Source organism: Neopsephotus bourkii, unplaced genomic scaffold, assembly GCF_033783945.1.
Source record: "Neopsephotus bourkii isolate Nb327-2 ecotype Australia unplaced genomic scaffold, CSIRO-AGI_Nbou_v1 NB_855, whole genome shotgun sequence".
NCBI classification, from domain to species: Eukaryota; Metazoa; Chordata; class Aves; order Psittaciformes; family Psittacidae; genus Neopsephotus; species Neopsephotus bourkii.
The window spans coordinates 3,078,987-3,630,232 of record NW_026901351.1 but is presented as its reverse complement, the minus strand read 5'-3'; the positions used below and the strand labels follow the sequence as shown (position 1 = coordinate 3,630,232).

At 38.6% G+C, this 551,246-nt stretch overlaps 3 protein-coding genes and 3 long non-coding RNA genes across 8 annotated transcripts; 5 read left to right on the top strand and 1 right to left on the bottom strand.

Moving 5' to 3' along the window:
- Positions 1-39,989: 39,989 nt before the first annotated feature.
- LOC133213888 (uncharacterized) lies at positions 39,990-41,977 on the top strand. Its single transcript, XM_061356487.1, has 2 exons — positions 39,990-41,129; positions 41,829-41,977. The coding sequence occupies exons 1-2, from the start codon at positions 40,979-40,981 to the stop codon at positions 41,975-41,977; spliced, it is 300 nt and encodes a 99-aa protein (XP_061212471.1). The 5' UTR covers positions 39,990-40,978.
- A 667-nt stretch (positions 41,978-42,644) lies between these two features.
- On the top strand, positions 42,645-44,667 carry LOC133213898 (uncharacterized). The gene is made up of 3 exons (XR_009725929.1): positions 42,645-42,806; positions 44,167-44,248; positions 44,417-44,667. It is a non-coding gene; the product is annotated as an uncharacterized LOC133213898 (long non-coding RNA).
- A 10,736-nt stretch (positions 44,668-55,403) lies between these two features.
- Positions 55,404-103,556, top strand: SCIN (scinderin). Of its 2 annotated transcripts, none has more exons than XM_061356481.1 (16): positions 55,404-55,668; positions 59,779-59,933; positions 61,432-61,593; positions 72,962-73,111; positions 87,398-87,490; positions 91,179-91,311; positions 93,278-93,366; positions 93,560-93,775; positions 94,955-95,076; positions 95,265-95,355; positions 97,827-97,997; positions 98,495-98,672; positions 99,153-99,274; positions 101,005-101,082; positions 102,287-102,347; positions 103,314-103,556. In XM_061356481.1, exons 1-16 carry the CDS (start codon positions 55,455-55,457, stop codon positions 103,445-103,447), a joined length of 2,169 nt encoding a protein of 722 aa, XP_061212465.1. In that variant the 5' UTR covers positions 55,404-55,454; the 3' UTR covers positions 103,448-103,556. The 2 variants fall into 2 exon arrangements, with proteins under 2 accessions (XP_061212465.1, XP_061212466.1); XM_061356482.1 differs by having other exon boundaries at positions 55,405-55,653.
- A 1,542-nt stretch (positions 103,557-105,098) lies between these two features.
- On the bottom strand, positions 105,099-106,993 carry LOC133213885 (uncharacterized). The gene is made up of 2 exons (XR_009725925.1): positions 106,634-106,993; positions 105,099-106,552 (listed from the first exon to the last, which is right to left on the bottom strand). It is a non-coding gene; the product is annotated as an uncharacterized LOC133213885 (long non-coding RNA).
- Positions 106,994-120,993: 14,000 nt separating this feature from the next.
- Positions 120,994-124,297, top strand: ARL4A (ADP ribosylation factor like GTPase 4A). Of its 2 annotated transcripts, none has more exons than XM_061356479.1 (2): positions 120,994-121,086; positions 121,654-124,297. In XM_061356479.1, the coding sequence occupies exon 2, from the start codon at positions 121,738-121,740 to the stop codon at positions 122,338-122,340; it is 603 nt and encodes a 200-aa protein (XP_061212463.1). In that variant the 5' UTR covers positions 120,994-121,086; positions 121,654-121,737; the 3' UTR covers positions 122,341-124,297. The 2 variants fall into 2 exon arrangements, with proteins under 2 accessions (XP_061212463.1, XP_061212464.1); XM_061356480.1 differs by lacking the exon at positions 120,994-121,086 and adding an exon at positions 121,275-121,408.
- A 74,345-nt stretch (positions 124,298-198,642) lies between these two features.
- Positions 198,643-445,803, top strand: LOC133213881 (uncharacterized). The gene is made up of 5 exons (XR_009725924.1): positions 198,643-199,018; positions 214,880-214,982; positions 352,031-352,122; positions 445,330-445,443; positions 445,664-445,803. It is a non-coding gene; the product is annotated as an uncharacterized LOC133213881 (long non-coding RNA).
- The last annotated feature ends 105,443 nt before the right edge of the window (positions 445,804-551,246 follow it).

Below are 551,246 nucleotides of genomic sequence, written 5' to 3'. Positions count from 1 at the left end.
CTGAGGATCATAAAAGGAAGGAAGCACATGAGTAGAATTCCCTCAGTAGTAAACTGCGCTCAGTTAGTCTGTGTCTTTCATTTAGCTTTCTGCATGATAAGGAAAGGCAACATTTATTTATTTAACAGAGGGTGGGGTGGTAAGAACAGATTACTCTAAAGAAGCAGAAGCACAGAGCATCGGTTAGCTTTAGAGAGGTGGAGTTGCACTGATTTTTGCTGAGGGTTTCACCCAGAATTCCTGTTTTCATGTGTATCTTTATACAGTAAAAAGAAAAAAATTTCGTCACAGAGAGAAGCAGATGAGATTCTTTCCCCCCCCTTCCAATTTTTCATTGGGTTTTGTTGAGGCTTAAAACAAGTATTTAGAGGAATTAGATTCCCCCTGCCTCGCACTAATGGAAAATATGCTTCCTGTCTGTTCCCCAGATAAAATTATGTATTTTTCTTGGACAGCAGTAAGATATCTCACTGCAGATAGGACTTTCTTGGCACAGCAAATTGTTAAAATGTTTTTTTATCATCTGTAGTTTGAAAAACTGAAAGGACAATCTCTGTCTGGTGCTCTGTTAAATTCTCTCTCTGATGGTTTGGCTATCTGAATTTTTTGGTTGCCACCATTGGTTTTTGAAATGCTTAAAAGGAGAAATCTGTTGACACAGGAAAAAAGCACAGACTTCATTTTAAAGTGGTAGTAAATGAAATGGTCAGAAACTACAAGGTAGTGTTGCTAATTTGATTTCTAAAAACTCAAGTGTGAAAATCCACTGCGATATTATTTCAGTGGTACACCATATTTAAAAGCCTGATTCTCAGTTAATTACTCTGAACCATTCTGAGGGCTACTAAATTTGAGAAATGTTAAACATGATGCAGCTACAATGTCTGGCTCAGGAAGCCCTAAGCATCAGACTGGAGAAATTGAGAACAGGACAGGGAATTATTTCTGTTCTGATTTCTCTAAGTGATATAGTCACTCTCAGGCACTGGTACTGAGCTGTACAGTTTGACTTTTCTTATGTTCTTAATCTTTAGCACAAAAGTGCAAAATTATATGAATTGTATGAGATAATGCGATGGCTTATGGAGTAAGGATAAAGAGAATGCAAATTGTGTATTCTGATGTTTAATAATCATCTGTTTTGTCATCTTTTGTCATCAGTAGATCTGAGAATAAAAGCCAGATACTCAGTGGGGAAAAAATATATCCTTGTGGCATCTTTCTTTATGATAGAAGCTTAGTTTCAATGACTATGTAGATCAAGTATGAATGAAACAATAACTTCAGCAGTAAAATTAAGGCAGAGATGATAATACTACTTAAAACACCCAACAACAATTTTGTTTCTTCAGCTTACACAAGGCTGTAGTGTATTGGCTTCTTCCATGTTGCCTGTCCTACACAGACTATCTGTATACATTTGTCTCTGTCGTAATCCTTCCCCAAACCCCATGATTATAACATAATTTCTTAGTTTTTCTATTTAAAAGTGCACCTCTTGTGTGTCATAGCTCTCTGGCTTCAGAGTTGCTGTGTTTATATCCTTGGTCCTGACAAAATGAAATCATGATTAACTTGTTACATTTGTTAGAATATTGTTTCTGTTTGAGAAAACATGTAAGTGGGTGAGTTAATAGTGAACTCCTTCTTTGCATTCCTTAAGCAAAGGCTCATTGTTCCAGATTGTTGGGGCAACTTACCCCCTTTGCAGTAAAGAAGGCATTATCTTTAATATGACTTCATAGGTGTTACTTTTATAGTGTACCAAATATTTTATAAGGATATACAGACCTCTGATTTTTATCTAGAAATAGCTAAGTATTACTTAAATAAAACTAAATTCTAAATAAATGGGTGTATTAAACAATGTATGTGTATGAATATATAACTGATAAAGAGAAAGATATCGAGTGCCACTGCTAGGATTTTAATACTTTATTTTACAGTATGGATGTCCTTGACATAATTGCTAACATCAAGTCCTCATCTACTTATACATCACTCCTTCAAACTTGGAAATATTTAGAAGACATGTCAGCAGCTCATCCTCTTTCTGATGAAGAAATGTGGTTTTGACCAATACCTAAAGGTTTTGATAGGTGAACAGAACAAAGCCGTGAACCTCTGTGTCTTTTCTGTCAGCAGTATAAAGGCTAATGCTGGTAAAACACAGTTCTATTTCCTGCTGTATCTCAATTTGCAATTAAGTGAAATTCGTCAGCTGGAAGAGCTTTGAGCTGCTGTGCTTTTAGGAGCTACAGAAATACTGTGTTACTGTCAGCAGCAAAGCATCCTACTATTATTGGCATTCTAAGTGTTCTTCTTTATGAGCCTGAGGTATGAAAATAGAAAATTAAATAAATGTGCCTTATTAATAATCTCCTGTTAAGCCTATTGGTTTGTAATACTGTTCAGTTTTCAGCTCCTTTGCTGTATGGTTCAGAGACCACCCATGGGCTTGGAGAATTCTTTCAGCAGGTCATTGCTGAAACTGTCAAATGAAATCAACATAAAAAATACCAGAAAAATACCTGTAAAAAGCAGAGTCAACTTATATTACAGCAATGTCTGAATGCAAGCTGGGGGAGAAAGGTTGAAAAGAATGGGAAATGTTGGGTGTTGTAATAGTTCCAGTGGAGCCCCACTGAAATAAATGACTTCGTGCTAATAAAGGTTGGTCATAGAATTTATATTATTTCACTACAGTTCTAATAATTAGGGAGAGAAGGCTTTGCATTTAAGTGGGTTTTCTTTCACTCCTGCCTGTGTGGTCTTAGTTTTCCATTGTGTATAGTACTTTCTCAGGGTCTACTGTCATGAATTCAAAATACAGTCCACAAATATAAAACCCAAATGAGCTAATGAAAAACACTGGATAGCGAAACTTTTCATATTGTCAACAAAACTCAAACACCTGTTTAAAAAATTGTTTTGTAACCTGCCCTGAAATTGATGGAGGCCAATGCTTGTAAGTCCCTTGTGAAAATGTAAGATATCACAGTTTAAGCTTCATGTACAGGTTGACAGGTAACATGTATCTCAAACACATCTACTGTCCCCCACCAGGACTATTCCAAGCTGATGCCGTCTGCATTCAGATGAAAATAATGATTATCCTGATTATGCTGTTCTTTAACTGTCAGAAAGTAAATGTTATCAGTTTAGTTACTAACTTACAGTGATTATTGCTCAGAAGTGAAGATGTTTAGAATGAAAAGCAATCAATACAATGAAATTTATTTCATTGTGCTGTATTTAGACTAGTCTGATCTTACATATATTACAGGGGAAGAGGCTGTTTAAAATCCATTAATTTTTACTTACAGGATGTATAGACTCTTTCATAGGAAAAGAGACTGCCAGTCAAGTAGAAAGATAATGTAGGGGAGGCAAAAAGATTATTATCTGCCTTGTGTATAATGACAGTCTTAGAACTAAAAATACATTTTTAAGCAGGAGATGTCCTCTGTAGCATTTCTTTGCCACCCAGTCTTTGATAACCTCCTTGGCTTCTCTTTTGAGAGTCCACCTGCATATGTAGAAGCCAGCTCATCTGTATTTTGAGGATGAGGGGTCATTTTTTAACTCCACAATGTATTATCAGCAGGTTTACTAAAGTCAAAGCATTCAGTCTCTAAGCCCTCTGCAAAGGTAATATAATCAGTCAGACCTTATTTCATGTCTTTCCTCTTTGATGATACGATTTAAGATAGAGATACTGAACTTGCTGATTTGTAAAACTAGGAATTCCTCTTCTATAGATCTGTGACTCTCAGTGGTGCTCTTACCTATGTTTCCAGGCTTGCTGCTATGCTAAGAACAGATGTCCTGCTGTTCGACTGGAGCCTTAGCACTGTGTATTTGAAGATAAACCCTGGACCACCAGCATCTTTTCGGCATCTGTGAACATAAAGGTTATGGCAGTTGCCCCTTCTGAGTATAATCTTTGGCTTTTACAAGAATTCTGCTGAAAGATTTTCAAGCTGTGATTATGTCTTCCTGCTTTGTATGGTATTGCTAAGGGAAAAAAAAAAAGGCAACTTAGAAGTTTTAAAAGCAATACATTCTGCAGTGTTTTAAGACCTTCAGTTTGCAACTAAATTATGTACTTAGCTTTACACACTTGACTTCTTTGGACTGTTTAACAGCTTACACTGCAGCACGTATTTAAGTGTTTGCAGGATCAAGATCCACATCTTCTCTGCACCATTAAGTGTTTTGCAATTGAAGAGTGGTTAGATGCCCCAAGGGGTTGTCTTTTATGTATAAATGGAGAACATCCATGGCTTGCATCTGGGATTTATCATCTTGTTTGAGTGATCTAATCTCCTTACTGTGTATGTGTGTACTCATGCACTTAAATATGTAGACATGGTAATGACCAGAACAAAGTTGCTGGGAGTAGAAAAGCAAACAGGGAAAAGAATTGCCAAATATTCCTTAAAATATTAACCCCCATTTTATGGAAGTTTAAAACCATTTTTGTTTTTGGCAAGCTGTGTAAATTATTCACTGCTTCCCTGTATTCTGTCTGCCTGGTGAAGTTCAGGGCAATTTTCAATATTCCAGACCACTGACTTGCATTTAGTGTATAAACTAGAAAACAGTTAAACCCACCAAATGTTGGGGTTTTTTCTTTTTTTTTTTTCCTTTTTTTTTCCTTCTCATTTTAAATTTCATCTGTACTTTTTATGGCCTCCTTCTGATGCTGATCTGAAGCAGTTCATCATAACTTGTATCTCTGTGTGTCTCTGTAGACACATTTTTATATATACATATAAATATATACATATTTTTATGTATATATATGCTTATAGATGCATATGAAGAATATACATGTGTGTGTGTGTAAATATATACACATATAAAAGATACATAATGATATTGGTGGATAGAAAAGGTTTATTGTTTTGTCCTATGGTTTAAACTGTAAATCTGCCTAAAGCATCTATGCACAATTTTTACTGCATGATGCCTTGCAATTTTGTGTTCAGTGTAAGCCATATTACAGACAACACATTTTAATATATAAGGGCCTTTTTGTGTTTATGACTTACGTTACCTGATACTGTTAATTCACTGCAAAGAGCCCTCCGTAAGAAAGTTGTAGTTTTTCCTTTGTGTAGCCTTTGTGAATCACAAAAAGGTTACGGTGATACCTCTGGAAATATTGTCCAGCATTTCAGTTCTCTCCCTTATCACAGAGCAGAGATAGCACTGGAACCAGTTGAGGCTTTCTCTCCTTCTTACCTGTAGTCCTGCAGGTTGCTCGCTCAGGAAAGATTCCTAGATCCTTGGGTTTGAAGTGCATAATGCTCAGTCTGTAGAAAGCGAAGACTGGAAGACTCCTGAAGTGTTCACACTGAGCAAAGGAGAGAAGTAGGTCCTTCAATAATGTTACATTGTATTGTTTTCGGTGCTTTAAATGAGAACCATTGAAAAGAAGGTGGTTCTGTCTTCTTTAATCCCTCTCAGGCAGGTATCTCTACAGATGGAAATCCACCCTGACTTTCTCTTCTCCAGACTGAACTGACCCAGCTCTCTCAGCGTCTCTTACCTTGGCCCTGCATTAACTGACCCAGCTCTCTCAGCGTCTCTTACCTTGGCCCTGCATTAACCTTAGAAGCTGTAGCATGATCATGATCACTTAAGGCTGTGGACATGATAGAAGATGTCCCACCCTATATAACAGAGGAATGCATGTGTGCACGCAGGTTTGTGGTTATTTAAGCAGTAGTTCTAGAGGTAGTTTTCAGTAAAAAGAGTTCCATAAAAGCTGATTGAATAAACATTAAAGCCATTGAAGAAACCCTGGATGAGATACCTGTAAGCCACATTTGCACTAGAAAACAGAAACAACTCTTTTATTTTTTTAAAAGCTCTGCAACCATACACTCCATAAACCCAAATATCAAACTGCTCATAACAGTATGATAATAAAATGAAAGCTACATTTTTGTGATTGGTTGGATAGGGTTTTTCTCCTACTAAAATGTTTATCTCTTGTGTATACTCCTCTGTAAAAATGTAGAAGAGAATCTTTTGGACAGAAAGGTTAGTTGTCTCTAGAGGTGGTTGCAAACAAAGTATCTCAAAGACAAATTTTGTCATGTTTTCTCGAGTAGACAGAAAGCTTTAGGCCCAAATTCTGCAAAAATGTAAGAACAAGCATTTTGATTACAAACTCTCCAATTCATGGTAATCATATACAGAGCTGCAGCATGATCCTGCCATGAAATAATTCTTCCTCCCTTCTTACCACCATCTCCTAGAGGATCCTCAGGCTCTTTATAGAGCTGCCACAAGTCTGGAGCAGTATCAACATGTTTCCCCACACACCTTGGTATTTAGATTATTTCACAATAAGCAATTATGGAGTAAAGTATTACCATCATTTAGAGAATGGAATATTTGAAAGAATCATGAAGACTATAAATCCCATTCAATAAGAATCCCACATGAAATATGAGATATGAGACAACACATTATTTTTTTTAACTTTGTGACTCAGTTTAGGGACAGGTTATTTCATGTCACCCAGATGAGACCTCTTTTACTATATGTAAAGGAATAACTCTTAATCTTGCGTGGCTTTCTAAACTAGATCTGGATGAAAGCAGTGACTGGTCATGGAGGTCACCCCATGTAGTGATTTCATTTTCCTAGAATGCAAAAATGTCATATGTTGAATTGCTATAACTGGAATTGATTTTAATAATTGACTTTAATAAAAGCCTAAATACTTAGCAGAGGTGAAAAATATTCCTTACATATGATAATATTCTTTTGCTTAGATGTCAGCATTTAACCAGTTGATGACCTTATAAAAGATCGAAATCCTATGACAACTTTTCACATCTGTCAAAAACTCTTTCTAAATAGGACTAAGTAGAAATGCAGAAAGCATGAAGAATGCTGTAAGCATTTGGAACACAAGTAGCTTCTAGTGAAGGATGCAATCTTAAAAACAGCTTTAATGATGATCTTTAGACAATAATGAAGGCTTTGAAACTGGCTTGTTTTCTTAACCAAGTCAAATGCAGAATGTTGCTCCAGGGTGTTTTCCTGATCATCTTTTCTTTCCACCATGACAGAGCACAAACAGTCTGAGTGCTTTCACCACTGTTTAAAAACACTGTGTTGATGAAGGATTCTAACACAGCAAATGGGCAAACCTGTTTACTGAATGAAGCAATGTGATACTTCAGAGCTTATCTTGCAATTCAGCTCTTCCTAGTCGAAAGGAAGTGCATATCCTAGTCACCACTTGTCTTTATGACAACACTACCAGCAACTGAATTTACTGGGAACAGAATTTGTTCAGCTTCTGGTATCTCTGTAAAAAGATTTTATATACTATAGTGATCTTTGCCTCTACCTTTTTGAAGTCCCTTATGAAATAAAACTGTTTTCCTGTTGTGTCATTTACAGTCATGATAGATTTAATTTGAACATTGTAAGAAATATAACCTTAGAAATATCAATGGGCAAGTCCTTCATCTGCTGTATGAGTCTAAGAATATTTTTTATCTCTCTCTACTTATATGAGAAGACGCACAAGGGCACAAACAAATATATGTAAGAAGTGACAAAGTTGTATAAAATATATCTTCACATTTCTTATATATGAAAAAAAAAAAAGGCTGTGTAGTGAAACTGGAAATAGCTGAAGGGCTTGCTGTACCCTTGGGATAAAATGCAGAGCTAGTTAACATAGATCTCTTTCAGGAAGGATTGACCCAAATGTAATCTTTAACTTGTTAATATGCTACACTGAACAGTTTTCTTATTGAAGTTTTGGGTTGCATTTAAGGTAGATGTTATAGAAAATATTTGCAATTTGCCAGTTCTTGGATGAAAAAAATATTTCAAAGGGCTCTTTTAGGTGAATCCTAATTTAGGTATATCCTAATTTACAGGCTTATATACTTTTGTGTCTAGTTTGACATATTTATGAAGGAATTATTTTAAATTGAACAACAAAGGTTTAAGAGGATTTTGTAAACTATTACTTCTTTTTGTAATTTATTATTCTTTTAGTATCTTGGTTGAGCCATACTGTGAATGTACCACTGACTTCTCTGTTACTTGATGCACATGTCTTTCTATGCTAAAATTAATAGCAATTTCGTTATTACCTTTGATAAGAGAAGTTGTATTTTTGCTTTTTGGAAAGTATAAGTACTAAACCACACTGTTATGAGTTTTCACAAACATTGTCACAAGCATTTATCTCCCCAGAAAACCCTGAAGTCATAGTTCCCAGGTTATTGTCTCTAAGTATTGTACGTATGGAATTGCACATCTAGCAGATCCAAGAACAAAGCTCAACTCTTCAAATGAATATTACTCATTGTGCTTTGGAGCTAGAAGCAACTGTCAAGTTTCCTTTTGTCTCTACCCAGTCAAAACTTCCTGATTTTGAGTTGCGTGGTAAAATACCTTTATTGAAACCTGATTTCTACCTTTGTTTGTAGATAGCCATATGTTGTGCTGTCTATGAAATCTTTTGTTATATCCCTGATTTCAGCTTTGGATATAGGTATTTTAATTCCACTCGATCATCATAAATGTGCATCTGTTGACATGTTCATTACTAATGAATGCATATTCTCATGTTCATTTCTTTTTGAAAAGGAACTTCATTAATTGCTGCTGTATGTGATTCATGGGAAGATGCATAATATGGGGTGACTCCTTTGTTAGAATTGTTACTGCCTTTCACATCCAGAAATGTATAGTAGGGGAAAATTCAGGCCTCAGGACATCACTGGGTGCTCCTTCATAGCTAATGTGAGCAGGATGGAAGTGGGCTCAGAATTTTATTAGCCAAAGAGCCAGATGAAGTATTCTGAGGGAATGATGTAAAATTCCAGTGAGGTATAGATAACTATGCTGTATTCGTTCTATGGCTCCTCGAAATGTCAACATGGAGAGGTCTGCAATTAGGTCCCCAACTGTGCCTATTTTCTGCTTCTTCCTTTTCCTACCAGGAGGTCTGTGAATGCATGGCACAAGAAAAATGTAGTCCAAATTAGAGCAGGTTGGCAAAACTTCCAAAAACCAGTTTGTCCTGATGAAAAATACCTGTGAAATTCCAGTGAAGCAAGAATCTGGTTCTTTGCCTGGCAGGCTGCTTAGGAGAGCAGGTTTCCAAGGTCTTTGCTCCCTGACAGCTTCATCATGACTTCTTGTGAGGCTGAGAATCTTGAGCTATAAAAGAGGGAAGCTAGCGTACAGAGGACTTTCAGCTAAGTGTGTTAGCTAATAAGTGTAGCAGCCCCACCTGGCAGCTAAGCCCCCACCCATTTACTCAGTCCTCCCACAGAGGAAAAGGGGAAAGCAAGAAAACTCGTGGGTCTAGATAAAGTCAGTTTAGTAAGTGAAGCAGAAAAAGAGGAAAATAAAGCAAGTGTTGCAAAAGGAATCATCACTCACCACCAGCTCTCTGGTGCACACACAGTCCCTGAGCAAAGGCTGCTTTGGAAAAACTCCCTGCAAGTTGTATTGCTGAACATGACATCTATGGCTCCTCTGACCAGTTGGGGTCAGCTGTCCCAGCTGTGTCCACTCCGAGCCTCTTGCCCACCCCCAGCCTACTGGCCTTTGGTGGGGTAGTTGGAGAGAGAGCCTTGACACTATGCAAGCACTATTCCACCACAGCCAAAACACAGATGTGCTAACACCACTGTTTTGGTCACAAGTATAAACCACAGGACTGTATGGCCTGCTATGAAGAAAATTAACTCTATCCAAACAAGGTCCTGTAGAGTAAGCTTTTAAATAAGTATTGGCCCCTGCATACCACAAAAAAATGTGTCAGTTGTAACTGTTTTCTAGGGGAGACAGACTACTTTTGCCCTATACTAACATCCTAACTCCTTAGGAAAACAGTGGGATATTAAAACAATTTGCCCAGTTTTCACTAGGAAGTGGTGACTGCTTGCAAACAGTAAAGGCTTTGTATTTGCAAGTAACTTGTTTTGCCAGCCATAACTTCTCTTTCTCATGCATGTCTCTCAAAGAAGTGAAAAGTTAGGAAAAGGATCCTATATTTACAGCTTTTAGATTTAGATGTTGTAAGCTATTTGTTATTTTTCCCCTGCCTGAGTTTCCAAAACCCTTTTTTTCATATTTGATGTGTACCTGCATAACTTGGTAGTGTAGAAAGGGCAAGAATGCAGCACGAAAGTCATTCCTTCAGGAGAAGTCACCATGAGGCTTGTTACAGCTGGATGGTCCCCATGAGGCTTGTTACAGCTGGATGGTTTAATAGGACTTAAATGACTTAAATGAAAGTCATTTAATAGGACTTAAATGAATGACATTTAATAGGACTTAAGTCCTATTAACTTAAGTTTAATAGGACTTAAATGACTTAATGACAGTCAGCTTTGTACTGACTTTTACACAGTGTGAGCTGTGGGCCGTGCGCCAGACTCTTGAAATTTTAAATCTCTAGCTAAATATAAATACCTAGCTGCACACTGGAAGTTAAACAGCTTTTGGGGATGCCAGCATTTTATTTATTTTTTGTAAGTCTTATGCATCTGGTATTATGTGGCTTTCAAAATTGGGATGTTAAAATTATTGTATTCTTAAAGAAAAATCAATCCCACTTGAAATCTGCTGAAGGCAGTGGTGGTTATCTACCATGTAGTTAATTTTCATGTAGGGCTGGTCCTTAAAGATTCTTTTAGTTTTGTTATAGAAGTGACATTCATAAATCTGTCACAAATACAGTCTGCAGATGAAAAACTCTGTGTTAGCTACAGACACATTGCCAATGGCCCAAGTGAGCAGCCAACAACATGGGAAGAACTGGTGGGTGGTGAAGTTAGTTTGCTTCCTCACACACCAGCTTGGCTTTTAATTCTCTAAAATTATATATGAGAACACATTATACAAGCAATCAGGCTCAGGGGAACTCCTCTTATTTATTATCTCAGTAAAGTACACTGACATTAAATAACTATCATGAAGAAGTAAGTCATTGTCTCCCGCAGGAAAGCTGTTCTTTTATCTTGTCTTGGAGATTGATAATTTCAGAGCCCACAGACAGGTCTCATCTTCTTTTCCATGTTTTTCCATTTACATATGCTAATGGATATTCTGTCTGTAGATGGTACCAGTTTCCTAAAGCCATTGTTACAGAAAATTTAATTTCTCAGAATTGATTAATGACACTGTTAAAAATTTAACTTAATTAAAAAGTATCATTAGTAGCATGTGAGTTAACCTTGACAGAAAAAATGCAGCATGAGGAGTAGACTTAAACAAGTACTATCACAAAAGCGAGGTAATACAATACATAGAATGACATTTATTATGATCCTTCAGATCCCAGACTGGGTGAACAGAATAGCTATTCTATCACTACAGACATTATCAGAGTTATACTCCTCAAGGAAGATAAAATTACTTCTTGATTCTCATAAGTGGAAACATAACTGTCTACCTCAAATTTTATAAGAGTATTTTAAGCCTCCTAATGTACTAGTCAGAGGTGCCAATACAGTTTGTGCTGTTCAATGCTGAGGAACACAGAAATACCTCCTTCACTACTGTGTCATTTAGTATCATGCCTATTTTCTGTGGAAAGTGCTGTGCATCGGGGTTTAACCTTCTCATATGCATCAAAGAAGGGGGAAAGAGGAAACTAGGGTCTCACTTTTACAAGGAGTTGGCTGTGTGTACAGCTAAATCTTCAACTGAAACTCGTGTTGCATATATTTGAATTTCCAGAGCCCAAAGAAGGTATTGGCATGGAGAGGACAACTCTTTAATCTGTGACGATTTGCTGTCTACAGTTCTTATATTCAAAGCTCTGGAGTTGTCTAGCTATATATTTGAGCAGAACAAGGGATGAATAAAAGATTCAGCAGTTTGCCCATTGACTTTGCTGAGTGCCAGCTCAGTGGCAAACCACAATCTTATTTATGTAGAAAAGCTGAGATTGCATTTAGAAACAAGCTACCAAATCACAAAACACAAAGAAGACAGGGTTCTTGGGAACAGCTAGATAGAACTGTGTATGACTTCTGCAGTGTGGCTAGGAGGAAAGGGGGACTGGTTTTAACATATGGCTAAGGCTTCTACCAGTGTAACACTACGCCTACATGTAAATGGAATAAACACATTTGAATTTATCAGTCCTGAAATGGAGTCTCCCAGACAAGGTTCTTAACAGGCTGATCTTCATGTTCTAAAGGAGAATGTCTGTAGGTTGTAATGCAATATTCTATAGCCTCTCTTTGACGGCATACAGAATAGTTATGACATTATCAGTTCTGGGTGTTTGAAGAAATATGAAAACATTTTTTTATGGACATCAAATATGAAATGAGGGCATTATTTCACCTGGTACCTCAAACAAATACGTTTGAGGTCCTTTTGGTTATGACTTACTGGCTTGCAGTGTTTAGAAACAACACAGTGGGCTTGTCTCTTGAGAATCTAGTTCCCTTACAGGTCTAATTGTTGCAGGGAATGCGTGGCATAGGTTGCCAAACTGGAGATAAAGGAAACTCAGGAGTCTCCCCAGGGATTACAGTTTTGGACATTTTCTTCATTGCTGATTTATCCTAGCTCTTCAGGAGAAAAGTGAACTCACAGATATTAAGGTCACCTTCCACATCTTTATTAAAGACAACATTTCTAACATTTCTTCTCTGTGCCTAGGTCTGCAATTATATTGTGTATCTTGCTAAAAAAGTCTGCACTCTCATTTCCTGCAGGAAGAAACTAGAGATAAAAAAGTTAGCCTTCAGGAGCTAACTTTAGAGCCCTATCTCACAATTATGTAGAAAATCTGTTAAATGGGACCTTCGGAGGGGCCAAATTCCGACAGTACTTCTGTAGAATCTGATTTTTCTCTGCAGCCTTCCTCATGCTACCTGAGGCAATTAAAGCTCCTACACTTCAATGCATGCCAGATTCCCTTTTGTCTATAGTGAAGTACAGACATATCTAAGAGCATTTTCTGGTTGCTGCGGTTTTTGCCTTGATGCAGCTGTTTGGGATTTCAGTAATAAAGTGTTCACTCAAGCTTTAATTGCTGATGTGATTTCCTTTCAAGTGAACCTATCAAAGCAATTAACTTAAAATTGGCCCTATCTAGTCTGGATCTTATTTGAGAGTAAATATCAGACTACATTGTCAGTTAAAGGAGGAAGGAAACTTGGGACAGGGCTCACAAGTTGCGATATTGCCAGAAGCTGCATGTCGACGAGTAAAATTTGTCTCAGCAGCTTAAGGGACCTTCTTTCTTGGTTGTTTCTTACTGACATGTCAGCAGTAGCAGGAGGGACACTAAGGCACTTTTAAACTAGCTTTTTACAGAGGTATTTTTGTATTGTTTTCTTCAGAAATGAGAGTCAAAAGTGCTACGGTTTGACAACACAAGAACACAGCTGACATTTTTCAAAGAAATTGAGCCAAAGCACTTGACAAAATAAGTTAAAGCTGTTCATCTGCACCCTAATTGACACTGTTCTAGGAGAGAAAGAACACATTTCAAGTAAAAATATGCAAGACACAGTTTTACGTCAGCATACTAGAGTGTGTATTCAAAAGTTTATATTCGTTTACAGTCTGAATTCTGCCATACTCATACCAATCAGATAACCAACAAATAATTTCCCAGGTATAAAATCTCAAAATGGCCAAGAACTTGCCTACGCCAAGTGGGGCCACATATTTGGTAGCTATGTTGAAAATTGTGAGAACTATGTCTTTTTTCGCTGTTCAGCACACTTTCACCCTTCTGGTGCTGCTGGTACAATTAAAGTTGAGTGCTGTCACTAAAAGAAGTTTAATCCTTTTGCTGCATTGTAGTCATATGGTAAATTTATATAGCTATAACTACTCCTGCTTTATTTGCTACCCCAGCAGGGCATGGCTGAGATAGATACAACAATATTGCACAGCAGGGCTTTTCCCAAAACATTTCATTGAGGCTTTTGAGCTATCTGCTACTAATCAGATTTCTCGCTGACGTGCCCACCCACCCCAAACAAGTGTGTTCAGTGGACCTGGCAGGTTACTATGTTCCAAACAGTTTAACGAATATCTACCCATTTAATTTTGCTTAAGAATAATCAGCAGGGTGGCTTCATAGGGTGGGATTATTGCCTCTGCATCCTGATGTTCTTGACTGTGGATTTAATTCCTGCTCCTGCAATATGAGTTGGTAATTGTAATCTGAGATAGTATATTTGATCTTACTGCTCCTGGCAATGAAATCCCATAGAGCCACCTATTCCAAAACAATGTGTGGAGGTTTCTTATAAACCTAAATATTGCCTGACATAAAATAGCATATCTAACTGTAAAGCAACAGCTGGCATGCTATGGGCATATTCATTTGCACCGTTCTGCACTGCCTTAAGCAGATATTGCTAGACATAAGAGAATTGGAAGATGACATTAAAAATATTATTTGTAGAGATGGTATTTGTTTCCACAGCTGTTTTAAGCCATTTTTTCTTGTCCCTAATGTTTTGCAGTTTCCTTGTTTCTCCAGTGGTACCTGTGATGCAATTGTGAAACTTTAATAAACAATGTTCTTTGCAGAATCTTCCATAATAGAATTGTAATTTGTTTTATAACTGTCACACTATAGATCATTACTTACTTCTTAGACATATTACCAGGCAGCTTTCTGGTCCAAATAATTAAGAAATTAAATCAAAAACAGATGAAAACCTAATAGCAGATAACTTGGATAGGTTCTGAAATACACATTATTCTGCTGTCTGTTTTATGCCTTAGACAGTACAAGGCAGCCAAGAATTCAGTCTCAGCTATGTATAGAACTGTAATTTTTTTGATAGCTGTGTTCCAGCTTTACATCGGGGACTTAATTTCACAATTGCTTATGAACAGAATTGCTACTAAAGTCCCTGAATATGCATTCAGATTTCAAAAGGGGAAAAAAAAATATGTAGAAATAGGACTCAAAGACAGCTCTAAGCAAGTGGACTATTTAAAGTGTTGTACAAAAGAAGACAACATACAGGTTTTCGTCTGATCACTTATTTCCTTTAATACAATAAGGAAGACAGAGCTGTCTGGAAGACACTTATGTTTTCTATAAAATGAAGTTGGAATACAGAACATGCAAGCTTGAGCAGTTCTTTCCTTCCTTTCCTTCCTTTCCTTCCTTTCCTTCCTTCCTTCCTTTCCTTCTTCCCTCCCTTTCTCCCTCACTCCCTCCCTCCCTCCCTTCCTTCTGTCCTTCCTCCCTCCCTCCCTCCCCCCTTCCTTCATTCCTCCCTTCCTCCCTTCCTTCCTTCCTTCCTCCCTTCCCTCTTTCCTTCCTCCCTTCCCTTCCTTTCCACTCCAGTCCATGTGGTTCAATTATCTTTGTCTCCACCCTACCTCTTATTGTTGGATTTGCATGATGTTACTTTGCAAGCACAGCTCACAGGCATTCCTTAACACATTGTCTCATGGAGTCAGAGTTTGCTTTGTCTGTGGCTAAATGATTATATTTTTTTCAATTATGACTATTCTGACATAGGCTCTTGGAACTCTTCAGAGTGGAAGAGTGCCTTAAACACACAGCGTCAAAAACCAGGATGTGTTGATGGGATGCTATTTTAGAAACATCAAAGCTGCACTAAACATCTACTTTTTGACCACAAGCAGCCCTGAATCCCTGATGCAAAGAATGCAGTAGCTGCATGGTGAACAAATCTATCATGTACACACTGATAAGATCTGCCTGAGCTCCTTCTCCAGGCTAAAAAGTCCCATCTCGCAGCCTCCTCTCATATCAAGGATGCTCCAGGGAAGAAGACAATGGCTAATGTACTGTACTCCAGTAAGCAAAACCTGAGAGAGGAGCAAAATGGGGTTATTGAACTACTTAATGAGTTTGCTGAAAGCATCTGTCTTTTCATGCTGTTTATAATTTTTCAAAAGAATGCTAATGTATTTTGACATGACAGAATGAATGAATAGGAAAAACAACACCACTAGTGCACTGGAAAGGAAACTAAAATCTCAAGAGGAATGGGAAATGAGAAATTTTCATGTTCTTTCATAAAGAGAATCATTCTTTATCTAAATTCCTAAAGCTCATGTTGAAAAGCATAAAGTAATGCATTCAATTTCCTGGCTCTAGGTAGTGGCTTATAAGAGACCATAGTAGAGTATATTTCCTGTTCATGTAAATGCTGAGCTTTTGGAATAAATCAGTAACATTTTGTGCCCCCCCCCTTTCAAAGGATACCATTGAGAGATGCTGTCAAATTTGAATGTTTGGTTTCTCAGAATTTAAAAATGAAATTCTCTATAACTGCATGTATCATCAGGGGGTTAAAAATAATGAATGCCAACTTTTTTTCCTTCTGCTGAAGAAGTAGGATTGAATCTTTCCAAGTCTGGAGGCTTCGTAGCTATATGATGAATGCTCTGTTCAGCATCAAGGCAAATCCCAAGTTAAGCTATCAAAGATGAAAAACAACAATACCATCGCCTTATCTAAAGCTTTCCTTCAGAGGATTCAAAAACATTCAGTTAACATTAGCAAATTTAAGTAATTCTCTGTGAAGCAGATAGTCAGAATTTCAAAAGACTGCAAGTGCCAGGAAATCCATTAACTCTGTGTTATCAAAGGGCATCCCAGAGTAAGCCAATGAAAAATAGAGTATGTTAGAAGAAAGTCAGTCACAGATTACACAGACTCTTACTGTCAGAAGATTATAAATTGAGAAAGAGCTGATGTATGCAGTTAGTTTCCTTTCCTTTTAAATTCTGATTAAGTGCTTGTTGGTGTTGATAGGGAATTCTCTCATTCATTTTCATGGGACTTGAATACCACATTCAGAAAGAGTTCTGAAATTGAGTCCAACCATTACAATAAGAGCATTTGAAATGGTGGCATTCTTTCAATCTCTAACTGAAATCTCACCAGTGGTAATGTATAGTGGAGTAGTGACTGTGAGGTAGAAACCTTTCAAAAGTTTGTGGTGCCTGGGTCATGTGCCGAGCCTCTGCTGAACTCTGGTATTTACACCATGATCAGATACTGGTTAAGAGAGAAACTCAGAATCCAAACACCCATCAAATCTCACTGTTCATATAAAATCAGTAAACACTTTTTTAGCCTGGAAACTGAACTAGGTCTCAAGTCTTATAACTTATTGTTCTTATTCCACACTTCCTTGGTGGGTGGCTGTTTAAATACAACATCTGAAATCTTTTGGCACAGCATAAATAACCTCTCTAGTGAGCTGTCATTAGATGTATTGGTTTTACTCCCCCACTGTACCTGGTTGGTATAAAGTAACATCATCAATCTTGTAAAAGGAACCCCTTGTTTTCCTCCTCCAGCCCAGTTACCACCGCTGTCTCTTCGTAAGTCATGAATACTCCTAGCACAGCAAGAACGCATTAATGATTTATTTTTTCTAGGGAATACCCTTATTACAAATGATTTTGTTACCTTGCTGGGTACTCTCACTGCGGGACATTGTTGCTAATAGATTCCCTCGAGCATTTGCAGCCTGCATTCCTCATTTAACTGGATCCCAGGTGCTATGCATGTTAAATACCTCATCTATAATCTCTTTAAGCATGAGATTTCTGTCACAATCTTTTTCGTTGGCTAGGCAATTTCTTGCAGCAACAGTAAAAACAGCTCAAGGCTTTTCTAAAATTCACAGGAGAAGTTGCTGGTTGTAGTTAGTCACAGTTGCATGCAACTGGGATGGGCTTATATTTAAAGACAACATCAGTTCTTGTACCGCTTATTTCTGCCACTCTGTATGACTTCTCACTTTTCTGAAATCCTTGATAAGAACTTCCTGTTATTTTCTTACACATCTCTCAAACTGTGGCAAAATAAATTTGTATGCATTAAAATCCAAGCAAGTTTTACCATAAACTGCAGCAAGGACAGGACTGAGTACCAGGACTGAACGCTTTATAAAATTCCTGATTTTCATGCCTTCTGCAAGATTTTACGAATATATCCCTATTAACAGAGGAAATCTGTAGTTAGCTGAGGGAAAGGTTTCAGAGGTAAAAGAACATAGAAAAGGTCTGAATGATAGTAGGTGTTGCATTGACACAATCCTACATGTGTGGCACTTGCTGGAATGTGTGAGATAGACACTGGTGTGAAAAGTAAAGGCTGAAAAATAGTGAGATGTCTTTTGGGTTGTGAACAAAGAATGGATCTGCTGGGAGGAGTGGCTCTGTGTCGTAGGAAGGGAGGCTTGAGGTTGTCATCTTTTGATAAATACATATAGAGCAAATTTTTTGTTGTTTTGGGGGGTTTTGGGGTTTTTTTTTACATCCTTGGGGACTTAATTTAGAATTTTTCTGGAAGTATTTCTTTATTTTCCATTTTATTTCATGCTTCTGCACATACTCCTTTGCAACTGTAATTAATATGATGCTTGTGTGTTATTAATCCATCATGGAGAACCAAGTTCTGCTTTTCTTTAATGTTCATTCTTCTAAAATAAGACCTAAGTATATCTAAGTAGAAGTGTTGGAACATTGTCTGTGTTGTTGGATATGCGCGATGCTTTGCATCATTTATTTATCCTTACAAAGGACCAGAAAGTATAATCATAAGATCGATTAAAAACAGTTATGGGAGTGGGGTATGTGGAAACAAAGAAATACAGATTAACATTATAGTGGCACTTTTTATAAACAGAAACTGAATGATAGGCCTTTTGTTTTTCCAAGTAAATGTTAATTCATCTACGTGACCTATTGTAACGTTTAAACTACGATCACACATCTGTTCATATGTGGAGAATAAAGCAAAAGGTACCATATCTTATTTACAGTATAAACACAAAATATTTTAAAGAAGTCTCTTCAACTTTGCAGCTCCCACTGAGAAATTGCTTCCAAAGTTGTCTGGACATTTTAGTCTATTTCTGAAGTCCTTATATTCTTAGACTATGTTGTCTTGCAAAGAGACGGGGAAAAAAAACCCAAAATTGAAGAGATTGTGGAACTATGGAAGGCTGCCTAGGAGGAAGTATTTTTGTTTGTATGCATAATTTATAGTTTTTTTACACATTCCTTTAGAACATATCTGTATATGGCAGATGGGCCTCATACATCCTGCTGAGCACTTCCTCTCTCTTACAACTCTAAGCAGGTAACATAGGCAGGAATGTCCAGTAAGGCAATGCCCTGCTGCTCAGCCAGGCAGCTTGCAACTGGGCAGCCACAGCTGATGGCAGAACAGCTGAGAGTCACCCACAGCTCTGTCCGTGCATACTGCAGGACATGCAGACTTCACAGCTAGGTGGCCTCTGCAAATGAAACCAGGTTGCTGCTGCAGGAAAGGGAGGTAGAGGCTGTTGTATTTTGTTGAAAAGAAAGGTAGGTGACAAGGTGGCAGTCAAGTACTACAGTAACAGTGGTGGCTAGAGACATGGGAAAGAAACCCCACCAAATTACTGCATCAGGTCTCAGCTGATCTATGGAATTTTCTGGCTCCAGAGTAGCAGCTTATTAGGACCTGCTATTCAGTAGTTGCTTGTCTGAATCAGGAACACCTAAGATAGAATAATTTCCTATATGGTTGGAATTCTGTTACATTAATTGTCCTGCTTTCTTTTCCAATGTTTGCCTATAGTTAATTAATGTACAATATATTTACTTACATGTTAATATGCAGTTTCTAAAATGCAACATAATCACATGACATCACAAGCTGTAATTACATTACAGAGAAGCTGTAATGTTGTTTATGCACCATCTTTACAAACAATGAGCTATATTATGGAGCAAGATGCATTACCTCTTGTAGCAGTGGTGAGAATCACAGTCATTCAGAAGCAGCAGTAAGTCATGAGAGAGGTATGAAGCCTTCCCTATTCACACGTAATTGTTATACCACTGGCCTCTTCTGAAGTGTACTTGCCAGCAAGAATGGAGCAGCACTTGCTGCTGCACCTACTCTGTTACCACTGAGGAAAGAAACTACACACTTTTCCCTCTCTCTGGCATCCAATATCTTGGTGGGTTGAACATAAATACTGATTTCCTCCTAGACTCACAGCAGCTAATCTTCAAGTCTTTGTTGTTTTCAATACTTGTCAGTAGTCTCATATTTAAGGAAAGTTTATCTATACATAGATTGCATATATCATCTGCAAATCTAAGAGTTTTGATAGTGCCTCAGGTATATAGCACAGCATGGCTCCCCAGCTCCCACAGTTTAATTGGAAGAATTGTACTGAAATAAGATGCAGAATAAGTTCCTTTTCTGAGGTGTCAAATACATTGGCTTTATTGAAAACATTTCTGCAATTCTGCATTTACCCTGTGTAAGTAATACCTAATAATACATTTATTTAGTGAAAACAGCCATTGACACCAATGTCAGGAAGGAACTTGATAGAGTAAGAATGTTTGGTTTGGATTAAAATGTTTTTTTTCCTTTTGTATAACCTCTCTCTCAAAGAAAAGGCTCATTGAATGGATAGTGTTTGCTGGAACACAAAAATCATTCCCTTTGGTTCAAGACAAAAAAATGAGGGATTAACAAAGTAGATGGACCCCGTGGTTCTCAGATAATGGGTCTGTTTTACCAGGACACTTTACAAGAGGAGTCTACATCCTGTTAGACAGACAGTGTTTGTTCCACTGAATCAGGTTCATCCAATGCAAGACAAACTTTTGAAATGGAAATGCAAATTTTTTTGCATTTTTTTTGAACATTTAATGAGAAACAGCCCCTTGGAACTCTGACAATCTCTGTCCCTCATCACTTCCGTGTTGGTTTCATGTTTCATTTAGTGTGATGCCAGCAGGAGAGCAAACTTTTGGCTGGGAATATTTCTACTTTCATGGAACCCGTTTCTCTTAATGGAGTACAGGTAGAAAGTATAGGTTAAACTGATGGAAATCAGTGGAGTAACACAGAGGAAACCCTGGAATGCCACTGAATAGTGTTACCGTGCTGGCTGTGGAGCTGTGCCTGAAATGCCTAAAAGCAAAAAAGACAATGTTGATTCTTCTGCATGGAGGAAATGCATAGAGATCAGAGACACTGAGAAACACTGAAAGCAGGACTTTGTCTGGTGACAACCTTATGATTTTAAGCATTAGGGACAAGCCTGGGTTCACTTACTTGAAAGCACCTAGTCTTTGCCCTGAACCTTGCCCTAATTTTTGCCCAGTGACATGCATATAATCCACATCTTCATAAAATAAAAGGGAATGGAAATTGCTACTGAAATTTAAAGTGAACCCTGTCCTGGAAGATTATTATGCACACGAGAGAGAATCCAGTAGATAAAGCCTGCTGGTATCTTAAGTGTAATGGTTCTGTGTTTTTGGACTCTGATGATGTGATTTGGATATCCAACTGTTCATTTCCAACAGGACTGAGAAAATGCTGACATAAATTTGCAGACTTATTGCTGTTTGAAGTTTCTCAGTCACCTAGAATTATGCAGCAGCTGAAGCAGAGCACAGATTTCTTATGATTAATCTTCTGGCCTTAACTCTAGTTGTTCCTGCAGGAATGGAGCTTTTATGGGATAATAACTATTTATAATATCTGAAAAAACACTGGGCAGAAATTAGTAGTCATTATAAGAGGAAGAGATTATCAGTAAGAAACACAGAAATCTGCACCTGTAGCACAGATTTCAATATAGGCATAAAGGAGCTGGAAATAAAAGTGAATAGGGAGATGACAATTTGCTGATGATTAAAATAATTCAGGGTAGTCAAACTGAAATGGACCATGAAGAAGTACATGGAATGTCTGGTTGGTAAATGGCAGATGAAAATTTGCTTTGAAAAATGAAAATTATGAGCATGGAACCAGGTAATAAACTGTACATGAAAGGCTCTTACTCGTTATTGCCACTTAGAAAAGAGAATGTTATTGTGGATGGTTTGCTGAAAACACCCTTTTAATGCTTGGCTGCAGTCACAAAGCAGCAAACAGAATGGTTTGCTTTTTGGGGAAAGAACAGAAAACACAGCTATGAGACTGCACAAGTCTGTGGGGCCCCCACATATTTCATAATCTGTGGGCCTTCATGTACAGTGAAGGGTGGCGAAGACAGTCATGGTAAGGCATGCCTTCCAGGTCTTCCAAGTACCTGAGCTACTTGCCTGAGGACTCCAGCTTCTTCCCCATAAGAAACTGGAGTCACCTTCTGACTCAGCTGAGGACTCACCTTCTGACTCAGCTGAAGCTCACCTTCTGACTCAGGTGAGGAATATGATGTTTATCAAATATGTTTGTCATATAGATGTTTATCAAACTTGAGTGGGATGAAGAAAAGAAATAGGAATAATAAATACTTCACATAAAACAAGGACTAGAGGGCATTTGGTCAAATAATCAAATCTCCAGTTTTTTAAAAAAGTCTTTTTTGAAACTGCATAATTAAAATGAATGCTTGGCATAGCAAGTGTTTAAAATACTTCAAAAAGAAAAAAAGAGCTTAGAAATTAATCAAAGAAGGAACTATCTGAGTACCATCAAAGAAAGACATCTGCAGCACCCAGTGTTAAGGCTACCAAAACTAGGAGGATATGCCAAAGAAAGTGCTAGCTCAGACTCACTCCATTCTTGCATGTGTTTTTTTTATTTAATACGACTTAAATTTTATTTAATACAACTGGAAGACATGCTAAGACACATGAAAATCAACAAAGTGCTTGGTGACAGCCAGCATGGCTTCACTAAGGGGAAATCCTGCCTGACCAATTTGGTGGCCTTCTATGATGGGGCTACAGAACTGATGGACAGGGGTAGAGCAGTTGATGTCATCTACCTGGACTTGTGTAAAGCGTTCAACACTGTCCCACACGACATTCTTGTCTCTAAATTGGAGAGACATCAATTTGATGGATGGACCACTCGGTGGATAAAGAACTGGCTGGATGGCTGCATGGAAAGAGTTGTGTTCAATGGCTCAATGTCCAGCTGGAGACCTGTAACAAGTGGTGTCCCTCAGGGATTGGTGTTGGGACCGGTCTTGTTCAACATCTTAATCGCTGACACGGACAGTGGGATTGGGTGCGCCCTCAGCAAGTTTGTCAATGACACCAAGCTGTGTGGTTCGGTTGATACGCTGGAGGGAAGGAATGCCATCCAGAGGGACCTTGACATGCTTGTGAGGTGGGCTGATGCCAACCTCATGAAGTTTAACCATGCCAAGTGCAAGGTCCTACACCTGGGTCGGAGCAATCCCAGGCACAGCTACAGGTTGGGCAGAGAAGAGATTCAGAGCAGCCCTGCGGAGAAGGACTTGGGGGTGTTGTTCGATAAGAAAATGAACATGAGCTGGCTTCAGTGTGTGCTTGCAGCCCAGAAAGCCAACCGTATTCTGGTCTGCACCAAAAGGAGTGTGACCAGCAGGTTGAAGGAAGTGATCCTGCCCCTTTACTCTGCTCTCGTGAGACCTCACCTGGAGTATTGTGTGCAATTCTGGTGTCCTCAACATAAAAAGGACATGGAACTGTTGGAACAAGTCCAGAGAAGACCGTGAGGATGATCAAGGGACTGGAGCACCTCCTGTATGAAGACAGGCTGAGAAAGTTGGGGCTGTTGAGCCTGGAGAAGAGAAGGCTGCGTGGAGAACTCAAAGCAGCCTTCCAGTATCTGAAGGGGGCCTATAGGGATGCTGGGGAGGTGCTCTTCATTAGGGACTGTAGTGACAGGACAAGGGGTAACGGGGTAAAACTTAAATAGGGGAAGTTTAAATTGGATATAAGGAGGAAATTCTTTCCTGTTAGGGTGGTGAGGCACTGGAATGGGTTGCCCAGGGAGGCTGTGAATGCTCCATCCTTGGCAGTGTTCAAGGCCAGGTTGGACGAGGCCTTCGGTGACATGGTTTAGTGTGAGGTGTCCCTGCCCATTGCAGGGGGATTGGAACTTGATGATCTTAAGGTCCTTTCCAACCCTAACTATTCTATGATTCTATGATTATTCCTGCTATGAACAAGACTTTTTCTGCATATATCCCTAATTTTGCTGAAAACTGACTTTAGACTTAAATGTGTGCTTCTAATTACTTTATCTGACCAAGACATTCTGTGTATCAAATGCTCTTATGTAAAGTGTAGGCAGTTATGACAGTAAGGTGTAAGACAGTCAGACGCTCCATACGGAAACACCAAAGAGTGACTGAGCCAACCCATATGGCTGGTGTTGTGGGTTTATGCTAATAGGGATCCAGGTTTTACTTGAGATGAGCTTTGGTGGGAAAGTGAGGATTTTAATCTCTATGACATTTGATAGTAAATGTCTTCCTGAGGCATTAGAAATATCCATATGTTGAAACACTAAAAACTGAAAATGAGTGAGCCTAGTTCTGGAAACCCTGCGGTGGCATCAGTTCAATGTTCTGCTCAACCTAGTTATTTGTCAGGCACCTTCTAAAATGTGCCATTTACTCATTAAAGCAAACAGCTGCTTTCATTGTGTAAATTAAATTTAAAATTCTCAGTTCTTTCTCAGACTTGCTACATGAATTTGTGTTAGTCCGATGTGTATTTTATTTGCTTTATTTACACTATTTATATAGGAGGATACCATGGGTTTTTTTAGGCAGCTCACCTCCCAGCGAACACCAGAATTCTGTAATAGAGAATTACAAGCAATGTAAAATAATTGTATTAAACTTTAGCTTTAATGGCTGGTAAGAAAAGTAGGAAGATCTTGAGACCTATTTCTATAACAGGTCAAATCAGAGTAGCTTCTTCTTGCATTAAAATAGATGCATAGATAAACTTTGTAAGCAAAAAAAAATTTTGGAAAAATAGCCATGAGAAAAAGTAAATTATATTGATACACTACATAATTAGGACAGATAGAATTAGGGAAATATAAAAGGCATTTTTTCAGTAAATTACTAATTCTTTCATACAAAACTAAATATGACAATTTTATATCTTAAAGCATATTTTTATTGGCATGCTATCTGTCAGCATCTTTGTTAACAAATCAAAAAGTGGCCTCAGGAAGTTGAAAAAGAAATCACAGATACATCATTATTGTCATAAACTAAGTTCTTTTTCACAGGTGTTGCAGGTCAGAACAGGCTGGAATGTGAGTTACTGGGAACTAATTTTTGAAGTGCCATTTGCCGTGGGGCTGTAAAAAGCTTTCAGGTGCTCACAAAACTTAGTTTTGTAATTTCAGCTATGTACACAGATATGCAAGAACAGGAAATATTCAGCTGTGAAGCGAGTGGTGAACCAGTGATCTGTCATAAATCTGTTAACAAAATTAATTGATATTGTAGTCTTTGACATGGGAGAGCTTTGACTATTCCAGTGATCATGATACACTTAGAGAACTTTCTAACTTTGAAAGGGGGATGGATAGTTAACCTGTTTTCAGTTAAATTCACATAGTGTAAAGCCTGTGGTAAATTTAAAAGGTATGTAAATATTGTATTGTGATTTACAGCTTGATTAATACACCTTTCAGGGCTTGGGTTTTGCCACAGAACTAAAGAGCACAACCCTACCCAGCTGTATGCATGCAACTTGTTAATGTGAGTATTCAACTGAAATACTGTACTGTGTGAAATTCTGGATTTACACTCAATAGAATGGAAGCTGCAAGACCTGTGTAATGGGAAACAAGTTGTGCTCTTTTTTAGAGTAACCTTATTAGCTCCTGACTTGGTAAACAGTAATTTTATCATGACATGTTGACTTAAGAAGTACCTGTCTATTCAGTTGTGTCAAGACAGCTGTTTGTGGGATCTGGTAGACTATCTTTTGCTATCTATCACTGAGTAATCATGTGGGAAACACATTTGGCTTAGATGTAACACAAAATATTAAGCCTTGGACCAGGGATAAATTGTTTTTGCCTCAGCACAAATCTGTAAAGAGCTTCACTTCTCTGTCCCATGTTCTTTTTACTGCACTTGGCTTGCATGCCTGGCTTGGACAGACAGAAAGGGAAGAGCACAGGGAAAATTGTGCCCTCTGGAGAGGCTTTTATAGGCATAAGAAAAAGACTGCTCTAATGACTTATACGGAGAAGCAGTCTCCATAAGAAGACGCACAACTCCATCCCCCAGCATAGTGACCCAAGTGATGGAGTCAGCCTGCTTTTTCATTCTCTAATTCCTGGTTCTTCCATTTCTGACTCAGTGGTCCAGCTTCACTAGGAGAAGTAGCAAAGAGCTCCCCTGCTGTCTTCCCATGGAAAACTTGTCTAAGAATTAGGAACTATGGCTTCAGCTCTGCCCTTCTTCCCTTCTGCTGCACTGCCCTCATCTACCCAGATCTCTCTTAGCATGAGCATGTATCCCAAGTTAATTTCCCGTGAAAGATTTTACTTTTTGGACGCTGAATTACTGTGAGTGCCAAAGATGACATCCCATTTTATTTTTATTTAAATAGCTTTCATAAAATTGTAGAAATAAAGATGCTCACTGGATATCTCTTCCTTCTGAATTTTTCACTTCTTTTTGTCCAGGACAGCTAAGAATCAAGCTCTGATGTCATTGCACTTGTATTATAAGAGTTACATTTTGAACCAGAGAATGTACACAGGTAGCATGTACTGAATGCTACCAAATTTGGCACACCAAATACTGGGCACTATTAGGTTTTGATCATGTGCCATGCAGGTTCATGTTTTATGGCAAGCATCTCGATTTATTAAGGTTCTTACTTGTGCAATTGAACTCATTTGATTAATTGAACTCAAGGCCAGGTTGGACAGAGCCTTGGGTGATATGGTTTAGTGTCAGGTGTCCCTGCCCATGGTAGGGGGATTGGAACTAGATGATCTTGAGGTCCTTTCCAACCCTAACCATTCTATGATTCTATGATTTATTCAGATAATACAAAGATCTCGTTTATAAGTGTGAGGGTGCTTTCACCAAACACTCTTTTCACAATAAAAAAGATTATGAATATAAGGCAGAGAGATATTTAAGAGAACAAAAAGAACATCTGAGTGTTGCTACATAACACATTTTCTTTTAAAATTTGTTTTATTGTTAAATAAATAAAAGCCAGGCTTATTCATGCACTGATCTACCTATATCAATCTCAGTATTGTTTTCAATTTAGTTTTGTGGGGGGTAAACATTGAATAATGAAAGCAAACTCCATCCACCTTCATGTGACTATATTGTAAGTCCTAAAATGTGACACATTACTGTAATATACTGGTTGAATTAATGATCTCAATTTATGTATTAATCAGTGATTTAGAGCTGTGCATATGCACAATCTATTTGAGTTGATATTAAGACTTTGGAAGCAGCATATATTTATTAGCCCCATTGTAGTAATGCAAATTGTACTTGCCTTGCCTTCTGAAACACTGAACAAAGAATCCTGGGACTTCAAAACTTTTAACTCTTTATTGTACAGTTTACAATTGAGTGGGTTAGAAAATGATTAGTCAATTTACTTGAAAGTGTCCTGGCTGATTGAAATAATATCCAGCCTCTAATGGTAGAATTCTGTATTTAGACTATAAAGCATTCAGGACTGCAGATCTTCATTACAAAACCATGTTCATTTGGCCGTTTCATAAAACTATGCTTAGCTAAAGGAATGTAATGGCTTAAGGTTATTCAGCAGAGCCAATATAATTATTCTCATCTGTTAGAGACATATGGGGATTACTGGAAAATTAATTTGAGAGAGGAAAGGACTTACTACATAATTAAAGAATTGTCTTTATTAAGCATTTACTGAATTATAGTAAATTTTGTCTGCTGCGTAAGAAATGAGTTTCCTATTAGGAAAAACATTCTGCAGAAAATTACTTTCATCTGTATTTAGCAAATAAGGACAAGGTAATGATTTGAAACTGCTTTGAAAGACATCTTGCAGGGAACATGTATTAGGTCCTTACTTACTCACAGTGGACAGAACCAGTAGGTTTTCTTTGGTTCACCATCTGCAAGAAGTCTGAATGCAATGCTAATCAACACTGGTCTCAATTCCTACTTCCGTACCGTATGTCTATGCCTATGATGCCCTCTGGAACTAGTCCATTCCCCCTCCCTTCTTTTGCAACTCATGCTTTTCTCTTTTCAGTTTGCAGCCTGTTAAAAGTACTGGTAAGGACACCATCTCATGTCCTTGTCATAAGAATTGGTATTCAGACACTGTTCCATCAAAACTGTTCCATTCAACTAAAACTAGGAAAATGCTGTAATGTATGTTTTATGAATAGTGAAGAGTCAGTAGGATGTATCCAAAATAATGTTTTATGAACTTTATTGCATACTGCTCTAATGCCTCCAGGTTAGGTACCTGGCTATAAAAGTAGTTCACAATACTGAGAGAGAGCATATTGAAGGAGGAGACTTAGATACGCAGGATTCAATTTGCATCAATCCAGTGGATTGTATGAATGCCTAATTTAAGAAACAGGATTACCCATTTATTGTGCTGTGTTGTTTTTTTTCTTTTTAAAGGTAAAACAATTCTTTCCATTGCTTTTGATGTATAGAAGTTGTCTTGAATCATAAAGCTCTGATACAGATATGTGCTTCCATAAAGTTTAAAGAAACCAAGGTCTGTAAGGAGAAGTTAGACTCTTGTGTTCCTGTGTACTTGAGGATATTATTTCTCACGCCTTCCCTGCATAACCTGGGGAGGTGGGAATGACACTATAATTTTCATTAATACACAAAGGAATATAATATACAAAATCTCGTTGGTTTTCAGAACATTCATTATGTTTTATACACAGTTCATATGTTGTGCTTGAACTTGTTAATTTTGTTGTTTTCAAATGCTGTCATGAAGCTTGAATCCTGATCTCACATCCATCAAGCAGTATTTTGTGACGAGAAATGTGGAAGTTGTAGGACCCCAAATTTATGGTACTGGTTAATTTCTGGCAGGTATTTTCCAGTGTATGAAAGAGACTGAAAGAGAACGCACACTTTCTGTGGCTCTCTTAATGAAAAAAATTACCTCCCTGAATTCAGTTTGTGGCTGTGACACACAGCAGTACGAGTTTCCCTAGGACACACTATTAAGAGCAAATTGGAGTGTTCTACCTCTAGTCCTTTTCCCAAAGGAAACCATTTTGGGGGTTTTCTGTCCTGTATCTCTGTGAAACCTTCTTCCTCAGCTGAGACATTTTCCTCTGTGAACTCTTCCAGCACTTCTTTAACTGGAAACGTACCTTTTCTCCAGATGATTTCCACTGATTGAATAATCTGACTTGGTAACTTCAGAGAGATAACTTCAAATGTTTCAGTTTCCTCCTTCTCTGCTAGTGTGAGGTAGGAACGTGCCCACGATGTAGGAGAGCATAAAACCTGCAGTCCTGACAAGGGGTTTATGCACCCCAGCTGGAAGGCTGAAATACTTTAAACAAGGCAGCAATAATCAGCTAATGGTAAATGTTTCTTTTTAGGTTTTGATTGTATGAGTTTTTGACCCCAAACTACATTATCTGTGTGATAAAATGGAATTACAGCCACTCAAAATTGTCATTCATGACAGAAACAGTCTTGTACAAGTAGAAAATAAGTTGTTCCCCCTTTTTTCCCCTAGCAGACATTGGATGTGTCAGTGCCTTCAAATCAGATACTTTATTCCTCGTATATCGTCTACATGGATGTAAAGACCTGTTGTGGTTTAACCCCAGCCAGAAACTAAGCCCCACACAGCTGCTCACCCAGTCCCCGCACAGTGGGATGGGGGAGAGAATCAGCAGAGTGAAAGTGAAAACCTCATGGCTTCAGATACTGACAGTTTAACAGGTAAGGTAAAAGCCATATGTACAAGCAAAGCAGAGCAAGGAATTCATTCGCCATTTCCCATCAGCAGGCAGGTGTACAGCCAAGCAGGGCTCTGTCACATGTAATGGTGACTTGGGAAGACAAATGCCATCGCTCCAAAAATCCCACCCGCAACCCTTCCTTCTTCTTCCCTCAGCTTTGTATACTGAGCATGACTCCATATGGTATGGGACATCACTTGGACCGGCTGGGGTCAGCTGTCCTATCTGTGCTCCCTCCCAGCTTCTCCTTCACCTCCAGCCTCCTCGCTGGTGAGGTGGGGTGAGAAGCAAAAGAGGCCTTGGCTCTGCGTAAGCAGTGATCAACAGTAATTAAATAACACATAACGTATAACATCCCTGTATTATCAACACTGTTTTCAGCACAAATCCAAAATATGGCCTTATGCTACCTACTGTGAAGAAAATTAACTCTATCCCAGCCAAATCCAGAACAACCCTCTTTCTGGTGGTTATTTTCCAGCTTCTTAGGTGGATAATTTCCAGCCTTATAGAGATCACAGAAAGGTCTCAAAAAGACTGCCTGATTTCAGAAAAGGGAGGACAAAAACTAAAAACCTTGAAAAGTGACACCAGGCAAATAAAAGCCAAATGTATGATGTTAAATTAGCTAGCTCGTAAGAAAAATTTTGAATTATTTAACCAAATAAATGTAATCTATACACGTTAAGCCACTGTGACTATCTGTTGTAGTTTCTAGATCTTGATTAATTCAAAATTCAGGGACTCCAATCCCACTTGACTCAAACTTGGAAAAGGGAACATCATTACTTCAGCAGCAACAAATGTAATAACTTAGGTCCACAGCACTACACATCCCCTGTTTTAGTTTTGTCATCATTTTGTGTAAATTAAATCCTGTTAGTGAGGGATTTAGAACTTGGGAATAATGGCTAAGGCCCTAACTTGGCTTAGATGGATACTATGGCATAATAATTGGTTTAAGGTGTAGGATTACCAAATATTTACAAACTGATTTTATATGCATACACACACATACTTACATTTGTGTTTTTTACTGGAAAAGGAGACGTAGGAGAGGAAGAAAATTGCTGTCTGGATTAATTTCATTTTAGAAGGATATTGCAAATCATAAGAGAACTTAGTGCTATCATTTCTACTGCTGACTACTTTTTATTGCTGTTTATCTTCTCTCCAGTTCTATGTGGTTATTCTAGGTGTCCCAATTGTTTTTCCTGTCTATTGCATTTTTAAGAAATAAGGATTGCCCCTACCTAGCCTTTTAAGACTGCTCTCTTTTGCCTTCATCCCTGAGGAAGGAATGATGATAAGGAATTATCCTCACAGCTCTTTGTGAAGTGCAAAGAAGCCTAAAAAGCTCTGAGCTGGCTTGCATTTCTTACCTCTATCACGAATACAATAGAGTAATGTTTGCATGACACTGAATACAAAGACTAAGTAGTGAGGATGGATATGTCACCTGACTTGGATCTGTAGCCATTGATCCTGGAGTGAGCTGGAATGTTTCAAAGTTGAACTTCATGGGGTAGACATGCCTCTAATTCCCTGGCTCAGTGAACCGATACTCACAGTAGGGGAAACGGAACACTTATTTTAGTGTAAACCAGGATTTATTCTACTCAGTCTCTAATAAGATTTCAGAAGTAAGAAGTGGATTTATGAAATCTGTAAGCTTCTTCCTTACTTACATGAGTTACAGCAAGGGGACACTAAACCATCATTTGCCCTCAAACACCCCTTTACATCCTTATTGAGGAAGAATGAAATACTACCCTGTTATCACATACTGATCATCATTCTACACAGTATGCAAAGTTCTGTCATTTAATCTTTCTTTCTGTTGCTCCAGCAGTGGTTTTAAATAGTTAATTCTGATTCACACTGCTTTGACACTGACTTCAGTGGACACACTCAGATTCTGTTTGAATTTAAGAACTAAATCAGAACTACAGACACCTAGTGACATCTTCCTGATTTGCTGCAGTTATCACTGGAGCTTTGCTATGATATAGTCCAGTCAAGAGCCCTGAACTAGTATTTGGCCTAACTACCAAAAAGTAGGTTGCTATCCCAAAAAGCTGAGAGCCTAAGAAGAGGAAGTTTATATTTCTAACACAGGCTGGAAACTGGTGATAAGATTTTTCCATGTGTTCTCAAAATAAAAAGTAGATCTCCTTTTTTCTTTTTCTTTTTTTTTTTTTTTTTTCATTTGACTCTTTGGCATCAATGCAACATAGAACAATTCAAGTTTAAAAAATACTAAAAAATAATGAAGAACAGAACATGCTCAAATGGTCCTGTCAAGTTATGTGTTTTCCTTATGGTCTGGATGTCGACTGATAATGCTTCTTTATGATACAGTGATTGAATATTATTTTTTTTCATCCCTTTTTCTTTCACCATTTATACATAATGAATGGGGAGGTTTTCTTTTTCCTTTTTTCTTTTTTTTTTCTCCTTTTTTCTTTTTCTGAAATACTTTCAAGGTAGAAAGCATAAACACCATTGGCTGTGGTTTTCAAGGTTAAATCTGGGTATAATATTCCATCTGTGCTTGCTTGTCCCTAAGAAGATTCTGCAGCTCAGACTAGGATCCTGACTAGCTTTACTGCTTTTTCCAGCTTGTACTCTTAAGGTCTCCTTAATCTTATTTAAGTCTACAAAGGACTTATATTTAGCTGAAAACATGAAGTGGGTTTGTGTAGGGAAATGTCAAGCCCTCTTGCTACGCTGCAGCAGAGCAGAAAGGTTTAATCCTTAGCTTTCCGGGGTTTTAAAACTCCTTTACACGTAAAATAAGTAACAGGCTGCCACCTACTGGGAATACGAAATTCTTTTCTTTAAGGCATTTTGTTTGATGGTATTTTCTGTTCAGTAAAACTGTAGGTATCTCAGCAGCATAGACTTGCAAAGAATCAGCCAGTAACGTCTTAGATACTTTAGGACTGCTATGAGATCTTCCTATATTTGAACTAATACAATGCCCTATCACAATTCTCAGTTACAACCTCCAGCTTTCTTTTCAGCTGAGACCCTGAATTTAATTTGCTTAAAAACAGAAAAAAATGTATTGTGTCAGCATACCCTTCCAAAGGGTTCTGAAGGTCATTCAAAAGCAATCAAACTAAAAGCAAACGTATTTTCCCAAGTTCTCTTTAGGCCCAGATCTGAGCTATTGCAACAATCTAGCTGTTGAAGGCACCACATGGGAGTGCTGCAAAACTTTTGAGCATTTAAGAAAGATTTTTTTGTTTTCTTTCTTTTGGAAATAATTTACTTATAAGAAGAAACACAAGGAGAAATGAATGTGAAAACTGTTCAGGTGGTTCTGAATGATTTGTCACTATGGTGTTCTGTTTTCTCCTTCATTTCCAGCTAAATCCACCACATATGCTGCAGTATGACATAGCTGAAGAACATCTCTTTATTATTTGATGATGAAACATCAAAAAAACCCAAACAACTGAGCCCTGTTTACTCAGCTGAGAACTGTAACGCCGTTCGAACTTGGCCTACTCTGCTGGAGTGCTGGCTAAAGTTTCAGCTGTGTAATGAAGTTCCACAGTCAGAGGGAACAGATTTTACTGTGAAATAGCCGATTGAAAAAAATGTAATTTCCACCAGCACAGAATGACTACTTGTTAAGGTGAAAGGGTGTGATGCCATATTTGTAATTTTATGCATGTGCTGTGTTCTTATTTATACTTCACTTGCACATAAGCAAATACAGATATGTGTATGTGGTTAAGTAATTGTTCCCAGTTATACAATCCATACCATTTTAAAAGTGACCACTTCAAGGCACATGTAGCAACTATTAAATTATTCTGTGGGCAGAGTGCTTGAAAACTGAAATGCAAACTGGAAATTAATTCTGGTTCCCTGACTCTGGTGTTGTCACTTACACTGCACAAGCTGAATATTCAGGAAACACTGATGTAAATACTGGTGCTGCTTTGTGTTCACTTGTAGTAAATACAAACCTGCTCAAAGCACAAGGTAGCAAAGTATCAGATACTACAGGTCACAAAAGTATGTTTAGTAAAAGAAAGTTCCCTCCCTTAGGGTAATTGGGGATACAACAGCTCTGTTTTGTTTTCAAATTACTGTTTTCTTTTCCTCAGTCATATTTTCCTTCTAATGCCCTTGTTTTCTAACATGTAAGGGAATCACATTGAACTTGCAGCCTTGTTGCTAGGTTTCAAGCTGCATTTATGCAGTCTACTGAGATACTGTTTTTGTTTTTGAATTCTGAATCAAATCCCAAGGCAACAGCGCCCTGTTTCTTAGCAACAGAGATGGGCAGACTGTATATTCCAGCTCTGGTTTACAATGGAGGAATAAACAATTCCCTGAATAAGGGTGTGCTGCAAGTTCATCCCTTTGCTTAACTTTCCCTAGAAGAAAGAGAAGCCTTCTGCGATACATATGAAGTTTGTCAAGACGTCCCTGTTTCTGCAGAGTGGTGAGTGGTATCTCTATCTTTTCTGTTCACTGCATTTCTGGGTTCCTTATTCATCACTGTGCACATGGATCAGTGAGTTTCAGTTTCTAGGATACAAACATATGCAAGGAAAACCAATAGTAACAAAGATGGTAGAGGTGGGATGTGTGAAAATACACAGACTTCATGCTTTTCTGAAGTTAATGGAGAATCATAGAATTGCATCACTTCAGAAACCTCCTCTGGATACAAAACCTGGGCTTTAGGAAAAAAACTGGGCTGGAGAAAATAGGTGGAACATTGAGAGGTAAGGAGGAAATGGGTATTCATGTGACTAGTAATTTAGTGGTGTGTTACCTGGTGTATGAAATGGAGAGGAGTTGCCCTTTCAACACAATCTCCTCAAAGGGTTGCAGAGCTTTGAGACTTTTGGGGGATATAGGGAAAACCTAAATTTTGCTGCCTCCCAGCCGTGGGACTGACATTGCTATGGAAAGGGACGTGCTATAGGACGAGAGAGGGGCAGAGAAGGAGACACAACTCTGCAGGGCTGAAAGTTTCTGCTCCCAATGCCTGTGGAGTGGTAAAGGCATACATAGTCTTTTCAGGATGGCAACAACAGCAATGTAAAGTCTAGGTCATTAGTTTTGCCATAGACTAGAAAAGCAGAAGTGCCTTTGCTATGCCTTCTGGTCTGGTTAGTCTGCCAGTATCTCTATTTAGTTGTAAAACAAGAAAAGGCTGCTTTAAATGTGTGAATTATCAGCTGTTAACTTTCCTCCCTAGCATATTAAATGATCAGATAAACACAGCAACTGATTATGGGAGGACAGCTAGCTAGCCTGTTGATTGCCCCATACACACACTTGATGGGAAGCCTGGGCCATCTTGGAGAACAAAAGCAGAGTGCCCACCCAAGCCTGCTTACCTCCTCCCAGGCAGGAACAAGGCCAGGCTGTGCTTCAGTATTCAGGCAGCCTAAGAACAATTTGTGGAGTTGGGAGTGTGAGCTTTGGCCACACTTGGAGGGCATCCTGCAGTGGGGCCCTCCTACAGCTGGGAGTGCTCCAGGCAGTGGAGTCCTGGACTTGAAGGAGCCTGTATTGACAGCACAGTGCATTGGAACATGGCTTGAGAACCAAAATCAACTGAAAAAGAGAGGATAAAAATGTGACCTTCCAAAAACAGTTTGTGGGAACTAACTTTATCTCCAATAAGCTGCCTACCCAAATCCTTACTCAGAATCACAGTTTTGTTTGTCAGGACACATTTCCGTTTGCCTTTATCCTTCCATGAACCACCATCTTCTCTTACACAAGACAACTCTGTCCTCAGAATGAAGAAGCACAAAGAACAGAAAGTTGTAAGGTTATAGATTTCCTTTAGGTTTCCTAAGTATTGAACATTAAAGGAACTAGAAAAAAATGGTTTGTATTGTGTTGGGGCCTGTTACAATACCCTAATGACCTATGTCTTGTGGATTTTGCAGAGCATACAAGGAGCTCTTTAAAGACCAGTGAGAGACAGGACAGACCTAGCTTGCCCACTGTGATAAATACTTTGCACCTATTAGGGCGTTTTACTCTGCCCAGAGGCAACTTTGGGTATATGAAAGGGCCTCCCTCTCCCTCTGGGCAAAGAGGTGAAGCTTGAGTGGCACTGGCTGATGAGATAGCCCACAGCAAGACATAACACCTGGGCACATATTAGGATAGTAATGGGGCAACTCTAATTAATGTTGTGGCCCAGGAATGTGGAAAGACATGAAAATGCATCAGGAAGGATGGAGACTATTACTTGTGCTAAGTGAGGCTAGTGTGCATCCAGCACAGCACAGCTAACAGCAAAACCCCACTGTGCAAATCCCTGCACAGGTTTAGTCTTCCCTCAAGGATGTACTGTTTAATGAGACAAGAATAAAAATGTGAATGGGAGGATGTATTTGTGTTCTTACTTAGTGATGGGTATTTCAGGCAAAGTACAAATAAGAGCTCCGGTTCCTAGAGGCTGGTGTGAATGCATAGAGTCCTGAATACCCATGCTTTTGGCTTCACATGGGGTTTCACTAGGGTTGGGAGTTTGCTTCTTCAGGTTAGTTTGCAGAACCAAAAGAGGGAATAAAAAAGCAGTAGTTCTTCATCTAAACATAGGTACGAAATAACATTAAATTAGAAGTACACATTTATCTTTAATGAATGTACTAGGTTATACAGACAGGGATAGCCAGAGTGCAAGTAACAGTCAATAACAAAAATTCTGTTGTATATGTGTATGTATGTGTGTGTTGTTTTCTTTTTTCTTTTTGACAGGTATTAAAACATTTGAGAACCAAAAAAACCATCATTGGGCTATTATGTTCACCCTTCACCAAGACAAGAGACGATTTTTATTTGAAAGTCAATCAAAATTTTCTGCGATTGATTGGCCTTTCTACCAGCCACAAAATGCAGTGCAGCAACGCAAAGCCAATACAGGTGTACAGCTAAAGCAGTCTGCTGATTTTATCTACAGGCTCTATAGATCATCCAACCCTTCTCAGAAGTCATGAGGGAAGGGAAAAGGGGAACCGAAGCCAAAAATGACCTCTGAGTCCATGGTCATGCAACAGCTTTCCACGGTCAGGTCCAGGCTGTTCTCTCCTCTCTCAGAAAAAAGGGACTTGCCTCCTTTTGTCACTTGCTTTCCCTGGATCAGCTGTTATGAGGCCAAGATACTGTTTGTGAAGAATGACAAGTATAAGATTAGTATGTATGAAGACTACATGATTATAGGCAGGTAAAGTATCTGGATCCCATACTTACGAAGAAAACATGCAGAAACGGAGAGGATGCCTCGGGATCAGTAAATGAAGCCACTAGATGTCAGTCTCACTCGCCAGAAATAAAGAAAACCCAGCAGTTTCTACCGCAGTTGGGATCTAACTTTGATCGTGAGCTTTTGTTTGCAAAAAAGATTTCTACAGGGAACGCTGATGAGTACAAGTTTGGAGCTCTATGTTTTGCTGTGCTTTGTACCTGACAAGGTGGTTTTTATTTGGCAGAGCAAGTTGAAATAGGGACATCAGGGCTAATCAGTTCATCTTTAGCTTGCTGTGACATGGCTGCCTGTAATATGCTTTCCCCAATATTAACAGCTAGCAGTTGAATAGCTTGACATGCTGGTGGAAGTATTTTATGGTAATTTTTCAGCAGCCCTAACTGACACCAGCATCTCCCTGTGCTCGTTGTTGCTCATAAAATATGGCAAGAAAATTGCAAGCCAAATTAAAAAATCCAAGATATGTCTTGAATCAGTGCATTCCCCCTAGACCAGTGCATTTAACGTTAAAACTGCTAAGGAAGAGAAATCTTAAATCTAAAGGGGTTTATTCAGATCTTTTTTATTTTTGTTTTCAAGGACTCATTTTTTAAAGTTTGTGTAAGTATATTTTAAAATCAGATGCCACAAAAACAGAGAGAACAATAATCTTTTATTAAGATTCATTGTTATCCATATTCAAATAACTTTTAATTACAGAGGTTAATTACAGATGTTCTAATCTCCTCTCCTCTGAGCCCTTCAAAGAATCTCACCCAAAGAGCTTACTATTTCTAAGACGAGAAACAAAACTGAGATAACAAACAGAACCCCTTCTTCGCCAAAGCAAACATTTATACTTGGGCATGTAGTTTATCGAAGAACCTCATAAGTGGCATATAGCCAATGTTACATTTTAATGGAAAACAATACCTTTTTCCTCCTTCTGTCTTCATGACAGTATAAATCATGTCTTCATTTATTTGCCAAGCTGCTATAGCAAGAATTTAACTTCCCCGGTTTTGAGTTTACCTACAGCAATTAAAAGCAAACTTCTAGTTAGCTATTACAGCCAAAAGAAACTTGTCCAATAATATTCTGTCTCAAGGAAAATTTGCTTTATTTCAAGATGATCAAGTTTCCATAATAGTAATTAAATGCTAATTTCTCTTACAACCTGAACAAAACCTTTCTTTTTAAGTAAATGTGTCTTTAGTTTTCCCTCAAGTCATGACCAGTAATGGAAATTTGCAAAACTCTAACGTTGTGCTTTCTAAAGTCACCACTACAAAGGACCTGACTATAGCAAGATAATTTATAGCATCCATATCTTAGGAAATGTTCTCAGAGTTTCAGAACCTTCCCCATCCTATATCAGGAGAAAACTAATGCTTTAATAATTTGAGTGGCTCCAAAATCTAATTCCAGAAAGTACGATATGTACACGACCAAGGTAGTTAGCTGTGAGCGTGACCTCAATTTTCAGGTCCTTGTTGAGAATCAGGCACTTTCTTTGGGGATTTCAGTGTCACTGGCCAGGTGTAATGGTTTCCTTTGGTGAAATTCCACCTGAATGAAACAAATAATTATAAGTTAGCAAGTCTGAACAAAAATAAAGAAAAAGCGAAAAAGCAAGTTGCAATGAAATATTCCAGATTAAGGTCCTGGCAACAACACCATATTATCAGACTCTTTTCAGGACTTGATCCAGAGGTAGAGGGCATCTCCACCCTGAGATTGGGAAAAAAACACTGCATATTGACTCTTTGCTTTGACATACCATTACCTTTTTGGCCAACTGGAACTTCAGTCTACTTAATTGTAGCGGTCTGTATGGTGGTGGAAATTCAGTAGAACTAAGGACTTGCCTCTACAGGGAATTTTACTTTTCTTCACTAAAATAAATGTCCCCTGGGGACAACCCTTAATGATACAGCATCAGGAGTTTAAAAGGTAGTGAACAATCTCAGTGTAAGATCTCTAAATAAGAAATGTACCCAAAGACTAGCTGCACTGGTCCAAAATCCCTTAATATTGCACACACAAAAAGAGGCAATTTCTGTGTTCTCTTAGATGAGGAGTCTCTTTTTCAGCATTCTGGCCAATGGGAAATGCTACATTATATGGAAATCAGAACTCAGTCAGAAAAATATTAGGAAAAAGGGTGTATCAAAAGAAAGGCTGCGAGTTAGATATGTAAATTAATGTTGTGGTTTAGACCTAGCTAGTAACTCAGAACCACGCAGCTGTTTGCTCACTCCCCTCCTTCCCCGCACTCCAGGTCCGGGTGGGATGGGGAAGAGAATCAAATAATGTAAACACTATGGGTTGAGATAAGATCAGTTTAATAAATAAAGTAAAATAGAGTGGTAATAGAAAGAATGCCAATAATAACAATAAGAAGAAACAACAAGCGAAGAAATGAAAGCTCAGAAAACACAAGTGATCCACAGTAAAATTGCTCACTACCAGCTGACTGATACCTAGCCCAACCCGAGCAGCACTCTAAGCCTTCTGGGTAACTCCTCTCAGTTTATATGCTGGCATGATGTGCTGTGATACGGAATATCCCTTTGGCTAGTTTGGGTCAGGTGTCCTGTCTGTGCTTCCTCCCGGCTTCCTGTCCCCCTCCCCACTCACAGAACATGAGAGACTGAAAAGTCCTTGCTCAGAGTAAGAGCTACGGAGCAACAACTAAAACACCGGTGTGTTATCAGCATTGTTCTCAGACTGAAGCCAAAACACAGCCCTATACCACCTACTAGAAATAAAATTAACTGTTACAGCTGAAACCAGGACAATTAATAATGTACAGTGTTTCTTTCTCCTTGCAGCATTCTCCCTTGTATACTTCTGATATGTATCACACCCATCAATCCACAGTTAAACATTCACTACCATCAAGTTTTCAACATGTAACATTGCACACCATTTATGTTCCCTCCCTGACTTCACATATCCATCCTGCTGCCTAACCCCACCGTTTTATCTGTTCACTTAACATATCTTCCTATTCATGCAGATGATACTGATACTTCCTAAACATCATGGTTATTGATTTTCTATCTTGTAACTCACAAAAAAATCGCATTATTCACTCCCATCTGTGAAGATCAGGGGAAACTATCAGTCAAAACTGTCTGCCTAGCAATGTAGTCTAATATAAGTGATCTGCACGAGGCAACAGATTGCTTTGCATGAATGGGCTGATGGAGCAAACTCACCCTTTTAAGATACTTTTTCTTGGAAATACTTTAAGACCAGTGTGACAGTAGCATATCTTCTCCTGCACTTACATGACTCTGCAAAATGTGCTTTGGCAGAAAGCAGCACTACCAGCAGCCAAACTCACAATTTCCTTTCACAACTGGCAGGAAGCATTACCAGTTATTTTAAAATCCTATCCACTTTAAATGCAAAAATCACATTTGATTCCAAGCAGTGAGAACACATACCTAAGAAATGATGTGTCATTGATGTTCAATGACCCCCACCTTGTTTCAGCCTTCCTTTTAGCCCTCTCCTAAGTTCTCCCAGCAACAGAAAGCTCATAAGCTCATTGTAATACAGATGACTGCAGGGTGTGCTAATGATTAATAAAATTCACTGGAAAGGTTTGAAAAAAAATGCAAATAACTCTAAAGCATGCAACATATTTATTCCAAGAAATTGTACCCCCTGTGCTTTTAGTATCACAGCTCCTTTCTCTAGAAGGGTGTTCTGTTTCTGTTGTTCCTCATCTGTATGGTCATAGGAGGACACTGGACTCTTTTGAGAACAGGACTATAGGAGTTGTGTAAGTGAAGAACTTTAGTGTAATGAAAAACCATAACTTATTCACAAGTTAATTAACAGTTAACTGAATTTCTTAAGCCTTGCATTTTTTGAACAGAAATGTTATGGGTATATTTTTTACCTTACCTAAGTTCAACATGTAAAGTTTACTCCACTATTGACTTTAATGTTGTGATTGTGGGCTTGACAATTTATCTGGTGTTATCATGTATTTTTCTTTTCAAGTGCAGTATGAAGCTAATTTACCAAATTTTGTGACAAGTTACTCCAGAGATCCTTTAAATCTGAAGTTAATATCACAGAATTTAAACAGAGGTAAGTCCTTGACATTCACTGTGTTAAAGAAATTAGAGATCAGTATGTGAACAGTAGGGAGCAGGAGTAACGGGTGTAGAACCCCTCTAACTCACAGTGACCTCAAAAGAAGCTTGAAGACCAAAGAGCAATATTTTCTCCTAAGTGTCAATATCAGAGACAGTCTGCTTCCTAACTCTAAATAACAGGCTTGGATTACAGAAAATACACTAGTTCACTCAGGCAAAGACACTAAGCTTTAATGATACCTGATACAAGCAGGATAATTAGCTCAAAAACTCTGCTTCCCAATGTAGACTTGCTGATAAGACTGAAATTTCAACCTTGTAATGGTGGTTTACTCCCAGGCAACTGAGTCAAGTCCAATGTCTGTTATCCTCATTGTAGATACAATAGTCCATATCTGCATTCCTGCTGTGGTGGATAGTCCATAATGGGATGTCTGCCCTTTAGTGTAAATTTTGTAGCTTGACCTCTTCTAAGGATAACTTATTTGAAAATAATTAACTACACATTAGTCAAAACACACGCACACATACATACCATGGCATATAAACCACTACTTTCTTTGTACATTCACAGCAAGGCCATGGACAGAGTATTTTTTTGCTTATAATCTTTACTGTATATATCTGGGTTCTCTTTTTGTGCAATCCTATCTGGTAAACAATAAACACTGTTTTTCAAATCCCAGATAGTTTGTCATATAGCTTATAAATACTGTTTACTTATTATTTTCAGATCCTGGACTTGAACCACTGAAAGGAAAGCAAAAGAACTCTGGTCGGAGATTTCTTACATACAAGACTTGTGAAAACAAATGGGATACATGGCTGCTGCTACCAAAGAATCCCTGGCCACCTAAATCTGCTTCATTTACAGGTAGTTGATTAAAAGACAACTTTCTGTTTTTCTCTGAATCAAAAGCTTTTTAAAATTACTATTCTAATTATTTTTATTACTAGTAGTAGTATTACTTCTGAATTACAATGATTTCAGAGTGTTTTGGATCATCAATGAGAACGTCAGCGTTTCCACCCATGAGAAGTTTGTTGTAGACGAGATGGAAAAAAATGGTGTATTCTATGGGAAGTTTCCCCCCCAGGACTCTGGCAGCCAGGCATGGGGACTGTGTTGGAGGGCACTGTAAAGTGTTAACAACCCAGGAACATTGAAGGACAGGTGTGCTGGCAGCTAAAAATGTGTCTCCTAACACATTAAAAAGCTGTCCCACTTTCTACTTGCCTTAGAAAACCGCTCACCAAGATCCTGCTTTGAGTAAGGGTTACTCCTCAAGAGTAATCTCTTTCAAGAGATATGACAAGCAGACATACAGATTCTGACCGTGCTCAGACGGGTGCATTTTGCCAAGATGCACAGGCTATTCCACAAAGATCAGTGTTGCAAACCACACATTTTCACTGCTTCATCTCATTTTTACAGTTTGCTGTAAACCTGCATTTTCTCCCATCATGTTTGGCATTAGCTTCATATGACCTTGTAGGGTGATGGCTGTATTTAAATGTCAATGTTTTTCCTTTCACAGGAACTTCAGCCTATACAGAATGGTGCTCAAAAGAAAGCAATGTGATATGGATTCCATACCATTATCCACATTAACGTAGCAACCCTCTGGTCCTAAGAAATATGTTCATCTCACATGCTATGGAAGACACTAGTGGTCCTGAGTTGTGTCTTTTGTATATCCTGTGATGTCAGGTATGAGGTGTTTGAGAGCCCTGGCCCACTGTAACAAAGCAGTCTTAGATCAAACAGTACAAAACCTGGCACAGAGAGCCCCCTTTATCAGTGATGTTCACATATTTTAACAAAATGCCTGGGGTTTACTGTAAACACCAGCATGGAACAGAAACACACTAAATGCACTTTGTCTGGTTTATTAGTGAGTATTTTACCTCTTTCCCTTATCAGGTTCTGATTTCTGATGTAACATGAAAGGCAGTATTACTATCTCTTTCTGCTTAACAAATTTCTCTCTATATATATATTTCTCTGTATTGCTAAAAATTACTTACTAAGTCTTTAATTCATTGATTCTTTTCTCTAACTAGTCCCTCAAGTATCTGAAGGTAAAATAAATGGCACAGCCCATCACAGTCCTGAGAACTAGAGAGGCTGAGTGCCATCATGAACTTACTTTGAAAACTCCCTGTCCTTGCCACCCAAGTGCTGGTGATCAGCAGATAGTGCCAGAATGAATCTCCTACACTTCTTCCTTTCATAGGAACTGTTAATTACTAAGGATTGACAGCTGAAATCTCAACATGGTCAGATAGTTTGAATTCCTATTATAATCAGTGTAGGGGGGTGTTGAGTGAAACAGAAGCACTTTTTAGTCATAGTCTGTATTGCTGAGGACTTTAGAGGCATATCCAGAGCTAGACTTGGACTCAAATCTCTAGATTTAAACGGTAAATAAGCTACACAAAAAGTGCACTTCAGATAGTGATTTAGCATAAGGAAATTGTATGTTGGATTATTTTGCCCCTTCCAAAAGACAAAAAGCTACACATCACTGTGGAAAGCCTGGGATGCTAGGAAGAATCCCTTAAGCAATAATCTCATGACTCTGTGTGCACTGGCGTTTCTCCAGAATCTCCCAGATGTAACGCTTAGTGAAAAAGACAAAAAGTATAAAATGCTCATACTAGAAAAGAGCATATTTTTTGTTAAAGAGAGCTTCCTACAAGGCAGGGACATCTCCAGACACTTGGTTGAAATTTGGGGTTCCTCACATTTGGGTTTGGAAAGAATAAAGTCACTAGTCTGCCTGGGAATACCCTATTTTCTGAACATGAGGCAAACCCAGTCTGGGAAATGATGCTTTCTCTGTGCATGGCAAAGGAAAGATTTAGGACAAATTCTATTTCAGAAGTTATTAGGATCTGGACCTCTTTTTGGTAGACATAATCATAATATAATAGCATTTTATTTATGCTATCATGGATAATGATAAAAATTTAGCTAGGCTTACACATAGCAATAGAGGTGACAGTATAATAATATGATGCCCATAGCAGTCCTTCAAAGGAATGCCACTGACTTTGTCTTTTTGCAGATGGGGAAAAAGAAGCCCAGAGCAGGTAAATGAATTGCCCCAAAAGCATGAGGGAAGAGTCCATTACAGCCAACTCTTACAGGTAACCTTGATCTCTTATCACACATGTGGAGGTATTTCCAGTGTTCTTGAGGAAAAAAAGGAATAAACTTGTCTTTGACATCTGTGCATGACACCTTGTCTTTAAAAATGTAGATGACAGAGGTGTATCTTCATTCTGATCCTTTTTGACCCTTGTGTTTGCTTGCAGTGGGAAGTGAGACAGACGGGCATGTTACGGACACTCATTTCCTGGCTTAGGCAACTTCACTCTTTAATTAGAGGAGCCAGGAAAAAAGCCACAGAGCTGCTCTGCGCTGAGGAGAGCACAAGTTGCTAGAGCCTCTGGGGTACATAAGGCTATTAAGGAAACCAAGGTACCTGCAATAAGTCTATTTATGCATGGATAATGCTCTTTACTTCTAAATATCCAATAACAGATGTCCTAAGAACCTAAACTGAGAGTTGTAAACATAACGAACAGTGCCTTGAAAATGCTGGCTTTTTGTTCAACTGTTTTGATGCAATTACACTATACACCTTTATCATACGCAATATATACAACTAAGCAAAAAACTGTTCCTGTTAAGAACCCTATAAAGAAGTATGAAGTTTTCTTCTCTAACAGCACAGGTTTGGTAGGAAGCGGCTTAAAGACCATTACTGCTAGTGACAGGATAGATACCTTGCTTCCAGATTTCCACAGGTGTGTGACATCCAGCTGACGCTTTTGTGAAGGGCAGATGTAATGCTGCCATCCAGCTGTGCAGCTAGAAACCCCCATTACCCTGCCAGGCTTACCAGTACAATGCAGTGGCTTGGTCTGTAGGAATTGGTGATGGTGCTGTTCAACATGGAGATTTAGGTGCTCTCCGGACAGCAGTTCTGCATCTGCTGCACTGTTGGCTCGGTGCACTCCAGCACCCAGCAGAGCCCACCAGCCTTTTGTTGTGTCTCCGTGTACTACTCTCCATTGCAAAGGTTTACAGCTGCACCTGGATGAAACAGAGAACCTGAGCAGAGCATTGTGGTAACTCTTCATGCTGGCCCCACCTTAGAACTGGAGTTCTGTCAGAGTCCAAAGGGGGCTGAGGCTCCCCGCTCAGAGCTGTTTGCCATTCAGATTGATCTCCATCTCCTCTCACACGCTTTGCAAAGCTCTTGAAATGTGGGGTTTGTATCAAGGACTGGCTGAAGCGGTGTCCTCATGCCTCAGCAGCTGGAGATACATGTAAAATCTCTTAATCCTTGTTATTTTTGCATTCTCATTGTGGGGGTGCAAATGCCCTGTAAATCTTGCTGACAGCTACATCAGCCATTTGGCACACAGTCAACTGTGGCGTAGTCACCTCTTGCTCCAGTGTATGAGAAATGACCAGTATCCATCACCAACAATGCCAAGTGATCTAAAATCTGTTTTAGTCCATTGGTACTCTTCCATTGACTTTGGTGTACTTTGGAACAGGCTTACTGAGGTGAATACTTTTGTTTGAGGCAGCACTATTGGATTGTTCCTTTAGAAATGCTTTATGAAAACCTCTACAGCTTATATAAATGCGGAGAGTGAATATCAATACTTTCTAAAATACTAAATGGATGAGGCAGGGTTACAGGTTTACTGTAAATACTGTGATCTCAAAAATGACCACAAGAAGCAAGTGTTTCACAAGTTTCTCAGATCTGCCACCCATGCATACTGACTCTATAAAGACATATTAGTAGATTCTGTAGGTTATTAATAAAAACATCCCTCACATGTATAAAACTTACCCTTTACTATAAAACAGACAGAAAGCTTTTAAGGCCTCTGTTCAGGATGTCCTCCACCCTCTCACTGCACATTCAATGTTATCCCTAAAGTATTTTGGGCTAGATTTAACCATGTGAATGATTTACCTACTCATGTGAATGATTACCATGCAGATTAAAATCAGTGTTTGAATTATACACAGGACTCCTAATTCCAGTCTAAGCTATGTCAACATTTCTGTAAGTTTTTTATATTTCATTTGCCATGAATTTATGCCCAAATTCAACTAAAAGACAATTTTCTCTATCCTTCCTCCATCACAAACACATACATTTGAAAAATTAAGCACACACACATGGAGTACTCAGCTGGTCAGCAGAAAGTACTGTCAGTACTGAAAGTATTAATATCCTTGTCACACTAAGCCTTTGAAATACCAAATCTCATGCCTTTCCTGTGGAACAAATTCATAAATAGACATGAAACAGTCAACCTAACAGTTGGCTAACAATCTAAGTTTAAAGAATTGTGTGGCTGCCCCATCCCTGGCAGTGTTCAAGGCCAGGTTGGACGGGGCTACTGGAAGGTGTCCTTGCCTGTGGCAGTGGAGATGCCTGTGGTGGAGGCAGTGGAGAACTAGATGAGCTTTAAGGTCCCTTTCAACCCAAAACTTTCTATGATTCTATGAAGATCTTTTTGAGACCTGATTTACAAAAGCTGATTGCAGATAGCAGATTTGCTTGAAATAATAAAAATAAGTATCTCGTATTGACCACAATTAAAATTAACATACTGGAAAAAAATGTAAAGAATCATTTTCTGCCAGATACTTCTCTGCTCCATTAATCATTGCTTTGAGCATTGCATTATACCTTATCATGTTACGGTGATAACAGAGTAATTTTATTACCTTTGTAACACAGCTGCAGCTAGCCAACACTTTTCTGGTTAGTTCATCTCAGGAAGAAAAATACTAATTTGTTTTTATTCAAAAGGGACTGTTTTCAGAAAGGCACTAACTGCATCCAAAGAGACACATAGGAGAGCTTGCAATGCTAAATAAATGAGTGAAGCTGAAATGAGAAGTGTTCATTTAGGTAAGACTAATACTGTCTTACTTCGCCGCCGACTGCTTCAACAGCTCAGGAAGTGTGGGAAGCTCTCTGGCTGAATTTTGCACAGACCATGGTGAAGGGCAACAAGCAGAGAGGAGACTGGGAGAAGGGGAGTAGGGAGCTATGGGGAGAGGGCTTTGGAGGGGGCAGCTGGATGCCCACAGGCCAGCAGGAAAGGCTGTTGTTGCTGCAGGATGCCTGTACGTAGTTCTTTTAATAAAAAGCCAGTTCAGTTTTAATACCATGGGATTTCCTCAAGTTACAAACCAACAGGCAGAGCATGAAACACACAAGGTCTGTTCTGTAACTGTTTTAAACATGAAGCTTTATAAACATTGAAGTGCTACTTTTCCTCCACAGAGGCCTTTTCTTAGTTGGAAAAATAAAACAAGGAAGTGTCTGTCATGTAGGTTGTACTAAAATTATACTTAGTACAATAAACTTATCTGTAATAGCAGACAGCTGACTCTACCTCTCATATTTTACTTTGTAAAGAGAAACAGTTATTTTCTTTTTCTTCCTACGTAGTTGAAGAAGATAGTAGCCAAGTAGTGATGATATTCCTTGAATGTTCATCTCAAGATATGCATAGGAAAACAGCAATCACCTGGCACCAGTGGAAAGTCAAAACATGGAGACATACACAGATGTGTTCCTGTACGTGTTTCCCTGACAGGGTAATCTTTCTTCATGATTCTGTACCTTTGAAAGTAAATAGCAAACAGTGTTATTGGTGAAAATAACTAGAAACAGAGAAAGGCAAAGGATACCAAAGGGATTTTTCTTTTCCAAAACAGAGGAAATTTTCTGACCTTGTGGAAAAAGCAAGGAAGGAAAGGGAATATAATAGCCTTAAAATAGTGTATCAATATGCACTCTTCACTCTGATCATGTCTCTAAAAACTGGTTGGCATGGCCTGTGTGAAACATGAGCCCAAGCACCCAGAGGCTTTGGAATACATAATGTTCCTGCTCCGGCAGGGGGATTGGACTAGATGATCTTTTGAGGTCCCTTCCAATCTCTAACCTACTGTGATACTGTGATACTGTGATGTTGGCTACCTTGCACTGATCAAGGAACGTGTTTCTCTTGACTATAGGAAGAGTTGAGCAAAGCCTTAAGTGACTTCCAGATCTGGAACTTCAAGCACACAGTCCAATGTGCATAGTGTTGTGTTGCTGTGTCATTGAGGAAATAAGAACATGAAATTTATTAATTTATTTCTTGACTTCATTGCTCTGGTTTGGTTGGTTTGGTTTGGTTTTTACCTGTCATCACACAGTTTATCACAGTTTCACACCACTGTAGGTCCCATAAGGGTGGGCATCTCCTAGTCTTTTATTCTGTTCAGGATTTTATTTTTAAAAGTAGTATTTTGAGAAATATGCTCCAAGAAGTCATATAGGAAGAAGGAATGGTTTGGATAGCGACAATATTTACGTTTGGCTTCTAGACAGATCTAGTTGAGAAAGCTCCAGAGCAGAGCTTGGAAACATAGGACAGGAGAGTGCCAGAGACCTCAGAACATTGCACCAGGATGGTGGGATGGGATTATGTTAGCAGGATAAACTGGAGACCCAGGGAAAAGAGGTACCTAAACTAATGATCTGGGGGATAAGCTGAAGAACTAAAGGTGCTTTATAGCTGTTCAGTTGTTTTATTCTGTAAGACGCAAATGCTGTAGTTCTGTTTGGGAGCACAAATATATACAGTATCATTGACACAAAGGAAATGGGGGGGATAAATATTGGAGCTCTTATTGGATTCATCTATTCTGGGAACTATGACTAATGCTAGCTAGGATTGAGGGTGTGTAAATAATCTGAACATTTCACTGTCTCACATCAATTAAGCATTTTACCTTCCATTTTATTTTATTGGGTATCCACACTTTTATAGTGGACAATCAAATTAGAGTCAGAACAGGGTCTGTTGTGTCCCTGAGGACATGCCTTCTCTAGAACAATAGGCTCCATGCTTTCTATGCATAGTGCTATTCGGAAAACAGGGAGGTTGGGCCCTTTTTCAGTAAGCATGTCTCAAACTTTTGAAACAGAAATCAGTCCCAAGCTTTGATTTAAAATAGATCTTTCTTAGGCCTCATGGGCAGCAACAAGACCTCATCTTGAACATGCAGTACCGAAAGATAATTGTTTTAGAAGCTGCCTCCTGCAGGTCTGCATATCTCAGCAGCTTTTTAGCAAATTTGTATTCTTGCAATATTTCAGAGAAAAAGAAGTTGATTTTATAAATCTGGTGACCCTGATATAGAAACAAATTTAGGGATGCCTTTGTTCTCCTTCAGACAGCTTTGCTTTTAGAACTGCTAAACTCAGTGGGCAGATCTCCAATAAATGTCAGTGACCTTAGAAACTACTCAGTAGCTTTCCTGCCCTCTTCAACTGAAGCAGTGCTGAGGGTGTTTATTTCAAGATGCTGCGACAGGACTCTTGTTAGTGATCTTAGTGTTTTGTGCTGGTATAATTACAACACTTCAGGCACTCCTTCCACAAATTTAAGGATATCTTGCTGTAGAGTTATCTATGAGCTTAATGGATGTTGCATATTGAATTAATGGATCCAGACGATGACTGTGCTTTCTTCAAATTGTTGCTTATTTCTCGTGTTTGGGTAAACCTCTTTTCCTTTGTTTTACTTAGATGCTTTTAACTTCAATTACTGTGCTGATGGTAAATGGGAATGGGTCAGTTTCCTGTTTTTTCCAAGTATTCAAAAATCACTTAAACCATCATCAAAACCAGTATGCTGTAACATACAAATAAGAAACTTCAATTATCACTTCTTGGCAATCAAAAAATCATTCTGAAATTATAGTAAGACCAGAAGTACAGTATTTTCAAATCCAAAATGAATAAATACCACTATTTGGCACTTGCAGAATGTCAGTCTATGCAGACAAATTCTGTAACTACCTCATACTTAGCCCTTTTAGGCCATGTATTTTAATTTTATGTGAGAAAGCAAGCAAGAAATCAAGGCTGGGCTCCCTACTGCCTTCCATCCTCTGTGATGCAAAGTGATGTTGCTTCATCTTCTGTAACGGAAAAAAAGTCACCAATCTATCTTACACATTGTCACACTTCTAAAACAGATAGAGGAGCTGGAGCAATCAGCTGATACTGAGCTCTGTGTTATGACAGGGTGTAACCTTTGGTGCACCATGTGAATGACACGAATGCAACCAACCATTTTTCATGGGGCATCTTGTTTCACAGAGCAGTGTGCACACTGAATCCCAGCAATACTGTGGGAATTGGTAAAAGAAAGAGATTTTATAGCAATAATTGAAGTTATCAACAGATATAAAGGGTTTCAATTAAACTTTCTGATGAACAATTTCTGGTCAATACTTCTGAATCTTCCTTAATAAGGAGTGGCCTTTCCATTTTTCACTGATTCATCGAAAACTTGAACTCTGCAAAGAGTTGGAGTTTTTCCCCACCAGACTTGAGATGACTGTAACATAAGGAAGCAAACCTAAGGACCAGTGGGATTATTTTGGTGAAACTCACTGAGCTGTGTATTCATAGAGAACAGCATGATTTATTCCTATGGCAGACCAAATGAGCAGGAAACGTGGACAGGCTGATAAATCATTGATGTGAATGACAGTATTTCTCTGTCTAGATAGCCAAGGTGGGTAAAATTGTGAGTCTGAGAATGTTTTTCTGAATCTTGTCTATTCCCATGACACACAACAAAATGTTGTATCAACATAAAGGAGACCTCCTGTCTCTTGGAAGAGAAAGGATTGCTGAAGGAGTGCTTCAATTCCCTGTTTCTGACTCCTTGAGATACAATATACTGTGGCTTGGGATAACATATAATCAGAATTTCTTGATTAAACTTTAATGCTCCTCATTGAACATTTCAGGGGAAGAACGTACAAAAGGTGCACGGAGATGTAATATACCTCACTTCTCACTAGCCCAGTGTCAAAAATGTTTTCCCAGATGCTTTGACAGAAGCCAATATTCAGAATGTTTCCAGCACCACTGCTGCAGAATGAATTTGGAGAGTTAGAGCTTCTGAGCTGCTGGGCATGCAGTGTCCTTACCTGTACCACTGAAAGTGGTGAGTGCCACTGAAGAATCCCTCACTGCCTGTACAGGGGCACAGACACTGCCATAGTGAGTGAGAGAGCACTCACACAAGCAGGGCAGGATGTAGGCAGGAGACAGCCACTTGCCAAGTGGATCACATAGCATAGCTGTGATCCTACCCTCTCTATGCCTTAGATACCTGCTGTGCACTAAAGCTCTTTATTTGCTCTGGACTTGGAGGATTAAAACCAGACTCTTCTCTAGATGGTAAAGGAGGACTGACTGCTTATGTTAGGGGATGGGTTGAAGCTCTGCATACCTCTCATCTAGTTAGTAGCCTCCCCACTCAAACTTTGCCAGTGAGGAGGAAAGCTGGGTTTCAGTCTTCCTTCAGCAGGTTCTATATTTGCTAAAGCTGGACTATTGAGCAGGATGGTTTGAGGGGTGATGAGAGAATGGAAAGAATTAGCGAGTGTAACATCATTCTAAAGCCTGGTTTTGACAACTGCTTTTTAAGCTGTATGGTCTAATTCTCCTTCTGCTCATACAGTATCAGTGATTTTGGGCTTTTTTTTTTTTTAGGAGTATATCAGAAATAGGAATTTAGCTTAGATCTGTGAACTGACTTATTGATGTGGGATAAATCTGAAATAACACTTGAGTCAGCAACAGAACAGATGAGGACGGGCTGACTTCTGCAACTGGGCAGGAGTGTGCTTTTGACATACATACTCTGTGTACAGCAAACTTTGTAACATGAAACTGGAGTTAAACATCTGTAGTCCCATTGTTGAGGTAGGGTCACAGAGTTCAAGAGGGTATTTGGCATACATGGTGAAGAAGAAATAAGCTTTGTAGAAGGAAACACTTGTGACATTTGAAAATATTCTCTCCTCACATTCCCTTCTCATTCCTTCCATTGTTAGTTCCTGGAATATTAATTCAATGCTGGGCACCAGCCTTGTAGAAGGACTATAACCTTAGACTCCAGCAATCCATACTGAAAGTTATTCCTACTTGAAAAGATGATGGGGCTTAGTTTCTGGAAGCTCATTTGGGTTCCTTGTGCATATCACCTGCAAGCACCACTTTGTTTTGTTGCAATCCCTACCCCAGACTGGGACAAAAATCAGAACTCGGCACATTGCATTCTGTTTTTTCAGATGTGTATATGCACCCACACCCTGCATATAAGCAGTATATTGCAACAATACTGTAAGGGAAGAAGATCCCTTAATGCAACAAAAGAATTTGGAAGTAAGTGAGCAAAATCAAATGGTAAATTTTTTCACAAGTCCTTGATTCTCTGTCATATCAAACCTTTGAACTCACCGTGTTTGTATCTATCTCCACTGTTTTAAGGACTAAATGAGGAGCAGGAACACCTTCTGACACTCCTGTGTGACCTTCCAGTTCCTGGGAAAAAAGTAGGCATTTAAAGATGGCCACACCTCAAGCAGTGCAATCAAGCAGGTAGAAATCTACAGTTTTGTGTTCCTGGTCTGCAACAGGAGCTGATTGCTGTACCTGACCTCCCCCCCGAGAAAAGGGTGTGAGGCAAATTTATTTCCCTTTGTTACTCCAAAGCTGACACAGCACTAGGCCTCTGCCACCCTTCTAGAAAGCCACAGTTGATCAGCAAAACATGATGTTTAGGAACTTAGAACAGAAATCTCTGACAAGTTAAGGTGGTCTGAAAGTCCATTACAGTGCAATTTCTACTGAGGGCAGTAATTACAATTTGACGCAGGACTTCTGAGTCACAAAACCAATAATGTTTTGTAGTCGTCTCCACTTCAAATACTACATCAAAAAACATGCAGAGGCACATAAAAAGTAATTTAAAATATTTTTTCTGAATGTACAAATCCGGGGATACTTTTCATTTTTCTCTGAATTTTTGCTTTTGAATAACTGCATGTTGGAAAGCTTTTTATATTTAAAATGTTATGAAAATCTGTAATGTTAACACTTCCGGTGCTTATTTTTGCTAAAGAAAAAAATAAATGGAAATGGGCCAAGACAAAAGACAGTACTACTTTCTTAAGAAGGGAGATTGCAAAAGCAAGATTTGCAAACAGATAAAAATTAATATTGAAGAGTGAAAACAAGCATCTTGTCACTTCAACTGAAGGTTTTCTTTGAGAAGCCAGTCACTGATTATATAGTTCATAATCCCAAGAAGTCAAATTTTGGCATGAGAAAACTCTGGTGTCAGTATTAACATCCTTTGTGTCCAAGTAATGCCACAGACTTTGAGACAAAACAAACTATTCTTGTGTCTTTAACCTTTGGCCATTGGTGTGTGATACTGGGCACAGTCAATGCTGAACAAACAGCATTAGTGTGGATCTCATGACAGCAAGGGGGATTACAGCTGAGAGCAGCATTTGATCTGTGATTGACTGTGATCTGAAAATGTAAAGCTAGAATAAGGAGATGTAAATTTGACCAACTGGCCTGTGCTATCTGTGCGCAATCTCAGCTTGGCAAGACAGGCAGAACAGGTAGGAGACGTGAGGCTGAATAATACCAGACTGCTTTGAGTTCATGTATGGGCAAAACTCAGTGCAGTTCCAAAGCAAGTCCAACTGGCCAACTTCAAAAGCACTAGTAAAGCCCTACAATTACAGAGTTTGTGGTAAGTTCTACCTGCACTGACCAAAGCAAACTAATGCACAAGAATGCAAAAAGGCATGATATGAAAAAATCTGCTTCATGTAATTATGTGACTAAAAGTGAAAGGAACAACTGGCATAGATGGAAGGGTAAACTTGAGAAATCATTTATGAATATTTCAAAACATCTGATACTGTATTGAAACTGGAACTGCTGGAATTTTTTGGCTGCTCTTCCTGAAGTTTTTCTTCTTCATATGGTGAACAGTCTGAAGAAAGGCATTTCATTTGGGAGGCATAGTGCTTTATCAAGCAGGGTCCCTGCAGCCCTGGAAGAATGAGGGATAAGATGCTTAGCCATGAACTGCTGAAGGTGAGCTGTGACATGTTTAGCTGGAGCTCGGACAAAGCAGAACGCCTGCAGGTTCTTTTTAAACAGTGGGGATAGAGCTTAGGGTGCCTGTACACCTCTGTTTGGCAAGCTGATGAGAGGATGCTCACCAAAATGGAACATGGGAGTAGGTACGCATTGTGTAACAGCATCTTTTCCCTCATAGCTAAACTGTGCATCAGACGGTACAGAAAGAAGGCAGGGAAGATAATTAGATTTCTTAGATGTGGTGCTTTTTTTAACTTTTTTTTTCCAGAGAAGATGCCTCCAGCTGCTTTGTTGCTTATAGCAGTGCCTCTAGTACCTGCTATTGAGGTAGCCCTGAACTGCCCACGGGTGGATATCTGCACTCTTCTCGTGTTAACTCCATAAAACAACACATTTGGGAAATCATAAGCTTCAAAACTCATCCAGGTGAATAACATGATGATTCTAAGCAAAACCCTCTCTGAAACCTGTATTTCAATATACTGACAGTTTCAGCTGTTTCTACCTGTATCCTTCCCAGATTAATCTACCTCTTATCAATATCAGATGAAAACAGTGATTTGCTGTAATTTTCATGTTGTGATGGCCTGCCAGGATGATGTACCAACCATTTATAGACAAGGTGGGTTCAAACCTTCTGGGCTGTTGTTGTGTGGTGTTGAAAAACAGCAGCACAGTGCTTTTTCCATTTTCTGAGAAAGGATTTATATACATTCTGGGCTTCATCTAGCATCTTCCAAAAGAGACAAGATTTTACTCTTACAAAAAGCTTCCTTATAGCACTGGACAAACAAAATGAAACTGCTGGATGGAGAAAGAGAGCTGTGCTCTGCCATTCCAATCTGGGGTAAAACCAGCCCGACAGCAAGCACAAGCTATAGAAACTGTTTGCATTCTGATACCAGCAGTTTCCAAAACCAAGGCGGGTGTGATCATTATACAAGCAAACTGCAAAGCACTGGGGCACTCGTTAGTACGGAGTCAGGCTGGTTGTGTTTTGCTTTCGGGGTTTGGGTTTGTTTTTTTTTTTCCTTCTCGTTTTAGAATGGAGGAAAACGACGCATTAGCAGCAAGGGAGGCGGACCTCTCACCCCACCTCTGCCGCAGCTACGGGTGAGTTTAGCAGGCGTGTGGAAAAGTAGCAAAACCGCTGCGCCGGGCAGGGAAGCCGCATCCCGCTGCGCGCCGGGTCGTGCCTCTCCCACCTCGACGGCTGCCGGGCGGGGCCGCCCCGCTCCTCCTGGGGGGCCGGGCTGGGCGCTATAAAGGGCGTTATAAAGGGCGGGTTGCTCGTGGTGCTTCTCTACTCCCCGCTCTTTGCTATGGCCTCCGAGCGGCCCCCGTCGGCGTTCGCCGGGGCCGGGCAGCAGAGCGGGCTGCAAGTGTGGAGGGTGGAGCGGCTGGAGCTGGTGCCGGTGCCCCCCAGCCGCCACGGCGACTTCTTCGTGGGGGACGCGTACCTGGTGCTACACACCGTCCGCCGGGCCGCCGCCGCCGCCTACCGCCTCCACTACTGGCTCGGTAGGCAGCGGGACGGTGCGGGGGTCCGGGATGGGGGGGTAGCGAGAGCATGTCCTTGGTGCTGCTGGTGAGGTTTCTGACGGCTTGGCTGGGCTCCAGCGGGTGGGGAGCTGAATTTTCCCCCTCCCTTTTCACAAGGGCTGCGTGCGTGAAGCTTCCAAGTTGAGGTGCTCAGTAACAGCGCTACAGCCAAGGATCGGGGCGATGCCGAGCCTCGCTGCGAAGAGTGTAGCAGTGCGAACGGGCTCTGTGGGTGGGAAAATGGGGTGTGACAGAAAGGTGAATGTTTGTGTGCTTTGTGGTGTTAGCTCGGGAAAGCGCTGAAGGTTTGCAGTCGAGTCTTGACTGCATCAAACGAAATGAAATTCAGATGGAGTTTTCTTGTCTTGTTTCTACTAGAGCTAAACTTCCACCTCAGCCATCTCCCTGTGGTGTTGTACTGCTTTGCGTCCAGATGTTGCCTTTTCAGACGTTTCCTGATTGTGCAGAGATTGGAGGCAGTCACCAGTGTTTCTGTGAAACCGCCTCAATAGCACTCTGACAGCGTTGTAAAGCTGTCAAAAGTAACAGGGAACCCTGCAATTGGGCTGTCTTTTGCCTTTAGCCTTGCCTAGCACAGTAGGGCAAAATAAGGATGACATAAGGATGCATTTTAGGTGACTTCCTCATCTTCTGGAGGTTTTCTGAGACTTCCTTGTCTGGTCACCAACATATCCAGCCACAGTGGTTGCTCTATAGGTGCCTGTTTCTTGTTTCACCATCAGGTTTGTATTTGTAGGCAATCATCTCGGTGAAAGCACATAAAGACAGGTCAATGTGCATTAATGTTAATGTGATTGAGTTGCTGTGGTTCTTGTACTTTTGGGTGCATTGAAAAAGAATAGCAGATAAAGCTGGGATTGTTTCTGCATAAATATTTCAAGCTTGCTTAGTTTTGCCTGTGTTGTGAGTTATCCAGCTGGCATGTGGGTTAGTGTCTGTCTTTGACAAGAGTATAATCATGATGGCAGCATAAATGAATTTCTGGCCGAAGTTCTTATGCCAGCAGCACTGCTAGTTAGTAACAGGGTTCAGCTGTTTAGACCTTTGTTAATAAAGGTAGAACTGCTTAAGTAGGAGTTAAGGTGTAGTAGGCATCTCCCAGGGAAACATGCAAGGACTCTTTGCAACTGGAAATGGTGTCAAATCAGTGACATTTGCACTGACTAAACCATCTTTGCTGTTGCCTAAGGAGCTTTAGTGGTAAACCCTGCACCTCTTGTGTTGATGTGGTGATATCCCAGTATTGCAAGTAACTTCAGGTGATCTGGGCATAGACTGCTCCTGTGCAGCTGGCAAGTTGACCGTAGGGTGGCTAACTGCTGGGAAATCCCTTCCTGCTTGCACCAGTAGTGGAGCAGAGATGCTCAAACACTTCTGCAAGCTTAACAGCAACAGGAGACCAGAACTTCATCCATACAAGGTGTATGGGGAAGGGTAGTCACACCCAGGGCAAGAGTTTATATCATTTTGGTATTTTTGCTGACCAATTCTCATTGCTGTTATGCACATCAGGCTTTTCCTCATTGGCGAAGGCTGTATAATCTGTTGGCCAGTAAGACCTCAGTAGGGTCTTTCTGAAGACTTCCCATGAGCTGTCTCTGAACACCTGCAGCAGTTAGCAGCTGGACTTTGGGATGAAACGCTTATGAAACTGGATTGGTGGAAGCCCTCCAGGCTTTGAGCTTAGATACTTAATGGGCCTTGCTATTTGGTGATATGGTCCCGTTCCTGCATGGCATCTGTGTCATTTGTTATTGTGTGGGCCTCATATGGTGGCTTTGAGTCTGAATGGATTCTGACTTTACCAAATGTCTCAAATTTAGAAAACCATTGAGTTTTCACAACATATTAGTCACGAACTTCCTCTTAATGTCTTGCTTGGGTATACCCAGAAGGAAGTCTAGATCATGGGAGGATGGTCTGTGACCTTGATATGCTGACAGTTTTGTGCTGTGATTGGCGTCCTAGGATTAAAGTGACCAAACAGTTCAATCAGCCTGAAGCTTCCTATGTAAAAGCCACTGCTTTACCAACTATCAGTGAATTCCTGCCCAGATTGGGTAATTTCAAGCAAGCTAACTCATGTGCTGCAATGATGTTGGCATGGGTAAGCAATCCATGTGAATCTGTGCTGTGGTAACTTTGCTCAGAGACCCTGGCTGGGTTGTCTGCACTGGCACTTGAGGGATGTTTTAGTAACTAAATTACTAATCCTAAGGGAGCTGCCTCAAAACTATCACTGGTGGAAACAGCCAGTGTAAGACTACTTGTGGGAGTAAAACTAGCTATAGTCCATATCTTAAATAAAATCAGGCATGGTGTTCTTATCTCTTCTTTTAACCCTTGTTCTCAGATTAAGTGATAAGACCTGTTCATGTGAACCAGGATCTAGTCTGGCAAAAATCTTGATCTTTCTCCTATACATATATATTTTCTTCCTCATTTATACCTGTTTGTGCCTCACACTCAAGGTAAATCTGTTTTTCATACAAGCTGAATAACCTCTGCTTAGACTGACGCCCATTTGTGGTTTTTAAACAGGGTTTCACAGAGTATTGTGTTGCGTAGCAGCTGTCAGACCAAGGCTGGTAGTGGCTCTTGCCTCTCACAATGTTCTGAACCCCTGTGTAAATGCAAGCAATAAATCTGAAGGATCCAATTCCAATGAACATGAATAACTCTGAAAACAAACAAATGAACACCCTTCCCCCCTAGCTTTACCACCAATTTTAAGGTGGTACCCAGGTCTCAGAAAGCATGTTGCCATATAACGAGTTCTTCGTTCTTCTGTCACTGAGTGGTGGGAACTTTTTCTTCCCCCTAGAGATTCTGGTGTTAAGTCCTGCTTTTAGTATTTGTTTTACCTTTTTTTGGTGGGCCTCATACTTTGTTCTCCCCTATGCTGCTTTTATTGTTTGGATCTTTTCCCTAGTTCATCCTTGCTGCTTTCTGGAGGTTTCCATTGCACCTATGTTAACCACAAAAGCTGTGATGGTGGCACTGCTCCTGGGAGACAGGAGCACAGTTGGTGGTGGGCAGTGGGGAGTTGTCCTATGGTATTTGCACTGCTGGGCCATGAATAGGGCACTCTCTCCCTCAGAGAGGAGCTAGGTCAGTGGTACCCTTAGGCATCCCTCTTCTGCCTCTCCCATGCTTTATATTCTTTCCTAATACCTTACTGACAGGCTTCCTGTGATATCAGTGACTCACGATGGTGTGATGTGGCACCAATACCATACTACACACTTCCCCTTCTCCCACAGTCTGAGAGTTATCTCTGTTCAGACTGCCTGGGACTCTCTGCTTTTTTCCCCCTTGGTCACTTAAGAAGCAAGGAAATGGTTAATGTAAGTGAGAAGCTGCTCTTGAGAATTGTTGTGCTTATCTCAAAGCAATCAAAACTGCTGAAAATGTTAACTGGAAAATATATAAGCCTGTTTTAGAAGTTTTGTTTTAATATATAGCCTGCTCTGCAGTAAGGAGGGCATTTTGCCACAGTCCTGGGAAGAAGCTAATCCCTGAAAGGTACAAAACAAAGTGTGACATCATGAAGCAAATATCTGAGCCCCAAAGCTGCTTTTCTTTCTCCAAGCTGTTCCAAGCAATCTAGTAAAAGGTATCCAAGCAGAATACCTTGCTTGCATTGTAACATCAAGAGGACTGCTTTTGAACTATTTTGACTTTATAGCTTGGTGAGTTATTAGCATATATATATGGTTTACCATATAATCAGACCTATGATGTGAACTTCATTTGTTGCAATTCAACCTGGAGCCCAAAAGTCATTACTGCAGACACTTGCTAAACCAAATTAATTAAAACGTTCTCTTGCTTAAAGAGGATGAGAGAAAAACTTCACTGTTTTTCACTTTTTTCCTTATGAATGAAATTTTACAAGTACTTAAGTAATTTTCTGGGTGGTCATGCGTTTAGTGGTGAGCAAGGTTATGACATAGTGCTTTGCTGCAACATATACGTGGGCTGTACAGCCTGCTGAAGGCAGTGCCTGATTGTCACACAAACAATTTCGCCAATGGGATTCAAAGTTATAGTAGTGCTTTATAATATTTCATCTCATTTCAGGGAAAGAATGTACCCAGGATGAAAGCACAGCTGCAGCTATCTTTGCTGTTCAAATGGATGACTATTTAGGAGGCAAGCCTGTGCAGAGTAGAGAAATTCAAGGATATGAGTCTACTGAGTTTGTGGGCTACTTCAAAGGAGGAATTAAATACAAGGTAAAGATCTGTCTGTCAAAATGTATTATAAAAATATATATGTAGGACTGTGCCCGAAATAAAATATTTTGCTTTGTAATTGGAAAGCTTAAAAATAATTTCTTAATGCTTAGTGGTTTTAGATCTGAGCCAACTATTTTAAACTATAGGAGACCCAGTAATTGTACAGAAAGCAACAGATTGTTTATCAGTGGTTCTTCTGATATGTGAAAACCTTCCCTCCTCTTCCCCCAAAATCTAGCTATCCTGAGATTTCATACCTGTGTCTAAGGGAGCTCACAGTAGGGACTCTGTTTGGGAGATGGTAAATATCACAAAATTCTATGTTACAGACTAAATCATTTTGTGCAAATGCAGAACTGGATGTGCTTATGTGGTTGAGAACATGAACAGAATGGAAAAGACCAAGATCTCACTTTAGTCTAAAAATGATGCTTTTGCAGTCCTACTGCAGGTTTTTGCTTTGCGGTAGATGATAAAACCTCCCAAATACTTTTAATGATTTTTCTTTCTTTTTAAGATGTCTTTAAAGCCCTCTTGTCTCAATTCCAAAAGTTGAATCTTTGGAAATAATTTTTTTTTGCAACATCTTTGTTAGTTTTTTTTAAGAATAAAGTAATATATCTTCTGAAAATGTCCCCATAGCAGGAGCTCTGGGAGCTGTTGCTCAGTCAGCCTTTTATTCCATTATGGAGGTTTGCAACTTGTTATACTTTAAACAAGCAATTTGAAGCCTCTAATTCTGCTTGCGTAAGAGACCTTGGCAGTGACCTGGCCTTTTACTTTTTTCTTTCTTTGTAATTTCAAGAGCCAGTTCCCATTCCAGCCGAAGGTCTGGGTCTCCTGGCAGAGTGGAGAATATGCTCTCACAGAGGCAGACAGCCAAGCCAGTTTACAGGAATAAGTTATGCTTAAATTTCAACTTTATAGATATTGTAAATCAACAGTTTGGTCTCGCTTCGCCCAGTTTGGTGCTCCTTGCTAGGTTGCTCATATGTTGCAAATATTCCTTCTGGAGAATTACAGAGCTGCTGTGGAATTAGCATTTCTGCTACACATAACTGGACACTAGAACAACCCAGACATCTGAGATGTAAGGAAGCTGAGGAAAACTTATACAGGGACTGCATGTTATGCTTTTCCTCAGTGCTTATTTGACAATCTACTGACTTTTGTCTTAACAGTGTGTTTTGGTATTGCCTCATCTTCTGGATGATGCAGCAGAGTGCTGTAAATCCTGTTCTTTCCCTTTGCCCATTCACCTGAAAACCCTTTGAAACATGGTGATAGCGATTCATACCTGAGGGTTAAGCAGCAGGAGCAGCATTTGCTGTGCCTGTCTGGTTTGTGTTCAGCACTGCTAAACAGTATATTATTTTGGCTCCCCTCTCACTGCATAAACTACTTTTGTTTTCTCCTGGTAGCTCCTCACTTGTAAGATAAAGTTTGCCAAAATCAAGCTGAAATAAAGCTTGCTGCTTTGTTTCATTTTATCCAGGCGGGTGGTGTTGCCTCTGGATTTAATCATGTTGTTACTAATGATCTGAGTGCCCAAAGGCTTCTGCATATCAAGGGCCGGAGAGTTGTAAGAGCCACGGAAGTACCCCTGGCTTGGACCAGCTTCAACAAAGGAGACTGTTTCATTATTGACCTTGGAACAGTAAGTATTTCTTAGAGCAAAACACACTGAAAAAGTAAGAGGTTCATCATCCCTTCTAAGGTCTGAATCATCCCCTAAAATGCACAACTGATTTTGTCACTCACTCAAACTGATAGGAAGAATTTGCTTTAGAAAATCAGTTTCTGTCACAACACTTTGAAGGTTCAAAATTGCTGTAAATGTTTTCTGAAGCATGCACAGATTATCTTTCAGGAAAGAGTTCTGTTTCCCACTCTAGGCATTGGCATATTTTACTGCTGATACTTGAACCTTAACCTGTTCCCAGTAAGTTCTGACTACCTTTGGCACTATCGACCAGCTGAATGAGATGAGTGCTACGGTTCAGGGCGGAATGCAGATTGGACCTTTCTCTCAAGAGCATTTCTTCATATTCCTAAAACTGTGTTAAATAGCTGCAAAAGCATTTGTGTTAATAAATGTCATATAAAGTGTTATAAAACTAATATTTCAAGAGATCTCTTGAGAAGCAATCCTATACTTCAAGGTTTTCTACTCAAACCAAGTAGAGATAGTGCACATGCACAGATAATTTTGCTTGCTTTGGGTGATTTAAAATATAGTACTGTCACCTCATGATTAAGACTCTGATACTAAAAGCAGCAAGTGGGTTGTAGTCCCCTAGTTATCGATTTGAAATAATTCCTGTGCCTGATATGCTGGCATGTAGAAAAACAACATATGATGGAAAACAGCTTATCTGCAAGGCAGCATCTTCCGTTGGTCTTAACTGCAGTGCTTCACAAGGAAGTGGTCAGTTACTTTAGCAAGTTTTCAGATAAGAGTTCCCTGACCTATTGAAAAAGGAGCTCTTCTGAACTCATGTTACACATTTGGCTTTTTCCTCTGGAAAGCATCCCCTGGTGTGACAACTGAAGTTGTTAGTATCAAGTAGCTATATTGATTATATCTGTTTTTTATAATGCTTAGTAACCTTCAGGCAGAACACCGACCAGTGTTTTCCCAGCATCCCGTTCCTCCTATGGCAGTGTGGTCTAATCAACTGAAAGAGTCTAACGATCAGTATCCCAACACTTGTATCTCAATGTCACTTTGCAAAGTTAACACATGGGAGATGGCCAATTTGGAGCTAAACACATAGAGAAAATGCTGCTTTTGCGGTCAGGCTGTCACAGGCCTTGAGTTCACCTCCCATGAACATGCTGTGGAACTGGTGTACTCCACGAATTTGACTAGTCCTGACCTCACTGTGTTACAGTTACCCAGTTCACCTAAGGTAGTTGTTCGGGTCACACTTCAGGTGTGACAATAACACTAATATGTAGTGCTGTTACATGTATATCTTGGCTCTCATCCTTTTTGATGAGATTTGTCAAGAGGAGAGTGCTGCCACTAAACTATTTAAATACCACATAGGTTCATTTCTAATACTGAATGTACACTGTGAGCCTTTATCATACTGCAGCATCACTCTGATTTCCCGTTTGACAAGAGAGGTCAAGCAGCAATGCAACCCTGTGCCTTTGCAGGAAGATTAGATTTGAACAACATCTAGATCTCTTTTGCCATGGTATGGGAAATGGCACTCAAATAACATGACTAATAACAGTTATGAGTCTTCCCATGTCAATGGTATGTGAGGGATGTGTTTTCTTGGATGTATTAAGGAAAAGTGTTTCAGTAGACATCTGTAGGAATTTAATCATAGGTTATTATATAAACCAGACTTTTCCTGTGGAAGATGAAAAGGCAATGTGTGACATAGTTCAAGATGAAGATATGTAAGTCTAGTGAAATGCCTATAGAAAAATAGGGGTGATCAAAAATACACTGTCACAGTGGCAGTCTTGAGCAAGTCTTATACGAACTATGTTTTGAGCTGAAATAACAATTTCAGATTGAAATTTCCCGTGACTAGAGGTCCACTGTAAATGGGTGTTTACAGGAGCTCTGAGTTGAATTTAGCAGTAGTTCACAACAAAAATTAAAGTAATGGGAGAGCATGAAGTGACCAGCTCATTTTACTTAACTCAGTTCAGGAAGCTCTGCTGTATGAAGGCTCCCTGAAGTTGTATCCTTACTGATTAGCAAAAATACTCTCTACACATTCGTTCAGATAGAGCTTTGTGAAATGTAGGACTGGGTTCTGTCAGGCTGACTTCCCTCCTGATGGGTGGCAGCGGCAGTGCTAGGAGCCGCAGTGCTATGAGCCACAGGGCTGCAGAGGGCAGGGAGAGGACTGTGTAGCACTCAGCCTCCTGGAAGAAATTAGGCAGCCCTTAAAAGAAGGGGAAATGAGGAATGTGTGGTAAGTACCAAATAGTTCTGAGCTGGGGCCTGATGGAAGCTGGGAAGTTTTGTCAGTAGAATCAAAGTTCTGCTAATGAAACAGGACTCTTCTTCCCAAAGGAAGAATGCAGGCAGTGAGATGATAACTGTGTCTCAAGTGAAGACTAAAGGTAGACTGCAGCCAGTTGTCCATTCTTCCTTTTCCTATAGTGGTGGTTATAAACTGAATTATACAAAGCCATGGGGTTGCTGGTTTGAAATTTGAGAGCCTATGATGTGCTTAAAAACAACTTGTGCCATCCAGTAACCAGTGTATGTACTTCTCAAGGACTCCATGAATCACAAGAGAAAATTACGATGTTAGAGCTCAAAAGTATGAGACTGAATAAAGCTGTTGTGATCATGTAGCCGTCAGTGTGCTTCTGCCTGAGCTCTTGAATTAGTAGTTATGTCAAAAGGAAAAAGATTGCTGCCTTGCACAAAGACACTAGAAAAAATAAAAGCAAAAAGGCTTTTTATCACATCTGCTTTTCATAAAACCTGTTAGCCTGCTACAGATTAAATTATGTTTGCAAAAAGAAAATTAACTGCTGCTTTTTTCTGCTTTTTAACAGTAAAAGACCAAGAAGACATCTATTTTTCTTTATGATTATGCCTATGGGGTATCGCATTGCATGTTAAGCACAGCTGTAGTTTTGCTTGCTCCTGTTTTGCTTTTTGCCTGCACTCTCTTGTAGGTGGCTTTGCTTCTCTTCCTTCAGAGAAACCAATTTACAATCAGCATATTAATAGTCTTAATAAAGTCACTGTTTGTATGTAAACAGAACTGGAAGAGCAGATTCTTGCATGTTGGGGGTTGTCAGTTTAAGTTTCTCGTTGATTTCCCTGGCATTAACAACTGATCAATCATGTCCTTTTTCCATGTTTTTTCATTCACATGTTTCTCCTACAGCTAACCTCTTCCCCAGTTTCCCCCAGCTAAGAGCTAAACTGTTGCTTGTGCTGTAGTGGAGAACTGCCAAACAAGTAGCAGAGTTTGAGGAACTAAACTGCTTTTGGTCTTTATTAACTCTGTGGACTTTAAAGTGTGTTTCTGTCTGTGCATGGTGTATCTCAGTAAGCAAGCACACATTTTTGTGTAATACCATGAACCAATTATTTTTACAGCTCCAGCAGTTTGAACTCCAGCAGTCTGGAAATTTTTATAGTCCCAAAATGATGATGGAGAGAAAAAAAACAAAACAAAACATTAAGCTTCCCCCACCTTCAGTCAGAGTTTCCAGGGTATGTAGTTTTCCTTCATACTCTATGGACTTGAAAGCTTCCCCTCAGCCCCACTTTTATGCAGAAAAGCGGCTGAAACTGAGAGAGTCATTAAAGTTCAAGGTGGAGAGCACATACATGTATACACAAGGATTCAGGCAGGTTAGTTTTCTTCTTGGTACTGTAGGGAATTCAAATGTTTTGCTCTTTGAGTAGCTGTTATTTACAATGAATATCCTCCTGGTGCTTACCATTTAATGCATGATGGTGTAGCAAAAGCTGTTCCTAGCATACACGTCAAAACAGGTGTGAGAGGAAAAATGAATGTGGTAAGTGTATGAATGTGGTACATCTGACTTATTTTTAGTCTGACAATTTGTTCCAGTTGAATCAAATGGGAGACTCCAAGACTGGTTACAAAGGCACTATTGTAATTATACCAGGGCCAGGCTGATGGTGGCCCTTGCAGCTTTCTGAGTGAATTGAGAGTTTGTTTTGGATTATGAAAACTTTACAACTTTCAATGGCTCAGTGTGTCCCAGTTTAACACATGTAAAAGGCAGATTGGATGAATATGTGAAATGATTTCCACTCCCCCCTGCCTGTGTCAAGAATTCAACAGTCAAGACAGGAAAAAAAATTGAATAATTTAAGTAGAAAAATGTCTCCAGAAGCTTATATTAAGCTGGTTTGATCTAAACATTCTTCTTAATATATATATCAATTCCAAAAATCAAAAGTTTTCTACATCATCTGGACTTTTTTATTTAGCACTTTTTTCATTAAAAAAATAATACTTGCAACAAAGCCCACATCACACTCCTGCTTTTGGGCTCTCCATTTTATTTCCAAAAACTTGGTGTTTGAAGTACAAACACTGGGGTAATGTGCCTTTGTTTTACAAACACTTTTACTGAGAACTGAAGGCACTGGAAGTACTTCTGTTGTTTGCAGTTTATATCAAAACTTTTTTGCAAGTCTATTTGTATTTTGTATTGTCATTTTTCCTTTAAATCTCATAACTTTAAGAGACTAGACTTTAACAAAGAACAGTTCGAGCTAAAATGAACTCGTGCCTTATTGGAACAGCTGTTTATTAATGACCATGAAGAGAATGGATGGAGTCTCAGCTGAGTGCATGCCAATTACTTTGATAGTAGCATGAGAAGATACATATAGAAGCTTTGCCAATATTTGTGCATGTTCAATCTGCCTCTAGCTTTGCTACTTTTATTCTGCTTCCCTCAAGAAGTGGTATCTAGAGTTGACTCACATGGGAGCATGAGGAGTGCAGGCTTCTTTGGGAGTTCCTGCATCGCAGTGCCTCTCTTCCTGACCTGCCTTTCTTTAGATGCCTCATGATCCTTTCTTCTACCTACCCACTGTGAAACCACTGCAGGTGCTTTATGTCATTTGGTTATTTGTGCAATCTCTGATCTGCTTCTTTCTCAGAAATGGAAGCAGCTAAGCTTAAGAGAAGGGAGGAATTAAGGCAGTAACAACCTAACAAAACTCTTGCTTTAGCCCTTTTGTGTGAGTTGTGAGGGTAGAGAGAATGTAGTATGGTGTTTCAAATGAGCAAGCAGATTTAGCTGAAGGCCTTTGTTTTGTTTTTTCCTAAGCCCCTCTACTTCATAGCCTTGCCTCTGTACCTACTGTTGTGGTTTAGAGGAGCAGAAGAGAACACCTTCGCGAGCATACTTTGAGTCAGAATAAGTTATGCCATGTTGACATGACAGGATCCACACTACAGTTTTAACTGACTCAGCTCAGTGCAGTAACGTTTTTATTTTTTTTATTATTTATTTTAATTGAGGTGCAATTACATTTTGGAAGCATGTTCTGGTTCAGATGGAGGCAAAGGTGAACAGCTTTAGGGTGCCTCAGGCCCTGCCAACAAAGAATGGAGGCACAGCAGCATGTTGGTACTTTGCTTAAAGTCTTTCCTTACTGAAAGCTTATTTTTTATTTTAATATTTTAAGATTAGTGAGATTTAATCTCTTAAACAAGCCACTGCTATTTTCTACCAAATTAAAATTTCACAACATATTTGCTTTGAATTAGAAATCTTTCTAATTTATTTAGCTTTTTAATGTCTCATCATGTAAGAGAATGCAAATCAGAAATTACAGTATGAGCCTGGAAATTACCAGGTGTTTCAACAAAGATACAGGTTTAAAACACTTAAGTGTTGAGGACATGTTTGTAACCAGAACAAAACTGAGTTCTTCACAGGTTTAAGCTTCTTAGGTTTTGCTTTCATTGCCCTAAGACTTACAGAAAAGACACGAGGATGCAGAGTATATTTTCATTTGCCTCCAAACTGAGCAGGCTGCCAGCTGAATACAGAGGTGGCTGTGTTAGGAGGGAAAACTTGGTTTTATGTCACTCCTGAAATAAGCATGTTGTTTCTGTTTTCTGTTCTTTTGCTCTACATGCCCTTTGGGACTGGAGTGGGAAGGCAGGAGGAGTACTTTCACAAGCTCCCTCCAAACAGCAAAAGGTGCCAAGGTACTCCTGCTCATGAGCCGTGCGTGACTATCCTGCCATGCACCTGCTCTATAGAAGTTAAATGTTGGGTCATTTTTAATGTGCTATAGAAATCTCATATGACTTGCTCAAGGTTGCTCTCAGACCAGAAACTAACAGGGATAAAAGCAGTAAATCTGGCTACTCTGTAACTGGAAGACAACTGTGCCCCAGGGTGCACAGATGAGGAGAGGCATTGCTATGGCTATGGGTTGTAAGGCACAGACCTGGTTTGCCTTCCCAACCGCCCTCAGAAGCTCTAGGGTCATCATTGTGATTATTTATGATAACATTTGCTGACCCTGTCGCTAATTGTCCCACTGTGATATGACCAGTATATTGATATCAACAAACATTAGTATCAGGTAATAGAATAGCTCTCTTGCATATTATCTCTCTCAACCTCTGTTAAAGAGATTAAAACCCCAAACCTGCTAGTACAAACTTCCAAAAATAAACTGAGCTTGGCATAAGAAAAAGTGATGAATGAAGTTCCTTTTTTTTTTTGAGGGGTGTTAACACTTTAAGTCTATTTTCATTTTAATGGAAACATTTTTTTTGTCAGCCTGCCAATTCAAAATAAGGTTAGCAAAACAAGTCTGAAAATAGTAAAGGTGTAGTACACCTAAGAAATTGTGGAAGTATTGACTGAGCTAAAGTAAATACCATATTATGACCTTAGTTGAGCACTTTATATGTATAATATATGTCTAAAAATAAATACTAGCTGACTGTATTTCAGATATAGATCTATAACATTAGTCTTGTCAAGAAGTGGCTTTAACTAAAAAAAATACTTTTTCTGGCTTTGAATTGTTAAACCCCCAATCTGCCTAGGGATTAAAATGGGTAAACTCAATCGGAAAGACAAGCTTGTAAATATCCAGCTGAACTTCTACCATGAGGCCTCAAAATTAGGTATATTTAAAAATAAAGATGATTTTACTTCAGAAGAGAAAAGAACTAAATCTAAGCTCCTGAAAGCTTGTAGCACTAAGTGCTTAAGACATTTGTTTAGTGCTCATAGTAAATATGGTAAAATGTTATATACTTTGAGACACCTTTGTGACTTGTGGCTTCTCACTTCCTTCTATTAGATTGTACTGTACATGAAGTTTAGCTTTCAGGGTTTTAATAAAGAATACTGTCTCTAATCTCTAGTGCCAAAAAAAAATCAGATTTTTGTTTCTCTAGCTTTTAAAACCAAAGTAGTTTTTTTTAAGTAACCAGGGAAGATTAAGCTTATGGGAAGAGTATGGTTTATCCATGTGAGCTTCAGATCAAGGATGTTTTCAGACACTGCTTGTTGATGCAACTTTTTTATGCAGCAGGAGAAAACCCTACCAAAAAGGTTTCTCAGAGTTACAGCTAACAAAATTTCATGTTTATTTATTTTAGTTTAGGACAAAAGTATTTAGGCCACATTATCTGGGGGAATGTTTCTGTAGTTAAGGAATGTGGGTTCCATAAGGAAAATAATGAAGTCTGCAAATCAAAAGACCTGAAATCCATTACTGTAGATTTTTATTGGAAGTCTGGAGCCAGTGGACTGTAGGAGAGCCTAGTTTAGTCACTTGCTGACAGAAGGCAGACTGGGAGAATGTGCTGTGAATGCAGGGTAGCCAGAGGGTAGCTGTGCAGTGGGACAGATTATGCTAAGACATGCTAAGAAAAGAACATGTAAATGTATTGTCTGAGAAGTAAAGGTCATTGTAATTTGCAGTGACAATTTAGTTCTCACAATATCCTTGTGGTCAGTAGGGTAAATACTGTTCATTTTGTAGATGAGAATACTTGCATGGTCAGTTACTGAAAGACCAAGAAGGGCAGACATATACAACTGGAAACTGAACTTTTAACCCTTCTCAATGAGTAATCTCCATGAACTGTAGCATACACACTAAGGCAATAGCTTCATAACCTCTTCAGCTAATTCCGTATCTATGTCTTCTTCCTCTTATTGCTTCCAGATAGGGAACTAAAAAATGTCTATTAGTTGCTGCTATATCTTTAGTGCTTCCTGTTTTTCATGTAATTTCAAATAAGTTCAATTAGTAGGAAGTAAGCCAAGAAGAGGTTTGATGAGTAAGTTTGGGTGCTGAAATTCTCAGAAATTAAAGGAGTCTGTGTTTCTGGAAGTCTCCCAAAACTTGGGAGTTGTCTAAAGCAGTGCATGGCTATAATAAATATATTAAAAACTCTGCTGAAATAGAAACTTTTTACTTTCTACAGACTCAAGGCAGTGTTTCATTAGTTATTTAGAAAAAAAACCCTGTTTCCCCAAATATGCACTAATATTTTCCTTTCCTGTGGAAATGTTGAAAGCCAGGTTTAAGATAAGGTTCAGACGCAAAGCCAAGTGGGTCTCCAGATTCTGGGCACTCAGTAAGCTGACAGAATTTAAACCAGAACTTGGAAGCAGATTTTTTTATTATTTTTTTTTTCTTTGTGTTAAGCCTAGAGTCCTGTTGTTAAAGGCAAGCTGAAAACCTCACAGCTTTTGTTGTGCAACATCTGCAAGTTGAAAGGCATCCAGTTCTGGGAATCTGTATAAGCCTGACATAAGCTTGAAACTTCTTCTTTGAAGGATGCTTCCAAAGGGAAGGGAACTTGGCTGTGAGATCACTGAGGTTTTTTTGTTTGTTGTTTTTTATATCCGAGCAGGCAGAAAAGTATATACCAGAAGCTGCTAGCACTGTTTTGCATGCAGGTGGCATCAATATTAGCTGTCTTAGAATCATAGAATAGTTAGGGTTGGACCCTAGGACCTAGTTAGGGTAGGACCTTAAGATCATCAAGTTCCAACCCCCTGCCATGGGCAGGGACACCTCACACTAAACCATGTCACCCAAGACCTCGTCCAACCTGGCCTTGAACACTGCCAGGGATGGAGCATTCACAACCTCCCTGGGCAACCCATTCCAGTGCCTCACCACCCTAACAGGAAAGAATTTCCTCCGTATATCCAATCTAAACTTCCTCTGTTTCAGTTTTAACCCATTACCCCTTGTCCTACCACTACAGTCCCTAATGAAGAGTCCATCCCCAGCATCCCTATAGGCCCCCTTCAGATACTGGAAGGCTGCTATGAGGTCTCCACACAGCCTTCTCTTCTCCAGGCTGAACAGCCCCAACTTTCTCAGCCTGTCTTCATACAGGAGGTGCTCCAGTCCCCTGATCATCCTCGTGGCCCTCCTCTGGACTTGTTCCAACAGATCCATGTCCTTTTTATGTTGAGGACACCAGAACTGCACACAATACTCCAAGTGAGGTCTCACAAGAGCAGAGTAGAGGGGCAGGATCACCTCCTTCGACCTGCTGGTCACGCTCCTTTTGATGCAGCCCAGGATACTGTTGGCTTTCTGGGCTGCAAGCACACACTGAAGCTGGCTCATGTTCATTTTCTCATCAACCAGCACCCCCAAGTCTTTCTCCGCAGGGCTGCTCTCAATCTCTTCTCTGCCCAACCTGTAGCTGTGTCTGGGATTGCTCTGACCCAGGTGTAGGACCTTGCACTTGGCATGGTTAAACATCATGAGGTTGGCATCAGCCCCCCTCACAAGCGTGTCAAGGTCCCTCTGGATGGCTCTTCCAAAAGTCTGCATCTGCTAGTACTGAGAAGCTGTGCTTCATCTCTCACTTGTTGCAAACTACTATTTCAAGTACTGTTCAATAACAGTGGTCAGCAGAAACGGCTTTAAAAGCTTTTTTTTGAATGAAAACAGGTTTTCATCCAAAAAACTAAGTTTTATACAGCTGTATATAGCCTGTAAAACTAAGACCCCGTAACTTAACTCAGTGAGGGTCCTGATTAAATCCTTATTTGCTTTGTAGGTGAACACAAACCAGTTAAATCTTTTTAAAAGTTGAAAATTATAGAGTGCCTTTATTTCTGTTCTGTTTGGGCTAATTGATAGAATCAAATCATTTTCTTCCAGGAGAAGGGAAGGGGGGGGAGAAGCAACCAGCCAAGCTAATTAATTCCCATTGACTAGTTCTTTCCAGCTCAGCCTCTAGCAGCTCTGTGGCTCATATTCTGCTTCTTTTAGTAATTTTCATCAAGACTGAAATCTAAATCCTTTATTCTGAAATGCTTTGCATTCAGGATGAATAATGGGACTTGCCAAAACTAGGGGTCCTTGGTTTGTGGTGTGACTGGGTTAGGTGACCTGTCTTAGGCTGACACCTCTCTTCCTGAGAGGTGCCTTGGGAGCACACTCTGTTTTGCTTGAATTGCACTTCCCCAGTCATGTGCAGGGCAAGCCTGTTTGCTACCTGTTCAGCCAGGTGAGATGAAGGTCTTGAAGGTCTGTAAGACGGTATCTAGGGGTGGGCTCCTGCCACTAGTGCACTCACTTATCAACATGAAGATCAGCTTCTTTAGTGCCTGAGGACCTCCTTGGGAAGGTGGCAATGGCACAGGGTTGTCCCCTGGGTAAGCAGGTTACCTCTGGCTGTTTGCAGCATTTCCTGAGCAGAGCTTCTACAGATGTGTCTCTTGTCTTTAGTCAGTTCCTGAGGCAGGAAGCGTCCATTTGTGCTGGGGAGGAACTGACCAGAAAACCAGGGTATTCCTGATCTGTAAATCTTTAGAAGTAATTTATAAAGATGTTTGTGATAACAACAGTTAGAAGGGCTGGCATTAATCTGAAGTTAATGAAATTTTATGAGCATTAGATCAGCTGTACACTGAGGAAAAATCTGGTGAAGAAAACTTTGTTTTGAAAACACTGATGTCATCAGTTTGATGTGGCTTGATGCAGCAGAGTGTGCAACAAATACCATTCTACAACAAAAAGTCACCAAAATGAAAACTGGATTGAAAGATCTAACATTACTTGTGAGTAGCACATAGTCAGGATTTCCTTGGGATTTTGAAATTACTTTCTTTCTCGCCACAGATGAGAACCGGCACTGCTGAATAGAATAGATGAGAAAATGCCAGATGTAAAATAAAAACCAATTTGCAGTAGCAAATTTAGGACTTTCAGGTTCTTCATATATATCTTCAGAAGATTTATCTGTATTTGGGATAAAACTCAGTCAAACCAGCACTCTTGACTATTCTGAGATTAAGTGATCTCCTAGTATTTGGATACTAAATTACATTATGTAAATATCTTGCATATTATAAATATCTAAGTGACTTAGCAAATCTCTTCTGGAAAGTACCTCTGAAAGATGTAGCTTCACTAATGTTCTCATGACTTAGATCCAGTCACATAATCATTAATATGATATTAATTTCATGATTTTCCTCAGCATTGAATCTTATTGCTAATGTGTGTGTGCTTTTAATTATTATAGGAAATCTATCAGTGGTGTGGCTCATCATGCAATAAATACGAGCGGCTGAAGGCTACTCAAGTTGCTGTTGGCATTCGGGACAATGAACGAAATGGAAGGTCTAAATTAATTACCGTGGAAGAAGGAAGTGAACCAGACCAGCTCATAGAGGTATTGTGATATACATACCAGTTACTAATTTAGCTGTGAATAAAATGTTTTTATGCCTCAAGGACTAAATAGGATTTGCCTCAAGCCTCAAGTTCTTCAAGGATTCCAGGAAGTCAGATTTAGGTTATGGGAGGCCAGTTTATACTTCTTTTCCTTCCTTACCCAAGCACTGTTAAATTCATTGGGCAACAGAATCTGAGAGAGTTAATCATCTGGGAATACCTTTTCAGGAACTAAATGTTTGCTGCTTTTTTTTTGAGTTAGCCATAAGGTGTCTGAATGAGCTGCATAGCTCGCACCTCAGCCACACCGTCTGCTCTGTATGGGGAAAGAGCAGCATGGAGGTGGGACAGAACCAAGCAAGAGGAAAGATACGGAATTACTATGTCTATGAAGCAAAAACATGTAGCAAATTGCACGGAGATTCATGAAGCCAAGCCTGCTGCCTGACCATTTCTATGACAAATTCTCCTGCACCTAGCCTCTAGTAACCCTTGTGTACTTAAAATGTTTAACCATTTACTTTTAAAAGACTGGAAAAAATATTACAACTTATGGAGTTTTAAGATCTTGGGAGAAAAAAACCAAACAAAAACACACTAATTTTTTGCAGGCCACACATGCTAATTAAAGCATTCATTGTCACTTTTCATTGTGTGCTAAATTAAGCCTTTTCTATTCATTTTCCCAAAAGAAGGAAGAGGGAAGCAGGGTCATAAAGCAGTCTTCAATAAAATGGAAAATGTACAGTTGGAATATTGTCTTGTACTTTAGATTAACTTCAGGAAGTAACGCTAATGGTGCATGCAGGTATGCCATTAGTTTTGGTGGTGCTTGCATTCAGTTTTGTCAAGTGCAGTGTAAATAGATATTGCCTAAGCACAAAAACGTGCCAGGTGCTGAGTTGCCTCCTGTGGCCATGCTAGGTGTGATCACCGCCCCTTTGGATGATCTGTACATCTGCTTGCAAAGGCATTTTTTGCTATGGGTTGTAAATGCACATGCACATGTGGTTGTGCTCAAAGTAGGGGAGGTGGCACCCAGCACACCACAGATTTTTCGGAGGGTTAAGAAAAAAAACAAACCCAAACAAAAAATCCTTTTTCTGGCTTTTTACTTCCTTGTTCAGACTTCTCACACCAGCTCTGATGTGGCACATGCTTTACACCTGTAACTTTTACACAGAGAGCACAAGTTGACAATTAGAGCCTGGCCTCCTGCTCCTTATTTGAATCACAGTATTGGGTTGCAGCCTGCTGTGGCCCATGGCTGGGTGGCACCCTGGGAACCTCCTGGCAGCAGTTTCCTATCGCCAAGCCAATCCTAGGGTTACTGCTCGAGTCTCTGCAGGGGGTTTCTGATAAGCTCACGTAAGTGTGAGCTGGGAGCGTTGATCAGAAAGTCTGCTGAGATGTAGATGCAAAGTGAGACTCCTGTGTGGCTGCAGAAAGGATGAGGGTGGCTGCAGGGATGACTGCCAGGAGGCTGGCTGCCTCCTCCCCCTGACAGGCTATGAGCAGCAGGGATGGGCTGGCCTCACCCCTGCATCTGTTTGTCATGCATTTCAGCTGTGTGCAGCTGTTGTTTTGTAACAACCTTGACAGATGTTTAAGAGCAGGAAAAACAGCAAGGTGGCATTCTGATCCTATAGTGCTTTTCTTTCTTTTTTTCCTTTTTTTTTTTTTTTTTTAATTAGTATATGGAATCACAGAATGGTTTGGGTTGGAAGGGACCTTAAAGATCATCTGGTTGCAAGTCCCCTGCCATGGGCAGGGACACATCCCACTAGACCAAGTTGCTCCAAGCCCCCTCCAACCTGGCCTTGAGCACTGCCCAGGGATGGGGCAGCCACAGCTTCTCTGGGCAACTAGTGCCAGGGCCTCACCACCCTCACAGGAAAGAATTTCTTCCTTATATTTAATCTAAAGATCCACTGTCAGTTTCAAGCCATTCCCCCTTGTCCTATCACTACCTGCCCTTGAAGAAGGCCCTCTCCAGATTTCTTGTAGGCCCCCCTTTAGGCACTACTATAAGGTCTCTCCTGGGCCTTCTCTTCTCCAGGCTGAAAAGTCTGTCTTCATGGGATCATCTTCATGGCCTCTTCTGGACTTGCTCCAATAATAACTGTTTTTTATAATTTTCTATTTGTTTATCTTACATTTATTTTGTTTCTATTTCTGTTTAATATTTTTACAATTAATCTTTTCTTCATTTGCTCAGTAGTATATGAAGAAGTTTCTGCTATTTCTTTTTGCATTGTGAATATAGAGGGAAATAAAATTCAGAGCAAGTAGGTACATGGCTTTCATTACCACCACTGTCATGAGCCTGATTTGAGCGAGTTTGTTATCATCCAGAGCTTACCTTCTAGCTTGCATTATGCTAGGTAGCTGTGCTTTAGGAAGTGCTGGTCACATAACAGCGTCTGCAGCTCAGCTGTGTCTGTCCCACTCCAAGCTCTGAAATGTGCTGCTGGTACACCAGGAGGGCAGTTAACCTTACAAACATATAAAACTTATTAATTCCTATTCCTGTTAAAGTGATATCAAGCTCCTGGTGCTCTTCATTTTGGTTTCCTTGCTGTCAAAAAATGGTCTCTTATTTGCTATAGCCCTTACCCAGGCTGACTGCCCTGCATCAGGATCGATGGATTTTTGCCATCTCTAGCTTTTTTAGAAAAAGGTTGATTTATTTATTAGGGAAAATAATTATGTACTTTAAGAATTTATTTTATCATCCAATATGGCACTGAAATCGGAATGAAATTTCCTGAAATTCTCTCTGACAAGTGTCAGGAATGATTTCCCCTCCTGTGAGCTAGGAATATGCTTCCATACGAGTGGCTAAATGGCTAAACCTGCTTGTGCGGTGCGGCCAGAGAGGTGTTCACCAGGCTGGGGCTGACATACCCACCATAAGTACCGAGGTAAACAGCCAACAGCAATCGTAGACCTGCTCTGCAAGCAAGAGTCCTGACTCCCAGCCAGCAAAGGAAGACTGCTGTGGCTGTACCCACAGAGGCCAGGCACAGGCTGATTCAACAAACCCTGCCAGCCTTCTGTCCTGCTATGGGATTAGCAGAGGTAGCAGTGGCCATGCTAGGCTGCTGTTTCCAGGCCAGTTGCTTTCCCACTGGGAGCTGGGGAGTTGCAGGTGAGCTGAGCTAGTCTGACAAGGGCAGTTGCCTACTCACAGCTACCGATTTTAGCAAGAAGTAGGAACAGGCTGGCACGGCTTGAACGATTTGCTCATGGGAGAGAGCATGCTGTAGGGCTGGACCAATTGATGTGACAGGCCAGCAAGATAGAGCTTGCTTGCCCTGGGAAAGGAGAGCAGCTAGAAGCTGGGCACATGAGTAGTTTTGACAGCAGCAAGCCTGTTCTTCATCTGCCATAGTGACCAGGGGCCACTTGAGAAACAGTGACCGTCCTGTGCTTGCACTCAGGAAATGCAGCATGTCTGGAAAGCTCAGACCTGCAGTGAGAGCACAGAAGGTCTCACAAGGTGCTGCAGGAATCACTAGAAGTCTCTGACTGCAAAGGCAAGGCAGAAACTTTCTGTGCAGGCGCATCAGAGGTATTTGACCTGGCTGTTTGTACTTGAGGTGAGGTACCAACCGGCAGCGCAGTATAGGGTTGCTGCCTCATAAATTTAGAAAGTAACAGACCACCTTGGACAAACTGCTGCTGTTGCTGCTCAGTAACTGTGACTGGTCTCCACAGTGGCAGCTGCCCATATTAAAATTCACCAGATGCTGACTCTGCTCTTAAACATGTAAACAGCTGAATAAAGTTACTCATTCTGCTGGATTTTAGGTCTGAATGTTCAAATTGTGTTACAAGAAATTTTTCACCTGCATGAGACCAATCCAAAAATAAGTCTTAGCAATGCTTGAGTCAGTTTGGTTGCTCTAGAGTGACCACATTAGGGTTAAAGCTAGCTGCACTTCTTTTTTTAACTTTAACCAAAAGGAACACTAAATACATAGTTTCAAAACTGACCCCAAGTTCTCTAGGGTCCATTGTGGGCCCTGTTGCTTGTCTTTCTGACTGCTTGCAGTCACAGAGCTGCATTTGGATACCCAAGAGATCACTGAGGCCTGAGAGAGCAGCCACAGTACCAGCTAGTCGTGCTCAGGACAGATAATTTTCTATCTGTAGCTGGGATCTCTGCTCTAATTCTGAAGAAAGGATAGCCCTGGAGAACCTGAATTTTAAAAGCAGTTTCCCATGATCTCATTATGTAGTGTCATGGGAAATGGTGAGTGGGATGAGTGATGGACTGAGGTACCCTGTCTCCTTTCAGTGGAGTTATTGTCCACTGTTTGGCTAGTGAATGTGTGAGCTGTGCTTCTGTTTTCAGAGTAATGGCAAACTAGAGAAACAAGGAATTGGAAACATCAGTATCTCAGCAGTTTGACAGTGTGTCTGCAGGGTGTAAAGCCAATCAAAAAGGAGAATAGACTGAGGTTTAACTAAGCTAAATATTGAGTCTGCATCTGTCCCTTCTGCTTAATCATGAAGAGTTCAGCTAACACTTGTCAGGATGGTTCTGTTTTCTACAAAGTCAAAACTGTCTGATTCATAATAGTGCTTCACCGTTCACCTACAGATTAGTCGCTTAACACCGCAGCTCTTGGTAGCATGTGATTGCTGCAGTTTTTACTGCTGAGGCTCTTGGCTTTTGTTTAATTTTTGCAAAGGTTTTTGATGTTCATGCCTGAAACAGTAACACCTGAGGAACATCCCTGCTGAAGCCTAAAACCACATGAAAATGAAGGCTCATGTTAGCACGCATCTTTGACATTGCTCTTCTGCCTTTAAACAAAAAAATGCCATAACCTTGTTTGCTCAACATTTGCAGTTGTCGTGTTCCTGGTTTTGTGAGAGTTCTCGTGACCTTACAACAGATGAATGCAGACTCGCTCCTCATGAAACACTTGTGTAAATATTCATCTAGTTTAAATATTGAACAACAGAGAGCACCTTTCCTTCTTTCTAATAATGCAGCTATCTCCACCCTCTTTTTTCTTTAAAACTCCTAAGTGACTCTAAATCCTGAGAATTCCTGAATGCCATTATGTTCAGTGATGATTGTTTTTTGCTAGCAGTGTGAATAAATACTACACAGAAGTATGGTAATGGTTTGATCACATTACAGCCAGTCATGCCTTTCTACCTCTGTAACTGGAAAGGGACTGGTAGCTCTACATGGTCCTAACTCAGTCATGCAGATAAAGTATCAAAAGCAAAGAAAATAAGATCCCATCACAAGTGCAAGTAACAGAAGCTGCTTCTCTAGAGACCCAAGTAATGCAAACATCACCACAGCTTCAAGCTCCAGTAAACCTTAAACTAGCTGGATAGATGTCTGGCCATATGGACAGAAGAGCAGAACCACCTCTTCCCTCCTTAAATCCAAGCCCCTAAAAATTACTTCTGCAAAACAAAGATAATTCCCAGGAGTGGCACAAAGCACAGTGAGGTAGCTGGGAAAAAACTAAGGCTTGCTGAGGCTTGTAACTAGCATAAGTGGGTTTGACAACACAAGGGCATGCTGCTCTGAAGGAGCTAGGCAGGTTCCTGCAGTCCTGTCACACAGATCATTGCATAAGGATGGAAGAGCAGTGAGTGGTGCCCCACTGGTTTGTTTCCTGCTCCTTTCCCTGAGGCAGCAAGAGTAGGATCTGCCATCCCAACCCTGCAAAAACTGCTGCTCTCATGGCATTTGCTTTCTTGCTCCCTTACTTTTGGTTGTATTATGAGTCATGATAAGGAGAGTCTTGTTTGTTTTGTATACAGAGGAGTGGAGGAACAGTGAGAGTGATGCAGGAGGAGAAGGGGTAAATTCTTTTGTGGAATACAAATTCCAGGCATTTATTAGGGATTAAACTATTGTTTAATCATGTAGCTTGTACACAGCTACATGATAAACTTAAGCAGTGAATTGCATGTAACTATTATGGTCCAGCCTGACCTGTTAGCTTGCCAAGAAAATGCCCAATAGGAAAAATACCTTAATGAAATCATATTAGGCAAAATTATCCATGGCTTTGGGGATATGTAAGCCAAAGTAGTATCTTTTACTATCTAAATTGAGGTAGTTGGAAAAAATGAACAAGCTTCCAGGGATTTTTGTGAAACATACTAGAAATTAATTTCAGTCCCAGAGCAGAAGCAGTATTGAACAGTCATGTACAAAGGAAAATTAATGCACTGAGAGATGGGTGAGGACAATGAAAATTGTACCAGTCCCCTATACAAAGACTCCTCTCTGCAGTTGGACACACAGAGAGAAGTTAACTACACTTACCTGAGAAAGCAAAGATTGAAGAAAGCTAATGTGCAGAAAAAGGCAGATTAGTATAACGATACTAACTATAGTTACTAGCTGTAGTTGCATTAGGTACTCAAATGAACCTTCTGAGGCTGCTTTGAAACTACGGGTCAAATTTGCCCCTCAGGAAAACAAATTCGCTTCTTCCCTGGAATGGTTTTGAATATATGCAGGTGTCAGCAAGAATACGGTCTGAAACAAATTCGCTTCTTCCCTGGAATGGTTTTGAATATATGCAGGTGTCAGCAAGAACACGGTCTGAGTCTTGCCATTTCAAACAGTAGGAGTTTGTAGGATATGAACTGAAAAAAGTCCATGGGGAAAAACAGTACACATGCTTGTGCACCTTTCACAGCAACATCTGTCTAGTTTGAGGAGTGTCGGTTTATTTATCATTACACTCTTTAATTAGAGTTTATGATAGGCTATGAATGTGGATGCAACGTACAAACCCCCGTGCCCTGCAGGGAGCCAGTTTCAAGCTGTCAAACCCAGGTGTCCTGTTTTCTTTCTAATTACTGGGTAGATCTCCTTCATTAAGGGCAGTCTTTTTTCTTGATGGAAATTGCCATTGAAAGGACTCAATTACACAGCCTATGCTCAGACAAAGCAGGCATGGCCTGGATTTCAGCAGGCTTAGCTGCTTTGCTGCAGCTGAGCATTTCGTCCGCTGTTTTCCCCAGGCACAGGTAGAAAATCAGGAAGCCCTCTGCCCAAGAAAGGCAGAGGACTCTTCAGCTACATTGTGAGTTATCCATAATGTTCTTCTAGCTGCACTTTTCAATCTTGGCTGCCTGAAGCCAGGTACTTAAATGACAGGGAACTGAGTAGGAGCTGCATGTGGCAAGTACATCTGAAAGTCAGGCTTTTAATTAAGTGTCTAAGTATGAATTTCAGTACCTGCATTAGAAATTTTACTACAGAATATGTTCAGGTGTATTGCACAGCATGGCATGACCTAAATCATTTATGAACAGTTCTAATAATAGATGGCTGAAAACCTGATTTCTTATATTAAGAAAGATGCTTCCATAGGAGGTAATTTCAGTGAATTTCTAAAATCATAATGAATTTCTGTAAGTGCTTGCAATTAAATTATGTCTCGTTTGCATTCTTGTGGGTGAGAAAACCACCCATCTTTGTTATGTTTTCTTCTTCAGCAGCTGTAGTGCTTGCAGGGTTACCACATTACTCAATTATAATCTTATAATTACATGTTAGAATATTAATGGCATTTGTAATGGCTTTTTTCCTTTCTGTGCTAGGCTATCAAGAAATCTATTGATGAAAACCCGCTATAATTTTCAGTTATTAAATGAGCATAATTAAGAAGGCAAGGCCAAAGAAAAGAGTTGTTAGTAGTTATCTCCACGTGGAGCTGTTATTTCCATGTACTTTGTAGCAACGGGGGGATTTCATGAAGAAGAACTGAAAGGACAGAGATTCTTTGCTATATAAAAAGCTCAGGGATGTGCTGGTTCTGGAATCCTGCATCTCCCCAAGACAGATACACCTTGCAAGGTAAAAGTAAAAGCTCTCTCACATCTAAGCAAGGATGAAGAACAGCTGTATAGAAGAAACCGTTCCATGTGTTATGGGATCAGTTCAGTATTTTCACCACCACTGAGTGTGTAACATTGAAGAAATGTGTAAATATAACAATTGTATTTATTGCAAAGCAGGTTATTAGGGCCAGGTCTTTCGCTTACATACCAGCCTATGGCTTCAATACTACTTGGTTTTACCTGTAAAAATAAGAGCTAGGTAATTAAGATGAATTTAAATGCTGCAGTAATTAGTGTGGCAACTAATTTTTAAGAGCTATAAATCATAGCCCCTGTGTTGAACATTTTGGCTGATTTACACAAAATTTGAGGAGGTGTAGGAACTTAAAAACAGAAATCAGTTAATGGAGGGCACCTAAACTAGCAGGAGGAAATTATTTTCAAAGAGCTAAGCAGGATGCATCTCCTAGACAACCAGGTGAAAGGAACATTATTGCTCTCTCTCTTTTTCTGTCCTAATAAATATTTAATTTAGTTCAAGCTTCAGCAGGATTCATTAGAGAAAAACTATCAGGATGCTCTCTTGTTTGCTTTCTTAAACGTTAGGGTCCAAATGTATGCTTCGTCTTGGATGCAACAGTTTGAGTGTCATACCAGGGAGGATCCCCAGGTTGATTTATTGGGCTCTATGGGACTAGAAATGCTGAGCTTGTAAATAGGGCCAGCGGTATCTGGGAAAACATTTCAGTGCCCCAAGTAGCTTTTTCCACCTTCCCGTATTATGGATTAAGTGCTGCAACACCTTTCTGCAGCTCCCACTGCTGTCCCTGGTGCTGTTATTCACCATGGCTTCCTGCTGATCCTTCCAGGGGCTGTGCATCCCATGGGAACTGCTTTTCTAGCAGGGTCAGTGGCTGCCAACCCCTGCTGCTACCTGCAGCTCAAGCTTCACAGAGTATTTGCCATACTCCTCTTTTTACCCCAGTATTGATATGATCCAGCATGCTACAGCCTCAGGACCTCCCCATGTGGTGCCACTGCAAATGCCCTGCTGCAAAAGTGGAGGCACTTAAGGTATGAAAAGATGTGAATTTCATGGATTTTAGCAGAGAGTATTCTTCGTCTGAAGCTTCATGTTGGCATTTTCCAACACATAAACATGCACTGTCATGAAGCACATAAGATTTTTTTATCTGCAAGGCTTTCAAATTGGGATCTGCAAAGCTAGAAACGCTTCAGTGTGTGCCTGACTTTATGTCCCAGTAAGCAGAAAAAACAGGCATCTCAAGCACATGTGCAAGTCTCTGCAGGATTTGGACCTCAATTCTCACAGTTCTGGTGGTATCAGAGGAGCATGTAGCAAAGGAATACGATTAAAAAATGAGTATAAATGCAAGAGATGTAGTGTGATTACTTACTGCATTTTTAATTATGCTGCAGGTAGGCAGGTCAATGAACAGCTCAGTTCTCAATGTTCAGCGGCAGTAATGGTCACAGAAAGGCTTCTGTGTGTGCATATTTACTGCCATTCACCCTCACGGTTTCTTTAGTGTGGAATCACTGTTCATCCTGAGGGCACCCTTAAAGCTAGACATTTGAAGATAATGTCGGCTGGGGGTTTCCTCAGCTCATTTCACACACACCCGGTTGCAGTGTAAATATCTAACTTAGGTACTGCCAGCTGTGCAGTCCCAGCAGGACAGAAGGTAGCTTGTTTTACCTTGGAGGCAAACTGTGAAAAACATCAATTTTATACTCTCAAGACTGATCCAGATACTTTTTTAGTGAAAATGTTACCCATGGCCTGTTTCACAGAGCAGAAAATGAATGTTAAAATATTGCCATCATACCAGTAAGGGATTTATATTCAAATTACCCCAGACAGATATGCAAAGTTGCAAATATTGCATGAAAAGCTGCCAAGGACAAATGCCCTATTTTTAGGAAGTTAAGCATAGAGATATGAATAAAATTGTGATTTGCATTTAAAATTCCTGAGAAAACAGAAGCTGGCTAAAAATGTAGGCCATAATTTAAGTGTCAAAAGTGCCATGAGCAACTGATATGTTTTGCTATTTCATAGCAATCTGGGTGCATACAGATCAGGTTTAGACCTTAATACTAGGAAGTCTTTTTGATGAATTACATGGTAACCCCCTCAAAATTAACAGCATGCTGGAACTATTTGTTAGTATAAACCATAATTTTTGTCCACTGCTCTGTACCTAATGGCTGTTTCCATCTTATTTTCAATCTCTGTTCAGGCAGGTGGGAGGTCTTCTGCTCAAGGTGAGCATGTAATGACATCTGTTGTGGCTGGAATCGCTAGTGAGAGGCAATTTCTGGCAGAAATCCTGCTAGCTACCTGGGAGCAGTTTAGTGAAAGGATGTTTTTTTTTCCTGTTGAGAGTGTAATTTTTTCGAAGTCTATGAATGAGTGGAAAGAGTCCCAGGTTACAGTAACCAGTGAAATAAGCATATTCAGCTGTTCATAATGTGAGCAATGTCAAAAGTTGTTTGTGAGTGGACCAGAATATCCTCTACAGTGGCTGTGCTCTGGCAAGAGAGCCACAAAGCCAAAATGATTAGAAATGAAACTGCCCAGTTACTTCAGCAGCAAAGTCCTAAAATCACCTTTGCCCAATGAGCACCCCCAATGTCTGCTCTGGTAGCCAGGGTCAGCCAGGTGGTTACTAGCTTGCATCATGTTCATCCTTTCCTCTCTCTACTGGATTAACCTTCCTTTACAGACCACTGCAGTAAATACTGGAGGCAGTATTTATTTCAGAGAGGCATTCCTTGTAATATTCTTCTCTGCTTTGAAGGTTGATAAAAATCTAAGCATTTGTCTGCCATTGAGTCCATGCTGTGCCTGTGGTTCAGGCCTATTGACCTGCACTGAGGGTTTATATTCCATCACAGCCTACATGTGTACCTTGAGTTTGTGGGAGCAGGATATACTTGCTTATGTCAGAAGCTGCTAGAGAGTAAATGATAACCTACTAATCTTGATTGTTTTCCGAAAGTATTAAGTAATAAAATATCAGTACCACAAGACAGCTTTAAGCTATGTAAATGTCTTGCTTTTCTTTCTATTGCTCTTAGCATATAAAGAAGGGAATTCAAGGTTTTTGAGATCTGGCATTTGGGATCACAGCCACAACAAATAGTTTAGTTTCAGACCCAGAAACCTAACCCAAACTGTGTATAGTAAGAAGAAACACAAACACAGCGCTAGTGTACACAACTTAAACTCTACGAAACTGGATTTCCCTCTTAATTAACCTTCACCTGACACATTCTTTGAGTATTGTTTTCCAAGTTGGATTTTCAGCCTCACTGAAGTCTTTAAACTTGTTCCTCCCGTTAAGTCAATATCGACTGTTTTATGATGCAGACCTGGCTTCTCAAGTTATGAAGACAATGTTTACTGAATTTCTTCTTTTGATGGGTTTATTTTAAATTATTTACCTTGTCACATTCCTACAGATTAGAAACCTTTTGTCTGTGATTTTTTTATTTTTTTTTTCTTTTTAAGGTCAACTAAGTAGGATTTCACGTGTCAGTAAAAGATTTGGCTCCATATTTTGCACTTCTCTGGGGGGTGCAAATACTTACAGAGAAGAGATTGTGCACATGAGAATAAGAAAGGGAATTATGGTTATGCAGGCAGGATAAGATATATTGCACTTACCACAAGATAGGAGTGTACCTGGGAACTTGTAGAGAATCTGATGTTCTTTTGGTTTTCACTATGATATTCTTGCACCAGCCAAGGAGTGTAAACATAAAAGATTAACAAAACTTAAAGAACCAAAGCTCTGAAAATTAATGCAGATTGACTTTCTTTTATCCCTCCCCCTTCAGACAAGATCTAAAGGTGTGTAGTTAATGAATAGTTTTGATAGAACAATGTTAAATTGGCATTCCGAAGCTCTCACTGAGAGGTAAGCTGGTGTTAGATGATAGCCATGAAAGGCAAGGTGGGCTCTGCCATAGTCAGCTGTGGGCATGTCTTAGTCTGAAACAGCTATGGAGGTGATTAAGCCTTAAGTGATTAAACAACATCACATACACCATGAGGTTAGAGTGTGCACACTGGTGGTCACTGCAGAATAGCAGCAGTTGTGCACCTTGGTGGGGCCAGAGTTGCTCATGCTTTTCTCCAGGACAAACCTGCATGCAAGAAGCAATGGCAGGGAGAGGATAAGCATCATTCTGTGGTGGAGCAACAGACAGTGAGGGTTGAATTCAACATCTTTGTCGCTGACATGGACAGTGGGATTGAGTGCGCCCTCAGCAAGTTTGCCGATGACACCAAGCTGTGTGGTTCGGTTGATATGCTGGAGGGAAGGAATGCCATCCAGAGGGACCTTGACACACTTATGAGGTGGGCTGATGCCAACCTCATGAAGTTTAACCATGCCAAGTGCAAGGTCCTACACCTGGGTCGGAGCAATCCCAGGCACAGCTACAGGCTGGGCAGAGAAGAGATTGAGAGCAGCCCTGTGGAGAAGGACTTGGGGGTGCTGGTTGATGAGAAAATGAACATGAGCCAGCTTCAGACCATATCCTGGTCTGTATCAAAAGGAGCATGACCAGCAGGTCAAAGGAGGTGATCCTGCCCCTTTATTCTGCTCTCATGAGACCTCACTTGAACTACTGTGTGCAGTTCTGGTGTTCTCAACATAAAAGGGACAAGGAACTGTTGGAACAAGTGCAGAGGAGGGTCACAAGGATGCTCAGTGGACTGGAGCTTCTCCTGTGTGAAGACAGGCTGAGAAAGTTGGGGCTGTTGAGGCTGGAGAAGAGAAGGCTGCGTGGAGACCTCATAGCAGCCTTCCAGTATCTGAAGGAGGCCTATAGGGATGCTGGGGATGGACTTTTCATTAGGGACTGTAGCGATAGGACAAGGGGTAATGGGTTAAAACTGAAACAGGGGAAGTTTAGATTGGATATAAGGAGGAAATTCTTTCCTGTTAGGGTGGTGAGGCACTGGAATGGGTTGTCCAGGGAAGCTGTGAATGCTCCATCCCTGGCAGTGTTCAAGGTCAGGTTGGACAGAGCCTTGGGTGACATGGTTTAGTGTGAGGTGTCCCTGCCCATGTCGGGGAGGTTGGAACTTGCTGATCTTAAGGTCCTTTCCAACCCTAACTATTCTATGATTTTATAATTGACACCTTAACCTTTCAATGACAGGTGAGGTGAAGTGATATGAAGAGTCTGTGGTTTGGAAAACAGAAGCTGTGAACAAAGATGCTAAAGCCAAAGAATGAATAAGATGAGGCATGGCTAACCTTTCAGGGCCCGTAATTATTCTTTAGATTATTTCTACTCTAAATAATCTTCAGCACTCCAGCAGTAAAGGCTAATAATTGATGATTTTTAAAGTGGTTTCAAACCTGTATGTGCACTTGTGTATTTTTTGAGAGGTGTGGTTTGAAGTTGCCAGTACGGTTGGACTGTGTAGCTAGGCTGTTTTGTATCCCCAAGAGAGCACTGCTATTTTCAGGTGCGTAGGATGGATTTGTGGGTCTGAATTCTTGTCACATTTGCAAGCCTAGGTTTTGAACGTCAGAGCAGCCCAGAGGAGCCACCCCAGAGCTCTCAGTGTTCTGGATTGTAAGGTATAAATACCCAGTGGAGCAGCCTGACTGTCTGTATAGGGAGAATTATATGAGCAAGGTCTTGTGTATATACCTACCATGGGATTTGTGTGAAATGAAGAGTATATGTAGATAAGAATCAGAAGGCTGAATGTCTTTTAAACTGTTTCTTGGTTTAAGTCATCTTATTGGGGAACCTTGCTGAAAAGCTTTGGGAGTCTTTGATTATAGTCTCAGCTGGCAGGATTTGTTTTCTTTTTATGCATCACATGAGGATTATCTGTACAATGGTGAGGTGCTCTGGAAAGCTGCAGCTCAGCCAGCCATATGCTTAGGTAATAATACAATCCAATTCCAGCACAGCAGTTAGCTGTTGTTCAATACACACTTGGTAATCTTCATGTAAAGTTATCAATTGTCATACCACCCAGGCGTATGTGTGCCTGTGTGTGGACTCAGCTGCATCATGGAAGTTTGTCTTAGCAGGAGGAAGGACACCTTCTCTGGAAGGCATCTCTTTGGGGCAGAGCTTAACTTTTTTTTTCAGCATAAATTGTTTTTTTTTTTAGTACAGATTTTTCCTTTCTGTGCTCTATGTCATCCTCCAGTCTCTAAGACAAGCTGGCTGAAATTAATACATGTTCGGAATAATGTAAGTTGTTCCTAGCAATACAAAAGCATTGGTGAAAAATCATCCACGAGTTTGGATTTAGACTGTATTACGTGTAAACATAATGCAGATTAATCAGTTACTGGAACAACCATTACAGTGTTTGGGTATTTATACTATAGCACCTACTCTCTCTCTTCACTGAATTTGTTCTTCTTTTGTTGAACAGGTTTTAGGGAGCAAGCCAGAGCTTCCTGAGTGTGATGATAATGAAGATGAGCTGGCCGATATTACAAACAGGAGAAGTGCTAAACTATATATGGTACGTAATTTATTTGCTTATTTAAGTTAGGTACAGTCTACAGTATTCATGCATTCATTTGTTCCTCATGCATGGAGTTGTGGCTTCACTTACAGAACTGCCTTTGTGTCAGTTGATTTGCAGCCAATGGACAGTTTCTCAAGGAACATCAATCAAGACAGCCCGAATAATTTCAGGAAAAAAAAAAAAGGATTCTATCCTGTTTACTCAGGAAACAAGCTAAGCATTGCCTATGAGGCACTCAGTTCAGGTCAAAGAAGAATTAGCTGGTCTTAAACTATATTTTGTGTCTTCTTGCTTTTAACAGTGAGAGTTTTGGTAAGCATAGATGATTAAGTTATTCTTAACAATGTTTGAAAGGTGGACAGTTGTGTTATATTTTATTGATAAATCCAAAGGAATTTGAACACAAACCTCCTTTCTTTTCCAATGCCCTTTTCTTCCTTCCTCACCTGCAATAGCTTAACACTGACTAGGACAGTGTCACTGCCAGAAAAAAATTGAGTCCATTTAAATCAGTAGGAATTTCATGATTGCAATCTGTAAAGCTAATAATTTCCCTCACATCATGATAGGCTTACTGCTCTTCCGTAGAAGAGGCATGGAATTTATTCTTCGAACTACCAATACAGTATCTTACCTGTATACAAAGCTACATTACTATTAAACAAAACAACCAAAAAAACCTCAAACCAAACTATCCAAACTATTTCCAGGCCTGTATTATTTTTTTTATTATTTTATTTTATTTTTTTCCTATAGCTCCTCTTTCTGTCATATTCTCCCACTTGAGAAAAGAAGTAAGAAAGTACTTGGAAAAGGGGAATGTTTTAGCAACATCTATAAAACACATTATCCTCCCTCCTCCCAGTAAGAAGATTATTTTATCCTGAAGACTGCACAAAGAGTATTTATTTTACAAGCTCTTGTTAGCATGGAGGTCTGGACCTTTATCTTCAGTATTTTGTGTTCTGGCTCATGCAGTGAGGTTGCCTTTCGTGACGGAAAAGTCTTTCACTGGCATACAATGTACTTTTCTGTCTTCCCCATAGTCACTGAAGAGCAAGGATTTGGTCAACAAGTGGCAACACTGACAGAACTAAGTGCTGCTGTATCCCCACGTGTATGACCTTTTAGGTGCCATATACAGTAGCTTTAAGGCTGCTGTGAAGTATGAGAGAGGGTGAGTCCCTTCCTCTGCAGCTCCTGCATCCCACAGACTGCAGTAGGATAAAGCCACCTCTCTCCCTGCCTATAACATGATTCTTCCCCTACCCACATGTGGTGCAGAGGTTTACAAGAAAGCCTGTATGAGGTGATCATTGTTATAAGGTGATTTTTAGTCCTTGTGGTCTATGTGCTGTGTTTAGTTCCCATTAATCATTTCATTCTTGCCAAAAATCTGGCACATACTTAACTTTGTAGGAACGTTTGGGGCGGGAGGAAGAGAAAAGCCTGCAGGTATGATGAGGACCACTGTAGTAAGACAAGACTAAAGAAAACTGCTTGCAGTAAATTTTGGAATTCTAGGAACTCAGAAAATTCTGTGAATATTTAATAAATTCCTCTAATCATACCTGTCCTGCTAACAGAGCTCTGTTAGCTAAATTTAAATGTGCTGCAATATAACAGCAAGTGTCAAAGTCAGGAGGCAGGTCTACAGTGAGCCTCATAATAGGTATGATAGTTGATTTTTATTTGTTGTATACAATTGCAGTTACAATCTTGTGCTTCCATAATACACAAGGTAAGATATAGTGGTATGGACAGCGGTAGAGCAGTTGATGTCATCTACCTGGATTTGTGTAAAGCGTTCAACACTGTCCCACACAACATCCTTGTCTCTAAATTGGAGAGACATCAATTTGATGAATGGACCACTCGGTGGATGAAGAACTGGCTGGAGGGCCGCACACAAAGAGTTGTGATCAATGGCTCAATGTCCGTCTGGAGACCAGTAACCAGTGATGTCCCTCAGGGATTGGTGTTGGGACCGGTCTTGTTCAACATCTTTGTCACTGACATGGACAGTGGGCTTGAGTGCGCCCTCAGCAAGTTTGCCGATGACACCAAGCTGTGTGGTTCGGTTGATACGCTGGAGGGAAGGAATGCCATCCAGAGGGACCTTGACACACTTGTGAGATGGGCTGGTGCCAACCTCATGAAGTTTAACCATGCCAAGTGCAAGGTCCTACACCTGGGTCGGAGCAATCCCAGGCAGAGCTACAGGTTGGGCAGAGAAGAGATTCAGCGCAGCCCTGCGGAAAAGGACTTGGGGGTGCTGGTCGATGAGAAAATGAACATGAGCCGGCTTCAGTGTGTGCTTGCAGCCCAGAAAGCCAACTGTATCCTGGGCTGCATCAAAAGGAGCGTGACCAGCAGGTCGAAGGAGGTGATCGTGCCCCTTTATTCTGCTCTCATGAGACCTCACTTGAACTACTGTGTGCAATTCTGGTTTCCTCAACATAAAAAGGACATGGAACTGTTGGAACAAGTCCAAAGGAGGGCCACGAGGATGATCAGGGGACTGGAGCACCTCCCATATGAAGACAGGCTGAGAAAGTTGGGGCTGTTGAGGCTGGAGAAGAGAAGGCTGCGTGGAGACCTCATAGCAGCCTTCTAGTATCTGAAGGGGGACTATAGGGATGCTGGGGATGGACTCTTCATTAGGGACTGTAGTGATAAGACAAGGGGTAATGGGTTAAAACTGAAACAGGGGAAGTTTAGATTGGATATAAGGAAGAAATTCTTTCCTGTTAGGGTGGTGAGGCACTGGAATGGGTTGCCCAGGGAGGTTGTGAATGCTCCATCCCTGGCAGTGTTCAAGGCCAGGTTGGACGAGGCCTTCGGTGATATGGTTTAGTGTGAGGTGTCCCTGCCCATGGCAGAGGGTTGGAACTTGCTGATCTTAAGGTCCTTTCCAACCCTAACTATTCTATGATTCTATGATTCTATATTTATAATTTATACTTACTAATTAAAGGAAATAAAAACTTCTAGAAAAGTTATTACAAAGGTAATAATAACTTCTTTTTAGTAGTAATAATTGGTCTTTTCACCATACAGGACAGAATTTTAGAAGGTTTTAAAAATCTGCATGAACGTACAGTGGTGGTAGAGGTTACGAAACAGATTCTGTAACAAGTCTTATATTACAATTTCCAGTTAACAAATTGTATATTGTAAATATAGGTATTTATGATTAATAAATAATGGTATATAAATAATAATAATAAATAATAATAAATAAATAGGAGTATTTTGTTACAGTTTCAAATGTTGTTCAGCATGCATGTGTACTTTTGGCTTCATGCAGGTTGCTTGGTAACAGAAGCTGACACTTAGGGACTCCAGTAGGAGAGGCTGGAGAAAATACAGATTTTTAACTGTCAGGTGTTCACTGAAGGAGCAGTTGAATTGCAAGGGGAAATAAATAGATTTCTTTTAAGAAGTTGTTAGACAGGAATCCAACAAACTCGTTAAAATTAATACTACATCACCCTCTACTGGATGTAAGATGAAATGAAACAAAATTATCATCAGCCTGCCTTACTTTCCAGCAGCACACAAATTTCATCTAGCTATTTATATAGGAACGGCAGCTGATCATTATAGTAATTTTGTAAGCCAAAATTAACTTGGAAATAAAAACCAGAGTTGCTCTAAATTTGAAATGTTTGCTTCTTAGGTGTCAGATGCAAGTGGATCCATGAAAGTGTCCCTGGTAGCAGAGGAAAATCCCTTCTCCATGGCTATGCTTTTGTCTGAGGAGTGTTTCATTTTGGACAATGGTGCTGCAAGGAAGATCTTTGTGTGGAAAGGTAAGAGATCACTTCTCTTGCAAATGCAGAAGCTACACAGATATATCTAAGGAGTCGACACAACACCCTGGGGACAATAGCAAGAATTTAATATTGGCTGGACACAGTACCCTGCACACAGTCTTGCACACTTGGTGCAGGTGCAGTTCCTTGGTGGACACAGATTGCTCATTTGGGAACCAGCCTCCAGATCAAGTCTTGTCTAAGGATCCTGGTTATTTCTGAGGTATTTGTAAGCCTGGGTGCCTAAGTGCTTATCTATCACAGTATCACAGTATCACAGTATGTTAGAGATTGGAAGGGACCTCAAAAGATCATCTAGTCCAATCCCCCTGCCGGAGCAGGAACACCTAGATAAGGTTACACAGGAATGTGTCCAGGCGGGTTTTGAATGTCTCCAGAGAAGGAGACTCCACAACCTCCCTGGGCAGCCTGTGGACAGTTACAAAGCAAACAAAGAATTCTACAAATTTTGTATACTGTCATCAAATCCTTATCTTCTGGAACAAAATCTGGACACATAAATTTTTATAATGGGTGGATTCCATACATTGCTCCACAGAAGTGTGAAATTGCAAGATGAGTGTCTCAGGCATCAGCTAAAAGCATAAGCTTGCGCATACTTTGATGCTTCTTTTTGTCTTGTGAATATTTCTCTGCAGTATCATCAATGCTTGTAGGAGTGTCTGAAGTTACTTTGACTGAACATTTCCCAGGAGAATACTACTAATGAGGAATTAGGTCTGTACACCTTGCAGCTGGATTGTTGTGGTGCTGCCATTGCCTCCAGTGCTGAGTATCTCCCCTTTTTCATCTGAGGCACTGTATTCATTATTCTGTGGCATTTGCATTTATTTTTTTTTTTTTACCATGTGAATAGCAAATAATCAATCAATGCATTGGTCAAACTGCTGGAGTCAGTCCAGGAAGCAGTGTAAGCACTTTTGTTGAAACTTCATTTGCAGTTAGGGAAGCATCCTTTAAACGAGAGTATTTTGGGAACATTATGCTCAGATGGCCTAATGTCTACCTGATCCCTTGATTCCTGGTTTTTACTCTCTACCTGACAGCTTCAAGAAGAACCAAGCCAATACAATCAGGCATAAAATAAATAAAATACAATTTAGGCCCTTTGAATGGGAACCTATTTGCTCCTCTGTGCATCCTCACTGTGCTACTGTTGGTAAAAATAATGTGTAACAATAATGACTCACATTAGTCTATGAGTCTCAACCTTTCACTGGGAGGCTGCAGTTATCATCTCTGCTGGAAATCTTCAGACCACTAAGCTGAGGAGTGTGAATTGCTTTTCTAATAATCTCATTCAGAATGGAATACAATGAATAGCTCATAAGAGCATCTTATTAGACTAAGAGGTCTTTGCAGTATAGTAATGGACAGCCAGCTGGGACACAGACCTGATAGACAGTATCATCCCACAGAGGTTTCACGAGATGTCTGACACTGAGCAAGGCTGAAAAAGAAGCAATGGGTTGGGAAGGGCAGTGGAAATTGCACAACCCATCCAGACAAAGTGGGAGTTGCTTTTTACTCAGACTGTGGCAGTGCTTCAAGAAGTAAAGGCAGTTCTGGACAGCAGCTTTATTTACCACATTGCAGCCCAGTAAGAAACGTATTCAGAGAAAAGCAGCGGGGTGTTCTTGTACCTTGAACCAACCAAATATTATGAACAGCATTATTTTGGTAGAGGCCCACACTCGAAGAAAAAATAAAATCATTGTAATGTCCCCATTTTTATTTTTATTTTAGCTGTTTTCAAAGCTGCTGTTTTGGCCATTCAGCTTATGTGTGAGTCTTCTTGCTCATGCTATGTCCAGCATTTGTGTTTGTTCAAGGCTGAGGCAAGAGCAATGTCAGAGAACCTGGCTCAAGGACATCTTGTTTTTGCAGGATCTGTGAGCTCATTATGCTTTCCCACGTATTGTTATCCTTCTGTTTTAACCAGGCAAAGATGCTAACCCACAAGAGAGAAAAGCTGCCATGAAGAATGCTGAACAATTCATACAGCAGATGAATTATCCTGCCAACACACAGGTGCGATCTATTTATAAGATGATACCAGGAAAACATGAGCTCTGTTTAAAGCTTTGGTTTTAAATCAGCAAAAAATATTTTAAGGGCTGGTAAGACGTAAGGGCAATATTTCACTGACAAGTAACTCAGAAAAGTTTCTGTTTGAGTGTCAGTTTTGTTTTCCTTCCATTTCATGTGTCTTGCTTCATTTCAGATTCAAGTCTTTCCAGAAGGAGGTGAAACGCCAATTTTCAAACAATTTTTCAAAGACTGGAAGGATAAAGATCAAAGTGATGGCTTTGGCAAAGTGTATGTCACAGAGAGAGTGGCTAAAATTGAGCAGATTGAATTTGATGCTACCAAGTTACATGAGTCTCCACAAATGGCTGCCCAGCACAACATGGTTGATGATGGTTCAGGGAAAGTAGAGGTAATTTTTGTGTTGTGTTAAATTGCATCCCACCTACCCAGCGTAGTCTGTTACGTGTAGTGGGATAAGCTGCTATGCTATGTTTTGCCATTTACACTGTTGCATAGAGTAATGCTACATTAGGGGCAGTGTTACTTCTATCATCAGAAAAGACACTTTGAAGTAGAAATTGAATCTATACACAATACCTGTTAAAGATGTACTTTAAATATGATCCTTAGCCTAAGGAAAGACTTCTGGCTTATATCAGCTTGAAATCTGGAATGGGAAGACATGCCCTTGGAGTAAAAAAATTCAATTCTGTGTCTTTATGTATGTATTCAGTCTGCTTTCTAGAAGAACCTTCTTTGTCCCTGTTGTGTTTCTCAGGTAGCCTGGATTTGGAGAGAAAAAATGATTGTACAGTCTTTCTAAATCTATCCATATCCCACTGCAGGAATATCTTTGGACTACACAGGGCTGGTTTCCCATTTTAGCAACACAGCCTTTTATATACAGGTCTGCATGTTGGGATTCCAGAAGAAAAAGAAGAGACAAATACCTACAGTCTCATTGCTATGTTTTCTAGGTTTCTAGCGAGGTGTCCCTGCCCATGGCAGGGGGGTTGGAACTTGATGATCTTAACGTCCTTTCCAACCCTAACTATTCTATGATTCTATGATTCTATGGTCCATAGACTTAAGCCAAAGCAGCTTTGATCTGCAGCATTTTTTTATTTATAATTTTAGTAGTATGTTTTTGGAGAACAGTTGTTAACTGAACTGGGCTGTAATGAATCAAATAGGAAGAAATCTGCATAACAGTGTGCTCTCTGACTGCAATGTGCCTTTCCCAAGTGATATGGTAGTACTGTGATGAATCACAGTGTTGTGCCATTCATGTCATATTGTCATCTTAAGATCTTAAAGTAAGTTCAACATAGCATTATGAGATGATTATGTGGCATTAAAGCATCAGACAAAGAAAAGTGTACTGCATTGGCTTGTTGATGGTCATTATTCATTCATTCAGTGGGTGCAGGGTGTATAGATCTACTTCATGAAGAATCCTTCCTGGTTTTATTCCATAACACTTGGTAACAGAAACAAAGGTCACTCAAAGGGATGACACAGTGAATTGCTTCTTGCAGAGTCTCAGGATGAAGTGCAGCATACTCCAGTGATATCTCTGTTTCCCCAGATCTGGCGTGTGGAAAGCAGTGGCAGGGTTCCTGTGGGACCTGAAACTTACGGACAGTTCTATGGTGGCGACTGCTACATTATCCTCTACACTTACCCTAAAGGACAGATCATCTACACATGGTGTGTTTGGTTGGCTTTGCACAAACCTCCAGAATGTGGATATTATTTTATGCTGACTTTATGTCCTTTTCAGTAGAACCACATATAAATGCAAGATTGTTTACTGTGCATTTGTTATGCAGTATAAGTGCTGGATCATTTTGAAACTGGACTTAACCACTGTCTTTCTCTTTGCCTTTCTCTCTTAGGCAAGGAGCCCATGCTACAAAAGATGAACTGACTGCGTCTGCATTTCTGACTGTTCAGCTGGATAGGTTATTGAATGGTCAGGCTGTGCAGGTTATTGTCTTTTGGATAAAATTCAATACAGCATGCAAAATATACCAATTTCTATAAGAACTGAAAGGAGGAGGTAGTGTTTGAAGACTGGGAAAGTTAGCTGCTCATGATCTGTATAAGCCAAGCACCATGGGCTCCTTTTAAAGTCACTGGATATTCCCCATTTGAATCATTCTTTCTGAATGTAGATATTCAGAAGAACACAAATATAACACAGCCTAAAACTGCCTTTTCTTTCCTTTGACTTTCACTACCTAAAAATTAGGTTTTAGTCCTGCCTAGACTTACAGATGCTATACACGGTCAGCAGAGACCAGATAAGATCCTCCCAGAGCAACTCACCCTGAAGCAGCTGTCTGACAGGGTGATACCCCTGTGGGAGCTCCCCTGTCTCCTTTTGATTATGGAGGAAGCTGTCATGTTTAGCCAAGACAGGACACCTGACTTTTAGTGGGCCAAAACTAGGAGATATGAAAGCCACATGATGCTGAGCAACCTGGTCTAGTGGAAGGTGTCCCAGCCCATGGCAGGGGGTTTGGAACTAGATGATCTTTAAAGTCCCTTCCAAACCTCAGCATTCTATGGTTCTATGGTATGATGAACTGTGTGACAGCATCAGGCTTGTGCCTGCCTTACTGAGGAACATAACTTGGGTTTCCCATCCTGTAGTGCTTGCAGCTCCATGAAAGCAGGATACACACCCTCACTTGCAGAAGTGGGGTGTGCAAGGCAAGGTGCAGGACACTGACAGCTAACAGGTGTGAGGAGATAAGCTAGTCCTAGCATGACTAGGGTGTGTGATGTTCTTTCATCACTAGTGAGGAGTGGTGAGTAGGTGGAGAGGTGAGAGGTCTCCTCTTTTCACAGGAAAGCTAGAGCTGTAAGAAAACAAGGAACAGATTTTCTAGGCAGAGAGTTCTGTGATTGCCATTTTTTAATTACCAAAGTAAAAGGCTTCCCCACCCACTAAGGTACAGTTAATCTAGATGTCAGACTATGCTTTTAGCCATTAATCAGTAATGGTTTATGATTGAAATTATATTAAGGAGGGATTAGAACACTTCTAAGCAATTACTGCTTGGAATATTCCTAGCACGTGTTCTATATTTGGACGGAGTCCAGCAGAGTGTGGGCCAGCCTCATACCTAAGGCCAGTACTAATACTACAGTAATAATAATATTACTACTCTCAACTGCAATAGTAATGTGCTTAAAAACTCTTTATTAAAACTGAAGGAGATCCATCTCAGTGCAATGGACACAATACTTAAAAGCACTTTTAGCCTGAAATAAATTTAGGAATGTATATGTGTGTGTATATATGTATGTGTATATACACACGCAAATATGTGTGCATTTGTATGCACGTACATGGCTACCTAGATTATATTGCCTGTGCTTAACGTCTGTATTAGCATTATTTGAAGAGTTTACATGTACTACTTTGTGGTCACTAGATGGCATTACAGTACAAATGACTAAAACCCGTCATTTTTCCCTATTTGTTTTGCAAGAATGTTTCCTTCAGGTTTTTTTGTTGGCTTGTTTTATTTTGTTTGGTGATTAGTTTTTTTCCCCATCTGTAAAATCCTGCTGCAGTTTGGCATACACACAAGTGTATGTGTTCCAGGATATCCTCATCAGTCAGCTGCTGTTGTCTCTGAAGTAGAAACACTTGCTCCTGCTCCCCAGCATGACCAATGCTGTCCAGCTGCCTCAAGCCTCACCAGGCAGGGCTAAGGGGCTGGAGCTCTTCAATTCTCCTCTGTTGGCTATGCAGCATGCCTCGTTCCCTTTTTCCTCTTTCTTTCCAGGAGTGAAAGGCAGGTAGTCGCAGCTCTCCACCTTGACAGGTGGCACTGATACAAAGGAAGAATAAATAGTCGTATACAAATAACTTTTATCATACATTAACCTAAAAATATCTATTCTTCATAACTCAATTTTTTTTGAGATTGAAATAACATCTTTTGCATCCCTAATATAAGTTTGGTTTTGTCATCTACGTTACCTGCAAGATAGATTTATGCTCATCTTTTTCACCCTCTTGCAGATAAAATAAACATAGAAATAATGAACAGGATGAATACTCATTCTGTTCTGCTTAAGTACAAGGCACCTAAACTTCCACAGTAGTTCTTCAGTCACTCTATAAAATGCTATGAAATGACAATTCTTTTGAAAAAGAGTAGTTTTCTCATTACAGTAGATAGCAGCCATTTGAATCAGCTAAACATTACCTTAGAAGGTTGAATCTTTGTGTCAGCATGACTGACAAAAAAGTCTCACAAATGCTCTTAACTTTAATGTGTCTGGAACTATATCTTTACGTCTTCTCTGCTTGCCACTTCTCCCTCATGCTAACAAACTTCACATTATTGGCTAATATCCCCCCCGCTATTCAACAAAGACCAAAAATAACTACCTGCGTTCTTTTGTTTCTTTTATTGCATTTCTTTACATACGTACAGATTCGAGTCAGCCAAGGCAAAGAGCCTGCGCATTTACTGAGCTTGTTCAAAAACAAACCACTTATTGTCTACAAGGATGGGACATCCAGGAATGAAGGTCAGAAACCTGCTCCACCGACGCGACTCTTCCAAATCCGCAGGAACCTTGCAGCTATTACTAGGATTGCGGAGGTAAGGTCACCTGCTAGATAAATCAACTGCTCTCCATGGGAAATGGTATAGCTTCCATAGCCTCTCTGGCTAATCTTGTTGGGTAGTCGCATCTAATAGGAATGCAGAATTCCAAATCAAATCCACTGCCGTAAGTGACCAATCCATGTAATAAATCAAAGAGAATATGCTGTAACTGTCTGCAACCAATCTACAGCTTTCAGAGGCAACTGTAAGAAAACATGTAGTGAAGAGTCAGCTGACAAAGAATAGATAAGAATCAGCAACCCTTATGCGATAGTCTTTCCCACTGCCAAACAGTCCTAAGTTTTGCCATTCAAGTAGGTTCCTTGTCTCAGGTTAAGTTCTGTAACTTATATCAGTATAAATCTAGGGAAAATTTGAAGGGAAAAAGCATGGCTGATTAAGATCTATCTACACAGTTTATATAAGCATGCAAAATAGTGATTACATTATTTGAAAATATGAAGAATTAAACAGTTTCTTTTTTGATCTAGGTTGATGTTGATGCAGTCTCTCTAAACTCTAATGATGTCTTTGTTCTGAAACTGCCAAACAACTCTGGCTACACCTGGGTAGGAAAAGGATCAACCAAAGAAGAGGAACATGGAGCTCAGTACATTGCCAGCATTCTTAATAGCCAGACTGCTAAGATTAATGAAGGCCAGGAACCTGGTTAGTATGAGGCCACATGGTTGCTAATAGGTAGCTAAGAACACAGAGCACTGCATGGAAATACAGCCTAAATGGGGTTTTGTAATCATATATATTTTGTAGCCAGAATTATATGCTCACTTTTTCCCTTTTAAAATCCAACCTGACATTTACTATGGAGATCCATCCAGAACTGGCTGATGCATGAGCAGTGTGATGCCCTGGAAGTCTGCGGGACAGTAGTAGAAGCTGCAGAGGAATGTGGTCCTTTCTTTACTGCAAGTGCCTGGGAGGGGAGAAGGACATAGTGCGTTGCTCTTTCTAGGTCTGCAAGTGATATTTTCATGACTATTTTGTCAAACTGTGGGAAGAACTATAGAAAAATGTACTCATCTTTGAGACAGCACAGATATTGTTTGGGGATTCTTGAAATGTATCTAACAAGCTAAACCATCAAATATTAAATCCACTGCTGAATAAATTATATACTGTGTATTTCAGAGGAATTCTGGAAAGCACTTGGAGGTAAAAAAAAGTACCAGACATCATCACAACTCTTGACAAAGGCTGAAGATCACCCCCCTCGCCTGTATGGTTGTTCTAACAAGACTGGCAGATTTATTGTGAGTATATGAGGGATACTTTTTTCTCTGTTTAATTGTATAGTTTCTGGTATGTTTTGCATTGGGAATCATCAGTCATTAAATGAATCTGGGGATCTGGCTTAGTTAGCTGTGCTTGACAAGAGCTTGAGAATTGATGTTTCATGCTTTAAATCAATCCAAATGCAATGGATGGACAGAATAATGAATAATGCAGAAGTCTGCACACAGAGCCTGCTCCAGCCAGGGACTAGAGGCCTGCAGATGCAAAATGATGAGGTATTTGCCCAGTTGAAAGCAACAGTGTTCTTGCAGAGCATTGCCAGACTGCTTTCACTGAGAAAGTGCAGGTGAGTGCCTTGCCTCTTAATGTGTTTGATAGTGGTAGTGAGGAAATGTTCCTTGCCAAAAATCCCTAGCAGTCTGATTTTTTCCATAGCGATTTAAGACATGAAATTATGCATCTGAGGTATAAACCTATGCTTAAGAGGTAGGAATACCTAGTTCCTTAGCAGAAATACCCAAAAGTGGGCACTGTGTATTAAGCCTGTGATTCAGGTTTTACTACTGTATTCTGGGAGGGCAACACTGTGTCACTCTCTGGCACGGATCTACTAATTTTTAGGTAGGGGACATAGTTTGCCACCATCTCTGCAGTCTCCATAAAATACAGCCCATTCATTTGAAGAGGGATAAAACAAGTAGGAACTTTTACTAAGGATTACTTTTTAATAAGGGTAGTAAAGTGTATTCTCCTAGCAAGCTTCTAAAACACTCCTGTGAAATACAGGAGCAAATCTCTCCGTAAATAGTGTTCTGGCAGCTGTGCACTTGTTTGGTTTTTGTTTTAAATTACCTCCAAATTCTGTGAAATCCCCTCTTTCCTGAAGCATTTCTCTAGTTAACAGAATCATCACTGTTAGAGCTCACCAGAAGAGGTAGGTCAGATCACTCTGACCTTCTGGCACTGTAACTAGGGTGGAGAAAAGGAGTGTCTTTTGCACCATCTGCTCACTGTCTCTTCAGCACTCCTACATGACCAAGCATAGCCACACCCTTGACAGTTCTTTAAAAGTAGAGGGCTGACCACTAGCTACGTTGCTATCTCTCTTTCTCACACAGAATAGTGCTAAACTGCTTTCCTATCTGCCTGCGCGTCCTTGGAAGAAGCAAACAGTCTGCATTTCCTCTGGGGACTAAGCCTTGAGATGCCTTAGTCAACTATAATATCCCAGTGTCAAGTGACTGGAAAACATGCGTGGGTGTGTATTTCATCACTGAGCTCACCCACTGCAGACCAATGCAGTTTCTTTCCCTTATTAATGAATGTAAGCTGCAGAAATACATCAGGTGGGATCAGCTGATTGATTTGCTTGGTACAAGGTGCTCTATGGGAATTTCCCTGTGGCCGCCTTCTGTCAGACCTCAGTCCCAACTTAACAACAGTCAGAATTACAATGTAAACCTCTGCCCCCCTTGAGGATATCCTATCAATCCTGACAAACTTTGAGCTGATTTTATAGGATATGCAATTATGTGATTTGTTTCCTTTCAGAGAAACACCCTTGACACATTCATCAAATCAGTTTAGGTCTTGATCCTTTAGAAGCAAAAAGAATTGCGCAACAGCTTCTAGCCTTATCCTCTTAAAAGTATCTTTGGTCTGTGCAAAATCAAAATATCTTGATAAATTATGGAAAAAAAAAACAAAAAAACCAAAAACCCAAACCAAAGCATAATGTCCTTTTCAGATCGAGGAGGTACCAGGAGAATTCACTCAGGACGATTTGGCTGAAGATGATGTTATGTTGCTGGATGCTTGGGAGCAGGTAAGCTGTGTTCTTGACCACTGCTTTTCATGGTAACAAGGATAATTTATTCCTTATCACTTAGATCATAAGATGGGAAGAAAAATAATCTTTTGAGAATGGAAGAGGGTTTGTTTTCTTTACATTATACCAGAGGGAGCTACATTTTTTGAGCTACGTGATGTGCTACTGTGAACACACAGGAGTGATTTTCCAAGCATCATGTAGGATCGTGGCAGGCACTCCCCATTAAAACCAATGGACACTGCAAGAGTATGAGCCCCTGAAAGGCTCTCAATAATGTTCTTGACTTTATCAATAAAGTTTATTGATTTAAAAAACTGAAAGTTATTGCATAAAAGGTATTCAGAAGCCACAAAATCCATTTAGCAGCAGCACCTACAAAAGGTTTTATTAGAGAAGGGGACAAAGACTAATTCCTTACACAGTTTTCTTCAGACGAACTGAGTGGAGGTTGGCAGAAACAATCTGTCATTTTTTCAGGTTCACTGAAAACTGAGAATGTTGAGAGCTTTTTGGATGACTTGTAAACTTACTTGGGGGTGCATAGAGCACATCTGTTTCTTACAGTATATTCTCTACCCTTCCTCTTTCCTTGGAGGAAAGTGGGGAGGAAGCCACAGATCCCATGCTTTATTTGTGCTCTTCAGCCTAATTCTTATGGAAAAAAAGGCTGAGGTTTTTGGAAATGAGGAGGAAAGTCCAAGGTTCACGTATGAAGGAGTGATGCCACAAGGTGGGTGGAAGAGCTGGATGGAAAGTAGCTGGGACACAGTGACTCAGGGAAAAAGGAAGGAAGTCCGAGACACATAGCTGGACTCCAAAAGGATCTTTGACAGGAAAAAAAAACCCAACCAACCAAACAACTAAGTGGGGACTGCAGACTGAGGCTTCTGATTTCCTTGCGAGACTAGTTCTACCCTCTGAAATCTCACCACTCTCTTGACACTGGAAGTATGGACCTTTATGCACTGTGGTGAAGGGAACTTGTAATTACATCTTCTGTGGATTTTGGAGAATAGAACTACAATCTCTTGCAAGGGAAAAAAATAGTATCAGTTGTGGTTTGTGACAGCTGTATTTCTGTGCAGTCTTTTTATAGTGTATATTCTTTCTCCTGGTGGAATCAACTGTTTTGTACTTTGCCTGCTGTATGCAACATCCTTGTAACAACATGGGGGCTACCTCTTTCCTCTGTTTGCAGGTTTTTGTCTGGATTGGGAAGGATGCTAATGAAATTGAGCAACAGGAATCCGTTAAATCTGGTAAGTCAAATCAATTTGGAAGACTTTTGAGTGAAGTAGAATCAATATTACTTAAAGAAGTGAAAAAGATGATTTAGAAGAAATCTAATTATGTTTACAGTGTTTAAAGGAATTACTGAGCTTATTAGGATTTAATCCTGAAGAAAATTATTTTCTCCTTCAAATGTGCTTTAAAACTAATTTTATCTTTATTATCTGTAAGCATATGAAGGATAAAATTAATCAAGATAGTATTATTAGGCTGCAGAGCTTTTTAAAGAACATATAGGAGAGCTCCATGAAAAGAAACTACACTGAGAAGAGAAAGAATTGAAAAGGAGATAACTACTGAGCTGTGCCCTATACTAATTTATATAGTCAAAGGCATGCCAACAAATCCTCAAGTCCTTCCCCTGCCACTGTTCACTGAGCTTAAATTAGGAGGAGGAAATTCCAACTACAGAACAAAGCAAGACAACTCATATGGAGTGCACCTCCTTGGAAAGTCAGATATTCTCTCTGGTGTGATTTCACATAGCTGAGCTCTTCTGACAAAGTTTGTGCTAAAAACGCTTGCAGGTATTTCCCTGGAGCATCTGGGGTTACCTGACTGTGTTTGTGATCTGTGTGGATGTCACATTGTGATGTTAGGGGAAACTATACTGGCTTTTACATAAGCAAAGCAGGAACGAAGCTTGTGCATCTACACAGCACTAGCAGATTTCTCTCCTATTCAGGAGCCAAAACCCAGGTGTATGGCAATGAACTGATCAAAGCAACAATCCCTCTGTTTCAGCCTTGTGGAAAATTCCTTCACTGGCAGCTGGGAGAAATCAGTAATTACCTGAACATTTCATTGCCTTTGAAAGAATTTAATTGAATACTGTGTTATAGTAGCCCTGGGTTCTTTCACTAGGGCTTTTAATGTGTTTCTTATACCAAAGGAATGAACTAATATATTACATGTTATATTTCCTCTGGTTTTAGCCAAACGCTATATTGAAACAGATCCTTCTGGCAGAGACAAGAGGACCTCCATTGTCATTGTGAAGCAGGGGCATGAACCCCCAACTTTCACAGGCTGGTTCCTGGCATGGGACTCCAACAAGTGGAAGAACTGATCTACAAAGGAGGCTCCAGCTTCAAGCCAAAGAATGATCAGAGCCCAGTTACTTTCTGGCATCTTTAGGCATAAGCTTATGCAACAATATAACCCCCATGTTGATACGCTTTCCTGAGGTTTGGTGTCTTTCTGTGGATAAGGTAGAAATTGTTGGTACTGGAAAAGATAAATAATAATTGAAAACTTGTCAAATGGGGTGAGTGGGACTTTTCTTGTAGTAAATGGTGGAAAGTGCTGACAATGCTTTGTTTAACCTATTGATTCTTCAAACAGAAGCTGTGGGTCAGTTTATTTTAATGGGCTAAAATGGACTACAATTTGCCTTCACTTGAAAATCTAAACTAATCTAAACTAATGCCACAGAAATTCCTTTAGATCAAGGTCAGCGTAACAGTGTGCAGAATTTGGCCTGATAAAGCATTAATTTTACATCTTTTGTAAAACATTAATTTACATCTTTTGCAAGTTTAGGACTAGACCTGGTTTACTTATTAGGCCAAAGTATTGCCACACTCACTCAGGTAAAATTTCAGATGATGCCTAATCCAGAGGGGGAGATGTGTCTTATGGGGGACAAATAAGGGGTGGGTATTTTGAGAAAGCTGTGCTTGACCTGTTTGTCTTTTTAGTACAAATATATATTTGGAGCTTTGGACTGAATGGCTGTAAGAATATAGTCAACGAAGGGGATTTTTAGGGACTGTCTAGCTCATTGTAGTGAATTTCTTTAGATTATCTCTGGGAACCACCTCCAGCTCCAGCAGGTCTTTTCAACCAAAGCTCTTAAACACATTCCTAGAGCACTAGTGCTTCTATGTGGAAGCAGAAGAAGTGACAGCTTCAAAATACGTACTCTGCCTTAAACCACACTGAACTTAAGCCATGCTTTGTCTCAGTTGCCTTACTCAGCAGTACTCGGTACTTTTCCAGCATGCAGACTGCTCACCTTGTCAGGTGCAGGATGTGTTTCCAAGTACATCAAGCATGAGGAAACCCCTTGTTCTAATAGCGTTCCACATCCTGGGAATTTGAAGTGTGAGTGCACACCGTAAAATATAGACTTTTTCCTCAGACAGTTTTTTGGGCTTTTTTTATTCTGGTGAATTTAAGAGTACATTTTCAAAGTGTTTTTTATTTGTAATTTAGTTAAAAGAGTCTACATAATTACAAGTGGGAAAAATTCTGCTTGAAATCATTAGTGCTGCTATATCTTACCCTATAATGCTTGTTTTAAACAACAGTTTGTACAGTTTTATATTATGTCAATGTGGCTTATTAATGAAGGCATTTCAGTGGTTTTATTACTCTTGTAAGCTAAGGTGGAAAGTGAAATTTAAGACACTTTTGTATTTTAACATGATTGATTTTGAATCTGGGTAATGCAAAAGACTGAATTTAGTCTGAGCTTATAATCAATATCAATGACTAATTGTGAAGCTAAGAGATCAGTTACAGGAGTTTGTTAGCTTTCAACACTTGTCTAAATTTCTGCTGATATAACTGGGCTGTATCTGAGTGCATTTTCATTTAAAATAAAATTATAAAAAACAGTATTCTCTTTGCTAAGCTGATCTTCCTCTCTCTGACATCTTGTTGCTTCCACTGATAGCTAGCAAAACTTCCTAAAAATCCCAGTAGGTACCTTTCTCTTTAGATGGACCATGCAATGAGAAGTTATTTGGTTTCACTTTGATGCTATTTTACCCAATGTAGCATTAACTCTTCCCAACACCTTCAAATGTACAAATGTGAGTGAAAATCATGGGACTGGGTGCTTGTTACCTTGGGATTTCACCTTTAAGAAAAACTACCATTGTTGCTATAAAACTCTTTGGCTTTGTAACTTTCTGCTTGCAAAAATGATTGTCTATGAGAGTATTTGATAAACCAGGAGGAAATAGGTGTATGTCTGTTTTTAAAAGATAGGTCTTACTTTATGTTTGTGAGAGTGGGTAGGATGTCCTCTCCTGCTGAAGGAACACAAGACCTTTTCTGTTCTTCAGCTACTGCGCTTCATGCAGCCACTGGGCAGCCTGTAATTATCTGATGGTTGTATTTGAGACATACATATGATTCTTCTCATTTTTTAAAAGTAACAGTTATAGTAGCTACTTAATCAAGGATTAGACAAGATTTGTCCTCCTTGTACATAACCATCTTCTGGAACACTGTGGGCTCTGAACTGATGCAGTCTGCCAGCATATTCTGCAGCACTGTGAAAGACTTTTCTGTTCAGACAGAGGAGCTTTTGTGGTCTCCTGGCCTCGGCATTTGAATTTACAATATATTGTACTGGCACGTCGATTACTAATGTTGAGAAGAGCATTGAAAGCTCATAACGGACCAGTGTTCTGCACTGGGCTTTAAGCACAACAGCTGCTAGCAACATTGTTCTTGGGTTTACTTGCTACAGAGGAAGTTTATTTTTCATACATATATGTGCAGTACACACAAAGATGTATTTATTTCTCTCTCTGAAGAAGGAGAGGGAGGGAGAACAGACAGGATAGACTATGAGTGCTTGGAATTATTAAAGATTAAGCTGTTTTCAAGAAAATATTAAAGCATGTAACTTTACGAATATATATAGCAAACCTATCTCTCTTTTTTCAGAATAAATAAAAAGTACAGATGTATAAATCTCAGTCAAGAATAAGCTATTTCTTGCATCATCATCACACAGTAATAATATATATCCACTCTATTTGTAATGGCAAAATTAAACCCTGAATTAGCAGTTTCATTATGCTACCAAACAACAGGCATTGATATGTTCTCTTGATTGTAAATATAGCATCATTTTTCTCTTTGTTTTATAGAATTTCATTGCAGCACAAAAATATTAGGAATCCTTGGAGACAACAGGACATTGTAATACTATATAGTATTGGTAGTTTACATAAAATAGCATAATGTTAAAATATAACTACAGATTGTACATAGGAGAGGAGCCAGCCTCTGGAATCACTGCTTTAATATCTATTTTGACCATAGCACATAGTACTACCCAGCATCAGATCTGCTATAAATGGTCATGTTAAATGCAGCTAAATTCAATTGAACAGCTTGATCTCTTGCCAGTTCAGACACACATAGGCTTCACCTGCAACAACAAGAAAATGATCAAGACAGTAGATGGTGGGATTGTAGTACTGTCCCTCGCAGGAGAACTAAGGAATCATACAGGAAATAATTTGCTGGCTGGACTGTAGACTGAGACATCTCTATAGACTACAGGAACACTTCTTGTTATAAACTCTTCAATCTCCTTGTAGTCTTCATTTTTACTGGATCTAAAAAAGAGAAGAAAAAGAAAAAAGAAAAAAAAAAAAAAAAACCCAAACCAAAAACCCAAAGAAAGAAAAAGGCCAAAACAAGCCCATTATTTCCATGGACTGAAGTTGAAGCTTTACTTCAGAATACAACTGCTCCCTCAGTGTCCCACTGAACTTGTGCCTTTGTGGCTTAATTGAGCCAAGTGTAAGTATATAAGACAAAAATAATTATCTCATAAAATCAGAGTTAGATAATACTTTAATATGATGACTTTCCAAGTCCTTGCTTTTTCTTTTTCCTTTTTTTGTTTTCTTTAGATACAGTAATAGTACACATTTCCCCCCTTATGGCTGGGACTTTTGCTGCTAAAATCAAAAGAACTTCTGATTTAATGGGAAACACTATCAGATCTTTAATCTACTACACATCCTTAATTTCTCATTATATGCTCTCTAGACTGGCCTAAAGTTACTTTGACCTCCTCTGACCATTAACACGTTACCTTATGCTAAAAACCAATAAACTACATTCTCTTCAATTAAAACTTCTGAGGTGCAAGAGGGAGAAGGGCATACCAATGGGAATTGGGAGGCCTGTCATGTGCCCTTCTCCCCCTGCATGTCATTTTCCTCTTTGTATTAAAAAATATTTGCATTACAAGAAAAGGAAAAATGGCTGTCCTTATAGAACAGAATTTTTATTTCCCTTCTAAAGAATAGCAAACTGAATTATTTCAGAGAAGCAAACAGAAGGGGAGTCAGCCTGTACCAAGATTCTTCCTAAGTGCATCCACACTTCCACCCTGCTCAAAAGGATGTTATAAGCATACTGAGATCCCAAAGACTGTACTTTTAACCAGCATGTTTAATCAGTCAGCAGTGAAACGTGGGTCTCTGTGTAAAGGAAATGAAAGCCTCAAGTGAAAACCAGTAATTTTTATTGTTTGTTAGACTACAGATTATTAGCTTAGAAAATTACCTGGACAGGGGCAAATAAAGCCAGTGAAGGTGTGTGCAATGCTTCTTTGGGAATATATCAGGAAACCAGGAAGTGAGGCTGGGACAATCTGGACAGTATCCCACCACAAGGCCCAGAGACAAGCACATTTCCTTTAGCATCTTTTGGGTTTTTTTTATGCTTTGGTTATTCTAACAAAGCCTTTTGACCAGTAACAGAAGAGCACAGCTGTCCCTCCTGTTCTTTAACACGTTTCACAGACGTAGCTCACAGAGTGATTTCACAGCAATATTAACATCAAGGCTGAATACAATGAGGCGATTTTCACATCATTAACCTGACAGTTCACCATGCTTTGTGTTGTGTGATACCATTCCTACAGAAGAACCAGCTACCGCAGCTATCCTGATAGAAATAGACCATTGCTAGGAGGAACGTAAGGCAAATTGCCCTCCTCCAGGCTTAGATTTTTACAGAGGTGGCTCAGAAAGTCACAGGTCTCCTGAGTACTGCTGCTGAGTACCCATTTAACCAGCTGAGTGGGGCCGTAAGTGCCAGACATTGGTGTCCTTTTGGTGCCAGAGATTGCTGTCCTTACCACCACTAACCAGTTGCTCTCCTACCATGTTTGGGTGAGAATGAGTTGTTGCAGCAGGGAGAAGAGACAGGAGTGGCAGTAAAAGTCTTATCAGCAAGGACAACAGACAAGAAGCCCACTGACAATCCCTTACTTTCTTGCTAGATAGTCCCACTCAACAGTAGGTGTCTTGCACACCTGCTGCTGCAGACTCTGTCACAGCCTGGCATGTGCAGATGCACTTCAGCAGCCACTAGCTACACATCCCATATGTGAATTCCCAAAGCTCAGAGTGATCTTTCTTAAGATTGTGTGAGGAAAGGTGATTGAAATTTGTCCTGTATTTAAGCAGCAAACAAGGACTCTGCTAACCTGCATTTCCTGTGGCCTATGCACCCTTGTGTAACCTGAAGTAAATCACTGAATTTCAGTGCTTCTATTCTCCACCTATTAAATGAGGATTTTATTTTTTTTTTTTCTTTTCCTTATTTATTTAAGCTGTGCTGTCTTATACTTTGAGTTTGTACAGCGCTTGACCTAGTGAAGTCACTTCTCAACACTGTCATCCTGCACGTACTTGCTCAGAATCCAGACAGCTGCCAGGGTTATTAATGCCAAGCTGCACAGGCTTGCTAAGGGCAAGATGAGACAATGAGACAAAAGTGATGTCTTGGAGAGTTGCTGAAACGTGTGGATCGCCACCAACAGTGACATTGGGGCAGGAGCCAGCTCAGCTGAGAAGTAAAGCTTTTATGATATAGAATCATAGGATAGTTAGGGTTGGAAAGGACCTTAAGATCATCTAGTTCCAAGTCCCCTGCCATGGGCAGGGACACCTCACACTAAACTAAGCAAAAATACACACACTCCCCAAGCACAAGGTTTGGGGTTGCTTTGTCAAGAGCACTCCCTAAGCTGTAACTCTAGGTGTATGTGCATCAGGTTCAAAAGAATTCCTCTTCAGATCAGGAGCAGCTGCTCTGGGCATAGTAATTGTGAGGGGAAGACAAGGCTCTGCTGTGTTTACAAAGGAGCAGCAAAATCCTCAGGTGCCACTTTACTCTAACCTGAAGAGTGAGAACATCTGCTTTTGAAAGGTATGTCAACTTGTCTGATCTCCTATGTCCTCACATTTTTCTGCTGCTGTTGTTAAAGACATGAACCCTCTCTGCAGTACAGCTCATTTTGTTTCTAGCAAGTGGTATTTTCTGGGTGCCTCAAGGACTGGGGCTGTTGGCAGTTTATTAGATCTTTCTTTTTTCATGCTGGATTATACTGGGTAATAGATATCCACTGACATGGCTTCAGTCAGGAGGCTGGGTGTGAGGGGTCCTGTCCACAGTAAAGTATATGAACCAAAAGGACTAAAAAGTACCTGCTGGCTACAGATGGAAGGATGAAGATAATTACTGAATATCTTGTTCAGTTTGAGGCTTTGGTTTTGCATTTTAGTGATATCTCCACTCTTGAAGTGTCTGTTGGTTGCTGGTTTTACATAAAAGGAAGAATTTCATAGTTCTGTAACAGCAAAATCTTGGAGCTAGGAACTCTGTGGTGACTGCTAATGGCTATCGTTTTATCTCAACGCTGAGTAACCACAGCTCTGAAAAAACACAGAAAGATATATAAGTTTTATGTGCTAGACTGCTGGGCCTTCAATAAATCCTCAGCAAGGATTCAAAGATCAGTGATTTGAAGGGAGTGCAGTGATGCTCACCTAAAAAGCCCTCTATCTGGCATTGTACTGAGATGAAAGACTGCAGATGTTGGTGTCCCTAAACAAAAGGGCTGGGCTCTGAAGTGGGACACAGCAGGTAGGACCTCTAAGACTTAATAACAGGCTTTCACAGAATGACCTATGGTTTCAGAGGCCTTCCATCATTAAAATAGGGGGAATGGATGCTACTCTGTCCTCTTTAAAGCTTTCTGATGCTTCCTTTGAAGATTCAGATTGGGGCTGCATGTATTCACAAACAGTAAGCATCATATATCTATCATATTATTTACCATCTTAAATCTAAAGACTTCAAAGCCTGAAGAATTTCCGAAATAGTTCCTTTCCGCTTACAGTGTGTCCATGCTTATTTTTTCCGTACATAAAGAGGTATTCTTTGTTTTATTTTCTTTTTATAACCCATCAGCTTTGAATGGAATAAGTAAATTGGGGGGAAAAAAAAAGATGTTTTTTATAGTATCCCACTGTTGCTTCTGCTTCCTAGAGTGTCTGGACTCTTAATCTGTCCTGCCCTGGTAGAGGTGTAAAGGCCTTCAAAGACTGGGTGAAAACTGCAGAGTTTACCCTTGCAGAACTCGGAACTACTTGCAGCATTGTCTCCATTCAGTGGCGTTCAGGGATGTGATTAAAATCTCAGCTAAACAATCTGTTCCTAAATTTGTTTATCTGCCTCCCTTACTTTGTTTAAAACCTGCTAAGTAGCACGGCATGGCCATGAGAGGCAGAACAAGGGGAACTTACACTGTGATTAAAAGCTGTGATGTCAACATAAGGCTTAAAAATGTGCGCATTTAAAAATTAATATTTTGGCAGGGTTTTACATAAGTAGAGTTTGCAACTCGAGTGGCAACAGCTGTTAGGTGCCAGATTTTCTGAAAGGCTTCTACTCTTTTTCAATATTACGAAACTGGAATGTATAATGTGGTTTGTTTGAATCATATTCTCTGTGAGATGAAAGAAAAATGATTTTTCAGAGACAGCTTTTATAAGGTCTTCAAAGTGAGTTTACTGTTGTTTCCATCCAAAAATTGAAACCTAGGAGCGTGAAAGAAAGCTTTCTGCCTAGCATGCTCATGATCAGCTTTCAAATCAATTTTCAATTGACTTTGCTTTTAAACTTTAGCAAACAGCCCAATCTTGCATTCACTGAAGTAATTTTGAGATCTACTGGTAACATAACGACATAGTGAGCTGATAAAACTTCAAAATTCCAGACTACAGCTGAGCAGTAAGCTGAAAAAGCCATTCCCCACCCACACAACGTTTGTCTTCCCTGAAACCAAGTTCTTCCATCCTCCTCTCTTCTTTGGTTTGTTTCTTCCTCCTTTATTTCACCTAACCATAATACAAGCCTGTGAGCTCCTTGGGATAAGGGTTGGTTTTCCTTCTGCGATGTTCATACAGCACACAATTACAGACTCAGGTTTCTAACTGAAACTCTTAAGCATTGTGACTGGGAAGAATAATTACCCTGTTTTGTTTTGGGGTTTTCTTTTCTGAAGTTTTAGAAACTGCAACGAATATCCAGTACTTACATGAGTATCAGACGCCCACTGTGTCTCCACATAAGAGACTGAAACCTTCATGTGGCAGTTCAGGCTAACTGGTGAAACTGTTCACAGCCCTGGGGAAAAGAACTCTTTGGCTGCATTGAAGCTTTGTAGTTCTTATCACCTGCAGCCAAACAACTCTGGGCTTGAGAAAAATCCAGTCTAGAACACTTAGTTATGGTTCATATTTTGCTGACTGAAGTCTACTTTTAATACTAGAAATCAAAGCAAAAGAGTTATTTGTTCTTTCCACTGCCTCCTGCAAAGTGATTTTTCAGCACCCTTCTGTTCCAAAGTGGAATTTAATGTATTGGTCAAAATCCAAACATGTTCAGGGGCTGGATGCAACTGCCCCACACCTGGAAAACCTGCAGACCAGCATAGCTGCTATGGTTTGTGTGTGCTATATTTTGGAATGCTGTTGGCTTGGAAGAGCGGAAATTGCAAGTAAATCTAAGCTCATTAAAGTAATTATAAGTACACTTCAGTTCCGCTACCTGGCTAAAATTCTTAATAAATTCTTGCTTTCTTTAAAAAATTAAATTAAGCCCTCGCCCTGTACCTAGGGAGCCAGTTAGGTCTTTTTTTTTACGCATCTCAGGAAGAGATGTTCTCACAAAGCCAACAAGTAGCTATAATCCATACATGTTTGTTCTGTAGGTGACCAGGAATTACAAGGAGCACTCACAAGCTCCTGTTATTAGGAGTACTGATAAATCATGGAACAGAGGTTGGAGAACATAAACATCTCAGAAAGATGATAAATTACATTACAAAGTTACACTAGCTGTTGCCTCTGAACACTAAGCTCAAGGAGCCGTGATGTTATCATTATGATACCTACATTATACACTGAAGCAGAGACTTCAGATTTTTCAGAGCCCTTCTGGGATTTTAGGCATATCCCCTATAAAATGTTATTTCTATACACTGCAATCTCTGTGAAATCTTTTTTCTATCTCTGCTATGCCTTTTTTAAGGAGAGATGAGCAACTGAATTTGCTCTTCAAGGTGTGCACTTAATTTGATTTACACAAAGTAATTACAGATCAACAGCCTGCTGTTTTTTACAGTGTAGTGTAAGGGTGCCTTCACTCAGCTATTGCCAGGAGGGTCGGAGCACATCCAAGATCTGTGTGCACACTGAACATGTGCTCCCTGCCCCACCAGCCACAGGGACAAGCCAGTCCCTGCAGATCTGTGGGGTTTCAGCACTATGTCTCTTGAAACTGCCTGTGAAATTCTCTCGTTGCAGGTTTTAGTGTATTGTACTCGGCATTTAGGTATTTCATTAAATTGCATGCTAAATCTTACTCTGTGAACTCAGTGCTATACGCTTCCTGTGCTCACACCTCCTTTGGGGTGCATGCAGTACCTGAAGAACAAAGCATAGCTTTAAAGTAAGTAACTGTTGCAAGTGGATGGATTATTATGAAATGACTGGCTTTAATGAATGCTTCACCCCACAAGTCAGAAAGCCTCAGTCAGAACTTGCATCTCTCTCTCCACTACAATCAACTGAGATACAAATGGATAAAAAAATAAGCCTTCTCAGTTCTGATGTGCAAGGTGTGTCTGTTTATCTGATCTTTTACAATTCCAGCAAACCTCAGCACCCTCAGAAATGTTAAATACTCAGACAATATTTAGAAAATTCTTTAGAAAAGCAGGAATTTAATTGTACTTTTCTTTTTCCTTCATCGTTATTCTGTGCTAGTAATGATCACAGTATCGCAAACCAAACTGTTTTTGATACACTGCTACTATTTGCATTATTATTTGGATAGGTGGAAAATACCTTCACAATATTGAATCTAGCTGTGCAGGGACAAAATAAAACAGATGCTGCTCTTGTATTGAAATTGTAGTATTCTTAATCTGCTTGCAAACTGCTTCCGTTGCATAAGAGTGATATAGCTAAAAGTCGTGCAACCCTCTTCAAAGGAAGCATTGTGAGGAGATGGTGGCTGATACTGAACTCTCAGTTTGGTAGAATCTTAAACTGTTCAGAATAACGCTGGCATACAAAAAAGCTCTAAAGTGTCCATGGCTTTTATGGGGAAAAAATATCTCAGAGACTTTTTACAAGGGCATGTAGTGATAGGACAAGGGAGAATGGTTTTAAACTGACAGATTTAGATTATGTATTAGGAAGACGTTGCTCCCTGTGAGGGTGGTGAGGCAGTGGAACAGTCTGCCCAGAGATGCTGTGGCTGCCCCATCCCTGGCAGTGTTCAAAGGCAGGTTGGACGGGGCTTTGAGCAACCTGGTCTAGTGCAAGGTGTCCCTGCCCATGGCAGGGGGTTGGAACTGGATGAGCTTTAAGGTCCCTTCCAACCCAAACCATTTTGTGATTCTATGAAAAAATAAAGCTCTTGGAGCCAGTGCTGGAACTGGCAAGATTTTGAATAGCAGCATTGAGCAGCCCAGCATTCCCTGCAGAACAGTGTGGCTGACTCCAGTCAGTAGGGTTTTTCTTAAAAAAACAAACCCCAAAACAACAAAAATGGTGTCAAGCTCAGGGCAGGCAGGTGGAAGGTGAGGAACGTGTTGCTGTGGTGACAGTACAGATGTCTCTGATCAGTATAAAACCATTGAAGAATGTATGTTGGTCAAGATCCAGTATCACACACTGAACACTTGAATTTCTCATGGTTCAGAAGTCTTACTCATGCACTGAAGGATTTAAGTAGCAGGCATTTTTTCCATTTATTAAAGGAATATCTTTGCTGTTTATTTTTAGCGCCAGCTGCTTAGGGAACTAGGTAAGGAGACTGGAAACCAGGGGTACCTACAACAGTGATGATTTTTTCTACCCTTTCACTGCACCTTAACTAGTCTGGGCTGGAAGTTTGTGACTATAAACTTTGTTATCATATGAATCCTAGAATCAACTAGGTTAGAGAAGACCTTCAAGATCATTGAGCCAAACTGTTACCCTAGGACTGTCAAGCCCACCACTAAACTGTGTCACTAAGGGCAAACTTATCTCCCCTCATGGCTGACCCTCATGATCTCCAGCCACAGCCACCCCTTATCTGCCCCCCCCCAAGGGCCCCACACTATATAAGCTGCTGCCCCTTCCCCTCATGGCAACTCCTCATCTGCCCTTAAGATCTCCCCTCATGGCCACCCCTCACGGCCCATGGCTGCCCCTGCTTTCACCTCATGATCTCCCCTCACAACCGCCCCATCGCCCCCTTCATGATCTTCCCTCATGGCTGCCCATGCCCTCATCTCATGATCTCCCCTCACGGCTGCTCCTCTCCTGTCCCCTCACAATACCCCCTCTCTACTGCCCCTCCTCTCCCCTCATCATCTTCCCTTATGGCTACCCCTGCTCTCCCCTCACAATCTCTCTTCATCCCTCATGACTGCCTCTCCTGTCCCCTCACAATCTCCCCTCACCCCTCATGGCTGCCCCTCCTGTCCCCTCACTATCCCCCCCCACAGCTGCCTCTCTCTCTCCCTCCCACCGATCAAGTCTTCTCCGTTAATTAATTTTAACCCCAGGTTTACAGACACATTGCCTTGATGAAGGCAGTATGAAGACAGGATCTATGCTTAACCTTTATGAATCACATGCTGCTATTAAATGAACCATCAGTATGTTACAGGGGTTTGTGATACAAGTCCTTAATGCACAGATGCTGTTCCACCCAGCCTCAGGAAGAAGGTGCGCTGCTCACTCAATGGCGCAGCATGGACAGTTGTTGGACTGCTCCCTGTGCTCTGCATGCCTGGAGTCACCACCACTGCAGCCATCCTGTCAGCGGATGGTGCAACCAAAATTCACAGAACTTAGAAGGTGGAGATTATAATTTTGGTCACCCTGAGACAACACTTGCTCTGTCCGAATAAGAACATTTATGGGTTAGTACCACTGCTTTGCAGCTAACACACCTAGGCAGCGCTGAAGGTGCAGCTCAGTGTGGCTGTCAGTATGAAGGAGCAAGGCTTTTTGTTTGTTAGCCTGCTATATGGCATGATGTTTGCCATGAAAATGAAAGCAGTAAAATGTAAATGTTGGACTTCATGTGAAGGTATGTATGAAATGAGAATAGGTTTAATTAACTGGTCTAATAAGAGTGGCAAACTAACAGCAACTCCATCTCCTACCACTCTGAGCTTTGTTATTTTATTGTGAGGAAATAAATTAGATTTTCTACCTCCAACTACTTTTTAATAATCAAAGCAAAATAATTCATGCAGCTTGTAAGTTATCATACATAAATTCAGCATATGTGGCAAAGATGATAAAAGGCTTCTTTGCGCAAAACATTTTGTATGTCAATTTAAGAGATAGTCTTAAGAACAAAATTTCATGTGTTGCAATTTGTCAGCAATTTCATTGTTACAGCTTATTTTCAAGAGGGTTCTCAAAATCCATGGTGGGACTCCCACCTGGAACTTGATATTCTTAGGAGCATACAACATCTTCTGATATTTTTTTAGCTCTAGATCTGGAGTACAGCTGAAGAGGAGTAACTTCAATTTCTGAATGTACAACCAAGCTGAAGCTTACTGTAATAATGACCATTATTATTAGATGTACATTAATCATTATTACTCTAGTCTAGGCCTGCCGTGTTGTTCTACTGAAATGCAATTAATTTTCTCTTTCATACACATTGAGAAATCTGCTTGCTTTTCACATGGAGTCACAAGAATTGGTGCTGTGAGGCTGCCAACATGTCTCTTTCATGAAGACAGAGGTGCTGGGACTCCATCACTATATGCCAGCCTTCTGTAGCTGGCAGTGCACTGCCCTTTGCAGTAATTATATTTTCTTTATGACCATTCCTTTGTGGTTTACAACTGATTCAGCTCCATGATGCAGCTGGTTTCTTCCTCTCCTTTCTTCATTTATTTCTGTCCTTTGCTGATCTACAGTTCTGGCTGTAACCCTCTGCATCAGCAGTACATGGGATGTGGGTCATCTATCTTGTTTCACTTTTCATCTGATTTGCATGCTACTCACAATACATGGTGTTACTAAAAAATAGCTGCTAAGGTGAATAGCTATTGAACTGGATAATTAATGTCATTAGCCTGTTCTATGGAATTTATATTTAATCAGAACAAAAGGAGTATTGTGCTTATCTGGCCAAGGAAATTAAACCCACTGTCTTGGCTTTGGAAAGAATTTCTTTTATGCTGTGTATGCTTATTTCTCTTATGCTTATGTGCTTGTATAACCACAGTCATGCCTGCTGTAATAGAATTTAGCTTTAAAATGGCCAGCACTAAGCGAAAGCTCTGACACAGTGTCTTGCTAGAGTGAGTCTCTTGTGAAAGGCTAGCTTTTAATTTCCATTAATTTCTATTTCCATATGAAAGACAGTCCTTGTGAAGTACACGTGCAGCTTGCAAGTGGATGTTTGATGATCCTTTGCAGTTTTGTTGTTACCTGGGCACTGTGAGGTAGCTCTTGCAGTGCACAAGGTGATATGCATTAAAGGGTAACCTAAGGCTCTGCTGGGTAAAAATGGTAAAATTTTCTAGAGTTTTCACTTTCCACCCTATGCAGATTCTCTCTTGGTAACGCTTCAACCAGTTCCATGGTCCATACCTCTAATAAGATCTATCTAGTTTCGTATTTCAGGCCTGACCCTCCCAAACCTGCTTTGAACCAAAATTATCCCTGGACCATTTAGGAATTAAAAAAAAAAAATAATAATCCTATTTTATCATAATAAAGAAGCTGCATTTTATGCAAGTGCCGTTTCTTTGTCTTGAAACCCAAAGATTTGTTCCAAGCTACCTTTCCTGTGTGGAAAATATACATAGACTATATGTATGAAACGTATGTAGAAAATAATATATTACCATGTACCTTGGTAAATTGGTATCAAAGAAGAGAAGATTTTTAGCCTAGTGAAGCTGAAGTGGCAGTTGTTTTCAGGAGCTAAGGAATGCTGAGCCAGAAACAATTGAGAGCCATAGACAAGTTAGATAGGAAGTGAAAAAAACAGCTGTATGTGAAATAACCCAACACATAAATTAGACACCTCATTTTGCATTACAAAGTCTGCACGTGGCTCTAGGCTTTTCCCATTGTTTCCTCATACATGGATCATTCAGTTATTTTCACCTGTCATCTAGTAACAGCCCATTCCCCCCACTTAGCCACATACTTGAAAAGAAAGTTAGGAATACTTCTTACTGTACACCCCTTCATCCAGGACTTCTAAGGGATAATCAAAGCCTTGCTTCACCCTTACCTTCAATTATCAGAGGTTGAATGTGTCAGCTTTCTTGCACTCCCACTAATTTAGATACCATTACTCCCTTCATAACACCTGGAACACCTGCCTATTCTGCACGTTTGACTTCTAAAGTAGCATGAAGTGCATGGGAGGAGTTGATCAACTTGGATTGTTATTTAATAGCTGTTTTGCAGAAATGCCTACAGGCATTAATTAAGATCGAGGTGCTAAACACTAAGAAGACTTACACTGAAAAATAGTTCCTGCCCCAGAGAGTTCATAATTCACTTTATGGCAAGTTACAACAGGCAGATGAGATAAATTAACTGTAGAGAGGGAGAAAGAAGTAGTATAATCGACTTCTCCAAGCATTTTCTGGACAGTGTGGATCACTTTCTTATATATAACTGCAAATAGAAGTATGCTTATTTTGCTGAAGATAATAATTAGCTCTCTGATGTCATAGAACACTTCTTCCAAAGAAACACCTACATTCCTTCTCCACCTAGTGTATTCATGTTGGTTATGCTGTACTCTGTGTCCTTCGCTTTTCAAGGGCACCAAAATCTGTTATTATGTATTGACTGGTTTTCAGCAGAGAAGAAAATAAAGGGTATCTTTCCTCATTTTATGTTTAAAATTAAAATACTCCAATAAAACAGGAGCTGGCCCATATCCCTCCTTGTGGAATTAATTGTAAAATATGTTACTATAAAGCTGTGTTAGAAGTGTGAACAGATCTTGGTAACAATCAGACATTAAAGTTTAGAAGACTATAATATCTAATAGGCTTATTTTTCCATTAAAAAAGGAAATACATTATTTTGTAGGTGGAGATAAAGGTCAATTTGATTTATTTCAGCTTGTCAAATTTTATGAATAAATCTATTATCTCTGGTAATATTCCTTAACAAGGTATATCTTGGTTTCCACCAATTTTAAATTACTGGAAACCATCCAAGAAATAATTAAGGCCTGCCTTTACTGTCACGGAAAGTGCTTTTCTTTCACATTGCATGCTGTGCAGCTTTTTATGCTATCTAAAAGTAGGTTAAAATACTGCCAACTCAGAAACCTTAATAGCTAGCCTTAAGAGTAGTAACTTATCCCTACTTTTCCACAGATGTAAAAGTGCTTTCCTATACAAACAGGCCACTTCCTCCAAAGAAAGGAAGATCAGGATGTAGAATCATAGAATAGTTAGGGTTGGAAAGGACCTTAAGATCATCAAATCCCAAGGACACCTCGCTCTAAACCGTATCACCCAAGGCCTCGTCCAACCTGGCCTTGAACAACGCCAGGGATGGAGCATTCACAACCTCCCTGGGCAACCTGTTCTATATATATGTATATATCAATATATAACTAACAAAGATAAAAGCAGCGAAACATTAATCTCAGATGTAAGCAAGTGGAAATTTTGCTATTTTTAGTAGGACCATAACACTTTAGAAGGGCTCTTAACACTTTAACTACATGAAACCTTGTCTACAGTACACTGTGGATTTTTTTTCCATTAAATTACTTTTTATACATCACAGTTATTTGTGATTTAAAATATATAGTGCTATTTCAAACGAAAAAAGAAATGATTGCCAGAATATTCTTAAAAATTCATCCTTTTTCAGCAGCCACACCAACAAATTTGAAAGTCCTCTAGAGAAATGAAACCAAGTTTAATATAAAAAATGACACCTTTTTTACTGGAAACCAACTGGTCAAAGATTTTGATGACTGTGATACAAAGTAAAGAAAACAGAATCATCAGCGTAAGAGCTTTAATTGGCAGTTAAATATGTTTCTTTCAAAAAGACTGATTTATTTTTTATCTAAGAAATGGCTATACATGAAGACCTCTCTAATATGCTTTGCTCTGAAGCCAGCAAACCCATCTGTGTACTACTGCTATTTTACATCGAGCTGGTGTACATCCAACACTGGCAGAAGTAACCACCCACAAGGCCACAACCACCTATAGCTGTAGTAAACGCATTAAGTGAAAATTGTTCCATGGGAAGGAACAGAATGAAGGTAGGACAGCAAGAACATCAGAGAAAAAATACTCCTGCAGTCCTCCTCTAAAACTTGTATGCTCTGCAAGCAGTAACACAGGAAAAAGTCTTATTAGACGTTAGTAATAAGTTCTGACTTTGAAAGACTTCACTGCTCAAATCATGCTTAGATATTAAAATGAAGAATAACTTAACATAGGCCTGTGCCGTGGGAAACATTCCTTGTAGCTAACCTAGGTGACAATTACATTCATTCAGAACTGAGCACTGCTGCCCTTTCTATGTCAGGCATCTAACAGGTCGACTTCATCCACTCTGTTAGTTGCTCCCGGACTGTTCCCTTCCTGTTTCGTAGGGACAAGCAAAAAGGCAGTAAGAGTATGCTAAGAACATACAAGCGGGCCTGAACCCTTGGGGCATTCTATTACTTATGCAACACCAGCAAGAAATCCCGCTTACAGCACTTCCCTCCCTTCTCCCCGCCCCTGTCGGTGTCTGCAGCTATCCTAGGCGGCGGTAGCTTGCAGCCTGCGGTATTTGTTGCGCCACTCGAAGAGAGCGGGCTCAGTAAGGCAATTCATATTCCAACAGCAGTACGAACCGCACTGCAGCGACCCGATGTCCCCATCACCGAACAGCCCCACCGTACCCGTACCCCCCCCCCCCCAACGCCGCGGATCGGGGAGGGCGGGGCCCCACAACCACTGCCCGCCGCAGGTCACGTGGCCAAGGCCGCCGCCTCGAGGCCCTTTGCCAGGCGACGGGAGGGCGCGCGTCGGCTACGGAAGCGGTTTGCGGATGGTGAGGAAGCAAGGCAACGGCAAAGCGAGCGGAGCGACCAAGGCAGGCACCCCCGTGCCGCCCCGGGGGCTTCCTGTAGGGAGCGGTGCCCGCAGCAGGGCGTTGCCGCCGGCTCCCCCCCCCCCGCGGGCTGCGCAGAGGCGAGGCCGGCCAGTGTACTCCCGGCAGGGGCGCAGGTGCGCTGTGAGGCGCTGCCGAGCAGTTTCCCAGGCCTCTAGGGGGCGGGGCTAGAGTGACAGCACCCGCACCCAATGGGCGCAGGCGTCTCCGGCAACAGGGCGGGTGCCCAGACCGGCAGGGCGCTGCCGTCCGCCCGTTGGAGCAGGACGGCTTTCCCGGAGGGGGCCGTGTAACACAGTGACTCCGCTCCGCAAGGAGGGAGTGGGACCGCGGAGGGCGGAGTGGGGTGTTTCGGGCAGGCTGTGGGCTGGGAGCGGTGCCCCCCCCAGCCGCTGCGGAGGCCGCGGCCCTTTCCCCAGCCGCAGCGTCCGGCAGAGGACGATAGAACCCCGGTTCTCCGGTGAGTGGCCTGTACTGCCGGCCAATAGGCGAAGGGCAGCGCGCCCTCCTCTCCGCCCCCGCCGCGCGGCGGAGCCAATGGGGGGCTGCGGGGCGGTGCGCGCAGGGCTAGGCGCGGGCTGGGAGGTGCCTTGCTGCCAGATGCGGGAGAGTCGCTGTGGTGCTGGGAGCGGCGGCACTGATAGCGGCGGCACTGATAGCGGCGGCAGCAGCGGCGGCAGCGGCAGTTGTGGCGCGTGTGGCGGACGCGGCGTGCGGGCATGGGGTCGCGAGTTGCCCTCGTCTTCCCGCGCTGAGGGACGCGCCCGCTGACAGGGACTGCGGTAGGTGAGGGGCGGCGGTGAGGGGTTGCAGGTGCCAGGCGAGCTGCAGTGTCGGCAGCGGCCGCCGCCGCGGGGCGGCAGAGCCCGCTGCGCCGGGAGGGGGACGTGTGTCGAGCCGCATCGCGCTGCCTGCGGCCGCCTTGCCGCTTAAGACGGCGGCGCTGGCCAGGGCTTTGCGGCCCCAAAAGCCCGGCTGTGGTGGAGAGGGACCGTCTGAAGGCTAACGTCGGTTTTGTCGTTGGCAGGATCCGAGCCTAGCGCGGCGGCCAGCGTAGTCGTGGGAGCCGGCCTGTGCTTGTGGCAGTCTGCTGTCACCTTCCCGTCTGGCAATGGGGAATGGACTCTCGGACCAGACGCCGATCCTCTCCAGCCTGCCTTCGTTCCAGAGTTTCCACATTGTCATCTTGGGTCTGGACTCCGCTGGGAAGACGACTGTGCTCTACAGGCTGCAGTTCAATGAGTTCGTCAACACTGTCCCCACGAAAGGATTTAACACGGAGAAAATCAAAGTGACGCTGGGCAACTCGAAAACGGTCACTTTCCACTTCTGGGATGTCGGCGGCCAGGAGAAGCTGAGGCCGCTGTGGAAGTCGTACACGAGGTGCACCGATGGCATTGTGTTTGTGGTGGACTCCGTCGATGTTGAGAGAATGGAGGAGGCTAAAACAGAACTTCATAAGATCACTAGGATATCCGAAAATCAAGGAGTGCCTGTCCTTATCATTGCTAACAAGCAGGACTTGAGGAACTCTCTCTCCCTTTCTGAAATCGAGAAGATGTTAGCGATGAGTGAGTTGAGTTCTTCAACACCCTGGCATTTGCAGCCCACCTGTGCAATCATTGGAGATGGACTCAAAGAGGGACTGGAGAAGCTACATGATATGATAATTAAGCGAAGGAAAATGCTGAGACAACAGAAAAAGAAGAGATGAGTTCTATTTTGACATTTCTATTTTAGAGTAGTAACATGGTCAAAATTTGACGAGACGGCTTCCAAACCCAGGCCTGCTTGTTTGGATGCTTTTAAGCTTAGTTACGTTAAACAGTCAGTTGCACAGCCTCGCCGTGTGGAAGGCTGTGCAGTCATTGAACTTTTGTTGGTTTGGATTTTCTTCTGTTTGGTGTTTTTTACACTAGTCTCTTCTGAGTTTTCTGGCTCTGCAATATTTCAGAAGCCCTAATAGATGATGTAATACTATCAGGAAATGAATGGGTGGGTATATGTGACATGGATGTCCAAATAGCCAAATAAAATTAGGGGTTTCTGCTTAGTGTTGTATTCATGTTTGAGGGTACCCGCTGCAAGCAATTTGCATTGAAGGTGTTCTGTATTTTTAAACTTACAATGCTCGTAAGTGGAGTGTTTAGGTGAACATTATACAGCTTTAAAAACATGTATGAAGCTAGTAAGCCATTCTTTCGAGAGGCTTTTTTTTTGTTTTTTTTTTTTTTTTTTTTTTTTTTTTTTTTACCTTGTTTGGGGATTTCTATGAAAGCTTGGCTACATGTGTAGGGTTGTGTTTTTTATTTTTTTTTTTCATTTGGCACTTTTTGAAATTGATTCATGTTCAGTTCAAATACTTGAAACTTAAGTGCTGTGGATTCTTCAGCTGATAAAAGAAAGACTTTCTGGCAAGTAAAAAATGTAAACAACATGCTGGAGCATGAAAAAATGGTTTCCCAACATATAGCATGTTTTTGGTATGTAAGGTCTTTTATTTTTTTAGAAGTAGCCATTCTTCATTATACAGTGCTGATCAGGTTTAAACTGTTACTCAAAATTAGTAATATTTCTGGATGATGAGTATTATGGCCTCCTCCTAGCAAGTTAAAAGTAAATTAATTGCAGTAAAGGCGCTATAAAGAACAACTCTGGCTGTTGTGGTTCTAACCAATGCAGAATTTTTCGCTCTACTAGTGACTTTTATGGCAATGAAACAGAATTATAATGAAGTAAAGATGAAGTTAAAATTAGCAGAGCACATCTTGTATTTCCCCGAAATACCCCATTTGATTAAAGTGGTAATTGCTATGTCACTTTCAATGTATGCCTTTTTTTTTTTTATTGTGACTCTTCAAGTATTTTGTCGTTAGGAATGTAATAATGCTTTATACACTCAAACATTTGACACTGCCGGGGGTGGGGGGAGGGGGTGAGTAGGGAAAGAAGATTTTCAAGATAGGCCTGTGTTCTGCTTTAATTATGCTTTAAGCTGTTCTTGTTTACAGAGTGTGCAAACAGTGTTAACTGGGCAGGATAGTGCTTGATGGAAAAGGGAGGGTAGTTTTTCTTACTGGTACAGAGCTCTTTAGATACTTGGCTAGCAATTAAAAGGGCTAAAACAGAGCCTGGATTTTTAAGACTAACTTTTAGTGGTGCTGTAAAAATTCATCAGAATGTTAGATTTTCTTCAAACTTTTGTTGGAAATACTAGATGGAAAAAAAGTAAAAACAAAAAAGCAAAATCTACTTCCTCCTCTTACTCAACCAGCAAAGTAATGTTTTTCTTACCTGCTGCTGTGCATCAGGAGGATGACAGCTACAACCCTGAATGTCAATCAGTGTAACTTAGACATGTTTTAAAATACAAATCAAGCTTTTTAACTAGCAGCTGTTGGTCCAGGAGGTAACCAAAAATGCACTTTAGTGTCTTCAATAACTGAAAGTGACAGCTGTTTTTTGTTTTGTTTTGTTGGTTTTTTTTTTTTTTTTAATTTTATGGCATCTTGGTCCTTTTTGAATAAACTGAAGTAGCTTCCAGTGGAGCTTTTGTATGTTGGTTATATATGTACCTGCACTGGTGACATTGTAAGTCACTTACTCAAGTAATGTCTATATTTATAGAAATGTGGATGACTTCTTAAACCTCAATAAACAATTCAAAACAAGCCTGCAGAGAGAAGGTGTCTGACTTCCTGTGCTGCTGCAGTATGTTCTCACCTACCCCTGTGCACAGACTGATTCCAGTAATAGTAAAACTTTTCTGTTGAAAACCAAAGTCTTGTAAGTGTGGTGAGGCTCATAAGCATTACAGTATTTTAAATTGCAGTATCTCATTATAAACTTTAAATCAGTGGCATATCTGTGTATTCACAGAAGAAATTAACTGGAGTGACTCCCTTCTGACGTGATGGATCTTGCATAATTTGAAAAATCTTTCATATAGCTGAACGTACTTTGTGTCACGTGCAATGTTGAGCATTTACACATGTACTCACAGGTGGTACTTAATATCTTCAGGCTTCTGTATCTGAAGCCATCTGAGGGATTCGCACGTACTTAAGCCTTGGATAAATCTCCTCCTCAGATTTTATGGCAATGAGCAGGATGTGACAAGAAACATGGAAGCTTCTAATTATTTGGCGGACCTGAATGTAGACAAGATAAGCTTCATTTAGCCTGCAACCCAAACCTGCTGAGTTTGAACATGAATATCCAAACCTATCTCTGAAAACCTGGATGTTTTCATTTCTATTTATGTAACATAGCACATCAAAATGCAGGTTACTAGCGGTCTTGAGAAAAAGCTTCATTAGTGATGCTGAGCCCTATGAATTTGGGGTGTAATTGGTATAACCTGGCTATTCCTTCCTATTGGGTGTACAGGACTACTAGCTCAAGGAAGGTGAGATGGCAGGCTGGCTCTTTGTACCCAGTAGAAAAATTGTATAATACAAACCAATAACTTCATTATGAGTATTCATCAGACTTCTACTGGGAATAGTTGAAAAAGCATCCTGCTTAAAAAAGCTGTGTTTTGTTGTGCATATTACCCATGCTAGTGTTTATCTGGTGACAGGCTCCCTAAATTCTTCTATATATAAAAACTTCAGATGACTGATTTTTAAATACAAAGTCTTGACTGGTCTGTACTCTAGTACTCTGGAGGAATAAGTGAGTTAAGGTGGAGAGCAGTGTTTCTAAAATGTCATGGTTGATATCATGTTTAATACTGATATGGAAATAGAAAACTTCTGAGTGGAGGATAGATTTTATGTTCAAGCTATACCTTTATCTGTACTAGAACTTTTTTGCTGGAATATTACAGTAGCTGTTCTGAGTAAAATACACTAATGTAGCAGTACCCGCAAAAAGATGTTCTGTATTAGTATGACAAAGTCTTCAGCTATCAACAAAATGGTGACTGCAGGAGAGCATTTGGTATCTTGGCTGATCAAGTTTCTGCTGGCGTATGCTGTCAGACTGGGATCAGTTTCTTCTATACCATGAATTGACAGATTCTGGCCTAAATACTAGTATATGTAAGAAAACCTTCAGAGGATCTGAATAAGGAGGTGTAATTTTGTGACTGCTGGAGTTACACAACTTAAATTTTAAAACATGTTTTGCTAGAATGGGCTACAAAAGATGCTCTGTTTGGTAAGTTACTGCTTCTACTTGAAGGAAGTACAGAATTGCATTTAAGTTGCTGCAGTACTGTTGAACAATCCACAAAGTCTTGTAACCTTATCACTGTTGTCTTAGCTTATGAAAGTCGGTATGGCATTGCCTCAGCTGTTCATGCACATGCAATCGTTTAAGGTTAACCAACCTTCAGAATCTGGTCTCTGTTTTCTAGCTGTGTAACTGTGTGCTACCTTGTGACCATTTCAGCTAGAAAAAAGTACTACAGGATGGTGCAACTCCTTTAGGTTCTCAGCATCAGTTTCAAGTTGTGTTGTGCTGAATGTTCATTTACATTTGGAAAAAAAAACCAGTCCTGGTTTTCAGACAGGTTATAAGTGAAACCTTTCTCTCCTCAAATTTTCATGTTTCATTGAGACAGGATTGATTCTTTCTGTGGGCAGCCAGTCCATGGTTCCCAGCCTGACTTAGGTCCTTCTGTACCACCTTGCACAGCACTTTGGTCTTGTGGGAGTTTATTACCTGGGACCCAGTGGTCAGCAAGGAGCAGAAAGCAGGCTGGTGGGGGCTAGCTGAGCCAGACTGGACCCCAAAAGGTCTGCCTTCTGGGGGGTTATCTGCATCTTGGATCATTTGTTTACAAATAGCAGGGTGCTAATTGGTGCCTGGGTGAAACTTTTTGTTGAGAGCTGAGTGTCTCTCGGCATCTGAGGAGGATTTAGATCCTGCATTGATGCTAAGAGAGAAGGACTTGGTAAGGTAGAATGTGGCAAGTGTAGGCAATCTGCATATCCTATGCAGGCACTGTGATCGTAGTATGCAGTATTTATTCAGCTGTGCAGATTGCAATGCATGAAAGCTAGGTAACATGCTTATAATGCTGTCTTCACCTCTTCTGAGAGAGAAAGCTAGGCATGAATCGGTCTTTTTGGATCAGTGTTTGTACTTTACTGGTGGGCAATTCATCTTTTGAGAGGGTCACAGCTTACAGCCCCGCTGACAGCCTTACAGCTTTGCGTCCCTGAGCCTGAACAACCCTTGTTGCTGCTGGAAGGGATGTGTAAGTAGCTGTGAATGGGCATCATCTCTTGTTTATCTAGTCTGAGGGATGACGAAAGCATTGTATTATTTTCTTTAATCCTGACTGACACAGGTATGTGAAAGCCTCCCCCAGCTCACGTTGCTCTGCAGGTTGTCATTATTTTTAGGAGCAGGATAAGACTGCAGAGCTTTGTGGATAAACTGTTGCGTGTGTCTTTAAACTAAGGGGAAATACACAGCCTGACTTGGCAGCAGGTTGATGCCTGGGGTTGTCCTATGGACTCCCACAGATGTCCTAACCATACAAGAGCAAAATAAAGGGCTGATACACAGCTGGTACCTTGCCTTCTGTAAAGCATTACTCAGTCTTCTTAAACCAGCTGTAAAGAAGCAAAATTGCAGTTTCAAAGACCTAGCTGAAAAAAGTCCCAAGCAGCAAATTAAGAGCTTGTGTTTCCTCCTTGGCAGTGTTCTGTTTTATTGGGGCTGGCTGTGAGTGATCTGAGGCACCTGAGTGGCGAGGCACCTGGACAATGCTGCTGGCTTGCCGTGGGGCCTGGCAAAGGTCACAGTCATCAAGTACTCACATACTGATTTTATTCAAAGGCAAACCCAAAATCTAAGGATAAAAAATAGGCAGGGAGGCCAGACAGTGCTTGCAAACAGCTCAGGAAAATAAGATATGATAATGCCTGAGCTGTGAAGATTGTGGCTTCTTAGTTCTAGCTATATTTACACAGCTGCTGCACCAGAATTAAGAGCTAAAGATGATGGAAGAGTTAAAAAAGAGAAGGTCAAATATGGTTGTTGGCTGTGGGGTGTGTAGAGGGAGAGAGGATTTGAAATTGTTGGGTTTTCCTACCTTTTCAAGACACATTGAGCCCTAAGGGAAACAGATATGCTTCTAAGCTGCTTGATCGGTTCAAAATATTTATTGTTTATTGCACTGTAGTTTTCCTATTGCTGAAATGAAACAATACCTCACTTAAGAAAGCCACCTAATCACTGCATTAATCCACTGGCAAAGGAGAAGGTTAGCAGGGGTGCTGTGAGCCTTGTTAAATGTGCTGAGGGCTCCTGGCTGGCTGCAGGCTGCTGTATTTCAAGGTCTTCTCTAAAAATAGCAGAATGGTGAAATTTAGGTCAGGCGAGGTAAAGGTGTGAAGCCTGATACCTCAGCCACTAGACACAGTTGAGAGGTACCCCCAACCCTGTAACTGCTTATCTTCTGTTACCATTTTATGAATGATAAAAAAGAATAATTTCCTTTGGAGCATAACATCTGCATCCCTTTCCATTTCAATGCCCTTTACCCTGAGAGCCTTAACAGGTTTTTTTATGGGAACATCACTGAGTTGGGTATCGTAAGGATGAGTTTAAGAGTGAAGAGTGTCAGGAGGAGTGTTCACCTTTGCTGCAGTGACTTGGTTAGCCAAGACTGGTCCTTTTGTAAAGCTGGTTTAACATGGTCAAAGAGGACCTAAAAGAGGGAAATGTTTTAAAAATATCTTCTCGTTTCTAACATTAGCTGAACTCCATTGGTCTTGTAATTATTGGTTGCTGTTGTAGGCATGGGTTGATGCGGGGGGGGGTTTTGATGCCAGTTGCATCATGATTGTTAAGAGGCCTTTAGCCCTTTGCAGACCATGGGTGTAATGTCTCTGCAGTAATGCTTACTGAATTTATATATCCACGATGTAACTTTTTAGCTGTCTTTTTGTGGAGTTCCTGTGGGTCACACAGGAAAGAAACTTGATTCTTTGTGAAGCATAGATTAACATGTCAATGTCTCTGCAAACACAGTTTATTCCTGTTTGGTTTCTGGTATAAGTGATATAGTAAAAAGGCAATCTACAGATTATTAGTAGCACTATTTCCCTTGAACTCCAACGATTAAATTTCTATTTGAATCAGAGATATATATTCAATTTTTCTTGATTATACTGCATTTTATACAGTATCTTGTATAAAATGATTAAGATCAGCCTCCCTGATCATAATTAGCTTTGAAAATTGAGTTACACGTTTAAAGTAGCTGTAGGTCAGCTGTAATCAGTCATGTTACACAGGAGGTAAATGGGATTCATGAACTGAGCCCACACTGATGCTTTTTGACAGATCTCCTATTGCCACATCAATACACATCCCTCGCTGTGTGCAGTGGTACCAGCAAACTATATTTCTATATGGTTCAGCAACTGTATTTCTGCCACTCTGTCATATAAGTTGCTTATACACAGTGTTTGCTTATGTCCTGCTATTGTTGTAATCATGATAGGGAGCTGTTGGAAAATATTCTGTACAGAGACTCAGCTTTACACTGCAACTATAAAACAAATACACCCAACCACATAATTTAAAGTACTGGATTTAATGCTGAAAGCTGGAAGTTTAAGACTGCAGAGTGGTATATCCAGCCCAGCTACTGAGGGCTGGTCATTTTATCCCTGAAGTCTCTTCACCTGTGTGTAAAGCCAAGAATCTCACAGTTGCTCTTACATTTAAAGTCGTGCTTAGAAGTGCTGTGAGATATTAAGATAGTACAGTAATATCCAGTATAATGGAAAATACGGCAAAGATTGTAACAGGAATCTGAATTTTTTGATTGACTTGTAACACATTTGTGTTCAATAGTTAGGCATCAGGAAACTGTACCATTTCATAAGTAATGTATTTGAGAGTTTAAAAATACAAGTTTGATTTACTGTATTATTTCTGTCTGCATGAGCTTCAGCTTCACAGAAAACAAAAGTATTACCATAGCTGAAAATAATAATTTATTTAATATTCATCAGTGAATAAATAACCTGGATCATTCTATGATTACCTGATTAGCTTTTTTATTATTATTATTATTCTGCATTTGATCATATCTACTAAGCAAAATCAGTCAAAATTACTTGGGTTTATGTTTGATTTAAATTGGGATAAATGGTATTGCAAAGCAGACATATGAAAGTTTCTAAGTAGAGGTGATTTGCAAAGATCTTGAGGTAAAATTACACATTATCTTAAAATAAGCTTTTATTGGGAAGAGTAACAAAAATGGCTGTAAATCCCTTTGAAAAGATAGCTTTATTTTATATAGTACAGTGAGAGGAGTATGTTAGAGTGATTACAGACCTCAGGATTCAGAGGGTCTCCTCACTGCCTTTCTTGGCTGTAATGAATCAGTCTGCACAGGATGTGGCTGCTAACAGATGATAATGCAAAGTGAAGGGCTGGGCCATGAAAAGCCCCAGGGTGGCTCAGCGTGGTGCTGAGTTCTCACGAAGAGCTGATTGCTTTCCAAAAATAAGAACAGGAACTAGGGCAGATAATCCATGTAAACTGCACTTTCCACCCTTACACATTCACAACAATTTATTATTTTCGGCATTATGGAGCTTTACATGTTGATTACATATATAATCCACCTAGGCACACACACACCTACCTACGCATGCTTCTGTTGTATTCTTGCAAACCCTGTTTGCAAGAATTTCTCTGGGATCCTGTTTTGTGGGTGTAACTTGAGACTTTATAAATAGATTCATGGTTTCGTATCGTTTAAACCCAAATGTGACTGCACACATGACAGCACTAGAAATACAATCTTTGAAATAATTTCCTCTGGTTTAAATCTTTAGTTTTATTAGGATAAGGTAATCTGGGCTGTTCACATTGCATGTGAACCATGCTGTTGTGGTGGCATTACGACTGCTCAAGAGTTCAGGTTGTGTCAGCACTTCCTTTTATAAATATAAATCCTTCTTTCAGAAGCTTAATAACCTAATAAGCCTTGAAATTTCACACTTGTCTGAAACTTGGCACGGAGTCTTAATTTAGCCTTTCACCACATTAAATAAAAATACATATTAGAGAGGACTGTAAATAAAAAATAAGCTTATTGTGTTTTGCTGCCTTTTCCATCTCCATGTTAATTTTTTTATTGAAATGAAATGGTAAGAACTCACAGTTCCAAAGGGAAACTTTTGAAAGTTTTTTCTTAAGTTGAAAGTTGCAATCATTAACATTTGCAAGTCAGACTTGCACACATCACACAAACTTGCAGAGCTCACTCACAGTGAAATTCTCTCATCAGTGTCAATAGAGTTATTCCTATGCAGCAACAGTTGTAGAGCTGGATGTGTAGAGAGAACAGAAACACGAACATCTTTCCTTGGTTTCTTTAATATGTAATTTCAAGTCCTCTCATTCATTAAGTCCGTTGTCCCAACAGTGGTGATGTGTAGAAAAAAATCAAATGTTGGGTTTTCTCTGTCTTGTCAAAAAGCCCGTACCTGTAAAATTTCCAGGCTGTTTCCCAACCCATAAAAAAAATACAAATGGGAGAAGACTCTAGTCTCTTCTACTACGTGCTGAATCTTTTTATGTTTGCTCACCCCATCTAGACAACCCCGAGATTATCCTGAGGGTTACTAAGGGCATAGCTTGCCGGAACATAGTATCTTCTTGCACAGAAGAGCATTTTTTCTTGAAGGTAGAACTAACTCAGGCATCCTGTATTAACAATGGCTTTAGTCTGACCTAAATCACTTCTGGCTTCTTCCTTAAGCCTCTGCACAGGGGACTTAGAATCCGGCTGTTTGAATCTGCAGTATTTTATCCTCCCTCTGCGTTAATTTTTAGCTGCAAGAACATGCCTGCACAAAAGCGCTCTTGAACGTCCTTACCAGAGAGTGTTGTTCTCCTCAGAAGACTAGATGTGCTCTTTACTCTTACTTCACCCAGTCAGTTTTATAGACAGCACAAACCCTACATAGTCAAGAAAAACAAAACAAAACCAAACCAAACCAAACCAAACCCCAACACTTCTTTTTTTCCTCCTCTCTTCCTTTCAAATAGCAACTCCCACTTTCAGTGGGATAGCTGCAATTATCTATTATGTGCTGGAAAATCTACCCACTTCAAGAGCTATGGGTCGCATTTAAAGTACCCTTCCCCTCCACTTGATTTCCTTTTATTATTTACCACCCTAAGGCAAACTTACCACATCTATAATGCCCCCCCCCCCCCCCCCAGGAGCAGTGCTGTGGATTTTCAGTACAATACAGGCACAACAGTCAGGATTCGTTTTACCTAATACTAGATCTCTAAGCATTAGGCATTCTTGTCTGATTTATGCATCTCTACATCTTTGTATAGTTCATGGAAAGAAACATGTTTGACTAGGGTATGATTCAACTTAGGTCAGGAGTGGTATCTAAGGCAGGACAGATAAATTGCCCTGTGATGTGCTTATTTTTCCTCCCTGCTCTATAGAAAGCATTAAGTTGATTAGCTCAAAAATAGACACCTGCCTTTTACACCAACTGTCTATGTTTGTATCCTAAGTGATAGCCCCAGAACTGTGCCAGCTACTCTGCTGCAAAATGCAGGTGTCTGCCATTTGAAATCTGTGACAACCTACAGCAGCTGAGAACCTCTTGCAGTGCTTTTAGTTAGCAAAGCCACCCCAGGGCTTTAGGGTGTTGATCAATGACTGTATCGTTCACAGAAGGAAAATATAAAGGCCTGTATATTAAATAATAGGTATTAAAAAAAGTCAAATGAAAGCCTTTAATATACAGTCAACTCCATGTTTCAGAATTCCTGATATTCCTGATAAAGAAATCAGTAAAACAAATTACTTCCTCTTATAATGTTTTATGGCTCAGTCAAACCACTTGTGTATGCAAAGGTAGCTTTTTCATTGAATTCAGTGGGAGCTAGATAAGGCTGTAAAATCGTGCAACAAAACTGCCATCTACAACAGCTTTTACATATCAAACTTTTGCCTTTTTTTTTTCATGTAAGTAAATCCTCACCTACTCATTGATACTGTAATTGAGTCTAGAAACACCTGTGCTGGCTTCTGCATGTGTTGGTAGTTCCAATCACTGTGGTGTGACTACAGAAAAGGCTACCAGCAATCAGGCTGAAGTTGTTCCAGGATGATAGGGATTGATTAAAGTAAGGTTTTTGGCTGGAATTTTGGGGTGACTTGAGCAAAAAAACAAGATGAGAATAAGGAGCTCTATAAGCAGAGGAGATAATGAACTGCTTGGGTGTCTCCAGGTTTTCTTTTGCCTAGCAAGTTATGAGTAACTTTCTGATGAGTCTTTCTGATAAGAAAAGCCTTAACTTAGGAAGGGGTATGGAAAGGGGTCTTCGCTTGTCCTTGTCTTGTGCGAATTTTAATAAGTTAATACTTTTTTAAGTATCTGTTGTGGTCAAACCTTTTGTTGGTTAAAGAGTTCAAAAGCCACTAGAGTCAATGCTCTGAAATTATATACAACGTATTTCTCTAGGAAGCCAAGCTGAAATGCTGGGACATGCTGTAAAGGAAGGAAGAGACCTAGAATGCAGAGATGTTAGGATATGGTGCTATGAGCCTTGGTGTTTACTGAATGACTAAACTGAGCATATTGTGCACTTCTGTAGTCTTGGGGAAAAGTGTGAGACTGATTTGTTGAGATACTGTTTGATCTTAAAGCCAGTGTGCAGACTTGGTGAGAGATCTGCATCCTCTGTATAACCATATCGCCATGTGAAAGCACAGTAAGGGTGTACCTCCTGAAGGCTTGTTATCTCTGATGTGAGACCAGGTGCTGTGACGTCCTATCAGTTATCTCTAGTGAGAAAATAACTGTGCATAGACTCCAAAGCAGATATTATCTGTTTCTGCAAACATCCTGTTCACTCTGTGAATTGTCTGGATTAAACCAGGGTTGTGAAGACATCCAAGCTGGAACTGAGACTGCTGCTTGAAAACTGCACTGTGCCTGTTTGCTTTCTTTCTTTAGATGGAAAGCATTTTTCCTACTGCTCCTCAGGCCTCTGGCAGTGAATTAATAATGCATAACGTAATGCAAACACTTAAACGTGCTGATTTTTCTGGGATTCAAGGTTTTCAATCCTGAAGAAGATGAGAGTGGTGCAAGGGTATGATCCTGCAGAGGACTAGATGACCAACAGGGCTACATCTGGATGTTTGGGGCAGAGTGGTTTAGGAGTTTCCATGCTCCTGGGATGGGAACCTGGCAAGCATTCACCTCCTTTTTAATGTGTGTAGTAATGCTGTTTGGGTTATTGATTTTTTACTATCTTTTTTCAAGCCTGCTGTGATTATTATTGCATAATGAAATGTAGAGATGAACAGATACTTAAACAAAACCCAAAAACGCAGTTTGCAAGGAAATACAATGTTTGGAAGCTATTATTAAAAAGCTATTGAACATGGCTGTAAACACTATTCAGCAAGTGACTAGTTAAACTTGATTACAGAAACTTTTCTCGTATCTGTTTATTTGGCCCTAATAAATGCCTTCTCATGAACAAACTTCAGTCAGCAAGTGACTTCAGGTTTTGTTTGCTAGTAGTAATACTTCATAGGGTGGTGTGTGTGGTTTTATGCGTTTGGTTTTTGGGGGTGTTATTTGGCGCAAAGTGAACTACACTGGTAGTCTCCTTCCATCAAGCTGTTCAGTTCAGTGGCCTTCAGCAGTAAAGCCCTTAGGATACCCACTGGCACAGGGCTGGTGAACAAGGCCACAAACATGGGAGAGCTCCTTTTACTTAGCGTGGCAAGTACTAGGTTACTTTTGTCACAAAGCCACCGTTTCTGTGCTAGCAGCTGAGAAACTTCTTTCAACAAGCTCTAGCAGCTCTAGGCTCACTTGGGCTCTGGCTGTCTGCCTTAGCCAGCTTGGTGGTAGGAATCTCTAGAACAGTGTGTTTTCTATGCACTAAAAAGCTCTTAGAGTGCCAATAGCAGTTCAGTGTGAATGGGAATCCAACATATGTATTTCTGCCTCCTATACCCCAGACTCCTGTCCTTGCAGCGTTGGTGTTGGATTCCATGTTTCCATCTGTGTCCTGTACTGTGATCCTAAAAAGCTCACTTAAATCCTGATGTGCATCAAATAATCTTGTATCCAAGCAGACGGCTGAATTTTCTTCTGCTTTCTTGCATCTGAAAGAGCTCAGAGAACACTGAGGGTATTGTAGTAACCTTGCCACTCTTCCATAAGGAATAGAAAAATGGGATAGGCTCTCTTAAGAAATATCTTGATAGAGAGGCTAATGGCTAATTTGTTGTTACTGTGTTTGAAGAGCCCTTTGCTGCATTTCTTTGGTCAGCTGTCAGTGGCATGTAGAGCTGGAAGCTGTCAGTGTTGGTGTCTCTGAGCCTGCAGAGCAACGGCATCCACATTTCCTTCCTCTGCCTGACCAGCCAGAGGCTTTGTCTGACATCTGAAATGACCTCTGGGCTCTGAAATGTGCTGTACTGCTCATAAAATCTCTCCTGGGGAAAGCAGTTGAAGTCACTCTGATACAGGGTATTGTATAACCACAGGAGTTGAATTTCTGTCTCTCTGAAGGTGGAGTGGTTATTGCCACCAGTGACAGGTGCAGATGACTACCTTTCTGTGCACCATAGCTCTCTGCTTCAGATTGTGCTGGTTTGGTGAAATGAACTGTCTTTTGCTGCAGTTGGCATGGAAAAAAAGCAGTGAATGTGTCTGAAATTTTCTATTTGGATACTTCCATTGGTGACTTTCAGGCTGCTAGGTGTTTGGAGAGGCTGTTGGATACATACGGGTGTATGCTGTCCTGCAGGGAAAAGGAGCACAAAGCAGGGGGAGCAGAGACTCTCAGGAAGCTCCAGCCACTGGGTGACTGGACTGGAGGTGCTGCCCTGTCCCAGTGTATATCCCAGTAACATCAGTGTCACCAGGCTCTCCTGCCTTCCCTCCCTTCAGCAAGGCCTCGGGTCTTCTGGCAGCCCTGTGCCAACACATCCAGTGTGCAGCCTCGGTATGCAGTCACCTGCAGTGGCCCTGAAGTTCAAAGTCCTCTGCTCCTGTAGAGTAATTGTGCCTTGGGAGGGGTGGGAGAACCCAGCCTGGATACTTGGTCTTTGGCAGTTTTATCTCAACAGCCTGATGAGTGTGAGTGGCTATGACAAGGTGGGGATGAGGTGGCTGCCTTGTGTAATGCTTCTGCCTAGCCTTGGTAGGCAAGGCTGGGGACTAGCTCCATGCAGATGGGGATGTTTGTGAACCAGAATCACTTTTGCTTGTCCATGCTGCCTGTTCAAGGCATGTTGGGGGTGTCTGTTCCAGGCAGTACATACGTGACACCTTCTCTTAGTGCTCTGACAGAATACAGCACTATTTGTGTATTTACCCGGTCTTGTTATGGTAAAGTCCTTCACTGTCTCCTCTTAGAAACTGTTTTATGGCTTCCAAGTATTAACAGCTTCTAAATTTCTTTACTGTGGTAAAGCAAATGGGATATAATCAAATGGAGTGCTGCCTCTCCCAGGGGAATGTTGTCTGGATAAAGGCTTTTGTGTAACTCAAGTTTCCATTGAGAATGTTATTCCCAGTATTAGTGTTTTCTTATTGGGTTTTTAAAAAGTAACTTGGGGTGTGTTGGTTCAACCTTTGGATTATGGTCTGTGTATTACTAAACTGTGTTCCAATATTAAGGCTGGATTTAAGTGAGATCTCTGAATCCTATGTACTGATAGAAGAATTTAAAAACTTTTTAAAAGGTAGTTTCATTGGCTGTATCTTTATGGTATGAAGTATTCAGCAAAAATGTTGCCTTGCACGCTATAGTTGTGCTGGCGTAGTTGCCTGTGCAGCTGTGTTACAGCTCTTAGAGTGAGCTGATCTGGCTTCAGTAAAACCTCTGGGTTATCTTCCAGTTTATCAGTTAAGTCTGCAGCTGGCTAGGCTAATACGCCAGCACAATTGGAGGGGGGCCATGCAGAGGCTCAAAAGATGGGGCTGAACAGTGGCAATACCTTGAAGCAGTTCTATTGCTGCTGAAGAATTCTGGATCATGGATTAGAGACTTGATGTTTGCTAAGTGGTAACGACACGCACAAAATGTAATTCAATAAAATGTACTTTGTTTTGAAAAGCTGAAAAAAATATTACAGATGTGAAAGGATTCCCAGATAGCCGTCATTGGTCTCGCTGTCTGCCATCACCAAAATACAGGCCTGAAATTGCTTTAGGCAGAAGAAAGAGGTGAACCTCAGATCTTATGTGTCTGCCTGAATCTACAAAGGTTTCTTATGATTGCTGGTTTGATACTTCCTAACACACATTCACTTCTGTTATATCGCTGTACTGATGTATAGTATAAATATACTGATGGCTTTTTCTTTTTAGTCTCAAAGCAAAGATTCTAAGTTGCTAAAAATGTTGTAAGTATTCAATTTCTATACTTGTTTATTTGTGATTCATGCTCTGATTCACTGATGAAAATACAAACTTTGTTTCTGCAGAACAGGGAAATTTTGTAGGTTATAATGTTACAAGCCTGCTTTAAGTTTCAAAGCAACTACCTGGAAAGGAAAAAGTGAAACTGGAGAGTGAAAACTCTTATTATGTTAGATAATTTGTGAGGTACTGGGGGGTATGTGATGTCAATTGGAAGATGTGATGACTATTGGAGTTGGAAAATGTTCTTTTTTTTCATGGTGTGTTTGGTTTGTGTGGGGTTTTTGTGGAATGGGCTTTTTTGGTGGTGGCTCAGGACAAGGAATTGTCTATTCTGAGAGTATTACTATTGTATCTCAGCCTGCTTGACCATTTCTTGATATGATGTGTAGGAAAGGCAGGCCTTGAAGAAGCACAGGTACTATTAAGATCCTTGACCTCTTCTTGTTCCTCCCACCAATGATGTAGGGGGAAAAAAATGGTACCTTAGAAATGTCATCCTTGTATAAGTAATTCTTAGGTACCTTATCTTTAACCTTTGGTTCTTCAATTGGTATGTTGTTGTTCAACATACAAAATACCTGACTTGTAATATTATTACAAAAATATTAATATATTTATATTAAGCAATATGGCATCTTAAAATCTGATGTGAAATTCATTGTCTTCAAATTTCATTTTCAGTTTCTGAATTGCTACTGTTCACTGGCAGCTTCTCAAATCATCTTGGTCAACTCCGTTCTTGGCTAGAGAATTGTACGTATGTATGAAAGCTTGTGATAATGAAGTAAATGTCACTTTTACTTCCAGTTTCATTATGGTTTTGAATTGGATGTTTGAAGTGGCATTATTTGGTTGGCTCAAATGCTGCTTATTTTCATTTCAGAAGGAGGTGAGCTGTATCTTCTTTTGAGGTGGATATCAATAACTCTTTAAAAGACACAATAATACCAGAGGTGGCATAGTGTCAGTCTGTCAAATTCTTAGACTAATGATCAGATTACCTAATAACACTGGGCAGGAGGGTGCAGTTATCTCCCCTGACACAACAGCCTTGTCATTCCCTCCCTTCATCTGCCAGGCAAGCAGCCCATGAGGCAAGGGGCAGCAGTGACTGCTCCTGCAGCTGTGAAATACCTGTGTACTGGAAGGCTACTGAATCTGGGCTTCCAGACAGGCCAAAGAGCTGCCTGCAAGGTGCCATTTCCTGCAAGGTCCCTTAAAGGGTTTGGGTGTCCTCCCTGCAGTGCGAGGAGGTGCTCTGGCAGAGAGCATCTCTCCATGTTGCTGGTCACCTCTGACTGATGGGAACTGATGACTCGCTGCTTGAGGCATCTGCAGCTCTGGTGACTAGTAAACTGGAACTTACACAGATGAGCTCCCTCTTTCATGATAAACAACCTCTCACTTCCTGCATGTGGATTTATTAGGGTTTGGAGTGGGGTGTGTGTACTTGAGGAAGTTCCAGCCTCTTCTTCACTTCTTTCTAAATTAACACCTTGTTGTGACAGCACTAGGAGCCTGGGCTGTCCCTGCTGGATGCTGCAGGTTCTCAAGCCTCCCTGGCAGTGCTGCCAGCCAGGGAAGTGCAGGCAGGCCACAGCCTCCTCCTTCCCCTGCTTAGTTGGACCACAGCTTGAGGCTCAACCCCTTTCCTCCTGTGGTGCTGCTTGCATCAGGCTGGAAACCTGGGCTTGTATGTAGAAAATAGCAATAATGTATTCATTGTTTAATAAATACAAATAATCACAACTTGTATTTGGTCCCTCATAGCCTTTTGTCCAGTCTTGTTTTTCATACATTTACTTAGACAAAAATACAGATTATGACATTCTGCTGCATTTTCTAAGGTGAAAACAGTCTTAACTGAGGGATGTGACTTGCCCTTAAGTCTGTTCAACTTCATTGTGATTTCTGTGTCTCTCTGGGTAGTGAAATGACAAAAGATCTTGAAACGATTGAAAACAAGCCTGCTGAGACTTGAAATATAATAATAAAACCTGGTGTGATTCTCTTTGTCCTAATTGTCATGTACAGGCAAGTATCTTACAGTTCAGCTGAGCTAGGTACCACTTAGTCTGCTATTGTGTGAGGTAATTGTTTTCTCTGTCACACTTCATAAATGGGGTATTTATCCTCAATATAATTAATTAATAGGTGACATAATCGTGTTATACATGTGAGCAGCATGTCTTAAGCACATCAATAAAAATGGTGAAGCCTTCTATGTAGATCACTATGAAGTATTGAATTTAGGATAGTATAACACTATCTGTTAACTGTTTGGTAACTCCTTAGTATAATGACACATTCATGTATACTTTGTGAGGCATCATCTTTCTTCAAAGTGCTGAACTTTCTGAAGGAGAATTTAATAATAGTAAAACATATGTACAGAATTCCTAGGAACATTCCAGTTGCCAACAACTATATTTAATTTAATGCCTATATTTAGGCTTATCATGACCAAGTACTTGGTGCCCACTCAGACCACACTTGCACATTAAAAAGATGCAGTACCCACTAGGATTTACAGATGACTTTGCTAGACTTTAAATTAGTGGGAGGGCATTGAGGAAAGCCAGGGATAGCTGGAGGAAAGAACAAAGGCTACACACGCATGGTTGTGTGGTTTACGTCACTTTAAGTAAACAGGGCGGTTCTGCTAAGCCTTCTGACTTTGTAATTGTAAGAATACGTGCCTCTTGTACCATGCCAAATCATCCCACTGACTTGCTCTCCATCTACCTGTCATCTTGCCAGAAAACAATGCGTAGATTGTGAAGTGGGGATAAGATCAAATGTAAGGCATCAGTACTGCCTTTGGGAATACTTCCCTCACTGCTTCTCGTGGGAGACTTGTGTGCTTGCTGTCCCCAGCTGCTAGTCTTACCATTGCACTGCTAGTATTTCATACACCTGTGGTTTTTTGTAACCTTTTCTGCAGCAGTCATTACTGGGGGGGGGGGGGGGGTAGTGTGTGTTGAAAAGACAGAGTCAACAACAATGTGGTAGTATCTATTATTTCTACTCTTACGTGGCTGGGTTTTGTGCTTCCATCTTTGACGCTTTACCTGGTAAAGCACTGATCACGTTGGTGATGCTGTTACTTGTACTGGTGCTCTAGACTTGGTCACAACAGAATAAATGCTTGTGCTGATAAAATTATTCTGGTGAGGTAAGTGAAGTTAAAGCATTATGCCACAACAAATGCTTTTCCTCATAACGTGAAGGTGCAGATAAGGAAGCACCTTCCAGTTTTGCTAGTCTGTCTTGGGTATGTCTGTGATCTTAGTGGGTCTTTCTCATCCTACCTAATCTGAATCTGGTCATATAAACTAATAGTGATAAACAGCTAGAAAAGATTAATTTCAAAGGAAAGATTGTCACTTCTGCTTCAAACAGAATGCTTATCTGGAAATCTCTTCTAGTTTGTGAAGGTGTATGGAAACAATGCTGATGCATCTGTTAGCACGGCTACAGCCACTTGCATGTATGGAAAAGTCTTTTGTCACTGCTGAGGAAGTTAGCTCTTTCCTTTGCAGCATCCTTAACCTGTCATTTGCCATGGTGATATAAAGATTTGTTCCCTTGAGCTATTACTGTCTTGATATTACTGCTTCACTGTGACTGCTCACCTCCCTGGCTCTGTACAGTGGACTTGATACTTGTCTTCAAGCCTCATTTGTTGACCAAGTCTATTATCACTCTCTGGAATGCTCTTGGGGTGGCTCCGCACACCTGGGAGGTAAGAATGGCTACTTCCCCCTCATACCATATACTTTATGGCACATGCCAGGGCATGGCAGAGGCAAAGTCCCTTCAGCAGTATTGTAGAGCTGGCTCAGGCAGCTGTAATAGCCCAGGTCTTCTCTACAGAGGCTGAGCACTAAATGTTTCAAAGGCAAGTGGGGCCAGCAAGGAGCCTAAATGAAAGTAGGTAATGCAGCTGGATTTTAGGAAAACTGAGGGCTTCACAGTTTTCCTTCATCAGTGCACATAAAATGGTTAATTTTGGTTACTGTTTCCTTCAGATAGACAGTTGAAAGTATATAGTCTCTTTGCTGATGAACTTAAATTGACTTCTGGGGCAATCTGTCTTTTCTGTACATCTCAGAGTGTAATAGGCTGTGCATTCCCTGTAGTAGGAGCCTTGGACTCCTATTTGCTCTGCCTGATGCAATCGACTACTGATGGTGCCCAGCACTGTGTGCACATGCAGTTTTAGGTTGAGGATTCTGCAGCAGCTTAGCTGGCTAAACCTGAGAGCTGGATTGTATGAATCAGCATTAATGAAAACCAAAGTGAGTTACTGAAATATCAGTCACACTGCCTGATGCCACTGCAGCTGATGTGACCATTTCTTTTTAGATGTGATCCGAGAACTTTGCTTCAGTACTCGCTTGACAGTCAGCCCCTTCTTATTTTTCTTAGCTGTGATGAGGTACAAGTATGTACTACTGTTACTACAGTAACACTGTAACTGAATGTTCTAGTAAAAATGTGTTTATCTTAAAAACTATATTTATCTTTCTGTGAACAGTCTCAATTTAGCTAAGACCCTTTAAGAGTGAAAATTTAAATATATTGCTCTGGAGGATGCTTTCTTGAAACAAACTTGGAAATGTATCATGAACAAATCATGTGTGTAGAGGAGGTGTTGTTTGAAGAACGGTTTTTAAAAATGAGCTAGGTGTCTGAAATAGCTACATGCAGCACACAATAACAGCTACTAAACTGACTCTCATCTTGCTCTGCTTGGGGAAAACAAGATGATCTAAACTGAAGTTCTGGGTCTGATTTGGTGTATGCAGCTAGAAGTAAAACATGTCTTTTACTTACTTGCATATGCTTGGATCAAGCTTTGAATTTGAAATGGGGGAAGAAGTGGGTAGAAAAAGATGGGAAATTTTCCACTGATTTCAGTAGGTGTTGACTCAGATCCTCCCTTTTCTTCTTAGCGGAAAGACTCTCCTGTAAGCTTAAGAAGACCAGATCCTGTCTTCTTCCTTTCTATCAGTGCAAAGTCTGGGGCCTGCTATAGCATGAGCAGAAATAAGCAATCCCACTGAAGTCTGTGGTCTATCTATCTCCTTGTTAGGCAAATGCTACATATCACAGATGGAGCTTTAGGCTTTTAACCAAACTTGTCAAGCACTGGGAATACTAATGAGCAACCATGGTTGACACTCATGAAGACATTTAAACAGAAGGACACTCAGGTTAGCAAAGGCTAAGACTAGCTTTCCTTGGAAGGGATTTTTGGCTCTGATATCCTTTGTCCTTGGCTGCCACTGACTGAATGGATTAATTTTTCCAGACAACCTTCCCTTTATCTCTTTTAGAGGAAAAGGAGCTCAGTGGTAGAGTGTGGGAATATTATTGTATTGCAAACTCATGTTCTGTTGCTGGTGACTTTGTTCTTAGAATTGGGACAGTAGCTGGATTACTCTTGCTATAGAACAGAGTGATTGAAGCACTGAAAAAGGTATGCTAGAACTTGTAATGGGAGCAGTGCTTTCCCAGTTAGTAGACCTAACTGGTCTAATTTGTACAAACACTGCGCTTAGACCTAGTTATGGATCTCCACACTGTTGTGCAGAGGGCTGTGCAAACACAGACCAAAATATCAATATTCAGCCCTGTAATTTAAATGAGATAAATAGGAAGGAGGGCAATACACGGTGATGGAAAGTGTGAGGAACTTAGAGTAGTGGCCAGATGCTGGTGTGCTATGTGGGCTCATGCAAGACCAGCATCCTTCAGAACGGGGATGCAACTATAGCATATTGGTAATGAAGTAAAACATGGGGTAACTCTGGCTTCTGAGGTGTTTTAGTGCTGTCATTGAAATCAGACTCATTCCAATAGGAATACTGTGCTTTGAATGTTATCATGATTCTTTGTTTTAACCGTAAACTTAAAATGCCCTAGAAAACCATGCTGAAGCCTCTCTCTTCTCAGTTTTTGTCCCCTGGAGACTGGGATGGGTAATGCAGAGGACATACTGGAAGGAAGGAGAGGATTTTTTCCCATTTCTGCTTGCTGAATGCTAATGCTGCTGATGTTGGAGAGAGGTGGTGGTAGTCTGAGAACTCATAGAGGTGCGATGCCTCCACACTCTTCCCTGTGAAATGATTTATCAGCAGCTTAAAGCAATAACTGACTAAAACAGCCATATGTCTTATGCCACAGCAGTTGGTAATATTGTTAAGTTGTGAAGATTGCCTTAGGTGAAGAGAGGCCATGGTCTCTTTCTGTCTTAAGCAGGATAGAACTCTTCTCAATGCAGAAAGTCTCTTCCATGACCCTTGAAACTCTTTTAAGTTAAGGACTCGTTTGACTGACTGGCTTGCACATAAATGGCTCTGAGACCTTCATGAGGTGATCTTAGTGAAATGACAGCAGCAGGGATAAGAACCCTCCTACTCTATTATTGTTTGTTTAGGGGTGTAGGTATTTCCTGCAAAGCTAGCTCAAAGGAACAGCTAGTGCCTGACCATGCAGACATCCGTAATGCAGGAAAGCTAAAAATTCAAGCTGTTCTGCTGTTCACATAGTTTACTCTTTTAAACTTGGCAGTTTATAATCTCTTCTGTCTGCTGTGGATTCTGCTCAGAACCTCTAAGAGACTGGGATTTTCCATCTTAAGTATAAATGGAAGATAAGGGGAGCTGAGTGCCTCTGAAAAACCTACTTCAAGTTATTTCTTTCCTCCTTTAGGTGAAAGAAACTTCATGTGAGATTGTACTTGAGTATCTTCTTGTTTCCTGGACAAGAATAGCCTGGGTCTTGGCACTCAAGATCATTGAATCAAACTCTTGCAGGATGCCTGGTTCAAATCCTGGTCAAAGCAGGGCTAGCTCTGAAATGGGGTGTGGTTGCTCAGAGCTTTGCCCAGTCAAGTTATGAATGTCTCAAAAGACTGAGATTCTACAAGCTTGTGGGCAGCCTAGTCTAGTACTTCATCACCCTTATTCTGACCCTCCTCCAGGAGCCCCAAGAGGGCTTTTCATGACTGACTCTTTCAGCCTAACGGTCCAGATATTCCTCCGCTTCCCTTATACAGCGCTTCACAATCCCATACCTCTATGACTTGGCTGATCTGGATAATGAGGAAGACTTTGCTGAAAGCTTTGCTATAGTCAAGGTAAATGATACCCATTGCTCTTTCTTGGTTCACAACCACCCTTCTCTTCCTAGAAGCAGGTCATTCAGTTGTACTGTTTTCTTTTGGTAACTCCCTGTTGCCAGTTCCCCATGACCACCTCATCCTTACTGTGCTTAGAAATGGCTTTGAAGACTTGTTCCACAGTCTTTCCAGGTACTGTGATTAAGTCTGTGGTTTCCCAAGACCATCTTTCTTGAAGAGGAATGTGACTTTCTTGCCTTTCTGTAAGTTACTGGGCCCCTGCTCAAATCACCATGACCACTTAAAGGTGCTGACCAGCAGTCTTGCTGACCTCATTTGTCACATTAGCCCTTAGGACCAGGCAGGTATTCAGTCTGCTCTACCAAACTCTTCCACAAAGCAGAGGAACCAAAAAAAAGGTTGGAAGCAAACTTTACCAGTAAAGGCCTTTTTCTCTGTTACCACCAAGTCCCCTAGCCCATTCAGCAGCAGAGCCATGTTTTCTTTAAAGTTGCTGTTGCTGACTCTAAATCAGGAGAAACCCTTGGGTTTGTTTCTTGCTGCCTTTTAGAGTTTTAGTTTAAAAAGGTAAAATACCTGCCTTGGGATTTTGCTTGGGTGTAGGCAATATTTTTACAACTAGAAAAAAAGAATCTTACTAGCATATATGAAAACCCATGGTTGAGGTTAACTTTCAGAGCTTGAGACTGAGATCTTGTGTGGGCTGATGAACTACTTTCAGATACGAAAAGGGACTGCTGAAGGTGACCTTGGTTTTCATGAGAACCTATGAATATTCACTCACTTCCTTCTCAGTTTTATAGCTCCTTCCCATTGCTGCCTGGTGTGTATTGAATTGTTAGGGACATACTCTACGCCCACTCTGCAGGTGGTGCCAACTCTCGCAAGCACTCTTATCCTGATTAAAGGAACTGCTTGGCTATATTACCTGGGTTCTTTTGTAAACTTTGTGCTCCAAGTCAAAAGCCACAGCACAGGCAGCTCATACCAGTGTGGTACAGGACAGCATCAGGATAGGTGTTACAGCCAAGCCTCTGATGCCTAGTTACAAGTCCAGTCACTGCACGAGGAGGGTTTAGCCTGTGCTCTCCTTAACCCACTAACTTCATTTTAGTCTCTGTATAGCTTGTTGAAATGCTTCTGGGTGCAGAATCTCCTGTGAGTAGAGCATGAGAGAAATGTAAAGTATCTCTGGGCTACAATGAACATCAAACTAAACTGTGTGTTGGAGCTGAATGAGAGTTTGGATCTGTAATGTGCTTTTGATGTCTGGACATATTTCACTGGCACCGATGATTTTAGCTTTATTTAGCTTGGGAAAACAGACTATGATGTCCATTCTATAAAGTTATTACTAAAAGTGAGTGTTTTTCAGCTGCTGCCATCAAGGTTGCTAGAAATCCACAGGATGAAGCTCGAAAGAACGTAATATGCTGACCTGTGATTGTGAAGCAGATTTGTGAACATCAATAGCAAAGAAAATATTCTGTTTATGAGACAAATCGCTACGATCTCTGAAATAACCCAGTATGATAAAATGGCAATGAATTTTTCATGAAGTACAGCAATAGCACCAGATGGCTCCTGGGCCCGTGGGAGAATCTTCACATTTCACATTAATTCTTAAAAACAGTAAACTAGAAATGGCATGCAGTAATGAGCAGGTCACCCATGATATAGTGACCACTCATAGTTTGAACCTAAAATAAATGCATGGAGTCTGACTTGTTCTAAATGGGCATATTTCCCTGGACTTGTGTCTGAGGTTTGGCTCCATAAGTCCTTGTCCACACAGGTGTCTCTGCAGTGTGTAGGTGGGTGGTGTTCGGCTTAAATTGCTTTACTCTCACACAGTTGTCTTCTGCCTTTTCTCATCTTGTCACATCCTGCTATAATTAAACTGCCTTCAAAGTGGTATTACTCCAGTGTGGAATGGATGAGATGATTATAGAAGTTCATGTGAACTTTACCCATATCATACAAACGAGAGTTGTAGTGTCTGCAGTGCATGGCTCTGCCTGTTGTTAGGAAGTTGTGCTAGCTTAGCTTCATACATTCCGCTGTCAAACTTTTAACAAGTGTTGGCATGTGCCCAGATGCATTTGTCTGTTACTTCAATTTATCGCAAGTCTGAGCCAGCAGTGTATTATGTCTAGCACCCTCTGTGCTGACAAACCAGTCATGGGTGCCTGGTAATCAAGTTGAGTCTGTATGAAGTTAAGGGTTTTTTTTAGTCATGTGACCTTAATTTTACTTATTTTTGTTAAGAAATCTGTTCAATTTACAACCCTAGTGGAAAAGCCTTTCTGTAGTGAATTTAACGACCTGTATGTACTTTGCCCTCATCAATCTGCAAACAGGAATTCTGTGCAAGCATATGGGTGTATCCACTCTTTGGAGTGAAGTTCAGAGTCTTTATATGGCTTTGAGGTGGCTGATAAATCCACATTGCACAGTACAAACATCCTTAGCTTCAGTGACAAACAGCGTAACTACATTAGCCTAATGGCATTCTTCAACTAATGTGCCTTCTCTCCCTGCAAAGCTAACCAGGCTGACCCCCTTGAAGTTGGCTGACATAGCTCTCTAACTAGAGGTCACTAGCTAATCAGGATATATATATTCCTAAGCATGTATTTCAAGAAATACACATATATCAAGGCAAGGTATAGCTTATGCTCCTGTTTTTAACAGGGACACTGTCTTGGAAAATAGCATGTGTGTAGATATACATACAATTATTTTTCCCTCCTTTTCTATTTAGGTCTCTTCTTTGTCTTGGTGGAACCCCTCTGAATCATAGAACAGTTTGGGTTAGAAGGGACCTTCAATGGTTGTCTAGTCCAACCGCCCTGCAATAAGTAGGGACATCTTCAACTAGGTCAAGTTGCTCAGAACCACATCCAGCTTGGCCTTGAATGTCTCCAGAGATGGAGGATAATATGGTCTGGTATAAATGGATTGAAGGAATTGAATCTAAACAGGCAATTACAATTCTGTGTCTAATCTAAGGCATTATTATGTTGGTCAGATGACACTGCACTCTACTGGAGTAGGAACTCAGTATGTGTTGCTTGGTGGGTGGAAGTGAAGGGGGACAGAGACTGTATTGGTACCATGTGCCTTAGGGTTGGGCTGGGTGGCAGGAGGTTTGCAGAGTCCCACAGGTTTAGCTGGTCCCCTGTGGAGTATGTAGGCACCAGAGAGCAGATGCTGTCCTGCAACACCAGCAGTTCACGGGGGAATTACCCAACTGTATTTCATTATAGGTTGTTTCTGATCACGGACTTCTTATCTGGGGGGGAGGGTGTAGGGTGTGGGTGAGAGTCGGGGGGGGGGGTGGCTTGTGGTGTTTTTCATGCCCTCTCTAGATTACTGCACTGCACTATATTATGGCAACCCCTCTTTACAGGCCCTTAACTATGCTGCAGATTGCAGAGCCGGTCAGGTGGAATCTCAAAGCTGAAACTATGGTAAGAAGTGCTGGTGTTGGAGTAAGAGTACTGCATATCCCTTTCAGGGAAATAACATCATTCACATGGTGACATGTGCTGTCAGCTGAGCTGTAACTCCTTGTTGCTGACTTCACGAGTAAGTCTTAACTAAAGCAACTAATCTGTAACTCCTGAGTTTTCTTCTGTTTAAATTAAAAAACCTCAAATATGACCCCGAAACAAAATGGACATGAAGATTTAAGAGTAGACTTGACAAAGCCTATTCAGAAAAAGAAGAAAAAAAAAAAGAATGGGGAGGAGAAATGAAACTGTGCCAAGCAGTTATGGATGGGTGAATGCGTGAAAACAAGTGAGCTGCTTGGAGGAGAGGGAGCTGGGCGCAATGCAGGAGGAGGCTTCTAAAGTAGGTAACATTACTGGAGTGCAAATATGTGCAACATGCAGCTCCCACCTGGCTCTGCAAGATTCTTGTAAGAGCACAAGGTTCAGAGTATTGCTGTGCAGTGCAAAAACAAGCAAAGCAACCCATCAGCATTGCAGTCACTGTGACTCTATGCTGATGATTGCATATACAAGCCGTATTTCAGATGTCTTTAAGTCTGTGTTGTAGCTGTCTTGAAATGTACACTTCAGATTCTATTGTTGTATTTAACTGTATAAAAATTAGTAACAATACAACTGTTCCATGCCAAAGTCTTTCCATCTTAAACAAAACAAACCGTTATCTTCCTGTGTCTATATTCTCCTGGTATAAACACAGGACTTCTTTTGCTGGCCAGAGAACCTCTCTGGGCTATTTATAGCATTAAAATCCTGCCAGCTTCTCTAGGTACTATTAACAGGCCTTTCTTTTTGATATGGGCGGTGGGGGGGGGTGGGGTGGGGGGATGTAGGGGAGAAGCAGATGCCATATCTAGAGCAAGACTGATAGGAAAGGCTAGAGGCTCCGGAGAGGTGCTGCAATTCTATTGTCCTTTCTGCTTTTGAATGATCACTCTGAAATTGCACTGCTGATCTACAAGATACTGATGAACAATCCTCTTGTCTTGTAGACAAGATACTGCAGAGCTTCATGATTCTGCAGAGGAAGATAAAACACCTCTAGGGATCTTGCTGCTCCCTGGTATCTTGTATTACTGATGAATACCGGAAAGCTAGACCTGAGTGTGAAGTGGTGTTCTGAGCAAAACAAATGCAGGTAGAAGGAAACGTGTTGTTATCTTGCTCTCTTATTTCATGATCCTGTTTGATTTGGCTATTTATTATTTTTTTCATACCCTGCTAAGTCATGCCTCTATCTGCTTGCGTTATATATATATACAAATACTGTACTTTAGAGAAAACATAGCTGAATATCTGAAAATCCGTCTAAAAGTGAAATGAGACTTTCTGGAGTAACATAGGAGAAGGTGGAAATATTCTGATCTCCTATTCCTGAACTCTGGCAGCTGTTTAAAACACAGTGCAGGAATGATCCCACAGTGTGGGTGGCTCAGAGCTCTTCAAAAGCTGTTTGTATATGATGGTGTATATAGATGCATATGCAAATACACAAAACCAAATGCACGTGTGTGTGTGCAATGTGGCTGCCTCTCACACCCCTCCTCCCTGACCCCCGTGTCCTGCAACTGCTGACAGCAGGGAGGCAGAGCTGTTCCCAGTGCCAGCACTGGGCTCCTATGGGCCGGCCCAGGTTCCTGATGGGGGATGGAAGGTGCGTGTCTCTATTCACTCCTCCTGAACTGTACAAGCCGAGCGTCAGCATGAGGTCAAAGACAGAGTCAAGTGCACTGGTGCAGTACAGTGCTTTTTCTTCCAAGTGACTTATTTCTGCCTTCCTCCTCCTTGTATAAACGCTGAGTTTTTCTCCTTTCTTGCATTGCCGGAGCCCTTTTCCTCTCTCGCTATGACAGCATCGGGCAGGCGAGCGTGCCTTTGGTGGGGTTCAAGGAGCAAGAGCGCCCGTTTCCTTTCCCACCGCTTTCCGCTGAGTCAGAGCAGCGCAGAGCTGTTCCTGACCGCTGCCTCGGGGGCTGAGCCCTCCCGGCCTGCCCGGGCCGCGCCCGCCCGCCAGATAAACACAGCGCTCCGGCTGCTCCCCGCCCCTGTGCCCGGGCCGGCTTGAGGCGGTTCCAAGGCCGTGCTATTGTCGCGTTCCCTTTGATGTGCAAAGCTGGGCGGGAGCAGGATCCGCCTGCTTCTGCAGCCAGCAGCTTGGGAGATAACAATGTTATCGGAGCGGGAGATGAATATCCGTGTAATGCTGTTAATATTCAGATAAGTGCTGACTTTGAAGAGATAACGCAAGACTTTCAGCCAGGCACTTCTGCTTGTAACACGTAGGCTGGGCTAACCCACTGAGGAAAGGGGGTGGGTATGAAATTTCTGACCGGTTTTAGGATAACTGTTTTAAAACAAAACTGAAAACCCAAAAGCTAAAAAACCCAGGGAAAAAAAAAAAAAAAACAAACAAAACAAAACTACAGCCTTGTGTATTTAGGCAGTGCAATTAGGCAGGTAAAAGAAGAGGAGGTTCCACATGACACTTGTATCACTGCCAACAGCTAAGCAAAGTGCAAGCAGCAGGAATTTAGCTAGTGTTCTTCTGAGGTTTCTTATGAACAGAGAGGCTGAGAAAACTGATGGCCTTAAAAAAGCCTTGGAAGAGTAAACAGCAACACTGTTGACTTTGTTAAAGGGAGAGAGGGTATTTGTAAACCTTTTTCACTGACAGTATGAGTGTGGAGTGTGTAGGCCCAACCCCAGGCAGGAATATGACCAGCTCACTGGTTTTAATATAAACTACACATCTTTGCAGCCCTTGGGTGGATGCAGCCCTCAAAGGACATGCTAATGGGAGATAGGTGGAAAAAAACAGATTATGTATTCAGGGCTTTTTCTTGGTACCAATAGCTTGCCATCTCTGCTCCTGGAAACAACCCAAGGCTCCATGGGGAGTCTTTATGTAGTTGTGTGATGGTGGTTTTGTGTTCTTTTTTTGGTTGTTTGGGGTTTTTCTGGTTTTGCTTTTTTGTACCTAGACAAATTGTGCCAGATACACTGAAGGGTGCCTTCAGTGTTGTCTCTCTTATACTCTGTTAATGTTGCTTTCCCGTTCTATACAATTTAAGAACTAGGTAAGCATTTACTTCTAGATGTAGAATAGGTATCTTGCCTATATTTTTCACAGCAACTGTCAGGGGCAACTTAGGTTGACTACAAAACTGAAACGACAAACTTAAATCCAAGATCTCTATTAGAAGTAACATAACGCTGCCGGTGCTTTTGTAGCGCCCATATCCTTTGATTTGTAAAACAAGGGAGTGGACTGGGGACCTGAAGTATGCTTTCCTGAGCAGACACTAGCTAACAGTGAGACACTTTGGTATCTTCAGTCTGGAAAAACCTAATCTAGAGCTGCAGGATGTTATTGTGTTAAGTGCACACAATAGTCTTGGTTAGATTTCTGAGAGGAAAATGAGATGTTAGGACTCTGCAGTCAGTCTGGAACAGCTATTATCATTAATAATGTATTAAAAAGAAGTTTTATAGCCCTGAGGCTATCATCTCAATGATGCATAATCTCAGAAATGTCAAGGTGACTCAGGGTGACATGATGGACCATGGCATCTCTGAACTGCTCTGAAATGTGCTGTTTTGAATAGCACACATCCTGAAATGCACACAGTGCTCAGACACAAAGACTTTGTCCCCCTCTGAATCATAAACACTCTCCTTGGCAAGGGTACAGAGCAGCAGTAGTGAGTATTGTCTTTGCCTCCTAAAAGTATGGGTTTGTTTTTACAGTCTGTAGCTAATTTGGGGTATGAATGGTTCTGTAGGTAAATAATAATCTAATTCCTCCCCTATACTGGGATGGAAGTACTTTTTGCTCCTATTCCTATGGGGTGAGCTAATATGGCTTAAATACTGTGGCTCCAATAGGGACGTATTTGTCACATTGCTGCAGTTTAGGTGGAAGTTCTTGCAGTTAACAGTGTTTGTGTGTGTTAGTTTTGTGCTGTGACCATACTTCTCTCTCAGATAACATTATTCTTCTTATGAGCACGGCCTCCATTCACCAGTGGGTTAGCCAGCACTGTATTCTTGTTTGTAAATTGCTTTAGAGCAGCTTTGAGCTCTTCCCTGGGGTCAGTACAAATCAAAGCCGAGAACTGATGCCAAAACCTTATGCACACAGTTGTGTGCATTGTGGCCAGTTGTCTTTTTTTAATTGGATATTTTTGTGATACAGTCCAATGGAACAACAAATACCTTGATAATGTGAAGGGAGGAGTTAGAAGAAATTAATTTGAATTCTTCAGACTGTAACAGAATGTTGTGAAATAGAGGACAGTTTGAGTGTCATCTTCCATTGGAGTGGGTAGTTGAAAACTCCTAGTAAATAGCACTCCTAGGAGGGACCAGGTGGTGTAGCTGCTCCTCCCACCCTGTGATCTGATGTTTTCATTTTATTTTTATACAGTGCCTTTCAACAATAGGCTTTTATTATGTTTAGTGGACTTTTTTTGTATAATGGGCTGGGCTTCCTGACCAGCAGAACATCTGCCTCCCTTGATAATTACCCAGGAGTTTCTCTCTGAAAGCTCTTGTAGTACGATATGTTTACTCAATAATTCACTCTGCACTTGGCATTTTGATTGGGTTTTCCCATTTTAGCACCAGTTGGCTTTCTAAATGAAAATAGCCTTGCTGGTATGACAGTGCAGGTGCAAATCTGTTGGGCCTTGAACGAAACTAAGATGGCTCCCTGCCATTTTGATTTTTGTTTTGTTCTTTGTTTTATTTTTATGCTAGAGGACTGACAGTCGTTATTCTTGGACTCTCGTGTGGTCTAGGCTGAGCACCGGGAGATTTGTCTCTGCCTGTTGCTTGTTTATACCACAAAGTGACTTTGGGTAGTGCTAATGACAGTCAGAGCTCTGGGGTAAACCCCTGGCTTTAGTAGAGTTAGTATCAAACTTCCGTTAAACAAAGTTGCTGGGGGAAGAGGAACCTCAGTCCACCCCACTTCTACCAGTTTGATGCTAATGCCAGCAATAGATGCCCAGAGCCTTGAGAGGGATCACAGGTCAGCAGGAGAGCACCTGAAGAGCAGGACAAAGGAATTCCAGCCAGTAAGCCAGGTTCACTGGGGCCTAACTTAAGTGCATCTATGCAAATGCAGGTAACTCGAAAGCAGTTACAGACACGCATACATCTGCAGGGCTGTGATCTTACTGGCATCACAAATATGTGTTGAATGGAAGGTTGCAGACTATTTAGGAATTGTTTAAGGAACCTGAAAGTGTACAAGTCCATAGGACCTGAGGAGATGCATCCATGGGGCCTGAGGGAATTGGCTGTTGAAGTTGCAAGCCATTTTCCATAATATCTGAGAAATTCTGACAGTGTGGTAGAGTTCCCACTGACTGGAAAAGGAGAACCAAACCTCCCATTTTTTTAATGAGGGGAAAAATGGATGACTTGGGGAACTACAGGCTGGTCAGTCTTACCTCTGTGTCCAGCAAGATCATGGAGCACATCCTTCTGGAAACTATGATAAGGCACATGTAAAATAAGGGGGTAATTAATGACAGCTAACACTTGCTTCAGTGAGGCTAAATTGCACCTGATAAATTTGGTGGCCTTCTATGATGATGTTACAGCACTGAGAGGTAAAGGAAGAGCAACTGACATCATTTATCTAGAGTTCTGCATGACACCGTTGTCTCTAAATTAGAGAAACATGGATTTAATGGATGGACCATTTGCTGGATAAGGAATTGGCTGGATGTTCACGCTCAGAGTTGTCAGTGGCTTGATGATTGATTGGAGACCAGTGCTGAGTGGTGTTCCTCGGGGGTAGGTGCTGGGGCAGGCGCTGTTCAACATTTGTTGGTGACATGGACAGTGGGATTGAGTGCGCCCTCAGCAAGTTTGCCAATGACACCAAGTTTTGTGGTTCGGTTGATACGCTGGAGGGAAGGAATGCCATCCAGAGGGACCTTGACATGCTTGAGAGGTGGGTCAGTGCCAACCTCATGAAGTTCAAAAAGACCAAGTGCAAGGTCCTACACCTCAGCTGGGGCAAGCCCAAGCACATCTATAGGCTGGATGGAGAACAGATTCAGAGCAGCCCTGAGGAGAAGGGCTTGGATGTTGCTTGACAAGAAGCTTAACATGAGCCAGCAGTGAGTGCTCGCAGCCCAGAAAGTCAACCGTATCCTGGGCTGCATCAAAAGAAGTGTGATCAGCAGAACTTGGGATACTGTGTCCAGGACCTCTGGGGCCCCGAACATAAGAAGTATGTGAATCTGTTGGAGCCAGAGGAGGGCCACGAAGATAATCAGGGGACTGGAGCACCTCCTGTATGAAGACAGGCTGAGAGAGCTAGTGTTGTTCAGTCTGGAGAAGAGGCGGCTCTGGGGGTGCCTTATACCAGCCTTCCAGTGCCTAAAGGGCCTACAAAGAATCTGGAGAGGGTTTTTTTATAAAATAATGTAGTGTCAGAACAAGAGGCAATGGCTTTAAACTAAAAAAGCTTAGATTTAGATTGGACATTAGGAGGAAGTTCTTCCCTGTGAGGGTGCTGAGGCACTGGCACAGGTTGCCCGGAGAAGCTGTGTCTGCCCCATCCCTGGCAGTGTTCAAGGCCAGGCCGGACAGGGCTTTGAGCAACCTGCTCTGGTGGAAAGTGTCCCTGCCCATGGCAGGGGGTTGGAACTGGATGGTCTTAAGGTCCCTTCCAACCCAAACTTTTCTATGAAAAAATAAAGCTCTTGGAACCAGGGCTATAACTAGCAAGAGTTTTGAATAGCAGCACTGAGTCTGATCTCTGACAGAGGCACATATAATCACATATCTGCCTGTACGTTTTGCTCTAAAACCAGGTGACCGTGTTAGCTGAGGTAATGCCATGCCTAAGGCTACAAAGTAATGGTGAAAGGCTTTCTTTGCTTGCTGGGCTTGGTGCTGTTCTGACATGATCACACAGACATTCATTTTTTCCAGAATGGTACGCGAACTGAAAAAACTTCCATCTGCTTGGCAGGAGCCTGCAGTGTGCAGTGCAAACAGATACCTGTCTGACATCCAAGTGAGTTATACCAAGTGTGCATTCCACAGTCTCTCTCTGTAAAATGAGGGTAATTCTTTCTTCCTTTTGTAAGATGTCCTGGATGAAAGGTGTTTAACTGATGTAAAGTCTCACTGTTAGGAATGCACCTCATTGCTTCCAGTTGCTCATGCTGCTGACATACAACCCAGTTCTTTTCATCTTCGGCATTACTCCAGTGAGAGAACAAGTTTTGACTGGTCTTTATGAAGTGATATCCCTGAGTTCATGGAATTGTTGCTGTTTTGTACCACCCTAATGATTTACCTTGACTGTACTAATGCTTTTCCTAATTCTAACAGGAAAAGTAATTTTTGCTTCTGTCCAGCAACATTAAACATGCTTGATTAACTTGCAGTAAAACGGAGGCTTTAACAGATTTTCTTAGCAAAAGCAGAACTTTTGTATCCAAAACACTGTCAGGTTTCTCTCCCTGGTGCCTTTTTTTTTTTTCCTTTAAAAAGACACTGCTTGCTAAGGCATCTTGTTCTGGAGGCCATCAGTAGTCTGTCCTTGTCTTCAGCTATAACTAATCAGACTTGGCTTATTTTCTTTCTCCTTTTCCCAGGAAAGTTTTCAGTCCCCCAGTATTCGTGAGGGAGATCAGAGGCTGCAAATGAAAGAAGTCCTCGCAGATAGTATGTTTAGAGGTATGTACCACAGTTCTAAGTGTCTGTCAGGTTTAATTACTTGGTTTTAGTCCATGGCACAGACAGCTCCAGGCCTCTTCAGTTCCAATGCATTCCTTTCTCATAAAGGCATTGATGGTAAAGTCAGAGATCTTGGGAGTGGTAAGAAGAGAGGGATGTTATCTTCTGAAAACAAAATCATTGAAAACAAACAAACAAAGCACTTCATAAACAGCCCTTTCTAGTTCTTCTTTTCCTTTTTTCCCTGGCCCTGTGGCTTCCTCCTGCTGTTATGAAGAGACCTATAAAGACTGAACCACTGCTTTACAATCCTGGCAGATCCTAAAAAAATCCTGATGAGGGGAGTCATTATCTAGTATCTGCCAGAAGGCCTGGGAAGAAAGAAATGGAATTTGGGTCTCCCTGAAGGGGTCTGAATTAAGAAAAATGCATCCCTCAGATGCTTATTATATTTAATTGTATAAGCAAGTGTTAATTAGGAAAGCCCCTTTGGTATTTCAGGTGTTTAAGAGATCACTTAAAGCTGAGCAAACCAGGCTTTGGGATGGAGACTGAAGTCTTAACAAGTCGCCCTGTGGGACTTTTGCAATCCTATGTGACTCTCACTAGCTCATCTTGCTATTTTACAAGCTATGACGCAGATGCCAAAGCAAGAATAAGGGAGTATTAATGCCTGATAAGCACTGCAGCAATTTGCAAAGTCACCAAGTAACTGAATTTGAAGTAGATTAGCATATTCATGGTCTGAATGCTTGCACGTGTTCTAGCACATACAGTTTTGTATAAATAATCACGATATTAACTAATTTGTTACATATTTGGCATAGGGTGTATATTGTTTCCTCAATAATGCCAAACTGCAGGCTAGCTCTAACAGCATTGGATGTGTTTTAAATAAATAAATAAAAGAAAGAAATGGCTGAGGCTATGAAAATCAGAGATGTAGAAGATTTAAGTTCACCATGAGGAGTCTGTATGTAATCTGGTACACATCAGGTTTTTGAGATATAGCTTGATAAACTTAGAAATTCTGATTACATCCTTGAAAGCAGCTGTGAAAGAATAAAATCTATATAAAGAAACAGTTCATTTTGTAGGAATTTGCTTCAGTCAGCTGTGGAACTACTAAGGAAAGAAAATGCAAAGCTCTGTTACAGAAAGTTGGGTTTGTTATGTTAAGGTTGCTTTTTTCTCCTTTTGTGTCTTGTGTGTCCCCCGTCCCTGTGTCCCTCCCCCACCAGTAATCTTGCCAGAAAGTCATAGAATCATTGAAGTCCTCAGTTCATTTGAATAATAACATAGGATAATTCTAACAGCACCAGGCATTTTGGTGATTCCTGCCTTGCCTCTAGCTGCTATTCCAACAGGGTACAGATCCCATAATGTCTGATTACATACATAGCCTTAGGCAGGTGTCTTGGATACCCCAATGAACCGAGTGCAAAGACTTCCAACAAAAGTCTAAAGCCCTGGGAATCCATTTCCTGCATTAATATTGTACTATGGAAAATTATAAATTAAAACCAATGTTTTCAGTTTCTTGAAATATAAAAATCTATTATCTACTTGAGCAGCTAAAATTCTCTTCCCTAATAGTACATCGGCTCCAAAGTTGGGAAATGCTCAATTCTATTTTTTTTCCTTTGTTTTTTTGTTCAGTATCAGGTACCGTTCAGCATTTCCAGTCATAACTTTCTGACCGCGTAAGATCTGATATTAAAATGGAGCACCTCAAAACCTAATAACTTAGCTTGATCTCATAATTCGTTTCCTAAATTCCAATCGGTACAAAAACTGGTTAATTTTGTTTCCCTCTTGTTTGAGATGTGTATGTTAATAAAAATCTACACCAAGTTGCAGCACTGGCTCCGTTCCAGAAGTATATTATGCAAGATAACAGCAGTAAGCTGTGCTCTGGAAAGCCTGTCTGATAGCACGTAGTTGGAAGCACATGGCTGTGCTTTCTTCTGCATTGCACTGCTGTGCAGATCATAGCAGGTCTCCAGCATCATGGAACTGTAGATCTGGGCAGATGCTCTTTAACAACTGGTTTGATGTGTAGTATTTATGACAAGAAAACTCGTTTAAACTTGTGTTCAAGGTCAGCTGAACTTAGATCATACAATTAAACCCTCGCTGTACTTCGGTTAGTCTCCTTGCTGTCTTCACAGTAGGAACTATTTCCAAAATGACTGATGGGAACAAGGAACTTTCCCCTCTTTCAAAAGGGTCTGGACCATTATTTTACAATTATTTGTTTTAAACTGCTTTAGCTTGACAGTGTTAGTGCAGAGTCAAGATTATCTGCAGAGCTGCATCAATTATGCCTAAGGATCTTACTGTTACCTTTTACTGTTGAATAAAATAAGGATACACCCGGCTTGGCACAATAGCAAAATGCATCTTTAGGCGGTATAGGCACAAAAAATGAGATAGAAATTCCCATTCTGGCTATTTGGTCACAAATACACTCTGCTCTTGAACCCAGCCCTGACAGATATGAATATATAGGGGAGCTGTGCAGACAGGTAGTCAGACCTAACCCTACTGAGGGGAGGTGGGGAGGATGAAGGTGGGGAGGAAAGGCTCTAGAGTTGAAGCCTAGCAGAATCTTGTCTTTGCAAAGTGAAATTGTGGAGATTTAATCTATAGATTAGCAACTGACAATTTTTCATCAAAAACAAAATCAAGAGGTAGCTGTCAAAGAGACAGTCAGTTGCCTATGAGCAGGATTTAGTTTGAGAAGGCTGATCGCTAGTCAGTGTAACTCTTCTTTCCTGCAGCTGTTAGGATGTTATAGCTAGGCTACTTATCCTCACCAATTTGGAACCAGAGCCAGCTATACTGTCATAAATTCAACATGAGCTGCTTGTTGCATGGCACACTGTCAACAATATGGTATACAACAGGAGTGTGATTCTTTTTTTTCTTCACTTCCTCCCCTCCCCAATTAAAAAATCATTCTGAAGAATAAAATAGTAGATGTGCAAGAAGAGTAGGTCAAAGTCTCTACCTGTCAGCCATGACAGGCACAGAGTTCTGTAACAATAGGCTTATAGGTGGTGGAAAATCTGCCCCAAAGGGAGGTTAAAGAATTGCAAAAGAAGCTTTCTACAGAGTTATGGATATAATTAAAGTTACCTCAATTTCACTGGGATCCAGAGCAGAGGTATGGATAGAACAAAAAACAAACAAAAAAAGGTGGTTTATGTTCATAAAGCAAAAGCAGACAATGGATATTTTTGAGGAAAGTGATGCATGCTTACCCCCCAGAGACTGTGCTGTATGGCCCAGTGCCACAGGTTGAGGATGATCAGGCAAAGCATTTTCAGATGCAGACTCTTGCTGTTAAGCCTTTTTGTTTTGTTAATTGCTTTGCAAGCAGGGAAGGGGCTCCAGGCATCTCTATCAGTGCACAAGTACCTGGTCATATCTCATGTCTGGTGGCTTTGGGCACCACTCATTGCTCTTGAGGATTGCTCATTGTTCCTTGAATGCCTTCAGAAACTGTTGGCTGCTGTTCAGTGGTGTTGAATAACGACCAGGTATTCTTTCTTCTTGTTTTCTCCCTTCTTTCTCCTCAAGCTGCCTCCTGTGACCCTCAGCCTTTCCACCCCACACACCATCTGTTGTTCTCTGGTTTTGATCTCAGCGTGTTCTCTGTTTTGGGTGAGGATTTATTATTAGAATATGTCTGCTTTCTTTTCCCCTATGTGTTTTCAAGATGGACAGTAGCCAATGGTAGATAAGTAGGGGAAAATATGAAGAAATATAAATATAAATCCTGTGTTCTGGAGAGAAAAACATTGTTCCTAATGTGAATCTCTGCTCATGAGTTGCTTTTTCAGTTTTCCCTTTGCCCTATTTGCTTTCCTAAGGGCACTACCTCCCACTTAATGCAGGTGTGAAGCAGGTGTTCTTTATGACCTGAAGATGCTGTGTTTGGGGTATGTGTCAGCTAAAGTCCCCACCTGCTTGCAGAATTTGTTCTTCAATGTCGAATTCAGTGGATGGCTTGAAGGTTGAAAGAGGGTTTGTGGTTTTTTTTTTTGTTACATGTCTGTCTGTGTAGTAAAGCAACTAGGGAAGTAAAATTATGGAAGTACAGATAGCTGAATTCTTGACAGCTGGACAGTCAGCAATTTCAATGTTGACTACCTTTGTGTTTATATATGTGTAGAATGAGGCAGTTTTGTGAAAAATGTAAGAATTAATCTGTGAGATATGTAGAGATTGTCCTTGAGACCTAGCTGTCTTACTGGATAGCTTGTGCTGGTTTTGGCTGGGGTAGAGTTTTTTTTCTTCCTAGTGGTTAGTATGGGTGTGTGGTTTGTATGTGCACAGGAATAGTGTTGATAATATAGGGATGTTTTAGTTACTGCTGAGCAGTACTTACACAAAGTCAAGGCCTTTTCTGCTCCTCACACCTTCCTGTCAGTGAGGAAGATGGAGGTATAGAATCTGGAAGGGGACACAGCCAGGACAGCTAATCCCAACTGACCAGAGGGATATTCCATACCATATGGTGTCATGCACGGCAATAGAACTAGGGGGAAGGTTGGCTAGAGTGCTGCTGCTTGGGGACTGGCTGAGTATCAGTCAGTTAGTGGTGAGCAGTTATTTTCATTTGCGTCACTTGTCTGTCTTGGGGTTTATTTCTCTTTGTTATTTTCCTTTTCATTACAATTTATTATTTTTTCAATTAATAAATCGTTCTTATCTCAACCTATACATTTTCTCATATTTTATCCTCCTGATTCTGTTCCTCCCCCCCCCATCCACCGTGGTGTTTGGCGAGTGAGCAGTTGTATGGTGCTTAGTTGCTGGCTGGGGTTAAACCATGACATAGCTGTACCTGGTGATTTCATGTTTTCTTACACTGGGAACCTTTTACTCAAGAGTGAGTACTTCCAGTGAGCAAAGTGAACAAACACACCATTCAGTAGGTATATAAAATTGTATCCTAGTGAATATTTCGTCCTTCATTTTAAGTCTGTCTCAAACTGACTGCAACGCAGAAACACAGAGATCCTCCTGCCTACTTCCAAAACGCATTGCTTCCTGTTTCTTTTGCAGCAATTCAGCTTGCATAATTTCATGTATGCATATATGCTACCAAGTCTATGAATACCTAGTACCTTTTGGTTAATTATCTATGGGGAGTTGAGATCTCTGAATATAATTTATTAATAGAGCTGAATGGAATTAGAAGGTGAAACACAGCAGTGCTACAGTGAGGATAAATTTATACCAAGGGCAGCTCCAAAATGATTTGCATAGCTTCAGTAGTTTTCTGCTACTTCAAGAGACTGAATAATATTCTTACCTACTTGCAATTTATAAGGGCTGTGGTTATCTCTAATCCACAGTTTTCTAGGTTTTCTATTTTTGATTTTGATATCTGCACTATTTGTGGAGGTAAGGGGGGTTTCTGCAGTGTCTTCGGGCGTGCCTGAGAAGTGTTTTCTTTAGATAAAGAATGTTTTGGGGCAGCCTTCACCGCAGATACTTGTTTTCAGCTCAGTACTGGTAGGGGAGCTGTTTACTTTTAAAAAAGGTTACACACGAGTAATACTTTCTTTTTTGATAGCTACATCAAGGTTGTGGTTTGCGAATTTGCCCAAGTAGGACCTTAGGATCAAGGTGACTGCCAAGTTTGGAGGTTGGTGTACTCCCTTCATGTGAGCCGTGCTGGTAGTGCTGCTCTCGCAAGGGTTTGCTGAAAGCCTTTCCCTGTGTTTTAGGCAAACGTCCTATCAATGTGTTAATTGGTAGTGATAGAGAGGTGCTGGTATGACTGAAGTGCTCCGTGGATGGCACTTTCTGGACAATGCAGTTGTGCAAGCTTCATGATGTGGCCTCAGTATCTCGCCTCCTTTCCGTCCTGTGCTGGAATTGCCTGAGGATGTGCTACCTCCCGTAGCAATCCCTGCGGTGAAGGGAGAGCTCACTTGCCTAATTCTTCTCACCCCCTCACTCTTTCCTTTGTAAGAAATGGACAGAAGGGATATACAGATGAAAATCCTGGCTGGAGGACCCAAGCAGGGCTGTACTGCAGCATTTCATTTCCACTTCTGTCTCACATCTCTCCCACCTGGTCTTTAAAAATGCTCCGAGGGGTAGCCTGGCCCCAGACAACAGTAATAATTGTCTCAAAGAGTCCTGTTAGTGTTATTTGTTTTGATCTGCTTCTGGCTGCTGGGCTGTGAGCCTCGGCTGCAAGCCTGAAATGTGGATCTCCGTCTTTGAAACAGCTCTCTGAGCAGCTTTCCAGAAAAAGATCATCTATTCTCAAGGGTATTTTCCCTGACATTATAGAAAAGGCCTTAGTCTGCTGCTGCTTCACTAGGAATGAGCTGAAAACCTTTGATATTTGAAAGCTGAACTGTTACGATCAGATACTTATATCACATGGGTAGCTGGCCAAAAGCATTCTATATTAGATCGGTGATACTGATAAAAAGTGCTTCCATTTCATTGTCTTTTGCAGCAGGGCTGTTCATATAGTCTTTGACTTCTTCATTTTTGGATTAGGTAACTATAGAAATCCTATATATATATATATTGGGTTTACTGCATCAAAATTTGTCTCATGAATGATCTTCAATATTCCCTTTTAATTTACCGTGGATGTCCACATTGGCAAACTTACTCTGTCAACTATTTATAAAATATGAATGCAGGCAAACAAACCCCTAAGGTTCAAACTGAAATGTTTTTGCAGACTTCCTTGTGTTTGTTTTCTATTTCCCTTATTTGTTTATTCCTTTTTATTAAGGTGCTGGGGTGGTAGCTTGGAGCATTTTTGTTTGGTTGGTTGCTTCCCCGCCCCTTTCAGCTCTGCAACTCAGGAACACAGGGGAATATAGAGAACTGTGACCAAAGAAATCAATTTCCTGTGTCCAAAGTAACTGAATTATGGATTCCATGCAGTCTGAGCTGCCCTGTGCTTTCTTGTGTTCCAAGAATTGATGTGGGATACATGGACCCTGTACCGAGCATGTTTCCCAGATTGCCTCTATGAGATACTTGAGTAAGAATTAATGAATTAAGACCTCAGGATCTTTGTTTTATGAAAAGAAAATCAAGACAAGTGTAATGAGAAGTCACTTGCAAGCACATAACCACACGTGGTCTCAGTGGTTGAATAATTCTGTATGTATTGGCAAAATAAATTACAAAGCAAATATACTCAGGCACCACATCCACAGGGACTCCATTTTGCAGCTAATATATTACATGTTTTCATGTTAGTTGGCCTGTCAGAAGAGCTACTTATCTCCTGCACGAGGCATTATCATTCTTGCTAGATGCTGTTCCCTGCTAACGTAAATAATGTTTTCCAAGTTTAAGAATGAGATACTGTAAAGCCCATAGAAATGGAACAGCCTTGCACTGGGCAAACACCATTTGCCTAGCAAAAAACCTCACCTTTTCATTTTTATGTCACTGGCTTAGATTGAGCTTTCCCCAGTGGTTCATGAGCAAAATATTTTGGCATTTGATGTGAAGGGACAGGAACAGTTAAAGCACAAGGGGCTAACGAAGGCTGTCTCTCATGCTGGGCAGTGCAGTGCTGTGCAGGAGGCAGATGATTGTACTGTTGAGTCACGGGCTGTTTGGGTTTTGTCCTAAAAGCTCCAGCTTCCTGAGTCAGGTGAACATATAATTAGAGCAAAGCTTGGCTTTTGTCTTGTAATTGTACCTCTGGAAACCCAAAAGCTTTGCATTGTTTCGGTGCACCTCCCTAACCTGAATGCTGGGCAGTAAACCTGAGATACTGTGTCAGAAGGTCGGTGTTTTTTTTTTTTCTCACCATGTGTAGTAGCTGGGGCTTAAAGGAAAATACATCTCTTAACTTGCTGCAAAATCATCAGAGCTGGTGTGCTGTGTGGCAACAGCCACACACAAAGTGCAGCAGGATATGCTGGGGCTGACTGCCTCATGCACTCAGCCTTGAGGCAGCACCACAGCTGGGATCAAAGCAGAAGTCCACAGCTTGTTGCTGTACCCCATGCCAGAGGTGCAACAGAGCTTTGTTTCAAAGCAGGGCAGAAGCCTTGCCCTTGGCAGCTCTGTTCAAAAGAGCTTCTCCTAAATGATCAGGAGCAGTATTTTAGCCATACTAACTCATCCAGGCGTTTGGGTTGCTGCTAGAAATACAGTGTCAAGGGCAAGGGGCCGTGGAGCTGAGGTCTCACATAAGATGTATTTGTGAAATTGAGTGTGGTTTGTGTAGTGACTAGGTGAAACTGCTGATTAATTCAGACTGTAGTAACTGGCAGTGGTTCAGACTTTGAAGACCATCCAGCTGTTATTCTGGGGTGGATTTTTTTTGTTTTTACTTGTAATCTTTGCTGGCACTGTCAAGGAATGTGGATTCTTTCTTTTATTTTTGCTGTGTAGCCTTGCAAAGCTGTCTGTAAAGAGTGCCTGCGACTTCAAGTGAAGCAGTGTGCACTGCAGTGGCAATCTTTTATTTGCTTCCCGAGAGGTGTAGATGTAAATAAATTAATCCTGAGTTGCCAGCTTACAGTTGCCCTCTGTTCGAGTTCAGGCACGCTCCTTGCAATCATGCCTGCATGCCAAGGAGTTCCTGGCTAATACCTGTCAACAGAAACCCTCACTCAGTATAGGCATCATGAATTACCAGTTCCTAGACTGGCTTAGATGGAAAGGATAGTCTTTCACCTCTCTTTTTGCCTATTAATTTTAGGGCTGGGTGCTGAATGATCCAGCTCTCTGCTAGGAGAAGCGGCCATTTCCTTAGGAATGGAATGCTGTTTGACTATCACTTTGAAAGCATCCCTTATACCACCTGAGGCTTACAGTTAAAAACCTTATACATCCTGAGTATTGATCATAGACATGGGCTACAGAGGTGTACAGAAATAAGTCTTCCTCTGTTTCTAATGGGTAGTCTTCCCCAACCATTTTATTAACCTACTGAGTTTTGGGGAATAATTGTGAGAAGTATAAATGCTTCATCCTAAAACTTGTCTTTGTTAAAGGGGGGCTCTTGATTAAGAGGCTGTGTGTCCTTCTTCACATGGAAACTGGGTATTTTGAGTGTGTATCCAACATTCTTCATTCCCCTGCTGTGAATTTCATGATCAATTAATTGTTCATGACATTTGTTTTAACACTTTTCCTACCAGGCCTCCAACCTCTCCACTTCTTAAGACTGAACATCTAATGCCATTTGGGTCAGAGTAGAGCTCTCTCTATCAGAGTGATGACTTCCTTGGCACTTACTGAACTAAAAACAAATCACAGTGTATCTTCTGCCTAGCAGGACCATGTTTACATCAGTGTAAAAGCCTATTAGGCACCGAAGCTCTTTTACTGTGTAAACCCATACACCAAAAGTTTTAGTATTACCGAAAGTTTAGGTGATTTAATGCAGCTATGAAAAATTTAATGTTAACAAATTTCTTAAAACACAAAACTTGGAAGTTAGAAATCTTGGAGGTGGCTGGGCGTTTTTGTATGTGTGTTGGTCTGGTTTTATTTTGTTTAATTCTTGTTGCAGAAGGGATCCTAGAAAATACTAGTTTTGGACTTTTTAAATGACTAGAAACCAAGGAAAACAAGTTATAAAAGCTTGCATATGTAATATACATATGCATAGTTAATACAAAGGTGTAGGCACAAGTGGATTGTTGTGCATTTTGGACTTGCACAGGTTTGGCACACTTTGTGCCAGTGGTGAGGAAGGGGTGGGATTGGACTGAAGCTGTAGTAGGGCATGGAATTTGAGAGACCTTTTTTGGAAGGGCTGACTTTTAACGTGGGCAAAGGAGGTGGCCTGGAGCTGAAACTGACAGGGAAATGCACATCAGCTGTGAGCGACAGGGCAGGAGGTCAAGACAGAAGGGAAACAGCAAGAAAAGGCATGACCCAACAGACAGCACTTGTTCAGCAAAGCACTGGGAACAATCCTTGCAATGACAGAAAAAGGAAAGCAAATGTTCTTGGTGATCCTGATACAAACAGCAAGAAATGTGACAGTTTTGCTAAATAACTTTAGGTGCGTTTGATGTTGAAAGCGTAATTTGAAAGGTCTGGTTTGGGTAAGAAAGCATGCATTTTATTAATGGAGTAGTGATTGGAAATGATATGCAAGTACTAACAGAGGTCCACAGGATACCTCTCTACAGATGCTAAAGGGTGGGTGTAACTTCAAAATGAAGTGTGTAAATCAAGAGCCTGATTTCAGTACCATTTTCTGCTTACAAATAATGACCTCAGTATAAAGCCTGTTTATCTTCAGTATGGGCTTGAACGCTTCCCTCCCAGATACAGTTGGTCAGCGTAATATAAACTATTTCTCTTTCTCCTTCCTGTTTGCAGGAGAAAGTTTTGTTGATTTTTTTGTTGTTTTTGTTTTTAATATACTCTAGGTATGCGATAAACTTTGTGTAAGAAAGTGAAGATCACTTTATTTTTGTTGTTGTGTTCCCTCCCAGCTTAGCTCTTATCTTTAGCTCCTCAGAGAACAAGATCCAGTGCTGCAGCAGCTGCTGTTCCTTTTGGGCCAATCCTATTTTACAATGAAGCAAGACTGAAATTCACTGTTGGTTGTTTTGTTTGGTTGTTTTTCTTGGTTTTGTGGGGGGGGATTTTTTGTCAGAGCTTGTAAATAAGATAAACCTTACTTAAGCTAAACTGTTTGATGCCTTCCCGAGGTTTCTCTGCAATGTTTGTGAGGAAAAAAAAATGAATTTTACAGTATGTGTGCAGTGAAATGCATTTATTTTTAATCAAGAATCTGTTAGAGATTGATTTCCAATCATAGCAGAAATTTCCATACCCTTCAGCAGCAGTGTTGGGAATAATAGTTTGGTGACTGCTTTAAAAGTTATCTTGACTGTGGAGACAGGCATATTGTGTTCCTTTCCAGAAAAAGGAAGAACAGAAACTTACTTTGTTCTTCAGATAAGATGGTTTTTATTCTCTGTCTTTACACAAAGGCTGGAGGAATCCCAGGGACCAGTTAATCTATGCCTCTGTGCTGATGTGAGGTCAAGTGTACTCAGCCCTCTGTAACACGTTCTGCTAGTGTTTGCTCTTGAAAACCTTCAGGGATGATTTTCCAGTCTCCCTAGCTAGTCTGTGTCTCACCTATTTCTCAGTGCCTTCAGAATTTCCTCCAGTACTTAACCTGAGTGTTAGTTATTGTGAATTAAGCTAAAGTTCTTGTTTTCTATTCCTAGTGGCCATGAAAAATAATTGCTCGCTGTCTTCTTTCCATTTGAAAGCTGCATTGGATCTCTGCCTCTGGCACCATTTCTTTTCTCCTAATCAAATATGGCAGTTGATTTATTTATTTTTTTCCCCTTCCCCATCACTTCAGCTGTTCTCTAAATTTCATATATGAAATTTTGTTGCAGTAGAAATGGGGTCTAGCAGGCCAGACTTCTTATTAGAGATGTAAACTAGAGATACACACTTTGAGTGTAATTATAATATACTTGCAGCTTCCACTGTGGGTATCCAAATGCTATTTAATTTCCCTCGGTCCTTTCTATAGCCCTCTTGCGTATTTCTCACTTGGTTTTCCTGCACTCCTCCAAAAACTGAATTTTACTGTGGTGCCCCTCTGGTTTAACATGAACAGCTGCTCAGTCAAGAAGGCAGAGGGAGAGGCTGCAAAATGCTAAAGGGAAACTGAATTCCTTAGTAGCTTTTGGATTCCTGCATAAAGGCAAGCAAATGGAAGTACATCAGACCCTTCTGCAGTATGCAGGAGGGCCTCAGAGGTATGAATACCAGTGAAACCATTATGATTATCTAGAAAGTGTCACCCTGTATTTCCTACAGCCACCTCATTTCTCCTGACTGAGATAGGGCAGGAATGTTTTACTTAACATGATGTCTCCTTCTAAAGATTCCTAATTATAATATCAAGTGGTCTGTATGGATTACTTAATCAAATACTACTGGGAAAAAGAAATGTAAATGTTATCTCTAGTTTGCTCTTTATGGGCATTCAGCAGCAAACACATTTGCTTTTTCCCACCACAGGTATTTATTAAATCAGCCAAAAGGACAGGAAATCCCCTGCCATATCTGTGGTCAAGGTTTTAACTTTTACTTAGGAATCATGAAGTTTTAACACTTGTTAACAATGCACCTTAACAGATTTCAAGGTGTGCCTGTTGTAATAAAAGAAAATTGATTGAAGTAATGATGATCTTTAATTGTTTGCCTCTTCAAAACAGCACCTCTTGCTTGTTCATCCCTGTGTCACAGTAGCTGTGAACAGCAGCTGTAGTGAGAGCAATACAGATTAAGAATTTTGGTTGTACTCCTGAGTGTTGAATTGAAGAAAATATTTATGCTCTGTGAGTGGAGCGGCCAGTTTCTCTCCCAGGGAGAATAAGCACAAAGCTGAACTGAAATTACTTGTTTGGTGCATTTGCATTCAGTAAGAGAGCCTGTATGTGGAGGGCCAGCATTGCTAAATCACCGATTGTGGTTTGCTTTCCTACAACAGTGAGAGGTGATGGGTAGGAACAATGTTGAGGTCTAAATGTGTGTAATTCTTATGCTGTCTTTATTATCATGGATATGTGGACCTTGCCATGTCAGCAGCAATTCTTCCCCTCCCCTTCATCCCCATCAGTCATTTCTAAACCTATTTGCATGTGAATCCCTATGGGCACCCCTTTCAACACTGGGGCTGACCTGCTAAAAGTAGGTCTCATAGGCTTTCAATCATCATGCCACACATAATAGCTAAATAATTCTGCCTGCCTGCAAGAAAATGACCTGCATACTGAAGGAAAGGGCAGATGAAGGTTCTTGCACTGAGTAACTGCTCAGATAGGAATGCTGGTGCAGAGCGACAGATCACAGAAAAGCAATGAAACTACTTCCAACTTCCTGATGTGCAGAAACCCCCCAGTAAATTCCTTAAGGTATTGACAACACTCATTGTGTTAGGAAAGGGTCCATAATGTCTACTTCCCCTGGAGGCTCCTGTGCATTACCCTGCTTCCTAAGATGTATCCCCGCTGGCAATCATAACTGGTTAATGAAGTAATTCTTCACATTGTTAGATGTGTTATTAGGTCTTGGACGTTAGATAACAGCGACCTGACAGCTGCAGAAACCTTGTCTGAAGGCTTAGTTGGTAGCCTTCAGGATGTAGTGCATCAGTGCCAGGCTAAACACTGTCAGGGATTTGGAGCTCATATTTCTGCAGAAAGTGGAGTTTCAGCCACAGTCTCTCATAATTATTCTATCACAGAGCGCAATGAGAAAGCAGCATTGCAACATTTGTAAGGCTGTTTTTGCTTAGAAGATGGTGCTGTAAGTGCAGCTGTTGCTGGCAACTAGAATGGCTTGGCATTATGTTTGACAAAATGGCATTCACATAAGAAGTGGGGAAAAAAAATCAACCCTATGAAAAGCAGTTGTAGGAAATACGGTTTAGAAAATTCAGCTTCATTAACATACAACATAATTACTAGCTGCCTTGTGCTGAAGCATTTGCTTGCCTTTATATAATAGATACAGGCTAACTGGGACAATATGTAACTGTTTCAGTGGGATGATAACTCATAACATGGAGCAAAGTAGCAAAGGATGAGTTGATAGTTTTATATACTGCTCTTATAAAACTTCCTAGGCATTGCACAGTGCAACTCAGTAAATAATACAAGAAGTTGAGAGCAATAGAAATTGTATTTTTTTCCACCTTCCTTCTAATTATGTGGTTAATGAGTTCTTGGATTTTAGTCAGGGTAATGTGCTCCTGGTCATCTTCCAGTTGAGCAGTGAAAGTCAACAGAGCTTAATTTCAGCTTATTCACACAAATATAGTCTTGGTACTGCACCATTGTCTGGGTGCAAATAATCATTAAAAAAAGGTTAAAAAAAGGGGGAAATAACCTATTTTACTTTTTCTAGACACATTTATTCTTTATCTCCTTGTGGAGGAAAATGTACAGTTACAGAACTGGAGGGGAAGAGTGGGGGGGGAGAAGGCAAGCACCTAAACTTTGCGGTTACTAAGCCTAATGTTGTACCCAAAGCCCTGAATGTTGTCTGGTTCCTTCTGACACCCTCTTTGCTGCTGGAACTTCCAGAGATATATTTTTTCATAACTGTATTTTGGACAGATCTGTTCATTGAAATAATTGGGGGTTACTTTTATCTCTTCTTCTCATGGTTCACTTCTCCATCTTAAAATATTTTATAGTTTTTTTTTTGTTTTTTTTTTGATATTAAAGAATTAAGTGCCTACCAGACCTCAAGTTCTTTATCCTGCTTAGGACAGGAAAAGACACTGGGTATTAGCTTGTATCTATTAGCAGCCTTCTCACTGTTTAGAAGCTATTGTTTTTTTAGCCAGTAGGGAACAGAAATATAATTGTTAATTATTTCTAGAAGTAGCTGATAAAAATTAGAAAGAGCTAACAACATATTCCGACAATCAAGACTCAGTCCTTGGAGTATCCTTATGGAAATTCTTGAGGACTTAAATCTGTGGAGAAAAGTACTGGGAGAGTGGAAGTATTAGGATTTTGTAAACAAAAAACTAGTTCCTAAATTCTATATTTTGCAGTAAAAGGGCAGGGGGTGGGGAATGAAATCAGTCCAAGACAGAAAGAGTAAGTGATGAATAATAAACCCTGATATTCCTTAACAGCCAGCAAATCACGTTCCTTCTGGTATTCCTTAAGGCAGACTATTGCTCTAAAAACACTGGAAATGTACCCTACTGTGTTTGTCCTGTTAAATGATGATACTGAAAAACAGTAAGTGAAAGAAGCATTTTTCTGTTTCATAGATATTCTACTGTTCTACTAACGTAACTTCAATATATAAGACAGTACCTGGACAGTATGAAAAAAATGATTGGAAAGCATGAAGGACCTTTTATGCTCTTCTGCTTTGAGATTCATCTTTTCCTAACCTTAACAAAATAAGGTAATAAGTAATAGATTGTTCTTTACTTCCTGGTGGGGAAAAAATATTGTTTATAGCATCAAAGACTACAGGAAAAAAAATATACTATTCCAGAAATATTTGGGTCCCAAAGGGACTAAATTGAGTGACAAGTCTTTTGTGGGCTGTGATTTTCTTTGCAGGTAGCATCTGGAGTCTTTTCTACAGAGGTTTTTCATTCTTCAGGTTGTACGGTAGAAGTTGTGCGTCCATTTTAAGTCCAAGACTAGATGTACATTTTTGCAAATATGATATAAATATTTGTTACTTAACTCATCAAAACCTAAACAAATTGTGGAGTAAAATGCAAAACCTGAAAAATTCTGACTGAGATTAATTTCTCTGGCAAATAACCAATTTCCGTGCACACTACACATCTTTCCAGTGAAAAGATCCTCCTGTTTCAAAGAACTCTTTGCTTTCTCCTAGAAGAGATGGATCTGACTGATGAGAAATACTCAGAAGACAGTGTAATACAGGATCTCCTCTGGGAGAAAGCATGATCTTCCTCTATGATTGGAGGAAATGGTTCCTATTTCTTCCATTATTTTAATGTGCTGTGATAAGATTGCAGAGCTTAATGATCATAGAAAATAGTATCTTAAGGTTTCTTGGGTTCTGGTCACACTGTGAAAGCTTGAGTTCCTCAGATGCTATTTGTCCATTGTAGAGATGGAGTGGTGATATTTAAAGAAACCAGCAAAGGCAGCTTCATCTAGCATGGGACTAAAACAGTGAAAAGTTGACATGGCTGGTCTGATATTGCTGAGTAACAGGAACCTTGTGCTTTCACTGCTCATGCCTTTTGATGATCAAATAAAAGAATTTGAAATTGTGATATAAATAATAAAAGTAGCTCATGAACCAAACAAGATACATGGAAAACAGTTTCCAGAGCAGTCTCTTAAGACAGTAAATAGCAGCTTAGGAAATGCATGCAAGCTTGCATTTCTGCTATCCATGTTGAAGTTGCCATGCAGTTAAATAAAATGCTCTACTTTTAACTCAAAGTCTTTTGAAAGAGCAAAAATTGAATACACTGCAAAAATAATACCATTGTAGCTTTAATTTTTTCATAGATATAATCTGTTGCTATTGCTGTTTTTCTGAAGAACTTTAGTTCATCTAGTGAGTACGTATCTGCTCCATTGACAAGATGTTTCTTTTTATTTCTTGCCTTTCGGAAGTCTAATTATATCTGACATGCAGTAAATCAAATGCAGAAAAATTATTAAATTAGGTTAAGTGATTTGAAAGAAAATGCTAATGAGGCATTATACTTAGCACTGAAAACATCTATCCAGAGCTTTTGGATGCAGATGTTAATGTATATAGCACCTAAAGACTCCTGTTGAAACCTGTTTTCATTCTTTTACTTGTAGAAAGCTTTATTGTTGATGAATGTATTTATTTAGTGTATTTTAAATTGGACTAAAGAAAGACAATACTATTAACAACCAGGCTGTGCTCTCTGAAAATCCAGTAATAAATATAAACCTTTAAAAATGTTTATTTTTTTCATTTTAAAGACTGTGTGTAAGAACTCTTGGAATGCTTTTGTTCTGGAAAATTTACCGTTGCCAGTAAATGTAATTTATTAAGAATGAACCCGCTGTTTCTTTTTTTCTCCAGAAAACTAGTTGGTCTTTGTTGTCTTCCAGAAGAGTCTCCTAAGCTCACTTTAATTTCTACTGAATTTTCTGTCCATTAAAATGTTACTAAGTGACAGGTGATGCAGAGGGTTGACCAATGTACAGGGGGGTTGGAGGAATTCGATTGCTTAAGCAAAGGTATTGTCTGTACCTATCATGCCTACTAAGCAGAACAAAAGCACTAGCTATTGATAAGGAAAAGCAGACACCTGGTTCTATTGACAAGGAAAAGCAGACACCTGATTCTACTGATAAGCACCTATTGATAGGGAAAAGCAGACCCCTGAATCTACTGTTAAGGGGGAGAAGCAGATGGTTGATGGCTGGGACCAAACCCTAAGGCCATACGTGAAGACTAAAAGGTGAAAAGTTCAAGAAGAGGAAGACTCATTTACTTCATCTTGAAGACCCCTACCCACAGGAGGAAGACTCATTTACTTCATCTTGAGACCCCTGCCCATGACCAGAGGGGGCACTGCGCAGGCGCAAAGGACCTTCTAGCTCACTGTAATAGGAAGCGGGGATAGGACATGAATATGTATAGGCGTATGGAGCAACCTTATAAATGTAGAGGGAAACAACACTGAGGCACGCATGACTTTGAGGAATTATCCCCTTGCGTCTCAGCACTGAATAAAAGCATACCTACTTTACAACTTTAACGAGTTGTGGAGTCAATCCGCGCATCAATTTGGCGAGCCAGGCAGGAGGCCTCTGTTCGGCTGCAGGATCGGCTGAGGGGCGGACATCCTAGGCGCCCCAGGCCGCTTGCCTGGAGGAGCTCCGCTTCTCGTCCGCTCACTGCAGGGACAGACAACAACCTGTGCCGGCTGCGGAGAAACGGTGTGCTTGGAATTGAGGTAATTTAGGGGGCCTGTAAGGCGTACGCGTGGCCCGGGGCTGCCGGTAAGGCGCGCAGAGACGTCTGGCGCACAGCGAAGTTCCCCTTGGCAGGTAGGGCTTGCAAGCAGGGAGCTCGCTGACCGATAAGCGGCCGCTAGCGACCCTGGAGGTGGGTCGGGTGAGTCTGGGTTTTCGCTGCATCCCAAGTTTTGGGAAGCAGGACAGACCTGCTGCCTTAAGAAGCAGGAGAAGAGTAAGAGGAACTATAGTGTGGGTGTGTGGGATCCCATGTGTGTGTTTGTGTTTCTGTGTGACTGAGACCTAGCATAGCTACGAAGCGAGTGTGGAGTCCTGATCTGCGGTTCCGTGTTCTCCGTGAGGAGAGCGGCCGGAGACTGACGAAACGTCTTTGTTTTGTGCTTTGTGCGTATATGTCTGTCGTTAGTGTTAAAGATTAGTCTGTCGTTAGTGTTAAAGCGGTGGGGGAGCAGTAGACAAAAGTAAACTGCTGCTATTGGGGGGCGGGGGGGGTGTGTGTGTTAAGTAGAGTTCCCTCTGCGCCCCGGTGGCTGTATAACAGAAATATAATGTCTGTAGTCCTACTCTTGAGACTTGGACTTCACACTCAATACCAGAGGCTTGTAGCCTCACATATGCGTGCATAATAACTTTTGAACAGTGGAACCTGCCGTGGATACTAGGACGGTGTAAATTTTGTTGGAACCGAAACTATGATCCAACAACAGGGGAGTTGATCTTCAGAACCCAGAGATATTATTTTACTGAACCCCCTGAGAATATCATAACACTCCTGTGTAGGTGCTCTCATATTTTTTAAGTGCATTTGCAGAGCACTGGGAAAGAAGCTATAGAGATTTGTAAAAGATTGTTTGAAATGGGAGCCGGTTAAAACAAGGGGATTCTGAAGAAAAGCCCATTGGGTTACATTTTGGCACACTGGAAAGAACTGGGAGGGTCTTCTGGGGGCTCGGTAAACAAGAAAACATTGATGAAATACTGTAACCAATGGTGGCCTTTATATACTTCGGAAGATCAGGAGAAATGGCCTGAAAATGGAACTCTGAATTATAATACGTTGTTACAATGAATGTTGGTTTTGAGGTGGCCAGGAAAATGGGATTCAGTACGATATACAGATACGTTTTTCACTTTAAGAAACCACCCAGAGTGGCAGGCAGAATGTGAAATTAATATAGCTCTGCCAGATCCCTAATTCTGGCTTTGGAAAAGGACAAGGAAAAACTGAAAGCTAAGCTGGAGAGATGTTGTTCGGCCTGTGATATTGGGGAATGATGTTTAAAAGTTACAAACAGGAAAATTATGTATCACCTCCGAGAGGAGCACCCTCTGTATCTGTCCTGTCAGATATTGATGAGGAGGAGATTGCTGTCACCTGCAACAAGCAGCGCATTCACATTAAACCAGAAGTGCTGTTGCAGCGGCAGGGTCTGAAACCTCTGCAGAGCAGGGGGAGCAACTGTGAGGAAAAAAACGGGGGGGAAACCAAGTGGAAAGGAGGGGAGCTCGCGCAGCTCCTGTGTTTGAGCACGGGATGGGTGCTGGGGCGGACAAACAAGTGGGAACAGACATGTTGACAGACGGGACTGAGGGGTTGTTGAATAAATGTGGACAGAAGTGCTTTGAAACTGATGGAGGAGGAATGTCGGGCAAAGGTGGGGGAAGTGGATTCTTCCCCTGTGGAACCGGATCGGTGTGTGTGTGCTGTGGGGAGTTTTGAACGTTGGAAGTGAGACTGCCCTGCGGGGTAGGGAGCGCCATGGGGTGGCTCCGGTGGCTGAATTGGAACTAGGCTGACAAGGGACCTGGGGAATCTACCCTAGCAGATCCACTGGTTACATTAAATCTATGGACTAGAGGAAATAAAGTGGAATTTAGGTGGCTACAGGAGCAACTTATTCGGCGTTAAATCAGAGGGAAAAGAATTTGTTACAGATGGGGGAGCTACTGGCCACCAAGGAAAAAAAAAAAGTGCAAAACGATGCAACCCTTAAGGTACAAATTGGGATAACAAATAGGAATGCATAAAATTTTTTATGCATGCTGAATTCTCCGAAATCTTCATTAGGGCAAGAAGCAACATTTAAAGAAGGCAAAATGGAATTAAGAGTTAAAAATCAATTAATTGCAGTTTTGAGTATATCTTTAATTCAACAGAAAAAGCAAACAAGAGGACCCCCCTGAAATAGAAGAAATCCTTAATCCAGGTATATCTGGGAGTATGGGCATCTGAAGTTCCAGGTAAGGCGAAAAATGCTTTGCCTGTTAAAGTAGAAATAAAAAGGGGGACCTGCCCAATTAGAATAAAACAATATCCCCTAAAATTGCAGGAAAGGGAATTTAAAAAAAAAACAAACAACAAACAAACCCCATTTATTTTAATTGAATGTGAATTGGAATATAATACTCCTATCTTGCCAGTAAAGAAATAAAGTTGCAGATTGGTTCAAGATCTCAGGAATCAACAAATTTATAGAGGATATTAATCCAGTAATAGCTAATCCATTTTCCTTATTGACTAAATTGAATCAGAAATGATTTGCCGTCTTGGATTTAAGGACTCTTGCTTACCATTGGCCAAAGAAAACCAGAATTTATTTGCTTTTGAATGGGAAAATCCTGACACAGTAAGGAAAACCCAATTAACTTGGTCAAAATCAGCACTGGAACTAGAATCATGGAAATCACCCACTCAGACGAGGACTCTGTTACAATATGTGGATGACCTATCAATTGCTACTGAAACAAGGGAAGAATGTGTTCAGTGAATGGTGGGATTATTGAATTTTCTGGGACTGAATGGTTATTGGGTAACCAGACAAAGACCCAACTAATCCAAACCCAAGTTTCCTACCTAGGATATGAAATAACAGGAGGACAGAGAGAACTTGGAACTGCTCGAAGAGAAGCCATTTGTCAACAACCATCAAGAACCTCCGTATGTTCCTGGGAGTGACTGGATGATGCAGACTTTGGATGTATGATTATGGTGTTCCGGTAAGACCCCTAGATGAACTGTTACACCCCTGTCTTTATTCATCAGAGGAGGGCTTTAGAAATTTAAAAGCAGAGCTAATTAGAGCGGCAGCTCTGACTTATGGATATGACTAAATCCTTTTGGCTATATTCCTATGAAGAACAGGGAATAGCTTTGGTGGTCCTTACTCAGAAACTAGGACCCTATAAGAGGGCAATGGTGTATTTTTCAAAACAGCTGAATGAAGCGAGCAAAAAAGAATGGCCTGGATGCCCCAGGGCTGTGCCAGCAGTTGTCATGAATATTGAAGAGGCTCGCAAATTCACCTTGGGACAAAGGATTACTGTGCTAGTGCCCCATGTGCTATCAGCAGTCCTGGAACAGAAAGAAGCCCACTGTCGTGTTTTTTAAAATACCAGGCCACCCTTGTGCAACATCATGATACAGAAACTGTGGTTGAGCCTTCTGACCGAGGCTCAACCTTTAGTACAAGAAATTAGCAAAAATTAGAAATTCATTGGCAACTACATGTTCCATACAGGCCAGTGGGCAAGTTGGAAAGATAATAAAACAACAGATTAGTATGTCAAGATACTGATACCAAGCCTTACTGCTGGCTCTATTAAGAATTTGAACTAAACCTCGGTTGAAAGAAGAGGCTGTAAAATTTTATATGGAAGACAATATCAGTCGCAGTTTAAAGGAGAAAGTCTTCTGGAAGTGGGAGAAGGTTATCTCTTAGAGTTTCTGATCAATCTGGGAAAAGCAATTAGAAGAAAGAAGAAAATACTGGGGACAAGAGCGAGAGGCGTGGATTATCAGACTCATCCTTTTAGATCCAGAGACTGGGTTTAAGAATTTTTCAGGAGATCCTCTACGGGAGAAGTGGAACGGACCGTACCAGATAATATTGACCACCTTTACAGCAGTGAAGATAAAGGAACAAAGAAAGCACCAGAACCAGAGAAGACATGGCGGATTGAACCTTCAGGACCCTTGCATATGAAATTATATCAGTCATAATTTGGATTTATGTGATAACTGACATACCACCTTGGGACTAATACTTATACCTGAAATTAATGCAGAATGTTACTAAAGTTGTTAATTGTAGTGAGTGTTGTGTGTGTGCATGGTTGCCTGAATCAGGGGAAGATCAGGGCCTTCCATTAATTGGCATTCCAATTTCCAACACTATCTCATGGAAAGATGTACTACACCAGGAACCAGAATAGGAGACTTACGTTTGTTTAAATGCCACAGGTGTAGGTCACTATTCACATTGTAATCACACTATTAATAGAGATGGTATTGTGTTTTAGTGGTGGCCTGTTCCTGAAGGGAAAGGATGGTATTGGTTAAGTGAGGGTTTAACCCCATTGCTGAGCAGAGTACTGCATTTCATAGTTTTGTGGTTTCTTCAGCACCTCTTCATAGAAATTACAGCTTCCTACCTGCAGTAGGAATCACAGAATCATAGAATAGTTAGGGTTGGAAAGTACCTTAAGATCATCAAGTTCCAACCCCCCCTGCCACGGGCATGGACACCTTGCTCTAAACCATATCACCCAAGGCCTCATGCAGCCTGACCTTGAACACTGCCAGGGATGGAGCATTCACAGCTTCCCTGGGCAACCTATTCCAGTGCCTCACCACCCTAACAGGAAAGAATTTCTGACCCTAACTATTCCGTGATTCTATGATTTAAGGATGAATTCAAGGACTGATCATGACTCATTGTCTAAGCTAAAAGTTACCCTAAGAGCATTCCTCCAGTACATTCTTATAATAAACGTATTTGAATACAGTGTACAGCAGTAATTAAGGTAACAGTTGTTGTATCTATATGGTGTATTCATCTCTGACAGTGAGAGAAAAGACTTGATGTCCTACGCCTAATTCTCGGGTAGGAAGTTTAGTTAATTTCTTCTTTAAAATCTTGCTGGCAGTAGTCTTTCAGCTCCTCTTGTACAGTTCCCTTGCAAACCTCTCGTGTCTCATGTAGGTGTATAGTATAATAGCAGATTGTGGCCTTGTCCTAAGGACCATTTTCTCTTGGTAGTGCTTTGGAACTATGGTGGAGATATACTCTCTTTTGAAGAGCAGCACCTGAAAGGGAAATGAATAGCACAAATGAATATGGCTAGTGCATATTCCCTATGATGAACAGTCTAAGAAGGTGGTAAATTGTTGGAAGAAACTTAATGCAGGAGGGCCCCACTTACAGGTAGGAGTAAGGGGTTTGGTCTTAGAAAGAGAACCAAGTAGAAGAAGGATCTGCTACTGCTGTTTAGCTTCCTTAAAAACAAAGCAAACCAACAAAAATTTTAATTATTAGAACCACAGAGGAAACAGCTGCTGCTTCTCTTGAATATCAGTGTCTTGCATCTAAAGCCTGACTCCAGCTTTGCATGCCCTTTCCCAAGCATGCTGAAGGACAAGGATGTTTGTTTTGAAATACAGCTGTAATGTTGCCCTGACTTTAAAAATCATTTTCATTCAATTTCAGCTACTGAGGTTATGTGCCATTTTTATCCACTTACTATAATGTCAGCTCATCAGTCTCTCTGCAGAAAAATTGAAGGTCAGGCTAGGTCTCTCCTCTTGGTTGTTCAACCATCTAATTGATACAGATTCATTATTATTATTTTTTTTAATGTAAAAAAAGATAAGTGGAAAGCAAATAAATGCAATACAATGAAACTTGTTACCCCGAAGATGTGGTATGTATGTTTTACCTTCTTCCCTTATAATGCAACGTTTTGAAAGTATGCTTGGAAACCACTGTGATGGGTCACAACAAAGAACAACTCGGGTTAATAGAAACTGGTTCTTCCATGCCCAGCTAACAAAACTAGGCGAAAGTCTGCTAAAGCAGAAATCTTGGACTGTGGCAGCAGAACTTGAAAGACTGGATCTGCCTAATGACAGTCCTTGCTGCATGAATTTGTACATAGCCCTAATGAAGACAAACAGTCTATTTAGCAGTCGCTGGAAAGCTCCCATTCAGCTAGCAGCTGCCATGAATGTTGTCAGTCATGAGACATAAGCAAATGACAAATAACTGAAGATGTGGAAAAAATGAGATGACAATGAGCTGATTTCTCATTAGCACTTCTTTTCTTCTTCTTTAGGTATTATAAACACGTTTTTCAGGGTTGGTTGTACTGGCCTCCTAAATGCCAGTAAGTCACCACTGAAGCTGTGTGCAGATGGGGAGCTGCTGTTCTCTGGGTGGGAGTGCAGTCCTGCTCCATGGGAGCAAGGCACTTTGTGTCCTGAGGTATTCACAACTCCGTGCTCCCTAAGTAACTTCTGTGGGGCACAAGATGTTCTGTTTACAAAGAAAGACATTTTCGTGAGAACTAGAGGAAGGATTATTGTCAACAGTAGGGCTGACAGAATACTTTAACATGTGTTACCAAAATAGAACAGCCTATCTTCTTGTTTTTTTTTGTCTTCATAGATCTTGTGTGTACTTTTTCTTCAGATAATGGATATATTAGAATAACTAATTTAGAAGCAATTTAAAATGTTACACAATTGCCTTGAGAGGCCTTCTTCTGTAGATCAGGTCTGGCCAGTATAAATGGCCCTGGACTGAAGTGTTTTGGATTCAGCTTCACATCCAGTGTGGAAAACAGGACTCTTAGGTACTTGTGCTATTAGGTTATTAGGGTATTGGGTATTAGGCTATTAGGTTAATCTTTTGTTCTAGGAAACTGGAATACAGTATCAATGTGATTTTTGCATCCAAACTATGATGTCTTCAGGCACCTGAAAGCTGAGATCTGGTGTTTGGTTCCAACATCTTACCTCCCTTTTTCCCTTGGCCCCCCATGTCTGACTTGCCTTGCATGGTTGCACTTCGTTTTCAGTCTGGTAACTGATATAAATTCAGAGGGTACAAAGCAGGCATGTCCCACGCTGGCATTGTGTTCACTGCTTGCAACTTTCCTAGCTTCTTTGCTTAAAGTGAGAGATATAGGGATTTTGGGGAGGGACTGTTCATTAGGGACTGTAGTGATAGGACAACGGGTAACGGGTTAATACTTAAACAGGTGAAGTTTAGATTGGATATAAGGAGGAAATTCTTTCCTGTTAGGATGGTGAGGTAGTGGAATGGGTTGCCCAAGGAGGTTGTGAATGCTCCATCCCTGGCAGTGTTCAAGGTCAGGTTGGATGAGGCCTTGGGTAATACGGTTTAGAGCGAGGTGTCCCTTCCCATGGCACAGGGGTTGGAACTTGATGATCTTAAGGTCCTTTCCAACCCTAACTATTCTATGATTCTATTGGATTGGGCTACACTTACCCATGGTATCTGTATCTGATGTTTGATTTTAATGGGAGTTTACATGCTAAAGCAGAATATGGGTGTTTCTGGATTATGAACTCAAGTGGTCAGCCCAGTTTAATGTGATAAGTGTTCAGTTTTTAGAAATGAAATATTTGTGTTATGTGTTTGGGGTTTTTTTCTTTTTTATTTGTGTCTTTTCTTCCTTGGTCACCTCCCAAATCACCGGACAACTGGTCTCAGGGTGTTGTTTTTCATGTTACATTGTAGGTTGTCCAACTTAAAAGGACTGAAAGGTTTGTGTGTTTGTTTATGTATCTATAGATACATGATCAACATGTTGCTTCTGCTCCCCTGGGGAGTGGATTACAGTGGTCAGCTGGCAGATCCATTTCTTCCATGTCCATTAAATCTACCATAGAATCATAGAATGCTTACGGTTGGAAAGGACCTTAAGATCACCTAGTTCCAACCCCCCTGCCATGGGCAGGGACATATCTCACTCAATCATATCACCCAAGGCTACATCGAACACGGCCTTGAATACTGCAAGGGATGGAGCATTCACAACCTCCCTGGGCAACGTATTCCAGTGCCTCACCACACTAGCAGGAAAGAATTTCCTCCTTATATCCAATCTAAACTTCCCCCGTTTAAATTTCAACCCATTACTCCTTGTCCTGTCACTACAGTCCCTAATGAAGAGTCCATCCCCAGCATCCCTATAGGCCCCCTTCAGATACTGGAAGGCTGCTATGAGGTCTCCACGCAGCCTTCTCTTCTCCAGCCTCAACAGCCCCAACTTTCTCGGCCTATCTTCATACGGGAGGTGCTCCAGTCCCCTGATCATCCTCATGGCCCTCCTCTGGACTTGTTCCAAGATTTCCATGTCCTTTTTATGTTGAGGACACCAGAATTGCACACAATACTCCCAAGTGAGGTCTCACGAGAGCAGAGTAAAGGGGCAGGATCACCTCCTTCGACATGCTGGTCACACTCCTTTTGATGCAGCCCAGGATACGGTTGGCTTCCTGGGCTGCGAGTGCACACTGAAGCTGGCTCATGTTCATTTTGTCATTGACCTGCACCCCCAAGTCCTTCTCTGCAGGGCTGCTCTGAATCTCTTCTCTGCCCAACCTGTAACTGTGTCTGGGATTGCTCCGACCCAGGTGTAGTACCTTGCACTTGGCATGGTTAAACTTCATGAGGTTGGCATCAACCCACCTCACAATCCTGTCAAGGTCCCTCTGGGTGGCATTGCTTCCCTCCAGCGTATCAACCGAACCACACAGCTTGGTGTCATCGGCAAACTTGCTGAGGGCGCACTCAATCCCACTGTCCATGGCAGCGATGAAGATGTTGAACAAGACCGGTCCCAACACCGATCCCTCGAGGGCCACCACTCGTTGACATTGAGCCATTGACCACAGATCTTTGTGTGCGGCCGTCCATCCAGTTCTTTATCCACCGAGTGGTCCATTCATCAAATTGTTGTCTCTCCAATTTTAGAGACAAGGATGTCATGTGGGACAGTGTTGAATGCTTTACACAAGTCCAGGTAGATGACATCAACTGCTCTACCCCTGTCCATCAGTTCTGTAGCCCCATCATAGAAGGCCACCAAATTGGTCAGGCAGGATTTCCCCTTAGTGAAGCCATGCTGGCTGTCACCAAGCACCTTGTTGTTTTTCATGTACTGCAATTAATTCAAATTATTAGTCATACAGGATTTCCAGTACTAATTTTCTCTTTGCTTCCTCTTTCTGCATAATCATCAGTAGTCTTAAGTACCTGCAGGCATTTGGAAATCCCTCTTCATCCTTATTCACTTTTTTGAAATGTTGAAAATATAGCCGTTAGCCTTTCTACATTTGTGAAGGATGATAATATTTTCTTATTTTTAATGAAGGAATTTTACACAGCTGGGGGAACCTAAGATGCCCCAGTAATACCCTGCATGAGGTTAAAAACCAGCCAAACATAAGGTCTATTTAGTTGGGCTCCTTTTAGTGCACTCAGCCATGCTTGGCGGATGAGTCTCTTCCCCCATGTGATGGGAGGCACCTGCTTTTGCTGCCCAGTCATGCTGTGAAAGTGTTTATATTTCTTTAAATCTAAGGAGAAGTTCAAACTTTACAGTACAGTAGAGATGATTTAACTTCAGGCTGCTGCCAAGCAGCTTCTTTTGTGCACCTTCTTCCCCTTTTTCATGCATCTCTTCTATCTGAGCACTGAGTCAGCTGTGTTCTGACTGTGGCTTGGGATCTCTGCCCCCATGGGGTACATTTCTTCTGCCTCTCTCTGCAGTCCCACCGCTGCTTGTCATATTTCTGCCTAACTACACAGAGATGACTGACAGTAGAGAGTATCTCAGACATACCTATTTACACTACCTCATTGATAAGGTCTGTTTAAGCTCCTCTTCCTTTTGGATGGGTGCTGGTGCTGCCAGACCTGGTCATTGCAACTTCTCTTTCTTCTTTTCAAATTCATTTTTTCAACATGTTGTGGCCTTATGGAGAAGCTCAATTGTCAGTGATTGTCCTGGGTTTAGCAGTCATTTTTTCTCCTTCTTGGTAGCTGGTGCAGTGCTGTGTTTTGACTTTTGGGCTGGGAACAGAGCTGATAAAAATGATGTTTTGGTTTGGCCAAGGACTTTGTGAGCCTCATGCTCTGCCAGGGAGGAGGGAAGCTGGGATGAAGCAGAGACAGGACACCTGACCCAAACTGACCAAAGAGGTATTCCATACCACAGCATGTCATGCCCAGGATGTAACTGAGAGTTACCCAGAAGAGCAGGTGGACTGCAGGGTTGGAGGAGGTATCAGTCAGTGCTTGGTTGGGCTGGGGGGGCGAGTTATCGGTCGCCTGGTGATGAGGTGTTATGTTCTCTTCCCTTGTTATTTCCTTTATCATTACTATTATTGGTGGTAGCAGTAGTGATTTCTGTTATACCTTAGTTACTAAACTGTTCTTATCTCAACCCGTGGGAGTTGCATTCTTTTTGATTCTCCCCTCCATCCCTCCGAGAATAGGGGAGGGCAAGAAGGGGGGGGGGAGCGGGTGAACAAGCTGTCTGACTAGGGTTAAACCACAACAGTGATAAAAAAGGAAAAATCAGAAATAAAAATAAGACCCAACCACCCCCCAACATCCTTAGAGATAGCATATTTTCCTGCTAGTAAGCCAATGTTCCTGAGAGATGCTAACTGGTGCTCATATGTTGTAGTATGTGGGAATTCAGATCTTTGCATATTTTACCACTGTGTATAACCATGAATGCATATTGAATTGGCCCCTTTCTCCTCAGAGTCAAAATACATGGTGACAGTCCATGAAAATAACACCTGCCAATAAGAAGTACACTAGGCAGTAAAAGAAGAGTTACACTGCAAGCAGGGAGCTTGGGCTTGTTCAGCCTTTTGGTGCTTTCCACTATGGCATTGAATCAGGAAGGTTTTTAGATGGTGAATGCATAATGTAAGTTCATAAGTGATGGCAGTTACACTGGTACCATTCTTAATGGTTCTAAGGTTGGTTGTGTTTAATTTGTAGTAAACCAGATGCGCATCTTCACAACTTTTGCTGTTAACACGCCCCACTCTACCTTCATGTTTATCTTTATTGATCATTAAAATTGCTTAATTATTGTTTGGTATTTTAATACCTTGAAACCCAAGACACACTGTAAAAAATAAACTTGATATAAACTTTCACCTCCCATATGAAGATATGCTGAGAAAGCTGGGGCTGTTCAGCCTGGAGAAGAGAAGGTGGCGTGGAGACCTCATAGCAGCCTTCCAGTATCTCAAGGGGGCCTATAGGGATGCTGGGGAAGGACTCTTCATGAGGGACTGTAGTGATAGGACAAGGGATAATGGGTTAAAACTTAAACAGGGGAAGTTTAGATTGGATATAAGGAAGAAGTTCTTTCCTGGTGAGGCACTGGAATGGGTTGCCCAGGGAGGTTGTGAATGCTCCATCCCTGGCAGTGTTCAAGTCCAGGTTGGACAGAGCCTTGGGTGACATGGTTTAGTGTGAGGTGTCCCTGCCCATGGCAGGGGGTTGGAACTAGGTGATCTTAAGGTCCTTTCCAACCCTAACTATTCTATGATTCTATGATAAGTAATACCCCATTCTCAGATAACTTGTACCCTATTATGCAAAGACTGTAGACCACTTCTATTTAAAGTGATCAGCTTCCTATTGATTTTATTGTTACACTCTGAATAGAAATTAGATGATTAAATAAGTACATTGGAATAAGTCTTGCAATATTAATCACGAAAACAAATTACAGAAATAATGAATAAAGAGCGATGAAGATAGAGAAGCTGAAGCTTTCTTTGCTTCCTGGCCCTGCTGTGCATTGCCTGTGTGTTCACCTTTTCAAAAGAAAGAAACAGTGTAGGACACTTTTTTTCCCTTTTCCTCCCCTGTTTTGGGTTGTCATTTTTTTTTTCTGATTTAAATGGCAAAGTTCTGCATCTACAGTATGTTACTATTGATATGTATGCCAGGTACTACACCCTGGGGTCCTAATTTTGTTGCAGACTCAAAATAGTACTATAATAGTGTTTAATGATGATCATGGTAGGAAGATACAAGTTTAGTACTACACATCAGATAAATGTTGGGAATGCTGCTTCTTTCACGATGTGGGTGATGTTGATGCTATTCCAGCCTTCTGGTTGACCTTAGCTATCCTTGTAATTTTGTTTTGAGGTGCACTTTTTACATTCCGTTTGCACCAAGGGAAAAAAAGTTGTGCAGTCTTGGAGAATTACACTAAGGGGAAACTATCTGAGGCTGGTCTCATCTGAAACATGCCTACAGCATCTTGAATTCTGTAGACTGTGACAACATGCAGTTGAACTTCTAAGGTCAGACTTGTGATCTGCAAGCTGTTTGAGTGGTGATCCAGAAGATCTAAATATCTCTAGGGTATAAGCACTGGAATAGTATAAAATTATTGCTATAAGTGTGAGGACAGGAGGCATGTATGAAAGGGAACAACTCTAAAGTGGCTGATTTTGGTGGCAGGACAACAGATAAACAGGCACATAAGCCTTTTATTTGAAATAGAACAGAAGCAGCAGACTTGAAGTTTCAAGGTAAACTCATGGAGCCTGTCAATGGGAATAGTGCAGTAAAGAATTACGTAAAAAAAAAACCTCTTGTAAGAACCCTAACTCCTTCTGTAGTGCTTGTTCTGTGATAAAGGATTTTCTTTTTTCTGTGTGGTCCCATTTGATTACAATGCTAGGAGTGCCTGGCTGCATTCCATATATAATTAATTGCAGCTTTGATTTCAGACTGCAGTGGGGCCAGGTTGTCTCAACCCCTTGCACTTGTTCACAACTTCAGATATCTTTCCACCATGCCAGCTGGTGAGTGAATGGAGCCTTTCACAGCAAGCCTAGTAGGCATGAATGGTTGAGTCATTGTCCTCCTTGGCTCTCTAGTTAATCTAGTGACAAACAAGGTTGGAGCTGCTGCAGGTGACATCCTCTTTATTGCTAGTATTTTGAGTGTAAACATTGTGTGTAAAGGGATTTCATATTTTTGCCAGCTCACTTATTTCTTGCTGGTTTTGGAAGGAAAATATTCTTTATTAAGAGATACCAGTAAAAGCTGCTGTATGTTATGTTCATTTGTTTATTTTTAGTTTCCAGCAAAGCAGACAGTTGAATGCCTCAGGCTGTGTGTGGAGGCTCCAAGTTTTACAGTGTTCTTATTCCTTCTGAGCTTCAATTCTCTCTACTCACATAAATGACTTTTGCATTGCCTGTGAACTTAAGTTACACCAAGCTAGTGCTTCAGTTCTTGCCTGCCTATCAGGATGTGTTTCTGAATTGTTATTTACTTATGTAGTATACAAGCTTAAAAATAATTGACAAGCTTGTATAAGACTTTTTGTATAAAAGCTTATACAAAATTAAAAAAAATAAAAAAAAAGAGGTCTATTCTCTTACAGGGAAACATTATAGACATGGAAAAAAGATTTATTTCTAATACTCTTTGGATAAATGCGAAAAGTAGCAGAAAACTAGGAAATGGAATAACAATAGGAAATGTCCTTCCTATGTGTAATTTTCAAGTGTGTGGTATAAACCAGATTTTTTTTTTTCTAAAATACTTTTACTAGTTCTCTTATTAAATTCTAAAACGTAAATTACCTTTCAAGAGCATGTAGTAAAAAAAAGTTGTTAGAAATGCAAATTAATTCCACTTAGTGTTTGAAAACTATGCATGTTTTCTTAAATCCTTCTGCTTTTGATCATGATATCTAACAAGAGGGTTTTTAAGCCTTTTCTGTGCTCAAGAAGGAAAGAGGAGCATGTGCCAACTTTTCATTTCCCTATTTTTTTCTAGTTCTTTCAAAATCAAAGAAGGAAAAGTGAGTAAAAAGGGCAAAATCAATATCCAGTAAGTATGCTCACTCAGTCTTGTCATTTATGGCCCCAGGATAAGCAAAAATGCAGTTTTGGCAGTTGCTTCTCTTCCACAGTGAATTGTGTTTGGTACAAAGAAAATGCAACTCAATGAGCACTTCTCAGTCTTCTTACAGCAGAAAACTGATTTATAGTGAGAAAAATGGGTGCAGTAATAACCTTTTTTTTCACCTAACACTGGTGTGATTTGGGCATACATGGTGAGCTCTTGGCTTTAATGAAGGACTTTAGTGTCCCTGAGCTCATCATACCACCAAGAGCAGCATCGCTGGTGGGTAATTTCATGCTCTGTCCTTGTTTAGCCTCGAGGAGCTGTGGAGGGAGGGGAGTACCCTGAGTAGCACCATGGTGATATCTGCTCCCCTGGAGAAGCAGGATGCCTTCCTGAGCCCCTCAGATGGAAGACCCATGCTATTTGTATATCTGTGCTTTATTCCGGGCTGGCCTACCCATCTGTCAAGGGTGAAGTTTTGCAGAGGAAGATTTTAACACTGAAAAATGTTTTTTCATACAGTAAAGGAAATGAGCTTATCTTCAGTAATAGCTCTTGTACACCCCTGCTTCCTTGTTTCACAATAAAACATATTCCTGGAATCTCCCTGGGCTTTTGCCCATGTATGAAGTTGTAAATGAGCACTGTGCATGTTTCACAGTGCTTAACAAGCCTAATCTAAACAAGGAAATGCAGGATGGAGTTGTAGGGTTGGCTGGGGTAGGGGCTATTGTAAATGTAATGTGAAGGAACTGGGACCAAAACTCTTATTAATGCTAAAGGAAAAGTTTGCTGAATTCCCTGCTAACCATGCTGAAAACCTTCCCTGAGAGGCATAGTTTATAATATATATTTGTTATATATTAATATAATTTAATAGTCATAATTTAATTTCATTTTTATTAGCCATCTTTGCCTAATTAATGTATAGAAAAAAGCAGAAGAGAGGGAGAAAAGAACCGTTAAGCTGTTCAGTATTTGTTGTTTCACCAGTGCATAAGAGAAGGAAGAAATAAGCCCATTCTGCTGTAATTCCAGCATGTATTGGGACAATCTTGACTGCTGTCTGTTAATCTGAATGATATACTACTTGTCAGCAAGGACAGTAAGAGAGGAAATCTAACTGCAGGTAGTTGTGAGGCTTGCTTTAGTTAGAGTAAAAGCAAACTTTTTTAACCCTACTTCTATATTTTCTTTATGCTGCCTTTAAATTGAGATTTTCTTATCATGATAACCCACAATGAAATCCCCACTCTCTCCTCTTTTTAACCTTCTAGTATATAACTTTATTCTGTAGTTTTACTTATCTGAATAACCCCAAAGACTTGGTTTGTTAAAGTATTTACTCTGCTCAAAGCTGCACTTGACCTATTCTTCATGGCCTTTAGACCTTTCAAGGTTTTTGTATTGCTCTCTTGGAATTGAGAACAAGTTAAAATATTGTGTCTAATTGTCCTTTATATGTTGTTTGCTTGCGGTGTGTTTTGTCTCTCGCTGTCCATGTTGTGGTGTCCATCTGTGTCCGAGTGTTGTGTCCCCCCTGATTTACTCTGGAAGCTTGATATGTGTGCAGATTCGTTCATTGCTTCATTCTGTGTGTGGGAACTTCTTCAAGAGCCACATGCCATGTGATGTATCAGTATGCCTCACACTGACAGTATGCCGTCTGTTCCAGGAGTCTCTGTGGCTGAAGGTCACAGGCTAAATGTTGTTTCATTTTGTATTGGGAAGGTACAATTTAAAGCTGATCAGAAGAAAAATCTGAAATCCAGAGCTGAACGGCGCTCACAGAGGCTGCACAAAGAGATGAAGAAATCTCATGTATTGAAAGAAGCAAAATCTTTCTTCTTTTTTTTTAATTCTGCCTTTTCTGCAATAAATAGCAACTGGAGTAGGCGTTATGTTCTGCACAGGAGTTTCCTGCAGAGGGTTCGCTGCAGATTTGTTAGCATTAAGGAATACCTTGGAAGGATTAGGGTAAGACTCTTAGCAGATTAAGTCTCTAGAGAACATTCTTGATAACATGTGACTGACTTTTGACCTTCCCCTTTAAAGTGTTGGCATCAGAATAATTATCACGGGGCACTAGAGAAAATCAAATGTTTAAATGATTGCCTCCAATTAAGAGGGGTTTTTAACATGGAAATGAAATGTTACATGTGTAGAAGTCCTTATTAGTGGTGGTTCTTCATGTTAATGGCATAATGCTTTTCAAACCTTGCTGACCTTGATCCAAACAATAATTTTAACTGCAGTGTAAGATTATTAATAAAAAAGTAATGGTATGAAAACAAAAAATTAATCAATTCCTGGATCTGACTACTCTTAGTGATCTTCAGATTTCCCTATCTTGCCTGTCACACCTTAATTCACAGTAAAAAAGGGGTCTAAAACATGGTTGCTTTGCCTTTATGCTGCAAGACATCCCTTTTCTTTCACTGTCAGCATTGATGCATTTCCAGTAGTGCTAGCATAGTCCACTCTGTGCACTTTGCTATCATCTTTGTGGAGATGAGCCCAAACAATTTAGAATCGCAGAACAGTTAGGGTTAGAAAGTACCTTAAGATCATCAAGTTCCAACCTCCCCGACATGGGCAGGGATACCTCGCTCTAAACCATATCACCCAAGGCTCTGTCCAACCTGGCCTTGAACACTGCCAGGGATGGAGCATTCACAACCTCCCTGGGCAACCTATTCCAGTGCCTCACCACCCTAACAAGAAAGAATTTCCTCTTTATACCTAATCTAAACTTCCCCTTTTTCAGTTTTAACCCATTACCCCTTGTCCTATCACTACAGTACCTAATGAAGAGTCCATCCCCAGCATCCCTATAGGCCCCCTTCAGATCCTGGAAGGCTGCTATGAGGTCTCCATGCAGCCTTCTCTTCTCCAGCCTCAACAGCATTTACATGAGGTTTGGGGTTAAAGTCTAGCAGGCACTTGATGTTCTCCCACTTCTTTCACTCCTTGAGCTGTTCCTGAGGTAGCAGCAATGGGAGAGAAAGAAAATGCTGGTCATACTGCAGCTACTCTTACAGGCAGACCTTCAGAAGTGAGTACAGTGTAATTCCACATTTAGTATTCCCACTGCTGTTTTAAGAGCTAGTAGGTTTTTTGCTGGACTTTGATCTTTTTTTTTTCTTTTTTTTTTTCCCTTTTTTCCCCTCCACTGAAAGCAATCATGTTTGTTCTGCTTAAAGAGAAGATTTCTGCTAAATCCCCTTGCAAATGGTCCCTGATCTCTGTTTGTATTTCCAAATCTTTCCTCCTTCACAGTGTGTCAGTTTGAGGGAGGAGCGAAATCACTATGGCAGCAAGCTGCTTCTCAGACATGTCAAATAAACCTGACAAGGTTTCATAGGTTTATTGTGTGCAGTGATGAGATTCTCTTTTGTTGTTCATCACGTAATCAGTTCAAAATAGCAGTATTTGGACAAGGATTTCACACTCCCTTACTCTGTCTTTGGCAGGGCCACTGTGTGTTTCCTCATCCATGTCAGTCTTGTGCTTGTTCCTGAGAGGATGGAAAGGAACCTCGGGTAAAAGCTGCCTTAACTTGCTTCTGAGAGACAAAGGTCTCATTATGGCTATTGTATTGGAGCACTGGTACATAACAAAACAACAGCCCCCCAGGAGCCTTCAAGTGGGGTTATATGGGACTGTGTCACATTAGTTTTCTCCCTGGAAGGTCAGAAGGGCTCAGGAAAGCCAGTAACAGCAGATCAGCCTTGTCTAAGCTGCAAGACTGACCCATTTTTTCAAAACCATGTCAAGGGACAGCATCCCCATCAAGGAGATATTGCTGCTCAGCCAGTCAGTCCTGTTGGGAGCAGTGAAACTCTGTGATAGATGCTCCTCTTGTAGGATGTGTTATTGCCATTGGGAAAACACTTCCACAGCTGTGGCGTGTGCTTACTTCAACCCACCAGATTAATTTCCTAAATCCATTTTGGACTCATTCTTTCAGATCACATCTGGAAGATCCTGGGATGCAATACCTGGTTGCAGGTTTTGTACTCTTCCAAGCTGAGGGCTGTGGGAGTGTGATCATACTGTTGAAACACCTACCCCTCTGCATTGCACACCTATAAGGAACACTCTTGTATCTGATTTTTGTGGCATCCCCACAGTTATTCAGTTCCTCAGCGCAGACAAGTCCTGATCCTCCAGCTGTGTCAGCAGCTTCTTGTTGTAATGCCACCAAGTCAAAGGATGACCTAGCACCTTTTCTCCTGAGTGTGTTGTGATTTGTTTTCTGGGGATGTCCACTGGAGAATAGAAGTAGTGCTCTGTGCCCAAAGACTGGGTTTTGATGTGTGCCTGTGTTTTGATTACTTAATCAGAACATACTGATTAGTAGTTACACTACTGCTACTCTATTGATACCCTATCAGATGGCCGAGTTTAATTTTACCTTGAGTTTGGAGCCAAATCTGCCTCAGTTAAACACTTGGAATTGTTTTTCAGAGGCATTCATTTCATTCTATTGAATGCAAGGGGAAAAAAATTCCTAGCTTAAATTCTGTAAGGTACCTGTTTGTCTGTGTACATTTGCAGTGCTGAAATAAATCACCTTAATCCAGCCTGTACTCTTTAGAGTGCTTGATTTAGAGCCTTTTGCTGCATTTTTCTTTTGTTACTTGCTGGTTTTCTCCCTTTTTGCATTGACAGCAACAGAGAAACTCTTATTTCAGCGCAATTCCATCAGTCATGTATAGAAATAGAACGAATACCTAGGAAATCAGAATGGATCCCAGAAGGGCCTCATGGCAATTTCTGTTCCAACTTCAAAAGGTACCATTTACATAATGCAATATCTTCACTGGAATGAATAAACCATGATTTAATGCAAGACCTTTTGTCTTTTATACCTTATATTTAAATAATAGATGCATAAAAATTAAAATGAAAATACCTGAAAGAGTGATGTTTGGTTAATGAAGCTGTGAAATTGAAGCTTGTTTCTGATGCACAGCATCAAAAGTAGTTTTCATTCTTATTTTAGTAAACAGTAAGAGGCAGGTTCATATTAGCTGATCTAATCTGGTCCAACTTTATATTATTTTAATCTCAGCTGCTCTCCATGCTCCGTTTCAATTTCTGTATTGCTGGTTTCCCTCTGGTCTCCCTTTCTGCTTCCCTGTGGCTATTTAAGATCATCGATGGCTCAGAAAGAGTCGGTGTATTTTAAGACAAGCATGCACATGAAAGGTAAATGTCTGTTAATCCTTTTCTTGGCTTAGACCCATACCCCTGTGTCTCTAACATCTCCTGTAAGAAATCAGTGATTTATTTTTATCAAAAAATGCCTTCCATAATTGGTGGTTTGTGTTGTTTTTTTTTTTTTAATGTTCGGGTTTTGTTTGTTTTTTATTTGTTTGGTTTGGTTTTTTACCACAGTTGGATAATTCTATGGAAGTGAGGAGGGTCTCCCTCTGCTCTAACTGAAGACTTTAACCACACTGCAGACATTTCTCTATATAAAATTTCTACAGCCTGCAGCTTCGTGTATAGTTTTCCCATACAGTTATTGCTCTTATTCATGGCTTTGGGTTGTTGGTTTTTTTCCCTGTGTGCTCCTGGGACAACTACTTGCATTCCCTTCCATACCTGGCTCCCCGCATTCTCAATTCCCTCTTAAGTCTTCCTCAGTGGGAGAGTGTTTTATCTCTAAGCTATGAGCAGCCCAGAAAGGCAGCCTTTCAGCTTTCACTCACTACAACTGTCACATGCATCTCCACGAGCAGCTAGCTGAAAGGAAACCAGTTTCCAAAATGTTAAACGTTAGCAAAGCTCACCCAGCACATGGTTGATGTGCCATCTGTTACAAATGGGAGTGAGGCTACAGTTGAGAAAGTACGAAATAGGATTTGTTCCTCCTCCTCAGTGTGTTCTATGTGCCACTCTGTACTCTGCATATCCTGCCATACCATAATTTTTCTACCATCTTCAGGTTTCCTTTGCAGATCTGACTCTCAGCCTGTTCTTACAGCATGCAGTCTTCCCAGTCTCTTCTAGTACTGCCTCTCAGGCACTGGTCATCTATAATGCCCTGACTGGAAGTATGGTGCTAGCAAGTCCCAGCTGCTTTTAGAACAGATGATGTTAAGGCTCTTGCAGGAAGAAACGTAAGCTGCTTCTACCTTTCCAAGGCTCACTGTACCCTGTCTTCAGGGATATCTTTCCAATTCCGAACTGATCCTCTAGTTATTTCCTTCTGGCCTTATTTTTCTTAATCAGATGATGGAGAACAGCCAAGGCACACCACTAATTCTATTTACTATGCCTTATATGTCCCAGTTGCAATAAATCTCAGGCTACGCTGTTCTTTGGCATCTGAGAGTATTGTGTTGATGCAATGAAGGATACCCTTGTAATGAGTCTAAGGCTGTAACTTTACTTCCTCACAGTAAACTTTGGTCATTGCAGTAGCTGTCAAGCACGCAGATGTAGCCCTGTAGCCTGACCTATTTTCAGTATCCCCCTGCTTTCGCACGGAAAGCAGACATTCAGAATCTGGGTGCTATTTCAGCCCACATTAATTTTTTAAAGCAGTGTCCCAAAGGCTAAGCTATGAGCTGGAATGGGATAGGATGATGCCCCTGCTTTTAAGGTTGGGAATGGTGCAGAGCAGTGGATATATCAAGATCCTCTAGGACTAGTGTTTTTTTCCTGTTTTACTCCCCTACCCTGCAGGTGTTAAGATGAGGGTTTTCAGTGGGTTCCTCCTCTCTGTTACAGACAATACTTCGTCCTAAAGTACTTGCTACAGAGTAAGTGCTTCACCAGAAGTGCTCTTTCAATCAAGGGCTTTTCCATCTCCCTGTGCCCCCCTACTCTCTAAGCATGAAGAATGGTAACTAAGGGAACAGGGTTCTGTGAAATCAGAAGTGTGAAACCATGCACAACTACATTGCATATTTTTGACTAATCTGAGGACAAATGCTTAAAACCACAAAAAGACTTAATGCCCTATGCATGACCTCACTGCATCCTGATAGTACAGGCCCCCTCACACAAGGTTTGTTCTTTACATTAGCAGTAGAACAAGAACCTGTGTTAATGGCTTTCAGAGAGGTGAGACAATTTTTTAAAAGTTGTAAATCTGGAATAAAATTTTTGGTTTGGGGGGGTGTATTTTTGGACTTTTTAGTGCGTGGCATGGGAGTGGGGTTTTTTGTCTGTTGGTTTGTTGGTTTTTGATTTTGGTTTTATTTTTGTTCAAGTCAGCTCCTTAGGATGTATGCTGGAAACCAAGAGGGTACTGGAACATGACAGCAGTGTTTATGAATGCATCAGACCTTGATAATAGCCAGCTTTCAGACTGATTCAACTGTCAGGAATACCAAGTGTATGACTTCAATGTAAGTATTTGAGAATAGAACACATATACTTGCTGTTTCCATATTTATATAAAAAGAGATTTATAATAATTCTTGATGGTGAATCTGCTTTGCTTTGGATTCAGTATTATACTTTGATGTAGTATGTGGGGTCTGCAGATGTCTTCTCACAAAAAGCATTAACCTAGTTAAACCGCATTTACCACAGCCAGTAAATAAGTGAAATGTTATTGAGATCGGAATCCAAGCTGTGGTATATGCTGGACATTACTATCTACATAAGGGAAATTATCCTGCTTTCCTATCTGGTTACAGTAAGACTGGTGCGTCATTAGGAGTTTTGCCAGGGGAAATCCGTATGTCTGACATGTAAGAGATCAGAGCTGCATTAGAAACTCTTCAGTTGCTAAAATGCAGTTGAACAGCATTTTATTGATGCGGATACAGGGAGAAAAGACTTTAGCAGCATAGCAGAATACACTTCTGAAGGTCATAAATGTGCAGCACTGCAGTTCAACACACCTGCAGAATCCCTGGGGTCTTCAACCCTTCAGAGGTTTCTGTAAGAAATAAATTACAGAGCAGCTCCAAAAAAGGGAGAACTAGAATAATATTGTTTCCTTTTTTAGAATAGGATCAAAGCAGGCTCTAAGAGGAAAGAATATTTCATACCTCCTCTTGTGAATTCACAGCTCTTGTTTCTTTCTAGTATGTAATATAAGCTGAAGGACTAATTTGTTATTAAGTGGTTTATTCTTTTTTCATGTCTTTCTTAAATGCCAGTATTGTCTATACTGAAAGGGATTACTTCAGAGCTGTAGAATAAGTCCCAGAGGACGAGAATCCACCAAGGGAAAATGATATTTCATCAGGATGCTAAAGTATTAGATAGAATTAATTGCTCATTTACATTGAAGACAAAAGGCTTGAAGAATGTGTGAGATGCTGGGTCAGCATGAGGAAAAAAGGATGATGGGAAGGAGAACTTTAGCAGTTTGACTATTTTCTGTATGATTACTGCTCCCAAGTAGATTAGAAGAGTCCTGCTAAAGGAATAGAGGGTTAGGAGGAGGGAATCACCAACTAGAGAGATCCCCAGTCTTGTTTATAAAACAAGACTGATAACAAAGCAAATATGAATTGGGGGAAATGCTAAAGTGTTTTTGGTCCAGCCTGCTCATCTCTTCATATACTCCAATGATTTACTTCAATGGGTAAAACAAAGCTTACTTCATTATTTCCTTTAAATATCAAACTGCTACTGGGAAGGAGTGGTGAAAATAAATTGCCTGTGCATCTCTGATAGGGACCACACATAGCAGCCAAAGTACTGTCACTCTTTAAATATTGAAAGACTTCCAAGGTCTTGTCCCTGCTTTTGAAGGTTTAGATGTGATGTGGTTGGTTCTGTGATAATTCAGAATAAGGAAAAGTCTGAAGAAGGTGACACTCTTTTACACAGCACTTGAAACTGGTGTAGGGAGCAATTATTAGTTGTTGTGTCAATATCTGTTTTTGATAAAAATGACAGCCATATCTAGACAGTGTTGAGTGAGTCACAAAATGCCAGATTCTGATATAACACTTCTGACAGTGAGTGTTTCCCAGATACCCAAAGAGAACGTGTACAGTGTTTCTACTTTTACAAGAAGTTGAGCAGCATACCAATATCCATGCCTTCCTAGAGATGGAAAATCCTTTCTATAAGGTTGAAAACCCCTCAACTATTCTTAAGCGAAGGAGGTCTCTGGAATGATCTGGCTGTTGAACAGTGGCTTCGTAAGGCTGGTGTGTCTTCATGTATCTTCTGACATCTAAAGTGGTTTGAATTTTGAGGGAAGCCTTTTCTGTCTTTAAGATGTTTCATAGAATCATAGAATAGTTTGTCCTCAACCTACAAGAATTTCTGGGTTCTACTTGTACAGCACCCTTTAGTCAGGGGCTAATCAGTTTTTCCTTTCCTTTTCTTTAAATGTGTAGGAACTAAACACCTTTCTCCCCTTCTGGCACATTTGCTTGAAACCGGTCAGCATGTCTTGGGATGTGAATACACATGGAAAATCAGTGAGGCTGGAAATAATAAAAAACCTTCCAGGCTAGTGACATGAACAGGAACATTTGTTTTTACATTTTATTTTGCCAGGCTTGAAAAAAACATTTTCAAATTTGGCTGGTAGCTTTAGCACTCGTTGAGGAAGCTGAGCCTCTATGTCTGAACCAATTACTATGGTTTAAGTGGGATTGGGCAAAAAGGCAGCTCCATTCAAACTGCTTTATTGGCATGACTAGTGTCACAAGCTTTGCCAAAAGGCATGATGCCACTAGGGATTTGAGAGATTCAACATGTCAAAATGATTTTTGTCTTAAAGTAAGCGCCATTTGATTCTTTATTCTGCAATGATTAGAACTAGAATTAGGTTTTGATCTCTGTTCCTGATCCTTAGAAGTTCAGATAAATAACCTTGGTAATGGCAGTGTAACACTGTGTCAACTATGCAGATGAAAAATAAGGGAAAGTTTTGTCTTTTCATCTAAAAACTGACAAAGGTCAAATAATAAGGCTCTTTCCAGTGTCTAGAGGGAGTCTAGAAAATAGAATTTGGCTTTAGGACACAAGGCACAAATCCCTGAACAGGGTCTTTTCTAAAACTGAAAGAAAGGCAAAATCCTTGCAAATGGTCTGTTAATTTGCAAGTAATTGCTGTAATAGAAAAGTGCTCAGCTGAGATTTTTGGGCACTATTTAAAATGACAATGCAAAGAGTAAAATCCTATTTTCTTTCAATCAAATGTTAAAACAACGTCAAACAATGCCCCAGAAAATGTATGTAAATTATAAACAGGCTGGTTCTCAGAGTCTGGTGGTGTGTAGTGGAAAATGTTAAGCTGATAAAGAGTAAAGGGCTGCACTATTTTAAGCTCTCTTATCCAGTTAGCTGACTAAAACTGTTTTATAGCTAGAACAGAGCATCTGGGCTGGTACACATAGCATTCATCAGTGACTCTAAATCTGTGAAAAAGAGCAGGGAAACAACAAGCTTGGAATAGATTCTGTCAAGCACGCAACATCTGAACAATTTGTAGTCAGAAAACCCCACTGATGCTCAGAAATCACAAGTATCTGCCAATCCTTCAAGATTTTTCTCTGCGAGCATGTGCTGTTTTTCTGAAGTTCCTAAGTGCCGTCTGAAACAAAGTGGAAGATAGAACATGCTGTACTGAGCAGGGAAGCAATGAAGCCAGCGTTGAAAGGAGAAAAACAATTCAGACTGGGACACTTCTTCTATCTCCCAACTATCGTAGTTAGCATAAAAAAAAAGGTTGTTAATTTCAGTTGTTTTCTTTGTTCCTCTTGAAATTCTGATGTGAAATGCCAGGTGACTGATTAGCGCCCTGTTGCTCCCATGTAAAACCTCCAAAGAGATCATGGAGTTTTTAAAGGATTGTCTGCACAGGGCAGGTCATCTGCTCACAGATGTGCCTTTTAATCTTGTCCATGGCTTTTAACCTGAGCTAGGTCTTCCAGTCACTCTAAGAGGCTCAGTAGTGCCATGATACGTGTCTCAGTTTCCTGATTCTTAATTAAGAAAGTAAAAATACAGAAATTTACCACTTCAATATCCTTTCTTGCAAAAAAAAGCCCATATGAAACTTTAACATTGCTACTTGTCTTATCAGAGAAATCCTCTGACTATATTTATTTCATTCTTCCCCTTCTCCCAGCCTGCCCTCCCCAACCTGAGGAATTCTGAAACCAGATCTGTGTTCAGAGTAGGGAGCTGAGCTGAAACAGACCTAATATTAAGTCGAAATACTACCTTTATATTAAACCCGCAATTACAACAAAATAAAATCCTTTTTCGTTCTTAACATCAAACTATGTTATGAATTGCTCAGTTAGATTCCTTAGAAAAGTAGAGAAAAATATAAAGAAAGCAACACTAATCTCTGTTTTGGGGTGCTTGTGTAATTTTGGGGTTCTTACTTGTAAGGGTTTTATTTTCAAATTGTAAGTACTTTTACAACTGAATTTGAATAGAATATAGTACTCTTGATGCAGTAAAGTATAGATTTTCAGAGAAAGGCTATCCAGTGGAGGACGTTGAGCTAAAAAGGTGCTGTAATAATGCTGTGAGCTGATAGCACTGAAATTTCTGCATGTCCTGTGTAGACTGGACAGCAATCTGTTGGATAAGGGGTAACTCTTTTATTCCAGATATACATCATGCAGCACTGTAAGTTCACAGCAGTTTCCAGGACTACCTTTCCTTTGTAAGAACACCATCAACAGGCTGTGGAAGATCACTCTTCTCTCTGCAGAAAAGGGTGCAGAAAATCCATCATTCTGGATTTTTTGGATGCCAGGCATTGTATAATGGTGGTAGTAAATGTTTTCTTGGGCATGGCAGTGGTGGTTCTACTTCAGCTTAATGAGCTGATGAGTTGCCTGGGACAGGTACTGGCTGTATCTAGGGGTACTTCTGAGTTTACTGCTTTTGGCTGGGTCAGCTCAGCTCTGACACTTTTCCTGTGTGGGCTGGTACCAAGTGATCCATACAGGCTCTGATTCCCTCCATTTACAGTGCTAAGACTGCCATCAGGCATTCTGTTGCAATCCCACCCATACCAGCTGCAGCATGGAGGTACCTGGGCCCGAGTGCCCCACAGCCCATGTGGGATGGTGGCTCTAACCGCTGTCAGACTGATAGTGACCATGGGTTGATTTTCTAGCTCAGTGCAGGGAGGGAGAAGGTATAGCAACAAGACTTCTCTAAGGCCTGAGAGATCAGCCCTAGCATGGGTATTTCCCCTGTCATTTTGTTTGTATATGTGCTCTGGGTCGGGCAAGATAACCAGTCCTTTCTGGGCAGTTTTCTTCCTATCCAAGTGCTGAGATGAGGAGCTACCAGCAGTGCCCTTCATAAAAATGTGGCTGGCATAGCAATGCATCACTAAGCAACATGGACTGTTTGAGCCAGGTGTAGCTGCCAGCTGTCCGTCAGCACCTCACCAGCAGCGTGGGAGAGAGGAGGTAGCTGGAGCAGTGCACGTAAATGGAGATGGGCAGAAGGAGCAGGCTGTCCTGGATTCAAAATCAGAGGCTACGCACGATTAAAAGAGACTCCATGTCTGCACATTTACCTTAGGGTGTTTGCTTTTAAAGTTGGTGTGCTGTGAGCTATTATACTTTCCCCACTCTATCAAAGCAGTAGCTGCCAACCTCATTAAAGAAGTCTCTCCCATCTTTGGCCTGCTGTGGAGTGGGAGGACTGACTCCCACTGTCTGATCTGGTTAGTTACTTATTCTGGTTCTCGCCTGATTCCTGCTTGTAACACAAATAACATGGGCTTGGAGTTCACTGATCAAAACTGCTTTTTGTTATTCTTTAATGCAGAGCTAAGTGTTGCAAGCACAGCAACAGCAGATGCATGGGAGAAACTGAAGATGGAGTTTATTAGGGAAAGGGAAACTGTTTATGGAGTTATGCATAAAACAGTTCACTCTTACAGGTGAAAGAGGAGGGTGACCCCACCTCCTTCTCTGGGGGATCTCTTCCTGACAACTAGGTTTGCTATTCAGATCCTGCTCAGATTTCATACCTGTGCTGTTGCAAGCCTGTAAAAGACTGTTCTCTGCTCACCCTCTACAGATTCACAGGCTTGTTTAATATTGGGCATGGAAAGAATTTCAATTTCCTGCAGCTCTCCAGGAGCTTTTCCTAAACAGCAGTCCCCAGCCACAGGGGACTGTTGTCTGAGGTGGGATGAAAGGCTGAATTTGGGAACTGTGGGTTGAATGTAAACTGCAAGATGGAGAGGCTTGGAGGATATCTCTTCCATTAAGGTTTCAAGCTGAGGCCGTTGTGTGGTCTTATCGTGAATATCAGATCCAAACTATAGTGAGGTGCTACTTTGTTTGTTCATGTTGAATAGAAGTAAGACAGAGGAAATGAAAACAAGACTGAACTAGTAGTTACTTGGGCAAGGGATGTACTTAGATTTATTTTTTTGTTGTTGCTGTTGCTTTGTACTCTGTTGCAGTATGCATTGCAGCGCTGCTGTCCAGAATAACACACTGCAGGAGGAAATTAACTTGTTTTTGCTACATGGAAATTGGGATGTGATTTCTGTTGTGTTTGCAGGAAGGGGAATGAAGCTGTTTGTGACACACTATTAAATTTTCTTTTTGCCTCTTGTGCCCTTTTGTTACAAACTTAATTGTACCTGGCTTGGTAAGGATTATAGAAAACTGAGATCTTATAATTGGAAATATCCAAAGTTGTTTTATTAAAGCAAGTCTTGCCAGCCAAACTCCATGTGAACTTGGCTTTGTTTGGTTTCGTTCTTAAATAGCAAAGACCTTAGAGTCAATGTAATTCATTGTGCTCTATGTAAATGAGGCTGTACTAAATGACTAGCACATGTTATCCATGTAAGATCTGAGATGAGGTGTCTGGGGAAAAATGATAGTATCTGACTGATAACAGTTATCTGCCAGGGAAGTCTCTGGCCTTCATTTCTATAAAGATATAAGCATAAATGTATTATTGCACTACTAAAATGCCAGAGGAAGGAATTCTTCTGCCTGCCCTTTTTGAGGGGCACTCAGGTCTTTACCTTTCCAGCCAAAAGCAATTTTTGCAATAATCTGTCTTCTCGAAGGATTAAGTCAATGTCAAAGACAGGGGAGGCAGAACTGTTAATTGCAGGCACATCAATTGGGGTAAAATTGCAAATAGAAGAGACATTGTGGGAATTGGCAAATCCCAGGCACAGTTTCTTTATACCAGGATTTTCTACATTTGAGTCATGTATTCAAACCTACTAAGCTACCAACTTGGTAAAGACTGTAACAAAAAGCTAATTTATCATCAATTTATGGTGAAGACATGGAAAACCTCTCAGGAATCTCATGTCAAATTGCACATTTTTCGCCTGTCGGTGCACTTAGTTAAGTACACTACCTATGTCTGGGTAATTTTTAAAAGTACACAGTTTCACATGGCTGGCAAGAACTGTGGTATGAAAAAGACTATATAAACCCAGAATTTCAGCTAAGGATACTTCAGGGCTGAAACATAAATGACTGAACTGGATTAATCTCTTGTTCACCTGAAAGAAAATATGATTCCTGAAATTGTATAGTGCATGTTTTGGAAGTAGCATTCTTGTATGAAGAACTTAATTCAGAATGATTCCTGTATAACTCTATTCAAATCAGGTTTTATGCAGTTACAGAGTTTGTACTCTGATCTTGGACCTGTGCTTCTCATCACTACAGCTATCCTTTAGAAATCATCTAGTGCAAAATGCATCAAGGATAACAAAAACCCAACAGCCAAACCCATTAAAATTCATAGAGAGAACACTCTGAAATGTATATAAGGAAAGATCTCTTAGAATACACAAACATTAACTCATACAACTGAAGCAGTGAAGCTCCTGTGTCTTCCCCTACGAGTATTCACACAGGTATTGGCATTTATATATGTGTATGCATGTGTATGTATATATATAAGTTGTTTTTTTTTTTTTTTCCTTGATGAGGAGGCTGAATAAAGGATTTCTGTCATGGAGAAACTGATAAAAGGGAATTTGCCTGTAAAAAACCTCATTACCAAGCTCTTGGGACGCTGGCTTCTTCAAATTCAGATACCTTGGAATTCAAGCTGTGATGTACAAAGTTTTGATGTTGATTTCACTATCTATTTGACTAGAGCTCTAGATATGGTCTGAAGAGATACCAAAGTGTTCACTAAAGATTGTTCTTACCTTACAAATGATGCCTCTGATAAAAAAAAGGTAAATGCAGCTGCAATCTGTCTACCACCTCCAGGCATACTGTTTGGGATTGCACAAAAAAATCCAAGCAAACCTGGGGGGGAGGGGGTAATAGTTAAGAGCTAATTTCAGACTGAAAATGAAAAATGTAATTTCGCTAGAATGTAATTAGCATCATGTTATATGGAACAGATTCACCAAATAGGAGTGTTAGTTCTGATCTCCATTCCCTGTCTGATTCTTGGTAATGTCTGACCAGGACATTAACGTGATATATCTCCTGTTGTATTAAATGGTGGAGTACAATAAAGGTGTTCATGAAGAATTTTTAACACTCAAAAAAACCCCACCCAAACAACGCAACCAAAAAAACCAACAAAAAAACAGAAGCCAAACCAAAAGAAACAAAAAAACCCAAACACCCACAAACTGAAAATCAAAAAACCCCAACAACCCAATTCCACCCCCCAAAAACACAAACTACCAACACAAAGCCCAAAACAACCTTTGGGAATGAAAATAATTTCTGAACAGCACCTGCCCTGAACTTTGCAAGAAGGTTATCTTTTCGTGTTTTTTTTTTCTTTGTGTTTTTTTGTTGTTGTTTTTGTTTTGGGTTTTTGTTTGTTTGTGGGGTTTGTGTTTTTTTATTTATTTATTTTAAAATAATATTGTTGAAGGGGATGTAGCATTTCTAACCTAGGTTGTGGCATTTGAAATCCATTCAGTTCACTGTTTTTTCTCACATTTCTGCAACCCATACCCTAGTCAGAGGTGTGGCTGCAGCTCATTCAGGTACACCTGAGCTAATCTGGAAGTAGCCAAACTAGCTTAAGACACAGAGATAGGGTGACATAAAGCGTCTTTAGTTTCCAGAATATTTGGGTTTGGTTTTTGTTTGTTTTTTTTTTTAATCTAGGTTTCCACATGAATGCTGCTGTATTTGAAGCATTGCTGGTGCTTGGTGTGATTGCATGCTTGGCTAACACTGATGGAAGTCAGTACTCCTGGGTGCTTAGAGTTCCATTCTCCCACCAAGAAAACTCTAACCTAGTCTTATGCTTTCTTTTAAGCCAGTAGTAGTGATTGTACAGATAACTGCCAAGTTGAATCTGTTTGATGTTATAGATGAAGGCTAGTTACGAGTTTGAATTTGAAACAGGGAGCATGACTTCTCCCTTCTCACTGCAGCTATGGGCCGTAAGCATCAATGCAACAGTGTCCTGATCTGGTTTCAAGCTGGCTCAGACTAGCTTACATAGGGTGTAGTTACAACTTTGGTCTCTGTGTGTGCAAACCTGAAATGTTAGAGGTGTCATGGGATGGCAGGAATAAAATTCCAGGTCGAGTAGTATTAATGATGCTGGGTTCTGGACTGTTCTGCTTCCACAATCAGCTTAAGCTGAAAAGAAGCAATATGTTTCTCTGCTGCTATAGTAGCTGAGTTTCAGATGTGTCTTTGGGTGCAGGGTGCAGTCCAGAGTCTTGTGTATCATGTGCCTAGGATTTCTATATAGGAGACAAAGCTACCAAAGCTACCTTGGATGGTAACCTGGCATTGTAATTTAGACTCATGATGTCTCTGACTCATATTTGCAGGGAGATTTAGCTGCTGCTGCTAAACAGGGTCTGCCTTGTCCCTGTATGAAAAGTTGGAGGGAAGAGCTGAATAGGACTCTTGGTTGCCTCTGAACTGCCCTCCTTTACACTGATAACATCTGCAAACTCTGACAGCTGAGGTGTGGATACACATCCTCTGCATCTGTCCCTGTTATGAGGTGATAGCCATTGCAGAGGGAAGTGTTGGACAATGGGAGATATCCCCGTTAGCTGGCCTGGCTAAACCTGCCTAAAGAAAGAAGCTGGAGCCATGCAGTGTCAGACCATACAGTACTGTGGCTATGCTACAAGCACACATTGCTGTCTGCCAGTGTTGCTTTGTAAAGGCATCCTTTCAGAGAGATGTGGAATAAATAGGTTGTGCAACAGGGAAGAAGACAAGGGGCAAATTATTTAACTGTGGCAGTAAGATTTAGCAAGGTTAGGGTTTGTTTGTGCCATCTCTAGATATTTCAGAAGACCACAGATAGCTGGTGTGGGGAGCAGGCAGTTGTCTAAAGTCACTAGTGCTGAGCTACTTAAAACTCACCAGCATGTAACGCTGAGGAAGCAGAAATTCCGAATACAGCCAATCACATGTCTACTCAGGCTAAGAATTTTCAAGGTGACAATCTGGGACCCTACAACATAAATTCTGCTGAAATCCTTGAATTTGGACTTGTTCGTTTCCTTCAAGGCTACCTGCTTGAGTAATCCACTCAGCTGCTCATGAATAGCATGATCAGACTCAGAACTGCACCAAAGCAGTACAGTTTGGTGGTATCTGGCAAAATACAGGTGGAAAACTTGGTCTTTCTCTTTATTCTCATTTTCACAGTACTTAAAGATCTACCTATATTTTGCATTAGGTTATGTGGTGTATGGACTTATTAACTAACAACAGAGAAGTCTTTATGTTCCATGTTTGCATTTATTAAATGAAAGGGTTTGTGAAGAAATACATCAGCAGTGTTTCTATACCTCTCAGTTTTAATGGTATGGTTCTTTTGATTAGTAATGAATTTTGTACTGAAACCTGACTAAATTAGTTTCATGATAAAAAAAGGAATAATCAGAATTTTTCACTTAGAAAACTGTTCTGAACCAAAGATCTGGGAAATGCCTTAGGCAGAATTCTTATATCTGCTAGTGGAAATAAGGCCTAAGAACAAGTTTTCCAGTAAAAGTATTCAATCTAGTTTGTTTTATAAGTAGCTATAAAGACCATGCTCTTCTTCTGCAGGGAGATGATTTTGACAGAAAAATAACTTCTAATTTTCCCAACATACTTATATATTTAAGTTTTATAGCATGAAATATTAACAATGGGAGGAAAAAAATATACTATCTTGGGGATTTTTTTTGCCTTTTTTTGTGTTGCTGTTTCTTTTTTTTTTTTTTTTTTCCATAAATAAGAAGCTAAAAAAAAAAAGAGAGTTTAAATCATTCAGGTCATTCTATTAAAACAATTTCAACTGCATCTTCATGCCTGATATTTTATGTATCCTTCATATCACATGTAGGGGTAAGAACTGTGAGCTGAGCAGGTTTCATGCTACCCTGTTGATCGAGTATTGCTGAATAGCCCTTGCAAGGATCACTGTGTGACTGCTTGCTGGATCTGGGAGTCCTTAGAGATGTTACCTACTGGTTTAGGTCGTAACTTCTTTCCATTAAACTTCCTTATACAAGAGTTGGATGATGATGACTATGTCATGTGGCTGGGAAAAAGTGCCCAGGAGCTGAAGAGGGCTGCATTCCCTTTGCCCTTCTTTCTCTGGCAATCCAAAAGAGGAGCACATTTCTGGCTAATCTTGACCTGAAAATTAGGAAGTGATTTTTTTTCTGGGATGACTCAGTGATTTTATCCAATGACTGAAGAACCTATAAAATATAGCTCTGAAGGCCTTTTTAGAAGTATTTTTCAGATTAGGCAACAACTGTGTATCTAGCTTTAATTTAAAGAAACACACTAAATTTGGTATGCAGCAAGTCATTCTCACATTTTCCAGTTCAAAGTTCAGACTAGTGTTGTTTAAATTATCCTTATTCTGTTAATATGTTTTACCTGACCCTCCTAAACCACTGAAATTCCACTTTTCCTTCTTCCTTGATTAATACAAGTAGAATTGTACTTTTTCCAGATTTCCTCTAGAAATACTGCACTTCCACAGACAAACTTTAAAGGCTCTCCTAGATGTTTTAGATGTGTATATATGCATATATACACACATGAAATATTCTTACTATTAAACTACATTTATTTTCTGCCTCAAGCACTTCCATACTGCTATTCCCTAACTGTTAGATACTACAGATAGCTGGAGGGAAATCAGATGCAGTTTAAAATCCTTTTTGGATTATTTTGTCACATCCATGACAAGAATAATCTGATAAGTAGTGGCAGTTTCTTTTTCAGATGAAATCCAGAATGAGCCTTTCTATATCAACACAGTGAGCACTTAAAGACTGAACAGTTGACCTATTTTTAATCACATACAGGTCTAATAGTAATCCCCAAGCTTCAAGGCTCTGCTTGCTGAGTAGCATCTCTTTAATTAAGCAAACTCAGGTTCACCTTTTTCCAGGCTCCTCACGTGGCATCTGTCAGGTGTCTGGTTGTCAAGTGCTAGTCAACTTCCCACATTGTTAATATGTTGAAGAAAACCAAACCCAATCTCTAATGGTGGCGGAGCTATTCAGCCCTACCTTTAAAACTGTAAATAATGCAGACAATTGTTTGCCTCATTATGAGGAGGAAGAACCAAGGATTGTGTTATAAGAAAGTACTTCAGACTGAGTTGTTCTGAAGTGCTTAAGCAGACATCTCTCTGCTGATGCGATCAGTGCTAAGGAATTCATTTGTGATACTTTCAGGATCAGTTGTTTAGCTCTATTGCACTGGAAGAGGGTGGAGTTATTTTAATGAAACTGGGATCAAACTGTAGTGGTGTAATACCTGGGGACTATGTGTTGTGTCTCAGAAACACTGTCAGGCTCTACCAGTGTTAGGGGAAAAAAATCCTGGTGTAATCCCACAGGAAAACATTGAAGTTGACTACCTCCACCCCTCCAAAGAAGCTCATAATGCGTTTGGGAAAGAAACCCTGGATGGCATCTCATTGCCATGGAAGCTCCATGTGGAGCACTATCATATCAGTAAGATCACTTTAGAAAGAACAAGAAAGGCAAATTGTTTCTAAAATATTTTACATGTGTTGTACAGGTGTAAAAATGACAACTTTGAACAGAAATCCAATTGTTTTGTTCAGAAAAATAAATCCTCCAGGGCACTTCCATTTTGTGAGATCACCTGAAAGCTTTTGTGAAATGCTTTTGTTGAGAGAACAGAAGAAAATTGGAAATTTGTTGCAAACCAGGAGTGTTCTCATGTTGGTCTATGGTGGGTTGACTCTGTCTGAATGCCAGGTGCCCGTCAAAACTTCTCGGTCACTCCCCTCCTCTGCTGGAATGGAGAGAGGAAATATAATGAAAGGCTCGTGGGTCAGGATATGGACAGAGACATTGCTCAGCAATTGCTGTCATGGGGAAAACCGACTCTACTTGGGGAAATTAATTTATTACCAGTCAAATCAGAGTAGGGTAATGAGAAATGAAACCCAGTCTTAAAAACACCTTCCTGCCACACAAACCAATACATGATCATAACAGTAACATATTACAACAGCTCTTGACAGGCCTAAATTATTAAGAAAGGTATATGGCAGCAGAAATTTACATCCTCAGTGCAGGCTGCAATTTCATGTTAACAGCTTAGATGAAAAAAATATTTTAAGCAAGTTCCTGGCCAAATCCCAATTATCAGTTGACTAACCCCAAAACATAGTTCTCTATCTGTTGTGCCAATGTAATTACTAGTGGATCAATAAACATCACCTGATGCATATCAGGGCTTGTAGGTAATTCTGCCAGGGGTTTGAGGGGGAGCATGCTGTGCACCAGGGAGGAGCAGAGGGGCAGCTCCATGCTGGGCCTGTGATGCTGGTGTTGTGTGTAAAACTGCTGCTGTAGATCAGAAAAATTTGAATTTCAGCTGAGATAAATCATATGGCAAAACTGAAAATGGCAGTGCTAGGTAGACTTAGGTTGTTGAGGGTTTGGCTCTTTGATTTTCTCCTCTCATTTGATTCTTCTTGGCTGTTTATTTCCTACAGAGCCAGTGTGCACTGGGCTTATACGGGGGGCTGGTACCTCTGTTCTAAGCAATTTACTGCTTCATAGGACAAATTTATGAAGATGGAATAAAAAAAATTCACCTATTCTTGTGTTGTCCAGCTTTCCCTGCTGTACTTGACCTACTCCTGTCTTGTGCCCCCTGGACAATTTGAGCATTGAGGACGTTTATTTTAAAAGGCTTTTCAGATGCAACAGAATGATTTTAAGTAAATGTGACTGTTGCAGTGAAGGGAGCTGAGTTTTGTTCTACTTGTAAACAAGCAAAACAATGATGGTTTGACAAATGTTTCTCTTGGCTATGGAAGTGGGGAGATGGAAAAATTACTTGGCTAGTCTTAAGTAATACCTGCATTATAGCTGTTGATGTATACAAGGATCTTTCACGTACTCATATATCGAAATGGCACTAGAAACAGTGAAGCATAACTAACTGAGGTAGCCTTATTTCCAGTGTAATTCCTACTGTAGCAGGTTATCTTCCTACCTGTCATGCAAACAGAGCATCATACAAAAACCTTTTGTTGGTTGAGCATGGATGTATCTCTAGATATTTTAGCACTGTATCTCCTGGAAATGTCTTGTAGGTGAGCTTCTATTTCATATTTGCTAGGGCAATTATGTTGCAGGTGCATGTACCACACCTGCTGATGCTAAGTGCATACACAAAATGCCTGCACCCATTTCTGATAGAATGGGGAAATGATACGCATGCTAAACTAGTCTAGTAGCTGTCACTAAAAGGTTGTTCTTGTTTCTTCCCTTCTTCTGCCTGTCCCCTTCTCCAGTCCTTAGCAGCCTGTCTTCTTGCTCTGCTTTGCCCTTACTCTGGGGCTCACCAGACTTGTTGGTGCTTAAATTCACTACCCAAACAAAAACCTATTAACTTTTTTCATCCAGATTTTTTTTTTCACTGGATTACTGAGTTGAAACAGTTCATTGTACAGATAGGTGTATTTGTTCCAGTGTGAGGAAAGAATTTCTTCCTATATCCAATCTAAACTTCCCCTGTTTCAGATTTAACCCGTTACCCCTTGTCCTATCACTACAGTCCCTAATGAAGAGTCCCTCCCCAGCATCCCTATAGGCCCCCTTCAGATACTGGAAGGCTGCTATGAGGTCTCCATGCAGCCTTCTCTTCTCCAGCCTCAACAGCCCCAACTTTCTCGGCCTATCTTCATACGGGAGGTGCTCCAGTCCCTTGATCATCCTTGTGGCCCTCCTCTGGACTTGTTCCAACAGTTCCATGTCCTTTTTATGTTGAGGACACCAGAACTGCACACGATACTGCCAAGTGAGGTCTTACGAGAGACAGAGTAAAGGGGCAGGATCACCTCCTTCGACCTGCTGGTCACACTCCTTTTGATGCAGCCCAGGATACGGTTGGCTTTTTGGGCTGCAAGCGCCCACTGAAGCCGGCTCATGCTAATGTCCTCATTGACCAACACCCCCAAGTCCTTCTCCACAGGGCTGCTCTGAATCTCTCCTCTGCCCAACCTGTAGCTGTGCCTGGGATTGCTCCGACCCAGGTGTAGGACCTTGCACTTGACATGGTTAAACATCATGAGGTTGGTATCAGCCCACCTCACAAGTGTTTCAAGCTTCCTCTGGATGGCATTCCTTCCCTCCAGCGTATCAACTGAACCACACAGCTTGGTGTCATCGGCAAACTTGCTGAGGGCACACTCAATCCCACTGTCCATGTCAGCTACGAAGATGTTGAACAAGTCCGGTCCCAACACCGATCCCTGAGGGCCACCACTTGTTACTGGTCTCCAGCTGAACATTGAGCCATTGACCACAACTCTTTGTGTGTGGCCATCCAGCCAGTTCTTTATTCACCAAGTGGTCCATCTATCAAATTGATGTCTCTCCAATTTAGAGACAAGGATGTCGTGTGGGACAGTGTCGAACGCTTTACACAAGTCCAGGTAGATGACATTGACTGCTCTACCCCTGTCCATCAGTTCCATAGCCCCATCATAGAAGGCCACGAAATTGGTCAGGCAGGATTTGCCTTTAGTGAAGCCATGCTGGCTGTCATCAAGCACCTTATTGTTTTTCATGTGCCTTAGCATGCCTTCCAGGAGAATCTGCTCCAAGATTTTGCCAGGCACAGAGATGAGATTGGCTGGTCTGTAATTCCCCGGGTGATCCATTTTCCCCTTCTTGAAAATGGGTTTTATATTTCCCTTTTTCATGTCGTCGGGAACTTCATCTTACTGCCATGATTTTTCAAATATAATGGCCAGCAGCTTAGCAACTTCATTTGCCAGCTCCTTCAGGACCCGAGGATGGATTTCATCAGGTTCCATGGACTTGTGTACGTTCAGGTTTTTAAGATGGTTTCGAACCAGATCCTCTCCTGCAGTCGGCCTAGGGTCTTCATTCTCATAGTCTGTGCATCTGCCTTCCAGGACTTGGGTGGTGTGGTCAGAGCCTTTGCCAATGAAGACCGAGGCAAAGAAGTCATTAAGAACCTCAGCCTTCTCCAAATCCAGGGTAGCCAGTTCTCCTGATAGCTTCTGGAGGGGTCCTACATTGTCCCTAGTCTCTTTTTTATTCGCTACGTACCTGTAGAATCCCTTCCTGTTATCCTTAACATCCCTAGCCAAGTTTAATTCTAACTGGGCCTTAGCTTTCCTAACCTGGTCCCTAGCTTCCCGGACAACATCCTTGTACTCTTCCCAGGCCACCTGTCCTTGCTTCCACTTTCTATAAAACTCTTTTTTCATTTGAATTTTCCTCAGGAGCTCCTTATCCATCCAAGGAGGTCTCCTGGCCCTCCTGCTGCACTAGTTGGGATGCAACACTCTTGAGCTTGTAGCAGGTGGTCCTTGAAGACCAACCAACAGTCTTAGGCCCCCCTGCCCTCTAGGGCTATATCCCATGGAACCTTACTAAGCAGGTTCCTGAAGAGGCCGAAGTCTGCTCTCTTGAAGTCCAGGGCAGTGAGCTTGCTGCATGCTCTTCTCACTGTCCTGAGGATCTCAAATTCTACCATCTCATGATCGCTGCATCCAAGGCTGCCCTGCAGCATCACATTTCCAACAAGTCCTTCCCTGTTGGTGAGCACGAGGTCAAGCATGGCACCTCTCCTTGTCGGTTCCTCTATTACTTGCAGTAGGAAGTTGTCTTCCACACAATTGAGGAACCTCCTGGATTGCTTGTGTCGGGCCGTACCGCCTTTCCAACAGATGTCAGGGTGGTTGAAGTCCCCCATGAGGACAAGGGCCGGTGAGTGTGAGGCTGTTCCTATCTGTCTGTAGAGTGCTTCATCCGCAGAGCCCTCTTGATCAGGCAGTCTGTAACAGATCCCCACAGTAATGTCTCCCATAGCTTTTCTCCCTTTAATCCTGACCCACAAACTCTCTGTTGACTGCTCACCTGTCCCCAGACAAGAGTTCCATACTCTCCAGCCTATCCCTAACATAAACAGCAACTCCCCCATCCTCGCTTGCCAGGCCTGTCTTTTCTAAAGAGCCTGTAACCTTCCGTTCCAACACTCCAGTCATAGGAGTCATCCCACCATGTTTCTGTGATGCCTATTATATCATACCCCCATAGTCATGCACACATCTCTAATTCCTCTTGTTTGTTCCACATGCTACGGGCGTTTGTATAGAGGCATCTGAGCCGAGCTCCAAATGAAGCCGGCTCCTTGGCTGGAGTGGCTGGAATTTCTCCGAGCATTTATTATGGGTGTTATCAACTGACTGGGTGTGTTGGGATGGAACGATGCCCTCCTCCCCCCACACATCTAATTTAAAGCATCCTTGACCAGTCTGGCAAGCCTCCTACCAAAATCCCAGCTCCACCAGCCCCCAGTAGACCTGTCCTACTAACTTGGGTCCCATGTTCAAGACACCCAAACCCCTGACTTTGGCACCTTTTAACTATTTATTAACCTGGCCAATCCTCCTACCTTTTTTAATGTCCTCCCCTGTACCCTGGAGAACTGATGAAAAGACAATCTGAGTTTCAGAGCCCCTGACCACCTCTCCCGGGGCTCTGTAGTCTTCTTCATGTTCTCCAGGCTACTACTATATATCCCTAGCACCCACATGGATCACTAGAAGTGGGCAATAGTCCGTGGGACTTACCAGAGCAGGCAGCCTCTCTGCAACATCCCTGATCTGTGCCTCAGGTAGGCAACAAACCTCCCTTGAGACTGGGTCAGGCCATCCATCTTTCCACAGCCTTGAGATGTTAAACTTGTTCAGTTCAGTATTGTGTAACTGCTGTATGATGCCCTAGGACAAAAATAACTGACTAATGCTTAGTTTCAGCTTTAGACAGAAAAAAATGAGATCACAGAAGGATCACCTATTATCTCTTGCATCGTAAGTTTAATTTCCTTCCTCACAGTCTTAAAAATAGCATCTGGTAGTTGCTGCAGAAAGCATTAGCAAATATATTTCATGTAAATTGAATTTGTTCCATCTGTAATCGTAGCGATCAGATTAGTTCTCATTAGAATTTGTTATTTAATAAAGTGTTGTCAATAAAACTGGTTGTGAAAATTCTGGTCAATATACCTCAGCATGCAAGTATTTGCATAAACTGATGCATGAACAAGAGCTTGGAATAATTTTGTTCAAGTCACATTCCTGAAAGCTTTTTGAAATCACAAGTCATCTAGCTGGGACAAAACAGCTACTCTCTTGTGGTCATTCAGTAGCTAACTTATAAAATAATGTTAACAATTAATATTTAGGAAATAACCTACTAGCTGAAACATGTTTGTCATTATTGAAAGACTGGCTTAAGGAGAAAGATATTTACAAACCTGCTGTTTTTAAGTCTGAACTCTACAGAGGCTTGGATAAATCGGTGTCGTTTCAAGCATTTAAAGGCAGCTAAGCCAGTTTCCATCAACTGAATGCCTTCTGTTTTCACTGGGGACTAATATTTGACCAGCTGTAACTCTAATAATTGTATAACTAATTAACACTTTCTAGAATTATGTATTCAAATGGTGGTTGACCTATTTGGTAAATAGCAAATTAACGTGAGCTATTCAAAGTATGTTCACAGAATTCATACTCACTGGGGAAAAAGAAGGCACTTTCCATGAGTTTGGATTTTCAGCCTTGTTCAGCAATATTGGATAGTCTGCTTTTTGCTCAGCTATACAGACTGGCTGGACCTTCAAGTTAAACTGTTCGAATGCCACTTTGGGGGTTTTACAGTGAGTTATCCCAATCTTTTCTCTGTGCACTCTGAAAAATCTCATCTGAGATTGCTCACAGGCTCTTTAGCTGTCCTTTTTTCCCAGTGCAAAAGTAAAAGCAAGTTAAAGCCTTGACCAGATCAGGGTTATGAAAGCATTTAGATTGACATGGAGCTTTGTTAGCTGACGTGTTTGAGGTCAGACGCTATTAAGTAGTGAAGGGTGGGGAGGGAGTTTCTTTGATCAGCATAGTTTCATGTGAAGCTTACAGAGAAGTAATAAATACTGGTTAGTCCTATCTTAATCTCTAATAGTTTCTGTCCTTCCATCAGCTGCTTCATGACATGACGTGACTATTTTAGTCAGGGTCCCTGACACTTGGTATCTGATGGGTATTCCACCAATAGCAGTGGAAGATGTTACTTCTTCTCTCAGATAAATTTAATGGAGAGGGAAGGAGAGCATGTGCAAGGCTTCTGTAGTGCTGCAGGTCACAGCCTGGTTCATAGTTGTGGGTTGCCAATGAAGACAGCATTACAGCAATGTGACAAGTTGTGAATTGAGATCCAAGCATACATCCTGTTTTGCCTACTCCTCCCACCTAGTGCTTACACTCTGGAGAATGTCTGAGGCCCCTTTCAGTCATGTTCCTCTTCCAGTTATTGTCTCTGATTATGATTATCAACTTAGGGCCTAACAGAGTAGACTTCAGGCAGCATCTAATAACTCTGGGGGTCCCAGATTCAACAGAAAATAAAAATTAAACATAACTTGAGATATAGCCTCACCAAATAGTGCTGTATTGGAAAACCCTCAGGTAAAAACCTTCTGTTTCTTCTTTTTGACACCTTGTTCTTTTCTTTCACTGGTAGCTTTCTTGCAGGTTCTGTGGTGGGAAGTACGTAAAACATAGTTCATGTGTGATTAAAGGTTTATTGGTTTTGAATTTTACTGTTAACATTTTTCTCCCAGTTAATCAGTTAAGTCTTTGTATGGATATCTTACCTAGACCTTTGTTTGCTACAAGAATATATTGCAAGCAGAGTACTTTATTTTGTTTTGTTTTTAATACATATATATACATATGAAACAGTATTTTAATGTAAAATACAAGCATCTGCTTTTATAGCCATTGAGCAAAACCAAAAGGTTTATGAACTCAGGTTTGAGGGCAAAATGTTTCTGGTGAGATTTGAAGTAAGTTTAATGCTGTTGATGGGAGTTGGGGGTAATTGAATATACTTGTCCCTTTGAGGCAATTAAGTTGAGCAGTATTGAAGCAGGAAGGCATCTAAAATTGTCTCTTCCTCACACTCCGATTCCTCCAGTTCCTTGTTAGCAGCACAGCCTTGTTTGTAATCCTGGCTGGTTTCTCATACCGTGCTTGTATGATTACTGTGCAATCATACAATTACCTTTGGCAATCAGTACTCCAGTGGTGTACTGGAGGCAAGCTAATGTCTCCCTACCAATACTTTGCTTACAAGATTGCCTTCTGGTTGAAATTAGTAGCCCTCGGGTTTCTGCTGGAGAAATCTTGTGACGTACTTCATTGGATTCTGTTAATTAGTGTGGCATATAAGGAAAAAAAAAAGCTGGAACTCTTCAGCAATAAAAATGAACAGTGCATAGCTGCGAGTCTGGGACTGATAAGGATATGATTGTTGTGTTTGCTCTGCATTTTCACTGGTACAAGCAGCTTTGAGCTGGAAAGACGGAGTTCAGGAGCAGCTGGCTATGTGTAAGCCCAGACCTTCTGAGGTTGAGGGAATGCATTAAACCCTCTGGTAAGCTAGTTGGGTGCATGAAGATAGGCACATTTAGAAAAAACTTGGAAAAACTCAACCAACTTTGCCCTCTTTGCCCTTGGAGCATATTCACAGACAAGAAGCTTACGCTTCTCAGAAATGGGGGTTTACAGCCAGGAGGGAAGGAAAAAAAAAAGAAAGAGAGGGAAGGAGCTACTACAAATCACAAAAATGTAGCTTTTCTAAGAGAGATTAGAATGTGCTTAAGGATATGAATATTCATTGGTGAGGCACTGAGTATATGATAAAAATGTACATATTTTCTTTGCAAGAGAAAGTAATAACATCACTTTGTGAAGATTCCTGGGTATCTAAGAAGTATTTCCATTTTCTCTGTCTTTATAGGAGAAAATAGGAGGAAAAAACCCCAACAACCCCATAACCAAGCCCAAGAGTGAGTTTCTACATGTGTCTTATTGCATGGCTGCCTTAATGCTAGTGCTGGCAGGAGAGAAGGGGTCAGCAAAGGTGTGAGCAGTCAAGAAAGCAAGGGTGGGACCACTGTTTCTGACATTAACCCACAAAACTCCAAACCCACTCATTTAAAATATTTAGGACACTGATGATATAGCTTGATGATATACATTTGACAGAGATTGAAGCTCTGTTATATAAAATGTCATAGTTAAGTGGTTATGGTGTTTTATTATCAGTATCTCTCCTTGATACATAGCTTCTTTTTATGGACTTATATTTAAGCAAGCTGCTTATTTTAGGTAAGACTTGGAAGAAGCTCACACATGTTATTTCAGTACACACTGTAGTCTCAGGCTGATTTATATTTCTAAGAATTTCCTAGCTTTCCCTTTAGCTACTAGAGTTACAATGCAAATGATGTTAGATTTGAGGATTAAATTTTGTAGTTCACACTGGGTCTTCACAATTTGCCTATTTTCTACTACTACTAAATATGAAAACATTAGGGAGTTCTTTGTGTTGTGCTAGTATTCCTTTGTACAGACTTCCAGTTTTGTGCAGTAGAGGTTTCTGCTGGACATTTGGTCTTCAGCAGGTAGTGTAAGGTTCTTCTCTTTAGAGATTATTAACACCTTTTTGCACTACGTCTGTATTAACTGTACAAGCAGATGGACAGTTTTTCCTGGTTAAATTGTTTTTAATTTAGCCTAAGTTTGGTTGCTGGCCAAATACTCATCACCTGTGGATCAGATTTGGCAGCTCTTTTGTTTCTCATCCAGATATTTTGTTCACAGGATTATTTCTTTTTGAGAGGCCACACCAAAATGTAGCTGAAAAGCAAATAAAACACACTACTGGCTTTCAAATAACAAAGAACTGCTGAACATGTAATTTCTCTTGTTTTGGTCTTTTTAGATCATTATTCAGTGCTTTTGTTGGCATAGCTGCCAAAGACTAGGGCATAAACAATTAGCTGGAAATCATCATCTTTTTTTGTTTCCCCGCGTACAGGAAGTTTAGCACAGTACATACTGTTATCTTAGGATGGACCTCTTATTGTTCTCCCTTTTCTTAAATAATAATAATTAGTATGTCATAGGCTGGTAACAGATGAGTAAGACCAAAACAACTTCTGCAATACAAAAAATCAGCTTGTACTACTGACTATGAAGCACCCTTGAATGCATCCAACTCCACTGTTTCTTACAGCAGTCTAATTTCTTGAAGTGACTTCTATCTCTTGTTTACAATCACTGAAGCTGAGTAATGTATTTTCCAGTGCAGTTGTCCCTGAGGATGTTTTGCTCTCCCTGTCCACTATAGGGCAGTTGCCTGTGTATCTGGAAGAGATAGTTAGGAAAACAGGACAACCTAATGGACCATTCTCTTATCTAAAGCACAGCTACACTGGCTGTTGTGATTGCTTTGTGTCATTATAAGATCACTCAATGCCAGACTAAATCTTGGAGGTCCTGTCACACTTGTGTTAGATCACTCAGTAGGGGTAATATAGTATACGTTGATTGAAAGAAAGAAAGGGACCTGAGCTTTAACACTGAGAAGGCAAGTAGCTATTGGTATGTATTTGAACAGTGAAGTAAGCATGATGCCTTTGTGACATACAGCAAGACAGGGTCAGAGAACTAACTGCAAGAAGCCTTGACTTCTCTAAAGAAACTGACTGGTCTATCATTATTAATTTTATTATCTGAAAACAGGCCTTAAGTGGGAAGAGTTTAAACATGTAAAGGATATTCTACTTTCTACTTTAATATACCTAGCTTATAACTTAGAATATTAAAAATATAAAAAGTCTCTCTGAGTGTGACTCGTACCTACCACTGTGTCTGGTATTGAACTCCTGAAATAATCTTTTACCTGTTTGCCTTGGGAAATCGTTTGTCTATTTAAGCCAGAACTCTGGAAAACAAGATGACACATATAGCTGTCCTGGCTAACAGTTCCTATAGATGCTATTAAACAAATCTTCCATAAAGGAACACATTTTATGAGACAGCTTTTATGCTGGTCAGTATGCTGCACCTCAGTAACACGTTTATATATTTCACACTAACCTGGGTTGGGCTGCAGGTTTCTGGTATTAGCTGCATTCACACTGAGATACTTGGAGTTATACAACAGGATCACTGGCAAAGCAGTTCTGCTATAGTTCTGGTCTGAAGGTTTACAGACCTTTCCTTTCACTAACTTGTGCTTTTGCTCTCACCAACAAAGGGCCAATTTCTGAAAGGGTGTAAGAGGGTGTACCTTTCTTTCCTATAGTTCCTCTGCCAGTGAGGTCAATGAGTTAAATCATTTTTGGAAGAAGTAAGGTACTGTCAGTGCTGTCCTGAATCCCTTCCATTACAGAAGCAATACATTGTAACTGTCATAAAGGGCCATTGTAACTTAAAAAGCTTCTCTGATTAGTCAATCTTTTCTCCATTTATCCAGGAAGATGGAATTAGCACAATGGAAGAGAAAGCCTGAAATGGGTCAGTTATTTACAGTGCATTCAGCTTTCTTTTGTGTCTGAAAAGACTTCTGTTTAGTTTTTATATGATTAAAATAAAAGACAGAGGAAAGAGCCCGGGATTTTGGGTAACTGCTTTTAGCAACATAAAAATGGCATTGAAGCAACTGTACCCGATATTTAAGTCTTTCTGGAACAAACCCAATTTTAAAAGACATTTCTAAGCTGTTTAGTAGTCTACTCTTTTCCCAGATTCCTGTTTTCGCACCTCTTTATTGACATAAGGATATGGCTGGGGTCAGTAGCAATTTGGGAAAGAAAGCAGAACAAATTTCCTGATCACCATGTGATAGTACATCTGCCATTTCAGTTTAAGCCAGCATCTGAAGCTACTGCATTTGTAGGCATTTGGCCAGATTCTGATGTAACTGGCATCGGTTTTAGACTTGTGCAACTACTTTGTAAATCTGGGCAGCTCCAGTGTAGTCAGCCATGTAAGAGGAGAATAAGGCCTATTTTTACCAGGTCAGCCTTTTTTATAATGTTTGCAGCGTCTTGGAAATTTGCTTCCTGTCTATTGTATTTAATCCACTTGAACTCCTTCTCTGAGGTGCCCCAGTTTACTCAAATGTTGGTGTAGAAGACAGGATGCTACCACTTGTGATCTGTATCTTGAAGCAACAATTATAATGTTGTGTTTTGAAGATTTTCTTTCTGGGGTTCAAGCAAAATTTTAATGTAAGGAGGCCTCACTGCAAGCGACTAAAATTTGAAGGTTAAAATGTTCATATGCATTAAGTGCTCTAATATATGGCCCAATCATTAATCTGGTTCAAATATATAGTTGGGATGCATAATCCTCTCAAGTCTACCAATTGCCTGAGACCCCAGGATGTGTGTTCTGACTAGAACAGAATGAGTTGGATGGAAGGATGCAAAAAACCTGTGTCGAGTTATCTGGTCATAGGGAACTATGTGTTGTAACATTGTTCACCTGGGTATAACCCCAACAGGAAACAGTCCAAGAATCAGGCTTTCCATACTGAAACTTTAGTAAATCCAGTAGAGGAGGTGAAATATAGCGTGGACATGGTGGAAATAACTAGATTTGTCTGAATAATCTGTATGGGATAATTTACCTGATTCTAAACAATTTAGTTAAATAGGTTCAATTATTACAACAAATAAGAAATTATAAGTGCTTTTGAACTGAAAAAGTTGAGAATAAACAGAATTGTAATGTCACAAAATATCCCAAAGGGGGTTAGTGTTCTTTTCTGTTAGATTTCCCTGGGAGTATTTGAACCAACAGGCTTTTTAGGGCTACTGGCCCCATCAGTGGCATTGCTTGTGTTGATCAGTACAGTATAAACATTATTACAGGCAGTCCTTACAGGACACGACTGCCTAATTCTTAAATGTCAGATTATAAAAAGTACCAAAATGTGATAATATGAATGTTTTGAAAAGGCGCAAAACCACACATGAAAGAAACTGTCATGTCGGAAGGCAATAAATCACAAAGTGGTACCCTGTCATCCTTCAGTGTGATATCCTTTCAGTTTAATCTTGATTTAGGCTTTCTTTTTTTTTCCTGTCAGTGGATATTTATGTTCATTCCACAGCTAGAATAGACCCGTGGAAAACTGAGAATTTTGCTAGGGCTCTGTGCAGGTGCAACTTGTCATGCATTTCAGTGAGTGGCAGAGATCACAGGAAATAATTGTTTTCACTGATCACCATGTTATCACCTCTGTGTGCATTGTACACTAACTTATTTTGTCATTCCTAAAAAGTAATTTTATACCTTCTTAGGATAAGCACTATAGCTAATGAGACTTTCAAATCATTCTGAGATTTATCTGTCAGGTTATACTGTGTGCTATTAGTGCTATAACACTTTCTGTATTTTGAAGTCTTCTATGCAGAGGTAACCATAGTGTTACTTGTAGTTTTTTAGGGATTTTTAGGGCATATAAAAGCCACATGATCATCTTCATTTTTCATTGATACCACACTTTAAGAGAATGTTGAGATAGTGCCGAATGATGAAGCTGTCTTGCTAATTGTTATTGTCATTACTTGTAATTTCAGAGTTCTTATTTCTTTCTCATTTCTAAGCCTTTAATGGCTGAAATCCTTAGTCTTTTCTTTGTAGTCGAGTAACTAAGTGTCTATCTTGAAAACAACAGCTATGCTTTTCATATGTCATCTGTTCAGGAGCTAATAAAAATGTGCAGTTGAAAGTCCCAATATTTGACATTCAAATTGGTTTGTGGTCAGCTGCACTGATTTTCATTCAAACATGAACACATTAAGATTATTCATAGGAAAATTACATTTAATTTTAAATGTAATTTTGAATTTAATTTTAATAATTAAATAATACTTTGAGTGCTGTGTTCAGAAATTTTACTATTCTCTGTCCATTTAAGGTCTTTTTTCCCTTGCCTTTCATCTTTCAACTTTGTCATCCAGATTACACTAATAGTTAGCTCCAAACACTATACAAAATTAGTATAACAGATAAAATTAAAGAGGTTGTTCTAAGGGTGTCAGAATCTTTAATCTTGCTCACGGTAAGAGCAGATAGTCTGTGTGGTAACCTGCAGGCAGAATGTAGATATGCACAGAAAATGTCTTAATGACATGGAAAAAGTCCCTCTTGGAGGAGGAGAAGAGCTGCTATGTCTTTTATGATGATGAAGGGAGTAGCTTGGGTCATTTCCCAATACAGAGATGATCAATCAGTTGTGATAGCCATGGGTCATTTCACTAAAGGGCCCAAAACTGATCCCATAAGGAATCAGTAGCAAATGTTTGATTGTTCTTTCCCCATGCACAAGATCCTGGCTTCATTGTACATGGATCAGTTTTCAATCCAGGGCATGTCAGCAGCTTTTCTGAGTGTCTTTGGAGTGCAGCAAACTTGCACAGTCTTTGAATGCCTATAATGGGAGGATGGAAATATTTGGATGGAGTCTAGGAGCTGAGTTTACTGCCTTGGCAGGGTGAGATCAAAGGGATGACAGCTAATATGCTGTCATGCTTCTGATGACTGAGGGTGGCAAAAAGGTTTGGTACAGACCTGAAGAGGAAGGAAGAGGGAATCAGTGGGGTGTATGGCAAATGTGGTTACTTTTCACATTATCAGCAAAGATAATATTTTTCATGTGATTACCACCATCATCATTAGTCTGGGATATCTGCCATCAGAAAACATAATCTGTGCTCCAGTAATCTTCATTTTTGGAGATATGCAAGGAACCCTGGCAGGTTTCCTGTAGAGTATTCTGAAAAATAATACAAAGGAATTTGAGTTAGACAAATTGAACTTGGAAAAGCTCACAGCTTTTCTGAGGTGGAGGGGAAGGAAAAATACTTGCTGAAAGAAAACAAATTAGTGCTGTGAGGCTGTAGACAGAAACACTGAAAACAGGTATTTTAGGAGATGCCAGGTTGGAAGCGTCAGTCTGAAATAACTACAGAGAAATAACCTTTGCAGTATCGAAATAAATGTAAGAAATGTGTTTAGGTTGAGCCCTATCATTACCTTTAAGGCAGTGAAGAAGGCAAGAAGACTTAGATTTCAATATGGCTGCCTACTCTGTGTTTCATTTCACCTCTCCTTGCTGGAGGATGCAGCTGTACAAGCTGAGTTGTTCTGTTGGCTCCATTTTGAAAGTCTTGGCTTTTAGGTGGGAGAAGTTTTCCTCTGCTGCTTTTAGGGGCCTGGGGAAAGCCAAATGACTTGGTTGATGGACAAATGGAGTTGAGCAAACAAGGGTAAGTTTGGACTGACCTGTGAGGTCAGGTGTTGCCTCAAGAATATTACGAAATCGTTAGACATTCACTTATTCATAGATGAGGCATAAAAGGAGAAGGATTTCAGATATTTGAAGCACTCAGCAAGCAGAACCAGTATACTGAGTTTTTGATATATGCAGCCATTTTCTAGAAGGACCAAACTAGCCAGAACTATTCAGTGTTTTGTGCTGTTTTCATCTCATTATTAGATGATGTATACTCTAAAGGAAGGCTGGAGCAGGTATTTGTCTCACTCCATGAAAGCTATAAGTGGATTAGTGAAGGTATTGGAAATAAAGTTGTGAGAATTTGAGGCTTTGCTTAGCTGGAAAGATGAAATGCTGTAAGATGAGTATTTTGAACTGCTGTGTGAGTGGTTCAGATAAAAACATGAATCAAGGGAAGAGTCATTTCTGTGTTATTTAAAACTGAGTGTAACACAGTTGTTGCCTTCATTATCCTTATTTCTTCAATAGAACCAAGTAGATGGAAATGTAAACACTGTCACCAGCAGACTGAACAGGCTGCAAGACTCAAAAAGAAACTAAAGAGAGAATTATCTGGGACCTATGATAGTGAAGAACAGGGGTAGGGTCATGACTGGGTTGGAGCTGGAAATTGCAAAAATGAAATTGCAGGAAGTTGAATGAAGATTGCAAAGAAGCGCTATGCAGTACAATAAAAGACAGTATGAACCTGGCAGCTGGCTTAAACATGTAGGTACAGAATATCAGTTTATTTACCACAACTTTGGAAGCAGGGTTCTTTTTTCATACATTTTATAAATAAGATTGTTCCAAAAATATCTTTATAATTGGTTTGTTTTCTTCAGCTGAAACAGTAATAGAGCCCTGATTTTGTCTTTCTGTGTTCAGGAAAGTAGATTTGTAGTATCAGGAAAGCTATAAATGAAAAGATCACTTAAATAGAAAAGAAACGTTACTTTTAGTTTTTCTTTCATGAAATTAACAAATAACCTACTTCTCTGGGGCTAGCTGACATACTTTTGGTGCTATCAATTTCTAGTCCTGTGATGTGTGACTGAAACATAAAACTCCATTAAAACTGCTAAATTAAGAAGAAACCAAAAACCTACTCATCTTTGGAAATATATTTGTCTCAAGGTATGAACTTGACAGTTGAGGACTTCGTGATAATTAATTTGGTAAAAGTCAGTGGAGAAGAACAAGCAGTTTCTGCTCCTGTAGTTCTCAAGTAGCTTTCCTTCTGCAACTTAAATTTATTTTTTGCTTAATATTCTTGATCACATTACTTCTATGTGAACAACAGTCAGAATTTGCTTAAGTTTTCTAAATTGAGAAGGTTAATATTACATTAGTCCATATCATATGAACACTAGTATGTGGGGTTTTTTTCCATTGTGGGTAAAGCTATTGTGAGGTTCAGTAGTACTATTGAATGTACGTAGTCATGATACAGCTCAATGGAGAAGGGTCATTTGCCAGTGGGGCAATAATTTCTCATGGTGCTATTCATGTCTGAATTTGTCCATAAATCTGAATTCCACAAAGATCCTGCCCAAACACTTTTAAAGTAAGTCGAAGTCTTGTTAGTGGCAAAGGCCCATTTCTCAGCCAGAATAGTTCAGGTTGTAGCAAGGATATGATGAAAAAGAAGACAGAAAAATAATCCTTCTGTACAGTTGCAGCTGACTCATTCTGCAAGAAATTGCTTCAGCCCTGGATGCAGGGAAACCTCCATGGACAATGCATAGATGATGACAACACTAGTTCTAGTGAAGGAAACTGAAATTTGAGCTTTAAAAAAACAAACACCCCCCCCCAAAAAAAAAAAACAACACAACAAAACAACCAAACCACCAAAACAACAAACAAAAAAACTTAAAAAAATAAAATAATAAAATTGTTTTCTCTTTGTAGCTCAGCTCTTTCAGATGATACCTTGACTTTCACAGACTTCTCATTGTATGGTAGAAGTAATCTTATGCTTGGGATCCATGCTGTCTGTGTATCTGGGAGCAGACAGCAAATGTGTTATAACTCTATGACTTTTAATGTTGCATTTAATCTTTACTGTCAACTCTTTCCTGTGAGAATACACTGATTGTAATGAAATATAAAAAATATTTAGCAATATTCAAGACTGTTTCCTTTAGGGGAGAAGAAATCCTTTTGAGAAAGTAGAAAGTTTCATCTGCCCCTTTACTCTGCTCTTGTGAGACCTCACCTGGAGTAGTTTGTACAGTTCTGGTGCCCTCAACATAAAAAGGACATGGATCTGTTGGAACAAGTCCAGAGGAGGGCCATGAGGATGATGAGGGGACTGAAGCACCTCCCAAATGCAGATCAGCTGAGAAAGTTGGGGCTGTTCAGCCTGGAGAAGAGAAGGCTGCGTGGAGACCTCATAGCAGCCTTCCAGTATCTGAAGGGGGCCTTATAGGGATGCTGGGGATGGACTCTTCATTATGGACTGTAGTGACAGGACAAAGGGTAATGGGTTAAAACTTAAACAGGGTAAGTTTAGATTGGATATAGGAAGAAATTCTTTCCTGTTAGGGTGGTGAGGCACTGGAATAGGTTGCCCATGCAGGCTGTGAATTCTCCATCCGTGGCAGTGTTCAAGGCCAGGTTGGACGAGGCCTTGGGTGATATGGTTTAGTGTGAGGTGTCCCTGCCCATGGCAGGGAGGTTGGAACTGGATGATCTTAAGGTCCTTTCCAGCCCTAACTATTCTATGATTCTATGATCTTTACCATGTTCATGTATCAAACCAATCTTAAAATAGTTAGCTGTTGTATACAGAAGTGACAGTAAAAATGAATTGTAAGTAACACCCAAACTAATCTTATGGATAACTAAGTTTATATATTTATTTATTTACTTTTAACTAAGCTCTTAGTTTTAAGATTTTTGGATGTCCCATCTGTGGCAGTGTTCAAGCCTAGGCTGGATGGGGCTTTGAGCAGCCTGGTCTGGTGGAAGTTGTCCCTCCCATGGCAGAGGGGCTGGAACTGGATGATTTTTAAGGTCCCATCCAACCCGAACCATTCTATGGTTCTGTGGTTAACTGTGTGCTTGTTTTACTAACCTTATTAGGTCCAACCAATCCCATTCCCTGTGTCTTTTTTCCTTAAACTGGTGTTGCCTTAGACTCATTTTGTACCATCTCATTTAAATGACAACAGGCTTCTTTACCATTATCTGAATATTTCTGTTCTCTGAACTCCTTCTCTTGATTGTTCACAGCTTATTTGTCTTCATTAGTGATGAAAAAAAAAAAAGAGGGAGAGGGAGGATAAAATTGAATCTCCTTTACTTTCATTTGTGCTCCTGTTTGGACTAACCTTAGTTTTCAAATACATTTTGTGACCCTATTATCTTTCAGAGAGCAAGCAGACATATTTTACACAGAACTTTGATTTGCCACTTTTTTTCTCAGTGTCTTGATTCTTGCCCAAGACTGAATGTTTTCTTAGGACTGCTTGTGCCTTTTCTTAAGTGCAGAATAAAACCCACCTGATTTTCTAGAGTAGCACATATTGCCTGGCTTGTGTTCAGGCATTTAAACTCTTTTTTTGATACTTTTGTTTTTAGAAGACCGAGAGAAAGCAGCTCACATCTGGTCATGTCCAGCTGGGGAGAAAAGGAATTTTTTCAGGATTTTTCCATGCTTTCCAAAGTCAATGTAGGCTGAGAATGAAGGTATCTGAAATATAAAGTTTAAAGAAGAGAAAGAGATGCAATTTGGGCAGTATAATTACTCCCAGTCATAATTTGCAGAGAACAAACTTCAAATCAAAACATAGTATTTTCTGGGCACTTGCACAAAGGTAGAACTTGCAGCTTGGAGAAAAATAAGTGACTATTATAAAGTGAATAAGTTTCACTTTCAATATTTTGATTTTTAAATATAACCAAACTTTAAAATGTTAGAATAAAATGCATTGCGAAGAAATAAAGGTTATCTGTCTATCTCTCCTTAGTGAACATGTATTTGAAGATTTTTTGGATAATGTGTTTTTTTGGCAGAATAAAACTTTATTTCTGATACTGTCAGTTATTCCTGAGTTAACCAGAGGTTTCTTCTGAGACGCAATGCTGCATTTGAATGTAAATTAAACAATCAGATTTTAACTGTGACCTTTTCCCACTTCCTGATACTTTGATTAAATAAATCTGGAAGTACTTCGAATATTTCATGAATTTGTGGTCAAAATCTTGAGAATCACTGGGTTTTATAGTTTTATATGTTTCCTATTTAAAAATCACAAATAACCAAGGCTTATTTGAAACTGTCCAGACACAGGTAATAGCCGTTTCAACAAACCTAGCTGTGACCTATAAGGGAAAAGTGAAACCTCAAAGAAATCATTATACTGATTTTAGTTGTTATGAATGCTTTGATCCTGATTATGGATCATTTGAATTAATGCATAAAACTCATGCACCTCCACTTTCTCCATGAAAAATGTAATGGAGACTATTTTAAGTAGATATTTTAGCTAATGTTTTTCAGAGATTTACGATCACATGATGTGCCTTCTGTTCCTCTTCCTGATTCTCGTTTCTGTTAGTCCCACTGGTTTGCCTCCCTGAAGATTTTCAGATCCTTCTTTGATCTGCTTTACTCAGAAAAAAAGCAGCAAAATACAAAATACCCAGTTTGCTGATACTTTTTTGTGTGTGTGTGTGTGTGTGTGTTTTTTCTCCCCTCTGAAATTTTATACCTTTTTAAAAAAGGCAGCAAACAATGTAGTTCTCAAAGATTGCCTCATGAACTGATCCGAAGTGGTGGAGAAGGGTGGGAAGAGGCAGGTGCCGTGCCATTCAGTGGTGGTGAGTTGTTACACACACAGTGTGTCCCCAAACTTCTGCATTTTTTGCTTCCTTTATGTTAGGTGCATACTTAGAGCAGCAAAAGCATCACTACATGCAACACAGGGCCATCAGGACCCTGGCTGTGAATACAGGCAGTGTATAGTGAAGTCTGTGTTTCAGTGCTGGTGTTAGTCAAATTAAATTCTCTCTCTTATTGCTGTAGTCACACTTGGGATTATAGTGAAGACTTAACTTTTGTTTGGTGATATCCAAAGACTACTCAAGTCATGGTGTGAGTAGCTGCTAACCTAAGATAAGCCTACAGGAATGCATTTGTTACAGTATGTGGCTGAATGCAACAGGAGATAAAGGAAGGTTAATAGAAAACTGGAATTTGGCTGAAGGCTTTTTCATAATATTAAAAACTTTGAGACAGATGTGAAGTGGTAGATCACAGTATGATTGAATTGCAGCATTAGTGATCTTGCAGCCTCTTCAAACCTATATCCTTTAATAACTGGAAAAGCAGAAAAAGTGCCTGAAAGATTATTTCAGGGACCTTTGTTTAAGCAAAAAAAAAAAAACAACAAAACCCCTCCAAAACCCCCCAAAATCCCTGAACAAACAAAAAACCCCACAAAAACCCTTGAACAACAAAAAGAAGACATATAAATACAAATATTTTAGAGTATGCAAATGACATATTGGTGCTAATGGAGATGTTTTGCTTCATTATCTTTTTAAGTGCCTTACTTTCTATATGTGATGATTAGAGGGATTGATATTTTCCCATCAGTTTTCCCAGATGTCACAATATCATCCTTGAGAAATCAACCATAACTCTAATAGATTTATTTTCATTAATGCCTTGGTCAATACCTTTATTGAAAAAAAAAGACCTGCAGACCTTTCTCAGCTTCTGCTTCACAGTATCAGCTTTAGGTGTAAGGTTCACTCTCGAACCAGGCTGGATTCTTTTCCCTGCATTGTTTTACAGCTAACGTCATATGCAAGCACATTGGCTAACCCCTGACTTCATAATTTTAATGAAAACAATGTAGAAATAAAGCAAATATATCATTATTAATTGTTGTTTGTGAAGTACTTTGTGATGCTGTATTTGAATGAAAGCCAAGCACATAAACAAACTTGTCTGTTGGCAGGAGGAAACTAAGTATCTTTACCCTTTTCTGCTTTCTGTTCATGAAATACTTTGAAGGCAGTCTCGAAAGATGTGATATATTATTGTTCAGATAACCTCCAAATGTTTGGCTTGCTTATCTGCAGCTTAGATGAACTAACTAAAGTTTTCTATTGAAAATTGGCTACAAATCTCACAGGAGCTGGCATCCCATTGAGGTTTCTGGTCTTCTGTCTTGGCAGGAAGGTGAAAATAAAAGAAAAGGCTTATTCAAAAATGTCTGTCTTCCAGAAAAAATTCTCTTTAGTTTTGCAAACTGGTCTTAGTTTTGAGCATGCGAAATTCTGATGATTGTAGTCCTGCCAAGCAAAACTGTTCCTGGACTATGAGTTGTCATGCTGATTTTAACAGTTAAAGCTCCACAGCAAAAATAGTCGTATATTGCAAGGGGTCTGATAACTATTTCAGACCATGACATATCCTGCAATACGGATGGATTACTTGAAAACACTGTGTTGAGTGGAGAAGGATAACTATGCCTGTGATGGGATAAGGCATCTTATTTTATTATCATAAACTAGAATGCTTTTTGCCAACAAAGGAGAGGTTCAGTAGAGATGTTTGTAAGTTAAAAAACAGTTATCTTCTAATATTAGGATCCCATTTTCTTGCTCAGTAGTCCAAACATTTATTTTACTTAGTAGCGGGATTCAAACAGTTTTTCCTTTCTTTGTGAGAAACTCTTGAAAATTATTTTGAAATACCTATGACACCAATAAGGTTCACTTTCTTGTGAAGGTGTACCAGAAACTCTATTTGAATAATTTCAAAATTGAAAACAAGTAAATATATGAGAGGGCATTTTTACTTATTTACTTTAAAAAATAAATCTGAAAGCGGTAAAACACCAGTGTAAGAAATCACTTTGGATGGAACTTTCTTTTCTAAAGCTACAGCTTATGTCTCGGAGATGAGCATCTAAAGCACCCAATGTCCTCACAGAGGTGCCAGCATCCCTCGGCTCCAATTTTGATCAAGATCTTCAGGCACTTTAGAGTGCTCCTGAAAAGCTGCTTTGTTTATTCTTACAACAAGATGCCAGATCTAAATCTAACCCCTGTCCTGTCACTACATGCCCTTGTAAAAAGTCCCTCTCCAGACCTCTTGTAGACTTTCTTTAGATATTGGAAGGCTGCTCTAAGGTTTCCCCTGAGCCTTCTCTTCTCCAGGCTGAACAAACCCAACTCTCTCAGCCTGTTTCCACAGGAGAGGTGCTGCAGCCCTCTGAGCATCTTTGTGGCCCTCCTCTGGGCCCACTCCAACACCTCCATGTCTTTCTTATGTTGGGGGCCCGAGAGCTGAGGCAGTACTCCAGGTAGGGTCTTATGAGAGGGGAGTAGAGGAGGAGAATCAACTCACTAACCTGGTCATGCCTCTTTTGATGCAGCTGAGCATACAGCTGGCTTTCTAGGCTGTGAGTGCACACTGCTGCCTCATATCCAGCTTCTCATCAACTGACATCCTCAAGTCTTTCTCCTCAGGGCTCCTCTCAATCCAGCTTCCATCCAGCCTGTATTTGTGCTTCGGATTGCTCAGACCCAGGTGCAGGACCTTGACCTGGCCTTGTTGAACTTCATGAGGCTCACACAGGCCCATGGTCTCAAGCCTGTGAAGGTCCCCCTGGGTGGCATTCCTTCCCTCAAGTGTGCTGACCACGTGACACAGCTTGGTGTCATTGATGAATTTGCTGAGGGTACACTCAATCCCACTGTCCACGCTGCTGGCAAAGATGTTAAATAGTGCTGGTTCCAGTATTGATCCCTGAGGACACCACTCATCAGTGTGAATGTCTATACAAACAACTGAAACCAGGGAAACGCATAAACTATACATGTGTTGCCTCCTGGCCTCTAACGTAAAAAAAGACGGTGAGATGCATACCTTGGGACTAAGTGATTTTGTTCAAAAGTTGCTTCACATTACCTAGGTAACCTCTTAATCCTAAAGAAATCCAGTTTCCAGCTTGAGTCTACAGTATTTGTTAGAAGCAGTTGGAACATCTTATGAAACAGAGAATTGCTATCAGCTGCTGCAGCAGCAATTCAAAGATCCGTTTAAATACATAAATACTAAAGGTCTGTGCAGATGGAGGCATTTTGCCCCAGATGCTGTACTCCAAGCAAAGCTGTACTGTTGCAAGCAGTATTGACGTTAATAGCTTCACATCCTGCAACTGAGGCAGTGCTTGGACATTTAACTACCTGATTATTTTTATAAGGTCAAGCAGCCTCACAAAGTAACCGTCAAGTCAAGAAGTGCCTTTCATGATGTACGAAATGAGCTGTCATGATTTTTTCTCTACATTTGGCCGTAATAGTCTTCATTTCCAACTGAGAAAGGCACCCAATTATATTTGGACCTGCCCTTCATCAACAGTATGATAAAGAATTTTTAAAATTATCTTTCATTTATCTGTGAAGAATAAAGACTCTTTAAAGGTTAACATAGGAGTAATGGCTATGGCATTCTATGCTCAAATAAAAAAAAGAAAATCTATTATGCTTAATTAGTTTGAGTAATGCTTACCTAAATTAATGGTGTCATCTGAAGTCCAGCTCACTCAATCTGTCCCAGTTTGTGTGGCAATTACTTGTTCTGTGGACAGACAGCACCAGGTCTTGACCTTTATAAATTAGGGCAGAGGTACAATGGTTCCCCTGATTATTGCCTGCCAAATGGTGTCTTAGCATAATATGCAGGGTGGTTGGAACTAGGTGATCTTTAGGTCCCTTCCAAACAACCATTTTCTAATGCTGTCAGTCACGTTACTTGATATAGTGTATGGGATTTCAGTAAGGATCCTTAAAAGAAGAATTCTTAAGAACAGTGTTCCAGGAAAAACATAGACAAAATGCTAGAGCATGATGAGTTTTCTGCAAGGATGTTACTTCATTCGCAAATGGTTTAATCTCCGAAGATTCCCAAGTTCAAAACATGTTCAGTGAAGCAAAAGGAAGCTTAGACACTAGTTTTATTACAGAATTTTCCCCAAGAATGTAGCACAGTATTCAGTAGTCCTTCCTCATGTCTCATATATCCAGGCATCCTTAGAGCAATGTAACATGGTGCCAAATGCCTTGGACTGTAAATGGAAATACTGCTTAAAATTTATATGAGATCCGGCTTGCCTGAGTCCCAGCTGTGGGATTCACTAAGTGCCCAAATAGCGGGGCACTGCTGCATAATGTGAGAAGGTAAAATAAGGAAAATAAACTGTATGGTAGCTTATGAGTTTTTATGTTCTTTGTTCTTTTTAAACTTCAAATTAAAAGGAGGCCATGTGATCTTCTTTTTTTTCCCTAGAGATATTTCTCAAGCACAGAAGAAAATATGTTGGCAAACTAGTGAGGGAAATGTACATCATCAATTTTCTGTGCTCTGTGGGAAGTGGGAGATCTGAGTTACCAAATCTTCATCCTAAGAGGATTTAATTTATTTAATGTTCACATCTTTAAAAAAAATAAAAATCCAAACAAACAAAAACAAAGCAAAAAAAATCAAACCACAAAATCACCACAAAAAATCTTCCCCTCACCCCCCTTTATTTATTTTTTATTTTAGGAATGTGGTAGTGAATCTACAGCATATTTTAGTCATTTCTACTTGATACAGCTTGTATTACACATAATTATGTAGCGAACAGGTTGTTGAGAGACATGGTAGACACTCCATCCCTGGAAACGTTCAAGATCAGGTTGGACAGGGCTCTGAGGAGTCTTACCTTGTTGAAGATGTCCCTGCCTATTGCAGGGGAAGTTGGACCCTTTAAATGTCCCTTCCAACCCAAACCATTCTATGGCTGTTATTATAAGAAGGTACACCTTCAGCAATTGGACAAAGTTTATAGTGTTTTCTGGGTGTAATCTTGTATTTCAACTATTTAGTGCATTGAGTTTCTCCTGTAGGTGTATTTCCAGCATGTGGGAAACAGAGCAACATTTTACTGAAATCTGTTATTTTTAATACCTTTGTAAATTGTTGTTTTAGAATATAGGAACATGGCCAGATGTGTACAGGAACAGACTGTCCCAGGCCTAGAAGCCCTCTGCCTATGTTAGTGCATAGGCAAATATTACACCCTGAAGTGTAAAGCTCTGACCCTTGGAGGTTTTCAGCCTGTCCCAAGATTTGCTGGTTAGATTACAGAGGTGTGCTTTTCTGGAAGACATGGTGTTTCCTAGTTCTGAGACTGTATTTGAGATTATCTCAAATAAACATATATAAAAATACATATGTTTATAAAACTATACCAATATGCATGTGTGACAGAGATAAGATGTGATAAATTGCAAGATTAGGATATTACTTGTGAAATCACAAATATATGAAAACATGACTATGTTAAAAAGGAGCACCTGCAGTATTTGTAACAGGTGCACCCCTTGCTAGTAGGAGGTTTTCCGCCTGAATAATGTGTTAAGAGGAGAGAAGAAACATTATCTGTACTAGCAGTTTTTTCTTAATTCTTTTTACTGTGATTTAATTAAATAAGGGCACAAGACCAACTTAAAGCACTGTATTTATGAGGGTAGATATCTCACTGGAAGAAACTTTAGGGATACGACTCTTGGTTTCTGCATGTGTATCACAACTCTGGATTTAAATTTAGGAGAAGATAAATCATAAGGATTTGATCAGCATATTAGTGCTGCTACTTAAGCATATAGGGATGTTTTACTTTGAGTAACACTCAATAACATTATTTAGATGAAGTCTCCTGGAGTTGATGCCTCATTCAAAGTCTTTCTGAAGGTACTTAGGGGCTGTCCAGTTGCCAATATTTCTATTACAGGATTTTCAGGAGAAAAGTCCTACTTTGTAAGTTACGTCTAGTCTATACTCATGTTAGCAGTTAGCTTGGCACATCTGGATCTGTACAGTAAAGCAATTGGTTCTGAGGAACTGGTGTCCACACAATGCATTTTTTCTTAATGATTTACTTTGGGTAGCTGTAGTCTGGTCCCTTAGGCTGAACATCCAGTAGAGAATGGAGCATATTGAGTACACTTCTGGAGAGCATCTTCCAGTTTATTTCTCAGAAAGAAATCCAGTTCATAAGATGGTTTTGCAACACAAAAGAGATTGCAGGAAACAGGCATGACTGGGAGATCTGGTTCTATAGTGGGTTTTATCTGCACTCTTCCTTTGTCTGCCTGTTGCAAGTGGGATCTATGTGATGGCTCCTTTCATTTTTTAGTTTTAATTTTCTCTATTCAAAATGATCAGTGGAGCTGGGGAGGAAGCGGTTTCTGGTTCTACAAAGTACTTTGTGATTGCAGTTTTCCTATTTCACCACCCAAGATAAGGTTGGGAGCTTTTAAATGCCTTCATGAAAAACTAGGTTAAAGGAGAGAGACTCTCTGAAAACTGCTAGCAGTGTGCTTTCTTCTCAGAAAGGTTGGTCTCCTGAGAAAACTTTCAGTTCCAGTGTGTGAATTTGGAAATCTTGGCAAAAATGCTTTATCAGCTTAACTTTCCATCACATGTTAATGATGCTGATAAATGAACTTTGTGATACAAATTTCTTGATTTTTCTTTCTTTTTTTTTTTTTTGTTACATTTCTGAGCCTTTACAAATAAAATCCAAAGGCGCACAAAGCATCTGGCATTGGGAGAACGTTATCTCAATAAATACAGATGTAAAGATTCAAGCTGGTTGGCTACAGTACTCTCTGCCTAGCATCATCTGTTGTTGTACAAAGACTTGCAGAGCTGAAAATGGAAAGGAAAAAAGATGCACATGAAATACTAATGTAATTCCCATTCGCTTGCTGTATTACTGTATTACTGAAATCTATTATCCATTGAAATAGTTAGTACTTATTGAAATTGTCAGACATTTATTAAACACTTAATATATAATCATTATTAAATATTTAACATATAACCATTAATATATAACTATTTAGCATTACCATCACTGATGAGTATGAAGACTTTCATTAAGAAGTGGATGTCTCTAAACTGTAATAAATATGCTTGTAACTTTTCTCCTGAACAATATATCATGAAATAGAACCAGAAGAGAACATCTATACTATCTATCTGGATGATCTTTGAAAAGGGTTCTACTGTTTTTGCTTGTCTTTGTATAGATCTTTTCCTAATACATGCAGAGCACTTTACATCTGATATGTGGAATGACTGGTAATTCTTTAGCTCATTATATATATGAGAATCAATAGAGCTGAACATACGCAATAAAGAAGTTAATTAAATACTGTTAAATTTTGTTGGTTACTTTTTTTTTGCTGTTTTGTTGGTGCTTTTTTTCCCCCCAGTAAATTGCTGGTGCTAATGATACCTACCATTGAAGACTGTTTAGTAGTTTGACTACTAAGGGACTTCTCTGCAAATAGCAGTGTTAATTCAAGAATTAGCTGCTGTAAGAATTTCCCCTTACAGAGGAAAAATGTTGAAGAATCTATGGTTGGAATTTTATTTTGGGTTGTATTCTTGTCTGTGCTCACCATGGAGCTTACCAGAAGTATTTGCTACTAACAATTACTTCTAGGAGACAGGAATGCAAAGGGGGATGCTCCACATATACTTGAGCTCATTGTTAAAACCAGTAGTGCTTATTTTCTACACTGATCCTCCTCCTGTCCTAGCAATAAACAAAACAAAAATTTTATTTGTTCCTTTGAGATGCTAATGTTAACTTAACTCTTCCCACTTAACTCTTCAGCAAGCACTTGTACTGTACAGGTAGTGGTGATCATACACTTTTCTGTGTATGTCCCATTCTGTGACAAGACCATATAATTGTAAAAATATATGTAATATTTAAATAGCATTGCCTGAATTAACAAGCAACTATACCTTGGCTTTGAAGTGATTTTCCATGTCCTCTCTGAGTATATGAGGTTGTGTATCTGTGCCTGTCTCCTGGTATTTCCAGAACAGCACAAGGGACTGGTGGTCCCTGCTTCTCATAAAGTGCAGGCGCTGATCAAGGTCACTACACGTCTAGAGTAACAGGCGGCATGTATGTACAAGCTCTCAACCAGGATTACTCTGAGCTGGGTACCTTTTGATTCAAGTGTTGTTTAGCCTTTTCAGAGTAGATGTCCAGGTGATGATCTGAAAGTATGTTGTAAAACATAGCCTCTTTGAGTTAGAAATTTGCAACTTCACCTTTCCCTGTAGATATGGCAATGGTTGTGGATTTATGAAGGAAGAATTTCAATCCTTGAGTTTCAAAACAGACACGGGCTGCCGATACTGTGTGTATGTTTGTGTTTTTCTCAAGTTTTTTCTCTGCATTGCAGTCTAGAAAACGTATTGGGACAGGAGCTTCCGGTTGTGTTTTAAGTCTGTTTTGTTACATTGGCTTGAATGAACTGATAAAACATGTTAGAAATTGTAACGTTATGCATGGTTTGGAATAAGAATCCAGCTGAACAGAAAAGATCCATTTCTTTGAAGGAGTTGCATGGTTTCTTTTGCTAATGAAACCTGTGTATTCAGTCAGGTCCAGTGACGCAGGGTTTTTCTTTGGCCAATCCCTTTGTAACAGCACAAAGTGAAATTATTATCAACACAGCAGGGAAGGTTGACAAGAGTGCTGTTAAGTAGGGTATTGACTCAGTGAGCATCTTCGGGGCATTTCAGAATGACCACACGAAGCTTTGGTTACTTGCTCATGGATAGGCAAACTTCATTTAGGAGAAAATACTCTTTTTCTTCCCTTGGTTTGCACAGGTTCATCAGTGCATCTCATCCTTGCTGCCTTCATTAGCACCCGTGCTGTGAAGTGATTACTACAGGTGAGGAGATTAAAATCTTGCTTGTTAGGTTTCAAGTGCATCCTCACACTTCAGAAATCTTTTTAATTAAAGCTTGGAAAACTGTATTTACTCTTTAAATTAAACACTTAGCATCTGCAGTGAGAAGGGAGCTCCTTCACAGGAGAACAGGTGAACTACCAGAGAGGCCAGAGCTTTGAAGATTACATATGCCCTAAGAGGGCAAGGGCTAATTTGTTACTGACAGAGCTTTCTGAAGCAGCACAGGCCACTTAGCTGCATTGGTTTTAACAGCTTTAATGTGACTAAATCTCCTGTGCTGCTGTGGCTTATAACTGAACAATAGTTGTGACTTTCAGTGTCCTTGTTATGGCACATGCAGTGGAGAAGGCATTCAGTTCAGATGTACAATGTGCTGTGGATCAGTCCTTGTACCAAGATGATTAGTTCCTGAAAGGCATAACAAATGACTCAAAAATGCACTGGACGGTTATGTTAGACCCTGCTTGAAGTTGCTGCATTTCAGCTACCAGCACACAGAGTGGTACCTCCTATGCCCTTTGCTTGAATAGATAAAACAGCCATCATCTGCAGTGCGCCTAGGAACATTTTCTCCCTGTTCTAAGCTGAGATGAATTGTATCAGTGCGGAAGGTATTTTTTACAAATCCAACATGCTTGTATAAGTCTGCAGATTAGCTGTTAATTGGCACTGTAGTTGAAGTCCTGGAGCATATCTAAAAGAACATCTGCGCTGTACTTCAGTATTACCTGAAGAGCAGGGTTCACATTACACAGTGCTAGTGCACTGACAGCAAGGAGAGGCAGGCAACTGAGTGCAGTGGAAACTGTCACATATCAGTACTCCTCCGTCTTTCTGTGTGTGGTGCAAAGACTTTTAAGAGCATAATAACATGATTTCTGTAGGCCATTTTCAGTGTATTGTGGAAAAATGTGTGTGGAGAAATGTGTCTGTTACCTCTGGGTGCAAACAGCATGAGCCAACCAGATAGGTAAACAAGTTCCAGTGTGGCATTTGTTGGACTTTTGTCTGGTAGTTTTAGGATAGCATGGAAACTACATGTAAAATTGGAGTAAAGATACAGCTGGTGCAGTTTTCCATGGCTGAGGGAAATCTTCATTTTTGACCAGCATGTATTGCATCTGTCAAGTTATTTTTCATTTCTAAAGAATGAAAAGATGCTGCAACGCTCTATAGCCACTCTGTTTTCTTTATTGTAAACCAAGGCATTTCAGTGTATTAAACGCACAAATCAACCCATTGCAAAAATTAATTCCCACTCTTTTGTTGCTGCAGTAGTCCACACTTTACTGTCTTCATAAACCATACCAAATTCCCTTATAAATCTGGATTTTTTTGTTAATTACTGTAGTTATGTGTGGTTGGTTGGTTGGTTGTTTTTTTTTTTTTTTTTTTGGTGTGTGTTTTTTTTGTTCGGTTGTTGTTTTGGTTTTGTTTTTTTTTGGGGGGGAAGTTTCCTCTTGCTTCCTTAAAATATGTTACAAATTAAACCAAACAAAGCAATATCCTGAATTATCATCTGACTTCACACAGGGAAAGGAAGAATTTCATTATGTAAAATGTACACTATCAGAATTGGTTGTCAGTGAGAAAAACGAAACAGCAATATATCTTTTTTATATGACATTCAGAGCAGCTTCTTTTGTCAGTTGCTGCCTCACAACCACACAGTTTTACGCATTTGCTGACACATCATTAAAAATCTATCATTGTTAGTAATCTGTCATCATAGAAATCAATGTATAACTTGGCTGATGCTGTGTTTATCCTGCAGAGTAAGATCGTGTAACAAAACAACAAACTAAGAAAATGCTGTGTTGTGCAGTAGAATTATTAATTCTGAAGCAGGTTGCTGGAGCAAAGATTGGAAGTTAGAATTGAAGCTGGTAGACTGTACAGTCTGAATCCTGAAATGTTGTTCTTTTAAAGTGTCAGGACTGCATCACATAAGAAATTTTTTTATTTTTTCATTATTTTTTTAAATGAGGTGTTTGGTCTTGGTGCTCTTATTTAAACCAAAGGTATTCTAAGGACTAGCTGTGATTTGTTGGTATTTGTTCTTTGTTCTGTGGAATAATAATCTTTACCTTTATAGAAATTACTGGCTTCGTCACAATTTATTGTACTTTCTGATATATAGCCACTGAAATTATTTTTTGTGCCATAAAGCTACCCAGTATGAAGAGAAAATTGGAGACAAATTCAACATACAAACATATATGTGTAAGCTATGGAATAATACATTAGAAATTAGCAGTAGTTATGTAGCTATCAAAAATTTATAGAGAGGACCTGCTTTACACAGCAGGTAATGCCAAGAATACAAATAATCTCCTTGAAAAAAGGTCTTGGGGCTTTCCCAGAGAAACGAAATTGGCTAGTGTTTTTCCCTTACTGTACTGATCTGTGATAGTTGTTACTATATGAGAGAAATCAGAAACCTGCTAATATCTGATTTAACAGCATTTATGATGGGCTTTTCACTTGCTCCACTATAACAAATAGTGTCTCTTTTAATAACTAATGAAAAAATGAGGGGCAAGGACAGAGCAATAAGTCATAGATAATATAATAAAGCCCATTGTTTTTGTGAAGAGATGAAATGCATCTCCTATGAAGTGCTGACATGGCAGAGTTCTCAGGAATTAAAATGGGAAATCATCTGGGGTTAGTTTCATTTGTGGCAGAGCAGTATTTGTGGCAGAGAGTAAAGTATTTGGAAACCCAGTGCACCTTCTGCTAGCCTCTAGACAGATGATGGTAAATAGTAACTGACTTCATCTTTTCTCTCTGTCTTTTTGCATTTTTAGTATCGGTGTAGACTCCATGACAATAAATGTCTCTCATTTTACTTTCCAAAGCTTTCCATATCGAGGGCCAGACATTACTCAGCTTCTGCAAGAATCCCACTTGTATTTCTTTACTGTGAGTACCACCCATAAACCCATTAGCTTAATGTAGGGCAGAGGGCTGGCCACTTGGTCAGGGACCAAATTGGATCAAATTAAACAATTCCTGCCCAAGCCTCTGGAAATAGGCAAACTGAGATTTTCAAATATCAGAAAAATGTGCAGAGGCCTTGCTGCAGAAGGGTAGTGCAGGAATCTCAAATCTATGGGGGAAATAAAAGAGTTGGTAAGTTCATTAAGTGTGATACTTTCTGCATCTATGTACTGCTGTCCTCAGTACTTCCGTGTTGAGAGTCAGCAGAGCCAGCTCATATTTCCATAATGCGCAGTGGTGCATTTATGTCCTATGACTGTGCCCAACTTTGAGATGTGCTGTACTTGAGGCTTCTGTTGTAGGTGTACATATAAGACCTTCAATATATGATAACCTAGTTTGCTTTCCACCTTGATATTTAAAGGTGAGAAAAAGCTGCCACAAAAGTGAAATATTTCTAGTGTCTCCTAGTTTATGGATTAACCTTAAAATATAACAACCCACAGCAGGGTTCTTCAGTCAGAAAATAAATAGCAAGAAATAAAACAGATGTTTAGCCCTGTAATCAAAGACCTGGACTGAGTGTGTACATTAATTGGATAGTATCTGAATTTTCATTTACTCGGTCATCTGCTTTTTTTCTGTGTAGGAAACAAAAAGCCACTTGTTTTCTGCATAGGAAATAAAAAGCTACTTGTTCCTCAGTAAAACTACTCTAACTTCTTAAGAGATAAGGGTCATCCATCCAAGTTTTCCAAATTGAAGTTTTTGAAGGAAATAAGTTGAAGATAAATATAGAGCTGGGCGAAGGAAGAAAATAGAACAAACAGCGAAAGAGTAATGTGAAAAGTTGGCAAGGATAGTGAGAAGAGTAAAGAAGGGAAGAAGTGAGAATATTAATGAAAATTGAAAAGGACAATTTAAAACAATTTGAGACATAAAAATGTCTAGACAAGTGAGCAAAACAGTAACGAAGTAAAATAAAAGTAAAAGCAGTATGCCCCAAAGGTGAGATTTTCAAAGGGAAGATGTGCAATTAACTAAATTTAATAAAAGTTGGACTATTAGTTGTTTTGAGTCTCTTAACATCTCCCTCATCTTTGTCATAGTGGTTATTTCATCATAAGAGAAAGACCTTGTTAGAGATTCTGTGGTTAAAATTGTGCTGGTTTTGATACATGTTAATTTGTTAAAGATAAGTATTTCATTGAAAGGGATAGAATGTGGCAAAATATTGTTTGGAATGTGGTGTAAGAGAGAGAAGAGAGTGGAAAGCCTGTAGCCAAAAGGTGAGAGTGTGTCCTGCTGACATGTCAAGACCTGTCCTGCAGACGGAATTTGAAGCAGTATACCACAAACTGAGCATGTCTCTTAACTGCTGGGCTGCAGCTTTTCCTGGGAATGGCCCTTCTGATTGGCTTTGTTTCATGCTGTTCTGCACAAAACATTTGAAAAGTTTAGATCCAAACTGAGTTCCCAAATCTATGTTTTTTTTTTTTATTTTTATTATATGTTTGCATGTTCTTGTGTGTTCATTAATGAGAACTCCCATTATTTCATCAGTTGTACACAGACCATCATTGGATTATGTTTTTTGGTATGTATTCCTTGCCACAATTTAACTCTAGAGGTGCTTTTTTTGCCTGCTCTGAAAACCTTGGGGTACTTCACACACTGGTGTTGGTAGTTAGCACCTTAGCTTTAGAAATACTGTTTGGAAAACAAACACTCTTTTATTTTTTTTTTCTCCTTTAAGGATAACCTTTTTGCTTTCAAGCGACATTCTATTTATATGTAATGTGTTATATTAGTCCTGCTCTAGTTTTTGCCTCTCCTTAGATATTGGACCCTCTTTCTTAATATCACTCCCTTTTTCCAGATTAAAGAGTCTTTTTTTTCTACAACTAATTTCTCTTTCTGTAGTTAACACCCTTTCTTTAAGCCTCTGTTTTAAATTTAACAAATGCTCTAGATTAATTCTCTGCCTTCCACAGGTGCCTGCAGGGCAGGAGACTGGGGAAATGAATGCTCCTCATTATCCCTTTTGTGCATTTGCCAACTACTGTCTTTGGTCAGACACTTTTTGTCTCACCCTTCTTTTTGTTGCATGAAAGGGCAGTTTATGTGCGTATGCATATATATGTGTATGTCTGTATAGGTGGATATACACGTACATACACAAATATGTATACATGTATATTTGTGAATTTAAATACCTCTCCTAGTAATTCTCAGTTAATAGCCTGCTTAGTTAAGAGTCTGCAGTATTTATTTGTTTTTCTGGAGAGTGAACAATACTTTGAACTTGTTTTGCTTTCACTGGAGTTACTAGAAGGGACACATAAAATTTGGCTGCCCTTCAAAACATTGCAGAACCCTTCTAATTACTGTCATTGTGTCATCACCTGTGGGTTGCTACCTTCTAGTGAAGTAGGTGTGCCCTGGTTTGCTCTAGTTTCAATGCTGTTAACAGGGAAAGCACAGAAAGGATGAGCATGTATGAACTGAGTATGGTGCGTGTACCTGGGAGTGCATGAAGTTTCCCAGTGTCAGGCACATTGTTCCCTGAGCAGGACCATTTGTTTATAATTGGAATAATAAGCATATTTTGGCAGTTCTCCATCTGAGGAACATGTGTATGAACCAAGTGTCAAGCCAAACGCAAGTGTTATTTGAAGCCTCAAATTAGGCTTGAGTATGCAGTTATAACAGGGTGTTTTGAAACCTCCTTTGTCCCAGTAAAGTATTTCAATCTCAACAGCTCAAAGAGCTGATGATCAGGGTCTTGCAGACTCTGTTGTATTATTTTTCTGTACGTTTCCAGAGCATCTTGCTTTCAGCATCTGGAATCATGAGGTACTACTTTGACAGTGTGATGATGAAAATCTGCTTTTTGGGGCTGAAACCTATAACTTTGTTCCCTTGAATAATAAACAAATTGCTGGGTGTTTAGCTTGATCTAGCTCAACACCGAGCTGCTTCATTTTCAAAGCTTCTGGTGGCTGTGAGTGGGAGGCTGTTGGGTGGAGAAGCCCTACAAACCTTTGTCCTTTTGAACTAGGTTACAGAAAACTTACATCAAATCATAGTGCTCTTGCATGGTGTTGTTGAGTAAGTAGGTGACAATGTTGCATGGTGAAGCGAGCTACATGAGCAGAGGAACATCCAGCTTCCAGGGAAATGGTCAGGAACTGGATGTCTGGTTTAAAGGAAGTGGATTCCCTCTTATCATCATACAGAGGGACCCCAGGTTTACTCTGCTCTAATAACTTATATAGTTCTAATTTCTTTTATTACATACCTTCTTAAATTCTTCCAACTTACGTCTCTTATGGCTTTAGTACCCTGCAGAATGAAACAGTTTCTTAAGGATTGATTCTGCTTGCCTTGAGGTAGGGACAGGAAGAGAAAGTGGGGAAAGACAAAAGGCTAACATATACAAAAAGAAAAAGGCATGTGTATCAGAGTTCCTGAACTATTTAAAATCTTACAATGCATAAGCAGATCCAGTTGCAATGTAGGTTATAAAGACTCTCACTGAAACTTATAATTAGAGGTTGCACAAGGGCAGGTAACATTTCAGAAACAGGTAAGACATTTGACCCAACGTGCTTGCTTCCTGAGATGGGACAGCCTCAGGCTTGGCTGAGATCATCACAGAGCAACTCCCAGGATTTCAGTTAAAGGACTACCCTTCACTTCTGTACAGGTTTGTCCTTTTAAAAGGAAAGAAATACTTTCACACTCTTCAAACTTCTGATTTTCTGCAAGTGCCAGGGCTCCTCGCATTATTTAAAATGTTTAAAAACTGGAAAAATCACTTCCCAGACTTGGGAAAAAGCCATGCAACACTTGGCCTTTACTGGTTGTGTGCTTATTAACATTCTTGTTCTCCCACCATGTTCACTTAGTGACAGCACTTGCCCCCACCTCAACTGTTAAAATTTAACTGTATGCTTTTCCTTTATGCACTGCAATAGCTGCTGTAGAGCCTTTACAATTGGAGACATTTGAAATTGCCTGTCAGCATTTTGCATTGCAGGGTTTTTAAATCAGTCTAATACTAGAATACTTGCACTTTGCCACCCCTTTGATGGCTCTGGGATCTCAGACCACTGTGTAGAAATTTGAATTTAGCATCATGATCTCATGTAATTGAGGGGTAAAATCAGTGACCCATCTGCCCAAGCTGATACAGCACGTCACCTGCAGAATTCCTGATCTAACTTAAACACATTGAAACAGATAAAAATGTCCTTCTCATTCACTTTTAATCTTTTCAGTCTTTTAATCTCTTTTTGGGTAGCTGGTGAGCCCATTGAACCAGTTTCCTTGGCTGTTGTCATCACCTTTTTTTCTTACACGTGAGTAAAACAGTGCAGGGGAGGAGAGGAAGGGGAAAGTGGGTTCATCCAAGGAGTGCAGTTCAGGAGCACTTCCAGTCCTCCACAGTGAACAGAGGAGAGTGTGTGTGGAGAGACATGGATGTAACCCCTGGGTAGAGCAGAGAGCTTGCTCCCTGGCTGTAACCCCTCTCATTGATTAAACACATTTAACACTCAAACTTGATAGTGCAGGGTGAGGCTATGTGAAAGCAGGAATACTAGAATGGAAAATCTGCTTGTCCTTGGCTTTTTTTGAATAATACCTGGACCAACTAAGAGATTTTGTAAGTGTATCAGAAATAAATACTCGGGGTGAGATTTTTCATGCCAGCTGTCATTCTTCTCACTATCTAGTCTTCTGTGAGGTTAGTGAACTAAACCATCGCCAGCTACTGAAAGCAGAGGGGCTGCATCACCAGGGCGGGGGCAGGAGAAGAGTATGATCACCCTGTTTGGTTGGCAGCAAGACTTTGACCTGTGAAATGCCACTCCCATTCCTGAACTGTGGAAAGCAGCAATAAGCAGTGTTCAAAGATGTATGCGCTCATTTTAATGATGCAGCTTTTCTTAAGGATATCCTGTGCACACTGAGAGTCTCCCCCACTTATAAACTCTAGCCATGTGTTACCATTTGGACAACATCAGTGAAGCTCTTAGTTCAACTGCTTATGAGGATGTGAATGGACCAAAAAATCAACCAGGCAACAAAAAAATTTATGCCTAACCTTGATCCAGTTCTCAGTTAAAAAATTAAGTTTGCTGTAGTGGTACCTCCACAACTGCTGCACAGTAATATTTTAATTATCCGGTCTCCTTCTGCTTTTCCCTCCATTCACAAAGCCGCAAGGATCCAATTATTTTTCCTTTGTTTAAATTGGTGAGAATTTTGTTGCATTTGTGCCCCAGGAAATAACAGAACGAAATTAATTCAGCTCCCCCTTCCAGAGGTGCTTATTCAGGACTGTATAGTTACTACCATGGGGGCAGACTGAGGGTATGCCTGCCCTTCAGTAACTGTGTAGGATAAATTTTCTGTGCAGTAATTCTATGTACCTATTTAGATTCACTGTTTTCCTGGGAAGGCTCATTGTTTCTCCACCATCTGATAGCCCCAATTTGAAATAAGTGTCATATGTAGTTTGTCCTAGAAATGTGTCTGATGTAAACAGTTTAGTTGTTTTTTAGTATGAATAATACTGCTATAGGAAAAATGTATGGATAACAACAACAACTGGGAATATTGAGGCATTTAAATGACAAATGATGCAGGATATCTATATTTGCACAGGTTTGCTTCTTACAGTGTTTTCTGGACTTATTCGAGTTTGAATGAGACCACTTGTATTTTCAAGTACTATTTGATGTCTCTATTTAAAAAGACAACTGTGGGCTTTAGAGCAATTCTACCTTTTGTGTCAAAATGTAGCAATGTTGTGGATTTCAGAGAAATTCTGCCTCTCATGTCAAAACATAGTGATGTTTCATAAATTGCTGTGACCTTGTACTAAAATTTTCTTTGCTTTCACATCCATGTTTTTCATATTATCATGTTTCACACTAAGACGGATTTTACAGCCTGTGAAATGTGAGTTTGTCCTAGTAAATGTGTTCATAGAATTGACAGTCGTTCTAGATGGGCTTCTTATTTTCCCTCCCATAGAAATGCAATCCTATTCTTATTCCATGCTTATTGTACTATTCTAGAAAATGATGCCCTCTTAAATTTATACTAGCTCAAAAATAGGAAAAGTTTGTGGCAGGTTTGCAAAATATGCTGATTTAGCTCTCAGGGTAAAGCTGCTTTTAGATGTCAAGGCTATTCTATATAGCATACTATATATATATATATATAACATTCTATATAGGAATACACTGCCATGAGCAGTAGTAGAGAGAAATATTTTTAAACATCATAACCAAATAGTTTTAAAATCTTTAAGAGACCAAATCTTAGATATTTATTTATAAAAACGTGTGTTCATACTCGGTTGATGTAGGGATACCCATGCACCATAGTTATCCTTGCACTCTGCTCATTCTCTGCTGGGGTTTTTGCTCAAGCAGAATCAGGAATTCTGTACATTGGCTAGAATTTCTAGATGCATGGCTGAGCTAAGGCCAGGCAGGAATCCAAATACACCAACTGAATGTGCACAGATAGATTTCATGAAGTTCTTCTAATGACTTTGTACTTCTGCTTTGTCTCAGATTTGCTCTGCATACATAAAAGTATATGTGCCTCAGAGAGCTCAGACTTGCAATGCTATAGAGACCACGTATCCATGCTTAATTCCATGAAATCCCAGAGAGAAACTATGACAATTCCATATTGACCTGAGCTGCTTACCTTAAGTGGAGGGGAATGGAAGTTTAGCTTACAAGGTAAAGATATGCTGAACACTGAATCCCATCTTCCAGTGACTGAAGCATTATCTGAAATGCTGAGGTCTTGCTTTTTGCTATTATTCTTATTTGAAACAGATCTCTTTTGTTCAAGGGTACTATATTTTATTTCAGTGACTAATTGAACTCAGATACTTTGAAATGAGTATATAATTATCTACACCCCTGCTAAGAGTGGGATGAGCTTTTGACAGCCTTTTAAAAAAAAACAAAAATCACCATGTAACAATACCTAATTATTTCTCAAGCAATCTACTTTTCTAAATTTAGGATTTGTTTCTCAAGCCAGCTGTTCTCAGTAAAATTGAGAAATAGAGCTGATTTAGTGGTTTGGTTACAAAAGTAAAGATTTCTTAAATGTTGAATTTTGCAGTGTTTGGAAACCAAATTTAATTCCCAAACAGTCCAGCCTTGCACAAAGATAAAACAGAGCAAAATGGCAAAAAAAAAAAAAAGTAAAAAAAAAAAAAAAAAAAAAAGATTGTTAAAAAATATCTAAGTTTTAAAGTAATTTATTGAGGAAGGAAAATTAGAATTAATTTCCAGGTGCTTGTCTCTCCAAGAAGTGCTTATACTGGGTAGAAATAGTATTTTAAATTACTATTATGAAAACTATAATCGGTTGCTGAAGGAGATTATCCTTTAAAGAAACTACAGTCTTTACTATTTAAATGATGCAAGGCAATTGGCAATTCTGAAATGAGTTTTTATGCCAACATGGTTTTCTATGGTTTGCTTTTCCAGGTAAGACAGGCTGGGCAGAGAAGAGATTCAGAGCAGCCCTGCGGAGAAGGACTTGGGGGTGCTGGTCAGTGAGAAAATGAACATGAGCTGGCTTCAGTGTGCACTTGCAGCCCAGAAACCCAACCGTATCCTGGGCTGCATCAAAAGGAGTGTGACCAGCAGGCTGAAGGAGGTGATCCTGCCTTTCTACTCTGCTCTCTTGAGACCTCACCTGGAGTACTGTGTGCAGTTCTGGTGTCCTCAACATAAAAAGGACATGGAACTGTTGGAACAAGTCCAGAGGAGGGCCATGAGGATGATCAGGGGACTGGAGCACCTCCCGTATGAAGATCGGCTGAGAAAGTTGGGACTGTTCAGCCTGGAGAAGAGAAGGCTGCGTGGAGACCGCATAGCAGCCTTCCAGTATCTGAAGGGGGCCTGCAAGGGTGCTGGGGATGGACTCTTCATTAGGGACTGTAGTGATAGGAAAAGGGGTAACAGGTTAAAACTTAAACAGGGAAGTTTAGGTTGGATATAAGGAGGAAATTCTTTCCTGTTAGGGTGGTGAGGCACTGGAATGAGTTGCCCAGGGAGGTTGTGAATGCTCCATCCCTGGCAGTGTATTATAACATGCATGGTTATAATGCAAAATCCTAACACAAGAGGTTTCCAACTTGATTTGCTAGTATCAGCTAATTATCGTGACAGATTTGCACAAGGGAGGAGCACGAGCTGCTCAGAAAGCATTGTACATCAGTTTCAACTCCTTGTGCTAGTTTTGTGACTAAGAGAAGAGCATGAAACCATGCTCAGGTTGTCAAACCACAAGTGTGCTACTTGTAGCAGAAACTGGAATAGCCTGAGACGCCTGCAGAGGTACTCTTGTGTAATGAGCTTGCAAACAGCCATACTTCAGCTACAAAGAGTTGGGTTTTTGTTTCTTCTATTTGTTCATTTATTTATTTTAAACCGTGCAGTCTCTCAATGAGGGGCATAGGATTAGTGGGGTAAACTTCACACCACAGGCAAATTTTGGCAGAAAGGGAAAAATCAAGCCCTGTGGAAATCTAGGAAGTCTTATCCGTTTGCAGCTGTATGTAAGGATGAGAGCATGACAGGGAACCTAAACCTCTGTCCTATAAAAGTGCTATTCTAGAACATTGTTGTGTGCTATTTGTGTGTTTATTTTTAATTAGACCGGTTCTACAGCTGTACAAACCCCTACACAGGCTCTTCTGATGCCTGTTTTTTTCAAGCTTGGATTTGCTTACAATGAAGTGGAATTAAAAGAAAAAGCAGAAGTATTTGTAGACCTATTGTCAAGTCTTGTACTTATGAATAAGGTATCTGTTCTCATTACTATAGCAATGTTAACAGGAAATTCAGTAAAGAAGGATGGATTTTTTAATTTTTCTCTTCTAAAGCTGTTTCCTAGCTCTTATTTCCCTTTCAACCACAAAATCTCGCACAACTAACCATACTGTGTTATTGCATAGTTTTAAACAACTGTTCACCATCTTGCACCTTACAATGATTTTTTTGCTTATTGAGGGTAACAATAAACCAAGAAAAAGCTCTGTCCCTGCAAGGCATTTTTAGTCCTGCAGTGTTAATGAAGAGACATTGAAATAATTGGAATCTGTACAGCTGAAGTACCTGATATATTAAGTTCTCCACTCCTGTCTATGCTACTTACCAATACAATAAATATGAGAAATGTGGACTGTACAGACAGGACAATGAAGGATTTACCCATATATTGGAAAGAATTTGGAATGGTAATTGCTGATAATCTACAGGTAAACAAAGAATCATTTGGAGTGGGTGTATAATGTGGTCTTGATCCAATTCTTTGCGTACTCATAGTATATCCTATAATCATAGTATACAATCCTGTGAGAAGCTCTAATCCCCTCTTAGGCCATATGGAGTCATGCTGCTTTTTACTGAGAGTGTGGATCTGGTGCCTAACATGGATGGCCATCTCCAAAGCAATAGTTAGTAGAAATTTGCTTGTGGTTTGGTTTTGTTTTGAATTTTATGTAGCCAGTCTTGAGGTACTGATTGAAATTATGAAGCATGTGGAAGAATGAGATTGCTTTTTTCATTTGCTTTTAAAGTAATACCACATGCTTTTAAAGTAATGAAAGCTATCAGCTAGATCAATACAGTATTTCAAAGGCAAATTTAAAGGCACACTGCATGGTTTTCCTCTCTGAATTTTAGATGACTACAGGAGGTGTCCGCAGTTGAATGGACTATCTGATGTCTTTTAGCATCCATGTGATATGGCTGTAAGCCCATGGTCACGTACGGGCTTACAGTAAGCACTGGTGCACAGGAAGGCACAGTTGTGAACTTCCAGACGGCCTGAGGACTTCTGTGTATTCTGTGCATCCTTCTAGGGAGAAGAGATGGCATTGTCTTTGCCTGGCAGCATTGCCATCTGCTTGTAGGAGGGCAGAAGGGGTTGCTTTGTGTTGCCTTCATAGAGCAAGGACATTGTGCACTGACCTGCAGGCTGCCTGTACCTTGACTTTGTGGCCAGGTAGAGCCACTGTAGGCTAAGTGCTGGGCACTGACTTTATCCCTGGCCTGGCCTCTAAATATACAATATAAATATTAACTTTGAGTCTAGGTCACAAAATTTCCCTTCCTGGGTCTTGACTGTTTGGACATGAATTCTGTCAATGGAAACCAGCAGAATACAAACTATGATACGTGAGCACAGCACTGAAAGGCCACTGGCTTCATTATCCTTTAGTTCTAGAAGCAACTTTATTCTGGCAGTTGTGAAGGATCTGTTGTTCATTATTATACCTCTACTCTTCTGAACAGAATCCTTCTGTTCTAGTATCAAATAGTTTGCCAGCTGTTCATCACCTAGAGGCCGTGACATACTGAAATTCTGATTTATTTTCTTTCACACTTGTTGAACAGCTAAATTGCTCTCTGTGAAGGATAAAATTCTGTGATGGACAAAATACCATCAAAACAACAACAAAACCAAACCACCTTTTTTTAGCTGCTATTGTTGGGTGGTTTCATGGAATGGTTTTCCATAACTCCCTGACTTAATTTAGGTTAGAAAAGTTATGTATTCCACCCCCCTACCCTCCCCATTTGGATATTCACTCTTTCTCTAAAGGCTTCTAGAAATTTATAACACTATATTGGCAAAACATTAAACAGAATAAATGCAGTTATAGTATTTTTTTTCTTAAATTGCTGTCTGAAGTTCAAAGCTTGTGAAGTTAGCACTTTCTCTCCCTTCTCCCCGCCCCAAATTTTAGTCTCTGCAGCACAAGAATTCAAGCTCTTTCCTCTCTTTCTTTGAAAGGCGCTTATGTTACTATGGTGAGGAATGCATGTAGCATTTAGAGCTGCAGACTAAATGTAGCTATTTTCATAATCCATTTTAAGTATTGCACCAATAATTTGCTTGAGTAATTCTTATTACAAAAAGCATGATCTATTTGCCCTAAACATACACACATACACATGCTTAACAAATGTCCTAGGAGCTCAAGAAGGGAAACAAGCCCTGGCATTAAATCAGCACTCACTTTTCTTGAATCCAGAATAGGCCAAGTCTAAAATAGCATCATTTCACATTCTAGAACTGCTTTTCTGGTAAATGTAAGGGAGAGGAGAGGCGTTTCTAGGCTTCCACATATTCTTCAGTTTAGTCACTTTTTTCTTTCTTTTCATAGTGGGTATATACATGTACCCATTACCACTTATCAGATCAGGGTTATAATTAGAAACAAAAAAGTAAACCTACAAAATAGTGATATAAAATCTGTAAGAAGACAGTAAATTTAAAGTATAATTGTGACTTTGTAGGAACACAGTGCTGGGTGGTATATCATCACAGTCTGACAACACTCTTTTCTTGAAGGTATCACTCATGCAGCTCCAAAATAAAACTGAAAACAGGCTTTTCATTTTTCTGACTTGTTGGCTTGGGTTATATTAGAAGACACAGGTGGTTGATTGTAATGGAATTGTTTTCTGGTATGTATTTATAAACACTGCCTATAGTAAACACGTTATTTGGATGTATGACCCCTTAAGTTAGAACCATATTCGTAAAGAAGCTAACAAACTTCTCAGTTAATAGCCCCTAAAGATCTTATTAAATGGAGTTTCTGAATAATTCACCCTTTCCTTTCTCTTAGTATGGATAATCAGTGTTCTGTAAGGCCAGAAATGTTCTTTCCAAGAGAATGGTCAAGGGTAGGCTCAGGAAGGCTCAGCTGATCTATTTGCACAGACAATATCTGAAGGACCTGCATCTTTGGTGTATAGTATCACTCAGGAAAAACTGAAGGAATAATTTATGCCTCTGTTACCACCTTTTGTGCAAAGGCTTCCTGAGAAATTATCCTGTTAAAAGTCTGCAGCAGTGTGGCAGTGAATCAGACCTTCCGTTTCTGGACAGCTTTGGTGCAAAAGACCCACTATTCCACAGTTTGGTGTCAGTTCCAGGTGGGGCATGGGCATCTCCACCTTGGAGAGACACTGGGGGCTGCTGAGCTGTGAGGTGGCTGCTAAAGAAGGAGCATCAGAGTTGGGACCCCTGGCTGATGGGATAAGGCTGCACCTCTGGGGGCTGTGTGCTAGCACAAGATGGGATGGAAAGTCCCACTGGTGGCTCTGTCTCACTGAATTAGGATTTTCAGGTGGATGATATATCCTGTTGAAAAACTTTGCAGCTCTGCTTATTGCATCAGCTGCTCAAGCCAAGCACCTTAAAAACCAGGGTGCACACAATTAGTGACTGTGTTTGGGGAGTTGCCTTAATGATATCTTTTTCATCATACATAAGTGAGATGAATGGCACAGAATCTGAACCTGGAGAGGGTCATTTAGTCACCCCAGCCCCGAGATTGTCCCTTGTCTGCTTTCCTTTCTCAGGCACAGCTCACCTTCTGCCTGTCGAATGAAGCGCAAGTTCCATGCACATCTCAGCCTCTAGGGCTCCCTGCTCTTGGTTCATGCCCTAGCAAGAGGAACTTGAATGAAACTGCTCTATTTATGCAGTGTGACCTTACATGTAAGTTGTTCTAATGGGAAGGTGACATTGGAAAGAACCAGCCTGCTCATCTTCCTCTGTGACAGGTGACCTACCATACATGGATTCGCAGGTTTTGCAGATTGTTGTCTTCAGGGTGAGCCAGCTCACTGCACAATCAAAGAGAGGACAGAGTTTTTCTTTTTGCAAGGTTAATTTTCTGCTTAAATGATTTACTTTGGGTAGTCAGAGTGCCTTAATTTAACGGAAGGGAAATGGTAGGAGGGCACATCCTGTCAGAGAGGGAAGAGCAGGGTGGCACCTTCAGCAGCACCTGCCTTATGCGAGCTTAGCCCTCTGTGTCAGACCTTGCACCTTGGCTGTGACCAGAGTGCTCTGCAGTCCTGTCATGTGCTCTATGTTGTGGAAGTGTTTGCTACACACTGAGAAAATAAATGGGTATGATAAAGATGGATTTCGGGAACTTCCTTGTTAATCAGGAAAATTTGTGGCAAAGCTGTGATGAGCTAAAATTGTGACGCCATAAAGGCAGAATCATTCCTATTTAGCGTACTCCAGTACCCTCCCTATGAGCAATTTTGTTTGCAATATCTCACCCTAGCTGGAGCTTTGGTGGGCTGCTGGCATTATTAATTTGACTTGATGCATTTTTTTTTCAGAGATATCTGGAATATGAAACAGTACTTTATACTTTAACTTGCTTGTGGAGACTTCTGAAGCATATCCTTCTGGTTTGCCCATATTTAAACCTGGGAAATGTTGATGAAGGATGTGCTAGTGAAAGCTTCTCAGACTAACACAGCCCAGAAACAAGTACAGATTGTACCCTTGGACAGTAGGCGTGGCAGTGCTGTTCAGTGAGGTAACCCAAGGGAGAAAGAAATGAGAATTATTTTTAAAATCTGTATGGATTTAAAAAAGATTTTTAAAATCTATATAGATTTTTCCTGTTCTTTTTGTCAGCATGACTTTACCTACAGTGAAAAAGTGAGGAATAGTTAAGGTTGCTAAAACCCCCTAATTTTGGTAAAGCTTTTATCAAAGAAAAACAGTCTGCCTGGCTTTAGAGGGTGCATCAAGACTCTAATTCTACTAATATTTTTATAAGCCTTGTGACCATGAGTTTCAGTGAGAAGAAAAAAATTTGTACCTGTTTTGTAAGCTCTGTGTGCTTCTCATTACTAATTACTGTTTGTAAACATTTGTTTATGTTGGAGCTCATTAAATGTTTCATGACTACTGTAGTTACTGATAATACAAGTACACCTATTAGTGACAGTTTAATTTTGTTTTTCCCTTTCAGAAACATGTAAACCTGTCATCATCCAAGAATATTCTAATTCATTTTTCTGTGGCTATGCTGCATGAAAAACTGAGTTGAAATGTGTTATAGTGCAAACAGCTTATGCTTTCATTGGGTCAAACCCACCAGGGATAATGACTGAATCAAGGATAACAAAGAAATAGGAATATGTTAGCAAACAGCACTTTACTTGCATAAAGATGTTTTCTTCATGCTGGATACTGGCAGCATTTTTATATTTGTAGACATGCATCTAAGACTGAGTAATTACAGTAGAATGATGAAGTTCCAGACTTTGATTCTAATTTAACTGAAATCAATGGAAGTCTTGCAGAGGGTCGTAAACCCTCAAGCTCATTGCTTTTGAATAATTAGAAAATACAAAATTGGATCTCTCATAAAAAGCAGCTTATATTTCCCAAGATTAGTGATCTCACAACGTATAATGTGAATTATGAGCATTACCCTGTATTTATTTGCAGAGGGAAAATATCTCTTGGGGTTGTGGTTAGGTTTAGGTTGCCATTTCAGGAGCAACTGAGCTGATCCAGTGTTGCCTTTATATTGTGAAGAGGATATGCTCACCTCTTCTTTTGCCTTTTCCTGATGGTTGGCCCTCGTGCCCCACTCCCTCATAGCTCTGGCCCTTGCACTGCACTTTGCAAAGCTGTTGTTTTTGCTGGGTTACTTCCCTGCCAAGTTAGCAAATTGGTTTAATTCACAAAAGGGTTCTTTGAAGCAGCAGAACAGACGTGAAGGAAGCACAGGAAGTGTGCCAACATGAGTGGGCAGAGTTTTGTGGGGGGAAGTTTTCCCCTTCAGTGGCTGCAAACTCTTGAGATTGCCTGAGCTGGGTAACAAAAGCTCACCACTTATCTGGCAATTGCTGGCTAAAAGACTTCATGTAACCACTGCTCCCTGATCAGGGCAAATCCTGTAGAACTGCAAGTTTAGTGGTGATTGTTGCTGAACTGTAGTTTGAGTAACGGGAGGTGATGACTGAGAGGCAGCCCAGGGGCAGGCTTTTACCAAAAAGATTGCAATGCAGTTCTCAAAGAGCCGGAGCTGCCTTTCAGGGCAGTTGCTGGTCGATGTTAAACACAGCTGCTGTCTACACTTCTGTGAGATGTAAACTTTGCAGCTGTGTTTTCTGTTGGGTATCACTTCCTGCTTAAAGAGCCTTCAGCTCTTGAAACCAGCTTTCATACCCATGGAATTTTTAGAGGTTTCTTTTTTAATTTTAACTAAATAAAATCTGTGCTCTTCTGAAGTCTTTTGTGGAGGGAGAACAAAAATTACCCATACCAAACCAAAAGAAAAACCCCCCAACAAAACCAAAGAGGCAGATCCTCTCTATTGTTGCCAAAAATAAAATCACCCTACAGTTAGAGAATTCCTGTAGCATTCTTGGATCCCAGAACACAGTATTTTCTGCTCTTTTTATCTTTCTTGAAGTCCTTGCCTGCATCAGGCAGAAGAACTCCATCTTATTTCTCTACATTTCATGTAGGAGCTGTAAACAACTGGAATATTGTTTAATTCCAAGCTATAGGATCTCTTATGATGTGCTTTTGGTCAAATAGCTCGCTAGTGGAACTTTATGTGAAAATTTTCAACCAGAAAGCCCTAACTATGCTCTGGTTTTCATGACATTTTAATGCAAACCTTCAAGTTCACGAAAATTTTTAAAACTGTGATATTTTGTCTGAAATACTTCAAATATCAGACACTTTTTTCAAATTTTTTTTCACTGAAAGGCATTTACGATGAGACATGTTCAGTGAGCTCCGTTCTTCATGTTTTAAATTTCTAACCTGTGAGTCAGGGTGGTAGTACTGTCTCAAAGGTTTCTCTGTGTGAGATGTGGCTGCTGGAGTTGTGTGATCAAGGCCAGAGTATGCCGATACAGTGCTTCTTTTCAGCCAGGAAAAACTTAGTAAGAAAACTAGTTATGAAACTTCCCAGGACTTGTTGTGGAGGGAATGTGGAGGCACCAGAGGCTGCAAATAGCCAAGTGGAAGCCCATAAGGTGGTCAAGAAGGAACAGAAGAAGAAGTGACCATGTATGTGATAATTAAGCTGCACAATTTTGACAGCTTGAGGAAAGGCACTGGTCTTTCAGTGCAGAACTTCCTGACTGCAATCTTGAATAAAATTGTAGATGGGGTTCCTCAAAATCCTGGTGATGGTCCTGGAAGGAGCTCAAAGAATGGAGTGAGGTGCTTTGCCCCAAGTGTGTGAAGGGCACCCTAGCCCTTTAGTGAAGGGGCACCCATTGCAATTAGGTAGAAAGAATTGGATCTCAGAAAAAAGTTTTGGCTTGAGTTATATATATTTTTTAGTATTGAAAATGTTCTACCTGGCAAGATGATTATGTTTGGTATGGAGTAGAGCTAAGGAATTACAAATATCTATATACCCATGAGCCATCCCATTAGGCTGCTTGGAAACCTTCCTCACAAAGCATGTTTTGGAGTGTAACATACTATCAAGTTTTGAAGTGTTTGAAGATCTTGGGGGAGATAAGAAGTAAGGACGCTTAGGTATTCATCTTACTGTTTATTTTTGCAATCAGAATTAGTCTTGTAAAAAAACCCTGATTAGCTTCAAAGCACAGATATGTCTCCTCCTCACTATAAACACTATTACTGTAGGAGTGAAAAGACTGTAAGAACTTTCTGTGAAGCAAGACAAGTTGCCTTAGCAAGACTCAGTCCATAATTATGACTTTCCTTCACTGTAACATTTAAACATATCTATCTAGACGACAAAATGTTTTATAGGTTAATCAAAACTGAAGATGACTTAATATGCATTCATAAAATGTTGAAACAGTTTGGAATAGAGACTGGGATTTTCCTCTGTCCCACGAATCCCTGGTAGTTCCTGTAACAGGAGCAGAAAGGGGACTTTGCAGAAGTGGCCTGGAGAAATAATAAGTGTAAAATGGGTTTCTTGTGCTGACATGTGAGGTGTCCTTAATTTATTTAGTGTCCTTCATACATGCTCTTTGTGTGCTGACTTGTGCGTCCTTTTCAGACACATTTAAAGATTAATGGCTTCTACGAGAGTGGGAAGTGAATATGCTAAGACAGATATTCTCATTAATTATATGCATTTTTGCTTCTGACTCAGTAGCCTCACAGCAAAGCTTTGCATTTAATGTATAATTTATATCGCTACGTTTCCTTTGGAAATGATAGCATATAATAGCATTTGGTTTTTATAAAACCTCTAATTTTACAGTCATTTCAGGAACGCACCTAATGACTGGAAAGACAAAGACTTGGCCTTTAAACTCCCTGCAGTACCTCCAACTTAGAAGTTTTTGTCTGTAGGAGGGCAGGAGAACTGGAGAAATGCGCAGAGTTGTTACCACATTCAGCTTTTATTTTGGCAGTGATGTGATCTAGCACTTTTCTAGGTGGCATGTGTATGTTCAATCTATGCAATATTGAAACATCAAATCACACCTATAGCTGACAGCCGCGTTGACCAATATTTATGTGGAACAGAAGGAAATCACATGAGTAATATGTCTGATGTGTAGATATGAACCTGAAATCTTGAGCAGGTATTTCAGTTTGAGGACAAAATGCACAGTGCAGTGAGGCAGCCTATCTGATAAGAGTGAGAGAAATCATTGTGTGAATTGTGTCTTGTCAGTGCATTTGTCATGAAAACAGTAAACTTCCCACACCCAGTCTGATAGCAGGTGTTATATATCAGGCAGCACTGCTCATCTGAGTGTTAACCAAGGAAGTGAATGTTAGGTCAAAGTCTGACCGGATACTAAATAAAAACTTTCTTAAAGGGTATTGACAAAATGCAATTATTTTTTTTTCCTTTCAAAGAAAAAAAAAGTGTATTTCCCCCGCTCCCCCCTTGACCTTTACCAGTGTCTTCATACACTGGTTAAGAAGCATCCTATAATGGCAATTGGAGGACTGCAAGTGTGGAAGTACAAACATATAATTGAGAGAATGAAGTGGGGTATCCTGGGTTTAGCAGTGGCAGTCATTTTTCTCTTTCTTAGTAGCTGGTGCAGTGCTGTGTTTTGACTTTCAGCTGGGAACAGAGCTGAAAAACAATGATGTTTTGGTTTGGCCAAGGACTCTGTGGGCCTCATGCTCTGCCAAGGGAGGAGGGGAGCCGGGAGGAAGCAGAGACAGGACACCTGACCCAAACTGACCAAAGAGGTATTCCATACCACAGCACGTCATGCCCTGGATGTAACTGGGAGTTAGCCGGAAGGACTGGGTGGACTGCAGGGTTGGAGGAGGTATCGGTCGGTGCTTGATCGGGCTGTGGGGGGGCAAGTTATCGGTCACCTGGTGATGGGGTGTTGTATTCTCTTCCCTTGTTATTTCTTTTATCATTACTATTATTGGTGGTAGCAGTAGTGATTTGTGTTATACCTGAGTTACTAAACTGTTCTTATCTCAACCTGTGGGAGTTGCATTTCTTTTTGATTCTCCTCTCCGTCCCTCCAGGAGTAGGGGGAGGGCAAGACGGGGGGGAGTGGGTAACAAGCTGTCTGGCTGTGGGTTAAACCACGACATGGGGATACCCTAATAAAATTCTCTGCGTGTGACTCATGAACTAGGTAGTTGTAGAGCACAGCATCATTCTTATGAAATGGTCTTACAGTCCTCATTTTGGTATTACCACCACTGCTGCTGTGTACACACTGTGGTTTTTTAGGAATCTGCTCATACAATATGGATCTTTGTCCCAAAAAGCAGAAAAAAGTGGAAGAGCCAAACTCCGGTGATTTTACTCTGCCTCGTTTCATTTCTGAACAGAGATCTACAACTGTTGCTTCCCTGTCAGCACCTGCCCACTGATGTTTGTGTATTTGTGTGTTGTTGGAATTAGATGATCTTTAAGGTCTCTTCCAACTCAAAGCATTCTGTGATTCTATGATTTATGTCAGTGTGGACAAGAGAAGTGGTGCAAACAGCCAAAGGGAAGTCACAACCTCCTTTGAATGTGAAAATCCAGGTGGCAAGACGAGTTGGATGGAATACTGCTTTCCCAGGAGCCTAGTATGTTTATGAGGCAAAGAGCCTTTTAGGTCTGGCAGATGGCCATGCTGCCTTGGTGACTGGTGGATGAAAGCATCATTGATGTTTCCCCGTTACTTCTTTGTAACATGCCTCCATAGATCTATGCCTATTGCCAAAATTTCTGTGCCACTGATTCCTCCCTCACTTTTGGGGAAACATCATGAAATCTCTGCTTCTATCAGAGAGAAAATCTTTGCAGGCCCTGTGATCCTTGGCATCTCTTGCCCATGGATCTGTTATCACTGGAGACCTGTGTATCTGCTGGTTGGGAGTGTGGATTACTGTCTGTCAAGCAAAGAGTATATTCACAGCAGCTCTGAAGCTGAAGCATGGGTGTGAGTTTGTCTGGGAGCCCGAATTACTTTTTGGATAGGGGCCGCTGGCTACTGGCTTGTTCGGGCAGGTTCATGTGTGCACCAGGAGGAGAAAGGAAAAAAGAGCAGTATGGGAGACAGGGAGCAAAGGAGGGAGTGATTGTGCAACGTGGTACAGGCTGCCCTGGCTGTGCCAGCAGATGTGCTTCTGGGGTGGAATACTGCACAGAGAATGAATCCTGTGAGGGGCTCAGTAGGGCTGTGCCTGCTTGGGGGGTCTGTTTTTCCTCCTGTCTTGAAAAAAGCAGTGAGGGGAAGGTTTTCGACATCTCAGGTCATAAGTCCCTCTTGGCTGATTCTTCCCTTTGCTTGTGGAAACAGGTTTTTATATAGTCTCTTTTGAACAGATCCACTTATTTGCCAAGATGTTATACCACCACTTAGGCCTGCAGGCAGGACAACACAGAAAAGATTAATTGTTTGGGTCAAAAGGGGAAGTGATACTTCTTGGTGAAGTTTGTCTTGGAGTCATTACTGCCTGAAAACCACATACAATGGATTGGCTATGCCAGCTGGGGATAAGAAGCTTTCTTTTCTTTTTTTTTTTTTTTTCAAGTGTTTTCTTAAAAAATAGTAGCACATCTCTCAAAAACACTGCATCTCTGAGCGCAATAGATCTTGGATGAGAAGGGCTCTCAGAGTGAATGTCAGCGTTACAGGAAAACATTTCAACACTCCTTTTTTATGAAAAGCGATTAGGAGTCCTTTATTCCTTCAAGTGTATGTGTTTGTCTGTTGTACTTTACTTCTGTATTTATATACTCAAGTCTTCTGTGGATGGTGGTCCAGGCTTGTAAAATAGATCTCTCAAGTACTCTGAAAGCTATTCAAAAAGAGCATTCTAGCACGTGCTGTCTCGCTAATGATGATGCCTGAATGGAGTCTATAAATAACTAAGTGCTGTGATGTTTCAGTAATGGCTATTTTGTTTCTATTCACATGGCATCTGGATTTTGGATAATATTACTCAGCCCTTACTCATTCTTGCTATGTAGAATCTTATTCTTACATGGGGAAAGATGCAGAAATAAAAAGGCAAAATTTTGGCACCTACTCTGACATAGAGAAAAATACTGCATGCAAAATTAAACTGTAAAATTAACTTTGTTGTGGGTTTTGTGCATTAACATCAGTTCAGTGATTTGGAACAACCTGGGCCTTACTGAAAAAGTATTCCTTTGAAGTAACTGGCAGCAGTTTTTTATTTCTTTCAAACTTTCATTTTGGGGAATGAGGGCTGTGTATTGAAAAATACAATCAGGCAACTGAGCAATAATATGTCTTTAATGGGCTAACCTTTTGTACTACTTGTACTAGAACACACAGGTACAGACATAGCAGTATTGGCTGTGTATTAATGTTTATACACTTGTGCTTGTGTTAAAGCACTGAACCCCAGAAATACCCTATTTTAACTCTGTACAAGGGTGACCACACATTAGTAGAGAACCTTCTAAGTTACAAATGAGTTGAAAGCTAAACATAGCAGACCTACAAAAGGTGTCACATTGATTTTTGTCTGTGAAATACAGAAAAATGCTCCAAATAAGGCAATAGGAATGTCTCTAGTTTTGCAGCTCATTAAAATATTTATTATGAACTATTTAGTGCAGATATAAATGTTTAACACCAAGTGTGCACTTACGAGGTTTTCTATGTTTCTGTTAAATTTTAGATACCTGTTATTAAATGGTGGCAAATGAAACGGAAGCAAAGCATCATCTTCTTTGTAGCCTTGTAGCAACGTTTGAATTCTTCTATACTGTAGAGAAGCATCACCCTTTCTGGTCCACAGAACTGAGTGTCATCCAAATTAACTACTATGCATTTGAAATGTCCATATTTACAGAATGTTTCTCAGCTGGAGGAAGTGCAGCATATGCATATGAGAGCCACTCTGCAAAATGGAAAGCAGGAATTTATGCTCACCTCTTGATCTCTCATAAATGAGTAAGTGACAGAAATGCCTTTAGCTGTAGTAAGTCTTCAGGGAAGACTGAAAAAAAAAAAAAAGTAACCAGATTTAGCAGGTATCTCATTTGCAAATTGTCCCTGCAGATTTTATCTCGTGCTGTGAATTCATTATGAATAGCTCTTCTAACAAAATTATCTTTATTGTGCTGTATCACAGCACTTACAATATGCTGCAGAACATGTGCTGATAAGCAGGTGCTTTTTAAAGATTGTGGAAGTCTGAAGGTGAAATTTTGCAGGTTGTAAAAATCTGTGCATTCCAGGATGGAGCTTTCCTCGGCTGCATTGCTAGTTTATGTTGTGTGACTAAACTTTATCTGATAAACATATGCACTTTATCTTTCTCTAAAAATGTGCTTTTTAATATGCAGCAAATCAGAAATAAATTCTGAGAAAAGTACCACTGCATGGACCTATTTGTACCCTCAGCTCTGTGGCACCATTGTAAATTATAGCTATGAACTGAACTGCTGGATGTTGGGGTTTTTTGTTGTTTTTTGATGCTATGTCAAGCAGCAAACTGTTTCTTTGTAGATCTACTAAAGGATCCAAAAGGACTTACTGGAAGGACTTCATGCCATGCATTGCTGAGAAGAGTACATTCGTCTGAATTTATTTTGATGAAGTAAAAAGCATGTGGTATAAACATTTCACTGATCTGAAGGAAAATTAAACACTTCAGTAAAAGCAGTGCCAGTACCTGCACTGCCTTTGTGGGGTTACCATGACACCTGCATATGTACTTCTCTGTCTTTAAATAGACTATTCCAGAAATCTCTTAGAATGACTATTTTAGTTGGAAAATCAAAGCCATACTGAAGTTGAAGCTATGATCTGTAATATAAGAAACTCCCAAGTTGCTCTAATTATGGTCAATACTTCTAGCAGGCTGTGTCTGTAATGTCATTGGTTGTTTTTTAATCTAGAACTTGGTGTTGCATTGGTTTTCAAACTGCACTTTTAAAATACATTATTTGAAAAGAAAATATTTTTATATAGCAAGCTTACAAAACTGATATGTCTTCATCCTTTTAGCTCAAACTGAGTTTTCTGCCATGTAGTGGTACAGTGTGAAGCGAGTTTATTGCCTGAGCAGTTTTAGACTATCTATAACTTTGTTACCAGGAAAGAAACTGCTGGACTTTCCCTGTGTATTAGCAGGACGGTGCACGTTTTGACAGTATTGTCTCTCATATACTTTCCCTCATAGCTTCAGGCAAGTAGATTCTCCTTGTGGATTAGAATGTTTTAATGTGAAATCAAAGTCATTGTGAAATGCATTGCTTGCAAAAAGTAGTGGATATGAGAAACATCTATGCACAGCACCTATAAAGCTAAGGGTCAGATAGATGTTTCTAATACCTGTGGTTTTCTATGAATCTGTAGCTGTCATCTCATCTCCAGTCCATCTCCACTTACTCTTGAAGGCTTGTTCTTGGATTCCATCACACTTTATTCTTTAAAGCACAGTCAGATTAGAGAGATTAAAAACTTTGTACAATCTCAACTAATTGAATGGGAGGGTAGTTAAAGAGAAAAGCAAAACACAGTTGTTTACTTAAAACTCAATTGAACTTTAGGCAACAAAGTATTGCAGAAGTAGGCTACATCCCAGAACTAAACCATTTTGAATATAGTCTGATATTCATCTCTCTCGGGAACAGATGACCTGCATTGTTCTAGAGATGGATATACCTGTACTGTCTGACTTATTGGCTCAGCTGGGTGGAATGAGCTGTTATGATGGATGGGCAGGGCTGGGGGCCCCAAGCTTTTTGCCCTGTGCTTCCATGGGACAGGAAAATTTCATTGGTGATCTGTGATAATACTTCTATGTTTTTGAGCATCTGCTTTGGAATTTTCCTATAAAACTCAAGGAGGTTAGTGTTTGAGGTGTTTCAGTAGGACTGGCTCAGAAACCTCTATTCCCTGCCTCTTTTTCAAACTGGTGGCATACCAACAATGATCAGGCCTGGTGCAGGAATTAGGTCTTGAAGTTACTTAACTCTACAGGAGTGGAAGCAGACTGAATGAAGGGTCAAATGAAGTAGTGACTAGCTTGACCAAGTGTATGGAAAGAGCAGTTGAAATACTAGGAAAGGATGTGGTCTATCACCCAATTACTTCCATACAAAATGAGTGACAGAGGTATTCTGTGCCAATTTGGAGGTAAATGCACATGTGAGTGACTACCTGGAGTCTTGAACCCTTTACTGCAGTGTCAGCTTGCACATGGCAGCACAGCAGCTTCCCAAAGTGGAACAGACATTACACACAACTCTGTAAAGCTGAAAGAGGGCAGGCTTCTGAAAGTAGCTCAGCTCGTGTTGTGTCTTTTGCATACAGAAGAGCCTTCTGCTAATTCTGGCATCTCATTTAGAAAACATTGCCCTACTTTTCTGTAACCTGCAGCTCAAAATGCTCTCAAAATTGACAGGCCTTCTGTGTGGAATAGAGGGCAAGCAGTGATGGTAGTCAGAAATCCTATGTTTTGGAAACAGAACTGGAGCCCAACAGTAGCATCCAGGGAAGTTTGCATGCCTGCAAACAAGCTTGGGAAGTGGAAGTGCTGCCACTGATTCTGCAGGAGAGATTAAAAAATGAGCAAGGAAAATATGATGGTTGATTCCAGAGAGAGTCCCCTGAAAGCATGTGATTCCAAATCTTATTCTGCAGACGGACTTTTGTTGGATTTTGCTTTTATGAGCTACCTGTTTTCCTGTATTTGCTTTTCCCCTCATTTTCTTTTCCAGTCCCATCCAGTCTTTATTGATTAATATCCATAATGACCCATGTAAATTGCCGTATGCTACTATTTGTTGTAAATGCAAAAAAATCTCTACAAATCAAGCACAGTTGTCTTTTGCAATTTTTTACCTAAGCAAGTCAGTATTCCCATTTACAGTTTTTCCTCCTTTCCACATATAGAATATTGGAAGGATATATTTGAAATTCTTTAACAGATTAATCCCTACATAGTGCTGACTTGGTCATCAAGATCAGTTAGCAGTGTCCACAAAAAGAAAGAAGCAGCTTTTAGCTTGTAAAATGGGAGACAGAGAAAGAAATCCACTGTTTTAAACAGAGAGCCAGAGGCAAGTGAGAACATAAAATGCAAGATTCTGAAGGATCCATATGGGATTCTGACATGGCCACTGACAGCCCTTAAGAATGAGGAGGCCAGAAAGTGTATGTTGCCATTTTTCTCTTGGGTGTTTATATTAATGAGGCTAGCTAAAGGATAATGCAATTCTCAGTACTTTTTATTAAGTATCTTTTTGCTACCACTGTTACAGGTCTATGGGAGTAGGTGATTCAAGAGTGCAGCAGGAACTGAATATTTAAGTAATGAGTAAAAGCTATTTGAGAGATTGCGAGGTGGTGTCAGGGAATTGCATTTCTCCCAAAATTGCCTGTAGCAACTGCAAGTTCCCCATTCTTAAAAAGACAAAGAAGTACGACAGTGATGGTAAAATGTGTACTGGAGTCTGCTCAGCTGAAGGACACATTTTGGGTCCAAAGCCCTGCATCAAGAATATTGAATGCATTAGCCTGATGAGCATCCTGCTGGCCACAATATACCTATGTGTTGTGACTACAGGATTTAATTTTAGTGTAAGGTGAATGTTTTGGCAAACAAGCAAATGGACAAAAATGACTGGCAGATTTTGTTATGATCCCTGTCCCATGATTTCAGGAACATGTACAGCCCTGCAGGAGCTTTGTGGATTTTGAGTATGATTCATTCCAAACAAAACAAAATCTTCAGAAAAAAAAATCCAATTTTTAGTCAGCCAGACAAAAGTTTCTTCTCTGGTGGTGGGTTTTGTTCTGCAGTGGTCTTAAATAGGCATGTTGAAATCTCCGCCAGAAAATTATACTGTCACCTACTGACGAAGGAGATTATGTGACTAGGGTAGACTGGGCAACAAGCTTTTACACAGGCGTTAGGTGAGAGGAATACAGCCCTTTGATTCAGCAGTTCTGTTTTCTGTTTCTTCAATGGTGCTGCTGACAGTGTTGACCAGAAGTAGTGTGCTTAAAAGAATTTATTCAAATGCGTTCAGTGAAGATGGCATCCTGGTCTTCTATAAATCTCATGCTCTCTACAAGATAGTAGTGGTGCTGCTACTTCTTTGAAGTATTTCATGGAAGGAATTCTGGGATTTGGGGTGTTAGTTTTAATAGGCTGTGTTGGTATTGTCGTTTTTTTTGCATATATTGGTCACAGGAAAGACTAAAATGAAAGTTGTAGATAAGCAGAATAAAATCAGAAGGCTGATTTTGTAAAAACTAAAAATAGTTTTCAGACAGAAATTCATTTTGGCATTGGAAAATGGGAAAAATAAGAAGTTTGGATACTCAGCAGTCAAGCTTCAAAGGCTCACAAGGCAGAGAAAAATCTGCATGACTGGCTGTCTGACATAGAGGGAGGGTATTAAAGGTTGATATAATAAGAGTGCTTTGTATAGCATCTTAGTATGGCTGCATGACAAAAAGTTTATAAATGGTTGACACTTCTTCCCAGGCTTCTGTAGTAATCTTTATATGGTGTGCAATGTTTATTCTATCAGGCACTATGTTTTATTTTTTCTCTCTCACAATTCAGTGTGCATGTTTGGAAACATTTCAGAGTACCCCAATTACAGTAATTCTTCAAGACAATGAGGCTAGTTTGATTAAAGTTTCATGGTTTTTATTCTGGAGGATTAAGTTAAAAAGCAGCTCTCCTGCTGTATTACTGATGTTTGATATAGATCCTTCTACTGGCCAGTATCTCAATATCACATATACTGCCTGCTTTGTCACATTTAATATTCTAAGTCCTTTTTGCATTGTATATTTGTAGTTCATGAATATATGTGATGGGTTGACCTTGTCTGGCAGCTAAGCCCCCACTCTGTTGTGGCATATGGGAGAGAATTAGAAAAGCGAAAGCAAGAAAAGCCTAATAGGTCAAGATGAAGGGAGTTTAATAAGTGAACAGGAAATAAAAATGAAGAAAAAACCCTCACTAAGTGATGAAAGGCAACCACTCACCACCTCCAATCAGCTGACTAATGTCAAGCCAGTCCCCATGTAACAGCTACTTTGGAAAAACTCCCCCTCAGTTTTATTGCTGAGGTTGACATTATATGGTATATAGTATCCCTTTGGTCATTTGGTGTCAGCTGTTCTTGCTGCCTGCCCTCCCAATCTCCTCCCCATCCCCAGCCTACTTTCTTAGGGGCACAGTTAAAAAACAGAGGTGATTTTGATGTTGTGTGAGCATCCTTCAGCCATAGCTAAAACTTTGGTGTGTTGTCAGTACTCTTTCGGTCACACATCTAAACCTTAGCACCATACAGGCTGCAGTGAAGAGAATCTATTTCATGTCAAGCTCTTCTAGTGTAATACACCACCTGAACTGATGCTGCAATCATCTTAGCAGCAGTCTGTTAGCAGTTAGCAGCAGTCATTTTTAGCAGTTAAGAAACGGCTAAGTAACCGAACTTCACCATATCCTATAGAGCATTGTCAGCATAGTTACAGAAGTTTAAAGTCACCTTGATATTCATCCTTGTCACTTTTCAATTATCCAAAAGAAATTTATTAGGAAGTGAACTTGTCCCTTAGCCTCTGCATCTAGTACTTTATTTTAGATCATGTATTCCCAAACTCTAAAATGTTTAGGGTGAAATAAGCCTGAAAAAATACCATTTTCATGTCAGTAAAGGTCTTGATTTGTTAGGTCTCATTAGTTTGTGAAGAATACTTGAACATTCAGCATTGATTAAATCTATTGGCTCACAAATACATTTTATACAAACTTTCTTGTTTTTTGGTGGAATCAGAGAAGGGACATTTATCTGTAGTACATGACGTGACTTTTAAATATGTGATAGATGACACATACGCACCTTGCAAGAGGCTCTAGCTGCTCCATTTATTTATCTTTTGTTCTTTGACAGGAGCTACTAAAACAAATCACCAATGCCCAAGTGGTAATTACAGTTAGACTTCTTTGTTCTTGGTTAAAAGTGATTTGTCATTAAGCAGAATCAAAGGCTGCCATTTAATTCAAGTACAGACAAAATGTGCTTACGTAATAAGCTGTACTCCCTCATATTTTAGGTTGCCTTTAATTATGTTGTGAAATCTAGATTTATAAAGGCACGCACATAATAGAGAATTGGAGTATTAGCATCATATGTTCTTAAATTTCAGTTATATACTATTGTTCCCTTTTGATTCAGTAGAAGCAATTAAGTCTATTGCAGTCATGGGCATTCCCCAGACCCAGCTTGTGCTGCTACGGACTTCAGAAATACTTCTTAATTCAGAAATACTTTGGAGTATCTGTAAAGAAAAAAAAAATCATCAGTCAGTTATTGCAACAGAAAAATCTTGGCATAAGAGCACAAAGAGCTGAGTTGTGTTTACACAGGTGTACAGCTTGATAATGATATTTGCTTTGGTTGAATGAGCCTAGGTTTTCATTGGTGGAGCAAAAAGTAAAGGTTAACTTGATGGGCCAAATTCACAGTAATTCAACTTGTTCTAGATGGGTTCCAAGGAAACTCAGAAACACCACTGAGAAGTGCAACTTGCAAGCCTGAAGTAAATTCCTAATTCATATTACTTCAGAAGCCTAATAATCCATAGCCCATCTGCATAAAAATGCATATACCCAACTAAAATACATTGAGTCTCATAATCTTTTTAGTATTTTGTGCTTGGAACTCAAAACTTTCACAGTCTCTCTGCTATTTGAAAATAACAGATGAAGCTTATGTTTCAGATTCTCAAACGTCACAAAATGGTGTAGGTTGCTTCAGTTCAGAGGAACTGAGAAATTATATAGGCCCTTATTTAGCTTTTGTATCTATTCTTGCCATAGTTTAATAGGATTGTTGTTTTCAGAATATTTTGTTTCTGCAGGCATCTCAAAGAAAAGTTCAATCTGTTGTGAATTCTCCCAAGAATGATTAACAGAAGTTACTATTTTGGCAAAAACACAAAACACAATACATTTCTAAGAGTCAACACGAGTAGTAGTACTGATATGTACAAAGTATACAGCTGACAGTTGGAAAGGTGTTATTTCAAGGCAATTTATCCAATGAATGAACATATCGTGGTGTTGGAAATGTAAAGTTCATAGGGAAATAATCTCAGCCTCATTACTGTGTGACTGGCAGACCTCCACCTTGCCTGTGTTGACTTTTTTCCCTCACTAGCATGTGTATGTGACTTTCTTATGAGAATCTTTTTGCACAAATACCTGGCCATTCCTGAACTGCACAAAACTTTCAAAGGGGTGGTTAGGCAGTAAATAAGTATAAAGCATACAAACAAAAATCCCTCAAAAATGTGGCAGCCCATAAATGTTTGCTAGGCAACCAAGTCATTGTGCTCCTGCTGACTAGAAATGTGGTAGGTGTTTGCAAACCGTATGAACTTCTCTGTTTTCTCCATCTGATTGGTGTATGAGTAAAAGGAACCAGTATTAAAATATCTCTAACCAAATCTAATTTGAGCTCTTGTGAAAATGTTATTATAATGATGTGAAAATTTAGGAAAGAGGTATTCTGTTTATGTAGTATCTTCTCTGTTGTTTTGACATATTTTGGAACTGAGTTATAGTAATATCTTTTTCTGAAGCTTTCAGATGGTGCTGTTGTACATTCTGTATGTGTGCTTTCATTCTGTATATGTTTATGGATGAGTCATTGAATTTCTCTTCATATTAAGACTTGGACTTTATATTGTTTTGCAATATGCCCTTTGCCAATCTCATGTGGTAAACCTGATTTAAATATGACACATAACGCTGTAATGTCACAATATTATATTATGCTATTCTTTTCCTACTAAAATTCTGGGGAAAAAACAAATGACTAACAAAATTCAGATACGTATTTGACAAAAAAAAATCAACTGAATTCTAACTTTTGTAATATTCCTGTGGGGGGTTTTGTTGGTTTGCTGCTTGCTTTATTGTAGGAATCATATTAAAATGAATTATTTCAGGTTTTCAAGTCAAAGGAGGAAGAAATACTTTTACAGTGTCTTTCAGCTAGGTTTTTTTTAAGCCTTTTTCAGAGGAATCTAAGGATGGATTATTAAAGGTATTTTTGAACCTAAAGGTGAAAGTGGGTCTCTAGTAGACTAGGATCTTAAGTTTTCTCTCAGTTGTCTTAGTGGATTATTTTTATGTGGGTTTTAGCTTTTAAAAAATTTACACAAGCACACAAACTATTCCTATACCTCCTTCTTTCCTCTGTCCTTTAAGCATCTGACAATAAGCAAGGGGTTTGGGACAGGGTCTCATGTAGAATTTAATTTAATGTTACCATTTAGCTGTGAAGTGTCTGCTACACCATGCCACAATTTAAAAAAGATAATCCTAAGAAGAAGGATAGTTCCTTGTTAGAATAGTCTAAAATATTGAAGCAAATATGAAGACTTAATGGTTTTGTAGACTGGCATGTGATGCAGTCTGTGAACCATCACATGTTTATAACAAGCAGATCTTCCTGGACTCTGGGATTTTCTAAGGATAGTGTGGGTTGCAATAGTAGGAGCTTTTGGGGCAAGAATACCCATTAGAAGAGCATCATACCTAACAGCCTCCCCTTGTTTGCTTAGGCCTGTGGGAGAATATTTGAGGACTTACCTTATTCTTTTCAAAAAAAGAGAAAGAGTCCAGCGCAGAGCCACAAAGATGATTAAGGGAGTGGAACACCTCCCTTATGAGGAGAGGCTGAATTAGCTGGGTCTCTTCAGCTTGGAGAAGAGGAGACTGAGGGGTGACCTCATCAGTGTTTACAAATATGTAACGGGTGGGTGTCATGATGATGGAGCTAGGCTTTTTTCAGTGATATCCAGTGATAGGACAAGGGGCAATGGGTGTAAACTGGAGCATAGAAGGTTCCACGTTAACATCAGGAAGAACTTCTTTACTGTGAGAGTGACAGAGCACTGGAACAGGTTGTCCAGGGGGGTTGTGGAGTCTCCCACATTGGAGATATTCGAGGCCCGCCTGGACAAGTTCCTGTGTGATCTACTCTAGGTTACCCTGCTCTTGCAGGGGGGTTGGACCAGATGATCTCTTGAGGTCCCTTCCAACCCTTGGGATTCTGGGATTCTGGGATTCTGTGAAACAGGTGGATCTGCTTTTCCTTCTTACTGATTACTTATTTCCTCCTTCCTTATGCCAATACAGCAATTTCTGTGGCTCTGCAGTGAACCAGACTGGGGAGCTGGTCCTGAAATGGTTGCTGCTCAAACATACATTTCCAGAAGTGCTGGTTCAGCTCCCTGTACAGCTCAGCGTGGGTCAGGAGTGGGAGGGAGGGAGTGCAGGTGGCAGTGCATGTCAGGGCATGGAGGAAGGGCAGGACTGTCATCATCTTTGCAGCTGGCACAGCACTCACCTTGGCTTGAACTGCCCACCAGACTGGGGTGCCGGAAAAGCCCTAGGGACTTGTTTGGGTCTCTTCAAAAGATTAGACTGAGGTGCTGAAAAGTGCTTGAAAAGCTGTAAGGCTCAGTCAAGCCCTGCTATACCAGAAAGTCTCTGCAAATCTTGGCTTGCTGTCTTGCTTTTAGTCATAAAGTAAACAAACCCAGTAAAGTAAATAAGACCTGTGTTACACACCTACAGCATTTTACTCCATGTGAGAGAAGTATCTCTTAATACGTTTAGTTTTTCTTCTACTGCCCCTTACCTTTAAGACTATTTCATTCACCCAGGAAGTAAAGGTTTGTGTTTCTGTTTGGCCTTCCGTTTCTCACTACTGGACTCACCTCCCCTCCCTTCAGTCTTTGAAAAATATTAATTGCAGATTGACAGTCTGGCTGAAGTCCAGCCACGAGCACTAGGGAGAGACTGACTGTCACTTTCCCTGACAGACAGTTTTCAAACCTGAGATAAATGTTTGCCAGATCCCCAGCTGCAGTTCCATGGGCTTGGGAGCTGCATCAACATGTACAAGATGAAGAGCTGTCTGTAAAGACTGGTGCAAAGGTATCTGACTATTGAAAAAATCTGTCTTTCACAATGGTTTAATTATTAAGATTTTTCTAGGAAACCGACCAGCTTTCTGCTAGATTATCTTTGGAAAGAAGGTTTTGTGAGGAGAATTTAGTGTCTTGAAATGTGCTAATATCATTAACATTTTTCTGTCCAAATAAATGCATTAAAAAAAAGGTCAAAACAACCAATCTAAACCTTGTCCGTAAGCAAAATGGAGTTGAAGAGTTACCTAACTTTAACTTAGTCTAGATTCATTTCTTAGGAAATTTCAAAGGGCCTTTCCTGGGAAGCTCAGCAAGCTCTTCTGGAGAAATAAGCATTCACTGATACTACCAATACATCATTATTTGCACGGCTTGCATATTTAAGATTCTGGGTTTTGATGACTACAGGGTAATGATTGTATTTGCAAATCAAAGCCATAGTTAAATTTTTAAATTCCACACCTATGCATGGAGACCGGAACACCTAGTTCAAAAAACAAAAACAAAACCAGAAAACAACTTCTTACGAACTTTCAGCATCATTACAAACTTCACTGGGATCTTTTTAATTAGTATTCTTAAAAATGCAGTGCCTACTAAATGTTGGTCCCAATTCAACTTTTCTTTTTCTTGTTAATGAATAGTAATTAACTTAGGACTTTTAGTAGCTCTGAATCATTTCTCCCTCTCAGATTTGTGAGCATGGTTTTTTCTTACTGCTGGAGGATTTTCTGCCTGTGGTAGCTGATGCTTGTAGTGTTTCTCCAGGGGTTCACCACGATAATGTTGTACTGTGCAGAGACTTGTATTTTCTTACCATAAGGAAGTGTAGTATTGTTAAATTAAGTCAAGTAGTTATAACCATGGTTAGAATAATGTCAAAATTACTCCATATAGATCACTTCAGACCCTTTGTGTAATGGGCTGACTTAATTTCAACATGCCTTTAACGAGGGAATTTAATTATGGATGCAAAGCTATTTATTCAACTTCCAATGCAATTCAGTTCTTTGAGGTGGGGTAAATGGGAAACTCAGCAGCCTCTTTAAACATCTACACAGTTTCTGATATGTCACAGGATGTTGTGCATACAATTTGTTTAAAATTCCAGTAATTTTAATAGTAAATGCAGTGTTAGGACCTCTGTTTCTTGTTTCTATGCACTATTACAAATAGTCATAACATCTATCCCTGAGCTAGTTATAGCTAGCATAAATATCTGTCCCTGAGCTAGTTATGGATCCATTCTGTGAGGAAATTGCAGTGTTAAATATAGAAAATTCATTTTTTTATTATGGAATCAACAATATTCCTATTAAAGAAATTACTCCATTTTCTAATGACCTAAAATGGGGGGAGAAAAATTCTGTATTGTTCTGCTGATTTTCTCTTACTTAGTCTTTCCTACACGGCCACAAGATAGGAAACTAGTCTAAAGGGAAAAGCTGTGCCTCAGCAGCTATACTTGAAAGGGCTGTCATCTGCAACAGTGTGAATAAAGCCCAACTGCCTTGTGAGAGTAGTGCACAATTTGGAAGCACAGCTGTGAAATAAGCATGACTGGAATTCAGCAAACTTCCTACTAAAGGCTGCTACAGCTGCTAGTTGGTTCCTAAAGCTAAAATGCAAAAAGAAGAACGTGCCTAGGATCTAAATATACAAACAGCATAACTTGCTTTGGAATCTGCCTCAGAGAAAAAAAGAGTGCCTAAAACATCTTACCCCCACCAATACAGGGTGGAATAGTGGCAACTTTCAACTTTAATATTTCAGCAATGCTTCCAGTCTTTACACAGGTTTAATAGGTGCTGAATGCAGAGTACTTGTCTAATTTCCTTTGTAAATTGTTGTCTCATTTTTGCCTGTTCATGCAAGCACACGACAGTACACGAGTAATGAGCTGTCTGAGCAGGACAAGTTCTGCACTGAGCTCTGCCCGTTGCAGTTCTGTGTGGCCTTTGCAAAAAGTACATTGGGAAGTTGCTGCTCCTGTGTACAGCTGAATCCTCCCTACATGGTGAAAGCTTTGCAAACCTGCTTGTTTAAAGAAACTTAGGATTTGTTTATCTGTATTGGCCAGAGCTTGCCAGGAATAACAACATATATAATTACTTAGATACAATTTTTCCAGATTACAGTATTTACCAAATATTGTTCCCAACTCAGCTTTTGATATTCTCACTCATATGGTAGCAATCCCAGGAGTGCTGGGATTTTTCTTTTCTTTTTAAAAGACAATCATATCTCCTTTCAAATTGAGGACAGTGAACTTTACAAGTGGCATCTGCCCTGCTCTGTGGTTTACTTAATTTATTAGCTGCACAGTGTAGGACAATCTTGCTGTCTGCTACTGCAGAAAACCCTCAAGTAACCTCTGCAGAAATATTTCCATGAAGGATGGTCTACAGGTCAGATTTCAACCCTCTGTATACAAACCTGGTTTGTGATTCTTGCTTTATAGTGTCACAAAATGTAAAATTGCTCAGAAGGGATTGACAGATATTGTTGCTTTTTCTCATATATGAACTAATTTTCTCTGCAATTCTTAGTTCTTTTTTTTTTTTAATCTGTTTTTTTTAGATTGATCTTCTACCATTTAAATCAACAGTACAGATGACAGAGTAGAATGTGATTCCCTGTGCTGATCAGAAGTACATACCAGTCCAGGCATTCTTGCCGCAAAGGACAGACTGCAATTCTGTTCTTCATATGTCTTTGCATGAGACATGAAAACAAAGTCTTTTATCATGGCATGCATACATGTGCATATAAGTTTAATATGATGAGTGAACAAGTCATTGTGTTGTGATGCAAACTCCTTTAATTGTGTCATTCAAGAAGGTTGTTGTGGAATGGATGTAGACTTGTCAGGCATTAACTTGTCACCTGCACTTAGGAAAGCCTTCTATTTAGCTCAAAATAAACAACTCTCAGGACTGCCCTTGCAGAGCATGATTATTGGTATGCAGGTTTTGCCTGTCCTAGCTGAAGTCAATAGCTGACTTCTGCAGGATGGGGTTAGAGGCCTGCTTAGTAAGACATCCTAGCAAATGCTGGTGTGAACCCAAGAGATAGTAGATAAAGACAACTCTCTATACTGGATTTAAATAACTGATCTTAGAGATTGGTGTTGCAGAATAGTAAGGGCAGTGAGCAGAATCCTCATGCCCCATTTCCAGGCTGCCCATGTGAAAAGTGGCCTCTATCCCCATGTACCCTTCTGCTCATGTTAGGTCACTCATTTTTTAAGTCACAGTGTCTTTTACACATCCCCCAAAAGTGAGTCCTGCATATTGAAACCCATGAATTTAGAAACAAATTGATTATGAATTACAGAGTGCTTTGGAGAACCTATTTTAAAGTAATGCTACTAATGGCCATGGTTAACTACAAGTACAAAAGAATGAAGGCTGTGTGGGAGCTGCTTTTAAAATTTGATGCTCTCTGCCTTTATCTTTCTTGTAGCCTTCCTAACAGCTATTAGGGGATTGCAGGCATTCAATCAGGTGTTCTCTTAACTTGCTTACATCCCAGATCTCTTTTAGGTAACAAGATTTATAGTTGAAGTACTAGCTCACTATAGTGAGGTACTAACTAGGACTTGCTTGATTTGACAGTTACTCAGTTTTTTTCTTTCTTTGTAAAGAAGAGAGAAACAAGAATGACTCACAGAAGTCAATGTCTTTGTCCAGGACACAGCAGGAACAAGCAATATCATAAAATAAGTGAAATGCTAAGTTGAAATTTTCTCTCCCACAGGCTAGAGCAGGGGAAGAGTTTTAGGTTGGTCTCTCTGTGCTGCTGCTGTCAGAGAGACCAGTAATCACTGTACTCTTGCCTTGAACAATTCATGTTTTTTTCCTGTATAAGTCCCACTGTTTTTCTCAGACCTCATAAAGAGAATAAAGAGGCAATGCACACAATCATTACTGTCAAATACCCTATTAATTGGGGTTTTGCCCAGAAACTATGCATCAGTGACTGTAATACCTCTTATTGGTGTGTTTTAGTGCTTCCTCTTTGAAGCCTCTAATCAACACATTTTTTCTGACATGAAATCACCTGAGATCAGTATTATACCAGGCTGTGCACCAGCCCTTGGTACCATGATAAATGTAAAATATGCCCAGCAAGACTGTTTTTGTCTCTAGAGATGAAGCAGCTGCTACTTCATGACCAGGCGGAATTTATAGACAAAATCATTATTTATATGAATGAAAATATTTGAGAGAAAAGTAGATCTCAAAACAGAAATGCTACTTAATAAATCAGATAACTAATTATCTTCCAGTTAAACCAGATGTTGTCTTCCTATGGATTTTATAAAAGAACTTCTGGTTCAGCCTACGCCTCTCAAATTTGACAGATTACTGTTCTTCCATGAGCTATCTCAGACTGCCCCAGAATTTCTTGATGTGGCAATTCAGGCAATCCATTATGGTGTTTTGTTTGTTCATTTTCATTTTAAATCTGTAAGTCGCTGAAGATAAAAAGTATGTATATAAAAAAAAAGAAAGGCTTGGGGACATGCTAATCAGGGCTGTGGCACTGAACTTCTTGGCAGATGCAGAAACATACAGGGACATGAACAAATTAGTGAGAAGAGGTTTGGGGGATTTTGCCTGTGAAAGCCCCACAATAGCAGCTGCTGCTGCTGAACCATGTAGCATTCCTTCCAGGGCAAAAAGTGGATGTTACGCAATTCGCTGCAATTTGAGAAAGCCTTGGTACTTACTAAATTAACTAGCCAGTGCCTACTTGTTTGTTTGTAAATTGGATTGCTTGTATGGTTGGAGAATAGCTCAGATGATAAAGACATCAAGTGTCATGTATTTAGTATATTACTTTATAGTTAATAACTTGTACCAAAGCCATCTGCTGCTATAGTGAGCTACAAAGTAAGAAACAAATGAACGGCTGGATATCATATGTATTTTACAGCCAAGGATTGTATAAAGTTCAGTAGTGAAAGATCTACTGCTGGTCAATATATTTAGGCTAATTACTACTTGCCTGTATTCCTAGTAGATGAGATATGAAATTGCAAGGAACTATTATTGTAATTTTATATTGTGGTGGCAGTCTAAAACTCCTTTGCATACTTAGTCCTACTGAGCTAAACACTGGACAGGCAAACAAAAGAAAAGAAAGTACCTTCCTGAAATGCCTTCCAACGTAAAGATAAAGAAAGAAGAGCTGGATGCAAGAAGCAGATGGTAGCAGGCAGAGAGCCCAAGGTAGCAGTGGTATATTTATGCTAAGTGTAATAGGCACTGGTCATACATGCTGGTTGGTTCAGCTTTCTCAAGTGTTAGGTATCACTTTGGTGAATCTGAAAGCAGAGTCTTTGGGAGGCAGTTAAAGGAAGGCAGTGCATGGAGATCTGTCCAGTGAAGAAGGGGATGAGGGAAAGGAAAAGGGAGGCATCACAGTGCTTGAAGAAGTGTTTCCCTGGAGTGCAAAAGCATTTAAGGGCTGCCATATTCAGATAAAAAGCTTGTCTGTCTCTGTGTTTGCCAGATTTCAGCAATTGGAAACTGATGCAGTAATACTTGTAACACTAATTTAGCAAAAGCATATGAATATTCTTGAGAGTGAATAATACAGAGGGTGGAAAATTGAACATGATGGGGCAGAAGGGAGTAACATGACTGCAATACTGTTCATAGCTAGTGTGCAAAAATCGGACTCTAGAAATTGCCAAAAATCATAAACCAAAAGGTTCTTTTTTAATCCCCTTGTATTTTTTCACCTTATCTAACATGTTTTTGAGTGTTTTTCTCAAAACCTTACCAAGTTTATAAGGTCAAAGAAAGATGGCTTAAAAATTCAAACTCTGTGTGGGTATGCTCAAGTCAGCTTTGAGCTTTGTTGATTTCAGCTGGTTTCAAAGAGGTTGTTGAGTTCTCAGACATAATTTAGGTCCTTCAAAGTTTTGGAAAAGCACATCTGTAGGAAGAATATATAGACAAAGCCTGTAACTCAGCCACAAGAGAAGCTTAATTGAGGCTTGCCTCTTTCTTCAATAGCTGAATCAGCCATCTGTGAGCTGCAAATCCACAGGGATTTGCTTGGAACTAGGCTTCAGTTTAGTCTCACAAAACTTCTAATTTAACCAGATGAGCTTATTTATAGCTTGTGTTGGTTATGAGATTAAATCAATAGTGATAATGGCAGGTATTTCTTTTGTATAATCTCTCTTACCTTGCAAAAATGTAAATCTCATATTTTACTGAACACATTAGAAATCACGTCAGAAACACATTTTTTCCCTCACCATTCTCATCAAGCCTAGTGTTACTTTTCCTTACTGCTTCTTAGACCACCAGCTTCTCTTGAACATTGTTGCTGCTCTTACTGTGATTCCCACATTTTGCCTTCGAGGACACACAGTGCTATTAGCCAGTGTCATGGTTAAAGTGCCTGCTCAGCCTGCCTGTGCTTGGGCAGTTCTGTTTTATCTTTTCTTGGTTTGTTTTTTTGTTTAGGGTTTGGTGTTTTTTTTTTCAGCAATCTTGTTTCATAATAAGAGTTTGAGGCTTATTTATTTTTGTTTTCACAAATGTGCAAAGCTTAACCTAGGTAACTTTAAACTGATAAGTTGTGCTTAACTTGTTGGAAGCATATGGAAAATTCCTATTGCTGGCAGATCTGAGGTTGGAACTATTTCAGTAATTATAAAAAAAAGACAAAAATATTTTTTGTTTGCCTTATTAGTACTTAGATTTTAATTATTACCAGATAAGTATTAAAATTACAGTGTGAGTTCCATTATATTTAATAGCTATCATCTCACTTGACAGTTCTGTATTTTAAAAAACATTCTTAGACCCACAGTTTCGCTACAGTTCTCCTTTCCCTGAATCAATTGTAATAAATAATACTTGTGCTGATATACAGTTTTTTTCTCAAAGTAGCCTTTGTTGTGGCATCAAGATTAAAACAGAGATTTCGAGAGAACTAAAGGAACAGTTCATGTAGGTTATTGCCACATGCTGATACTGCATTCCAAATCAGCTCTCTGTAGCTTACTATGAAAGATTCATAGCAATTAATGCAACAATAACATAGTTTTTAACTAAATACTAGTGAAAAATAAAACTTCAGGTGTTTATTATTGAAATGTTTCTCTTCTCTGCAGTTGATTCTGATACTCTGTAGAGCTTGTGCAACCATCTATTCATAAATAAGTGGATATATATATATCTTTATATACTCACCAAGAGACTTCTAAATCTGGTATTCTGTATATGTATTTTCTTTCTGGTCTTTTGACATGGAAAAAGACCAGATTGTAAAGTGGAGTTTAGGGGTATTCTGCAAGACCCTGTAAGAAACTGATGCCCTTTCACATGACAGTGGCACTCCTCTTAAACCAGTCAAGTTTTCCATTTACCAAAAAGCCATTTAGAAGATGTTCTGTGGGTTCAGTGGCAAATATACTATCTTTGGGCCTAGGTGTAAATATATATTCCAGGCACTGGTTCTACAGTTGATATATATATAGTATAGCAACGCACGTGATTTTCACATCCTGAGTGAAGAATGAAGATATCAAAAGTAACCACAGACCTAAACAAATCTTCACATGAAAAATGCAATCTGCTGTTCGTAGAGGTGAGCTATGTTCAAGTGTTTCACTATTTTTGCACCATCTGCTTATGCTTTGGAGAAGCTAGGGAGTGTTTATGTATTTCTCTAAGAGCTGATACTATATGCTAATTAAAATGGACATTTCATGGACTGGGAGTCCATACTGGAAATCTCATCCTTATCAGTGCTTGATTAACTTCTCAGTAGTTTATGTTATGCTTAGTTAATCATTTGTGATTATTAAAATCTACTTTTTTAATAGAAGATAATGTTTGAATTATATTATATGTATCCTTATATAGGTGTTCAATCAAAATAGTGTTTATCCTTCTAACATTTATTTGGTCATTTAGAGTGCTTATTGAAGAATCATAAATCACATTTACAAAGTAGGTATTTTTAATGATAATACTGTGAAGAAAACTTCTGGTGGGAAAAAAAGTCTGGATCCACAGTTCCCATTTTATCTGGGAAAGAAGAATCCTATTTCAACATTAAAGGATGGAAGATGTGCTGTCAGATAGCTGGAGAGTCTAAGGTCAATTTTTGTTATAGAGGCAGTAGGTGAGTTTGTAGGACAATGGAAATTTCACACCTGGCAGGTAGAACTTACTATTAAAATGTAGTTAAAATGCCAATCTGGAAAACAAACCTCAGATATTTCTGCACATAGTTTTAAGTATTGACAACTCTTTCAACCTTTCTGTTATCTCAAAGAATATTCAGTGAGTTCCAGCCTTGCCTTTGTCTCCTTTGCTTTTGTTCTGTTTCTGTGTTTTGAAATGGTGTTAGAGGTTTGGTTACTGGACTGGGCTGAAACGTCCTGCTTGTCATCACTGTGTGATCTTAAATGATATCTATGTAGGCACAGGCCCAAGAGAATAACACAGATATGAAAGCCTAGAAGAGTGGATTTGAATGTTAGCAGCCAATCCTCCGTGTGACAGAGCATTTGCATCATGTGATGTCATATGGCCTACAGCCTAGCCAGCAATGCCTTCTAGGCATGGAGGAAACGCTACTTTAGAGTGTCTAGGCTTTCTTTTTACCCTTTGACAAAGCCCAACAGAGCAGAGTTCCTGGTAAGGAGGATTTTGCATGGCAGCATTAATATTTCTCTGTTTGGAAATGTCACAATTGAAAAAGCAGCTAAGGTGTTGAAAAATGGCCATTGTTTTTTTTCTTTTTTTTTTTTTTTGTCCTGATATTGTCCTTGTGACATTTTCAAAAGTGTAAATAAGCTTTTCTGTTGTGCTCGTTGTTAAAGAATACCTTCCCTTGCGCACGCGGTGGCTGACTTGCTTTCTTGACATTCACATCAACTAACTCCTTGAATTTTTGGGGCATTTTGTGATGCACAGGTATTATTGCACTGGGTGTGCAATGGCATTGTGTGGGACTGATACTACAAGTAGTAGGTTTTTTGTACTGTACGGGCTGGTTTTATGAAATCAGATCAGTTGACACACAGCTGTGTGTTGATTTTACACGGTCTAGTGTGAGGCATTCCTGCCCATGGCAGGGGGCTTGAAACTGGATGATCTTAAAGTCCTTTCCAACCCTAACCATTCTATATGATTCTATGATTTGATCCGGTGTAAGAAAGCTGTTCCTAGAATAATGAAATCTAAGTTCTACCTCTAAGCAGCTGAAGTATCCTAAAAACAGAACTGCCAGGATGTGTTAGCTAAACTGCTGAGACTTAACACGGGGGTGGGTAGGGACAAAGGAAAGCAAACAAACTTTTACCTGGGGCCACAGGTTGGTTTGTGCAGGTATAGCACTTAGACCTGGTGTGTATCTGGGGATGTTGGGTGTTGCTGCACTGCCTATGACAAACATTTAAAACATGAGAGCAATGCAGACAAATGAGTGCACTGGGATTACAAATGTGAAATCACACCCACAGACTACTTTCCTTTGTGCACCGCCTGACCCCGGGGCACATTCCAAAGGAGAAGTAAGTGGATATGCCTGAGCTGACCTATCTTACGTACTGCCTGCTTATTAGTTGTGCTGGAAAAGAACCACAGATATTACATTTATTCAAGCCTACATGATACCACTGAATAATGTATTTTTTTGTGTGTAGTGGAAGCAAAATTAGTATGTGCTCGAATGTGAAAATTAGTGAAATTATTAGCAGCAGTCTAATTTATGTTTAGTATCAAAGTGAAAGCATGCCTTATACTCCTTTCCAATGATATCTTAATGTATGCTTTAGAAATATTGCCGTAATTTCCTACCAGCCCCTGCACGATTCTGTGTTGTTGTAGTGTGTAAAATTCCCGGTGCATGAGTAAGTACACAATTTTCTATAGTTGGCAGACCTATAAAAAGTTGTGTTTATTTTTAATTTATGAGTGGAGGAAGACATAGGAAAGAGAATTGTGGTGTTTTGGTGTAGTCTAGTCATTAATGAAAGTGAAAAAGAAAGTTTAAAAATAGCCCCTCAAAGACATTATTGCCTTGAAATGCCTTCCCTTCTTAATATGCATTGAAACTATTTGTTCTATGCTGCTTTATCAAAAGCAAAGGTTTGATTTTATATGAAATCACTACTCTGACATAGCACATATTTCTAGGTGTTCACATTCAGACTGGGTGCCCTCATGGTCAGGGAAAATGGTAGATGTGCCACCCCTGGGACATTCAAGGCAAGGCTGGATGTGGTTCTCAGCAACCTGATCTAGTTGAAGGTGTCCCTGATCATTGCAGGGGGTTAGACTACATGACCTTTGAAGGTCTCTTCCAATTCAAACTATGATTCTATGATTCTACGCTTTCCAGCACTCACACAGCAGGTGATATCTCTCCAGCTGTTCACCTGTTAGAGCCATTTACCTATTTCCACTGCAGGTGTAAATACTGCTGCAGGAAAAGCAGACCTGGGTACCTGGTTGTTGCTCACTCAGGAGTAAACTGCTTTCAGGTCAAGGACTGTGGAGAATGTAGTTTTGCAGCTATAGGGATTTCTGCTCTGAGTGTGCTTTCAGGGATTTTTTTATTTAACCTGGAAGATACTTAAATACAAAACTACTTTATAGAGGTTATTCTGCTGATCTTTTGTAAGGGTTTTTCAGAACTCTGTTCACTAATGACTAAATAAAAAAAACCCCAACTTTTTTGTTATTTAATTTGGCACAGTGCACTGTGTCAGCAAGCTTCCGTGTATTATTCTGAACTGGTTTCATTTAAGGCCATTAAAATGTGTATATTCCTTCAGAAATAACTTTCCAAGAATTCTGATGAGAGAATGGTTATTCATGGGTGAAAACTATTAAAATATTGCTAAAATATAAGTTAAATGTCACCATTACAGTCACAGTTACAAGAAACTAAACATCAGAAAGCACAAACATGAGCAATTTAAATATCAAGCTACTGTTCAAAGGCCTAGTAAACCTTGCTGACATATGGGAAAGCATCAAAGCATCAGGATAATCATCAGTGCTTACACTGGGCCCTATGAGCCATCAAACTAGACTGATTCAGGACTACCAAAGCATAAAGTCTTTAGAGATAATCTGCCAGGTTGCTTTGCTGGAGTAGGTGTGTTCTTCCTAAGCTTCCGGTTTCCAAGCCATAAGCAGGGAAGAGTTGTGATTTAAGCTGTTACCTCCATTGTGCTGGATGTTAGTGCCCTCCTTGCAGGACAGAACATATGCCCTGGCTTAACCCCTTCTTTCCATGGCTGGGCAGTGTTTTCTTCAGAGGGGTGGGATTAGGTGTATTAAATTTCTCAGATCAATTTCTAAAGCTGATTTATCATAACATACCATACCTGAATCACCCCTGAAAAACTGGTGTTTTTCAAAACAGCCTGATAAAGCCATGTACCCAGCTCTTGTCAGTATTTTATGCTTTCTGGACACTAATTCTCTTGAATCCTTTATAGTTGCTAGGCTATGTTTCTAGTGCTGCAGTTCAGCTGCTAGATGGTTAACATGATGTGATACAAACACAGATGTTTCCCCCTCTTTTGGAAAGAATAATACTCTTAATTGTAACTGGAGAACCAGAAATGTTGAGTATTATCAGCAGCCCTCAGAGAGGCAGAGAGATTAGAAGAACTAGAGCTTGTTGCTAAATAATTCAGACTGACAAATAAAGAAACAGAAAAAAAAGTGTTTCATCCAGCAATACAATTATAATTACACAGATGTGCTTTTAAAAGTCTTTTATTTGAAGTATTTCTTTTCAAACACTGGCCTAATAAAATCAAGTTTTTATTTCTGAGATGGAAACATGGGTCTAAAAATAAGGTCTCACAAACAGTGCCAAAATTGCTTTGATACATTAAGGCTGTATATATCTCACTGTAGGCTCTTTTGTTTGTCATCAGTCATCCATGGAAACATGACTTCTCAAACTTTATTTTTCTCCACTAGTCCTCTGTGCTGTGGTCTGCATAACACTGAATAGTATTTTCCTCCTAAAGACCCCAGTAACTTTTCAGTGAAGCTTACAGTCAAACATAACATTTTTGTACCAGACTTTTTACTGTTGACTTTTTGACCTAGTAACCAAGATCATAAACTACACAAAATAAGTTTCTATTTGCCTAATGATCTCAGAGAAAACAGTGCAGATGTAGCCTGAAATGCTTAAGCAAAGTTGCTGAGGCAAGTCTCTTCTTGCTTCTCTATGTGATGCAGGACTGGGGCTTTTTTGTTTTTTATTTAAAGCATTTTTCCTCAACTTTTTTTTTTTTTTTTTAATTTAAAACCTTTAATTAAATGCTAAAGACGCTATATTTTTACCTTAGTTTGCCTAATGCTGTGAGTCATCCCATTACAAGATGCTTTAGTGGTGTTGTGGGAGATACTTTCTGAGGTCTATCCCAGGCAGAGCTGCACACTGCAATTTACTTCAGAGTAAGATGTCTTGCACTCACTATGCTTTAAAGGTAGGATGGGTGTGCACACATCTCTCCCAGGTTCGTGTTTACAGGACTCTTCTATTTTAAGGTCAAACTCATAGAAATAACAGGTGTATTAAAGTCTGGTCTCTTCTATCTGCTGTGAAATAAAAGGAGATTCAGTTATTCTTTGTATTTAAAATATGAGAAAGCTGCCCCTTAGAAAACAGGTGTTTTAAAATTTAAGATTGGTTAGCCATTGAGAATAGTTGAGAAGTCTAGTCTAATTTGCACGTTGGTTCCAAATTTGGCCCACTCGGAGTGTGGACCTGCTGCAGAGGTTCCTAAACTATTACAGGAGTATATGAACAATCAAGCTGATTCAATCAAGAATAAAAAAAAAATGATCAAGAATAAAAAAAAAAGAAAGAAGAAAACCTCATTTTTTGCTTTGCTGAACTATTATTCTGCATTTAAAAAATTCTATTTATCATAGTGCTTTCCTTTACCATCGTTCTTACTGAATAAAACATTTGCTAGCTAACCAGAAATCTGCAGTGCTTCACATCAGCAAAAGCTAATAGCCAAATTTCTTTCATCCTGTCACGATTTGTCCCTTATGAGGTTTGGAGCTGTGTGGATAAACACCCTTTTGCAGAACTCCCCTCTTCAGGGCTACTATTTGCTCTCTCATCTCTGTATGGCGGCTCCTGTACAAACTCTTCTTAAGCCATTTGAGTTACAACTTATCTTTAAGTTTAAACTGTGTAAATATTAGATTATGGCTAACCTTTGTCCCCTGAAGCTGAAGTTAGTTACGGGTCTTCACACCGGCAATTCCTCCAGCAGGTCTGAAGAGCAATGATAGTGCACAGCTGGGAATGGGTATTAGTTTCTTTGGCCAGTTGTCTTCTGTCTTCATCCTTCAGCCTGCTGCAGTGCTTTCAGCTACTGCTGTCTCAGCTGATTTCCTTGCACATCTGCCTTGAGCAGCAGTAGCAGGATCATCATGCTCAGTTGCTGCTGCCATCTTAAACTTAAAACATGAGCTTAAACTACCCACAAAGGTCAATTTGCATGAAAACTATGAAACAGAGTGGCTGAGCTGTGGGCAGGTATTTAGCAGTCTCAAGCTAAGAGAGCAGTGGGTGTGGTAGGAAGTCCAGCCACTGCAGCTATGTGCAGCTATGTGCTATGGTGGGCATGTCCCAGCCTCCTCTGATAAAACCTCAGAAACAACTGCACTACTGTAAATTTTTAAGAATTTTTATTTTTGGTCTAAAAGCAAAAATGATTTTGTAGCTTCCTATTTATAAGACAATACTTGATTGGAAAAGGACTGATTTTTGTAATAACTGGTAGCCATTGCTTTCTGCACTATAGACTTTATTAATCCTATCTATTGTAAGAAATAAAATATGGTGGTTGGGTCTATACATCTCCACAAGTGATGTTTATCATGAGGTGTTCTGCAAATAATTTATTAAAGTTATTTAATGTGAATAAAATTATATCAGTTTCAAGTCATCTTTTCCTCTAATGGCTCTTCCTTCAAAGAAGATCTGGTACTATCTTCAGAAGTGATGCCATCACTAGATTTTCCCAGATGAGGTAGGATTGTACACCTATATATTCCAAGACTGTACCTCTTGAGTCTGGATGCAGATCAGCTTCATGCTGGAACAAGACCGAATCATCTACCTTTACTCTTTTTGTGCCCTGGTTTCCATGAAGAAAATTCAGACATGGGCAAGAGAAATGTCTGTCATGTGCCAGAGATTCACCTGCCCCATCATATAAAATAGGGGAATAAGAATTGCAGGACATGTCTTTGATGTAAACAAGCCATAGGTATCCGTTCTTCTTGTTCTTCCTTTCTTCGTAAGATTCTGCAGTGCAAAATCTGGCATAGGTTTTAGATATATTGCCCAAGTAACACTGTGTTTCCAGGCAGGAACATGCTATCATCTGCATGCCTTTATCTCTTGACAGTGGAAAAGTATAAGCATTGTAAACTCTGAGTGTTCAACAACTCTTGTCTTAACAAGAAAGATTTGATTCTGCAGACTGATCACAGGAGTCCCACACAACACGGCCTGCCAGGGGTTTACTTTAAGCTTGAAGTAGTCAGCAGATGAGACAGATTCAGGCTACGATACTGAGCACAAAGCAAAACTCATAGTCACCCATAGGCATAAGTCAAAGGAAACAGTACTTTTCCATGAACAAGACAAATGAGAGAGCAGATCTCCTTATTGTTCCTGCAGTGACTTTAAATCTGGAGGAGGTACAGGACAAAGGTTTCTGCTCGTTTTGGAAAATGTACCAGGGCAGGGCAGCAAAGTGTGGGGGTCAGGAATCACATAAGAGACAGTGAGATGCAAATCCTGTTTGCAACATTACCAACCAACTGCTTTTGTTGAACCAAGAAAGCAGGGATTCTGTCTCATCTCTTTAACTGGATTTGGCCAGTTGCTTTTGAAATCACAGCTCTGAGAGGAGCCCTGTAGGTGTTTGTGTTTACAATAGATTGAACAAATCCCCAGATGCTGTTACACAGTATGCTTAATTGATCTAGAAGTTGATTTTGGCCCAGAACCAGCTTTTCTATCTCCCATTCACTGCCAAATTGACTGCCAGATTTCTATTCAGAAAACCATGTCTAGCAGAAATAAGGTCAGACTTCAACAGGCTGGAAATCACAGATCCCCTGAGCACACAGTGCTGACCTTCTTTCTGCTGGGTATCCTGTAGCACTTGCATCCTGCCTCCTCACACTCCCTCTTAACAGCCCATGGGGAAAGGAAGTGTTAAGTTGTTAAAAATTAATTTTGTTATCATTAATTGTCAGAGTCCAGCAAATTAATAATTAGAAGATAATAAAGCATCTTAGTGCAAAAGCAGGAAATGTAGCAATCTCTTTGTGATAGAAAAATCATAAAATAGATTTTTAACTGAACTTGGTTTTGCTTTCCATCACACAGGTCATCTCTGCCTCTACTATCAATTCACTGTACATAAAAACCCCCCAAATTTATTAGATGCAGCCAAAGCATTCTCTTTGCTTCTGTTGAGGGTCTGCAATTTTGAAAGTGAATGTGTGTCCTAATAAACCCAGATGGTTTTGAACCAGGTTTAACAGGCTCAATGGACAAGTCTTATGTGATCACATTTCTGCCTTCAAAACGGAAAACTTGGAGGCACATTGAGTGTACATGCTATGTATTAATGGAACAAAACAACAGAAAAGGCATATCTTACTACTGAGTTTGGAAAGCTCTTTCCCCTTTCTTGTATGCTTCCTTTCTCAAAATAACATTGCTGAAAACATTTTATTTCAGAGGATAGGTAAATCATGAAGCTCTATCAAATATAGATGATGTAAAACTTTTTCAAGGCTTTCACAGTGCTTCCTTTGTATTTCACTTGAATCATGAATTGTCTTCCTGTTCCAATGCCATTCTTTTTCCTTCTATTCACGAGTTTTCTATTACCTTCCAAACTATTGTATGACTACACAAGTAACACAAAGTCCTTTGTATGGTAGAAATCAGGCACAAAATAAACACACCTTTATCCTGCACTCTTAAAACTTTCCTTCTTTCTGCACGTAAATACAGTTCCTATTAGAAAAAAACAGAGCTCTCTGAACTCAGTGTTGCAATGTTATCCAACTGGCAAACTCTTAAAACTGCTGGGAGCTTTCTTCCATGTAGTCCATCACCCCTGCAACAAAGCTCTGCTGCTGCGAACAATTGACCAGTAACGTGACTGTTCCAGTTTCCTATGTGGACAGTCACAGTACTCACTTTATCCTGTGTAGAAAAGGAAATGATATACAGACACATGAAGTGGGGAGTCTGGGCCTCTTAATGACACCAAGCTTTGGAATTTTATTCTTAACATATGTTTACTCAGCCCTTTCCTATTCTTGTATCCTGCATAATAAAATCACTTACTCAAGTGCTGTTTTCTGCCTTTTGGGTCTGCACAGCTGTGTAAGGGAGGAAAAAGTAGAAAAGAGCTTTTTCCTTTGTTCAAGTTGCAGTCTTTCTAGTCTCTCCTGCCTCGTGTCAGCAGAGGCACTTCACAAGGAAAAGCAGGGGTCTCAGGAGCCTTCAGCAGCCACTGCGCATGGGAAGAAGGAGTTGTGATATTCACTGTTCATTCTGATTCATATCACTTGGGTTAGTGAGGAACAATATGATCCTGTCACACAAAACAACTGACGAAGATAGTCTGGCCTCAGACATATGCAGGGTTTTTGACTTTTTCTTGTCCTTTCTCTTGGAACAGGTATTGTTTTTCTCCACGCACACATTCACACATTCCTCCCCCCCTCCCCCAAGCCTCGCTCAACAGTTTCCCACAGATTTATGAACAACTTGTCCATGCCTGACATGATTTAACACATTAATGAGTCAGCAAGGAATTAAACTCTGTTTTTGTATAACTTGTCTCATGTTCTGTACTCAGTACAATTATTGGAGTACCCAAGTGTGGTTGCCTTAAGGATTCCTGAGGGTGTCTTTCTCACTGATCACATGAGTTGGGTTCAGGGGTTTTCTCACTGCAGCTGCCAGAATTGTCTTGCAATCCTGAAACTGCTTGAGTCAACTAAGCCCCTGTGAAGCAACCTCTGCCAGGTCAAGGACCTTCTGCTTATTTCTGTATGCTATTTGGAGCCAAGGAGAAATATAGGAAGTGCCCATTGTATATGTTAACACCGGCAGAAAGTTATGGATTGGCTACTCCAAGCCTGCTCTGCTGCCATGGGCCTCTGAAGGAGAACATAGACTTTTGCTTTATGATAGCGATTAAATGTTGGTTTCATTAGTCTTTTGTCTCTTTTTCATGTATTGGTGATTTCAGTCTTGTAAACAGCATTTGCTACTCAGGTGCTTTGTTGGGAGTTCTAAAATCCTGCAACCAAAATAACCATAAGCAAGTGGCATTTAATGTATTTGCTTTGCTTACGTTCTTAAAGATTTGTGGAAGGGAGTCCTTATGGCTGAGTGCATGATTAGAGTCACATTTTGATTTTGCTTTGATCCCCAGTGCAGGAGAAAATCAGAGTGCCATATATTCCTGGTATCCACACAATACAGTATAGAACAAATAGCATTTATCTGAGATGTAAAATCGCCTCTTAATTAACCTTTGCATCAGCATACACATTCCTTTCACTTGTTCAAATGTAAATTGACATGGCTCAGGCTGGGATTTTCAAAGGAGCTTTGGTGAATTAGTTATCCAGATACCATAAAAATTCTGGACGCTATTTAGTTATTGTGCAGTTGTCCGAATTGCAATTTTGCAATTTTGTTTTGGTTACAGCTTATGCTGACTATTTAAAATTATTTGGACAATGAATTGGGGCAGTAACAACCTCTAATTCTTTTCTATAGTTCCCTTTCTGCCTGTAGTTTTTATTAAGATATCTGTCAGCTTTTGTTAACTGTATTTTGTTATATTTTCAGAATTAGAAATAGTACCTTACCCAGAACACTCCACATGGACAACAAACCGAATAAGCAGAGGAAAATGTATGTTATAATTTTTCATCAATAAAATAATCTGAGTAAGAAATTAGATTAAGGATAATAACTAATTCACAGGAGATGTGCTAGATCTTCTATTAATGTCTTTTAATAAATGAGATTCAAAAAGGTCTGTATCAGGGATAGACAATGTAGAATTTAGATGTATTTTTTGAGGGTGTTTGTGTTAGGTTGGAATCCCATTGGAATGTAATGAAGATGGAGATGATGGGAGTGGGTCAGTGGAGACAGCAGGAGGAATACTTGGTTAGAGGCTGCATTAGAACTTGTCAGAAGGGAGCAAGGAATTTTATGAAACAATGTTATGTCAGCATAGTTTGAATAAAAAAGAGGTTTTCTAGTGCCTAGAGGCCATGACAAGTGAGCCTTTATGGGCTTAGAAAAAAGGTATGAGGTGACTGCGATAACCCTGATTTAAAAGTTTCTAGAAAAAAATCTGTATTTAAAGTTCAGAATTATGCTTGGGCTTTGGTGCATAGCTCAACAGGAAATATGTTTCCTTTCATATCAATATTATTTATCTGTTGAGATAAGAGCAGATGCTTGGGATCTTTCAAGGCAGCTTCACAACCAGAAAAAAAAACAAAAATACAGAACTATATTACATGTTAAGAATCATATATTCAACATATACACTTACACAAGACTTGGAACAGAGGAGGTCAAGACTGCAGACAGTCTTTTCCCCTGCTTTTCTAGTTGCATTTATGTGTTTAGTTTCCAGAGAGCAGCTCCAGCTCCTGTCTTTGAATCAGAGACTAAGGAGAAAAAAAAGAAGCAAAGTCAAGTCTGGTTTTGGGGGGTTTTATAGGTTTGGTGTTTGTGGAGTTTTTTGGAGGTTTTTTTTTTTTGTTGGGTTTTTTTTGTTTGTTTGTTTTTGTTTTGGGTTTGGGTTTGATTTTGGTTGGTTGGTTTTTTTTCCCCTTTTTTACAATTATTCTTTCATGGACTGTCTCAACAGAAGTAACTAACAGCAAAATACATATTCCCGTGATTCAACATGTTTTTATGTTAAGAATACGGTAGGAAATGTTCTTGTAACACTGACATCTGCTCCAGTATTGTATTAATAACTAGCTGAACTGGGACACTGAAGACTTGGAAATAAATCACATATATGCAGGTGCTAAATTCTGAAGTCTGGATTTCACAGTTGGGTTTGAAACATTCTGGGGAGATGGATTTGCCTAAATATAAGTCTTGAGCATGGTTTTGAGTCAACATATTCAGACAGAACTTCCAAACCTTTGAAATTTTTCCAGACACATTTAAAAACTAGGAAAATGGTATTTTATTATGTGTGCAATTTAGTGTTATTGTTATTTATAATTTTTTTAAAGCTCAAAGTGTGTTCAGTGCTGTGCAAGATATAGATATCATGCTACCTACCCTGAAGAGTTCATAACATAGAGACTGAAATAAATAGCTCAAGGGATTTCTGGGCTTTAAATTAGAGAACAAAATTAAACTAATGCTCTCCATGGCAAAATAATTCATTTAAATTCACACATGCAGAGAGGTAGCATCCACATTCTAGCTGCATTTAGTTATAAATATCAGGTTGGAGAAATGAAGAATGGATGAATAATATTTGGCTTTTAAATATAAGTCTCGAATTCTGCATAACCCTTTCATTCCCTTCTCAACTCCCCCCCACACACACACAAGGGTGGGAAAGGTGACTATAGTGTATCCACTGTTAAAATCACATACCTTCCTGCTGAGGGGAAAACATGCTGCAGAAACTACTAACAATGTTCTTAATTTATTACAAAAGTTTTAAACAGTGCTAGAGAAGAAGGGGTAGTATGGAACGAAAAGAGTGCCTAATAAAAACTTTAGCTAAGGGGACAATCTTACATGGGTATGATGGAAACAATGAAAATGGGAAAACGTATTTAAACCTTAAGTATTATGAAACTTTACATGATATAAAGGCTTCAGATTTCAAACAGCATACACCCCTATAATCATATCAGCATCTATATTCAAATCAAGTTTACTGTCTTTTTACATCTCTAGCATGGTGGCAGGGAATAGAACCAGGGTTTGCAGAAAGTGCATATCCCAGTACTTTTGTGATGGATATTTTCTTCCCTGGTGTATTGCTGCCAGATGAAAAGGGAATGGAATTTTTATTCAAAAACTGGAACCACCACCTGATTATATGAGAATTAAAAAATCCTTTGTCATCACGTCTAAAAAGCATGCATGAAAAATCCTTTCCTCCCTAGCTTACTTGGTATCTTCAGTGTTCTCTGCTTGAAAATACAGGCAAAATCACCAAGCAGTGTAAAGTAGTTTTGTAAAAGGGTGCTGTTAGCCTCAATATCTACGGTTACACAAACAAAGGTTTCTTCCACCATGTAAACAGCAAAAAGTCCCATAAGTTCTTCCACCACGTAGACAGCAAGAAACTCCAAAGCATACAAGAAGTGCACACTTCTTCCCACAGAAAAGGCAAAGGAAGCTCAGATCCAAATATTTGGGCATCAAGGAATGACATTGCTCTGAGTTTTACCTGTTTCTTAAAGGAGTTAACAAACTAAGACCGAAGTGGAGCTGTCTAACCTTAAAAAGGGGGGACTACCCTTGAAATTCCCCTATCCTGAAATATTGTTAGATGTAAATTTTCGACCAGAGTATTTTGCCTCCAACATAGAATACATTCAGAAAGGGGTTAGAAAAAACATTTTTTTTAGCCAGGTGGGTTTTAATTTTCTTTTTTTTGTTTACTTTAATCACAAATACCAGTCGCTTGATGCTTCTTGGTAATAGAAAAGTCTCTGATTATAAGCATTAAGTAGCCCATATTAAAACAGCTGTTAACAAAAATTGATTTGGCTGTAGTCAGTAACTGAAGATATTGGAATCTGTTCATGTTGTTTGTCTCTATCTGTTTAATTTTCTTTAAACTGTGGGAAAGGCAATGTGTATAGAAGCTGGGAGTTGGGACTCTTGGGTTGTTTCCAGATCTGCAGTGCTATTATATGGCTAGCCTTATGGGGAGGTATTTGCAAGTACTGAATGCTTGCAATTCTGATTTGTTGGGACTAGTGGATACCCAGCCTCTACAAATGCTAGGGCCTGATATTTGGTGAACCTCAGTTTCCTCACCTATATAATTCTGACCCTAATGTGTATGTGCCTCAGAATGAGTAATTAATTAATGTTTACAAAACATGATGAGAGCCTCTGGTAAAAACATACTGGGAATGTGCAACCAAACCTTTGTTCATGTTGGTGTGTGTTCTTCCTGGATTCCAGCTTCCTAACTGAACAAGGTCAAGTATAAGAGAAAGCTACAGGAGTTTTCAAAGTGCACAGACTGAGGAAAAAACATAAAAAGAGAGACTGGTGATATTGCAGTCGCATGGCAGCTGACTGAAGAAAGCTTCACTAGCAGAGCACTTTGTGACCCCTGTATTTTTATTGTACTGCAAGCTGTTCATTGAAAGCGGCAGCCTTGCTGCACATAAACAAACCTGAATCTTTTCATAGATGAAGGATGCCAGAAGCTGAAGAGAAAAAAAAAAAAAAAAAAAAAAAAGACAAGAAAAAGCCCTATACCATCAGAACAGAGAAAAAAAAAAATGACCAAAACACCCCAAGCTCCATAGCTAATGGAAGGCATGCTTGAGATGACAAAGTGCTTAGCTGCAAGCCCAGGGGCATAATGGGATTGCAGGATAGAGCCTCACCATGCTTGAGTTATAACATGTGGATTTTAGCTAATATATTGTTAACATAGTGCTCAGGGCCAAATTCACTCTCAGTAGTACAATTTGAGCTGAAGAGTGCCCTGAGGACACAGAGGTGGAAGGGGCAACAGCCCTGCACATTTCTGAAGTGTTATGAAAATAGGGGAGTGTTGCTCATGTTGAGAACTCCTCTCAGGAGAAGATTACACAAATATAAAAAAATAAGATGAAGAGCTCTCCTCAAGCAAGTAATTAGAAACTGCAAATCATATCTGGCTCTTTGGGGTGCCTTTGTACTACAGAGGAAAATGCTTTTGTAACGTAAGTATTACAAGAAATGCAGAAGTCTTTTTCTCTGCTTTCTGCTCACATAAGGTCTGATCCAGGACTCAGTGAAGAGAATATATAGACTACCACTGGCTTTAAAGGGTTTTGAATTAAAGTCCAAGTGCCAGGAAGAACAGAAAAAACTTGTAAAGACAGTGTACTTCAGCAGAGAGGTAGGCTGTAGAAAAATGTGTTAAAATTACATTGAATACTGTTTCTGGTAAATATCCAGTTGCTTCTGTTGCCATCCATTCTCACACATTCTCCCTTGTACATTGTGCAGATTTGTTAGACAATATTTGTTTTAACTCTCTTCACAATTGTATTTTAAAATAGAAAAAAAAATTGATCTGGAATATTCAGCAAAACTCAGAAAATCTTTACAATAACCGATATTTAGACTCCAGGAAATATAAATTCATTATTCATTACAGCTGGCTTATCAACTGTTAAGATTCAGATAAACATTTTATTTTTATTTTATCTATTTAATGACATGCTAAAGTGTCTGAGAAATTATCTGCCTTTTTCCACCTACATCCTACTCATCATATATTAATAAAAAAAATCTTTTTTCCTCATCTGTTGTAAAAAACATTCTTATAATGTACAAGAACCAAATGAACAAGAAGGAGAGAAAAGGCTGAAAAGAGCATATGAAAATGAATTAACTGTATCACATTTGTGATCACAGCACAGTGAATAGTAACGCACACCAACTACTTCTTTTTCATCAGGGAAACATAATTCTGAACTGCTCCTTGCACAGGATGGAGTCCTCTCTCGTACACAAAACACAACCAGTTCTGCCTTGCATTTCTGTGTGGGAATGCCACTTTCTCTGAACCAGAAGGGGTTCTTGAAGGAACAGTAGGGGTGGTCCAGGTTTACCTGATGAGCCGCACCTGCCTTGAGAGGCCTGGGAAAGTGAATATTACTCAATATTTTTTCAAAACATCTGTAAGTGATGACTTGAGGAGAGTAAGCAGAGGATCAAGTTTCTGGATGTGCGTAATTGTTGACATTTTAATCTAGCAACATATAAATACAAGAGTGCAGCAAGGACAGATTTCAAGCTAGTTAGGCAAATACAGAAAATGGTTCATATTTTTTAAAGTTCAGGTAAGAAATCATTAGGTCTTTGAGGTGGATTTTCCATTATTGCATACTTTCCATCAAGTTTGTGTGTGTTTCTAAAGGATACAGCGTACTTCAGGCTGAACCTGATGCCTCAGTGAGGCTCTATGCGATTGTCTTATCTAAGAGCTCAGACATGAGACTTGTAGTGATGCTTTCTGATCCTAATATACATAAAACAATAATACAAACAAAGGAAAAAACACCACTTTGTATGTTTGTTTCAGTGGAGTTATATTAAAAGACACCATGACTACCATCAATCCAGTTTAGGGCATGGTCTTTTGTGATATGTTAGTTTAAAAAACATTTATATCTCATTTGCTATTTAACTCAGTAAAATGTACTCATGTCAAGCTCATTAAGAACTTCATCTGTTGCTAGTGAAATGAAGTTAAGACCAGAAAGAACATGTCCCAGAAATGAAATTTACCCTTTCACCTGCAGTATTCATCTGGGGGTTTATATATAAGTTTTATTTCTTCTAAACAAAACTTAGACTTTCTGGCAGTATTTTATGATAGAATTCCCAGAAGTTCACCTTTTAGAATCCGATAGAAAACAAATCTTCTTGTTATATGTACTTCTGTATAAAAGGCATTATTTCCTTTCCCATTTACCTTTTAATCTGGAACAGAAGTGGACAAGATTATTACAGTTAGTAGTAATGTTGAGAGGACATTCATCCAGGTTTCTGGCAAGGACTTCATGATAAGAGAGAATTCTCGTAAGAGAACCCATTAGAACCATCATAAGAATAAAAGAAGGAAAAATTCATACAACCATTTACTGTTTTTAGTATTTCATTTTAAATTTGATACTGGAAAAGCTCAGACAATTTCGGTTTCCTAGGAAACCTATCTGTTAAGGTGGTTTGTCACTGCATGCTATTTCATCATCTTTCATGCTAGTGCAAAGTGATACAAAGTGCTGCTAGCCTTGTGGTAGCATGAACATAATCTGAGTTTTGCACAAGAACATTGAAAAGCAGAAAAGGAATTAAGAATTACACAAAAAATCAGTGTCTCTGAATTCTACAAACCCTCTGTTTTGGATTTAGACATGTGAAAATGTTGTGCAGTTTGTTAGTAGCCAGAGTAGAGGGAAAAATGAAGGTAAGGCTGAAGAAAAACTTCTAAATTCCAGACAGAAATGCAGGTAAAGATTGGATTCATACCTCAAGTGTAATAGAATCATAATCTGGTATAAACTAGGGCCGTTCCATTGATTTAAACAGCAGAAAGGAAAGATGTGTGTTTTGTACTGTGTAGGGAACCCATGCTCTTTGTTTCTTATAGGACAAGGCGGCTCTCAACCCTGATCTTTATAGGAGAATTTATGCAGCTGCACAGGCAGTCATAGCTAGTAATATGGGTGTACAGAATGTATTTTCAGTGCTATTGGGGCAGGATGCTTTCTACCAGGTGATATGTTATCTCACATATTGTGTGCAGTGTAGAAAACTATCGTAGTTGAGGCTTTCTCACTCTTCTGTAATCCATTGCCATTTATTCTAATTTTGCCAAATCAAAACCTTGCTTTACAATTAACCTTTCACATTGCTGATTGAAATATATTTTCAAGGAGAATTACTAATCCAAAAGTTTGGATCTAGTCCTAGTGTAATGCTTTTGCTGAAGTCACTCAGCAGGTGAATCCCTTTAACAGATATGAAATGCCAACCTAGGAGACAAGTAGCCCCTGCTGAAATCAATATCCACTAGCATAGTGTTCATTTAGTGGTTATTCATTAAAACATCAGGCTGCTTCTCCTATAGAATTAAAGACAAAATCCTTACAAAAAGTTGATCACTCTGTATTCTCTGAAATGTTAAGGCAGGTTTACTAAGAACCTAGATTTTTTGACAAAATTACTTTTATAGACTCCATGGTTATAAAAGTTCATAATCAAGGTGTGCCTGTGTAACATGATTGAATTGGGTAAATCTGACAAAAAACTTACTATTTCCACATATTAATAAGCTGTGTTCAGATAAACAGCAAGTGAAAATGAGCATAAAATTCTACCCAATTCACAAAATTAACAACAGCCAACATCTCAGTGATTTGAAGAAATTATAAACTATATATTCTGAAAGTTCTGATTTTGTGCATGTATTATTTTAATGGAGTATTATTTCCGTGTACTCATGAACTCAGAAGGATCTTCTTTCAAGTTCATGAATAGGAAGGATTTTGTTTTCCATCCTAGACAGTACCCTGTTTTAAGTACCTTCAAATGATGAAGACTACAGGATATTTGGAATTAATAACTATGGTATATTTTCATGGCATGTACTTCTCTACTAATATTTTACTAATAATCTCTACTTTTTAGCAATAGTATTGCAAATGGATTTAGGAAGTTCTGGAGTATTTAGTTTTGCTTATTTTCCATTACAAAGGAAAAAAAAAATAAACCTGTTTTATGAAAGAACATGGTTGAAATTGTGCAAGACAGTCTGCAGACATCAGTAACCCTGAAAGTTTTTCACTAGCTGGTACGACTACTTTCTGTCTGTAATAGTAGTGGTACCACAAAGGCAGAGCCACTGTCTCAGATTCTTTATACAAGACCTGTAGGGCATAGCATGACTTACTTTCTCTCTTAAGCTTTATTTCTTTGGAAATGGAATTAGTATTTCTTGAACAAGACAAAGGTAAGCCAAGCTGAAATTGGGAAAATGATCTGTTTTAGGTATCCAGCAAAGCTATTATTTAGAAAGACACAGGTAGGAAAAAGGAGATAACGGCAGAGATACAATTAACCCTTGATTTCTATAGCCTGATTTTGGGAAGCTCTGATTAACAAGGGTGATAAAGTGAAGTGGCCTCTCTTGCACCTGGCCTGTGGGTGAGGTTCTGCAGGAAGTATTAAAGCTTCGGTTTTCTCTGATCTTCTGTCAACCGTCCTTTAATTACTATAACAGCTTACAACTGTAGTATTGTTTTAATGTTTGGTGGTTGAAGTGTAACAAAACCTGTACCTCTGTTGTGTAGGAGCCTTGAAGAAAACCATTTTCTGACAATTTTTCCAGTGTAAGTACAGTCATGGATGTTAAACAGTACCAAAATGTAAGCCAATTTTATGTAGAAGCCTGAACACATATATATAATCCTACATTGGTCTGACATATTTGCCTAAATGGCCAATATATACCTCACACTTCAGATGTAAGAAATGTTCCTCACTGCTAGCCATACATGCAAAAGGTTTATAAGAAGTGCCTACATTCAGGAAGACTGAAATGAAGCTAACAGAAGAATCCTACATCAGATTATAAATCTGGGACAAAGTCAGTTATTTTTTCTTGTTCAAATGCTTACTGAAATGGTAGCTTTAGTTTCTTGAGTTCAAGAAAACTGTAATTAGAAACTTTTGGGTTCAGGCTTCTTTGCTGTCTGAAATTTTTAACAAAACTTAAAGTTAGGGGAAAGTAGTTTGACTTGTTCCAGTCTTCTTCCCACACATTTTAGGTTAATTTTAAAGCAAAAGTGACTGTGGTTTAACTAATGAAATGCTAGTGAAATTATTATGCCGGAATACTTCAAACAATACTTAGAAAAGCAATTACAAGTATTGAATAAATGCATGCTATTCAATAGCTGAGATGGCCAGGAAATTTGTAGTCTGAGATTAGAAAAGGGTACTAAAGAGTAAGACCTATCTGCCTGTCACACTGGACTCATTAATAGTGATCAATATCTCTTTTCCCAAATTGTGAGTGAGAGAGGAAAAGAACATCCATGCAACAGTCTGTCAGAGAAATGATGCTTCATTTTTAGAAGTTTTTAAAGAGATATTTAAAAATAATCCTACCCTTCCTGTGTTATTCCAGCACAAGAACCTTGGCTCAGATTTCACCTGCCTGTTGAGAAACTAGTTTCATCAAGAGAAGGCTGTATTCTATTGACCTACATGCTTAGTGTCAAAGGTATTGAAGAGATATTAAGATTTCACAATTTTTTTTCCACTGGAAATGTTCCCAATACTGTTACAGTAGTCTGAGAATATTATCATAGTTCGAGAAGTGTCCTCGTAAAGCAAATAAGGTAAAGTAAGTGTGGTACTTTTGTACAGATAGATTTCTAGAAGAGACAATCTCATATTTGTTCTTCCTACAGGAAGAAATCCTCATGTTTAACCCCTATTATTCAACAGTTAACTTGTCATTGTTAAATCTGGAATTGCCAAGAGCCAGAGTTACTGTGGTAAGAGATACAAAGTTCTTATTGCTTGAATGCTTTGTTATTATTAGGAGGTAGGAACGAGCTTTATTAAAAAAAAAAAAATCAAAATACCAATTCAAAAATCAAAACAAACATTGCACAGTACGTGAGATAGGTGAGATTACAAGAGGAAGGCAAAGCAGTGATGGCATGCAAGAACTGCTTTGGCAAGAATCTGACCCCAGAACTGATGCTGTGATTAGGAACAGTAGAACAATAATCTGGCTTTTAAAACAAATGTATTGTAATGTCTACAGACATGTGTGTCTGTACATGTGTATATATACGTTTTGGCGCTTGTCTGAGGAGCCACTGGCGCGAGGCTACCATCTGTGGGTTTATGACTGAATGCCTATAAGAACCTGCATAGATGCTTGTTGTGCCATTGTGCCACTGTTGCTTGTGATTGACCCAGGAGATGACAGTCTTGTCCAGAATGCATGGCTAAAGTTCTCCCGAGTCTTCGTTAGCAAAGTCAGGCCTTCCTCATAGGAGAAGGAAAACTCCTATCTTCAAACCCGGGCTGATGGAGCTCGTCTAGCCTTGTATGGTCTTCCATCTAAGAGAAGGACACTCTTACAAAACCTACGACATGTGGACTTTGCTGTCACCATCCAAGCTCACTAGGCCATGCCAGTTAAACCTCAGGTTTAAAGGGTGGGGCAGTTCTGCACAAACTGTGCTTCACCTAAAAACTCCACTGCGCAGGCTGGAAGGGCTCACTCTTACTTGTCTGTATGGATGGGCTATGGTCAGAATGGTAGGTGACAAGGTGCATGGGAAGCTGCAAGATCCAGCGTTGCATGTGGGAGGACCAGCGCATGGGTAGCTTGAGTTAGCTCAGGAGTCGTGAGTTGTGATCAGACGCTTCCTGTTTGCCTGAGCACCCTTTTTCCCAAACAGATTTACATATCCCACTTGCCCTTGGTCATTGTGCTTGTAGTAAGCGTGGTTAAAGCCCGTCCCAAATCTTCGCTCACGAAGCCAAGCCATCAATCATATATATGTCTATGAAAATGTGTGTATATATATGTAGGTGCATACATAGGGTTTTTCTTTTACGATTGTTTTGGAACATTGCAAGTAGAAAAGCCACCTGTATTAACAACTTTGCTCTTTCTATTACTGGGAGGTGAATATTCAACTAGATAGAAACTTTTTTTTTTTTTTCCAATTGCCTCTCTGATTCACTGAGAGAGATCCTGACAACAAGAATTAGGACTAATTTCAGTCTTACTGATTCACACCACTTCTGGATTTGTTCTCCAGTGCATAAAAATAGAAAATACAATAGGATTAGATTGCTGCACTTCCCTGTTTATTAGCCATTATTTCTCATTGTATTGTTTGTTTCATTTGTTTGTTTTGCTTTTTGCTTCCTGACAAGGCCATTGAAGACTGCCTACAGAGAAACCACTTACTCAAATTGCTCCTTGTGGATGGAAGGCAGAGTTTTAGAAATGGAGCTTGGAGAGCTAAGCAGCAGATTCTGCCTTCTTTTCTATGTAGAATCGACTTTGTTGCCAGTTCTGTAAACAGCTGGGGATGAACTCAGTACCCCTGTGCAAATTTCAGTTTGTGAACAATTAGAAGATGATAGTTTTAAGTCAGAATTTTTAGATTATTGTTGCAATTTGGGTACAAAACTGCTTATCCTAATACTCAATAGAAATTATATCCCTTGTTCTGTTATAAATAGAAGATCTGAGTGCAGCGAGGCAGCAAAAGAAGCTGCTGTAGTGGCTGAGAGAGGACCAACATGAGCTGCAGGAGAACGCTGGTAATGCCACCCCCACCTTGCTGCCAAAGTGCTGCTTGAGCAAGCACTGAGGCCACAGTTAGACTCTTGCAAAACGACAGGCAAACAAGCTTCACTCTTGCCCTGTTGAATGACCATTATTTTCTCCTATTGATTCACTGTAAAAGCCCGAAACTATATTCTTAAGGTGTCTTGAGTGTCTAAACAAGGTAGAAAGTTTTCCTGAGCTGCTCTTCTGCTTATGCAAATAGCATTTTAAGTTCCTGAGTGCCTGGTTAAGTGCTTGCCTTTGAGCTGTGATGAAATTAGAACAAGAGGTTACAGAAAGCTTTGCTTTACAAGCTGCTTGTTTGTCAGCAGAGAGGAGTCAGCAACTCAAAGGCAAACATGTTCACCAATAACTGAAAGAGGATTACAACAAACTGCCGTGTTTTTCTAAGTGCTGGGAAAAAAATCTGTGCGTGTGGTCTTCTAATTATTTTTGTTATGAAATCAAGTAGCAGTCAGTGTCAGCATGCTTTCTCTTTCTCAGTACTGTCAAATCCAGCTTCAGGAGCATGACATCCCTATCTCTTTATATTTTTTTAGAAATAGCTTTATCCTATCTCTGGATCCAAATTCCTGACATTGAAACAATGGGTAGAAATTTCATATCTGGAATAACAGATAGCTAAGTCCTGAAAGTTGAGGAATATTAAGCCCAGAGAAATGTTAGGAAAAATAAATTATTGTCTCCCTGTGTTGTAGGGCTCCTTTTGTTAGTTTAATATCCAACCTTTTACAAGAGAAAGCAGTTATAGAGCTAAGAAGAGATATTTACTTTTGACCACATTTTTATATGTAGAACACCTGGTTTAATTGTAGGGTGTGAATCATTTTTCTCAGTATCTCTGACAACCTGAATTCTAAACATTTGAAGATTTTAAAAATCTTATTTCTGTCATCTATGCCTTACCTACTCACTGCTCCTTCTAGCTGATGTCAGAAGGGCTACTCCCTCGTGTGCTCTTTTCCTTGTTTTCAGGTATACTTTGAATGAACCTGAAAAGAATTCAGGATATACAAGTAACTATGTAGTAATAATTGCATGAAGGGTTTAAATTTTTTCATAAGGTAATCCTACAGTCATCAAACAGTTACATAAAAATTTAAATGTAGGTTTATTATTTATGGCTTAAGTAAAGATTTTATAAATTTGGCGCTCTCCATCATTTTCATTAAATGTCTTTTCCTGTCAGCAGTTATGTGCTAAATTGTTATTTTTTCCTAGGCAGTTGGTTCATTAGGAGAAGGACAATATGTTACGTGATAACTGAGCTGAGAAGAGGAATGACTGCTCTTCTGTGATGGAGCTTGCTTAGTGCAGGAGCCTTTGCACTAGCTGTCACTGATCAGCAGTGCTCTTAAACATGTAGGATTTTTTTCAGGCTCTTCAGGATATTATTTGGGTTTCTAGTCACTGCTTTACTGAGTCAGATAAATTGTCTCTATAGTTTAGAATAGTGCCAGTGAGCAAGAGGCAAGCAAACAGGCAATAACAGAGTAATACTATCAGACAGGGATTCTCCTTAATCCCCACTAGAGACAGTTTTGTGCCTTGCAGCATGTGAGCTGTTATGCCTGTAACAGATCACCCCCTGATGGAAGTCAGCAGCTTTATGCCATTTTGTTTCAGATGAGAATCTGATATTTGGCAGATGGAATACAGTCTCTTTTCTTTCAGTCCATTTTATCCTTCCTGAGATGTACTCATTGCTTTAAATAAATATCCAATACTTTCTCTGAATCCTATTAAGCGATTGGCTTCTACAGTCTCTCATGGCAATGATATTAGAGGTTAAGTATGTTCAATATGCAGCTGTGTTAGTGGCCAGTCTTAAATGTAGCATGCATATTACTGAAACCTTCTGTGTTGTGTTCTATCAAAATGCAAAAAGAAGCTTCTGACCTACCTTCTGCCTGTATCGCACTATGTTTTATGTGCTGCTATCATAGCTCATCTTAATTGAGAGTATTCACATTACCTGTGTTTGTGATTAGATTAGCTGGCTGGGCTAATGTGTGTATTTTCCACAACTGATGGAAAATGGAAAGTACTCCTATTCTGGAGAGGTGGCTTTTTTCATTCTTAACACGTACAGAAGTGTTCTTTATTTCTGCTCATTCCTACACTCAAAATCTTATTTACAGACATGGAAGAAAGATCCCCTATATATAAAGTCAAGAACTTGTTGTTAGTAGGATTGAAAATTTAACAGTCTAATTCTGTTAGTCTAGTTATAATTCTTACGGAAAAAGAAAGGAAAATAATAGTAATACAGTTAAAATTGTGGTACACACATTTCCCAGTTCCTATCACATCTGCTAGTGATAGAAACACCTCTCTGCTGCTTCTGTGGCTGCTGAGCTTGACAGCTTGATGCTGGAGGCACTGGTGAGGTGTCACAGTGAACTGTCAGCATCTTGAGTCCTTTGCCATGGGGAATATTATGTTCATGTTGGTGGTTTCTTCTTCCTCATTCTAAGATTGATTAGGACTAGTATTTATACATTTGTTAATATGCTTATATCACTCCTCTGTCTTCATTGCTGTGCAGTTCTCCATTACACCTGAATTTACTACATATGGTGCTTTTCTGTGTTAGATACCATTTCTTTATTACTCCCTAAAGCAAGTCCTGCTCCAAGTCTGCATGTCTTTAAAGGACCATGGGTAAGTTTTTTGCAGTCAAGCGGTCTCCAGTGCCAGCCTGTGCCCTTTGTTTCAGCATCAGGTGCCTGTGGCCCTCTTCACTGCTCAAGGGCTTTGCTGTTGTACTAGGCCTGTTTTTGTCTGCCATTTGCATCATCGTGTTAGGGTTGTAAATACCTCATTCTGCATAGGGCACTGCTTCTTATAGAAAAGTATATAAAGTTGCACTGTATAAACAAAATAGATTATATGATTGACCATAGATGCATGGTCAATAAGAGAAACTTCTGTCATAGCTAAAACAAGTAAAACAAAACTGGAGGCTGGTCAAGAAAAGTTCCAGCAGAGCAAGTCTGGCAAACTGCATTCTTGAGGCCTTGTAATTCTGTATGCATCTTACGTATGGCCTGTTACTAGCAATGGCAATACTGTATTACACGGTTACCTCATTACATCATCTTTTATTTATCTTTTTGTTGCATCTTGCATGAGACAGCAAGGGGAGAGCTGAACATTCATATAATGATACTGGAAGGAACTGGGTCATTATTCTGGGCAGAGAGCCCTCAGTAATTCAGTGGCTGAGTAACAGCCCTTTAAAAGTTTACAGTTCAAGCTCATCACTAGCACAGTCTGCCTCTGATTACTCTTATATTACTTTTCTTTAAGCTACACTACTATGGTCAGGACAACAGTTTTTTTTGACAGCACATGATCTTCCCCCACTCTGTGAGTCTCAAATGTTCTTACTGGAACCAGTAAGAGTCTGTGAAGCTAAAAACAACTCTAGAAATGGGGTCACAATGGTGGGAAAACATTTGTTTTTCTGTGTTTCTCAGCACAGCAGAGATTGACACTGATCTCCTGAATGCAGTAAACATTGCATGGGAGCCCACTCACATCCATGTGAGGGGATATGCTTCTACCTTTGATGAGCATGATGTCCTTTGGGGGCAAATGGACCAATTTTTCTGTTTGCAAGTATTTCAGGAATCAGCTTGGTTGTAAGAAGCATGAACATAATTTTATTTCAAATCCATGAAAATAGGTAAAGGATGAAAAACTTCTGTGATTATAATTGACTCACTTTTGACAGAACCGAAATGCACTCAGTTCTAGCCAGGATGAGTCAACTGAGCTTTCTGAGAATGCTGCTGCCCATGCAGCTGCATTCAGTTCTGAATGGGGAACTGAATTTTGCTATTGCTTTACCTCAATCAATAGTGAGTACATCTATTTCAAAGTTACTGAAAGGGATTTTTCCCAATTTACGATAGGTAAACAAAACCACTTCAACCTAGTTGTTATGTACTGGTAAGAAAATAGTTACAGCTGCCCAGAGCTGTGCTGTCATGCAAAGTGCATCTTCTCTTGCTACATTAATGCCATTGCTGGTGTCTGAGACAGACAGGATAATGTTAACTTGTATGGGTTATGAGTGGCTGTAGATATTGCACAGTACCGTAGAGGACAATGGGAAAGGATTTCAATCCTATTTGTTGCAATACAAAGATTACTGACTTTAATTTGGGCTCTGTAAGTAAGAGCCATTTCTACATGAGTAAAGATGGGAAAGTAAATGTAAGACTATTACCTGAATAAAGAGGAAACATATTGGAAACATATTTGCATATAAAGAATACTTCCTACGTAGCTAACAAACTGAAATGAGGTGATACACCGATTCCTGTTATGCATTAAGTTCCAGCTGCCCATCTCCTCTAACCTAGGTGACCATTTTTCTCCTCATCAAGACCTGAACTTCACATGGTGTTTGTTTTTTTTCGCAGTTCATCTCTGGATGAACTACATTCTATGACAGGAAAAGCTCATACACTTTTTTTGTCCCAGTGGAGAGGTTGAAGCATTATTTCAGTTCTAGTAAATCCATCTTTTATATTTTCTCCATGTTTTGCATTGCTTTCTGGATGACATATTTGGCTTGATATTTATGGCCTGTAGGAGATCTGAAAACAGTATTGATTCCCTGTGGTTCTAGAGGGGAGAAAAGATCTCTTTAGACTCCTCCAGAGCTGTTACATAATTTTTTGAGTTGCCATACAGGGTTCCAAATTACCTGTACTAACTCAGGAAATGTGCCTGTCTGCTTTGGAGCATGGCTGGATGAAGAGTCTGGTTTAATGAGCAGCAGATGTACAAAATGGAAACAAGATGTTCTGGTAATAAAGAATAGGATGGGGAATAGTAAGGAATACCTTATAATGCTGTTGTACCAATAAATCAACAATTCGATCTCAGCAAATTCTTAGTCTTAGAGAGGATATGGAAAAACTGTTGAGAGGTCACACAGAGGTGACAAGAAATGATGCAGGGAGAAACACTTTAACCTGAAGACAGTTTTAAAGTCTAGTTGTTTACTTTAGAAATGCTGCAATTAATAGTGAACTCAGTAGATGAATAGTTTAGTAATTCAGATTGTCTTTTTTATCCCTTCTCATGACAAAGCAAAAGGAACTGTTGCATTGAGAGTGATGAGTCCCTGAATTGATGAATTTATCAGAGTTTGAGGAGGTACTGAACAAGACTGTTGGAATAAGTGGTACTAACAAAAAGATATTACAAAGGATAAAAAGACTTTATAAATCAGGATTTGATCTCTCTCTGGTAACTGAAGATTAGAACAAGTTTCCATGGGAGGTGAAATTATTCCTACCACCATTTCCCAGCATTGAATCTGATCTAAGGTTAAACCTATGATCTTGATCCTCTGGTGTAGAAGTTAAGAAATTTTTATGTTGACAGTGTGCACACACTTCTACAGTCTGGAAAGATCTTCCATTTAGTTAATACTAGGAACTTTCAATATATATTCTAATGATTTCTTCTCTCATCCCATGATTCCTTCTGCATCTGCTGTATCTTCTATGAGATAGAGCAACATATTTGAAGAAATTATGCTTGTTTTCTCATTTTGTAGTACTACAGATTTTCAAAATTATTTTCAAGTCTGGGGTTTTAAACAAGAATTTTGAAACTTCATTGTTTAAAGCTTCGGTTGTATTATAATCATGGGGTGATTTTTTGTGATTTGCCTATAATATGTTCATATCTTTTTCCTAAGCAGTCACATTTTTAGGATCCAACAATACATAGAAGTAACTTAGATTATTATGCCTCTTGCCTCCTTTAAATCTGGTAGTTCTGCACTACAGCTTTTTACTTAAGATGCTGCTTCTGCTACTAATTAGGAACTGTAAATCAAAGCCTAATTATACATCTCATCTACAAAAACTGTGCAATACCAAAGAGTAGGTGTATTAAACTCTTTAATACTTGACACAGCTTGTGGAATAAAAAATAGAACAGAAAGTATGTTCAAGGAATTTTGAAAATAAGGTTCAGATGTTACAAGCTGGAAATCTTTGTTATGCTATTTAGGTAATGCTGTTCTGGATTTTTATGCTATCTTTTCCAAAGCCTTTTTTTTTAGACATACAGATTTCCACAGTTGACTATGTCATCTAAAAGCCACACAGCGCCTGGTTTTGCTACAGCTACCAGTCCTGTAAGTGTACGCTATATTGAAGTTTTACCAGTATACTTTTGTATTAAAAGCGATTTCAGTTAGGCCATCCATAATGTTTCACCCAGTGAAATCTTGGCACGTGTGGAATTAATCTGAGATGAAAATGACTTAAAAAATTTATCTTGTGGAGTTGAAATCATACCTTTAATTAAACTAGAGCAGGTTTGTCTAAAGATAAAACCTTTAACTTCAGCTGCAGTATGTACCATCATGCAATCTGTCACAGAGAGCTAGTGTGTTGAACTCTGACTCCAAGCAGAATTTGTAGAAATTGCATTATCAGCTTATGAAAACATGACATCTAGGCATTAAGATTTTCTTTAAGGCTAGATGACTAAACTATACTTCAGTCAAATGTTTATATAAAAATGATTTTCCACATAATAAGGAATAACCAGAAAAAAGTGGTTCCTAATAAATAATCATCTTTCTGATTTTCTGTGATTATTCATTTTCCATTTCTAAGTCAGCTTAAATTTGAAGAAATTACTGATTCTACTCCACCTTTTGTTTTTCTAGTCTTCTCTGAAGTACACAATCTGCAGGGTTTTTAACTGCTAACAGTAGCTAAATGCTGCACAGCCTTTCCACAGATATGCAAAATTTTGAATGGTTTTACTGGCTTCATGAACTTTTTTGCTAGTGGATCCCATGGAGAAGCAAATTTTAGCTACTGTAAAATGTGGAAAGCAAATTTTAAATTTATATTTCTTATTCTACATGCCAGCAATATGATTCCAAGTTTCCCAGTTTTGGCACATCAGTTTATCATGTTATTACTGCTTCCAACAAAGACAGCTCCAATTAAAAATATAACATTCTCCAATTAACTCTTGTAGACTGCTTTTCCAACTGATAAATAATCCTATAAAAAGAAGAAAGAATTTTCATCTCTGAATGAAAAAGTTAAAGCTAAAAAAAATATTCTTCATAATCCATGGCAAAATTTTGACCACTCTCCTTTCCACTGTGCATCCAAAATAATAGATGAACTAATGGTTAGGAGACTTTTCTGAATGGGAATCTCAGACTCAAGATTTTTGAAGTGAGCAGGAAATCTGTGCGAGTATGATTTTTAGGGTGGATTCTCTACCTACTTGGAAATTGTATAAAAGTATACAATATTGTATTGTATGAATTATATGTTTTTTCTTGGCAAATTTTAGCTAGCTCCATACTGAATATCAGGACTATACATGATTCTCCCATTCTGAATGGGAGAACCTGAAAGCCTTTGTATAGGTGTTAGAGAGAGATCTGAAGATTTCAATTTTGACTTACAGACCAAGAACCAATCAGCCACTCTACTGCCCAATGTTTACGCTGTTAAAATTAATCCAGAAAGATTTCGTCTCTCTCTAGAAGAGAAAAAAAAATCTTAGTTGATTTTTGTGATGTCCCATGTTTCTGTTTGCTGAAATGATGCACAGGGAGCAAGACATGGTTTTCAAACATCAGCCACTTGAGTTGAATGATATTCAACTCAAAGGTTCATATAACTAGTATAATCAATGGCAAGCAGTCACTGAATCTAAAAAAATATTTTGTTACCCTGAAAAACAATAGGTGTTATTATGACTGTCTCTGTGACATGGAACACCAACAACTCTTGCACTGAGAGAGACATTTATCAGGTCATTGCCAAATTTCAGCATCTCTGTGGTCAGATGAGGGACTCTGCAATTATGGCAGGGAATGCCAGGTAAAGCAAAATAATCTAATCATACCATAAAAAATGTAGTTTTTTCCCATGTGGTTTTTAAGCATGTTAAGGGTATCTGTCTTTTTCAGTGCAAGGTTAAAAACTAGTGCTGTTTTCACTTTGTACATTACTTTTTGATTGTTGAAAGGATGCATAGACTAAGCAATCAGAAGGGAAATGAAAAGGATATATGTTGACACAGTACAAAAGAAAGGAAGACAGTAACATTGGATCTCTGATGGCAAAATATGCGGCTGTTTTTGAGGCTTTTTATCAGTTAATTGTTATTTTAATAGGAAAAAAATGCATTAAGAGGTAGGAATTCCCTTTTGCTCCTACTGCTGATAAAACAACCTTTCCATGTCTTCACAGCTGACTTGCTCAATTTGAACATTGTTTTTTTCACCCCCAGTTTGAATGTGATCCAAAAAAATGTGTGTGCCTAGTGTTAATTAACTAACTTTTCATTGATAGGGACTTTACACTTGAACTAAATAATATTTGATGGTTTGATAGCCTCTTGCCTTCTGCTTTGATAACATCTAGTGATTATTTAGATTGGTATTTATTTTTATTCTCAGACTGCTTCTAAAAGTAACAAAGGGAGAGCTAAGTGGTTTAGCACCAAATCTTTTACTCTCTGCTCCCCTCCTTTCTCATGCTAAAAGAGTGCTTCTACTTGATGTATGGAGAGATAAAAATTGCTGCCGATAACTCTGAACATTTAGTAAAACAGTGTATATCTTGACTATGGAGAGACTATTTTTACACCACTGTTGGCTTTTCCTAGACTGCTTTTCAAATATGTAATCCCGAACTGTGTTTTGAAAGCCTTTTCTATTTCTGTTTCTCAATTAAAAGAGTAAAGTCTTCTCTGTCTTTAATAGTAACTGAGGTTGGTGGAGTTCCAAATTCATGTTTGGTAAATTCTTTTAGTCAAAGTTTCAGTCCTTTTCTTCTGAGCTTATTGGTTTCAGTAAGACTGGAACTAATATGTCTGGCTTCCTGTCAGTTTGTCTTTTTTTTCTGAATCCATTACTCTATCTGTGCCAATCGCAGAAAATGTCATTTTAATCTTTCCTCCTGCTGTTGTCTACAAACCATCCTGACACCACTTGAAAACTTAGTAGTATTAGGCCTTTTGGGCCATAACTGAATTCAGGGCAACCAGAGTTTGGGACTTACATTTCCCTTTCTGATCCTCACGCAGTCCTGTCTCTCTAAGCTGAGTCCTTCTGTCATGTTTGTGCTAGAAGCACAGAATGAATGCTCCTGTTATTAACCACTCCACCAAAGGACACAATGTCCCTTTGCCCAAGCAAAACCCCTCTGCATGTGCATCCGCTTCTGTTCCTAGCTGTTCTGAGCAGAGGCTGACCAGACTCATGTAAGCAGGGACTTAAGTGTCACAGACATACAACAGCACTGATGCTTAGTAGAGCTGGTGTTTCTCAGTACTGTGCATTCCTGGAAACACATTTTCTCTCTTTGACCTAACGTGTCTCCTGCTAAGTGTAAAATCCTGACATATATTTCTGTCACCAATTTGTGAATGTCCAGACACCAGCTTAGAGACAGCTCATCAGTATTCTGAAGTCTGTTCCTCCCTTCTCTAGTTACTGTGGATGCTCAGCCATCTGTCACTTCGACTTAAATCCTGGAGATCACATTTGGATCAGATCACTACTAGCTTGTACCTTAAATCTGCCTGATCCAATTTGTATAATCTTTCTAGGATATGAGTTATTTCTTCTGAAAGTGGACTATTTCTTGATTTCTTTCTAGTATACCCTCTTGAGATCCACCTAGTATGTGTTCTACTGCCTGAGATCTCTGAGACAGTTAATCTAGTATCTTCAGAACACACACAGCAACAAATTGTGCCATCTTCCTTCAGAAAAGCACCAATAATTTGGTTTTGAATTATGAAAAGATAAAAATGTGTCCTTTTGTATTCAAACCAGGGGGTCAAAAATATTCATCAGTTCTGAATTCAGACATGCACCCAAGTCCCCTGCTGCCCTGAAAAGGTTCACAGCTAGATCTCTCATATGTCAGGAGCACCTTACTTGTGAAGATGTCGGCTTAACTGGTGATCTCAGCTCCTTTACAGGAGAAATATGACAACAGTACAGAATAGAAAGGGGCTGGATGACAAAATGGAGCTAGATCAGTGAATTCAATTAAGAACATTGTTAGTTTATTGATATTAAACTGAAGAATTAATTTCTGGAACAGGGTCCAAAACCTAGGACTCTCCCATCTTATTAAGTATGCTAACCATCAAGCTTATGGAGTCATGATACTTTATGTGAAAGTAGGAGATGAATACAGGAGGAAAAATACAGAAGTATCATCAAGGCATGTTGGCATGTCATTAAGAGGTCAAAGCTCAGCTAAATTTGATAACAAGGAAGCCTCTAAAGGTATGTTGGCAGCAACAGTGATGTTGAATAAAATGTGGGTTTGAGCTTTGTCATGAGGCTGACGACTTCATGATGAAAAGTGTGGAAAAAGTTGAGCACCTTCTTTGCTTCATTCTTTAGTGGCAAGGTCTGCTGTTTCAGTGACAGATGTGCTACACATGTTAGAGGAGAATCAAATTATGGACTATTTAAGTAAGCTGGACATACACAGGTCTGGAACTGGATCAGCTGTCTGCAAGTTTGCTGAGAGATATAGCTAACACTGAAAGGCCTCACTTCCTATTCCCTTTGAAAGCTTGTGAGAAATGTTTGAGGTCCCCATTGGGTGAGGAAAGGAAACGTCATACCCATCTAAAAGGCAAGAAGGTGGATCTGGAGATCTGCAGTCTGGTCAACATCATTTCTGTACCTAGGGAAATTATCGAACAAATCTTTCTAGAAGACTTTTCCATGGTGAGGGAAGGACAAGGAAGAGGAAGGTTTAAGATAGATTTATTGAAGGCAGATTGTGCCCAACCAGCTTCAGTTCCTTCTGTGATGAAATGAGTAACCCAATGGGTATGGAAAGTGCAGTAGATATCATCTAACTTGATCTTAGCAAGACTTTTGTGATGGTTTTTCATGGTATCCTCTTAGCTACATTAAGAGATGTGGACTGGATTGAAAGTATTAGGTGAGTGAAGAGCTGGCTAGACCAACAAGCATAGTGATCTCAGTCCATTCCAAGCAATTTTAAGTGGCGTGTCTCAATACTTGATAATGGGGATAACTGTGGTGAAGTGAGACAGAAAAATGCATTTATTTAACCTGGTAAAGGGAAGAACTAATTTCAGTCTTCCATTACGTAACAGAGAGTTATAGACAAGTTAGACTTTTCTCAGAGGCACATGATGAAAAGAAACAACACTACAAAAATGGATTTAGAGAAAGAAAAATGTGCACTGTGACTGACCAAACAACCTTGGAAATTTTCAAAATCTGTCTGGACAAATCCCTGAATATTCATGAACTTAGATCAGGTTGTTCTGAACTTAGATCAGGTTTGATCTGTTTGACCTTGTTGAACAGGAGGTTGCACTAGATTACCTCCAGAGGTCCTGTAATTAATTTAGTATTTACTTAAAATTTTGCATGATTCTAGGCTTTTCCTGAGTGTAGAATCCTGCATTCTTTTCTGCACAATATCAAAGCTTCAGTGGATAGGATGCAAGGTGGCTTCATTCACCTTCCTGTGAAATAGAAGACATGGGTTTTTAAACTTTCAGTCTTTCCAAGACATGGGTCTTTCAAGAAGGATGTATCTAGCTATTATCTCCTATAGAAAAGTTATGTACAAAGAAAAGCATGAGCCTTTCTTTAAAGGTGTCTTTTGGATAGATACCTTTATTTCGGAAGAGAATTGTAATCTGTGTTTCCCAGACAGATAAGGGTGCCTATGTTCCTGTTTCACACTTCCTACGTGGTAGTTTTTGATACCTTGCTTTCTGCTTAGCCAGAACAATTCTCTGGATTTCTACTGTGAGCTAATAGCTCTCCTTGGCAGTGGATTCAGGCAGCAGGCTCTGCATTATCTGCATTATGGAAGAAATTATTCTTGGCTCTAGGTTCAAGTCATTATGCAGTGATGTGCTGGTAGTAAGAGGGTCAAAAGTGCACAGCAGAACATTCCTTTGAAGTTGATTTTGCAGGTAGTCTGGCATGGTTTATGTCTAGTTTCATATTTTGGGATTCATGACCCAGAGTCCTAGTCATATGCAAACTTTCTGCAAATGACTTCTGATATAATTAAAGTATACTATTTGTTAGATTTGGTTGATTTAGATCCAGATGAAGACTGATCATATTCTTTGTACATCAATGAGTGGATTAGCTGTTTATCTACTAATTAAAGGGTAGTGGTTTCTGAAGATACTTTTTTAAGACTGCATTTGAGAAATTATTTATTTAACTTGAGTTTATTTCAAGCTGTCTTAGTTTGTGGCTTAGGCTTTAGTATTACAGGCAAAATATGTCTGTTACCTTACCTCAACTGTGAATACATTATATAAAAGTGTGAAATGAACTTTTCCCCTTCAGTTTGCTGATGTGAGAGAGTAGGATAGGAAATTCTCACAGCTGGCACACAAAGGATTACTGTAGTTGCAAAGTGGTTGGAAACACAAATGTTGATTATTTCAATGAAAGAATTTAATTACAGTTCCTAAAGAACAGGATATTACTGACATCACCAATTGGCAAAATGAGCAAAGTAATACAGCACTTAACCATTGCAATAGCTCTCTGTTAATGACGCCATTATTAGAATTTGGCTGGCATCCTGAAATGTGTACAATAGCTTGGCAGCAGTATAATGATTTGGAAATTGCAGATGTAAGGCAACGATGTGAAAGCCACAGGTTTACTGAAAAAAAGTTCAGATGAAGCATTTATAGTGCCCCTTAAATTCACGGATATGGAATGGACTGACTCTTCCTCACTACTGGAACATATAGGCTAACTAAAAAAAATAATAAAAAAACCCAACAAACACTGGGTTTTCTTAGCCTCATTTTCCCAGTGGCAAGCTTTCATTCCTTTTTAGATTTATCCCTCCTATATTAGAAAAGTTCTTATTCTATCCCTATAATCAGGATTTAACAGGTTCCCTGAGAAGTTTCTCTATTAGATCCTGCACTGCTTTTCCACTAAGTGAAAGAAACAAGGGATAGGGGCTTTCTCAGACTCCTGTTATAGGTCACCTTATGGATATTTAGTTTTTAAATGTGGTGGACTCACTGACCTAAAGCAGTTTCTGCACTGCTCTAAATTGTAGCACTTATGCAATATCCCTAGTAAAACCACATCAGGGAAGGCTCCTTTCATGCTCTGATACACCCCATTCTGCTCTAACACACCTGACAGACAGACTAGTGTGAAGAGACATAGGTGATATAGCCATAAAACCCAGCACTCTTTGTACCTCTGAGAAATAAGCTTAATTTGCTCCTTATAGGCAGATTACATCCTTTCTGTAGCATTTAAGAAGTATAAAATTACAGTGGAGTCTACTTCATATAATGTGAGCTAGATAATGCTAACTTAAGGTAATAATGCCAATTTGTTGGAATTGTGTGAGTGGGTAGGTTTCTTGCTCAGGAAGGGTTGATTACTTAGGAAAAAAATTGAAATTGTAAAAACAGTTTATCATAGGATGTTAAAGAGTAAATCAGAATCAAAATGAAACTTTCAAAAATAATTCTGATTATACTGAGTCTTTTTTTTTTTGTTAATTGATTTGTTGAGCTTTTAAACTCTGAATTTAGATAGCCAAGTGCAGTCCTAAGAACTTTTATTTCAATTCATTTTGAAATACTTATGGAGAGATTATAGAGGAATGAATAAAAAAAGAGATATATTTAGATGAATGGCATGGACTGAAAGAATGAAGAGGGGATATCTAATCTATAGTTGAAGACTATAAATATTCTCCTCCTACTCCCTTTCTTTCTCTTCCCCAGTAGAGATGTGGTTTGGTATGTTGGTATTTGAAACAACTGTCTTTAACAGAACCATTTATAGGAGAGACTGAATCTGGGATACTGTTTTAAGAAAAGAATATTTGAAATGGAATCACATTTGATATTCACATGAAGCTAATATTAGTCTTAGTAACTAGGAAAGGAGAAATGTTTTTAAAACTTCTTGTAGTATGAATATCCCAAAATACTTTGGATTGCAGTTTACATTGAACAGATCCCAATGATTCTTCAAATTTAATTTCCATCTAATAATAAAGTGCAATGAATTTCACCCCAACCCCTCATTGCTGAGCATACAGTAATAGCAGATAACAAAGCTCTTTTGGCACGATGTGCAGCCTCTTTCAACTCCAAATTCCTTCACACATTTTCAGTTGCTGAGATTAACCAGACATTGAATGCATTCTGACTTTGCTCTGTTTGAGCCTGCAGCCTCTATTTTGAGCAGAGCTGTTCCCTTCATTCTTCTGCATGTAGCATTTCCCTGTTTGTGGCAGGTCAGCAAGACCATGTCTTTGCTTCCCTCACCCAGAATCTGAACAAGTCACCTTCTAAGTGATCCTGACTAACCTCTTCCTGATGTTATAGTGTACCTATAGGCAGTTCCTCATAAATCAGTGAAATATCAGAAGTTGTTTGTCTATGTGTATAGCAATTAACCATTTGTTAGTTAACACTGTACAGTCACAGCAAAATTTGATAATAAGTAATTTTCCAAACTTTATGTAAATAAGTCATTTTTGCTGTCAAAACCATGTACACAGTTCTTGCTGAGATCGAGAGATACAAGACAGAATATGGGCCAAAGTCTATTTAGCCTCTGAAAATACCTGAAATAAAGACTAGAAGTCTTCACAACTATATTTTTTTATCTGGTGGAAGAAGTGGGTGAGATTTGTACATTCCCTTTGATCTGAGAGCAGCTGTATATATTATGTCCTACGGGAAACGCAGAAGTCAGGAGGACCGTCAGCAGCCACATTGCTTGCTACATTGCATTGACACTGGCTATGCTGGTATTTGTATCCCCTCAGGTGGGGCTTGTTTAGATTTCTCTTTGTCTGGCAACTGATAGAGAGGCCCTAATTAATAGTGGTAGTCTCAGCTATCAAGTGAGTGTAATCTTGGAAGCTATTATGACAAGAAGCAGTTTCAGAAAACTTCAAAGGCCTTTTTCAGCTGCCATCAACAAGGCCAGACAACTTTAGGAGGACAAGCCTTAAGAGTTTTGCTAAGACACAGCTGACTTACTATATGCGTTAGAGTAACAACATCTGGAAATGCCAAAAGAAAGTGGAAATGTGTCTTGAGCCTAATAAGGTAAATAAAGTCTGCAGTAATGTTTTGGATTTTTTTCCTTAAGAAAAAGGTGTGGCCTTGAATCATGACATACCTATTGCTTGAATTCTGTAGCCAGCAAAGTACCTTGAGTGATCAGTATAATTAATAGCTAAATGCTTGCTTATAACAAAAGCCCTTGCCACATGAAGGCTAATTTATTTGTGACTTCAATTATTACTGTTTATACGCTGAATGGTAGCTGTCTTTTAAATATGGTTATTTAGCAAAGCCTTGGTAGTATCCAGATACTTCACAGATGTGTAAAATGTGTGTGGCTGTAATACTGAGGACAATATTTGTCAGTCCTCTAGGCTTTAATGGTAATTTCAAATATCTTTGTTGACTCCTGAGAGCAAAAATTTTAATAATTTATGGCACTACAGTGGCCAACAACTCAGTGTTACCATTATGAACATCTCTTGCTGCCATCTATAAGTTCTGATTAGATCTTCAGGTGATTCATTCTTAACTCTTGTCTGGGGTTCCAAGGCCCAAATCTATTTCTAAATGGTTCTCTACTGAATAAATGTGTACTGTAGCCCTTATGTTATTTGTGCGAATGATTGTTGTGAGGTATGGTGAGAAATTTTTCCAAATGAGTGCTTACAAATGAAATGGAAGTTCTTAAGATGTGGCAAACCTTAAAATAAATAAGTCTTGATACTTTCCTTGCTCAGAGTCATATCTCAGTGACTGAATAGGGAAAAGAAAATATGATGTGACTATCATTTGATGTATTGAAGAACTACTGACTTAAATCAGAGCCTCTGAAAAAATCTTGTTATCCAGGAAGTTTATGGCTTAGATTTTTTTTTTTTTAATGAGATTTTTAAACTCGAATGTGCAGTATGGTAGTACCTTCACTTGAAGAAATGTGGTTATTAGAGACCATACTTAAAAAGGACATCATAACCTTAGAATAGCTTTTGTTTTCTGTAAATTCTACATCGTGGAGACAAGCATACCATTTTTAAAAGTGATGATGCTAGATTATGTTAACTTAGAGTGTAACCACAGCAGGAGCAACAGCTGTTACAGTTTATAAATGTTATTTTTCTCTTTTGGATTGAGAACTAAGAAAACCAGAAAATTGAGCTATTTCAGTGAGCTGTCATTCCACACCTGAGGCTCAGTTGTCCCAAGGCTTTCCATGAAGTTTTCAACCTCTGCTTGGCTGGGAATTATTTATGTGTGAGGTGAATTGATCCCACCAGTGGAGAAAAGGACAGATTTTAATCATAGTTTAATGCATAAAGCTTTCCAGTTATTATCTTCTTTGTTCAAATTTTCCACTGCTTTCAGCCAGCTGATAATCTCGTATGAAACATACATCACTATCTTCCTTCTTCCTTGTGGGACTCCCTTTACGATCAGCCCATGGAGCATTACCTCTGCAGGTTTGTAACCTCACTTTCACTTAATTTCATGCAGATGTTCAGTTAGAAAACAGATTGTCCCATCATTTAATACAGTACATCTTTGGATTTACAAACTGCAAGCACTATGGCAGCTGAGTAGTTTTGAGGTAAATAAGATTGACTTGGGTAACTCTACTTGGCCATATACACATACAAGCTTGGGTACATGGTAGAAAATTAGGAAATGTCTCCTGAGTGAGGTTAGGATTGGAGGAAAGATACTAGCTCAAGCAAAGCTTCCCAGGGACTTGGAGTCAGGGTGCAGAGAGGGTCAGTTAGCTTCCTGGTACATTCCTCTTCTACATTGCAACTGTCAAAGCTCATGAAGACAAAGGTCACAAATTACTTGTAAAGTGTATACTTTTAAGAATGCAGAATATTTGTACAATTTTCAGAGTAATTGAGTCAGGGTGTATCACTCAAGATTCTATTTGGTGAGGAGAGTAATATGGTGACTCTGGAGGCAGTAAATCTGCTAACTGACACTTGATAAAAAGTTATCAAACATAAATAATGGTTCAGAACATTTTTGTTTGTAAGGAAGATGATATATCTGATTTTTATTATTACAGAACAAATTCTTCTAATCACCACTGTATAAAGTTTGGACATTATTTAATATAATGCATAACTCACTAAGTAATAGATCAGACCCTTGTTAGTTTGCTGTTAATGATAAATCATATTCAGTAATATCCACAACCTGATATTTCTTTTATCTTAATGTACTTAATAAATGTAGAATTACCTTTTCAGAACATCTTTAAAATTTTATTTTCTCTAGTAAGAGTATCTGAGAAAGATTCCAGATGTGAAGACTTGAACCCAGGTTAAAATATTTTTTTTTTTTAAATATTTCATCTTTACTTGTCACAATCTAATATACATTTCATAAATTAGCTTAATAACTTTGAGATTATGCTGTATACTCTTTGTCATGGAAATTAATATTTAGAAATAGGAGAAGACTGAATGCATTCTGTCAGGGCCTAATTAATAACTTTATTTACATCAGCAGTGTACAGCTTTTCTTCCTGAGGGCCAATTATGTAATTTCGAAAAGGTCAAGGGGCCACAAATCAATATTCAAACTGTTTTTCCAGGCTCAACTACACTGAGTACGGTTTTGACCATTTTCTTCCTCAGGTTGTTTTAGTTCAGGTGGAAGTGCAAAGTGCCTGTCACTGTGAAGAGCAGCCCCCTTGCAGGACCACAGTCCTCAGGGGACTAATGGGAGCTGTTGAGATCCTGTAGACAGAAGGAGAGCAGCAGTTCTGCCTACTTCTGAATTTAATGAAACATCTGATAGAAGATAGTTCCACATACTGATGCTACTAAGACTCACAGCTCTAAAGTTACCTAGATGGACAAATCAGCTTTTACTTTAGTGGTTACCAGGTACCAAAGTGCACACACAGAGATCAATTCTTACATATTCTATGAAACTAAGCTGGCACCCATGCACTGATGGGGCAAAGCTGACATGTGCAATTCTCAGTACAGGAAAGACATGGACCTGTTGGAGAGGATCCATAGGAGGAACACAAAAATGATCAGTGGGACGGAGCACCTCTCCTACAAGGAAAGACTAAGAGAGTTGTGGTTGCTTATCTTGGAGAAGACTCTGAGGAGACCTTATAGTGGCTTTTTGGTTCTTAAAAAGGGCCTATAAGAAAGATGGGGAGAGACTTTTTAGCAGGGCCTGTTGCAATAGGACGAGGGCTGGTGGTTTTAAACTAAAAGAGGGAAAATTCAGGCTGGACTTGAGGAAAAATTTTTTTACAGTAAGGGTGTTAAAATACTGGCACAGGTTGCCCAGAGAGGTGGTGGATGTGCCATCCCTGGAGACATTCAAAGGCCAGATGTGGCTCTGGGCAGCCTGATCTGGTTGAAGGTATCCCTGCTCATTGCAGGGGGGTTGGACTAGATGGCCTTGGAAGGTCCTTTACCAATACAAACTATTATATTATCTTTTTCCCATTACCTGATTCAGTAATAAGTTGGTGATAACTGACAATGAATTAAATTAGGTAAAAAATCTGTTACTTAAGACAATTTTGCCTATGACAGGTGTTCAGACTAAGCGTACATGCCAGCTGTCCTATAGTCCTGAAAGATTCTCCTAAATCCAATCCAAGAATCAAGTGGGATTTGTGGCCTCGTGCTGATGATAATTTTGTACGAGAAGCAAAAAAAAATCAAGAGATGGAATTTTGCAGATGTGCAAAAATGGTTTTGATTGAAAAACTGTTTTTGTTTAAGATTTCAATCTGAAGCACAATAATGCCATGCTGATTTTATGCTTTTCATGAAGGAAATAAAACACAAAGCAACTTAAAAATTTGAAACTGACGCAGCTGAATTTATAACATACGTAATTTGTCTTTTCCTGAAATCATCTGGTCAGAATTAATCCAGACAATAACAAAAAATTTAATAGGTCAACATCAAGCAAAGCAGTCATGGTCATGCAGTAATGTAAGTGGCATAGAGTAAAATCACCTCTATGCAGCGTTTAAGCCTATCTTTATTGATAAGCATGCATTATCTTTGGTCTCCTATGAGAAACTTTATACCACAACAAATCAATGGTGATCCATGCTAGTTTGCATGCATCTTAACCTACCATCCTAATCTATAAAAGAATATTCCAGTAAACTACTTTTTCTTTTCACATTCTTGGTAAGGATATCAGGAGATATTAAATCTACTTGAAAAAAAACATTGCTTTACCTTCATGCATGATGATCTGGGACGAAGTTCTTTAGGGGGAAGAAGCTGTAAAAAATATTATTCTTATTTAAGTAGTTCAAGCAAAGTGGATCATGGGCTAATGCTATGAATATCCATTTGCCAAACAAAATTATAACTTTTTAGTTGTATACAATTTCTGGCTTCCTAGAAAATGATGCCACAGAGATACCATTTTAAACTTTTCCATCTACCTTTTGTTATTTACTTAGGACTATGACAGGACTTTATGCATGTAAAAGACCCAGAGTTCATGCTTTACTGAGCAGAAATCAGCAACCTCTGCTTCTACTTTTGATGTGCTTTTCTGTGCTGTGGAAACTCATGTAGAATTTTTATGCCCATCAGACAGAATTTTTTAACCAAAAGTAAGTCTTTCATTTAAAATCTGTCATAAACCATTAGGTTGAGAATCCTGGATATTATCTGGTTTTGTGTGCACATTGGACAGACTTCAAAGTGACACCAGTTATGTCTATATGCAAAAGCTATTTAAGGGATTTGTCCGTGTTTCACTTCAAGGGATTGGAGTCAAACTACTGATTTAATCACATAACAACTTAATGGTAATTGGTGCAAGCAACCATTGAAGTTACAGTACTTATCCCAGTCAAGACCTCTGAACAAAAGAATCTTTCCAACATGCCTGAGAAGGCAGAAGAGTTTAAAGTTTTAATATCATATTTACTTATTTGAAGTATGTGATATTACATGGGATTTTGATTTAGAAGAGTGATGCAGCAGTATGCTGAAATCACAATATAAACGTGATGTAGCAATTGTAGTAACAGTGGAAGCACAATACAAACCTGGTTTCCAAAACTGGTCTCTCTATGCTCCACTGTCCAGTAGAAGGATATTTTGTCCTGATTGTCCTAGACAATGGTTTGAATAAAAAATAGTCTGGAAATATTTAGCCCGTCAGAAAAGGACTTGCGGGTGAACATGAGCCAGCACTGTTGCGCTTGCAGCCCAGAAAGCCAACCGTATCCTGGGCTGCAACAAAAGGAGCGTGACCAGCAGGTCAAAGGAGGTGATCCTGCCCTTCTACTCTGCTCTTGTGAGGCCTCACTTGGAGTACTGTGTGCAGTTCTGGTGTCCTCAACATAAAAAGGACATGGAACTGTTGGAACAAGTCCAGAGGAGGGCCACAAGGATGATTAAGGGACTGGAGCACCTCCCATATGCAGATCAGCTGAGAAAGTTGGGGCTGTTCAGCCTGGAGAAGAGAAGGCTGCGTGGAGACCTCATAGCAGCCTTCCAGTATCTGACGGGGGCTTATGAAGATGCTAGGGAGGGACTCTTCGTTAGGGACTGTAGTGATAGGACAAGGGGTAATGAATTAAAACTTAACAGAGGAAGTTTAGATTGGATATAAGGAGAAAATTCTTTCCTGTTAGTGTGGTGAGGCACTGGAATGGGTTGCCCAGGGAGGCTGTGAATGCTCCATCCCTGGCAGTGTTCAAGGCCAGGTTGGACAGAGCCTTGGGTGATATGGGTTAGTGCGAGGTGTCCCTGCCCATGGCAGGGGGGTTGGAATTTGATGATCTTAAGGTTGTTTCCAAACCTAACTATTCTATGATTCTATGATTTAGATGGTCGGCATAGCAATTCTTAGTGTTCTTAGGGCATTCTTATTATTTGTTTCCTAAGGGTTTGAATCCTGCTGCTTAATTTTATAAGAATAGATATTGGTTTTTTTTCTCATGTTAAGTTACGAGTCTCATGCAGTACTTCTGAAGGATGAATTTTATATTTCCTTGAAATCAAGTCCTGAAAGTTGTCAGGGGAAGATGAGAGCTTGCATAATGCTAGGAGTTATTTGGAGATTCGGAGTCAAGGTCTCTGGAGTAATTGTGTGTGACATTTCAGATCTGAGATCTGTCTGCATCAGGAAGGGCTGTCTGCACCTGAGATCTGTCTGCATCAGGAAGGGCTGTCTGCACCTGATATCTGTCAACAGTCTTATTTCAGTGCCTCTGCTGAAATTTCATCTTTAAAATCCCTCATTGGTATTTAGGATTATGTGTGAAACCTGATTAAAGTAGCAGTAAAGGGAAAATCAGATTGTTAAAAACAATCACGAAGTGTCGTCATAACTCATCAAGAATCCAAAAAAAGTCTTGTTACCCCAAGAAAATGCAAATGCTTTGAGAGGTAAATGAGGTTCATATTTGAAAAGAAAAAAAAAAGGTATTATCTTCATGATTCATTCTTGAGTAACAAGTGACATTTCATGTATGACACTTATGGCATCAGTTTTTTTCCTACCTAGTTTCCTTGGACTTTCATGTTTAGCTTTTGACATGTATCACTTAAAAACCTCATGAGAAGTATATGACATGAAATTAAAAATGAAACACAGAGTGTTACTTGACTAAACTTTTTCCTTGTTAGAAATGAGGGTTGATGTACATTTTCTGGAAAAAGTTATTCAGAATTTACATGGGAGAATCCTCTTTGCAAGGGTATAATGCAACACCAGTCAGTAAGGCAGAAATTGAAAGCCAGAAATGAGCCCTTTAAGAAGATTAGTTCAGGTGTGTTCAATCCTTTTGGCTTTTTTGAAATTGAGTAACAGAAAGTGCATCTGTGAATGGAAAGTTGAGAGAGATCCCTTCTGAATAAAATTTATTGAATAAATTTTATTATTTTTAATTATTATTCAGATAACTTAGCTGCAAAAAGGTGGTATAGGTTTCAATCCAGCACTGTGTGGCGCTGTCAAACATAGGTTATAAACTGTGGGAAATGAACTCTGCCCAGGAAGATTGTGGATCTGGAGGTAGCCGGGCTTGCCTGCATTGAAAGTCCCTGCCCTGCCTTTTCCGTAGAGGGTGGGAATAGGTGCATACTGTTGTGGGATTATTTCATCAGTGTTCCACACTGAGAAAAAAAGAGATTCATGTGGCCTCTAAATCATAGAATCATAGAATAGTTAGGGTTGGAAAGGACCTTAAGATCATCAAGTTCCAACCCCCCTGCCATGGGCAGGAACACCTCACTCTAAACCGTATCACCCAAGGCCTTCTCCAACCTGGCCTTGAACACTGCCAGGGATGGAGCATTCAATCAATGTTGTCTGTGTGGCTGTCTTAGTTTTATCTGTAACAGTTGTTTCTTCTTCCTAGTAGCTGGTACAGGGCTGTGTTTTGGCTTTAGTCTGAGAACAATGCTGATAGCACACTGATGTTTTAGTTGTTGCTAAGTAATGCTTACTTCAAGTCAGTGACTTTTCAGTCTCATGCTCTGCCAGTAAGGAGGGGCACAAGAAGCTGGGAGGGAGCAGAAACAAGGCACCTTACTCAAACTAGCCAAAGGGGTATTCCATACCACAGCATGTCATGTCCAGTATAGGAGCTGGGGGGAGTCGCCTGGTAAGTGACCCATCTCTGCTTCGTTGGACTGGGTATCGGTTGGCAGGTGCTGAGCAATTGCGTTGTGCATCATTTGTGTTTATTGGTTTGGGGTTATTTTCTTCCCCTTTTAGTTTTATATTCTTTCCCCTTGTTATTTTCATTAGTATTAGTATTAGTTCTATATTATATTTTAGTTATTGGACTGTTTCCATCTCCACAGAGTTCACATTGCTTTGATTCTCCTCCCAATCCTGTGCAAAGCAGAGGGGAAGGAGAAGTGTGAGTGAATGGCTGTGTGGTTCTGAGTTACCAGCTGGCCTTAAACCACAACAGTGGCTCATGTGCAGGTTCAGGCTGCTGGGCTTTATTGTAATGCAATTGTATTATGTGGTTTGTTATTTTTTTAATCTAGTGTATTATCCCAAGCTTTCATGTAAACAATGGCAAATTTAACATATTAGAGTAGAAGGGGTGGAGCGTGGGAGATGACTTTGAGGAGCAGCTTGACTGCAACAATTTATCTTCAAAAGGTTTTAACACTAGAAATCACTTTAATGTGAAATTCCTTGTTTGTGTTTTTCCCTTGTAGTCAAATGTGTATCAGGGTTTTGCATGAAGAACAGGAACAGTACTGCTTGTTTCAAGGCATTTCAGCTACTGGAAAAATGTGAAATTTAAAAGAGCAGAATTAGGCTCACAGCTTGATTTTTCCTAAGTAGTTTTAGGTGATTTCATATGCACTCCAAAAAGATTAATGACTGACAATCCTGCAACATTCTTTAAAAGACTCAGAATGAAAAGACAAATAATGTTTATTTCACAGATGTCTACAATTTTCTTTCTTTAACTTTTTTATTTTTACTTTGTTATGTACCTGAGAGAGAATGGTCTCTGAGGCAGACTGGGCATTGGCTTGATTGGGTGGTTCCTGGTTTGTCTCAAGTGCTAACTTTGTCTGGATGCTCTGTTTCAATTTGCTGTCTCTTTTAGCCTCCCGTGGCACTGTCTAAAGTGAAACCAGGATAAAAGTTACCAGGATTCTTATTGTTTTTCTAAGCTAGAAAAATAACAGTAAAGCTGTTCTTATCCAGAACTATGAATTGAACTCCTCATTTATCTATGAATGCAAATGTTTGGGTTTTTTTTACCTTCTCACTGATCATGCTTCCATTTTTTTTGTTTATTTAATTTCATCTTAAATTATATAATGCTTTATCTTTTTATTTCACAGGCTGAATTTGTCTACAGTTTTGAAAGCTCCCAGAAAAAATACCCCAAGAGTGGGAACCATCAAGTGCTACAGCATTGGAAGAAATAGCTTATTCAGCTAGGGTAAGGCTAGTGGTTTTCTCCTCTTTGAGAGAATTTCATGTCCCCTTATATTAAGTTTCAATGATGTGTAGCATACGGTAGTCAATAAGTAGCATTTTGTTGTTCATGCCCATTGGAAATAATACATGATGCTGCAAGAATTGAACGTCGATCTTTATTCTGTTAATCCCTTTGTTTCTGGAAATGTTAAATAGCTACAGATTCTTTCTGTATGCCCTGAAGAATATTTTAGCCCTGGAAAGGATTCTCAGCCTTTCTGCTTTCTGCTGGCTTTATGAATAATTTCTCCTTTTTGCTCTTTATATTCAAACCTACATACATGACATAAAGCATTGTACTGTGTTTGTAGTGATGATTTTTAATGTTTTATTGTGTTAGCATGTTGTGAATGTATATATTGATTGGAATGTAGTAATTAAGAATTAAAAAGGAGAATGCCTCAAAGATAAAATCCGTCAGTGCTTCATCTCAAAATGTCCAGCTTACAGTAGGACAAAGAGAGACTAACACTATGTGATTTGTTGCTGTATTGAAAGAAGGCAGATAATAAAAAGGGTATGTTCGTATCAAGTTTACTTACCCAAATATTCATGGACATATCTGAAAAATATCTGAGCATGAAAAATTGAGTGATTTCCTTCTTAACTGCTTATTTTGCGCATCTGCATTCTCATCAAGAAGCCTCTGACAAGCTTGTAGCGGAAGGTACAATGAATCCTTTAGGCTTTCTGTCTCCTCTACTTGTTCATTGACCTCATGTAAAAGTAATTGTTTATTCTCAATTTTTATACTAGCGTATTTAAGACAGACTTGATATTGTCAGACATGCAATGGAATAAGTGCCAGGAAATCTTCCTTCCAGAAAATAAAAATGGAATTTGAAATTTAGAGCATAGTGTGCTCATGGAAGAATGCATTGCAACCTGTGATGAAATATGATTTGTTTCTATATATGCAGGGAAGGATTTTACAGAAAAGTACTATGGGAGATGTACAGGATATTTAAAGTGACATGAAGACTATTCCACATAATGATACCTATTTAAACTATCAAGAGCTGGAATAAAGGCTTAAATGCTTGTGTTTGCTCTCTTACCTTTCAGTAAGTTGTCACATTATGCCTCATTCCATTGCCTATTTAATCATCCTTTAAACCTGATTATGTGTTTAGAGGGGAAGGCTGGTGAAGAGAGTAAAACAAAACGAACATGTGCTTCATTTGCTAAATCCCTAAAGATCTTGTTGAAACTTTACAAAGAAATGATGTTTTAGATATATATGAAGCTAATGTCAAATAAGTGAGTGCTTTAAGTTAAAAATTTTACATGTCTTTGGTGGATTTCCTCTTTGTTTAGGAATTTTGTAGCTAATGGCAGTGGGTTTTTTAATGGTTTGAATTGCTGTTGCTTCTGCTTGGGAAGGTTTGGGGCCATGCTTTGTTCATAGTTCAGGTTTCATCTGAGCACAGACATAATTATCCAACTTTTCGGATCCTTGAAGTGTACAGTTCTAAATATCAGCATGGGTGTTAGAAGGCACATGGGACTTTTAAAAAAGGCCACTGGAGAACACAAGGGGAAATGAGTACAAATTGCACTAGGAGAGATTTCATCTTGACTTAAGAAAGAAATTTTTCACAGTAAGAACAACCTCCCTGGGGATGTAGTAGAGTCCCATGGAGGTTTTCAAGATGTGATTAGACATGGTGCTAGATAATCTCATGTAGGCTCCCTTTCTCATGATAAACCTCCCAGCGTGATTGCCTAAGGCTAGACAGAAACAGAACCCAGGTCTCCAGGTTTGTAAGACTGGGCTTTAATTTTGAGCCCGGAACAAATATTTGTAATACTCTCCATCTCTACCGACTCACTCTCAAAATAGAGTATAAGTCCTGGTATTAGTGAGAACTGAATTCAGTTTAAATGGTTGGGTCCTGTGCTTTTTGGATTATTTCTATTTAAAACATATTTAACTGATTTATTGTGGGTTGTTTTTATTTGTGGCAGACAGCTGTATCTGGTTATATGATTCATTTTTTTTGTATTTTCCTTTGTATCAAAGGAAAACTCAAATGAAAAAAGAGGCTTATAGAAAGTGGAAGCAAGGACAGGTGGCCTGGGAAGAGTACAGGGATGTTGTCCAGGAAGCTAGGGACCAGGATGGGAAAGTTAAGGCCCAGTTAGAATTAAACTTAGATAGGGATGTGAAAGATAAGGAAAGGATTCTACAGGTACATAGCAAATAAAAAACGGACTAGGGACAATGTAGGCCCCCTTAGGAAGCTCTCGGGAGAGCTAGCTACACAGGATTTGGAGAAGGCTGAGGCTCTGAATGACTTCTTTGCCTCAGTCTTCACTGGCAAAGGCTCTGACCACACCACCCAAGTCTTGGAAGGCAGACGCAGGGACTGTGAGAATGAAGACCTTGGGCCCACTGTAGGAGATGAACTGGTTCAAGACCATCTTAAAAATCTGAACATACACAAGTCCACGGGTCCTGAATGAGCTGGCGAATGAAGTTGCTAAGCTGCTGGCCATCATATTTGAGAAATAATGGCAGTCAGGTGAAGTTCCCAACGACACGAAAAAGGGAAATATAACCCCCATTTTCAAGAAGGGGAAGATGGATGACCCCCCCCCAGGGAATTACAGACCAGTCAGTCTCACCTCTGTGCCTGGCAAAATCTTGGAGCAGTTTCTCCTGGAAGGCATGCTAAGGCACATGAAAAACAACAAGGTGCTTGGTGACAGCCAGCATGGCTTCACTAAGGGGAAATCCTGCCTGACCAATTTGGTGGCCTTCTATGATGGGACTACAGAACTGATAGCCAGCGGTGAAGCAGTTGACGTCATCTACCTGGACTTGTGCAAAGCGTTCGACACTGTCCCACACGACATTCTTGTCTCTAAATTGGAGAGACAACAATTTGATGGATGGACCACTCGGTGGATAAAGAACTGGCTGGATGGCTGCACACAAAGAGCTGTGGTCGATGGCTCAATGTCCAGCTGGAGACCAGTAACGAGTGGTGTCCCTCAGGGATCAGTGTTGGCACCGGTCTTGTTCAACAACTTCATCACTGACATGGACAGTGGGATTGAGTGTGCCCTCAGCAAGTTTGCCGATGACACCAAGCTGCGTGGTTCGGTTGATACACTGGAGGGAAGGAATGCCATCCAGAGGGACCTTGACACTATTGTGAGGTGGGCTGATGCCAACCTCATGAAGTTTAACCATGCCAAGTCCTACACCTGGGTCAGAGCAATCCCAGGCACAGCTACAGGTTGGGCAGAGAAGAGATTCAGAGCAGCCCTGTGGAGAAGGACTTGGGGGTGCTGGTCGATGAGAAACTGAACATGAGCCGGCTTCAGTGTGCACTTGCAGTCCAGAAAGCCAACCATATCCTGGGCTGTATCAAAAGGAGTGTGACCAGCAGGTCAAAGGAGGTGATCCTGCCCTTCTACTCTGCTCTGGTAAGGTCTCACTTGGAGTGTTGTGTGCAGGTCTGGTGTCCTCAACATAAAAAGGACATGGAACTGTTGGAACAAGTCCAGAGGAGGGCCACAAGGATGATCAAGGGACTGGAGCACCTCCCATATGAAGATAGGCTGAGAAAGTTGGGGCTGTTGAGGCTGGAGAAGAGAAGGCTGCGTGGAGACTTCATAGCAGCCTTCCAGTATCGGAAGGAGGCCTATAGGGATGCTGGGGATAGACTCTTCATTAGGGACTGTAAAGATAGGGCAAGGGGTAACAGGTTAAAACTGAAACAGGGGAAGTTTAGATTGGATATAAGGAGGAAATTCTTTCCTGTTAAGTTGGTGAGGCACTGGAGGTTGCCCAGGGAGGTTGTGAATGTTCCATCCCTGGCAGCATTCAAGACCAGGTTGGACGAGGCCTTGGGTGATATTGTTTAGTGTGAGGTGTCCCTGCCCATGGCAGGGGGGTTGGAATTTGATGATCTTAAGGTCCTTTCCAACCTTAACTATTCTATGATTCTATGCTTAAATGTCTGAACTGATTTTACGTCATCTCTATGTAAACAAATTGCACTGCCAAAGTTGGGGGGTGACCCCCCAAGGTTTGCCTAGCAGTTATGATCAGATGTATCAGGTGAGTTAACTGAATTGTTAAGACTAATGACTACACACTCTCCATGAAGGATGGGAAGTTCACATTTGTGGGAGATACAACCCCTGTATCCTTCATAAAGTCTCGTGTGTATACATCAGCCAAAGAAGGCATCAGTGAACAAGAACTCTCTCTTGTGTGTATACAGTAGTGCATTTTGCTATGCAAATGATCAACAAAGGTTTTGAAGCTTGAAATATTTCCTGATTTTTTTTTCTTAATGTTTTCTGGGGGGCATGTGTACCTTGTAAGCCAATATGGCCTGATAGAGGTGGTTTTGTGTCACTTCTGAGTGATTGCATGCTTTGTGGGTCATTCACATTAACATTTTGATTATAATGGTAAATTACAGAGGATGAGCTGCAGACGATGATGTTTCCCTGGAATGTATTAATTTAGATAAAGATCATTTATCTAACCAGAGAGCTTTGAGACAAACTCAATCTCATAAACATACTCTTTAAAGGAAACTCTCTACTCTGTATTATGGTGGTGTTTTCAGATGATGGTCTAATTCTGGTGTCCTTCAGAGATTGCTGTGCTTCACAGCAGTTATGAGCAAGTATGAAACAATGCATGGGATGATCATAAGGATGAGGGGTTTGGTTTCCTTGACATTTCTATCATATATTGGGAAAACACACTTGATCCTAAAGAGCACACAAATGAAAACTCAGAAGGAAGAGAAAGGGGGGATAATTCTTCAAGGATGAAAGCGGTTTGCATTAAAACCAGTTTGGTTCTGCTGCTTCGCCACCACCGGGAGACAAAAGACAAGAGCAAGGACTCTGGTGTTAAACGTGTTATGTCTTGATTCTTTTCTTGAGGCTAAGTTATACATTCGGCTTGATACTCACTCTGTTTGCCATTTTTACACCTCGGTGTGTCTATACACTAACTCTGCTCCATGACGATAGCTCCTGCTCTTTTCTGGACACTTTACAGAGCTTGCATGATCTGGCTCTAAATATAATTCATTCAGTGTTCCTTTAAAAATCAGAGACAGCAAGTAAAACCCCTGACCTGTCTTTGGTTCAGCGAATTTTTTAGTCTGAAAGAGATCTACCCAGTCATACAGGGCAAATTCACCTTCCTTGAGCTTGATTGTAACACCCCTGGGATTCTTGTTGCTCATTCCCTGACTCTTCCATGCCCCTTCATTGATCTTAAAAGGCTCTTTGAGCACTGGATACAGCCAGGATAGACACCAGAGACCTGTAGTCTCCTATGCCTCTGTTAATACTTCAGGTCCCTCTTTGCTTCCTTCACATGTAGGTTCTCTGTTTAACATTTGCTGATATAATTATCAGTGGCTAAGAAGCATACAGGTGTATAGAACAGTGTATGGAGTTTGATGTTGAGAAGGAAAGGTACATTTTGTATGTTCTTCAATATTTATGAAAAACATTTATTTTCCAGAGGAACTATATTCTGAAAGTATCACGTGCTGGATTTACTTGGTACTACAGCATATTCTTGCATTGTCCCAATACTGCTGTGTAGAAGCTTATACGATCACCTCTGCAACACCTCTTAAAAGCACAGAGAAATAAGAATAAAGCTCTTTAGTTTGTAAACTGGAGAATGAAAGCAGCACTCTGATACTATTTCAGCCAAAGAGTCCCCCTTACACTCTGCAAAGACTGACGTTTTGATCTGATTATTTTATCTTGTGGGGTCAACTTTAGGAAAGGAGGCTTTTTCCATTGTCCTTGTCCATCCACACAAAACTTCAGTAATTCAAGGTCAGAAGAGCTGTTACGCATGTCTTGCTTGTTTTCATGTTAGTCTTCCGTTTTTTTTTTCATATAGACTTAAGACTTCATTAGGGTCTGCTTCTTCAATTTAAATTGTTTTTAACTCATGTTGCCAACAAATCAGTCAATCAGTACCTATGAATACAGAACATCCATGGAAGCAAATATTGATCTTTCCTTAGTTGCTGCTTATTACACAGTTTCCTGGTGTGAGGAAGACAGTAAGAAGAAACTAATAAATATTACATCTCACACACATTTTCACATTCTGACAAATACAGTTTTAGGATTTTTATTTTTTTTCCCCAATAAGAATGTTGCTGTTCTTGCTTGAGAAAGGATTAAAAATACATTCCTCCTATTGGCTTTTGCAGTGATAAAGAGTAGAAAGTTGCATAGGCATTGGAAATCATTATCAACTCTGGTCAACTGAGTGCAGTTGCCTTGCAATGATTATTTACATGGTAGAAATATTTACGTTTCCTGCTGTGTTAATTAGTGTTACTAGTACAGTTTGCAAGACAGGTATTTCACAGCTACCACAAAGTCACTTGCTAGCCAGTCAGATTAGTATAGAGAGTTAAAGACAGCCAAATTATTGTAGTAGTATTTGTAGCTTTTCCAGAAAAAAAAATTTCAGCAACAAAACCAGACAACTTAGAATCCTGCCACTTTTCCCTATTAATACTTTGCTGTCTGTAGTGTGCAAGTGTCTGAAATACCGTGAGATCAATGGTCAGCATTGTAAAAGGTAGCTGCATGATGCTGAGGAAATACAGGATTAAATAAAGAGATTTGAGATTCCCTTGTTGACAGGGAAGGTGGACTAACCCTCTTATGTCAATGTATAAAGGATTTCCAAATCAAACCTTAAAAAAACCCAGGCCCATTTCCTTATATTGGTTACTGCATTTTCTGAGGACTGTTTCTTGGTTGGGTGTTCTGCATATGGTGGTTGCTACCTGTGGCGGTTGAATAGTTAGGGTTGGAAAGGACCTTAAGATCATCAAGTTCCACCCCCCGGTGCCATGGGCAGGGACACCTCGCACTAAACCATATCACCCAAGACCTCGTCCAACCTGGCCTTGAACACTGCCAGGGATGAAGCATTCACAACCTCCCTGGGCAACCTATTCCAGTGCCTCACCAACTTAACAGGAAAGAATTTCCTCCTTATACTTTCCCCTGTCTTCTTTTGCTAGCTGAATGCCAAAGCACTCCATCATAGCAGAGTCCCAGTGGGAACTGCTGTCTCTGCTAGTTCAGACTTTGTGGAAATATAAAAAATACCTGTCCTTCATGGAGGAGAGCTGTTGGCTCACACAATCTTATCCTATTGCAGCTGAAATTCTTGTTTCGACCTCTTCTTCAGCAACTGCTTTAACTCAAAGAAGGGTTGGTGTAGGCTTTTGAAGGCATTAGGAGTGTTCAAAGACAGCTTTCAAACAAGATTTTTCACTACTGTTCCTCTCTCAGCTATTGTGCTGAATGAATAGATTACATTGGTTAGATACCAAGATCAGGCCTCCTGGTCTAAAGATCTGTTTGGAAGTTTTAACCACCTGTGCACTACCAAGTGGTTGTTTCTTTAAATAGGCTGTTTAATCCCTTTTAATCCCTCTGTATGTTGATTTGCTGTGACTAAGTCAACCCAGAGACATTTAAATTGATTTTGTTTCTAGATTGAATTTCTCTCCAAATTCCAGGCCAGACCAGCAGTCATATATATGTCTCAGAATTTCCAGTGAAACTATCCACTATCTGCTGACTAATGTGAAAATATAAATGAATAAGAGAAGTAAGGAACAGACTATTCTAAAGAAGATAAGAACTGGGCTTGTGAGGTCAATTAAATCAATCAAATCAATCAAATTCACATCAAATGTGAATTCTCATGTAGATTAAGAAAATGTGCAAAGGTGATTTCTGTCGTTGTTTCAGTTCTTCATCTGTCCATACAGCGAAGACTGCTTCCACTGTACAAAACCAAAAAAAGAAAGAGATATTTGAGTCTTAATCAAAGAGATTTTTTAATTGGAACTAGATGCTCTTAAGGTCCTTTCCAACCCTAACTATTCTATGATTCTATAATTAGGTTCCCTCCTCTGTTGTGCACAGTAAAAAAGGCTGAAAAGAATCCATCACTCTGGACTGTCATTCACATTCATGCATCCCCATGTCAGAAATAAAACCTTTCAATCTACAGGATAAATCAATCTAACAGTAGTATAACCCAATAAAGAAGAGAATGTCCTTGTATGCAAACAGCTTCATGTGATATGGAAGAGAGCTAATACACATGCACACACACACTCTCATTAACACCCAGAGGTATCGACGTGTGCAGGTATACACACATGCATACATTTAATGTATAAAATGAAGCTTCATTTTCATTTTAGGTTTGGAAAATGAATCCTGTTTACAGGAGGACCACTCGACACAATACTTATAGCACAAAGTGCCCTTAGCATTGATAGAAATCAATGACATCAACACTTTTCAAGTCATCAACAAATAGCCAATCAATTAAGTTTTAATTAACCAGATTCACTAACTTAATATGTAAAGTGTTATTTCCTGCTTCCATAACTGATTTTATAATTCTTTTGTCATTGTTTTTTTGGTTCTTCTTATCTATTTTAACATGAACAGAATATCATATTGATCATTTGCAGCCTTTACAGCGTTGACAGCCAGAAAGACTAGAAAAGGTCAAATCTTGCTACATATTGATGAGCACCTCTATGAATAGCAGTTCTAATTTTCAGGTTCACCAAACTGAATTTAGTCACCAGACTGAATGTAGAAGCCTACATCCCACTATATCACCTGGTCTCCTCTTACAAGTAGCAGAGAGCAATAGACATTTTCAATTGGTGATTCATCTTATCCTTGAATAAGCATCTAAAATTGCTTATGCCTCAAGTCATGAGTCCAGTCTTTTTTTTTTTTCTCTTTTTCTCAGTTGATTATAGAGGAATCTCAGGAATATGAGCTGACATATAGAAATCTATATTGTGCATATCTGACTTACTGTGAAAGAAATCCTCCACAAAAGAGAAAGTTCAATAACATGGGGGAATCTTGCTTAGAAACTATTATAGAGCTTATGTCAACAACAGTTTTCATTCTTGGTGTGCCTGCGCAATTTGCTCTTTGTCTGCTTAGTTCCTTCTGCTGTGTATTTCCTGCCTCTAAGAGAAGGTACGTACCCTGAAGAGTTTCTCCCAGTGAATATATATGTATAAACTTTATAGTAAACATGATATTTCTAGATGCAAAATATAATGTGATACTGACTTCTCAGAGTGCAGGATCTGTTGGCATTTAACTTCAACAGCTGTCCTTGGTGAAAACTGCTTAGTTTGATTTATTTAGGTAGTCCAGCAGAAGCAAGTAGTCATCATTTCTGTAGCATTAGGCATTGTCTGGAGAAATCAGCCTGCAAGGCCTCTGACATGCGCTTAGTAGAGAAAAAGCTCATTGATTGTACATATTGGTAAATACTGGACTGGTGTTCAAAGACTGTTTCTCTTAAAAAAATTAAATCTGATTGTACAAATCAAGTTTAACAGCAGCATTATTTTTGCCAGGTTTCTTAAAAATTGTTTGGAAAGGTACTACTCTGTCTGTGAGAGAGAAAAGTGACTAGTTCGATATTCAGGGTAAAAATTAAGTGTAGTGGAATTTAAGGAACTCCTTGATTTAAGGGTGGCACAGTGCAGCCTTTCATTATGAGATTAGTTATAATGACTCTCTCTTACGATTCATTTTGGCAGTGAGGAAACTCCTTCATTTCTTCACTCAGAAAACCAGTGAGCAGATGAGTATGCTGTACATAGTCTAATATCACATTATAATGAAATATGCAGCAACGCAGCATGCTTGGATTGAGGTTGGTGGTTTTCCAAAAATAAACATTATTTACTTTGTGTAATGAACACAAAATCTTTGCACTGAATTACACTGTAACACTATGATAATAGCGGTTGATTCACCAGGTGTCATACTAGAGGTAGTGCCTGTTACCATTATCAAATCAATAAATACTGGGTTAGAGCACTTACAGGGAGTGCAAATCCAGTAAGGAATTTCCAGAGTTATTATTACCCAGGCAAGTGTTCTTTACTTTAAGTTGAAAACAACAACAAAAATTATTTAGTGGAACTGATTAAAATGGAAATGACAAGAGGGCAGGTAGCTATCAGCCCAGTGTTTAAGGAAACTTGATTTTGAACTACTTACACATACAGCAAAACATGGAATTTATGGACTCCAGAGAAATATAGATCTAGTCTAGCCTCATTGTTATCTCAGAGTTCCCAAATGGTGCTAGAAGCAGAAATAAACACCTACATAGAGCTTCTTTGGTGTTAATATCTTTGCAAATTTAGCAATATTGCTGCAATGTGGCAAGATGTGTCAATTTAGAGCAGTTAACAGAAACAGAGCACTAAATGTTTACATGAAATATCTGTTATTTTCAATTCAATTATTTGCAAATGTGCTATTCAAAGGCTGTACACATTTCTCAATATATTATCTCCCTAGATTAGATTCTGTACTCTTTGTGGCATAGATATTATCTTGGTACTTTCCAAGGCAGTATGTACACAGAATTAGCACTGCTTCTACTTCCAGTAATTATTCAACTATAACCTACTGAGTCTTTTCTTATGATTCATACTGTAGAGATGTAACACAATTAGTGGCTGGCTTTAAATCATTCTGAGTATTGGTGCTGTTAGGATATATTGACATGGATTTAATCCCTTGAATGACTGTGCAGTGCTTTGCTTTTTGTATTCATGGCGAATGGCAGGCATTTTTTTGCTCAAGTTTAATATTAGTGTAAGTTCTAAAGTGCCCTGCAAAATGGAAATACCATTTTGTGAGATGTCTCATAGCTTAAGAATTTTGTTTCATAAGGTAGGAAAACCTACAAATTTTCAGTGTTTCCATATTCAAGGGACTCTAAGATATGGCAGATGTCAGATACATATAATAATAACTAAAAGAAATAGCTTAGATGAAAATGGTGAGAAAAAGGACTTACAAAAAATGTGTCAACATCAGCAATGCTGAACTTCAACTTCTTTGATCTAATTTTCATTTTGTCACTTGAAGCAGGAGAAGTTGGAGACAAAGTTCATTATCTCTAGGAAGGGATAAATACAACAGAATCCAAAAAACACTGGCAGCCTCTTTTTCCTTTTAAAACTGGCAAGAAAACTTTTAGGTAGAAAACTGGTTTCAGAAACCATGGATTTTGGAAATGGGACCAGTACTGGCATATACCCTTATCTCTATTCTTGATTCTTCATTAATTCTCCGTCCTTCATTTACATCCATAATAAATATTGAAAAAAATAAATTAAATGCCAACTACTTGAAATCAGGAATAGTGAAACTGTTGTACAAGATACCTTATGTACATTTTATTTTAAAAAATACAAATTATAACAGGAGCAGCAGATGCCAATGTATAAACTCATTCTTCTGGCTGATTTAAACTGAGTAAAGAAAATATAGTCAGAACTGGTAAGATTATGTTTCCTACCTGCCTAGGGACGAGTCAGTGAATTCAGAGCTGTTTCAGCAGTAGCCAGAAGGGTGAGGCCTATAAAAAGGAGGAAAACTGGATATCTCTATCCAGTTTCCCAAGAGAATTTTAGCAATGTACAACTCCCATTAACACATTAAAACCAGCAGCATTGGCTCCATTCTATGGGAATTTCTTTGGCCCTGTTTGTGTATAAACCATCTGAAAGGTAGTCTTATTTTTAATTTTTTGTATTACTAAACTATAGAACAAAAGTATATTATAATTTGTGTCGACTTACCAAGCTGAAAAACATTAAGGGCCAGGCAGCCTGAAATAAAAACAGATTAATGGAGACTTTCAAGTACTTCTAATTCCACATTTCTTACATCATTACAACATTGCTAGAATATTGTAGTGTTTAAAAACACATCATAGGTAAACTACATGTCTGCTAAACATGTATAGTCAGTAGCAAATATATGTAAATATATATTTCTGTTTCTTCCCCTGCCCAACATGGTTTTTTGCCTGGTTTGCAAAAATTAACTGGGAGAATTTTCTTTAGGCCTATGCTCAGGAGCTTTTCCCCATTGTTTACTCCACAGACATGTTTTGTAACGTGTCTTGCTTGTTTTGCAAGTTATTCACAGTACTTCCGCTTAGTCTCATCACTTGAAAATAACGGCTGTTTTTTTATCCTTACCTACATTTTGCTCAACAGAATGATTCTGAACTCCTGGGAGTAAGATCAAAGAGATCTTTCACAATTCCAGTCTCTTGCTTAGCATGTAAAAAGCTTACAGCAGCTTCTGAAGGTTAACTATTAGGTCTCCCTAATGCAAGTACAAACCTGGAGGAAAGGTAACTGACAGGGAGAATCTTTTTAAAAAAAATATTTTTCTTTTTTTGTTAATTCTCGCTGTGAGGAGGAGATGCAACAAAGCTGCCCACATTTGCTAATTGACCATAAGGAGGGGCTGTTTCAAAAAAAACCTGTGCACTGAGATATTTCTTCCCCTCCTTGCCCCTCTTTGGTTTGTTCCAGCAATACAAAATAGTTGTGTTTTGTTAAATCCAGTCCTGAATTCTCACACCTGCTTCTCATCTGTTCAGATAATGTTTGCAGTATTGTTCAACCTGTTTAACTTTCGAGTTTTTACAGGTCTTATTCTATTTGGTTATGTTTTAAGTGCTGAAGGTCATTTCTATTGCCCTCTGTGAGTTTCTCTATTAAATATTAAATAGGATGTACCTCTACTATCAGTTATATCAAATCTTATTACTGATCATATTAAAATAATGTAATTAGGAAGTTCTGTGTTATATGGCATTTGAATGACGGTGTTATGGAAGAGGAGTCTGTTTAAAAATGTTAAGCTTCTGAAGCTGACAGACGTTCAAGTAGTATCCTAGTACATAATTTAGCTATTAGACTCCACAAGGTCTGACTTTTTATTGTACTGCATCTAGGAAAGCCTTTGCACCTGTATGGAGTGGATGCCAAGTATTGTCATCATGAGGCTGTTTTTAACTGTGCACTTCTGTCTTATTTTGCAGTATAGTGTAGACTCATACAGCTTAAATCCATGTCATCTTCCAACATGCACAAAGGATAGGATACAAAAGCACCTATGTTTAGCAGCATTTGTTTCTGATAATGATAGTTATTTGCTGACAAGAAAACAACCATTATCAGTTCCTACTTGAAAATAACAAGACAAGCCAGAACTGCAAATAAGAGCACATGCAGTGTTACAAATGTTCAAGGAAAACTAGAATTCTCTTGCTCCACCATTTTTTTGTCTCGCTTCCAAACTGGCTCTGTACTGATGGATTTTTAATGAATTTTGTCAGTTGAATTCTGATCCATGATCTGCAAGCAGCTGAAAAAAATGATTTCAATTAGTTTGAAAGGTTTGTTATGTGCAATGTCATGTGGAATCATGATCAAAATCTAGAGGTACCAATCTGTATCAGTCCCTTCTCAAAAGCTCTATGGATGAACATCCTTAGTAAGCAGAACAAATTCACAAAGGGTGAATTGCTGAGCAGGTGGAATTCAAATGCCCACTGAAGTCTAATTGACTTCCTGGACTAAAACAGTCGAAAAGAACTCTGATATCATTCCAGGAAGTACCTTGTCCAATTGCTTACAGTCCTTGTTTCTTTAGGTTATACACTGTAAATGTTATGATTTTTATCTGTCTGTACTTAGCTTATAATATTTAGGTGTGTGGTGGGTTGATTAAAAGTGTTTCAAAGAAAACACCCATTTCTCAGCTGGCCATTTCCTTCAGAAGCAACAACTATGAAAATCCTCCAAAACCATGGCTTATAAATGGGAAATGTAGAAATAATAGTTCACATCATTTCCTGACCTTATTTTTCTGTTTATTCTGTCTGCCAGTCCCTTTCTTTCATGTCCCCGATTTGAGTATAGTTATTTCAGATTTAAATTTCTATCTAGGCTATACGGAAAAATTCTGTTTGTTTTCTGAAATTGTATAGTTTTTCTTATATTCCCTTGATTCTGAAGAATGACCATTCTACCATATTCTTCTCTAACAAAAGGGAATAACTCTCTTAAACTTTCTCCTTCCACAGTTTACAATATTTTTGTGTTGTCTGTTTAGTGCTTCCCATGTTTATCTTCATTTTAAATCTTATTTGGCACCTTTTCCATGTTGCATCACCCTAGATTTCCTTTCTATTTGCATGCTACCTGTTGCAATTTCCTGAACTGCAATGCCTCCTGTTCTCCAGACAACATACATTGAGGTGTTTTTGATTTTTCAGTTTGATTTTTCTGTCTGTATGGCTTAACATTTGCTCTCAAAGTTCAAAGGCCACATGTGCCAATCTTGATGATGTAGCTTTCAGACTTATTTATTTTAGCAGTCATAGAATCATAGAATATATGCAGTTGGAATTAACTTAATAAGGATCATGGAGTCATAAAGATTTGTGTCTGGATGGCAAAATCAAAGCTTTGATATTGATAGAATAAATCAGAGATCACAGAGATAAACAGATAAACAGATAAACAGGGATAACAGAGTTGGCAACAATACTCCTATGGGTTTTGGCTTTTTTCTTAGCATAAGGAGACTTATAGGTTGAAACTAACTTCATGTGCTAATTTAACAAACTTGTACCTTGCAAGAGAAAAACATAACCTGTACTACATTTTGTTTGCATCCTCTGGGGTAAATGGTAAGGAAAACTTTCTTCTTCTCTTTGTCCATTCTCCTGATCTAACTTCAATACTGAAATGCATGTGGTCATTAAGAGAGTTTCCCTTGTAAAAATCAGGTGAAATTATAATTAAAAACCAGTTTGAATAACATACATTACAAAATGACAATTCAGCTTCACTGTATATTTTTTTCATCCAGTGATTTTAAATTGTCTATTCTTGTTCAGTGTAACTATGAGATAAGTCTGAATTTCTATAAGTGGATCCTTTTATCATGAGATGCGTAGAAATATTTGAGTGGATGAAGCTTCAGCTTATTGGAAGCAGGTAAGGTAGGACAAATAGTTGGACCCAAGATTTTATCAGAAAACCATGGGACATGTAGATGGATTTATGCTGTCTTTATGAAGGTATAATTTGGAAAATGTTCTGCCTTTGACAGATATTTTTGTTTTGTTTTTTTTTTCTTTATGGCCCACACTTGCCAAGCTTTGGCTTGTCAAGGTAGAGTTTTAACAGTCATCACCCTCTGCTGTAAATGGAAATAAAATTCAAGAGATGATTACTGAAATCTGAGGCAGACCACTGTTGTGATAGACTAAGTGTGAGTCAGGATCTCAGATGTTCACACCATATAAACCCTTCCTGAAACAGAAAAATAAGAGATCACCTCTTATATTGTCCTTTTTTGTTCTTTATCTTCTAATGACTTACCACAGGATCCTGTCATCCTCTTTCACCCTGAATGCACTGAATAGTCATTGCACCTTTGTTAAAAGATGAATGCAGCACAAAGTGACAGGCATAAAAAGAGTTCTGCACACACTATGCAGTCTGTCAAGATGCAGCCGTGTTGTGTTTCAACTAATAACTAGCCATAGAATTTTTGTGAGGAGCCCAAGCAAATACCTGGCTTTGCTGGTCTCTTCTTGGGATCAAGTTTTGTAGTGTTTGTACTTGGTCCAAGACATTTCAAAGGTTCAGCTAACTCCCATTCCCATCAACACTGTCACCGTAGGGTGTAATTGTTTCTTTTCTTTTTTTTTTTAATTTATTTTATGTGTGGAAAAACATATGCATAAAATGGCTTTTTTCAGGTGACAGAAAAATTTCCATGCTTATTACTGGAGCTGGTCTAGACTTACGACTTAAGGACAGCTCAGAAATTGTGGTCATACCTGGCACTCACAGCAGTAACAGGAAATTCCCTAAACTATTTTGCCTTCCTACTGTGTCGTGCATAGCAAAGTGAAAGCAAAGAAAGTGTGTCCATTTTCAGAAAATTAGACTGGCTCTTTTGAAACAAAGAGTCTCTAGGATAAATAGCTGTTTCATTGTTTTTATTTAGAAAGAAGGATGAAGAAGAATCCTCACACAAATAGGATCTGAATTCACCCTTTCCTCTGAGTTTCAGTGCGGCTTTGAAAGGAGGATTTTTTTGCTTCTCTTTCAGAAGGCAGTAAGATTAAGTATTTTCTTACATAAAAAAGTGAATTAGTCACATAAAATAAAAACCCTGCTCAATAACAATTGCTGTTATTCAGCCTTGCAGGAGATACAAACGCAGCACCCAGAAACATTTATTTATCAGTCCTGTAGGAAGTCTTCTAAATTGCAGGCTTCAATGAGAGCAGAGTTATCACAGTATCACAGTATGTTAGAGATTGGAAGGGACCTCAAAAGATCATCTGGTCCAATCCCCCTGCCAGAGCAGGAACACCTAGATAAGGTTACACAGGAACGTGTCCAGGCGGGTTTTGAATGTCTCCAGAGAAGGAGATTCCACAACCTCCCTGGGCAGCCTGTTCCAGTGTTTTGTCACCCTCACTGAGAAGAAGTTTCTTCTCAAGTTTAAGTGGAACCTCTTGTGTTCCAGTTTGTACCCATTGCCCCTTGTCCTATCATTGTTTGCCACTGAGAAGAGCCTGGCTCCCTCCTCATGACACTCCCCCTTTATATATTTATATACACTAATAAGGTCACCCCTCAGTCTCCTCTTCTCCAAACTATAGAGACCCAGCTCCCTCAGGCTTTCCTCATAAGGGAGATGCTCCACTCCCTTAATCATCTTAGTTGCCCTGTGCTGGACTCTCTCCAGCAGGTCCCTGTCCTTCTTGAACTGAGGGGCCCAGAACTGGACACAATATTCCAGATGAGGTCTCACCAGAGCTGAGTAGAGGGGAAGGAGGACCTCTCTCGACCTACTAACCACCCCCCTTCTAATACACCCCAGGATGACATTGGCCTTCTTGGCCACAAGGGCACAGTGTCGGCTCATGGTCACCCTGTGGTCCACCAGGACCGCCAGGTCCCTCTCCCCTACACTGCTCTCTAACAGGTCGTTCCCCAACCTATACTGGAACCTGGGGTTGTTCCTGCCCAGATGCAGGACTCTACACTTTCCCTTGTTATAGTTCATCAAGTTACTCCCTGCCCAACTCTCCAGCCTGTCCAGGTCTCGCTGGATGGCAGCACAGCCTTCTGGCTTGTCAGCCACTCCTCCCAGCTTAGTGTTATCAGCAAACTTGCTGATAGTACACTCAATTCCCTCATCTAAATCGTTGATTAATATATTAAATAATACTGGTCCCAGTACCGACCCTTGAGGAACTCCACTAGATACAGGCCTCCAACTAGACTCCGCCCCATAGACTACAACTCTCTGGCTTCTCTCCTTCAGCCAGTTCACAGTCCACCTCACTACCCAATCATCCAGCCCACACTGCCTCAATTTAGCTGCGAGGATGCTGTGGGAGACTGTGTCAAATGCTTTGCTGAAGTAGTTTTATTTATAGAAATAAAAAAAAAAAATTCTGAACAGGTGAATCATTATTTTGGGTATACATAGAATCTTACTCAGAATCCCAAATTGTCTTGTTATATGGCTGAATTTCTGTAGGAAGAATTCAAAGTATGTATGGGAGTGGTGCAAGCGTAAGCGTGTATGTTTATATATGTGTACCAACTGTCTCTCTCTCCTTAACCATCCATCCATCCATCCATCCATCCATCCATCCATCCATCCATCCACATGAACACTCACTCGCACATGTGTATTTTCAAATATGCTGATGACAAAGCATTGAACTTCAGTACACATTCATGTGAACTCAGTCATCAAGGGAATTTATCAGTCTAAAATTTCTGAGTATGGAAGAGCTTGGGCCTGATTTCTTAGCGGTACTTTTCTGTAGTATTTTGCAGTTGTAATGTATCCTGGAACCAAAAAACACCATTTTCACTCAAGAGTTCAGCGTTGCTTATAGGTAAATTGCTAATCTACATTATACTTCATCTATACTGCACCCCATATTAGGAAAAATTTATTTACCAAAAGGGTAGTCAGGCACTTGAACAGGCTTCCCAGGGAAGTGGTGGAGTCACCATCCCTGGAAATATTAACCATCTAGCCACTAGTGGCATGGTTTAGTGGTAGACTTTGCAGTCCTGGGGTAATGGATGAACTTAAAGGTTTTTTCCAATTTAGCTGATTTTGTGATTCTATCTACTCCACATTGTCAGCAGCTGTCCAACTGCTATGCCTTGGAACAGAAGGCTTTCTGGAAGGGGGAAACATGCTGAGCTTGTGCCCATCTCTGAGTGCCCTCTTCTGTGGAATGTAACTGACATCCTCTATATTCAGATCTTCGGAGCATAATTTGCTCATTATACTTAACAGTTAAAATAAGCTGACAAGCAGAACGTATGAAATAGCTAAAGAGGGAGGACTTTGATTTTCAAATTCAGCTGCCTTGAGAATTCGGTAAAATAACAAGACTAAAGGTGTAAGGAATTTTAGAAGGATGATGACAACTTTTATTTTTACTGTGTTCTATTTTACTCTTTTAGTCAATTCTGTGTTATGCAGTTATAGATTTAAGAACTGTTATGTATTAAAATGTCTGTCAAAAAGACGTCTAGCTTAATGTAAGGTCTCCATTCTCAGCATTTGTGGAAAATTCAAACATGCTAGAATGATACACCTTTTTTTTTAATGCTCATTTACCATAAATACTCTGTTATGGTAATATTCCATACATGTATATTTATAGGGCCTAGAAATTATGTAAAATTTCCACAACTTCATCCCCCATACAAACCATGTCTGGGAGGCTCTTTTAAAGTACAGATTTTGGTGCTGTCATAATAGTACCGATATAAACTTCAATCCCTTACTCCTGGAGATCTTGCTTTTATTTTGCTTTTTCTCTTACAAATGAAGCATATAAACGTGTTTTTCTACAGAGCAGAGTTTTAAGTTTTTCTCTGTTTCAAACTGTTCTAATAAGATCAGCTTGTACCTTCTTTCTGCCTGTGCCGTTCCAAGGGTTAACCACCCTTAATTCACACTGGAACTGTGTGACAATTACAGTAAATAGGAAAACAATACTAAGAAAATAGTGAACATAGTCTCATAACTAAATTTGATAGCTAAAAGTATGATCTGTATGACTAACTGGCTTTCTCATTAACATCCAATTACTGTTCAGACCCCTAAACACCACAACACAGACTCTTTTTCACCCTGTACTAATAGGAACAATAAGAAACACTTCTCCTGCTTATGTACCTAGTCAGAGTTTAATTCTGTGATGGAGAATATACAATAGAATTAATTTGCTTCATTTTGCTGATGCTCCTGAGCTGTGCTCCGGTGATCTACTACACTCAGATCCCTGCAAGGGACACATATCTTCCCATTCATTTTTTCACTTTGAAAAGAAAGCATAAGACAATTAGTTTGTGTGTAAACTACTTCTCTTTCCTTTCTCCTTACAATTCTGTATTGTTATCCATGTAATGATGAATTTGAGATTTGTCCCTGCATAGAAAAGTAATCCCTGAGTCCTAAACATGGCCTTGTGGATGTTTACGGTATTTATACAGAACCACACTGGGATCCCACAATTCTTTAGAGGGTTATTCAGAGAATCAATATTTGAGGTGAAGAAAGCCCAAAGGCCTGCAGTCTCCTCTCTCATTCTCATCATTTTTTCTTTGCATTGTCTTTTAGGGGAAGAAAAAAGCTCTTTGTGCTCGCTGACATGGCTTAGAAGCAGTCTCTCACTCCCTTTAGCTAGCACTTGATGGAATGCCTTTTTTTTTTTTTTTAATTTAAATTGGGTGTCTTCCAAACTTCCTCTGTTTCTTTTTACTCTTTTTTATTTTTTAGACATGTTTTTGCCATGTCTTTTGCAAATCTTGTTATTATCATGTCCCAGAATCTCAAAAATGTATTGTTTATCTCAGTATACTCCAGTATTCTTTGTTGCCATGCCAGGAATCATAAATAACAACCAGCTACTGCTTCTGTCAGTCTTTTGGGATTCAATCATAACACTGTCTACTTCCTTTGCAGTACTCTGCTGAATGAAGTCAGCTCTACATATGGGACACACATAAGAGTCATAGAATCATAGAATAGTTAGGGTTGTCATATTGTCTCAAGGAATTTGAAAGAGTTGGGCATCCTCTGAATACATTCTGATACACGCAGTGTGTTAAAGCAATTTTAAGTTACTAAGCTTTGACAGCGTATAGTCTACCTTAGTTCTTTGGCAGGTATTCCATGTAGACAGTGCAAGAACAAGGGAAGGACTGTGTTGCTGTGTTGCTTGCTTAGGAGCAAATCACATGCTGACGTATCTGCTAGCTAGTTGAGCTGTAGTAGTCAATCAGTATCTACCTAGACAATAACTTGAATATGTTTTTATTTACATGGTAACTTCTAGAAAGATATTAAAGTTATGAAGCCTGCAGGTAAAACCAACCATTTTGGTTATTGTTGAATTAACTTCCCCCAGAAGTTCATTTTTCTTAATTTCACCATGCCTGCATGCATGAAATTGGTACCATTTACAGAGTGCGGGTTAGAGGCAGCGCTGCCTATAATTTCTCTCAAATGATAGCTGAGATGCTTTATATTCAGCACAGCATGCTTGTAGTGCATGAGTTTATAAACAGCTGCCACCAGCTATCTGTCTTTGTTTTAAAGGATCAAAGCAAAAAAAAATCTTTCAAATAACTTGTTCCACTAGGGAGTCTACCTAACAAAGAGTGTTTGTATTTTGTATGTGGATGGTTTCCTTAAATTTCCTGTGATATATGACACTATAAAATACACATGCCTTACTGAAATGTCTGAGTGTGCAGGGCTCACGGTTTCAGTGTTAAAATGAATTTCTGCAGGAATGTAGAAATGCTGAGGTTGCAGCATGATTATCTGAAAAACAGTACTGTAATTTGTCAAAACCAGTATTGCAAAGTCTGAAAAGCTCTAGCATCTTTTATATTTCGTTGCAAAACTATGGAATATCAAGAGTCCTGTCTGCACTGAAATTCTGCAGAACTATGGAGGGAAAGGAAGTTTAACTCCATCTTTAAATAAATAAAAAAAAAAAGCAGAAGTTTAGGTTGGAATTTAAAAAGCGGGACTTTTGACATGAATAATGTTTGCAGAAAAGCTTGCAAATTTGTAGGCTAAATTTTGCTTGTCAGGAAGTCTTTGGGAGATTTTTACACCCTTAATAATGAGTTTAATGTCAAATTAGGACCCTGGTTCAGTCACTGTGTTTTAAAATGAGAGGGCATCAAGCTCGCCTACTTTATTCTGTTCTTCCTTGTTCATCTTGTCTGCTTTACCATTTTTATGAGTGGAAAGCAGTTTAAAAAGGAACTGAAACTACCTTTTTTTTTTTTTTTTTCAGCCAAGTAGTTATAACTCTGAAGGCATGAAAGAATGGGGAAGAGCCCAGCTCAGCTTAAAAAAGAAATAGTAAAAATGTTAGTGTTAATACGGTAATTCACAGGAGAAACAGCTGCATAAAATACAGTGCTTACTGAAGTATTCTCTCAGAAAGCTCAAGTAACATTTACTCCAATAAAGGATCAGATCTTGCCAGCATTTCCTTATATTTCATTTCCTTGCATACATTAAGGTTTCTTTCTGTATCAGAAATGTTACTTCATATTCCTATGACTGAAAAAAAATAAAGAACAATTTATAAAGCTTACTACCGCTCCTTTCAGCTGACTTGCTTCATGTGACTATCACCACTTCCAGGGATACTTTTAACCTAAATATAATACAAACTGATGCTTTGTTCCTCAAGTAAAAGATTGTGGTCTGCATTTGTTTCTCATGCCAGTGGAAACCCAGACTTTCACAGTGGATTATCATAAATGCACTCTAAAGTGCTCTAAGGCTTAACCCAAAGAATACCTGGATATTTTCCATCATTATAAACAGCGCAGATGCCCATATTTAGGGCATTGAAGTTCTCATATTTAAAGCGTTTTTAGAATTTTCTACCCTAAGAAGCTCTTTTGTTAGATTAAAGCACAGACAGACTTGAGATTTAAAATGTTCTTTACTGCTTTTCTATTTCAGGAAAAAAAACCCAAACTTGTTCATTAACTTTGATTTGCTAACAGACTTTTGTCCAATTTTCTTTTACAGAACTGATTAGTTGAAAAATTATACTACTTTGCTTTGAAGCAGGGACATGAATTTCAGTTTGCTTAATTTGTCAGAATGTTGATTATACGGATCATGAAATAAGTTGTATTCTCCGAAAAATCAGGCTGCAGATATGCTGAAGTGGGATTCCTGTATTATCCAAAGTACTAGTGGTTTTGCACTCAGTTGCCAACATGAATATTTGTTTCTATTGTTATTATTAATTTTATGGGTGTAATATCCCTTTACCTTCCCTGTGAACTAATCACATTGTAGGAGCAAAGAAGTCCCCACTGAATTTAGTAGCTCTGACTTCAGAAGACTGGTTGAAACCAAGCTCTAAGAACCAAGTGTAAATAAAATATCTGATAGCTGCTTAGCTAAATAGAGATCACCCATACAGTAAATGAGGCAGACCCCTGAAATAACTTGTGGTCACATAAATAAAACTATTTAAATTCAACCAAGAATTTTTTTGTTTGTTTTCTTGATTACCCACTTTACTAATGTTCAAGGGTCTGATATTTTAAATGCAGTTTCATGTAGTAAAATCTGTGTTTGTGTTTTATATAATTTTTACATTTTACATTAATAGTATAGAATTATGTTTGTATAATAAATATGAGTTCATGTTTTATTATTCCTGTGGTAAATGCCATTCCATGCATGAAGTGTGCTCACTGTATCAGAGCCATATAGAAGTAATTTGCATTTTACCTAAGTAAGCTTACAACTTTTGTTTGGATTTTGCGAGTTTAAAGCCAAAAGTGGTCACAGTTATTCTAGAATTTCATAGAATCTAGTCTGTTTAAATCAGGACACAATACACTGTTCTTTCAGAAAGCACATGCTTTCAAAAGCTTGTGTCTCTGAATTTGGGAAGAAGCAGCTCCTGTCATTCTGTCTTCAATGTCTATGGAAAATAGGTAGCTGATAGGCCAGATCCCCAGCTCACCTATCTCTGTGGACATTTGCATTGGTATAATAAGTAACCTAGCTGAAGATCCAGACCTTCTGAATGGATGTTCTTTCAACAGCTTTTTTCTGCTGATTGTACCTTGTCTCTTGCTGTGCCCTGATCCTTTAACAAGTGTCCGCATGAAATGGATTAGTCATATTCTGTGGTCTGATCTGAAGTCAACCGAACTGAACAGAAAAGCTACTGTTAATTTAATAGGGCACTGGCTCAGCCACTCAAGAGACTAAGAATGTGCAAATGTGCAAGTGTGCTTGAATATTTGTAGGGCTTTGGAAATTATTTCATCAGAATTCCAAGACCAGTTGGACCAGCTGAATGTTTAATGTCATCATTTAAGTTTAGATCAACCAGCATTATGCTTTTACAAAACTGCTTCAGAATGAAATCATATTACAGCGACAGACCACAGCCTTCTAAGAGAGAGGCTGGGCTATTTTAAAGTGTATTAACAAATAGTAAGAGAATAAATGACAGCTGGCTTTATTGAATCCATCCACCATCTACAGATGTATATGTCTGCAATAAAACACTCCAAGGATCCTAGGCCTCGTGTAAGACTTGGAGTCTCAATACACATCCTTTGTTCCATGCTTTGGTGTGGGTCTCAGGAAATTAACTGTAAGGAAGGGATGCATTTGGTTTAGGACCTGCTGTGATTATAACTTTTCTTCAGGCCCTCACTGTGAGCAATGAAGTGTTAGAGGATTTCACACTTGCTTTAGATTACAACCCACTTGATAGAATTTGTGTGCTTCTCTGCCAGCTTTCCTCTCTTCAATTCAAATGGCACTAATGAATTACAGCTTTATTTAAAAATCATATACAGAACAGCACTTTTTCTGTTATGTGTCTTTGAGTCAAACTAACTGCAAATAAATGCACTTGGTTTTGACACCTAAAGTACTGAAAAAACTTTTCTGCTCCTGGGTCCTCTCACACTGGTGTTTCTGTTACTGCCATGTTGTTCTTAATGTATCACCTTAAAGATGTACTTTGCTTCTTCTAGAAAAATGTGTGGTGCACCAGCTACTCATACTTAGTGAGGGCATCCCAGCTTCTTATCCCACTCTAGTAGAACCTACTGACTGTAAGACAGGCCAGCTTTTTCTTTGCGAAAGGAAAGTTTTTCAGGAGGACTAAAGTATTCACTCTAGCCATGTCTATGTTTAAAGAGTGTTGTGGCTTTGCAGAACTCATATGCTCGGAGTTAGACACTCAGCTTCACAAAAGACTAGTGAGTGAGGAGGACAAAAAGCTAGTCTGTAGAAAAGGCTGAGAAAGTGTATACTCCCATTTCTTTCCACATCTTGGAAAGCACTTGCACACCACTTTGGAACACGATGAAAACTCAAGTTGTGTAGTCTGACTTGAACTGTCTCAGTTCTTCCTCTCTGATAAACACTGACAGAGAAGCGTGAACTAGAGCTGAATAGTCACTGTACTGACTAAAAGGGATAGAGAGCTTTGACTGAGCAAAGGTCTTCCATGTATAGTATGAGTGATATTAGTACTATCTAAACTCAGTGATCAAAAGAAGGGCACTTATAGACATGTATATTGGGTGAGATGTCATTGGATGTGTATGCTGAATCGTGCCAGCAACGTGCCATTCTATTTGGCTGATACCATTTAGAAACAACTGCTTAATGCTGTCAGGTGTTATTGACATGTGTACTTGCTATGGAAGAAATTGGGAAATCTTCAGTGCTAAGGGAGGCAGAAAAAAAAGTAGGTTGCAAAGATACAGGTGGGGATTTTGAGAACAGAGATGTGAAACTTGCAAAAGACTGTTTTTGTGGAAGTATGCTTTGTTTTCTAGAAGGAGCCTACAGTTGTACATTAGTGTGTTTGTATATTTGGTTTGCTTCATTTTAAAGGCAAGACTTGGACTGCAGAGCTGGAGTCTTAGTCCTGTAATCTGCCCAATATTCAGTAGGTTTCCCAGATCTTGCCAGGAAGCAATGAAATCTAGATCCAGAGTTACATTTGTCTGAAAACAAAGAGCAAAAGAATCCTGGGACAAAATTTCACCTGCATTCATCAGAAGCGTGGTCTCTGAATCTCACTGAGAATCTCAGGATTTGGTGTTTCCTTGTCTCTGTGCTGCTCTGAACAAGAATTTTGGCTTGGGCTCCCCTTTGACTATTGATTTTTATATAAAAACAGCCAAATAAGAACATCTGAGTAACTGATGTAACTTCTGGGTTTATTTAACTCCTGCGAAGTATTCCTCACTAGCTAGGTTTCTCCCTCCATCAGAAAACCCTAAGACCAAAAAACCCAAAAGCATTAGCTATCATGTGATCAAGGTCCAATCTGTCTCTTGACATTTCTCATACAAAATAGAAACTTAGAGTTACTTGTTCTTCAGACTGTTAAGTAACCGTTCTTGAACCTATTTCAGACCTGAAGGGCTCTTCCTAGGAATGTGTTCAATATTTACTTGAATAAAACATTCTTAACCTTGGCTCTTTATAAAAAATGTTTTTCATATCCTCATTCCAAATAAAATAAGTCATTATCATATGCCACAAATGCTCGTTATATAAGCTGATAAGGCCAGGTGATCTCTTAGAGAAAAAAGAGAGTCTGAAATATTTGATCTTTATTTTCATATTGAAAAGGCATGTCACAGAAAACAGGGGGATTGTTAATTTCAGTTGTTTGGTATAAATTCTCAAGCTTGGCTTTCAGCATAAGGTAGAGCTAGAAAAAGAAGTTACCTGAATTCAGAAGGAAGCAAGTGTGCACTGTCCAGATAATGCAGGTGGAATTGTGAATGTGTATCTAACTGATGCCTTGAGATCAGGAACCATTTAAAATGAAACATTCACCCTTTCAAAACACATCTTTGCTGTAGGGAAACACCACTGTAAAATTTAGAAGAAATCAATTTTCCTTTCACTGTTTCTCAGCTTTCTGAGTGCACGAATATATATAAATGAAGGAATGGGTCCTCTGTGCAATATACAAATATCCTCCAAGATAATAATTTTTGCATATACATATTGAGAGACTGTGCCCTAAAGCGAGGGACACAGTGGAAAGGATTTCTATGTAAAGGATTGTGAAACGTGAAGTAAAGTAATTCTACATCACTTCTGAGAATAACAGCTAAATGTAATCTGTTTTACTCAGTGCTGCAATTTTTCAGCTGTAAGACAATGTGTGATGTCAAAGAAGTGACTTGTCATCCACTTGGATGCTAGTTTAGTAAAACGATATTTGAAGAAAATCTAGATTATACAAAATTTCACGAAGTGCCAATTCTTTTAGTGCTTAGATACTCTCATATAAGATATGACAATATGTAATATATAATCATCATTATCCATGAGCTGTTTAGATGAGGTGTATATTGTTGGTAAGTGCAGACAAAACCAGGCAGAGATGGGTGAAGTTTAAGTTAGTTTAAGTTTAAGCTTATTAATTTAGGCTTCCTTGTTTAGGCTTCATAAGCTTATTAATTTAGCCCTTCATAGAAGTGGCTGTATTTTTTTTCCAGGGCCAGCAAATCCAAAAACAGCTTGTATGGTATTAGTAAATCCTATTAGGCCTAAGTCAGCAGCTTGGGAGTTTCTGAACCATGCTACTAGAGTTAGAAATGCTGTGGAGAGTGTAGGGACACCCCTGTGTCACTCTAGGTAAACAGTGTTTGAATTTAGTGTGGACTTATCGGGATACTGTTGTCGTCACTGCACTTCCTTTTACTATTCCATTGGGAGAATATATGAGTTTGAACTTTGAAACTAGGCACAGATTTTTGAGGTTGCACCTGAGCTAAGACGCCCACTTCAGACCAAGAAAACAGAGAAAGAGGAGATAGCCCTGTGAATCTGAGAGGAGCCATTAGTTCAGCTAGTTTGTAAGTCTGAACTAAAAAACAGTGAATGACCACATGGGGATCCTCTGTAAAATGCTTTCCCATTAGTACTTGTGTTACTGGGGTAAAAAACAATCACGAAACAACACCCCCTTACACCATTTCCAATAGGATGAGTTCTCAAACATCTCTGTAAGGTCTCTGTGAAGATCAATCTTTTGTGAAGTTTACCTGACATAATCACAGTTGGATGGATACACTAATGTTTTCTTTATAAACGTATCCCAAAATATAGACATGGGACTAATTATGAACAACTGAAATCTACATTATTTTCTTCATGTTGCTGATCAAGATAGACAAGGAAAAATTGTAGGACACAAATGTATGCTATATCCCTTAGATACAATAGGTGTTTACAGACATTGGGTTTAACAATTTACATGATCCAGTAGTATAAGTAGCTTTTCAGTTCCTGTCATGCTGAAGTCATGTAATCTTGACCCTAAACATCTGTTAACATAAATTGACCAGAAAATTTGCAAAAGGCCACTTGATAGTATCCCTCATCATGAAGTTATGGAGCCTTCAGGATTCAGCAATAAGCATAGCTCATCAATCCTCTAGTATATGAACTAGTATACTCTCACTGTAGCCTGATGCAGAGCCACCCACTTATGCTTCCTATCACTAACTGTTACTCTTTTTGTCCTTACTGTCCTGCTATTCAGACCTAAGTGAGGGACTAAAGAGCAGTAAGAGACAATTTTCTAGAAGTTCTAACATATGAATAAAATGCAAATCAAAGAAAGCTTCATTTCTGTGTAATGGTTTGGTTTGGGGTATATCACTGGCCTTAGCCAAGAGCTGAGGTCACCTAATATAAAAAAATGGTTGGGATCATATTTTCTAAGTTATTTTGTGAAAAAACCTGCTTAATGCCATTTGAAAAAATTAGAGATCAAGTACATCTACTGATTTACTGTCAGAAGTCTTGATATAGCATCACAGTGAAAATGCTTTAACTATGAAGGGAAATGCAAGCAAAACTGAATAATTGCATAACACTGACCACTGCAAGGTCACCAGTACATTAACACTCAGTAATGACTGCTATATCCTGGGGTTGTTACAGAATCATTTTCCAGATGTTTAGGACAGGTCTACTTGTAAATTAGGACTTCCAGAAATATGGGCTTGTTAGTAATCATTACCAGGATGGATATATAGAGAAGTAAAGAATAATGCTACTTCTGCTTAGCTTTTCTTTGCATCTCTCCAGTCAATGTCTAACCAATACTGTAGGTAGCTCAGTAGTTATGTAGTTCAATAATAATATAGGAGTATGGAAATGAAAATGCTGGGATCATACTATTGGCAGCCTGATACGTGTAAAGATCAACATAGCTGTTATTATGTAGACTTCACAAATGTGTGTGTAAGGACTCACAAAAGTCAACCACCACCTGTCAAATGTAAATACTTTGCAGAGTCCTCAGCTGCAGAAGATAGGTACATACCTCCTGTAGTGCCTGATGGGGCCCTCAGAATGCCCCTCAGAATAGGAATCGTACAGACCGTCAGGCTGAGTGGGAAAATACGAATACTTCAAAGGAAGAATAGTAAGACAGGTAATCAACTATCAACAACTTCAGAGCAGAAAAATTAATGAGGTTTTCTTTTTACCTGTGATACAGGCTGGATAAAGGGCTGAACACCAAACAAGTTAGTAGTTAAGCTACTGCGGAAACTAACTGCACATCTTCTGCTTTGTGGTAGCTTTCTGATTCAGGAGTAAATGCATTGGTTTTTGTCCAGTAGTAAATTGCCTTGAAATGTCTTGCAAGGAAGAACAGGGCAATTTTAAAAAGTACATGAGTATTTCTATCTGGACGTAACTTCCTTTTTTTTCTCCAGCCCCTGTTCAGTATTCTCAGAGGATAAGCATCTTTTCTGTAAACATGTTGAGACATTTTGGGTTCTTTCAGCATCAGCCCATAAAAATATCCTCACGTTCCATCTGGAAAATAATTCACATTGCTTTTTCTATTTAAAGCTGAATCAGAAGTTCATTAAAGGGAGACAATTTGGGCTGCTGAAAAGAGATCAATGATGGGGTAATTATTCACAGGCATAGTTCATTATTCAACCAGCTGTGTACACAGGACATCACTGACATTAAAAGCTGTGGAAAAAATGCTTTTTTTCCCCCTCAACACTTGTGGCTCAAACTATTTTAGATAAATTATAGTGAAATTTGCATTTTTTATGTCTTACATTTGTGATCTTAAAAGGAAACTGAAAATTTATTGGCACAGTAAAGTCATACCTACATATTGCATTAAAAGTGGGTTTGTTTACTTTCTTTGGCTTTGTGATAGAAAAACAAATGTTTTAATCACTATAGGGAAAAGTACTGTTTATTTATAATTGCACCTGTTCTTGCATAATAGGAAATACAGTTTGAGCCGTGCTTTCCTAGAATTGTTGTCTGACTGGTACAGTTGTTCTCTAAATCCGATACTCTTGTGTTATCTGTCAAAGGATGTTTTATTTCTTCTACTTTTTTTATTTATATTTGAAATGCTTGGCATGTTCCTCTTTACATTAGTATCCTAGCTATGTTTCCTGAGCTGCCTCTATGGATGTCTTTCAAGTCTGGACAGTAGCATCCAGTGTCTTCAAATTAGCATTCCTTGATGAAGTGAACTTAATACTCGCATGCATGCGATTGTGGTCCAAGTTGGAGGTAAAGAAAACAATGTTCTACAAATTATAGGAGCTGCTTGGGAAGCGTTCTTGGTTCTTTGCCCTCCTTAGGAAGTTTTGTTTATTTTCAATCTTAAAAGTTGCAAACCAGCCTTATCATTTCTACCATTTGCAAGAATTGTACCCCTGCCAGTGGCACTTCCTTCCCTCACCCAGGAGGTTTCAGTTTGAAAAGTTTTCAGGAAATATTAAAAAGACATCATGATATATGTTTCACTAGTCAAATAAAAGGAATTGAAAGTTCACATTTAGGTCCTTTCTAAGCCCAGAATTTTTAATGCATTCACCTCTGATTTGGGGAATTACTCATGTCCAGGCAGACCTTTACTAGATCCCATGGGTATGAACAGAGATTTAAATAAGCAAAATGATTTCTTCTGCCTGAGTGGTAGCAAAGGTTTCATGTTCCTTAACAAATCAAGTAAGCATTTAGAAGCTCTAAAAAGTACTTTAAATGCATCCATGGAGAAAAATAGCTGGAAAATGAATTTATGACCCATGGACAGCTCTTAACAGCTGAACTTTTTTTTTTTTTAATCTTTTAACTCCAAATGCAAACAAAAGTTCATCTTTTTAAAATTTCTTGCTGAAAGAAAATTTTGATTAGTAATTTTTCATTATTTCAGCCTAAAAATCTGGATCAATAAATTATTAAATTATAAAAATAATTTAACTGAATAATTTAATAATTTAAATTAAATATTTGTAGCTTGAGGGAAGTTCACGAGGAAGGAAGAAGAGTGGATGTTTAAGTTACCTGTGCTGCAGATCTTACCAAATGGTCTACAAGGGAAAACAACTTTTTAACATGGCTCTGCAAAGAAGAGGTGTTGGTTAGATAAGACTTGGTCAAAGCTTTTTGAAAGCTCCAAACAGGAGCAGAATGTATATTATCATAGGTTTTGATGGCCTCCTCTTGCATGACTAACATCATACCTACTGTTTCTGTCAAAACCAAATAAATTCAAATTCTAATGAAGATAACTTTAGGCAGCTTTACTAAGGTCATGTAAATATGTTTGTCGTATTAACTCAAGCGATTTAAGCAATTTTTCCACCTGGTCCAAATGATCTCCCTGTCGTATGGAACTACCTTCTTTCTGCTTCTAAATGGTTTTGCCATTAGGAGGGAACAGATTGCATTTCCATAACTGCAATATATTCTAGTGGTTATACCTTATAATTGTAAAGCTGAAGAGATGAGAAACTAGTCAACTCACTGTGTGGAATCTTGTGAATGCAGTATGACCTCAACTGGGGAAGGCTTGAATTATTTTTATGAAAAAGTTTTAATTTTTAAAAGTGAGATATGATGAGGCCATTTTTGGTACCTCTCAACTTTAATCAGTGTTTTTATGTACACTACATGTCTTTCCCAGATCCTCAATGAAAGTAATCTGGGTTTGGGTATTTAAAATTGTTACCTTCTTTTCAGAGCTCTCATTTTATTTAAGCACATTTTGGCATCTGCAGGTTTAAGGCAGAGAAATATTTTTAAGTTGACATTTGCTATCATTAACATCTACAGACAAGCAAATCTGCAGCAGTTTGGGCAGTGTTTTATGAAAGAAAATTCCTTCATGTGACATAGCCTGTCTTCTTGACAGCCTGGGTTGATTACAAGGCTTTTCATTCAATAAGTTAAAAATATTAAATTATTCTTAAATTATTCTAAAAGCTGTAGTATTAAAAGTTATAAATAATTATAACTTCCCAAAGAGTTTACTTGGGAAAGTTTTTAATTCTTAGATTTTTTAACAAAAAGTTATTTTTGAAGGTATGATCAGATTAGGTTGAAGCTAGTTTTGCACATATACCTGCTTTAAGTCCTGCTGGAAATGTGGATGAAGTTATATAATTCTGGGGGGAAACTGGTTGTGACTGGGATTGTAAGAAAGTCAGTTTGTTAAGACAAATCAAGGTGGCATTGCCTAATGATTGGGCCATTGGACTGCATCCAAAGAAAACTAAACTCTGTGCTTGGCTTGCTTGCTTGCTGGCCTTTTAGGTGAATTAAGGCAAGCTGCTTGACCTCATTCAGTATGCCAATTAGTGATTCTTATCTCCTTTGAAAGACAATTTGAATTCTACTGATGAAAAGGCTTATTGCTACTTACCCTTATTTAAAGTTATGTGAATATTAATCAAGACAGGTTTGGCTTTTTCTTTTTTTTTTTTTTTCCCAGTTCAGAGCTGTTTGCTTGGGGAAGATTCAGTTGTATTATTCTTGACAAGCTTTTCTGAAAATGTTTGCTCCCATTGTAAAATAGCCTAAGATTTAGCTTTTTGCTCTCCTGTAGGCTTAGGGAGAGACAGTAAATACTAAATAATTAATCTCAATTAACTGCCTAAGAAGGTACATTGACTAGTTAATTGATATTAAGCACTGCAGCACCTAATTTAGCATTTAAACACTGCATCTACTGCTAAACTGAGCGACATATCTTCTTAATGGACTTGCACTGTACCACAGTTGTTCCTGTGGCTCAGCTGGAGGCGGGAACCCTAGTGTATGTCTGCTGGTGCTCTCCCAAGCAGTGTCCAGTCCTGGAAGGGAAGGACATTCCAGGCAGGATTCTCAGTAATCAGTTTAGAAGTTGCTACCATGTTTTGGGAAAGAAAAACTTTTGCAATGTGGAATTAGCAAGTTCCTGTTGGGACTAGAGACTGGTTTTACCTACAGTCAAAGATGGCAGACAAAGCATGGCCTTTGGTGACTAACTATACATCATATTTTGCTATTGCTGTTGTAGCTTTATGATAGTTCATTCCACTGAGGGGAAAACACTGAAAAAATAGTAATAGTGGTAGTAGTAGGAGGAGGGGCATGGGTGTGTGTGTTTTGCACAATCCAATGAGAATTTTCCAAGTATTAAATCTAGTATAACTTTAAGAATGGCCCATTATTTTTCAGTTGCTCAGGTGTAGTCAGCTTTTCTTGCTCTGAAGGCCATACATTGACATTTTATAAAAACCAGACTCAGAAAGATGCATTAGATACCTTGTGAAACAAACAATTCTGATAAGAGCATACAAGGAAGTGATGGTGATTGGTCACTCAAAGACAAATGTCATTGTTGTTAGAACATCCCAGATTCATCACAGATGGGCAGTGTGTGCAGCAGCTTCTGAGGGTGTCCCACAAAGTTTGTCTCAACAGGCCTGACTAATGTGCTTCCTTCTGTTTGCTGGTATTGGGACTTCTTAATCAAATCTAATCAACACCTAACACTGCTGGTTATGGGGCATAAATGCATCATGTAAATTATGTTTGGATATTTAAGATCTGCATATTTTCAACAACTATTCATGAGTTATACTTAAAATTAGGCACCTCCCTGCAAATGACTGGAATATCTGTGGAAGCACAATGGAGTGAAATGAAGAGAAAAAAAACAACCAACAACACTACAATTATACACGCTGATAATATGTTTCAGTAATGCTCATGCCATAATTCAGAAAACAGGTATCCAAGGTTATTTGACTAACATAGTCTGCCTAATCTGTACCTGACTCATGACAACAACAGCATGTTTATGATCCTGAGAGATTCACATGGACTTGTTTGCGTCTTGGGAAGAATCTAGAATACTAAATTGCTTTTATAGACAAAGACATTAATGTTCTTTGTACTAGGGATAATGTTCTTTTCTTTACAGTATGCTACCTGAAAAAGTAGATAAAATGTATTCAATCTTGGCAGTGAGGCATAGCTAAACTGTATATTGCTGAAATTATATGTTTAAACTCATGTTGTTTTGTCTGTCCTTCACTATACCATTTGGGCTGTGTGTTCAACCAGGCAGATGTTCTCTGAAAAGATGTGATGAATAAGGACTACTATCAGAATTTTGTAGACAAAGTGAAATTTGAGAATTTTGTAATCTGCTGCTAGGGAAGCTATAATGCTATCTAGAGAACATCTCTCTAAAAAATATATCTCTAGGAAAGGGGTATATCTTAAGATTATATCTCCTTTAAATGCCTGAGAATTTTGCCAGAGTGAACCTTAGCCATTTGCCTACAGTCTTTGGAAAACTAGCTCCTGCTGGTCTGCAAAGTGAGTCAGTGGTAGCACCTGGGGAAGGCTGGAGCTACTGTGAATTCTAGCTAAATTCAGTATGCCCAGAACAAACTAATCTGTAGACTGGCTCCTTTGCTCTTCAGGCTTACTGAATGGCTTTTACTTTGTGGGTTGGAACTACATGATCTTTAAATTCCCTTCCAACTCAAATCATTCTGTGATTCTAATAATGTACTAAGGAGACACTTTTCCTGGTATCTGCCAAGGGTAGCCAAAATTCACTAATCCCTATAATCTCAAAACTGCTATCGATTTAGGGAGAGGGTCTCTCATTTTTTAATGGTTTTGGTTGTTATCGTCAACTCCCTAAAAGGAAATCCCTTTCCTACCCTTCCTCTGAGTCGGGTGCCTTTGATCTAGAATCCAGAAGGATACACAGCAATACCATTCTCTTCACCATTGCAAAGCCAGCTGCTTTTCTTTAAATGGTCTAATTCAGGGCTATGTGTATGAGTTGTGAAGGTGATTTTTGCATTTGTACTAGTCATATGTAAAGAATTTCTGAACACCTGATGTCCCTTTTGTAGCTATGAGGGTAGTTGAAAACCCTGCCAAATATCCACACCCCAAGTTTTACATGGGTAAAGTTTTGGCCAGCAAAAGGTTAAACTTTCAGAGAAATAGAAATCCAAACACATTTTGACTCCATTAATTTTCCAGACTGGCATGTCTCATCACACTGTAAAAACAAACTAAATCTTAAAAAAATGTAAGTCTACTTTGGATGTAACCAGAGGGAAGAGGATTACGAGGATGATGTCTCAGCTCAGGAGAAATCTTTGTGAGTTTGTCTTTTTCTAATACAAGTTGTACTTCAGAAATGTTTGTCTGACTTTCTGAAAACAGCAAAGAATTTGCTGTTACCTCAGGCAGGGAATTTCATCTTGGTTTACATAATATTTAGGAGTGTCCTAATGACTAATACCCTGAATAACTTTGCAGCAAAGACTTGTGTCTTTGAAATATCATGGCTTAGCTCCATATAGGATGCAGACTCTTAAAATGGTGAGAAATTGCTGAGGGTAGAGATACGTACACCATCTTAACCTAACTGATTTCTACAAATTGCATCATATTTTTCTGAATGAGACACCAAACCCCAGAAAATACACCAGTATTTCCCACAGCAGTTTTCCTTGCAAAATCAGAACAGTTTATTGTAATCAGAATATTTTTCTTCTTTGTGCTTACATTTTATTTACTGTTGGCCACCTTGTGCCTTTCTCTTTTTCTAACCACTCTTTAATGTGATACTGTAGGAAACAAAGTACAGATTTCCCTGGGTTTCATCCAGCATATTTGCTGGAAAGTCAAATTACTGTGTTAAAAATGTGCCTTAAAAGATAATCTCTAAGTAAATGCTCTAGGATTGAGGAGAAATTATGTCCAAACAAGAATTAAAACAAAAATACATCACTTTTAAATTTCCTGAATTTGTGTAATATATTTTATATTCCAAAACAGGGCCAGATTATGGCCCTTGTATCCAGCAGCACCCTAGATATCATCCCTATTACCTGAGTGCTGTTGGATTCATACTGAGAGCCATCATGAGGCCCTGGGAGGATAGAAGGATTTGAACTGCACACAGAAAAAAAATGGAGTTCTTGTGGTGCTGCCATTAAACACCGTATCCCAATTATTGCACAACCTGAAATTATGTGATTTCCCTGCCAATTTAATTTTTGATCTATGGATTTTAAAACCTCACTTGTAATCTTGGAAAAAAGAAAGAAAGTTTGGTGGAAGATCAGTTTTGTCATGCTGATTTTATTCTCATGAACAATAAAAAGAATCAATGAAAAGGAGAGCTCTCAGTGTAAAATGTAATGACAGATCTTTTTTAACAGCAATGGTTTCAGGTGTGCTGAATAACAGGTATGATAACATAAGATGATATCTGTTGCAGAATCTGAAGTTTCAGCAAGACATCACACACAAAGAGTGTTTATATTTGCATTTAAGGCAACAATCAGAGTTCTTTGTTGTCTAGCCATTATCAAACAGAGAAGTTTTCTAACAATAAATTTTTTTCTAACATCCTAGGAAAAGATAGCTTTAGCAGAGTTTGAGGCTTCATGGATTTGAATTGTATGGGATTTTTTTGTTTGTTTGTTCAGGGGTTTTGCCTGTACAGATTGAATGCAAGACTAGGGATAATTCTGGAGGAAGCAAACAAGTAGGCAGTTGAAACTGTCGACACTGTCAGTTAAAATGGAAACTGGTGGAGTTTTAGAATCACATCCTGGGAATACATGTGAGGGACTAACTCCTGCAACAGTGCATGTGTGTTTAAAAACTGAGAGAAATAAGGAAGGAGAGCCAATTTAAAAAATAAAGAACTGACAATAAGTTAATTAGAAGACTTTGCAGATGAATTTTAAAGGACTCTATAATAAAAAGCTGAAAGATCAAAAAAGAGAAGGGTGTAATCATACTCTACTATTAGCAAAATATCTGGATAAGAATTGTAACAGGTATACCATATAAACAGACAGTCCAATAATTTGATAAAAAAATAAATTCCAAATACCAAGTAACCTAAAAAAAATAATTAATAACCTCCTCTTAAATCTCTTAGATCTTCAGATAAAGAATAGACATTGTTTTTAGTGATTGTTTGGAATCGTATAATTTCTTTAGCTCAAGAAACAAATATAGTAAAATTAGTAAAGTTTTAGTTTACATAAGATGTATTTTCTTTTCTGCACAGGATGATTTAAAATGAGTTCCTTGGAGAAAATTTATTCTTTCTTAGCAGTTAGGCTCTGAAAAACAATGTTTCTTCTCCTATGTGTGTCTGGCTAGCTTTTCCATTGGAATGTGGTTTTCTTCTGCAAAAAGCAGAGTCAAAAACTACTATTCTTCTGTAGGAGTCTCTGTGAAGTGAATAACTCACGTTAGTTAAGGATCTCCTTAGATCCTTTATGAATATCAGAGCTTTTTTGGCAACATTCACAGACTTTTCTGTACAATGGTACTTGAATAAGATCTCCTTATCAGCTGCTTGAGTTTAAACATGCTGTCTGGCTTTTCTATATATTCAGAGCATGTGGATCTGTAAAAATTACCAGGAGCTCCCAAGATCTTTTTAACTTTAGCTGTGACAACCTAATATGTGCAAACAATTCAGAACTCTGAAGAACCATGAAAATTACTTGGATTATTAACTAAAGTTACAATATTTGAGAGTATTTGATATTAGTATTTAGGAGTTGGCTAGACATCAACTGTATGCTCTTCTCATACAGATCAGTCACTCCTGTTACTCAAAAATATCAGATAAGTACGCTGAGGAAGAAGGTGGAGGAAATCATATTGTATGGAAGACAGACAGAAGAGAAGGAGTTGTTAGAACCTGCAGAAGCAGCCAGATTCCTGTTTGCTTGGCACAAGCAAAAGGCAGGAGAAACCTGATGGTACGATGTAGTGTCATAGAGCTGCCAGTCAGAGCTGTGGATAGACGAAGAAGTGGAGGGGGAAGTGAGGCAAGGGAAACCAGCTGGGGTAGGAGGAAGATAGTATAAGTGTTGCAATGAGCCATAGCTACCAGACGCAGGGGGGGGAACCTGATGTCAAGCGTGCAAGTTATGCCAGAGAAAGGGATCCAGGCAGAAGTGCACTTATGATAATGCCTGAATTGTGACCTGTTCAAAGCCCTAATAGGATATCATAAGAGAAGACAGGGTGAGGGCTTTTCACATTTTCACATTTTATAGGTGATTACAGCTTATTTCAAAAGGTTAGAGAGAACACAGCAATTGAACGTGTTGGTGCTGTCTTTGCACTAATGACAGGAGCAGATGGTAGAAGTGCTGTACTACAGAGAGAGGAGAAAAAAAGAAAGAACTGGTAGTTTCTGTGAAACAGCAGACATGTTATGTTCCTTGCATCTGGTCCTATGCCCATCACATTGCATTGTGAATATTTTTGCCAAGAATCAGTTCCATTTTGTAACTTGAATTTTCATTTCAATGTGCTAGTTTCAGTAATTGCGAGAAAAGTTGTCTCACATTAAAAATACAAATACTGGTCAAAACCAGAGAAAGATTTTCCTGACAACAGCCCAGCAGCAATGGGGAAAAAGAACGAGTTAGATTTCAGGAAGCTGTATTGAACTCCCAACCTGAATCAAGCAGTATGGAAAAAAGAAGATTCCAGATATCTCTGTAGATTTAGATGAGGGTCAGATAAATATCCATATTTTCATGTGCTTACTCAAACCACTTACTGAGGTATATTCCTTTTATTTTGTAATTGTACATTGATGTCTGTATTAAAAAACCAAAAACCCCAAACAAAAAACCCCCCACAAATAACCCCCAAAACAAAAACCCAGCAACAAAAAAGTTCTCCAAATCTCCTTGCTCTTTTCTCTTTGTTCTAAGGGACAGATAGTAGTGATGGAACTTACAAGTACCTGCTGAAGAATCATTTGCATTCTCAGTTGTGCATTAGGCTGTTGGGAAAAAATATATGATCTTAAGTGGATCTGACACAAAATATTCATGGTGTAGAATTTGTGAATATGCCAGGGATTTCTGCTGTTTGTTATCAAGCACAAGCTGTAACATTTACATCACTTAACCTTTACGCAACCCTTTATCATAAACAATGTTTTTTCTGTCTCTCCAAGTTCCAATCAGTGTTATCTCTATAACTGCAAAATCTCTACCAAGAGAATAGGATTATCCTTAGGTTTTGGGGAGAATACCTCAAGTCACATGTATCAGATGTGATTTTATGTTTCCATACCGTACATTTACCATGCTGTCTTCAAATCATCTCCCATTATTTTGTGAAGAATATAAAACTATTGGGGCAAATGTCATAAGGATTAAAAGGGGAGAAAAAAGTCACAGGTTGACTAATAAATACACATTGATGAAAACTATTTTGAGTAAAGAGATGGAGTTCACTTTGTAGCATCATGATTTGGCATACAGGGGAGCATGATCTGGAAGACAATACAATTCTGAAGTTTATGATACTGTCGGCATACAAGCAAGTCTCCTAACAAAACAGAAACACATCCTTGTATCTTTTTTTTTCACCTCACCCCAGTAACATGAAAAATGTTTCAGTGGCCTGATAAGAATTCCAGGTATTTGAAGAAATATATGGTTGGACAGTATGGCAACGCCTCTCAGCCCTAGCTTTAGGTTGCTTTTAATTCTGAAAGTTGCGTCAAAATCATAATGGTGTGTTGTGAGGTAGTGCCAGTACTATATTTCATTTTAAACAGGAAGTCCAACAAAATACGAGAGGAATATAGAATCCTAGGAATGACTTTTCAGTTCTTACAGCTTTGGTCAGAGGCAAGACCAAGAAGTTTCCAAAATTCCTTCTCAATTCCTGTTCTGATGAACCAAAGTAAAAAGAATGGTCAACACTGCTAAAATCTGTGGACATGTCTAACATATCTGGACTCAATGCTGGCATTTCCAGGAACTAAACTTTCAAATCTCATTGGTTGAAATCACATTCTCCATAAACATTATCATCTGCAGGAGGAGTAGGTGTGAGTCTTTTACTTTTTTACCTTAACTGTAACAAATAGGAGAATATGTGAGAAAAGAATTCTGAATGAAAAAAAAAATAATCCAGTCTTTGACCTCAGATATCTGTGTTTAATTTGGTGTTTTCCAAAAGACATTTAATCTTGAATTTGGATAACTTATTCAGAGATAGGGGTTATATAGCTTTTGTAAGAAAAAAAAATGAACTTCATTATTTTTGATCACCCTACCGATTCACGTACTATAATGTAATGCAAATTGCTTCACTCCACTCCCTCTCTAGACTTTATTTATGGAGCATTGAGAGTAAATGGCATATTGAAGAGTTCATAAGGTTGGGTTGGGTGTGTAATACATATTGAAAGAGTTTTTCAAATTGTGTCTGGATGAATGCAGAGGAATTTGAAACATTCTTTCTGTGTCAACATAAATGGCATAAAATGCCATTATGTAGCCTAATCAGAGTTGGTGGGCAATTTTATTACCTGCCCCACTTCATATGTTTACCACAAAGTATTAATACATTTTGTCCATGGGCAGACAAACCCACATCTGCATCTTCTCTGAGGGTGAAAATACTGTACAAGTATCTTTGCCCTGAGTTAATTCAGAAAAATGTAAGTTAGTCTTCTACATATAGTGAGCATTCGCTCTACTCTTATACAGTTCTTGGAAACTGATATTTGAGTGAGGTTTAGGATGCTGTGATTTTGCAACTTCTGTTATAGTAATAATATTATTGCTTCTTTTTTTATTTGCCCTGGAAAAAAAAAAAATTTAGCACCAGATCAATCCTTAATGTAAGGACCAAAATCCTCATTTCAGTGGTTCTGTATTTCATGGGAAATTGATTGGGGGAAGTTTCGGGGGTAAAAGTTTTGTGTGTTGTCTCCTTAAATCTTTCATAGGCCTTCATATAACAGTGTATATAACATATAACAATGTATATAACATATATACATTTTGCTGATACCTTTACCAGTTTATCATGATTCCGCTGTGAATTTGTAATAGAAGACTTGCAAATGAGCCTCTTGATTTAATGGAATTAGCTATGCACTTGAAATTAAGCCAAACACTTCAGCTGTTTAAGACCTAACATGTTCAGGTTGATCCTAGTAAAAGAGTGAGAGATCAGAATCAAATCTGGATCTCTCGCATGATGACATAAATCTTCGCAAATTGTTAGGTACCATTATTAAAAGATAGCATTAAGGATGAAACATCCTCATCTCACTGTAGCAGTCCTTGTTTTCATGTATTTCTATCTGCTGACCAGAACAGGTTACCCTAAATGACTTTACAGCAAAGTCGTCATCTGGCAAACCTTAAACTCTATAATTGAAAGAAAACAGATTTTTGAAATGTACTTATTGACATATCTTTTCAATAAGCTTATTGTAAAAAAAAAAAAAAAAAGAATACAGAGGCAAAGTCCTTCATGTCTTCAAAAACATCTGAATTCATTATTGCTTTGTAACATGAACTAAGCTGTTTGTTTTGATCATAATTTGCAGTGTGTCAAAACAAAAATACACAAACCCATACTACTTACACTATGAGATTCTATGTCTGCAATCGCACTTTTTAGAGCTCTTTTTGTTTGTTTATTTTAAGAATTATTTTCTGTAACTCCTTTTCCTCTCATGTCTATCAGAAATAATATGTCCAAACTCTGAGCCATAAAAAAATTCACAAGAATTCATAAAATGTCTATTATGGTTCTTTTAGTTCTGTCAGTGGTGGTGACATAGAGGATAAACTTCAAAGAAAAATAGATTTTCACTTTTTAGGCTGACTTTAGAAAGCAGTTAACCTATCAAATATTTTAAAATGAGCAAAGCAGAAAGTTAAAAATCAAAATGAAAAACATCTAACTTTTTTATGTCATTGAGTGGGTAAATTAATGCAATTATCTTTTATGAATTACGCACAAAAATACCTTCAACTTGTCACAGAATAATATTAGGCATTTGAGTAACAGCTTTACAACAATAGGATTGGTTTTATCACTTGTATGGATTTAATATAAGGTTTCTATCTTTAGCTAATGAATAATTTCTGTACATGCTAATGAAAATTTCTTCAGCTGCTTGTTAACAAAATGATTATGTGTCCCAAACCCGTACATTAAAATGAGTAGTAAACATGATGGAAAGTACTGAAATGTGGTGTGTACTTCAGTATCATCTGTTGGACCAAGTCTTCCATTGAAGTACACTGAAGTTTAAAAACAATAAACACTGTTATAGTTATGAATTTATAAAACTTTATTTTTTTTTAGAAATATGAACATGTCTTAGCACTCTGTAATGTCAGATAGAAATGACTGAAAACAAATATGTCATAGAGTGCAACATTGTTTTGTTTTTTTTCTTTCTGGAAGGAAAATTCTAACCATTATTTTCTTTCTTCAAGCCTGAAGGACCACTAGATTTTACAAATGGCTTTCCATGCTGTTGTAAATCACAGACAAAGCAAATCACTCAAAGATCGGTATGGAATAATGGGGATTTGTTTTTAATTCTTTGAATTTCCTGATGGGCAAATTCAAAAGAAAGGTACCCTGTGCACTGGCTTATAGAATATGTACAGGTCTTGGTGTGTTTTAGTGTGTTGCTAAATAAATGCTAGTTTGTAATATCTCACTTCTTTAAATGCTTACATGCCTTATGTAAAATGTAGGGGAAAACGTGTGGGGTTCTTTTTCCTTATATTCAAACAATTAGGAGAGAAAGTTTTTGCTTTTATAGCACCTTGCATGTCCAAAGACAAAATTATTAAGAAACGCAAATTAATTTAACCTCAGAACACACTTTAAGAGCTACAGAGAAATGGAGAAAGATCGGATGTTTAGAAATTAGGTGATATTTTCTATCATTAGCATGTGATATATTTATAGCCAATTTAGACTGCGTGTTGATCCAAGAATCTAGTTATTCACACAATTTGGTTATGTGGTATTTACACTGGTTTAAAGAGGCATTGGGTTTTCTTATGAGTAGGAAATCCATTGGGAGATATCAAGTGAGTGCTTACACTGTTCTTACACTCTTTGCATTTCCACTTCTTACAGAGATTGGGCTATGTGGCAAAAATGGAAAAAAAGAGTCCTTTTTTCCACCAAATCTTAGCTCTAACACTGTTCTTCCTCCCTTACATTTTAAATGTCTAACAAGATGATGATACAGAACTCGTTTTGCACTGGTTGTAGCCTGAACTATATCTTTCTAATTACAATGATCTTTCCTGAATTTAGGTTGGTTTTACCTCTGCACAAGGTAAAAAAGTGTGTTACGAGATGTAAAAGTTTTACCTACCCATAAAAGGCAAAGTCTTTGCACCCTCTTATTTAGTGATCTTGTTCACAGGTACCATACTTGCAATAGATCATTAGCCATTGACTGAACTGTGTATGGCAGTTTCAAATATATTTCACAGCAGACACCTAGTGAAAAAGTTTACGATTTTCACTCTTATGATTTTCAGAAAGTAGGCAGGGCGAAATTTGCACTCTATTCTAAACATGGAACTTCATCCATTTCTGAGGTCCCTCTGTAATGCTTTCCATCTCTTCTGCGCATGTCTCCATTTCTTTGGAGTAGTTTCTGATATAGAATCATAGAATCATATAATAGTTAGGGTTGTAAAGGACCTTAAGATCATCAAGCTCCAACCCCTCCTGCCATAGGAAGGGACACCTCGCTCTAAAACTTATCACCCAAGGCCTCATCCAACCTGGTCTTGAACACTGCCAGGGATGGAGCATTCACAGCCTCCCTGGGCAACAGTGCCTCACCACCCTAACAGGAAAGAATTTCCTCTTTATATCCAATCTAAACTTCCCCTGTTTCAGTTTTAACCTGTTACCCCTTGTCCTATCACTACAGTCCCTAATGAAGAGTCCATCCCCAGCATCCCTATAGGCCCCCTTCAGATACTGGAAGGCTGCTATGAAGTCTCCACACAGCCTTCTCTTCTCCAGGCTCAACAGCCTCGACTTTCTCAGCCTATCTTCATACGGGAGGTGCTCCAGTCCCCTGATTATCCTCGTGGCCCTTCTCTGGACTTGTTCCAACAGTTCCATGTCCTTTTTATGTTGAGAACACCAGAACTGTACACAATACTCCAAGTGAGGTCTCACAAGATCAGAGTAGAGGGGCAGGATCACCTCCTTTAACCTGCTGGTTGCGCTCCTTTTTATGCAGCCCAGGATACGGTTGGCTTTCTGGGCTGCAAGAGCACACTGCTGGCTCATGTTCATTTTCTTATCGAACAACACCCCCAAGTCCTTTTCCGCAGAGCTGCTCTGAATCTCTTCTCTGCCCAACCTGTAGCTGTGCCTGGGATTGCTCTGACCCAGGTGTAGGACCTTGCACTTCGCATGGTTAAACTTCATGAGCTTGGCATCAGCCCACCTCACAAGCGTGTCAAGGTCCCTCTGGATGGCATTCCTTCCCTCCAGCGTATCAACCGAACCACACAGCTTGGTGTCATCAGCAAACTTGCTGAGGGCGCACTCAATCCCACTGTCCATGTCAGCAACAGAGATGTTGAACAAATATCAAAGTAGTGAAGTTGTTTTTAAAAATAAAAAGGACCTACAGTACTGAGCTTATTATATGATGACAACATATCTGCTTCTTCTCAGTGTCTCTTGTAACTTTATTCTAGGTCTATCGTCAGTGAATAGAAAAATTGGCTGTATGCTTAGCTTCATAGCCAAAGTATGAATTTATTAGAAACCTCTGTCAAATGTGCTATAATAAGGATTCTTCCAAGGACCACGATCAGCAGAAACACCCAAGATTTACAGCTCAGTTTACTTCCTCTCTTTGAAATCACTAAGTTAAGAAATTTCACACTCTCAATGCCAGAGGATGAACTATATAAAGTGTCAATGTCACTTTAGTGGCTGGCTCTGTGTACATCCTGTGATGCAGCAAGAACTTTCAAATGCAGTGGGGGGAATAATTGGGAGAGAGAGGTGAGTTGTCCTACTTAATCAGTGTTAGACTTGAACTATATAAGATATTAATATCTCACCTTCCTCCAAATCCCAGAGTGGAACTAAAAAGCAAATTCACTTTAATTATTCATCATGCTAGAATAATCAGTGCTCTGAGACATTAAATGTAAAGCCCTTCACTTTTGCCTTGTGTCTTTTTATGTGTGAATATATATATATGTATATGTACACACACACACGCATCAATAAAGGTTCCCTGCTGCCTTTATCTTTTGATTTTAGGTTCTGCAAGAACATCATAGAGATTCGGTAAAAGCAATCATGCTGATTCATTTCTTGGAGGGATGAAGTCACTAAATTTTTTAGTCTTAGGCTTTAGTGTTGGTTCTGTTCATTAATTATTGACTTAAGATTTGTAGTGGGAATTGCTCCTGTACCATCAGAATGATAAAAAAACAAGTGTGAAAACATGAGTGGTATGTGCAGTTCATAAAGGTTGCAAAAAAAGAAAATTATAAGGGGAATCACTGTCTTGATGCACATGTGGAAAGAATAAGGAAGAGAAGCGAAGGCTGGAAAGGCAGGAAGAGGACCTGACTGCTCTCTGAAGTGGTCTTAAAACTTGTATAAATCAACATCAAACCAGCCTCACATTGGATGTTATAACTAAGTGGATTACAGAATTGTATTTCTATCTAGGAGGACTGCCTTGACTTAGATATCCATGTTGTGCTTGAGAATAAGTGTCTCCTTTGTCCTACCTGCACAGCCAGAATTTATTATAAAACTTAGCTGCCGAGCCACTCTTCATGATATTTGAAGTCATGGTTGCTGTGAATAGTCTGGTGCAAGGTACTAAAGCAAACATCTTTCACCTGTGCTAGCCATTTTCCCCCTCATATCCAGGCACTAAGGAGAAAGATTCTGTTGACTGTAATCCTACTGTTCCTTTTTTTCACAAGTTCTTGGTCATTCTTAAAGCTTTTTCTTTTTGTGAGTGTTGCTGTGCTCTATGGTGTCCTGGGTTCAGCAGTAGCAGTCATTTTTTCTCCTTCTTGGTAGCTGGTGCAGTGCTGTGTTTTGACTTTCGGGCTGGGAACTAAGCTGATAAAAATGATGTTTTGGTTTGGCCAAGGACTCTGTGAGCCTCATGCTCTGCCAGGGGGGAGGGGAAGCCGGGAGGAAGCAGAGACAGGACACCTGACCCAAACTGACCAAAGAGGTATTCCATACCACAGCACGTCATGCCCGGGGGGAACTGGGAGTTAGCCGGAAGGGCTGAGTGGACTGCAGGGTTGGAGGAGGTATTGGTCGGTGCTTGATTGGGCTGGGAGGGCAAGTTATCGGTCACCTGGTGATGGGGTGTTGTATTCTCTTCCCTTGTTATTTCCTTTATCATTACTATTATTGGTGGTAGCAGCAGTGATTTGTGTTATACCTTAGTTACTAAACTGTTCTTATCTCAAGCTGTGGGAGTTGCATTCTTTCTGATTCTCCTCTCCGTTCCTCCAGGAGTAGGGGGACGGCAAGAGCGGGGGGGGAGAGGGGGGGGGGGAGGGGCAGTGAATGAAAGCTGTCTGGCTGGGGTTAAACCACAACATATGGGCAGCATCATTTATAAGATTCCTTGAAGGCAAGATAACTCCTAATTTTGAGCAAATGTACATGTCATATTCCATTATAGGCTCTCACTCAACCAAGTGCTTTTTAGCCCCACTTTGGCTATAAAGCTTCAAAGAAAACCCATATCCACAATATCAACATAAATGAGCTGCCACAGCACTGAGGATACAGAGCAGAGCTGACACTTGAAGATTTAGAAATATGTGAAGTTACTGTGACATCAATAATTCTAATTACATTTCAGGAAGGAGACTCTTTTATCTGTGAGTTCTGTTTGTGGCTGAAAATGTAACTGCAGGAAAATTGACTAGTTTTGCAAAGCTCTAAGCTGACTTTCTACATACAGCATAAAGCTATATGTAAAAAATTACATACCTGAAATCACAGTGCCTGTGCACACACATACATGGATATATATAAGCAGATACAAATTATTTTGGTGCTCCAAAGAAATATAAACAATATGCTGACAAAAATAACCAAACCCAAGCATCTCAACCACAAATGTTATTGAAATATATTTTCTCTGAATCTTGTGAGAAAATTACCAATAAGTTTTCTAAGGCTATTAACTTTAAACTGTTTTCTCCTTCAGGCAAGCATTTTATACTTTTCCTTTGTTATTATTATTAATCAAAACTAGCCATGTTTCTTGTGAAAAATATAGATGCAAAACCTATTAAGAAATATAATTTCCTTGGAGAGGTTAATATAAAAACACTGCCAGGTTTAATAATCTTGAGTGACATTTTATAGACATGAGGAATGCCATTGATCAGAAATCAATTCCTTTTTTAGCTATTAAAATATAATATATCCTACCCTAAGACCCAGAGCAAATGGGCACATGGACATGCGTGAAGAGTCTTGTTTTTCTTTACCTAGACTTGAAACTGGGCTGGACAAACTCAACCTTTGTTCTGCTAGCAGAATAACAGTGGAGCTGCTCCTGAGCTAATACAGCGCAAAACCCAGTATATGTTAGTTTATGCTCAGTGATAGATTAATATGGTTATGTGCATTGAGCTGACATCTGACAGAATGAGCACTTGTTCTCTGAACACATCCATGGAGTCATGGAGTTGAAAACCAGGTCATATACACCATTATATACTGCTACAATATTTTTAAATATTGCAAGTTTTGATATTTAATATGTTTAATATGTAAAATTAATTTATATTTAGTATAGTTTTTGCCATTTGATAAATGTTAGATAATCTTGGCTGGAAAAAATGAATCAGTGGTACTTATAATAGGTGAGAAGGAAGAGATATCCTTTTTAACTTTAGGAATCTAGTTTGCTTGTCTGACAGAGGAATTCAATATATGCAGAGGACTGAAGGTGTGTTACAGTGCACTGAGGGAAAGGGTTGATCATATAGACATTCTCCATAAGATTTTTTTCTGTTCTTTGACTTCATACAAGGTTTCTGAGCAGCACCTGCTGTTGTTTTTTCATAGCATACTCTGGTCATTTGTTAGAAGCTCAGGTTTTATAGATACAATACATTACTGTGTTCTCAAAGAATCATTTTGCCTTCCTTCTGAGCTCAGGGATTGAGATTAAGCTGATCACTCACACTGAGTAACACAGTAGTGCATAAGGCTCATTTAGGAGCCCTATAGATCCTATTCAACATGTGGGAGGCTATTAGGATATCTCTCTTTATTTACTGCAAACAATCAATTCAGAACAGGACACACTTTAAATGACACATCTATTGACTGTTCCTTCTTTTGTTCATTTTACTTACACTTTACACGAGACTGTGGATTTGGTACAGCATCAGTGAAACAGTAGCAGTTATTATGCTTGATTTATTGTACATGGTCAGTTTACCATAGTCCCATGTCTGTATTTCAAATGCTACTGACTAAACTTACATTCTAGCACACTATTTATTTTTAATAGCACATTGACTCCACAATTCAGTTTTTCACCTGTCTCTTATGCACATGGGGAACGTATTTACAGTGTAATCAGACTTTGGAAGCTTATTCCTATTCTACCGCAACAGCTAGAGCTTACTGAATTGTGCTTTTTTTTGAAGCAGATTGTGTATTTCACTGGAATATAGTTTTTATATGACTTTTTCTTTTTTCTAATATGAATAATTAATAAGTTTTCTGTTTGTGGTTTGTCAATACTTCCAGACAAGGAGTCTGTAAAAGGTTACTAAGGAATGGTTTCTGTCAGTAGGTTTACATTTGCTGCACAGTGGTCCAGCATTCAAGTGAGGATTTTTCTTGGTCTTTTAAAGAGAAAATGGCTAAAACTTGTCTTATCATTTGTATATCAATAAAAGACTACTTACAATTACTAGTGTGATTTTTTTCTTTTTTTTTTTTTGTAATTTGTCACTACTTGTAAGTCAGAGAGAGATAAATTCATTTCATCAAATAGATGTAAAAATATCTGAACTTTTTATTTAGTCAGCAGAGAGAAATAGACATTACAAGATGCAATTTCGATCATGAAGGTAACATCTAAGAGAGGATAGATGAAGTAGAGAATGTAAGTCTAGAAAATATGTTTTCTTTTACTTAGACTGGAAAATATTTTTTTCTTTTAGTTCATTGCAATTTTGATGATTTTCTTAAAATTTCTATAAAGGTAAGTTGAAACACATTTCAGTGCAAAAATATTCATTTAGAAACTGTTCAGTTAGCAAATCAGTGAATCCCGGAAGATTTCATAAACCCATTTGGTTGGCCTCCAACTTCAGGTTTTTTATTTGGATGAACAGTTTGTGCCCCACTAATATGCTTTTGCTGCTTTGAAACTTATTTCAGAAAGCGAAGGACAGTGACTGCATAAAGATCATTATACTGGATGCCTTTGTTTTTATATGACATCAAGCTGCTGCACATCTGTATAATTTTTTTCCCTTCAGATCAGTTCTGAATCTGTTTTAGGGAGTACCTAACAATATTATAGTCTAAAATCTGGCACACCGTGTAGAAACCACAGCCAAATATGCTGCCATTCAGCTCCCATGCAACCCAAGAACCATGGTCAGGTTTTCATGTCTCATTCAACATTTGCTTTTGGTAGCATGATTCCTGTTACTGGAAATAATTAAATCATGTACTATTGCAGAAAGTAATAGAATTATTTTGTTTTATATGAGGAAAATCATTTGACACTTGGTACTTGTAAACATTAGCTATGGTTTACAGAAGCTTCCTACTTTTGTAATCTCAAAGGGGTTTATCTCTCATATTATCAATTATCATTTCATTGACCTTATGTTCGATCTTTGTCCTCTGTAAGGGCATAGATAATTTTCCACTGATTAATATTTTTCCATTTATAAATATTTGTATTTCATCTTTATCCTCTGTAAGGCCATAGATAATTTTCCTGCTGCTTTTTCTTTTTGATTTGCTATCTATTTTTTTCCCTGAATAAGTACAGATCACTATATAAATAGCAATACTGATAACATTCCAGTAACAAAATCCGTCCTAGATTAAAACCCAAATGTTCTGGGTAACAGCATAAATTTCTGATTATAGAAAACAGATGAGAACATATAAGAGTGCAGGCTGAACCCTTTTTCTGTGTAAAATAAGATGCAAAGTTGTACTTTATAGGCCAAGTCCTTAGTTTTCATAGCATGTGAGGAATGTCTCCAGGATTTGTCAAATATATATGGGGTGATTTGGAAAAAGGCCATCTGCCCAGTGGTATAACACAAATAAAGACGGCTGTTGCACTCAAGAACACACATGACTGAAAGAATTTGACCCCCCTGAGATTCACTTGGCAATGTGATTGTGAGGAATTTGGGTTGCTTTGCTGATATTCATCAGCACAGACAAAATGTGAAAGGATGGTCTAAAGTGAGACTGAGATAACTATAGAATGCAAAATAAAGAAAACATAGTTTTATTTAGCTAAATTCTCTCTGTGTGTTGCATCTTGTGAAAATGTTCACTGTAGTTGTTTATAGTCGGTTCAGATCCACTGTGTGTGACCATGCATTGTGAATGTAGGGAGGCCACTCCCCAAGGGGACGTCACCAGCGCTTTGCCACTGTGACACTATTACAGCCATTTTTTTCCTTGAGGCCTGTGGTATTGTGGCTGCTTTCTTCCTTAACTTGTGCAATGTGCATATGTGCTCTCCCTCTATCTCTCTGTCCCAGTTCGTTCCTTCCTTCTTGGCCCTTGTACCTGGCACAAGCAGACCAGTGATCAATTGGATGTTTACTCAGCAACAGATAGTTTCTTCTGCCAGGCTGGATGCTGAAGGGCTGCCAAGATGTTCATGCAGAGGGGATTATCTGAGGACCTCTGTACCAATGTTCAGATTCAAAAATGTTTCAGTTGGATAAGGAAAGGGGGAGACAGAACTGTAGCCTCAGTGTGCCTCTTACTGTGTTGTAAGGTGTGAGAGGTATGGTGGAAACCTGCTCCAGTTATGCTGAACTAATGAATTTGTCAGTCTTGTGCTTTGAGTAGGCAGCTTTCAATTTTAAATTTACCCCTGTACATGGTAGTGCTGTGGTGATCTCCACCCACAGGGTCAACCCAGGTAATGGACATGATTCAGAGTCAGATCCTTCTCTCATCTTCCCCAGCTAATTTAGGGACACCTTGGTACTCACTTTCTGAGATCATCTTGAAAAATGAGAGATCTCAGAAATTGGACATTTTTTAATAGCGCTGTGCCATGCCTTCTATGTTGATGGGGAGCTGGCATAAGAGTGTGCAGGTGTGACCCTGCCCAGGGATTGTGCCAGAGAAGTATGCCAAAATGGCATGGTCTAATCTCTGCTGCTTTTTGAAACATTACCTTTGAAATGCCATCTGGGAATTGTTTGGGAAAGTATAGTTGTGAATCATAAGCATGCCAAAAGCTGCTCCAAAAATTTAATCATATGAGCAATGGCCTTTCAACATCTTGAGCACATGCCCTAGTCATGTTCAATTTACCAGTACAGATCTAGCTTCTGCTTGACAAATGTTACTCTTGTCATTTTTTCTGAGGTTAGATTTCAGTAACATATACAAGTTTTACCTGGAAGAAAGTTGCTACTCTTTTCCTGGTTGCTGGTGGTAACGCTTTTAAAAATAGCATAGGAAAATGCTGTATGAAGTAATTGGATTACTCAAAGTGTTTGCTGTAGGAAGTAAAACTGCTTTCTTCACTAATGGCCTTAACAGCAGTGGGACAGATACAGACTTACTCCTTTCATAGTATTTCAGTTGCTAAGGAAAAAGAAATATGGGTGAGAATGTTCATATCCACCTGGTCTGTCAGGTTGAGAACACAGTAACTGATTGACAATAAGCTTTCTTCATCATGTAAAGATGGCAAATTTTTACTTGTGTTTTGATTGTAAATAGAAAGCTATAATGCCATTTCTGCCTTTTCCATTGTTAGTTCTGATTGTCTGGGTTGACACTGTCTCTGTTTCTTTATGATGATGACGGAAATGAATTATCAGAATCCTTCACCCCATTCCCAAGATCTTCTGGTTGGTCTGATTCAAGTCTTAAATGTGTTTTGTTTGCCCATCTGTTAGATCTCAAACAAAATCAAAGTAATTGCAAAACATTTTCCATTTTCATTTTAGAAATAAGGTTCATGCCCATTCAAGGCTTGGGGTAATAAGATATGTATAAAAACATACCAAAATGAAGATCAAAGCATACCAAAGACTGAGCAAGTGGAGTGCCCAGAAGGCAATGTCTTAGACAAAGGATGCACTGCTATGACCACAAACAGCTGAATCGTCTTAAAGCGTGCAAAGCTCTGTTGGCTGTTTAGTTTCCTATTAAAGTGATCTCATGTCAGGTCAAAACAAGACAAATTACTTCTAACAGACCTCTGGTCGCAGTGTGGTAGCTAATCTTGTGATAAGGTTAATGTGGCTACAAGTACATCTTACTACTCCAGATAATGTGATTCAATAAGTTATATATTAAAAAGTATAGGCTAAGCATATACATTCACTCTGGTCAGCCTCTGTATAAGCACTTTGAGAGATTCCAGTTTTGCTCATTGACTGCATGCTGGAGAGGTCATTAAAAAACATGGGCTGTGTGAAAGTAGCAGAGAGTTTTTAATATAACCTTATAAATATTAAACCAAGAAAGAGAGAGAGAATCCAAAATGCTTCCAGCCACAAAATATGGAAGGGAGAGGCAGGCCTTGGAAGTAAGTAGCTACCACCTGACAGGCTTCTGGCAAGGTCACCTTGGCTGATAAAATGAATTGTTCAGCCACCCTTGTAATAGAGTCAGGCAATATCACTATGTATGAATAGGTTACATTTTCATCAAGTAGAGAACCATTCAAAGCTTGCTTCAGGTCTAAATTTTTGATATAAAAATATACATAAGAATAGTGGCAATTGGTTTATTTTGTAGTTATGAAGTGTGTCAAATTTATGGAAAATTTGGTGCTAGCATACAAAAATGATTTTTTTTATCTGATGCACTTGAATTTGACAGTCTGTTTCTCTAAAGGAACTTTTTATTTTGGTTTGGCTTTAGGCTATCAGAAGTCTGGTACTGTGTGATACTGACTGCAAAATATTTCAAAGTTTGTCAATGGCTTACTTGAGTCTGTGCACAATTATGATTGAAGATGGACAACAGATTTTTAGTTCTTTGTCCAGTCAATCCTTTGAACGTCTTTCTAGTATATGCCAAATGAATTGCATGTTACTGGCTTGATAAAAATCTTAAGTTACAATACCTAGGTCAGACTACAGAGTTTATAAACTCATGGCCTGAGCATCAGAAGGACAAAGGTCTTGAGTGAAGCCTGCTAAAAGTGACAAGCTCAGCCCTGGGCTCTGAAAATGAGAAATGGAGTGCATGGGTGACAATGCTTCCACTCTACAAATGTGCATCAGCTTTCAGGTATTGGCCTGTGTCGCACTTAGCCTTAGATTTTTCTGACAGGAAAGCTCAGAGAAAGTGGCTGAATAGTTCAGTTGCTATTATCTGCCCTACTGAAGAAATGTCTGCTGACTTTATTTACAGAAAAATACAGTGGCTACAATACAGGGGTTATAGAGAGAACACCGTTATGGGAGAGTATAGAATATAGGCACTCCCCTAGCATATGTGAAGCTGAGGTTTAAGTTTGTCATCTCTGTCAGCGATCTGGCAAATAAACTGATATTTTACAGTCATCATCCCACTTGTTCTCTGCTTTACCCAGGAATTTCTCCTTGACAAAAAATGATAGAAGCGCTCCTGTGAAACCTTTTTAACAAAAAACGATGTTCTGTCAGCTTGCATACACAGCTGGTGCCTTCACTCACTCATTATGTGCCTTTCACAGTTAAAACCAGTAGCAACAAGCCATCAGAATTAGTGTCAAGTATCAAACCAACAGGGATTTTTGCCTACTAGCAGTGGTGATTAGCTATAATTCTTTAAATAACGGTACTTGATAGCAGGCATTTTCATTATCACTGGCTACAGCTTTACAGGGAGGGTGTCATGGCATGCTGTTACTGGTGTCATGCTGTTGACTGAAACCTATATGTTGGGATATACTTGAGTTCTGGAATGCTTACCAATATGAGCACTGTTCTGCAGATTTAACCTGTTTTCCTCAGCCCTTTGTGAGGCCCTGGTCTGCTGCATACCATTGTGCATATTCTGAAGCAAAAGTTTGCTGAACCATTTTAAGTTCCTTAATATAAAAAGCATACAGCTGTACATAGTCCTGCATCTGTGCTATCCGATCAAATTGAAGGCATTCCTGAATACCATGCTCTCCATGTTGTGCTTCACAACAAAATGGTTTCAAAAGTATTTAGAGATCATTTTCTTTCTTTGATAGTGATGTGATATGTATGCCAGCAAAAGATCAGAGAGAGGATGGAGGACTGCTCTTTAAATAGTGGTAAAAAGATTTTTCAGTAATTCTTAAAGTTGTTTCAAAATCCACTTAATACATTCTAAACCCATGACTTAGTAAATTTCTAAACCTGTGAATGACTTCCCAAGTGCATATATGCAGAAATGATGGTCGGGCTGACCTACACATATTATTCTGCTGTATGTGTCTGGTAAAAATGCAGTTACAGAAATTATTGGGTGCTATTTCTGTATTTTTATTAAAACAGAACCAGAGATCATTCCCTGGTATACATACCATTTGGCTCTGAGATTCTCCCAGGCCTCAGCAGCCCACGACAAAATTGTAGCTGTGTGTGCATTTGGGTGGAGGGTGTCATTTTAAAGTGTCAATAGCAGGAAAAAATGTTTGGACTGTGTGAAACTCAGAATATGTGTTGCATGCCGTGGGATGTGGCATGCATGTGTATGGGGATGTTTAAGATACTAAATCCTACTGGAATACAACTGGAGGTTTATGCAGAGAGAAAGAAGCCCAAACTTGGTCTTTCCTCTTCTGTACTGTCTCTGGGAGCTGCCTTTAGCATGTGCAGTCCCAGCTGTGCCTGGGCACTGTCCAGGGGGAAAGCTTGTTGAGACAGGCCAGTGCGATGCAGGAGAGCAGGCTGCTAAGGGAGATTTTGGTGTTGAGAGGGGTTCCTGGGATCCAACTTGCTCCCCTGGCCTTGTTTTTTAATGTAGTATCATAGATGTATTATGAGAGACCAGTTTTCTTCTATAGTGAAAATGTAATGATATATCTTGATAAATCCTGATATTTTAACTGTGGATATGATACTATACCTACTTAGCTGTTATGATCTAAAATCATAATGTGCTATGCAGAAATGTTCAAGGTAGCCTTTCCTGCAGATGTCATGTGAGACTTGGTGGATTGATGCAGACTGCATTGCTTATTTTTGTAGCAGTTGGCCAAACACTGCATTGGGCCACATAAGCAAAAAAAAAAAAAAAAAGGCCCAATGAAAAGGGAAAAATGTCTTTTTCTCTCTCTTGTGCTTTCCTCACTTAGATTGCTCCAGTGTTTCTTTGCAAGGTCTGTGTTCTCTCCAAATGCATTTTTCCTCAGACTCTGTGTCCCCCTCTGCCAGGGGCTGTTTCTACTCTAGGTTAATCCAGCACAGAGACCGTAAGTCCCAGAGTTACAGCTATGGTGTCTCTGACTGATACATTAAGCACTGACCTTTTAATGTGAGACTGGGCCGAAGACTCTTAACTGAAAAGAGTGCATTGTGACATTTAAAAAAGTAAATGTCAAACATGGCATTAATGGAACATACACAGTACCATTACAGAAGACAGAAGAAGATTTAAGGCTTCATATTATCAAGAATAAGTGGTACCTCAGTCGTACCTGTCAGGTACCTAGGCTAGTTGAATTCCTACAGAGTAGAAGAACTGGAAAATTCTACTAATCTAATATTAATCCAATGATAATCCCAAAGATTTTCTATTAGAAGTCAAGAGTAAATCTGTAATTCTTGTACTGCACATTTGTCAGAAAATTTTGTGTGTATGGAGGGTCTAAGAAGTTTTCAATTGTATTGAAGCAGTGATTTATAAAACAAAGAATAGAGTGATGCCTCATAGTACTATATTTTTCAATCACTGTATAATTTAACATAGGACACTGTGGTTATTTCTTAAAGAACATAAGGTATATTAAGCAAAACCAATTACAAAATAATCAGCAAGATATATAGATTCTCTTTCTTTGCTCTTTTTACATACTTGTTAATGTTTCTATTTTTCTGGGTATCATTTTAAGATAATAAAGATACTGGAAAGAAAAATTCAGAACATGCTGGTATTTGTTCAATAGTTTGACAGGCAAATACTTTGCCAGTATAGCATCATATTTATGCAATAGATGGTAAAAAGCTAGCTGTTAAATAAATTATCTTGTCAGTAGCATAAAGAAGTTGTATATGTGGAGTTACTCTGTTTTTTGTTAAAGGGCATACTCCCTTAGACACTTCAAAGCAGCATGGGAGTTGAATTGAATCACAGATGCAGATAATCCTGTGATTTTGGGTTTTTTGGTGTCTAGCAAGTTATACTTGTCAGAAAGCTGGACTCAGCAGCTGAGGATACTGTGTAGTTTCTTAACCGTTTTACATGTTCAGATGATATGAAGCTTTCCACAGTGTCAGTTTATTCCATCTAAGTGAAACAAGATGGTGTCTCACTCTTCTGAGTTATGGAGATAATATTTAGAATCAAAATACTATCCTTTTGTTTTCAAGAAGTTTCTAATTCAAATAATATCACTGGTTATAAAATGTTATTGTTGTGAGTCTTATGCAAATACAGGACCAGTTCTTTAGCTGTTTCTGTATTTACACACAAGTGTAAATGCTGATTTACTATCAAGTCATACAGTTTTGGTGAAGCTTAACAGGCAAAACTGCTTTTAACCAACTAAGAATTACAAAATCATATTATGTTAAGAATATAGTAAAATCCATTCAATTTAGCAGGTTTCTACTAACCTACTTTTTCTGGGCAAATCTAAAAATAAGTTAAAAATTTGAATGGTAGTTATTGCTTACTTTTACTGCAGAAAATATTTGGTTTTAGTTGCTTATACATTTTTGAAAGTCAAGATGCACATCTAAATTTAACAGGTTAAAACTGGTATTAATTATTATTTGGAGATTGAGTCTACAGCTTTAAAGCCTTTAAAACTCTGTATTTCCTGATTTTCCTGTTAACTCCCATTTGTGTTAATTAAAATAATGGATGAAGATCTTTTGAAAATCATCATCAGTGAGCATAAAAGCAGCAAGTGGAAGAAACAAAGCAAGGTTGAATTTTGAAGTTGACTGGCATGGATCTGGGGTAAACCCTAGGCAAGTTGTGACATCAGGCTTTCAGGTTTGGGATTATGTTACAACTGAGATGATATCCATGTGTTGCTTCAGATAAGTAAAATCCAGAAAATCCATTAATTAAACAAACTTTAGGATTAAAAGGGGTTGATCTGCAGTGGTCTCCAAAGTGCATGGCAGGAAGAAGAAAAGCCCTTTTAGCAAACCTGAAAGTATCTCATGAGATGTGATATGTAAGTGAAACAAGTTCAGACAAATTGCACATAAAAGTCATAGTAAAGCCTGGATCTGTAGCTTTTGTAATCTCCATGTAGTGGTTCTTTAGATAGTCTTTGGGTAAACAGAACCTGAGATTAGAATTACAATGTTGCTATTTTTCCGAAGTGGAAATGTATGATTTTGAAAAGCTGTTATTCTTTTATTTATTCCATGTGCTCTTTAGGTTTCATGCAGGGATAATCTGCTCTTTGAAAACTCTAGGAGTGAAAAGTACCTGACTTTATCATCTGAGAATTAGCCCTGCTGCCTAAATGGAGACTATCTTGTGTGATTCATGAGAATCTTTCTTACTGAAAAAAGAAAGAAAATAATCTTTGATCAAGGCATTGTGTTCTGTAGAGAATGTGTCTTTCCTGTGGTTTACAAGCTTTTTGATAATAGATGGCATCTAAGATAATCAGCTACAAAGGTGGGAGACCAATGAGCACTAATAGGGTAGCTAACAATTCTTCATAAATTTCATTCTTTTTCTCTCAATTCTCCTGCATGATGTATGCCTTTCTGAATCTTGTGAAGTTTCTGTATCCGTACAGTTATTGAACTCAATGGTCTTTTGAACTGTTGACAAGATATGTGATAGTTGTGTGGGAAGGTTTAAAAGTCTGAATATGTTGAAGGTTCATGAGTGAGGAAATGATCTGGACAGTGTGAAAAGACACTGAGATATATTACTTCACTTAAAATTAATTTTAAATGGAGCTGAGTCATTTTTCCCAGGTAGGTGTCACAGACAATACACACTGCTTCATTGCAATCCAAAGAGGAACAGAATGCTTTTGTCCAGGTTCAGGTTCAAGATGGAAGTGATTTGACTCTTTAGCTATTAAAAAATTCCATTTATTACACACTTTCTAAACCATGTTTTCTCTTTATAAGTTGGTCTACGTAGAATATTGAAAATTTTATTACATTAGTTTTCTTTTAATAGGACTTTCTATGTTGTGGTGTTTTGTAAATCTGCAAATTGAATCTGTAGGAAATCAGGTTCCTTGGGCAGTATCAGAAATCAGAGGCCTGTATTTCAGGGTTCACAGCTGAAACAACTTCCCAAATGCAGTTCAGTAGCATAAAAGAAAAATGGCTATCAGGCTGCAAAACACATAAAACACAGGAATATTGATTCCTCAGGCTTTAGTCCTAGGTGGACCAGCAAAACAATTTATTTTTATGTGGGTTTTTTTCCAAATAAAGTGTTTTACCAATAGAGTTTTGCTAAGACTGTAAGAACAAATCTTTCCTATGAGGAAATGTTAGTAATAGGAGTACAATTTGAACCACATAATCTTTTATGATTCTTTTTCTTCAAAAGCCCATTTGTGTTAACTGGTTTTAATTGAATGACTTTAGGGTGCTCAAAAGCCTGAATCAGGCCAACATGTTAAGTTGGATAAATTTCTCAAATAACAAATTTAATGATCAGCTTTGAAAGTTAGGCTAAGACAGAATCGATAACCCCCTACGGATATGTGTTCAAGTTTAATGGATTTGACCAAAGCAGATTTTCATAGTATTTATAGTTGTTCTTCAGTAGATGGTTAAGAAAACATGTTTAACTGAAGAAAACAAAGAACTAGCGTAGTCTTTTTGTCGATCTATTCATGACTGCAGTTTTAGCCCTCTCAAACGAATGTATCTTTTAATGTTTTTATCAGTAATTCCACCTTATGGCTTTAAAGCATTGAGAGAGTAACTTAATCTTATTGGGGCTGGATTGGTATGCCTTGACATGTGGTCAGGCAGGTGTACTTAGAAAAAAAGTCTTGTCAGTTGTTGCTCTTGATGATGATGACAGGCACTGCTTAATGATTCTGTGTATTCATTCAACTACATTCTCGAAATATGTATGAGACCTTTTAGGAGGTTTCATTACTTTTTTTCTTTGAAAGGCGGTTTCTTGACAGACATGGAACTCTGGAGGTTGTTTGGGCCCCCTTGCCTGTACAGCCTACCTCAGACTCACTCAGCAGGTCTAATAGTCTGTCCTCGTTTTTTGTTTTCCTTCCCAAAGAAAATTTTAGTCTTGATTGCCATCTGGCCACTGAAGTAAGTAATATTTTTGCATGTGTTGTCTGAGAAATGGATCTTCTGAATGTACCAGTAAGAAGGTGCTGAGCATCCTATCCATTTGGCATGATACCTATTATTGCTGAAAATTAGGTACAGTATACATTGTAATATTGTGCCAAGGCCACAAGGTAGCAAAATGATTCAGAAAGTAATTTGTGTCCCAGATTGCATTTACGGTCCTGCAACAGTATCACAAACTGTACAGGTAAAAAGCTGTAATTTTCAGTGGTGCTCTTGGAGCATTGTAAGAGTGGCTTGACTGGTGTGTGGGAAACTCCAGAGCTCTCTACGTCTTAGTTATCCTAAGACATACTCATAGCCAATCTATGTGAAATGGCACTTTGGAGCTCCCCAGTTTGGACCAACTTTAATTGCCAACATATACTCATGAAGATATTACTGTAAAGACATATTCTAATCCTTATATCATGCCACCTTGTCTTCAGGAGTAATATACTTTTTCTATAACAAGCTAGATAATAATAAATTTTTGTTCACTGGATTGCCCTGTCAATGTCAGAATGCCAAGTAGGACAGACACCTTGTGAGCCGTAGGATAATCCCACAGAATGGTCTCACTGGGGCTGAGAAATACATCAGCAGAAATGCCTAGGCATACTGTGTGCACGCCCCATGTTAAACAGCAGAGAACTACTGTCTGAGCCCAGGACATAAACTTATAGCATGATTCTCTTTGCACCCTTGCTCCCCCTTTATAACTTTGGGCCCAACATTCATTGTTGACAGATCTGATGCTGTGAAAGAAAAGGAGAAAAAACCTAGCTCATATGGAGAAAAATATCTGTCCCAGCCTCAGTGGTGCAGTAGGACATGTTCTGTTTCCTGATAAATATTTTCAAAATTGCCATGTTAGAGTAGAGTGCAGGAACTGTAAGAGAAGCAAACTGTGTGACAATGTGTAAGTTTGCAAACATCTGGTCTAATTCAACAGTCTGACCAAAGCACTCGTGAGGAATATTTTGTATTGACCCAAATAATGGCTTTAAAATTTGCTAGGTATTACACAGGTAATGTTTGATACCATACAGCTTACCTCCTGTGTCAGTGTCAACGTGAAAGATATTTGACAGGTAAACACTATCATCCCCTTTTCTTTCCTTAGAACATGTAAAACTCCCCCTGACAGCTTGGGCAGTGCCCCTTGGTATAGGTTAGGTCTAGTCTCCTTAGCAAGGGCAATGGATTATTACAGAGAGTGGGAAACTGAGGTCTTTCTTATGTCAAAAGCCAGAGTAATGATGGAGGAAATCTTAGGTTGTGCCAGAATTGGAGTAAAAAAGAGTGAATGTATTTTTTGGTACATGCAGACTGAATCTTCAAGAGCAAGTGTTCCCCATGCCAACATGTGTTGTCTGCCAACTCCAGGGGCAAGGAATTTCTGGAAAAACACAGGTAGACAAAAGGTACAAGAGTAGTTTTCCCAAGTTTCACCCCCCCCCCTTTTTATTTTTATCCCACTGTCTTGTGCTATGAGGAAATAAATAGCTAGAATAAAACAAAGTCTATTTATGGTTAATCTGTGGACACATAATGTAGGTGAAACACAAGAGCAACAGTGGTAATGAGGCTGACCTTGTCAGAGCCATTGGAAGTGTTTGTGGATAACTGCTGTGTCCAAAAATTCTCTGTGCAGCCTGCCATAGTTGGACATAGCTAAAGCTCTCTGGATAAGCATGTATGAAATGCCTTTCAAGCATAATTAGGTGTGGATACAAATAGGTAAAGATAGGACATTGGGACTTTGAACTGCTATTAGAAACTGGGGATGCAAAGAGAGTCATTAGAAGAATTAGATCAAGCATTCAAGACTTCTAAGTAAAAGAAAGAGCATGACAATCAAATTTTAAAGATATACAAACTTTTGCCATTCATTCCTTGTACTTCAGGCTCTTGCTGTTTTCCTATTAAAAAGAAACTGCTGTAGCACTCCTCAGTAATAGATCCCAATAGTGCTATTGTAATATGTCTTTTTTTTAAAAAAAAAAAGGGAAAGAAAACCTTTTTAAAAATAGTTTTATGCTCTTCTTTACATGTAATTTTTGTATTATGATCTTTACTACTATTTATTGCTTTACCATACAATTGCATTGACTTACTGTCCTGGCACTGAAGAGTTGGTTCCCTTTTTTCCAATTTAGACTAGCCTGCCCTTCAAAAGATGCAAAAATTCAAAGAATTCTTACAGTAAAAAGAATCTTCTAATGTTTTGGCAGTCATGATTTATTGGTATTTCAGACTAACATTTCCCAACTTGTTTCATCTTGCTTTGTTTAAACCAAAGATCTTGAGAGGTAATATCCTGCTGCTCATTTGTTTAAACTTGTTCTATGTTTCCTTCTGAATGCTGGTCTGTTTTGTCTTGATCTAAAACAGGATAAGGGATCATAATACATTGGCTTCAGGTGAATACTTTCTATTCTCTGACCCTCTAAGAATTTTCCACTTGGCTATCACAAAGCCTAGAGGCAAAAAGCTGATAGCTTAATTAAAACTTTGCACTCAGCATTTTTTCATTTGCTCTTACCTTAAGCAAGTGCAAAATACTATAGAAAACCTCTAGAACCTGCACTTCTAACTGTTATTACAGTACCATAGAGAAGAACTGCTGCTTATTTTCTCTTCTGGTGCCACTTTGGTGTATCTAAATGGCAAAGTTAAGGTGGCATTGAGTGAGAGTTCACACAGCTCTTCTCATTGCAAATGTGTTTAGTATGATGGATGTCTTCCTTTAAAGTTAGCTATTCATCTAGGGTTTTGTCACATTTGATTGCTGCACACCATCAGAAATATGTGTTCTATGTGATAGGAGGCCATAAGAGCTATGGGCAAACATAAAAAGAAAAACTTAATCCTCATGAAGTCCCCTGTTCGTTTTCCACTGTTACTTCACAAGAGGTATTGGTATGGGCTCAGTATCATGAACTAGTACAAGTTTAAACTAAGAGAGCAGAATAGAGAATGTAGAAAGTAGAGACAGTTTCAGTGGACATATAGTTTAGATGTGGAACTTTGACAAGCTTTTTATTTGTAGCTAACTGACTAAAAAGTATAAATCAGAATCTGTTTTCATTGATAGATGTATTAGCATAAAAATGCAAACCTGGGAGCTTGTTGAGGTTTGCTAATTTGTTCTTTTTAAATACAATCTGCTTTTCACTAAGAAAAAAAGACATCAGGAGAGAAATGACCAAACGAACAAGCATGCAAGCTAAAAATTATTAGGTTTTATAAAATTTTCATACATGAAAAATCTTGACAGAATTCTTTCAGAACTATGTTTTTCTGAAATTTACCATGCAAAAGGCTTGTCTTTTTAACCATCTCTGGTTTTAAACATTTGTACATTTTAAAACTCTTCCAGCCGTTGTCCAGCACTCACTGATATTTCTAGCTTGCAGAATACAATAACTTTATAATAATTCAGGAACTTCACTGCAGCAGAACTGCACAGACATTGACACAACAGTCATAGAACAGATTAGAGTTGATCATTTTATTAATCTTAAAACAGTATTATTTTATATGACTCAGCATAATTAACTAAATTTTTTGTTTCTTGGATTTCTGCTTTACCTCTCTTCCACTTTTTCATACATTTAAACCTAATATTTCAGTAATAGGTTTAAAATTCAATAGAATTCAATAAAATAGTATTTCCATATTATTTACCATTGCTGCTGTTTTGAAAGAGTTAGTAAAGCTGTTTACAAGAGATCAAATTTCCATTAGCAAATTGCTACATAGTTTTATTTATTTTAGTCAAGTCTTTTAATAAAGGTCTTTCCTGACTCACATAAAGTGTTTAAGTGTCAAAAAAATGTGAGCCTCATTTCTGTGTACTATCAAGCATTACAATAATGATATGAATTAAATTAAGCTTAGAATTAAGTTCGTAAGATCTCACTGGGATATTTGTGAAGGGAGTATACCCATGAAAACCTCAAAACTATTTATCTGCTTTCCTAAATGTGAAGACATCATCTGGAAATACTTTGCATTCTATGCTAATGTCAGTGAGCCTGACACGCTGGAGATAAGCTGAACCCAAAAACTGGGAAATGGAATTTTAAAATTACAGCAATTAACAAATGGGTTTTAGAGGATTTATAATGTTTGAAACTCATGCTGCATATAATAAATATGAACTTTTTTCCAAATATTATTTTAATAAACAGAGTTATTAGTAAGCACATCTTGTGAAAAAGTATTCACTCAAACTGTCTTACAAATGTCATCCTTAATCATTTCATTTGATGGAGATCATGATCTAGATTTCTTATCTACAGAATTCCTATGTATCTTTTGCAATAGCCTCATTTTTTACATTCTAGGAACACTTTGTGTGGTGGTTGTTGTAGATTAAAGCCATAATAGACAGATTTATGTGAGCATAAACAGCTTAAAAGTTAGATGTACTCCATACTATCTCTTTTACTTGACAGACTCTGGATGCCTAGCTTATAGGAAGACAAAAAGATCACAATTTTTCCTGACGGTTTTCTGATGAACAGTGTTGACGAAGCTCCAGGGTCCTAAAGCTGCAAATGGCACAGAAAATCCGGTATTCAGGTAATTAATAAAGTCTCTGCATACTGTTATCTCATTCATAGTGTTACCATCTCAGCCGTGACTTTTGAGCAGGGAATATATGTTGCAAACAATACATGCTATCAAACTGGGGTTTTTTTTAAGTTGTCATGGTTTAAACCCAGCCAGCAACTAAGTACCATGCTCATTTTCCCCCTTTCTGCCTCCCCCAGTGGGATGGGAAGGAGAATCAAAAGAATGTAGAACCCATGGGCTGAGATAAGAATAGTTTAATAACTAAAGAACAATATAATACTGCTACTAATAATGATAATAATAAGAGGAATAACAAGGAGATATAAAACTAAAGGAAAAAAGGAAAAAAAAAACCCAACCCAAATTATCCAATGCACAGCAGTGATATGCACTACAGTTGTTCACCACCTGCCAACCAATACCCAGCCTGATCTGAGCAGTGATCTTCCCTTCTGAGTGACTCCTCCCCAGGTACTGGCCATAATGTGCTGTGGTGTGGAATATCCCTTTAGCTACTTTGGGTCAGATGTCCTGTCTCTGATTCCTCTCTTCTTCCTTCCAGCTTCCTGTGCCCCTCCTCACTGGCAGAGCATGAGACTGAAAAGTTCTTGACTTGGGTAAACACTACTTAGCAAACTAAAACATCAGTGTGTTAACAGCATTGCTCTCAGACTGAAGACAAAACACAGCACTGCAACAGCTACCAGGAAGAAAATTACCTCTATTCCAGCCAAAACAGGGACATAAGTGTACAGGTTCTGATTTTGTAATGATCTATACAAATAGATGACCAGGCAGAGTGCCAGTGACTTATGACTGTCTATGCAAGGAACCTATCCGTGGGGCTTACTGTAGGGGTGGGGCACATGAAACTCCATGTTCATGTCAGACACAGGGCAATAAGCCATAGAATCCTCAAATGTAAAGTTTTGATATTAAGTTAAAATAGTTTTAGTCTATTACTTGTCACTGATTTTTATATTTTCTTCGTTGCAGGAGAGTGTAAGTGCTACCTTACCATGGTACTTGCAACTGTTAGTTTCAAAAAAATGTGTCTCTACTACTACTCCTACTACTTTTTCATTTGAAGTGGTAAATTTTGACTTCTCTGGCTCAGCCAGGAGCTATATCCCTTGAGAAATACTTAACAAATGTATGAGATGTATCATCTTTCTTAAAAGAAGTACACTGTGAACTTATGAATAGTAAATCAGAGAGCTGGGACAATGCTGTTATTTAATTATTTGAGTGATTAAAAATTAACTGTCATTTTTTATTGACTTTCTATTCTTCTGCACATTTAGAAGCCAAATGAAAAAGAAGGTCCTGATACTCATCAGTATCTATGTCTTTCTAACATTAATATTTGCAGGAATTATTTTAAAATCAGCCTAATACATTTCCAGACATAGGTGTAGACCTGGTAGATTTTATGAGCACTCTTTCAAAAAAGCAGTTGAAAGCATAATGGTAAATGCTGCCCCTTCTCCACGGTCAGAAGCTTTGAAGACTGCATCTCCTTTAGCAGCATATCAGCAATTAAAAAAAAAAAAAGAAAGAAAGAAAAAAAGGCTCCATTTATTAGTTCTTATTCCACAAAAATCTTTGTGCATCCATTATGAAGTGCATACAGAATGTAAAGAGTTTCTGATAGCATACGGGTTCTCTATGGAGAACAATTCTCTTATCATGTGCCATCATTTCTGTTTCTTGTCATTATAATTTTAGAGCCTCTTGCATAAAAATTGTAGTGCTTATTGCTGCTGAGTTCAGCTCTTCCCACTTCTTTTTTTTCATCCAGTAACACAAGCTTTTTAAAAAATGTCATCACTGACATGCCAGAGAGACAGGATGCCATGCAGAGGGACCAGGACAGGTTCAAGAAGTGGGCTCATGCGCATGTGAATCTTTTATGGGTCAGCAAGGCCAAGTGCAGGGGCCTACACCTGGGCTGGCGCAATCCCCAGTATCAATATGGGCTGGAGATGAAGGGATTGAGAGTACTACCACTGAGGAGAAGGATTTGGGGGTACTGGTGGATGAAAATCTGGACATGACCTGGCAGTATGCTCTCGCAGCTCAGAAAACCAACCATATGCTGGGCTGCATCAAAAGAAGCTTGGCCAGCAGGTCAAGGGAGGTGATTCTCCCCCTCTACTCCCCTCTTGTGAGATCTCACCTGCAGTACTCCATCCAGCTCTGGGGCTGCCAACACAAGAAGGATGTGGATGTGCTTGAATTAGTCCAGAGGAGGGTCATGAGGATGATCAAAGGGCTGGAGCACTTCTCTTATGAAGACAGGCTGAGAGAGTTGGGCTTGTTCAACCTGGAGGAGAAAAAGCTCCTGGGAAGTCTTATAGTTGCCTTTCGGTAGTTAGAGGGGGCTTATAAGAAAGATGGGGACAGACCTTTTAGCAGGGTCTGTTGCAACAGGACAAGGGGAGATTCAGACTAGATACGAGGAATAGATTGTTTACAATCAGGCTGGTGAAACAGTGGAATAGGTTTCCCAGAGAGATGGTAGATGCTCCATCCCTGGAAAGATTTAAGGTCAGTTTGGATGGGACTTTAAGCAACTTGATCTAGTTGAAGATGTCCCTGGTTATTACAAGGGGATTGGAAACTAGATGACATGCATATGTCCCTATTATTCTATGATAATTTGTGTGGCAAATAATCATAATATGATAAAGACATGGTGTATATGGCTCATTCTCTGTAATTTGCATTAGGTGTAGGATTGGAACTTTTGTCCCCTGAAAGAATTTTTTCACATTAGGAACTTGTTTTCCTTTGAAACATACTTTGAGTTAGTTTTACTTTCATGAATGTTTAATTATTCAAACAAGTGTTATGCTGAATCAATCAACTACATGTGCAGGTCACTGGTAGCCAATGGGAACAAAGAAGTAATTGTTAGATATCTAATTAAAAGAATTAAAAAGGCACCCAATAAATATATAGAGAAAATAATGATTTTCACATTTCAGCAATATAGCAGGTATACAATAAGTAATACTTGTAATTTCTGCTAAAATATCTTTTAGGATCTCTATTTAAAAAGAATGTCAGAGGTTTTGATTAGTTAAAATGATATACTAAAATACAGAAATCTTCTTTGGTTCATTTTGCATTGTGCACTGAGTTATCTTTGTGTCTGAGAAAGAATGAAATAAACCCAAAAAGTAGCCTGCATGAACTTATTGCAGTTGTGTGGTTCTACTGTCAGACTGCGAAATCACTCAGCCACCTTTAATACCTAGATATGACTGTGCTACACAACAAAAAATCAGTACTTTTCAGCCTCATAATTCAAAAGAAACAATTACACATGTATAGAAATGTGAAAATTTCATCAGGTCAAGTGAAGACAGATGCTTGATGTAACCTTGAGCTGCACTGCCACTCAGATGACTTACAGAGCAAGTTTATGTTCTACCAGTCCTTGTTTGTGGTCATGTCACCCTCTGAAGGTCAGGTCTCCAGAGAAGCATAAATGCTGCATTGAATTAAGGGTTTAAAAATCCCCTCACTTTTACCAGCTCTCCAGTATTGTTTCCCTGTGAGTATGCCTGAACTATCTAACCTTCATGGCTACTGTCTGCAGTATGTCAGGTTGCATGGGGAGCGCCAGAGCAGTTATGGCTGCAGATATGGAATAGCCTCTGGAGGAGAATACTACTAACAGTATTTGAACATCTTTGAAGTATCTGCCTAAGACGATAGCATATCAGCGTGTGTGACTGAAGATAAACACACACAAGGGAGAGGCCAGTGTCAGGCTGTAACAATGAGCTGTGCCCTATGAGCCAAAATGTCCCACACCACCAGTGTTGCATCCCAGCTTCTTCTCCCTGGCTCTGTGGAGTACAGCATGGCAGACAGGCACCCACCAGTCTGACCAGCTGGGTATGGTATATGTGATGACAGAAAGGGAGGAATAATCTGGGTAGGAGATTTGAGAGGGGTGGGCTTGCTACCTCAGAGTCACAGAACAGCTTGCCCCCCATCCAGTTGCCCTTATGTCATATCTTGATTTATAATGGTATCTGGTGAATACTAGAAATGGTATAGTCAGCACTCATGCAGGGCAAGTACACAAATGACTGCCTTTTTTATGTTTCCTGTATGTTTGGGGAAATCTCCACAGATAAACCTTTTTCATACTAGCCTAGACACTCTCTCACCTTTTCATCTTTGTACTGCCCCCCTACAGCCGTGACCTTGGTCGTAACAGAGGTTTGCAGGAGAGATCCTATTTTGAAACTCCTCTTCCATAGAGAAGCCCATATCCTTTGACATGCTCAGATCAGTGGCCTTCCAGATTCAGGGCCTTTTCTGAACACAGTAGTTTGATCCTTCATGACAAGAGGACCCCAGCTGAGAGTGTCTACCTACCCAGAAGAAAGGGACACTGACCTCAGCATTGTTAAAATGAGGCCCTGGATAATTGGCCAGTCGCCTGAAGGTTTGTGTCACATTTTGTTATTCCTGTACCTTTCCTGATGATTTCCTTGACCTCATTACTCACTTTTTGTAGAATCAAAATGGTGTTTTGGTTCATTTAGTTATAAAACATAATAGAGACTAATGATAGAATTCTTATGTAAAAAAAGTACAAGCCGCTGAAAAGTAGGTAAATGTTCTCAGTGTGTTTGCAATTACACAGCTGAGAAGCACTGCTGGCCCTCACATCACTCCAACTATCACAGCTGTATGATCCACTAATGGAAAAAACAAATGCTCTTTCCTTCCACTTTTTCCCTCTAGAATAAGAGAATGATATTTGAGATAGTGTTAAAATGACTACTGTGCCTTTAAAGATTTTGTTACGCTGAAAGCTGAAGAGTGTTTGCAATTTTAAAGTGCTTTTTGAGTGTCTAACCAGTGAAACAGAGATATTTAATTCTACATTTACAGCGCAAAGCCCGCCCAAGTGATTTAATTCTTTTTACAGCTTTCCTGAAATGGTTGCAATCTGTGTGACAGGAGGGCGGGCAGCAGGAAAACATGAGGAGGAATTTTGCTGTTGTAGCTCAACCTGTTTTGTAGTATTTGCTTGCAATTTACTGCAGAGACTATTGTCCAAGGTCTAATAAGATAAACTTAATTTTTTGGTATTCAATTTAGCTTTTGTCATCATTTGCAAAAGGTGAATTATAAACACTTTTTGAGAATGCTGTGGTCTTGTGTACCCTTAACTCCCAATGGATGGCACTGGGCACCGGTGCCACTTGGCAATACTGGGTGATGAGAGAAATGTGGTGAAAGAATTATATCTAGCTGGGCAATTTTCACATATTTATGGCTTCTAGAAAGGACATTATTAGTGGTGTGCTGGATTTGGCTGGGATAGAGTTAATTTTCTTCATATTAGCTAGTATGAAGCTGTTTTGGATTTGTGCTGAAAAGCTGGGGAAAAAAGGAAGTGTGTGTGTGTGTGTGTGTGTGTGTGTGTGTGTGTGTGTGTGTGTGTGTAATTTTCTGAGTGATGGTGTTTGCTTTCCCAAGTAATAGTTACTTGTGATGGAGCCCTGCTCTCCTGGAGATGGCTGAACACCTGCTTGACCATGGGTATTAGTGATTGAATTCCTTATTTTGCTTTGCTTGTACTCACAGCTTTTGCTCTACCTGTTAAACTGTCAATATCTCAACCCGTGAGTTTTCTCACTTTTTTCTTTTCTGATTTTCTTTCCTATTTCCACTGCAGTGAGCAAGTAGTGGTGTGGTGCTCAGTTGCTGGCTGGGGTTAAACCATGACAACTTCTTTCAAGCAACTGGGTTTGTTTTTAGCACAACAAAGAGGACCAACTACTGAGAAGCGTTGCAGCAAACACCCCAGTCTCAGAAATCACTGAACATAGAAATGGTTAGCAATGCTTCAGCAAGTCATTGTGGTTGCCCTATGACAGAATACTTGAGGTGTCATATCTTGAACAGGAAAACTATTGTCAAATATGCTTATTTTTCAAGCTAAGCTAGAATTTTCAGCACTGAAACCTATTCAGTTCCACTGTGTTTATTCAGTTTTGCTATGTGAGTCAATTGTGCTGCAAGATTTGTCTTTAAACTTGCTAACTTAGGCTGTGGATGCCTCAGCAAAATAGCAAATGCAAGCTTCAGAACCTGAATGAGGAGTAGGTATCTGGGAAGTCAGGATATGAAGATCGGCTGAGAAAGTTGGGACTGTTCAGCCTGGAGAAGAGAAGGCTGCATGGAGACCTCATAGCAGCCTTCCAGTATCTGAAAGGGGCATATAGGGATGCTGGGGATGGACTCTTCATTAGGGACTGTAGTGATAGGACAAGGGGTAATGGGTTAAAACTTAAACAGGGGAAGTTTAGATTGGATATAAGGAGGAAATTCTTTCTTGTTAGGGTGGTGAGGCACTGGAATAGGTTGCCCAAGGAGGTTGTGAATGCTCCATCCCTGGCAGTGTTCAAGGCCAGGTTGGACAAGTCCTTGGGTGATATGTTTTAGTGTGAGGTGTCCCTGCCCATGGCAGGGGGGTTGGAACTTGATGATCTTAAGGTCCTTTCCAACCCGAACTATTCTGTGATTCTATGATATGTCAGCTGCACTGTAAGACTGACCAAAGCATTAAAAAAAAATCAAGTTATTCAGTGTCAATCACAGCCCTTACCCAATAGGTGATGTCTAGGGATAAATGTAGGAGGACACAAAGAGAAAGGGTTTGTTGGGCTTTTTGTTTGCTTGTTTGTTGGTTGGTTTTCCAAGCTGAAGGACTCTAATATGCTTGGCTGTTTCTCATTCTGATACCTTTTCATACCTCTGACAAGTGATACTGCTTTCAGTGAAACTTTTTGAGTTGGAGACCAGAACTGCATTTTCGCGTTTTCCAAGTACAGTTTTTCTACTGTGGCACAATGTTTTGTTGTATGTTCCTTTCCTAATAACTCATGTTTGATTTGGTTATGCATCCATTATTGATCATTTGGTTGCCGAGTAGTCAAGGCAAACACATGCTTGTAATTTCCAAGGCTAAAATGAACTGCACCAACCGTCATGGAATGGTTAACACCAGGGACCAAGTCAGGACTTAGTCTACAGCAACAGTTTAACTACTGGCCTTTAGAAATGCAAGAGAGTGGATTGCAGACTTTCAGGATGAGTTATATCAGGAGCAGGGGATAATACTCTCCACAGACTTTTTTAGTGTATTACATGTAAATCTTGCAAAATACTTCTTGAAGAGTTCTTGAAGCCACTTTTTAGCAGCACAGTATCATTTGTTACTAGGCACTATTTTTTGAAAGAATTATCTATTTAAAATTTTAATCAAAGTATGAATGTTTCAAATGGCAAATAGTCTAAGATGCAGATTTCAAGCACTACTTGTTTCTTGAAATGCAGTTGAATTATCTTGTTAATGTTGATAAGTAGCATAGTTAAAAGCAGTAAAACTCCACACTGTCCCTAGGTTTTATAGCATCAGAATATTTTGTTATTATATTTTTACTCTTTGTAAAACCAGGATGATTTGTAGCTCTCCACAAACTAGCAGGAGAAAGCAGTATTTGCGATGGTAAAAAAATTAGTTACTTAGTGTTGCCAGCTATCACTGAATATGCCTGTAAAAACATCCCTTACCTGAAGCTTTCCAGCTACAAAACTCTTCAAACTCAGGAGACAGCTGCTATGTTATGTGTGCCTTTACACTGGATTGCTAGAGACAGAACTTTCTCACACTAGGTGGATGTTCCTAATACTTTTTTTATAACTTCTTCCATTTTCTTTTTTTTTTTATATTAAAGTTATGTTGTTGTAGGTGTAACAGTAGATGGTTGGCTTATTCCACAGCAGACATCCTGCTAATAAATCATATCTAATAGGATTGGTTCACTGACATTGGCTGGAGGTTTGAAAGGAAAAGCCTTTCATACCACTGATTGAATAGAAAACACTTTTTTCTGCTCTGGATCAAAGACAAGGATGAATGTCAAGATCTTAAAGTTCTGATTTAAAGGAGAGAGATCTCAAGAGACTGTTTTTAACACTTTACTGTTGTGTTATTTTTAATATTTTGATTAATAGTGTTGATTGAGCAAGGAACCAGGTGGGCTAAGTGCATTTCCTGATGATTTTCTTATTGTTTGGATAGCCTGATCTATTTCTTTCATCATTTTTACTATAGTTTAAGCTTAACTAATTGGATGACAGTATTGGTCACCAGCAACATCAGGAGATTTTAAGATTTTTCATTGTTTGTACTTGGTCCTTTATAACAACTGGAAGAAAGGCGATGGCTGGCTCTTCTGCCTATCTTTAAAGATGCAGGAAGAAAAATGCAAAAATACGGTTTTATTAGAAGAAAAATCTGTGTTAAGATTTGAGTTGTGAAATTACAGATAACTCTTATCATCCAACAAAATACTTTTCTGGCGCTACAAATTGCAATTGAAATGTAATATCATTCTCTGTTTACTTAATGGAAAGTGTGATACCAGCTTATTGAAGTGAGCCCTCAATATTGCAAGTCCTCAGTTAGTCTTTAAATAGAATGAAGTGAGTCAGACTCAAACAATTATGTTTGGAACAAAGAGATTTGATTACTCAACCAGAAGCCTTTAGCTTTTAATTCAATACCATAATTTTGAATCTGCACTTACAGTGATCACTGTAAATATTGCTTCATAATTTAGTCTTCTAAAGGTCTTGTCAGGAAACAAAGACAAAAGCTCAGTTTCCAACTTGACGTAATTAAATGAAGTGAATGGAGCTATACCAATGATGTGTTTGGCTCAATATTACACTGAAGTCTAAATGAAAGTATTAAGCATGCAACTGTTTCTAATTATCTAACAAGAATAAAATAATGTGTGGACATTTCAAGAAACTATTAAGGACTTGTGACTCTATTTTAAACCTTGAAAGCATCAATTGAAATAAGGTAAATACTGCAGTTGGCACAATTTTCCCTTCCATCACTCCTCACACTGTACAGATTTCCACTGCTCTAGCTATCATAGTAGGCAGGGGAAATGAAAATTTCTGTTTTGCAGCTAGACTGAAGTTCTGTCTTACCGTCAGATTCCTTTATGTACATATCCCAGAGTTATCACAACTTTCCATATTGCAATATTGCAGTCTTAGAAACCTGGAACAAATGCAGACTTCAGTGCTAGATGACTGCTTGCCAAAGGACAGAGAATACCATCATCAACAGCTAAGGACACCCTTGACTTCTACATTTGTGGGATTCATAGATTAACGTTTCTGCATTTATTTTCCTAGGAGAAAGAGGGAAGGCATCACTTGGTAGTGTGCTCATAGTATACCTACTAGAGTACACACAGACAGTGGTTACGATCGTACGTTTTTATAGTAAGCACACATGGAACCCTACCTGAAAATCCTTGGCCTGACTTCTTTCTCTGACATGTTGTAGGATCTCCTGCTTTCCACTGATCACTCTCTACCAAGCTAAATGGTTGTGCCAGGGTAACTGCACAGAAGATTTAAGGATTCATTCAACAAGAAAGGTGTCAGACCATCTGCAGTAGTTGCCACTGACTCCCTCAGCAGGGTGACTAGTTGGCATCCTGTTCCTGAGGTGCCTTTTACTGCAGCTGCTCAGGGCATCAGCTGAAAGATATGGCAGATGTTGTGCTTCTAGGAGCAAAACAATATAGGTGCCTTTAACCACAGCTTCTAAGCTTGTCTGTGAAGCTGTGCCAAAATAAAAATACCACTTTGTAAACTAGGGACCTGCAGCATGGAAAATAAGGTATAATTAACATGGTAACCAGCAGACTGAACAGATTACAGGAGCTATCCATGACTGATCAAGAACAAGAAACAATTGAGTTTTAGTAGACTTTTTAGGGTTTCTAAACTCTAGTAGTATACATGGTATGGGTTATGCTTTCATTCTATGCATGCTTTTAATTTGATAACTTACAGTTTCCTGGTGGTAATGTAATTGTATCTAGTGAAGGGTAAAAATTGAAAGCACACACTGTGTGTGGAGATTAATTGCATGAAAGCTTAACAAAGGTAATTATAAATGAGAAAAATAGCTTGGCAGAAACTTATTGGATTAAGCAGTTAAATGTTCTCACCATAGCTCTTAATTGTAGGCTATTCAATGTTTCTGGAAATGTGGTATACATGAGATTGTAACTTTGCCTCAGAGAAACCTTGAAAATATTTTGGTTATGCTTTATGAGCTGGCCTTATACCCACATATTAATAGTCCATCAGTTTAAAAATGGATCTAAGTCTTAGCATGAATGTATCTGCTTAATTCAATTCTCTGCATAGGCTAAAACTCAAAAAGAAATTAGATGTTTTCTTTGGTCATGTGGACAAGTTTTAAGGAAGCATTTCAAAGAGGTAGTTACTTCATTATGAGGGTGATAAGACACTGGCACAGGTTGCCCAGAGAAGTTGGGGCCACCCCACCTCTGTAAGTGCTCAAGGCCAGGCTGGACAGGGCTTTAAGCAACCTGGTCTAGTGAAAGGTGTCTCTGCCTGTGGCAGGGAGTTGGAACTGGATGATTTTTAAGGTCCCTTCCAACCCAAACGATCCTATGATTCTAAGAACATCTGGCTATATGGTTATGCTTTAATTATCATAGGCTTTAATTTTGTAAGCCACATAAGAAACAAATATGGAGTAGGATGGCAGCAGTGAAATTTTGGGGGACAGACTGTTAGATGAAGAAAGAAGGAAGCATATATATAGATTCACAGTAATTTAAACATACAAACTTTGTATGAAAGTTATGACTCTTGATTGTTCAATTATAAACTTAACTTCCTTAGGGTTTATATGCAATTTTAATTCAATAGTATTTTCCTTAATGACTCTAGTTCATAAAACACAGAAAACTACTAAACAATATAGTGGAAAACAAATGCTGAATCATTTATGAAACTTTTAAACTTTTTCTGCTGCTCAGGTGTGCAAGACTGTTTTACTGCTGTAAGCTGTATTTTGCCTATATGAATATATGCCTGGATATTGGAGTGAATTCCAAATTCCATTTACTGATCTTATTATTCTAAGCATCAGATAATAATAATGAGTTTTGCAGTGTCTGTTAGTATCAATGTTCTTGTCTACTTTTCTTATAAATTTCATTATATTACTGCAGAACCCATTTGATGAGAATGGGAATCAACAGTAATCCTAACTTTTTTTTAAAGTTTCAGAGAACAGTTTGATCAGATGCCAAAGCGTCATCCTCAAGAGGTCTGAAAGGCTGCATGAATTTAGAGAGCAGCCTTTCTCGTTGCAGGATTAGACACTTGTTCTTTTAAAGAGGTAGACAAAGAACCTTGTAAATGTCTGTGAGCAGCTTTCTAGCCTCAGAAAGAAGCCCCTTGAAATTGTGTTAAGTATGATTGAAGACTTTGTAGGACTTCCAAAAGACTTCAGCACTGTTTTCTTTACTCCTAGATTCAATAAGGCTTAAGCAAAAGTTTGCTATCAGCCTGTTCAGACATTGGCAGTTTGTGTAGCATGTGTAGGAACAGTTGCAGTTACCTGGGCAATTTCAGTCCAAGCAAAGAAGCCTGCAAGTATTTTAATTGCTTGGGCTCATGAGTTGGAACAATTTACAATAACAATACAATAGCAGGACTTGGCTAAGTTACCATTTTCTGCCTTGTCTGCTTGTTGCACAGCTCACTGAGTTTCTTCTGAACTCTCATAATTTGCTGTCTGACATACTAAGGTAAACCATAACTCATGCTGTGCATAGCCCATAAACACATGCTTTATTTCAAGCACTTGAATAATTCTATCATTGTTCAGCAAAGCACTCAAATGCGTGTTCATCTCCTTGAAGTTAGTGTGGTGTTCAAGGCCAGATTGGACAGAGCCTTGGGCGATACGGTTTAGTGTGAGGTGTCCCTGCTCATGGCAGGGGGGTTGGAACTTGATGATCTTAAGGTTATTTCCAGCCCTAACTATTCTATGATTCTATGAGTTGAGAATAGAATTAAGATAAAATGTGTAGCCAAGTGCTTTGATAAAGCAGTACTCAGAGGAACTCCTTTTTTAATCATCTTTTCTCTGAGGCATAGAGTCTCCTGTATTCTATTTCAATAATATGATTTTGTCAATAAACTTGTGCAGTTACTTTCAGCCCTTATTTTTCATATTTCAAAAATGTGTTGCTTTAAAAAGCAAAAAGAAGTAGTTAGTATTAGATTCATAATGAATAGTGGGCGGATGGAAGGAGAAAAATACATCAATTATTAGTTCAAAAAATACAAAGCAATCCTTGCCTTTATATTGTCAGCTCTAGCTAATTTGTACATGAAAACCTTCTAGAAGGTTCATATAGCACTTTCAGGTTCTTAAACTTATGATTTCTTAACTTTTTTATCTATTAATAAAATAATTATCTGCCTGTTATTTTAATATTTAACTATGATTTTTTTATTTGTTTTGGGGTTTACACTCATTGATAGCATAGCATATGTTGTACACAGAAACTGAAACCAGTTTGAAGACAACACTAACATTTCTGTATGACTAGTGTATTTAAATATCAGATACTGAAATATCTTATGAAATACTACAATATATGTTTTTAAAGACTAGAATGAGAAACTATAGCTCTAACAACAGAGTTAAAGGAATGATTAAGCTAGATTCAATGTCAATGATACAACTAGCAGTAGGTACTGACCTGCTGTAGTACCCTGACACAGGTACACTTGGTTATCCTCTTTAATGTTATTTGTTCTGTGCAGAACTGATGACATTTATAATATCTGTACACATATGAACATAGTTAATTAAATTAATAATGTGCTTGGACAGTTAGTTTCCTTTTGTTGAAATCCAGTCCTTGAAAAAATTTCTCAAGTTTACAATGAAGTTTTTCTAATTTACAAAAGAAATCCACCTAGGTGAAATTCTTTGTCATTCATCTGTCAGAAAAATTAAATATTTTATCCATTTTATATATAAATACATGTAAATATATATAAATACAATGTGAGGTGTCCCTGCCCATGGCAGGAGGTTGGAACCAGATGATCTTAAGGTCCTTTCCAACCCTAACTATTTTATGATTCTAAGGCATGCAGAATAAGTTTAAGGCTTACATACAGTTAGTACAGACTGCCTGGCAGAAGATTTAAGCTACAACAAAAAGGGCATTGTTCTAAGAGGTAAACAGACAAAATAGTGCTCATTCAGTACATAATAGCTTTCCTTCAAGATCCATAGGATGAATTACCCCAGGTATGTTAATTGACTGTCATTTCAGATGAAGGCTGTGAATCATCCCTCATGAAGCTGAAGTTAATAGAGTTGGAATGAACCTTTGTTTAGAGTTCTCATAACTAAAGTCCAAATATGCATTTTTGCTGTTAAGTGTTTGGTCGAAAATTATCTCCTTTGCAATCATGACTTCAGTGAAGACCCATCTTTGACAACCTAAACATAAGACATTTAACATTTTTGAACATTACTTCCATAGGTGTATTTCCAAAAGATGACTTTCACATGCAATTAAATTTGGACTTGAGGCCAAAACTGTGCCATATTATGAAATGATTCCTTCTAAGTGGAAGGGAGTGTTGTGAAGACTTACAGTTCTCAAAGGCAATTATCTTCTGTAAGCTAAAGGAACACCATTTTCATATGGGCAATTAATGAACTACAGTGAAAGCAACATATTATTATTAGTGATAAAAGAACAGACTACAGCTATTAGTGTCTGGCTAGATTTACAGTGAACTAGCAGCAGGAGAAAATTAAGACGCTGTAAAGTAAAGCCTCTAAATGTTTTAATATAATTCAGATAGAAGTTATCATAAATGTAGACTTTTTTTAAGAAATGTTGATCCTTGTAGGTTCAGTTTTCATCTAAAGAATTGCATGCTTTGGTGAATTTCAGATAGAAGAGTAGTTGCACTTAATTACGGGATTTAACCCACACAAAAAATTGCAGCTGTGCCAGAGCTTTACACTCTACTCAATCCCTGCAGTCACTGGCATTGCAAAGGGATAACTGAAGATGAGTTTTTGAATATTTTGTATTCTCTTTATGCAATGCAAATTTAATATCGCAGTTACTGGGTCTGGGTTCCCAGGGCACTGAAAAGGAAGTCTAAAGGTCTGACATGAAGACGTGAGTATACATTGTCCATTTGAATTGAGCAGGCTCTTAGTTGACACAGCAATTAGAATGTGGTATCAACCAGGTTAGTCTTAGTCATCTAATAAGTATTTGAAGATGCACTAAACTTCTTTTATCTACTCATTGGAGTATCAATCTGTATTCTGTTACTAGCAATCTTCACACGAGATGCTGTTATGCTGTGACAACCAGAAAGTGAATTTTCTCGGTTACTTATTTCTTCTTCCGCTTAAATCTTGGTGAGCGGCTTCCTTACTTTGAATTGTGATACCATCTCTGGTACAAACTGGATCATTTAGCAAATGGACACTTGACTGAGAATTCAGGAGTGGCCGTGTATGTAGCCATGTACTGCTGAGGATTTATACATCTATGAACATTTGTTTAACTTCAGGTCAATCTCCACATTGCTGACCTGACCAAAGCTTGTTTTCATGTTCTTAACTTTGTCATCTTTGTTTAAATCTCCATTTTATCTTTGCACATTGAAAATTTGTTGCCATCCTTATCACTTACAAATTGGAGAAAGATTAGCAGGAAAGAAAACTGTGTGCAGGAAGCCAAAAGCACAGTTTTAGGTCATATACTCTTGCCCATCTCCTAGTATGAAAGAGAAAGCTTATAGCAGCTTTTTAATGTTTTACTTCAGTTGCAAAAGAATTGTTAGGGTCATTCAGCAAAAAAACCTCAATACTGGTATAGCAAAGGAAATGTCACTGTTCCTTTTGTTATAACAGCAAGAATTGTTGTTTAAGAAATGGAAGGAATTGCAGACAAACAATTTAGCACTCTGCTGTAATTATGTAAAGAATAGTAATGCCAAGGACTTCTGGCAAGTTCCATGCACAGTGCTTGTAACCCAGATTTCTGCTAATGTGTCCATAGGAAGCAAGTACATTGTGATTGGTTGAGAAAGAAGGATGGGGAAAGAGGTTATCAAAAGGGGAAGTCACAATAACATTTTTTGCTGAAGCAGTTGATAGATATGTAACTCTTCTCAGCAAGATGAATTTTGCAACAGCTGCATATAAGTAGTGGTTCTAGTCTTTTCATTCCTTTCCTTTATCTGCCACTATCTGCAGATACCCTGTATGGTAAGAGGAATGAAAATCCTGTAAAACAAATAAGGTAGGGGAAATGACTTTCTGAATTCTATGAAACTTTTCATTTGTTAAAGGAAAGATGTACTGTAATTGCTACACACCATATAGAAAATAATCTGTGCTCTTAATGCTATATTTCACCTGGGCTTTTTTACTAAATAAATATACAAGTCTTTTTTATGCTGCATTAGTTACACAGTTGAAAGCATTACAAGAGCACTGCTAGTCTGTTTCCCAGGTGACAATTCTTCACATTGGTTAGAGGAGAAGACAGTGATTTCTCTAATGTAAAATTAGCAGAGCTGAAAATATTTCAGTAAATTTTACCTTTAAAAGTCTCCATTAAAATGATATTTAAATAGTAGCCTTGGAAAATATAGAAACTGAGTCGTCTGAAGTCATGTAAATGAAAGATTCTTCTGGGGGCATCCTTGCCTGTTGTGATCAGGACAAAAAAAGAAATATAATATATACAAAATCAACATCATTATAAAAAACAAATGCATCAAAAATCTGACAGTACTCTAGTATTGGAAAGAGGGGAAAATTACAAGAGTAAAGTTGATGTTACTAAGGGTTTAAGCCTGTAAAACAGTTGTTTAAAAAATAATAGATCAAAGACGTTACAAACATACAAATGATAATTACCAGAGTAAAAAATTCTTATGGGTTTTGCTAGTTGTTATTAAATGTGCATCCTCTGTCAGTAACTGATGCTAAGTAAGAGCATGAAAGAGCCCAGCTATTCTCTGGTTATGGTAACATCTTATGCTGCATTATGGAAATGAAGAAGAATTCTTGCAGGAAAAGCACTAAAGTTTTCAATAATTACATTTTTTTTTTTTAAATGGGCAGTCCAAGGAGATTGATAGATATACCTAAGAGACCTTTTTTGAGTAAGACATTAAAGACATATTACTGCAAATGTTCCAAAGAGCTTAGTAACAAAGGTGTAGATTGTCTGAAATATCTGAATATCCTAAGTTCTTTGGAAATATAGATCCTAGAAACTTCTCTTCAAAGACAGATGTTACTGTATTCTTTAAGTTAAAATGCTGAAAGCAGAAAACCATAATGTAATGTGTCAAGTGAGCATGCTTTTTTTTACTGTTGTGTCACTATTGATGTTTTACCAGATTTTTTTTTTTTTTGGGAGTGGGGATAGGGGTATGAATTTTTCAATCTTTTCCTTTTCTCCTTCATAATACCTTATGATGTCTCAGTGTTGCAGCCTTATTGTAAACAGTGCTTTTTTAATACAACATAATCTTGCCTCATAATATAACAAGCAGTAAGATACAGATGTTTAAATGTGCTGAAACTAGCAGAGGAGGTGGAGAAAGAGGGCAGAGATAGAATGCCCAGGACAGCAAAGCTGGATAAAACTATACATTTGTTTATGGAATTGTCACCATCCTTATAAGCATGCAGTAGCTGCCAGCTTTATAATTCTCAGACGCAACCTTTATGCCCTTTCTAGTTTCACTCGCCCAACTATAAGATGAAATTAGTGATAGATACATGAAATATTTGATTTAGTTTACTAATATTTCACAAGTATATTCCTCTTGTTAGCTGATGTGTTATGGGTATCACAGGTATCTGATATTGCTTTAAAAGTTTCCTAGCTGTGGTACCTTTAGTAAGCAGTGAACTTCAACGAAGTTTAAGGAACAAAAAGAATACCAAATGCTTTGTATTTTGGGTTTCTGTTTTGATTTGCTGTTTGGTTTTTGGTTGTTTTTTTTTTTTTAAAGAAGAAAAAAGTGATAGTGTCACTGATTAGGTAACAGATGACAGTATTCATGTAACATATCTGGAGTAGCAGATAAAGGCAAATCAGGGTGTGATCTCCAACATATAACTATATAACTTAATGCATTCAGTAATAGACGGTGTTCCAAACCATTCATCTGCCAGTGCAAGCCTAGAATGACTGCAAGAACAGAGCCAATAAAGAACAGGAATCTAGGAGACAGACAGTTACAGATGATGTCTTAAGCAGTAATGTCATACTAACTGCCTAAGCATCAAATATTTGATAGCTGTCATAAAATAATGGACTTTTGAGGTGACTGAGTAGGATGCCAAGATCATTCTTTTCCAGATGTTTTGCAACGTTTCTCCCATAAAGTATATGATTCCTAACTGCTTTTTAAGAAAGATTTGGTAATCTAAAATAAAAGCTAACAGAATGCAGCAGAAGGTGAGAAAGGTGAGAAAATCTACCATGCTGCATTTTGCTCAAATAAGAGGGAATGAAATATCTATTTTTGTTACTTTTCAGCTGAGACTCTATCCATCTCCCTTATCTCTAAAACTTGAAAATGGTCTACTGTATTGTCTTCTCTCTTTTCATACAACCTAGTGACTAAAAAAATGATGGGCTTTAAGAGCAAAGTGAATAAAATGGGAATGGCCACAAAGGTCAATGAATAGCATTCATTGCTTATGTCGCACATCATTTGCTTTTTTGGGGGATTGGGTTTGTTGTTTTTTCTTAATGTCTCTATTGAATGTTAGTGATGGAAATTGTCTTGGTTGGGTTTGGATAAAGAGATTGATACAATCTATGTCTGAATGATATTGACTGCTTGATCTATATAAATATACATAGATGTTTTTACAATTTTTCACTTGACAATTTCACAGATTACAGCACTATATATTTAACATTCTTTGAAATTGTTTTGTTCTGCTGTAAATCAGGTAAGGGGTAATAACTTCAACATAATCTTCATGCACACTGTGCCAAGTATGCACATGATATTATTTCAGCTCTTTAAATTCTGTACACCATGTGGACAGAAAAATGATGAACACCAAAATGAATATGCAATGAGTTCATTTGGTCAAACCCATAAACAATACTATTGCAATATGCAATCAGTTTTATTATACACATATCCAATAATCTTGGCAAATGAAGTGCTGAGTAAGTAAACTATTAGGAACCATTTGGAATTGTTTCGTGCTAATTTTCTGTTTTGTGTTTGTGTATGTGTGAAATTTTTTTTCTAAAATTGTTTAAAATCTCTTCTTGATTGTCCTGCTGTGCTGTCCAACTGGCTAAGTGATTTCTGTTACTATATCAAACAGTATAATGACATTTAGAAAGGAAGAAGGAGCTGTGTGGCAGTGCTACTTTACTCCCTCCTGGAGACTCACAAAATGTCATTTGTGTCATGCTGAGTGCTGTTTATTTTAGAATAAGAGACATTTACAGGTTTGACGCCTAAAGTACTTTGAGACAGCCTGCTGAAAAGGTACAGATGAAAAATAGAAGAATTACATTATTTTAGTGCAGTATCACTAATTTCCAACAGCTGCAGAATCACCCTAAGACTACAGAAGGTTGTCTCAGACTACAGGATGTTTTTCTGTGTCTTAGTGCATGCTTTCAAGATACGTGAAAGCAGATCTAATATTGTGATCTTTACTAAAAGGGCCATCTTAGCTACATGCTATTGCTGCTTGCCCTGCATTGTTTAAAGCGATTGTGTGTAGTAGGGTTGAAAGGTAAATCTTCATCAAGGAAGCATAATTTCAGGAGATGAATGAGCAAATTCAACTTCCTAGGTGGCTTTAGAATACTTCTTTCTGCCCAATAGCTCATACCTGATATTTGCAGCTTCCTAAACTGTCATTTATTTCATATAAGCATAGCAAGAGCCAGCAAAAGCTGGGGGGTGAAGGGGTGTTTTGTTTTCTTTGGTCCTGATTTGTTTTGGTTTTCTTTTTATTGCCTTATTTTCACTAAGACTTTTTTTCTTTTTTTTGCATGTGTGGCACTGTGCAGCGTAATGATGTCATAATGACTTCAGCTGGGAAAGGATTAAGCTGCAAGAACAGATAGACTTGGTCATTTTTTTACATCCAGAAAATAATGCAGAACTAACGTTTTCTATGTAGTCAATAACCCTTGCATCTCAGGAGGTTAATTCTTAGTTCTTTACATCATATAGAATATAACAAAAGACTTCAACTGTTTGCATAGTATAGAACTGAGGAAAGAATTAAAAAAAAACATGGAATACCTTATATATAGAGATTCTCTTATATAGAGAATTTCATTCTTTTTTTAATAGCAAATGAAATTCATCATCCTCCATCTGTTCACAGTTGATTTTAGGTGTAGAAATGTCTATTAATATCTTCCTGAGATTACTTTATCGAATTGTATGGTTTCCCTTCAAAGATAATTTCAAAGTGAAACGGGGGTGTTGCACACTTGTGTCTTTCTAGGGTAACTCAGAAAAGCTGTATTACCAATGTGTTATCTTTGTGTTTATCCTAATTACTAGTTCTTGATCAGGAAGTGTTCCTTAGCACCATGTGAAGGTGAAAGCATTTAATTCAAAGCATCGTAATAAATATAACAATTTACAGCAGTGCTTGTGGTAAATGTGATATGCACACTGAAGAACTTGAAAGAATGAGAAGGCAAATTTGATGGTTGTTGTAGAGTGAATGTGAAGAAGGAGAAATAATTAGTTTATATGTTTTGGTGCAAATACTATGTACTTTTGAAGATCCATGGCACTGATTGTAACTTTCCTGTTTTCCAGCTATTATCATCTGTGTTATGGTCAGATCAAGGCATGATTCACTGACATATACTTACGTATTCCTAACTGCTTTCTAAGAAAATATGCTTATATTTAAGAGCCTTATTTTTTCACTGTTTATACTAAGCATAGAAATACCTCTATCTTTCTCTGCTCAATATTCACTGGCTTTCATCCTTTAACAGAGTTGCCATTGTGAGCAATGTGGGTAGAGTGCCAGTAGTGCTTCTCCACTTTACAGACCCGAGCTGTAATTCACTGCAAACCTTGATTTCTCACATGTATGGGGTCTCTTAATTGATATGCCTTTGTATTTACTCATGAAAATTTAACTACGTATAGCCATGTTCTGCTGCAAAACATATACTGCACAATTTTAATCGGGTTTGGTAATACCTGTCTGCTGATTTCCTACTGGAAGAACATTACTATTGTCAGATTAATGTTACAGCATTTTGCATTGTAACAGCCAGAGATTTTAGGAAATATTCAGGAGGAGAAGTGTTCACGGTTGTTTTGGTGAAGAATAATAGATTTCAACTAAATAATATATTTTTAACTGACTATTCTCTAAATAAGAGGTGAAAGATAATTTTTTTGCCTCTTTATTCCTATTTAACATTCACTTCTCTACTTGCAGTTACTACATGTAAATATTATCGTATAAAAATAGGTATAATGAAAATTTTTGTTTCTGTTTAAAAATGTTTTGTTTTGGCTAATTCAGATGGAAACTGTGCTTGAGCTGGAGAAGAAAAAGATGACTATACAAAACTTCACCTAAATGCCACTTTCTCTCATGTCTTTGAAATATTTATAGTATTTGAATTACTAGACTTTGGTTATACTTATTTAAATGTTTATATATGTTTCATTGTGGGCACAAACTAAACACTCATTTTTTACATGGATTATGGCACTTAGTCCCTTACTCTCAAAATAAAGACAGTTCTATGGCTACATAGACACAAAATAAAACCCATCTGAAGGCAGCTTGGGCTGTCTGAATGTCAGGATAACAGACTGCTGTGGTGAGGGAGATTCTTTAACTGCTACTGGCAGTTAAAAGACCTTCCAACTGCAGTGGCCTTGCTCCATCATCACATCCAAAAAACAGGGAAAAAATTAGTATCACTGAGCATTAAATGCTTCTGAAAACTGTATTACATTCAGTGAGCATCAAAATCTGTCCCTGAGAAATCGATCAGAAAATTATTGATAAACCTGAGCATTAGACCATCCTTATAACAAGTGATGAAAGGTAAGCTCCTCTATCAGTAAGTATAAGGGAATTAAACTAGAATTTTATTTCCAACCATATTCTGTAGTAACCTGCCTTTTTAATTAAAGTTGTGATATCTTAATTTTCACACCTCTCTCCTGTCACTTAGAGTGTTCAGAAATGCATCTTTGATATTCTGCCTGTTTATCTCTACTAATCAGTGGATTGATTTTCATCTCATTCATAATATTTTATCTCAAAATCAGCAATTCAGGTAACGATGTTGATATTTTTTCGTTGCTTCCACAATAAGAATCAATGCACACAAATAAACCTGGATGGTGGGTGTATGTGTGAGTTACATATTTTACACATTATGTGCTGTGCAAATATATGTGTTTGTAATTTTGCAGTATTGAATTATTGATTTTGCCCACCTTAAGCATCTGGCGAAGTCTCCTGCACAACTCACTGAGATAGTCTTCTGTATTTTATATCTTTGTTGGGGGCAGAGACCACTGAGAAAACAAATAGATGAGGTCTGACCATAGACTTTTCTCATCTGATTTTTTCATAATTAACATTAGTTATTCCAAGACTTTTTTTTTTTGAGTGAAAACAAATATGAATCCAAATCAGTTGCCTACAGTTTGAGAATCAAAATATGTCCCATAATGTATCTGCAACACTTAAATGAAGAATATTGTGCATGTAATGCTTTTTTAATGGCTAGCAGTTGCCTAAGAGATAAACTTTATTTCTGGCAGTTCCCAAGTAAAGTAATTTTAGATTCAACCTCTAATAAGCTGGTATTGATTTTTACAGTGCCCCAGTTTTGAATCACAAAGTGTGAGTCAGAAAGTAAGATAGATGTGCATGTTTTGCTGAAATATAACAATTCAACAGTCAGCAGATACAGGAGGGCTTGCAGCATGAGAGTCAGTTGCCTGCATTTTAGGGTAATCTGGCCCCCATCATATATTTAGATTTAACAAGGTGATAGGTGGAATTGCATCTCTATGCAATTGCCCTAATGGAATAGCTGTGCTTGCATGTCCTACTGAAAAGAAATAAAAATAGAGGCTTAATAATCAAAATATAACAGGAATGCATATGTCGCTTGTACTTATGCTTGTATTCATTCCTTCTTGAACCTCTGAGAAAACTAGTTAACAGCTCTTATTTTTGACTGAGTTTTTGTGCTGGTTTTGTCCTTGATAAAGAACCATCATTGTACTCTGATAGCCACCCTGAACCCTAAAATATGAAAGAAATACATATAGTTTATTTGATGATCAGTATTCTGATTGGTGACCTTAGAATAGGGAGTAAAAAAAAATCTTTTTGGTTGGGAGTGGCTATGTTACTAACTGCTGCTTCACTCTAAAGTTAGAGTAATATAAATAATAAATCCAAATACAGTTTTATAATTTGGGCATTTTGGATATTCAATCAGAGGAACACCTACATTCTATTCCAACACAGCTTTGTTTCTTATCGAATAGGCCTTTGAATGTTACTCTACCAGTGCCCATCTCTCCTTGGTGGTAATCTTCAGGTAAAAAGAACCTTTGTATCTTGGAGCTTGACCTCAGTTATTCCAAAGACAAGTGTTTAAGTGCCATGAAAAAAATACTGCCAGTGATAATGTTACAGTGAAACTGATAGTAAAAAATCAGAATATTTCAGCCTGTCATGATTTTTTGAAACACAGAAAGAATCACAAACCTGAGCTGAGCTGAAGTGAAATCCTCTTTTAAGCTATAATAGTTCAGGCTCCAGGTTTTCATAATAGTGTCTACTGAAAGGACCTTTTTCGCTAAAGGTGCCTACTTAATTAGTAACATAGTAAACTATAATGGTTCCTCTAATTTCATCAGAGGATTAATGTGCTGGGAGTTGAAGCTATTAATTGAACCTTGGAGACAATTGCTGCAATCTTCAGCAGTGGCAAATGGACAAGTCATATGGGAGATACTTGCAGTGTTGCTGCTTGCACTGTCTCTTAAATGAATATATTTTTTCTTCTTTTCAAGGAATTGGGCATGATAGGCTGTTATTCCAATACCTCTTGGGTCAGAATGGCCCTTTTTGGACTCTGCACAGCTGCATTTTCTGAAGACAATAGGAAACCAATAAACCGATAAGAAGAGGGATAACAAGATGGGTAATAAATATCTCATATGTCACCCTGCTCTTTGGATCTGAGTGCAAACAGCACTTCCTGTTGTAGTGTCCTAAGGTGTGTGCTGTCCCTGTGCTTCAAAGAGTACTGAGCTGTATGTAAGTCTGACCTCCTTTCCCTACTGCTCCAAGACAGCATTGTTTGACTAGACCAGTGAATAATATAGTAGTCACTGATGCACTAAGCATGAATAATTCAAGATAGATTGAATTTTAGACCACTGAGAGTATCCTGGAATATAGATGAGCAGAGGTGGGGTGTTAAGTCAAACCCATGGCACCAAGGTACTAAACCTGAGGCAAAGGCAATACCAAGCATTTGTTTTCATTGTGCTGAGTGTGATGTATATCTTTAACTAGCATGTAGGCAAGAACCATAAAAAGAAAGTAGATACAGACAAGAAGAAAAAGGTGCATGTGGTATACAGAGCAATCAAGCCTCAGCCGAGGGAGACAAAATAGTTCCTGTCTTATGACAAACATCTAGTGTGTCCCCTCAGCATTACTTCTCCTAGCAGATTTCAAAGACTGTCCAGTGTTTCAGGGCTAAAGGAAGACGTGAATGATCTCTTCTTGGCACTGTTGATTTGCCTTTGCCAGATGAAACATATTTAATGTTTTCCCCCACATAGAGGCCAAACAAGCACCTTTTTTAAAAAAAAATTGAAGTTTGGAGAGTAGTTACTTCTGCCTCTCAGTAAAAATGATACAAATTTTTTTGGATGTTTGTCTTGTTTTTGTTAGAGGTATTGTTACCTTCTCATATTCCTGTTTACTCAGGTAGTATAAATTTATTCCAGTTTACTTATCTTAAAAAATCATCATGATATATATCAATATAGTGAACCCAGAAAGCATTACTAATAGTATATTGATGTATAATAGTGTACAGTGTGCAATGTGTTTCTTTCATCATATATCACTAATAACCATAAGAATAAAATAAAAAATCCAGACATTCTCAAAAGAACACAACAGATTCAAAGGCTAAATCCATGCACAAGCTTTCGAAAATATTGAAGGCTAGAAGACCTGTAAGCACTGTTTCTGGTTAATCTCCATCATTTCATCTGAAGTTTCAGCTTTGGATTTTGATTGTCCCACCTGTTTTTCAAAAAGAAAAAAGGCAAACAAAACCCCACCTATGATAACACAGAAGGCCATACAGATTTATTATTTTGTTTTTATATCTTGTTATGTTACTGAAACATTTCAGTAGTTTAGAGTGGCTAAGTCAGCCTAGACATTTTTCCTTCTACAAATCTTGAACTTCAGAGCTTTCCGCCTTAGAAGCAATAATTCTATTTGCTGTAATAAGTTTTATGGCCAGATTTCTAAAGGATGTAATATCCACGTTTACAAGAGGACAAATATGTTAGTGTCAAATCAAGAACTGCAGTTTTCTGTGTAGCCTCTTAAAACGAAGATATTAATCTCGTTGCTGTCAAAAGGAGGTGCATATTTTTCCAAAATACCTAGTATGTCTTGATTTGAATAATGACCTTAACTCAGTTCATATATTCCCATGTGTATGTACTTTTAGCACACATTTATAAAATCCATTTTATTATTACATACTACTTAGATTATTTTTATGTATTCCAATACTTTGTTATACTGACTTTTTAAATCTTTAGATTTTAAAGAGGCAGTAGATATAAGGACTGTATTATTTAAGCACTGCAGCCTTTGAGGCATCCATATAATACAATGGTGTTATACTCTGAGATCAAAAGGCTAGCAGTTCTAGAGTAAGCGCATCCCTCATGGATTAATTATAATGAAATTACTAATTTGGAACACTATGCCAGAGCTTTGACACGATCCAAGGTGAAGTAAAAATTTCATGTGAGCTTTCTTTACACTGGAAGAAATGCCGCAGTGGCAAAGGATGTTTTATTTATAGCAACCTTGTCTATACAGGAGATAGAAGAGCTACTGCTCACATTTTGAGAGGCAATATTTTCACTGTAGGATATAGCTATTCTTCAGCTACATTACAGCTTTGGTGCTTTTTTTAGTTTCAGAAGTGAAAGGGGACACAATACATGAAAGGTAGAATATTTGGGGTTTCTGAAAAAATCCAGAGAACAATGGTATTCTGGAAGATTCCCAAATCATCCCCAGACTGATGAAATTGTTGGAAATTGCATCAGACCCAAGTGTACATGTAAGGAAGACTGCTAGATCTCTGTGTTTCCATGGAGATTCCTCATCTTTGTGGCTAGAGCCTGTGCTCCTAATTTCCAATAGAATAGAAGTCCAGTTTAGCCTGTTTTATGGGAAGTTGTTTATGCAACTTAGGAAAAGTTTAATTGTCCAAATAAAATACTACTAGTATAAACCATGGATTGGGATGAATGTTTGAAGCAGTTAAGAGGAGCATAGAACTTGAACTGTATAGACCAAAATTGGTATGTTGGAAATAAGAGTTAAAGAATTACTAGAAAAAATACTCAGTTTTTCTGCCCTCTGAGTTCTCCCACCTTAATCTGATTTGTGCTTTGGAAAGGTTAATTCCTCTGCAGTCTCTTGGACCATGCAACTCCCTAGATGCTTATCCTACTCTAAGGATAACTAACACCAGGCTGGAAAAAGGAACCAGGTGACAAATCTTCATAATCAAAAAAAAAAAAAAAGATTTGAAGAACAGCTGATATATGGGAGCTACAGCTAACCTTGACATGAAGTGGTCTTTATTTTCTCACGGTGTTTTGTTTGTTTTGTTTTGTTTTTTTTAATGAGGGAGGGTATGTTGTTTCCCTCTTTCACCTGTTCTAAGAGAGATCTAGATTAACTAATCAAGAGAGCATCTTATGCCTGAGAGTGGTGTGGAACAAGGATCAAAGCAGCGTTCATATTAATGCAGGTTTGTTAGCTTTTGTTGTGCTGTGTCGTCCCTTCAGCAGTGAGTTCACACCAAAGGTCCCATTAGGCCACCAACACCAGAAAAAAAGTCTTCATAATTTTTGAGTCTTCTCTTCTTCTATTTAGCATAATTTTTGTCTTATTTTCCTCAAAGTAAATAAAATGACTTTACAAAAAGCCTGCTGGTTAATCCCAAATTCTCTAGAAAGGATAGTATTAACTGTTTAAAGTCTCATATAGGACTTCTTACTTAGGATAATTCTACATAGCTAAAGGTGAAGATTAGCAAAAACCCAAAAAGAGAAAAAGGGTTTAATGGGAAGTTGCTTTTTAAAACATTTCTAGAGACAGAGCCTCTAGCCTTGTTTAATGTTAATACAAAAGTACCTTCTCTCTGGATTCTTTGGATCCTTTTATTCTATCCAGGCTAACACATGACCACCTGAGGTAGATCAGATTTGAGAGTTAGGGATCCGTTAGGGACAGTGAACATTTTTGTTAACATGAGTCATTACATTAAAGTGGGTGAAATATATTTCATTCCCAAATATCTTTTGTAGCTTTTCCCCTTCAATTGTTTCCAGTGAAACCCATGTAAACTGAAGTGCCTTTTCTGAGCTAGCTGGGAGCAAGAGATTAATTGGAGTGAAACTGTACTAACAACTTCTACTAAGAATGGTATTTCTACTGATGAACTTAAAGTGTACCATAGAGCACAGTTTTGCAGCTGGAAATACTGGGGTGACAAATATGAGGTGACAGCACAATACACTAAAGGTAACCCCGCTGCTTAGTAAAAGAGATGAGAATCAAAGGAAGATCCACAGACTTCACAATACAATCAGTTTCTGTGCTATATTAACTTGTGCGACACCAGTATTTGCACTCACATTATGATTAGTGCTGAAGCCTCAGCACTGTATTGCAGCATTTCACTCTCTATAATAATAATCCTGTTTCTGGCACTGGAACCTCTGACAGACTCTGTAATTTCATTGACAAGAATTGAGAGGCTGATGGAAAGAGTAATTTTACCAGTGATGTTCAGATTTCTTATACTGTTAATTTAAGAAATAACGAGGATTATAGAAATTTGGAGGTTCCAGCTGAATCATGGGTAAGCCATTAGACTGGGGTTTTTTTTACAGCTAGAAATTAAAACTGAATTTCACTTTAAACAGATGTGAATCTGTTTATTTTAAATAATAACGAAGCACTTTAGGTAAAGAAACATTCCTACAACTGTGGATAAATTTCCAGGACTACAAGCAAATGCAGACAGTAAGTATGAGACAGAAAATAAAATATAGATTACAAAGAATTTCAGAAGAGCTGGGTTCCTATAATTCCATTTTAAATACAAGGGATCTCTAAATTCTTGCCAGCCTCAACTATGTCTATCCCAGTGTTTCTACTTTGATCAGTTTCAATCCCTAAATCCTCTCCCACCAGCCACTTGTCAGTTTAGCCATAAGCAATGCAGACTTTTCCGTAAGTTTCCTTACATTTGTGAGCATGAACTTTGCTATATAAGGTATGCTGTCTGTAACATCAATTTAAGCAGCCTACAATTTTGACAGAAATACCAGCAGATTATCTATGAGTTATGTAGGGAAAAAATTTCTATATAATCTTAGAGGATTAGTTGCGATGAACAAACAAATTTGACTTATTTTGCAATCCAAATGGACATACTCAGATGTGACTGTACCTCCACAAAACTTTCCTCATCTTTGTCTTGGAAGTACCAATTATTACTACAGCTTTATTCAAGATTTCTGTGTGCCTTCTGAGGCAATATTAATGCTTCAGTGAACCATCTACTATTGTTTTTCTTCAAAGGAAAGCAGTAGAATAATTCCAGACTCTGGAATCTTCGATAGTCTAGGAGCCCCCTGCTGAATAAATGTACTGCCAAACTATTATTAAAGTCTCTTTGAAAAATAGATCTATTGGAAACAGTTTTCTGTAATGGAAGTTCAGCTTAGTATATCATGAGCCCTCTGGGAAAGCCATCTGTGGATTTTGCCGACAAAAGTCCCTGACTAGCTTGTTAAATGACAAAATGACATTTGGTTTCTATGCAATAAAACTGGAAAAAAAGACCAGAATTGTTCTCCATAAAATACTTAGAAATAAAATTAAATAATTCTACAGCAACTGTATGATGGTTAACAATTTTGAGCTACAACTTGGTAATTTAGAACAATAGCTATTTGTATGCAGTATTCCTGAGAACAAACACATTAGCCAGTTGCTTTATTTAAAGTGGTCCTAAGCCTGTTTTAAAGCCAAAAGACACCCTGTTTTTCCCAGTGCTATCCACCCCTCCTCCCCATGCAACAATACACATCAGCTTAGAACTTGCTATTCTGTGCTTAAACTTTATTTCTACATGATTTTGATAAGTGGATTTTGAGAATTATGCAAAGAGGGGTTTAAACCATTGCTTCATGGAGAAGAGTATAGAAACATCTCAGCACTTATTGCGGAGTTCTGCAGTATGTGAAGGACTTTTTAAAGTCCAGAAGTAGTAGATTTGTTACCTCAGAAGTTTGTCTAAGCCTTGCCTGCTATGCTATGTTAAAAGTCACTTAATGGTCTTTGCAGTCTGATCCATTTTATGGAATTTCAAATAACGCACTTTTAAGAACACTTTTAAGCTTAATTTATGTCAATGAAGCATAAGAGTTTCCCATTCCAGTTGGCTGTCCTAGAACTGATTTAATGTATCTCAGTATTATTGGTAAAATGTAATATTGAGATAGTTTTGGGGAAAAGGGCAAGGGAAAAAGCAGGCCTGGGAGAATTAGTGGCAGTTCTGGGTTCAGGACTTCAAGGAGGAGAACAGTACCCAATCCCTTTTCTGTCTTCCTCAGTTACTGGAATAATTTCTGTTCAGGATTCACTATGGCCCCTTACCTCACATATAGCCATCTCGTTTTCCACATAGCTGTCTTCCTTCTCACCCCTTCTAATCAATGTGCAAGAACACTCCTCCAGTTCTCTTTCATTTGCTTCCCAAGATGCTGTAAAGGGACGAGGGAAAAAATCCTGTTTCTTGTTTTACTAGAGAGAGGGGACAAGATAAAAAACAGAAAAGAGGACATTCCTGCACATCGACTTGCTAACAAGATCAGTAGAAATCTGGACAGGTGGTAAGTTATAGGATAAGCCAGCTTTCCTCTAGGTAAACAAATCTGGCATGCCCTCCTGCCTTCTGCTCTGTGCTGCTGAATTGACATAAATAATCACAGTTTAGGAAGTGACTGATCAATGAGACCCATGATTTGATGCATGTAGCTGTTGTTTGAGTGAAAGAAAAGCAATACCTCAGGACAGCTTGATTCAGATGCTGCTGATTTTTACTAGCAGGGTCTGGGCTGAAGGGAGGTGAACACCAGTAGCTGGCTTAGGGTAGGTGCAAACATTTGTTTTACTGCTGTTGTCGTTTTGCATATCAAGTGAAATATATACCTTGGCAATAGGCATATTTTTGCTACAATAGTCACCTGCCCACTAGTGGCCATTTTGTACAAACAGCACTAGCAAGGTATTGCCTTCATAAGCAGAACCGTGGCAATAGCCCAGAGTGTAGGTAGAGCAAGCATTTTTGCAAAGGATCCAAGTGTAAAGGAGTAATCTGTTTAATAATGCTAAGAAACTCATCTAACATACTGAAGTCCCAGTCTCTAACAAATGGATTTAGCTGTCATACTGAAACATGGAGTATTTTAATCTCTATTCAGGATTTTGCAAAGGGAGTTGTATTGCAGTAGAGCCGTACTGACACCAGGAGGTTATCAGCATTAGTGGTCAAAGATGTATGAATACGGAAGTATTAACATGTCTCAGAAAAAGCATTATAAAAGTGCAGTCAGTTAAAAAAACCCCAACAACAAAACAAACAAACAAACAAACAAAATCCAAAATGTCCACTTGCATTGCAGATTTTTTTATCTGATGTTGTATTTTCAAGATAGGTATCTTCTCGGAGTTTTATCTGAAGGCTTTTCAGCTAACCCTGCATACCATGTAACCATGAGAATAAGGACCAAACTTTTCTTTTGATAGTCATAATAAAGCGGTATTAGCAGAAGGTATTAGCAGAAGGAGGTATTAGCAGAAAAAGCTCTACAAGAATAAAATAGAGGATACATTCAAACAAAAGGTGCACATCTCAAATTCTAAGTGATAATGTCCCATGGAGAGGTGGTTCTCATCCCTTCCAAGGCTTTTTTTCTCCCCTGTCAATTGAAGTATGCTGCAACTGGCTAACTTGTATTACACCTGTCAGCCACTGTTTATGTTGCTCCCTGTTGCAAAAGCAGGAGAGAAGAGTAACAAATTGGAACTCTGCACCACTAGAAACCCAATTTTAGAAATTATGATGGCTGAAGATGCCTGTGCTGGTACTCACTGCCCAAAGTCATCTATGCCCTTTGCAGCAGCAACTGGTCAACTATTCAACCCCTTGAATAACAAAGCAGAAGTAGTCAATAAAAAAAAAAAACAAAAAAACAACAAAACAACCAAAATTAGAAAAGGGAATGTATAAATTTATGAGATGGACAGGAATCCTTTGGAATCTAGGGGAAAGCCAGTTTTTACCTGAGGGAACTGTCTTCTTTGTGGAAATAAAAACTTAAATGTAGGAGTTTGTAGTTTCAGTTAGAACACAACCAAAACCAATAACAAGTGCTGTTCCTCAGCGATTGGTGTTGGGACCGATCTTGTTTAACATCTTTGTTGCTGACATGGACAGTGGGATTGAGTGCGCCCTCAGCAAGTTTGCCGATGACACCAAGCTGTGTGGTTCGGTTGATACGCTGGAGGGAAGGAATGCCATCCAGAGGGACCTTGACACCCTTGTGAGGTGGGCTGATGCCAACCTCACGAAGTTTAACCATGCCAAGTGCAAGGTCCTACACCTGGGTCGGAGCAATCCCAGGCACAGCTACAGGTTGGGCAGAGAAGAGATTCAGAGCAGCCCTGTGGAGAAGGACTTGGGGGTGTTGGTCGATGAGAAAATGAACATGAGCTGGCTTCAGTGTGCGCTTGCAGACCAGAAAGCCAACCGTATCCTGGGCTGCATCAAAAGGAGCGTGACCAGCAGGTCGAAGGAGGTGATCCTGCCCCTTTACTCTGCTCTTGTGAGACCTCACTTGGAGTATTGTGTGCAATTCTGGTGTCCTCAACATAAAAAGGACATGGAACTGTTGGAACAAGTCCAGAGGAGGGCCATAAGGATGATCAGGGGACTGGAGCACCTCCCATATGAAGACAGGCTGAGAAAGTTGGGGCTGTTGAGGCTGGAGAAGAGAAGGCTGCATGGAGACATAGCAGCCTTCCAGTATCTGAAGGGGGCCTATAGAGATGCTGGGGAGGGCCTCTTCATTAGGGATTGTAGTGATAGGACAAGGGGTAATGGGTTCAAACTTAAACAGGGGAAGTTTAGACTGGATATAAGGAGGAAATTCTTTCCTGTTAGGGTGGTGAGGCACTGGAATGGGTTGTCCAGGGAGGCTGTGAATGCTCCATCCCTGGCAGTGTTCAAGGCCAGGTTGGACGAGGCCTTGGGTGACATGGTTTAGCATTAGGTGTCCCTCCCCATGGCAGGGGGGTTGGAACTTGATGATCTTAAGGTCCTTTCCAACCCTAACTATTCTATTATTCTATTCTATGATTCTAAAACCTCAGGAAATTATCTTGGATTTCTTTATTTAGAATCATAAATGTGAGTCTATGATATCTTCTTTAATATCATGTCCATATAACTCTGTCCCAAACAGTGATAATCTGGCTAATAATTCTTAGTTCTTAATCAGCACAGTAGATGGAAATACAAATCTTTTTCAGGTCATGAAGCTGTATCTCAGCTGACTGGACTTTGCAGGGAAAATCAAAGAGTATAAATTAGTATTGCAGCTGTTCATTGAGGGTAGAGACTACCAGACACAGTGATAAGCATAAATATTGTGATGCACCAAATATGACTGTAAGTTGATCAGTGTTTCATAGAGGATTTAGAACTTTTTCTCAACAATGACTTGATTGTGTCTTTGAATATAGGTTTGTAAAAACACGGTGTCCTCTTTGATGTTGCGCACTGCAAAGCATTGCTAGGCATTATGACACAATATTTTTGATGGGTAAGTCGAAATTGCTCTGTCAGCTGGACTTAAATTATGAAAGATATCTGAACGACAAGTAGCTTTATTGGTCAGTGCAGGGAATAAATGTGACCTATTAGTATCTGTGTAGTATCTATCACGGGGGATACAGAAAGAGCAGTTTATTTAATCATCACTTATTGAAACAAGGATGTGTTTTGGGGGGGCAATACTTGCACTGAAATGAGGACTCTGCAATTAGATAGCCCTAATTCTGGCATAGTATTGCTCGGCAGCATTTGTGCATCAAAGCAGTTTTCTCCTGGGATTTCATCGTAGGCAGGAGCCCGAAGCCTTCCCCTGCGCTGCCACGAGGTGGTGAAGTCGGCTCACAGTTTGCAAAGCCAGTGTTCTTCCCTGAGTGCGAATTGGATTCCTCCTCCCGCGGCTGGGTGACACCGGTAAGCTCAGCGGGGACCTGGGGCTGGTTCTTCCTGAAGGACTAAGTCCAGCCTGCATGGGAGGTCAACGCGAGCCTGCTGCCTGAATGGGCTTAAGCTGTACGAAGTGAAACTTCAGCTTCCAGTTACCAGTTCTGCGTTTTTTCTGATTGAGAGATACTAAATTCCTTACATGAAATTAATCATGAATAATATTCTAGTAAAATAATGCAAAGGAGATTGGAAGTAAGACTGCATCTCACTCTCAGTGAAATCTCTGTTACATTTAAAATCTGTGGTGTAAGATTCCTGTTCACAATTTCTCTCATTAAAAAAATATGAAAAACATATTTTCCACACACATACATAAATGCTAGCTGCTTTTTCTAAACTGTCTGACCTTTCTAATTTGTAGAGATAACCAAACATTTGCTAATTCCTCCCAACCTACAAGTTGCCCCTTCTCCCCTACCCCTATATTTATAAAAGATTGGTAATAAAAAATACAGGGAAAAGAGAACAGTTTTGAATTTTATGTGTTTGAGGGGAGGAGAACACAGGAAAGGAGAATTTAGGTGGAGAGGGTTAATTGTCAGTGCTGTATAAAAAAGGTTTCTATCCTTTGGTAGTGTTAGGTTAAAGATTAGAATGGTTGATCCTAAGGGTCTTTTCCAACCTAAACAGTTCTACAATTCTATGAAAATGTGCTTTAGACACCATGTTTCCATTTTAAGTTTTCCAAATATTTAACCAAAAAACCTTTTTATTTTAATTTCTAACTATAACAAAAATGAGTAGCAAAACTACACTTAGATAGAGCACACTCTGAGCAAAAATAGTAGTTTTTAACTGGAAAAAAAACATGAGAATTCAGCTTCAGGTTTGGTTTTAGGGGAGCTAGAATGTTATAAACTCTCAGGAAAGCAGTAAAAAGTTGGTGGCAGGTTCGAAATGGAATGCTTGACTCGCAGTTCTGTGCTGAAAGCAAATGTGCAAACAAAAAAACCCCAAGCACAGTTCCCAACCCATGTAGATAAATAATTCTAAAAAAAAAAGCAGGGATTGTAGGGAATGTTGCTGCAGGTTTTAAGTTTCAGAGAAGGAGAGAGGAAAAGGTTACATCTTTTGCACTTCTTATGTCTACTTTTTGTCTTAAATGTCCTAAATGTCTTGTTTTATAGATTGCTTAGGTCTAAAAGAAGGAAACATACTTTGCCTGTCTTCCTTTGAGTCAACTGAGACATATATTAGGATTTGCATCTGCAGCGTTTTTCTAATATTCTACTGGGGATCATGTCCTTGCTCCCATGAACACTTGCAGCCACTGGGTGGAGAACTTGTCTAACAAACTGTCTTGTTATGACTGAAAATCAATCCAACTGTACTTTGCTGGCTGGGCAAATTTGTCTAATACAGGTCATATATTAGGCTTTTCTTTTTCAGTGGTCAACGTGGTTCAATTTCCAGCTAGGGGATAATTTGCACAATAACCTGAAGTTGAAATTAATACTAAGAAACAAGCTGTAGTGGGCTTAAGAAAAATCCATTAAGCTGTCTGCATTAGAGGAAGAAGCTGGCCAATGGAGCTGAAGCACATTTGTTATACTGTAAGAAGAAAGTTTCAGACAAATATCACAGGAACCAAGATGACACTCCAATAACGTAACTTTAGGTTTAATCTTAACTGCACATAAGAATATTATTATGATGATTTATTTGTAGTACTATCTTGTCTAATGGACTCAAATGAGATCACAACCCCACTGCGCTAAACATTCGTGTCCAGCAGAAGACTATACCTTCCCATTGCAGCTTATATTTTAAGTAGATAAAAGTAAGAATTTTCTGGAAGACCGAAGAATGAAGCAGAGTGGTCAAAAATCTCAGAGCTGCTCGTTGGCAAAGCTAAGGGTAGACTCTAGGTTTCTGATTTTTGATCTTGTCTTCTTGTTGCGTCACAGCCTCCATGATGTCATTTTGTTAAACGCTATTTAAAACAAGAGCAAGAACACCAGACTTTGGGGCAATACTAAGTAAAAATTTGAAAATAAGTAGGTAAAGATAGCTAAAGAAGTTAAACTTTCTATAAATAGGTTGGGGTGGGGGGGTGTGAAGGGGAATCTTTTTTTTTCTTTTTCTGGAGAAAGGCACATGTTTAGCTGAAACAAAAGGCAAATTGCCACCTTGCCAGCTCCCATCTTTTCAGTAACAGGGAAATATGCGATGGTGTCCAGAGGAAAATTTGTTACTGCCAGTGAGCTATGAAGCAGAAGTCAGCTCTACTGAGGAAAAAAAAAAGGCTTTAATGAAATCAGACTGCTTTTCCCATGTGTATTCTGCAAAAAAGTTCAAATTCCAGAGAAACATTTTCATCAACTTATTAGGTGGAGTGATATAAAACCTAGTACAATATACAGACTTTTGTAAAACGGGGCAGATCTCTGCAGTTCTAGTGGACCCTGTTAAGAACCAGATACCTTGCAGTTTATTACTTTTACTTTTTAAAGATGAGTGACACAATAACTCTCTAGAGGCTACTTAAAATAATCTCCTTTATATCAAGTCAGGGTATTTCTATCACAAAAATCTTTTTCACAAAAACTGTGTCATATCATTGAATAGACTAAATTATTAATCCAGGGGGTTTGTATTTACATGTATGTCTTGTACCTACAAATATGGAAATTATTCTGGGACAGATTGCATCAGCTTTAATTCTCTGAAACAGTTAACTTCTGCTGCAAATCATCTCAGTTGTAAACGAGCAAAGTACTACAGAAAGAATTATAAACCTGGCAATATTAGTGGCAAAAAAACTTTGAATGGAGTTCGAAGAGCTGCAAATTCAATCATTTGTTATAGATAATATTAACTGGCTTTCTGTGGGTGCCTATGCCATATGTCTTGGCTTCCTTATATATGTGTATGCTTTGCAAACAGCATTACCCAATTAACCGTTTACTTACCGCCTAGCTGGACAAAGATACTATTGGAAATGATTACTTAAACAGTAAGTTCATGCAAGTAGCAAACTGGCTGAATATTCAAACTATTTTTGTATCTGAACAAACCAACAAAAAATCATAATTGATTCAGATCAAATAAAAGTATCTCTGCTCTTCCTCATTCAAATCAGAAACTAAATTATGCCAGGTTGTGCTAACCATAACATTCATATTATGAATATACAAAGAAAAAAGTATAGTTACAGATATGCTGTATTACTGATGGAAATGGTGTTGTGCTTTTACTTAATAGTTCAGGGAGAATAAAATAATTGTTCCAGAAGCTGGGAATCCAAACTCCTCCTGTAACTACTAATCAGCAACACTGTAGTCGCTGATTTTGGGAGGCATTTTCTCATATGAGAGGTGTTGAAATTCCCATATCAATATTTAAATATGAACTGACCTTAGAATAAAAGAAATACATGTTTATAGTGCCCATTGACCAGAGGAAAGATGTGTTCTATTCACTGATCTAAGAATTGAAGAGTTCAGGAAAACTCCCGATATGGCATTTTTAGCTCTGTGCCAAGCAGATTTAAGTTTGGAGTTTCCCCAGAAAACTGTGAAAGATGGAGATAAGTCCCTTCACACTGCCATCCTGGTATATCCCTTAGGAGTCTAAGGTATGCAGTTATAAAGAGGTCCCATCTGCTAAAGGACTGCAAGAGCAGCCATAAAATTTCATTACAGAACAATAAATGAGAATAGGTCTGGATTCAGCCATAGCTGTGTGACTAAGACCTGTTAGAGTATTCTACCACATCCTTTTAGCAGCATATCACTAACAGAACAAAAGTTGATTTTCCTATCTTCTCCTTGCTGGACTTAACATGCCCTGCCTGTCATTCACAGCCATGTTTTAATTTAGCTCCTTCGGTTTTGCCCAGTTTGGAGGGAGAACACTGGGGCTTAGGAGGTCACCTGTGTGTGTCTGCTCTGTGTACGGCAAATCAGAAAACACATACCCAAACAATAACATAGAAGGCATTATCCAAAGCACAGAGATGAGTTTTAAGTGCTGTATTTTAGGCAGCTATTTTTTTGTATGCACAGGGAGCTTTCTTTTAAGTTTCCTAACCTAAACTAGGAAGGAGTAAGTGGGGGAAGGGGAAGGGGAAGAAATGGAACATGACAGGCTTTTACTGTTGCTATCCTAAAAGGAATTGTGGAGAAATTTACCTTTCCCTGTTAACTGTGAGGAAGAACGTCAAGCTTAGTGTTCAAAGCTGGACAGTGAGCAGTCGGCCTGCATTTCTAAGTACTCACACCTGCCTGAGGTGCAGAAAATTAGTGACAAGATGCGTATGGTCCCAAATATATACATATGAAATCTGTATATTTGTTATCAGCTCCACCAGGGAAAGAGATTCTGTCTAGATTGTATGTTGGGCTGTGCAGAAGAAAGAAAGGTAATCAACTTCTGGCTTTCTGGGAATGTTCAAACACACTCCCCCTTTCCCTCCCCGATGTATAGTTGTCATAGTGTAAACATTCTGCTAAATATTTCCTCCACCTGCTTCAAACAATTAAAGAATCATCTCTTAACAGGAAAAATAAATGTACCAAATGTCACAATGCCTCAGGGGGATCGAAAATGATAAAACAAATGCTGTAACATCTATTTTTGATCCAAAGGTAAACAAATGAAACGATGTGTGTACGTGTGTATACACATAGATTTACTCCATCGGTCATGTGATTCATCACTGAGGCTATTGGTTAAGGGAGAAATTACAGTTCCAACATATTTTCCAAGCCTTTAAACCTTTCTCATAAAATTATTTGGGGCTGAAAAATGTCTCCTGCTCATTCTCAAGCCAGGTCTCGGAAGTGAATTTTCTCGGAAGATTTCATAAAAAAAAAAATGTTCTGGGGTTTTATTTTCACATAATAACTTTGGAATACATTAGCTGACATTTTCCAGACACATTTTTGTGCTCAGCAGCTCAAAAGAAGCCCTTATTCAGGAGATGGACTAGATGGCTAAAAACAAAGAAAAAAATTTACCTTTAACCATTCTCATTGCTGCATGAAGAAAACTGACTTGGATCTGATCTAAACACTCCCATTTTATGAGTCATAAATCTGCTAGTTTTGATTGTCTCCTTCTTATAGGGCTAAATTTTGCAAGACAGTGTAGATCAGCACTTTCTCGTGAAACTAAATATATACTTTTCTTTGTCGGAAATAAGGTCTAGATTTCGCCTTTCGCTAATGCAATCCATGGGAGGTAGTTCAAAGAGAAAAAAGGAAAGAAATGACTCACTGTTTTTTCTTTCAGAGCTTCCAGAAAGTGATCTTTAGAAATAGAGGTGGAACAGGAGGGTTCCAGATAGCTCAGGCTCCAGATCATGTGTGTGGATGTCTAAGGAATTCAGACTGATAATTTGAAATTTAGCAATCTCCCAGAGGCCAAAAATGAGGGCTAGTTCATAGGAGTCCTCAGAACCATGTGCATAGAAGGTATTTATCACTCTGTCATAGTCAACTTTGTCATTTATTACATGCCTATGTTGCTTTGTAACATCAAGCTGTTAGCTGTTAGAGAGGACCCTGTGTATGTTCTTACTGCTTCCTCAGTGCCTACCTCTGTGACTAGGCTGCACGCTATCAGTGAGTAATGGGACAGGAAGAAATAAACCATAACAAACTCTGTGCTACACAATGCTTGAGCATCTCAAGCTAATCACAACATGAAAGAACTGATGAATCATTTGACTTGCAGGCTTCAGTTCAGTTCTAGCTCCACTGTTGATTTGGCCACATAGCTTGGGATATACTTGAATTATCTTTACAAGACTTAAAGCAAGCATGAAGCATCTTGTGTCCTTCCTTCTCTTGAGGGCATATTGACCTGCACCAACTCCCATACTGCTGCAGCTACATTGCTGCTCATGCTATCATTGTGATAGAAAAAGCTGGCTCAGGCAATCCTATGCTCCACTGCACTCTGCATCCTAGACACGTATTGCCTGCTTCTAAAATAAGGGTAAGAAGAACAGCAGAGGTTTTTTGAGGATAAAGATATGAATGATTACGAGATTCATGGTTTTGCTGAGCCAGAATCCTGCCTAGACAGAAGAAGTCACAGTCCTGCAGAGTGAGAATGTCCACTATTGTTGATGCAGTGGCCTTTCTTTTTGATGCTGTTTGTGGCTAACAACATTTAAGGTGCTGACATTTGAATCAATAACTAATCATTCTTTTTCAGAATAAGATCGTTTGATAATGGAAATGACAATGAAAGATAAAAGTTGGACTCATCTAGCAAAATGAAAGCATTCTTGTCAGTGGTATTAGTAGAGAATTCATAACTCTTTCCTTAATCTTCAGAATTTTTTGCTACAGTTCTAAAAGGCAGTTTTTTCCTGGGTGCTCTGCTTAAATGATGACAGATCTTCTTAGTTGTCAGGCTCAATTATCCATTCAGAGCACTTTATCAATCTGACTTGCACGAAGAAGGTAAATACATTAAAACCTCAAACCATGTAGAATTCTCTACAGAAGAGCATGTCCCTGATGCCATATACAGGACTCCAGTATCAGGTGATTTCAAATCTGTTTGCTTTAGAATGAAAGTGAAAAAGGGAAAACATAATGAATGGATTAAAAAGTGTCCAGTCAGAAGGTCATGTATCCCCAGCATCATCTAGTAACCTCCAGTTGAAATCAATGGAAATCTCCCTATGGTTTCATGAAACTTACACAGAGTCCATATGGATCACATAGTCATTCCTGCATTTACAGTGTGAGTTAAAGCTTGGGCAGTAGTAATTTCAAAAAGGGCTGTTGATATTGCAAGCAGCCATGTAAATATTTGTTGCAACTTAAGGCCCATTTCAATTGAAGCCAGTTAGAAAGTGAAGCAGAACAATGCAATGAAGTAAATTAAGATTTCATTGTGAACTTCAGTGGGTACAGTGTTGGGTTACCGAAGCAGTTAGAGTGCTTTTTCTGGGTATTGGAACAGCATCAGGTTTTTAACACAGAATGCTGAAAAGGATGGAAAAATTTAAGTATCTTGATGTTTTAGGGTGCATTACTACATGCACTTCAGCCTCTTCCTCACAGGTTTGGCTCATTTTTCTGAAGCTTTAAATAGCTAAGAAATGGCTTTCCTATGTTGCCCTAATACTGTTCTTTCTTTCTGGCATGTATGATATAGTGTATTGACATCACATCCATTAAATATGTCTTTCTTCCTCTCAGAAACTTCTTTAAGGTTAACTGAGGCACGTGGGTTCTATTTCATGTATTTGATGCTATTTAAACTGCAGGGCTCCAATTCATAATGACTTTAAAACAATGGAGGGATAACCAGCAGCTGGGTCACAGAAGTTGATACAAGGCTTCTGCACTAACTATACCCTATGCGTTATATATGATCGAAGCACTTTTCATTTCCTGAGCTCTTCATATTGCCAGGGAATACAATCCATACTTTGTTCTCTTAACATAACTTAGCTGTTTTAATAAAGGCTGCTGATTTGTCAATAAATAAATTAAATTTAATATTAATGCCCATGTTAACTACCTGACAAATGACACCTACAGTGCTTCTCACCGTTAATCTTTTCTTAAGTAGATGTTGAACTGGGGTGAATATTATGTATATTTGTGTGTATATGCATATATACATGCACACATATGTATACATCATCTTGAGAAATAGAACGATATGAGAAGACTGATTAAGTGTAATGCTGTCATAAAACTACTTCATATAATTCATTACATTTCTCCATATCTCCATTTAAGGATGTAAAACGGACTAGCCAAAACTTGAAAACTACAACATTTTTCAGCTGAAAGTTTCAGAGAACAAACCAGCTCAAAATATTTTAAAGGATGTGATTATACATACCAAAACTAATTTCAAAATGTCAGTTGGCAATCATATAATTTAGGAGCTTCAGACAGGTTGTTATACTGTGTAAGCCATGAGACCAAGAGGGTTCCTTTCCAAGCTGTTGTCTGATTTGTTGTACTCAATTATTAGACATGATACTCCTCCAACCCAAAGCCAGATATGTTCCAGATATGATTACTTTTTCTATAGCATGCAAGAAAAATAGTCTGTCCTTGAATACTGAGGTAGTAAACCTTGACAGCTGGAGATGCTGTGTTCTTATCTTCGGCAGTAAAACTTGCTCATGTTCCTACAATCTAAATGAAAAGTACCCAAATTGTTAAGATGTTCAAACATAAAACAGCTGAAAGTGTCCATGATGAACCACAAAACAAGTCACGATGCTTAATGTAACCAATAGCTACATTATAGAAACCCAAGAAGAGGGTATACAATGTCCTCCTATGTGATCAGACTACAACCAGACTTACCTTTCCTCTCACCCCAGCCTATCACACCCCAGTCAGTACTAGAGGTCAGGCCTTTAGAAAGAGGATTCTGGAAGCAACTGTGTAGTGTTTGACTAAGGCTGATCTAAGAATCATTGGAAAACATAAACTATGAACTGTGTTTAATCTGCCCATAATATGAAGAGAAACAACCAGCCCACTGCAAAAGTCTATCTGCATGTCTGTGTATATTTGCACATCATGACTGGAAGGAAGAAACTCACTTGTCAGAGTATCCTCTCTGCCTTGGGAATCATAGAATCGTAGAATAGTTAGGGCTGGAAAGGACCTTAAGATCATCAAGTTCCAACCCCCCTGCCATGGGCAGGGACACCTCACACTAAACCATCTCACCCAAGGCCTCGTCCAACGTGGTCTTGAACACTGCCAGGGATGGAGCATTCACAACCTCCCTGGGCAACCCATTCCAGTGCCTCACCACCCTAACAGGAAAGAATTTCCTCCTTATATCCAATCTAAACTTTCCCTGTTTAAGTTTGAACCCATTACCCCTCATGCTATCACTACAGTCCCTAATGAATAGTCCATCCCCAGCATCCTTGCAGGCCCCCTTTCAGATACTGGAAGGCTTCTATGAGGTCTCCATGCAGCCTTCTCTTCTACAGGCTGAACAGCCCCAACTTTCTCAGCCAATCTTCATATGGGAGGTGCTGCAGTCCCCTGATCATCCTCGTGGCTCTCCCGTGGACTTGGTATCGGTGACTTCATCCTTGGAGATTTTTAAGACCTGCTTTTGCAAAAACTTCAAGCAACTTTGTCTGAACTGATAGATAAATCTGCTTTGAGCAGTAGCTTGGATAAGAGACTTACTGAGCTCTCCCTCTTCCAACAACCTCAGTTCTGTGATCCTAAAGCAGTAGCTGAGTACTTATAGAGTGTCACAAGAAATTACTGTGCTGTACTAGAGAATGTATTTGTTTCCCTGTAGCATTGCTTTTTTTGTTTTGTTGGGATTGGGGAGTATGTTTGATTGTTTAAATTTTTTTCTTTTTTTTCCCCCAGAAGCTAGCAAGAAAGTAGATTTCTACAATAATTTTACATGGTAGCTTTTAGTTTTACCTAGCTTTTCATCACAATTGCAGAATCATACATTTAAAATGCTTCTCTTACTGAAAAGTAGCCCTAGAAATATTTATTTAATAAAGATCCATTAACGTTCTGCTGTTTTTTCTTTATATGTTAACGCTGATTTTATTTTATTTCTTTTTCTCTTCTGTTTGATGGTTAAACAAAAATAATAGCTTGCCCTGTGGGGATAAAATTTAAATTAAAAATAATCCTATTTAAAAACTTTTAAATCTTTGAAATTCATAGGAAAAACATAGTTTAATGAAATGTACAAGTTATTGTTGGGGTTTTTTTGTTCGCAGACAGCTTTTTACATCAGAAATGGGCATGGTAAGTTTTTAAATAGTAGTAATAAGAAAGCTTTGCAACTGAAACCAGTCAAATTATGGCTTCTAAATGTAGACAGTTTTTGTTAAATGTTTAGTATAGCCATTCAGGGAAACATAATGTTGGTTTATGCTAACTAGCACAGACTGAAAGTATTTTTCAGTCTCGATGTTGAGTTGTCTAAGAACCTTTGTTTATACTGTGTCCTATTTATTCAAGAAAATGAACTTCATTTTCAAGCTGGTATCTTTGAAATAGAGAATTTGCACTGCATGGATTCTGTCTGCAGCATCAGTGAAGTTTGCAAAGAAAACTAGTGGTAAAACCAGTAAAGTTCAAACAGCCAAATCTCTATTCTATGCTGTTATTACTCAATGGATTAGAGGTGTGAGAATTTACCTAAACATTATACCAGTATAAGTCTTAATAATTCTGAATAGAATTATACCTTTTAGTCTTTTAAGTTTCTAAATTAAGTGACAGTGACTTTTGTTTGTTTGTTTGGTTGGTTGGTTGGTTGGTGTTTCTTCCTCCTTCTCCCCTCCCCCTCAAATGCTATATATCACCAGGGACTGCTTGTGCTGCCTTTCCATCTCTGCTAAAAATTAAGATGGAAACATCACATTCAGGAAGTTGGTTCTAAAATTCTATTAAAAACTCTTTCTCCAGAGAGAGTGCTTTCCTCCTAGTCCTAGTGAATGAAATTTGCTCTGTGATTCTTGAAACAGACTGTGGCTCAGTTATAAGCTTATGAAGGCATTGGCTGATCCAGTGCAAAATTGTGTGCGTTTGAATGATACATCTCTTTTCTCAAGGAACACAGAATCTACCAGCCCGTGATACATAATTTTGGGTTTTTGTCTTTCAGAGTGCAATGCACTTGTATCAACATCAGGTTCACATCTGCCCATCTATACTGACGCGGTCATATAGCTTTGACTTAAAGGCAGAGCTTGTGATTGGAAGAGTAGAATCTAAAAGTTCTTGTACTTCATGGGTGCATGACTACATCAGTGATTATTTTAATTATTTTACAGAAAGTGTTTATTGTTTTCACAGAACTTTCTTTCCCATAGTACTAGAGTACTGCACAATACAGAGTGCACTTTCTAGCATTTTTCGCACATTCACAAAGGCTTTAGTTACAGTAACATATTAAAAAGAGATGGGATGCAGGCTTAGGAAAAGGCATCCAATCATCCAGAATGTATAACTATAATTAGCATGCTCCTTGGCACAGTTTTCTATTGGATCATCTAATACTTTCCCAGACAATTGTCAAGCAAAGTTTGGACCAAAGAATGTTCACAGTAAATAGTTTGGACAATAGCTGTGGGAAAGAAGAGAGTTTAGCTGTGTCATATTATTAGCCAGTAGGTTCTTGCCTTAAGTCATTTGTTGAAAGTGTATGCATGAGTAAAAATATAAATTCCAGTCTTCTAAGTCTTAAACAAATCTCCTAGCTGTTGGGCAATCCTTTCTTTTGCTTGCATTGACTCCATACAGGAAGTTTACCCTGTTTTTACAGGCCTAAATCTACAGTAATTTACCCCTGAAATTAGTCATTAAGTCTCTGAATAATCATCTCTTAGTCAGTATGTTTGTAAGGTTCTGCCTGAACAGCACTTACGGGATTCAATGAATACATTGCAGCGTCCTAACTTTATTGGGTTAATTTTTCTCGCAATTTCAGCTTGTCCCCAAAAATACAGGTGCTTTGTAAAGCCTGAAAAATACATTCCTCACTATACACTCTTACTCTTGAGTATTTCCGATGCAACCAGATTGAAATGTGCCTCTCATATTCTGAGTGGCCTGGCTTCCTAACACTTTTAAAGGGTCATTCACTTCAGTGAGAGTTTGCAACTGAATGAAAAATTTGCTATGTTTGATTTTACATTCTCACATGCTAAAAGGAGAATGATAGATAAAATTATCTCCTTCTTAGAACTTAAAAATTACCATGTCAAGATTGAATTACAAACATGATGAAGAGATGCATCTTATCCACATGAAACATATACATGCTAGTTGATATTAGTATGCTGATATGAAGCCAGAAAGATTTTTAGAAGTCCTTGACATCTAGACCTGGATGAGTTTCAAGACATGGTTATCTCCAGTCTAGTGCCATAATGAAGTAAACCAGATTTCCAAACATTCGCAAGAGTCAGTATCTCGCCCTCTAAATGGGAACAGGTGGATGAATACATTTGGAAACCTAGTCTATAGCTGTACTGTAATAAGAATGGAAGATCAGATGCTTTCAAGCACAAATATATTTCTTAGTACCCTGGAACTGCACAAAACTGTGTCATTATTTGTGTATATTTCAAACGCCTATGTTACAGAAAGATTATGGTCCTCCTAGAAGGCCAGGTATTACTTCCAAAACTAGAGGTGAAAAACACTGATTCTGTTATCTATGATTACTATTTAACTTAATAAATTAACTTCAATTACTATTTAACTTAATAAATTTTTAGAGATTTTATGAGTAAAGCTCATGCAGCTTTGGAACTGTGGGGTTTTCTTTAATCTGATTATTCACAGCTTGCTAATTTGTAATTGGACTTCTACAACTCAAAAACCTCCAGATTTCAGAAAAACTAATTTATTTTTTTCTTGGTCTAATTGTGATATTCACAGTCAAAAGTGGGGAGTGAGATTGCTTCTAGTGGGTTGTATTCAGTGTCCTGGAACTAATAAAATATATTATTGATTGCTTAATGAAAAACACCAAGTTCATACAGAATTACTGTGAGTGAGGATGGATATAACAGCTACTTATTCTGTTTTGAGGCTCACCTGCCATTTTACTTGGGTGTATTTCTGCATATCAAGTGTGTTTTTAAATTAAGTTATGGTTGCCTACAGGGCACTATGTTGGGTGGCTCCATTAAGGTGTCCTTATACTTTTCCTTCAATGCAGGGCTACCCGTTGCTTTTAATTTAGCTTAAGATCATCAAAATTAATTATGATTGAGTGTATAAAAAGTTCAAATAGCAAATCAAAGAGTTTTATTAAGTGCCCTTTAGATGTTCTTGTGTTTAGTAGTTTTAGCTTTTTATTTGCTCACCATTGTCTGATTCTTCCTGATTACTGTGAGGATTGGTAAAGTAGAACAGAAATGTTTAACTATGGTGGGAATAACTCTTTAAGTTCTTACTAGGGTTTGATATCCCTATGAGGAGAAATAAATTCACACTGTTCTACCAGTGATGATGCAACTCAGACCTGTAGTTGCCCTTTCCCTGTTGAGGCATTTAGTCTTTGCTCCTTGGCAGGAAAACAGTGGCTGTGCATCAGGCAAACAAAAATATTGGTGGTCCTCCTCCATCATCCCAATGGCAAAAATTCCAGTGTCACATTCCCACAACCATCATTGCCCTTGTAGCAGGAAATGAGCTCCCACAGTACCTGATGGACATAACACAGTGTGCCCACTGCAGCAAGCGTTTAGGACAGGATTTACTGGGATTTTATAGTTCACAGTTGGCAGGTGATGGTGAAGACCTGTCCAGCGGATGGTCCCTTGGGTGGACCTGCTGGTGTACTGTGTAGTTTACCGTCCTAGGGCACAGACCCTGTGAGGTACCCTGGGCATAAAAACTTCTGCTGGAATCCTCATCTATTTGGTGCCCAAATGGACAGTTAATTCCATGATTCAAATTCATACTATATAAACTTTTAGCCTCCTACTAGGGTGGTGGGATGCATCTGCAACTGGAGAATAAGATCTGGCATTCATTAGTGACACTGCATGTACAAAGCTTCATGCATAAGGGTTTGTAATATCCATGGTGGGTTCCAAACCTAATGATATTGTCATCAATACAGTCTCAGGCAGATGAGCCATCTATCAACCTCAACCTGGAAAAGTTGTCACATGTGGTTCAGCAAATAACTATCATGTATTCATCTTTCTCATGTTGCAAAGTAAAAAGACGCTATAGCTACCTATAATCGCCTTCAACCTTAACCTATCCACCCCATTACATTACATTAACTCAGGAATACCTTCAATATACATACTATACCCACTGATATGTAGATGGATGGGCATACCCCTGTTAACCAAATTCTACTTTCAGAAGATTAATGGTTTAGTGACCAACAGAATAACCACAACCATACTAGAACCATTGCATTGATATATTGTACATAACAATTCCTGCTAAACACAGCAGTGCTTAAACACATACCCTGAATGGACGCAACTGAAATCAGGTCCTCATTTCTACACCAATATACAGCCAACCAGACATACAGTCAATGTGCCAGATTATCTATTAGTTGCACTTCTCAGGTGAAATCAGCAACCCAGCAGACCTTGTATGCGCTAGCTTCAAGACTATTCATTCCTCTAAACTTGTTGCACAACTTCCTCTTTTGTATCTTTGATGCCTATGTCAGGTCCAGTATACTACAAGTCAATCTATTAATTTCTTTAACAAACAAAATTATTTGGGGGTAAAAGATGGCAAAAAAGTCTTACATAAATGATACAATGCTGGTTAATTGTAATATCCTTTTTTTTTCCCCAAAATTATTTCTCCTCACTGTCTCAAATCCCCCCTGTGCTTCTAGTCACATTTGGTTTTGATTCTCTTTGGATGTTGTTATACCTTTTCCTGCCAGATTAAACTTCTACTTACTATCAGAAATGTGTTTTTCCATGTAACCAATGTGCAACGTATGTCCAGGTCATTTGACAGATCAGCTGAATAGGTTGCACTTTTTCCGTCTCTCACAGTGAGGCATATTTTGAAGACTGCATCATTGCATGTTTCCAGAATTGCTTCCAATACCTTTGTGTCCTTTTAGGAATTATTGATATTAATTCTGAACACAGAATTCCAGTAATAGTGCTATTAATGCTGACTTACCCCTTTTATCATGTTCCCTTGCTTGTAAATCAATTAAGGATCATGTTAGCTCACTGAAGGAAATCAGGTTCAGCTGGTCATCTACTGTTATAGTCATTTATTATCAACCTAAGACAGAATCATTGCTCTCTGCAATAGCATGTCTCATCTTACAAATATTCCTTGTTTCTATGTAGAAGACCTTGCACTTGGCTGCATTAAAACCTATGTTGGATTGAACTGACCTCTTCAAGCGATCCACATCACTCTGTAAAAGTGACCTGCTCTCTGTATTATTTACCATTCCACCAATAGGTCACACCCAGTCCTCTGATTAATTGAAAGTAAAAGGAAATAGATTTTATTGTATATAAATTAGTTTAATGCATGAGGTCATGACTCAAAGCCCATTAGACTCACAGAAAGAATTCTTATTGAATTTGGGCAGCTTTAGACGGGGTCCTGAGTCAGTTGCAGTTCTGCTATCTTAGAAATTGTCCCAACTCCAGGGCTGAGCAGAATACATTATAGGCTTTCCTGACAGCTACAGAATTAATTTGCTTAGTTTGTTCTACTTTTTCGTTTTTTTACTAGCAAAGAACAACCGAACTCTCCAGGCAACATGGGATCAAAAGCTGGCTGCAGAGCTCAAACTGGAATTAAATGTAATTTTCAATAGCTTAGCAAGCTAATTGTCTGTGGATCCAGTTTCTGAAAATATCCGTGTGCATGGTCTTAATATGTTTTGTATTTTTTTAAAGAGTAAGTCTGGTGTTTGGTTTTTTTTTAAATTATTATTATTTTTCCTTAATTATACCAGTGAAAGGCTTGATTTCATAATCCTGAGTCAAAATTCATGCAGGTTTTCAGTTTTTGCAGAAAACTACAAAATTTCAAATTTTCATTCAAATGTGGGATGTATTTTTTAAAACACTGAATAATCTTATTGCATATTTTATAATCTTAAAGCACTGACTAATGCCAGTTGTCGTTGTTTCAAGTAAATCTAGGAATATAACTAATAATTCTTAGTAGAAGGAAAGTCTTTTGATACAGAAAAGAATAAAGATTTTCACTTAGCTCAAGTTTCCCAAACCTCAGTGTCTAATAGGAAGTAGAATGTACCTCCTTTGAATATGTCTTGCCTATATGAGTCACAAACTAATTTTTCAGTGACTGTTCCTTAGTGTTTTTATGTGTAGCATCTAATGTAGTAAATCCCTGATCTCAGTTTAGATTAAGGCATCAATATAATAACTACTAATTTTTCAGTTGAAAATAAGCTGCTACAGAAATAAAAAGGGGTTGCTTTGAGGTGAACATTCTTCAGCATTGGCTTGACACCATTTTCAACAGTCAACTACAGAAAGATTTATTGATCAGATGACTTTCATACATACAGTACAAATTAAAATCCCAGTACTGGAAATCTGTGTAACAATAAAACCCTGGACCATGTCTACATTTGTAGAGAAAGGCATGAATCCGTATGAATTTAAGAGCTATAGCAACCTGCCTTAGCCCACAAGGTATTCCCCCCATTTTCCTCCCAAAATAGCCAGGGCATTCAGAAAGCTTTTATTGTATTCTTTTATTGGTATTAAAAATAGCCCCTACAATTCTCTCCCTCCCAGTGGCTAGAGTCAGAATTTTATTTGCTAATTGTTGCCTATGTGCTTTGGCACACAAGGCTATATTTTTCAGTATCAAAGTAGTTGAGTAAGCTAATTATACTGATCCTAAAACATTCAATGCCTGTAGGCTTTCTTCAGTGCTTTATGTATTTGTATCAGAAATGAAGTTTGTCTTGTCTTCTTGCTGTGCTGTGCATGGGTTCTTAACCTCCTGCTAAGATCATAGCTATTGATTTGGGTTGGCTCTGTCTGTAGGTGCCTGGCATGATGCATAATGCCTTACAAAGCATTAAATACCTGCTTCTGAAAACTGGGATGTTTGTTGGTACTTTAAGGCCACCAAAAGCACATCTTTACTAGTCAACTGAGAATACTGCCTTAATATAGTGACCTAAAATCTGGAAATTGCTGGTGGTGTGCAGTAACTTGAACAATGGCAGCAGATGTTGAAAACTGGGTGGATAGCATCCTGTCATACAGCTGATAGCTTGTCGCCAGTGGATTTTATTAAAACTTCTTACATTTTTTCCCCAACATTATTTTTTATTTCTTCTGAAAAAAACCCCACATAATTACATGTCAAGGGATAGCTAAGTTTCATGTATGGTCTTATATAATAAATTCAATATATAGGTCTCACTGTATGAGCCATTCTTCTATTGCACTGATATTTGCAGTTCAGCAGTTGTATTTTCATTAGGACATTTCTCCAAATGTACTATGAAGATGCAAGGAAGTGGAGAGTGACTGGGCTTTTTGCTGTGTTTTTTTATAGTGCCCAGATGTAAGAAAGGGGAAGTGACAACTGTAGTGACGATGTTGGGTGTTGTTCAAGTTTAACTGGGCAATTTCAACAGGTGAAACGTCATGGCACAAGTAGACAGTGAAACATGAAAACTGAGGAAGGAAAACCAGGCAGATTGTCAGAAATGTGTTCCTGGCTTAGTGACAGAGGCTCACTTCGGCAGTCACGCAAATGTGTGTAACTACTTGTGTGAATGGTGTTGCTGAAATTAAGGGAAGGAAAGATCTGAAAAGGATATTGCTACAAATATTTTTTCAGTATTTTATCATTCAGTTTATAGAATAGTTTAGCTTTTACTGCTCAGCTTTATAAAACACTTAAAAAAGTATTGATGCAGCAGAGGCAGGCATATGAGTAAGCTAGCAGTATAGACTTACAGCTCACATTTGTATGACTCATAAGATACAGGCTATGAAAAGTAGGAAAAGCTTTAATGCTAGAAATAAGAAGAACATTTGTTGCAGTTTATTTTTTCCATCAATAGTGTTGAATGGCAAAAGAGTTACCCATTCTTTTTTTTTTTTTTTTTTCATTTTAGGGAGGAAAAGTAATTTACAGATCCACCCTCGCTGCTCTCTGCTCCGTGAAGACCAAGACAAACAGAAAATCCTGGGTCTGCTTTGTTGGAGGTTTCAAGTAGCCACTAGGAGGAGCTAACTGCCTTGAGAAGGTAGAGGATTGATTTACTAACAATTCTAATAAAAAGCATTAATGAGTTCAGTACTGAAAGTAGTGCTCAGCTAAGGTAAAGTTGAAGTATTTATATATTATTTACAATAGTTACATAATAATCTGCTGGATAAATGCTCTGTTTAATGCTAAAGTACTTCCAGGCAGCAAAGGTGTTCAAGGGCCTGATTTCAGAGCAAAACTCAGAACACTGTTCTCTCCTAGAAGATAATATCTGATTCATGTCAGTTCCTTAGAAGGAAATGTCCTGTATTGTATGCATTAGTGTGAAACACAGATAAAATATACGATTGAATAAAAAAAGAAATAAAATGTCTCAGTTCTGTATATGGTTGAGTGTCAATGTATGTTAAGCCAGGTGGTCTTGTTCATAAGCATGGCTTTTGGACAAATCAGCTTCTGTTTTTCCATAATAGCCTTTTTTTCTGCATTATAATCTCTTTATATATTTAATACTATAAATAAAATAGCAGCATAGAAGAGAACTATAAATAAAACACTGGCATAGAGGGGATATGCCAAAAGTGATCTCTCAACTTGTTTCTTAATAGCAGTGCCAAACATAAAAGAAAACTCTACTCAGTGTCACACTGGAAAGGATGAGGGAGCAACTGTTTCGTACTTCCTCAGGCCAGCAAACACAAATAGTCACACTGGGAAAGCTGTAAATAGGGTTGCACTTAATGATTCCTATCAATTGAGGCTTCCTTTTTCTTCTCCTTAACATGTAACTTATTGCTTATGAAAGATGCCAGAGTGAGAGTGCTAACCTCTTATTAACAAGTGTTTTGAAAAAGCTGTGTATTTCAACCAAAAATCAAGCAACATGAACAAAGTATGAGGTATTGCTCTTCTATCCTAATTTACAAGACTGCGAGTGAAGACTTGTGTTTGGCGTATGATTATAATCACTTATATTCTGTCTGGTGAAGTCCACTTCAGGGCAAACACATCCTAGAAATCATGTCTTTTCTTGTTTAAAAATGGAAGGATAAAATTTGATTTAGAAAGGTAAATATGAAATATACACTTTTTTCTTTATCAAATATACACTGTATTTTTCTTTCTCAAATTTAGTGAAAGTCTTGAAATCAAAAATATTACAGCTGACAAAACATAGCCCAAGAAGCTTGGTGAAACAAGGTTTATTTTAGAGATCTGGAAAAAGAAAAAAGGAAAGAAGAGAATCCTAGATTCTCTAAAGGCAAATTTCAGTGAGGATAGAGGTGATTGCTGTGAAAAATGGCTAAAAATATTCTTCTGTGGATGGTAATAATCAGGGCAAAAAGGGACAGCATGAGCTGACCATCTGTGTTCAACAAAAAGATATTTTTTACATATTCAAATATACACTGCTATGAGTAGGAATCTTTTCCACACTAATGTAATTAGCACCAGCAGAAGAAAACTGTCTCCTGTTTGTTTATAAGCAAGTAAAAAAACCCAACAGTAATGACAAAGTTAGAGCATGGTTTCAAAGCAGCCCTTTGCTCTGAAAGAAGTTGCTGCCAATCAGCAGAATACTGTTTTTAATCAGGAAAAATCTCCTCTCCCACTGAGTTCAGGCAGAAGGTGATCATCTGCCTGTCACAGGTTGCCCTGTGACTTCAGTGCTGACTTCAGGGTAGACTGAGGAAGGCTGCAAACTGCTGCCTTTCACTGATGCAAGTTCTTGATTTGCAGGGAAGAAGCCACTGCTGCTGTTAATGAATTCAAAATGCCAGTGTAACAAGGGTCTAAGCTTTGCAAAAAGGTAAGCATCTGCATTCAGAATTTGGTGCAAGCTTATTTGAGACAGTGTGTTACATTTTATGAGAAAAATAATACCCAAACCCCAGTCGGAACTGACAGCTCCTGTTTTATTGTCAGCTCAGCTGAGGTGCTGCTTCTCACAAAAGTCTCTCAGTGTGTCCAGACCTTGCAAAACGCAGGCTGGGTCAACCAAAGGCAAGAGTTTGCTGCACTGAAAATTTAGATATATGGTCTTATAATTTCTGTTAAATTAGGATGCCAGAGGAGCTGGTATGTGGGATCTAGTTGCTGTCACTTTGCAGGATCTGTGAAGAGCATTGATTATGATCTCACTCCTGCTAAGGTCAGGAATACATATACTATAGCTGCCTCTTGCAGGTGCATTTATTTTGGTGGGAGGGATGTCGAGCTGGTGTTGCAACAAGACCTAGGAGCTATGGAGAGCTGCCTATGGGTGGCAGAGGGTCTTAAACCATTTCATAATACTGGTTCCTCATGAGTTTACTCAGATATTTACTCAGATATTCTGAATTCCTTCACCACTGGCATTATTAGGAAGCTCAAAGTAAAAGAACATTGATACAGCATAATGTCCCACATCAACCATTTCACCTACGAACTCTAATTGTCTGGACGAGTTCTTTGCACAGACACTCTACTAGAAAATAAAAAACAGAAGTCAGATATTGTAGAATCATCATAGAATCATAAAATGGTTGTGATTGGAAGGGACTTTAAAGATCATCTAGTTCTAGGGCAGGGTCACCTCTCACTAGACCATGGTATTCAAAGCCCCATCCAACCTGGTCTAGAACACTTCAAGGGATGGGGCAGCCACAGCTTCTGTGGGCAACCTGCTCCAGCACCTCACCACCCCTATAATGAAGAAATTTTTCCTAATATCTAATCTATATATAAATACAGATTCCTAATAGATTTCCTAATATCTAATATAAAATCTACCCTCTGCCAGTTAAAACCATTCCCCATTGTCCAGTCCCTACATGCTTTTGTAAAAAGTTGCTCTCCAGATTTCTTGTAGACCCTTTAGGTATGGGAAGGCTGTTATGAGGTCTTACTGGAGCCTTCTCTTCTTGAGGTTGAACCAGCCCTAGTCTATCAACATGTCTTCATAGGAGAGGTGCTCCAGCTGTCTGTCATCTTCATGGCCCTACTCTGGACTCACTTGAGCATGTCTGTATCCTTCTTGTGTTGGGGGCCCCAGTGTGAAGGCAGTACTCCAAGTGAGGTCTCACAAGAGCAGAGAGGGAGGGAGAATCACCACGCTTGACCTGCTGGTCATGCTTCTTTTGATGCAGCCCAGCATAGAGTTGGCTTTCTGGGCTGCAAGTGCACACTACTAGGTCACACTGAGTTTCTTGTCAACCAGCACCCCCAAGTCCTTCTCTGCAGGGCTCCACTGAGTCTCTTCTCTGCCCAACCTGTAGCTGTGCCTGGGATTGCCCTGACCCATGTGCAGGACCTTGCACTTCACTTTCTTGAACTTCATGATGTTGACATTGGCCCACTTTCCAGGCACGTCAAGGTCCCTCTGGATAGCATCCCTTCCCTTCATTGTGTTAACTGCACCACACAGCTTGATGTCATCGCCAAACTTGCTGAGAGCACACTCAATCTCACTGTCTATGTTGCCCATGTCCAAAGATGTTAAACAGTGATGGTCCCTTTATTACAATTCCAGTAAGATGCTGTCTTGGACCAACTGGTGAGTTGTTGGCGGATGAATATCAATCAGCTGTGGTGGCTAAAATGCTTGTTATCTCTGGATGCCTCTACGGCCAAACTGGTAGATCAGAAGATAGCTCACCTCAATCACTCAAGACCACAGTGGCTTGGCTAAAAAATAATTAGTGACTTAACAGCAATGCATTGCAAGAAGCAGCTAAGAGATGGGTGTGCATTGCACTTCCTTGATATGCAACCTCAAGTAGCTGCCTTCAAAACTTCCATCTGTACCTGAGAGGTGTCCTGTTAAAAAGATTATTTCTTCATTTTAGAACACAATTTTTGACCTTGATGATCTTAAAGGTCTTTTCCAACCCAGTTGAATCTCTGATTCTGTGATTTTCCTTGCATGCAGAGCACCTATTTAATCCTGAATGAACTGTAATTTGAACATAACACAATAGTAGACAACAAAAAGTCTCCATTAGAGAGGGAAATTTGTTCTTCTGGGCTAAATTTGCTGGGCTTCTTAATATAGCTCCACTCCCTCTAGGCAGCAAAGGTCCTTTACACTAGTACAAAACCTGAATAAATATCTGAGATTAGTAGCTGCAACAGAAATATGACAACTCTTTATTCCTCTTTAAGTGAGGTTTAGTGTTTAAAATACATTTAACCTAATTCTACTTGGAAAAACTCCTAATCTTTTAATCTACATTTTCCTGCAAAATTTTTTTCAAAAATAAGTCTCTCTCTTATCTGAGCACCGGAATCTTTGTTTCCTCTTCCTTTTTCTTTATTGGAGGGTGCCATGTAACTGAACATGCTCCATTCTGACAAAGCTCTTTGGCTCTTATCCCACTATAGAAAATAAGGCAGCTGGGATAAAATCAGGTAATAAAATGTGTTAAAGTACAGTAACAAATGCAGGCTTATGTGACTTCAGTCAAATGCTGAGGTTTTCCACTGTGAGAAAATTTGATTTTACATCTGTTCATATTCTTCTAGACAAAAAATATTATTGTATGTATCCTTGATTTAAAATGATCTTGGCTTATCGACATCTACTTGAAATAAAACTTCTAAAGTAAATGTAACCTTTCTTGTGTGAAAGTTGCATATTATAGTTAATGATCCAAATTCTAAATTCTTTGTGGGCATTACTTAAAGCTCCTACTAATCTCATTGGAAGCTAAATTACTGCCTCATGAGTATTAGTAATAGCGATCCTAAACACTGTTTTAAGAAGCCACTACAAACTCCCTAAACAAATTTGCTATGTGAGCACATAAAACTGAAGGTTTGTTAGGCTGGGAAGCTCCATCTTTTTCTGCAAATTATCCTTGGTTTGGCAGCTGCTATTATTTATGAGAAGAGACCTTGTAAGAAGCTGGGTAAACTTGAGGTATCCAAAATCTTTGAACACCTGTTCTATTAATGACATGGAATGTGTCCTGTGTATAATAGCAGCAGTTTCCATCTGAGAGTTTATCTGAGAGAATTGGGCCTAATAAGGAGGGTAGAGGTTCTCAGCTAATGAGCAAGTCGAGGTTCTGATCTGTTAGGTTAGATAGAAACTACCCTTTCTTTGAGACTTAAAATAAGACCTGGGCTTTGGCCTTGTTTTCAAGCATTTATTAGCCATCAGTGGCTTAATATGTCAATATTATTAAGTTTAAAATTTCTATTTCCAGAAAATATTAATTGGATGGAGCATTCACAGCTTCCCTGGGCAACTCCTTCCAGTGCCTCACCACCCTAACAGGAAAGAATTTCTTCCTTATATTCAATCTAAACTTCCCCTGTTTAAGTTTTAACCCGTTACCCCTTGTCCTGTCACTACAGTCCCTAATGAAGAGCCCCTCCTCAGCATTTTTATAAGCCTCCTTCAGATACTGGAAGGTTGCTTCAAATCAAACTAAAAGTTTTGGGTTTCAGCCTAGCTTAAGAGAATTACTTTATGCTGATCTGACTTAATGTTTACCAATAATAAGTACTGTGTTAAGCTAGTCTGTTAAAGGTAAGTAGAGTGGCGTCAGCTTCTGTGTTCCTTGGGTGGCACATGCTGAAGACTAGCCCAACTTATAAATACGTACTTAGGCCAAACAAAGGTTAAAAAGACAAAAGATTAGTTTTATTTTCTGTTGTAGCTTGAATTCTTTCTTGTTCAGTGTATGACAAAATAAATCCAATTTTGTGGCTCTTAAGTCCAAGCAGTATAAATTCTGTTTTCACTTCAATTAAGCAACTCTAGTTTTACAGTGTGAGACAGTTTTAGTCCAGATTTTGCTAATATACATAGCTTTGTTCCTACTCTATACAAAGTACTACATATCTTTCCTCTTGTCATCTTTATAAAAGTGAAAGGAATTATTTGCAGTCCTCCATTATATAGAGTCTTGTTTCAGAACCTTCTGACTGGTATTTCTCTGACATCAATGGCAGTTTTGCTAAGGATATGTAAATGTCATAAAATGTTTTGTTCTACCACAGACGCAGGCAAATAATTGGCATCTGTTTTCTGTTGTCTAGCTGCCATTGTTTTCTGAAACAGAAGCTTCTATTTCTCATCTAAATCCTTGATGAATTCAGTCTCTAATGGGATTCAAAGATTGTTAGAAAAAGATATGAAACATTCTGTTAAAGGAAACATAAAAAGTTTCATGGTGATTTTCATGTAGTTAATTGTTCAAACTGTGTGGGATTTCTTAAAATAATCCAAATAAAATCTCCAGAATGTTTATCTTGACAACTGTAAAATTCCTCAGCTGAATAATATAATTGCTTCTGGTTTTGTCTGGATATTCTTGATAAATTCTATTAGAATTTAGTTACTTCTGTCATCATCGTTACTATTTTGCAAAAATACAACATAAGTTCTGTGTGTACAGAAGGCAGATTTTTCAATTGTAACCAACTATTATCTAGCAAGATATAAAATACTTCTTAAAATATGTATTCAACTCCTTATAACTAGTGCTTTATAGAAGATAAAATAGCATGCTGACTTCAGGAATTCTTTTGGCTAAACATATGACATTAATACTCACTAACATGCTTTCAGATTTATTGCCAGAGTGGTAATTAAATCAACACCTTCGTATTTTTATATTGAAAAGAAGCCAAAGTGCGTTGGGTCTTGTCACTACATAGCAGTGTGCGTGATACTTAAGATATCAACACAAACACTGAATAAAAACATAATTTTTTTATTAAGTGAAGACATGTTGTAATTTTATCATGAACCGATACTCTTCTACTACATAAGCAAAATACATGGTAAAGGACTAAGAGGCAGGCAAGCGGATGAGATGAGATCAGCTTTTTTCTTCATACTTAAATGCTTTCAGTTTGTCATTAGATACCAAACAGCACCCAGAAAGCTAATTCCAGTTTTTATACTTATTGTTTGCCATTTAGACAAAGTCTCGAGTAGTCACTTAAGTTTATGGGCAATATTTGCCTAAAGTAATGCATAATCAGATGCATTTTCTGCATTATTTCAGATCAGACCAACATATGTACATTAACAGTGTAATCTGCTCACAGCACACTTCAGTAAAATTCAGATCCTACAGCCTCATAAAATGAGTTTCAAATTTCTTCACTGTTGTGAAATGAAAAAGATACAGTTTTAGATAATGTGAATCTGTGCTTATTTATAAGCAGTATCACTAAACTGCTTATAAATTATAAAAATATGTAAATGTAGGTAGATATTTGCTTCCAGAGCCCTGAATCTACAAGATTATTTATCTGGTGTAAGACAAAACTTGTTATGGGGTCGTTGTCTTTTCATGTATCGTACATGTGAGACATTTTCATCTCAGTCCTATCCTGTGGCCTGTGTGAATTACTGGGGGCTTTTTTCTGTCTAGTCCCTAGCAGATTCAGAAACCAAACCACTGCAGATCTTTATCAGATACTTTACTCTGGGCTAGGACTGATAGGGCAATGACACATAAGAAAAAAAAACACAGTTACTCTCTCACACAGAGCGCTTTGATGCTAGCAGGAAAAGGTGGGGAAGTTTTGTTTTGTAGAGCCCTTATTAACTGCACCATTTCTAAGACAAAATGGCAATAAATGCATTTACAGAATTTTAAATGTGAATCATTGAAATAATGAAGTCTCACCAAAGTAATTGTCTCTCTCTCCCAAACCTTGTTGGTTTGGTGATGGTCAAGAATAATTGGCTGAGGTTTCATTTTAACTTTACAGTTAGTTACCCAGCATCCCCAGATTTGACCTTCATCAGCCTCAGTTACTATTCCTAGTTTAACTGTATGCTTACTTCTCTTATTCTATTTTATTTCCTCCTCCTTTAAAACTTCCATTACAAAGTCATTATCTGTGCCAAGTAAAATCTTGGTGAAATACTCTCTATAATTCATTCAACTTTTCTAGTATCAGAACATGGACTGCAGCATTTCAAACTGATCTGCTATTTCTAGAAATTTTCCTATATTATATTATTCTAGTTAAATATTAAGAAGAACAAAGAAGAAAAAGAACAAAAACCTGTGTTTTGAAGAACAAGCCCATTTTTTTAGAATTTTTTGCACATTTAATGTCTTGCTGATTCTGTTTGACACCTGAAGAGTTGGTCCCCAAAACTTTTCTACTTTTTTTTTTCCCCCAACTTTGCAGGCTAATCTAATAAAACCAATGTCTAATGACCTCTTCTTTAACCCTCGTGGCTGCAGCAGCACTACTACTATATTAGTGGTATTCACTTCTCTACTGCAGTTTATAAAAGACAGGTTTTGAACTCTTATCAAAGCATAAACATATTGCTACCAATTTCTCCATCACGGAAACAGCTACACAAACAAGCTTCATTAAAAAGTTCACCCTGTAGCAGAATCTTATTCTGTGTGAACACTCTGGCCAATTTAAGTTTGCGCATTTTTCTATGAAATGCAAATCATGCAAGGAGACTGTTGCTGTCCTGTGACTCAATAACTATTAAGCTTCAGTAAACACTTAATGACATATGGTAGCATAGCATAATTCAGTGAAAAGGCAGAAGATTGTGTATTTCATGTTTCTTAAGTTTATTGTAGCAGAATTCTACCTAATATATTTTGAGGTGTTGTTAACTGAATTTGTACTGTGTAAACACTTTTAAGAAGGTTATTTCCATAATACAGAACCTAAAACTTCTTGATTTTATTATGTTGAAATATTTAGATGTATGCTGAAGTTTTTCTAGTATTTCCCACTGAAAATGTTATAACCTTACATTTTCTAAAAAGATGATCTCAAAAACTGTAAAATTTCCTTTTCTGAATGAATTCAGTGGAACTGTTATATAGCATGCTTCTATATGTTATATGCATGCTATATATTATTTAGCATGCTTCTATGAGGCAAGGCATATTACACTGCCTTAGAAGTTGTTTATTAATCCATCTTCCCCCTTTCAGGGTGGAGTCTATGCCATCTAAATCTCTCATAAGTCTTATGATTATATTTCTTCCTGATTTGTAGGTTTATCTGTGTCATTCATATGAAACAGTAAGTTCATCAGGATTGGGAACTAGAATTTCCACAGGAAGTGTACAGATATGAGGAAATGTACCTTTAATGTTGAAATAATTCAAGGTAAAGCATTGCTTATGATTTTGACAAATCTGGAGAGAAAAAAAGTTCTGCACTTTCACTCCCCAAAATTAAAGTGAACTGTTCTATTTTTAAGGTTTGTCCCCTGCGTTTTGACTTATTTTATTTTTTGCCATTATTATTTCTTTATACCATTTGAAATTACTTATTTCTGTCTCCAAGTAGATTTCTTCCTTTTCTGATCTCTGTCTTTTTCTTGTAGATCAGAGTTCCAATATGGCCATGCTCTTGAAAAGGAAGAACTGAATACACAGCTCATTTACCAAGGCAAAAGTGTTTAACTATGACCTTAAGCACATGCTGCTGCTTGTTAGTTCAACTGAAGCTACACAAACATGATAAAAGGTAACTGACCTTTATTCTGTGCTCTAGGTATCTGTTTGATGATGATCTCACTTTGTCCAGGGGTTTAACAAGTGTTTACTTTATAACTATCTGATTACATGATCCTTTTTCCCCCAACTCTCTCCTTCATCAAATGATACAGCTTTTTCTCTGACATTTCAAGTGAGGGTCACTGTATTTATGCAGTGCCAAGAACTAGGAATAGTCTTATGTGCTGAGTGTGCTCTTCCCCATTGTTCTGCAAATTAGTCAACATGAAACCAAATAGCGATAATGTGTTGTTATGATTAAGGTTAATAAGCTACTGATTATCTCCATAGACTACAGTTCCAGACACATTATTTAAATGGATTGCTTTTTTGAACTAGTTGATAAAAGATTCAGATTTCCCCTCGCAGCGATAAAAGACATTATAAACCTTTAAAGGCATAGGGAAACATTACACAACTGAACAGTTTACTCTGTTCAATGCTTTTCAGATTTATCTTATGTGATAATAGCACACTATAGCTCCGGAAACAATTGTTAAAAAAAAAATGCTCCTCTATGTCTCTGTGACTAATCCACTTGAATAAAAACCCAGCTGTCTTAAGCAGCCTATTGTACCTTTCTGGTGTGCGCAGCATATTTAACAAATGATGCTGTTCAGTTAACCTTGCTTTCTAAACTTTTTCAACATTCAAGGCCACTAGTTTTACATAATCTGTTTTTTACCAGCAGTGATCTAAACATGAATTAAATAGCTCAAGTCTTCCAGTAAAACCACTGAGTACAGGCCAGTTTATAAACTTTAAAACAAGCATATTAACAAACAAACATAATTGTAGTGAAGTCCTTGGAAAACACTTATACTTTAAAATTAACAAGCCTTTTTTAAAAAAACACAAGCTTAAAAAAATCCCTATATAAGTTTATAGGACAAATAAATCTCAGAGCAGAGAAAGCATATATTTAAATTAGTTTCTTTTTGGCCCACTAATAGATTTAAAACTCATTTTAGATCATTTGCAATATTTTTAAATGACTAACAAGCATACCTTTTCCTTCTGTAGCTCTGTAAGAAGATAATTTCCTTCGAAATTCACAATCAAGCCTAAATTTCTCCTAATGACAATCGTGTGATTCATTTTTCACTAGTCCCAGGAAAAAAAACAGCAGAAGAACTTTCTCTGACTTCTTAGCCAAAAGTTCTGAGCACTACCAATTGGGTCATTCCTGACAAGCTTGTATTTTTATGCTTTATCACACTAGTCGACACTCACCCCAAACAAGAGCATTGCTCTAAGAAAGGGCACTTGTTCTGCCAAAAAAAAAAAAAAAAAAAAGAAGAAAAAAAAGAAGAAGAAGAAAGCAAGGTGCATTGTGCAGAAGTGCTTTGACAATCAATTATTAAGAATCCAGATATGACAACTCATATATGTGTATTTAAGCTGATAACCTTTGGGCACTTAATCCCTGGAGATCACAGTAGTGGCAGAAGGATCAAGGTCAGTGACCAAGAAATCAAAGTGATGGCAAAGACCAAATACAATCTAATCTAGCCCTAAGAAAGAAAAACTTGCAGTGGCTTCATTAATCTATGTGGTGTACCATGTGACAGTACATGTAACAAAGCAAGTTAATTCTCCAAATTCCTCTCTTGCATTTGTTTTGAGAAGTCTCTTGCTTCTGTTCACCTTTTGGTTACAAAGCATGTACCTCAGTTACTAAGTTCTCAAGTTCTAGTCATTGCTCTTTAAATTTCTCTTGCTTACCTTCTTTCATAAACAGCTCTACAAGACATAAATATGAAGCCATTCAAAAAACAGAAAAAAAGAAGTTTTTTTAAGCATAATGGAAAATGCAAGTTACATGTCTGTATCAGAAGGTGTTTGTGTGAAAAAGACATAATGAGATAATTGTCTTCTTGTGCATTTTTAAAGATGGGGTGAAAATTTTCTTTTTTCCTGAGTGAAATTGGAATAAAATATTTCATTGTTAGCAGCTGAATACAAAATTAAAATTCAAGACCTGGTGCTGCAAATATTCAATTTTGCATGTGTAAGACATCATAACAAATATGATACAATATGTGTCTCAGCATGTCTCTCCTACTTAGGCAATTTATTAAATCTATATATAACTACCTATATAGAATAATTAGCCCAACAACCCACTGTGATCACTGAAATTATCATTATTACAGTTAAGATCAAGAAATACCCTTTCTAAAATATCAATCCAAAATTCATAGGGGAAAATTAGGGCTACAAAATTCACATGGTGACAAAAATTCTGGAAATTATACACCAGGTAGACACAAGCAGCTTTTTCACTCACAGTACTTTAAAGTTGTATCCCACTACAATTTCACTAGATACATTGGGAGTAAAATCAGGTCTTAAAATATACCAGGCAGATATAAACAAGTGATTTATCTTTTTCATTAAGATAATTCTCTCTTTTGTTTCCTCTGAAAAAAACTTTTTCATAGAACAAATCAGAAAACTTGCTTAAAACCTCAAATGAAAAGGGTAAAGGAGAGAGTTTGTCATCTAGAAAATAAAAAGAAACCACATTGTTTAAAATGAGGCAAGAAGTGTAGTATTGCTCTGAGAAGATTATAATAAGGCATGCCATGTTGTTTGTCCTATGCTATCGTAGGGTTGGAGTACTTTACTGTGTCAGACGAGTCATGTGTGCTCTGTGTATGCGCAATACATCGTGGGTCATTAAATATACAGGCATTAACTCCAAGTCAGAACTTTTTCTCAGTTGCTAGGTTCTGGGAGAATAATTTGGAGAAGCGTCATTACATGCTTGTCATGTTTTTACACTTTCTCTGATAGGCAGCCACTATTAGTCACTGACTAATATGCTGGGACTTTGGACTACATGGCTCCCTTTGAGCTCTTGACTGACTCCAGGCTGGTTTTAGGACTTCTCTTGACACAGGCTGTAGATAGTACAAATGGGACTTGGAGACACGGAGACATCACTTTTGTTTGTGTTGTCAGACTTGGAGTGTAGTTATGGTGGGAAGAGGCTCCTTCGTTGCCAGCCTTCTTTCTGTAAGTAGTGCAAAGTGAATGAAAAAAGACAAGCCTACTTGCTCTGGCATGCTGGGGATATAGGCTTCTCCTAAAGTATTTTAGAGTTGCTCCCCGGAACAAAAGGGGAGCAGGGAAAGGATGTCTCTGGGGAGTCATAATTCATGTTCAGTCTGCTTATTGAATGGGGCAGCTCTTTGAAAGATTCATAGATTTTAAGGTCATTTATGATTGTCTTGCCTGGCTTGTGTGACACAAGCCATAGAATTTCATCCCTTCAGTGTTGCTTTCCAACCCATTAGGATTATATATTATCTTAAGTATTTAATGATTTTCCAGTAATAAAAGAAATAAAAAATTAATGGCCATAAACACAACAACTTGTCTGGTGCTACTGAAGACCAGAGAGTGCAGTGTTGCTTGTCAAGTTTTAAGTCATTTGAGAGGAAAAATAAATATCTGAAAATACTTTGAAAGCTCCTGATAGGCTTTCTTTGTGTAAATTGAAGGCAGTGAAGGGAAACAAAGCAGTCTGTCCTATTATCTCTCTATCTGGGGGAACAGTATCCATTCCTCCGTCTGTGCTGGCAGTGCCCTTTGCTGAGTTACTGCCACAGATGTAAGCAAAGGGGCACAGAGAAGAAGTAGAAGTGGCTGTATTATCATTGTAGAAGATGAATGTAGTGGCACTTCTCATTTATTTAGTATTCAGGATTTCAACTTTAATTAGGATTCTTTTGTCACATCATTCATCAAATGCACTTGAAAGAAATGGAAATTAACACCAAAGTTTCTGATGCCTCAGGCATGCTTTTAGTACTTCTACTCGTTTTAGTTTATTGTTGTTCAGTTCAGTGAAATAGTTTCCTTGTGATAGCTCACTTAGCTGTAACTGAATTTCAAAAGCGGTGGAATGAATACATGCTCTTTAAAAGCTGTTTTGTGAAGACCCTGTAGCTCCTAACACCTCTTTTATAAAAAAAAATAAAAAATTTTCTCTCTCTCAGTTTTTTTTCTTTTTTTTTCTTTTTTTTTTTTGACTGACTTCTGTGTTGTATAATATAACGTGGTACACCAGCTTGCACCCTAGAAGTCATTATCTAACTAGCTAGCAGAGGAAAACTTTGTGACTGCTGGAATGCCAGTAAGTCACAAATTGTCTATTACTTATGAATTGCACTTGTGCTTAGATGAAATAATATACCTTATTTGCTGAAATCATTCCTGTTTAAGGTGAAGTTCAATATATCTGCAGTACTGCTGTATGCATGGGGAAAAGTTCCAATGATAACTATTAGTCCAGCTCCATGCCTGACATAGAGCAAAATAGCAGCTATGTTGATAAATGGTGCTCCTTATATCCAGAACTTCCAGCTCATATAATAGAGGTCCAGTTAGACATTTGAATGAAAAGAATGTGAACCAATTTTACTGTCTGAGGCTACACATTATATCAGCAATGCTACTACTGTCAGCACAAAAATCATTAGCTGGTGTCCAGAACTCACGCTTAGTTTAAAATCAAAAGGTTTGTTAAGCAAGTACTTCTGAGAGCTCTGTGACTAATGAAGCCTGGTTTGTGGTGCATGTGGAGATGAACTGCAGAGTCTAAGCAAGGGCAAATTCTGTCTGTAGGCTTTCAAGCAGTTTTGGAATTTGAAGGTTTCTTCCTTCTGGATTCTCTGGTGCCCAGTGAGAGGTGCCACTTTATGTAACTTGCCCATAAGTAGTTTATCTTTCTCTCCTTTTTTATGTTTTCTGGTTGCTGATTTAAAAAAAAATCAAGAGTGAAGTTCAAAGAAACGGCCTCTTTTTGTGCCGTCTTCTCATATGTACCTGAAAGTTAAATAGATGAAGTAGAAGAAACATCTCTGCATATCCACTCCCACATAATTTTTAATCAGAAATGTAGCTAATACCAATGGTAATATTTTGGGGGTATTTAAAACTTGCATTCTTATTACCAAACCTTTTCTATTATTTTGCAAAGTATCTCTCCAGTTTTTTGTCTTTGTTACAGGAGCTAGAAATTACACTTCAAAAAAGCAGACATCCTTTTAGAAAGCATTTGAGGCTACAAGTCAGATGGGTACTGAAAAGTTATCACTATCTTAAGCCTACAACACAGCCAGTGCTTTGAAATTGGAGATAGGTTTCTCTACAAAATGTTTAGCACACTTTTCAAGGGAGCTATAAAATGATAAATAAGAAACATTTGAGAATTACCTATAAGCTCATCTCCCTCCTGGATGAATCAACTAAATGTTTCAACTAATATAAGTGGGAATAGGACCAAACTCCTCTCAGATTTTTGAACACTATAAAAGAAACAAGACACTTTACACCATCAGACAAACATGAGAAACTCACATGTTTCAGGACCCTTTATTTGCACTGAGTTCTGCAATATAGTAGCTCTGAAGTACAGTATTTCTAAGAACTCAAAATACACATTTTAACACAGTTAATAATGGGGTTTATGTTTTTGAGTAAATTTAGCAGTTAAGGATTGTTTCAGTAAATGGTACATTGAAACATGATATATTGGTGAAGTTATTATGGAGATCAATTTAGTCTTAAGGAAAAATACTGGCAGCAGATGCTGCAGTGGTGACTAAAAGATCTCTTTTATAAGAGGACATCATGAACACAGACTTTGTGAATGCCTAAAGCCAGTTCTGAGTATAAATAACCTGTAGCTCTGAGAATATTATCTATGCCTTGTACTTCAGAGCTGTCAGTCAGTATTTTTGATCATTAGCCATCTGTGATTATTCTAATTTTTGCCAGCAGGAGAAGGAACTCTTTTCCACCAGGGAGCTCTGTTATTACAATATAATTTATATGTAAAGAGCTCATTTCATTAGATGAAAAAAAAAAAAAACCCAACTTTTTACATAGGATTTTTTTTTTTTTAGTTTGAAAGAAACTTTTAGCATTAAAACATTTATTTTCCATTTCTTTTTATATTGATATCCTTGGCATGGTCCATGTAAAAGTAATTAACGTCTTACCAGTGGGTTAACAATAATTTTGTGTCTTGAGCTCAGTTTTCATTTAGCATCTCGTATGGAAGATTTAGAAACTGAATCAATTATGGACCTGAAGTATTTAACTAGAAAAATTACTACTTTTCAGTTCCAATTAAAGTTACTACATTTTAAACCCTAACTATGCCTTTACATATGCTAGTTAAGAATCCTTACAGGGCCATTTTAGATTTGTCTCCCATCAGTCTGTTGAGCAAATGACTTTATAATGACCTTTTTTGCACGAGGATTGACTTGCTGAAATGAAGATGTTGCATCTCCCTGATTTACTAAAATGAAACTGCCCAATATTATAGTATAAAGCTCTGTTTGTATTGGCATTGTAAATGACGACATATAAATTAAATTGGTTCATAAGAATACTAACAAAAAATAAATTAGCTTATAAACTTTACTTAGCTAATTCTGACTTTTTCCCCCGCAAACTATCCCTGCATGTTAATGGTGTCGGGTGCCTCTTGCCACAATTTTTGGCCTCAGGTCTTGGAGGTCTTAAGTTTGAAAGTATTCAGGTGAACTTAAAATCCACACCAGTATGGCTGTCTACACTCAATGCCAGTGTTTAATATACTGAAAAGGCAATGGAGTTCTGTGTATACCAAAAATAGTTCTGATGCTTTTAATGTGTATACAGAAGTCTTCTGTTTCATGTACCATAACTGTGGTACAGATAATGTCTGTATTTTTAGCTCTTCTCTCACAGATCTGCAAGAAGCTTGTTCTAAAAGCAATGAAAATTGACTACTGCAGTTGAATTGCCTTTTCTTGGTATAACTAAGCTTTTGAGGCTGTAATTACATTACGTTTTCAAAGTAACTTACATTATGTATTTGACTTCTGAATTTGAATCAGTTCCATGATTTAACATATAAGGTCAGATGAATAGTCACTGTCAGTTGTACACATTCTTCAGCATTTACAGAGCATGCTGTTTTACCCTCTCTGATCACACAATTTTAGGACATACAGATATACTGCACATAACAGCTCTTCCAACACATTTAATCAGTAGGATGAGGTGAATTTTAGTAAAGAGTATGAGAATTAGTTATAAAAGCTCTCTAATTAAAAGAAAAGTACTCATATTGTGAGAGCATACAATTTTTCTCTAGAGTTATAAGGCAAAAAACAAGCAGGAAAAAGATGGATTTAAATAGAAAGAAAATTTTAATGTAATAATTGCTTATACTAGCAATTACACTTGGACTTAGCCTTAAAATCTTGCATTCCCAGATACCTTGGATTTTCACATATGTATCATTTTACTCTTGTATAACCTGATTGCTTGTAAGGAGATCCCTAAGCAATAATAGTAATGGAAAAGCTTTCTTGCCCCCCCTCCTCACACTTTTTTTTGTTAACTACTGAGGGATATGCTTTATAGCATTTTTAGTGCTTTGCAATACAAGGTTCTCTCTTCATTTCATAAACATGTAGTAACTTACACTATTCATACAATGCAGCAAGAATAATTATGTAAGGCAAAAGACCTCTCTTCAGAATATGATGTCCACACTACAAATAATGGAGTGGGATGGAGTTAATTCAGGTTAGCTCTTGTCCAGTCCCATGAGGTGATAGCTCTCCTGGAGCAACACCTCTGAGCCAAAGTTTTCTTTAGAAGGAACCAAATCCATTATGTAACTCACAGCTGGGACATTCATTTCATAAGTGCAGGGGTAATATAAAACACTAATGCAGACACAGCTGCAGCTCCCCTGAGATGTCTGCTTCTCTGTCATATTCGCTGAAATTGACCAATGACAATATTGATAGAAGGTCATGCACACTTACATCCATCATAAATATATGAGCCACCTTCTTTTTAATAAACAGACTTAAAAAAAGACAGTTAAGGTGTTTAATGAATATGACACTCCATAAGCACCTCTAAATGTGTAAGTTACAACAAAGTAACAGAAGAATTGATCAGAACAAGGTTTTTTAAACTTTTGACAAAAGTGCCTTCACAAACTATCTTAGTCCTGTTAAACAAAAATATCCTTGGGACAAGCTGAAAGTAATTCACTTTTTACCTCTTTATTGCCAAATTTGATTTGATTTGATTGAATCTATATTTATCCTCATGTGGCTCCTGGAGCACTCACGAACTTCCATAATTCCAGTCTATCAGGGCAAATCTGCAAGTAAAAAACCTCACTTTTATCAGCAGGCATTCAACGAATGGCAGGTGGCAAATAAAGCACTTAGTGAATTGTTTAATTGCATTTCTCTCCCATCTCCCAGAACTTGAGAAAGTTTTAGAAAGCTGGAGGAGAGCAAAATGCTTTCATTTTGCTCCAGCACTGCTTACTTTTCAAAAAGACTTGCTGATATAATTTCACTGCCTTTCATATATGGATGATATTTAAACTGGTACAACAAAGGGTATATCGTAGCATAGCAGAGATATACATCACAAAAATATGAAAGCAAAGAGCTAAATATGCTGCAACTACTCAAGAATATAAAGAAGCTCTTAACCTGAGTGAGGTGACATGGAATGCAAAATAAAATCCTTTTTTAAATAGAAATTAAGGTTAGCAGGTGTTGCTGTACTTGCGTTTTATGCTATTGGTTCATTTTACAGAATTACTTTAATACAGTTCTATAAGAAAATAACTGGAAATTTCAGTCTTCAGCTCAAAAACATTTTTCAATTACACTGTTGTTCTTACTATTTTTCGTTGTTTCATACAGCAAACAGGGCACAGAGTATAATGCATACCCTCTATTAATGAGTATTTGAGGTTGGGCTAGACGAACAGAGCAAACATTCTTCAATGAAGGAAGCTGCTGAAGTTTCCTATGTATAAACGCTGTCTATGGCTGCAGCAATTAAAAAAACTACTTAATTTTGAGAAAATCATGCTTAATTTCTTTCTTTTCAAGGCTAGATTTGGTAAATTTAACCTGTGAAGTTCAACTGTATTTATGGGAACCCATGAAGGAATCTTTTCATGTATAGCTATGTCAAGAAGCTTTGCCGTGTAATAATCTCAGACTGCTAAGTATCTCCATAAAGCCATAGTTAGTTAGCCTGGAGATATGAGCAGATGGAGGATCAAAATGGTAATTATGGGCTGGTTTTACTTGACCTTCTTTGCAAAATGAAGTGAGTGATACCTACTTGTTCCTAAGAAAATCATGTGAAGCCTTAGGCAGTAAGACTAATCGTGATACGGGTAACTAAAGGAAAATATATGAATAAAAAGATCAATTAAAAAAAGGTGAAACTAGAACTTGACTACTCTTTGTTGTTCAGAATTCACATGGAGACAGTGTGTCTGTGGCTTGCTTCATTTTTAAACTGCCCAGTGTTACACAACACGAATTTCTGCAACATGCAGTTAACATTACCTGCCATTTGAGAGATTCATTATCAAACAAAACAAAACTTGATCTAAGAATACTCTTTTTCTAAGACCAGGAGTGAACCAGCTTTTCAGGACCAGGCCAACTCTTCTAGCTAGTCCCTTCAACTTGAAGATTTTCTATGAAGAATGGTTTTGGTTCTATTCCTCTGTATTTTTAACTTCCCCCACTCTACCGCTCATCCTGGCATTTTAGCAATTCTCCATGTCTCTTAGTGTATCAAACATGTAGCCATACTATGCTTATTATCAGAAGTATCACATTTGATGTTTTCTGAAGTTATGTTAATATTTTATGGAATTTTCTGATATCTGACTGTTACATTTTATCTGCTTGAGACATTAAAAGGAAAAAAAAATGTTTAGAAAAATGCTTTTGCTACAACTTAGCTTGTTCACCCAATGTTCATTTTCTTCATATGTGTGTGTTACCAGTCAGGTACCTGGGAAAGACCAGGGATTCCATAGCCCACTGAAAGACCACAAGAGAGAATTTCCTCGAGAAGCTAGATGCAGTCCTCTTGTTCAGGTTCTGAGAGAGGTGGATGGTGTGTGAAGAGATGAGGACTAATATGCTTTACTTTCCATTTTCAATTAAAGGTATAAACCACTGAAGGTGAAAGCATGTGTTTCAAATGCTAACCTAGGACTCAGAAGAGAAGGGTTCAACATCCTGCTGTGCTACAGACTTCTTGAGCAAGTAATCTGATGTTTCATTTCCTCATCTTTGAAAAATGCATCCATTCACTTATATTCCCTGGATTTTGTTCAGGTAAATATATGTGAAAATTAACGTTCTTAAAGAATATTACATTTAAGATGTATATATGCAAGAAGTTCTCAAAATGTCGCTGCATTTATTGCCTTTAGTTAGAGAATGTAGCTTATATACAAGTCTGAGTTTACATTGTTTACTATATTACATATTTAGCTTAACTAAGAATGAAAAAAATGAGTTATTACTCTGAAACTTAACAAGATACTTTTATTCCTACTTTATGATGAAGTAGGAAGATTAGTTCCGAGGTCAGTAGAAACCAAATACATTATTTAAAAAGGAAACAAAACACAGCCTGCTGGGCATTCATTTGCTTAAAGGAGTTCTTTGTATTTACAGTTCTGGGAAAAAAAAAATCCTTTGAAGACGTTCAGTAAATCCTTTAAAGCATACAACATTCCTGTTTACTCAAGGGAGGCACCAGAGACATTACCCAAACAAAAAGTGAAACAAGAATTTAAGGAATATATAATGGGGAAAATTTTTTCCATTGTGGTTCAAAAGTAGAGACAGTCACCTTCAAAAGATAATTAAGAACTTTGGGAGACTGAAATCACCTGCAAAAGACACTCTGGGACATTTGGTTTCTGAATTTGTGTATCTCAATTTGGTATCTAAAGTTAAGTAGTTATGAGCTTGCTCATTTCCCTCCTGCCCCCATTTTATTCTACTATTTCTTCAAAAATGTATCCAGTGTGATATAATTCCATTAGCTGTGACTCTCTTTTCCCAAAAACCTTCATGATTTCTTCCTTTAAGTTTGTTACTGATAGATTCACTAGTGAGTCACTGTGAAATTCTTTCACAGAGGTGTAGTCTGAAATGCTCAGACTACTCAAAATCAGGATAATTTATATACATTTTTGTGGCACTGTAGAAAGTTTTAAAAAGATTTAATTTTTTTTCTTGTCTTTTCATTACCTTAATGAGAAAAGGAAAGAAAACAACAACAACAAAAAACTTAAAAAAATCCTAAACAAAAATAACCATTCTTTCCCACATTCTCTTTCAATGTCTCCTCAGCAAGACTACAATTCTCCAGAGCTGATTTTCCTAATAGAGTCTTCCCTGACAATGTTGGACAAATGTCACGTCCCCTGGCTTTCTCCGTCTTGTAATGAAAATAGACCTATTGCCAACTACACCTTGCTGATTGCTTCCTACCTGCTGCTAAGGATAATTCGTGCAGTGTAAATGAAGACTTCAGTAGTTGCTGTAGGAAAAAATGCTATAAGAAGGGACTGCTATTCAGTATTCTCATAAAACAGCCGATAAAGAAACAGTTCTGATGAGCTGAAAATGTGTAAAGTGAATAAAAGGTCTTTTAGTTTTCACAATCTTAACTATACCAGATGTACATAAGTGTTTCAACCTGAAAAATGAATCACCAATGTTTGTATCTTTTCATTCACTCAATCCAATACCAAGAATTTGTGTGCATTTTTTTGTTGTTATTGTTCTGGCAAATACTTCTGGATTGGCTTCTAGTAAGCAATAAAGGGATTTGCCATTGTTACTCTGCAGAATATTGTGGTCATTCAGAATGCTGAAGTCCATATTTGTTAATTGCCCCCAAATCTACTTCTAGATAACCTCTTACCTCTGAAAGAATGAGTGAGACAAGAGCATTGCATATGATTTACAGAAATCAGGGAGTTGGAGTGGGAGACTGAAATACCAGCAGTTCCAGACAGGAAAGAATTGTGTATGGCTTCAAATCCACCTATTTTGCCCCATCCCTGCTATGGAACAGGTCATACTGTGAGAACAATATGACACACTTTTGGGAGCAAAAGCATTTATCATTTACTTTTCCCCATTCACTCTGTGTAGATAAAGGAAAACATTTCTAGCTACTAACTGAAAGACTGCTGTTTTATTTTACCTCCATTTTCTTGGCACAGCCTGGGATTTAATTGGAATATACAGGGAGTAGAGGTGGAAACAGTCACTAAGAAACGAAGTGCCACTAAGGAAATGCATCGTCCTTATAATGAAGAGCCAGCTGACAAATCCTAGATGAGATATTCAGTGCATCTTCTAGACCAGCAATTCAGAAATGTTTGGCTAATTACCTAACTTTTACCTGCAGACTATACATACAACTTCTGTCTTCTGCAAAGAGAGAAGCAAAAGATCTTCATAAGGAATCAATGTATTTTACATACCCTAACACTAAATCCGTCTCAGTCTTATGGGTTAGGGTCCTTTCCTCATGCTTTTTTCTCTTTCTCTCTCTCTCACACATACACATTTTCCTTTTGTCTGTTCTGAGTAATATTTGAGGCATCTGCTAATGCTAGTTTAAAATACTTTCTGCAGCTTGACAGCTAGTATTTCATCTTGTTCCTCTCTAATTATCATTCCAAATTTATCTCTTTTCACACTTCTTACCAGCCTTGTCAACAAATTGTTTAGACATTGTAAAATGCTGGTCCTGCTTCCAAGTGATATTGCTCTTTAACATGCTCAGACACATTCTCTTCTTCAGTTGCTTTGCCTCTTTTCACCTCTAAAGACGTAATAATCTAATTTATAATGCTTTTTCTGCGGCTCAAAAGAAGACCTTCTTTCCATATACTACCAAACACACGTTAAACCTTTTATTCACCTGGCTGCTTGGACAGCAGCAGCAGCTCACCAAAATGAAAACAGATCCACAGGCTAGTCTGTAGGGCCCAGAGCCTTAAAACACACAACTGCAGTCCACAGGAAGAGAAATGAAGCAGATGCTCCAAATTATAAACACCAAAGTTTTTACTGAGCTCCCAGAGGGCCTGACAGGTCTTGAAAGATCTGAAAGTCCCCAGCCTGCTTTGGAAATCAATAGGCTTCCTCTCTTTTCAGGCTTCAGCCCATTCAGCCAATAACGCTGAAAGACTTGTAAGACAGTAAGACTTTCAGCTCCATCCTTTATCCATACTGCAGTGAGCCAAGCTGTGTTTGTGTTGTTTTTCCAGTTAACTCTTGACTTTTCAAAACATCAGAATTCATCAAAAGTTACTGAAGGATTTTGTTTTATCAAAATAAGGGAACTTTTTGTTTTCCAGTGTTTGCTGAGTTCTGCAAGGGGAGCAAAGAACAGTTTGATTTGCTTCATGTCTCTTCCAATGAGCAGTTCTCAGGAAGGACATCACTTCCGAAGCAGAGCTGTCAGCATCATCGTTCCTGCCCTGAATGGTAGTTTACCTTTTTTTTTGAAGTTCTTTCGAGGTTCCCGTGGTCCAGAAGACTTGGACTGTCATTTCAGCACGCTTGATGTAATTTCTGTTCAGCTGTAATCACAGTTCTGGGAAGTTCTGGATGCTAGCAGAGAGGTATTGTGCTTCTATTCAAAGGATCTTTAGTAATAACAAGATTGTTGTTTATCTGCTAGTGGTGCAATGAAACCAGACCCAGCACTTCAAAGCATTAGCTCTTTTTGGATTCACAGCAGTTTTAACTGTCTCTTGAAGATGATGTTAGGGAGATGATGATGATAATAATAATAGCAATAATAATAATACTACCAAGCCACTGAGTTTTGTGTGCATTGAGAGAAAAAGGACAGCAGCTGTCACAATATATAAGAATAATTTATATATTGTATGATTTATCCTTCTAGGGTTATAGATATTGAGAAGTTAACATCAGGGCAAAGGTAGATCAGGCTGTCAAGTTTCTATTTTCTGCTTCTTGCTCTTCTCTTTACAGAGATTGATTGATTTGATTTTAAAGGGTTCAGTTACACCACAGTGACTCAGTCTTCAATATGAATTAAAAGAATAAAATTGTTTGTTTAACTTGTTTTCATGTTGACAGGATCTTTGCACTCCAAGCAATCACTCTGTTTTCCTTACAGCTTTGCTCTTTAGCCATCCAGATGTAAACTGTCACTCAACCCTGTCATAGGTTTTTCTTGATGTTCCCTATTAGTCCCTACCACACTAATCAGCAATCTAACAAATGTGGATACCCTTTTGTCAGTCAGTTGCTCTGGTTGTTTGCGATTTGAAGCTTTCTCTCCCTATGCTATGCTAAGAAAATTTTTTAGTGGACATCAACTTTACTATATATGATATCAACTACGCCTTTGAGGGAACTTACTACTATATGATCATTTAATTAAATAACTGTAGACATCCAAAATTAAAATTACACATTTGAACTGTTCAAAATTTTTGAGGGAACTAGGAGGTGATAATCCCATTTAGGGTTCCACTGGGCTTGAGCTCTTTCTGAAAAGGAGATTTAAATGTTTTCAGGATAAAATTTAGGTAATCACCAAAAATTCTGAGCTTCTTTTACACACCAAACTGTCCCATTGAGCTTTTCCAGTCTCATCTCTTGCTCATGCATTTTTAATCTCTGTTTTACTCTATCTTTTACACTGATTTTAGTATGGCATTCAAATTTGTATGTGCATCAGTTTTTATTTTTATATATACAGAGAAATGAGATGAAATGATCAAAAAGGCTACACAAAAAAAAAAAGATATAATTCATCACTGAAGATGTCAGAAATCAAAAGGTTTCAGGCAAATTATGTGTGCTTCAAGAACGTTCTGACATGATGTGACAATCTAGATTGGATTTCTGAAAAAAAGTCAGGGCAAAGTTGTGTGAAAGCAAAAATCATAGGGTTACTTAGGGAAATTTTAAGCACGTATTTTTTGGAGCTTTATTGAACTTAATGGCTTCTTATGTGTAAAATCTTGAAAATAGATTGCGAAGTCATCCTAAGTAAAAAAGCATAAACAATTGTATTATTAACCCTTTAAATCTCAGTGAAATGAGTGAATTTTAGGTAGTGCTGCAGCATTAATGTAGACTGGTTTCTAGTAGAAATACAGAGTTCATCATTGTCTTTTCTCAAAAATAGGACCTTAAAAGGCTAGGATTTTTCAAAACTACATAGCTAGAAAGAAATTTTCATCCTAGCAAAGTTCTACACTTTGCAGCTGCATTTTTGCTGATTCTCTGAAGTTAGAGTTAATTGATAGACAATTTGGCCTGTGGACTTTAAATAACATACTGAAAATCTCTGTTTTGGGGAGAGGCGGGTTTAAAGTTAATTATTCCCCAAAATGACTTTTTCAAACTGAGTACTAGAGATGGCAAAAATATTGCCGTTGAATAAGACTTTTTTTCTGTGGATTTTTTTTTTTTTTTTTTTTTGCTGATGTTTAACACACTGAAAGTTAAAGTCCTTTTTCATGGGATAGGACACAGTTCTTGGCCATAGTGAAATACAAGCCACTGATCAGTTAATCCATTTTATTTTGGCTACCTGAGCTTCTTTAGTTCACTTTTCAAAGACAGATGAGACATCTGGGTTAAGTAGGCACAATTCCTGAATAGAAATAGCTGATTATAAGGTTCTGATTTTGATCCCAGACTTTTAAGGCTCTTCAGCATTTCCGATGAGTAGTTTTATCTTTGAGTGTAAGCAACTATTTTTTTTTATCTTTCAGGTCCGTGATCTCTTCTCTACTTCAAACCAGATTTCCTCTGAGCTGGAAGGCAGGTATCATTGAAAACCTGAGACTTGGCACTCTGACCTTCTAGTTAACTAAGCCATCTTCTAATGGTTTTTCCTCATACTGTTAGCATTTGTCTCCAACAGCTTGCATTTTTGCTCATGTCTTTTGTTTTTCTGACTTGTTTTTTTGATAATTCAATACCATGAACCAGATTAGAATCTCTTTTCTTCATGCATTTGCCTCTTATGGTAAATTATTTCCTTTTTTTTCACTAACAGCTGCTTCTTGCTTCAAGGCAAGATTCAATTTCTATGGCAAATACCACAGCTTCCTGGAATATTTTTTGCCATCTTTTGTTTTCCACTGGACTTAAACTGGAAAACCACATCATTTATTAGATATGCCCTGAAAAAAAAAAATCTGTAGATTTTCTTCTAGTTCACCTGAGGTTACCTTTTTTCACCTCAACTCTGATCAGAAGGGAATAAATTCTACAACATGCATACATACAGGCTTTCTCTGGGTTTCTAAACCAGGTTTTTTTGAACTTCCACCATTTATTTCTGTGATGGAGCTACACTGGTGTTTCATTTGCTTTAAAATTAAGTGGAAATTTACAAATAGATGTTTAATGTGGCTATCTAAACTGAAGGGCAGTGGTTAAGCCTACATATTTCAAGATGCTTTAAAAGAAGTTAAATATTAATTATCTAGCCTCTAATTTAGCCTGGTGATGAAATAGCTCAAAATTTAAAAGGTGGACCTATTTAAATATGTATCATTCTACTGACATATACTCAGTGTTGTAGCATAAAATGGGAAAAAAATAATTAAATAATTCACGTCAGATGTTTAGAATAACAGTTATCCATCATGCTTATCTACCATAATTTTTTTCACATTATGAATGACAAGACATAAATATTAACTCTTGCAAGAGTGGAATACTTTTATTTTCTAATTACTTTTTTAATTGTCTTTTTATAGATAGATATTTCAGCTATACACTAGGAAACTTTTCACTACTCACTTTTGACCATTGACTGAGTTATTGCATTAAATTACACTTTTTAAAAGCGAGGATTTGTCATAAAATGACTAGCTGGTTGTCCTCTATTCACGGGGGCAGGAAGGGAGGGAACACTCGATAACGTAGTTGATAGTTTTCAAAGTCGACATTATTGTTTTTTAATTTAATAAGCCATATTTTCTTTGTGCACCTATTTCTGAAACCAGGCAGAAACTCTGATACTTGTCAGTGGCAGTTTTGATTCCAATATTTATTAAAACCTAACAATTCTAAATTGGGAATATGTTATGAGTGTATTTACTAACAGAAATAATGTAAGCAACTTAAAGACATGAGTTTCATATTTTGTATCTGGACGTTCTCAAATTTTTGTAGTTTTAAGCCAATATAGGTAATATAAGGCCTGACCTGTGACCTCTCATTTACCAGTAAGCCTGGCTTTTGCAAATCAGGTCCATGTTTTGTAGAAAAATACATATTTTGTTTTTCTTGTTTGCATTCATTTGCATCATATTTGCACTTTGTAATTAATTTTGTAGTCTAATTTTTCCTGAAGTACTTCTCAGTTTATTATTATTATTATTATTTAATATAGCCTGTGGAACACTGAACACTGATTAAGTGTTGTATGCTTTCTGTTATCTCTGAAGCATAACCGATGAAGCATTGTGAATTTGGCACTGCGTAATGTAGCATTTTGCTTGCTGTGCAGCACTAACAAACAACACATCAGTAGTCATGCCTGTCCCTCATTTAAATGCAACCTCAGAGTCACACTGCATGTTACAAATATCTGGGAGCTGTATGATTAGTTAACATCTTGTGCATAACCTTAAAATTATAGCAAGTTCTCAGGAAATAATTAGCTTTCTGGATACCTCTAGTGAAATGAACTATGGCTTAGCAATGATAGGTTCTGTGTATTCTATGACTCCAAGGAATGGACATGAAAATTCCTTTAAAAATTAGCTTATGTGTCTTCTGCATCAAGAAAAAAAAAAGTTTCAAAATGAGAAAGAGAGAAATAAACCCTTATTTATTTATTCCTTTTTCTTAGAATTGCCTTTCTTTCTTCTAATTTTATGTTCTTTCCTCTTTTGGCAGCTCTTGCGGTGTAAATAGTGTTCAGCAGGCACCAGCCTCTCTGGCTGATTTTTGCTCACCTCTACCCAAGACCTCATGTCTCATATGCTATATCTGAGTAAATAGAAAAGATACATCACAACTGAATAATCAGGAGGATGTGAAATGGTAGTTTTCATTATCAAATGCTTGAGACTTCAGTTCTTTGCATAGATTTATGGAAAGCAATATCTTCCAAACATTTTCCAAATGCTTTTTGTCTCATGAAATAATTTCCCAGCCATATCCATGTGTTACATTTTAAAGTTTTTGATCCTTCTTAGAAAAAGCTATTCTAAGCTGTCAGTGTTCACAATATTCTCTTCTAGCACTGGAAGTATCTGTATAATAACCTCAAAATTAAAATGTTTTGGAAGCTTCTAAATATAAGTTTTATAGCTGCAGCTGTCAGGAAACAGCATTTTGACAAACTTGAACTTTTTAAAGGAAAGTATCAATTTTGATTGAATGTGCTTGAAAGGTGTTTTCTTATTTGGACAAAGCACTTCAATAGGCTCACAACATTCTCTACATTTATTGAAGTATAATGTTGCCATTTGTTTCAAAATTATTTTTAATTTTAAGATTCACTGGTAACTTCTATATAGACCATACCCAAGAACAGAAATATTTTTGAAATATTTCAATATTATTTCTATTGACTTTTAAATGCTTTTTTCCCCAAAACAAAATTATTTTATGAGAAATCTCAATTTTTATTTTCATTCTAATTGTTTTTTTCTTGAAAGCCAATATTTTCTATGAAATTCCAGATTTAATATATTATCTTAATAATTTTTCTGAAATATAAGCAGTTTGTCTAGCTGCATTGATTGTGCAAAGATGTAAGCATGCACATATCTTTAACCATGTTGATCAAATTTAAAACTTCCTACTAACTCAGCAGATTTTGGTCCAGTTATCTCTTCCAGTGGTCATATTGCCCATTTGATTTGATCTTCAGGTTTTAGCTTTGTTAATCATCGTCCCTCAAAATGAAGAAGGCTTAGTTAGGTTTCTTAAGGGTGTTAGTGATGAAAAATACAGGCATATGGACAGGTCCAAAGAGCACTGAAAGTTCAAGAAAAAAGCCTGAAGGCATAGCCTGTAAGTAATGAAGGAAAGAGAGGAATCACAAGAAGGAAAGGGAAGAATGATACATAATCGATTGCTTACCTAGAGACAGAGAGAGTAATAAACAATACTCTGGTGAACAATCTAAATTTCTGAAACAAGCAAACAGAAAGGAGTTGTTTATTAATATACAGATACTTGACCAACAATCCTGCTGGCATTTCAAGGATCATTCTGTTGTAGCAGTTGTTTTTCCCAATGAATACAGCTTTTCAAAGTTTCCCCTTTTCTAAAATAACCATAAAGAAGTTTACTGAAATATCTTGAGAAGCAGAAGACTGAAGACTGCCACCATTTTCACTTTTTATCCACTGTTGATGTGATGGTGATGTATGGTGTGAACCCAAATCTACCTCCTGATGGCAAAGTCATTGGTTAGGCAGCCAGCCTCCTTCCCCAGGGTACAGGGAAAGTCAGACACTTCAGGAAGTGAAATAAAACATAAGATAGCTAAATGTAAGGCTACCTGCAGCACCAGAATTAATGGGCAGGAGAAGTCTCTAAACTTTACAAAGCTTCAGGAGAGCACATCTGCTGTTTTTCTCAGGCTCAAAATTCTCTCATATAGAAACAGTAACGCCTGTTTTGAGGTACCTGATCTGTGCTCACTTATGCCTGTTGAAATACAAGAGGGTGAAAAGCAGCATTTTTCCTTGTGCATATAATTCTCAAGTGAATAGTTAATTGAATTGTGAACAGGAGATGTGACTGAGGAGCTCCAAGATTGCCTCATCCAAATCCTACATTGGTACTCCAACCCGTGTCTTCTTCAGAACACTTTCAGATGCTCCTCATAAAGGTCAGATGCTCTGCAGAAAGCAATTGCAGATTTGCTGAGCATGACAGAAAGACAAGAAGAAGGTGTTTAACTCAGTAGCTGAGCGCTGGTTTGTAAAGGATGTCAAACCATTTCCCTAAAACTGTTTCTGTGTAGGAGAGGAAGATAATCCTTTTAATGAGAACAGAAATGCAGAAGTCTTTCTGTCTGTAACTGCTGCTCCATTTCTGCATTTCTGCAGCCTACATAAATTATCCATTCATATGGTTGTTCAAAAAAAAAAAAAGGAAACAAACCAACAAACGTTTTCTCTTTAGCCCTACTTTGTATTAAATTGAGCCAGCTAGCATGTATTAGAATTGTTAAATCATTCCCCATGTCCTGGGTTTAGCAGTGGCAGTCATTTTTCTCTTTCTTGGTAGCTGGTGCAGGGCTGGGTTTTGACTTTCAGCTGGGAACAGAGCTGAAAAACAATGATGTTTTGGTTTGGCCAAGGACTTTGTGGGCCTCATGCTCTGCCAGGGAGGAGGGGAGCCAGGAGGAAGCAGAGACAGGACACCTGACCCAAACTGACCAAAGAGGTATTCCATACCACAGCACGTCATGCCCAGGATGTAACTGGGAGTTAGCCGGAAGGACTGGGTGGACTGCAGGGTTGGAGGAGGTATGGGTTGGTGCTTGATCAGGCTGGGGGGGGCAAGTTATCGGTCACCTGGTGATGGGGTGTTGTATTCTCTTCCCTTGTTATTTCCTTTATCATTACTATTATTGGTGGTAGCAGTAGTGGTTTGTGTTATACCTTAGTTACTAAACTGTTCTTATCTCAACCCGTGGGAGTTGCATTTCTTTTTGATTCTCCTCTCCGTTCCCCCAGGAGTAGGGGGAGGGCAAGAAGGGGGGGAGTGGGTAACAAGCTGTCTGGCTGTGGGTTAAACCACGACACCCCATAAACCTTAAAAGCTTTTAATTTAAAGGATTATAAATAAGTAAATAAACCACAAGTAGTGATAGTAACACAGAATGAGACAGAATAGTTTGATGTTCTTCAGGACTGAGTGGAAGCTTCCAGTTAAATGGTTTTGCACTGAAGCTGCTAAATACTACATAAATCATGTTTTAATGTTTAAATAGCTATTGGGTCTGAACCTGAGAGTCAGCTGTCTAAAGATTTCTTATTCTTGTCAAAATCACTGGGTTAGCCACCTCCACATTTTAGAAATATAAACATTTACCTCTTCCACCTTATGTCCTTGTGTGTAAAACAGGAATAAAGTAAAGCCTTTTCCTTTTTGGAGAGCTGAAGTTCACTAACGGTGGTAATAGAAGGTACCGAAAATCATTTTACTCATATTTTCCACAGAGGCCAGTAAGTGAGTCCTAAGTGCCAAAACAATTCTCTGCTCTCCAAGCTGGCACTGACTTACTAAGCTGAAGGACAGACTCTCTAGTCCATTACCCTACCTTCTATATTTTACATTTTTGTCAATAAAAAATAATGTACAGCCAGAGTGTGAAATTTTTTTTGTATGAAGGGCCAACAAAAGGCCCATGCCTCACCTCCCTTCCAGAAGAGTGTGACACCTCAACAGATCAGTCAGTGTTAATCGTTAAAACATGAGACATTCAGACCCTATGTGTCAAATATGTACGGCTAAATTCTAGACTCTGACTGACAGCCTTGCCTGGCTGAAGAGGGCATACAGGGCAGAAAGCTGCCTTTGGGTGAGGCAGCCCGAGATAAATTCAGCTTGGAGAAATGGCAGAGTTGATGAAGAGGTTGTTTACTCACCCTAAAGAACTTTCCATCAGGATATTATGATACTGTGACATTCTTCTTTAATTTTGTACCCTTTTCTGTGCAGCATGCCTTTGACTTATCTTTAATAGAAGTTAAGGCATTCAGTGCCTTGACCTGAAAATAGTTTCCAATGTTTCACTATATAAACCAGACACACTGAAGCCTGGTTCGGGTTCCTATGGAGTGCTCCACAATATATCATTACTCAGAAATTACTTTTTCAAAGTTGTCTAATTTGTAAGAGGATCACAAAACAGTTTTTCAGTTCTCCTCTTCATTGCCTTAGGGTCAATTTTTTTACCCTTTTCAGTGAAAAGGAAGCAGAAAAAGTCTTCCACTGGGGATATGGCGCTTGTTTTGACAGCTCTGGCTGAAACTAGACAAGCCAAACTCATTCATATAATTCCTTCTATCCTAAATCATAAGGTGCAAGAGAAAAAAAAGTAATCAGTAAAAGCAGCTTGTTACAGTTTACAGTTTAGTTTCCTTGTTTAAACTGGACTTTTGGTTAGAAAGTGGAGTTAGCTGCTGACTAAGTTTCATGGGTTTGCCTATGAGAGATGCCATATAGACTTTCTTGGAGCTTTTCGAACAGTTGGCCCTTCTTCATTGTAAATTTATTTAAATTCTGTAGTAGGTGTTAGAATTTAAGTATGGGTAAGTCAGGTCCCTAACTTACCTTAAAACAAGACAAAACAATACAAAACAAAAAGGTGAGTGGTAGATTCACAGATGTGCTTTAAGGTGTATCTTGAGGGAATTTCTTTGGAATAGTTATGACTTCAACAGGGTGTCCTGTTTTGCAGCAAAAATAGTAGTGTCCCATGTAGTCTAACCTGGTCACCAACTGCTCTTCCTGAATAGCACTTCTGCTGTTGCAATGGTGATGTTGTTTTGGCCACTTGTGGAGGAGATGATTCACTGCAAAATGCCATTTGTGGCTAATGATCACCTGCAGTGTTACAGGGTTTTCACAAAGGTAAAGCAAAGAGAAAAGAGCCACTGCTCAAATAAAATCCCCCATTTTGCTCTATTTTTCAGGTTTTGTTAAATGATCTCAGTTCAAAAAAGTCACAAACTTGCTGAAGGAGTTTCTTAATGGAATGCCTTGGGTTTTTTAACTGATCTTTCCCCTTGCAGATCTCAGCTGTTTGAGAACTGATCCCTAAGTTTTCTTTTCACAATGTTCTTGTTTTTGTAAATTAATGATGCAAGTGATTTATTATTCAGCTCTTCCACTGTTGTTTTCTTTCTGTTGATCTTGGGTTTTCTCCTTAATTTCTATAAATTACTGTACAGTTTCCCATAAGGTATAATTAAGCAGAATTGCTAAAGTTTTAATTATTGTGTATTATAGATGTTGAAAGCAGCATTAGCACTTAGCTTTTAAAAATGTGATAGTATATTTATAAGAGAGCATTTATAAACACATTTACATATAGTTAAGATGAAAAAGGTATTTGAATTGTAGTCATTAGCATTTCTTCAAACATATGGCATACCAGCAGAAGCCATGGGCCATGCCTTCATTAACTGAACACTGTTTCATCAGTATCTCAGCTTCCTGCTATGTCACCCTGTGGCGTACCCTTCTGTCCCTGAGGTTTCAGTGACAAGGGACAATATGTCCCCAAGGTGAAAATCTGGGAAATAACGCAGATTAGCCCTTAGAGGAGTTCTTATGATTATTTAATCATACTTAGGAAAGAAGTACACTGTACCACAAAAGAAGAACATTAAAAATTCTACTACCCTACAGTTTCCCATGTTGTAGGGTATGATGGCCTCTTCAGTGTAGCATCAGCATAACTACAGTGGAACTTGACAGCTTTATGCTGCCTATTTAAAGGATGGCCTGTTTCAAATTTGTTCATGTAGTGGGCAAAGCCTACATTGGTGCTAATAGGTATCATGGGTCAATTACTCACTAGCAATAATGTTCAGGTGATGGATCAAGATTTAACTTCTCTTAAGCATGACACATTCAGCCTTTTAATTTTGTTTTGTAATAAAAAAAAAGAATGAAAATATTCTTATAAATGTCATGGTCATGTTTTATTTGTGCATTTCTCAGGTACATAAAGATAACATGACAGGAAAGATATTTAAGTCATTAAATTCTCTCATACTCTACCTGTTATACGATATCCTTTGCTAAAAAAAACCCACCCATATAGTTTGAAAAGCTCTTAATAGAAAGTTTAAAAAAAAAAAAGACATATTTTGTTTGACAAGATGACACTTTTGAAAGTCAGGTTAGGTTTTTGTTTGGTTTGTTGGCTTTTTTTTTGTGGGGTGTGGTCTTTATTTTTCTTTAAATCCTTTTCAGCATCTCCCAGCCTCACTTTTTCTTCTCATTGTGACATAAGTGAGAAAAAAGCACTGAAGTGGGAAATAATTGTAATAAATATTTGCTCAGTTCGTTATGCACAATGTCTTACTTTCTTGCATTTGTATCTGTTTTCTTCAAGAAGAGTTGGAGCTTTCTGTGTGTTAGTGAATGCCCTCTGTCTTTGGAATCCAGTCAGCAAAGCCTGTTCCTGTTTTGAGAGGGGACAGATATCAATTACAGATGACATATTTAAACTCTAATTATAAAATTAGCTATTGCAAGAACCCTTTTTCTAATATTAATAGATTTTTATATTATAATCTGTCCTATTCTTCTGCCTATAGAAAAAGATACTCTTCAATACACATTTAAGTGGAGGAATATAAACTATCACAGTTTGTCATGGTGCAGATGGAGAAAGTATGGATTTATAAAGCAAGCTTTCATTTATTTCCTTAAAAGAATCTGATAACTTTTGGTTATTTTTATATACTTTCTCACAGTTTTCGTAAGGCCTAGATATAATTGTGACAGAAGCTTTAGAAACATTCTGGTAGGTAAAAACAGTAAAAATGTTTAAATTGGCATCAGTCTGTTTTTACCTTCACTGTTTTTATATGGGAGGAATGTGAAAAACTACAGTATTTAAATTACACCATAAAAATTACTACAGTATCCACCATTAATCAATGGTGCAATGGAAAGCTCTCATTAACTTTGTCTACTCATCACAGCAATCATTAGCAAAATGAAAAACAATCAACGAGGGTATCTACATTCTAATAATATTAATGCTTTCACTGTATTACACACAAATGTCAAACGTGACAAAAAAATCACTGAACTTCAAATATATACATAACAGGTTTTGATATATATAAAGCACCAGTTTTTGTTATTCTCACTGAATGGCAAAATTAAAGTTACAGTGCCAAGGGGGCCCATACCATTTGCAATCTGTAGCATTTCCAATGTATTTTCAACAATATTGTAAATATTTATGGACTTTTATAAAGACTCTATGCTTCCTTCTGTTTGTGATGCATCAACAAGGCGCAGTAGGATATCATAGGCAGATATTTACTTCTGGGAATTCCCTTTTGGACTCTTTTTGGTTGAAAACCGCTTCATGACATACAGTGCCGCAAATCCCCATAAATGTACCATGTTATTATTGCCAGCTGAGTTCTTCCAAGTAAAGATGACATCAGCCATCTGTCATGTTATACTAATCCTAGGAAAGAAAGCCAAATGAAGAGAAAATAAATACCTTTCATAACTATTAGCCAAATATTTGTTATAAAAATATAACAAATTTGTATTAAAATATTAAAATCTCACTAGCAAAGCTAATTATTGTAAATGAATAGTCCTTCCCGATTGAACTACATACCTAAAATGTATTTGACTTTTTACTTACTTTAGTAAATTTTGTCATGAACATATGTTTGGAATTCTAGTCCCTTGCTACATATTGGTAGGTAAGCAAATACGCCTCCAAATGGTGATTTTCCTCCAGACCTGCTAGCTGAACTCTGCCAGGTACCACGTAGCTGTGTGAACATTCTGTACTTTTCTGCTGAATTAAATGGAAGTTTCCCAGGATCTAGCAGGGAAGAAAATCCACTCTCCATCACAAGCAATGCTGCCAATCAGTAAGGAGAGTGTCTAAATTAACAGTAACATCATGATAAGATGTTTAAAAAGCCTAAACTGCACTAGTTTCCTGCTTCATCACAGAGTAGGGGACATGTCTGTGAGGAAGCCTTTTGGATAAGCTGTACTTGGAGACTAATTCTGTGGGTTTATGCCCTATTTATATGTTGTTGGCACTTACTCAATTGCACATGCTCGAAGTTCAAACTACTGTGCTTGTGAGATTTCATCACAATGCAATTAAATCTAGAAAAATAAATCTCAAGAAATAAAAAGAGGGAACAGTCAGCCAGCCCATTCCCTGATAAAAGTGTAGCATGGTACTGTCATAGAAAGTGATCCTAAAACACATCTATGATTACTTTAGTGGTATAGGAATTGATGCTTTTAGACCTATAAAAGTTCTTTTTACTCTTTCAGTGTTGTAGAAAAGCATCACAGAACAAAGCATTTACACATACAACTAACTAACTAACTAAATAAATCTCCCATCTGTCCACACTTTTTCATTTGTTTTGGGGGTTTTTTGGTTTCAGATTTTTTTTGGGGGGGGGAGGGGGAGGGGCTAGGGGAGTTTGGTAGTTGGTTCTTTTTGGGTTTTTTTTTTCTGGGGGTGGGGTGAGGTGGGATTTCCCCTCCTTTTACCACTTAACCTGTGAGGATTTCCTTTTAAGGTAAAAATGCTTTTGGGGATGTGAACTCATACAAAATGGAAAATTAAAGCAATGAATGTTTTATAACAAAAGACATCTATTTCTTGGGCTGTAAACCCTTTCACTTGTTTACAGTTTAGAATAATACAGTAGAAGTAATAAAGAATCAATAAGTAGAGGATTTTCTGACAAGTTCTTCCTGAGCTACTCAGCTTCTTCTTATGATTTCAGTTGGCTTCCAATATAGCTATTTGTGGCCCTTGAAAATTGAATGGGGAGATATTGAATGTTTTGTCATCTTCTTCATTGTTGACTTGACTTGGAAGATTGCTTTAGCATAATTCCTTCAACCAAAGTTTTCAGTTTTGTCACCTATATATGATTCTTGAAATTTATAAAAGATTATCAAGTTTTATAAAGCCCTAGTAGCAATACTGCCTTTTCAGTATGTACTACTTGCTATTACAATTTACAACATCTTATTCATTCTATAATCTGGTAGTGTATTCAACTACTGCTTTTGACACATGCTTGAAAACATACATAAGCTGTTTATGCTAAACTAGACAGATTTAAACATTTCAGACCTCGCAAACCCATCAAAATCAACTCAGAACTGAACCTGACTGGGACATTTGTGATGAACAATCTTTTTTCAACTACTATTTATTAGTCAAAGCCAGTACTTTAATATAGTAATACCACTAAAAGATTTGGAGAAAGGTGTGCAATGCCAACACTGGGAGAAGAATATAAACCTTTTTCACAATTATATACTATTTTGTCAGCTGATGTCAGATCTCAAAAGTCTGTGTTCAAACCTCTGCTTTTCTCACATTGCCAAGATGACCGTAAACACTGCATGTCTAGACCACCTTGAATAATTTCGTTTTATGTGCTTTGTAGTAATATTCAGTATTTCAAAGAAGAGGACTTTGTCTGGGTCTCCTACTTAGGTGAATGATAGATACCTCAGGGAGTTACTTTGTCCTGAATATTTCCTCAAGGTCCTAAAATCAGAAAATTATCATCTGATCTCAGAAGGCAAGGGGTGCTTGAGAAGAAAAGAGCAACCCCAAAATTCACTACAGAATTACATGTATCCTTTGATACTCAAAAAGGCAAAACAGTTTTTTCATGTCCTATGCAGAAAAAAAGGTCAAGTTAAAATTCTGTATCACTCATAATAAAAAATAAATTACTTTGCTTTTGGAGTGATTACTTCATCTAACTCGTATTTTTTAGAGAATGAATGTCAATGTGAATTACTACCATTCTATTGTTAAAGACAATCCCATTGAAAAACAAGATCTGATTTTTAAAATAACAGTTTTTGTGGCTTCATCTTATTTATTGAATCAAGAAATCTAGAACTAGAAATTTTGGTCATCAACTCTCTGAATATACCCAACTGTAAGAATAGACCCATCTGCTTTACAACCCTGTAAGAACTGAAAAAAAAAGTTTCTATTCTTGCACTAGAAGACTTCATTAGGAAGAAGCCATTTCTGAACCAAGAAGACCTGTAAGACTGTTGCCTTCAATGTAATGTCTTTATTCAATACAGAAACTGGGAAAAAGCTGAAGATTAGTGATTCCTTGTTTTCCAAATAAAATTTATGCCATATTTTAAGTAAAAGTTTCAGTATATTTTCCTTATTTTTTTTATTTTAGGCATCTCCATTTAATAATGAGGCAAAAGAGAGATTTCATTGCTCTCTCCCTTCTTGGAGGTTAAATAAAAAAGAAGGAACAGTGGCTTGTAATTCAAGCAGTGGTAAGAGAAAGATTTATTTTTTTTTCTGAAACAAAATAAAGAAAATACCTTATTGTTAATTTGTTCAATCAAATTTACATATCTTTGCATAATTGTTTTAAACCTTGCCACGAAAGAGACAGGTCACTAGTTTTAGAGTGATCCTTCTCCGTTTTGAAGTACTTCCAACCCTGCATATGGTGCATGTGTCTGATTTATGTATGGGGTACCTTTGTGCTTCTTCAGGAACATGAAAGTGCATCTGAAGACCAGATACTGAATATATTAGTCCAGTCATTCCCAGAAAACCAGGATTTGAGGATGGACTCTTACTTTTGATATGCTCCCTTGTGCCTGGAACACCATGAGGCTTGGGCTGATTTTTAGATCATCATGGTGAGGTCTCTCACGGTAACTTTAGGAGACTCCAGCCTCAGAATAGCTGCACAATCCTAGTGCCTCATGAAAACCTTAGTCTTCATCTGGTGCAAAGACCTCTTACTAACCAGTTCCATATATGCCTAAAATCAATGTCCCGGTGAAGACAGCCATTGAAGCTGTTCACTAAAGAGATTAAATGAGGTATGCTTAGCAAGGCTGACATACTTTGATTATTTTTTAAATATTTTCTCCCATTAGTTCAGTGCAATGATGTGTATCCTAGGAGTTTTCCTGGATTCTATGCTGCTGCCCCATGTTCAAATTCGCATGAGAGTTAAAAGCTAATGGTCTTTTGTGAGTGGCCAAAAGACATTTTCTAGACTGTTCAGATAAACCATTCAACTAACTTCAGCATTGTGATCTTTACTTTCTGGCTTGCAGGGCCGTTACATTTTCAGCTATTTCAGTAGAAAAATACAGAAGTCTACTTTGTGCAGAGAGCAACTATTCTAAGAAGCCTATTGGTGTAGGAAATTTAAACCATCATTTATACGACTGCTTTAAAATTAAAGTTTATTTCTGATTTATTTTTTTACAATTACCTAGAAAGCAACTAAAATTAAGAACGAGCATGTATAAATTAATTTCTTTAGAAAGAGACTTGAGAAAAAGTATTGATGGGTAGATACAGAAGAAGGAAAAGAAGAGAAAGTTAAATCAACTGAAAGTATAAGGAAATATATACTGACATCCTAGTGTGATTTTGGCTATTTACTCATTAGGAGGCACTAGTCTACTAAAAAGGCTCACTAAAAAGATTAGAAAGATAAATAGCAATGTGCAAATATACACTGCTGCATAAATTTCAGTGGAAAAAAAGACATTACTGAAACCTAAATTTCTTTATTGAATAATTTACTTTGTCATCATAAATGTAATGCTATACTGCCTTGTAGTGTAAATACTGGAGTGATGTATCTGTAAAGCCCAGTCCCAAGAGGGATGGCTGAATAATGATCAAAAGCTTGGATTAATTTTTTTATGTTGTTTTTATAATTTTGTTTTGGTTCCTGGAATTCCTTATTAATTTAACTGTCATAAAGAAGTCTGCCGTAGACTGGTTTTTGGACTTTCTTCCTGCTCATATAGTTTAATGGGTGAATAAAACTTTTCCACAGAAATTATAATGTAAGAAAAGTTTGTAAGTCTGTAAGCAGCAGAATTTGACCACTTCTGTAATGGGCCTGTGATAAATTCTGTCATGCATGTCTTCTAATGCAGAAGCCACCTGATGCTTTTATCCTGCATTGAGAACGTTTCATGTAGGTGGTTCTTGACTACCAAGGCCTTCTTTGATTGTGTCAAGCCCCTGTGCAGTTAGTAGAAGTACAGAAAGTTTACTGGAGAAAAGGCATCAGGGGAAAGATTGGACTCCTTCTTTGAGTTTAGTGAACTTTGAGAACTTGATGTTGTCCATGGTCAGTTCTTCCTGCTTGCTGTGTCATTAATCAGGTCACAAAAATTTGGAAATTCTGTTTACTAATTTTCTAAGTGCTAAGACTTTAATGCTGACTGTACTCTACTTGGGCCAGTTTAAGGAAAATTAATAAGGCTACCCTCAGTTCCCACACTCCAGAGAAAAACTCTAAGAATGCAAGTCTGTTCTTGGTAACTAACTTGTTTGGTTGATTGGTTGGGTTTTTTTTCCAGAAAAAGAGAAATGACCTTTAGTAATATGGTGGTGGCACATGCATCATGATACAAAGATTTGATCTCTCAAAGTATTAAATGATAAAAGCTGTAGCTCTGGTCCAAAGTTTTCCTTCAGTTGGTCTGATATAAACTGATCATAATTGAGGTCAGACTAAAGCACATATTATGAACCAGTTTTGGAGGGTTTTTCTCAAATTGGCAGAAATGAACATGGCTGGCTCACAGAAAAACTGGGAATTAAGCCTAAATATATTTCCTCATTCTAATCTGCATGCCAGTCCCTTTGCTAACATGGATAATTGACTAACTCCACATAATCTCTCTTGTATGTCAATGTGAATATGTTATATTATAGTCAAATACTGGTACATACACTTAGAAGAGCAAAGCCATTATCTCTGAGTTTCAGAAAAGACAATTTTTACTTTAGATAGAAATGACAGCCCACTAAAATTCACTGCAATCCAAATACAAAGAGTCCCATGGCAGACTGAGTGTACAGGTGATCTGCTAGTACCAGTAAAGGACTTATAAATTTTTTTGTGTATATGGAGGATCACATCATTATTACCATGATGCCAATTATTGCCCTTTTTTTGTGTTGGATGTCAGCCATCTGACATTTCTTCATATGCGAAAGTAGACTCTGATCAAATACCTCAAATTTCTGGGCTTTTTGGATGAAAACTGCAAACAGGGTTTTCCTATTTGAAGTGACAGAGGGGACTGAATTTCATTCTCAGTTAACCAGAGTAGTTTTCTTGATTGTAAACAAAGCAATACACTAAATATGAGGGGAGCCATTTTTCAAAACCTTTCCTCCAAACTTGCATTCATTGGTTTTCCTCACCTGAAATCATATTAGATACAATAATATTGCACAGTTAGCTGTAAAATATGTTTTAATTTTCCCAAATGAAAGAAAAATTGATGAGGATTGCTTTTGATAAATGCAGCATATTTACATATTGTAAAATAAGATATGCTTCTTTGTAGGGAATCTTATAACAGCATATATTAAGAAGTGTATTTCTTGAGAACAGAGGAAAAAAACTGAATTTATCTGCATATTTTAATAAAGAGGTAGAGGTGCTCATATGTTCTTTCAGCATCTCAGGGAGCTACCTTCCTGAAGGTCATTCTCCTGTAGGGATTTAAAAACAGAAATAATATTTTTACCTCTTGCATACATGAACAAGAGGATTTAAATATGTAATGGAGTTTTAAGGTAGGGAATCATAGCAGTGGGTTTGTTATTGAGTACTGTAGGACAGTACAATAACCATTATGAATAACATTTCAAAAGTGCTTTCATTCTAACCTTCATTTTTCATTCCTAACTTTCTGAAGTCTTTAACTTGGGGGGGATAGTTTTAAATGCAACCTCCCTACATCTTTCCTGTTTATTTTCCATTTAGCACTTTGGTTAAATTTTGCTATTACGTGTATTTAATTTTACTAGGTTTTAATTAGGCGGGGAAAATCTCTGTCTTTAGAGATAGATAATGATCGTGTAGCATTGTTTTTTTAAGCATGGAAAACTACTAGCAACAGAAATTGAAATGCATTATGTTATTATAAAGAGAAGCACCCTGAAGTGGTCTGATGAGAACTGATGTTGATTTGACAGAGTTCTCAGCTACTTAAAGCTGCTTTCCCCACCTGAACAGTGTATTTTTTAAGAGAATGTTCAGCTTTGTTCATACTTTATTTGCAATGGAAATTTAATTGCTGCTGTTTCAGTTGGGGTAACACTGGGTTAGCACTGAGCATCTTGGAAAGAACTTCACTGTGAAAGTAGTTTATAGAGATGCATGTTACATGGGTGTCTTGAATTATCAGCAGGCAGTGCCTTTTGCTTGTTAATGGTGTGTCTTTCCTGTGTGTCCCTGACAGGATTTGTTGATTTCAGTGAAACAAATATTCAGAGAAGTGGATTTCTGCTCCTAGAACCAGGTGAATACTTTCAGGGTTGACTTATCCTTGGTAAGACTGCTTGAGAAAGACAGAAAACTGAATGTGTTTATATCGGATATCTGTACCCAAAGAATGGTGTAAAGTGAAAACTAAGAAGGCCGGGGCCATTACAAGTTGTAATAAGACCAGCCCTTACTTTTAATTAGCCTGTAGGGGGAAATCTACTGTGGAGAGAAGATAGAATTTAACTATAAGACCAAAACTATCAAAAGCTAGTAAAAGATCTGAGGAAGAGTCTGATGTTATTTTGTATGAGTCTGGTTTAATAATTGCATACACTGTAAGTAACTGATGAGCCTCCTAATGGTTCTTCCTTTCATACTGGATACATCAACCCTGTTAAGAGTCTGAATGCAGTTTCAGTTAAACATTACAAAACTAGTAGGCACACTTTGAGGATTTTTTTTGTCCACTCCCAGCTAGACTGATCTCTAGAGACTGAAAAGTAGCAACTAAAAATCATGTTCCTTGTATTTGCTTGCCTGCAAGCAGTTTTAAATGAAAACTTGTCAGAACTGAGAACTGTTGCATGAAAATTTGGCAAGCATTTGGTTTGGAACATTTACTATATCCTGTTTCTGAAGAAAATCAGGTCTTTGTGCGTATCTGTTGTAAACTTCAACAGATTATCAACAGGACATCAGTTCAAAGCAACAATGTAGTGTCAATTATTATCTAAAACAAAGAAATATGTTTTTATTTCTACATACCTTTCTTTATAAAGAAGTATCAAGCACCATCTAAGACTGTGTTGTAGTTTTAAGTATGAACTACAATGGTTTATCGAATATGTTCTTTGTTCCTCCGTTCCATTTTCACTGTTGCTGACCAGATGCTTCAAGTAATTATATGTCCAACACAGACAAGTAACACTGACAAACGGGTGATCCTACCGCTCTTTGACTCTAAAGGATTGTCAGGACATTAGCTGACAGACCAAAGCTGATTTAAAAAATATATATATAAATAAATCCTGCCCTCTGTAATTTATAAACCAGGATGTTCGGTATTAATCTGCCTTCTGCAAAATGAACCAATCCCAACTTTTGGGGAGATATTCACATCAAACAGAGAGATACTGTATGGAACCAACAAAAAAACAGTTACAGCCAACTGGGGTTGAAGTCCAAATGTTAAAATGTTCTTTATCCAGCTAAAAGAGTAACTTTTTAATAAATTCTGGAACATTTTCCTGTACTAGTGTCCAGATGTACCTTTTATAAATGTAAGCATTAGCTGTTGCTATGCCTTGATTTTATTTTAACCTGAACTGTATTTGATATACCTAAGGATAATTCATAATGGAACAAAGAACCCTAATATTTGTATTTTAGAATAAATATTATGAATATCTCTCTCAGGGGAAAAAAATGTTTAGATAACCTGCCTTTCACACAGAAAAGCTGGCTGCTGAACCTTCAATGCAGCAGTTCTTCCCTGTCTTTCTAACTGAGAGACAGTACTACATATGAAAATTCAGTGCCTCCTGGACATACTTAAGAAACCCTATTTCTTTGTGAAAGAGGGGAAACTTATGGAAGTTGTAAATAAATTATGATTGCCAAAGATCAGAGGAATTTTTACACAAGACCAAAGTAATTTAAGCTCATTCTTTGATACAAACCTTTAATAATTCAACACAGTGGTAATTTTGGTATTGCTAGAATTCCTAACAATTGAACCGATCTCCAGGTTGTTAGCAGATGATTAAGAATTAAGTTATTAGTAGCTGACCTCTGCAAAAGTCATATGATTCAATGTTTAACTTAACCAATAGGTGTGACTTTCTTTCTAAGCAGTCCTGGAAATCTCCATAAAAACACCACAAGGCTTGTTTGATGACAACACACTGTTCAGCTCTTTAACAAGTATTTGTTGCTCAGCTGTCAAATGCAATCACCCTGAGCTACTCTTTTTCAAGTAATTTGGAAGTGTGATCTAATATATGATGCCATAATGAAATAATATGCTGAATATCAGAGAGAAGGATCCGTAAATCTGCCTCCTATCATTTCCAACAGGAATATCTAGAATAAACACATACTGAGAAAAACTCATTCCCTTTAAAATACACCAAATTCTCTCCTGTGTTAATGGGGACTCAGAGTCTTTAAACAAATGTAGATTGTGAAACACAGACACCGATTTTCTCTTTTGCAGGAAGACTATTTTTACACTGACCTTCCGAGTCTCAGGCATTGAGGGCTGGACCTGTTGGTGACTATCCTTCTCCTGCTCTCATGTCTACACTTCATACATTTACAGGGCATCCCATCCCCCAGTGGGATCCATGCCAGCACACAGAGCACAGCTGACCTCTTGCCCATGCAGTAGGAGGGAGAATGTGGAATTTCACAAAACCAGGATTGCGTACTTCCTAATGGGGTACAAAGACCAGGGATTATCCTTCGTCCTACCCTGCCTCTCCTTCTTTCAGTGATTTAAGTCCATGGGCATTCCTCTGTACTGGGGCTCACCTTACTCAGCTTCAGCACCCTTCTTAGGCAATCATGCTACTGCCCTTGTCTTCAGATCAGAGAAGTGGTGCCTCACACATCAGAACCCAGGAACTCTGACAGATCCACTGATGATGAGATGGGTAAAAATTTTTTAATTATCAAGGTTTCACATAGGAACATAAAAACGAGTGTTATTAAGGCAAAATATTGAATCAGGAAAGTCAGCAAAACTATGGTTAGTTCCTGTTAACAATACAATCTTGCTTATTGTAGATAAGCTCTTCTTACTTCTTACAGTTTTCCTCGGCTGATGTAAACAATATAACTCCATTGCATTTGATTCCCATCAGCTGAAGATCTGGCCCCACAAAAGGGTACGCTTACCCTCCAAAATCAAAATAATTCCCTTTTTCTTTTTTTTGCATTTGTTCAAATAATGTTAATAAAAGTCTACAATTTTTTAATAACTAGTGTGTGGGCAAATGCACTTTTAATAAAAAGATTCAAGTTCAGACTTCTTGGTTTAAGAAAAGAAAGGAAGAAAGGAAGAAAAAGCCAGGATAAACAGTAATGAGCTGGCAAAACCATGAACTTCCAGATGTGCATTAGTTTATTTTCAGACAGGGTCAGTTAGCATATTTCTGTTCTGGCATGTGCATTCATCTTCTGAACAATGTGGGAATTCAACATAATGAGCACCTGATCATCCATTACTAATGAGCCAGATATGCCCTGTTATTTAATTTGCTCTTTCATAATTTCATACACTATATATTGCTTAACACTGTACCAGTCGGTCTAATGGAGAAAGCTAGTCTTCATTCTTTTCAGTCTCCCTGCTAGTAAATGGATTAGAAAAAGGAATATAGTCTATTATTCAAAGATGGTTTCTAAGATGGTTCACAACAGGTTAATGAATGGTATATAATACTCATATTAGACCAATCATATTAATAACAGAGAAGAGCACATGAGGGTCATAGTGCTAATTGCATAGGAGGTCCAGCCAGAAGGCATCTTTATCTTAGAATTCAAGATGCACCAAGTTTGACTAATCACCCACAGTGTGTTTGCAATTAAAATAACACTGTATTAACCCTGCCAATGCGAGGTATCAATATTTTATGTGTGGCTTGACAGTTCTAAGCTGAACATTTGTAGTGCTTAATACTGTGCTCGCAGAGAAAGCACACAGCTCTGGCTCTGCTTTAAACTGCAACCAAAGAACTTACACAGGGCAAAATTCAAAGGAGATATTTTTTGCAGAAAATTCTTTTTCTTCTATTATTTTTAAGAATGATGCTAATATCACCAGAAAGATGATTTTTAAACTTAAATTTATTTATGCAACATGACCCAAATTCTGAGGTGTTCTGGAAAATGTTGAAAAAATCCTATTGAAGTTAATGGAAAGACTCCTCTGACTTCTTTAACTCTACCCTGAATTGAAGAGAATAAAGAGTGATATTTAATTTTAGTATGACCCTGACTGATTGTTGCACAAAGAAGTTCAAAGTAGGGACAAAACATGTTGCATTAACAATACCTCCATGTATGAGTTGATATTCACCTGGTTTAAGTCATCATGGGGGTAAAAACATGTGTATTCTGTTAATCATGTGAGCCTCAGATCAAAAATATGAAGCAGTTTACATAGTAGACTGAGCTCCATTTCCAAAATCTGGTCTTCAAAAAGGAAAATGTTGGTCCTTCCTTCTTATCCCACACTCCCAATTTCTCGCCAATGTTCTGCTCAACTCTCCTGCAGATCTGGTTTTCCTTTGCAACACTACTGTTACAGTCATGATAGCTCATAGGTAGCAAACATGGCCATCATTGCCTGAGAAACACTTAACCTTCATAATTTACAACTTAAAAAAATAAAATAAACCCTCCTTCCCCTCCTCTGAGCTTTGATGAATATTGAGGGTACTCGAAATTCCCAGATCACAAGCCTGGAATCATTGCATAACTTCCTAGATTTTCTTTAAAAGAAGCATTTATCTGAGAGCCAGGTGCTTTTTTGAATTCCACTAAGCACGTTACAAAACAAAGTGAAAACTGCAAGACTCTTGAAAATGTCTGTTCACAATGAACGAGCAATAGCTGCTTTGTTAGATCTCAGGTGTTTTATGATATGTTTTTGTGCCAATGGATTTATTTTTTTTCTTTTTTTTTTTTTTTATTATTCTTGTTGGTAGTCTGAATGCTTTCAAATATTTGTCAGTTGATGGTCTCTGCATAATGGGTACAATCTAAATCTGGGTCAGACCTTCCAGTTCAGGTACAATAGCTTAGCTCCCTGGAGTCTGATTTTTTTTCATGTAATAGATTTGCAAAGAACTGAAATGATGCCAAGTAGACTTACATGCTTTTTGTCAGCTTTTGCAAAGAGTTGGGCTGCTGCTTGTATCTTCTGAAGACAAAATTATGTAAAGTTATTTCAAGTTTTAAAGAACATATTGAGAGAGGTCTGTGAGATATAAAACTAGTAATAGATTTCCTTTCAGGCCCCTGTATTCTTGTATCAATCTTCTTCAGAAATACCTGACTGAAGATTCCTGCATTTATAATTGTGATTAAGGTTTTTAAACTGCAGACAACACAGCATAATCTAAACTCCTCAGTTTAAAAAAGTAAAGCCAACAAACAAAACTCAAGTAGATCAGTAGTTATTAGGTCATGCTGGACAATAAAGGAAGGTCCCAATTCCAATCTGACAGAACCTAAGTATTTCATTTTGCATAGACATTTTGAAAACCACTTGTTTCTATATTGCCCCAAATCCAAACACTTTCAAAATAAAAACTGGAGTATGAATCTTCAGTTTTCAAGGGTTTATGGTCATGTTTGTTTGGTTAGTTGTGGGTTTTTTTAATGCAAACATGTAGTATTGACCAGAGGATCTCAATCCCTTGACTTCAGGGAAACTTTCAACAAAACTATCAATTAAATTGTCATGTCTCTATAATGGATTTCAGACATAGTGGAAAATCAGGCACTGCTCAATTAGAAAAAACATGTTGGTCAGTTTGGGTACCCAGACCCCAAAGTCTCCTGTGTGGAAGTTCTGGGAGGACAGTGAGCATCTCTGGTCATCTTCAGAAACTGAAGTCAGGGGGACTTGATTCTCTGTCAGGTTGGTCTTTGGGTGTTTTAGCAAGTTAAAACTTCTTGAAATTATTACAGTGTCAGAAGGATGTTTAAATATTTTCATATAGGAAGTTGCAAATCGCACAAATATACATAGCAGCCTTCCAACATCTGGGGGCCTACAAGGATGCTGAAGAGAGACTGTTCATCAGGGATTGTAGCACTAAGACAAGAGGTAATGAGTTCAAACTTAAACAGGGTAAATGCAGGCTAGATACAAGGAAGAAACTTTTTATTGTGAGGGTGGTGAGGCACTTGAACAGGTTGCCCAAACAAATGGTAAATGCATCATTTCTGGCAGTGTTCGAGATCAGGTTGGACAGAGCCTTGGGTAACATGGTCTAGTGTGAGGCATCCCTGCCTATAGCAGGGGGGTTAGAACTAGATGATCTTAAGGTCCTCTCCAACCCTAACCATTCTATGATTATATCTAAATATAAATATATACATATACATATATGTTTATATGTAAATACCTTATATACCAAAACATGCCAGACAGGTTCAATACTGTCCTATCCATCTGAGTATAAGCACTTTCACATAGTCTCAGACACCCTTTGGAATTAAGAAAGAGAGGAGGGGGATCAAGCTTGGAGTACCTTTACCCTCAAACTTTCCCTTGTCCATCAGTGCTGAAGTAAGAACATCAAAGGTTGATCTGCACCCTGAGAGAAGTGTTCCTCTTAATTTAAGAATCATGGACTTAATGCAATTCATACAGGTAAAGTTGACATTGCCTTGTGAGAGTTGGGGAAGGTTTGTTGTTTTTTTTGTAGGATGGGAATATTATAGGATTCAGCCTATTTCTGTTCCTGTTTCTTTGAGAAACATTTTGCTGAACTACAAAAGCCAAATGTAAATCCAGTTTCTTACTGTACTTCACTGAGTTTTTGAAGAGTCTGGAGGGCACACAACTGGGATCATTCTTGTTTGTATTTATTTCTCAGCATATATTGCTTTTAGTCACAATTAGATTAGTTTCATAGCACAGATTGGTAATATTGATTGCCCTTTTATCCTTTGATGTCTTTTTCTAGTGAATAGTCGCTAAAGGTGTTACTCATGACAGGAAAGAGGCTGAATCACCAAATGAAATGTTTAAGCCAAAATTCAGTGTGAAGATTCAAGGGCTACAATGGTAATATGTGAGATCTAAAGTCAGTTAAGTAGAGAATTGAGGGAAAATTTGTTCTCTTTCTGTGTATATGTGTGCATGTGTCTGTGCATTTGGCAGCACCTTCAGCCTGTTGCTGATGGTGGGGGTCCCTTCCCAAATAATCCCAGAGGGTCAGACCACAGCAGATAGCATGTGTCTGTGCAATCACAATGGTGCCGTACTCAAAACTCATCAGAAAAATAAGAAAGAGTCCAGGAAATCTTTTATTATCTTAAATACACTGAAATACATACATCAGGAGAGATTATTTTTCCAAGAAATTCTTATAGAGACATGGAATTATTTCAGATTTCCTCTTTTTAAAAAAAATATATATATTTGTTTGGTTTGGGTTTTTTAGCATCAATATTCTTAATATTGGAAAAATACTCCAGCAGGCAGTGTGTCAGTGAGCAAATGAGCTGATAACATTTCATCTGTCAGCATCTACTTCACCTGCTCAGTCTCTTTAACCACAGTGGTACACAGAAAAGAGAGCATACACCAGCCTTGAGCTAAAAAATTCACTGTGTGGCTGTTGATGAGTTGATCGCTCTCTAAAGTGCCTGATGAATTAGGCATAAAGAGCCACATGATAAGGAGGGCTCATTAGCATAAGCTCTCTCTCACCCTTACAAATCATGCATCCCCAGACTGCAGGATGACTAAGGGGAGAGGAAGGCGGCCAGCCAACCTTTTGCCAAATGGGTGACTAAGGCAAGGGAGCAGAGCTGTGCTCCCAGCAGTGACCTTTGCAAGGTGGCAGATCATGGCACACTGCAGAGCCCTTTGTCATTAACCCTGCAACAGAACTGAGTGCTGCAAATACACAGAGGCTCACAGAAATTGTTTACCATCAGCTGTTCACTTGTTTTCCTTAGAAATTTTTGTTAAAAACTTCTTTAAACTGCTGTGGTCTGGAAATATATCCATATGTGAATGCGGGTATTTCTTGGTTTCTTCTGGCCAGGAAATCCTGCAGTTCAAGAACAGGCTTTGGGCTTCATTGCCCCCTACAAATACTGGATGTATATATAGTGGACCCTGCAGGACCTCATCTTGTGTAATCTCCACCAGTGGTCCCTTTAAGAAATGACCCATGAAAACTGCCTCCCCAAAGACCCTAAAGACCCTCATTATACACTTTTTCCAAGGAGCATCAGACTAGATAAATATGAGGTTGTGTTGCTTTCTGTTGCTGTAATCTAGTATCAACCCTTCTGGAAAGAGAACACACAGCTAGGGGTCTTATATGATAGGGTAAACTAGAATCAAGCCCTGAGTTACTTCCCACGTCTTGTTAGCAGTATAGGCATTCTATGTATACACACTGCAGTGTTTTATTGTATTAAAATTTTATTCCTAGTCAGTATTAATTAAAACTTCCTAAACTGTCTGGTAAATTATAAGAAAGTAAAGTAACCTGTATCTGAGCTTCATCTAACGTATATGAAATGGAACTTTGGATTTAAAAGTCGGCAGAACAGAGGTGCCAAAACAGCAATCATTTCAAATGCACATAGAAGCGTGAAGGAAGATTTTTTAACCATTTTATTAAGAGAATTTCATAAAATTTACTTGCCTCTTTAGAACTGAACTGTCATTCATTGTAAACAGTTTTAAATACTGTGTTGTATGCAAATGATTTTAGGCTGAAGCTCCATGGGAAAACAGATTGTTCTTTTGCTCTGGTCAGCTTGCAGTTCTGAATGAAAAGTGGAAAGGAGCAAAAATTTTATTTGGGTTTAAATGAAACATTATGTTTTCATACTTCTTTGGCCTTTTTTCCATAAAAAAGAAATCCCTTAAAAATAGTATAGAAGGAAACTAAAATTTAGGTCAGTTTGAACTGGAAATGAGTAGGCATGTTTTGAAAATAACAAGGAGAAACGTTTAAACTCCATTTGTATGATGAGGAGAGAGATGTCTTGTAAAATAACGATAATCGGAGTATTGTCATGTCTTGCAGAACAGAGTAAAAATCAAAAGGAAAATTTAACAGTTGCATTTTTTTTTCAGAACATAATAATGGCCATTTTAAACAGTATGACACACAAAAATGTAAACAGGAACTTTGGAGAAATTTTCAGTGTACCTGAGAATTGAGGATAGACACAGAAACAGTCTAGGAGTTTCTCAGTAGGTGCCTATCAGCATTTTCATAGAATTATAGAATGCTTAGGGTTGGAAAGTACCTTAAAATAATCTAGTGCCAACTCCCCTACCTTTTTCTAAGTGACTTAGAAACCACATTTGCTTTTAATTAAAGCAAATGCCATATAACTGTGTTGAGAACCTTGATTTCTAAGGATTAAATTCAGAGCATTTACATAGCTGTGTCCACATCGTTTTGAAATAACAAAAAGCTTTAAGTACACTAATAGGTATTACATATGCTTTGTATCTGACTAGTATCTCCAACCTATACTTAATAGCCCCTGAAGAATTAACTTGGGCCAAGAGACATAGGCAATTTTGATTTCTAAATATAAGCAGTCGCTACAATGTGCACCTTCTACTTTGCTTTCTTCGACTACGGAAGTAATTTAAGGTCATAGCACTCCTGCCTTCCTCCACACATTCCTGCCTTTCTGTACCTTAGACAAACTGAAAAATAATCCCACAAAAGAAAAAAAACAACACAAAACTTTGTATTTTGCCTAGCTCCAGCAGAAGTAAGATACAACAAAACATATGGCCACAAGGTAGTGGGAAGTCAGGCACTGTGTTTTTGGCAGAACAGCCTTAAATCGTCTTCCATAGGTTACAAAACCACACTTAGCTATCAGTGGTTGAATTCTGCCTCTCTCTTTTTAGAGGCTTTGGAAATCTTCCCAATGTTTTAACATAATATACCATAACAGGTACTGACATTGTCCGGAGTTAGAGACATCTAACTATCTGTTATGCCATTGAAAAGTTCCCTTTTATTTTAGCATAAACTTAAAACAACTCAGGAGAAAACTCCAGGATCCAGGGGTGCTTTTTGTCATGATGACACAGTTTATATTTACTGTATGAGATTCATGTTTCCAAGAGCAATTAGGATGTTCTGAGTTACATCAATCTGTGTTTATATTTGGATATTTTTATTCATGGATTTATTTTTAAATTTTACAGTGCATTGCAAAACATAATTGGCCTTTTTGCACCCAAGTTATATTCCTTCAATGGGTATATAAGCTTAGCAAACAAAGTTTTTCAAAGTTACCTTTTGGATTTTGAACCCATGAGGAATATTTATGTAATCTAATTGTAGTTGTTCTGAATAACATCCTTGTTAGAAGCCTAAAGTAGGCTAAAGTTAGGTGTCTACACTAAAGGGAGGGACATAGGAATTTCTAGAATATTATTCACACAAAATAAGTTAGATGCATGAAAACTGTTTGGATAGATTTTCTCCCCATTTCACATTAGTGTTCACTTTGGATGTTGACTATTATAGATAAATATGGAAGAAAACATGGAAAAAGCTTGTCTTTTTTATTATCTCCTTATTCAGAGGGATGGAAATGCAAATTACCTTACATATCATGCCTGTGCTTTTATCTAGGGAAGAAACTGTATTTAGCAGGGTTTCACATGTATTTTATACTTTGCTAGTGGAATTCAGGCCATTATGTAAGAATACTTTGGTGCTGAAATGGCTTGCTGATATGCTCTGGCACTACCTATAGCCTAATGCGGTGGTAGTTTTAGGATCAGAATCTTGGTTACACCATTACTTGGAGAGAATGGATGGCTGTTGGTAACACAGAACCTGAAAGAGGTCCTTCCTTTTTTTTCTGTCCTTGGGCCGTAACTGTGCATTTGATGAATCTGCAGGACAGTATGTAGGTTGTAAATGTTATTCTCCCCCAGCCATATGCAGAGTATATCAAACCCATTCAGGGAAGCCCTAAAACTCTTACCAGAAGCCTGTTTTGCTGTTTATTTGTATTGCCACATTAGGATCACATGGGAAGACAGTGGATTTAGCAGAATGGAGTACATACTTAATTTTGCACAAAAAGCAAATTAGCATTACTTTTCAGATCCTTTTTTTCTTCAAGGAGTCCTTAAGTCTTTGTGCCAAGCTATGATCTTTATAAAGGTTTAACATGTTTGCCTTCAGAGAAACAACATTAGGAGCAACTTGAATGGTTAATGCTGTTTCATTGAAATCCTAAAATTCTGTAAATTTGTATTCAGGTTTTTCTTGATAACATATGTAGTGATTTAATTGCCTGAATAAGGTTTTTGCATTCTTCTCCAACAGACATACTTGTAGGATGACAAAGCTGAGTTTATGTGGCAGAAAAACATCTTAAGAGCACATTTAAGATAACAATGCCATAGATGAGGACCTTGTAATAGGAAGTTAAGTGAAAAGTGGATAATTTTTAATGTAAAAATTTTTATTCCAGTAATCAAAATATTTATTAATTAGCTGGGATAAAGAAAGGAGGAGTAATAATACTTCTATTTCGTCAAACACAGGACTGAACCAACTTTTTGGAGGAGAGTATTTCAAGATAGCTTTCTCAGTCTCTTGTGTTTAAACATTTTTACAAAGTATTCAAACACTGTTGGGTGCAGGACATGGGATCCAGGGTTTATAGTTCTAATGGACTGCTCAAAGTGCCAACACAGTCATTCTACTCATTTTTTTTCAGTTTGAGCTGAAACAAGAAATCTGGAGGGGGACTTTTTATAAGAGCAGGTAGTGAATGGACAAGGGCTCATGGCTTTTAATTGAAAGAGGGTAGACTTAGATTAGATATGCAGAAGAAGTTATTCACTGTAAGGGTGGTGAGACACTGAAACAGGCTGCCCTGAGAAGCTTTGAATGCCCTATTCCTGGCAGTGTTCAAGGCCAGGCTGAATATGGGCTTTTGAGCAACCTGGTCTAGTGGAAGTTGGCCCTGTCCATGGCAGGGGGGTTGAAACCAGGTGATCTTTAAGGTCCTTTCCAACACTAACTGTTCTGTGATTTTGTGATTCTATGAAACACATTATCTGGTTCACTAAAAATGACATTTTTTTTAAGTCCAGTAATCAAAATGAAAATCAGTTATTTATGAAGTCCCAAACATCCTGAGAAAAGTTCTGTCACACCATAACAATATTAAAAGAGAAGAATCTGTATGCTGTCTCATTATGTGTATATAAAATATAGGATTCTTCAACTCTTCCTGAAATAAGTAGAAGTGTTACCACAAATTCCTTTTTATGTGTGAAGAATTTACATTAGTCTGTATATGAAAAATCTGAGAGGGAATAGGAAACTGTGATTACAGAAGAGAATTCGAATAGCATATTAAATCTTGGAAAGAATGTTTCTTTTTTATTGTATCTAATGCTAGTCTAAGAGAAAGAGTGAGATACCTTTATTAAACTAAAATAAAACAGCATTCATCCATAATTCTGAGCTTAATACAGTGATTTGAAACTGCCACAAAAACTAGCTTAAGTAATATTTTGAGCTATCTTCTAGAGCACAGTATTAGTAGTAACATTTCTGACTCCATAGTCTTAACAAGTAGAGCTGCCTGCTACAGTATCTGATAACCTGTACTGTCAAAACACCCTCCGCAGGCACATCTTGAAAGCACAACTCACAACATATTATCACAGGATATTTTCTCTTTCTGCCCTTATTGAAAAATAAAGTAGGGCAATATTTTACTTCAATTGCCTATTACAATTAAAACAGAACAACCTCTTATATCTACCAATGCAGTGGTGATGCAGTAGCCTTGTGAACAGCTGTTGTTGAAGAGAAACAGTTGGGAATTTCCTTAAGAATATTTTTCTCAAGAATATTTTTCTCAGAATACACCAGTTTGTTAAAAATTAAACTTTTTTTTCAAGATGGTATGGTATGTTATGTTAAGGCTAGGATTTCTGACCAGGGAGAAACACACATATGCACTGATACCATATTCAGCTGTCTCACTTAGGACATTTAAACCATTAACTGAGTCTGGGGACAGATCAACACTTGATGTGCCTTTATTTCACTAAGTATTTGAGAACCATGTCAACTGGTATCGACAATTCAGAGTTTAATGGATGACACAGGGAAGGCCTCTTATCAAAATCTGGAAGCAGTATGGTTGTGTCAGGCTGCTGCTGGACCTAAGTGGTTTACCTGTGCTGAGGACTGCAGTGTGTCAGATTACCAGCGCTGCCACTCTCTTTCATACCTATGCTAGTTTGGGGTAGTGTCACTGTGCTGTGTGCATCATATCAGTCAGATCAGCAATAGCTGAGGATTTCTTCAGGGGCATAGAAAAAAATCCTGCTGGGGACTCTGCCTTCCTATTCTGATTTCCTACTCCTTACTCTAATTATTCTTTCTTTTTATGAATTTTTACTGTTGTTGTTCTCCTGGTTCAGGAAATAAAATTTAAAGAATCTTGTAAAACTTCTCTTGGATGAGAAAACAGTTCTCCAGCCACTTCTGAACATTACAGTGTCTGGAAGAGCAGGGACAAGATGGAAAATTGATAAGGAGTCTGCAATGTATATTTATAACACAGGTCTGTTAACCACAGCTAAAGGTTTGATCAAAAGCACGGTTTAAACATCAGAACTACAGTCAGATCCATAAAGCAGCATATTCTTATCTTCTATATGTTGGTGTAAACACATGTCTGCAAACATTATATTGCATCTGCAGTACATAGTAGTTAGTAAGCACAGAAAATAACAAGTGATAACAGGTAACAAGTGCTGTATTTATCTGTACTTCACAGAATATAAAACTAACAAAAGTCTTAAGATCTAAGCTTGAGGCTGACACCGAGATGTCCTTTGCTTCTGAGGCTATGTCTCCTTTTACTGGAGTACAATTCAGCAACATCTTCCTTTGAAGACATATGTGATAAAAATGTTTAAACTCAGCCCCAAGGTAAAAAAGTATAAACCACAATTAAAGTACTAATACACAAAATGTACTGCCAGGTCCCCCAAGAATTAAAGAAACTTTAAAATTTCCAGTTCTTTCCATCCTTTCTAGCAGAGCACAGCCTCTGTTTCTAGCCCTTTAAATTTTGAAGCAAAAAGGAGTCAAAACTTTGACTTAACTGCTGTTTTTAAAGTATTGTTTTAGATCTCTGTTAGACAAAGCACATACAAAGTAAGTGACTCTCTTAAGGACACACAATATATTTGTGAGACAGCTGGGAAAAGAATCTGAATTTCCAGATTTTCAGAACTAATTTGTAAGCAATAAATAAGCTCTTAACATCTAAATTCTAAGCCAAAGCTTCATCGTCTTTTTTCTGGGTACTTGTAAGAAGGACATTATATCCTGTTAAATTTTCCCCAACTTAACTGATGGATGTCCTTTTTAGGCAGGCCCCCCAGCAGTAGTATTTCCAGCTTGCAACTGGTTTAAAACCTAGGAACGAGTGGCAGGATTTCATCATTTTTTTTCACTTGTCATGTTATCCTACCTAATAGCAGAATAGTGTTGTGCTTACAGGGATGCTAATTTTTAGTTCAGTGTTATGTTGTCATTAGTATTTGTCTGCTTCTCCGTATCTTGCTGGAGTCAAGTACCAAGAACATCCCAGGCTTACTGGTTGAATGTTTTTCTCTCTTGTAAAACCCAGCCTTCTCAGGCCAAGAGATGAAAACTCTCTGCATGGGCACTCATAGCCTTCAATTTTCCCCCTCCTTCTCAAAACTATGCTGTTTTCTGAGCCTTTAAATCCGTTTTTCAGAGTCAAGCCTTCAAAATGAAACAAAGGGAACAGGACAGGATGCAACAGGGACCTACCACTAAAAAAACGACTGACTTATTTTCTCTAGCTTTTAGCTACAAGTTGAGACCTTAGCTTTGTTTTTCCCTCATTGGATGCTTTGGCATGAAGCACCCAAAATGTAGATTGCTGGACTTGTTCATGGCATTTCAAAGAGAGCATCATTTGGGCCATACATTAGCAAGCAGGCGAATAATTAATAGCAACACACGTGGAAGCAAATGAATGTTTTGCTCGTTGAAAGAGAATGAGAAGTCAGACAAAGGCCTGGGCTTTATGTCCTTGCCCTCCACAGCAGCAGAAGAAATAATGTTATGAATAGCATTTAACTTGAATTTGTAGCAAACTGCTGCTTTTATCATAAACAATTGCCAGATGGTATACATTATCTTCTTTTTTCTCCTTTCACAAAAGCAGCATTAATTGCAGAGCAGCCCAGGGCTCCACTCAGCTCATCAGTGTGATAACACTTCATGACCCTGATTAGCCGTCAGTCTACTCAATTAAAAAGATCATTTAGACATTCACCCAATCATTTGCCTATCGAGCCACCTGGGCCTCAACCAGGGGCTCCATTTTTAACATTCTCCTGCCCTCTCTCATCTCGCCTAGCTTTTTTACATATCTCCAAAAGACGTAATTGAATTAAATAAAGCGTCTCAGGGGCAGCTGCAACATCTGCTGTTTGTGGTATGTCAAGCCTTCAGCATTAAAAACAGTTACATATGCTCCAAATTAGCAGGTCGCAGAGATGAAACAGTCGATGATAGTGTTTTTGTGCCAGCGTGAGAAGCAGCTCACAGCTGTGTGCAATTTACAATTAAAGGCTTTATCAGAGCTCAATTGTACTAGTGAATCAAGTGGTGAGAGGTCAGTTAGTGAATTAGACCAATTAGAGCTTGTACAGTTAAATTATCTGTCTTATTACCTACTGATAAACAGCCTTGTCATATCTTTACTCAGATGATGAAGCTTGGAAGTGTTTTATGAGGTGATACTCTGCTTTTGTGTGTGTGCAAGTGTAATGGAACTCAGTAGCTCAGCAAAGTTAGTCTGATGCAACAAGCCCAGAGCAGACAACTTGGAAAATGGAGAGGAAAAAAAAACCAAACCAAACACCTGCAGTTAGAACCTTTAAGCAAAATTAAGTTAGAACATGAGTTAAGATTACAAATGTTGGCTGCATTTCAAGATGTATTTTTCTGCTTGGGAGAGTCTAAATTCATAAAGTTAACTGAGAGAAATGTTACGGTTTTGATTTCTAGGGTTTTTTAATTACTGTCTTGCTCTCTCACTCCCACTCTGAAGGAGGGATGGGAGGTAAAAGACAGAATCTAATAAAACCAAGCTCTGGTTTCATACTGTAAAATAATGCAGAAATAATGGTCAAAGACAGAAACTGCAGCTTCTTAGTTTCAGGATTTACACAATTCTGGAAAGCATCACTTGTAAGTCTGGACACAGATGAATGAAGATGAGTGAAGTGAACTAAGGTGAGCCACTAAAACCTTTTCAGATGTATTATGCATACACATGTGTCAGTTTATAGATTGGTAGTATTAACCATCTGTTATTGCCATGTTTTTCTATTGTGTGAATGAGACATGTGCTGCACCAGGTACGGAAATACCACATTTTAGGCTCTTGGCCCTAAGAATGAGGAATTTACTGTCGGGGCCCTATACAATTTGTAAGGGACGGGGAGGTGGTGGGGATCAAGATTAACCAGCATGCCAAAAAAGAACCCAAACTTTCATTAGGTTGCATGGCAAGTTGACAGTGTCGCGCAGTAAATTCTGCCCAAAACATTACTTCTGAGGACCAGAAGTGTCAGAAACTTTACCTGGAAAGGGTTATCTGTGCTTTGCTCTTGAAAATGAAGTAAGGCTCATACCTTTCTTTTAAAGAGCAAACATTGACAACATGGTGGTGCCATTCTCTTTTTAGAGGAAGTGCTAAGGGTTAGATCATTTGCTCAGCTCTCTTTTCTGCAAAAGATAATCAATTGTACGTTAGGCCATGTGAATCAGGATTAAAACCTGGTTATATAAGCCAGTAGTCAGTGATTTTGGTTTAAAGAAGCACTGAGTCAATTGCCAAAGCTCTATTTCAGTCTTTCACATCAAACTTTCATTTGATAAAAGGCATAAAAATTATACCTCTCCTATAAATCAGTTTCCTGAATAACTGTTGTTTTCTTCATTCTTCACAGGTGCACAGGTCTGGGAGGAAGGATAATTTTCAGACAGATGCCTTGAGATGTCTTATTAAAGATTGTGTTTGAAATAAATTAAGGAAGTTGTGATATTGGCATGAAGGGGCTCCCAATCACTTTCTGCCAGTGAATAATGTTGACTCCTTTTTTGCAAGTTTGGGACTTGCATTTAAAGAAACTGTAATCGACATGGAAATTACCCTCTTTGAAACAGCAGATTTAACATTTTAGTGGATGTGGAGCGTAAATACAGTTTTCAATACTCTTATCCTTCCAAGTAGTAGAGTGTATTTAGTTCACTCAAGGAGAGGAGAAAAACTGCAGAGGTTTGAATGTATGGTGCACACTTGGTCTGGAGCCTGATCTCTCCTACAGTGCACACACTTCTGGCAGTTACCAAAATTCTTCATCCTCTTCTCCTGTTGCGGTCTTCCAGCTTCTGAGTGACTCTTGCCATTGATAAGGCTGAAGTGAAGGTGGACACCCAGCCTTCATAGTTTTCTGTTTCTAAATGCTAGGTTGTACCTGGCTGCATTTACATTAAAATTGGTTTTGCCACAATGTGAAAAAGAGTGTTTCACAGTAAACATTGAAAGAATGAATTAAAGCTCTCTTTTTAAATTATTATTATTATTGCTTTCATTGTATGACAATTGATAAATTACTTCAGTCCCAATTTAAAAAAGACTTAGGAGTTTCTGTAGCTTTCTAAAAGTGATTTTGAATTTCGTTTGCTTTCCAACAGAGGTGAAGTCCTGTGTATATAACTCATTATTAAGCATAAAGATTACATTACTTACATAATTCAGTCTTTGCCTAAATTAGGGTCAAAAAACACGAAAGCTGGTTAGAAGCTAAGGTATTGCAATAACAAGACCACATTATGTCAAGAGACTTATTTAAATATTCTATACTGGTAAAAAAAATCAGTTTATGGAGGATACAGGATCTAAAGAGACACACTCAGAGTTATCAGCGAATGCTAATTACTATTTATCATCTGTTTACTGAGAAAAAAGGAGCAGTAGGGGCATTGCATCACTTACTGTACTTATTAACCTCAACTTGGCAAGCCAAGCTTTTCACAGCACAAGATCGTGAAGCTGATTGTGGGCTTGAAAACACTGTTAGATGTGGCACTGCCAAGATAATAATCTTCTGATATTTAGTTTTTCTCTTTGCTTCTAGTTGCAGCTTAAAACCAAAAATAATTTTGACTATTATTTGTTTCCATCTATTTAATGTTTTACTTCCTACTTTTTGTACTCACCTATCAGAATATTATGATAGCATGAAACTATTCAGCTAGTTTCACTCAGATTTTGAGACCATATGAGACTATAGCTATCTCTAGATATCCACAAATAATATTATGCAATGTCCAATGTATCTCAGCATTATGATTTACATTTGCATGCTCTAGCTTGTGCGTCTTCTTTCTATAACTTATCAGCTTAAAGTATCTCAGTGCTCCCTTACCTATCCTTGCAGTACAGACAGATGTCCCCTTATACCATTGCAGATAAAAAAATCCCATACTATTAATGGCAGGTGCTGCTAGCCTTAGTGTACTCTGTTCTGCCCTTCCCAGGCCTGTGAGCCATGGCAAATGCCTGTGTACCTAAAAGAGTCAATGGAAGTGCTTTCTTCTTCCTGCCTGATTTAATTTGGCTGGCATCTGCCACTGCAGTACAGCCTCCCTGCCTAAGCTGTAACAGAACCACAGGACTAAAACTGATCTGAATTGCGTGTGAGTTGCAGCTGATTTTACTCTGGCTCGGCATCTCCCACCTGTGCAACCCAGCCACAGCCCTTTTCAAGAGTGCATTACAGAAACTTGTTTGGGACAGTTGTACATTTACGAGCTAATATATCTTGATTAATGTAAATATTTAAATAATGAATATAAATGTTTGAAGAAGTGGAGCACAAATGGCATAGCACCATTTGTCTCATGGAAACAAATAAATCACCCACCCAAGAAGTGGTGCTTATATGTTTACAATAGTTGTCTTAGTTCTTACAAATACCATGAGTTTGTTTTTAAAATCTCTGCTTACACATTTCCCAAACAGCACTATCAAAGATTATGAATGTTATGTAATAAAAGGTTTCATGAAATACAATAAGACACTGAAGTAATTTGGCTGTGATTTCTCTGGAATGGTAAATTGGGACATAATTTGGTTTTTAAGTCTCTTTTCACCCATTACATTTTGCCAAAAATATATCTTCATTAAACCTTAGCAATAGTCATTCACACCAATACCCCATACATCCTTGCTTTTTCTCTGGAATAAAACTTATTTTGTATAGCAAATCTGAGTTGTCTGAGGTGTTCTAAGGACAGTATTTGTCCCCACTACCTATAGCCATTGATTCATGACTATGAATAGCCTTCCTTTTCAGATAGCCATGATGGTTCCTTTCTTTGATTGTCCACTCTACCCTATCTTCAGAGTTTCCTGCCTTGTCTTAGCCGTTAATGTAGAGGCAGGTAAAGCACCACAATTTACAACTCAGCTCATTCAGTTAAACAAACAATTTCATTGTTTTATGTAAGACACAGGCCGCAATCTGTTGCTTCACTGACTGCTAAATGAGCACTTGAGCTGTCCTTGTACAACAGACGGGGTGAAGATACAGGGGCAAGACCACAGTTGTCCCAAAGAAATTGTTCTCCATGAGGGATCGGAGACCTTAATTTCAGTCTCGAAGACTGTTTCCTGTTGTTTTTTCTTAAGCACCTCAAGGCACAGGCAAATCTCATGCCCTTTTTGTATCTATATTTTTTTGCTTCCCTGTCTTTTTACTACTACCAACATATATGTTGTTTCTGTACTTTTAGTAGCAGACAGTTTGTGTCAAGGATGAATAAATACAGGAATTATGGAGGGAATGAAGTTGTATAGAAATCCAAAACAGAATTTCTTGGTAAATCTTTGGAAATAGTTGACTGATTGTCAGTGTCAGGGGACTGGCAGAAGTGATAAGTTTCCATTGGAATGATTTGAAGGAGTACTGTGGGAGATCAGAAACACTAGAAGTAGTAGTAGATGTTTTTAATGAAATGTACGTACAGCAGGATTTTTTAACTGCATCTTGGTGTGACAAAACAAGTAGATACCAAGCGCTTCCGCTGAAATAGGAGAAGCATTACCTCTTTCAGTGGAAGCAGCGTAAGAGTGTTTCAGTCTTGATGAAGCAGGCTGAAGCGTATCAGCTGTGACTTTCCCATCTGACTGTATGGCTTTTTCTTAGCTGTCTGTCTACATATGCCATGAGAAAATACAGAGCAAACCACCTGCCTGTACTAAATTAGTCCCACCACAACAATTTGCACTAGTTGAAATAGTTTCACAAGTTGTAAGGGAGTTGCTTAAAAATCTTGCTTTTATTTTTGTCTTTCTGATTTGTAAACCTCTAAGTAACTTCCAGCATTTACATATCTTTCTTTTCTCTGATAATTACGGAATACAGAAGGTGCATCAGAAGGTGATACACTTTATCAGAACAAATCGTGGGTCCCAGGGTAAATAGATTAATGGGGTAACTTCTCTGATTACTGGATAGGTAACTTGGGGAATAACTTACCTATACATTTGTAAAGTGAATTTAAATATACTAAATAAAGCATGATTTTTACTGACAGCCTTTTACTCCAACTTAAGACCCTGTCCAGCTATTAAAAATAAAAGAAAAAGACAAATGGGAGAATGAATCAAAAGAGATCTTTAGACTCGCATCATACTTTATAGATATAACTCCCTTCTTAGAATGCTTCAATTAATTTAATCCTGTAAAAATCATAACTATCCAATATTATTAACTGTATTTAGTCTCACAGTGAAATGGCTTCAAATTGTATAATGATTTTTTTTTCCTAGTTGTTTGCTTGAGAAGGAAACGTCTAACTCTGTTAATAAATGCAGGGTTTTGTTGTTTTTTTTTTTATAGGCACAACACCAGACCTTGATATTGCTCATGAAAGATTAATTCCTGATCCATTATTATTTTTACTTTGTGTTAATAATGTATTAGATGTGCTTATTGCGTATCTGTGGATGTATAGATGGGTGCACTTTGGTTAGGCAAGTCAGAAGTGTTGCTGAGATCACCCTCACTCCAAACGGATTCTAATGCTTATTGGTTTCATGTTTTAAGAAAAGTGAGTCAGTGCATGAAGGAATTTTATTCAAGATGTACTTATTAGATGTGTTGCCTTAGTGAAGGTTATACTTTTGGTATCGATCAAACCACTCTCCCCTGGTGTACAGAAGATTAATTCCCTATTAACTCCTAAGATATGACTAACCCAAAGAGTATATTTTAACAAGTGGCACAGCTTCCTCCAAAGTGCATGCAAAATCTCTATATTAAAAGCAACTCCCCAAAAGCCTTTTGTGTGCATGTCACCTGCTTACCTTGATGTATTGTTTCTCCTGACATAACCCTTTTTCCTGATTTTGCTGAATAACTCCATTTTATTCTTGCTTTAAGTGATACAAGATATGTGCTTATTGCATTTTTTATACACCTTCTTATAGTGGTATGTTTAGAGCTGCTTTTAAAAGTTAGATGAAACATTTTAAGTTTTAAAAATTGGTGATTCTGTGAAACTGTGATGAGATTGGAAGTTTCTGCCTTTCTGACCCATAGTATTTGGTAGCCAGCAGGAACAACATGTATATAAATAAAACAAGTCCTTGTACTGACCAGGTCAAACAAACTTATAAACCCATGTTTCTGGTTCTTGAGGCAAAGTATCTTGAGCAACAGCTATTCTGAGTGAGTCTCTCAGTTGCACCTGTTACAGAATTCTACCATGTATACAAAACCAAGAGGAAAACCTGTTCTCTAGCCAAGTGATTTAAGGTTTTATGTAATCTTTGAAAGTACCATCACTAATGAAAACTTTGTCATGCAGATCTCTAGCGGGAGACTGAAAGGGTCTTAATTCTAAGTATTTTACTGCTCAGTGATCTTGTCTCACTGAGGGAGTGACAGAGTGGCAAAGCTGGAACCTCAGCCTTTTGTGCATGTATCTCTATGTATGTATGAGAAATTTCAGAAAAAAAATGTGACTTCATCCTTCTGCAGCATAGGAAAAAATGAACCCCAAAGTATCATCAAATACAAAGACTAAACCTTTCAGCTGCAGGCACATTTCCCAGTTGCTCATCAGTCTGCCACACATTAGCTGCTGTCTGTAAAGCTGCTCCTCGTGTTTAGAAGAAAACTTGATCATATGAATAAAACTCTAACACAGTCTACAACCTGATTAAAGTTCTTTATGTGCCAGTCTCTGCAAGGTTACCTAACTAACTTCTCTAAAAGGTATCTAAACTTGACAAAATTTTTCTATTACCGGCCATGATCACATCTTCACAAATTACTGTTATCTGTGAATCTTACAAGCACGTAACTTTGTCTTTTCTTACAGAATATGAATGAAGCTATTAGACTGAACCTATTACTGATCACTGTGACATCTTATGAGATGCTAACACACTATGCTAAACATCAGCCTGATTACTAAGTCAAGACTCTTCCTGTGGATATTTCTGTGTAAGGGTTCTAGTGAGGCTCTCGAGATAGGATTGTTTGAAGGCATCAAAGAATTAGTGTATCTTGTAGCAAGAACTAAGTAAGCAAAAAAACCAAGCTAGATTTACAGTAACATTACAGAAAAGTAAGGAAGTGCTTTTGTCTTACATTTTTGTTTTAAATTTTGCAGTATCACACCTTCTCACAAGCTGCTTACCATATCTTACTGTTTTAAGATGTTGGAGGTGAGTAGTATTGGAAGTTTTGGATAATATTCTTCCTGTGTTATTAAAAAACCTATCTTGTATGTGGAATACTTTTAGTTGTGAATCAAAATGAAGTAGGTCCTACTTTTAATAGACAGTGTCAGTTTCCTCTATTCAAAATTCTGTTAACATAAGAAGTTTAGAAGTAGTTTCACAATCCATGATAAATTGGAGAAACATAATGGTAATTTTTACTGGTTTTGAACTGTGTCTGTGTCCTTAATATTGTTGCCTGGTTTTAGTAAAATATTTTCTATAAATACCAAGAATGTGGATCTTCTAAAAATTTTTCAAATTAACTTTAAACATTCCAGTTATCTTTACCGGACAACATTATTCTGTTTTTTGGGTCTCTAAATATAACCTTTAGAAGCAGGGTCCGAGAGAAAAAGAAATTTGCAATCATGAATTTCTGATAAACTTCCTGAAATATTCCACAATACTTGGTTAAAATGTTACAGATTGAGAATCATATTTTAATATACTGTGAATATATAAAATGGAAAATTAATATGAAAGGGCAAAATCATAATCAAAAAGGGGATACATATTTTTTGTAATATATTTTATTAATGTTATGTTTAGCTATTTGTCATATTAATGGTATAAAATAAAACAAAGCATCTTTAAAGTCTGCTTACAATGGATTAAATTCATCTTTACTGAGTTTCCTGAAGTGAATATCTGATTTTTTGAACCAGAAACACACATCCTTATATAAAACTTCTCCATCATTAAGGAGACTCATCATGGCACTAACATGTCCCCTGTCTTATCTGTGAAATAGCTCAAAGAAACATGTTCTTTGACCAGAATTGACCGGTAAATTGTCTTGTTCATTATGCTATGGTATGCTCCCCTACCATTCACAATCAGTGGATGAGAGACAAGAGAATGGGTCCACGCATATTCCCTTTAGTACTTGGTTTTGAACCTGGTTGTCCATCAGTTTGTTTAATCTCTCTTTCAACATGTTATTTGCTCTAACTCTGTCTGACACCATGACAATAATTACCTTTTATATAAAGAAGTACTTCCTTGTTTTATTCTAAGCTGCTACAAGCTGCAGCAGATAAACCTGGTTCTATCTAGTTAGGATGTCTCTCAAGACCTCTGCATCATGGCCTTAATTTTATTTCTTCTCTGTACTTCTTCTGACTACACTATGTCCTGCAGACATGGAGGATAGTATTGCACATACTTATATAGTGACAGCATTATGTTTTCTGACCATCCTCAATTATATTCTTGATGATGCCCAAAATTTTATTGTTAGTTTTTCTTTTTGGCAGCTGTTGGACTTTGTGCCACTGACTTTGGAGAACAGTCTGCAGTGGGTCTGCCATCTCCCACCAAGTGGTAAGTCTCCACTATGAGCTTTTCATGTACCTGATAGGCAGCAGAAGGCTTAAAGAAGCTAAAATATAGAATATTTTCACAAGGAAAGTCTGATTGCAAGGCAGATTTCAACAGTTTACTAGGAGGGGGGATATAAACGAAGTAAAGTTGCACCCTCTCTAACACTTATCCTTCTATGAAATGGTACTATTTAGATGGCTAACATATCAAAGCATCTATGCATATACCTATTCTTCCCTGAGGAATTTGCACAAAAATTATTTGACATTTTATCCTATCAAATTTTTGAGATATCATTATGGAAACCTTCTATTTGCTTTCTGCGCAGAATGAATGCACTGGCTGTGGCCACCTTGTATCATAACACACATTTGGTCACCGATCTGTGTTTTGAAACTGCAGGATCAATTCAATGCAAATATCACAGAATAATTGCTTAGCATATCTTCCCCCTTCTTCAGAGGCACTTTGGTGTTAAGTATAAAATGAGCCAGGGTTATGATTTCTGGCAAATCAATAAAACCAAAGGATTTGTGACCAAAGCTTTAATTATCTTAACAAGAGCTCTCTCAAGCTAATGAATCATCAAGTATTATTGGGCTCTTTTCCCCTTAAAACTTTGAATACTTATGATTTTTAAATAGGAGGTTGAAAGTTATGTGTGTTAACAGCTTTACAAATTAGTTGTGATTTTGTACTTTGGACTATGACACTCATTACTGGACTGGTGTCCTCTCATTTCCATGTTGTGATAAATGTGTCTGGATCAACTGACTCTACATTTTTGGTGGGCTGTTGTTTGGGTTTTTTTTTAATCCTCAGTGTGCACAATAGAAGAGATCAAGTCAGCATTTCTAATCACATCCACCATACAGATAAGCAGATCTTTCCTAATACTAATTTCAGACACTTGACCAGTGATGAATTTATTCAGATGAAGTGTAAAATCTATAAGCTGGGGTAAACATATATGTGTCTGAGACTCCTGGAAGAGCACCTATGTTATGTGCAAGCCACTCCTCCAAAAAGAGGTACAGCCTCCATGCTCAGAAAAGCACATTTACACCCACACAAGTCTTTTAACAGGTTTGGCAGTGATTCTTCTGCTTACTGTTGAGCTGTAGAGGAGCGTAAAGAAGGAAGAGGGGGAGAAGATAATGTTACAGCAAGCAAGGAATGCAAAGATTCTTTCCAAAGTTGATAGTGGAGGTGATGGTGTATTTCTGCTACATGGCATTTTCATTTGCAGATTTCATTTCCCTGAGCCTAGTTAAAAAATTTATTTTATTTTAAACAAGTGCTTAAATCTCAGTTAGTAGTATTTTCCATATTTACCAAAGGTAAAATCGGGCTTATGTGCTTTGATAAATGCAGACTTCCAGACCAAGGCCTCAATGTGTACTCTTGTCTTTAAGAAGTCTTGTCTTCTTAAACCAATTTAAAAACATTGGTTTTAAATAATTTCCAGTAGGACTGGATCTAGCATAGTACCAAAATGTGTGCTAACGTCTTCAGCAAAGCGTCTAAGTCTATGAGCAGTTACACCTACAGAGGACATAATACCATGAAATGCTTTATATGTAGACATGTAAGATTTAGATGTCATTGCACTAATGAACTTAGTTAGAAGCAGTGCATAGAATAAAGCATAGCAGTGAAGTGATCGACTCATTTAGTTTACCTAGAAGATTAGTTTACTTTCAAAATCACTGAAGGAAATCCAGAGCATTTACAAGAAGCATGACATAAAGGATATTGTGACAATAAAACCTGCACGTGAAAAATGTCTAAATGAAGGTCTTAGCACTAGTGTTACCTGAGCAGCCTTAAAGGCAACAATTTTTAGGTGACTTTAAGAAAGATATGATCTGCCAGCTTTGCAAACTTTACTTGGAAGGAAATCTGCGTCTCTAGGACAGCAACATAGATATTTTTTATAGATTTTCTTCTTAAATGACAAGTCTCTGAAAATGAAAGTGTAAGAAGCTACTCATAGTTATTTACTCATTCAGACAAGTAACTTTCAGTTGTTAAATCTGCACAAATTTTATTGGTGTAAGACTCGTATCCTTTTCCTTTAATGTTGGTAGAATAATCCTCTTCTGACTAATAAACTAGAAAGTAAGCTCATATTATCTTTACTGACACAAATTTTGTCATCAATTTCATTGAGGGTTTTTGCTCAGGTAGATAGCACTCCTCCATTTATATTGTAAGTTTAAACAGCAGCAAAAACCCCAGATGAAACTCCAAACGCAATTAACGCTGTACTGAAATACTAAAGATGTCTAGTTCATATTTTATCAACTGTTTAAACATAAAGCTCATAAAGGTCTCATCCTGCCAGAAACTGTTCATGCTTAATTCTTTTCAGTGTCTGCCACACACATTCACTGCCAGGGAGATGATGCATAATCAAGCAGATTACTTACAAGATCATTAAAGACCTCATAGTAAGGCGTCATCTAAGAATTCATAGTACAGTGCTATGATCCAGAGATGGCAAAGATTGTTCATCATTGGTCTGACTCTGCAGGACAGCAGACAATGTAAGCAACAGTCTAAGCTGAGGTTAGAAATATATCTAGAAATGTTTCTCTAAAAGTCAAGGCCAGCTTCCTTTGCAGAATATTGCAGAGAGGAAGCCTGCAAACTTGCAAGTTATTTACAGAACTAAGAAATTTTGTAAAAAAAAAGCTAAAATACCATTCTATAGTAATGAAAGGCATACCCTCCTAATCATAAATAAACCATGAAGGTCATGGTCAACACACAGATGACAGAATGCAACTGAAGTACCACTTCAGTCAACCCAGCCTCAGGCACTGAAGAAAAATTGTACTTAAGTGTACTGATATGTCAGAAGGCAATAAGGAACCAGAATACCATCAACTTCAGGATGACATTCACAGAAACCTGAACTGTAGGAGCATTGATCTTATGTGTACAGGCAGGCAGAAAATTATTGCATTTGACAGAAACTGTGAATTTGAAAGACAAATCTTAATCTTAAATCAGAAATAATGAAACTAATAGTATTTGGGAGCAATGTACTGTAAATACACATAGCATCATTCAATCCATAACATCAATCTGAGAGTTTAAAAATAAACTGAAAATAATCTGATGGCAGAGGTTAGTAAAAGATTTAGTATGAATTATATACTTTCAAAGGGAAAAGTTAAATATTTAACAGAGAATAGCTTGAACTGCTAAATGGCATCCAGATTGTTGCACATCTGGAAGTGTCATTGCTAGTCCCACTAAAACAATCATTCAAAAGTGGTTAAAAGGCATCTTTCATTTTTCATCTATAATCAGATAATCTATAGGTATTAATGAAATTTTTAACATATATCTATCTGGGAAGATCATCACATTTTCATCTGGTGAAAACTGACATTTTCTTGTTCCAAGTCAATTGATTTGCAGCTAAGTGATTTACACTGGTTAAGCATCTGGCACTTTCATTTTGCCACTCCCATCTTTAAACTATTTCCACTGAGAATATCAGGTACAGGAAAACAGGAACAGTTTTTTCAAAATGAGTTTCTAACATTTAAATGGCAGTATGCATTTTATGTCAGAGGTTTTCTTCTTCAGAAACACTGCATTGCTTATATATTAGTCTCAGTACAACCATGGAGAAAAAAAAAAAAAAAGCTAAAATATCACTTACTGTGCAGTAAGCATGAATTTTCACTCCCTGATAACCATTATATTTACAGCAGGATAGAGGCAAAGACCTTTGCACTTCCTGAATGATATAGCCAGTGTATATATTTCCTAGTGTCTCTTCTATTTCTTGAAATAAGATGTATGCAACCTTTGATTTGACAACACAAATAAAATAAGCATTTATGAAAACTGAGAAGCTAGTAAACCCTTTTCAGATATTTTTAAATGACTGCATTTAACTATAACATCAAACCTTTTAGAGATTGCTGATTAAATAGACTTTAAGTTTTACCTTAGTCTCTACATTTTAATGAATCCAGAGAGATAATACTCGTGTTTTAATCTTATGCAGTTCATGCAGTCATAATTTCTTCATTAGAATTATATGACTCAAAAAATGTAGATATTCCGTAGAAGTGTAGAAAAGTAAAATGTCTGATCTTTAACTGCTGAATAATTTGTCTTAATCATATATGTATAAATAAGATATAGGGTTTTTTGTAGTTTTTTAGCTTGTGCTCTCTGAAATATTTTAAAAGGTATTTTTGCTTTGGTAGCTGAATTCTAATTTCCTATCGGTGTTTTAAGTGAATGCAGTAGCAAAAAAATTCAAACTGAGCTTGCAAAGATAAGTGACTCTTACTGTTTCACTACCAGAAATTTGATCAAATTGTTAAATGTACTGCTTTAAAATTACTTAAACTAAACAGGGGTATTATTGCTTTATTTTATTGCTGTAAATAATTAAGTTAAAAAGAATACTTCCCAAATACTGAAAAAAACCAGTAATTGTAGAAGCAAAATGCAAAGGAACTGCAGAAAAAATGCATTTCATTTCAAAAGCAGTGCCCTCTACAAAACCAGCAAATTAAAAGCTGTGACTTTGGCAATACATTTCATTAGGTATTTCTCATAACAAAGAAAAATACTCTTAGTATGAGACGTGCAGAATGATTGCAGAATCATAGTCAAGTCTTCTACTGAAAGCTAATAAACACTGTTCAGCCGACAGTCATTCGATGTAAGAAAAGCTGAAAGTCCTGCAGTTGTGCAGTCATCTTATACATTTGAAAAACCACTGTCCTCGGAAGAAACAGAGAATTGACAGTGCATTTGCAGTGGACAAAGACAGCTGGCTCCTCATTTTACAAATATGGTGTCTTTTCACATTTCCATTCTTCCTGCTGTAGGTTTCTTATTAAGTTCATAGTGTCTTAGTGTGCAATTCTAATTTCACAGGAAAAAGATATCCCAGAAATATTTAGAGATTGTTACTGAAAAGAGAGGGAAAAGACAAAATAAAACGTTTCCAGGTCTACTCAGTGATGCTCAAAGAGTAACTGACCTATGAAGCTTCACTCAAGCTGCCTTAGGTATCAATACTGGAAAAACTGCCAGCATTAGAAAATTTATTACTGTGCATGTGTTAGCCTTAACCAAATCTGGTCCTCACCTGTAGTTAAAGGAAACACTTTGAGCATTTAGAAGTTCTGCAAGCTAAGGCACATTGTAAGTGCTATGACAGCTAGAAATACAAATGAAAATAAAACAGACATTCATTTCCCAGCCATATTTTTCAGAATAGTCTCTCTAAACTGTTTTGTTTAATTTTGCTGTTTAAAAATGGTCTGTTTCCTGGAAGTCACCAAAAGACTGCTAATCACCTGATATGGTTTGATTGATCAGTTGACTGGAAAACCAAAACACTTCCTATTGCCCATGCCAAAATAAATCTTTTGAAATTGTATCAGGATCCAGCTCTGGTTGAAACTGAAAGAATGCAGGAGAATTTAAAGTGCTGATAGGTCTCTCTTGACTTGCAAGTCACATTGAAGTTTACAGAGTCTTAATGAAATATCTGAACTTCTTCCCCATCCATAATTCTTTTGCAGATCAAGACCAGACAGAGTTCACTCAGACAGGAGGTAAAAAGAGTCCATTGAAAGGCAGTGTTAGTAGCCTCACTGCCTCTCGGCTTTAGCTGTGGCTCATCATGCAGGATCTTTAAAGTCACCAAGATAATCATAACCAGAAAATCAACCAACAAAACTAAATAGCTCACCTGAGTCAATATTTAATGAACCCCCCCCCCAACACAACAACCCTGAACCCCCCAAGCTTCACTCCTCTCCCCATACAAATTACACTCTTTTGTCATCTTAAGTATTTGAGAACTAATTCTGGAATGATATTATTTTTTGTTTGTTGGTTCAAAAGTAATTGAGTTTGGTCTGTTTTTGTCTGAGTGAAGAAAGAAGTTTTTTGATTTACACATTTCCACAGTTAAAACATGAAGATCTATAAGATCTATAAGACAGTCAAAACCATATTGAACATATTTTGACTTTTTTTTTTCAGCTAATTCATGTCAGAACAACTGAACAAAATGAAACAGAATAGAATCTGATCATATCTTTAAAAACAAAATTGAAGATTTATATAAGGAAATTGCATGAAAGTGAAACTGAACTGAAAATGCTCAAATATTTTGACTACATGAAGGAAAAAAAGAAAAAAGAATTCTGTTGGAAAATAAAAGGCAAAATGTATATAATGTTGATTTATTGCAAACATAACTAAAGCACTCAAAGTGTTCTCTATAAAATCCACCTAGAAAATACTTTCCAGCTTCAATATTATGTCACTATTTCTATTGCCACAACTGGAATTAATCTCATTTCACAGGCTTTCTCTTAATTCCTTGCTTCTCTCTGTGACAGTACCTGGGTTTGCCAACAGAGGGCAATAGTCAAGCTGGGAAAGACTGCATCCATCATTTTGCAACTTCTAATGAGTCAGAAGGACACATAGAATCCTCATCTGCTTTTATGGATATTGCTGTGTAATTGCAGTGTAATTATGGCGCACAACAGCTTCAGAAAATTATCTTTGAAGAAAACAGCTGGTTCTCTTTAACAAACAGAGATGAAATCTTGTCAATTTAAAAAAAAAAAAAAAAGAAATCCAAAGGAAAAATACTAAAAAAATATGCCAATAATAAACACGCAAAAAAAAAAAAAAAAAAAAAAGAAAAAAAAAGAAATAACATAAAAAATGGAAATGAATAAATCAGAGAAACTGCTATAAAAAATAAGACTAAAGTATAAAACATTAGAAAATTACAACGATGTGAATGTTCTTTCATTATGTAGTTTGGTATTATAAAGCAAACAGGCGCCTTAAAAAGATTTCCATTTTCCTTCTTCCATTTGTGTGTTAGTACGTAAGACCCCTTTCATGACAGCCTGTCTGCATGCTTTCCACTTAGCAGAAGAAATCCTCTTGGTTTCAGTGGAATTTCACAGACTGACAAGGCCACGGAGCTTGCTAAACCTTGCTCTGCCAAGTAAATACTGAATGCTTTTCCTTGGGGATGAGAGTGGGGGTCCAGGGCATCAGTGCTTGGGGCCAGGCTTGGGTGGGTGGCTGAAGGGAGGCAAGAAGCATTGTGTAGAGCTGGGCATAAGCTTTTCAGCTATCAGGAAGAAGGCCTGGGGTATGAGTGTACTGTGGGGCTTGGAGCTTGCAAGGAGCCGCTTTTAGCAGTCAGTTGGGGAACAGGACCAAACTGCCTCTACTGCAGGCCTGGATAGACACCAACTGACATTAGCTAAGGAAAGTGGATATGGTTTTGGTGTATTTCTGTAGTGTGGAAACAATAAAGAAGAGAAAGGAAAAGTTGCAAAATATTTTTTAGTTATTATATCAAGTGCTTCCAAGGCTTTTGAAATCTATATTGATATGTAAATACAATTATTATTATTATGTAATTAAACTTTACTAAAAATTAGCCTGAAACAACAGTTGAGCAATACATGCAGAAACGTATGTCATATGGCAAAGCTCTGTAAGCCCTAGGGCTAGGAAGCTTTAAGTACTGATGATCTTTCTTTCCATATGGTAAAGTGGGTGAACCAAGGGAAGGGTTTTATCTCCCATAGATTAGTTTGTGCATGTGCTGTATGGTTTTCCTGGAAGTAATAGGCAAAGGGATAAGAGGAAAAGATGTATATCATCATAGCTGTAGTGTCTGTGTGCCATGGTTACATGATGAATTTCACAATTTGTGAAGCTGGACTACCAGACTCAAAATAGTTACTGAGTGGGGAAAATTAGCTATATTAAACTTGAAAGCATGTGGCCAAGGTTATGTAGACAAACTTTATTTGGCAGATGGTATGATCTGTGAAACTTTGAAAAGGGTTACATTTTCATTTATCAGAATCACATTTTAACAATTTTTAATTTGCACAGATTTTGAAATCTTATGAAAACTTGAAATATACATTAATTCAGTAGGCTATGTCTGTATTACATTATGAAAGTATCACTAGTGGGTCCCCAGTTCAGGATGTACTTTGCACTTACAATAGGGTTATTAAGGTATAATGATACATTTTCAGTCAATTTAACAGCATAGCTAATAATAAATTAAACCCACAGCATATGTTATGTGAAAAAATTAGCATTTCTGAAAGAAGTATTTAATTTTCTTAATGGTGCATTACATTTTAGCTTCTTGCATTCCATTTCCTTGTTTGTTTAAATTTGGTAGAAACAGTAGTGATCAGGCTGAAAAAAACCCCATCAAATCAGAGGCAGAGGTCACTCTTGCATATGTGTATTGTTCTCTGTGTCTGATGCAGCATAAGACTTGCCCAAATATCTGTAAAACTCGTCTCTAACCACTGATCCACTGTGCAGGCAATGCTACTGCTCCATGGAGTGGGAGTTTTCATTTGGTTCAAGAGCTTTGAACAGTGCTGTGAGTGGAGTGTCAGAAGTATCTAGAAATGGAAATAACAAATGCAGTGCACCCAGCAGAGGTTCATGTGTTTGTAGCCTAAATTCTGCCTGTCATATTCTAATGCGAATTCTGCAAAGGCAAAGTGGCGATATGCTTGGAGAAATGCAAACAGGCAATGGAACTATGAAAAAGTAAGCAACTTCTGAAAAATGCAAGTTCACTAGTATTCTAACCAGTAGACTGCAAAGTCCTTTCTGCACTGTTATCTGTTACACGGTTTCAGGAACAAATAATCTTAAACTATACCTCAGAGAAGCATGTGGGTGATGCCGCTATTTATCCTGTCTGATAATGACAGGTTAGGAAAATAGTCATCATTGCGGATATTTCTTGCCAAGAGGACAAAAAAGATAAATGAGAAAGATGGCTTCATGCAAAGGCAGTTGGAATGTTTTATTGTCATTGGAAGAAATATTGGCAAATAAGTGTAGCTGAACAAAACATTGAACATGGTTGAACTGGTGTTTTAAACTGTTTAAACAACAGTTCAATTTTATGGAACTAAATAAACTCCAAGCAATACCAGTTATAAGTCATGTGTAGACAATAAAATAAGTTTTCCAATTCTGCTGAAAGAAATTTTAAGTTTTAAAATTAAATGTGGACTTTCACATCAAGAAATGACAGCTCTGCTTTTGAACCAAAGTGTTCAATTAATAATAGCAGAGTTTTACCATGTAGATTTTTGCATTTTTCTTTTAACATAATTATGGAAAATGCATTCTTTTTTTTATATGGTAACACTCAACAACTAGCAGACAGGTTTAGTATTTTCAGAGGAGGAGTTAATAATTTTTGCTGCAGGAATTAATAATTTAAAGATTGACATTTAAAGTCAGACACTGGGAGAAAAAAACCAAGGAATTTGTTGATACACCAAGGACAAAGAATTTGTTTGTCCACAGGTATTATATAGACTGGGGTTAAGTGAGTTATACTGTTTTAACATTGTAGTGTTGACATAGAGAATGATTGGTTCACATACTCTTCAGTGCTATTCAGTCCTTGTTGGCTCTTTAGAAAAAGCTCAAAATTTGAAATACTGAGTGTGAAGTAGCTGTGCATGCCTGATTTTATTCTGTAGGCAGCACTGCTAAGTGCAAAGGGACTTTAAAGAAAGGAAAAAGAATTTTTCAGATGACAATTTTTTGGCTTGATAATTTGTTCAACTTCTTTACAGTTGATGAAGAAGACTAGAAACATGTACCTGGCTGGGTAATATTGATTAGTCATACTAGTGACATAGTAGTATCTAAATCTACAGTCAACCATAGAAATAGCAAATTACTTTAGGAAGCGTCTTTAAAAAGTGATATGTAAATTAGTAGATGCTTATAATTCCTGAGTAGAGCATTAGTAAAAGACTAGTAAGTTACTAAAAGACTACGTAAGCGCTGCGAATCCCAAATCTTTTCATGAAATCAGGGCATGAACCTCTAAATTTTAGGTGTTTTGGTGAAGATAATGAGGTTACTGCATGTGATCAAAAATTGATTTTTAAAAATATTTTTAAAGTATTATTTTTAACTTTGTGTTTTAGGGGCAGATTTTTTTCTTTTTTTTCTTTTTTCCTTTTCTTTGAATAAATGGTAAAAACACCATATGTAAGCTGAATGTGAGTGCTCTCAGAATGACCAGTGAGTTTTGCTTCCTAGTTTTTATCCTCTTGTTTTTCTACAAAATGGTTATGACTTGGTTGTTTCTCATATGCGAACTTAGGAATTTATGGCCATTTTTGTGAAATGGTTTTCATCTATGTGTTACCAATTATGCCACTGTGAACCGTAATGGAAACAAGTCTGTTGGAAGAACATAACTTGCATGAGCAGTGGTTTTGGGAGGGTTGATACTTCAAGACCATTTCTCAGACTTATTTTTCATCATGCAGGAAGGTGGAGTTGAGTAGATACAACTCTGTCTCTCAAGTGGTAGGAATGTCAAGATTTTCAGTCTTCGTGTTTGCAGCTCTGCTTAAAATAGCCTTCTGAGGCTTTACTGCTAGTTTAAACGCTTTAGTAACAATGTAGGTTTTTAAAAGCCACCTATTTTATTTCTGTGTAGTTGCAGTGAGCTGTCAGTTTTCAAAAATGTTTTGTTCATTCTTGTTTATTTCAAGGTCAGATAGAAGGACTGTGTGCAAAGCAACTGGGAAAATGAAGCAAAATGTGTACTTTTCTGAAGTTCTGACATATGTGAGTAGTTGGCATAAAATTCACAAAGGTCAGACTGTTGAGATTTTAAACCACACAAGTACCTTAATCTATAGGTTCAAAACAGATATATTTAAGGTAAGACATATCTAATCATAAAGTTCTTGTATTTCAGTAGTTTTGTTTTGAGGGAGGTTATTCCATAAATCTTTATTACTGTATTAGTAAATTTTTACTGCTCTGAAAAAGTATATGGAATTTAATTCCATTTGTTAATCAAGCTTTGTAAGTCACCCTATACCCCACCCCAAATTTATATAAAATTTAGATGACATCAGGTGATCACTATCCCATGTTGCTTCCATTTAGCTTTTACTATCAAGATTTGTTTACTATAAGATACCTTCAAATAGCTTTTTTCTTCAGCCCTTCTGAATCTATCTATCCTATGGGCAGAATCTTTCAGGTTAAAAAAATTAAATGAAGCAGTATGTCTCTCTTGTTGTGCTATTTCTTCTACTGGAGATTACCTTTTAGCTGTTGGGGGAAACAGAAGATTTTCTTTCTGCTAAAGCCCTCATCTAGATCTACCTGATTCTCAAATGTGGGTAAGTAGCAGCTCCACAAATATAACTTATCTTCCCAACAAAAGTCACATTCTCAACCAATAACTTAATTTGATTTTTGCTGTTAAGTTTTTAAGTCAAGCTGGAATGACTTTATGGCCCAGCAAAAAGTTTTGTGTTCCTGAGGATTTCCAACCAGTCCTATGGCCTGTTCTGCACAGAACCACACAGCTTAAATCAAGTGTGTTTTACTGTCATGTAAAAATACCTATTGTCTGAACTCAAAATTTTGCAAGCAATTTAAAAACATACCAGCTAGTGAATCTGCTATTTTAAAAGATTTGTCCTCTGCTGTGAAAGGGAACTCTGTACATATATGAGTGTTTCCAATGTATTTCCTGCCACCAAGACCTCCATCTTCCATCTAGTCTTTTCTTGAGGTCCCTTCCAACCCTTGGGATTCTGTGATTCTGCGATTCTGTAAGTACCCAAAGTTGGCCACAAGCCTGTTTCTGAGAGAGCTTCTTCACCAACATATGGCTGTGCTCAGAATGATTGCTCTGGCCTTCAGTCTGCTCATTTAACTCTAATGAGGTCCACAGAGGTGACTGTATGACTCACACAATGAAGTCATTTTTCCAATTAGCATTCTGACAAATGTATTATAAGTAGAGCTGCCTCAATAGGTTTCCACAGCTGGGGGAGAGATCAGGTATCACAAAATACTAAGCTACTTTCTTCTGATCTGGTCAGAGAAATTTCATTCACTCTTGAGCATGACTGTTCACACAACAGATGGATATTTCATGTCTCTAGAGTGTGACCCATTCCTAAATCAAGCTCTGTACCTGCAAGCCAAAATGCTCATGCAAGGCACAATATTAACCTTGGTCTTGAGCAGGTACTCATAATGTTCATTATAAAAAGCCTTCCTTTTATTAGGAAGTCTTTTATTCATTATTGTGGGATATAATGTTTGGAAATGTAAGCAGCCTACACCTAATGGAAGACTTTTAAGTAACCAATTGAAATGCCATTCTTCCTGTGTGCTAACTCCCTTTTGTTTTAGTATTTGTGAAGGTACACTCAGACGGCTTTTGTTGCTTGAATATGGGAGGAAGAAGGGAATCAGAAATCACCCAGAGCTTTGTTTGGTTTATTTTCTAATCTGTTAGTGGCTAAGAATTATTTGTTATTTTTACTTTTTTAAAAAATTAATCTGTTTAGAAAGAAGAAACAAACCACCTGACTTACTTAACAGCTATGCTCTACAAACTGTGAATATTCAAATTGCCACCCTATGCGCTGAAGTTCAGTACATAAACTGTTCACAGATCTAATGAAAACAGTGAATAAATTCATGGCAACTCAAATTCTTTACCAGACAATCTGGAACAGAATAAAGTAATATTCTGGTTTAGATAATTTATATATCATGAATAATTCAGCTTTCGCTAATTGGAAGTTTTTTACTTAAAAAAAAATAGTAATTTGACCATGTTTGATAAAATACTGAAATTTCTAGGAACAGTTAATTTTTCAGAATTCAGTTCTGTTGAGATATGCAATCAGCACCACTACCAAGTGAAAAGTACAAGGATTTGTGTAGAAGCTATTTAAGAGAGAAAAATAAGTCTGAAGATACTTCAAGAAGCAACAAAGAACTTAACCTATGGCTTCTTTCCTTTACAAATTATTTGAGTTTCAGCAATGTTGTGGTGCATTCCTAACTGTTGCTGCTGTTGTTGTCTTTATTTCACTTTAACTTTGAGGTTTTGTTGCTGTTATCATGGAAGCAGGTAGGGAACAGGACACATAAAACCAGTTTACCCCTTGAAAAGAGACATAATTTAACCATACTTCTTCAGCAAAAATACTTTCTATGTGTTACCTCTTTCATATTACAACAAATATATCATCTTAAATTATGGGACAGTATGCTAGTCGATGAGAAAATGAACATGAGCTGGCAGTGTGCGCTTGCAGCCCAGAAAGCCAACCATGTCCTGGGCTGCATCAAAAGGAGTGTGACCAGCAGGTCAAAGGAGGTGATCCTGCCCCTCTACTCTGCTCTCGTGAGACCTCACTTGGAGTATTGTGTACAGTTCTGGTGTCCTCAACATAAAAAGGACATGGAACTGTTGGAACAAGTCCAGAGGAGGGCCACGAGGATGATCAGGGGACTGGAGCACCTCCCATACGAAGACTGGCTGAGAAAGTTGGGGCTGTTGAGGCTGGAGAAGAGAAGGCTGCGTGGAGACCTCATAGCAGCCTTCCAGTATCTGAAGGGGGCATATAGGGATGCTGGGGATGGACTCTTCATTAGGGACTGTAGTGATAGGGTTAAAACCTTAAATGTGATAGGGTTAAAACCATTAATCCCTAACGGGTTAAAACTTAAACAGGGGAAGTTTAGATTGGATATAAGGAGGAAATTCTTTCCTATTAGGGTGGTGAGACAGTGGAATAGGTTGCCCAAGGCGGTTGTGAATGCTCCATCCCTGGCGGTGTTCAAGGCCAGGTTGGACGAGGCCTTGGGTAATATGGCTTAGAGCGAGGTGTCCCTGCTCATGGCAGGTGCTTGTAACTTGATGATCTTAAGGTCCTTTCCAAGCCTAACTATTCTATGATTCTATGATTCTATGAGTATTGAAAGTAACATGAAGTACGAATTTAATTTTATATTGTGTACACACCCAAGCAGGGTAATTCTCAAAATAGTGATCTACCTGAAACAATGTTCCGAAATAATGGATTCAAGATTTTCCAAGTGGGGTAGTATCTACTATTGGACCAACTGCCACTGTTGGAAAAAAATGTCAGGTTTTTAAATGCACAAGAACTACTGCAGATTGAAAGGAGATAAAGGAAGCTCCAAAGCTAAAAGCACTTAATTCATTTTTTGCTTTCAAAATGGCATAAACATCTGTCAATATGACTCAATATAAAATCTTACGGCAATGCTCAAGTTAATTCTGAACTTGCCGGAATGAGGCAGTGTTGCCTAGACAAAGAATTGTCGTAAGGGGACTACAGTGACCGAACAAACTATTTATGGCTGCTTTTGCAAACTTCAGGTAAGATTTACCAAGTCATTGATGGGTAGCAAACATAAGTGATCCTGAACGGCATTGAGCCATTGAGTCATTCAGAAGCTTGTGTCCTACTGATTTTTGGGGTATATTGATGCCTTTGGAACAGAAGGCTTCTCACCCACTGTGAGACCCATTTCACCTTCCTTTTTGTGTCTACAGAATAAATATCTACAGCTAGGGCTTCAGGTTCCCATTGTGGAAGTGGGATAGAAGAAACAGGAACACAGTTCATCTGATCCGCCTTCGACAGCAAATTACTTCAACAGAAGACGACTTTCCTACAAAAGGCACAACAGAAGTCCACTTTCTTTAACATAGTGATCTCTAGATTTACACATAAGATGGTACAAACCATATGTTTTGTTTTGCAGAACAGTCTTTTTTCCCTTTATTTACCCATTGCAGTAAAATTATTTCCTATTGGTTTCAGTTACTACAGTCTGTTGTGAGCACTACTCTTTATAAATATTGTACTGTAATCTTTGCAGATGCATTAGTGAATCCTTCATGGTGACTTAAAATTAATCTGCTAGAATATTTGTATCTTTTTGTCCTGGTACAGAGTAAAAACAAACCCTCCTCCTGAAAAACAAACCCCATTTAGCAGCTTGAATAAGTCTAACAGAAAAATCAGACTGGAGAGGGTGGGCTAGAAAAAAGACAGCAAGGTAGTAGCTGTCTATGATTCCTGAGGAGACAACATATTGGATGATCTCATCATGAAGGTTACTAAATAAATGAAAGTAAATGGCTGGTTGATTCCCTTTAATTCAGCATGTGGTGTAGACACTTCCTTCCCATTCCCTCACTGCAGTACATTGGATCGCATTAGTCTTGACAATAAGGATTAACTTAGTGGTTTTCAGTTTTGTGTTGTGATTTTGATTCTTTTTCAGAATGATTTACTGATTGCTGTAATGTGCAGACTCCTCATTTTGTTGGGTATGCTTTTGTTAACCTTTTTTTTTTTTAAATCATTACTAGAACTTTATTGGCATACATTAGCAATTAATTTCAAATCTCCCCATTAGCTATGTCTATGCTGGTTTTGTTATCAAATCACCGGACTTCTGGTTCTTTGGGGTTGTATTTTTTTTAACTGTTTGTTTTCTTGTCTTGTCATTCTCCCCTCTTGGGAGGAGGAGGCGATGAACAGAGTTGTCAAAGACAGTAACAGGCTACCGATGTTACTATTGCATTAAGGCAGGTATGAATTTTAAAGTGTGTTTGACTTGAAGCAGGAACGTAGTGCAAATGCAAATATTCCCCAGTGTAAAATAAAGCAAATGAAAGGAAATGAACATAAAGTACTGATTCAATGGTTCATAATCAATGCTAGTAAGGATGTTGGAATGGATGGTTTAGAATTTCTGAAGACGGTTACACAATATTAATCCACTATCTTGAGTTATTTAATATGTCCTTGATAGATGCTAAGGCATTGGTTAGGCTTTGCATACATCCTGGAATTAGTGTCATTTAAAGAATTATCAGTTTTTATTGCTTCTCTCACCAGTCAGTACAAGTTAAGTTATTAGACTGTAAGAGACAGAGAATGATGGAGACTGCAAATTCTTTTTTCAAATTTCTCATAATCATCCTTTCATGTGACTTCCATACATATTGCTTAACAGCTATGATCATTCTCCGAATTATTAATGGTAGAACTTTTGCTTTTAAAAATTGGTTGACCCAAGTAAGTCTTACAAATGTCTTCAAATATTTTCATGTATCCAGTTTAATTAATACATTACTTACAGACTTTAACAAAAATCATTAGATATGAGCTCTTTCACCATTACATGTTTTAATGGCAAAATCAATCAAATTCTGGTTTATATTATTAATATTGATTTACTTTCATTTTCCAAAAATACCCATCTGATAGCATAGTGCAGTGGTGCTGGTACTTCATCAGGTTTAAAGTCATGTTTTCAAAGAGATTTTGATCTTAGTCAGGACTGTTTCAACCAAAGTGGATTGGTAATCAATACAGAGAAAAAATGTTGCTGTGCTTTTTGGACAGAAGAATCGGAATTTCAATCTACTTTTTAACTAGCTAAAGCAAGCAACTTCTTCCTAACTTGATTTTGCATATGTTATAAAAATGGGAGTGTATCTAGGCCCCTTAGGTTATTTGGTTTCATTTAAGCAGACTATCTGGGTTTTTAATGCATGGAACACCCACCTTTTTAAGACACCTTCTGCTGTCCCTGCTTATGTAGTCCATGTAGTTCTTTGACTTGCTCCTTCTGGAGCTGGTGGTCTGGGTAAAGACTCCAAGATTGTACAGACAGTCAAACCTGTCCCTTCAACTTTCAGTGACAAGTAACGGAGAGCACAAGCTCATTGTGTTGATACTGGCAAGCGCTGACTTTAGCGACACGATGGTTATAGCTGCATGAAATGTTCACAATGAAGCCAAACTCTGAAGTTTCATGCTTTTAGAAAAGTCTTTCATATTAACACTGGAGTAAACCTAATTTTGAGTTCAAAAGGATTTTGACATTGTCTTTCATATTAACACTGGAGTAAACCTAATCTTGAGTTCAAAAGGATTTTGACATTGAATTAGGCTCTGAACTTCATCCTAGTTTAAAACCCATTCAAATGTTTGTTGTCCTGTTGGGTACTTCCCTTGGAGGAAACTAGTACTAATCAAAACCAATGTGAATATTCACACAAGTTTTCAATAAACCATCACTAAATTTTTCTTGGGTCTCATAAGATCATTTATTAACTCTGTTGTTACTATACTAAGATAAAAAGCACATTCATTTAGATTCTTCCATTCATTTTAACTTAAAAATATTTTGTTGCAGTCATCCAGCCAATGACCAATACATAATTTTTTGCCTCAAGGCTGACAGAATCCAGGCATATTTATCTTTCATAAAGCTGATAAAACTATCCTGAAATTGGAAAAAAAGCTTGTGACTGCACCTCATGGTTACCAGAAATGATTGAGTCCCCAGACCTAGAATCCCATGCTATGCAATGTTTAAAATGCCACTTCACATCCCTGGCTTTAAATTATTGGAAAAAAAAAAAAGAAAAAAAAATGAGATGGAGAGAGAGAAAGAGTCACCATGCCTACATTCTTGCTGGGCCGGTTTTGCACTTGCATACCTGTGGGCATAAGTGGAACTTGCATTTGGATGCATTTTTGTTAATGACTGTTACAAAGGCAGTGAAGGTCAGGAAACAATAAAGCATTGGCTATTTTACAGTCAAATATGGTTATGGTGCATGTGCTAAAGTATGGTCAGTAAACCCATTGTGATACGGAATGTGTGAATGTGATTTGCTTTGACCTTGGTATGTGAGGGCATCACGAAGCATATATTTTCGCTCAGACATGTAACTTACCATTGGACCAGAACGAGCATACACTAGGACATGTGATTTGTGTATCTGTAACAGAGGGAGGGGGCCTGTACCAGGCATGGGATCTTTGATGCAGTAAATATCCTCAATTATGGAGTCTGGAGGGAAGAGAGAAAGTGAGAAGGTCAGATACGTGATTGTCTAAGGAGGCTAAAGGAACAAAAACTTTCTTCCTTTGTACTCACCTAACAGTGACCTGTGAACCATTTCCACCATCTCAGCACTATTCTGACCTGTTATAAGGTCATGCACAAGAAAGCAAAAAGGAGAAATCTTTGTCAGCTGTTGTTTAGATGCACAAGGATCAGGGATAGTCTGACATGATCTAATCACAGATTCTGATTTTCCAAGTGGATTTCAAAAAGGTAATTGAGGTTACAATACTAAATGGAAGTTTGTGTCTCTTCTGCATTTGATCTACTGAATATTTGGGAAAAAAAAATTAAAATAGAACTTACCCTTCAAGAAATGAATTCATTTTCCTTTTCTCTCCTTTTTATCTATGATAGTCGTATCTCTTTCACCTATCAAAACCCTTCAAAATAGGACTCTTTATGAAAAACAGAATGAGATTTTTACTCCAGCACACTGTAAAGATTGTATCGAAAGACTGGAAAAATGTATTACCTGAAAGCTGTGTTTTCAAGTATATGAACTGAACAGCCTAATGTAGAAAAGTCTATGACTCAGCTGTAAGACATTTCATTACATGAGAGCCTCCATGTGCCATTTAAAATGTAGAAGTGTCATAATAAACTACCCACTCTGCTAAGAATAGAGCTATCACTGGACCCTGTTATCTCACAACCCCAAGGTACAGTATGATAATGATACTGCTTAGCATCGGTGTATGGAGAGAGAAAACACTGGAGATGCCGCAAGCAACTCAACTATAAAGAAAATCAAATTAAAATATTAATTTACTGATTAATATAACATTAGATGACCCATTTCTCTCTTGTTAAACAACAAAGACTTGCAAAACTAAATAAGGGCCTAGGAGATAAGTGATTTAAGACTTCCCATAGAGATGTTTAGCTCCTTTTTAAACATCATTAAAAATTTACTTTGCATATAACAGGCACTTTTATTTTTTTTGCTGCACTGACAAGTCCCGTTTGTGTTTATTAATATACATGTTCGAGAAAAGGTTACAAAGTAGGGTTTTGGTCACAGAGTTTGAACAATCAGATCAGATTGTAGGGTGTAAGAAAATGAATGTAAGACAGATTTGTGGGGAAGACAACAAAATTTGCAGATAAATCATGGGGTAAAGAGTCCAGAGTTTGACGTTTAGCTGTGATATTGTCCTGGGTTCAGCAGTAGCAGTCATTTTTCTCCTTCTTAGTAGGTGGTGCAGTGCTCTGTTTTGACATTCAGCCTGGGAACAGCACTGATAACACCAATGTTTTTAGTTGTTGCTCAGTAATGTTTACTGTGACCAAGGACTTTCTGAGTCTCATGCTCTGCCAGGGAGGAGGGGAAGCCAAGAGGAAGTAGTGACAGGACACCTGACCCAAACTATCCAAAGAGGTATTCCATATCACAGTACGTCCTACCCAGTATATAAACTGGGGGTAGTTACCCAGAAGGGCTAGATAGCTGCTCAAGTCAGACTGGGTATCGGTCGGTGGGTGGTGAGCGGTTGTAATCTCTTCCCTTGTTATTTCCCTTATCATTATTATTATTGGTGGTAGCAGCAGTGGTTTATGTTATACCTTAGTTACTGGACTGCTCTTATCTCAACCCGTGGGAGTTACATTCTTCCAATTCTCCTCCCCATCCCTCCGGGAGCAGGGGAAGGAAGGTTCGGGGGTGTGAATGAGTGAGCAGCTGTGGGGTTCTGGGTTGCTGGCTGGGCTTAAACCATGATAGATATAAATATTTAATCATTTGTACCCTCTGTGCCTGGAAAATTGAGATGAGAAAAGTTTCTTTGCTAATCTTTACTATTTAAAATTCCTGCTGTCAGAGAAAATGGGGAACTGCAACACATGATTTGTATACAGGGTATGGCAAGCTAATATGAAGTAACTTGCTTTTAAAAACAAATAAAAAAAAAAAGATGAAATAGTAGAGCAAATTTTATTCCTGTTGAACCATGCCTATGTACCATGACATCAGGATATTGCTTGATTTTTTTGCCCTATTTTTTACTGAAAAGTATCATAGGAGAATTTAGCAAGGTTTTTAAAAATTATACCTCTCTCTAGGTCAAACCCTCCTAGTGTTAGAATTGTAACTGCACTCCTATAAGCCAGTGTATGACTTCTTAGAGGAGAAAACTGTGAATGTGTTTCCATGTCTTTTCCTTAGGGTTCCACAATATATCAGCCTGTGATCATGGATGTTCATCTTGTGTCTAGATACTACGTATATTTTCCAATGAGCAGAAGTTAAAGAGAGAACAATGGATTCCAAATTGGTCAGATAAACCCAACTATTTTTGTAACAGGTTCTTAGTATTCTTCTTGCAAAGTTTTACATTTCTGGCCTTGGTCCCCTCATACATGTGATTATGGAAGTTGGGAATAAGGCAATTCAGGCTTCCTAAAACAGCGGGGAGGCGGGAGGGGGGAGGGGGAAAGGGGAAGAAGAGTCATCCCTGTACATACAATGTTTCAAGTTCTTATCCCTCTTTTTTGTTCTTGTCCCCCAGCCACTGCCCCCAGAGTACCAGCTATCCTTAGCCTTGCTCCCATGGCAACAAGTCTCTGTTTCAGCAGTAATGGCTCTGTCACTTCATCTCCTGCCTCTGCAGATATGTTCTACAACATGGAAGTAGCTTGATTTTCTGTCACTACTTTCTTTCCTTTATTTATCAGGCCATCTGTGCTTGTTCCAAAACCTCTACTGTGAATATACTGATTCCATATGTGGCTCTACTTTAGCAAAAAAATGAGTAAATCTAGGCTTGTTTTCTTTCTTCTCCTAACATACTCTGAACTCTTCTTTTCTATGCTTGGCTGTCTGAAAGAGGAAAGAATTATTATATTTTAAACATTGTCCTCCCACATTTTCATGGCAGGATCAGCACGAATTAGGTTGAAACCACACACATTTTAAAATGTAAATTAGATTAAGAAAGGTTAGAGTTGTATGTGCTTTAAAAAAACTCCAACTGGCACCAGACTAATTTTTGTAGGCAGTTTGCGCACAGAAGCGATGTGAATTTTTGAAAGAATTTGCTAACATCAAATGAGAAAAAGATTTTAGAAAAACCATTCATTTTCATTTTTGGTTGGCTCCTTAATACGCTGGAAAGTATTTTATAAAGCAAAATAATTATCTGGGACCATGATTCAATTACGCAAACAAGCCAGTAACAGCTAACCGTTCCAGAATCAATATGCAGGCATTTAAGAGTGCTGAAAGTACATGGACCCAAAATGACAAAAAAAGTGGTAAAGATCCAGTAGAGGAGTTATAAATCCCAGAGACATGGTAAGAAAATCCAAATTATAAGCATGAGTGAATGTGTAATTTTTTAAAAAAAATTACTGACTTGTGATTATTTGGAATAAAACAATGTCTCTGCTACAGAATATCTCACCAGACATTGTAAGATCTAGTAAATTATCCAGTTTTCTATAATAATGTGGTTTTCATTTTCCATATATCTTTTTCTTTCATTTTTCCTTACGATCTAACGGGTTGGGGTCCCGAAAGCTCCCTTAACCTTAATGGGAAAAATACGGGATATTTAGTAATTCTCAGATTGCAGTCCTATTTTAGCATATTCTTGAATATCCTTTCTCCTAAATTATGTGTCTTATGTAGCCCTTACTTATCTCTTTTTTAGAAGGAAGGGCTGGTTTTGCATCTGTGCTAGTTGGGGCCAACTGACTGGAAAGGAGCTAGCTCTCTGCAAAGGACAATACTGACATCCTGGTGAATAGCAAGCTGAATATGTCAATAGTCCATACTGATCTCATTAGCAAAAGCACGGCCAGCAGGTCATGGGAAATTTTTATCCCCTCTGAGAACTTGTGTGTGCACTCACATCTGGGGTGCCATGGTCAGCATTGGGCTCCCCACTACAAGAGAAGTACTGACAAACTGGAGCAAAGCCAGAGAAACGCTACTGAGATAGACAGGGAATGAAGTACATGCCATGCTGAAGGAACTTTATTTATTTAGCCAGGCAAGAAGTTACTTCCTTTATTTATGTAACAGGTGGTTATGGAGAAATAGAGGCAGTCTCTTCTCAGAGATTCACAGTGAAATGACAAAGGGCAATGATAAAAAGTTTCCACGTGAGACCTTGCAAGTGGATTGAAGGAAAAATTTCTTTAAAGTGGGAATGATAAAGATCTGAACAGGCTGTGAAGAAAGTATGTGGACTTTCCAGAATGCTTTCAAAATTTCACCTAAACCACCGTAAGCTTGGACAAACAATAGAACATCTCTGTGCTTCAGTTCTCTTCCAGTAAAATAAAATGACTATTTCTTCACATTTTTTCTAAAAGTAATTCACCTTTATGAGTTAAGGTTGGGGTTTCTTTTACAGGTCGAGCCACATCATCTAGTGATCAGCTACTGATCAGATATTGCAGCAATTGTGCATCATTACATGCATCATTACAGAATACATGGTGGGGAAAAAAAGGGGTAAATACATGGTAGCAGAGACCTAATTCCTGGGTATAGAACCCTGTTTCAGATATGTGTCTGCTTTAATTATTATGACCCATGAATACTTTGATGAGGAAACAAATGTTCTTTTCTCCCCTAGCCTTCTGAGAATTCCTGAATTGATGCCTCAATACCTGGTCTGCCCTAAAAGAAAATGCTGTCTCCAGGTCCTTGCTTCATGGTCATGCCAGCAATTACAGGTGGAGTGTTCTACTTCTTGACTGTATATTGAGACACTGTAGGTGGTTGGTCAGTACTGTGTAAATGTTTTGTGGTTAAAATTCAAAGATGTGATTTGTGTTTATAAGCTTTAAATTGCCTTCCTGACAAAACATGCACAAGCTGAAAGCTTCTGCTCGTGTAAAATTGTGATTGATTGCATTTTATTGTAACTTATTATGAATAGCTTTTTGAATTGAAACAATGAACCCTTTAAATGCCTTTAGAAACTATAGCAGGAGAAAGGTATTTGTCTCCCTCCATCACCACCATCAGGCAGTGACAGAACACCCTGTTTTTCAGAACACATACACATACAGAAACATATGCACTCACGTATACACATGTTCACACATTCAAATTTACAGAAAATGACAAATATATTAAGTTGAATTTTTAATAAAGTATTTGATGCCTGATTTTTAGAAATAAGCTAAGTACTCAAGAATATATTTCTCTACAAGAATACAGACACTTTATTTATGTGCATGTACAAAACGTAGATATTAAGCTTTGAACATTTATATATTCAAAGATGGAGGACTTTGATGATTATTTTTTTTTCACGTATAGCTGATTTAGTTAATACCCTACTAGAAGAACTACAGATTAATATATTTTCTAGGACTTTGTGCGTGTGTTTATTTATGCACATACCCCTTCAGTATTCTCTTTTTATTTATATCTTAAGATGTCATTTCAATATTTTAACAATTTCTTTTATGCAGTGGTTGCTTGGTTTAGCACTCCCAAGTTACAGGGAGTATAAAGGCAAGGGAGTATAGAGTTAAGAGTATACTGTTTCCTTCCAGTGGAGTCCTTCAAAACAGGAAACTTTGTGTTTCATATTCATGTGGATTTGGCAGGGAAAGAAGGAAAAAAAGCAGAGTTAAAACTGTTTGTGAAAGCTTGGCTTTTTTTCTGGTGATTAAGCTTTTAGTGGCAATAGTTAAATGTCGAATCTGATTACAAAAAACAGCTGCTTGAAACCAAAAATAAGGTGGATCCTACTTGTGAAGACTGTATATGAGAAATTTTAAAAGTAGTAGTGCATAATTTATCAGTGATAATAGCCTTAGGTGCATTTCACAGGGAAGTAACCTAAACAGTCAAACTATCTATCACATCACAATACATAAAATGTACTTTTAATTAATAAATGGTTATTCTATTGCCTTTACAGCAAATCAATCCTCCTTCACCTTCTGTCTACAGTTTGGGTTCCTTTAATGGGTTTTAATGGGTTTTATTCTACAATCACACAGCAAAGCTTATTCACTTGCTTCCTGGAAAAAAATTCTGTACTTTGTGGCATAATCTCATGGTGTCTCTTGAACACTTACTTCAAAATATCTCTGTGGAGAAAAATAATAATGCTGTCTGCTACCTTGAAGCATTATTCATTACTCGTGATATGACATGATTGATCCAAGCCTACTTTGGAAGCAGTAAAGTTACTGTAACATGTAGCTCTTGTTAATATACTGTCTGTGAAATCCTTCAGTTAAAACGTTTTTTTGGGAAAGCAAGGTGTTTCCAGTTGCTCTGAATGGTTAATGAAGTAGTTTGCTTGCATAATCTCAAGTCAGCTGGCAAAGGTCATCTTTTCCACTATCTTACACAGAAGTAAACCAGATGTACCCATTTCTATAGAGTAAATGGAATGACTGTGATGAGAGACAATGAACAGGTATTTTGAAATGACAAGTCCAACCCTGAGACTGAGTGCTGGGTAATTTTTACTCAAAATTCATTTGTGACTATTTCTGTGACAATGTTATATCAGACAGTATTTTGTTTGCCAGTCTTTGACATTTAGAACATGCAGTCAGCTAAAACAACCCTGTATAAAGTGTAGCAAGAGCATAAAGGTGCAGCTTTGGGGACACTGGGACATTGAAACAATTCTCGTGTGAGCCATAATGTCTGGTTAGCTCTTTGGGACAGTTTTTCACAGGTAACACTGCTTATAGGAATTTTAAGACAGTCTTTGGTGTTTTCCAGGAAAGGAAAATTACTCTTTTACATCCCTTATACTGCTATAATGATGTTAAGCACGTATAGATAAAGTTGAATGTGAATGTTTTGAATGGGGCTGAATATGAATGTAATGAAGGTATTTTCGCTTATTACAAGAGTGAGTTCTGCCTTCACAAAAATGAATTAGAGTTTATTTTAACAGAGAGTAACAAAACCAGCTGAATAATCTGTCCTCAGACTGTATATATTCATGCAGTCATTTAGACATAGGTTAATCCTCTTTGGAAGAAGGTCAAACATTAAGAAATTAAGGTTAAAAATATGTATTATATATTTTAAAATCAATACAATTATTTGGAAAAGTGCTGGAATCTAAACATAAGTCCTCATAAAAACTTAAAGTTTTACTGAAAAAACTATGATATAATCCTTAAACAGCATACTATAAACCAAATAATACTATAAAACAAATAATAGGTATATCTGGTATGTTACTGCCATTAATAGAACATGGGTGAATACACAGAAACATAGAGACTTGGTTCATACACCAAGAAAATATAGCCTGAAATAGCACACAAAAAATCCAACCCCAAAATCCCTTTTCCTTTTCTGCATCTTCATTTCTTCATTTTCTTCATTCTTCATCATTTTCTTCATCAATTCCATACCTAAAAGCAGATACATATCTCAGGTAATTAGGTCCTGTTGCTCTTTCTTACTTCTCACAACTTCCTTTCCACTCTGCTTTAAAGCAAAGTGTCTGTGGCTCTTTACTATTTATGGATACTTAAATCTCCACTTCTTTCGTAGAGCTCACCCACTGAAACAAAGCCGCAAACCAAATTTATCCCAGCTGTGATCCATGTTCAAAACTTTGTTCCAAGAACATACAAATATCATTTTAGAATTTAACCCACCCTTCCCAAATTTAAACCACTACTATGGCAAAACCTATATGTCATCTTAAAAAGATACATAAAAGAGCCACAGATCAAATAAAGAGCATAATACTTCACAGGCAGCATATATGAATAGAAACCTGACTCACAGAAGGAGCTCTTCGAGTTTCTGCTTTTCTCTGTTTATCAATTATTATTATGTTTTCCACATACAATTGTTGAAGCAAAAAGGATTTTAAGCAAAATTATCACAAATAGCTTAGATCTCATGGTTTTCTCTCTAAATAACAGTATATCAACAATAAGATGGAAGCAAGAGTGTTATTGAATATATTCATCAATAAAGTGTTTTGTGTTTGGGTTCATTGTTTCAAGTTTTTTTCCTTCCTGCAACTTCCAAATGATATTAATGAGCAATAAGTCTAGTTAAAGGTCGTGAATCCAGCAAAGTAAAAGAGTTGTCATCACAAGAACATCCATCCCTGGCAAGATATCTATGTAAGCTATACAAACATTCCTGGCAGAACATCCATCCCTGGCAGTGTTCAAGGCCAGGTTGGACAGGGCCTTGGGCAACATGATCTAGAGGGAGGTTTTGCTGAAAGTAGATGATCTTAAGGTCCTTTCCAATCCAAACGATTCTGATCCTAAAAAGAGTCAAATGTATCTGTAACTCATATGTTTGCAGATACAGGGTGGTTCCATTGCCAACTGCTGTAAACTCTCACTTTTGAAAGTTTATATATCTTTAGAGCATTGCTCATTTTTAACTTCCTCAAGTAAAATTAGTTATAGCTAAACTTCTGATTACAAAGAATGTAGAGTCTAAATTTTGCTCATGTTAAGACTCTACATATCCAGGGTAGGATTTTTGCAGTAATCAGATTTTTTCATCATTTCAGGTCCATTCATCTGTTTTTATATATTTTCTAAACTTTATGGATCTGTGATTAAATTAAATAGTATTTGGTGTGATTTCTTCCCAGTCCTTTTAGTCGCTTTTTGTTATAGACAAAATAAGTAGCTGAATAGATAGCTACCCCTGTTAGCTATAGCTAATATTCTATATTTTGAAAAAATTCTTTTTCCTTCATATCATCAGAGATACTTCATAAGAACTCATGAAGGTGTTGATGCAAAGCCTACTATGTCACTTCTTATTATATGTTTTTCTTACTGAGCCATATCCACTTTGAAGACTAAATTAGATTATCATTAGACTAAAACCATCTACAAAACACTGTAAAAAGGTTAAATTCTCTTAGATGAGGTTTCTGGATATTTATATGGAATTATAAATGTTCTTGGTAGAAGGTTATCCTGGTACCGATAGATTAAGGCCACTGCATGAACACTCTTTGCAAATCAATATTAATTAAAAATTATTATGATCAGAGAACTAAACAAAGGGCCTGTGCTACTAAAGAAAGGGTATGCCCCAGTGACAGATCACTGTTAAAACCTCTCATGCCATTGGGTGATATTTGCCATATGTCCAATGATTGATAGTAAGATTTAATGAGTTCTTACAAGCAATTAAATAATCAAGGGTTCCTGCTGTTACATGGCATAGCTTGATAGAACAGTGACAAATGAGAGAATATCTGCAACCTAATCAAAGGGACATATTTCCTTGGGAACAAAATAATATTATCCACCAGTGCAATCAAAGGACAAAAGAACACAGAGAGGACGCAACAGAATGAGATAAATTTTGTGCTCTTTTCATTATTCTGGCCATACAGTTTCCATTTATTGGATCCTATTAAATCAGAAAGAAAATTAGGCTACTTAAATATGTTTCATTTGTCATACACTGTTAGCTAGTGGGTACATTTCCATATCCAGTCATCTTAGGTCTCCTTTCCCTATGAAACACTATCTTAGGTTATGTTTTCTGTGTTCTAATTTGGTATTTATTTCTATTGTGATTATTGTTATAGGTTTTGGTTTGTTTTCACATTAGGTAAAGTGGTTCAGTAAAAGTGTTTGCACTACACCAAATTTGTCAAAGGCTTTTCATTCATGAATTATGCTGCACATATGTATTATATTTTCTTTGCTTGGAAATGTTTGAAAATTATAGTTTGTAATAAAATATATGAAGTCCATTGAACTCAGTTTAGAAATGCGTAGATTCAGATCATATATATTTTTTAATTTGCAAGAGTTAGTTATGCAGATTTAAAGTCTGCACCTTGATGAATTTGCAGGTCACTATACATTGTGCAGTAGAAGGGTTTTACCCTGGACTGTAGATTAGTGTGGCAACACACTTGATTTGCTTCATTATTTTTTGTAACCAAAAAGCTTTAGAGTGACCCTTAAAAGATGTTCTGAGAACTCAGGATTTCACTGCTATAGACTGAAAATCACTAACAGACAGATTTATTTCCCTTTTTTTTATTTCAGAATTGATTACAAGTAATGGATATAGATACATTCAGTTAACAGAATATAGATCTGCTTATTCTTTTTAAAAAATATTTTACCTTTGTGATTAGAAAGAGATATTAAATGATCTACCTGTGTCCTGATTAATCAGTCTTTAAAAGCATAAACTTCAAACAGCAAAGCTGTCCCATTCAAATCAAAATGTAAACTTCTGGTCCAAAAAATGTCAATAAAAATGCCTTTGACTTTGCTTTAGTCTTTCCTTTGATTAGAAGTAAACCCCATGCTTAAGTATTCTTTCAACTTCAAATAATTTCAGTCTAGCATGAACTCCACTGTTGATGTGGAATAGCATAATATTTTTAGGAGCAATTAGTTTTTCACTAGAAACTCAAAGTTTTCTTCTTTAATTCTGTCACACACAAATAAAAATGCTCCAAGCACTATATTTCAGTTAGCTAGCTGATGTGTAGGATAAAAGTTACAGAAATGCCCTGTACAACCAACAAAACAAGGAGACTATACTAATCAGTGTATTCAGATATTTAACATGTCCATCTTTAGACTTTATAAATCATGACTTTTCTAACTATATACTAAGGATTGATCTCTTTCTTAGCTTTCTCTATGTTGCTGCCATGTGGGAAGAGGGGTGAGCTCCTCTGGAGCAGACTGACCCGAGGACAGGTCGTTCCAATTCCATCATGCTTTCCCAGAACCCATTTCTCAGACTAGAACTTAAGAAGCAGCAAACTGAAAGGATGGCAAGTGTATACTTCACAGCAAAAACTCTAATGTCTTTGGAGCTAATATATAGAATTTTCATAGTCGTAGAATGGTTCAGGTTGGAGGGGACCTTTAAAGTTCAACTTCCACCTGCAATGAGACATCATTTTGTCTGTGTCTCCCACTTTCAAGAGAATGTGCAAAACTGTCCTTCTTACCCATAAGGTGGGCTTTGTTCTGACATGGGATGAACACAAATTGTAAAACCTTGATATTTTCAAAGAACAGAATACTTGTTTTCCAGCCAGCTCTATTCAGCGGTGAGGGATGTAGCACTGATTCTATTTTTTCCACATACCAGTACATTTGTTTTGGTTTTCCATACACAAAGCAAAATTTTTCCAGACTATGTAGCATATTTCAGACATTAGTCATAATACTTAATGTCCCAATGGAAGACATTCAGATACCTCACCAAAAAGGCAGGATAAATAAAAAATACATCAAATAACTATAGAAAGGTGAAGAAGGAAGAACCAGGGAATTAAAGGCTGGTTAGTCTTACTTTGTACCCAGCAAGATCATGGCTACTCCTGGAAACCATGCTAAGGCACATGGAAAATAAGGAGGTGATTGGTAACAGCTGACATGGTATCACTATGGGCAAATTGTGCCTGAGCAAATCTGGTGGCCTTCTACAGCGGGGTTTATAGCATAAGTGGATAAGTAAAAAGAACTAATACAATCTTCCTGGACTTCTGCAAATCATTTGACACTGTCCCACATGGCATCCTTGACATGGATTTTATGGATTGACCACTTGGTAGATAAGGAATCAGCTGGATGGTCACATGCAGAGAGTTGTGGTCAATAGTTTCATGTCCAAGTGGAGATCAGCGGCAAGTGATATTCCTCAGGGATCATTACTGGGAACAGTGCAGTTTAACATCTTTAGTGGTGAGAGAAAAAGTTGTGTCCTTTGTAGTGACAGAACAATGGGGGAATGGTTTTGATGACATAAGTAGATTTAGATTACTATTAGGAAGAAATTCTTTACCGTGAAGGTGGTGAGACACTGGCACAGATTGCCCAGAGAAGCTGTGAATGCCTCATTCCTGGAAGTGTTCAAGGCCAGGTTGGGTGGAGCTTTAAGCAACCTGGTTTAGTGGAAAGTCTCCTTGTCCATGGTAGGGGCACTGGAAGTAGGTGATCTTTAAGTCCCTTCCAACCCAAACCATTCTATGATTCTATGAAAATTAAGCAAAAGAAATAAAAGCTTCTTAATTTTTCAGATATTTGAGTATACTTAAGTACAAGTTCTCTTCTATATATAAAAGTTTCCTAAGCTAATGGCAATTTTTAATTGACTATGATAAAGCCACATATATATATAAAGCTATGATAATTGACAAAGTACCACAATTCTGAATGAAATGAAATTTCATTTCAGCTGTGGACTATTCTGTTGAAGTCAGCATGAAGCTGGAATAAAGGTGCTTAAACTAACGTATATTTTATATAAGATCTATTTGGTTTCTGTAAGTCTTAAAAATACATTAATTTGTCTACCGGAATTTTTTGCTCTGAGTTTTTGGTCAGTTCCGAATACATAGGGTTAAAAACTACTTAGAATATCACTGTGGTTATCTGGGGGCTTGAGGTATCATGCTGCCACTGAGCCACAATATGCAGCATGACTTTAATGAGCCTATCAAATGATGCATCAGCATGGTTTTACATGGGTCTCACTCAGATTGCTGATGCATTGGGTCACATCAGGTCTGAGCTTAATGAGGACTGAACTTAATGTGATCTAGTGAAGAGCAGCTAAATGAATTCCATGTGTAGTGGCATGAGTCAATGGCTCTTACTAAAATAGTAACTTTTTGTTCCAGAAAGCAAACAACCACTCAAGAATTAGGGATAGATAGCAAGTTTTTGGCTGCATGAAATTCCTAAGGACTACTCTCAATCAATAAATTCACAAAAAGTATACACCTCATTATATTCCTTACAGATTGCAAAGCTAGCTATAATGTAAAAACAGGCAGACAGTCTGTCTCAATATTATTACAGGAAGGCTTGGTTAAATTAATAGCTTCTCATTGATTAAAAAATCTTGCATTTTACATGTTCTTAAGTTGGTTCCCACCATTACCTTTCAATAACAGAATATGAGTCTTAGGAGAAATGTGGTTATATCGAACTACTGTATTGAAATATAAAGGCAGGAAAATAAGTTGTTTACATTAGCCTATCATTATTTCCTATCATAAAGTTATGTCCACCTGAAAGAAAATGACAATCCTATCAATGTGTCTGTCCTAAGTGTTTGCTGTTTGATAACTTCTATAATATTCCTAGACTGTTAAAAATACAGTTTGGAACAGTCACTGAGCATGGTTCCACCAAATCATTTCAGTCAGAACTGTGTGAAATCTTTATGCCCTTGTAACTTTTGCCACTACATAAAACTCTCAGGTTTTGCCCATTCTTAACTACTGTACAGAATCCAGCTAACAGTAACAACACATATTCCGATCCACTTAAGTACTTTCCAAATCATCCTAAGGGCCCAGGTTATAAGTCTGATGCACAGAATACTTGGGTAGGGTGTGTTGTTTGGTGCCAGTCACATATGAACACTCTATCAAACACTGTTCTTGAATAAACCTATTCAAATGTATTTCAGTGGCATGCAATATAGGAAGACTTTTCTCAATGTCACAATCACATCTAAGCTGAACTGAAATAGTACAAGCCCACAGCATTTTTTAAGTGTAAAGTGTTGTAATGGATTGCCCTTATTCTTTTGTACTTGAGCAAACTTGATCTGTACCGTTACTGTTCTTATGGATCAATTGTCCTTCTGCCAGTCAAACGACAAAGGAGGGATCAGATGTCTAGGTATATCGATATGCTAAGACTTGTGTTTCAAGAATAATATTGCTTCTTGTTTTAATGCTGTACATATGTCATCTCTTTTCTCAGCTGAAATATCGAATCAAGGAGTTGGATAGACAATAAGTTGCTGGATGCATGGCAAACAAATTGAAACTTCTTGAACTCCTGTTGTGTGTCTGGGGCATTGGGGTGTGCAAGGGAAGAGACGAGGAAGCTGACTTTATAGGGGAAGGGCAGCTAGGTCATTTTCCTGTATCTCAGACTTTGGGATGCCATTTACAACAGTGCTTTCAAGCAAACACTGATTTTGTACAGTTTAGTTTTCAGGTTTGATGTTACCTTTGAGAAAAAACAGTAACGAAGCAAACTAGTGCAGAACAACTGCCAGCTGCTCCCCAGGTTCCTTATCAGCACATGGAATTAGTCTTTGAAAAAATAAACCTCAGCATCACCTAGAGATGGTTGGTGTTTTTGCCAGTGGAGCCTTCACTACATTAACATCTAGTAGATTAATTTCTCATTGGAAAAAGATGAGTCCATATGTTATTTGAGTCCATTTTATTATCTAGCAACTCAGCTTTTGGTACCTCATGTTATTTTGTAAAACTCTTTAGGGAAACACTGTCTTCTTATATTGGGTCACTATCCTATCTTTGTTGACTACAATGACGTGTATATGGTGTGAAGGTGGCTTTTTTTTCACATGATGCTGAGCCCATTCTAAGTGACATGGGTCAAGCTGCATGCCCACTTCAAGCTGTTCACCTCATTGGCCATGTGTTTGCTGACTCTTTTTTTATCCCTCCTCTGTTTTTAATTCTTCAGAGTCCTGCAGTGCAATGAAGAGATCTTGCTTGGTTCTCAATGAATTCTGTGGAAGTACCAAAGGGAAAGATTAAGCATCTATATTTGGAATAAACACAAACTATTATTAGACTGAGTTTTTGGAAGTAGTTGTAATTTATCTGCTATCAGGAGCAATAGAAAACCATATGGATGATAAAAAACATAACCAGGGCAAGGTCTTCTTGTATCTGTTGACAACTAATATGCACCAGGAGGGCAGTGCCATATGTTTGCATGTACGTTACCGCAGGGGGCAGTGACATATGTTCACACGTATGTCACCCCTCTGGCCTGATATCATAAGGCTGTTTCCCATGGGGCATGCTCCCTTGAAAAACAGAAACAAAAACAGCAAATGTAAGTCTCCTACGTTCTCTTTGTCAGCAGATTCTTGAAGACTAGTGCTGCTGTGTTGGCGAACAATCAGAACAGCTGACTCAAAATAAAGGGTCCTGTAGCCCTGTCTGATATCCCTTCAAGGGTATTGAACTGCAAAGAAGGAAAATACAGCCATACTTCTAGAACAGTCACACCTGCTATAACAGTCAATCCTGCTGAAATACTAGACCTGACAAAAACCCTGAGGATGGTAAATACTTCCTCTACTCAAAATATTTCCTGGACTGTCCTACATGTACTTACAGACTGGACCCTGCTTCACATCACATCATGAGCAGCTCTTGGCAGGATAAAAACATAAGTTTGAGTACAGAGGACTGCCAAAGTGAGAAAGTCTCCGGAAGTGTTGCTCATGATATTTTCTTCTGTAGTTTTTGTGCATTAGAGTTGAACAGTACTATTAGATTATCTTGACCATTCCCTTGTCAGTATAAAATTATTCCTTGCAATGTACTTTCTAGTGTTTTGCTCATTCCATTTAGTCTAATCCAAGCAGATAGCCTTTCCGTTGTACCTCTTGGGAGGCCATTTATCTCTCAATCCACTTATTCCATTATTAGGTAGATTTTCTGAATTTTGCAGTGTATTATTCTTAGCTTAATTTCCTTCCTCTCTTTAATTATCAATTTTGGTGCAAATATGGCTCATCTTTAAATATTTGCATTCTCTCAGAAGTCATCAAGTCTGGTGCTCAGAAAAGGAATGCAAAGTGCAGTGTGAAATTTGCTTCTAGTAAAGGATAGCTTGCAGGACATTTTGTGTAGTCTAAGATGACTTGTAACTACAAAATATTTTGAACAGTTTTGTGGCTATGTATCTGTTAACTAGGTCTTATTTAATGGAGTTCTGTTACATTATGCAGAATTGAATGCTAGTACAAATTCCAAGGTCTTTCTGTGAAAAATTTAATAGGAGCATACAAAGCTACTTCCTGTTTCATGAAGGAAACCTCTAAGTGGGGGGAAATGATGAGAATCTTGCTTACTTAACAGGGCAGCTCTGGATTTGCCAAACAAAAATTGCATACCTTTGCTCTAAACTGTGGCCTAAGCCAAGTCTAACAGTTCAGCACTGATGGCTTTTATTTTCTTCTCCATGGTTTATAGTCAATGAAGCTATGCTTGTCTTGCAAGATAGTTTTATTAAGTATAGTTTGAACTTTTTAAAAAAATTGTGTTTTCACTAGTGTCTTCTATGGAAGTGCTATGATTTTTGCTTTCCTATTTTGTTTTCTACTCATTTATCTACTTTGTCTCTGTCTTAGTGTTCTGAAAACAGAATTACCTTCTTTCAGCACAGCAGTTTCACCTCCTCTAGTGAAAGAAGCCTCCACTGGAAGCTTCCCTGTGCTTTAGGCAGCGGTATTTGTAGCTCCAGCATCTCTGAGACCAACACAGCAGGAAGCTCAGGAAGAAACAGATAGCTAAGACAAACCCAGGGCATCATCAGAGGCTGGTCTCTGGGAAAAGCAAGCTGAGTAGGAGTAAGCCATGGTGTGGAAAGAGAAACCACGATGGGTTAGGCAGAGAGATTCTTCCTGTCTCCAGGAAGAACTGGATCTGCTTAGGATGGAAATTTGGCGATGTGGCAGGCAAAACAGAGTCACATCACAAAGGCAAGCTTTTCATCTGGAGCAGAGAGTTGAAGACCACTGGGAAATGCAATAATGAAATAGCACTGGCTTCAGAGATGGCAGAAACAATAAGCTGCCAGGGATCACAGGCTACTGTGCAGTTTGCTGCGAATCAAAAAGCCACCAGGTTGACTGAAACCAAGATGCAAAGGACTCTTTCATGGAGGGACAAAGTAATCAAAGACAGATTTTGCAAGAGATTTCTTTATGAAACTTTTGCTGTTTCTGCCTTTCCTAGTCAGCCTGAGTTTCCACCATTTAAAATAATAGTACAAGAAGGAATAAAAAAACCCACGAACAACACAACCCTAAAACCAACAAAACCCCACAAACCTATTCTCCTTTATATTAAGAGAGAACCTAGATATTTGAAGTTGAACATGTTTTGGTCTTTTCTGAGAAAAGTCCTCAGCTCCAACTCAGAGTGTTATAACTAAAACACCAACAAGATGATCATACCTTGTGAAGAAATAAAACATCAGTAATTATTTGAAATTAATTTTTTAATTTAAATGCCTTTTTTTTTTTCCTTTCTTAATTTTGTTTAGTGCTATAGAAGGGCTGAAATTGGTATTCAGCTTTCCTTAATCACCATGTCACCATGCAGTTACAATGACATTAGTTATCCTAACAAAGTAATACAACTTCCATTCTTTCTGCAGAGGACAAACAATGTAAATCTGGTCCACAAAATTCTGGTCTTGTCATTACACTAAATGAAACAGCATTTTAACCGAGCTACTTACTATGCTACCTGTCAGGATACTTTACTTTTTCTTCACACTCCTACATTTGTCTGGCTGTAAGCCATCAACATCAGACTTAACTCAAAATATTGACAAAGCTCTCGAGACTGGGCCATAAGGTTAACATTCTTCACACATAATTAAAAATACTTCCAAAAAACAAATAAATTAGACAAAGCTGTAATTGCCTCATGGATATTCTACAGCAGGAAAAAAGCCTGAACTTGAATATATTATTTGTTAAAAGTAATTTGGTTTATGAAATAAAGTAAGTTGAAAGGAGGGATCAGCTGGCTAAAGGGATAAACCCAAAGAGGAAAAGCATGCCTTTGTCCACAGGAAAGATTGTGAGGGAGTGAGAACTGGGCAGGAATAAACAGTGCAATGAAACTTTTCAGTATTTTGGCAAAAGACAGTGATCTAAAGAGCCAGAAAAAGTTTGCATTTATCAACTTTATTTCTTTATTTAAAGATATGCTAAATGTCTTGAGGAAAAAAAAAAAAAAGAGAAAAAGTCTAAGAAAGCACAGAAGAAGATGATAATCATATTAGCAATCATGCAAGGTAACTAGGATAACATGTAGATCTGCATACTAGTATTTTGAAATATTAGACATGATATATAACTTGAGAGAACTTTGAGATGTGTATGTTATTTTACCTACTATACTTTTCTGACAGTGTAATATTGCTCCTTCTTTTATGCTGAATAAAGAACTGCTTATAAATGTAATAATGAAGATACCTTATGAGATCTTCCCTTTCTTGCCCACATTATTGATTTCGATTTTTGTTTGGGTGTATGCATTTCTAACAAATGGTAAACCATTAATTTGAAAGCATTTGTGAATGTATGCTATGAACAGAGTATAGTAATCTATTATTTTTATAACCTGGTCACTGGAATATAATTTCTCCTTCTGCAGTGCTTACACTTCTTACTTTTACTCTTGTAGATTTATACCTCTATGGGTAGAAGACAAAAAGATGTTACCCACTCAAGTTTATAGCTATGTTCTACAGTTTTATTTTTTAGATCAAATTCTGATTTCAGCTTCTTTAATTTCTTTGGGTTTTGGTTTGGTTTTTTTTTAATCTCAACTCTTTGTCATAGCACAAGACCACATATATGTGGTCTGGGCACTGTTGAGACCACACCTCAAATACTTTCTTGAGTTCTGGGCCACTCAGTCCAAGAAAGGCATTGAGGCTCTGGAGCCAGTCCAGAGAAGGACAATGTACCTGGTGAAGGGTCTGGAAAATAAGTCTCATGAGGAATAGCTAACTGGGGTATTTAGTTTGGACAAAGGGAGGCTTGGGGAAGACTTTATTGCTGGCTACAGCCACCTGAAAGTAGGTCGTAATGAGGTGGGGGTCTGACTCCCAAGTAACAAGTGACAATACAAGAGGTAATGGCCTCAAGTTGTGCGATGGGAAGTTTATATTGGATATTAGGAGGGTCTTAAAGGTCTTTTCCAACCTAGTTGATTCCATGATTCTATGATAGATGTCACAGAGAGAATTAAATCCCATTCATCTCTGCATTTCACATAGTCGACACTTATTGAAAAGGTTAACTCACCTGAAAAAAGCAAGCTAAGTTAACCCAGTCACTGGCCACCTTAGAAAGACTATTACTGTACTGGTATTTGAACTTCAGTGTCATTTATGAAACCAGTTTATGAACTTCATTTATGAACTTCATTTATGAACTTCAGGGCCTTTCAGATAATTACCATTGCTGAGAGAGTGGGTGGATTTTCCATGGCACTCTCGCATTGCAATATCCAGACTGAGACAGAACCCAGGAATGCAGAACCGACACATTGCAGCTAGGCCTACTAGCATAAGCAAGATAGTACTTTGCTGCTCATGGGGCAGAAGTGGGAGTCTGAGACAGGAAAGGATATGGTGGTGGAGGCCTGTGCTGAAGGGAACCATCCTGAATGTTTGGACTTTCTTCTCCTCCTGCAGTTGAGAAAAGGCAACAGGAGCTGAGAGGCACTGTTCTTGGAATGGCTGCTCCCCTTTCCAGCCAGCTGTGACTGACAAGATTTATTTTTTCTGTTCCCCGTGTAACTTATCCATTGGAACTTTACCTTCATTGAATGTCATCCTCCATTTCTGTCTCTTATTGTAAGGCCCTTCCTCAGTTCCTCGCTCTCTCTTTTGTTGTAGTAATATGTTTGCATTACCAATATACATGGTCTTCATTCATTGTGTTACCTACGAGTATGTTGAACAGAATGGATCTTAGCACAGATTCTTGTGGAATTCTAGAGGTTGCCTCTCTCTAATATGAAAAGTGAGCCTTTATTTTTAGTTGGTTTCATATCTTTCCTATTTTTGAAAGCTCAGTGGAGAGCAGGAAAATTTCCCTCTGTATATGACCACATAGGAAGCAAATACTCATTTTTATCACCTGTCCCAAAGGTTCTGGGATCATCTGGGGCTTGGCAAGAACTCTGCTAACATCTGTCATAGAGTCACAGAAACATAGAATAGTTAGGGTTGGAAAGGACCTTAAGATCATCTAGTTCCAAGCCCCCTGCAATGGGCAGGGACACCTCACACTAAACCATATCACCCAAGGCACTGTCCAACTGGCCTTGAGCACCGCCAGGGATGGAGCATTCACAACTTCCTAGGGCACCACCCTAACAGTAAAAATTTCTTCCTTATATCCAATCTAAACTTCCCCTTTTTAAGTTTTAACCCATTACCCCTTCCCCTGTTGCTACAGTCTCTAATGAATAGTCCATCCCCAGGATCTTTGCAGGCCCCCTTCAGATACTGGAAGGCTGCTATGAGATCTCCACGCAGCCTTCTCTTCTCCAGCCTCAACAGCCCCAACTTTCTCAGCCAGTCTTCATACGGGAGGTGCTCCAGTCCCCTGATCATTCTCGTGGCCCTCCTCTGGACTTGTTCCAACAGTTCCATGTCCTTTTTATGTTGAGGAATTCAGAACTGCACACAATACTCCAAGTGAGGTCTCACGAGAGCAAAGGGGCAGGATCACCTCCTTCGACCTGCTGGTCACACTCCTTTTGATGCAGCCCAGGATACAATTGGCTTTCTGGGCTGCAAGCGCACACTGAAGCCAGCTCATGTTCATTTTCTCATCGACCAGCACCCCCAAGCCCTTCTCCGCAGAAAGGAGAAACATTTGGGAACAGATTCTAGAGATAGTGCAGAGCACCTGGGCAGGCTCAGGTTTCCACAGCATTTTACTATCTATGCTCTGTCTAGATGTTTTATTCTTACTTCTAGTGTCACAGCAGCAATAATCCTGTGTGAGCCCTGTATTTGTTCTTCATAAATGAACTGTCTCATTCCCTTGACAAAAGAGTGGCTTTTTGTGCTTTGTTACATGCGTATCTCATACTATTCTATCTCCATTAAGACTGTAATTCTACATAGCATGTGAAAATTTGTTTACAACCTTATTCCTGCTGCTCTCCAGAACAATGGATTCTCTAGAACCCTGTGCGTTCTCTTAGTATCACCCATCTGACCTTAGACTTCATGCTACAAAACTGGTGTGTCTTGAACACATGTTCTTCACTAAATGGTAAATTGTGGCTACCTTGATCCCCAACATTTTTCACCACACTTTGCATAAATAGGCAGGCTCACAGCCCCAGAATATGCCCATACTTTCTGCTGTTGTTTGTAGTTTTGTGTTTATTTACCTTTTGAAAGGGTTATCTTGGTAGAAATGGTAATTATTTTTCTGAGGGAGCATAGGATTCTTTTGTGTATCTTGCTTTTTCTTGCTAGGTTTCATCAAGGGAGTGTGGATCAGTTTTAATGATGGAAGTGGCAATTAATGTTGCTGAGCTATAGTTTCAGGTTTTCAACAGAGCTGCTGAGCTTAAGAAATTATGGACATGGGAAGTAGGGGCAGTAGAGGGGGAAGGAGGGCCTCAGAATCTGCCTGAGCAGCACATGAACTGGTAGTGCATTGCATTGCATCTCTATTCAATAAACGTCCATTTCAGTCTGGTTTTGCGGTCAAGTGTAATGAAGAAACATAATTTTTAATTAATAACAGTTTAAAAAAATCCATACGAATACGTGCCAGGACAAAGAATGAAATAGGGACAAAAAAAAGGTTGGAAAAGAGAATAAAAGTGCTTCAGAAAAATAGTGAAGATTCAGACAACCAGCCTGTGGGTGGCAGAAGCCTCAGACACAAAGCTTTAGGGGACACATCTGAGCTAAAGGCCTTTTTAGGACCATGCCAGACTTCACAGAGATAAAAATATATCACCACACAGTTTATTCCAGTGTGTGAGGTAAGGTGCAAGTTGCCTCCTTCAAGCATATGTACATTCCCACAGCTGGGACTGGGAATACTTGAATATATGTGGTTGAAAAGAATATAAAAACTTGTCCTTCTGTGTGTTCACAGAAGGAGAGGCTTTGGGACACAAAGACTCTGGTCTCCATAAGCAAAAATCACAAGCAAAAAAAAGACAGCAGTCCAAGTACTGACTGACACATACAAATCATAGAATTTCTGTCCCTTTTAAGGTTGCAAACTGTTCCTTATGCTTACTTTATTTTATCTGGTTATGCTGATGTGTGTTTGTCCTAAAACTTGGAGTATGTCATCAATATTTAACTTCCTGCTGTTGTGTTCAATGCAGTAAATATTATTCCAATTCTAAATGCTACTTATTAATTAATACTAAATGCTACTTTTTAAATAATGCTGTCAGTGAAATTTGAGTGGGCACTTATTTACACATGGATGTTTCTAGAAGAGCAGCAGTAAAATATGGTCTTATGGGAAAGCTCAGCAGAAACTTGAGACAAGTGATGTAGGAGTCAAGAAGGTATATGTATAACTAGCTAAGACTTCAGGGATCTACATGTGCCCTTTTCCCTCCTTTCTCTTTTCTAAGTTTACTAACAAATTGTGCAAAACCAGGGTACAAGCTCAGCTCAGGCAGAGTGTTCATGATATTGCTTAATAATTAGTGCATTCATTGCCACAGTACTGGCAGGGTATGACCTGCAGAGTGCATACCAATCTGAGGACTCTCACCTCATCAGCCAGGTTGAGCACAGCCTCCCTGCTCCAGAGAGCAAAGAGCAAAGGGGGTGCCAGTTGTGCCATGCCGCATGGCTTTCTCTGAATGTACTTACTGGTACAGATGTAACCTTCATAGTCGCTATCCCTGGGATATTTTATTTTACAAACTAAAACTGTTTAACCTTTCTGTAGTCCTTCAGGGAAAGGGAGGAAATGCATTATCCCCACTGTGGCAGTTGGGAGGGAAGAACTGAACTGCCAAGTGGTAGAAACAACCCATCTCTGCAGACACAGGGTTGAAGATCCAGAAAGTGGGATTTTCATAAGGCTATGCCAAAACAGTGTTTTCTGACTCTAGTTTTGGTGTTGGCTAGTAAATTAGAATTTCTTTTCACAAAAGAATGTTGGGTCTGATAGTTTCATAAAAAAATTAAATCAGTTAGTGTTCATTCACATACTCGAAGAATAACATTCATACTCAGCTTCTGAATCTACTGTAGCCCATGATCATGATACAGAAATATTATATTGGAAACCCAGATTCAAATTATTTCTCTTCTTCTGACCAAAAATTCAGTTGCTGCTCTCCCAGTTGCCAAGCGGACCTCTGAGATGCCACAAAGATGGTGGACAGGGGGATGTAAATCTGCTAATCAGTCCCCATTATCCAAGCTCTTACCTGAACATTACAATGATTATTAAAAATTCCAGCTTTAACAAATTGGCAGTTCCTGATAAGAAAAAAAAAAAATGCTGTAAAGATCTTGATCAGTTTTCTGCATTGCAGCAAGACTCATTTACATTTGCTGTTTTTTACTGAATTTAATGTTGTGCTAGATCAGCTCACCCTTAAACATAACCTGAGTGAGCCAGCAAAGAAATATTCAATCAGGCTTGAAAAGTGGGCTTTTCTTTTTCAGACTCAGGGTGTCTAAGAAAAGTGAGTGTATTTGAGTATCCATTTTGATTAACTGACATCTAAAATACATCCCAAGATGTTGCAGTCATATTGTTTGTATTCACTTGTTCAGTATTTTAAAAAGCACCCATAATATACTCCCACAGTGTAGTACAAATATTGCTCCTTTCACAAGGACGACATAGTCCCAGTGCATTGGTTCTAGGAATTTTTTGCATGACTTCACTAATAACACATTATTTCAGGTCTCATTCTATCAGCTAGTTCAACAAGAATGCTAGTGGCTTTCACCTTGTTCCAGCTCCCTGTAAACATAACTACTAAATTTATATTGTCTTTTATTCACTTAAAAGCAATGTTTTGAAAAGAAATAGTCTGTCATGAGAAAACACAAATGCTAGCAGAAGTAGCTGTAAGTCTTCTACGCTTTCAAACTTTTCAAAGCTTTTAAACCATAGTGATTAAAAATGGAATGAAGAAGGCATGTTTCACCTTATGGCATCTTGCTTGTTCTTTCTCTGTGTCCTGTTGTCATTACTCTGGGCACAGCTCCACCCACGGTAACAGTACCTACTTGCAAAGAGCTAGTACTGGTAGTTGTCTGTCTAACCTCATCAAAGCCTATTAGACTGTTTGCCAGTGGCCCATTCTGCTTGCTATTTCTCTGATCCTTTTCTACCAGGATGAATGGCCACAATGAAAGCAGAGATTTCCCGTATCAGGGGAAAAATATCTAAGGAGAAAGAATATGGGTCTATTGGCAAGTCAGTATTTTCATTTTTAATATCCTTTCTATAAAACATGTCACCACCTTCCTCTTTTATTCTGCTTGGGTCTTGGTCTTGCACACACATTAGTGCTCCATGCTGTCCAACGCCTGACTAAATGCTTTCAGCTCATGCGTACTGTGTAAGTTAAGATAGTGGGAGCTTTCTGGTTGATTGCAAAAGAAATGTGATCGGTAACTAGTTAACCTAACATATGCTTTGAGGTAGGTATTTTAAAGCCACTTTGTAGATTTCCAGACAGGTGTGAGACAATGGAAGCTCTCTAATCATAAAGCAATCAAATTTTTTTTCTTTATGAGAAAATATTTCATCATACTTTAATAAAAGATTAAATATAGTTATTATTTAAGTACTAATTTTAGGAGGCAATAATTTAGTAAGTTAGACTGTTACAACCTGGGAACAAAGTAAGTCTTTTCTGGCAGACTGCTAAACAATTATACCTCCAAACCCATGAAAGTTATCATATGCAGGTTTCCTATATCCCTATATCTCATTGAGCATATATTAAAAATTCCTAGCGTAAACTATTGAAATTATTCAGCCAGTTCACAGAGCGTTGTTTTTAAAATGAAAAATGCTATGATCTTTTGATGTCTTCACTGTTATAATATGTACGAAATTAGCAGAACCCTGATGCTCTGATCATTTACACCACAATGTGCTATTTAAAACTGGAAGCCCAGCAGGAGATTTTATTTTTATTAATTTAGTATAATTTTAAGCATTACAAAAATAGCTGTCTTACAGCTTCCCTGCTGAGACCTAGATTGTTGCCACAGCCTCTGTAATACTTTATCAGGCGAGTAACATCACTATAAATACTGCATAGTTGATTCTGCTTTCAATACAGAATACAAAAGGGTGTGGAATGCTGAAGAAGAGACAAAAAAGAAACGGGGTGGTTCCGGTTTACATTTTGTTGTCTTTTTTTTTTTCCACCTTGTTTTAAAATGATTTTTCCTTATGGGTTTTTCACTAACAGGAGTTGTGAATTGGCAGTCAAAGCCTAAAGGTTAAGGTTAACATTACACGTGTCACACAGTGCTGCTCCAGGAAAATGAGTTTCACTCTAATTCCCTTGTCTACTGCCCTCCCATTCCTATGCACTACATGCTACCATAATGTTATCATTCAAGTCTAAGTGCAGTGTAAGAGCAACCTCACTTGAATTTCAGGTTTGCATTTTTATGTACAGAACTGGTTCACACCTGCTTACTTTTGTTTGTTTTTAAAGAGCTTATGTCTGCATGAGGAAAAAAAAGAAGCAAGTTATCATATTTAATCTCTTACCTGTACTAGGGATGGTGACAAAGTCAGATAGGCATAATAAGTTTTGGGCTTTTATCATCCTTTCCACTTTTTTTTGAATGAGCTGAGTTGAGCAGAAACTCTTGCCAATAGTATTTGTTCCAATGGAACCTGTGACCCTTCAGTAGAGATGGGGTCTTGGCAATGAAAAGATATTTGCTATTCAAAAGATGTGGCTTTCGGTAGCACAGTCCAGAATTCATAACAAAGAGCTGGGATGGACTGCTGAGGGAAGAGCAGGCTATGGCTGAAGTCTTTTGAAGTAAAAGTTGTAAAATACTAAATTTACTGTGGAAATCTTCAGTGCCTGAATTACTTATACTTACTGATTGATCAGTATTACACTTCATATTAAAGAAAGACGTAGAGTTATTTAATTTATTAATTTTTTGCTGGCTACCTGTCGTATCGACAATGGTGGTATTTTCCAAGTACAGTTCTTAAAATCTGAAAACTGAACAAAATTCAGTTCCAAATTATTAGGATTTGCCATGCAACTGCATAGGGAGAAGCATGTTCCATGAGCTGGTGACTGATTCTCTTGTAAACCCCCTGTAACTTTCATGAGAATTCCCTGATTTGGCAGATCCATGGTGCACATGATTGCCATGGGGAGACCTTATACTCAGAATGTCTTGACACTTGGATGTTAAATGGCATATAGGTATTGATTGTGTGACACAGCAGCAGTTCAGCAGTGTCGCAGACAGGCTGCATGTTAGCCTGTCTGGGGCAGAGAAGGCAGGCAACCTTCCTCCTTGATGACCCATCAATTAAGCTTAATTAAATCAATAGTATTTTTCTTTGAAGTGTATCAATACTGACTAAAACTCTCTCCCAGTGCTCAGTCCGTATGAGTGACATAACCAAATGCCTATTAATTACCTAAGATACCCATGTTCATCACTGAAATGTTTGTTGCTAGAAAAGTGTTGCTGTATCCCTGGTGCTGTGATGTTTATACCGATGTGCCCACATGCAGGAGGTATCAATTCATCAGCAACTCTCTTCTTTTTTCCACAACTGCCAGGAGAACGTCAGTGAGGTAAGTTATTCCAAGGATATTGGAGGAAATGAGGCATGAAATAAAAGCTTTCCTGCACTCTTTGCTGATCCTCAGGAATGTAAGGCAACTTGCTGTATTAAAGAGAAGCATCCAGGCATTAAGTAAGGTACTAGTTCAGTGAAGAATGAGTCCTCTGTGTGACACTTTCCTGAGCTGATGATGTCTATATCCTCAGAGCTATTTCTCTAAGTTCATGATAATGAGATCTGCAAGACATCTCACATGTTATTTTTCTTCTTGGCACTGTCAGAGGACTTAAAATCAAGATTTTACAAAATTTAAGAAAGTTTGGGTTTTTTTTTTTTATAAGGTATTTCATGAATTGGGTGTATGCATGGGTAGTGTTAAAGATAATTAAGTATTGGGAAATTCTCTGTTATTATTAGTCATACTAATCAAATTAATTAAGTGGATCAATCTGAGCAGTATTCTAGATTTTTCATGAACATGAGCTGAAGGACTGAATGGCTTGTACTGAGCAATGTCCTGTAGAAACAAAATGGAACTTTGCTATTTAATTCTGGAGTCTTCTTATCATCTGATGAAAGAATCTTGTGTATTTTTCACTCTCGTCAAAAGTAGTTGCATTGTTGGCTCACTAGGCTCTCATGACAATGTGAGTTAGAAAAATATTGCTACAAATCGCTAGGGGAAGAGATTTTGGGTTTGGAGGATTTGGAGGTCTTTGCATATAGGACATTGCATCTGCCCTGTAGGATAGCAGTTGTCCTGGAAAGAAGATTAACATATTGGTGTCATTATGTCTTTCACTAAACTGCATTAGGACAGGCTATACTGCAATATTGATTTGACCAGCATGATTAAATTCAGTTTTAATGTTATCTCCCTGTCAAAACAGAAATCTTCATTTTATCTAAATGGTGCAAGTCCCATAAATTTCAGCAATAAGATCTATCATTGTAGAGTTATTTCAAGATACATAGCAAATGTCTATTCTTCTAGGGCTCTTTTTTTTTTTTTTAATTTCATACCTAGTTTATAATACTACTGCAGTAGCAAAATAAGAGAATGTGTTTGATTTATCTTTCCAATGACCAACTATTAAAGAATAGACATTCTTGGTATGGAGAAACACCTCTATCTGAAAAAGGTATACATAAATTTAGTATTTTCTCTATTTCTTGAAATGTTGATTTCTGCACCAGTACAGATCTGAACAGCAGGCTATGACTTCTGCTAAGAATACTACACACATATGTACAAATCTGAAATACTTTTTCTATTTATTCAAATTTAATGTGCTGTTTGTGACAAATACTAGAATGTCATTCTCAAAGACTAGTTGTTAAAAATTTGCTATATTATCATAAAGAGTGTTCATACAAGATAACTTCAAAGAACCATTCTGTTGTTTTACATAATTTGTATTTTCAGTGATCAAAACATAAATTAAACATTAAAATAAAGGTGCATAGATTTTGATCAATTCACATTTGTTTGAAGCGCAGTTTGCTTAAGCCCACAAACATTGCAAAAAATATCCTAGATAGATATTCTAAAAACTGCTTGAACCTTTTTCATTGTTTCCTAGTAGGGCACATACAGCTTTTTATTAAATTATTTTCCAAATGTTATTTTGTAAAGAAATTTAATAAAATTTACTACTCTGCAATCCATTGAGCACTTCCTAATTTAATTCTCATATTCTGCATTTCCTGGGATTTACAATTAAAATTGTGATGTGCCAGACATTCAAACTCTTACATGTGTGAGATTTTATTATTTTTTTTTAGCTGAAAAGTATCAGAAGTATTTTTGTTTTATAAAATATTTTTAAACAGAAAAATGAAGGAAAATGCAGCTTTTTATACATAGGCTGTGCTAAGTTTTTACTAAGTTTGTCAAACATTTTCTTTTCTTTTACTTCTTTATCCACTCAACTGTTTGGCAAAGTTGACTGTTTATGCCAATGCCAGATACAGTTAATAGAAAATAATAGTTCTGACATTTTATACTCTGCAACATTGATCAAATAAAATAAAAAAAAAAAATCCTATTCTCCAGAACAGACACTGTCATTAAAATTCTTGCGGACTTATTTACATAAAATTCATCATGTGTGTAACCAAGAATCAGCCATTGTTTTCAAGAGTTAGCTCATTTTACTACTATTTTATTAAGCAGAGTTCTTGGAGATGACTACAGATGAATGTAGTGAATAATGCTTTGTTTTTATTTTGTTTTAAGATACCTTTTAGAGCTTTACAGCATACTGTGAAGTTTGCATTCATTATTTCATCCATTTTCTAAAAGAATAGGTTATTGTTGTGCCACTAGCCCAGAAAAAGAAGCAATTCAAACAAACCTTGACAGTGCTGGGTCACCTCTACATTCTTATGGTGATGCTAGATGCAATCTTTTTTCCTATCCTATACTAAGGATCTTTGAACTAGTGTCTGAGCTGAGTCCTTGTGCTCTAAAAGCAGGAACTGCAAAAATACTTGAGTTTACTCAGTAGTTCAGCCAAAATCTATCATTCAGGCCTCCCAGAGGCAGCTTCCAATTTACGTGCAAGCCTCCGCCATTGTCATACACAGAGGTCTCTTCTCGAAATTTTATAGTACTTTAAATTGAGATTACATTGTATAGTTAGAAAGTAGCCTTTCTTTAGGCTTTTATTTGAGCCAATAACATATCTGATTTACAGGAGGACACGTTTGAGGACTAAGAGCTTTCTATAACATCCACCATGGGGCAAAAAAGAAACAATTTTTTTTCAGTGATGCTAGGAAAGCATCATAAATAACTGCTCCAAAAGCTGTAAAAACACAGAGGGTAATGCAGCACCAGAAAAGATGTAGGCATGGAAAGCTTTCTAGTTTGGCTGCTGTTACGAAATAACATTTATTACAAAATAATGTGTATATTTATTAACAGAGCTATAGGTCTGCCTAGTGTCCTCACTCAGCACTAAAGGTCAGTACTTTATCACTGGCTGTTTGTCAGCAGTGAGCTGTTTCCCCATTAATTTAATAGGGAAGGAAAAAGAGACAAGTCCTACCCATCTGAGGACTAGGACAAGGGATGTCTTGGCGCAAGTGATACAGCTGGTCCTCTCTGAAACAGGACCTGGCTCATTGGAAGACTGGATTTGACTATGTAATAGGAAATGGTGTCAGCATTAATAATGCGCATGTGCACACAATGTTGTCTCCACTGTACCGTTTCTACATTTTCCAGCCCCATTTCAACATCTGTTATGACAGGTAAGCTTGCGAATAAAAATATCAGGCAATAAAGTGTGCAGTAATTAGGGCCTAATAATGTAAGTTATAATTTCAGCTGCAATCCTTAACAATATTATTGACAGCTGAATGTGACAGCTTTTATCTATTTTCCTGGTTAAGAACTATCTTTGAATGGATTCTAAACTTTGCCTAGAACTTGCAGAGTTGAAGGGTTTGAAAGCAGTTTGCAAGGAAGGCAAGCTCCTACATCATAGTTGTGCTAGATTTCATTACGGAGTAGACTTTTGATCTTCAAGAAGTTGGAGGTGGCTCCAGGATTTTCCAGCAGTCATGTTTATAACACATACCAAGGAGATGATGTTATATGGTGCAGTAGATGAGCCAAGGGAGCAAAACGGTCGCTAGCAAGTGCTTCATATTACAATCAGAAGAAACTTTTTGTCCATCTCTAATCACTGTCTCATCCATGATAGCTTGAAAGGAGGATAAAGGACAGCTGCTCCTCATACTCTCCAAGTTGTTTGTGAATTTTCATATGACAAAAAAAAAAATCTGAATAACTACAGCACTGTCTGTTAGAGAAGTGATGGTCTTCAGTATCAACTTTCCATGAGCCTGCTCACATAGATTCATAAAGAGTTACACTGCCATGCAATTAAAATGAAATACCAATTGGTATTGAAAAAAAAGACTGTGCCTGCAGAATATAACTCAGTTTTAGTATATTTTACAATGGATTTATTCAGTGAAGGAAAGCATTCCTCTAGCCAGCAAAGTAAATTTTCTGATCTCCAAATGGACATTTTATCCTCTTCTGGTCTGATCTTATGGTGACATCATGAATTTCACAGACAGCTTTGTTAATCTGCAGAGTACTCCAGAAGGGAGCTTTCTTGGCCACTGACAATTTCAGTACTTCTGTAATTGTCACAGGGGACTAAAAGAAATCTTGTCAATAGCAAAGTAATTTCAAATATTCTAGAAGCCTTCAGTGACATCTGACACACAATAATGTTGTGTAACATGGCTTAAGGTATAGAGATATGCTTTTCTTCTAAAGGAAAAATGAGAAGCAAATGGAAGTTTACAGATTATTTCTATTAAAGCAGGAACCTATTCTCAGTTAATATCTAGACATCCATAGATGAAATCATGCCAGATTTCAGAAGCTTATGTTTCATATTCCATCACTTTGTATTTCTTTCTTTTCTCTATTTTGGATGGAAATTAAGAAAATAATAGCCAAATTTGTGTCTGAAAAAAAAAATAGGTCATCATTTTCTAGACTTCATATCTAGCCTTATATCTGTTTACATATTAAACAATATTCTTGTTCTCTTGTCAATGTTACTGGGTTTATTTCCACCAATATATTACAGCTATGTACCAAAAAAGCATAAACTGTGCATTGAAGTCTATGCATTATGTAGACACCAGCAATATTTATTTTGCAGGGTTCATTTTTGTTGTGTGTTTGGCTTTTTCTTTTTTATTTTCATTTCTGTGAGACTGGAATAAGGAATGAGCAATTTAGTTTACAATCTAATTTTGAGGGAAATGAGAAGTGAAGAAACGTCATGAAAAGAAAAAAATCCTGAAATAAAGCAGAGCTATTTCACAACACACATAAAATAATTCCATCTCCGTAGTTTGTAAACAACAGTAATGTTCATTACCTATTATTCACTTATTTGCAAATAACTGCTATTATGTCTATGCTTAAAGTCAAGCACACCACTAGTGCAGAGGTGTGGGCACCTGTTGCTCCTTCGTTATTAATTCCTACACTATACAGCCTTGTAAAAGGGATCCTGATTCTTTTGTCTGCCTCACATCCGCAAAGTGATGCAAGTTGGTGAGGAGTTTGCTGGGCAGAAATGTCAAAGGCTACACAATTCACACTGAAAGTAAAAGTGCAGCTGTGGAAAGAGAAAGGGCTAGAGCTGGTTCATGTACCCTGCTCTATGATATTTTCCTGCAGCACAGCTAATGCCTTTCCAGGCAGTGGGGTAGAATGGGCAGCTGGGGTTTGAGTGTGCTCAAAGGGTAATGCAAGTATTGCCAGAGCAGGGAAAACTTCGCTGAAGCTGACACTTCTCCAGGCAGA

What these genes read in the sequence shown, in the direction of transcription:
- LOC133213888 (XM_061356487.1), top strand. Translation starts at nt 40,979, where the DNA reads ATGTATTTTTCTTTTCAAGTGCAGTATGAAGCTAATTTACCAAATTTT. An exon ending in GTTAAAGAAATTAGAGATCA is followed by an intron (nt 41,130 to 41,828) that starts GTATGTGAACAG and finishes TATTATTTTCAG; the next exon opens with ATCCTGGACTTGAACCACTG.
- SCIN (XM_061356481.1), top strand. Translation starts at nt 55,455, where the DNA reads ATGGCCTCCGAGCGGCCCCCGTCGGCGTTCGCCGGGGCCGGGCAGCAG. An exon ending in ATTATCCTGCCAACACACAG is followed by an intron (nt 93,367 to 93,559) that starts GTGCGATCTATT and finishes GCTTCATTTCAG; the next exon opens with ATTCAAGTCTTTCCAGAAGG. An exon ending in TAATGAAGGCCAGGAACCTG is followed by an intron (nt 98,673 to 99,152) that starts GTTAGTATGAGG and finishes TGTGTATTTCAG; the next exon opens with AGGAATTCTGGAAAGCACTT.
- ARL4A (XM_061356479.1), top strand. Translation starts at nt 121,738, where the DNA reads ATGGGGAATGGACTCTCGGACCAGACGCCGATCCTCTCCAGCCTGCCT.